Source organism: Diabrotica virgifera, chromosome 10 (genome assembly GCF_917563875.1).
Source record: "Diabrotica virgifera virgifera chromosome 10, PGI_DIABVI_V3a".
Classification (NCBI taxonomy): Eukaryota; Metazoa; Arthropoda; class Insecta; order Coleoptera; family Chrysomelidae; genus Diabrotica; species Diabrotica virgifera.
In genome coordinates, this window is record NC_065452.1 from 117,644,354 (window position 1) to 118,221,069 (window position 576,716).

General features: G+C 33.7%; 3 protein-coding genes across 5 annotated transcripts in view; 1 reads left to right on the forward strand and 2 right to left on the reverse strand.

The window, feature by feature from the left end:
• The first annotated feature begins 6,990 nt into the window (after positions 1-6,990).
• LOC114333089 (SRSF protein kinase 2-like) lies at positions 6,991-117,660 on the forward strand. 3 transcript variants are annotated; one of them, XM_028282918.2, is made up of 7 exons: positions 6,991-7,594; positions 43,245-43,463; positions 64,136-64,418; positions 90,737-90,899; positions 98,150-98,376; positions 110,077-110,344; positions 117,334-117,660. In XM_028282918.2, the coding sequence occupies exons 1-7, from the start codon at positions 7,422-7,424 to the stop codon at positions 117,528-117,530; spliced, it is 1,530 nt and encodes a 509-aa protein (XP_028138719.1). In that variant the 5' UTR covers positions 6,991-7,421; the 3' UTR covers positions 117,531-117,660. The 3 variants fall into 3 exon arrangements, with proteins under 3 accessions (XP_028138719.1, XP_050519592.1, XP_028138718.1); XM_050663635.1 differs by lacking the exons at positions 6,991-7,594; positions 117,334-117,660 and adding exons at positions 34,136-34,844; positions 116,330-117,289; XM_028282917.2 differs by lacking the exon at positions 6,991-7,594 and adding an exon at positions 34,139-34,844.
• A 16,263-nt stretch (positions 117,661-133,923) lies between these two features.
• LOC114333090 (uncharacterized) lies at positions 133,924-384,609 on the reverse strand. The gene is made up of 31 exons (XM_050663634.1): positions 384,497-384,609; positions 384,320-384,440; positions 375,960-376,168; positions 356,765-356,970; positions 356,572-356,704; positions 344,710-344,869; positions 334,676-334,779; positions 328,860-329,049; positions 327,243-327,379; positions 327,067-327,165; positions 305,797-306,007; positions 305,539-305,741; positions 286,771-286,939; positions 277,098-277,322; positions 263,042-263,307; positions 259,616-259,848; positions 251,123-251,247; positions 250,908-251,069; positions 249,074-249,255; positions 245,189-245,372; positions 233,168-233,481; positions 229,331-229,447; positions 224,498-224,692; positions 207,817-208,042; positions 203,855-204,063; positions 196,118-196,298; positions 184,223-184,535; positions 175,128-175,362; positions 168,103-168,270; positions 156,691-156,895; positions 133,924-134,793 (listed from the first exon to the last, which is right to left on the reverse strand). The coding sequence occupies exons 1-31, from the start codon at positions 384,524-384,526 to the stop codon at positions 134,573-134,575; spliced, it is 5,733 nt and encodes a 1,910-aa protein (XP_050519591.1). The 5' UTR covers positions 384,527-384,609; the 3' UTR covers positions 133,924-134,572.
• Positions 384,610-406,474: 21,865 nt separating this feature from the next.
• Positions 406,475-576,716, reverse strand: part of LOC114333091 (voltage-dependent calcium channel subunit alpha-2/delta-3) — a 174,388-nt gene continuing 4,146 nt past the window's right edge. Inside the window, exons 4-19 of the mRNA XM_028282924.2 lie at positions 571,089-571,329; positions 524,949-525,080; positions 524,757-524,888; positions 514,044-514,291; positions 493,219-493,435; positions 481,653-481,789; positions 480,022-480,201; positions 477,796-477,870; positions 468,004-468,386; positions 443,418-443,777; positions 436,534-436,792; positions 436,053-436,295; positions 434,178-434,343; positions 422,226-422,352; positions 412,765-412,990; positions 406,475-406,611 (exon numbers count right to left, since the gene is read on the reverse strand). Of these exons, the coding sequence (XP_028138725.2) occupies positions 406,522-406,611; positions 412,765-412,990; positions 422,226-422,352; positions 434,178-434,343; positions 436,053-436,295; positions 436,534-436,792; positions 443,418-443,777; positions 468,004-468,386; positions 477,796-477,870; positions 480,022-480,201; positions 481,653-481,789; positions 493,219-493,435; positions 514,044-514,291; positions 524,757-524,888; positions 524,949-525,080; positions 571,089-571,329 (3,216 nt within the window). The 3' untranslated portion in view covers positions 406,475-406,521. The remainder of the gene's footprint in view (positions 406,612-412,764; positions 412,991-422,225; positions 422,353-434,177; positions 434,344-436,052; positions 436,296-436,533; positions 436,793-443,417; positions 443,778-468,003; positions 468,387-477,795; positions 477,871-480,021; positions 480,202-481,652; positions 481,790-493,218; positions 493,436-514,043; positions 514,292-524,756; positions 524,889-524,948; positions 525,081-571,088; positions 571,330-576,716) is intronic.

Here is a 576,716-nt window from a genome sequence, read left to right on the forward strand (position 1 = left end):
TAATAAGCCTTTTGTGGTCTTAAATTCGTGACAACAAACAAAGAAATAAATATTGAAGAAGCAGAGGTAACGGAAGCATTAAGGAAATTAAAAAATAGAAAATTACCAGGAGAGGACAGAATATCGAATGAACTCCTAAAGTACGGAGGACAAGACATGACCAAACAATTCTTAAAACTAATCCAAAAAATAATAGACCAAAACAGAATACCACAAGAATGGAGATCAAGCATCCTAATACCTCTCTTCAACAAGGGAGAAAACTCGAACCCGGAGAATTACAGAGGAATTAATTTATTAAACACAACACTAAAATTAACGACCAAAGTGATAACAAACAAACTGATTAATCGGGAAGATCATGCACCGACGCTATATTTATAATGAGGCAGATTCAAGAAAAATCGTTAGAATTCAACAAACCGGCATACTTATGTTTCATGGACCTTAAGAAGGCATTTGACAGGGTCAAATTAAAGGACGTTATCCATTTATTGTACGCAAGAGAGGTACCTCTAGGAATAATTAAAACGATCGAAAATATCTACCAGAACAACACAATAAAAGTAAAAGTAGATGAAGAACTAACTGACCCAATTGAAGCTTGCAATGGGATAAGACAGGGAGATTCCCTAAGTCCTCTGTTGTTCAACCTGATCATGGACGAAATAATAAAAAAAGTAAGAACAAAAAAAGGATACCAAATGGGAGAAAAACAACTTAAAATAATCTGCTATGCAGACGACGCAATACTAATCTCTCAAAGTGAAGATGATTTACAACGTATGCTGCCCGAATATAATATAACCGCTAGAAAATTTAACATGTTAATTTCCCCAAAAGAGACTAAATGCATGGTTATAACAGCAGATCTAATAAGGTGTAAATTAGAACTGGAGGGTCAATTAATAGAACAAGTCATGGAGTTTAAATATCTAGGCATCACACTATGCAGCTACGGAAAGCTCGAAACAGAAGTGGAAGATCAGGTGAATAAAGCAAACAGAGCCGCAGGTTGCCTGAATGAAACAATATGGAGAAATAAAAACATCGGAAAATAAGTGAAAGGCAGAAGTTACAAAACAGTCATCAGACCAATAATGATATACGCGGCAGAAACACGACCTGATACAGAAAGGACAAAAAGAATGCTAGAAACAACAGAGATGAAAACATTGCGAAAAATCGATGGTAAGACGCTGTGGGATAGAGCTAGAAGTGCAGATATACGAAGGAGATGCAAGGTGGACAACATTAATAACTGGGTGAAAAGCAAAAGAGTAGAATGGAATGACCACATAAGCCGAATGACAACAAATAGAGCAGTAAGGACGGCGAGAGACGGTTCCCCAATAGGAAGACGATCAGTGGGAAGACCACGAAAAAGATGGAATGACAACTTACTGGAGGCACATTGAAAAACAGACAGAGTAATGTCTATATAAAAAGAAGAAGAAGAAATTCCTTGGAGTATTTATTGCCGGTTTGAACTCTTACCCTGTTGTTGTAGTAAAGGTTTTTTACGGCTTCTATAAACTTCTGAGTTATTCCGATTTCCTTCATCGTGTTCCATAGTTGTTTTCTGGGAACCGTGTCATATGCCGTTTTTAAATCGATGAATGTTATGTGTACGGGTCTATTTTTTGCCATTTTTTTTCTCAATTAATTGTTGAAGTATATATAGGGTGAGGCAGATAACTGGCCTATTAGAAATATCTCGAGAACTAAAGGCAACAGAATCATGAAAATTGGAATAAAGGGGTTTTGAAGGATGATCTATTAAATGAAAATATTTTCATCTCTTTGTAACTTCCGGTTATACCGGAAGTTGCTTATAACTTCGTTTTTTTTGGAACACCCTGTATATTTTTACATTTTTGGATTCCCCTCAATATCTTATTTCTTAAAATATGAGGTTTTTTAATGTTATACAGGGTATTTTAAGAGATATTTACGTTTTTTTTTTATTAATTTCGAAGCAACATTCACACCCTGTACCATTGTAACAGTTTGACATTAAAAATTCTGCTTACGTTCAAGTGATATAGTCTACTATTGTTAAGAATCATTAGTATAGCTAATTTTGAAGTTTTAGTATACAGGGTTGGTCGAAACTCGGAATGAATATTTTCTTAAATGAGTTTTCTTAAATGGAACACTCTGTATTTTAGTATTGTAATGAAGAAATGATATTTCATGGTACTTTTTTATTTTATAAGTATTCCCTATACCTAACTGCTTTAATTTGTGAGTAATTGGTGATAAACATTAATTGCAACAAAAAATACGTAAAATTTTATTAGGTTGGCCGTGAAAATATTCAATCACAAATAATTTTTCAGAAATAAATACATATTAATCCAGGCTGATCCTTAAAATTACCAATAATGGTTTAGCTATCAAAATTCCTACGTAGTTAAGATTGTTAGTGCAACTAACAATTAAGCACAAATTAAAGCAGATAGGTATAGGGAATGCTTAAGAAATAAAAAAGTACCATAAAATATCATTTCATTACAATACTAAAATACAGGGTTTTCCATTTAAGAAAACTCAGAAAATACTCATTCCGAGTTTCGACCAACCCTGTATACTAAAATTAAAAATTTAGCTATACTAATGATTCTTAACCCTCTAACCGGCAAGCGTTCTTTAAAGAACTCGTCTTTGGAAATCTGAAAAACCTATACATACCTGAATATTATTATCGTTTAAACCTGTGTCGTTCCGTCCGTCAACAGATGTTTAACATTTGCTGAAAAGATTAATGCCATCCAAAATTTGGTTTGCACGCTGCTTTCAATATTGTTCAAAAAGGCAGTGTAGACGCGTCGATAATTATTTGTCGAAACGACCACGTGTTGTATCAAATATAATTTGTATTCTGAATATCCAATCGACTTGGGAATTTTTTTAGTAAGTAACATAAATGTTTTTTATCAATAAAAATTACTAGTTGGATTACAGAAAAAAACAGTTGTAAATAATGTTTGATAAAGTGAAGCGTTCTGTGAAGAACGCTTGCCGGTTCAAGGAAAAAAAAATAGTGAACTTATTTTTGTTTTTTTATTTTAGAAAGGGATTATTAGTTTGATTACAGAAAAAAACAGTTGAAAAAAATGTTTGACAAAGTGAAGCGTTCTTTGAAGAACGCTTGGCTATATAATAAAAAATATATTATTACTGAAACCAACTTTTTTTTCTTAATCCGGCAAGTGTTCTTTAAAGAACGCTTCACCTTTTTTACCAAGAAAGTGAGCCAATAAACTTTTTTACCTGTTTTATTGCTTTTTTTAGTTTCTTTTACCAATAATTGCCTAGAGAAAAATTCCCAACTTTCTATCTCTATTATTTCAGTTTTGCCTGCTAGAGGTTAACAATAGTAGACTATATTAAAAATAATTTGAACGTAAGTAGAGTTTTAGTTTTAGTCAAACTACTACAATTCTACAGGGTGAGAATATTGCTACGAAATTAATAAAAAAAACGTAATTATCTTTTAAAATACCCTGTATAACATTACAAATCCATATTTTAAGAAAGAAGACATCGAAGAGAATCCAAAAATGTAAAAATATACAGGGTGTCCCATTTAAAAAAACGAAGTTATAAGCAACTTCCGGTATAACCGGAAGTTGCAAAGAGATGAAAATATTTTCATTTAATAGATCATCCTTCAAAACCCCTGTATTCCAATGTTCATGATTCTGTTGCCTTTAGTTCTCGAGATATTTCTAATAGGCCAGTTATCTGCCTCGCCCTGTATATGTGGTATATGCAAGATCTTCCTGCCGCATGTCGTGAACCCCGCCTGACCTTCTCCGATTTTATTTGAGATAGATTTTTCCAGTTTTTCTTTTAGTATTTTTTCCATATAACTCACCCATACATGCTATCACACTGATGCCTCTAGTTCTCGCATTTCTTCTTATGTCGTATCGAGGTTATTTTATCTGCTTTGGATCATTCATCTGGTATTTCGTTCAGGTTTATAGCGTTAGTGAACATTTCTTGTATAATTCTGTGTAGTTTGTCTGTTCCGTACTTAATTAGTTCATTAACAATTCCTCCTGGTCCACCTGATCTTTGATGTTATACTTCTTTAGGCACGAGGGCAAATTTTTATTTTTACTGGGCGCATGCGCACACTGACAGTATGGTATGAAACTTTATACAGGATCTGATTGGGTGTTAAAATCATCTGTCAATAATTGTTCAAATGGAGATTCTGAATAAACAAAATGTTGTGTATATTAGTTTTTATTGTTGTGAGGACAGAGACAAAAGACCAAGTTTATAATTATTATTGTAGTGACTTTTTAAATAGTTTTTAAAAGCAACAGGTCATCATCATAGTCATTAACATCTTAGTAGATGTGTTGTGGTTCATAATTGGGCTTCAGCAGCTCGGACAGTTTGATTGATAATATTTCTCCACTGGTCGCGGTCATCAGTTACATGTATTACCTCAGGTACGTACCTTATTTTAAATCTTTCAGTATTGTAATATAAAATTACAAATTAGATACCTAAATATCTACCTATTTGGAAAATGTACCATGTACCTACCTAGCTAGTAAGTAATGCTTTGATTTACATAATTTGATTACCAACAAAAATCTCCATCTAATATATTGCTTTTTTAGTCTATATTTTGTCGTATTTTAATTCCACAAGAATTAAACTTATTTGATTAAACTGATAGAATAAGCAACAAACTGTCAAAAAAATTTCAAATCAAAAAAAGAATGTGTGTGTACTTTGTACGCACGTAAGAAGTTATACTTTTATTATAATATAATTTCAACGAAATAAATATCTACTTAACAGTTACAATACAAAAAATTAACAATAATTACCAAAAATGAACCAAAACAACAATGCCAAATATTAAAAAAAAATGAAAAAAATATGAATCGTCCGGGATTTGAACCCGCAATCTCGCGATTTTTTGATCTCTGGTCCAATGCTCTACCAACAAGGCCATCAAGCCGCATGCAACGTACCTTTCAGATATACATAATTATACATCACGGTGACAAGTGAAATATAAAAATAGATGTTTTATTATTTTACGCCCAAGGAAGACAAATCCAAAGACACAAAATTATAAAAAAAAACCTTTTAAACCACCTTTTTCAAATTGCGCAAGTTGTATTATTAATATTAATGTTAATAAATGAAGTATAAATATTTTGACGTTTCACAATTTGACAATTCACTTTTAACTGCAGTGCCTTAAAATTTTTAAAGCACTAGTGCCTTAAAGTAGCATTTTTAACGCTCCTGTGGAGTCCTAAAAATTGCACTTTTAACACGTTTGTAGAAAAATATGTTTAAAAACACTAATATATTCTTTCCACACCTTTTCTGGATTGATACATATATAAATTAAAACATTTTGAAGTATAACTTCAAAAATATAATATGAAAACTATTTAAAAAGGCAGTATAACTATTAACTAACCTTTGTTGTTTCTCTTCCCACAAATTTTAAAACGCAACAACCATATATAACCAAACCGTCAACCGTCCAAACCACAGCTGCGCTACAGCTGACATATTGGATAATTTTTGAAATGTCATTTGAACATCCAATCAGAACAAAGTTATAATGCGCATGCGCCGGGATCGAAGGTTTTAACATATAAAAATTCACCCTCATAGCGCGCGTAAAGCAGTATAACTTCAAAAATAGCTATATCTTCCGACGTCATTCATAATGTCTCGGTAGTTAAATTCTGCGTGGGGTGAGTTCAAAATAATCTAAACGTGATAGACGCAGGTTCAATTCCCAATGGAAATTTTTATTTTCTTTATTTTTTTTATTTTTTTATACATTTTATGATTGTAAGTATATGTATCATATTTTTTTTCAGAAAATACGTATTTAGTTAAAATTTTCTCAACAATTGTTCAGAAATAATTTCTTTGGTTTCATTTTTCAATGTGTTTGCGTGTGTTTTATTCTTTTATTTTTTTAATTTTTCGTATTGTTTTAATAAAAATTTTTGGAAAGTAGAAAGTATTAAAATTAGTTTAATAATTAGTTTAATAATAGAAGTGTAACTTCTTACGTGCGTACAAAGTACACACATATTCCTTTTTGTTCTTTAAAGTCCTTATGGATTCTTTACTTAGATTAATGTTACCTCAATCTGTTCTTAATTCTGATTTCGTTGTTGTTCATATTCTGTGTCTGTATCTATGAAATCTGGGCGGTTTTCTGTGAGTAGTTCTTAATAGTAGTCTTCCCACTCTTTTTGTGATACGTATTGTATTTGGACTTTTTCGTTGTTATTTTTCCTTAAAGATTTTTCCGATTTCCTTGTTCCTCCTATGTATTGTTCCTCCTACGTCCAACAACCAATTTTATTCCACAAATTGTTTCCATACTTTATAATTTCAAAATTTTACCCTGTATTTCATCTTTCAAGAATATAAAAATATACAGGCTATTCCATTAAAAATAAAGCTTATGGGCTATGCTAGGCTTGCGTGAATCACCCTGTACATTTAAATTTATGTTTAAAAAGCGCACGTTGATGTGTAAAAATCTACAGGTCTCAGCGTTTTTTATAATTTTTTAAGATAATGACAGAAATAATTGTATTCCATATAAGGGCCCTCTATCCTATATATTCGTAAGTTAAAGTAAATTTAACCTTATTTTCTTATATTTTTAGATTAAACAAAAGACATATTTAGGAGGAAGACTTCTTGTTCTTTTATTTTAATCGTTATATATATAAAAAAAAGTATTTAAAACGCGTCTAATAGTCATTATAATAGATGATTCAACCTACTCGTATATTATCGTAAAAATATTTAGTGCTTTACAAATAAAAGTGGAATGACCTAATTGGCAAATTGTTGATTGCTCGATCTTCCCTTCAGGAAATTTGCCGTTGGGCGTCCCTGCTCCGGCGAACGATATTGACGAATTTTACAGGGACACATGCGCGTAGTTCTTATGCGAAGTAGTCTGATAAAAGTCCAGGCGCAAACAATTCCTGATGTCGCGCAACAATACATATCACAATAAATCTCGCAAATACCATGATTAAAACGTCAACGGCCCCTGCCGAAGAAACTGAACCTAGTGTCGTGTTTTCTGAACGCTTTCCTGAAAATTTGTGGTCCAAATCATCACCATTCTGGCTCCAGACGTGCCGAATTTGCAACAGCCTCCCAAGTCTACCATTAACTTCAATAGATCAAATAGTGGAAAATCAGATTTCGACACCATTCACAACTTCAAGCCTAAAACACCCTTTTTGGACCATCAATCGGTGTCTTTCGACAGTTATTGTCGGAGGTCAACTTTGCAAAAAAGTTATTTCGAACATGAAAAATATAGGTCGCTCGAGACTTTCCACCCAAAAAGAGACTATGAAGAGGAAAGTCAAGAGAGGCCTTGGATGTATACATTTAAGTCTCCGATAGAAAATTTAGCCTCCTGTCACAACGAGTATGATCTAAAAGGACGCTTCAAGTACCGATTGAACTACAAAGATCGTACCGATTTCCTTTCATTGTCTTTATCACCACCTGGATCTCGAAATAATTTTACGTTTCGGGAATTTCCTTCTCTGTAAGTAAATTTTGTTAATATTTGCTTATTTGTGTAAAATTCACCCTAATATTATTTTATCTTTATTTAATGCTAAACAATTGTATTTTTTTGTCTCCAACAAGGAGTTAAATTGAAAGTTGACGATTCCTTTGTCTTTTTGATAAATTTTTAATTTCTTTACAAATTGATATGTCTCACGTATTCCGCTTTATTTATTAAATTGTTGTATTTTAAATTTTTGTTTTGTCTGCTGGCTATGTATATATTATATTCTGTCATATTCTTTTAGTTTTGATAGACACGATTTTATGTATGTGCATTATTATCTTTTATTTTCTTTTTCATTTTCCATCAATTTTCAAACTGAATTATTGTGTGCCCTATAAGACGAGAGAAATTAGCAAAATAAAAGCCTTTTTAGTAACATTCTGTTATACAGGTATTTAACAACTGCTTTTGATAAATTTGGTGGTAACAATATGTAACAAACAAACGACTAAGCGCCATTTTTTACTTATAAATAATATATAAACATTCTAAAATCGCTATTCGACTTTAAATTCTAAAGATGAAAACCGGTAAAGTGTAAAGAAAAGTAGACCAATTTTGCTGAAAAGGTATAGAAAGTCCTTTAAAATTAGAGTTTGTAAAGTTATTTTTGTTAACTTATTACAGTGGAACCTCGATAAATCGGATTAATCGGGACTGCGGCCGATCCGGGTTATCGAAAATTCGGGTTAGCCGGAGAATACGGTAAAAATTAATAAAATACAGTATACTTACAGAAAAACTCAATTATAATAATTGCAAAAAATGGAATACATATGCACAGCACATCTAAATAATTACGTACAGTTGTATAAAGTATTGTTTATTTCTTGGTAAAAAACTCAGTCAAACTGAAAAAATGTTCGTTTTGTCTGATGAAAATCGGTCCGGGTTAGCCGGCCTTCTGGGTTATCGGAGGCCGACTTATCGGGGTTCCACTGTACTACATTATTGCAAAATAGCTTTAACAGTAGATTTTTGAAAATTGTGAAAACTTTTTTTATAAATGCACAAAAATTTTTAATTTCGCGTGAGAATAGGGACCATATTAATAAAGTTCAGCTATAAAACTAACCAGAAATTTCACGTAATAGTACATAATTGCAAAATTGAAATTGGTTATCCCAGATAGATTTTGACTACGAAGTAGAAGTAGTTCTTGTAAATAGTTTATTTGTAAACTATTGGGTCTACATGAATTATGAAACTACCAAGTTGTATACAAAGACTTGTTATATTATTAAATTAAATAATTTAACTACTGAAAAGTATATATGCTAAATATTGTAAAATATGTTTTCCAAGTAGGAAGTGATTTTTTTATTCGAAGTGTTGACATTTTTACACGAATTAAAGAAAAAACCAAATGTCATACGACTTTTAAACCCGAGTTGTTTATTTTTTTTCAAAAATTCACCGGGCCTTTGTTTATAAAAAATATGTATCAAAACATTACAAAAGCACCATTTGAAAGATTAAAAGTTTAAGTTTTGACAACAAAAAAATTCAAAACTATTTTTAAAAGTGATTTCACTATTTCAAAAACTTCATTTATAACTTCAAATTTATAAAAAGACTCAATATCTCCGGTTCTTTTTCTTCTTAAAGTGCCATTTCCTCGACCGAGGTTGGCAATCATCATAGCTATTCGGACTGTAGAGACAGCTGCTCTAAAAAGTTCATTTAATGTATCCGCATCCGTACCATTCTCTCAGGTAGCGCAGCCATGATATTCTTTGTTCCCCTATTCTTGTTTTTCCTTGGGTCTTTCCCTGCATTATGAGTTGGAGCAAGTTGTATCTCTCTCTACGTGTAATATGTCCAAAATCTTCCAATTTTCTGGTTTTGATTGTACTTAAGACTTCCATTTCTTTATTTATCTTTGTCAGAACATCTTTGTTTGTGACCTGTTCTGTCCATGACACTTTCAGAATTTTTCTATACGCCCACAAGTCAAATGATGCTAGTTTTTTCATTGATGTCGCATTCAAGGGCCAAGCTGGCATTCCATAAAACAATACATATCACAATAAAACTCGCAAATACCATGATTAATACGTCAACGGCCCCTGTCGAAGAAACTGAACTTGATGTCTTGTGTTCTGAACGCTCTACTGAACATTCTTCTTCTTCTTCTTCTTCGCGCGACTAGGATTACTCCTGTTTGTCTGCCTCTTATTCTGTTTCAGTTGTTGTTGACTGTACATTGTCTTTCCACCTTTTCGGCGGCCTTACAACGGGTCTTCTGCTATACGGCTTGTTGTTTTTACAGATGTTCGGTAATCTATCTGGTTCCATTCGATTTACATGTTCGTTCCAGTTTTTCTTTCTTGTTTTTATCCACCTGTTAATATTTTTGAATTTTGCAACGTTCTCGTATACTTCTGTTGCTTTGTCTGTCTCTTAATGATATGCCCGCTATTGATCTTAATACTTTCATTTCGATATTGTTGATTTGTTGTTTCGTCTTTCTTGTATCGGTCCTTGTCTCCGCTGCATATGTTAGGATAGGTCTTACTGTTGTCTTGTATACTTTTATTTTGCTTTCCATGGTCAGATATTTGTTTGTCCATATGGTTTCTCGGAGGCAACCACTTACTCTTGCCGCTTTTGTCGCTTGTGTTGTGGTCTCTGTTCTTATATTCCTGTCACTAGTGATCTCTACTCCTAGGTAATTGAATTTCATTACTTGTTCTACAATTTTGCCGTCTATTTCTAACTTGCATGTACGCGGCTCTTTACTTATCACTATACATTTAGTTTTTTCTACCGATATTCTCAAATTAAATTTATTTGCTGTGAGATTGAAAGTGTGGAGCTGCCTTTGTAGGTCATCCTCGTTATCAGCAATTAGTACTGCATCATCGGCATAGCATAGTATCGTGATTTTATGCGCTCCCATGTGGTATCCATGTCGTTTTCTGACTTCGTGAATTATTTGATTCATCATAATATTGAATAACAATGGGCTGAGCGAGTCTCCTTGGCGGATTCCTCCCTTTAGTTCTATGCGTTCTGTTTCTCCTGTTGACATTTTAACTCTGGTCTTGTTGTTCTTGTTAATTTCCTTAATTAGCCTTATTATCTGGTGGTCTATTTGTTCAGCTTGCAATAAATTTAAGATATCATTTCGCCTCACCCTGTCAAAAGCACTTTTTAAATCTACAAAGCACATGTATGCTGGTTTTCCATATTCAATAGACTTTTCTACTATTTTCCTGATAATAAAAATTGCATCTATTGTGCTGCGGTTCTTCCGGAAGCCTTGCTGTTTATCTGCCATATTCGCTATTTCCTCGATTTTATCTTTTATGACTGCCGTCAACAATTTTAATGTGCTGTTCATCAGACTAATGCCTCTATAATTTTCAGGATTTTTCGAGTCTCCCTTTTTGAGTATCGGTAGCAGGAGACTTTCCTTCCATTCCGCTGGTACTACTCCGATATTTATTATATCGACAAATAATTTTAGGAGCCATTTGAGTAGTGTTCTTCCTCCATATTTTAGCAGTTCATTATTTATCTTATCAGGACCAGGTGCTTTTCTATTTTTAATTTTTAATTTTTTTTTTATTTTTTATTTTTTTTTATTTGTGGTTATTTTTTTTTTATTTTTTTTATTTTAAACATTTGTGGTCCAAATCATCACCATTATGGTTCCACACGTGCCAAAGTCTACCATTAACTTCAACAGATCAAATAGTGGAAAATCAGATTTCGACACCATTCACAACTTCAAGCATAAAACACCCTTTTTGGACCATCAGTCGGTGTCTTTGGACAGTTATTGTCGGAGTTCATCTTTGCAAAAAAGTTATTTCGATCATGAAAAATATAGGTCGCTCAAGACTTTCCACCCAAAAAGAGACTATGAAGAGGAAAGTCAAGAGAGGCCTTGGATGTATACATTTAACTCTCCGATAGAAAATTTAGCCTCCTGTCACGAGTCTGATCTAAAAGGACGCTTCAAGTACCGATTGAACTATAAAGATCGTACCGATTTCCTTTCATTGTCTTTATCACCACCTGGATCTCGAAATCATTTTACGTTTCGGGAATTTCCTTCTCTGTAAATAAATTTTGTTATTATTTGTTTTTTTGTGTAAAATTCACCTTAAAATTATTTTATCTTTACTCAATGCTTAATTGTGTAATTATATTTATATGCCGATATTCAATTCGGCATTCTGTCAAGGCTTCCAACATATTTGTTAATTTTTGGTGTCATAGGCCTTTTCATAATCCACAAATATTAAAGCTAGTTGTTTATTATATTCTTATTTTTCTATAAGATTTTTTTTATTATCAAGAGGTGATCGTTTTTTCCGTAGTCTTTTCTAAGATTCGCCTGTTCTATGGGCTGATAGAATTCCAATTTATTTTCTAATCGTTTCGTAATAATTATTTCTGTAAATAGTTTATAAATATGGAAAAGTAGACTTATGGGCTTGTAGGTTCTAACGACGATAATTTCAGTAAATGTATGGACTCATCCAATTAAAACTGCAATAACCGTCAATGTACATAGGTTTATTTTTCTTATAAAATTTTAATAATATAACTCTTTATAATAATTAAAGATTACGTAGATAAGTAAATTTATTTGACAAGTACCTACTGCCTTCAGAAGGTATCTGCTCCAAAATTGTTTTTAAAATAAATTTTTTTAAGCAAATTAATCTAAACTTTTGGGCTATGTCCTAAAATGTTTTTTTATTTTTTGCATGACACTGATCTCATATTTTTGGGCCTCTTGATCCATATTTTTTATCAAACAAAATACAGTTAACCCGGCACCTGCCACGTGGCTTTGCAAGGCGTCAACTGCCACGTGGGGTGCTCACAGCACCCCTTAAAAATTGTCTGTGATCTACTTGTTTAAAAAACAAAATAATGTATTGAGTAACACAAGAATATAAAAAAAACATGTTTTATTAACTTATTAGCCACTAATATATTATAAAAGTTAAAAAATAAAATGAAAAAGGTGTTATCAGTAAATTAGCAAGTACCAAGCCATAATAAATGAAGTCAAGTAAAATATCTAAAAAATTAAGATTTAGTGAGTATAGAGTCTATATTAATAATTTAAATCAGTTATTTCAATAACAAATGTAAATTTGACGTGTTTATCAAAAATACAAAAAAAAATAAAACTTAAAGTGTCAGATGATGACACCCCAATTCGAGTTTAGAGATACAAGTTCAAAATGACACTAAATAACCACTTCAAACGCTAACTCATCTATGCTATATAATATTATAGAAAGCTACTATGACGCACATCACGGTTATCAAACTTGACATATAAAATATTTAATAAAAATGTGTTATGGGGTGCTGGTAGCACCCCACGTGGCAGGTACCGGGTTAACAAGACACGATCTATCCAATCTTGTCTTGTTAACTCACGACTACAAAGTCTTCAACATCAAAAGCTGTAAATACAGTGTGGGCCAAAGAAAACAGTCCACCTCGATATTTGGCAGTATTTATTAGATTTTAAGGATGTGAAGAAACAGGTCGATTTTTGATCTAAGGGGGATACATTTTTACGGTACACACATCTGTCATTTGTCAACCCCCTCCCTCCCACTTCCCTCGCCCCTTATTTTTAAATAGGGAATAGGGGTCGTGTGCTAGTTCATTTGAAAGGTTATTCAATTCTCTACTCGGTAATATTAACATTGACATAATTATTTATACAGGGTGTCCCAGAAAAATTATTTTGGATTAAATTAATCGACACAAACAGAAGGATGTATGTAATTTATTTAATTCAAAATACATTCTACTGCTGTCACAAAACAAAAAAAAATGTTTTTTGATAAATAAACATTGCTTTCCGGTTAATTTCAATGTTCAAGCTGCCACCCATCTGCCTCTTGGTATGTTGGATATACCAAGGAATATTGAATTTAAGCAACAAACAATGTTTCTTTATCAAATAAACATTTTTTTCTGTTTTCTGTCAGCAGTAGAATGTATTTTGAGTGGAATAAATTACATACATTCTTCTTTTTGTGTCAATTAATTTAATTCAAAATATTTTTCTTGGACACCCTGTATAAATAATTATGTCAATGTTAATATTACTGAATAGAAAATTGAATAACTTTCAAATGAGGTAGCACACGACCCCTATTCCCTATTTAAAAATAAGTGGTGGGGAAAGTGGAAGGGAGGGGGTTGACAAATGGCAGATGTATATACCGTAAAAATGTGTCACCCTTAAAACAAAAATCGACCTTATTCTTGATTTCCTTTAAATCGAATAATTACTGCCAAATATCGAGTTGGGCTGTTTTCTTTGGCACACACTGTATAGATAAATACATATTTATAATATTAGAATGTAGGTCTAGAATATACGTAGGTATTAGTTTTGGTCTTACCTTCACTGCTTCCAACATCGTCAGGTTTTTTATAATTATTAATCTTGCCTTTACTTTCTCGAATTCACCAATCAAATTTTTCAAATCTTCTTTCTTGTCTGATGCCACTGACGTCAAAAGTTTTTGGCTCATATTGGTTTTGTTCACAGAATTTTCAAAAAGAATTTATGTCCATGGAAAAATTTTTAATATTATTACATTTACGAAATTAGGAAAATTCACTGAAAACAGTTCACCGAAGATAATTCACCAAAAACATTTCACCTAAACACAGTTTACCGAAAGTACAATTCACCGAAATTATACAGTGTGTTCATAAAGGGTGGAAACGGTCTATTATCTCATGACTTAATTATTTTCAGAGTTAAAGCTCTGACAGGTCGATTTTTATTTTTAAATTATGATTTTTCGACGTATATCCCATAATGCTGACGTCATGAATTTGGGCGCGATGACGTCATCGACGATTTTTTAAATGGGAGTAGGGGTCGTGTGTTAGCTCGTTTCAAAGGTTATTTAATTATCTATTCAGAAATATAAACATTAACATCATTATTTATACAGGGTGGCCAAAAAATAATTTTTGAATAAAATTAATTGCCGCAAAAAGAAGAATGTATGTAATTTATTAGAAAAGAGAAAAAAATGTTTATTTGAAAAATAAACATTGCTTTTCGCTTAAATTAAATGTTCAAACTGCCTAGAGGCAGGTGGGTGGCTGTTTGACATTTAATTTAAGCGAAAAGCAATATTTATTCATGAAATAAACATTTTTTTATATTATCTGGCATCAGTAAAATGTATTTTGAATATAAAATGTATTTTTCTTTTTGCCCTAATTAATTTAATTCAAGAATTATTTTTGGCCACCCTGTATAAATAATGATGTTAATGTTTATATTACTGAATAGAGAATTGAATCAGCTTTCAAATGAGCTTACACACGACCCCTATTCCCTTTTTAAAAAATCATCGATGACGTCATCACGGCCAAATCGATGACGTCACTATACGTCAAAAAATCATAATTTAAAAATAAAAATCGACCTGTCTTAGCTTTAACTCTGAAAATAATTAAGTCATGAGATAATAGATCGTTTCCACACTTTATGAACACAATGTATAAATAAATTGGTTTGAATAAGTAAAATTCTTTTATATAAAATAGAATTTATTTTAAAATGTCACTAAGTATCATAAACAACAGAAACCCAATTACACAATAAATATAGACCGAAAGCTATATTAGTCGAGGAAATGAAACAAAAAATGGCAAATCCTCGCAATTTTTTCGTCCAGCATCGATTTGTACAAAAATTTGGGATTAACCTCATTTCACCCTCTAGTTTATTTTCTATATTGAGCCGTTGTACGCTTTTGGTTTTTTAAAGGTTTAAACTACCCCTAAAAAACTACTTGTAAAAAATTATATAACAACATTTTAAACTTTAATATTGTCAACATTTGGTTCTTATTAGTTACATAATGATTGTTTTATGCCTTAAGATATAGTATCCTAATATTTCAACCCTTAAAACCACCCTTGTTAGAGCTATATGTAAAAAATTACTTATCCTAAAAGAATGATTTCGGCTTGCATCGACTTACATAAAAATTTGGGATTAGGATCATCTTACCCTGTACTTCATGTTCTATAACATGCTCAAGGGCGTCGAATATTTTTAGGGGTGTAAACCACCCCTTATTGTCAAAAATTATATAAAAACATTGTAAACTTTAATATGGGTAAAATTTGGTTTTGATTGGCTAAAAATAATGATTGTTTTATACTTTAGGATATAATATCATAATATTTCAACCCTTAAAAACCACCCTTAAGAACATTACAATTTTTATAAGTAGACAATACAAATAGTTTTTAAGTCATCTTCCAGTATACGAACCAGTTCTGTGGTACCTATTTTACATGCATTGAAAATATGTTCCATAAGCGGACTATTCGAATATTTCGAAAAAAAAAATTCGTTTTATAAACATAGCTTCTTCATTTTTGGCGACAAAAAGTTGTTTCAGAAACAATTTTGTAGGATTTTTGAAGAACTATAAGACTGTGTAAATTAAATTCCGTTAGATCCCTTAGTTTTTAATTGGGGTGGGTTTAAAAAGCTCGAATAAGGGGGTGTTTGCTCGTAAATAGAGGTTTTAAACAGCTATATATCGCTAATAGTCTAAGAGCTAGAGGCGAGAAATCATCGTCATAAGTAATATGGAGTTTGGCATGTGAAATGTGTCTATTGTATGTTGATAATTATGACCCCTTTCAGGCTGACACCTCAGTGGAAACAGGGAGTAGCAATAAGGGATGAAAGGGGAAAGTTAACGCAGTCATTAAAGGTTTTCACCTCCTATTTTGTTAAACCTCCATCGATTTACATGAAAATTGGTGAGTAGTTAGAGCATACCTCAAGAAATAAAACTGATATGGTGCCAACGTGCGCTTTTAGCCTGGGGGTGGATGCCACCCCTTCTCAGAGATGAAAACTATTTTATTAAAAGTAACCCCACTAATCGATAGAGGGACAAACTTTAAGCAAAATTTATTACCTCTAATTATTAAAATAAATCAATACTTTTTGAGTTATTAAAGATCAAAGATTTGAATTTTTCGTGAAATAAATGCATGATGTAAAGCGGTTTTTCGTAAATAATTCAAAAACTGTAAGTTTTATCAAAATAGTTATGATTACCAAAATTGAAGATAATAAAAAGTAAAAGAGATTTCTTATTCGAAAAACCTTTGAGAATTAACAAAAAGTGAGTTATAGGTGATGGAATATATATTTTTTTTCGGCTAGTACCCAAATCTATGTATTCAAGCTCAAATAACGGGAAAACGGTGCATTTTATAAAATATATTCACTGACACTTGTCAAAGTACTTGGAAATATGTATCAAATGAGCTCCCAGAAAAGTTGATACCATTAAACATTATGCTACAAACATTTTTCAAAGTTTAGGCTCCAAAAATTTGGAGCTTAATTATTATATTATTTATATAAGTTTTTAAAATTGTTTTGAGACATTTATATATAATATAGCAAAAATGTATTTGAATATTATGTCAAATGTGCCCATTATTGGACACCCTCAGTTTCTGTACATATTCAGTTTATACAGGGGCGGTTCTAGACCAAAAAAAAGTGGGGGGCAAGGGAACACAACCGGTGAATAAACAAGATGACGTGCCTTTTTAACGAAAATTATAGTACAAAAGTACTGTAAAAACTGAAGGGGGGGCAGCTGCTCCCCTGCTTCTGGCTAGAGCCGCCACTAAGTTTATATCGATAGAAAAAATTCAATTAAATATCGAAATAATATAAAAATAATATTTTAGTAACATACATTTAATTAATAATAATATGTTCTTTTTATCATCCGTAACTTCACGCATGTGCTCTTAAATTGACGGATTGATGATATTTGATTAATATTTCCAACCGTCAATTAAAGACTATGAAAGATCTACAAGAGGTAACAAAGAAGCTGATCGCGTTTTCTGTATATCAGGACCCAATCAAAAGAGACCAGTCGATTTTATTAAAGAGTTAAGAAATAACACATTCAAAGAGGCTTTGGTTCGATTTTTTTTTTACTTATTGGGCTGATAACGAAATAGCACCTTTTCTGCAAGGTAAAATAATATATGTTAATTTTATTGAGTGTCACAAGTTTTTCGTTAGTAAAAATGGAGAAGTGCAGAAAGACGAAGCTCCACATTTTAGTTGTCCAGCTCATGAGGAGGCAGACACTAAAATAATATACCACGTATGTCAACTACAGAAAGATGCCAATGTAATCATAAAGTGCTCAGATACAGATATTCTGGTTATTATGTTAAGTAATATGCATCACTTGAACAGTAATTTACACATTTGGATACAGTCTGGAACCGCAGGAGAAAAACATATTGATATCTGTAAAATTTACGAACATTTTGGAGATTCAATATGCAAAGCTTTAGCTGGTTTCCACGCTCTAACTGGCTGTGACTATAATCCATGTTTTCATAGAAAGGGAAAAAAGAGACATAGAGCAAAAAAGAAATATTATGAAATCATTTGAGCAATATAAGGAAGCATTTTATGCTCTTGGAGATATCGATTTTGACGAAGACATGGTTTTTGAAATTCTAGAAACATATATTTGTCACATATACGGTACAGGGATTACAAAAAGAATTCTCCAAAGAAAAGTCAATGACATACGGCTTACAATATTTAATCGTCGATATAAGCTAAAAGACGTAAATGAACCATTTTTTAAAAAATATCTGAAAAATTTTGATGCATCAACTTTACCACCATCTTAATCTGAGCTATATCAACATCTTTTACGAGCACGATACATTACAAGTATTTGGTTGAACGCCTATAAAAAAAATCTAACAGATCTGGTTATTGAACAAAATGGTTGGGAACTTGCTGAAGATAACACATATAAATTCAAATGGTTTGAAGGGCCTCAAATGCCAGAGATTGTTAGAGATATTATTTTTGAGAATGAAACAGACGATGAGATGGATGATGAGCAAGCTGATGATGACATTCATAATAGCGAAAGTGATGAAAATAATTATGATAGCGATTTTAGTGAATGTGACAGCGAAAGTGAAAAATAAATAGTATTTTCAACGAAAATTTTGATTTCGTTTATAAATTCGCAAAGTCCGTTCGTTCGTTTCTGCGTTGCCACCCCTGCAATATCTGGAGCTTATGTACCGATGTCAATGTAGTTTTGTCTCCTGAATCCAAATCTGAAAACGGCATTTCGATATCTCAAACCATCTTCGACATAACCGACCTCAAAGACAAGTTGCATCTCGGGACAGCAATTTATGATTTTTTAGCAATTTTAGATAGCGAGATAATTCTACAATGGAGACACTGTACGTAAAAATGTTAATGAAAATTTCATATTATTTCAAAAATATATTACTTCATATAAACTGTAAAAGAATTGAAATATCAAATAAATAAATATTACTTATTAATTTTAATGTAAGTAATGTTAAATGGCAGGTTACAAATTTTTGGTGCTGTATACCCAATGATTTATGTATTATGTATATTATATTGTATAATATACAGTGTGTCTACTTTTAGTTGGACACATATATTACGGGACACTTTTTTATTTTTAATTTTACGAAATGTTATAATTCATAAAAAATTCTGCATCGTCTAAAACCTACGATTCAATCATCAGATAGCAAATTTTATCTATATTATAGGAGGCGTTTTAAAAAATATGACTTTCGCTCAAGATTAAAGTACCTTTTTTCACACTGTTGTAAATTATTGTTACTACGAAAAATTGTTTGAAATTAAAAACTGTATTCTAATATATGCAATAGTTGTTATTATTATAATTAAATAATTAATAATTATTATAATAATGTAACTATTATCTACATTCTTCTAATAAAAAGAAAATATTTAATTTTTTTCTCAAATTAGCGATACCTACCTATCATCATTTTCATTTATAACTCTTTTATTATTAATTTTACGAACAAAAATTATTCTTCATAAAAAGATCTGCACGGTCTAAAATCCAAGATGCAATCATAAACATAAGATTATATAAAATTGTATCGATTTTAGTCGATGTGTAAAAAATATGAATTTCGCTTAAGAAATTCGCTCAGTAAAGTGCCTTTATAGCTCACAATATTTAAATAGTATGATATAATTGCACATTAAACATAATTTTTAATTATAAACAACTTTTCATAATAGCAATTTTCCATATTAGGAATTTAAATAAGTACATAAAAAACAAAGTTTTCGTTATAATAATGCTCACATTTTTAACTTGTTATATTTAAATTGTAATAAAACGAACTTGATAATAAATTATAATCCTAACTTCATTCCCGAAATTCCTTTAAAAACTATTCTGTTAACAAATTTCAAAATAAATATATAAATAGCGTATGTTTTAATTTTCACTTTTTCCTAAAAACTCGAAAGGGTTCTCTTATTTTCATCATCACTTGCTTAGCTTTGATGTTATAAACTTCATCTGGAGCTCACTTGATAGGTATTCTTGAGTACTTTGACAAGTGTTCAGTAAATATATTTTATAAAATGCACCGTTTTCCCGTTATTTGAGCTTGAATACTTAGATTTGGGTACTAGCCGAAAAAAATATACATTCCATCACCTATAACTCACTTTTTATTAACTCTCAAAGGTTTTTCGAATAATAAATCTCTTTTATTTTTTATTATCTTCAATTTTGGTAATCATAACTATTTTGATAAAACTTACAGTTTTTGAATTATTTACGAAAAACCGCTTTACATCATGCATTTATTTGACGAAAAATTCAAATCTTTGATCTTTAATAACTCAAAAAGTATTGATTTATTTTAATAATTAGAAGTAACAAATTTTGCTTAAAACTTGTCCCTCTATCGATTAGTGGGGGTATTTTTAATAAAATAGTTTTCACCCCCGAGAAGGGGTGGCATCCACCCCCAGGGTAAAAGCGCACGTTGGCACCATATCAGTTTTGTTTCTTGAGTTATGCTCTAACTACTCACCAATTTTCATGCAAATCGATGGAGGTTTAACAAAATTGAAGGTGAACACATTTAATGACTGCACCAACATTCCCCTTTCATCCCTTATTGCTACTTCCTGTATCCACTGAGGTGTCAGCCTGAAAGGGGTCATAGTTATCAATATACAATAGACACATTTCACATGCCAAACTCCATATTACTTATGACGATGATTTCTCGCCTCTAGCTCTCCGTCTATAACTATTCACTGTAATAAAAATATATGTACAATATAATTTTACTTACTAAAAAGGCTACAATTTAGTAGTCTATTAGTTTTTCGCGCATCTCCAGTATTTTCGGAGATATTTGGAAGTAAAAGGTGAAAAATACGAAATTGCAAAAAATCTATTTTTCTTTAAACTCCAATTTTTCTAAAATTAGGCCTTTTAAATAGGTCAAACTTTTTGGGTGTATTGACAATACAAGCATACAAGGAATTACAGAAAGGTGAAGACCAATTTTTAATTGGGAGGGTAGTCAGGGGGTTATTTTTACTGATTTCTTCGTAGAGAAAGGCAGGTACTGACTTTTTTTATCATAAGTCGTCCTATTTTCATGTTAGAATTTTTTTTATTATTATTCATTGAAAGATTTAATTGTATACTTGAAAAAATATAATTTAAGTTTTCCTCGAAAAATGCAAAGTTTTCCCGTTATTCGGCTTTGAATATTTCAAATTATGCATTTGACGAGAAAAGCTAACCTTTAACATGCCGTATCTCGGTTTGTATTGGTCTTAAAGAAAAAATATTGTGTTACTAAAAGATTCAATTTTGTTATCTGCAATTTTTTTTATTAAATGCATATTTTTCGAGGTATCCTCAAAAAAACTTCTAAAAACGTCGATTGTTTCGACGAAAAACTGTTACTTTCAAGCGCCAATAACTCGAAAAATATTAGTTTTACGAAGAAAATGTAAAAAACATTTTTTTCTTAGAATTACGTTTTACAATGATTTACATGGTTAAAATGTAATAAAAAATTCCCAACCCCGAGATGGGGTGGCAACCACCCTCAAGGTTTTAGCGTACAGCGACATGATATAGAAAATGATCCTTGGACTATTCCCTAGCTTCTGTGAAAATTTCAAGTAAATCCATGCTGGACGAAAAAATTGCGAGCCAAAATGCTTCATTTCCTCGACTATATAGACACCTTTTCTAAAGAAAATAATAAAATGCAATTGGTACCCTTACTTAATCATCCAAACTTTCTAAAGAAAATATTTAAATGCAATAAGCAGGGTGCCCTTACTTAAATAAATAAATAAATTAATTTTATACTTTATTCATATAATTTCGGTGAATTTTATTTCCGTCTACGTTACATTTACATGCAACATTTACAATCATCTATTGACAATTCGGTACTTAGTCTTTTCGGATCGAAATACATTTTGAATAATCAAGTGTATCAGGGTTTAATTGATAAAGTCAACAAATTCTGAATCCATTTCTAATCGTTCCTTCCTTACAAGCTTCATCAAAAGCTTGTTTAAAAAACATACTAAAATTGTGACGAGTAATTGGTGTACTACTCTTTTGTTTTTTCTTCAGATTTTTCATCATCTGTCAGCTACCCCTCATATACCTTTTATAATTTTTAAAATGTCTGTATCAGATTTTTACATGAAATCAATGATTTTTTTCACAGATAGACTTGTGTAATGTGGTTACTATTAATACAAAGTTTAAACCCTCTTTAATCAACACAATATTTTGTATTTTTTTTTGGAAATTGTTTTTTTATTAAATTGTAGTAAATTTTTAACAGACAGTATTCAATGTAAAAATTTACGCCTGAGAATAGAAATTAAATTTAAAAATTATTAATTGACCATGATAAATATTTAAATCAGCTTTTAAACTGACGCGAAGAATGTCAATAAAAAATACCTTTATTTTAAACAAAATAGTTGGGCCTCAATATTAAATCTGTATAGCATTTTTTTGTACTTTCTTGTAAACATTGTATTTTATTAATTTAATTTATACTGAATTTTTAATATTTTGAGAAGTGACTGTAAAAATAGACATCTGCGTTTGCCAAATAGATAATGAAAAAGTATTTCAATCAGCTTTTGAACTGGCAGGAACTATGTCTCTAGAAAATACCTTTATTTTAAACCTTTATATTTATTTATTTCAAAAAACATGCAACGTGTTAGAGTGGGTAATCGTCAAACTCAGAAATTCTCGATACAACGTGAAATACGTCAGGGGACACCATATCACCGAAACTGTTCACTACTACTATACGCTTTTGGAATATACATATATGTAAATGTGCAATACTGATCGACAAGGGCATAAACCTAAACGGAGAAAAGCTTTTAGAGTAGAATAGAATAGAAATATGCTTTATTGTCATGAAAAATTTAACAATTTTATAGACAAAGCTTACAAGAATCATAAATAAGAACAATAACAAATACAATTAACTAAAATGATATAAATCGTCAATATAAATAAAATATAATGAAGTTAAACAAAAAACAGTAACAATCTATTGCAAAATTTGCAAATTGCATAATCTACCTTAAGAAATTTAATAAGTTAAGTTAAGCTGCTGCATATGACACTCAAATATAGATTAGGATTCTACTTATAAATAAGAATACTGTACTTTCTTAGTAATTGGTTAAGAAACTCTGCTATTGAGTAATATGGTCTTTCAGATAAATAGGCTTTAGTCATTTTACGGAACTTGCGGAAAGATGTTGCAGATTTAAGTTGTAGACGGAGATGGTTGTAAAGTTTTTTTGCAGAATTTAATATAGATTTCTTTACTAACTCACTGGGCGGGATCGGTAAATAGATATCAAAGGTAGAATTTCTGGTGGAATAGTCATGTCGAGGTCTTGCTGGAAAGACATGTAGATGTTTACGAATTAAACAAAAAGTTTATAAAATATATAAAGAAGGTAGTGTTAGAATCCTGAGATCTTTGAAGTAGCTTCTGCAATGTGTTGTTCTTCTGAGGCCAAACAGATATCTTATTGCTCTTTTTTGTAAGTAATTTAAAAATAACATCGGATTGGGCAGCCGTACCAGAACCCCAAAAAGGGAAACCATATCGAAGATGGGACTCGAACAAAGAAAAATATGTTATTTTGGAAGAGGCTAAATTCATTTCCTTCGAAACAGATCTTATTGCAAAGCAAGCTGAGGATAGTTTCTTGCTTAACACATCAATATGAAGGGACCATTTAAGGTTGCTATCTAAAAAAGTACCAAGAAACTTTACAGAATTAACGATACTGACCTGGCTGTTATAAAGATATAAGGGTTGAAGAGCTCCTTTATAGGATAATGCTACTGTTTTATCTACGTTAAAAGAAAGTAAATTTGAATCGGACCAGGATTTTATTGTCAGTAGATCAGAAGTTATAGTAGCATGAAAAGTTGCGATATTTGAGTTGCTCCAAGTGATATTGGTATCATCAACAAAAAGAAAAACTTTTCCCTCGATTTTTAAGCTAGTGATGTCATTAATAAAGATAAGGAAAAGTAGAGGACCCAATACTGAACCTTGTGGTGCCCCACATACAACATTTTTGAGACTAGAGTCTGTATCATTTGCTCTAACCAGTTGTTTCCTATTATCCAAGTAAGATTGAAACCAGTTCGAAGAAATACCTCGAATTCCATAGAAATCTAGTTTTTTTATCAAAATGTCGTGATTAACACAATCAAAAGCTTTGGCATAATAAAAAAAAACAGTGGCAGTGTGCAGATTATTGTTTGATACTTGATAAACCTCATGTAGTTCAGAAAACGTGGCACCTGTGGTACATTTATTATTTAAAAAGCCGAACTGATTTTTTGATAAAATATTGTTATCAACGAGAAAGGACATAAATCGGGCTTTTATGAGTCTCTCAATAATTTTGGAGAGTACCGGTAGTAATGCAATAGGTCTATAATTGCAGGTATTTGATTTTTCATCACCCTTATGAAGAGGAATAATGATGGCCGTCTTTAGGCACTCTGGAAATTTACATTTCTCAAAAGAATCATTAACTAGAGAGATGAGACTCCCAACACACTGTCTGGGAGATTTATCTGGGATCTTATCCATCTGAGGTTTGCAGATGATATTGTGCTAATAGCTGATAGGATAAATGAGGCCAAAGAGCTTTTAAATTAGCTCTTTGGCCCTATAATCTTTCCTCCCTATAAGGGGGATTGAAAATAAATATATCCAAAAAGATAATAATAAATTTTGTAGTCAGCGAAGATATATGCGTAAGACCAAAATCCATAGACCAAGTAATGGCCTACAAATACCTAGGTCGCGAGATTCGTATAGGAAAAGATAGTCAAAATGTTGAGCTTCCCCATCGTATAAGGCTAAATTGGGTAGCCTTAGGCAAGTTGAACCACATTTTCAAATCGTCTGACATACCAATATGTCATAACCCATTCAGTGCTCATGTCACCTTTACGTGCCATGCCGATTCTAATTTGACCTGTTTTTTTAGCGCTGTATGGATATTTGTATAGAAAACATTTTGTATGGACTTATTAACGATAAATATTCATTATTTAATATCAAAACAAATTTTATTTGAAAAAATGGCTCCGATCCTGGCGAACGCAAATATAACAATAAATAGTGTAGCAGTGAATATGTTAAAAGAAAAGCCTTCATTCAGTGTGTTTTTCAAGTGGTGACTTAAGGAGCGGAAATTAATATTGACCACGACAAAGAAACAGTGCAAAAGATATGTGTGGCTCAAAGGGCGATGGAAAAAGCAGATGCTGGAATGGAGACCAAGAGATGTCGCCTACTGAAGCAGGGATCGTCCACGTCCACCAACACGTTGGACTGACGATCTAAAACGTTGCCATAGAAATTGGATCGATGCAGATGGAAAATTATGAGGGAGATCTATATCCAGCAGTGGACAAGCGAAGATTGTTTTTACTACTTTACTACTACGGTATGCGGCAAAATAAACAGTACTGAAATTCGTATGCCTCAAATTTGTATGTGTCATGTGCCGAAACATATTGAGTGGTTTCTGAACGTTGTTATAACGTTTGTCAATATCATGTTGATGTTAGATACTTCAGAATGGTTCTCAGTTTTGCAGAAAAATTTTTTATAGTGAAGTACTATTTTCGACCATACGGAAAACGTCACGAAAACGGTCCAAGCTTAAAATCAACAATGGTTTCAGCAGGACGAGATAACCTGTCACACTGTCAGGGAGTCTGTTCGAATACTTTGCGATTATTTTTGGAGCTGCCACTCATTAGAACTAACGCCACCAGATGCGTACATATGGAGAATGCTGAAGGGGTCACTGTCTGCCATTTCGGAATTGAGGACTAGAATTAAAGATTTTTTCGTGCCAGAGGCAGTCGCGGATTTAGAAATTTGCCTTGGGATGGGAAATGTGCCTTAGGGGGAACTTCCAATGAAAAATCAACCAAAGGACATAAAAAAGATAAACTCAGATTACATAATAGACATAAATAATAACTTATAGGCATTAAGTTCCCTTAATTTTCCTAACTAGCATGTTTATTGGGTTTAATTTGTCTTTTTATGGTTTCGGTTTCATGTGAGCTAATATATTTTTATATTTAAACAATTTTTTTCTATAATTTTGGACCTTGTTAGGGTGGACATTTCCTCATTTTCCCTCCCCGTAGATCCAGCACTGACCAGAGGGCATCATTAACATCTGTTTTATCGGGAACGTGTGTCGTCGTCAATAATGTTTGCAAGGCAATATCATTTATTATAGATATATAACTAATCATAAACATTTCAATATTCATTTCAGTACTGTTTATTTTGCCGCATACTGTATTTAGTCTGATACTTCCCCTTAAAATATTCCTTCTATCCCACTATTTCTAAGAGTATGAGACTGTAAAAATAGGCCCTAAATACGTTATTAGAAAAATACTTTTATTTAAAAAAAATTGTATTTATTAAAAAAAAACGCAACAGCTAGTGTTAGAGTGAGTGATCGTCAAACTCATAAATTCCGATACAACGTGGAGTACGCCAGGGGGACACCATATCACCGAAACAACTGTTCATGGAGTATATATTTATGTAAAAGTGCAAAACTGACCGACGAAAAGGGCAAATGTTGTTCTGAAGCTATTTCCTTGTGGCATTTTTATAATAAACTATTTTTAATGGAAAATAAGCCACAATTTTACCAAAAAATGATTTTATTAAAGTTTCGAAGCCCAAATCGGGTTTCGTTGTCAAAATACAAAATACTACTAAAATAATCAAAAATGTTGTTGCTAAGTAAAGAAATTCTTCTAATAATTTATTTAATCTGACTCATTTATATTGGCAATTCAGACGTATATTATACATTTTAAAGTAGAAGACTTTAAAATGATATCGCCAATATTTATGAGTTGCATTCCTGGGACGATTTTTCTAAAAGATAGTTCATTCGATTACATGAAATCAATCCCAACTCAAGAAAAAAATCACAAAAAAATCATAGCATGTGATCTGTCTTTAAAAAGACAACCAAATGCAACGATGACAGTAAAATTCTCGCGTTAGAGATTCCATAGTAAATCACGGAAAAAAAGGCAAAAACATTTTTTTGACATCCATTTTATTGCAATCTATTTTATAAAAAATAATAAACAATACATATGACTGTTAAGAGTTAAGACACAGTCAGTATTCACCCAGTGGTGAATACCTAAAAGAGTACAATAATGATTGAATTAGTACAGTTATTAATAAATTAATTGAATTAATTTTAATAGTACAATAGTAATAAGTGGGAATGATTAGTTAGTGTTGAGGTCAAGAGTGTCTGTTCTTTTTAGTCTTCTGTTCTGTAGGGGTGTCAGGAGATTGGTGACCAATATGTTTGGGTGAACCTGTAGTCTATTGTGGTACTTGGAGCACAGAGAAACAATTTCTTCTTTGACGGTTTGGACGTGGAGATCCCTATGTATATTATCGTTGGATATGTACCAAGGAGCTTGGCACAGTCGCCTTAGAACTTTTGATTGAAAGCGCTGTATCTTGAGTAAATTTGTTTCACTGGCAGTTCCCCAGATTTGGATGCCATACGTCCAGATGAGTTTCAGTACACATTTGTAGATCAGAAGTTTATTGTCTAGACTTAGGCGTGATCTTTGATTCATGAACCAGTACGTCTTTCTATAAACGAGTCCCAGTTGCAGTCGTTTGTTCCAAATATGCTTTTGCCATGTTAGGCGGCTGTCTAGGTAAATCCCCAAGTATTTGACGTCACTTCTTATTGGCAGTGGTGTGTTGTTAAAGGTTACAGCTGGATTGATCCCCTTCCTTGGTGTAAACGTAATGTGTGTTGACTTGGAGCTATTAACTTTGACTCTCCACAGTTTAAACCATATTTCAAGTCTATTTAAGTGACTTTGTAGTATCTGTGAAGCTAAGATCGGATTTTCGTGGCAAGCCATTAGGACAGTGTCATCAGCATATGTTGCAATTGTTGTACGATCTGAAGTTGGTATATCTGCTGTGAACAGGAGGTACAGTGTGGGTCCAAGGACACTTCCTTGGGGTACGCCAGAATGGATGGGATGTAGAGTAGTGAGGGCCTCCCCTAGTTTTATCTGATACGATCTGCGGTGAGGTATGATTGTAGGAGCATGCAGATTGTATGAGGCAATTGTCTTTTAAGTTTTAATATTAGACCTTTATGCCATACCTTGTCGAAGGCTTGGGAGACATCCAGGAAGGCTGCTGTACAATATTTCTTGTTCTCGAGTGCATCTCTTGTGGTTCTGACTATCCTATGGACCTGTTAGATTGTGCCATGTTGTTGTCGAAATCCGAATTGGTAATGAGGTATTAGGTTTTTTCTGTAATAACAGTGTCTATTGTTTTTAGAAGAAGCGTCTCAAACACTTTGGAGGGTAAAGCCAGAAGGCTAATAGGACGATAGAATAAAGGTTGGGTTGTGTTTTTGTTGAGTTTATGAATTAGAATGATTTGTGCTACCTTCCATTGGGAGGGGAAGTAGCAAAATCTTAGGACAGCATTGTATATGTACATTGGTAGCTTTATTGCTTCTTCGGGTAGTTCTTTGAGAATTAGTCCCAGGTCGTATCCAGGTGCTTTTTTGTATTTAGGTTTTTGATTACTTCTTTAATTTCGGTAATTTTAACTTTTCTGGTGGGAAGACACATCTGGTAGGGTTCATCTGCTATATCTGTAATAAATTTCTCTTCGTTCTCTGGAACTTCTCTTTTATGCGATTGGAAAACTGACTGAAGATGTTCAGCGAAGGTGTTAGCCCTCTCTTCGTCACTTCGGGACCAGGTGCCATCATTTTTTCTTATAGGTGCTTTAGTTTGTGATTGTGTTTTGAGTTTTTTAGACAATTTCCATAACGAGTAGTTCTTTTCTTCAGAGCTAGACAGATACTCTAGAAAATAGTTTATTTCTTGTTCTTTGTGTTCCTGTAGGACCTTTTTTAATTGACGGGTTGCTATGTTGTATTTAGTTTTGTCATCTGGAGCACGGGTGGTCTGCCATCTTTTTCTTAATTGTCTTTTCTCGTATATCATGGTTTTTATATAGAGCGGGTATGAGCCTGGTCTCTGAGCATATGATATATCAGGTGAAGCTTCCCATGCGGCTTGTTGAATTTTTACAGTTAGATGCTTGACTGCTTCTTCTACATCTTGCTCAGATTTTAGTGGTAGGTTTAAATTTATACTATTTTTTATTATATCTCTGAAGGTATTCCAGTTTGTCCGGCTGTTGGATAAAAGTAGTGGTTTTGTGATGTGGTGCACCTGTGTACTTACATAGGGTAATAATGAAGGGAGAGTGATCAGATGAGAGATCGAACAAAAGTTGAACTTTCAAGTAGTTTAGAGAGATACCTTTGACAATACAGGAGTCGATGAGATCAGGCACTTTTCGTGTGTCGGTTGGCCAGTACGTCGGTTGACCCGTGGATGCCGTTAATAAATTATTGTTTGGACACTTTTTAATAATTCTCTACCTCGAGAGGTTATGAGTCTTGATACCCAATGAAGGTGTTTAGCATTACAGTCACCAGCAGCTATGAAGCGATTTCCTAGTTTGTTAAAGTATGTCGTGAAGTGTTCTTCTTTAAGAATTTTATTTGGTTGACAGTAAACTGCAGATAGTATAAGCTGGCTATTCCAATCAGTTACTGAGATAGACGTGGCTTGTAGGTTTACTTCACTATGCTTGATTATTTCATGGTGTCTAATGCTGTTTTTTATAATTATAGCAGTACCTCCATGGGCTCTTCTTAGAGGGTGTTGAGTTATATATGTTGAGAATTTGGGTATATTGAAGTAGCTTTTGTCTGTCATATGTGCCTCAGATATTAACATAGCATCCAGATCATGCTCTGAAATAAAGGCTTTGACTTCCAGACTATGATTAGTCAGACCATTGGCGTTCCATGTACCAATTTTTAGTTCAGTGTTGAAGGCTAAACTTTGTGACCAGTGTCATTAGGATGTCGAACATTTTGTCCATTCTCTCCATCAGTTTTAAAACGACATGTTCTAAGTTGTTTGTTGGTTGAAATGACATAGGTGGTAAACTTTGTTGTTGTTGAGGTGGGTTAAATTGTTGAGTATTGGAATTTGTTGCTCCAGCAACTTGTGCATAGTTGAGTGTTTGTTGTGGATTTTGCTGAGTTGTATCATTTGTTGGTCTCTGTGGTGCTTTTGCGCGTAATGGTGGAAATTTACTTTTTTGTAATTCTTTGTAAACTGAGCAACCTCTGTAGTTTGCAGGGTGATTTTCTTCGCAGTTTACGCATTGGACTTCATTATTTCTTATTTTTCTTGGACATTCTTTGGTTGAGTGAGCGCCTGTGCAGCAAAAAAAAACATAAACAGAGGAAAGCTTAGCCATCTTAGGTTTGCAGATGACATTGTGTTAATAGCTGATAGGATAGATGCGGTCAAATAACTTTTAAATCACATTTTCTCTCTAGAAGGGGGATTAAAAATAAATATATTAAAAAAATTATGACAAATCTTCGAGTCAGTGATGATATATACGTAGGAACAAAATCCATATACCAGGTGATAGCCTATCACATAGCCTAAGACAGCTGACAAGATCTTTGGAAGGAGTATGCAGAAGAGGGCAAAAACATGGTATGACGATGAATGTCGGAAACAGCTGGAAAAAAGACAAACAGTAAGGAAGACATGCATACAACTACAAACAGACAAAAGTAAAAAGGAATACGACGACTGCCGAAAAGAAACAAGAAAAATGATACGCACAAAGTAAAGAAACTATGAACAACAAAAATATGAAGCTATGGAGAGAGACCGACCCAAACCAGGCTCCATAAAATTCTATAAATCAATATCCACTGAGAAAAGAGGACATAGAACCAATTCTATCCATACACTGAGAGACAATCAAGGCCATATGATAATCGACGATAAAGAACTTGCAGAAGAATGGAAAGGGTATTTCAGGGACCTTCTAAACATCATACAGGAAGAACCGCACAAAGAAGAGATCTATATAACAGCAGACATGTCCGTCGAAAATCCCTCTTTTGAAGAAACCCGAAAGGCCTTAAATAAGCTGAAAAATCACAAAGCGCCGGGTACGGACGAGATACCAGCAGAATTTCTTAAATATGGTGAAATCCACCAATTAATAACACAGATATGGTTAGAAGAAAGGATACCAGCAAGATGGAAGGAAAACATCATAGTGCCCATCCACAAAAAAGGGGACAAAACAAAATGCGCGAATTAGAGAGGAATTTCACTCTTAAACACGGCATATAAAATCCATCCATTCATCATTCTTAGTAGACTAACGCCTTATGCTGAAAATGTCCTAGGAGAATATCATGCCGGTTTTAGGGCAAACAGATCCACAACAGATCAACTATTCACGCTGAGACAGCTTCTAGAAAAGGGATGGGAGTATAACAGACCCATACACAATCTCTTCATAGACCTTCGACAGGCATATGACAGCGTAGAAAGAAGCCAAGTATGGAATGCCATGGCGGAGTTCTCAATACCAAAGAAACTCATTCGGATGACTTAAGTCTGTATGGAGGGTGGAATATCAAAAGTACGTGTAAATAATAAACTGTCTGACAGCTTCGAAATCAACAGTGGACTCAAACAGGGTGATGCGTTATCTCCACTACTTTTTAAACTTGTATTAGAGAAAGCCATGAGGTCGGCCGAAATAAAAACAGAACTGCTATCGGTTCAAGGTCCCAAGTTATTACTAGCATACGCAGATGACACTGATCTCGTTGGAGACTCCATCTTATCCACAAAAGCCATTTTCAACAAGGTGGAAGGGGCAACAAGCGAAGTAGGGCTGAGGATTAATCGAGAGAAGACAAAATATATGTGTATAAATAGAACGACTCGAAGAGACAGGATAAATTTCGAAAGAGTACAACGTTTTAAGTATATGGGGGCCGTAATCACAGCTGACAACGATGTTACTGAAGAAATAAAAGACAGAATCCAATCAGCAAATCGCTGTCTATTCGCACTGGGTAAGCTTATAAAATCAAAAAATCTTGCAAGAAATTCCAAGATGAAAATCTATAAATCCATCCTTAGACTTGTACTAACATATATGGTTGCGAAACGTGGACCATGACCAAATCATACGAAGAAAAGCTCAGACGTTTTGAACGAAAAATACTTAGAAAAATTTTCGGACCTCACCACGACATTAACACAAACCAGTATAGGATCAGAACCAACTTCGAATTAAAGGAACTCTACAATGACACCGATATTTTCCAAGAAATTAAATCACAGCGACTAAGATGGGCAGACCATGTGCACAGACTTCATAACGAGAGACTTGTAAGACTGGTATGGGAGGATATTCCTACAGGCAAAAGACCACTCGGACGTCTCAGATTGCGATGGAGAGATAACATCCAAGCAGATCTCGGAAAAATGAACATCCCATTTGACCCTAGGTTGATGAAAGACCGAACAAATTGGAAGAAAGTTGTACAGTCAGCCAGGACCCACCCAGGGTTGTAACGCTACGTGATGATGATGAGGTGATAGCCTATAAATACCTAGGTCACGATATTCACATAGGAAAATATAATCAAACTGTTAAGAATCTTCGTCGTATAAGACTGAATTGGGTAGTCTTAGGCAAGCTGAATCATATTTTCAAATCGTCTGACATACCAATACGTCTTAAAAGAAAATCCTTTATTCAGTGTGTTTTGCCAGTGTTGACTTAAGGCGCGGAAACGTTGACCATGACCAAGAAACAGTGTAAAAGATGCATGAGTCTCAAAGGGCGATGGAGCGTGCTATCTTTGGCGTTTCACTATGAGACAATATCCCAAACAACCAGCTACGACGAATATCAGGATCAGGAGTAGTTGATGTTGTAGAGAGAATAACAAATAGAACTGCGCAGATCACATGTCAAATAAGGATATGTAGCTCAGATCAGATTTAAATCCGCTTATAGCATTTATATAACACTCTAAAACACTAAAACGTCGCATTCAGAAAAGAAATCCTATTTCTACGATACTGTGGGCTAAGGAAGGCAGCACAAAAAATTTTGTTTCACATGCATATGCAATATTTCTGCCCGTGAGTATATTTTCAAATAAAAAATATACAAGAGTATTCAAGGTACCCGGATTAAAGTCCGGGTTAAAGTACTTTTCGAGATTTTTTAATTGAAAATTCCTTGATTGTGTCGGACATGTCTAGTTGATTTAAGACATCGTGTTCAAAGCTCATTATAAAGAGATAATTCAAACGCTCTTTATGATTCAATCTTCTGCTTTATGACCGTGATTTGGCAAAAATAAGAGAAACTTTTTAACAAAAGAGAAACTTTTCATGTAACGAAATATCACACTTAATACATTGACAAAAATTATTATATGTGAAAAATGTGTTGATTTTTTTACGTATGGGGCTTTGTGGGGGGCCCGGGCAGCTGCCCAGCCTGCCCCCCTTAAATCCGGACCTGCTGACGATCTAAAACGTTGTCATAGGAATTGGATGCAAGAGGTACAAGACCAAAACAGATGGAAAATTATGACATAATATTACAAAGTTTACCTCTTTAATCAAGACATTGTTCTTACTACTGTAGTCTGATACTTCTGGTTAAAATACTCCTTTTATCCCTCCATTAGTTAGTCGATGGTACATGTATTTTTTACATTTTTTGTATTTTTGGAAGTTATTATTTTTTATTAATTTCGACTAAATTTCTAACAGACAGTATTGATTGTAAAAATAGACATCTGAGGATAGAATTAAAGGTATATAAAAATTTCTAATTGACCATGAAAAAAATTTAAATCGGCTACCTTTATTTTAACCAAAATTTCCGGGTCTCAAAATTTCAATTTTTTGTACTGTGTTGTAAATATTTTCTTTTATTAATTTCTGCTGAATTTCTATAAGTATGAGAAGTGGCTGTAAAAATAGGCTTCTGCGTGTGCCAAATAGATCATGAAAAAGTATTTCAATCAGCTTTTGAACTGACACGAAATATGTCACTAGAAAAATACCTGTATTTTAAACAAAATTTTCGCGCTTCAGTGCTAAATCTGCTTATAGCCTGGTCTATTTTTAACTAGCCTTATATTTTGAGTTGTGCAACGACTAATGATGTTCTAACAGTGTTTCAAGTGCAATAATTACAATTTTTTAAAAAGTGTGTGACGGAATTGCAGTGTCTTGTTTTGGTGAAAGTATTATTAAATTATTTAATAAAAAAACTTTGTTAAATCCTTAAAATATGTGTGAAAACGCGAACAGCAGAGTTTTAATATCTAAAGATAAAACTTTGCCAAGTATATCTCCTAAAAATAAAATGTGGATTTATTACGTTTGTAAAAATTGAATTAATCCATGAAATACCCGTAGTGCGTCTAGAAAATGACACATTCAGACGCAAATCTTGATGTTCAAGTATGCTATCCAAATGAATCTCAAATAAAATATAATGAAATTGATGTCTTTGTGTCAAAATACGACATAAATGTAGAAATGGTAAAATTCTTTTCGTTTCTTAATGTCGCAATTCCCTTAGTGGTACTGTGGTATTTTATCAATTATAAAGGAAAGGCCCAAAAGAAAAAAATCCATAGAGTTGAGATTGAACCTCTTCAAATTAAGGAAGAAAGTTTGCCGAAACAGGTGTTATGGAAACCCTCAGGAAGATGTCAATCGTTGTATACGATGAAACTGTGAGTAAAAGTAAATAATGTTTTTTTATATTTACGAAATGAGTTGTCTTAATCTATATATATTTTTTGAATTAGTTCTAAAATTTTCAAAATTAGACCTGTAGAAAAAAAAGAAATAATTACAAACTATTCGTCAGCTGATGGATATCGACAGTGTCATAATATTTTGATATAAAAGTGTAAATAGTAAAAAGTAAAAGTTCAAAGACGAAATGTTGAAATAGTGCATTTTTTGTTGCTGGATTAACTCATTGTGGATTTCAGCATTTTTACAAATTTCTGTACCTTCTCTTTATACGCTCTTCTGCTATAACTTAAAATCATCCATTTATGCATAACAATAAACATCAGACACTACCTCAAATTTTACTTCTCCTTTCACGAGCTGTTGATTTTTTAGTACGAGACACTTAGGTATGTAGGTACTGCCAATAACCCCTGCTTGGATTAATAACATTCCAAGAATGAACCATTCGCCTAATATTTATCCCAAAAATGAAACCAACAGCCAAATTCTGAGGCAATCTATCTTAGAGCTGGTCAACACAAACTTATATGACGACCTTCGCTACACAGATGCATCTAAAACTTGCCCTGTAGCAGCATTGCAATACACTAACTACATCATCGTCTTTGGAAAAGTAATTCGTAAGAGTTTCTTGCCTTGTGAGAAAATATGAAATTCTCTTATTCTGATCTAATACATTCCACTGTTTTAATCTTAATCCAAGTAATTGACCCTTAGATTTTGATAGCTCTAAATCTCGTACAATGTCATTCAAATCGGATTGCTTTAAAAAATACAGCTGTTTTGATGTACTTCAAGGTCCAGATAAAGTATAAGAAGATGAGAAAGTACATTCAGAAAGGAAATTCGATTGAGTCTGCACACTAGAAATAGTTTTATCATTCATCTTCTGGTATCTTTTGGATGTACTCCCGCAGGGGTCACCAATTGGCGGACCGCGGTCCGCATCCGAACCGTGGGCTAGTTTTGTACGGACCGCCAATAAATTCAGAATAAAGTGTTAAGCAATTTTGAAAATATTTGGGCATGAAATTGCGTACTATGTTTGGCTCAAGTTTCAGTTTATTTTTTCAAAATGTCCCCTTTAAACAAATCAGAAGGGGCCCAAGGAAAGAAAAAAAATTTTAAACAATTTCAAAATTACCGTTTTGGACCGAAAAATGTATTTTTAATTTTTTTAGGTAATTTTAAACAAAAAAGGTCTCTTGTCATTTTTTTCAAAAGTTTTCGAATTATGTATAAGCGATTTAAAATATGAAAAATGCGAAAATACGCATTTTAGAGGCTTGAAAACTTATTATGTAAATTATTAGATTTCAGGTTGCCACGTAGATACTTAAATTAAAGTTTATACATTCAATTTCAAGATTCTTATGCATAATCGGGGCTTATTTCAATATATACCGTTATTTTTTAATTGTTAATTATGCGCCTTTATTCGACTTTAAAGCCGCCGTGCGTCGCACTTTATCGTGCGTCTCTGTCGCACTTATACATATTATACATATTTATGCGAAAAGTTCCCAACAAATACTTGACATTTATTAAAATTTTATAATTTATTATTAACATATTTTTTTAATCATTTATTTATTTATTCAATTAATTATTGTCAATGTGCTAATTAAATAAACCAATAAAAACAACGGACTAAATTGAAATAAGCCCCCGATTACTCATCAGAATCTTGAAATTGAATGTTTAAACTTCAATTTGGGCACTTGGCAACCGCAAAAATAATAATTTACACACGAGTGTTCAAGCTTCGAAAACGCTAATTTTCGCATTTTTCAAATTTTATATCGGTTAAAACTCGAAATCTATCAAGTTTTGGAGAAAAATGAGATCTTTTTTGTTTAGGATGACCCAAACATGCTAAAAACATATTTTCGTAAGCAAAAAAGGTGATGTTTTGGATTTGACAAAATATTGTAACAATTTCTGCCCAAAAATTTTGCAAGATAGGTACCCTTCTGGCTTGTTTGTAGGGAATAATTTTTAACAAGAATCCGCAATATACAAAGAAATCGAATTAAAACAACCACACACAGGTAGCAACAAATCCGGACCCCTGAAGTGTCAGGTTTTCGAAACGGACCCTCAGGGAATCTAATTAGTGACCACTGTAGAAGTGAAGTGCTTTTGTCACGAGAAACTGTTTCTTTCTTAAAATATTATGGAAAAATCTATCAAAATAAAACTATAATTTTATTCTCCATCAAAATAAACATTTTTGCGCCACGTAATATTCATATTAGCTGTTTGGTAGTTGAAATATTGTGTGCTCCACTATTTTTTTTTACATAATTTAGCGTTCTTTTATCCTTGTATTTTACAGCCCAAGTAAAAATATCCATTTTTGCATGCGCATAAAATTGTGTTTATGTGCGTATTATTGATTTTCTAGATAACCATCCAATATCTTTTTCGGTCTACCCACTACTCTCGCGAATAATGTCTATAAAAACTAGAACGTAAGGGTTTACTGATAGAATTTAGTAACTTTGAAATTTGTTATATTCTCATATAACTTGCCACTAGCAAAAATCAAGAGAATATTAAATATTAATATAATAATAATCTGGTACAGGGTAGATTAGGAGCCGCTAGAGGTGAAATTTGCTAATCATTTTAGGCACGAAAGACAATATAATTTAAATAGTAGAGCCTAAAAGAAAACGTATGAACACTGTGCCATCCCTTTTTAGTGGCACATGCGTCGACAGTGGCGCATCAAACCTTCCACTTATGAACGGGATAAAAAAATTAAAAGGGACCCTCCCTCACTCCCGGAATTCATTTTTTTTTTCATTTTTTAAGTTCTATGTGATTAAAAAATAAGACTCAGCGTAATTTTAACACAACACCCCCTCCCCTTCCCCCACCATCAAAAACTTCATTTTTAATTTTTTTAGGTGGGATGCAATCAATTTTAAAATTTCAAAAAATTCATAGGCATAGTTGGGGCTTTTACAAAACATGTCTATTTTTTATAGATCCGTAGGTTGAGTGTAGGGGAGAGTTGGACAAAACGAGATACCATTCTTGTTTATTTTTATTACGGAAAAAATGTTAAAGAAATTATCATATTATTATTTTTTATATGTATAACATTTATTGAAGCACAGAAAAACATATTTTTAGCTATTTTTAATAACTTGAAAATAGTAAAAAAAATATTTATTAAAGTCCTGCACATCCCGTTTTAGCATACCACGGTTGGATAAAACCGAATAGGTTCACAATATTTAATTTTTTGCATAAAATTATCTAAAAAGTATATTTAAGTAGATATAAGGCTGCAAAGCAAAATGTTACCTTTGAAAAAACTCTTTAGTAGTCAGAAACTTAAAAATAGGCATTTTTTATGTTTTATTACAAAATGGGAAATAAGACCTTTTATTTAGGACTAGGTACGTATATCAGAACAAAAGTCACATAAAAATATGTTGTTCTATTCTGCAGTATGAGAACACGCTTTATCGCTATTTAAAAAAAAGAATGTGTGTGTACTTTGTACGGACGTAAGAAGATATTCTTCTATTATATAATAGGTAATTTAAACGAAGTAAATATACTTAAAAGGTTATTTGTACTTATTTTATTTAAAAATAAAACTATCTTTCTTATCTACCACTTTCAAAAAAGAAGAATATCTTAAAAAATTATATAATAATATACTTACAATCATAAAATTTATAAAAAAAATAAAAAAATAATAACTTGCTTGGGGCTTGAACCCACTTCACGTCTACCGCGCCGTACGAAAGTTGACGGCATTTCAAACTGCACCACATTCGCGTATACCTCATGTGGGAATATACACAAACTAAACGTTTACACCATAAATTTATATGAATTTAATAAAATTATTAGTTTGATTTTTGTCCAAATAAAATACAACAAAATATAGAGTAAGAAAACGATATATGAGATGAAGATTTGTAGAAAGTTTGTTCGTAATCAGATTATGTAAATTAAAGCATTGCCTACTAATAGGTAACTACATTATTTTGTTTACATTTTCCAAATAGATAGGTATTGAAACTATTAGGTATTTCCAACTGAAACATGTAGAATTACGTACCTGCGGCTTTTCAAAACTATTTAAAAAGTCACTATAATTATAAATTTGATTTTATTTCTGTCCACACATCAATAAAAACTAATATTATACAATATTTTTGTTTACCGATAACCTCCATATTGAACAATTATTGACAGATCATTTCAAAATTTCAACACCCAATCAGAGCCCGTATAACGACTAATACCATACTGTCGGTGTGCGCATGCGCGAGGATCAATCAAATTTTACCCTCAATCGATTCGCCGCTAAAGAAGAATATCTTCAAAAATTATAGGCCAACAAATAATTAGGTGGATAAAACGGGACATAAAAAACTGTATCCCATTTTATCCAACTTATAAGTGTCCCGTTTTGTCCAACTCACACATTTTTCAAAACAAAAATGGCTCCTGCCTAAACGTGAAAGTAAAATTAGATAGACTACACATGAGAATATTCGTTAATGAGGGCTTAATTAAATATAATAGTTACCGGAATTTTATACGTTTAGATATGTAGGCAATGTAATGTAGAAAACAACGCACTTAAAAGTACAAAGTAACAAAAAAATAGAGTCAAACAATTCTAAACACAACAACTTTTCATAAAATAGTGGCATCGAGGTAAAACGAATTGAGAATGTTTCAATGACGACTGAGAACAAGTTTTCGTCGTTGTCCGATTGATAGCAGCACTAGTTGGGTCTCTAGGCCAGGTATCCCGTTTTATCCGACTATCCCGTTTTATCCAACTCTCCCCTACATAACCTCAAAAAACTTTTTTTTTGGAGGTAGCTAATTTTTTGTCTATTTTGTGTATTTATCAAACACTATATATTTTTAATTTTTTTCAGATTTTTCCGTAAGGTATCTTTATCTTCAAAAATCCAAAAAACTGTTTTTTATGGGACTTTTTAGGGATTGAACGTGTCTCTCCCTTTTTGAAATGTTCTAAAAGACTCAGTTACTTCAATTTACATATAACCTATACAAAACATTGAGTTGATCTATTTTGAAGTCTATTAACTAAGAAAAATCCCCAAGAACGAAAAAAAAACAGTTTTTTGGATTTTGGAAGGTGGCGAACCGTACGGAAAAATCTGAAAAAATTAAAAACATAGTAAAAGACTAAGTTTTTCAACCTAATAAAAATATTTGTAAATTAAATATTTTTAAAAGATTTTTAATTGAAAAATTTTATTGGCCCATTTCCTGGTGACAACCTCCAAGGCTTCTACAATATGCAAGCACATGGATGCTGCAGTGAAGACTAAAGGGAAGGAATTCTACACTATGCAATTCACAACCCCCGTCTGCAGCATGGTAAAGTTCCAACGGAAAATGGACCTAGTTACTCTATAGGAGTAATACTAATATAAAAATAAAAACGTATACCATTTTTATTCATTCAGTTGCGGTGCGAAACCAAAACTGTCTTAATTTTTACTCAGATCAGAGAGTGCAGCCAGCACTCTTATCGACGATTTCACCTCTTGTTAGAGGTTCATCAGAGACTGCATAGGCTGCTTTTCTCTGACCCAGGTAAAAATTTTCGACATATCCATCTCCCACCGCAACTGACGAGATGGTAGTGGGTGCCTAGCGGCATCTGCTAAATAAAAGACTAAGTTTTTCAACCTAATAAAAATATTTGTAAATTAAATATTTTTAAAAGATTTTTAATTGAAAAACTTTATTGGCCCATTTCCTGGTGACAACCTCCAAGGCTTCTACAATATGCAAGCACATGGATGCTGCAGTGAAGACTAAAGGGAAGGAATTCTACACTATGCAATTCACAACCCCCGTCTGCAGCATGGTAAAGTTCCAACGGGAAATGGACTTAGTTACTCTATAGGAGTAATACTAATATAAAAATAAAAATGTATACCATTTTTATTCATTCAGTTGCGGTGCGAAACCAAAACTGTCTTAATTTTTACTCAGATCAGAGAGTGCAGCCAGCACTCTTATCGACGATTTCACCTCTTGTTAGAGGTTCATCAGAGACTGCATAGGCTGCTTTTCTCTGGCCCAGGTAAAAATTTTCGACATATCCATCTCCCACCGCAACTGACGAGATGGTAGTGGGTGCCTAGCGGCATCTGCTAAATAAAAGACTAAGTTTTTCAACCTAATAAAAATATTTGTAAATTAAATATTTTTAAAAGATTTTTAATTGAAAAACTTTATTGGCCCATTTCCTGGTGACAACCTCCAAGGCTTCTACAATATGCAAGCACATGGATGCTGCAGTGAAGACTAAAGGGAAGGAATTCTACACTATGCAATTCACAACCCCCGTCTGCAGCATGGTAAAGTTCCAACGGAAAATGGACCTAGTTACTCTATAGGAGTAATACTAATATAAAAATAAAAATGTATACCATTTTTATTCATTCAGTTGCGGTGCGAAACCAAAACTGTCTTAATTTTTACTCAGATCAGAGAGTGCAGCCAGCACTCTTATCGACGATTTCACCTCTTGTTAGAGGTTCATCAGAGACTGCATAGGCTGCTTTTCTCTGGCCCAGGTAAAAATTTTCGACATATCCATCTCCCACCGCAACTGACGAGATTTAGCAGATGCCGCTAGGCACCCACTACCATCTCGTCAGTTGCGGTGGGAGATAGATATGTCGAAAATTTTTACCTGGGCCAGAGAAAAGCAGCCTATGCAGTCTCTGATGAACCTCTAACAAGAGGTGAAATCGTCGATAAGAGTGCTGGCTGCACTCTCTGATCTGAGTAAAAATTTAGACAGTTTTGGTTTCGCACCGCAACTGAATGAATAAAAATGGTATACATTTTTATTTTTATTTTTAAAAACATAGTGTTTGATAAAATACACAAAGTAGAAAAAAAATACTCTCAGCGATCTACAAACAAAAGTTATACCTTGAATCTCCGTCGTATATCTGCACTTCGAGCTCTATCCCATAGTGATAGTGTCTTAGCATCGATTTTTCGAAGTGTTTTCATCTCTGCTGTTTCTAGCATTCTTTTTGTCCTGTCTGTATCAGGTCGTGTTTCTGCCGCGTATGTCATTATTGGTCTGATGCCGGTTTTGTAAATTCTGCCTTTCACTTCTTTTCCTATATGTTTATTTCTCCATATTGTTTCGTTCAGACAACCTGCGGCTGTTTGCTTTATTCACCTGATCTTCCACTTATGTTTCGAGTATTCCGTAGCATTATAAAATAAATATGCTAACTTTACAGAAATAATGAAATTAGCATTTTAAGTGTTCTTTTATAGTTACACGACTGAGGTGTCATTTTATTGTTGAACAATTAGTACCTACCCAGTGATATAGGTAGTAACTTCATTATTATACAATCGTTGTTATCTTGTTACAAACGTTATTTTTTACTGTTTTAGTTTTTTTACTTTTAAAGTAATATGTTAATATAATTATAAGTAATACTTAATTATGTTGTAATTAACAAATAAAAAAACATTACAGTGGAACCTCGATAAGTCGGATTAATCGTGACCGTGTGTTGGGATACACAGCATCTCAGTAAACATCTTCTTAAGGCAAACTCTTTAATAATTAAATGCCCGTGGTAAAAACAAATATGTTTGTTTTTAATAAATACGATTAACCTAGATTACCACATCGATACATGCTAGTATTTGATACAAGGTCAAGTTGCAATAATAATCAATGTATGTTTGTTAGCAGTCAGCAGTTTTGAATCACTCTCACTTTTGCTTACCAAAACATAAAACAAAACAATCGACCTTTAATTATACTTTCACGGGGAACAGATAAATCAATTAGTAGTTGAGATTCCAGCGAGTAACATCACATTAAGCAAATAATATACCACCAGCTACTTACCGTTAAATACTCCACGTATAAATAAATGTATTAACAGTGAGAGTTATTTACTACATCAACCCTTATGGTCGGGGGGTAACCAACCCCTAATTATCTAATGTGGCTCAGAAGCCAGGAGCCACCATAACCGCGGTCGATCCAGGTTATCGAATATCCGGGTTAGACGATTATTCGATATAATTCGATATGGAAAAATTAATAAAATATGATATACTTGCAGACAAACTCCATTATAATTGCAAAAACTTGAAGTACTTATGCACAGTAGATCTAAATTACGTAAAGTTGTATACAGTATTGTTCATTTCTTGATAAAAAAACTCACGTTAGTTTCGGTTGTGTCAATTTTGTCTGACAAAAATCAGTCCGGGTAAGCCGGACTTCCGGGTTATCGGAGGCCGACTTATCGGGGTTCCACTGTATTATATTAAAACTGATTCATACTTTTTCCTTTCAGCTCGCCTTCGAAAGACACAAGTCTTTTAGATTTAGATGATATACAAAAAATTCGATATATAGAAAATCGGGAAAGTCAAGAGGACGAAAAAGACTATAATACTGGTGGGTATATGCCTATCAATATTGGAGATATTCTTAAAGGACAATACAAAGTTTGTAGAAAACTTGGATGGGGACATTTTTCTACAGTTTGGTTGTGTCAGAATTTATTAAATGAGTAAGTAATATTACTTGATACCTTACTATACTATATCGTATTATACAGGGTGTCCCGGAAAATAGTGCGTTCCTTTAAGGTATGGAGAGAATACACAATTTGGAACAAAAAAGTCCTATACCATTTTTTTCTAAAGTTAACCGTTTCCAAAAAAAAGTTAACATTGTTTTCCATATACCTGTATTTTAATGTTTGGAAATTTTAATAAACTGGCAACATCGTACGCACTACGGCATAATAACATAATAAGAACTCGTTTGTGATTGTGATTAACCGTATTTAAAATAATCCAACCTAATAGTAGGTAATACTTATTATGTATTTACTATTTGTTTACTAAAATTATTTTCTTTTGAAATGTATTGAAATACCTATTGCATAATTTTAAACGAATTACACATATTTTAACATAAAAACACATCTTTTAACTGAACTAGTATTATGTATTTAGTAAGGTTTAAATGGGTTGAATGCTGAGTATTGCTGAGGGCTTTAACTGAATTACATAGTTTTAATAGTTTACAGTGGAACTTAAATACACCAGATAATGTCTCAGTAATTTGTTTACTTGTGAACTGAAATAACTAAGTTGTACTTACTTGAAAATAATTAATATACCGAATAGATGTTTCAAGTAACCTTTCACAAACACCATTCATAGGTAATGTAATAACATAATAGGTAATACACTCACTATTCGAAAACATTTTCGGCATTTACACTAAACAGAATTCTTTTAAACTATCTGTTTACTATCTATCTTCTATCTATTTACGTGGGACTGTCTATGCTTAAATTTGCGTACCGCACATAGTTGTCAGATTTAAATTTGGATACCAAAATACATATTAATTTTTTGGTCAAACGGTTGCATTTAGAAAAAAATGTTATAAGTGTTTTTTGTTCTACATGGTGCCTTCTACCTATACCTTTAAGGAACGCACTATTTTCCGGGACACCCTGTATATACAGGGTGTTTCACGAAGAGCTTATACTAGTATCTATATATCGGAAACTACTTAGACGATATTCATTGATTAAAATTGGTTTGTGGGGATTTAAAGTTAAAGAAAAGAAACAAACTTAAAGAAAATATTTTGACAAAAGTGTTACTTTCGGTTATAAGGAAAATGAACAAAAACTTTGATATTTTAAATGGAACACCCTGTATATTATTGTATATATTATTGCATTTTTACATTCTACGTAAAATTCTAGACAAATTTTTTTTAAAGTACCTACCATCCATCAACGTTTCATATTTTTGGAGTTATTCATCTTTTTTCAAAAACTTTGACAGATAGAGACCAAATTTTTAAAGTTATTAGCTGATTCATTAATAGCACGACAAGCTGATGGAGATATTAACCAAGATTGGAATAAACACCTGTGATTTAAGAATTATTAGCATCTGTACTAGAGTCAAACATCGTCTATCCGGACAGAAGCAGGAAAATTCGACGATATCAAAATCAAACGTGGAGTCCCGCAGGGATGTATACTACCACCACTGCTGTTTAACATTATACTCTGAGGAAATCTTGTAAGAAGCAGTGGATGATGTTGAAGCCGGGATTATTAACAGAGAATGTATCGATAACATAAGATACGCAGACAACACGGTGGTATTCGCTGACAGTTCTGAAGCCCTCCAGAAGTTAATGAATAGAATTATACAGTGTGTCTGCGTAACTTGGAACCATATGGGAAACTTTTTTAATATCAGTTTTACGAAAAAAAACCTAAGAAAAAACCAAAGACGCAATCATCAGATATCAAATTTTATCAACCGTATACGAGGTATGTCAAAAAATATTAATTTCGCTCAAGAGTAAAGTTCCTTTATATTTCACAATATCGAAAATTGTCATTAAGAAAAGTTGTTTGCAATTAAAAATTAGGTTATAATCTGAATTTGCACTCTTCTAATTAAAAAAATTATATTTTTTGAAAATTTTCATCAAATTACGGACACACAACATCATTTTTTTTATGATAGCTAAGTTATTATTAATTTTACGAAAAAAATTTATTCTTTATAAAAAGTTTTGCATAGTGTAGTAACCAAGAAAAAATTATAAGATATAAAATTTTGTCAATTTTATACGAAGTATGTCAAAATGAATATCGCCGAAGAGTAAAGTATCTTAATTTTTCACAATATTGAAATTTGTTATTATAAAAAGTTGTTTAGAATTAAAAAACTACGTTTCAATATGCAATAGTATCCTTCTAGTTGAAATATTGTGAACTATAAAGGTATTTTACTTTTGAGCGAAATTCATACATATTTTTGACATACCTCATATATGTAGAATTGAAAAAAATTTATATCTTATGATTACATCTTAGTTTTTTTGACTATTCAAACATTCTTATAAAGGATACCTTTTTTTCGCAAAATTAATAATATCGGAGTTATCTTAAATAAAAATTATGTTGGGTATCCGTAATTTGAGAAAAATGTTCATTTTTTTTCAATTAGAAGAGTATAAATGATTATTATAACATAATTTTTAATTACAAACAACGTTTCTTTATAACAATTTTCGATATTGTGAAATATAAAGGATTTTACTCTTGAGCGAAATTCATATTTTTAGACATACCTCTTATATTATTGATAAAATTTGATACCTGATGATTGCATCTTAGGTTTTAGACTATGAAGAACACTTTATGAAGAATAACTTTTTTTCGTAAAATTTATATTAAAAAAGTTCCCATATGGTTCCAAGTTACGCAAACACACTGTAGAAGTATTTCAGAGATACAGACTTTCACCAAACATTAAGGAAACAAAATGTATGATGATCTCTACAAAGGAACGGCAATTTGGACGAATCGGAGAACGGTCAATAAATAGAAGTAGTAAAAACATAACCTACCTTGGTACGAACATAAATGAAAATTGGGACCATTCCCTATAAATCAAAAGTAGGATAGAGAAAGCAAGATCTGCATTTCAAAAAATGGCTAAACTACCCAAATGTCATTATTTATTAATACCCATAAAAAACAGGTTCGTACGATGTTATTTCTTTCCTATACTGTTGTACGGAGTTGAGTCGTGGATTCTCACAGACGCCACCAGCAATAAAATTGTGGCTTTCGAAATGTCGCTTTATCGTGGAAGCCTAAAGATATATTATACCGACCACGTTACTGAACAGGGTGTTTTGTTGAGAATTCAAAAATAAAAAAAATCTTAACTACAATAAAAACAGCCAAAATCGAATACCTCGGTCATATCACGAATAACACCGAAAGATATGGACTGCTGCAACTAATCTTGCAAGCAAAAGTAGAAGGAAAGCAAGGACCAGGAAGGTGAAGGATTTCCTGGCTAAAAAATCTACGTCCGTGGTTCAACACAACAACCACAAATATTTTCAGAGCAGCAGTGTGCAAAGTACAGATTGCCATAATGGTTGCCAACATTCGAAACGGATAGACACTACAAGAAGAAGAAGCTCATGCATTTACAATAAGCTTCTATATTTATAATGTCCTGAAAACCTTTGTACATAAAGAGTGGGTACCATTCTTTCACGAATTTACATGGAAATCTAATTTCTAAATACAGGGTGTTCACAAAATGATCACAAATGATATACAATTTCTTTAAAATTTACAAGGTATAATTTTAAATGAAACACCCTGTATTTTATAATTTTAGTGAAAAAAGAGGTGAATAATATTTCAAATATTATTAAGGTTATCTAATTAAGGAATCAGGTATAATCATTATACCTCCATCTTCGATATGTAACGTAGTATATATTATGTTACAGTTCAAGTTGATTATCCAGTTGGAGTTGACTTTTATTAGTTCGAGTCAACTCTAACGGCTGGTTTCAGTAAAAGTTGATTATAAATATAAAATGAAGATTTATATTCAACATTACTAGTAAAAGTAGACTCCAACTAGGAAAAGTATACTCTTCCCAATACCATTTAGTAAAAGTTGATTCTGATTCACACAAACAGCCGATTCTAGAAATTAAATGTTACTGAATATGTTGAAATTAGTCTAGCCTGTATCGTCGCCCCCGTTAAGTAAATTACTCCGATTCGAATTTTTTGCACAAACTTACTCAAAAAGAGGTCCTTATAACAAATCTACTGGGTGCCAGGCAGTACCTTGATCGATAAATTGTTTAAACAATTTTTTTTAGACAAATTCAAAAAATAATTTTTTCACTTCGAATAATTTTTTTTTTAGATCATTTGGGTTATTCTGAGCAAAAAAGGTATTTTATGATTTTTCTCTAAAATTGATTGTTGTCGAGTTATACGCGATTTAAAATTTGAAAAATGCGAAAATAGCCATTTTCAAGGCTTAATAACTCAGTTAAAATCCATTAATATGAAAGTCAGAAAGTGACCAAATCAAAGTTTATAGCCCCCTCTACAAGTTCCAGCAGAAATTTTTGTCACTACTTTATTACTAAGCTGTTATCTTTAATTATTAACAATGAGCGCTAAGTGCGTATTAGGCGGCCGACAATGGTGAGTGCTAAAGAGATGCACCATTCCGGCCGTCCAATGGTGAATCTCACTCGTACTCACATTGACGGCAGCCTCAATACACGCTTAGCGCTCATTGTTGATAATTAAAAATAATATCCTATTAATGAAATAATGACAAAAATTTCTTAAGGATCTTATAGAGGTAGCTTTAATCTTTGATTTTTTTAGTTTCTGACTTTCATAATATATAATATCGTATGACATTTTTGCCTTTCGGACAGTTCCGGCGCCAATTACATCTTTAACCCTGTTTCAAGTAACTAGTGTCGATGTACACTAGCTCAGGGGGACCGACGGCTTTACGTGTTCTCCGAGGCACGGTGAGACGGTTCGTGTCATTATTGGAAATGAAAATGGTTTGTCTTTGGCAGGGCTCGAACTCACGTGCACTGGCGTATGAGGCCAGCGATTATGCCGTTACTCCACGGCCGCTCGCTCGACTTTCACAATAATTATCTTTAACCGAGTTATTAAACCTTGAAAATGGTTATTTTGGCGTTTTTCAAATTTTAAGTCGCTAATAACTCGACAACAGTCAATTTTAGAGAAAAAACGGCCCAAAGGATCTAAAAAAAATTTGTACGAAGTGAAAAAATTATTTTTGCGAATTTGTTTAAAATCATAGTTTATCGCCAAACGTCACTAAAATCATTCATTATTGTACTCATTTGCCCTTATTTTCGGCAGTAAAATAACACTTTGTTGTATTGAAAGAAGAATGTTACTTTACCTGCCGCGATTATTAATCAAATTAACCGAGATTAAATGTAAGTGGGCAATGGCAGCAATCGATTATTTATTTGAGTGAAAATAAAATTTATTTACTTTAATTATTAAAAATATTGTACAAAATTTATCTTATTATTAATAAAATTTATGTCAAAAAGTAAAATTCTGTAGTGTTTCGCAATTATATTCATACAAAATAAATCAAAACTTTACAGATTTAGTAATTAGGTAGGTATACAATATTGATAACTATCGAATAAACATCAAAACCGGCCATCATGCAAAAGTCATCTGTCATTATTGTCATACGAATTTTTTATTTCGTCTAAAATTAAAAAAATTTCCTCAAAGTTGTAAGTAAGTGTTAATGTTTTTTATGATTGACGATACAATTTTGTACGCACCACCTCAATACTCTTTATCGAACGCGTATGTTGCTCGCTTCGCTTCCTCTGCTCGTAATATCAGACTCGTTCGATAAAGAGCCACTTTACTGACTTGGTACATAAATAACTATTATTATGCCTATCATTAATATATCATTAATACATAAATAGCTATTAAACAATTTTTCGACCGCGGTACCGCGTGACACCCTGTGTATTTGTTATAAGGATTGTTATACGGATGTATTTCTTTTGAGTAAGTTTGTGCAAAAAATCAACCTAACGGGGGCGACGTTACAGACTATACTAATAAGTAGTTGAAACGGTCAAAACAAAGAAACGCACACTCATCAAAAATGCACTTGAGATTCTCGTATAATCAACATTTACTGAATCGATCCAGGAAGAGTCAACTCCAACTAGTAAAAGTTTATTTAAATTTTTAAAATCAACTTTTACTGCTCGTTTCAGTTGGAGTTGACTCCAACTAGTTGGAGTCAACTCCAACTGAGAATCAACTTGAACTGTAACATATATATAATCAGTTACTCGTTTTACCCTAAGGTGTACGAGAATTACTCCCAGGGTTACCCCTAAGAGTTTACACTTAAATTTCATGTACAAATTTTCCCCACTTTTTTTTGTCTCTTGCTAATATTTTTGCTTCCGTCCACGTTTTTCCTCTCTTCTTAAGTGTGTCTCCAATCACGTCATCCCATGTTTTCCTTGGTCTGCCTCTTCCACGCTTGTGTTGAATTCTTGCTTCCCACACTTGTCTGACTGGTCGGTTGTCATTCATTCTCTGCAAATGTCCCCACCAACTTAATTGTTTATTTTCTACAAACTCCAACACAGACGGAATTTTTAATTCTGCTCTGACATCTACATTTCTTATTCTATCTCTCCTAGTTATTCCCTTGACCTTACGTAAATATTTCATATCCATCGCTTGTATTCTGCTTTTTTCTCTGTCATTAAGGACCCATGATTCAGACCCATAAGTTAGAATTTGTCTGAATATACCTTTGTATACATTCATCTTTGTAGCTTTTGATACTTCTCTTTTACTTATAAATATTTTATTTAATGCATGGCATGTTCGAGCCGCCTTCTCTATTATGTCATTTATTTCAACATTATGTTTGCCTGTTTCTTGTATAATTACTCCCAAATAGCGATACTGCGACACTTGCTCCAGTTCTTCATCTTGTAATTTAATTTTTAGATTTTGTTGTTCATGTGATACTGCCATTACTTTGGTTTTACTTTTATTTATCTTCATCCCATTTTCTGCTAGTATGTCGTTCCATATTGTAAGGTTTTCTTGCAAAACTCTTTCACTTTCTGCTGTAATGACAATATCGTCTGCAAATGGACATTCCGTGATTTCTATTCTCTGATTTTTAAATCCTACATACAGCTTTCTTTTTATTTTATTGTTACACTGTTTCAGGATATTATCCATAAAAAAAATGAATAGTAAAGAGCTCAGCACACCACCTTGCCTCAGACCTTCAGCGGTTTTGAAACTAGTTGATTTTGAATTTTGGCTTATGACACAATTAACATTATTTTGATATAGGCTTTGTGTAATCCTTATTAATTTTTCATGGACGTTTTTTAGGTACAACGTTTCCCAAATCTTTGCTCGTGGCACTTTATCAAATGCTTTTTCCAGGTCTATGAACGCAAAGCACACCTTTTGTTCTTCTGATACGACTTTGCAATTATTTGTTTAATTGTAAAGATGTGGTCTTGTACGCTTCTGCCTTTTCTAAATCCTCGTTGCGTTTTACAGAGGGTAGGTTCTACCACCTACTATTGTTCTTAGCTTTTTTCAAGAATGTGTTCATATACCTTCAGAGCTGTGCTTAACAGAGTTATTCCACGATAATTTCTACAATCATTCTTGTCACCTTTTTTTAAATATTGGTAATATTAATCCCATTTCCCAGTCTTTTGATATCACTTCTTCTTTAGCTGCTTTATTCATTATCTTTAGCAGCAATTCAGTGCCCCTCGTTCCTAGGCTTTTAATCATTTCTGATGTTAATTTGTCTTGCCCTGGTGCCTTTCCTAGTTTTAGTTTTCCTATGGCTTCTTTTAATTCGTCCATTGTTATGTAGTCTTCATCGTGGCTTTGGTGTTGATGTCTAGTCGCTATTACCACTTTCTCTTTTTCTTCTGTACCTTCCAGTAGATCTTGAAAATATTCTTTCCATCTATTCATTATCTTCATTTCTTCCGTTAATAGTACACCATCTGAACTTTAGATTGCCGTTGAGTTGTGTGCCTTTCCTTTTCTCATTGTTTTTATGGCTTTATAAAATACTTTTTGATTCCCCTTACTATTTTTTTCAATCTTCTCACCGAATTCCTTCCATGACTTCTCTTTCGCTAATCTAACTAGTTCATTGACTTTTATTCGTTGTTGTTTGTATTCTTCATAATTTGCAGGTGTTCTTTTGCTTAAGTATTTTTGCCACTTATTCTTCTTCGTTTTTACTGCCGCTTTGATATTGTCGTTCCACCAAGAGGTCTGTTTCTTATTCTTGATTGTTCTGCACGTTCCACATGTTTTCTTGGCAGGCAGCATTGATTACCAAATCTTTAAATATTCTCCATGTTTCCTCAGTATTTCTAACTTGGTTATAGTCAAAATTTTCTTCTATCTCCTTATTTAGCAATTCTGCAAATTTTTTGGCATATTATTTATCTTTTAGTTTGTACGATTTAATTGTTTCAGTTGTCTGTTTTTTGCTTTTGACGTGTGTCTTGTACCTCTGTTTCTCCTTCTCTCTTTATGTTCGATATAAGTAAGTAGTGGTCACTATATATTTCTGCTCTCCTTGTTACTCTTGTGTCTTTTACAGCATTTCTGTTACTTGCCTCTACTAGTACGTAATCTATTATACATTTCTAGATTCTTGTACCCTGGTATATTTGTGTATATCTCGATGTTCAAAGAATGAATTCGTAATAATCAGATTATTTAATAAACAATAATCTAGAAGTCTGATCCCATTATTATTTCGTATATCTTCACCGTGCACACCTAGCACTGTTGGGTATATATCGTCTTTTTTACCAACTCTGCCATTAAAATCTCCCGCTCCTTTAGCTAACTCTAACTCTGTCACATTACTCAATTCATTCCAGAAATTATCTTTTACTTGAACTCTATCGTCTTCGTTTGGGCCATATACTGCTATAATTGTACTTACTTGGTTTTCTCCAGTTTTTAATTCTATTGTCAGTATTCTCTCTGACCACGCTTCCCAATTTTGGATTTTGTCTGCCAATTTGTGATTAACTATACATCCTACACCTGCTGCAGCTCGTTCTCCTTCAGCAATTCCACTATAAATTAATATATGTCCATCTTCCATTTCTACGATTCCCTTTTCTTTTTTCTTTGTTTCCGTGATTACTAAGATATCAAGTTCAGCATTGTTAAATTCATAAATAAGTTCGTATTCTTTTCCGTTAATAGATCTTATATTCCATGTACCCAGTTTCCAAATCTTTCTACCATTTGCATTTCCTTTGATTCTCGGGATTGTTGTCAGATTTCCTTGTGGCCTTGGTAAAAGGCCTACTTTTGCAGTTTTTTGATCCCCGTGGAGGATTTTCATGATCTCTAATCAGTTTATTTTCTTTATCATTCCATATATATTTCTCATCATTTATAAATAATTTTTGGAAACCTATTTTTACCTTTTTGTTATTTTTCTTTTCGTACTCTGCTTGGTTCTTTATGGTTTTTTGTATTTTTCTCTCTTTCTGTGTAAGGTCATTATTGATGTAAATCTGATTTCCTCGTTTTAGTTTTAATTTTTGTTTTTTTTTCATAATTTTCCTTTTTTGCGCTGCATTCTCAATTTGCGCAATACATTTATGTTCGTTTATTTTGGTAACACTTGTAATATTTGTGTCTATATTTAAATTCTGCTGAAGAAAATCTTGAACTTGTTTCGTACTGTTTTCTATACTATTTGGTTCAATTTTTAAACCCGTTATGATTATATTTTTTGCTCTCTTCTCTTTTTCAATTTGTTCTATTGTAACGTAGTACGGGCATTTAATTTGTGTATTATTTGATAAACGTTTGTCTGCCATTACTTTAAACAAATATCTACGACACTACAGGATATCTTCCTAATATGACGAAATGCCCCTGATGATGCTCTAGGAGTAAAGTATACTTGAGCAAGATTTAATAAATTCAGTGGTCGACATCTGCCTTTTATTTCCATAAAATTCAAATATTGAATTATTGTAAACAAAACTGTCAGTCTAAAACTATCCTGTCAAATTTTTTAATCTTATATAGTATTCGTATAATATAGTAAATAATAATAATACCGTATGGCATTTTTGCCGGGTAGATCCTTTCGGATTGTTCCGGTGCCATTTACATCTTTAACCCTGTTTCAAGTAACTAGTGTCGAAGTACACTAGCCCAGGGGAACCGACGGCTTAACGTGCTCTCCGAGGCACGGTGAATCATTTTTAGAAATGAAAAATTGATTGTCGTTGGCAGGGCTCGAAGCCGCGTGCTTTGGCGTATGAGGCCAGTGATCATGCCGTTGAGCTACGGCCGTTCACAAATAATATCGTATTGCCGGGGAGATCCTTTCGGATTGTTCCGGCGCCATTTACATCTTTAACCCTGTTTCAAGTAACTAGAGTCGATGTACACTAGCCCAGGGGACCGACGGCTTAACGTGCTCTCCGAGGCACGGCATATAAGAGTGGAAGGCACTTATGGAATAAAAAAAATATACCTACATACAATTTTGAAAGCAAATACTTTATCATACTTTAAGGTATTATTTTTTAAATTAGCTCAATAAAGACATACATTTTCTAAACTAAGTATAAATCTATTGGGTTTTGTATTTAGTGTCTTGACACAATTTATAAATAATTTCAAAATGTCATCTTATATTATTCATAATGGACCTTAAATGATACACTTTGTTGAGATGAGGTTGTGAAGTAGCTTCTAAGAACATAAAAATATACAAAGTGATCCATTAAAACTAGAGATCATGGACTGTACTTGCGTTAATCACCCTATAAATTTAAATTTATGTTTGTAAAGCGCCCATTTGAATTTAAAAGTTGACGTGTCCCAGTATTGTTTATAATTTTCTAAAATAATGACACAAACAATTTTATTCCATAAGTTGCTTCCATACTTTATAATTTCAAAATTGCACCCTGTATTATTCATAATACAAGCTACATAATATAGTTCTTTGAAATTAGGTTATTGAGCAGCTTTTAAAACTATAATAATATACAGGGTGTTCCATTAAATCTAAAGCTTATGGACTCTCCTAGACTTTCATTAACCACCCTGTACATTTAAATTTATGTTTGAAAAGTGCACATTTTTATTTAAAAATCGACGGGTCTCAGTGGTTTTTATAATTTTTTGAAACAAGGACACTAATAATGTTATTTCATAAGTGCTTTCCACACTGTATATATCTCCTTTTATTCCATTAATGAGTATTACAATTCAATAAAATTATGTATTATTTACAAAAATATTGAGAGAAAGAAGCTATCTCGCAATATTAATAAGATTTAACTTTTGTTTTCAACAAATTCCACATGGTGTTGCAAAATAAGGAAAACACAACTTTATTTTTACACCCCCTATATGGATAAAATGTCGAGATTTCTCATAAAACATTGGTACGGTAATTGAATCGGTGAGTGAAAGAACAATATAAATGCCAAAAACGACATTTTGAACTGAGATAGCCAAAATACGTTTAATAGGTTCACGCATCACTGGGCAAAAGAACAGTATAAACACAACTCTCTGCGATTCAATATCGACAGGGCAATTTGGTAGATGAGTGAAAGAACCGTATACGTGCAACGTTTATCCTGTTCTTTCGCTGCTTATACTGTTCTTTCACTCAATGGCATTACGTCTTCGCGCGCCACTTGTAATCAGGATTCATTTAGTGATTGACAGTCAAAGGTTAACAATCTTGCATTCCATGCATTGTTAATAAATATTTCTAAACAAAACCAATAACTGTAGTTTCAGAATTGTGTTTTTTTGTAATTGAGTGAAAGAACAATACATGCACACGATACATTTTTGCAAATATCTTTTTTCTGGACTTTGTTTTAATAAACTTTATTTGGCCATTTAACAAATAAGCACAAAAGCTACAACTTTGCAATGTATGAAAATGTCAAAAAACCACTAGATTTTTGTTTAAACGGTTTTTTTTAATTTTCTTAAAATGACAGTTTTGGAGATGTACTATTCTTTCACTCACCTATTCAATTCCTTAGAAATAGACCTACAATGTGAAATAAAAATCATCGAAATCCAAGCAACGGTTTAGAAGAAAGAGAAAAATAGCTTCAAAGTGATGGTACATAAAAGGTGTTATGTTAATTTTGGAGCAGTTCACTTGAAATGTCCACGGGAACTATATGTGTTTTCTGTGGTTTTCCGGGTTTGATTTCGTGTTGAATAATTTTGGTTTTTAATAAAACCATTATTTTGACGACGTTTCGGCAAGATCGCACTTGACATTATCAAGTCAGGTAGTTCCGGTTCTCGCTGTTGCTTGAAGTAAAATCAGTTTACTTACATTTTACATTACAGTACAGTTTACATTAAGGCCGGTTAACATTACTAGTGAATAACGAACGTGGCTCACGCTTACGTATTTTGCCCGTGCTATTGTTAGATATTTTATTATCTTGTTTTGAGTTTGAAAATAGATAATAAAATATCTAAAGCTGGGTACTCACTTGAGCACGAACGCGCATGAGGCAAGCCGAGGCCGTACGAGGCAGTCAGTTAGGACGTCATCCGAGACGCGGCAAATATGCTCAAATCGTTCGCCGCACGCCTCGGAGCGTCGGAGCGATCCATTTCTTGTCGGTCTATCAAAGGGATGCGTGCCTCAGTGCGGACGGTTTTTAAGTATTTTTAAACATGCGGTTGCGTTTCGATTCATATTTATACATTTTTAAACAGACCGTGCAAGCAATGAATGTTATAATTTAATAATACAAAAACAAAAGGGTGATAAAAGATTTGGAATTTGTAGAATTTTATTTTTTATCTTGAAATATTCATTCTTTTGGAAAGTTATACACTTAAAAATTTAAGACAAATTTGTAAATCTACCTATAAAAAATAGAATGGAGCCAAGAGTTGTGTTTAGAACTTATTGATAAATACAAAAATATGGAAGTACTATGGCATCCTCGTAACCCTAGCTATTATTATAATAATAATTGTTTGTTCGACATATTCGCTGCCTCAGGACGAATAAATGGATCACTGCTGCGGCAAGCCTCATGCGGGATGCGTGTCCTCATACATTTTTCCCGACTCGAGGCATTCGGTGCGGCCTCGGCTTGTCTCATGCGTATTCGTGCTCAAGTGAGTACTCAGCTTAACAATAGCACGGGCAAAATACGTAAACGTGAGCCACGTTCGTTATTCACTAGTAATGTCAACCCGCGTTTATTCAAAGTGTAACGACCTGATTTGAATTAAAAATATTTAAGCAGGGCCGGAGGAAATAGAAATAATAATATAGTCGAACGTATTCGAAGATAAAGGCTGATGTATGTCCGTTTGGGTTATCCCACGATGTACGTTATCTCCTGTATAGGTAGTGACCTAAGTGATGTAGTGATTAATAAATAATGTAAGTCAATTTACTTTATAATTATTCCTGGAAACCTGATCATCGAACCAGACCCAGTAAGAAGATTAAATTAATAGAAAATTATACGATACCCGCATCACGATGAATAACGTCGTTATTATGACGTATATGCCAAAAAAGCATAATGTAAAAATAAAAATCGACCTGTTTCGGAATTTATCTCTAAAACCGCCCATTCTCGCAAAAATTAAATGAACTTATTTCATAATTTTGTCCCCTCATATTATATTTCATTTGAGTTAGAAGATCAATTTTAATACTGTACATAATTTGAGTAGAAATACACCAGCACCGGTCAGTTTTGTTTATAGTTCAGAGAAATAAGGTTTTTGTCGGGATACTTGAGCAGCCAGGTTGCAAATGGATTTTTTGGGTACTCTATACCTAATACATTATAAATACAAAAATGCCCGTCACATTTCGGACGAGAAACTTAGTTATTAACAAATAAGGGTCAAAATGGCAGTTTTTTCGTTTAAATCGCTACCGGTAAAAATAGGGTAATTAAATATCTTATTTACAATATTCTTCTTTTTTTAGATGAGCCAAGGTTTAAAATGGTACTTTTTGAATTTTGGTCCGATCCTTTTTTGTTTCGGAAAGTACAAAAGAAGACTAAAATTTCAAAAATAAAAAATGTGCTATAACTTTTGCGAAAATGGCCTTAAGACTTTCATATTGCACGAAAAGTTGAGTCAAATATTCCATATAATGCACAGAAAATTTTAAGACGATTCGTCAATTAGTTTAAATTTTATTCAATTTGTTTATCGCAAAGAGCTTTTTTCGCAATGTTATTGTTCAGAAAATAATAACGACATAGGAATTCTGTGGAAACCACATGCAAGAATAATAGTTATATTTTTAAAGTATTAAAAAAATCATTAAAAAGTCGTTTTTATCCCTCCGAAAAAAGTTTAGTAAAATAGAGTCATTTTTGGCTTCTAAACAATTTGAATAACTTTGTTAATATTGACTATAGAGTAAATCTACTTTAGGATTTTAAAAGCTGGTATTTTTATACGAATTTCCAGAAAAAAAAACTTTTTGCCTAGGTTAATTAGGTTCAAAGTTAATGACTTTTATTATTTAATTCGCAGTTACTTCTATATACATCAAATTCTCCTGTAACAGTGTTAGTTACCATACTACTCCGAAACGGCTTGGCCGATTTTTATAAAATTTTATACGTTTATCCTGTAGGACGTTGAAGAGGTTTTAATCTATTTTTTATACCCATAAGTTATAAGGGGGGTTACCCCCTGACATTTTTTTTATTTTTTTGGACAAAATTATCTAGCTTAATTTTATATGATGTAGAATTAAAAAATACATACAACCCTTAATTTTCACTCTTCTAGCACCAAATTTGTTAATAGCCATCTATATATTTACATCTATAAAATTCTCCTGTCACAGTGTTAGTTTCCATACTCCTCCGAGACCGCTTGACCGATTTTTATGAAATTATATATGTATATTCGGTAGATCTTAGAATCGGTCGTAATCTATTTTTCATATCCCTGAGTGATAAGAGGAGTTCCCCCTAACATTTTGTAATGTTAGGTGGGGTTGTGTGTACATAACGTACTCTATCAGACTACGAGTACATACAAATTTAAAAAAATATGATCAAAATCCATCAACAAGTTCTAGCGATATTAATCGCAGCATATGTTTGCAGAATCAGTTTCATTTTTTGAGTGCACGTATTTTAGTAATTCCCCTCCACCACGAAATAATTCCGTTCGGACGCCATTTTTAAAGATTTATTAACCACTCTGTTGAGGTTCAAAGTTTACTCAAACTTTTACACATAATCTATATATCTTCAACTTCAAAATGGCTCTAGTTAGGTTGCTTAGTTGTTATAAACAAAGTAGCCGTCAATTAAATAAAAAAGTGGCTAACTTTGACCGTAATTAACATAGCCGAAAAGTTTTTCATTGAAAATTCGTATAAAAATACCAGTTTTTCAAATTCCATTGTAGTTTTAGCCTACAGTCAATATTAACAAAGGTATTCAAATTGTTTATAAGCCAAAAATTACTCTATTTTAGTAAAATGTTTTCGGAGTGATAAAAATCACTTTTTATGATTTTTTTTAAATGCGTTGAAAATATGACTATTCTTCTTTTATGCTGTTTTCACAGAATTGCTGTATCATTATTATTTTCTGGACAATAACATTGCGAAAAAAAGCTCTTTGAGGTAAACAAATTGAATATAATTTAAACTAATTGACGCATCGTCTTAAAAATTTTTGTGCGTTGTATGGACTGGTTGACTCAACTTTTTGTGCAACAGGAAAGTCCTAAATTCATTTTCGCAAAATTTATAGCAAATTTTTTATTTTCGAAATTTTTGTTTTATTTTGTAATATCCGAAGCAACAAATAATCGGACCAAAATTCAAAAAACGCAATTTTAAACCTTGGCTCATCTACTAAAAGAAAAATATTATAAATAAGACATTTAATTACCCTATTTTTACCTGTAGCGATTTAAACGAAAAACTCTCATTTTTGAGCCTTATTTGTTAATAACTAAATTTCTCGTCCAAGCTGTGACGGGCATTTGTATTTATAATATATTAGGTGTACAGGGTGTTTTATTAATAATTGTCCATATAGTAACTGGAGAAACCTTAGCACAAAATACGAAGATTTAACCTAAAACACTTAAATAAAATGTGGTTCCTTACTGAGTTACTGAGTTTTATCTAAAAATTTAAAAACTATTTTTGCTCGGAATTTTAAAACTATTCGACGTATCCTTTTCATACTTGGTAGGAAATATAGGTACTGTACAAACTACTAAATTATGTTAAACAGACGTTTCTGTCTGTTACCATAGGCGTACGACGGGGGAAAGTGAATGGTTGATCCTTTCCAAATTCTACACCACTGGCGGAATTGCTATTTTAGTTCAATTTTTGGATTTTCCAATACTTTCTATGAAAATAATATACTCTTCATTCGTAACGATAAAGTCATTAGTTTTCGAGATCTTTGAAGTTAAAAATGAAACGACACGGTTATTTTGAATAATGTATTGTGTCGCTTCATTTTTAATTTCAAATATCTCGAAAACTAATCATTTTATCGTTACGAATGAAGAGTATATTATTTACATAAAAAGTATTGAAAAATAAAAAAATTACACTAAAATAGCAATTTCGTCAGTGGCGTAGAATAAAGGAAGGGTAAACCTGCCACTATCCCCTGCCGTACGCCTCTGGTAGTAGCTAGAAACGTGTATTTATCTTAAATTAGTAGGGTGTACAGTACCTACATTTTCAGCTAAGTAGGATAAGGATACGCCAAATAGTTTTAAAGTACTGGGTACAAATAATTTTTAAATTTTAATCATATGAATCATACCATAAATTAGTTAATCAAAATAACTGTGTCGTTTCCTATTTAACTTCAAATATCTCGAAAACTAATGACTTTATCGTTACCATTGAGGAGTATATTATTTATGTAGAAAGCATTGGAGAATCTAAAAATGGCATTAAAATAGTAATTCCTCCAGTGGCGTAGAATTTGAGAAGGGTCAACCATTTACTATCCCTGCCGTACGCCTCTGGTAGTAGCTAGAAACGTTTGTTTTTCATAATTTAGTAGGATGTATAGTAGTCGCACTTTCTGCCAAGTATGAAAACGATACGTCGAATAGTTTAAAATTGCTGGGCAAAAATTGTTTTTAAATTTTTAGATAAAACACCCTGTAACTCAGTAAGGAACCACATTTTATATACTATATAATTATTAATGAAACACCCTGTATAGTACCCAAAAAACTCATTTGCAACTTGGCTGCTCAAGTGGTATATTTATACCCGAACATGGTATATTTTTGCCTTATTTCCCAGGTGTATTATTTCGATCGATTGTATTAGATAATTTTTCATTCATTTTATTTATTTTATTTTATTTCAATGCATCCAGTATTATTTTGTTTTATTCCATTTCGTTTCAGTTCATTTATTTACCTCCTGTTTATTTTGGTTCTTTTTATATCGTTTCAGTTTTGTTCGCCCAGTTTCATTCCATTTCGTTTAGTTCGATTCCGCTTTATTACATTTCTTCCTCTTTCGTTTCGTTTTATTCTAGTACATGTTATTTTGCTTCATTGCTTTATTCCGTTCTGTTCTACTTCAGTTTTTTTCGTTCTGTCTCGTTTTGTCTCATTTAGTTTTGCTCCATCTTCGCTAGTACATATATCTTAATCCACCGCATTCCTTTTGAATCGATTTTAGGTTAGATTAGGTTAGGACCAACATAAATAATATTAGGTAGACCAGGGCATTTAGGAAATATAAATCGATTTTTAAATACAGCACCTAGAGACTTACAACTTTTTGAATTGTCATCAGGATGCATAGGCGTAACCACGGGGCGGTTTTGGGAGTTATAACCCCCCTCCCCCCTTTGGATGTACTTTGAGGTCTATACGCTTAACACCATTACTATTTCATACCCCCAGAGACCATCACGTAGTTGATTGCATATTCGTGAGTGACCTCAAAAACCCCCGAATAACAAAATCTTGTTCTGAATATACTGATTTTGACATGTTTATTCACTTTTGGATGCATTTTATACACTTTCAAGTGCAATTAGGGGAGAGTTGGACAAAACGGGATACCATTCTTGTTTATTTTTATTACGGAAAAAATGTTAAAGAAATTATCATATTATTATTTATTATAGATATAACATTTATTGAAGCACACAAAAAACATATTTTTAGCTATTTTTAATGACTGGAAAATAGTAAAAAAATATTTATTAAAGTCCTGCACATCCCGTTTTAGCATACGATGGTTGGATAAAACGGGATAGGTTCACAATATTTAATTTTTTGCATAAACTTATCTAAAAAGTTTATTTAAGTAGATATAAGACTGCAAAACAAAATTTACCTTTGAAAAACAATATCTTCAGTAGCCAGAAACTTAAAAATAGGCCTTTTTTTTGTTTTATTGCAAAATGGGAAATAAGACCTTTTATTTAGGACTAGGTACGTATATCAGAATAAAAGTCACATAAAGATGTTGTTCTTTTCTGTATGAGAACACGCTTTATCGCTATTTAAAAAATTAATAGGCCAACAAATAAATAGGTGGATAAAACGGGACATAAAAAACTGTATCCCATTTTATCCAACTTATAAGTGTCCCGTTTTGTCCAACTCAGACATTTTTCAAAACAAAAATGACTCCTGCCTAAACGTGAAAGTAAAATGAGATAGACTACACATGAGAATATTCGTTAATGAGTGCTTAATTAAATGTAATAATCACCGGAATTATATGTTTAGATATGTAGGCAATATAATGTAGAAAACAACGCACTTAAAAGTAAAAAGTACCAAAAAAGTAGAGTTAGAGAATTCTAAACACAACAACTTTTCATCAAATAATGACATCGAGGTAAAACGAACTGAGAATGTTAAAATGACGACTGAGAACAAGTTTTCGTCGTTGTCCGATTGATAGCAGCACTAGTTGGGTCTCTAGGCTAGGTATCCCGTTTTATCCGACTATCCCGTTTTATCCAACTCTCCCCTATACATTTTCACCCATTTTTTTATTGTAGATTTTTTTCCTGGCGTCATCCTGAACACAATGCAAAAAGTTGCAAGGCTCTAGGTGCTGGATTTAAAAATCCATTTATTCCGGTGTTTTTAGTGCTAAATGCCTTTGTCCATTAAGATATTCAATCCTTTTTATCACTATCCTATTTAGTATGGTATAACTAGACCCAAACCCAGACATCCAAAGTGAAACTTATCCTCCAACACCAAATTGTTCTATATGGTCCACATAATGTTCAGAAGAAAGTCACACCATTTTGAGAGTCGGGTTTGGGGGGGGGGGGAGAGGGGGGGATAAATCGGTAAATTCGTAGTTTTTTACGTTTTTCGTCAATCTTTCTAAAACTATCGGTTTAGCATGAACAACCTTCTATAAAAAAAAATGTTCTAAATTAAATTTTAAATAAAAAAGGTTTATACATAATCCTTCTAAAATGAACGGTTCCGAAGTTACGGAGGTAGTATAGTATAATTGGTCCAAAAAAGGGCCTAACCCAAACATCCAAAGTAAAAGTTTTCCTCCAACGCCAAATTGTTCTATATAGTCCACATATTGTTCAGTAAAAAGTTACACCATTTTGAGCTTCCGGTTTTTAAAGGAGATGGGGGAGAAATCGGTAAATTAGTAGTTTTTTTACATTTTTTGTCAATATTTCTAAAACTATGCTTTAGCGTAAACAATGTTCTATACAAAAATGTTCTACATAAAATTTACAACAAAAAAGGTCCGATATATAATTGTTATAAAATCAACGGTTACAGAGTTACGGAGGATGAAAAGTGGAGGTTTTCGCTACATTTTATATTTTTTGGGCAATTTATAATATTACTGATGAAAGAAATGTTCTTTAACAGGATTGTGTTTTGTAAATAAAAATTGCTATTTCAGTGGCAGATGGTATGTTAGTGATAAGCGCTTGAAGAAACATCAACCTCACCACCAAAAATCATCATCAATTGGCCAAAAAAATATAAAAAGTATCGAAAACCTCCAGTTTTCACCCTCCGTAACTCTGGAACCGTTGATTTTATAACAATTATGTATAGAACCTTTCTTGTTTTAAATTTCATGTAGAACATTTTTGTATAGAACATTGTTTACGCTAGCATAATTTTAGAAATATTGACGAAAAACGTTAAAAATTTACTAATTTACCTGCTTCTCCCCCATCTCCCCCCCCCCCCAAACTGGACGCTGAAGATGGTGTAACTTTTTACTGAACAATATGTGGACCATATAGAACAATTTGGTGTTAGAGAGAACCTTTTACTTTGGATGTCTGGGTTAGGCTTTTTTTTGGACCAATTATACTATACTACCTCCGTAACTTTGGAACCCTTCATTTTAGAAGAATTATGTATAAAGCCTTTTTTATGTAAAATCTAATGTAGAACATTTTTGTATATAAGATTGTTCATGCTAAACCACATAGCTTTAGAAATATTGACGAAGAACGTAAAAAACTACGAATTTACCGATTTATCCCCCCTCTCCCCCCAAACCCGACGCTCAAAATGGTGTGACTTTCTTCTGAACATTATGTGGACCATATAGAACAATTTGGTGTTGAAAGATAATTTTCACTTTAGATGTCTGGGTTATGCCATCTTTTGGATCAATTGTATCATACTAATTATTAACATCTTTGTATTCTTTTGGTAAAAATATTCATTTTGATTTTTTTAAATTTTAGTGGGCCTACTTATGTTGCCCTGAAGATTTGTAAGAGCGCGCAAATGTTCACCGTAGTGGCTCAAGATGAAATAAAGTTACTTAGAGACACGAAACTGATAGACCCCAGTCACCTTGGCTATAAGCATATTGTTCAAATGGTAGATACTTTTAAGTTATTGAGCATCAATGGAGTACACACTGCCATTTCCATGGAAATAATGGGGCCCTCACTATTACACTTACTTGTACAGTCTGACTTTAGAGGAATTCATTTATGTGGAGTCAAACGAATTATTACTCAGGTATTGATTTATTTATTGAAATTTTTATGAATTTTATTACTTATTATTTTATAGTTTACCTTTTATCGGAATGGGACGTTTCGATGCCGCCGGTTCATCGCCGGCCGTTTCGATGCCGCCGGTTCATCGCCAGTCCATTTCATCGCCGTCATATCTCGCATTTCCTAGAATTCCTAATTAATACTAAAAATAACTAATAATTGTAACTGTCGAAAATTCGGAAATATATCAGATAGCGATTAATTGACTGGCGATGAATCGGCCGGCATCGGCATCGAACTGGCGGCATCGAAACGGCGGCGATGAAACGTCCTAGACCCCCTTTTATTGCTTAACCCTCTTTTGCCCAAACGAAGAAATCCTCAACCCATGATAATTTCTTTCTAGCATTTTATGGTTTTAGGGCCCAATTAAGCAAAAATCATATTTAAAATTGTTTTCGCACCCCCCTCTATCCCAAAAAAGCCGTTAAGAAAATGTGTATCTTGTGAGACACATTGGGCAGGTAGGTCTTGGAAGCTGTATCCTACGAGATACATTGGGCACGACAAACCGCTATTACATGATATGAAAATGAGTTACAAACAACAAAATTTACTGTATTATATTTGTTTAATTAAAAAAAGTTATTTTAAGAATGCAATATAAATAATAAATATAAATTATGTATATAAATACAATAATTATTGTACAGGTATATGATTTTATCTATGTGATGATATTCATAAAAACAGTTTTTTTTTGTACGAAACATAAGCTAATGTCACACTTTGAATAACGCAGGGTAGTTTGTCCTTTCTCACACTTTCTGTGTCTACCTTTCTCTCCGTAATTGGAAAAGTTTCCCACACCGTCATACCTTAGTTTATCTCCAAAAGATAAAGTGGAGATCTAACTAACAGGGCTCCTGTTTTTTATAGCTTAATTTTGAGCAGCCTCTAGTTTCAAAGCTTTAAGTGTTATTGACAAATTATTTGAAAATGTTTTGATGTTCCCTTGGATACTAACACAATGTCACAATTAGGACCATGGTGCCCAATGTGTACCGCCTGTGTTGATGGCTTGAAAAACGCGCACACTCACAGAATAAGAAAATAAATCGACATAACTTCTTTGAAATCCTTAAAATAAAACAAAGATAGCCAACTGTAAAGAAAAAGAACAGCTGATTGTGACAAATAAGGTTTGAGCTATTGAAAAAACCCGCAATATTTAAAAAATAAATTATAAAGTAATGTATCTTTTGAGAGATGCATTGGGCAAGAGAGTGTTAAACCATTACAAAACAATGGCCTTTTCTACAGCATGAAAATTAAAACAAAGCTGGAAAACAAATTTTCAGATAAGAACTAAAAACCAAGTAGATGTCTACAACAAATACTCAAACGGAGTGCGGTCCTGAACTTAGTTGATTAAGTACACCTAAATTTAGTCTCGAAGTTTTTCATCGCTTTACCATAGTAAATCTTTAAAATAATTATAAGAAACATAACCAATAGTGTAGTTATTAGTTGTGATTTGATTACCGTAAGTACTATTATCAATATATTTACGGTTTCATCAAAATCTTATAGAATTTCAATCCAGTCATACAGTTTTGTACATTCAAAGGTGTTTATACAAAAACTTGTTTTTTTGGCTTATCTTCTATAAGTTAAATACTTTGTAATGGACAGAGTCGTACTGACCCAATTACAATATAATGAAACGAAATAAGAAAATTAAAATAAAAAGTATTTAACAATTTTATCGGATGGCTGGTACTTCTGACTACAGGGGTCCTCCAATGTTACCCGATCAACAAATACCATCTTACTCTACAATAACCCAACAGAAAGCAGCTACATTCCCTTCGAAACTACAAGCCATTATTATCCCAGCAGTAGACACACTAAAATTAGAAGACTACGTTACAGCAATAGGATCACTAGTACAACCCAAAAATATACTTTTTTCATCACGAATTGCTAACGGCAGAATCTGCATCTACCTTTCCAGTAAAGAAGTTGTTGACACTTTTTTAACAGACCACGGAGGTATAAAAATAGGAGATAATGTTATCAGAGCAAGAAAACTAATCACTCCTGCTAATAGGTTACTGCTGTCAAGTGTCTGTCCGTCTATTCCTCATCACATCCTCGAAAAATATCTTGCCGAGAAGGGTTTTCATCTTCTTTCACCGATGTCTTTCTTAAGAGCGGGAATTCAAGATCCTCAATATAGTCACGAATTAAGCTTTCGTAGGCAGGTGTACTATACACCTGTCGACAATCTTGTTATTCCTGAATCAATTCTCATTGACTTCGATAATACACCTTACCAAATCTATCTTTCTAAAGGACTCAATTGCTATCTCTGTCATCAATCTGGTCATATCGCCTCAACATGTACCTATACGGCCATCCAGTCAAACCCGTCCATACCTACATCCCAAACTGACCAACACTCTATTTCTTCCTGTAATGCAACAACTGAAGACAAAAATCACTCTGTCCAGAATTAAAGAGAAAACACTGGTGAAGTAATGGATTCCCAAGAACTCCCTACAGAAATTACTATACCGAAACGTTCTGATTCTCAAATATCGTCCCCAGTTAATACACCACCGGTAGAAAACACAGAAATAGATTTTACAAAACCTAAAGCAAGATCAACAAAAAAGCCAAGGGTCACTAAATCTGATACAAAAACTGGAGAAACAGTTTCTACTGAATCACTTATCCAACCTGCAAAGGAATTTATTGATAAAGCTTCAACCCTGCTTGAATTAAACTATACAGAGGTAGTCAGTTTTCTGGATGATGCACACGGTTCCCCCAATCCGTTAAGTATCGCACAAGAATACACGAAAAACATAGCAGGTATTAACAATGCTAACAGAAATCTACCCTAAATTCGAAGACAGACGCATTAAATCTAGAATTACACGAATAAAGAAGAAAATACGTCGTCAACTAAATCTAGATCGGACTGAAAATGATAACTCCGAAGATACAGATGTTTCCCAAGAAAACCTCAATTAAAAAAATCAATAAATGTGCTACGCCTGTGACACCAATATAACTGTAGGTCACATTGTTATAGACTGTCCATTATATCATCTGCAAAGACAAGCTACTGGACTACCATGTGATATAAAGTGTGCGTTAAACAGTGCGGATTGTGACAAAATCATTAGGTTTTTAAAGGAAACTAAATTATGTAACCAAATATGAGTGCTACATTTCAGAACAATCATAAATTAAAATCAACTTTGTAAAAATTCTGAAAAAAAAAGAACTTTGTAAAACAGTTTATATTTTGTATCAGAGTGGAGCCAAACCTCAGTTGGCGTGCCTAGGCATGCCGGTCGAGGGGCAAATTCATCATCAGCCCCCCTCGTCATCGATCTAGCACTCTTTCACTGGTTGGTCGCACCCGCGCTCCGAATCGCTGATCCGATCAACCAGTGACGTTCGGCTCTTTTTGCTGTGATGTCTTAGCAGAAAATATCGGCGTGTTAGTAAAATCGCTCGCACCCGTTGCGTAGCTACGCCACTTCCAAGAGAAATGCTCTGACAAATTGAAAATTAGCGAGGTAAAAAATATAGTAAATAATGGACCCCTTATGAGACCGGTCAAAATGGCGTGAAGCGCCGACATTCACATAAACATATAAGACATTCACAGAACATTGATTAGTCTTAGTGGGTAAAGTTAAAATATAGACCCTGACGAAACGTATATCCCCTCTTAGGAAAAGCCGGGGGGATTACTCGAAGTAAGTTTCATAAGTACACTCATTAGGATTTCATGAAGTGACTATGAATGAACAGGCTGCCTTGAATGGTCTTAAGAATGAGATTCCTAATGTCTAGCCGTGATAGACTAAGAATTCGCTGAATCTTCGAATTCGATTGACACCAAGTACCTCTTGCCCCTATTATGAGAGGTGCCATGCAGATGATTTTCCCAGGATACCGGGCTTGCATGGTCTGAAGGAATAAAGGCTCCGTATATTTCGCCGTCTTATGTGCGGCGGCGACACTTAACGGATCTGGGCCTTCCCAGTGAACGCCAACGTCTGCAACCAGTACTCTGTCACCCAGCACAGCGACAAAGTCAGGTATTTTTAACTCGCCACTCGGCATTGTAATCCGAGGCTCAACCTCACATAACCACCCTTTCTTTTCGGTTGTCTTTCGTAGATAAGAAACGAGCTGGTCGTGTCTCTTACATCTTTGCCAATGTGCCCGAGAGCACTTTTGCAAGACGTGACTAAGAGACTCGTTTCTGTCACATCCCATTCTACATCGCCGTAGGTGTGGTGGATTTGATGGGATGCCCTTCGTTGGTAGAAGGTTTCCTCGCAGCTGTATTGCTTTAACATAATCACGCCCCGACCAGTAGGGAGGTGGATTATGTATCCAGGCTGAGCTCTCACTGTGGCTAGACCCTTGAGCAAGACCGTTACCGCAATAGCCAGTGCCTAGTCTTTCGCTCAACTCACGTGCGATCAACGCTGAACTGCCTCCGTTGTTCTGTGTCCACTTCAAAACTTTTTCCCAGAGGTGACTAACATAGTTTGTGGACATGATAGCGGCATTCATGCCTTGTGCTGAGATGATCAGTTTAGTCATCCTCCTTCTCATGATGGCTGGGACGTGTAAGGCCATAGCCATCACGCCCAGACCACTTTGAGAGAGTCATAGTTACGACCGCACCAGGGGGGTTTGGGGGGGATGGTAATCCCCCCCAAAACCAAAAGAGGCTTTTGGTCCCGTAAGGACTCCCCGTAAACGTTCGAAAGTCTTTGTGGAGACAGATGCGGCCTCCTCCCGTACTCGCAACTTGCCCGCAATACCGACCACTCCTCCCCGGATGTCCCGTTACACCATTCCTCGTTGCTAAATGCCGTGGCAAGTGCTCCAAGTGGCAGGAATTGGAGTGCGGCGCTACGCCTTGGATGGCCTTTCCAGGAGGAACTATGGACTATGTACAGACGATCTTCCGGTCTGTGAGCGGCACCGTCGCACGCGTCCCTCGTTAGAAGGACGCACCTGCGCGTCAGTGTGGGATTAGAAGTCGATGGAAGCCAAGGAGACCCATCAACCCCCTGCCCTACTAAGGATGTCGTGTCAACACAAATGGATAACGAGACATCCCCCCCCAGGTGGTGAAGTCTGGGGTCTCCCCGATACGGAGTCTTCAGCAAACACCCATTTGGGAGGAAAGGTGCGCGCCGAGAGTGTCTCCGCATCAGGAGAAGAAACTGTCCTATCAAGCAAGACTACTGCCCCTACGAGTCCGTCTCCAGTGAAGGGGCACGCTGGCCGAACACGTGGGGCTCCCCTTCCCCGTAGTACCTGTGTCGCTATTAGATGAAGTCCTATCCGGCAGAACAGGTCGACATCTTGGTGGAATGGTCCACCGGCATAGCACGTTTGACAGGATAACCGTTCCAGGAGCCTACTCCTGTACCACTCTCTCCACGCTTCTGGGTTTGCTGTGTCCACGCTGGCCTTTGGATCCAGCGTTTAAGAACATGTGACCTAACCTATAAGCGTCAGTGGGGTTTGCATGTCGCCTAACCTGAGAGTCGCAGGGTATGCTAAAACGCCTTACCAGCGCCTCCAGGGTTTGCTGTTTGCCTAACCCAAAGTCACAGTAGGGTTTGTCGTTCCCGGACTGCGCCTAACCATTGGCGAGGTTATACAGAACGAAAGTAGAGTGGTCCCCCGTCAGGCTCGTCTCGGATACTAAGTACGTAGACCGTTGGTCAGTGCGACTAATGGCTCGTCTCGGATACTATCAGGCCCCTCCCGCCTGGCGACACCTCAAACGACGGCCACGTTACCCTTACTGCAAGCAGCAAGTGGATCGCGCCCTGCACTCGTTTCTACGAACTCGACACCTCAAACGACGGCCTAAGCACCTTTCGTTCAGGCCCATTTCTCGCCTCTTACGAGAGACAGGGCTGGCCCTGATGGTATTCTTTGGCATGTTCCCCTCAGTGTAGGCTGAGGGTACTACACCATATAGTTGGCCCCATCAGTAGCCATCACGCCCAGACCACCTTTAATATGTATCATTGTACCACCGCTAATAACCTTTTATGGTTGATGCGGGTTATTTCTAATAAAAAAAAATAATACTCAAACTGTTTCCTTATGGAACATCAGCTACTGTTAAATATACTCAGTGACATCAGAAGTGTTACACTCACAAGAAATAATTTCTTGAACTTAATTTTTTGGCACATGGTCGATTTACATCAAGAATGAAACGATAACGTAGGCAAGAATTTTGGTTAACATGTAATCAAAAAAAATTAATAATGTGTTTGGCGACCCCGTAGCTGAATACATTCCTGCACACGTCTAAGCATTGATAAAATGAAATGATTGATGCCTGCTTGTGGTACCTCGTTCCAAGCAAGTTGAACTTGAAGGAATAGGATTTTTTTCCGAAGGCGATGTTTAAAGCGCGTGATACACACGCAAACTTTAAGTACGCGGGTTTAAAAATCGCGGACTTACTCGGCTCGCCGTCGGTTATACACGGCAGACTTAAAGTACGCGGTTTTAAACATCGCGGTCGCCGTCGGTGGTTTGTGCTATTTAGGAATTTTATCGTATTATATACTTCGTATCGTATCCTATCGTGTTATATATTTTTAATACTAATAAAAAAAGACGAAATCGAAAAGTGTGGGTAACAAACAGAATATCATAGATAGGAGGGTAATATTTTCATCAGGAGGATAAAACAGCCTATAAATAATTAGGTTTACTCAAAAACAAATAATAAAAAATAATTTAGTATAGCTTAAAATAGTGTTTTACGGTTTTCTCAAAACTTATAAAATATAACTTGTCTCCTTTCAACAATAAACAATTGAATTATTTCTGGGCAATTTGCTTAATTAGTGAAAATATAAGTGTAACTTTAAACGCAATAACATGATGGCTCGAAGCTCGCGGCTCGTGGCAGTGATACACGTACGGGTTACGAGTAAGATTTCAAACTTGTTGGATCGACGGCGTACTTACTCAGCGGACTTAAAGTACGCGTACTTGCTGTGATACACGCGCGAAAAAGGTCGTCGAGCCATAAGTTCGCGTACTTACTCGCGTGTGTATCACCCCTTTTAAAGCAGGAGTGGGCAAATACTTTTAAGCGCAAGCCAAAATGAAATTTTTAAAATGTCTGCCGGGCCAGAAGACTATTCCAGGTACGCACATGTGAATGTTTTTGGTGAAGTTTTTTCCCTGCCAAAGAAATTTTTTGGACAAAAATAATATAAGTATCATTTTAAGCATTTGGACAAAGAAGCTTGACTGTTAATAATAGATAATGGTAATAATAAATTGTCTTACTTGCGCGTACATGCGAACAATTTGTACCTAGTAAAATATGTCACGTAATTTTTAAAGAAATTACGCTAGAACTGCACTCCATAGAGGGCAAATGGACTAATATCAAAACAGCAGTACTGACAGCAGCAGCGTCCACCCTGGGAAACAAGAAAAAGGAGAGAAGAGCAGCATGGTTTGATGACGAGTGCAGACAAGCAATAGAGGAAAGAAATGAAGCACACAAAATGTACATAACAAGAATAACACGGGAAAGACGAACATTATTTGAAGTCATAAGACGGAAAGCAGACAAGACATGTAGAAATAAAAAGACAGCCTATGAAAATGGACAAATAGAAAAAATGGAAGAAAATTTCAAAAACAACGAAATTAGAGGGGCTTACGAATACCTAAAAAAGATAAAAAGTGGGTATAAACCTCAAACAAGTCTATGTAAAGATGAAAGTGGGCAAATAATCAGTGACCAACAGAAAGTCACAGAAACCTGGAAGCATTATTTTCAGACACTACTTGGAACTCAAGTAGACATGGAAGATGAAATGGGTATGATCTACTTAGAAGAGAATGGAGTAGAAGCTCCAACCATAGAGGAAGTTTTCGAAGCCATTAAGGCCCAGAAAAACAATAAAGCTCCGGGAGTTGACGAAATACCAACAGAACTATATAAGGTAGGTGGTGATCACCTAGCAAGTCACATCTACGCGCTCATCAAAGACATATGGCAAGAAGAGAAAATACTCGACGACTGGAAGAAAAGTATAGTATGCCCTATCTATAAAAAAGGAGACAAACTCCAGTGCAAAAACTACCGTGGAATCTCTCTACTATGTACTGCATATAAAGTCCTCACGTATATTATAAACCAGCGGCTCCAACCACTAGCAGAAAATATTACTGGAGAGTATCAGACGGGCTTCCGACGGGGAAGATCGACATTGGATCAAATATTTACACTCAAACAGATCTTGAACAAAGCATGGGAACACGATGTTGATGTTTACAACGTGTTTGTAGATTTCAAACAGGCATACGACTCAGTCAAAAGGAACAAACTATACTATATATTGGCTGAATTGGCAATACCACATAAGCTAATAAGACTCATTAAAGCCACAATGGATGAAACTCAGGCATGTGTACGAATACAAAACCACCGGACAGACTTTTCAACATTTCGCAGGGACTAAAGCAGGGAGATGGGCTGGCCCCAACATTGTTTAACCTGGCACTGGAGTATGCGGTTAGGCAAATGCAAACTGGACGAGGAAATCTACTGACCAACCGAACGGTTCAACTGGCCGCTTATGCTGATGATATTAATATTATGAGTAGAACATCAACAGGAGCACAGGAAACACATGCAGAGTTATAAACACAAACAAAAATGCTAGGTCTGGAAATTAACACAGAAAAAACAAAAATAATGACTCAGACGAGAAGAAATATAGTCCCAGAAAACATTATACATGAAGATGACATTGAAACGTTTGAAAAGTTTACATACCTGGGAGTAGAAATATATGCCGACGGATCAGAAGATGAAGAAATGCGGAAGAGAATAACGCAGTCAAACAAAGCTTATTTTGCCCTCTCCCATATATTTCGGTCTAAAAGTGTCCACCGAAATACAAAGATGAGAATCTATAAAACCTTAATTCGACCAATAACATGCTATGGCAGTGAAGCCTGGGTCCTGAAAGAAATATCCAAAAACAAACCCGACACATTCGAAAGGAAAGTACTTAGGAGAATACTAGGACCTGTGAGTAAAAACGGAATCTTCAGAAGTCGATACAACAACGAGCTTTATCAACTTTATAAGGAAACGCCCCTATCAGACTTCATTAGAAAACAAAGATTGCAATGGGCCGGACATGTGATAAGAATGGGAGAGGATAGGCTACCAAAACGAGCACTGAATGCTAGAATGCAAGGAAAGAGACCGGTTGGGAAGCCATGAAAGCGCTGAGAAGACACAATAAACAGCGACGCACAAGCTCTTTTAGGAGTCCGTGTATGGAGAAAAGCAACCACAGACAGGCAAGGGTGGAGGCAAAAAATAAAGGAGGCCAATACTCAATTTGGGCTGTAGTGCCGTAGAAGAAGAAGAAGAAGAAGAAGAAGAAGAAGAAGAAGAAGAGGAAGAAGAAGAATTTTTAAAGAAATATAGTCCATTATATTAAGTCATAACAAGTATCTAGATAAAAAATGGAGATATTGAACAAGTGGTCAAAATGAAATAGTTAGGAGTCTGGATTACGGAAGATGTAAATCCGAAATCAGAAATTCGATCAAGAATAGAGCAACTATACAGAGCAAACATAGAGCAAACATAGACTTTTTGAAGATGAGGAAATTTCTGAGAATGAAACGAACGCCCTCTAACAGGGAATAAGTGAAATGAATGTCGACTCGATTCAAGTTCTCTGTTAACCCAGATATGAAGATATCAAAAGGCGCCGCTAGGAAAATATTCCAACATGCGATCTCAGAGAACCTATATGAAAAGGGTCTTGTGTACTCTAATACAGAGTATGGCATTAATAAAAATAGAAAATAGTTTTTTATTTTCTATTTTTATTAATGCCATACTCTGTATTAGAGTATACAAGACTCGTTTCATATAGGTTCTCTGAGATCGCATGTTGGAATATTTTCCTAGCGGAGCCTTTTGATATTTTCATATCTGGGTTAACAGAGAACTTGAATCGAGTCGACATTCATTTCACTTATAAGTATGTTACATGCTTTACAGTAGGAATATGGTTATGGCTGTTCGAAATTATAATACTCTCTTTTATTTATGTATTTCATTACTTATATGAACACTACGCACACTAGGGTGGTTAGAAAAAAACTTTTTTTTTTATTTCAGATCGCTATAGTGCACATAATTTGCCATTGGTGTAGACGTGAAAAAAGCAGTAATTATTATTTTTTTATTAATTTGTCTTCCGGTCGCGCAATGCCATCGAAGTTAGCAAAAAAATTTTTTAAAAGGCCAGGTGGTTTTAATTGCGTTCCTACACCATTAATTAACTACTAAAAGTATGTAAAATTAATATACATGCACTTATTATACATTTGTTTCATATCTTCCGGTCGCGTAACATAATACAAAATGAGTAAAATTTGTAGTTTTTGCAAAATTTCAAAGTTTGACTGTTTAGTACAATTTAATCATACGACTTTTAGAGATGCTATAGTTTAGTAATTATATTATAATAATATATTTAAAATCCAAGCATATAAGATAAACTTTGATATTCAAGTGGAATTCGGTCGCGCAGCTTCGTCAAAAACAACAGAATACCGAGAGGCGAAGCGAAAATAACGAATGCCAGAGAAGCGCGCGCAGACACAAATAGAGATACATGTGGGAAGACCTCTGCAATAGAGTATTTCTTTTCTCCATTACAACGAACTGCCATTCCGCCACCTTTTTCAATACTTAGGTGGAAATACAACTGGCACAATAGAATATTCCGGACCGATCGGAAAGGCCCTACATGATTGTGAAAGACTGCCAGTTTTTGATTTTAATCCTATTGATTGTGCGATTCCAAAAGTTGACAAGCGTATTCTTAGCAAGGACCATTTGTATTTGCTGGAGATATCAGAAGTCATCAATTCAGGACATTGTTCAGAAGACTTTGTAGTACGTGATCCTGGCCCAATGTCACATTCAAGATGGCTTATTACTGCAAACCGAGTTTTGCGTTTCTACATCAGTGTGTCAAACCCTTCTGAAAAAAATGTTATACGCCTATGCGATTTGCCATAAAAATAAACCATTAATTCACAGATGGGCCTAGACATGTTTACAAAATCATTGAATCTACAAGGTACTTACCAGAAGAGCTTCTTTAAGTTGTTGATCCCGTTTTACAACGGAATGCTTACTTTGCCCATCCCGAAAAATTACTTTTGGCTATGGTAACTGGGTGTCAGGCGTATCATGAAGGCAAAGCAAGCAATATATGAAACTGACTCTATCAGAATCTTTAAACCACCAAACCTAAACTTTAAAGCTAAAGAGTATTACGAAATTATCAAATGGAACACCAGTATACTGACTCTTCCTTCACTGTTAAGAACATTGACTAATGAAGAGATAAAACAGTATGTAAGCAATGACTTCAAGCCTGTTATGTATGAGTATAAATCAGGATCAGATAGGATCACGTACTAAAAAGTCTTCTGAACAATGTCCTGCCTTGACCACTTCTGATATCTCAAGCAAGTACAATTGGTCCTTGCTAAGAATACGCTTGTCAACTTTTGGAATCTCACAATCGATACGATTAAAATCAACAACTGTTAATGTTTCACTATCAGGTAGGGCCTTTCCAATCGGTCCGGATATCCTATTGGGACTGTTGTAATTCCATCTTAGTGTTGGAAAAGGTGGCGGAATGACAGTTCGTTCTAATGGAGAAGACAAATAATCCATTGTAGAGGTCTTCAAACATATATCTCTATTTTTTGCTGCGTGCGCATCGCTGGCATTCGTCACTTTCGCCTCGCATCTCGGTAGTCTGCTGTTTTTGACGAAGCTGCGCGACCGAATTCCACTTGAATATCAAAATCTCTTTTATATGCTTGGATTTTAAATATATTATTGCAATAGAATTAAACTATAGCATCTCTAAAAGTCGTATGATTAAAATGTACTAAACAGTCAAACTTTGAAATTTTTCAAAAACTACTAATTTTACTCATTTTGTATTATGTTGCGCGACCGGAAGATATAAAATAAATGTATAATAAGTGCATGTAAGTATATTGATTTTACATACTTTTAGTACTTAATTCATGGTATAGGAACGCAATTAAAACCATCTGGCCTTTTAAAAAAATATATGAAACATTAAGGTTTTTCACAATTTTTTGCTAACTTCGATGGCATTGCGCGACCGGAATACCAATTAATAAAAAAATAATAATTACTGATTTTTTCACGTCTATACCAATGGCAACTTTTGTGCACTATTATAGCGAACTGAAATAAAAAAAAGTTTTTTTCGAACCACCCTAATGCACACTAATACTGTTGATTTCAACAAAATCGAATAAAAGACATTAAAAAAATGCTTACGGAATTTTTCAACGGGCCGAATAAAGGGAACAAAAATGCCGTTTGAGCCTTTTGCCCTCCCCTGTTTTAAAGTGTCATATAAATGCTCGATCAAATTTAAATCTGATATGAGCTTTATGGTGGCCAATATAATTTTTTTTTAAATGAATCTCATCAAGGTAAGTATTTACTATTTTAATAGTGTGTTATCGTGCATTAGCTCAAATCTGTCATATCTAATATGGCCTGCAAATGGCAAGACATAATCTAAAATGTTTGTAATGCACATGTCAGCTATCATTTACCCAATCACCTCCACAAGTTTGATATGTCCTTTCTAAGAAATACCACTCCATAGCACTATGCCGCCACCACCAAAATTAACGCTAACGATATGGATGCATGATTGACAAAACTTCGTCTACAGAAGGTTTGGCGGACGGTATGCCAGTTGTAATCTCATACAGAGCGCGTTAATTTTGGTGGTGGCGGTATAGCGCTATGGAATGGTATTTCTTGGAAAGGACATACCGAACTTGTGGGAGTGATTGGGTGAATGAGAGCTGACATGTACCGAGTGTCCCAATAAGAATGGCTCTCGGCCATATCTCAGGAACCGCTTATAGTGCAGCTTTCAGAAAAAAATATTTATAACAAAAAATACCTCGGGAAAAGCCTGGAAATTATTTTCATAATTGTAGGTTCACCGCTAGAGGGCGTAATTGAATATCAAAAATTAAAAAATCAAAATTTTACAAAATTTGCCTAATGAAAGGACACTGGAGTTTAAGTCTACCTGTGCAAATTAGAGGTGGGGGTGAGTGGGAACCTTGTTATGAAAAAATGGCTGTAAGTCCGGTTCTGCTAAATCGAATTTTGCAAACTTGGTCTTGTTGAAAACAGCTCTTTTTTTGGTCTATGTAAGAGTTATAATTTCGAAACAGCCTATTAAGTAATATGCCAGCTAGGAGGCGTTATTTAATTACTTTCAGAAATCTAGTTTTCTTTGGAAAATATTAAATATAGGTATGCATTTTTATTCCTATGTTACAAAATTAAATTAAATTAGTAACAGAATAGCGAAAACCGCATGTTGATACCTTTTTTCTGTTTCGAGATATCTTAAGAAACGTGTAAATTTTAAACCTAACCGTTATTGGCACCGGTAAACGAAGTTAAGGAAAGGTAGTGTGCTGTGGAAAAAACAAAGGAACATTTTCCTTATCTCAACGTATATAATTAATTAAAACAACAATAAGACAAACAACACTATAAAATATAACAACGAAATAAAAACAACTACTTAGTGACGACTTAAATTTTCAAGTTATTTCCCATCATTTTTGATTCAAGCATTTACTCTTTCAAGAGTAGACTAAACAGCACAGTCTTAATTTCTGCTCTCGAAATGCTTTGAATGGGGTTTCGTATTTTCTGGATCATTTTTTTTTCTCGAGTAAGCCTAGCTGCAAAAACAAGGTCTTTAATCCGTCCGCATACCTAAATAAAAGTGAAATACCAAACCGTCGCCACACCAAACAGTTAAATCTGGTGATAGTCAGATAATTGAACCCTTTCTTTTCGATAATGCTATTATTGGTGAAGACTATCTAATTTTTTTAAGGAATGAATTGCCTCTTCTTCTGGAAGATGTACCGCTAGCAGTTCGTAGGTCCATGTTGTTTCAGCACGATGGTTGTCCCGCGCATTTTTCCAGAGTAGTAAGAGATTTTTTAGATGACTCATTCGCTGATAGATGGATAGGACGTGGAAGCCTATTTTTTGTCTAGCCAGATCACCAGATTTAACTGTATTAGACTTATTTATGGGGGCGGATTAAAGACCTTGTTTTTGCCGCTAGGCACACTACTCGAGAAAACATGATCCAGAGAGTAGGAAACGCCATGCAAAGCATCGCGAGAGCAGAAATTGGGACTGCTGTTCAATATACTCTTAAAGATTAAATACTTGCATCGAAAATTATGGGCGAAAATTATTTGAACATTTAAGTGGTCACTAAGTAGTTGTTTTTATTTCTTGTTTATATTTTAGTGTTGTTTGTCCTATTGTTGTTTTAATTAATACACGTTGATATCAAAAAAATGTTTCTGTGTTTTTTCCACAGCACACTACCTTTCCTTAACTTCGTGTATCGGTGACAGTAACAGTTATGTTTAAAATTTACACGTTTGTTAATATATCTCGAGATAGAAAAAAGGTATCGACATGCGGTTTTCGCTATTTATAATTTTATTTATAATTTTGTAATAGAGGATTAAAAGTGCATACTTGTATTTAATATTTTCCAAAGAATACTAGATTTCTGAAAATAATTAAATACCGCCTCCTAGGTGGCATATTACTTAATAGGCTGTTTCGAAATTATAACTCTTACATTGACGAAAAAGAGCTGTTTTCAACAAAACCAAGTTTGCAAAATTCGATTTAGCAGAACCGGACTTACAGCCAATTTTTCATAACAAGGTTCCCACTCACCCCCACCTCTTATTTGCAAGGGTAGACCTAAACTTGTCAAATCAAATATGCGCAGAATTTTATGAAGAATACGATGATCGGATTTCCAGTGCCCTTTCATTAGATAAATTTTGTAAAATTTTGATTTTTTAATTTTTGATATTCAATTACGCCCTCTAGCGGTGAACCTACAATTATGAAAATAATTCCAGGCTTTTACTGAGGCAACTTTTGTTATAAATATTTTTTTCTGAAAGCTGTACTATAAACGGTTCCTGAGATATGGCCGAGAGCCATTCTTATTGGGATACCCAGTACATTAAAAAAAATTTAGATCATGTTTTGCCATTTGCCAGCCATTTTTGATATGATAGATTCGTGCTAATGCGCGTTAACATACGTCTTTATGTCGCTAGAATAGTGAAGACTTACCTTGATGAGATTCAATTTAAAAAATAAATTGGCTCCTATTGTAGCCTATATCCGATCGAGCATTTATATGACACTTTAAAACATCGTATTCGGAAAATTAATCTTAAATCTGTGACACTGGGAGGGCTAAGGATTGCAGCACAAAAAATTTCACATTAGATGGTAATTTCAAAATATGCAATATCTCTGTCCGTGAGTGTATATTAAATTATAATTTTTTTTTAACATCCAACGTTTATTGCAATCTGTCTGATCACAAACAATAAGCAATACATATAATTATTGAAAAATAACACAGATGGAAGCCGCCCAGTGGCGAGCACCCAGTAAGACATATAACATTATAATTTTAAAATAAGACATAACAATTACTTGGAACATAATACATAGATAAAATTTAGTACAGTGGACAGTTCAGACAATAAAAATATGATTATTAAAAGTCTAAGGAACATGAATAAAAATACGAAAGAAGTTTAAAACTCAATAAAACTAAAACATGATTATTTCACTGCACTATGACACTGCACTCTGTTGTTGCTCTGATGTCCAGATGTACTAGAGGTCCAAAGGGTCAGGTCTTTTTAATCGTCTTTCATGAGAAATGTTGAGCAGGTCCGTGGCGAGTGGATTTGGATGGCAGGATAGTCTGGTCGTGTATCTAGAATTTACAGCAGATATTGCTTCGCTAACTGTTGGTAGCTGTAGGTGGTGGTGCAATCTCTGGTTCGTAACATACCAAGGGGCATTGCAGATCTGGCGCAACACTTTTGATTGGAACCGTTGAAGTTTTTGAATGTTGGTATTACTCGCTGTTCCCCATATTTGTGCTGTATATAGCCACACCGGTTTTAAAATACATTTATAAATCATAATTTTGTTCTCCAGGCTAAGATTTGATTTCCTACTCATGTACCAATACATTTTCCTGTAGATTAGGCCGAGTTGAAGACGTTTCTTCCAGATGTGGGTGCCCCAATTAAGTTTACTATCTAAATGAATTCCCAGGTATTTTACGGCGGTATTGACTGGTAGTGGAGTGTTATTTATAGAAACCGGAGGCGCGACACCTTTTTTTAAAGTAAATGTTATTTGTGAAGATTTTAAACTATTGACTTGTACTCGCCACAATTTAAGCCAGCTCTCTAGTTCAGTCAGATGATTTTGCAATACCTCGGATGCTTCTGTTGCTATAGGATTTGAAGCCATTATAACTGTGTCATCCGCATATGTAGCAATTGTTGTATTAATGGTGGTTGGAAGGTCCGATGTGTATATTAAGTAATGTGTTGGTCCTAATATGCTTCCTTGTGTAACTCCAGAACATATTGGAAACAGGTTAGTAATTTCCCCTCCTCTTTTAACTTGAAAAAATCTATCTGTCAGATAGGATCTTAATAGTGAACTTACGGGATAAGGAAATATGGATTTAATCTTGGAGATAAGACCTACATGCCAAACTTTGTCGAATGCCTGTGAGACATCTAGGAATGCAGCTGTACAGTAATTTTTGTGTTCGAGCGAATTTCTGATAGTTTTTACTACCCTCTGAATTTACTCGATGGTACCATGTTGTTTCCTAAAGCCAAACTGATAATTAGGTAAAACATTGTTGCTGTCTAATGTAGGCTCTAGTCTTCTCAGGAAAAGCCGCTCGAACACTTTGGATATAATAGGCAACAAGCTTATTGGACGATATGAAGATACTTCCGCGTGATCCTTATTAGGTTTTGGGATTAGAACAATTTGAGCTACTTTCCATTGGAGTGGAAAGTAACCTGTTTTTAATATTGAATTAAATATATAAGTAATTAAGCTTACACCTTCGTTGGGTAGATTTTTTAGTACCAAACTAGATATTATATCATACCCAGGTGACTTCTTATTCTCCAGATTATCAATTACTTCTTCTACTTCAGATTTCTTGAAAATTTTAATAGGCGGAGCCATTTGATATGGTGCGTTTATGACTTCATGAATATCTTCTTCTTCTTCAGCTGAGACTTCCCTCTGATGCGGTTGAAATACCTCGCATAAATGATTTGCGAAAGTATAAGCTTTATCTTTGTCAGTTTTAGCCCATGTGCCATTTGGTTTCCTGATTGGCATATTCATTTGTTCGTTGTCTTTAAGTTTTTTTGTTAATTTCCATAGAGAATAATTTGTATCATCTGAAGGTGAGAGGTTCTTTAAATAATTGTTGATTCCATTGTCTTTATGCTGGATCAAGTTTCTTTTGAGTAATCTGCAAGCTCTATTAAAATTTGTTTTATCTTCTGGGTGCCTAGTGAGCTGCCACCTCTTTCTTAGTTTTCTTTTTTCCAGTATAAGTGTATTTATGTGAGCAGGATACGACTCGGAGTTGTGTGTGTAGGTAATTTCTGGAGTGGACGACCAAGAAGCTTGCTGAATAACTGTAGTTAAGTGAGTGACTGCATTTTCTATATCCCTGTCACTTTTAAGAGGCAAGTTTAGGTTAATGGATGATTTTATTTCGTCTCTATACCTATCCCAGTTTGTTTTTTTATTACACAGTGTTAGAAGTTTAGGACAATTGTGAATTTGGCTTAGTAGGTCTATGAGGAAAGGGGAATGATCCGATGATAGGTCAAAAGAAGGAGAAATTTGGATATGGGTGTGTGTTATTCCTTTTAATATAGCGAAATCGATAAGATCAGGAATTTTTTACTCAGGATTAATACTTTTTAATAATTCTCGCCCTCGTAAGGTTATGATTCTGGAGCTCCATTTGTGATGTTTGGCATTGTAATCTCCAGCAGCAATGAAACGGTGTCCGAGTATCTCAAAGTATTCAGTAAAATTATCAGCTTTAATTATTTTATTCGGTGGACAGTAAACAGCAGATAAAATAATCGAGCATTGTGAATCTTCTACCGACACTGATGTGGCTTGAATGTTAACTCTGCTAATTTTGTTTATTTCATGATGCTTAATATTATTTCTTATAATAATTGCCGTACCTCCATGGGCCTTTCCTAATGGATGTTGAGTTACATAGGTTGAATATTTGGGAATATTAAAATAACTCTTAATAGTCATGTGTGCTTCGGAAATAAACATAACATCTAGATTATGAGAATAAATAAAAGCTTTTACTTCATGAAAATGACTAGTTAAGCCATTGGCATTCCAACAGCACATCTTAAGTTTAGTGTTGAAGGTTAAGCTTAGATATCAGAGACATTATTAGATCAAACATCTTATCCATTCTTTCCATTAGTTTATGTACTACAAGTTCTAAATTGTTTTGTATATGTTGGGGAGTTCTGTTTCTATTTCATGAGTAGTCTCATTTGTGTTAGTTGTATTTTTATTATCTTTTCCTGCAGCAATGTTCGCATAACTGATATTTGGTTGAGTGATTGACGAATGTGCAACACGAGGTGGTTGACTTGCGTTTTTTTCTCGAAGCGATGGAAATTTTTTCTTTTGCAGTTCTTTGTATACAGAACATCCCTTGTAGCTTGCATGATGATTTTCTCGACAATTTACACATTGGACATCTTTTATATTCTTTTCTTTTGGACATTTAGACAAATTATAAAATAAAATTTTGTTTTGTTTTGTAATTTATCATCAACAAAATGAAGAAAAAATAAATTTAATAATTATCTACCCCGCGAAGGTCATTCAAGATAGAATATCTTCACAGTTTCTCCTGGTTGTTGTAGGAGGTGTAAAAATGGAGCATCAACCTGCCCTATACCTCTACATTTACTTTTAGTCTCCTCTAAATCTTCGTTATAGGCTCTAACCTTAATGACTTAACAGAACAAGGAGTGATGGAAATAAAAAGAAATCCAAATAGAACCGATTAATACTTGTCAAGTATATCTTAATATTTTTACTTAAAAATTCCTTAATCAGCACAACGCATTAACATAACATTTTTTGACGTGAGTGAATTTTTAAGTAAACATATTAAGAAATACTCCAGAGTCAGCAAAACTCTTGGATGTTTTTTCTATCTTTCGATTTTATTTAATTATTTTTTATCAGAACATCTATGAAAATTATTATAAAATTTACTTATAACATAATTGATGACTCCTGCGAAGCATCTTAAGTAGATCTTATGTAGAGAACATCTTCGCACAATCTCGCCACGAGTAAGTTCTAAAAATCATCAATTATAGGTACAAGTAGTAAATATATATCTACAAGTAGTAAATTTTACTAATATAATAATTTTATTTTCTTAGATGTCCTGATTAAGAATTATATAAATTCGTAAGCTAGACAAAACCTCCAAGAGTTTTACATAAATTCTAGGCCAAAAATCACGTACTGCTATACAGGGTGAGTCATGAGGAACTGTACATACTCCTACCTCGTATGCAGGCCTCTATGGGGAATAACAAATGATCATTAAAAAGTGTCTGCTCCCATTGTTTAATAATATATAGGGCGAATTGTTAATTTTTACAGAAATTTGTATTCGTCATGATTTTTGAACGGTAAGATCGATGTGTCTCTTATTTTGGTCAATAGGGATGTTCACAAAAAATTAAAAAGTCATTTCAAACATGTAAAACGATTAAGAAACACCCTAGGAATAATTGTCCAAAATTTCAACAAAATTGAAAAAGCCTTTCTATAAAAAATCTTTATTAGAAATCTAGCATTATTTTAAATTTCAAGAACGCTTCTCTATTGGCCTGACGTCACTAGTTGCATACCCCAAGCGAGCGCCATTCTCATAGTGTTACTGTTTACCTGTTTGACGTTTCATGTCATTTTATTTTGTTCTCTTCTTGTTTTATCAGGGTTAAAGTGGAGTTTTATAGTGAATTTGTTTAGTTTAAAGTGGATAGACTGTTTGTAAGGACATATTTTGGGTTTTACAAAAATAAACAAATAAAAGGGAAGAAGGTTTTCAGAAAGCCGATTCGTATAAACTACCGACTGTAGTGTAGATGTAACAATGGTGTATGATTTATTGACATCTTGTAAAAAAATAAATCTACCACAGCTTTACTGAGTGTATATTCCATATAATTTTCCATGTCTTCTTTAAGCTAAAAAAATAAATGCTTAATACTCCACAAAAAAAAATAGAGAAAGTTGTATGCATGCATATTGTATACATACATTGGCTGGTTATTACTTTACCTTGGTTAGGTGTATTAAAAATATTTTTATTCTTCTTCATGTGCCTTGTCCGTTGTGGACGTTGGCAATCATCATGGCAATTTTAATTTCATTTGAGGCGTTTCTGAATAACTCGATCGATTTTTGTCCAAATCATTGGCGTAAGCTTTTAAGTCATGAGCGTCTTGTCTTCCGGGTCCGCGTTTGCTCTCTATTTTACCTTGCGTTATCATTTGGAGTATACGATATTTATCATGCCTCATGATATGACCGAAACATTTAAGATTTTGTTTCTTAATTGTAAAAAAAATTTCTTTTTGTTTTCCCATTCGACGCAATACCTGTACGTTGGTGTGGGTCGCCCAGGATATTTTGAGGATACGTGGGTACACCCACATCTCGAATGCCTCTAGCTTTTTCATTAATGTTTCCATTATTGTCCAGGCCTCTGCGCCATATAGCAAGACCGGAAATAATAACATTTTAGCAGCCGCATTTTTAGTGGGAGAGATATTATGTCGCAATGGGTGAAAATATTTCTCATGCATGTTGTTAAATGTTGCTATGTCCTTTTCAACTCTAGATCTTATTTCGGTTGTTTCGTATTTCGAGTTGACAACTGTTCCAAGGTAAAAAATATTTTTGAACTTGGGTATTATACATTTTCATTTCAACCAATCTTTTCACTAAATTATTAATGATTTTAATATAATATAAAGTCATACTAAACCTACATCCACATGTAGTTATTTCAAGGTTTACTTTTACTGTATGTATTATTAGAATCCCGTTTTTAGGAATATCCCAGTTTAAGGAATACAAATTTGAGGTCCCGAAACTTTTTCATTTACTCTTTAAGGGGGTAGGTGCAAAATCTTGGTCCAATGATATTTAAATTCATTCATTTTTTTCGAATCCTGAGAAAACTAATAAGTATTTTTGAAAAATGTAAATTCAGAAAGAACAATTACATTATTACCAAGGGCCGAAAGTCTCTGGAAAACTTCTATAATGTTTATTTTATTAAATTAGTTCTTTAAGTTAGTTATTTTAAGTTCTAGCTGCAACAAACCATTTCTTTTTCTGTTTTAAATTGGCTGGAACGGTAATAAAAATCTTGTCAGAACTGTTTTTTTGATGTATTTACACACCCAGGAACAAAACACCACTTATTTGGCTTTATTTTTAATATTTAAATACGTAAACTGCGCACATTCAAATACACTTCGTAAATAAGTATACAAAACTAGTCGTCGATTAAAGACGTTACGACTGCTGACGTCACAGACCGTAGCCTAGCTGCAGGGTACCGTTTTTCTAGCCTCCAAGAAAATCAACATTATGAACTCATTTATCTTAAAAAATATACATTTTTAAACAGTTTTATGATTGTTACGTTTTTATATACCTTGTAATCTATTGAATTTAACTATATTTAAAAATTAGTGAACATCCCTATTGTTGCACTATGACCACCCAATCAACTGATTTATTCAAACTAGAAAAAAATCAGGTCCGGCTTTAAAAAATTAGTTCGTTTTGGTCTTAGAAAAAATTTCACCCTGTATACGGTGTTTGAAAACTCTAATAATAATTTTACAAATTAGACAAATAGTCAATTAAAATGGCATATTTATTTTTTTCCCCACACGATTACTTAATTTTTTACAAAAAAATCAAATTTGACTATGAATTAAAAGTTTGGTGAGAATAACCATAGATTTAAAAAAATTAAGTTTTATTAAAAAATTAATTTTTTTTTGAACAAATACCTAGTTAATTTATAAGGTATTATAATCAACTGTTTTATTCAAACTAGAAAAAATCAGGTCCGGCTTTAAAAAATTAATTCGTTTTGGTCTTAGAAAAATATTTCACCCTGTATACGGTTTTTGAAAACTCTAATAAGAATTTTACAAATTAGACAAATATGTAATTAAAATGGCATATTTATTTTTTTCCCCAAAAGATTACTTAATTTTTTATAAAAAAATCAATTTTGACTATGAATTAGAAGTTTGGTGAAGTAAACCATAGATTTAAAAAAATTAACTTTTATTACAAAAATAATTTTTTTTTGAACGAATATTTAATTTATACGCAAGAATACTACCACTGCTCGTGCTACACGTTTAAATAATACAATCTTTTTACAAACAAGTCTGGCTAATTGGTTCTGGCAAAATTATTTATCAGAAAAAAAATTTTTAGCCAATTTCCAGAATTTTAAAAGGAACAGGTTGTTTTGAATAACACTAGAACACCATTCTGTATAATATTTGTTTGTCAAAAAAGACTATAAACAAATAAACCTAAATTAAACAAAAACAAAAAGAAATATTTTTCCCGTCGTTTTTTGCATCACTACCTTCTCACCATGTATTAATACTATGTACAGTCGGAAAAATGAAAGAATACCCATCCCATGAACGATCACATCAAGCACTTATTTTGTATTTGCTGTCATTTTCTATAAATAACACCAATGAAAGATCACATCAATCACTTATTTTGTATTTGCTGTCATTTTCTATAAATAACAAACGTTTGTTATAGAAAAAGACAGCAAATACAAAATAAGTGATTGATGTGATCGCTAATGGGTATTCTTTCATTTTTCTGACTGTATTTATGTATATAAAAATGATAATTTGACATTTAATCATAGTCAAAATTGATTTTTTTATAAAAAATTAAGTAATCGTGAGGGGAAAAAATAAATATGCCATTTTAAATACCTATTTGTCTAATTTGTAAAATTCTTATTAGAGATTTCAAAAACCGTATACAGGGTGAAATATTTTTCTAAGACCAAAACGAAATAATTTTTTAAAGCCGGACCTGATTTTTTTCTAGTTTGAATAAAACAGTTGCTTATAATAACTATTTGTTAAAAAAAATTAATTTTTGTAAAAAAAGTTAATTTTTTTAAATCTATGGTTCTTTTCACCAAACTTTTAATTATTCATAGTCAAATTTGATTTTTTGATAAAAAAATTAGGTAATCGTGTGGGGAAAAAATAAATACGCCATTTTAATTGCCTATTTGTCTAATTTGTAAAATTATTATTAGAGTTTTCAAACACCGTATAAAGGGTGAAATTTTTTCTAAGACCAAAACGAACTAATTTTTTAAAGCCGGACCTGATTTTTTTTCTAGTTTGAATAAATCAGTTGATTGGGTGGTAATAGTGTAACAATTGACCAAAATAAGAGACACATCGATCTTACTGTTCAAAAATTATGACGAATACAAATTTCTGTAAAAATTAACAATTCGCCCTGTATATTATTAAACAATGGAAGCAGACACTTTTTAATGGTCATTTGTTATTCCTCATAGGGGCCTCCATACGAGGTAGGAGTATGTAGAGTTCCTCATGACTCACCCTGTATACATAATATGCAATACAGGGTAGCGAAAAAGTATGAAAACAAGGTAATTTCTCTGAAACCGATGAATATATATTTATAAAATTCTAGGATCATGAATGAGATGATTTCAAATTTATGTGACGTCAGCGTTTAGCGTATCACCGCCATCTTGGTTTTTTTAATGGCAACCTAGGTCGAGTGATATATCATAGAAAAGCTTATTTTTTCCTATTTTCAGCAATACCAAGAATGTACCATATTACTTATGAAAAACTCTATTACATTGCAATTTTACTAATTAATTTTTATTTTTCACTATTCTTGATGCGCCACTGATAGATAGATAATCTAAAACTAAATTCAGTAGTCGGCACTGAAAAAATGTCATAGACAATTTTGTATACAATAAAATGTCAAGTTTTAAATTAGTCTTAGGTAGAGAATTAACATATCGGAAAAAAACGGGAAAAATTGGGAAGAAAACAGGTTTTTTTCCGTTTTTCTCCAGACCATTGGAAAAATTGGAAAAAATGGGAAAATTTGAAAATATTTTTTAATTCAGACTTAGTGTACCTAAACTAAGAGACTTTAATTGTAAGTCTCAAAACCGAAACTTCAAAGGTAAAAAGCACATTATTTAACCAAATTGTTCATTTTCATGGTATATTTTTATCTGAGTCTGAATCTTCAAACCAAGCATCTGATTCAGACTCGATCTCCGCTTCACCATCCTGAACGGATACCACAACATGATTTTTGTCAGTCTCTTTTAAAAGTGGATCTGGTCTAGTATCGTAAATAAATATCTGTTTTTCGTTTATAACCAAATTTAAATGAATAGCAACATCTTATAAATTTTATCCTGTGATAACATATTTTTTTTTGCTTGAATATGAGGCCGTGTAAAGACCAGTTTCTTTCTGAAGAGGCGGAAGATGGAGGTCCATTTAAAATTCGGGAGGCAATTGGCATAAGTTGCTGCGATGTACATAAAATTTGCTACCATATAACGGGATTAGTACTACATAGGTACATATTTGCACTATCTCATAAAGAATTTTGACTAAAAAATCCAGTTTTTGTTCTAAATTGGGCTAGATTTGCCACAACCTTCCCGACATCTAGGTTTAGGCCGAGTCTTTTCACCTCTGAATAAATAGTTATCGGGAAGTTTATCCGGCAGATTACATGTAAAACTGTCAAATAAACTTCCCGATAACTAGTTATTCGGAGGTGAAAAGACCGGGCCTTAGTAAACAAGCCATATCAGAAATGAAGTCTATGGCTTCCATTAGTTGGTCTTCATTCAATTATTCTTCTTTAAAGCGAGCATCAAGAGGCTGCAAAGTGAATTAGCTTAGAACAAAATTCGCAGCGTTTTTCAACATACATATTTTAGCAAGCTTTCGATAAGAGAACTAGTCTGGTTAACTTGTTGGGGAATATTTTTTAATATTGTGTCTTTTATATACCTACTTAAAGACAAAAGGCACTTCTGATAATATAGATCTATCGAATTCTACTAAATAAATCGATTTTGATACGGGATGCAGGATTTTGATACCAGAAAACAGGTTTTTTTCCTGCACCCAATTTTTCCGGAAATTTTAAATCTCTAGTCTTAGGTACTGGTATAATATGATATCTGCAGTCTGCAGTGTTTAAAAGTAATTTAAGAATACATAATGCCAAAATTATGATATGGTGTATTGTATTACGTTAGTAATACCTATGGTACTTTTTTGGTATTGCTGAAAAGAGAAAAAAATAACCTTTTTTTTTTAAATGGCAACCTAGGTTGAGTGATATATCATAAAAAGCTTATTTTTTTGTCTTTTCAGCAATAGGTACGAAAAAAGTACCATATTACTATTTATTTAGCGTATGGACTTTCACAGTACGATAAATACACAAATATAATATATTATTTAAACACTAAAATATAATAAATGAACCTAAATATTAATGTCCAATTTACATAGCCATTCAATTGCTTCTGGGGAGCATTCCACAAAGTCCTAAACTAAATGTAGTACATCATAATATCATGATTTTGGCATTACATATTCTTAAATTACTTTTTAAACACTGCAGACTGCATATATCAAAAAATACAAGTAAGACTAATTTAAAACTTGACATTTTATTATATACAAAATGGTTTTTGACATTTCTTCAGTGCCTACTACTGGTTTTTGTTTTAGATTATCTATCTATCAGTGGCGTACCAAGAATAGTGAAAAATAAAAATGAATTAATAAAATTGCAATGTAATGGAGTTTTTCATAAGTGTTATTACGGTGCTTTTTTGGTATTGCTGAAAAGAAGAAAAAATAAGCTTTACTATGATGGCGGCGATACGCTAAACGGTGACGTCACATAAATTTGAAATGTTTTCTAAAAAATGCAGATCAACTCATTTATGATCCTAGAATGCATATATACAATCCTTGTTACTACTATACTTTTTGACAGTACTTACTTTTTAGGTTTTAAAAGGATTAACTTACCTTCATGAAGCATGTCGCATAATTCATACTGATATTAAACCAGAAAATATATTGATAAAAGTTGATGAAAACTACATCAAAAGCATAATAGGAAAAACAGAAAAGTTCACTGAACTAGGAATTGATATGCCACGGTCTTATGGTAAGTTAACTGATATTTTATCTCGAATTTCTCTGTACTATCTATAAAGCTGTGTTTCTTTCCTGTTTGTTTTTCAGTTACCCCAGACTTATTTCTTATCTTTTATAGGTCGCATTGAGGAGACGAAAAAGTGACAGAGCGGTTCCGCAACTGTTTGGGAATTCCTTGTCTGAATGTGGCGCTACTTGCGGAACGTGTTACGGAACGGTCGCCATGACAGTGAGCTCATTTTAATTCCACTACCTTCCTCCAACGTATGCTACTTTTGTGAATTTGTCAATAGACTTGTTGAAAGGCGACGTTAAATACTAATTATGAATTGGAAAATAGGGCAAACGGTGAACAGTCCATAGACAAGTATATAACCTTACATATAACAGAAAGAGATATGCTGTTAAAAATTTAGCGAGCGGACGTTCACAAGACGAAACACAACTGTTACCGCTCCATCGGGAACTGCTCCCTCACTTTTTCGTCTCCTGACTGAATGCGACCATTTTCATCTGTCACTTTTATCTGTCTAGCTATTTATGTGATGTTTAGATATTGCTTGAGAGTATGACTGATTCAGTCAATGATTATACAGGATGTTCCATTGGGGAACGGAAATACTTAAATGGTGAATAGGGGTCCCTGAGGTGCTTCTAGATATACCACATTCATTGGCTCTAACAGTTTTTATAACCGACTTACAGTGTTTTATCGATTTTGCTCATTTCTTTCAGAATCCATAACGTTAGAACCATCCTGTATATTTTTGATGTTTGGTACAGATATGTTTTATTCAGAACCATAAACGACCCACCTACTAATCACAACACAAATCCAGGTACGGATTAAGAAAACAAAAAATAGTAAATGTGACCATGAAACAACACACTGCATATTGAAACTTTTAAAATATATTTGAAAAGAGCGGAAAAAACTAAGTTGAATGGTTCGCTTCAATTTTTTGCGCACATAATTATTTAATGACTTTAATTTTGCAATTATATTGAAATATTTTAAGAACTCTTGAGATTAAAACGCGGGTATTAACTCTTAATAATAAATTAAAGTTATTGAGTCAATACTCATTTATTTTAAAAATATTTTACTTATTTACTACATCGGTTGCTATTTTTGTAGCTGTATGCACATCATTAAAAATTAGGATTGTGATAATGTAATTTTTTAATGTTTTAGTAAAGAATTGGAAAAAACAGGTCGTTTTCATTCTAATTAAAAATATCGTTGATTGTGCAACAATTTAACTAACATAACATAGATTAAAACTATACAAACTATAACAATTGTTCAAAATGTTTTCCATTTTGGTATATACATTTCCTTGTCCATTTTAAGATGAGATAAGATATTCTAACCGATTTTCGAATTACATTTTGATTGTTCTTTATTTCCCTGGCAGCTTCTTGTATTCGTCACGAGTATTTATTTCGGAAGAATACGCTTATGATTTTAAATGACCTCAGATATAATAATCTACTTAATTAAAATCAGGGAATCTAAAAGGCCAATTATGAGAGCTGCCACGTCAGATCCATGTAAGTATTCCGAAAATTATCATTAAGAAAGTCTAACGACGAACATGTAATGAGGCGGTGTTTAATATTTCTCAAAAATCTATCGAATGATACCAAACATGACCCCCACGGAGAGGGGTGGGGGGTAAATTTAAAATTTTAAATACAAATCCCAAGATATTTCACAAAATAAACATCAGATCGAAAAACTGCAAAATACACTTATCCAATATTTTTGAAAAATCTATCGAATTGTACCAAACACGAGCCCCCAAGGAGGTGAGGTGGTGGGTTACTTTAAAATCTTAAATACGAGTCTCAAATTTTTATTGCAGAGTTGGATTCTTTACGTAAAAATAAGCAACTTTTATTCGAAATATTTTTTCGAATTATGGACAGATGGCGCTATAATCGGAAAAAACGATTGTTGGAAATGGAAAATTAAATTAAAAAATGGCAAGTCCCCACTAAAATGGAACATTTTTCTTAACTTTTTTTGGTTTTATTACCTGATAATCACAGCCCAATAGATCCCCACAGCGCTTGAGTGACTGCACATTTACTATACTTTGCTCCCCTACCACTAGGTCTACATCATCTGCATATGTCAAAATTTGGGATGATTTATTAAAAATATTTCCTCTGTCTATTCGAGCATCCCTAACCGCCTTTTCCAGAGCTATGTTGAAAAGGAGACACGCCAGCACATCTCCCTGTCGCAGTCCATCATGCGTTTCAAACGCATGTGATTGTTCTTCGTGTATTTCGATTTTGCATAATACTTTACATATTGTAGCCTTAACCAATCTTATCAGCTTATCGGGGATGTGGAATTCATCTATGGTTTCATACAATTTATTTCTTAGGGCACTATCTTACGCCGATTTAAAATCTACGAAAAGATGGTATGTGTCGATATTAAATTCATTGGTTTTTTTCCAGTATTTGCCTTAGCACAAAGATCTGGTCTGTTGTTGATCAACCAGACCTAAAACCACTTTGAATTACTCAAGTATTAAAAGGTATTTTAAAAACTATTAAAAATTTACGAACCGGAATTTATAAAATGCACACTGGATTGGATTACAACCATAAAAGGGAAAACCAATGTAGTTCACCATAATTTAGTATTTTCAAAATGAGTATTGATTTACTAACTTTAATGGTTTGTTATTCTTTATTTCTCATAATCCTTAGTGCCTTTCAGGGCGTCGGATGTCGGGTTCTCCGCCTCTTATCCATTTCTTCCATGCGCTTCTATTGATGGCCAGGTTCTTCATAATATCTCTTATACTCATGTGTATCCTTTCACCTATATCCTGGATCTCGATCATCCATGTCTTCCTCGGCCTTCCCTTTTTTCTTTTGTTGACCATTTTGGCTTCATGTACCTTCTTTGTTAGTCTCTTTTGCTTCATTCGTTGTATGTGGCCAAATCAGCTAAATTGTTTGTTTTCGATCTTCCTCATTAACGGTTCTTGTTCCAGCTGTCTACTTATCTTAATTTCTTAATCCAAATTTTGTTACTGCAGGTATTCTTCTAATGTATTTCATCTCGGTCGCGTTTATCATTGATTCAGGTTTCTTTTGCACAATCCATGTTTCCGCCCCATATGTCATTATCGGATCTACTATGCTGTTATATACTCTCAGTTTAGTTATGTTGCCTATTTCTGATTTTCCAGAAATTGTATTATTTAAAGAGTAATACAAGTTAGTAGCCTTCTTCAGTTTATTACTTATTGCCATGTCCGTTTTCCCATCATCTGGTATTATATTTCCCAAATATTCAAAAATAAATACCTACGTGTTCTATTACTTGTTCCCTTACTACTATATTAGTATTTCTTTCTTTTTTCTCATCTTCATTTATTATCAAGTTTTGTTTTAGTGAGATTCATTTCCATTTTTAAATTCTGTATCTCTTTTTGCCAAATATCTATTAGCTTCTGCATTTTCCTACTGTGTCTGTGATTAAAACTATATCATCAGCGTATAGAAGGGAGTTGATCTTTATTGCATTTAAGTTTTTATTGCTCAGAGTACTTAAAAATTCAATATAGTTTCAAAATGAAGTCAATAAATAGTTTGCACAAAAAATTGAAGCGAATCATTAAACTTAGCGAACCATTAAAATTTCAATATACAGGATGTTGTTTTATGGTCACAATCTCTTTATATTTTTTTCTTAATCCGGACCTGTATTTTGTGATTAGTAAGTGGGCAGTCTGGGTTCTGAATAAAACATATATATGTGTATGGTACGTTTAGCAGTAACTGGTTGACTTCAATGGTTGACTTCAATACTTGTACTGGTACTTCAATAGTATAAAAGATCCGGTTTCAGGTAAAATTTATATATGTTTGAATGTTTTTTTTTCTATAATCTTAGCAATTAAAATAGATTTAATTTATTTTAAAACTCATTTGAAAACATTAATTTCGGGTATATAAGGCAAAGCAAAACATTTTACATCCGTTTTTTTGTTTTTGTCGTCGTATTTATTTAAACTTTTGTGGATTATTTGCTTTATTATAGGAGTATCGTCTAGTCAGTGTTATTGTCAAAAGACTAACTCTGTCTACCTCGGTTGCCTATCGCTCCGGGTGGGTCTTAACAATGGGCCAGCAGGTCAGATAAATTTACTAATATTTACGACCGCACTAATTGAAGTCAACCATTTACTGGTTGCCAAGATAAGCCACAAAAATGCCATTACCAAGATATAATAAACACCTCAGATAATCCTTCTAAAAGTGCTTGGAAAATTATATCTGATTTTTCAAAAAGTAAAAAAATGAGAGTAACATAACACTTTCAAACGGGGATAACTTAATTACAGATTCATTAGAAATAGCCAATAAATTTAACCTATTTTTTAAAAATGCTCCATTGGATGCAATTGCGACCATTCCAAACAAACCTGATAGTACATATATTTGGAACAACACTGTTTTGGATGACCACTTTCTTCTACATCCGTACACTATAATAGAATTAAACAAATTATTAAACCAAAAACTAAAAAACAAAAAATCTCAGGGCTTTGATGAAATCCCTGGGTTTTTAATAAAAAAGGTTGTTTCTTTTATAATATCGCCATTAACAGATTTAGTTAATTTATCATTTTCAAATGGCAATTTTCCAGATTGTATAAAAACGGGAAAGGTGTTACCAATTCATAAAAAGGTGACCCAAAACTAGTAAATAATTACCGTCCAATAACAATTTCTTCGGTATTTTCAAAAATTTTTGAATACAGTTATTTACAAAGACTGAACTCATTTTTACAGACGAATAAAGTGATTGTTAGTAACCAACATGGTGTCCAGTGCAAAAAATCTACCCATACAGCAATGCATTCCTTTTATGATACTCTCACATCTCTAATAGACACTGGAGAGAGTCCTGTTGGGATATTTTGTGATCTTAGCAGGGCTTTCGACTGTGTCAATCACGAAATTTTATTTTATAAATTAAAAAATATCGGCATTCAAGGACGTGCGGTCAATTGGTTAACATTATATTTAACTGCACGTCGTCAATACGTCAGCTTAACAGAAAAAGAAAAATTATCAAATGCGACGCATAAATCCAACTCGATATTGACATAGGTTCAAGGCAAGGCTCAATTTTAGGACCTGTTCTCTTTCTTATTTATGTAAACGATGTTGTCTCGGTTAACTCGGATGGACATTTCACGATATTTGCAGACGACATAAATGTAATAGTCAATGGACCTGATACTTCTTTGAAGTCCAAATGTAACAGTTTACTGCTGTCAGATCTTTACAACTGGTTCTGTAAGAACTATTTATTGTTGAACACCCAAAAAACTCATTTCATGCAGTTCCATAATAGGCAACGATGTATTAACCCAATTAACTTAAATATAAATAATAATGATATTGAACTTGTTTCATCATTAAAGTTCTTAGGACTTCATTTAGATGAATGTCTTAATTGGAGGAAACATTGTGATACACTGGCCGTAAAGTTAAACTCAGTAACGTTTTTGTTTCGAAATTTAAAACAAGTATTAACGGAGAAACAATTAATAATGCTTTATTGTGCCCAAGCCGAATCTCGTTTGAGATACAGGATTTGTTTTTGGGGATCAAGTTCCCATATAAATGAAGTCTTTTTTGCACAAAAAAGAATAATACGGACTATTGCTGGTATCCGTCATAAAACAAGTTGTAGGCAATACTTTCAAAATTTCAAAATATTGCCATTGGCCTGTATTTATATTCTGGAGACTTGTAATATATATATTTAATAACCTCGAAAATTTTAAAACCAATGGGCAAATACATAACATGAACACTAGATATAAAGATACCTTGGTGCCCCAATGTGTAGGGGAAATATATATTGCAGGTCCCCGAGTATAATGGGACCAAGACACTATAATAGTTTATATATATATATATATATATATATATATATATATCCCGTTCACAGCGTAATACGCCTTTGGGTTCCCGTTCGCCAAGCCTGTCTATTCTGCCAGTCTTCTTCAGATAGATTTCTTGCTGACATTGCTTTTGAGATTCCTTGGATCCATGTTGTTGGTGGTCGTCCTCGTTTTCTTTTCTCTGGTGGTACCCATTCTAATATCTTTTTGGGTAGTCTTTCTTCCCCCATACGTCTAACATGTCCGTACCATATTAGTTGTTGTTTTTCGATGTCTTCTATAATTGATCTTTGTACTTTCATTTGTCTCCTGATGTCCTCATTTTTCACATGTTCTAATCTAGACTTTCCCGCTGCTCTCCTCCAAAAATCCATTTCAACTGCCAATAGGTTACCTTTAAGTTTTTGTGATAACTGCCACACTTCTGAGCCATAGACGATTACTGGTTTTAATATGGTATTATATATTCGTTTTTTCGTTTCCGGTCTTATATTTTTTTGCCATAATACTGAATTCAGCGCACCTATAACTTGTTTTCCTTTGGTTATTCTGTCTTTTATGGCTTCATCACTTCGTCCTGTCTTTGTCAGTTTTACCCCCAAATATGTACATTGGTCACATTTCTTAATAGTTTCATCTTCTAAGTCGAGGTCATCTGGATTTTTTTCTCCTCCTACGCAAAGATATTGTGTTTTTTGGACATTTACTTCGAGGCCCCATTTTTTGTACTCTTCCATTAGTTTTCTAGCCATATACTCCAGGTCTTCTTTGTCTTGGGCAATAACTACCTGGTCTACTATAATAGTAGTAAACTATAATAGTTTACCAACCCATATAAAATTGTGTAAGAGCCTGACAAGCTTTAAACTAAATTTAAAGGAATTTCTGATGACACACATTTTTTATTCGGTTGAAGAATTTCTTCAATTTTAAATGTATTTTCATTGTTAGTTTGTGTAGTGAAATTGTTTATTTGTTTGTTATATTTACTTAATGTATTACTTTTGACAAATTCTATACAGACTCTGTCTGTCTAAAAGAAAATAAAGTATTTATTTATTTATTTATTTAGGTATATCTATATTACCATTTAAGTATTTCCGTTTCTCAATGAAACACCCCGTATAACGTTTCCTGGTTCGAAATTTCTACTGTACAAAAGTCATCTCGCAATCTAAAGAAAAAGGAGTCTTCCTCTTTTGTTTTTTGAATTCCATGTATTCCAAGTTTCCCGATTAATATAAATAAAATATATGCTTTTAATTGATTTAAATGATTAAATTTTTTTGTTTAATTCTAAGTTTTTTAGTTGCAGCAGATTGCTGGATAGATAGAGAAAGAAGTTTACGAGACTCCGATGAAAATATCCTGTCTAAATTTGAGGAACAGAGAGGACAATCGTACCCTTATGATAAATTTTTAGGAGAATTACCTGATTTTAGAAGACGGCATGGAGAACCACGCTTAAATGCACCGATGTGGGTTAGTCCTAACATCGAAATTAAAATTGCTGATTTAGGAAATGCTTGTTGGGAGGTAATTAAACTTATTTATTTCGAATTGTATTAAGTATTTGTGGTACAGTTACGGTCATTGAAATGTTTACGGGCTTATGTATATAGGAGTCGATCAAAGTTAATAGATTATTGCATAGGTTGTCTCGTAACTTTAGACCAATCAAATGTTCGCTTTTTAAAGGCGGGAATACGTCACCTGTACGACAAATGGTTCAAATACTTAAGTTTTGCAATATATTTTGGGATTTTCTTGGGTATAAGTATATTAAGTGGTTCTTATATTGGTAATTATATCCATTTTTCCCTTAAAAATCAATAGTCTGCTGACAAAACACTAGAATTGATTTAACGCTTATTATGTGTGTTTTAAATGGACAAAACAGTTTAATTCGCACAAAAACCCAAAAAAAAACGAAAGAAAAAGTTAAAAGCAAAAATACTAATATGTATGTAGGTTACTTACTTATTATGTTTTTCGTGGAATGTGCAGCATTTTTATTATTTTTAGTGGTATGCAACAACAAAAGAACGAATAATATAAATAATTATTTATTATTAAATTAAAATACAAAAAACACAACTGTTGAGGCAATATGTAAAGTATTCTCAACAATGATAACCTGTACTTATTGTACGGTTATAGAGTATATTTCCATAGGTAAGCTGGTTAAGAGTAGATAACGATTTTTCAAATGTAATTTAAAGTATTATCTGCATAAATGGCACAAAGAATATTTGCTATGAGAGGTATATGGTTCAAAATGCATACAGTATCACGACTAATAAGTTATATTCACATATATGTAGAGTACTCACAGTTTTATTCCTTGATGACGTCACATCAGAGCTCTGATTGAATTCCATAATCCATTTGGTTCATTTGTAAGGCACTCACTAATACGCTAAATAAATCATCGTCGATAATACTGAGCAAATTGAGTTATCTAAGCAGTATAAAACGAATAGCAAGAAAGACCGGTATGCGGCCTTTTTCAACGAATAGCGGGAGAACGATTATGTATGAGAGATGATTTTAGTTTGGAAGCTATTTACGATCTGCTCCGGCGAGGGGTTGAAATGCGAGTCTCAACAATAACCTGGAGTTTCCAGAAAGGTCTACATAAATACTACTTGAATTTTAAGTAATCAGTAGTACAGGGGCGTAACTAATTATTTTAGTGAGCCGTGTATAATATATTTATTGTAAATATTGCCGGGGGCGACAGGCGAGAGAGATGGCCTATATCACCTCGAAGAGAGGGGATTGGCAAAGATGTGCACAACGATAAGAAATGTTTGAAGAAATTAGAGTTTATATACACAAGGGGTAACAACGATAAAATGGAGGAAAACGGTAAGTTTTTCCCCTAGGGATACATTTTAATCTTCCAGGGGAATCACAGCGATTTTCGTAATACCACGAAGAAAATCACCGTGAGTAGTGTGAATCTTGACAGTACGAACTAGACCATCCTTACCAGGCAATACATCTATTACCCTGGCAGTTGGCCATAAGAGTGGAGGAGTACCATCCTCCTTCAACAGAACCAAATCCCCGATCTTGACAGGGTCAGTAGGGTCGGTCCATTTATTTCTTTGCTGCAGGAGACAAAGATAGTCTTTTTTCCACAATTTCCAAAATTGCTGTTGAATTTTACTAATACGCTGAAAAAGATTCAACCTATTTTCAGGTATATCTGAAAAACTTGGTTCAGGGGGCGCGGTTAAACTTCTTTGAACTAAGAAGTGAGCTGGAGATAGGAAAGCGAAGTCATTGGCGTCAGACGACATCCTAGTGATGGGTCTCGAATTTAGAATAGCCTCGATTTGGCATAATATTGTGTTAAACAATTCAAAGGTGAAGTGGGAATTTCCTATAATTCGATAGATGTGATACTTCACACTCTTTATTCCTACCTCATGGAGGCCGAATTGATGGGGGTTGCGGGGAACACCCATCTTGAAAGTTATGGAGTTTTGAGTACAGAATTCCTTAATCTGTTCCGAATTATTTTGATTTAAGAAAAAATCATATAATTCACGCATTTCATTTTTTGCCCCATGGAAATTTGTGGCATTGTCACTCCAAATAACACTGGGCGTGGATCTTCTGGCAATAAACCTTTTCAGAGTTAGAATATAGGCTTCTGCGCTTAATCCTGTGACGAGTTCGATATGAACACATTTAGTGCTCATGCAAATGAAATAGGCAACGTATGCTTTGTAAAGCGGTGCCTTCCTCAAATGTGAGGACTTAAGTAAGAAGAACCCCCCATAGTCCACTGAGACGACTTGGAAGGGTCTAGTGGGGAGTACACGATCGGGATGCATATCTGCCATCTGTTGAACAGAATTGGGTGTCATGAATCGGAAACAGTTTACACACTTACGAATTAAGCGTTTAATCTGTCTTAATCCGTCAATTGGCCAGTACTTCATTTTGACATACGAAAGTACTGTTTGCGCGCCTGAATGTAATAACTTATGATGAGCTTGAGTCAACATTAGTTCTACAATTCGACATTTAGAAGGAAGTAGAATGGGGTGTTTTTGATTATACGATATGGGGGCGTGTCGGAGACGTCCTCCCACACGAATCAGCCCATCATTATGTTGTAGGAAGGGGTTGAGTTTACGAATGGCTTTATTGGTCACGAGTTTAGCATTTTTCAATTCAAGAATCTCTTTTTTAAAGTAGATACTTTGGATATACCTGATGATCGCGTGATCAGCGATCTCCATTTCGGGTGGCGTCAATATATCCGTATCTCGTGGGGAGTTATTCATTTTCTTTTTAATATTACTGATGAATCTAAAAAGATAAGCGACAATTCTTTGAATTTTACGAAAAGAAGAAGATTTAGCGAATAGATTTTCAAAGGTGTCGTTGAGTTCGTGATTTGTTGCTATGTTTGAGACAACTGACTTCCTTAATTCAGGAAGATCATCCTCAAGACGAGGAATTTGATGAAGAGAAAAATCGATGGGATTGTCTCTAATAAAGCTAGGTCCGCATAACCAGTCTTCGGTGGTCTGGGGATTATCAAAGACATTTATCCCTCTGGAAGCGGGGTCAGCGATGTTTTCGTGACTTCTGACGAAATAGAAATCACAAGGAAAAGTTTCCAACAAGGAATTGACCTTTTGAATTCTGTTTTGTACAAAAATGTTCCAAATGTGTCTTTTAGAAAGTATCCAAGACAAGGCAATTGTAGAGTCAGCAAAGAGATGAGATGAAGATATACTCAAATTTTTCTTGAAGATGTGAAAAAGTCTATGAGCCAGAGTGACTCCCAACACTATTCCACAAAGTTCCAATTTGGGGATAGTGAGTTTATTTTTTAGCGGAGAAATTTTGTTTTTAGAAGCGATAAGCCGCGACGATACAGAAAAGTCTGAGTATGTCGCTTTGAGATACACACAAGTGCTGTATATTTTTTCCGATGCGTCGGTGAAAATAATTAATTGAACATCAACAACTTTCTTTTGTAAAAGTAAGCATCGAGGTACCTTGACCTCTTCTATAGTTTTGAATGTCGATAAGAGGTTTTGCCAATTTTTCATAATGATGGGTGAGTCAATGGGTTGATCCCAGTCCAATTTCTGGGACCATATTTCCTGTATCAAGAGCTTAGCGTTCACAAGGACAGGGGATAACCATCCTAGCGGGTCATACAAAGTAGCAATGTAGGAGAGAAAAGAGAGTTTTAAACGAAAAGTGGTCGTGTTCTGAATCCCAGAATATGCCTAAGACTTTATCAGATCCCGTGAAGTTAAGACTGACTTCAGAGACGGGATTTAAATTGTGTTGAGACAGAAATTCTGAAGAACTGCAGTTCCACTTGTGGAGGAGGAAACCATGGGTTTCTAGCAAAGAAGTTAATTGTTCGAAAAGACAATTTAATTCATGAAGACTGTCAGCACCGCTGATCAGGTCATCCATATAGATAGATTCTTGCAGAACACTAGTAGCAAGTTCGTGGGTATGTTTGTTGTTGTCAGCGATGTGCTTGATAACTCTTTGAGCGATAAATGGGCTACTTGGGAGCCCGAAGGGTAATCTTTGAAATTGATAGCACCGTAAAGGCTGCTGAACATTGTCCCTAAAGAGAAAATTTAACAGAAATGTTTCAGTGGGACAAATGGCGATTTGTAGGAACATAGCCTTGATGTCGCCTACTAGTGCGAATTTAAACTGACGAAACTTAGCGAGAATGTCAAAAAGTTCATGTTGGACGACATAACCTTTGTCTATGACGTCACTGAGGGAGATTCCCGTAGACGATTTATTGTTTGGATCGAAAACTATACGAGTGGAAGTAGTAGAGTTGGATTTGAAAACGGGAAAGTGAGGGAGAAAGTAATTAGGTTTACCTGAGTCATTTAGCATTTTTAACGGCACTTGAATTATTTGTCCGTTATTGAGATATTCCGATATAATGTCCTGATACTTTTCCAATAAATCAGGGTTGAGTTGAAAACGTTTCTCGAGACTTAGAAAACGTCTTTTTGCCGAGAGAAACGAATTTCCCATGTCTATATCTTCGATAGGGAGTTTGAGATTGAGTGTGGACTCATATCGTCCATTGGGGAGAACATTAACATGTTTTACAAAATTAATTTCAGCGGGGTGATCATTAACGAGATCGGTGTTCTGAGGAGCGGCTTCTTCCAGCTCCCAGAATTTTTGTAAATGATCGAATAGTTCCTCGTTGGACACTACCGGCTCATTTACGGCGGAAGGAATGTTATGAGAACAACAAGTAACGAGAGAGTTTGAATAAAATTCCAAAGCCTTTTTAGTATTTTTCGACTTGAGAGCAAAGTCTGGAACTGACCCTGATATCGTGTACCCGAGTAGAGTGCGTTGAAGAACGGGAAGACCTTTTCCCAAACGAATTATTTCAGGTTGAATGATATCGTTATACAGGTCAGCACCGAGCAGGATACCAATTGGGGATGTTACATGGAACATCGGATCACCTAATGGTATCTCTGAGGGTATGTTTAGTTTGCTCGCTGAAATAGAAATTTGAGGGAGCGGATTTGTTATCTTTGGGAGTACAGCGCACGAGATGTCAAAAGGAACGTCGTTAGCGACAGCGAAAATTGTTGTATCTACAATAGATTGAGACGAGGATGAGGTGGAGTTAATTCCGTTGATCCGTAATTTTCCATCTCTAGTGGTGAGTGACAGTTCCTTTACGAGGTCAGCACTAATAAATGAAACCTGTGAGGCCGAGTCTAAAAGTGCCTTTGCGAAGACCCTCTTGCCGCTAGGAGCGACAAGATAGACCTGGAGTGTGCTTAATAACACCAAATAATTATCAAGCGAGGCTGCAGATAGAGCCATTGAATGTGGAGTCGAATTTTGAAGATTAACTTCCGTTTCAGGAGCTCTAACATGTGAGGGCCCCTGTTGTGAATTACCCTGTATATGGGAGTTATTTGAGATAGCGGTTTTATTATGATTATTTGAGTTGTGTTGGCCAACAGCCGCGGAAGGGTTACTATGACCCGTTTTGTCGAAATGGAGCAACGTGTGATGACGAGATTTACAAACTATGCAAGTGAATTTGGATTTACACTGATCGAGCATGTGAGACCCAAGACAATTAATACAAAATTTATTTTGTTTGACAAAACTAAAACGTTCTTTAGAATTCAACTGCTTGAACTGAGGACAAGAGTAGATCGAGTGAGAGTCGTTGCAATAGGAACATTTCTTAGGACCTAAGCGAGGCGAAAGGTTACTGGTAGAAGTGTCTGAGGCTAGGTGTAAAGAGTGTCTGGAAGTAGTAGTCGATTTTGGTTTTGATTGAGAGTGAATATTCTCAAGATGAACAACGCGTGTCTCGATTTCCCCTAGAAAATGGACAAAATCAGGGGTAGCTTGGCTACCACCGGATTGGAACTCAAGAGCCCTAATGGTAGGTGCGTCGAGCTTCTGAGTAGCGATATGTATGAGAAGTAAATGCAAGAGATCTGAAGGGGGCCTATTCAAGTTCAATAGGGCCTTGAAATTATTTGACATGACCGTATGAAAATTTCTTAATTGTGAGTGATTTGCGTTACCAGAAATAGGAGGCGCATCAAGAATTTGAGAGATGAGAGTTTTGATAAGCGATTTAGAGTTGGCGTACCTTTGTGTCAGGTTATCCCGGGCTATTTTGTAATTGTCACCTGTGAGTGGGATATGCTCGAGAAGCGTCAAAGGCTCGGAAGTTAGAAAACTTTTGAGGTAAATGAGTTTTTCCAGATCACTTAATGTAGTATCAGATCCTATTATTGTATCAAAGGTCTCAATGAATGAATTGTATTCAGTAACTAAGCCACTAAATGGTTTTAACTGAATACAAGGGAGGTTTACTGTTCGTTGCCTAGCCATAGACTGTGAGGTTAGAGAAGAATTAGGGTCAAATTGGAGGGAGGGGGTAGCAGTCACATTAGAACTTTCAATGACCTCTAATCTTTCTTCCAATAGAGAAATTGTATCCAAATATTTATCAAAAACCACAGAGGAATCAGTAGAGGGGGTAGGTTCCTCGGGGATCGTCTCCAGCACATTTTGAGCATCGCGGAAAAGTCCGTAAGAATGTTTGAGTTGTGAAATTATTTCACGAATTTTATATTTGTTTAGAGAATTAAGAGTTGTGGGAACCGAATCAGCCAACTTGGTTATATCAAGTTTTGCGGTGAGCCTCTGTCGGTTATATTTTGATCGATCAGCCATGTTGCGAGAATGGGAGATTAGATAGATTATTTGCAAATGTCTAAACCTATAAATCGATGCGAAAATGAGAGAATATGTACAATATATTATATATTACACGTTTAATAGTGTGAGATTGGCTTAATAGTATCACCCTGTATGAGTGCAGATTAGTATATGAAATGCAAAACTAAAAAATTTCAAAATATATGCAATTTTCCAAAATGGGTATTTTTCAACAAGTGTGAGACACCCTTAACAAGTATTTAAATTAATTAAATTGAAGGAAAAAACAATTATTTATTTTCTATAGTTTTCTAGAAGTGTAAAATGAGCTTAAGCGAAGCTAAATGTAGCAAAAACTTACAATTTATGCAAGAAAACAAAATTATTTTTAATAATTTTTGTAACCTGTGAACCAGGCTTAATCGGATTCAAAATTATAAATTTAATTTAAATCAAAAGGTTGAACAAACAATGTTAAAATTTTAACACCCGTACTATCAGCCAAGAAATGAGTACACTTTTTGTATACTATAGACAGAAAAATATATTTACGAAAATAAAATAATGTGCCCTGCAAATATTTTTTCATACAAACAAAACGACTCCTTTATTTGAACAAAGCAAGTAGTTTCTGAAATTGCACGTGTAGACCGGGCTTAACAACCTACCAGCTATTGTAGAGACGTGCTGGGTTAAATACTGAGAATTTGAGTGCAGAAAGAGAGGAATATTTTATTTTTGTGCCGGGGCGGCGTAGCTTGGAAATTTCCAAATGCAACAGAAAGACACTATAAATGAAAAACCGTTATTCTCAGAATAGAGATTATCAAAATATGCAAATACGAAGGACCTTGAGGATTTAATTAATAAATAATTAATATGATACGGCTCGATGGATCAGAAATGTTGAGGCAATACGTAAAGTATTCTCAACAATGATAACCTGTACTTATTGTACGGTTATAGAGTATATTTCCATAGGTAAGCTGGTTAAGAGTAGATAACGATTTTTCAAATGTAATTTAAAGTATTATCTGCATAAATGGCACAAAGAATATTTGCTATGAGAGGTATATGGTTCAAAATGCATACAGTATCACGACTAATAAGTTATGTTCACATATATGTAGAGTACTCACAGTTTTATTCCTTGATGACGTCACATCAGAGCTCTGATTGAATTCCATAATCCATTTGGTTCATTTGTAAGGCACTCACTAATACGCTAAATAAATCATCGTCGATAATACTGAGCAAATTGAGTTATCTAAGCAGTATAAAACGAATAGCAAGAAAGACCGGTTTGCGGCCTTTTTCAACGAATAGCGGGAGAACGATTATGTATGAGAGATGATTTTAGTTTGGAAGCTATTTACGATCTGCTCCGGCGAGGGGTTGAAATGCGAGTCTCAACAATAACCTGGAGTTTCCAGAAAGGTCTACATAAATACTACTTGAATTTTAAGTAATCAGTAGTACAGGGGCGTAACTAATTATTTTAGTGAGCCGTGTATAATATATTTATTGTACAACAACATAATATTAAGATATTCAGACACGAGGAAGTGTTTGCTACATATTTTCTTATGTTTAGAAACCCATTCATCTTTATGGCAACATTTTATTATCCATTGTTTGATAATGTTAAGGTATTTGGAAAATGTAAAAAACCATTATTTTGTTTCCATCTGGTTCAGGAATTTTGGAGTTGCTTTTACATATAGCTATGCTACAAATGTTACCGCCACTCATCTGAAAAACATTTCATTATTATACAAAACTACATATTATAATTATTGTTAAAATAACCTCTAACCTTTATATCACGGCTACGAAAACACACTTCACATGTCATTACTGTCTTTGTATAGGACCTAAATTAGTATTTATAGTAATATTGTCCTTATATACTTAAAAATTCAACAAATATTATAAAAATAAACAATATTATAAGAAAATTCCCCAAAAATATACGGAAATACAACCAAAAACAACTGTCAAATTAGACTTTGTCGTACGAGTGACGTAGATATTCCCCTCCCCCTCGCTTCCGTCATTCCGCCCACATAGTTACGAGACAACATACCCCCTATCTACGAACCTTGGGAATCGATTTTTAAAATTTTAACCTCGTTTAAACGCACCTTTTACGTCAAAGTGACGTTACCAGTGGTGTACCTAGAATAGTTTGATTAAAATTAAAAATCAAAATAATATAAATATATTTTACAAAATTTAACAAAATGGAAACTATAGAAAGAAGTTTTCGTAACCTGTGTATTTATAATATGTTTTTATAAGCTTCTTAAAACCTCATCTCAAAAAAGTTATATTATGTAGGGTCATTATGAATAGGTGAAATAAGGTGAAATTTTAAAACTATGTATAATTTTCGTTAAGACATTAAATTAATATAAAATTTTGAAATTAATAATTTATCACACATTAAAATGGTTTTTTATACATTATCTAAATACAGACATCAATTTTCTAATCTAAGTGTCAATATATTAGGTTTTGTGTTTAATTTTGTGACCAAAATTATACATAATTTCAAATTTTCACTTTGTATTATTCATAATAGGTTTTAAAAACATAAAAATATACCACTCTCTCCTATGGCGCTACAGCCCAAGTCGGGCCCCGGCCTCCCCCCAACATCCGCCTTCAAGTATCTCTGTCCCTGGCTACTCTCCTCCAGTTGTCCAGCCTCGATATCTCTTTAGCATCGGTCCTCACTTCGTATATCCATCTCTTTCTTAGTCTTTCTACTGGCCGACGTCCCACCATAGTTCCACCAAGCGTTCTACTAGGTGTTCTGTATTCTTAGAAGGTGACCTCGACCTGCCCAGCGTAATCTTTGTATTTTTGCATAATTTGCTATAGAGGGTTCTTTGTAATAATAGTTGAACTCGTAGTTGAACCTTATTCTTCATACGCCATTGTCGCAAATGGGTCCTGATATCCTCCTTAATATCTTTCTTTCAAAAGTTTTAATAAGGTTTACTGTCTTTTCTGTTATGATCCATGTTTCTAAGAAACATATATGCTGCTATTGGTTGTATGATGGTTTTATATGTTTTAAACTTTATTTCTCTATGGATGGCTTTAGATCCAAACACCTGCGACAGAGGTATGGTTTGTTAGCAAGCAATATTTAGTATTTCCTTCTCCTCGCTGCCGTCCTCAGTTATCTGTACAGCCAGGTATGTGAAGTGTTTTACTGTCGTATAATGGTTTTATATATTTTATATATTACACAGGACGCTCCATTAAACATAAAAGGATGGACTATGCTAGACTTGCGTGAAACACCCTGTAAATTTAAATTTACGTTTAAAACACGCACATTTGAATTTAAAAGTTGACGCGTCCCAGCGTTTTTCAAAATCTTTGTTTTTTGTTTTTAATAAGGACAAACAATTTTATTGCATAAGTAGTTTCCACTCTTATTTCAAAATTTCACCCTGTAATATTAATAATAGACCCTACATCATATAGTTCGGTTGCTTGTTTTTCGTAGCTTGTTAATGAGCTTATAAAAATATAAAAATATAAAGGGTGCTCCATTAAAAATAAAGCTTTTTTTGGACTATACTAGGCTTGCGTGAGTCAACTTGTACATTTAAATTTATGTTTAAAAACCCCAAATTTTTATACATAGGGTGTCCCAAAAGTAGCACAACGGTTGAATATTTGGCAAAATGAACATTGGATCGAAAAACTGAAAAATACGTGTTCAATAATTTTCAAAAATCTATCGAATGAGAATAAACAATGACCTCCCACTCCACCCGCTGGATGTGGGGTGGGGGGTAGCTTTAAAATCTTAAATAGAAACCCCTAGTTGTAATTGCAGAACTGGATTCCTTACGTAAAAGTTAGCAACTTTTATTCAAGACATTTTTTAGAATTGCGGATAGATGGAGCTATAATCGGAAAACCGATTTATCGTGATAGCATAGGTAAATTCACAATAGAAACGGTCTAATATATCGACAAATACACTGCGAAATGAAAAAAGAAAAAACATCTGTTAAATATTTTTCAAAAACCTATCAGATGATATCAAATTCGACCCCATCCCCCCCCCCCACTTCACACACCCTGGAGGTGGTGTGGTGGGTAACTTTAAAATCTTAAATAGGAACCCCCGTTTTTTATTGTAATTTTGGATTCCAATGAAAGAATAATAAGTAACATTTATTCGAAATATTTTTTAGAATTGTTTATAGATGACGCGAATAAATCGTATTATTCTGATTATAACGCCATCTATCAACAATTTTAAAAAATGGTTCGAACAAATTTTGCTTACTTTTTATAAGGAATATCTGGACCAAATCTGCAATAAAAAATGTGGGTTCCCATTTAAGATTTTAAAGTAACATCCACCCCATTTTCAGGGGGTAGGGTGGAGGGTCATGTTTGGTGTTACTTGATAGGTTTTTAAAAAATATTAATCACTTATTTTTTGCTTTTTCACTGGGTAGTGTATTTCTTGAGATATCAGACCGTTTCTATAATTTACCTGTGGTATCACGGTAAATCGTTTTTTTCCGATTATAGCGCCATCTATTTACAATTCAAAAAATGTCTCGAATCAAAGTTTCTTACTTTTCCGTAAGGAATCCAAATCTGCAATACAAGATGGGGGTTTCTATTTAACATTTTAAAGTTATCTCCACTCCACCTGCAGGGGCTGGGGTGGGGGGAGGGTATTTAGGGGCGTTTGATAGATTTTTGAAAATTATTGAACACGTATTTTTTAGTTTTTCAATCGGATGTTCAGTTTACGAAATAGTCGACCGTTCCGCTACTTTTGGGACACCCTGTATATAAAAGTCGACGGGTCCCAGCGTTTTTTTATAATTTTTTAAAACAGAAATAATAATTATATTCCGTAAGTGACTTCCACTCCACATATTTACTATATGTTTAAGTATGTACATTGTACAAGTTGTTTCCTTTTTCCATGGAATAATGCAGCTTTCATTTTAGGAGCATCATTTTTCATCTGAGATACAGACTCGACAGTATAGAGCCTTAGAAGTGATATTAGGAGCTGGTTACAGTTTTCCGGCTGACATTTGGTCAGTAGGTTGCATGGGATTTGAGATGGCTACAGGAGAAATGTTATTTAGTCCGAAAGGCGACCGAGAACCTTCTGCAAATCTGGACCATTTGTGTCTAATTTGGGAGACGTTAGGTAGTATACCGCAATATATAACTGAAAATGGTACACACGCACGTCAGTACTTTACAAATGGTAAGAGATAGACGCCGTAGTAATAAACTATTATTTTCATTTTTAATCAAGAGACCAAAATATATGATCTTCATAAGTTTTTTACGAATTCTACTAAAAATTTAGCTACATAAGTATACTTATCAGGAGTGTGATAAGAAACTCAAACTGTTATGTTAAGTAAGATAACCAAAAAATTCAGAAACAGAAACAAATACTCGTTAGACCAAGAAATCTTGGTACCACCAGAAAAATTTCCCCTCCTTTTTCTTCTTCTAAACTTAGGCTTTTGAAACAGTTTATCAAATTTCTCCCAAGAGACAAAAAATATTTCAAATATTAAGTATGTTCGCGGAGACAGTCAGGGACTAGTCCACGACAAGTGGAGCATGCGCACTTTAAAATAATATAAATAATACCGTTGGTAGATAAAAAAAAGAGACAAACTGTTGTGTCAGAATTATAGAGGCATCTCTTTACATTGTTCGGGATACAAAATATTCACAAACATCCTTAATCGAAGACTTCAACCTCTCACGGAAAAAATCATCGGGGAATATCAAGCAGGGTTTCGGCAAAATATTGACCAACTATTTACAGTTAAACAAATACTAGCCAAAGCATGGGAATATGACATGGACGTTTACAATCTCTTTGTAGATTTTAAACAAGCCTATGATTCAATAGATAGAACAATTCTACCTAATATATTGGAAGAATTTGGCATACCATCAAAATTAATACGACTAGTGCAAATGACAGAAACAGAAGCACAGGTATGTATTCAAGGACAGATCACTGATGCGTTTATGATAACGCAAGGACTAAAACAAGGCAACGAACTGGCTCCAACGCTTTCTAATATTGTTCTTGAATATGTAATTAGACGGTTGACGGTGAGCGGAAATAACATACTTACAAACAAATCTACCCAATTAGCAGCATCCGCAGATGATATAAACATAATGAGCAGAACAAAGAATGCAGCGGAAGAAACCTACGTCGAGTTGAAACAGAGTACAGAAGCAGTAGGGCTAGCAATAAATGCAAATAAAACAAAACTACTCATACAAACCAGATCAAATAGACCGGCGTAACAACACTTTATTGACGATATAGAACATAATGTGAATAGATTCACGTACCTAGGAATGGATCTGGTCGCAAGCAATGAAGAAGAACCGGAAATAAATAGAAGGCTTGTGCTGGCAAATAAAACCTATTTCGCGATGGACCACATATTCAAATCGCGAGACGTACACCGGGAAACAAAACTCCGGGTCTATAAAACAATAATCAGGCCCATAATAAGTTATGGCTGTGAAATATGGGTGGTGATACAGAAATCTGCCAATACATTAGATGTGTTTGAAAGAAAAATATTATGTAGGATACTGGGCCCAATAAGTGAAAATAACAACTGGCGAATTAGGTATAATAGAGAAATATACGACCAATATAGCGAACCAACTCTAGCACAATACACTAAACTGCAGATATTACGATGGGCAGGGCACGTGGTCCGCATGCATGAGAATAGAATCCCCAGAAAATTGCTAAATGCAAGAATGCAGGGAAAAGACCTGTTGGAAGACCTAAAAAGAGATGGGAACACAAAATCGATGAGGATGCCAGGAACTTCCTGGGAACGCGTTCATGGAAAAGAACAGCGGTAAATCGAAATGATTGGAGAAGCTTTTTGAAGGAGGCCAAGGCTCAATTTGGGCTGTAGTGCCATTAGATGGATGGAGATAAAAATACAAGGTATATTTACTATTAATTAATATTAATAATTAATTATTAACTATTAATATACTGGTAGATTTATCAATCAACGATAATACATTAAATAAATATAATATGGAATTAAAGTTAGAAGATATATTGGACTAGGAAATGCCAAACAATGAGGATACCAGTAGGACATTCTTATTTGTATACGTTGCTATTTGCTGACGACCAAGTTGTGATTGCTGCTGATAAAGAAGACGCCAGATACATGATTATTAAATTGAAAGAGTACTGAAAATGGGGTTTGGAAATGAGCATGAAGAAAGCTGAATACCTGGTAGTCGGAGGTGATACTAAAGACTTAGAATTAGAAGGGGACTACATAAAAGGATGTGATGAATTTAAATATTTAGGTTCTATTTTTGACAAAAAATCCACAATCCACATGCGATCAAGATATACAATATCGAATAAGTCAAGGAAGAAAAGCTATAAAACAGCTGAGTGGCATTTGGTGGAGTAAAGGACTGCAAAATCAGACAAAGAAAAGAATCTACCAAACTATCGTGGAAGGAATTGTCCTGTACAACTCGGATGTGTGAGAAGTAAAAATAAGCTTTAGAAATGGACAAGCTTAGAAGAAGCTGCAGAATCAGAATATCTAAATTACAGCATATCCCAAACGATAAAATAAAAGAAAGAATGCAAGTAGAAAAGGATATTATAGACAGAATAGAAAAAAAAGATTAATATGGTACGGACATGTCCAGAGAATGTGACCAACAAGATGGCCCAAGAAAATGATCCAGTATGCACCACCCGAAAGAACAAAAAAGAGACAGACCGAAGAAAATATGGATACAAGATGTAGAGAAAGCAATGAACAGTAGACAACTCAACGAGGAAGATATTCGTGATCGAAAAGCATGGCGAATAGGATGCGGTAAACGGCGGATGCTGTAGAACAGTCGATATAATAATATATACAGTATGGTGAAAACGAATGTAATAAATTAGTTATTTCGTAAACCAGCGACTTTAAGGAAAAATCCCGAAACAGGTCGATTTTTATTTTTAAATTATGATATTCTGGCATATATGTCATACTAGTGACGTCATCCATCTGGACGTAATGAAGTAATCTATGATTTTTTAAACGAGAATAGGGGTCGTGTGCTTGCTCATTTGAAAGGCTATTCAATTGTCTATTCAGTAATATAAACATTTACATAATTATTTATATAGGGTATTAAAAAAAATTTAGTTAAATTATTTGACAAAAAAAAAGAACGTATGTAATTTATTTAATTCAAAATACATTTTACTGTTACCCGAAAACAGAAAAAAATGTTTATTTCACAAATAAACATTGCTTTTCGATTAAATTCCATGTTCAAGCCAGCTCCCACCAATCACCTGCGTCTTGGAAGTTTGAACATTTAATTTAAGCGAAAAGCAATGTTTATTTGTGAAATAAACATTTTTTTCTGATTTATGACAGCAATAAAATGTATTTTGAAATAAATAGTATACATACATTCTGCTTTTTTTGTCAAATTATTTAGTTTAATAATTTTTTGGGCACCTTCTACAAATAATTATGTAAATGTTTAAATTACTGAATAGAGAATTGAATAACCTTTAAAATAAACTAGCACACGACCCCTATTCTCATTTAAAAAAAAATCATCGATTACGTCATCATGCCCAGATGGACGTCGCGACGTCGCTAGTATGCCATATATGCCAAAATATTGTAATTTAAAAATAAAAATCGACCTGTTTCGGGATTTTTGCTAAAAGTCGCCGGTTTACGAAATAACGAATTTATTCCTTTCATTTGCGTATTCCATATCATACTGTATATGGAATTAAAGTGCGCATGCGAATTTTGTCGTGGACTAGTCCCTGTCCACTCCGCGAACATACATACTAATTTAAAAAATTTAAAAATACTCTCGGAGGACTAAGTTGACGGAAGATATATTTATTGGGCCAGATATCAGAAGATCGGGAGAGAATGTAATAAAAAAACAAAAGCTGAGCGAAGACAGAAATAGAGAGAAGGATGGTTCACATTTAACGATGCTGTGGAGAAACTTTGGGCAACAATAAAGTATTATCAAGACAGGTTGTCTCATGAGACTAAAGGTACATTCTATCCACTAACACCTGGACTATCTTTCTGAGACTTTCGGGGTAGTGAGTGAAGTACAAGGAGAATGTTTCCATCAAGATATCAAGGAAAATGGAGCACATTTGGCTCAATGGAGCCAAAGTGGGCACACCACCACAATGGATCTCTAAAGGCACATTGATGAAAAGGCTGGTGATATCGAAACTAACTAGCATATTGCAGTGGAGGATCTAGACATTTGCTTTGGGAGGGGAACTTTGCTTTAGAACTGGCGGTTTTATTGGGTTGAATTTGTCTGTCTGTGGTTTAAGTTTCGTCTTAGCTAATATATTTTTATGTTTCAACAATTTTTTTCTTTAATTTTGTATTTTGTTAGGGAGAGAAATATCCCATATTTCCTTCCCTGTAGATCCGCCACTGGCATATTTTTGTATTAGTAATCTATTTCTGCTAGTTTTGCAAGAATTGTGAGATTGTAATAAATATTTGTGCAGTTGCTATTTGTGCTATTGCTATTGCAGTATAATCACATATGGCAGTGAAGTTTGGCCACTGAAACAAAGAGCTCAGAAAATGTTACTATATAGTAACAGAAATGGACTTCTGGAGAAGAGCAGCAGGCAAATCAAGAAGAGATACCGAACGAGAGAATACGAGAAATGATGGGAGTAACACATACAATAATTGATGACATAAAAACAAAACAACTGGTATGGTACGGCCATGTACAGAGAATGCCAGATGACAGGATCCCTAAACAGATTTTGGCATGGACACCACAAGGGAGAAGAAAAAGAGGAAGGCCGAGAAGAAGCTGGAGGGAGGGAATTGAAAAAGAACTAGAGGAAAGAGAAATCCCTCCAGGTCTAGGGTTAAACAGAGAAGAATGGCGGTTAGGAGTCGGAAGGCGTCGGAGAAAGCTGTAAACCGATAGTAGTAGTAGTAATAAATATTGCTGTGTTGTGTATTAAAGGCTGTATTACGTCTAGGAGGAAGTTTTACAGTCCACTGCAAGAAAAATATATACTGCTACAAATAGGTCTGAAGGGTAAATTTTCTTTGTGAATTTTTGGGGTTCCGACTAGATGTGGTGTCCTGCTGTAGTGTGCTGTTAGTACTCTTCTTTGGTAGTCTATAAGTATTCCTTTAATTTGTGTAGTGTACTGTGTTTGCCAGTGATTTGGTTGGGTCCTTTTTTAGTTTTGTCTGTAAGATCCATCTGTGACCAATTCTTGAATTTTCTCCTGATATTGATTTTGTCCATAATTACAGTTGGATTGCCCGTGTCAGCAGGTAATATTTTGTTCGCCTCATTTTCATTCCGTGATCCATTGTGACTACCATTTCAGCATGTTCGTATATATTATGTATTAATGTCTTAGATCTAGAATCTATTCTGCTGTTGACCGGTGCTTCCTAAATAGCCCATAATTATATGCTGTCAAAAGCTTTTTCGTAGTCTATAAATTCTGAGCAAATTGGTAAATTGTATTCGTTAACTTTTTCTATTAGGACCTTTAGTGTGTAAAGATGGTCACATGTAATGAAGCCTTTTCTAAAACCGGCTTGCTCTACTGGTTGGTATAAATCGAACTTTGTTGTCAATCTATTTGTAATTATTTTTGTGAATGTTTTATGAAGTTGATATTGGACGATATTGGACGATAATTTTTCAGATCTGTATTGTCCCCTTTTTGACCTCAAAAAAGAAACAAAAAAGTAATATTTTAGATAAATATCGTTTAGAACTTTTGAGGAGTTATGCGTGTTGCTGGCCTCCACACCAACACACTTTAGAGCCTAGACACACCAACGGGTGACCATGGCGCTCCATGGGCTGTCAGCGGTCACCGATGATGATGATGATGATGATGATGATTGTCCCCTTTTTGTGTTTTAATATTGTGTTAGCAGTATTCCATTCCTTTGATATGTTTCCTTCAAATAAGCATTTATTAAAAAGTATTTTTAGGTATCTGATGACTTCTTCTCCGCCTTCTTTCAGAATTTCTGCCAGAATTCCTGCCATCGTTACCCAGTGCTTTGTTTCTTTTCATTTCTTTAATTGCATTTTCTATTTCTGTTTCGCTTATTTCGGGCATTACTTCAGAGTTTACATTTGTTATTTGTCTTTTCAGATTTTGCTTTGAAGAGTCGGGGGAATCGTTTTTTGAATGGTAGGTATAACTATATAATGGTATAAGTATAGAAGCTATACCATCATACCTCAGTATAGGAATGCATAGCAGATATTAATCACATTAATTAAGTACATGTAGATTTAGACAATCCTTTGACTGTATTGGAAGAAATAAATTATTTATTGAAATGAAAAATCGAGATACCTATATCAGCAAAGTTAATTAGATTAACAAAAATGACGATGGATAGTGACTACTAATCAGCGAATACTATTGAAGGAGCAGTGCGAAGTGAAGGAGGGAATAGTAGCAGACAACAAAACAAACTGGAGATATCGTAGGGTAATGAACGATAAGAACTTATCCAGAAATACAAAACTGAAAATATACAGAGGTGCTATCAGACCAGTAGTTATTTACGCATCTGAGACAATGTGAATCGCGGAAAAAGATGAAGAAAAATTGAGGTTATTCGAAAGGAAACTCCTCAGACGAATTATGGGCCCGATAAGAATGGACAACGGAGAAATGAGAAGAAGAATGAACCATGAACTAAGAGACATAATGAAGGGAGAAGATATAGTTTGATTTATTAAAGCGCAGAGACTGAGATGGCTGGGACACACAGAGAGAAGGAAAAACGATCTACTGATTAAGAAGGTCACCAGATGGACACCAGAAACTGAAAGACCAAGGGGAAGACCCAGATAGAGATGGGAAGACCAGGTCATGAGAGATATCAAAATTCTGGAAGTGAGAAACTGGAGGGAACTATGACATATTGAAATGAGTGGAAGAAAATTATAACGAAAGCCAAGTCATACAACAAACTTTGACACCACTCAAGTGAAATGTGGAGTGATTCACCGCAATAAGCGAATCAGAGAGCTCTAAAGTAAGAGCGGCAAACATTCCATCCGGAATGAAAAGCCCTGATGATGATGATGATCATGAATTACATGTAATTTTAGTATATTTGCAATATTTGTTTTTTTTTATAGGTCAATTGCTGGGTATCGATAAGAAATTATTAAGAATATGGAAGATAGAAGATGTTTTAGTAGAAAAATATAAATGGAAGAGAGTAGATGCTATTCCCTTTGCTGGATTTTTAGAAAGTCTCATTGAACCAGATCCAGCACTTCGGTATACTGCATCTATGGCTCTTCACAGTGAATGGATTACAATGAATGATTAATCGTTTTCCAGATCAGTACTAATATAAATCTGTTTAAAGACTGAAGTTTTTATGTTCATTAAATTATCATTTCTTAATATGTTCAATATCTTCAATAGGGATTTTATAATAAAGTTTTAAAAACTTGTAAGTTGATGCATTTTATTGACGAATTTGGTTTTCCTTTACTTAAGATTAGGTACTTTTAATTCTGACCAGTATTTGCTTTGTACCTATCGCTTTGAACAACGATTTCCGGACTGGAAATCGTAAAATCAAAAACAAATAAAAAATATAATTTATTACAATCAATTGTGGCTTATTCTCATATCAATATAATATTGGTTAATTTTATCTCCAGACTGACAACTTTTAAGTTTCATTAAATCTTATGTTTCATTATAAGAACAAAAAATTGTATTCTTTTAAATGAAGAATTTACCTATCTTCCTTTCTTAGATGATCATTCTGGAAATACTTTATTCTGGGGTGTTTGGTTCATTATAACAAGGACCAAAGCGAGAACTGCGGAAATCCTAACCGAGCTAGTAGCAGCAGCAGAACGAATGGGGTTACATATAAATCGAAATAAAACCAAATTCATGGCGACTAACACAAACACAAGAGCTGGAAATGTTGACGCAGATCTAATCATCAATGACCAAAACTTCGAAGTGGTCAAAGAGTTCATATATCTGGGGACATCGGTTAACCCCAATAATACACATCAGGGGAAATAAAAAGACGAATAATAATTGCAAACAGGTGTTATCATAGTCTATCAAAGTACTTAGCTAACAAACGTCTGTCTCAAAAAACTCGTAAAGGCTGTATAGAACATTGATAGTCCCCGTTCTCACATATGGATCAGAGTCATAGACGCTAACTAAAACAGATGAATCCGCTCTATCGATTTTTTAAAGAAAGGTGCTACGCAAGATATTCGGAGCTGTCTGTGGGAACGGAATATGGAGGCGTAGATATAACTTTGAACTGCAGAATATCTACAAGCATACGTTTGGTGGAAAAGATATTATCACTATAATTAAGCGAAACCGCCTGCAGTGGGCAGGACATGTAGCCCGGACCCATGAATCGAACATGACAAAAAAGATTCTAACAGCGCAACCCGTGGGAATGAGAAGACGGGATAGACCAAAGCCGAGGTGGATGGACGGGGTAACACAAGATGCCGAGAAGATCGGAGTCGGCAACTGGAAAATGCAAGCAAGGAACAGAACAGAATGGCGTAGAAAGCTTGAGAAGGTCGAGGCTCTCTAAGGGCTGTAGCACCAAGATGATGATGATGATAATGATGATGATGATGGGGTGTTTGGTTTCAAGTCAACTTTGTAATTTTATCTACTGGATAGTAAGAAGCCAAGATATTTATATGAATATAAGAGGTGGTAAAAACCTGTATATAGAAAGTAATGACAATGGGATAAAACTAATAATATTTTCAATGAAAAATAATCTTAAGATAGCAAGTACAACATTTGATCATAAAAATGTACATAAACTAGCCTGGATCTCTCCTGATGGGAAAACGAGAAACCAAATAGACCATGTTATCATTGAAAGAAAACACAATAGATTAGTAAAATGCCCTTTGAAATGTGGGTCTACAGAGGAATTCTACATATGTCCAGGACAGAGCACAGAACCAGTCAATCAAAGAAGAGACAGTATATACTGAGAGACTCATATAAAAGACAGTCTATTAAAACAAAAGAAGGGATATAAATCAAATAATTTAGAGACAAAGGAAGGATTAAGACAAGGAGACCCACTATCGACGCCTCTTTTTAATGTAATACTGGAAGGAATAATTAGAAAAATAAAATAAACACACAGGAAACAATTTTTAAAAATGGGCATCAATCTATAGCATTCGCAGACGTTCTACCACTATTAACAAGTAAGAAAGAGCTAAAAAAATTAATGAGTAATATAATAAAAGAAGCAAAAATGGTTGGTCTTCTCATAAATAAGGTAAAGACAAAATACATGATAATGGGAGAAACAGATAAAGAAAAAGAAGGTAATTTCACATTGGAGATAGAAGAAGAAAATTCATACGCGTTTAAAAGAGTTTCAGAATTTACTTACCTGGGTGTAAAAGTAGATAAAAAGGTACATGGGGAAGGGGAGATAAAAGCAAGAATAGCAAAAGGAAACAAAAAGTATGGAGCATTGCGGTCATTAATGAAATCCAAATATGTCTCAATAAAAACAAAAATAAGAATCTACAAAACAGTTATCAAACCTACAGCTACATATGCATGTGAAACATGGGTGCTTAAAAATCAGAAATAGACCTTTTAGTTAAGTCAAGTCAAGTCAAATTTATTGATCACATGCGACATTATACAAAGTACATGTATGAGACAAGTCAAAGTTACAGACATACATCTTAAAAGTATATACCTAAATTAATAAATACGATAAAACATACTTAAAAGTTATTTTTAGAATATGGCTCTAGCTCACAAATGTTGATGTACACACCTTCGAAAGTTTGGCTGATATAAATTCATTCGTATATCTATTGGGAATTTGTTAAAGAAACTTATGGCTGCATAATGTCTGCCTTCCAACAAAACAGAACGATGTTGTGGAAGCATAAAGTGATTGTCTCTGAATCTTGTTTAATAAACATGGTTAAATTGAAATTTATTGAATTCATAAATTTTGCAATGTAAATACATTATACACGAAAATATATACAGACCAGGAATTGTAAGAATATTGTTTTGTCTAAAGATGCCTCTACTAAATTTCATTTTATACATTATCCTAATAGCTCTTTTCTGAAGTACGAATATCTGCTCTAATTCATAGGTATAACCCCAGACTTCAATGCCATATTTGGCTATTGAGTAAAAATGGGCAAAGTATACTATTTTTAATATTGATGTATTAAAGAGACGTGAAAGAATTCTTAATCTGGATTTCAAATTAGAAATGTGGATTGACCATTTACAATTACTGTCTAACAGGACCCCCAGCAACTTCGTGCAGTCTGTTTTATCTATTGCTGCTTGTATAGTGGCTTGATGGTTTAATAAATTATTTGACCTGAAAATGATATACTTTGATTTCTCTTCATTCAAAACTAGTTTGTTGGATAAGAAATAACTGTTGATGGTGGATAGTATCTGTGTAGTTTTATTTTGCAAATTTTGATAGGATGTTGCTGTGACTAGAATGTTGGTATCATCCGCATAACTGATGATGTTAACTCCACTCAGTGAATTAGTTACCACAGCTATATCATTAATATATACTATAAAAAGTAGAGGACGCAATACACTACCCTGAGGGACACCATAATGGATATCCAATGTGTTTGATTCGTTTACAAGTCCATTAGATATTATCTTTACATTTTGTCTTCTATTTTCTAGGTAGGAAGTAAACCATTTTAGAACTACACCACGAATACCAATTCCCTCAAGTTTTATTAGCAACAAATTATGATCCAAAGTATCAAAAGCCTTGGACAAATCGAGAAATAAACCACATGCCTTCTCTCGTCTGTCCAAAGCATCCAACACTAAGCTGACGAAATTTGCAAGAGCTGTAGTTGTAGACTTAGAAGATGTAAAACCATGTTGAAAATTTTGCAAGACACTATGCTTTTTTAGAAATGCGTTCATTCTAGTTTAAACCAGAGTTTCAACTATCTTTGAGAACACAGATAATAGACTTATGGGACGGTAGTTGTTAAGGTCATCTTTATCACCACTTTTGAATAAAGGGATTACAATAGATAGTTTAAACATACTAGGAAATATTTCTTGTTGAAAAGAGGCATTACAAATATCCGTCAGTGGATCTGCGAGAGCGTGAATGCATTGTTTTAATAACTTAATCTGATTAAAATAATCAAAATCACAACTGTGTTTGGATTTAAAACTTCCGACTATACTAGTTATTTCCTGTGGGTTAGTTGGATATAAAAACATAGAACAACTATTACCGTTTCTTGATGCTGATGTAAACCCACCTATTTTAGTAGGATCCAAAGCGGAAAGTAACTTTGGAGCCATTTCAACAAAATGGTGGTTAAATTTGTCTGCTAAATTATTATTATCATCACTAGGTACTTTTGAGTTGTTTTGTTTCCCGACTGTTAAGTTTACTAAATGCCAAATACACAGGACACAATCACATTTTAGAAAGATGGGAGAGGTAAATACACAGAGAGCAATATATGGAGGCGTGAAAATTGATGGTCAGTGGAGAAGAAGAAATAATAAGGAACTTGAAGAACTATATAACGAACCAAAAATAATGACGGCAATCAAAGCCCAGAGAATCCTATATTTAGGACACATTGGAAGAATGGGAAAGGAAATAATGCCAAAAATGGTACTATCTATTCTATTTCTAAGGAGATAGAAGGACAGCGGATATGAAGACTTACAAAAAATTAAGATTGAACTGGAAAGAAAAGCGGTGGACACAAAACAATGGAAGGAAGTGGTCATGAAATGTATGGAAAGATTATAAGGAATATTAAGTGCAGTATTAAGTGTTTTATGCAAATAAATGTAATATTATACAGGGTGTCCAAAAACTCTACCGACAAATGAATATAGGAGATTCCTCTGGTAATTTTAAGACAATTTAACCCAATTCATCTAGTCCCGTCCGAAAATGCTTCCTAAATGAGCTAGAGCTATTTGATGATGGCGTCTGGTAATTGATTTTTCTTAAATATCTCCAGAACGCTTATATTTTGAAAAACGAAAATTGGTACACATACTCATCTTCAAGAGATAAATCGATTCCATCCATTGCAAATTATTTCTAGTACCGGTCACAGGCGTCCGTTTTGGGTAGGGGAACAGTTATATTATCGCATAACTTTTTTGTTTTTAATTTTTAAGCATTTTTGAGTCTCGATTATTAAAATGTAAGGTATTATAGTATTAAAAGGTACTCTTAGTTTAAGTCGATAGGATGCACCGTTTTCTAGAAAAATTAATTTTAAAATTTTTCGTTCTTTTAATTTCAATAAAAAAATTTCAAAAAAAAACTATTTAGAAAAAAGAAAACTGGTAATTTTATTTAAATTCTACAGATGAATCGATTTCATTAATTGCGAATTGCTAGTACCGGTCGTATGCCTTTTATAATAGATTAGTAAATTATGAGGTATTCTAGTACTAAAAGTTACTCTCGCTTTAAGTTGGTAAAAAACACCTTTTTTTTTGAAATTTTTTCAATGTTTTTTTAAATTCAGGAAACGAAAAATTTTCAAATCGATTTTTCTAGAAAACGGTGTGTCCTATCTACTTAAAGTAAGAATATCTTTTAGCACTAGAATACCTCACAGTTTAATAATCTAGTATCAAAAATGCTTCAAAGTTAAAGACAAAAAAGTTATGCGATAAAATATTCGTTGCCTCACCCAAAACGGACGCCTATGACTGGTACCAGAAATTCACAATGGATCAAATCGATTTATCTCTAGAAGATAAATATGTTTACTAATTTTTGTTTTTCTAACTGGAAGCGTTCCGGAGGTATTTAAGAAAAACTAATTAGATGACGCCATCTTCAAAGAGCTCTAGTTCCCTTAGGAAGCATTTTCGGACTAGGTGAATTTAGTTAAATTGTCTTAAAATTATCTGAGGAATCTCCTGTCTTCTTTTGTCGGTAGAGTTTCTGGACACCCTGTATTATTATAGTAGTATTATAGGATATAGTAAGAGTAATATAGTATATAGTAAATACACCAAGAGAAATGGGAATATCACTGGAAGGCACGGAATTAGAAACGGTAGAGAAATTTAACTACTTGGGCAGTATTTTGAACAACAAAGGAGGGACGGAGGAGGACGTAAAACGGAGAATAGGAATAGCTCAAAACGCATTCAATATGCTAAGGAAAATGTGGTCTTCACGTCAGATGACAAATAAAACCAAGATAAGATTACAGCAACGTGAATACTGTGTTATTATACGGAGCAGAAACTTGTAGTGTCAAAAATATTTATCGGACAGATGCAAGTGTTTATAAATATAAATAAATGCCTAAGGAAGATTCTTAACATTTACTGGCCAAACCGCATATCAAATCAAGAGTTATGGACAAGAACTAACCATTAACCAATATCTAAGACAATATGCAAAAGGAAATGGAGTTGGATGGGGCACACACTAAGGAGACCTGATACAGACATAGCGAGCAAGCCCTAGAATATACACCACATGGCAAGAGAAGACCAGGTAGACCCGTAGAAAAGTGGAAAAGAAGTGTGGAGGAAGAAATTAATGGGAAAACCTGGGCAGAAATAAAGATTAGTGCAAAGGATACGACAGAATGGAGGCAGACAGTTGATGCCCTATGCTCCGCATGGAGTGAAGAGGAATAAGTAAGTAAGTATAGGATATACTTTGGAGTATATATAGTAGTATATATACTATTAAATATAAGTATATAAATACTAGGATATAGAAACTAGGACCTGTACCAATATTCAACACGAACGGTATAAATGAAATAACACAAAAATTAACGAATGACAACATCAACTATAAAAAAGATCTGTGGTAAAATTAAAAATCCGAGAAAAACGAAACTTAAACAAACAACACTGGATTTAATGGAAGAAAAAAGAAGAACATCTAAAGAATTACCAGAGTATAAGGCTATCAACAATAAAATTAAAAAGAGCATAAGGTCAGACTTGCGGGCTTATAAAACAAAACAAATATTGCAAACCATCGAAAACAATAGAAACATGAGAGTATTGAAATCAAATTTAACTAAAGGAAAATCGAGAAGATAACTAAAATCAAAAACCAACAGGGGAATACAGTGACTGAAAAAACTCAAATAATCAAGGAAATGCAAACGTTCTACAACAGGGGTGGGCAAATACTTTTAAGCGGGGGCCAAAATGAAATTTTCAAAATGTCTCCCGGGCCGGAGACCTATACCATACCAGTATGTACGTTGCGCACACGCTAATGTTTTTGGGGGATGTTTTTCTCTACCCAAAAAACTTTTTGACAACAATACTCTAAGTATCATTTTAAAGAATTTGGACAAAGTTAATTTTGACTGTTAGTAATAGATAATACTAATAATAAATTGTCATAGTTGGGTGTGGGTGTACATGCGAACCATTTGTTCCCAGTAAAATTACGAATGTTTTAATGTGGTACATTATATTAAGCCATAACAAGGATCCAGATAAAAAATGAAATTCAGAAATTCAAGAGCAGCCTTTATGAAGATAAGAAAATTTCTGAGTAACCAAAGATTCAATCAGCAAATCTGATATCGCACAGTAAAACGTTATGTCAAGTCAATTATCATCGACGAAATTCAAAGGAGACAACTGATCTGGTATGGTCATGTAGAACGAATGGACGACAACAGGCTGCCAAAACAAATTTTAAAATTTACGCCAAGGAAAAGAAGAGAGGAGGGCCGAAACAATCCTAGCTCTGTGGCATTCAGAAAATAATGTCAAAAAGGAACCTTCACCTTGGCGAAGGCAACGACGGACGAAAGAAGCTGGAAACTGGGAACCGGAATATCGGAAGGCAGAGAACCCTATAAAAAACCGAGATAATAATAAAAATGGTATGTCCACTCTATTCTCGTCTATTGGATTGTTAATGATGATTTAATGAGAAAGCTGGAAGCTTTTGAGATGTGGCTTTTTGAAGAATTTTGAAAATACCATGGACCGATCATATTAGGAATGAAATGGTGAGAAATCATTAAAAGGAGAAAGACAGCAAGGAGAAAGGGCACATACTTAGAAATGATAAGTACGTTGTTGTAAGTTGTTGCAGCAGCTGATTATGAAGGGTAAAATCGAAGGAAAAGGGTCCTGGTAGACGACAAATACCCTAGCTGAAAAATATTCGCGCCTCAATTGGATTAAACACAGATGCTTTTGAAAAGCAGAAGATAGAGATTAATTTCATTGAACACTACGAACACTAATACTGTTGATTTCAACAAAATCGCATAAAAGAGATGAAGAACTTAGGCGCAAAATTTCGGACCGATGCTTTTTAAATGCATTCATTTTTTTCGAATCCTGAAAAAATTAAAAAATATTTTTGAAAAATTTAAACGCAGAATGAAAGATTACATTATTACCGAGGGCCGAAAATCCCTTAGAATAAACAGTTTCTTTTGGATGAGATATTTGAAATTAAAAAACACATTAAATTTTCTCTTTTTTTTTTCACCCCTGTGACTTATTAAAATAAACATAGAAGTTTTCAGGGACTTTCGGCCCTCGGTAATAATGTAATATTTCATTCAGCGTTTAAATTTTTCAAAATACTTAGTTTTCCCAGGATTAAATAAATGAATGCATTTAAAAAGCATTGCGCCTATGCTCTTAAACAAATTGCTTGCGGGATTTCTCAACGAGCCGGATAAAGTAAGCAAAAGGGCCGCATCCGGCCCGTGGGCCGGCTTTTGCCCACCCCTGTTCTACAAGAATCTTTATACATCTACTATACAGAACCCCGGAACAGACCATAGAATAATTCTAAACGTCGGCTCGGAAACTCTCCCTTAAATATCTTCTTCGGAAATTAGAAATGCCTTACAGCAAATGAAAAATAAAAAAACTCCTGGTAAGGATCGTATAACGTCTGAAATGTTAAAAATGGGCGGCAACACCGTTGTAGAGGTTGTGGAAGTCTTGCTGAATGTGTCTAATAGAGAAAAGAATACCCCTTCTGTTGGAAAACGCCGGAATAATACTTTTACACAAGAAAGGAGACACTAGTTATATTGAAAACTACAGACCTATAAAGTTTGTTGTCACACTTATACAAATTGCTAACAAGAATAATTACCGACCGCATCACACAAAAACTTGATTTATATCAACCGGTTGAACAGGCGGGGTTTCGAAAAGGGTTTGGTACTAACGATCACTTACAAACCATCAGAACACTGGTAGAAAAAACCACAGAATATAATGTACCTTTACATATGGCATTTATTGACTTTCACAAGGCTTTCGATAGTATTGAAACCTGGTCCTTTTTGTCAGCCCTAAGGGATGCTCGAATAGACTCACGGTACACTACACTCATAAAAAACATTTATGAACAGGCCACATTCCACATCAAAATCAATGAAGACGAAGAAACCGAAAAAATACGCCTTGGTAAAGGTATTATACAAGATGATACTATTTCACCAAAACTTTTTACTTTAGCATTGGAAAATGTATTCAACCAGCTCGACTGGGACGAAAAAGTTCTAAACATTGATGGTGTCCGTTTGAGCCATTTGAGGTTTGCGGACGACATAGTATTACTCAGTACAGATATCAAGGAACTGGAAGCAAGTGATAAAGGAATTAAACCAACAGTCAAATAAAATAGGTCTCAAAATAGGTCTCAAACAAAAATAATGAATAATGTACAAACTAATCTTGTTATGGACAACGTCAGTCTTGAAAATGTAGACCACTATATATATATATATATATATATATATATATATATATATATATATATATATATATATATATATATATATATATATATATATATCTTGGACATCCTCATCATCATCATGGCATCTACACTCCTAGCGGAGTGATTGCCGCCCTCTTTGGGCTCTTCCTATTCGTTTGTCGCGGTGAATCAATCCGAATTAACATTTTGGTTTTACAATTGGTTGTGTCACTTGGCATCTTCTACAATTTTTCTCCATTCGTTCCTGTTTTTGCTTATGGTTGCCCATTCTCTGACTCCCATCTTCTTAAGGTCCTTGACTATCTGGTTCTCCCATCTAGCTTTGGGTCTTCCTCGTGGTCTGCCTGATACAGGTCTCCATTTGGAAATTTTCTTGATGACGGCTTCTGGATTTCTCCTTTCTATATGTCCCATCCATCTGAGTCTCTGTGCCTTGATAAATCTGATGATGATCTCTCCTTTCAGAAGTCCTCTTACTTCGTGGTTCATGAGTTTTCTAAATTCATTATTACCTAAATCTAGTGGGCCTGCTATCCTTCGAATTATTTTCCTCTCTAGGATCCTCAATCTTTCTTCCTCTATCTGGGTCAGACACATTACCTCAGCACCATATGTGATTACTGGTCTAATTGCTGCTTTGTAAATCTTCAGTTTAGTATTCTGAGTAAGCTTCTTATCTTTTAGGAGGTTATTGTATTTCCAGTAGACTCTGTTTCCTGCCTGGATTCTTTCACTGATTACGATGCTTCTATCGTTAGTTCCATTAACTGAGACTCCAAGATATTCAAGTGTTCTACCTTTTCAAACTTATATTCACCAATATTTAAACTGGTCACATTGTCTGGATTTTTTCTTGAGCATATTAGGTGTTTTGTTTTGTTTTGATTTATTTCTAAACCCCTTTTGGATGCTTCCTTGCATAACTTCGTAAATTATTCCTTTAAACTGTTCAGGTTTCTGCTAATTAATGCTATGTCGTCAGCATACGCCACAAGTTGCGACATCGATGTTATAATTGTACCTTTTATTTCTGTAGCTATTGTTCCTTCTATTGCGACATTAAATAATGACGTTGACAGAGAGTCACCTTGTCGTACTCCACTTGCTATTTCTATATTTTTGGTGATACCGTTATCTGTAATTATTGCTGCAGTCGATCCTTCCATTTTCATTTTCGTAAGTTTTATAAGTTTCATTGGTATATCTAGGTTTTTCATGTTTTCTATTAGGTCGGGTCTTGTTAAGCTGCCAAAGGCTTGCTTGAAATCTATGAAAAGTATGTGTAAGCCAATATTATGTTCGTAGCATTTCTCAATTGACTGTGTGATTATGTGAACTGCGTCAATTGTTGATCTTCCCTCTCTAAATCCGTGCTGGTAGTCTCCTATTTTAGTTTCAATGTATTTTGAGAGTTTTTGTCTGATTAGTGCTGTCAATATCTTGTAGCAGTTGTTTAACAGTGCTACTCCTCTATAGTTGTTGCATTTTGTAGTGTCCCCTTTCTTTAGAATCGGAAATATCCATCCATTTTTCCATTCTTCGGGCATTCTTTCTTCTTCCCAAATCCTTAGTACTAGCTCGTATATTTTCCGTTGTAGTTCTTCTCCACCTCGTTTTATTAGCTCGTTTGGGATTTCATCTGGGCCTGCTGCTTTTTTTGTTTTAGGTTTCTTATAACACGTAAAAAGTCCTCATATGACGGTTTTTCGATTTCGATTTCATCATCAAGGTCTGTATCCTCTGTATATTCGAGATAACTTTCTCTCGCCTTAAATAACTCTTCGTAGTATTTCTCCCATACTTTGGCATCAATCTTAACTGTTGGTTTCTTCTTATTTTGTGATTTTATATATTTGTAAAGGTTTACATTATTCTTGCTATTTACTTCCATCTCTTCTATAACTTCATCAATTCATATCTTTTTTTTTTGTTGTACAGCATTTGTCTGAGTCTTTGTTTTTTCTCCTACACTCTTCCAAATCCTCTTCTCTATCTGTCTTCAGCCATTTCTTTCGAGCTAGATTTTTTTTCCCTGGTTGCTGTTTCGCACTCTTCGTCATACCATTGTTTTTGCCTTTTTATTTCTTTGTATCCTATTACTTTTTCTGCTGCTATGGAAATGTGACCTTTTATTTCTTTCCACGTTTCTTCTATGTTATTAGGGTTTGTAACTTTTAAATTTGCTTCAAACTCTTTAGAATAATCTTTCTGAACAGTATCCGAATCTAGTTTCCTTACGTTCCAATTTTTTCTTTTCGTGTATTTCTTTGTGTCTTTAATTATTTTAATTATTTGGACATACCTTTAGATCTTGGATATACCATTAAAATCGGCAAAGAAAACCAAATAGCCGAAATAAAAAGACGCATACAATTGTCTTGGGTAGCTTTCGGCAAGTTAAGCTTTATCTCGAAGAATAAAGATATACCAATGTGTCTAAAACGTAGAGTTTATGACAAATGTATCGTGCCTGTAACTACATATGGACTGGAGACCATGGCCTTTACAAAGAAAACCTTAGAGCAGCTCAGTACAACCCAAAGAGCGATGGAGACGGCTATGCTAGGGATTAGTTTGAGAGACAGAATTCGAAATGTAGACATTCGTGAAAGAACAAAGATTACTGATGTCGCAGAACGTATAGCAAGGCTCAAGTGGCAATGGGTCGGACATGTTGCCCGAGATAATCCCGAAAATGGACACAGAGACTAACAAACTGGAGACCAAGAGAGAACAGGCGAGGAGTAGGCAGACCGCAGAAGAGGTGGGCAGGTGATATCAAACAAGTCGCGGGCAAGCAGTGGATGAGAATTGCCAAGAGTAGAAATCGATGGAAGCAAATGGAAGAGGCCTATGTCCAGCAGTGGACGAACACAGACTGAAGAAGAAGAAGAAGAAGAATATAAATACTATTAAAAAACTAAAACGAGAATACCTAAATTACTTTGGCCACATAGCCAGAAGAACGGGGACTATGGAACTATTGGTAATAGAAGGAAACGTAGAAGGCCGAAGACTAATAAGAAGATCTCCAACACGATGGGCAGACCAAATGAAGACTCTGGTGGAAAAATCCCTACATTAAGCTGACCAGATGCCATAGAATCCCAACCAATGGAGACAACAAGCTAACTATGTAGAGTATCGCCACGCCATGATAAGAGCTCAAAGACTGAGGAGGAGGTCGGAGTTGAAGACAAAACATCAGAAACAAATAAATCGAGACGACGGTCTAAAAACCACGACAACAATTTAACATTACAAATATTTTTCCTTTTCTGTCAGATATTTATCACTACGAGCCCACCAATTGAGGTGGCTTTCTTCTTAGAAATATCAAATAAATTCTAATTTAAAAATCGAGCTTACTTGTTCACCGATAAGCTCCAATATCCTATGTTAATATAATATGGTGAAGTAGGTATTAATAGTACCAAAATGAAAGGATATCGAATCTGGTTACAAACACAAAGTCTAGAACACTGGAAAACATATACTTACTGGAAAGTTAAGAAAGCTGTGACCAAAAAAAAAACGAAACGTGGGACGAAAATATGAATAAATAAACTCGATAAAGATATATGGGTGAAACTCGAAGCGTGGATGTTTATAAGAAACCTCAGAAAAAAAATCACAAAAGAACAGGGAGATTAAACCATAAGTATCTCAGAGACTTCAGAATAGATCCAATAGACAAAGATGAAGTACAACCAATCAGTGTGGATGAGATAGGACGAACTTAAAGAGAAGTGAAAAACGGGAAAGCCAAAGGGTCTGGATAGTCTAGGCGCCAGAGGGGTCACCGTGTCCTTTTCAATTCTGATGGACAAACTCAACGGTTTCTTATAGATTTTTGGCTGCTGATTACGAATTTCGAGGGTGGATTTCGATCCGAGTGGTCAAAAAATTGTTATAAACAATTTAATTGTTTATAAATTGTTTATAAAGCTCTGGCTCATAAACTAAAAGAGATAAAAAATATTTCAAATAAAATTTGTTCCTTAATAAAAACGAAGGAAAAAACGTTCACTAAACTTAAATCCAACAATTAGAACTGAAGATATTGTAAAATTAGTGGACAATGCAAATTGCAAATTGCAAAATAAGTATTTTTCGAAGCTTTATCGATCATATCTCGGCTTATACACGTGCAAATGATCTTAAGAAAGTCTCATTTTAAAGCTTAATTAATAGGTTCCAAACAATGTTTGTTAAATTACTTTAACTTCATTTGTTTTAAAGTTATACCCATTTGAAATTACATATAATTTTCTTAGAAAAATGTATATTAATTTGTTTATAAGGGTTTCAAGCAAATATGAACTATAAACATTTATACTTTAATTAACAATAATGATAGAAAAACTCAAAAGGAACAATTTGAGCTTATGAAAAGTTTATTTTTGACGTTTAAGTATTACTTACTTTGACAAGTAAGTATTTTTTGACGTTTTATCGATCGTAGCTCGGCTTCTACGCATGAAAATGAGCCAATATATGATATCCATATAAAAATGGATCCAGTTCTTTTGCAGCATTATCATCGCATATAAAACGAGCATTTGACTCACAATGTGATGTGGCGGCATACACACAATTGACGTGCCTTGATGATGCTGCAAAAGAACTAGATCCACTTTATATGGATATCATAATTAGATAATTAGACTCTGAAGCCCCAAAAAGTTTTAGTTTTACTGCCTACAAGAACAGAGTTAGTACCTCCATGGAACTGTAAAAATTGCTCTAACGTGCAGTAAGCACAAAAACTGCTATGCAGATATAAAAAAGCTGAGATTCCCTGCATATCTCGATACAGATGCATGAATGAAAATTTTTGTAAAAATTGTACTAATAAATAATACAACTTACTTTTTAGTTATATTTCTGAAATATTGGTTTTTAATGTTTTTTTTTTCTCATTTAGTACAAAAAATAGAAGAGAAAGTAAATAGAATAAAAGGTGATACGAGGATACAATATGATGATTTAATTATAAGAATTATATGATAAGATTTTATTAGGATCTTCAAAAATGAAAATTGAAGATATCGTATATATACGTAGAAATTGTAATTTGCATCGAGAAGTTAGCGCCTGAACCTTTACGCGATGAGCCGATCTTATATTTTTTAGCTCTTTTAGCTTATGAGCGAGAGCCTTATAAACAATTTATAAACAATTAAATTGTTGATAACAATTTTTTGACCACTCGGATCGAAATCCACCCTCGAAATTCGTAATCAGCAGCCAAAAATCCATAAGAAACCGTTGAGTTTGTTCATCAGAATTGAAAATGACACGGTGACCTCTATTTGGCGCCTAGACTAGGAAACATCCCCATTGAATTAATAAAACTCGGATCGGCAATACTAATAGAATAATTGTTGGCAAAGATCTTTAAGAAAGGTCTAATCAAACAAGAACATGTTCCATAAAATTGGAGTTTAACATGTATAAGCTCTATCCACTAAAAAAGAAGACAAGAAAAACTGTAAAAATTACAGATATAAGCGTTATTAGCTCATTGGAGAATTTTTACGATCGATTGATAAAAGAACGAATCGAAAACCAATATGAGGAAATAGAAGATCAAAGTGGATTCCGTGCTGACAGAACTTGTGTTGATAACATAGTTGTACGTCAACAAATTATAGAGAAAAATACAGACAGAAATGTATCGACTTATTTAGTGTTCGTTGACATAGAGAAGGCCTATGATACAGTGGGTACCCTTAAAAAAATTACTTGAAATATTGACGAAGGTAGGCTTTAGTAATGCATACATCAACGCCATAGCGAACATGTACATTGTACATACAAGCAAAAAGTGCCGTTAAAATGGAGAATAAAATCTCAGACACATTTCCTGTCACAAAAAGCTTAAAACAAGAATGTTCTTTTTTCCAACTCTATTAAAAATCTATATTCAGGAAGCATTCAACAACTGAAGGAGAACATGTAGGTACAGGAATGGGAATAGAACTTGGAAACAAGTACATAACAAATATTTTCTTTGCAGACGAGCAAGTGTTCTAGCATTATGGCAAACGATGAAGAAGACATGGATTGTATGATTCGAAAGTTAGCCAAAGAATACGAAAATTGGGGACTCACAGTCAACATAAACACAACGAAATATCTAAGAATAAAGGACAAAGAAAGAGACCCACAACTCTCGATTCGAGATATAAAAAATTAGAAGAATTTAAATACCCAGAGTCAGGAAGGAACATCGAAACGGAATATCCAGCAGAAAATACAACAGGACCGAAATGTAATACAAACACTAAATTCGTTACTTTGGTCCTAAAATTAGTTTATGAACAAATTTTGACAATACAATTTTAACATACGAATCTGTATGTTGGCAAATGACGATGAAATAAAAAAACAAAAGTAGTAGAAATGGACTATCTAAGAAGAGCGTGTCGGATATACAGACTTAATCACATCCCAAATTAAGAAATAAGAAGAAGAACAAAAAGGATTTACAATACCGTATACATATACAATAGGATGAAATCAGATTTTATGGCACGGGCATGTAAATCGAATGAAAGATGAACGATCGCCAAAATAGGTCTTGCACATAGAATAGAATGAGAGGAAGGCCAGCATTATAATGCAGAGAAGGAATCAGAGGAATAATGAGAGATAGAACCATAAATGAGGAGAAATGGACTGACCGAAAAAGGTGAACATCGAAATGGATGCGGCAGAAGCTGTAGGAGAAATACAAAATAGTGAGAGGTAGGTACAACAGAGAGTTGTATTAACAATTCTTTTCAAATGTTACTTCATTCGGAATCTGTATTTTAAAAAATAATAAGATAAATGATCTTAATATGTTTATTTTAGTATTTATATTAATATTTTTATATTTTAATATTTTTTAAATATATTTACAATTCACATCTTTCACAATAGCTACTTTAATAAATTAAAATGGTAAAATAGATAATTAATTAATATAATTATATACCTACATACATATATATTAACTAGCTTTTTATAAATTTTAACGATAAAAAATAACAAATAATAACAGTAAACAATAAAAAATCAACAATAATCATTGCCTAACAATTTTTACTAAAACATTTATTTTTATTATTTAAATTTTTCTAAAAAGATTATATTCAAACAAAATTTAAAATAGTAGACAGCAATTACAACAAGATTAAGAACAACGATTTTTATTAAAAATATTCTTAAAAAATGAAGATTTGGGCTATTGTTGTCGTATATAGTTTTTTTACTTGAAGCAAATTTTATTCGTCAAAAAATTTTATGTCAGAACTAGTCAGGGGTTTCCTCAGTTCTTATATTATATGCATCAAAGTATTAGGTAGACAACTTAGGGATATTTTACAAAATTTAGTTTTATTTAAAGCCACTTCACACAATTCACACTGTAATAATTACAATTACCTACAGGTGACTTTAAAAAAAATGTGTTTAATCAATCACATTATTTAATACTTCTGGCAAAACTTATATCTCAGGTGTTATATTTTGTAACTAAAAATTGTTTGACGATTTATGAGCACTGGTATTACTTGAAAAAATCGAAAAGATTAATCTGATCCACTTTTTACAACCGTCAATAGAGAACTGCTTTTGGCTGATCCTGCAAATAGATAAAGCTGCTTGTTATAGTTCAAAGGAATAATATTTGTAAGCCCTTCTATTACACCACTACATTTAAGCTTGAATCCTTCCAAATACCTATACGAATAAATATAGTATCGTTCACTTGAAGTCACTATACAAAGGTAAGCTTCAGTTATGTCGATTCCTGTAGAACAACAAAAAAATATATCCCATCTTATTTAGGTATTTCATTTGAATATACTCAGTGACCTTAGAAGTGTTAGGTACACCCAGAAGAATAATTTCTTGAACTTAGTTTTTTAGCAACAGAATAACGATATTTAACGAATGCTATGATAACAATATTATTATTTTTTTTTTATTTAAAGTAAGCCGCATCAACCATATTGGTTATTAGCGGATGGATTTAGTGTATATGTTACAGTTCAAGTTGATTCTCAGTTAGAGTTGACTCCAACTAGTTGGAGTCAACTCCAACTGAAACGAGCAGTAAAAGTTGATTTTAAAAATTTGAATCAACTTTTACTAGTTGGAGTTGACTCTTACTGGATCGATTCAGTAAATGTTGATTATACGAGAATCTCAAGTGCATTTTTGATGAGTGTGCGTTTCTTTGTTTTGACCGTTTCAACTACTTATTAGTATAGTCTGTAACGTCGCCCCCGTTAGGTAAATTATTTTGATTCGATTTTTTGCACAAACTTACTCAAAGAAATATATCCGTATAACAATCCTCATAAAAAATACACAGGTTGTCACGCGGTACCGCGGTCGAAAAATTGTTTAACCAATTTTTGTTAACCAAATTCACCAAAACAATTTTTATCTACTCTATCTCATATTATGTATGTAAAGGTTTTATTGTGTGAAAATTGTAAATATAGAAAGCAGTACATGAAGGGTTTAAAGTGTGTCTGGAGTAACAATGTATTTTAAATCGGTTTTACTTTTTCGCACTGTTTTTAGCACACTTTCATATAATTAAACATCCTTAACTTTCGCCTTCGGGAGGAAATCAGACACGTCCTTGCAACGGCAACTGAAATGCTCACAAAACAGCGACCACGGAAGCAAAGATGGATGACAGAGGAAATATTGGATTTAATGGACGTCAACTAAAAAACAACAAATCTGTAGAAAAAGATGAAATACCAGCTGAGCTATTGAAGTTAATCAACGAGGAAAACTTAGACCTTCTTCTTGGACTATTTAACCCGGCATTGGTCGCTAGGTAGGTTGTTACGCGAGTGGTCGCGCGTGAGATTTTCTCTCACATATCCAACTTTTGCCTTTCTTTACAAAATTTTACAAAAAAGATGAGGTTTCATCAACGATAGAGCCATTAGCTTTAAAAAGACACGACGTTTTTCTGTTTTATTATTATTATCTTTATAGAAAATGTGACTATTGATGCCGCTAATATTTAACATTGAAATATATATGGTAAGTGACCATTTACAACAAACCCGTGAAACAGAATATAGGATTTTCATATCATCGACCACATCCACGGCGCCTTTTATTACATCATAAAACGATATTATTTTAGGTTTTAAGGGAAAAAATAAAATTAATTTTTACACATATTTGGTGACGCCGGTGGTCGCTTGATGAGAGAATCTCTCACATGAAGCGCACTGACTCAACATACTCAACAATATGGTGATTCTAAGAAAACTGAGTCACTATCTGAGCGGAAGGGTCTATTATATTGTAGAGGGAGGATAGTTAGAAGACTAGAAGGAACTGCAGCGCGTATAATTTCCCAGAAAAAAAGTTGTGCGAAATTTTCTGAAACCGTGAGAAAAAATCTCATATAGCGACCACTGGCGGGTTAATAATGTTTACAATACAGGGACTATCCCTAAAATATGGCTTGAATCAGTCTTCATACCACTGCCTAAAAAGAAGAACGCCAAATTATGCCAGGACTTCCGCCTTATAAGTCTATTAAATAACATTCTGAAGCTTTTCTTGCGTATCATACAGAACAGAATATATTATAAAAAATGTGATGAGGTCACCGGTCAAGAACAATTTGGCTTCAGGAAAGGTATGGCGACACGAGAAGCAATATTCTGTCTTCAAACTCTGGCACAAAGATACAAAGATCAGCAAGCAGACCTTTTTATCTGTTTCATAGATTTTGAGAAAGCGTTCGATAGGGTGAAGCACAAGACCTTGATAGAAAGATTGAACGACATCGGAGTCGACAAAAGAGATTCTAAAATTATAGAGGCTATTTATTGGAATCAGACAGCAATCATACAGACCAATGGTAATACGTTAAGGCCAATTGAAATACAACGAGGTGTTAGAGAAGGGCTGTGTGCTATCACCCATACTTTTGACGTCTCCTCTCAGGTAATATTTGCAAACTCTTTACCGCACTCTTCAAAAGGAATCAGGATAAACGGGCAGAGAGTAAATAATATCCGGTATGCAGATGACACAGTATTAATGACTGATTCGGACCATAGTCTGCAGATACTGTTGGATAGGGTTACTGAGAGTTGTGAAAAAATGGGGATGAAGATCAATACTGCGAAAACCAAAGTTATAAGAATATCAAGGAACAAAAATTTACCTCTTCCAATAAATATGTGAAACACCAACAGGTTGAATACGTAAGCCAGTACAAATATCTTGGTTGCTGGTTCAACAATCAACTTGATTATAAACAAGAAGTCAATAGCGAGAATAGAGGTAGCCCGACAGGGGTTTATCAAAATGAAAAGCTTATTTTGTAACAGTAGCATTAATATCAGCCTTAGATGTCGTTTTCTGCATTGCTATGTGTGGTCAATACTTTTGTATGCAACGAAGGCCTGGAGACAACACAACACTGATGAACAAGTTGGACGCCTTTGAACTCTGGCTTGATAGAAGAGACTTGAAAATACCTTGGATAACCCACACCACCAACGAATATGTTCTGAGGAGAATAGGTACAGATAGGGAACTGCTAAAAATTATTAAAGTCAGAAAAGTTAGCTACCTGGGACACATAATGAGAAAAAAAAAGTACCGCCTCACGCAACTGATCATCCAGGGTAAGATTGAAGGAAAACGGGGTCCCGGTAGGCGCCAGATTTCATGGCTTAGAAATATCAGAGACTGGACCGGCCTTGATTCAACATTTTTGTTTAGAGCCGCATTGGACAGAGACAGATTTGCCAGTGTAGTCGCTAACCTCCACTAAAGGAGAAAGCACCACAAGAAGAAGAACTTTCGCCTTGTCATGGTGATGACATGTGAGCAATAAATTACAAAAAAAGTTTTGACAGTTTTGTGGTTTGACAGAAGTTTGAATTTTTAAATGTCAAAATGGTGCAATGGTGCATCTCACTCGCACTCACATTGATAGCTGCGTCAATACGCTCCTAGCGCTCATTGTTAATAATTAAAAATAACCGCTTAGTAATAAAATAATAACAAAAATTTCTGCAGTATCTTGTAGGGGGGTCGTTAAAATTCGTATGACAGTAATGACAGATGACTTTTGCATATTGTATACCTACCTAATAACTACTAAATCTGTAAAGTTTTGATTTATTTTGTATGAATATAATTGCGAAACACTACAGAATTTTACTTTTTGACATAAATTTTATTAATAATAAGATACATTTTGTACAATATTTTTAATAATTAAAGTAAATAAATTTTAATTTCACTCAAATAAATAATCAATTGCTGCCATTGACCACTTACATTCAATCTCGGTTAATTTGATTAATAGTTGCGGCAGGTAAAGTAACATTCTTCTTTCAATACAACAAAGTGTTACTTTACTGCCGAAAATGAGGGCAAATGAGTACAATAATGGATGATTTTAGTGACGTTTGGCGATAAACAATGATTTTAAACAAATTCGCAAAAATAATTTTTTCACTTCGTACAAATTTTTTTTAGATCCTTTGGGCCTTTTTTTCTCTAAAATTGACTGTTTTCGAGTTATTAGCGACTTAAATTTTGAAAAACGCCAAAATAACCATTTTTAAGGTTTAATAACTCGGTTAAAGATAATTATAGTGAAAGTCGAGCGAGTAACGCTAACGGCGTAAAGAGATAGTGGAGTAACGGCATAATCGCTGGCCTCATACGCCAGTGCACGTTGGTTCGAGCCCTGTCAAAGACACACCATTTTCATTTTCAATAATGACACGAGCCGTCTCACCGTGCCTCGGAGAGCACGTTAAGCCGTCGGTCCCCCTGGGCTAGTGTACATCGACACTAGTTACTTGAAACAGGATTAAAGATGTAATTAGCGCCGAAACTGTCCGAAAGACTAAATGCCATACGATATTATATATTATCAAAGTCAGAAACTAAAAAAAAATCAAAGACTAAAGCTACCTCTATAAGATCCTGAAGAAATTTTTGTCATTATTTCATTAATAAGATATTATTTTTAATTATCAACAATGAGCGCTAAGCGTGTATTGAGACGGCCGTCAATGTGAGTGCGAGTGAGATTCACCATTGGACGGCCAGAATGGTGCATCTCTTTAGCACTCACCATTGACGGCCGCCTAATACGCACTTAGCGCTCATTGATAATAATTAAAGATAAAGCTTAGTAATAAAAGAGTGACAAAAATTTCTGCTGGATCTTGTAGAGGGGGGTATAAACTTTGATTTGGTCACTTTCTGACTTTCATAATAATGGATTTTAACTGAGTTATTAAGCCTTGAAAATGGCTATTTTCGCATTTTTCAAATTTTAAATCGCGTATAACTCGACAACAATCAATTTTAGAGAAAAATCACAAAATACCTTTTTTTGCTCAGAATAACCCAAATCATCTAAAAAAAAATTGTTCGAAGTGAAAAAATTATTTTTGTGAATTTGTCTAAAAAAATTGTTTAAACAATTTATCGATCAAGGTACTGCCCGGCACCCAGTAGATTTGTTATAAGGACCTCTTTTTGAGTAAGTTTGTGCAAAAAATTCGAATCGGAGTAATTTACCTAACGGGGGCGACGATACAGCCTAGACTAATTTGAACATATTCAGTAACATTTAATTTCTAGAATCGGCTGTTTGTGTGAATCAAATGGCATTGGGAAGAGTATACTTTTCCTAGTTGGAGTCTACTTTTACTAGTAAATGTTGAATATAAATCTTCATTTTATATTTATAATCAACTTTTACTGAAACCAGCCGTTAGAGTTGACTCCAACTAGTCGGAGTCAACTCCAACTGGATAATCAACTTGAACTGTAACATATACAATAATGACTAAAAATAACATAATTATATGTGGTACAATATGTTACAGTCTCTTAAAAATTTCACAATATTTTCACTGGTACAGACACTAAAAATCTCCGTTATAACTGATGGGATGTTATAAGTTAGTCTTTCAGCACTATATTTGGGACACTCTGTTAACACATGTTTCACTGTTAACGGCACATCACAACTCGTACATTTTGGTTGAGGTTCCTTCTTAATTAGATATTCATGTGTAAGTTTACTGTGTCCTAATCGAAGCCTGGTTAATACTACCTGAAAGAAACGGCTAGGGGAGTTTTTATTCCATCGGCATCGTCCAAAATTTGGTTTTATTTCTTTCAACATTGAAGATTTTTCTTCCCAACATTTAGTCCAATTACTTATAAGCTTTTGTTTAAAATACGGTTTGAGATCTTCTGCTAGTGGTTTCATTATCGGTCTGATATTTGGAGAATTTGGTATTTCTCGAGCATTTTTATCAGCTATATCGTTTCCTTTAATTCCTATATGTGGCGGTACCCACACGAAGACTAATGTTTTGTTCTTCAACTGTTGCATCTTGTTTTTAAATAATTTAGCAATCGGGTTGCAGGTGTACATTTTTGATAGTATATGGAGGGAATTGATTGAGTCAGTAATAATAAGGAATTTTTCTGATTCGACTGTTTGTATATGATTTAGAGCTCTGTATATTGCATACATTTCTCCAGTTATCACAGTGGATTCTGTGGGCAATTTGAAGCTTTTTATTATGTCTCAGGGAAAGAAGAAAGTATTCTATTTATAATTGCTTATAAATATTTGTGGATTGGTTTCAGATTTATGGTATGATAATAGTTGTAAATTTAAAGAAGGCAAAGGTATTAACCAGGGAGGTGCCGTGTTTACGTTTGCTAAATATGTTGAGGGAAAGTTAAAAATTTCAATAGAGTTTAAAATGTTTTTGATCCTTAATTGAAATGGTAATGTGTCCTTATGTTGATATTAGATAACGATGACTGAATAAGAAAAGGGTTGTCAGGTCGTAATGATGATTGTTTTGAAACGTAAGATAGACTAAGTAATTTTCGTCGTTCATGTAATGATGGCTCTCCAAGTTCCCACTCGAGGCTTGCAAGAGGAGTTGTTCTGTAAGCTCCAGATATTATGCGTAATGCATTGTTGTGTATAATGTCTAAGATTTCTAAATTTGACTTTGACGCTGAAGAATATGCAATACATCCGTAGTCCAATTTTGATCGGATTAGGCTTCTATACAACAGTAGTAATATATCTCCGTCAGCTAATTGTTTGTTGGCTAAACATTTAAGAAGATTTATACCATTTTGACATGATATCGCCAATTGCTTAATATGTGATTTCCAACTTAAAGTCTCGTCAAATGTTAAACCTAAATATTTTATCTCTGAACATCGTTTCAAAAACTTTGTGCCGAATTTTAAGGCAGGTATGTTAGTGTGAATAGGCTTTTTGGAAAAAATAATATATTGTGTCTTGTCAGCTGAAAAATTTAATCCACTCGTATTAGACCAACTTTCGATTTTGTTTAGTTCTTCTTGTAAAAATTTGACCATGGAAGTAATATTTTTTCCTTTGACGAACATTATCATATCATCAGCATATAATCTAGTCTGTGCAGGTCTCTTGAGATTTTTTAGAACATCATTCATTGCAATTAAAAAAAGTGTAGGGCTAATTACAGATCCTTGTGGTGTTCCATTGTCCTGAGACTTAATAGTAGAATGTTCTCCATTACTTCGTACTGAAAATTTGCGTTGATTTAGAAAGTTATTTAAAAATGCCAACATGTTTCCTTGAATTCCCCAAGTATGTAGCTTTGTTAATATTCTGTATCGCCATGCCAAATCAAATGCTTTGTGGATATCAAAGTAAACAGCTATGCATTTCTGTTTGTTATAGAAGGCTTCATTAATTTGACTTTCTAAATGTAAAACATTATCTGTATTGGATCTTAAGGGACGAAATCCAGCTTGTTCCGGTATGAGTAAATTGTGATGTTCCAAGTCCACATAAGTCTATTATTTATTATTTTCTCTAGCAGTTTGCAAGTAGAACATGTAAATGATATTGGCCTATATGATTCTGCTGTTGTTGCCGGCTTGTTAGGTTTTAGAATAGGGATGACAATAGCTTGTCTCCATAAGTCGGGAAATTTTTGTTTACACCAGATTATGTTAAAAAGATTCAATAGGAAGTCTAAAGCTTCGTTAGGTAACTATTGTAGGAATATTGCGGGTATGTCATCTGGGCCTGGTGATGTGTTTTTTAACATTTGGACAGCTTCTAACAGTTCTGTTTTATTAATTGGAGTATTTATATCATCGTTACTGGCTACAATTTCTATTGGATTTGCTTTCATTCTATTGGATTTAGTAGTTTTTTCGGAACCCCATAGAAGATTATGGCTGTTAACCTTCGGATGACCAAGCGGGGGAAATTGTGACCCCAGCGTAGGTTTTTCTTTAATAAATCCAAAAGTATCTTCAATTTTTAACTCATTATTTTTTTATTTGACTTTAATATGATTCTAGATATCCTTATATTTTGAAATAAAAAAAATTCTCTGTATTTTACGAATAAAAAATATATTCTGAAGTTGATGTTTAGTAAAATACCGTCTATTATGTGTAATTCCAAGTAGTTTTATGCTAATGACGTCGACTTTGCAAAGTAACAAGACACTTACTCAACATACACACTACACATGACACTAATACTCATGTTGTGACTGGCTGAAGGACATAAAGTCCATGCCATAAAAAAATAAAAAAAAAATAAAAAAAAACTTAATTAATTTTTTTGTTAATTGTCAGTTTTGACATTTTTTACCTGGGGTCATTCCCCCCCCCCCTTGGTCATCCGTGTAACAAAAAAAGGTTGGTCATCGGAAGGTTAAAATCACCAAGAATTAATTTTGGTGATGGAATTTGCATAATTAAGTCGGAAAGTTCATTTCCTTGGATATTATGGTTCGGGGGAATATAAAACCATAACAATATCATTGTTTTATCTTTTTATACTTTTTATGAAAATAAAGTTTTATCTTTAATTTTTTTGTGAAGAGACCGATTTATGAAGACCGTCTCTTACAGAAATTTTTTGATATTATTCCTCAGTCTAAACTAAAATCACAATAAAGATGCAGTAGAAATAAACAAACCAAGATACGTTGAATGTTACAAGGAGCACTCCCAAATCATGATTTGCAATGTAGGGGAGAAGAGGGCTCCTTCAGACAGGGGACAGCTTCAGACATTGATATTGTGGGTAAATGTAAGGACTCGGGTTGACAACACTGACATCAAAACATTCCATTACTACTCAAACTATTGTAGTTCAGTCTGTAGAACAGTGCAGTAAAGGGTTCATGTCATTAAGTGAAAAATTAGTTTTTGGTGGTTGAAAGTCAAATTTTTGGATTGAAGGTAAGATGAATTTTTTATTAGAAGATAAGACTTAGGATAATTAACACTGCTACCAGTTTTAAGTCCATTTATTGCTGTATAACCTGTACTATTCACATTTGTTAATGATGGCACTCTTAGGGTATATTTTTACATTTAGTCTGGACCAGTGATGTGGGAGAGAGGGGATATGACATAAGAGATGCTCTCGTGTTTACTAAATGGGACCACTTGATTTGACACTTTTGGGAAAGGCAATATGGCGGCGGGCAGGTTTTTTATGTTATACGTGGAATATATGTTGTTAATTAATTATTAAAATTATTAATTACATATATATTTATATAATATAATACAATTTTATAATTATATACTTTATATAGAACAGAATATACTGCTAAAGAGTTGTTCCGCCATATTGCCTTCCTTATTTATCCCGTGAAAGCGAGCCCATCTACTTCACCTCATGTCACATCCCCTCCCTCCCACATCACTGGTCTGGACACATCGAGTGGAGCACCTTCAGACAAAACGGTATGGGGCACCAGGCACTATCAGACACACGCAATGGAAAATAGAGACACCTTTTTTGAAATAACATGTTTAAAAGTTATATATTTTATATTTAGTTATTTAGTTATACATATATATTTATTAATAGTTATTTAAAAAAGTTTCGCTTTGTTGCAGATTGTCTGAAGATGGTAAGAAATAGGAAGAAAGGAAAAACAAAAGGAAATTTCGAAGACGAATCTAAAAAATAATGTATAGCGGCCATCCTAGATGGTGAATCGATAAGAAATGCTGCTAAAAGATTTGGATTAAAATATCAAACTGTTGGTATGTACGTTAAGAAGTTTAGGGATAACCCAGATGGCGAACAAGATATGAAATTAAGAAACGATACTAGAAAGGTTTTTACTGACAAACAGGAAGACGACCTTGAGGCATATTTAATTAAGTGTTCAAAAATGTTTTATAGTCTTAACAATCTAGAGGCTCGAAAACTAGCACATGAGATGGCCAACATGAACAATATTGACTGTCCTAAAAACTGGGAAGCTCCAAGAATGGCAGGAATGGACTGGCTATACGGTTTTATGAAACGCCACCCAAGATTATCTCTCCGTGCTGCTGAAGGATGCAGTATTACACGTGCAATTTACTTTAACAAACATAATGTAAATGCTTTTTTTTAATAATTATGAAAAAATAATCAAAAGACACCCAGAACTCTGTGACTTATCCAGGATTTGGAATATGGATGAAACAAAAACTGAAACTGACCAAGACCCTTCTCGTGTGATTTCACAAAAAGGCTAAAAACAAGTAGCAGCTGCTGTAAGTGGTGAGAGAGGAACTCTAGTTACTACAGTTTTGTTTATAAATGCAGCTGGAAATACAATACCTCTGCTCTAGTATTTCTGAGAGTTCACTTCAAGAGCCACATGATAAATGGAGCACCAAACGGGACCTTTGGTTTGGCTCATCAGTCACTTCCAATTTCGTTCATGTGATGCAGCACTTTATAAAATATTCAGGTTCCTCTGAAAAGAGAAGAATTCTTCTAATTTGCGACAATCATGAGAGCCACTTGTCAATTGAGGCAATAGAACTAGCAAGAGCTAATGGCGCGCACATTCTAACAGTTCCACCCCATTGTGCCCACATGATGCAACTACTGGATGTGGGATTGATGAAACCTTTTAAAACACAATATAATGCTGCAATTGATTTATGGTTCAAGTCTAACGCAGGGCAACGTTTTGGAATCTATCGCGTGGCCGCATGTGTTGGAATAGCACATGGCCGTGCCATATTACCACAGAGCATTATAAATTCTTTCAAAAAAACAGGAATATTTCCAGTTGAAAGGCACATTTTCACTGACGATATGTTTGCTGCCAGTTTGGTCAGTGAGAGACCTAATCTTCCAGAAGAAACTCTTCCTGATGAACCTCTAACATGCCAACTAGCCAACATATCTACCAACTTTAGAATCTGAAAAACCACCCTCATCTCTCCAAATTTCAAGAGAAAACTTTCAGCAACCAATAGACACTCCATCAACGTCAAGCTGTCAAAACCCTACGCCTATGCCGCTCTCTCAACAGCCTGGCTGTTATTTAAGTTCTGAGGAGATACGAGGATATCCAAAATCGAAACTCAATACTAGCTCCCAGAAACCAAGAGAAAAGAGGAAAAGCAGAATAATAACTGACACCCCAGAAAAGCTTCTTCTGGCAGAGAAACAGATCAATAAGAAACAAAGAAAACCACCAACTCCAATGCTGAACATACTAAATCTACGAAAACTTTTTGAAAATGAGAGAAGACAATTGATGATGAAAATGACAAAAACTCTGATGATAAAGTATTAGAAGAACCACAGCAAAATTTTGACAGGAGTGAATTGAAAATTAAGGATTATGTGCAGGTTAAATTTGGGACTGTAAAACAAAAAGATGTGTACTATGTTGGGAGAATCATTGGTAAATGTGATGATGGAGATGTTGAAATTTCATTTTTGAGAGTGTCATCTAAAGTAAATTATAAATTTTTCTACCCCATCGTACCAGATATCTCTAGTGCTCCTTTATTAGAAATTGTAGCCTTTTGCCAACTCCTTCTGAGCAGGGTACAAAGCGACAGAAATCATTATTGTCTTTTTCAGTTTCATTGGAAAACTTCAATATGCATTAGGGGTTTGATTAAGTATCATAATATAGTTTTAAGTATTTTAATAAATAATTTCTAAAACATTTATATTATTATGAGGTTGTCATTTTTCCAATTGTGTCTGAAGCTGCCCAATCCCCCCCCCCCCCCCAAGTGGGGCAACTTCAGAAGTTTTTGAAAAAGTGGTTTTGATTTTCTTTACAACAAGTACAGGGTTTAATATTAAAAGCATATATACAGTGAACGTTGGGTGAACAATGTATTTTATGAATATTTTCTTTCTTTATTTGGTGAGGTATTTAGAGTGATATGACAGATCAAATTTTTATGTCCGAAGGAGCCTCAATCTCCCCTAGGTATATAAATTGTAAATTCCAAATAATGTTTTAAAAAGTTTACCTATACATTGCAAATCATGATTCGGGAGTGCTCCTGGTAACATTCAATGTGTCTTGGTTTGTTTATTTTCAGTGCATCTTTATTGTGATTTTAATATTACTTGTATTCAGTGTAAGAAAATGCCTCAAATTTGAACAGTGGCGCACCGAGAATTTTCCTCTGGGAGGGGTTGGCTTGGACACCGAATTTTTTTTTTTTTGTATTGTTTGTGAAAAACAAGTTACATTTTCCTGTAGGCGAGGATATAAAGCATTACGTTATGAAACCTTTTGCGTTCGATTCGAGAGAGCATTAGGAAAATTCTTGAATGCTCGGCTTGAGGTACAAATAAAAATTACATTGTTTTAAACATAATAGTTATTTATGAAACAGTTCGTGAAGTATGCTTTTTGCGAACGCACGCGATGTTTAGAGCACGAGCGACATCGGAGCGAGTGCTATACATCGTGTAAGTTCGCAAAAAGTACTTCACGCACAGTTTCATACAATATTTTATCTACGATAAACAAATAAAAAAACTGTAACTCTTTGTCACTGGAATTCATTTCTATTCTACAATTTTTAGAACTTTGACATTTAAAAATTCTAACTTCTTTCAAACCACAAAACTGTCAAAACTTTTGTTGTAATTTATTGCTCATTATGTCATCACTATGACAACGCGAAAGTTAAGGATATTTGATTAAAACAGTGCGAAAAAGTAAATCCCATTTAAAATAAAATACATTGTTACTTCACGCACACTTCACGTACTGCTATATATAATGACAGTTTTCACAAACTAAAAACTCATACATAATATGACATAGAGTAGATAAAATGTATTTATTTACACTATATCATATTATGTATAAGTTTTTAGTTTGTGAAAACTGTCATTATAGATAGCAGTCGTGAATGATTTAAAGTGTGCGTGAAGTAACAATGTATTTTAAATGGGATTTACTTTTTCGCACTGTTTTTTGCACACTTTCATATAATCAAATATCCTTAACTTTCGCGTTGTCATGGTGATGATATGTGAGCAATAAATTACAACAAAAGGGTTGACAGTTGTGTGGTTGCAAAGTAGTTACGATTTTTAAATGTCAAAGATCTAAAAATTGTAGAACAGAAATAAATTCCAGTGACGAAGAGTTAGTTCTTTATTTGTTTATCGTAGATAAAAAATTGTATGAAATTGTGAGTAAAGTACTTTTTGCGAACTTACGCTATGTGCACTCGCTCCCCTGTTGCTCGTGCTCTAAACATCGCGTGCGTTCGCAAAAAGCATACTTCACGAACTGTTTCATAAATAAATATTTCCAAAGTGCTTTTTAAAGTGTCAAAAAATACAATTTTACAACTCAGAAAATAATCATGGAAATGAGTTATATTTTTATACTGGGGGGTTTTGAGGTCGCTAAACAGGAATATGGGTTCGGCGAAGCTGTAAGAGGTACCTGGTGCCCGGTATCCCAGTAGGCACGTCGCCGTCGTCTCCTGGAGTTTTATGGAAATTCATTATGAAAATCATTGAAACTTATTCCGAGGTTTTTGACGTCGCTGAATCCGAATCCGAATATTGCTTCGACGATGCTGTAGAGATACCTGGTGCCCGGTATCTGTTTTATCTCCTGGAGTTTTGCAATAAATATTGCATAGGAGATGCTGTATGAGTATGAATTACCTGGTGCCCGGACTCTACTTCGTCTTTTGGAGTTTTATAGAAATTCGTTATAAATTTCAACGGTAAGTAACATTAACAGTAAGCTATTTTAGATCAAAGCGAAAATTATGAAAAAAAAATAATTCGAAATTATTTTTTCACTATTAATAAAATTTTTTTTAAATATAGAGATGTCAGGACCTCGAGTATATGATTAAAACCCTTAGTTACCTCAAAAACCCCGGAATAACAAGTTGCAACAAATTTTATTACGAATTTTCATACAATTCCCAGAGACGACGTAGATACAGGGCACCAGGTATCTCGTACAGCATCTTCGTTGCAATATACTCTTGTTCAGAGCGATCTTAAAACCCGAGATAATAAATTATTTTCAATAACGAATTTCTATAAAACTCGTAGAGATGACGTAGATTCCTGGCACCAGGTACCTCTTACAGCTTCGCCGACCCTATATTCCTGTTTAGCGACCTCAAAATCCTCCGAATATGAAAATTAAACTCATTCTCATGATTATTTTGCAAGTTGTGAATTTTTATTGTAAACACTTTGAGATGCACTTTGGAAAATGGATTTTCCGCCTACAAGAATTCAATTCTCATTTGTAATTATTCATGCCAAATATTCAAGAATTTCCCTGAAGCTCTCCCGAATCGAATGCAAAAGGTTTCATAATTCGTCTTACTTTAAAAAAGCTAGAGGTTTAAGCGATTTTAGTGCTTACTACTATTCTTTATATATCTTTGTTATATGCCCTGGGAGGGGTTTTAACCCCCAAAATCCCCCTGGGTGCGCTACTGAATTCGAAGACACCAAAATTACCCACATGTTAGCGATTTTGACGGGTAGAATTGTTGCCTATGGAGATATGGGTTTGTCGTATCGCGAAATTGGCCATTGATTGTATTAATTGTACGGCAATGACGGTTATGCTTGTGTGTCGTGTTAAGGCGCATTTAAATCAAAGCGAACACGAACGAACGAACGAAGGAACGAATTCGTAGGTGTTCGCTTGGTCATTCGTTCGCTACAAAGTAGGGCCATTTACATTGAAGCGAACATTCGCATTCGTTGATGATCCGAAGTGCATATTGCCCGCAGATGTATAGATGGGCCAGTCACATTGTGTTGTAAGTTTATTGTCCTGTTCTTACTGGGTAAATTTTAATCTTGTTGGGTAATAGCTTATAAAATGCAATGTGTGTTCTGTAAGGAAAAAAATATGTCATATTCATAATAAGTAAAAATTTTGATACGACTTCAATAATTTCATCTTGTTCTGTTTCTATTCTATAATTATCTATGTATTTAATTTAAACAATTTGATTTTAATAATTAAAATAAAATAAAAATTATTTCCAGACTCAAAAATAATTTATTCAGGTATTTTTTATTATTTTGTTGAACATTTTGATGATAAGTTTTATTTATTAATATTTTATTTAAATCTGGCATTATCAACTAAAGTTGGAAATAAATAAAACGTCCAAAAATGTCTAGCAATTATAAATTCATATTTCTTCTTCTTCTTAAGATGCCGTGCATTTCTGCGTAGGCTTCCACTGTACATTGTCTTGTTTATAAAATATTACTGTAATTTATTAAAATATTATATTTTTAGCATTGCAAAGCATTTCATAGCCGTGGATTCTTGTCCACTGGGGATTACGCAGCCATGACATCTTTTTCCCAGACCCCCCTTACCCTCTATCTTTGTATATCAGTTGCTGAAAAGTGTATCGTTCCCCTCGTAATATATGCCCCAAGTATGCAGTCTTCTTAAAAAGTTCCCTATCCTGTAATCCCGCTCTTCTTAGTACTTAATCGTTTCTGACTCTGTCCGTCCATGATATTCTAAGCATTCGACGTAGGCACCACATTTTAAACACTTCAAATTTGTTAATGGAACTGGCCTTTAACGTCCATGCTTCCATTCCGCACAAGAGCACAGGTCAAATGTAACACTTTTTAGCATATAAATTACTGACAAAAGATTTGTAATCATATTTCTAATAATGACAAAAGTAATGACAAAAAAAATTATCTTCTTAAAATAATTTTGAATTCAACATATCTATGTAGGTAGGTAGTACCTGTATAATGTGCTTCGAACTAATGCACGCAATCTGTATCAGCAGACAGGTAGTTGGTATTATACGCTGTTTGAGGGAGCATAGAGAATAATATATTAAAGAACCAGCTTTCCTAAAAATCCTTCCTCGAAAAAGTTGCTTGCTCTTGGTATTATGACTATATTATGTTCAAATAATAAATTGTAAAATTGGTGTATCAAAATAAATTTGTTTTTAATTAATTTTAGCAATTAATTTCATTTGCTTACCTCATTAGTCTTTCTGGGTTGAAATTTATCCAATAAAGACATTAGGCTTTTAAAAGCAAACTACTTCGAACCCTCTTTTTGTCTTTCTCGTCTAAATGATGCCAGAAGCTAATTCATTTTTTTAGTTCAGAGACATCACAACCCATTCTTATAGAAATATATCAAGCATCAGTGTTTCTGTTTATTATTTTATATAGCTTCGATTTCGGGTTTCATATGTATTCTTCATTTCTATATAACTCAATTAATTGAAGTATCTTTTCATTGGTCCATTCCATATTGCAAAATGATGTTTTCACGTCTACACAATAAACAACCCTCTCAAACTAATGTTTGTAAATAAATTAAATCAGTACTTTAAACGAATTCGTTCGCTACCGTCTATCCACTGTCCACATTGAACAACGATATCCTTTGATGATTCGCTAACTTACCGACATCGGTTGGAACATGTGCGAATGCGAACGAATTCGTTCGGTCGTGCTCGATTCGCTGTACAAATACAATAAAGTTAACGAACGAATTCGTTCGTTCGTTCGTGTTCGCTTTGATTTAAATGCGCCTTTAGGATAAAGGTAGAGGGACACGAAGAAGACCAACTTATCAACATTAGCGTATCTCAGAGCGTCACGAGAGGCGTTTTAGACTACTGGTTCTTCGAGACCCTTTTGCTACTACACGTCAAATCGCTGTCCAATGATTTATAGTAGAAGGTAGACCTGTTACTTTGCGTATACTATACCATCGTGTTAGAGCCTTTGGACTCGTATCGTTACGCCCACGACTAGTGCTTCCTTTGACTACGGACCACTGTCATCATCGTTTGAATTGGTACAGAGAATGGCAGCATTGGGTGGCAGAATGGCATAATGTAGCATTCAGCGATGAATCGAGATTTTGTTTAGGAATGCATGATGGTCGGAGGATGGTAAGACGCCGCCGTGGAGAGCGACGAGATGTACCGGGTGTCTCAATAAGAATGGCGCTCGGCCATATCTCAGGAACATAGTACAGCTTTGGGAAAAATTTTTTATAACAAATGTTGCCTCGAGAAAAGCCTGGAAATTATTTTCATAATTGTAAGTCCACCGCTAGAGGGCGTAATTGAATATCAAAAATTAAAAAATCAAAATTTTACAAAATGTGCCTAATGAAAGGGCACTGGAAATCCGATTATCGTATTCTTTGTAAAATTCTGCGCATATTTAATTTTAGAAGTTTAAGTCTACCTGTGCAAATAAGAGGTGGGGGTGAGTGGGAACCTTGTTATGGAAAAATCGCTGTAAGTCCGGTTCTGCTTAATCGATTTTTGTAAACTTGGTCTTGTTGAAAACAGCTCTTTTTCGTCAATGTAATAGTTATAATTTGGAAACAGCCTATTACGTAATATGCCGGCTAGGAGGCGCTATTTATTTTCTTTTTAGAAATCTAGTTTTATTTGGAAAATATTAAATACAAGTATGTATCTGTTTTCCTGTATTACAAAATTAGACCAAACTAGCAACAGAATACCGAAAACCGCATGTCTATACCTTTTTTCTATCTCGAGATATCTTAAGAAACGTGTAAATTTTAAATATAACTGTTGCTGTCATATAAGCGGAAATATATAGAAGCAAGTAGTGTGCTATGGAAAAAACAAAGAAACATTTTCCAGATGTCACCGTATATAATAAATCAAAACAGAATATGAAAAACTCTACTACTGGGATGACGTCTTTGGGGATATTTCATTGAATATATTCTAGCCGCAACATTTGCATTTCTTATGCAATCAAAGAATGTGGCTATAATGTCAAATGCTTCTTAGTTTGTAAGAATTATCTTTAATTTCACTCTGTATAAATTTTATATAAAATTTAATAGAAACAAACCGCAACAAACCATCAATGAACAAATTTTTATGTTTTGACACATAATTTAACACATGATGACTTTTTGAAGTTAATACTTCTAATAGTCCTATTTTTTTTCCATAGCACACTACTTGTTTCCACTTTGACTTCCTAACTTAGTTTACCGGTGACAATAACAGTTACGTATTTATCTTAGTTGGGATTAGGATAATTGATATTAAAATATAATGAAATAAAAATTAAAAATTTGTGTAGAAAATCTGACGTTTTTACATTTTCTACGATTCATAGAGAGAAAAGCAAATGCGCGGAGGCAACAATTCATAAAAATTTACATATTAACGCTATTTTTTTGGTATTATTTTAAGTATTAAAATTAGTGTAATATTCAAATAAAAATAAAATTAAACTGTTTAAAATATATTTATTTCGTTAAAATGATAATAATAGAAGTATAACTTCTTACTCGCGTACAAAGTACACACACTCTTTTTTTGTTATATTTTATAGTGTTATTCGTCTTATTGTTGTTTTGATTCATTATATACGGTGACATCTGGACAATGCTCCTTTGTTTTTTTCCATAGCACACTACGTGCTTCTATATATTTCCACTTATATGACAGCACCAGTTATGTTTAAAATTTACACGTTTCTTAAGATATCTCGAGATAGAAAAAAGGTATCGACATGCGGTTTTCGGTATTCTGTTGCTAATTTGGTCTAATTTTGTAATACAGGAAAAAAATACATACTTGGATTTAATATTTTCCAAAGAAAACTAGATTTCTAAAAAAAAAATAGCGCCTTCTAGCCGGCATATTACGTAATAGGCTGTTTCCAAATTATAACTATTACATTAACGAAAAAGAGCTGTTTTTAACAAGACCAAGTTTGCAAAAATCGATTAAGCAGAACCGGACTTACAGCGATTTTTCATAACAAGGTTCCCACTCACCCCCACCTCTTATTTGCACAGGTAGACTTAAACTTGTGAAATAAAATATTCACAGAATTGTATGAAGAATACGATGATTGGATTTCCAGTGCCCTTTCATTAGGCAAATTTTGTAAAATTTCGATTTTTTAATTTTTCATATTCAATTACGCCCTCTAGCGGTGGACTTACAATTATGAAAATAATTTCCAGGCTTTTGTCGGGACAACTTTTGTTATAAAAATTTTTTTCCCAAAGCTGTAGTATAAACGGTTCCTGAGATATGGCCGAGAGCCATTCTTATTGGGACACCCGGTACACACGACAGTTGGAATAATGGTGTGCGGGGCTATTGCCTATCGTAGCCGATCACAACTTCTGTTTATTCAAGGCAGTATACCAGCTGCACGTTATGCTGATGACATCGTACAAACCACTTGACTGCCTTATCTAGGTAGTCGTCGTCGATACGTCCTTTTTCAGCAAGTCAACGCGCGTCCCCATATTGCTTGTCGAACTATGGACTTTCTTCAAGAAGCTGGTGTTAATATTTTGCAGTGGGCACCCCTTTCACCGCATTTAAATCCTATCGAGCATGTGTGGGATATGATGGGAAGGAGACTGTCCAATTTGTACCATACTCCACAGACTCTGGCACAGTTAACCCATGAAGTTTAAGTTGCTTGAAACGAGGTATAGACCAGGGCGCATCTGTAAAAATATTAGTACATTTGGACGTTGAGAGGTGACTCAAATTTTTTTGCAGAAATTGCTTGGAAATAAATCAAATAATAATATTTGAGTTATCCTCCCTCTCAAAAAGGTCTGGAACATTGTTTAAATAATCAAAATGTCAAAAAATTAAGGAAAAATTCGATTTTTTTCTTCGCTTTTTGATTATAACTTTAAAAGTATTCATTTCCGAGAAAAGTTGTACTGATATAAAAGTTGCGCAATTAAATTTCCTACAATATCGAATTGGTTAAAAATTTAAAAAATAGTCACCCTTGTTGCAAAATAGCAATAATTTCGAAAAAAAAAAACAAAAACAAGTATTCGCATTTTACGTTTTTCAACCATTTATACTACACTTAGGACCTTCATATTTCACCCAAAAAAACTTTATGATACAGTCAAACAATACTATAAATTCCATTAAGATCGGTTCAATAGATTTTGCAAAATAAATTTTGCAATCCAGGTTTCGCAAAAAAAATTCATTTTTTCAAAATGTTACAGGACTGAAAATAAAGCAGATAGCAAGTTTAAATTTTTTTTGCTTATAGAAGTGTACTGTACCTTTCATTTGCAATTTTGTAAAATTAAAATAAATTAACACCAAGGCGTCAGGAATTTTTTTAAATAAACATTAATTATTGGTGCTACGCGCGGGACAGCGGATAGTTTGCTCTGATTGGGCATTCCAATGACCTTTGATAATGATTGATACATTTTATTTTTTATTACATTTCGATATAAATAAATAAATTTGTTTATTGCAAAATAAAAACACATACTTTGTCATTTGAAACACCACTTTTATTAGCAAAAACTTTCTTTGTTCATATATTTTAACTTAGAGAATAAAAGTTTATTATTTCTAAACATATGCAATTGTTTAAACAATATTTCACAAACAATAATAAAATTAGTTTGATTTTTGTTGAATTAAAGTATTAAAATACAACAAAATATAGAGTAAGAAAATAATATATTAAATAAAGATTGGAAGAAATTTTGGTGGAAATCAACTTGTGTGAATCGAACACCGCTGTCCTGCGCGTAGCACCAAAAATTAATGTTTATTTAAAAAATTTCCTGACGGCGCCGCGTAATAATTAATCGATTTTAATTTTGCAAAATTGCAATTGAAAGGGACAGTCCACTTCTATATGCATAAAAAATTTCAACTTGCTATCTGCTTTATTTTCAGTCCTGTAACATTTTGAAAAAATGAATTTTTTTGCGAAAGCTGGATTTCAAAATTTATTTTGCAAAATCTATTAAACCGATCTTAATGAAATTTACAGTTTTGTTTGACTGTATCACAAAGTTTTTCTGGGTGAAATATGAAGGTCCTAAGTGTAGCATAAATGGTTGAAAAACGTAAAATGCGAATACTTGTTTTTGTATGGATTTTTCGCAATTATTGCTATTTTTCAACTAGGATGACTATTTTTTAAAGTTTTGACCAATTCTATATTGTAGGAAATTTAATTACGAAACTTTTATGTCAGTACAACTTTTCTCGGAAATGAATACTTTTAAAGTTATAATAAAAAAACCAAGAAAAACATCCTTTTTTTTACAGAATTTTTCCTTAATTTTTTTTACATTTTGATTATTTAAACAATGTTCCGGACCTTTTTGAGAGGGAGGATAACTGAAATATTATTGGATGTGTGAGTTATTCGTAAGGGGATTTTTCCACAATCTCTATTTCATTTGTTGATTTTGTTACGATTGGTCGGTGAACCAACTTTGTATCTTTTGATCACTGAGTGTGTTCAAAGATTGACTTCTTTCTTGTTTGTTTTTTAAACATATATTTTACTTTAAGTAATTAGGGAATTAAAACTTAAGACTGTCATTGTCAGATGATGTGTAGATATACGCTCCTGTTATGTTCTATGTCTCGGATGTTGTTTTTTGATGGAATGTGTCTAAAGATATTCAACCTCTCATCTTTACCGACGAGCCCAGGGAGGTTGAAGAGGGCGAAACACATTTCTGAGAACTGGTGTTTGGATCTTTGATTCTATTCAGAAAATTTTTCCCAGACCGAAATAGTGGATGTGTGAGTTATTCGTAAGGGGATTTTTCCACATTCTCTATTTCATTTGTTGATTTTGTTACGATTGGTCGGTGAACCAACTTTGTATCTTTTGATCACTGAGTGTGTTCAAAGATTGACTTCTTTCTTGTTTGTTTTTTAAACATATATTTTACTTTAAGTAATTAGGGAATTAAAACTTGAGACTGTCATTGTCAGATGATGCGTAGATATACGCTCCTGTTATGTTCTATGTCTCGGATGTTGTTTTTTGATGGAATGTGTCTAAAGATATTCAACCTCTCATCTTTACCGACGAGCCCAGGGAGGTTGAAGAGGGCGAAACACATTTCTGAGAACTGGTGTTTGGATCTTTGATTCTATTCAGAACATTTTTCCCAGCCCGAAATAGTGGATGTGTGAGTTATTCGTAAGGGGATTTTTCCACATTCTCTATTTCATTTGTTGATCAAATATTTATATTTGATTTATTTTCAAGCAATTTCTGCAAAAGAATTTGAGTCACCTCCCAACGTCAAAACAGATGCGCCCTGGACTAGTACCACAAGTAGACATCGATCGCCTCATCTTGTCAATATTTAGACGTGTACAGGAGTCTATTTGGCTACGGGGTCGTCAAACACATATTCATTTTTTTATTAGGTACATATTAATAAAAATGTTGCCAAAAAAATAAGTTCAAGAAATTATTCCTTCTGTGTGTAACACTTCCAATGTCACTGAGTATCTATACATTTACCTTTTGTGTAAAATGATGATATTCCTATAGCATGATCCTCTAAGGGAAAACTTTGATAGAAATAATAATTATCAAATTCAGGATAATATTTTAATACTTGCACTGGGGCTTCGCTATGAGCTAGGGCTAGCAAACTATCCGTACCCAATACTATACCAGTGGCAGTGGAACATCCAAAAGATGGTATCGTTCGCATAAATATAAACTAAAAATAATACGAAAGTCAATTTCAACAGAGACTGTCACAAAAATGTTGGTCATCAATAATAATTATACCACGATTTTTAGAGATGAAAATAATTCACTTGTCCTAACTTATCTATATATGCAAAATACTATCCAGAAAGAGTTATAAGGTGTTAAAGTTAGAAAATAAAACCAAATTTTTAATACTGCTCCAAACGGTTTAATTTTGTTTATGAAAATTTATATTATGGGTTTTAGTATGCCATGGCTAATACAACCGAGTAGCGAAAATATTTTTTTCTAGATTTTTCCAGATGGTCTACAAACCTTCCCTTCTCCCATCCCCACTTCCTTGTAGTATATTACAGGTGAATCGAAATAAGCGTGAACATACTGTGCGCACTAGGGTAGGCCGATTTGTATACGAAATTCAAAAATATTTTAATTTCAGATTTTGCAATCCAAATAAACATGTGGAGTAGGAAAACAATTTTTTTTGTAAAACTAAAATTTTTTCATATTTTGCTGTTTTGAACTGCCACAAGGTCACTAAAATTTTGAATTCAAAAATATTTTAATTTCAGATTTTGCAATCCAAAAAAACATGTGGAGTAAGAAAACAATTTATTTTGTAAAAATAATTTTTTTCATATTTTGCTGTTTTGAACTGCCACAAGGTCACTAAAATTTTGAATTTAAAATTTTACTAGTTTTACAACTTGCATATCCGAAAATGTTATAATACATAGAATGAAACAAATGTTAATTATTCATGTTTTTATTGTTAATATTTTAACTGCCACAACGTAATTTACATTAATATTTAAAAAAAAATCATTAAATCATTAAAAATAAATTTTATGCTTAAATTAAACAAACAAACAACTGTTCTTACAACTTATAATCTTTTTTTGGCCTAAAATAAGGCATAATTCGGTGTGATTCCAGTTTGGTTCTGATCAAACCATCTCTGCTATCAGCACCACAAACTTTTGCTGAAGCTTCTGTCACAAGTTTAATCATGCGTTCAATGGCTTGCGTGTGAGACGGATATAACTTAAGCTCCGATAACAGTGCTGATGTCTCCGGATTAACCACAATTTCCTGTAAAGTTTCATTCGAACTTCCAATTGTTAATGGTGGTTCAGTTAAGGGTATTGTACTCCAATTTATAATATCGATATAATCCATAGCGTTCATATTAAGCACAGGTGGTACCTCAAATGTTCGTAGTCGCTGGTTTATGTTACTTGTTCGTGCTTTAAAAATACGGCGCACAGCAAGATCTCTAATATGTTTGCTTGGATCTCCTAACATTCCAAGTAGCATATTTTCTGGATGTGCAAAAAAACTATTTCGCAATAGAACTTAATCCATTACATCCTTTAGGGGTTGTGGTAAATACCTAGATAACTGAATCATTTTCCAAAAATTAAAGGCTCCATGTAGGCAGGACGGTCTGGTTTTTATAAGGAACCATACTGGAGCATACACTTTTAAAATAAAGGTTGCTAAGGTAATCAAATTATCTGATGGAACCACAGTGGAAACATATAAACGTAGTATACGGTTAGTCAATGTTAACCAGCGGGAATGCACTATTTTACATGGGCACCGTTTAGAAAGTTTGCTGTCAATACTTCCCTCTGAGATTGCAACACACATGTCAAGAAGATATTGTTGATCTGTACTTAAATCAGACCTATCCACATTCTCCTGTACATATGATTCAATTACACTGAACTTAACAACAGGTAGATTTTCACATCCAATGAGTGCTTGTCCTATAGGTCCGTTGAAGTGACGAGGTCCAGTTGTACTACCATCAAGGAAATTCATAATGTGTCGCAAAGGTAATTCATTACAGTGTAGCTGGCAAATAAGCCACTGCAACGGGCGATTTAAATGTTTTTCTAATTGCACAATAACACGATTAAACTTTACAACATTAACATTCGTCCCATCACACCCTATTACTCTTAAGACATCTGTGGATACGTCAGAGTCATCAAAATATTTTAAAATGCTTTTTAAAATGTTCACAGCAGTACCAGAATCAGGAGTAACATGCGCCAGATAAGTCAACTCAGGCATTTTTAAGATTGTAATACAGTACAACCTGCCATATCCGGACCTGTCATATCCGGACCTCCCCATATCCGGACGGTTCTGCCGTCCGCATCTACCGAAATATACCGAGAAAGTCAGTCCTGCTGTTGTACAACACACCCTCTCATCTCGACCCAAAAGAACTAAAAGATGGCAAAATAATATAATATAGGATCTATAAAACGTGTCTATCGACGAAAGTTATTGACGGCGTTGATTACTGGAATGTATGAAGGAGAAAACGTTTCAGAGACTATAAAAGAAGTGGACTTGATTGATATCCGGATTTTTTCATATCCGGATCGGTCTGTCGCCACATTGATCCAGATATGGCAAGTTTTACTGTATGTTCTTCTCGAATTAACTTTCGACGATTATCTTCCATTTTTAACGTATTATCCTTGCGACCATCGAAAAAAAAGCCACGTAACTGTTAAGAATCGTCCATTTCAAGAAGGTCACGTTTTTTTGTTCTAGCACGACGAATTTTGTTCTTATCTATAATGTTGCTATTATCTTCCATATTTATAATACCGACGTCTTGTAGTACTGCTGAAGCGACTGCAGCACCAGCTCGATCAGAAATACCAAAACGATCGAGTGTTCTTGCAAGCACAGGTAATTGTAACACATTATAGGAAGCTAATGATTTTTGCTGCACAGTAGAAGTTTCTGCAGAACTGATCGATTCATGTGTAAGTGTTTCCGTCGCTATTCTTTTCTGCCGAGATCGATTTTTCGGTAAGTGAACAACATTCTCATTTAATTGTTTTTTAATTTGCAATAAATTTCTCTCCTCTCGGTTCTGTAACTTTTTGGACATTGTTATATCTATGGCACCAATTACCATTCGTCTTTGAGTTCTTTGGTCTTCTAAAAATGGTCGTTCGGCTGCTGGCACTTTAAATACTTTATCGCAAGAACAATTATTTAAATCTAGACATTTACAAGCAGCCACATCAAATAGTACTTTGGATTGTGTTCTGAAATCATTTAACTGTTTTTTATAACTTGCAACAACACTGCGTTGTTTATAAGGTTTTAGTAAATTTCTAATTTTAAGACGATAACTTGTTATTCGCTTTATAATACTGCACTGCTGAACGGTTGGAATTGAAGCACGACTCCAAATTTCCTGAATTTTCTTTGCTACAATTTGACTTGTCTCAGTTGCGGTTTGTTGTGGATTTGTTGCAATCGGTTTTAATTCATGTTCAACATAGTTGAAGTAAGTGTTCATATCTTCATATGTTGGTAAAACTGTTTCGTTTATATTACTGGACGCTCCAAATATAGGACACTTTAACTCACTTCTGGTGTTACGCGCCATTTTATCGGTAAACATAAACATATAAACAAACTTATATTACGACGTAAAAGATCAAGAGATACGACGACTAATACGACTGTATTCCGTGGTTGTTGAAAACTGATTCATTCCCAAATGAAAGAATACCTCTTTGTCTCAAATCGATAAAACATTACGATCGGTCCGAAAACATCGGACAGCCAAGTCAGTGGCGTCGCTTCACGTAATGATCGCCTAATTTAGTTTTAACATAATGTCCTTGTGGCAGGAAATATTAAAAATATACAAAAACTTTATTGTAAAAAAACTTTTAGTTTTAATTATTTAACAATGTGGTAAAATGCAAAATTTAATATTTTTAATATAAAAATTTAGATTTTTGACATGTATGTGACAGTTCAAAATAATTTTTTTTATTAATATTTAATATCAAAAATTTTGTTTTTATACACTTCAACTTTTTTTTAATTGCATTTTACCATTTTAGTAATTTCGAAAAATCGGCCCACCCTAGTGCGCACAGAGCCTATTTTACTTCAAATCAGGCCCGAGGCACTACATAATTTTCGGGCCCCTACATATAATTTAATAATAATAACTTTTTTAAATGTATTAATTTAATAGAAATATAATTGCACAAGAAAATAAAAATTTTATTAACAATAAATAAAATTTATATTTAACCAATTAAACATTGTTTAAGGGGATAGGCGGAATCTTTCGGCTTCACAAGGCTATTATTTAAATGCTTTCATTTTTTTTTCGAAGCCTGAGAAAACTAATAGATAAGTATTTTTGAAAAATTTAAACGCAGAATGAAAGATTACGTTACTACCGAGGGCCGAAAGTCCCTGAAATCTTCGATAATGTTTATTTTAATAAGCTACAGGGGTGAAAAGAAAAAGAGAAAATTTAGTGTGATTTTTAATTTTAAATACATATCTTATTCAAAAGAAACTTTTTATTTATTCTAAGGGACATTCGGCCCTCGTTAATAATGTAATTTTCATTCTGCGTATAAATTTTTTGAAAATAGGTATTTATTAGTTTTTTGAGGATTCGAAAAAATGAATGCATTTAAAGAGCATTGAAGCCGAAAGTTTGCGCCTATCCACTTAATTATAACTCTTATGTTTCTCATTTATCATTGCGTGTTCGTAAAATGAAAGAATTTTGAAAATTGGTTTGGTTATTGTAATAAACATGTTTTGTTTGGTGATCTTTCCGGACCCCATTCAAATATGGGGCCGAGGCAGGTGCCTCACGGGCCTAGTGGTAAAATAAGCCTTGTGTGCGCACTAACAAATTTCAAATTACGTCAGAGACCGCTCAGTTGATCGACAGCCGCTTAGCTGTTTATATGGATAGTTTTACCATATGGCCGATTCGCGACGTTGACAAGTTTTGTGTAAAATCTCAATTTTTAATAATTTTTACCAATAGTTATTTTTAATTTTCTAATTGTTCATTTAATCTAAAAATGTATGAACAGTATAAAGTGAAACAAAAATTTTGAATGCTTAAGCTCGCGAAATATTACACTGTGTGTTAAAATTCACTCAACGAGAAGCAGCTACTGATAAACCTATTATTGACTTTAAAAAATTGTGCAGTGTTTTGCAAGGCTTGCGGAAGCGGCAAGTGAATTACGACTTATGGTAAACGAGGAAAAACCAAATATATGTTTAACGATCATGCCTTTGAGCAAGTCAAAGAATTCACATATCTTGGATCGCTAGTAAACGCAACAAACACGACAAGCTACGAAATAAAAAGACGCATAGCAATAGAAAACAGAACAATTCACAGTTCCCACAAACATTTAAAAAATAAAAATATAAAACGTGAAGTAAAGCTGAATATATAGGGTGTCAATTTGAAAAGTTGCCACCCCCTATAATCTGGTCCCTAAAGAAAATCTAAAAATGTACAAAAACACGTCAAATTTATTTGTGAGGGGGACATTTTATAGACCACTTTTTAACTAAACTACATAAACCCTCTAACGGGGGCGGACACAACCCCCAAAATATTTTATGGAAAGGGAGGTTAAGTGATACCTCATTTTAACGATCGTTCAATTAACTTTTCAAAAATACCACACACGTTATATTTATTTTCAGTACTTTTGGAAAAATCAAGTGAAACCATACAGATTAGTATTACCCAAAATCGGTCTTGGTCTTGCAGTCTTGGTCTTGTTCTTGCGTTTTCTCAAGACCAAGACCAAGACCAAGACCGCCTAATTATAGCAAGACCAAGACCAGGACTTACCGTGCAAGACTTAAGCAAGAACAAGACTAAGCCTGCGAGACTCTTGCGTCTTGCAGTTAGAATTGAGGGTCGTTTTAGGGAGTATATAGGAAAATAAAATATTTTGCACATACTTTTAGCAGCAGACGATTTCTTCGCTCTGAACTTAATAGGCCAGGTTTTTGGTACGATTGTACCAAACAACTGTGTTTGTTTCTCAAAGTTTGCATCACCCTATGGACATGGAATATTCTAGCATTTATAAAATACTGAAATTAAAACCCAACTATAGACTATAGCCTGATATTTTCTTAACATTCTGTTTTTTTATTCATTCGCTTATGTTGGATAGGTACTTTTTTAACTAGCCATGTTTTCATCAATACAGGGTGTTTTTAAATAAGTGTGGTAACCTTACAAGGTAATTCGGCACGAAAAATAATGACAGTTTGATTTATAAACATAGGTATGTCCTATTAGAGGTAAAATTCAATAGCTATACTTTGTACTTGATGAGTTTTTCCATGAACACAATTATTGGATATTGAGAAGTTAATGAATTTCTCTCCATAAAGTATCATGACGTTGGGATTCAAAATGAAATAGGTAATGAATAATATGAATACAATGTTAATAAACAATTAAGTAAATAAGTTTATACAAAACAGTTGCCTCAATACAAAATCACATGTGATAGAAACAGAAGTAATGTTAAATTGTTAAAATATCAACATCCATTTTATACATACAAAGGTATACAAAGTTTTGCTGACTGACAACTACTAAGGATCTATCAAAAATAACAGTCTTTAAAGAATGAACAATAAGTTTCGTTCTTTGAAAATAAATACCATTATTTCGCGGCGTTTATGACAGCCACAAAAGTCGCCTGCTTAATCGAAAAATAGATAATGTTACCCATTATGCAAGCGTAGGCTATCTGTTACAGTTACAAAGAAATTTAAACTCATATTTTTTTAGTCAATCGCCGTCGCCGAACAGGTAATGCACACAAATAATATACAGTTTCAACAATAAAATACAACAAACAAGTCGCCTAATCGCAAAATAGATTATGTAAGATATTTGCTACAAAGAAATAATTTAAACTCATTTCTTTAATCAATCACCGAATAGATAATGAACACAAAAATAATAAACAGTTATGTTTAATAATGTATTGTTTGAAAAATCACTAAGTATGTACACGCACACACACCCAAACTTATAGGGAATCATCTGATATTTCTTACTATTCTTTGCGAATTTAAAAAAAACGAACACACGAAGTCAAACAATATTTATTTTAAAGCAATTTTATAACAAATACATACCAATTAAATAAAACAATAAAGTATTTAACAAACAAATTGAAAGTAGTTGTTTTAAAGTCAATAGCATACAAAATTTCAATTTAAAACGAATAATGTTAAACTTGTTTTTATTTACTTTTTTTGTATTTTGTGGTAGTCAGTGTTATCACCTCTAGTCCTTATGCAAGCTTCAGTTTGCGTGGGCACGCTCCTAATCAAATTATCAACATTTTGTTGGGGTAGGTTGCTCCATCCTTTAAAAGCAGCTTGTACTAGCCGTGCGGTGTTTTGTAGTTTATCCCGGCGAGCTCTAATTTTTCTTTTAAGCATATCCCACAAATACTCTATAGGATTAAGCTCGGGTGAGCAAGCAGGCCACTCCAAACAAGGGATACCTTCTGCTTCAATGATGTCTGTAGTCACTCTAATGGTATGTAGAGGTCCATTATCATGCAATAAAATTAAATTTTCTCCTGTTGCACCTCTCCAGAGCCTGACTACAGGTTATGAATATACATGTGACCAGTTAAAGTTGATTGGATGAAAATTAAAGGAGCTTTTTTACGGATCACAATTCCTCTCCAGAACATTACACTTCCCCTTGTATGTTTGTGAACCGATCTGACAGTTTACGTTCTTGCTTATCTTCCTCGACCTCTAAGTATACGATTTCGTGGGTCATCTGATTTTCCATCTGATTACATTAAATCCTGACTGTTTTTGAAAATAGCACATTTTGTCAATTCCCAATGTTCCAGTTTTGGTGGTGAAGACACCAATTTAGGCGATCAATCTTGTACTGCCTGGATAACTCGGGAACACATAACACATAGCTGTCTCCTGCTAAATACATACTTCTTGGTGCGAACTCTTCTTCTTGTCGTTTTAACTGAAAAAGTTACATCTGTAGCTTTAAAAAGCTGAATTTTGAGCTGCATGTGAGAAATGTTTGGGTGTCTTTCAGCTGATTGGACAATTAAACGATCGTGGAGAGCCGTTATTACTTTTGGCGGCTTTCCCTTAATTTATTTTTGAGCTTTCCTAGTTCCTGTTACCTAGCATATGTTTTGGACAGAAAGCCCTATATTACGCCTAGCTCTGCAGCTATGTCCATCTGAGAACATTACTTTCTCCACAACACCAATAATCTTTCCTCGTTGTAAGTTCTATAACCCCACATGAGGCATATTTTCGTTTTTGGACGCAAAAGTTAGTTTATTTATTTTCGTTCAATTTGCAACTCAAGCAAATAATCTATACCGTACCGGGCTGTACTATCCGATTGTCTTATATATTTGTTTATTTTCAATAAAAACCTTTAATCTTCGCAACAATAACAAGTTTTTTCAAAAGAAATAAATATTACTTTGAAATACATGGTGATTCCATATAAGTTTGGGTGTGTGTATTACCGATTCGGAACTCCAGATTGTAAGGAAAAATTCACTAAGTGCAATAATAAGTTTTAATGAGTTTTACCCTCAAACCGAAATTAACAATCATGCACTAAGTGAAGTACCTATACCATAAATTACCTCAGCAATTAGAATAGAGCCCCAGGTGATTTCTCCAGGGCTGGACACTACCGTATTGAGTTTAAATTGATGAAAATGTCAAAATCTCAAAAAAGTGCACTTAGTGAGTTTTACCTTTAATAGGAAGGTATGTCCTCAAATGCTTCGTTTCCGAAATAGGGGTATTAAAATTTTTCTTACATACTGATGATTTATTTATTACTCTAAAAGTTGGTAAGATATGCAAATGAAATTTGGTGAGTTTTATGAGGTAGTTATTGCGCATTTTTGACACGCAATTAAGAATTTAATATTCACTATTGGCGTGCATACGTAACATGACTCGTTTGTTTAGAATCCCCCTTGAAGTTTGCCAGACTTATTTAAAAACTCCCTGTATTAATGAAAAACATGGCTAGTTGTTAAAATACCTAACTTTTTTGTTATACAACATAAGCGAATTAATCAAAAACAGAATGTTAAGAAAATATCAGACTATAGTTGGGTTTTAATTTCAGTATTTTATATGCTAGAATATTCCACAAAATGATGCGAACTTTGAGAAAATAACACAGTTTGATTGGTATACCCGGTCTCCAGTATACAATGACACTTTACCTGTCTAGCAACAATATTGTTCCAGCGATATTGTTAAAGAATCTCTATAGCCTTATATATAAGGCTAACAAGTGAGATATGGAAGAGTAAGTTTCACTCTGCTTGTGAAGCAGCTGACGTGCCATCAAATCTGAATCCCATACTGGACTGTCCGACCCAACGTAGTGGGTAAAAATGAGAACTGGCATTATCATATTGTGCAGATCTGTCACCAAATTGAATGCTTTTCAAATAACAGATAGTGAATAGAAAATACAGTAAAAAATGCACAGGTTTCTAATAAATTTTAGTTAGTTAGAATATGGGCACGGATCGCTTATATCGAGAGTTCAAACCCCACCCGGTGTCAGATATTTATTAATTTGGTTGGTTTTTACTATGGCTATGATATTCAATCATAAAATATACCTACTCTGTTACGTTGTTCTAAGATATGCAATATGCTAATGGGTAACTGCGAGACTTGCAAGACTCTTGCTGCAAGACCAAGACCAAGACCAAGACCAGGAGCGCAATACCAAGACCAAGATCAAGACCAGGTGTACTGGCGCAAGACCAAGACCAAGACTATCTAAGTCTCATCTTGGTCTTGCATTTGGACAACACTAATACAGATATTAAGTATCGAGTTCAGAACTCCAAAACTTTTTTTGGAGTATTGAACTCCAAATTGATTTTTTTTCGGTATTGGAGTATTTAGAGTATTTCTTTGGAGTATTTTTGGAAAAATCAAGTAAAACCGTAAAGATATTAAGTATCGAGTTTAGAACTCCAAAATTTTTTAGAGTATTGAGTACAAGATTTTTCCAAAAGTACTGAAAAGAAATATAAGGTATGTGGTATTTTTGAAAAGGTAATTGAATGACCTCTAAAATGAGGTATCACTTAATCCCCCTTTCCATTAAAGATGTTGGGGGTAGTGTCCGCCTCCGCTAAAGGGTTGACGTAATTTAGTTGAAAACTGGTCTACAAAATGTCCCCCTCCCAAATAAATTTGAGTGTTTTTGCATATTTTTAGATTTTATATAGGGACCAAATTATAGGGGGTGGCAACTTTTCAAATTGACACACTGTATACAAGACCTTAATAAGACTGGTTTTGATATATGGGGCTGAAACGTGGACCTAATATCGAAATGATGAAAGACTTCTTGGTATTTTTGAGAGAAAAATTCCTAGAAAGATTTTTGGAGCCGTAAATGAAAATGAAGAGTACAGGGGAAAACAAGGAATGTCACATTTTATACATATTGAGATAAACACCAATAAAGGTTTAATTCCTATGATATCTAAAAACCACTTAGGAGATCCTTAGCAGAATTATTGCAATTATTATGATATAATCTTCATATAATATTAATCTATATTAATTTATTAATTTAATAATGCACCAAAAAACTGCTGACATCCATATATTTGTTCAGTGGCGTGCGGAAAATTCTGGTCCTTCGCCTGGATACAAATTCTTAGAAAATTTATATTGACTGATCTTTTTGGTTATTGTTCTGAATCGATAGTCTAGTCGATAGTACTCAGTTTTTGCTACCACATGGCGAGAAAAGCCAAAATTCATGAAAAAGTGACATTCCTTGATTTTCCCCTGTACCCTTCAAATGAGCTACGGCGTCGAAGATACAACTTTGAACTATATCAGTTATACACCGATCCAGATATTGTGAAATTAATTAAAGTGCAGAGGCTTAGATGGGCTGGACACATTGTTAGGATATCAGATCACGAATACACGAGTATATTAACATTTTCAAAACTAGAGGGCACAACAAGTAGAGGACGACCATGAAGAAGATGGATTGATGATGTGGAATAAGACCTAAAGATTCTAAGGGTCAGAAGATGGAGGGAAATTGCCAGGAATCGACAGGAGTGGCGACTTCTTTGCGAGCAGGCCAAGATCCACAGCGGATTGTCGATCCACTTACGATGATGATGAATATTTGTGAGAACCATGGCAACTCTGTAATTTAAGCCCCGAATAAATTCTGAATCCTTTTTCCGGTTTGCGCGCAGCTCACGTCTATTCATATATCGGTCGGAGTGTAACTATATCTAACTACTAAATTATCTGTACGTGCAGGGTAAAAGGAATTACCTGTTCTGTATTTGGATTGAACCTATAAATATTTGTAAATTCATTTTCATGATGTACGTCATTTGGTATCTGATTTCCTAGAACTAGTACCACGCCTTGTGCAGTTTGCATCAGGTATACTTCTATAACTCCTTTGGTGCGTATTCTTTGGATCTCTAAAGCGTGGGTCTAAAAAAAATAAATAGTTATGTTATTATAAAGTGACTATTCAGGACGAATAAGGACTTACAAAGTTAGTAACAACCGAAAATGTGACAATGCACTTTTTGAGAATTCTGAGAAGGCATTCTACCGAAAACTCAATTCCACCGTAGAAAGTGTCGACAAGTCTTACCCAAGCCAAGAAGAAATTCATGTGTTTTGGGGAAATCAACTTTCCACAACAGCTGCTCTTAACAACAATGCTGGATAGATTGAAGACACAACGAACAGCTTTTAACACTACTCAAATCTCCTGGACCAGACGGAGTTCAGAACTTCTAGCTTAAGAAGTTTTGGAGTATTCATGAGTTCTTATCAACATTAATTAATCATGTTATTTCTACTTCGCAGGAAATACCATCATTTCTAACTCAGGGAACTACTTATTTATTACCGAAGGATCAAAATAGCTCCCAAGATCCAGCCAAGTACCGCCAATTACTTGTCTTCCAACTTTGTATAAATTGGTTACATCCTGTGTAACCCGGCGTATCTACCAACACGGTGCTCTAAACAATATCATAGAGCCTCAACAGAAAGGATGCGCTAAGGGTTCCATGGGTTGGAAAGAACAACTTATCATAGACTAAGTCATTGCTAACCAAGCATTCACCAAAAAAAGGAAATTCTTTACTGCCTTTATTGACTACAAAAAGACCTTTGATTCAGTGCCGCATAAATGGCTTATAGGTATAGTGAGGATATACAAAGTCGATGAAAACATAGTGACCTTTTTAAGGCATATAATGACAAGTTGGAAGAATAAAATTCACCTCCAAATACCTGGTAAAAACAATATCGAAACGGAAAATATCGCAATCAACCGGGGCCTGTTTCAAGGAGACTCGCTGAAACCATTGTGGTTCTGTTTAGCTATGAACCCCTATCCCAGCTGCTAAACTCCGCTGACTCAGGTTTTAGCATTAAAAACAACAATACTGTAGTAGCGAAGCTTAGTCATCTGTTGTATATGGATAATTTGAAATTAATGGCTTCCACTAGAGACAACCTAGAACAGATGCTAAGGACTGTAGAAACATTCTCTAAAGATATTAGTATGCACTTCGGACTAGACAAGTACCATGTTTTAAATATAGTCAAAGGAAAGGTACAGCCCGATGGATTCGATATGAAAGATTCGATTTGAAACTGAGATAACTACTGAGTTTATACGAAGGGTAAAACAGTTGCTTCGTTCACAGTTTAACAGTAAAAATTTGTTTAAAACACTAAACACCTACGCTTGTTCCGCGCTTAGCTATTCATTTTGTATTGTTAAGTGGACAAAAACGGATATAGAAAATCTTCAGCGAAAAGTACGAACACACCTCACAAAGGCACAAAAACACCATCCTCGAAGTGCAGCAGAAAGACCGACACTACCCCGGTATTTAGGAGGACGAGGACTTATCTATATAGGTGAGCAATTAGATAAACCGATTGCTAATTTACGAAATTATTTTCAAATGCAGGCTGAGACATCTACTCTACATCGAGCTATTTGCGCAGTAGATGACACAACACCGATCAAACTGAGGGAACCCGAAATGCGCGTAAACCACCTTACAAAGGACGAAAAAATGCGCGCCTGGATGGGTAAACCTCTGCACGGGCGATCAGCCCAGACCACGTCGACAATACAGCGTCGAGCTATTGGTTGACATCAGGAAAGATGTTCCCTGAAACAGAAGGTTCATTACTAGCCATTCAGGATCAGGTATACCAACCAAAAATTACCTGAAATATATGGTCAAAGATCCTCAGGTTCAAAATGACAAATGCCGATATGGATGTCAAGCCCAAGAAACCATCCAACATCTTACAGGGTGCTGCCAGGCATTTGCTGCAACTGAATACAAGGAACGGCATGACGCAGTAGGAAAGATCCTTCATCAAGAGACAGCTATCGAGCTGAGACTTCTCCCATATTACCAATACATCGCTGAGAGTATGCTTGAGAATGACAACTACAAGCTATACTGGGACCGCACTGTGCTCACAGACCAAACAGTGGCTCATAACAGACCAGATCTCGTACTAGTTAATAAATTAACAAACTAAACAACACTGATTGATATGGCGATACCTAACAACAATAATCTGCGTACTAAATTTACCGAAAAGATCGCCAAGTACATAGACCTGGAAATTCAAATACGAAGACAATGGAAAATGCAAGGTACCCAGGCGATACCCATTATTATATCTACTACTGGAGTCATTCCGAAGAACCTCCTCGAAAGCATAAAAAAGCTTGGATAAATGAACATCTTTATAAGACCATGCAGAAAGCTGTATTACTCTCGACGGCCAGATGTACACGAAAATTTTTGGGAGATACTCCAGCATACCAGGTCACCTAGGGCTCGATACCACGGAAAGAGTCCCACCAGAGCTCAATCCTTTTGATACCGTAGGTATCTGGGATGAGTCAATTTTCCCCTTAGAGGGAGTGTGAGCCATAAGGCTAAATCTGGATACCTATAATATTAAATAACTAAATTAAACAAAAGTATAATAATTATACTTTTTTAATTATTTTAATAATTAATTATTAATTCTGACATTTTGCACAAATAACGTACCTTTTAATTTGGTATTTCGTTAGTATATTTGCCTCAAAATATTACAGGATTCACAGATCCTCTTTAGGAAGAAATAAAGAAGGAATTTCTTTTCTTGAACGGCGTATCATACCAACGATACTTTGGTCTTTCAACTTTTTTAACAATGGCAAAGATATAAAAAAAGTTTTCGGTAGTGATATGAAATATGAAATGGATGAAGCAGTTTTAGAATAAAATTAATATCGACGACGTCGACGATTCAAGAAAGCTTTTAGCACAGATATATAAATATCAAACGAACGACGCTTAGGAAAAAATATTCCATTGATGCATCTCAGCTTGCTTATCCGAATCGTCATCATTTTTGTACTCGTATACTGAGTAAAGTGTAAAGACAAAATAAACGGTTTCGTTTTGATTCAAATCGAGTCTTTTGTCATCCTCTGACACCTGACACCGTCAGTGACGGTTTAAGGCATCATGGGGCCCTAGGCGGCCATAAGAAGTAAGCCCCTTTATAGCGACCATTTACTTTTTTTTACATTTCGCAACAACTTCTCATTAATAGTCCATAGCTAACATGCCAAAGAAAAAAAGGGATATTTTGTCGATATGTGATTTTGCCCTGGGTATGAGTTTTTCACCCCCTTCGGGGGTGAAACTTACATTCAAAATAAGTGCGGAAATAGATAAACTGATTAATTCTAAGTAACTTTTGTTCTATCGAGTTTTTTCACTAAATCAATACTTTTTAAGATATTTGCGAGTGAATATGTTCATTTTTCAACACAAATACACGTTTTTAGACGGTTTTTCGCAAATAACTACAAAATTAAGTATTTTATCGAAAGAATATTCATATAAAAAATATAGCGTATACAAAATTAAAAAAAAAGGTGTATGTATGAAGTATGTAGACCCAGTATAAGCAGAACTGGAGCTAATGGAAAGTAGAATTTTATTCGACAAATTCCACATCAAATATTTCAACGTAAATAACAAAAAAATTAAGCACTTTTCGGTGAAAAATCATCACAACTTTTTTAAAGTGTTAAAAAAGTTTTATTTTTGTTTTTTTTTAACAAGTTTCAAGTATCAAAATTAAGCAAGTAAAGCTTAAAATAATGTTGATTTCATTTTTTGGCAAATTTGGAAAATTTATGAAAATCTTGAAAAAATTTATAAGTATATTATCTATATGATCTGTAAGTTTCACCGGTTCACAGTGCTTATATTTCAAAATATTAGGATTTAAAGTAAAACAATATTTTTAAAATTTTGAAAAAAAATTTTTTTTTTTTTCAAAATAACTTAAAAATTATAAGTGGTACCCAAAAACTTAAAACAGTAAAAAAAATGTAGGTTTTGCTTTTCTGAAAATTTCAGATTTTTGCCTTTTTGGAAGATAAAAATTGGTTAAGATATGACTGTTCAAAATTTGCATACCCTGGGTAGAGAATTTTTAATTTATTAAAAATTAATAAATGAAAATAGTTTCTATCCTTGTGAGATCGGTACTCACAGGAGAGATAGCAGACGTTCGGATACAATTAGCGTCTCTTTGCAGAACAATGACGTCTTTGCTAAGTAGCAAGACATTTACTCAACACACACACACACTACCCATTACACTAGGTACCTGATTGGAAAAATCCACTGTACCATGCCAATGGCCATTAGTTGTTGTCAAGGCATTAAGCCAAATAAAAAAAATGGCATACACTCGTGATTAGTGACTTGTTCAAGCTCTTTCTACTACAGCCCTTTTATAAATAAGCACTTTATACCGATAAAACTCACAGAGCATATAAACAATACATAAGTAAAGTAGCTTGTGAAGCGGTAAGGATTAATTTCGTTTGGGATGCTATTTAGGGGGTTATTTTCTCCAGTTTTTTTTACCCAAAAAAAGGGATCAACTTTATTCTGAGCGTATCTTTCTTACTTTTTATGCTAGAAATTTTTTTAAAAACCAAGAATAATGCTCTTTTTAAACATTTAAACAAGTCTAACAATAAAACACTGAAAACGTTTGTTTTCTTTACTTCCACAAAATTTATTATAACTAAGTGACTACAGCTGTTTCGGCAGAGTGCCTTTCTCAAGTGATATAGTTTACAATGTGTTTGCCTTTTTAAGTCTTCAGCTGAAGAGGTTGAGGAGTGGGGAGCTGTTTGTCTCGTGTTGGTCATTCAGAATTATATCTGTATTTTTCAGTTTATTAATTTCCATAGATTCTAAAAAATATAGCTTAAGGCCTTTATTTTGAATATGCAGAATTTGAAACTCTTCATTGAAAGAATGATTATGATCTAGAAGGTGAAGTGCGTATGTAGAAGTGTCTGTTTTTCTATTGTTGAATGCCCTTTTGTGTTCTGCTAGCCGTTTGTCAAAAGTTCTGCCAGTTTGACCGATGTACGTTTTCGGACAGTCACCACAAGTTAGTTTGTACACACCACTCTGTAGTTGCTTTCTCTTTCGGCTTTTATTGTTCTTAATATATTTGCTTAAGTTGTTGTTAGTTCTGAAAGCTGGTGTTATTCCTTTCTTTTTTATGTATCTGGCTATTTTTGTTGTTATCTTGCCAGTATATGTGAGAGAGCAGAAGGTACTGGGTTCTTTCTGTGGTGGTGGATACACTAATTTCAGGGCTTTCTTATGGAATTTTTGGTTTAAAATTTTGTTAACTGTTTGTTCGTTGTATCCGTTGTTTACTGCTATTTGTTTAATGATGTTTAGTTTTATCTCGAAGTTATTTTTTGTCATGGGAATTTCTGTCAGTCTATGTATCATGCTATGGTATTCATCGATGGTCGAATCCATCAATTATTTAAACAAGTTATTATGAGTTTTCCATGAAAAGTGCTTCATTTTTTTATTATTTCACGTTGAAATATTCGATTTGGAATTTGACGAATAAGAACCTACTTTTCATTAGCTACAACTCTGCTTCTACTGGATCTACAGACTGCACACATACACCATGTGTTCGATTTTTTTAAAAGCTATATTTTTGCTAAGAATATTTTTCTATAAAATACTTACTTTTTGAGTTATTTGCGAAAAACCGTCTAAAAACGTGTTATTTTTTTGTTGAAAAATGACGACATTCACTTGCAAATAACTCGAAATGTATTGACTTGATGAAAAAACTCTATTGAACAAAAGTTGCTTAGAATTATTCAGTTCCGGACGTATTTTGACGGTATATTTTTTCACCCCCGAGAAGGGGTGGACTCAACCGTAGAGCAAAAACACACATTGGCACAATATCACTTTTTTCTTTGACATGTTAGCTATGCTAATAGCAAATTTCATGTCAATCTAAGCTCTTGTTTTAAAACCAAAGGTTCTTCGGAGGTTTTGCAATATTTTACCGTGAGTGAGTGGACTATAAGGCCCATCGGTGGGTAGAAATTGAAAAAAAAACGTAACATACCAAAATAATTACCAGCTTCTAAGCAAAATTTGCTTGCAAAATTGATTACCAAATCGAGGGAATGATTAGAACATGGAATATAAAAATGCCTTTGAAGATAACTGCTTAATTTGTCTTGAAGTCGGATGTATTTTCCTGATATTTGACAGAAGACAAAGCAAAAAACTGAGTTTGATTGGAAGTCATAAATTAACCATTCTCTTTTTTTTTCTCAGTTAGCCCTATTTGATTTTTTTAACATTTTAAATTTTTTTTAAATTACTGCTCAAATAATTCAATATTAATTAATGCATTTGTGTGGGATGTGGGCCCCGTCAAGCGCCCGGGCCCTAGGCGGCCGCCTAGTCCGCCTAATGGTTAATCCAGCACTGGACACCGTGTCTCGGGGTCTACCCCTTATCAAAGAGGCTTCGCAAGAAGACTGATTTGAATCAAAACTAACCGAGAAGCTGGTGTAAATATTCAAATATTTATACCGGAGATTGGTTAGACTTACTTCTAATGGGGAACCATGAAATGAATGAAAATGAATCTCGACGAAGATTCAAGAAAGCTGTTAGCACAGATAATATAAATATCGTCGTCCGTTTGATATTATTATACCGTCATTATATAATAAAATGTAAAAGCGGAATTGGTAAAATTTTTCAGTGGTGTATAAAGAACCAAAAATTATTAAAATTCAATAAATATCACGAACTATAACAGCATGGAAAAAAGGATACTTCTATTTTACTAAGCACAACCGTCAAATTGACGGCGCTGGCCTTTCTAATGTTAAGTACTTAAGGAAAATAAAATTATTTTTCTCTACATACCTTGTCTTCACTAATCTGAATAATCGTACAGTCCAAATCGTAGCTATCAAGAATTGGATCATAGTATCTTCCAATAACCGCATAAGTTTTGTCATTTAGTGTAAAAAAGTCCACTTTACTTATATAACCAGTAAAAAATGTATTATATTGATAGAAAGAGCCTTTCTTGTTTCCTCTAGTCTTTGTTGTCCAGGTCATAATTGATATTTCATTTATTAAGTTGTCTTTATTAGTTCTAAAATATTAACAAAAAACAGATGAAATTATGCTATATTATAATGATGGGCAAAAATATGGAATAAATTCATTACTTCAAGAACAGACGACTTGGAGGCAAATTCCGAAACAGGTCGATTTTTAAATTATGATTTCCTGGGCTAGGGGTCATGTGCTGACTCATTTAAAAGGTTATTCAATTTTTTATTTAGTGATAGAAACAATAATGCATCTAAAATACATTTTACAGTAATTGAACCCACGCCGACGGAGAAAATGTTATGGACAACACTATGCATCCTTTCTGGAGTTATGTTACGAATTTTCAAACGAATTTTATTGTTTAAATCTTGTAAATTTTGTGGTCTATCAATGTACACTTTTTTTTAAGTAATTCTATAGGATAAAATCCGATTGGTATTAGATCTGGAGATCTTGGAGTAATTCTACTGTTTCTCATCCACAAATACATCAGGAAAACATTTGAAAACTAACAAAATCCCGAACAGCAACTATACAAAGTTTGGAAGTGCACCATCTCTCTGAAACCATATTTGTGGTAAATTACTATCATTTTCATTTCGAAATATGTCTGTCAGAGTTGGTATAAGTTCGTTTTATAAAAAATCAAAACTTCGTTGCTACTTAAGAGGCTGGAAGAAAATATCACATATAATTATACCTTTGACTATCCCTGCGGGTTATGAGTCTGCTCAGTCATCCAATGAGGATTCTTTTTATCTAATATTTGCAGTTTTGTCGATTTATTGTTCTATATAAACAGAAAGTTGCTTAATCAGAAAAAATGATTTAAAGTATGAAGCGTGGATTTTAATTGCATAAATCTTGCATTTTGTTGGAGGCAATATTGAGAGAGAGTGGAATACGAAAGAAAGGTATGATCTATAATAAAAGAAGCCAGGTTCTGACCTTTGCGGACGATATAGTGGTACATAATGACAAAAACTGAAAGGGAACTGCTGAGGATTTTTAAACTCTTTGAAGTGAAGAGTAAGTATAGTATGGACTGTGTATTAATGAACAAATAACAAAGTATATGGAAATGGGACAGAACGCATATAAAGACACACAACTGAAGACTACCAAAAACAACGAGAGTAAAGGGTATTGCTTCAAAAAGGTGACGGAATTTGAGTATCTAGGAGTAATTCTAACAAGCAAATGGGAAGAAAGCCAAGAAATTGAGAAGAGAATTTCGAGAGGAAGAAAGACTGTCGGATCCCTACAAACTAATAAGAGCAAAAACATCCCTAGAGAGGCAAAATTGAGACTATACCGAACAGTGATCCAGCCAACAGTCCTTTACGGAAACGACCCATGTGTTATGAATACAAATCAAGAAAATATGCTCAACATCTGGGAGCGGAATATCCTAAGGAAGATATTCGGGGGAGTAAAAGACGATCAATACGTTTGGAGGAGACGAACAAATTCAGATATCAGAGAGCTGTACCGAAAACCAGAAATTAGCTAGATCGTCAGAACAGTGAGACCTCGTCGGTTCGGTCATCTTGCGAAAATGGCTGACTGAAGGTGGGCAAAGGATTCACTGCTGAAAAGGGAAGGTAGGAAGGGAAGAGAACGACCACGGAAAAAGTGGTTAGAGACGTGTAAGGAAGACCTGGAAACAAATTGAAGAACTACGGTCATGGACAGAAAAAAATGGAGAATAAGAGTGGAGAAACGCCAAATCATGGGTCTTTAAGACCTGTTGAGCTGTATGTGTATATACACACACCCAAACTTACATGGAATTACCATGTATTTCAAAACAATAGAGAGATATCGAAACCCCATTTAACAACGTCCTTTAATAAAAGATCCTTTATTTTGACATATACGCAAGCGCAGTATCACGTCCTTTATTTTTGTCCTGTAATAAAATACAGGCAAATATTTAAGGAAAAATAGAGGACAAAATTCTTTTAATAAAGGATTCTTTATTTCGACGTATATAGTTGAAATTATTATACAATGGACAAATGAAAATAATATGACAATGTCCACAGAAAAATCCAATATTATGTTTTTCACCAGGCATAGGTTGCGCGCACCGGGAAACGTAACCTCGAGTGGGCGTACTATACCAGTGGTGAATCAATATAAGTATCTAGGGATAGTACTAGATAATAAACTTCTGTGGACTAAACATATTCAATATATCAAAGGTAAGTGTGAAAAAAAAATTAATACACTAAGGTGTATTACCAACAGAAAATGGGGTGCAGACCCCAAAACAGCTTTATTGTTCTACAATGCTTGTATTCGGTCAGTCGTGGACTATGGGTGTTGGATATATGGATCAGCAAGCAATACGAATTTAAAAATATTAGATCGGATACAATACAGATGCTTGAGAATATGTTTAAGTGCAATGGTATCCACTCTAACAAACGTTATGCTAGCAGAGTGTAATGAAATCCCATTAAATTTACGTAGACAATTTTTAGCTCAAAAATACTGCATAAAGCTAAGAAAAACTGAGTCAGACCTTTTAACAAATCTGGCTTTATTAAACATGGAAAACTAGCAAATATTGGAGAATAAAAAATTCACCACCACTAACAGATGCATTCATTGAAACCAGGAATTATACAGATTTACACAACAGTAAATTATTACCAATTTATAAATTTCCGTATAAAACTTTGATAAAAAAACCAAGAATCATAATTCCTAAATATACAGAATCAAATCATTTAAATAATATTTTAGTAAAATCTATACTGAGCGACTTTGTGGATTATAGAGTAATTTACACAGATGGTTTTAAAAATCAAACAGGAGTAGGGTGTGCTATGTATGTGCAAAATACCCATCAACATAATAATTATAAATTATCTAGTATTAGTAGTATTTTCACAGCTGAGATTATAGCCATCGAAAAAGAAAAAGCTCTAGAATGGATCAAAGAGAATAATATTGAAAAAGCTGTGATAATAACAGACTCCAGATCTGCAATATATGCAATTCAAAACACTGATTTGAATTCATACAAATCAAAAATTTTATGTAATATAAAAAATAATTTGTCTAAAGTGGAAGTAGTATTTATATGGGCAAAAGGGCATGCCGGTATACTGGGTAATGAGAAAGTGGATGAGTTGGCCAAAGATGCAATAAAAAATGGTGAGATCCTAACTCAGATCTTATCGACAGATGCAATAAATGACGTCAAAGATAGAATAAATAAAATATGGAAAAAACAATGGAAAAATATTTCAAGCATATCAAAAAATTTATATTTTTCTTTAAGCGTCGTTTAAACACAACGATAAGTCACAGCAACTAGTTGTGATGACAAGTTGAAACGCTGTTTAGACGCTGCGATTCAATGCGATACCACCTTCAACCCAACTCCAACTTTGATAAGTTGTGCGATGCACCGTTTAAGGATCGTTTAAACACAGCGATAAATCAAACAACTTATCAAGGTCAATCGAGTTGTTGCAACTTATCATTGTGTGTAAACGGTGCATCGCACAACTTATCAAAGTTGGAGTTGGGTTGAAGGTGGTATCGCATTGAATCGCAGCGTCTAAACAGCGTTTCAACTTGTCATCACAACTAGTTGCTGTGACTTATCGTTGTGTTTAAACGACGCTTTACACACAGTGATAAGTTGCAACAACTCGATTGACCTTGATAAGTTGTTTGATTTATCGCTGTGTTTAAACGACCCTTTACATCAAGAACTTCCTCCGCCACCTGAATACATATTTAAGTATAACCTGCCAAAGCAAGATATTTCTACTATCGTCAGATTAAAAACTCGACACGGTGATAAGTTGTTTGATTTATCGCTGTGTTTAAACGACCCTTTACATCAAGAACTTCCTCCGCCACCTGAATACATATTTAAGTATAACCTGCCAAAGCAAGATATTTCTACTATCGTCAGATTAAAAACTCGACACGGAAAATATGAGGCACATCTGCACAAATTAGGAATAGTTAATTCATCAGTCTGTTTTTGTGATAATGTTTCGATTAGAGATTTGAACCATATTTTCTTTGAATGCAAAATTAACGAGAGATATATAAATCAATTGTATTACAATTTACGACAAACACAAGTTCATTTTCCAATTAGTATAGAATATCTACTAAGTTGTCATAAAATGGAAATATTTAAATTACTCATAAACTACTTGAAAGAAACAAATATAGTCATTTGAGTCAGATAGGTGGGAATATGACAAGACTAATAAATTGAGGTAAAAATAAAATAAAAATCTGTGGCTAACGGACCCGCATCCAAATAATTTTTTCACACACACACACACACACACACACACACACACACACACACACACACACACACACACACACACACACACACACACACACACACACACACACACACACACACACACACACACACACACACACACACACACACACACACACACACACACACACACACACACACACACACACACACACACACACACACACACACACACACACACACACACACACACACACACACACACACACACACACACACACACACACACACACACACACACACACACACACACACACACACACACACACACACACACACACACACACACACACACACACACACACACACACACACACACACACACACACACACACACACACACACACACACACACACACACACACACACACACACACACACACACACACACACACACACACACACACACACACACACACACACACACACACACACACACACACACACACACACACACACACACACACACACACACACACACACACACACACACACACACACACACACACACACACACACACACACACACACACACACACACACACACACACACACACACACACACACACACACACACACACACACACACACACACACACACACACACACACACACACACACACACACACACACACACACACACACACACACACACACACACACACACACACACACACACACACACACACACACACACACACACACACACACACACACACACACACACACACACACACACACACACACACACACACACACACACACACACACACACACACACACACACACACACACACACACACACACACACACACACACACACACACACACACACACACACACACACACACACACACACACACACACACACACACACACACACACACACACACACACACACACACACACACACACACACACACACACACACACACACACACACACACACACACACACACACACACACACACACACACACACACACACACACACACACACACACACACACACACACACACACACACACACACACACACACACACACACACACACACACACACACACACACACACACACACACACACACACACACACACACACACACACACACACACACACACACACACACACACACACACACACACACACACACACACACACACACACACACACACACACACACACACACACACACACACACACACACACACACACACACACACACACACACACACACACACACACACACACACACACACACACACACACACACACACACACACACACACACACACACACACACACACACACACACACACACACACACACACACACACACACACACACACACACACACACACACACACACACACACACACACACACACACACACACACACACACACACACACACACACACACACACACACACACACACACACACACACACACACACACACACACACACACACACACACACACACACACACACACACACACACACACACACACACATTTATTTTGACCTAACGTGTCAAAAATGTGACAAATTTGTCAAATTATGTGAAGAAACAAGAAAAGAAAGGCGTCTAACTTCACTTATATTTATGTTTTTATCAACAAATAGAATTTTATAAGTTAATTTTATATTTACAAAAATATTTAATGTGCCATTTGTCAAAATAAGAGATTCCTTAAAACTGCGTTTCCGATAACTCTCATTAGACATATCCTGTATTTGTCCTTTATTAAAAGATCCTGTAATAAAGGAACTTTTAACTTAAGGTTTCGATATCTCTCTATTATTTATTTCTTTTGAAAAAACTTGTTATTATTACGAAGAATAAAGGTTTTTATTAAAAATAAACAAATCGATAAGACAATCAGATAGTACAGCTCGGTACGGTATAGGTTATTTGCTTCAGTTGCGATCTCAACGAAAATAAAAAACTAACTTTTGCGTCGAGAAATGAAAATATGCCTCATGTGGGGTTATATAACTTACAACGGGAAAAAACTATTGGTCTTGTGGAGCAAGTGATGATCTCAGAGGGACATAGCTGCAGAGCTAGGCGTAACACAGGACGTTCTGTCTAAAACTTATGCTAGGTAACAGGAACTAGGAAAGGTCAAAAATAAAGAAAGGAAAGTCGCCAAAACGTAACAAAGGCTCGCCACGATCGTTTAATTGCCCAATCAGCTGGAAGACACTCAACCATTTCTCACCAGCAGCTCCAAATTTAGCTTTTGGAAGCTACATGTGTAACTCTTTCAGTTGAAACGATAAGAACAAGAGTTTGTCCCAAGAAGTATACACCAAAACTGGAACATTGAGAATTGACAAAATGTACTATTTTCAGAAAAAGTCAGGATTTGTGTAAAATCAGATAATCAGCTGGAAAATCAGATGACCCACGAAATCGTGTACTTAGAGGTCGAGAAAGACAAGCAAGAACGAAAACTGTCAGATCTGTTCACAAATATAAAATGGGAAGTAATGTTCTGGAGACGAATTGTAATTTGTAAAAAAAACTCTTTAATTTTCATCCAATCAACGTTACCTGCTCACAGGTATGTTCATAACCTGTAGTTAGGCTCTAGAGAGGTGCAACAGGAGACAATTTAATTTTAATGCATGATAATGGACCTCCGCATACCATTAGAGTGACTAGAGACATCATTAAAGCAGAAGGTATCCCTTGTTTGGAGTGGCCTGCTTGCTCACCCGAACTTAACACTATAGAGTATTTGTGGCATATGCTTAAAAGAAAAATTGGGGCTCGCCGGGAAACTTCACAAAACACCGCACGGCAAGCTGCTCTTGCAGAATGGAGCAACCTACCTCAACAGAATGTTGATAATTTGATTAGGAGCGTGCACACGCAAACTGAAGCTTGCATAAGGACTAGAGGTGATAACACTAACTACCAAAAAAAAAACAAAAAAAATTAATAAAAGCAATCTAAACATTATTCGTTTTGCATTGAAATTTTTAATGGTATTGACTTTAAAACAACTAGTTTCAATTTGTTTTTTAAATACTTTATTGTTTTATTTAATTGTTATGTATTTGTTATTAAATTGCTTTAAAATAAATACTGTTTGACTTCGTGTGTTCGTTTTTTTAAATCCGCACGAAATAATAAGAAATATCAGATGATTTCATATGTTTGGTTGTGTGTATACAGGGTGTAACAAAAATACAGGTCATAAATTTAATCACATATTCTGGGACCAAAAATAATTCAATTGAACCTAACTTACCTTAGTACAAATATGCACATAAAAAAAGTTACAGCCCTATTAAGTTACAAAATGAAAATCGACTTTTTCGAATGTATCGAAAACTATTGGAGATTTTTTTATTGAAAATGGACATGTGGCATTCTTATGGCAGTAGCATCTTAAGAAAAAATTATAGTGAAATTTGGAGACCCCATAAAAATTTTATGGGGGTTTTGTTCCTTTAAACCCCCCCAAACTTTTGTGTACGTCCAATTAAATTATTATTGTAGTACCATCAGTTAAACACAATGTTTTTAAAACTTTTCTGCCTCTTAGTACTTTTTCGAAAAGTCAGTTTTTATCGAGATATTTCGAATATTTGTCAAATCCACCACATATTTTTATATGGTTAAGTACGATTATGGAGGCTTGGTAATAATATGAACATTTATTTATGATTTACATTTTTAGGGATATTTTGAACCATATTAAAAAAGAAGTCACATCTCGATAAAAGGTGCCTTTTCGACAAAATACAAAGAGGCAAAAAAGTTTTAAAAACACTGTGTTTAACTAATGGTACCGCAGTAATATTTTAATTGGAACGTACACAAACATTTGGGGGGTTTAAAAGAACAAAACCTCCATAAAATTTTTATGTAAACATATTGAAAAATAAGCCTCAACTCAATAAAAACTGCCTTATCGAAAAAATAATAAGAGGCAAAAAAGTTTTAATAATATTAAGTTTAACTAATAATACCACAATATTAATTTAATTGAGACGTACACAAAAGTTTGGGGGGGGGGGTTTAAGGGTACAAAATCCCCATAAAATTTTTATGGGGTGCACAAATTTCACTATAATTTTTCTTTAAGATGTTCCTGCCATAAGAATGCCACATATCTATTTTCAATAAAAAATCTCCAATAGTTTTCGATATCTTCTTCTTGTAGTGCCTATCCGTTTCGGATGTTGGCGACCATCATGGCAATCTGCACTTTTCGATATATTCAAAAAAATCCATTTTCATTTTGTAACTTCAAAGGGCTGTAACTTTTTTATGTGCATATTTGTACTAAGGTAAGTTAGGTTCATTCGAACTATTTTTGGTCCCAGAATATGTGATTTAATTTTATAACCTGTATTTTTGTTACACCCTGTATAAATTTTGAATTACTTCGAAAAACTGAATATTGAAGATTTCTTGGATACATATTACCTTCCAAAGAGATATTGATTAGCACACAAGCCCTTTAATGAACAAAAGTAAAATATAAGTTAGTAAACACTTGCTTCACTTCTTTATTTTATGTTTACTGTTTTGTTTAGTAGTTCTTACCTACAGTGAGAACTAGTACTGACACTATTGGTAATGAAGTTGATTGTGGTGTTTCCGTCATCATAGCTGAAAAATCTTTGGACGCCTGAATTGGGAAACACGTTGACCGAAGAATGAGGAGATATTACTATGGAAGACTGTACGGCACATGAGCAATTGTTTGGCAGTCCACAATATGAACCCGATTTAAATCCATTAATGAGAATTACAATCTCGTCTTCGGCAGATACAATAGAAGAAGCTCTAAGAGAATTGGGCATTTCTACTTGCAATGCATCTGACTTTTCTAAATACATGAATTCTTCCGAAAGTCCTGAAACAAGAAAATTGGTTTTTAGTAATATGCGAAGGTAGTACTCAAGGGTATATAAAAAAAATAAAATGGAATGTGAATCTTCCTGCTATTAAAAACTATCGTTCAACATCTAATGAAATAAAAATAGTATCGGCAAAATGCTCTCATTCTGCACCTGCCGTTAATCCCTCACCATCTGAAGTTCCAGGATTATCGGCTGATGATTAAGAAGTAAAAGACTAAGTTTTCAATCTAATGGCATATAAAATAACATAAAGCTACTCTACATCCCGCCAGACTGAAAACAATGGGAACCTTCTCTGGTTACACCTCCGAGGCTTCTACAATTTGCAAGCTATAACGGATGCTGAGACTAAGAAAGATGAGGGAATTCTACAACTTAAAATTCACGTCCACCATTCTCGTTGGAACTTTACCGCGCTGAGCAGATGGGACGTGAATGGTAAATTGTAGAATTTCCTCATCTTCCTTAGTCTCAGCATCCGTTATGACTTGCAAATTGTAGAAGCCTCGGAGATGTAACCAGAGAAGGTTCCCATTGTTTTCAGTCTGGTGGGATGTAGAGTAGCATTATGTTATTTTATATGCCATTAGATTGTAAACTTAGTCTTTTGCTAGCAGTTGCCGCTAGGGCATCTATGCTATTTCGTTCGTTGCAATCCGTGACTGCACGCCGGAGTTTGTTTTGGTTTGTAACGTTTGAAAAAACTCCAACATTAATTTAAAATCCCAATTCCCAAAAAAATGTCTATTTTCCAATTTATTTTGTGAGTTTGTATATCATTAGAGTATTTTAAAGCCGACCCTGTATACAGCCATGAAGTATTGCAGCAACATTTCAATGTGTTACAAGATTCCTGTTTATTTGAGACGCAAAAACAGAATTTGTAAGAAGTGTTGACAAAAGTACAGTTTCTAATGCGTAGATGAACTTTCTAGAACAAATCTTGAACTGAAAGTTGAGTTCTTGTCAACTAAGCATCCCTAAGGATCAAAATCGCTCGGTACTTCCGTCGTATTTTCCCCGATCTGTGGCTTCAGACCGAAGCGCAGATCAGTCCGGTTTGATTTCTTCAAGCGTGAAGATCGCTTGCCGACTCACCCCAAAAGGGCGTGGTGCCTTTTGTTACCCGCCGGTAAAGGGTATAGTATGTCGTTCTGGAAGATCTAGTGTGAGGGCACGATGTTTTTTTTTACCCCGTAGTGAAGTTGGGTGCTCTTACACTGTGTTTGAGTTGTGACGCAGTACTATACGCCGGCGTGGTATGAAGTCCCTGTATCTTGTCCAAGTTCCTGTTTAAATGAAGTCTTCCGAGTCCCGATTGATGTCCTGATGTAGACATTTTGAGTTCCAGTCCCGTGATGTTTATCCAGTTGATTGCCCCGAAATAAAAAGGAAGCCATGAAGCCCACCTCAGGTCGATGACCCTGTTTGTTTGTAGATGAACCCCCTTTCCGTGTAGTTTGTGACGTGTGATAAAGGATTTTGTTTAAATATGGTATGATATATTTTTTTAAATTTTGCAAGGATCCCAAATGGATAAATATTTTTGTTGGTAAAGAGTTTTGAAAAATAATAGTTGTTTGTGCTTTCATGATGCAACTTGTAAATTAAAATGACAGTGACTTTGACCTTTGACAGCTGCGTCAAAATTTTGTTTTGACATACACTGTCCAACAAGTTCTTTTGTCATTCTTTTGTTATGTTAAATTGAAGATTTTTTTTGTAATGTAAAAGATTTGTAGATATTTTGTCCTGTAAAATCATTTCCTGTTAAAAGTTTTTTTGTTTGTTTAAAAAAAAAACCACCGTAAAGTTTTAAATAAATGTTTGTGAAAGTGTATCTATCATCTCATTTCTGTAGCCTTTGGAAAAATTTTAACAGAAAACTAATGCAACTGTATGAAAGTTTTAGTTCAGAAGAAAAGAAAGAATATGGCATAGAAGCCAATAATAAGGAAAGATGTTGTCCCAATGTAACCCCAAAGAGGAATCAATGATGATTGTCCCCCCGATTGGTACCCGTAAGTAAGAAAGTATCCAGTAAGTACCCATAGGTGAAATAGAGGATTTATTTCAAACGGCGTCCCTTTTTGTTAAATAGTAGAAAGATCCTCTAGTCAGAGTAAGTACCCTTATGTATTTAGTTATGGTAGTGTAGTCATCTTAACACCCCTTCACCCTCCCTAACGAATCTACGACCTAGCTCCCGCACAACAAATGAGCTGCCGTCCCGCAACGAGGCTTTATGTGTCTGCTTCTTCTTCTTTAGCCCCATTCTTACCCCCCAGTATCTCTATAGATAGTCTTTCCTTGTTCCCATATGAGCAGACATGTAAAACGCTTCAGGTTGGATCAGAGAGAGCAGCATATGTGCCTCCTGATGAGAGACTAATAAGTTTCGAAACCGGTAGAGGTGCCTGTTGCACTCTCTGATTGGACTAGACTATGGCACGGCTGTATTTTTGTTTTGCAACGAAATTGAAAATGGTTATTCATTTTTGATTTACATATTTACTCTGATTGGAGTACGAAGGGAACCATTCTCGTTGAAACTTTACTGCGCTGAGCAGATGGGACCTGAAATGTAAATTGTAAAATTCCCTCATCTTCCTTAGTCTCAGCATCCGTTATGGCTTGCAAATTGTAGAAGCCTCGGAGGTGTAACCTAAGAAGGTTCCCATTGTTTTCAGTCTGGTGGGATGTAGAGTAGCATTATGTTATTTTATATGCCATTAGATTCAAAACTTAGTCATTTGCTAGCAGTTGCCGCTAGGCATCTATGCTATTTCGTTCCTTGCCATCCGTGACTACACGCCGGGGTTTGTTTTGGTTGGATCAGAGAGAGCAGCATATGTGCCTCCTGATGAGAGACTAATAAGTTTCGAAACCGGTAGAGGTGCTTGCTGCACTCTCTGATTGGACTAGAATATGGCGCGGCTGTATTTTCGTTTTGCAATGAAATTGAAAATGGTTATTCATTTTTGATCTAAGAAGTGTTCACAACCTACTGAAAAATTTCCCAATCAGTTCCCACTTAAGACTGTTGATATACCACGAGCAATTATAAATCACCACGTTGTGAAAATGTGTCACTTATCTGGTTTTCGCCGTTTACCGACAATATATTGGAGCAGGTATTTTACAAAAAATGAAAGATTGTATGATAGAATATGATAGAATTATACTCATGTTTTTAGTGCCGATGACTTAATAATAAACTGCTCGTCAAAAGTTAGGGATATAGAAAATTCTGCTGATTTTCATAGTTGATTTTTTCGCGAACAGACGGATTCCGCTATTTTTTTTTATTTTAGCCTTTTCTTTAGTATTTACACAGTTGTGCAAAGGTTTACTCAAACTTAGTTTTTGTACTTATACCAGGTGTAAGAAAAAATGTTTTTCTTGTGTTAAGTTTGAGACACCCTGTAGGGAGAACGAGGTACAAATGTGAGTATACATCAGAATAATATTGTAGTCTTATATTTTGTGAACATGCTGTTGTTTGAATGTCCCTGATATCTTTAGAAACAAAAAAAAATAGACGGTTTTGTAATTTAGCATGTGTTTTAACCGAAACAAAAGTTTGATAGACCTTGTAGGAAGAAAAAGGCACAAGGTGAGTATACCTCGATATTATGTTGTAGTCTCATATTTTTTGAATATTTTATTTTTTTAATTTCTCTGATATCTTTAATAACAAAGAAACTAGACGGTATTACTCTTTAATATGTTTTTCTTTTTCTATGTTTCACATGTGTGATGTGACGCATGTCGTCAATTAAAACACATATTAAAGAGTAATACCGTCTAGTTTCTTTGTTATTAAAGATATCAGAGACATTAGAAAAAAAAATATTCACAAAATATGAGACTACAACAAAATATCGAGGTATACTCACCTTTGTGCCTTTTTCTCCCTACAAGGTGTCTCAAACTTTTGTTTCGGTTAAAACACATGTTAAATTACAAAACCGTCTATTTTTTTTATTTCTAACGATATCACGGACACTCAAAAAACAAAATGTTCACAAAACATAAGACTACAATACGGTTTCGATATATACTCCCGTATATTTTCTGTGTTTCTAACGATATCAGGGACATTCAAAAAACAAAATGTTCAAAACACATTAGACTACAATACGATTCTAATGTATACTCACATTTTTGTACCTCGTCCTCCCTACAGGGCGTCTAAAACTTAACATAAGAAAAACATTTCTTTTCTTCCACCCGGTATAAGTACAAAAAAAAGTTTGAGTAAACCTTTGCCTAACTGTGTAAATACTAAGGAAAAGTCTAAAATAATAAAAATAAAATTAGCGGAATCAGTTAATCTGTTCACGAAAAAATCTACTATAAAAATTCAGCAGAATTTTCTATATCCCTAACATTTGACGAGCAGTTTATTTTAATCAGTTCATATCGAAGAATGTCACGAATACATGAATACTGATGTTTTTGGGGAAAACTTCGAGCAAATAAGAAAGAAAATGTGAAAAGATTCCGTAGCTATAATTAGAAAAATACGATTTATTAACGCCATCTATCAACAATTCTAAAAAACGTTTTAAATAAATGTTATTCATTCTTTCATGAGGAATCCAAAACTGCAATAAAAACTGGAAGTTTCTATGTAAAAGTTTCTATGTAAACTTTTAAAGTTACCCCCACTCCACCTTCAGGGGGTTGAGTGGAGGGTCGTGTTTGGTGTCATTTGATAGATTTTTGAAAATTTTTGAACACGTATTTTTCAGTTCTTCGATCCTATGCTCATTTCTCGAAATATTCGACCGTTGCGCTACTTTTGGGACAACCTAATATAATGTAGTAATAATAATAATATTAACATGAAGAGAAGTATCCATATTACTCAAATGTGGTCTCGAGGTAACCAGTTACAAAGAAACTCGAAGAGGTACCACAAGGTTATTTATTATTCTTAAAAAACATAAAAGGACGCGTTTGGGCTTTTACAAGCCATCATCAGCTTAAATACAGGACATAGAAAACAATGGACTGACCAGAAAACAGGAAGGAGGAAGAATCAGCTAGTTTACATTATATAGTATGGAGATGCACACACTTCATCATTAGTATGTAGCTATTTATAGCATTTTATTCTTATTGTATAGTAAAATCTTGAAGAACTTCAGCATGTAGAGGAACCATCATGTGAGCCGGTCAGCAGGAAGGTCTTTACAGCTGACCGGCTCACATGATGGTTCCTCTACATGCTGAAGTTCTTCAAGATTTTACTATACAATAAGAATAAAATGCTATAAATAGCTACATACTAATGATGAAGTGTGTGCATCTCTATACTATATAATGTAAACTAGCTGATTCTTCCTCCTTCCTGTTTTCTGGTCAGTCCGTTGTTTTCTATGTCCTGTATTTAAGCTGATGATGGCTTGTAAAAGCCGAAACGCGTCCTTTTATGTTTTTTAAGAATAATAAATAACCTTGTGGTACCTCTTCGAGTTTTTTTGTAACTGGTTATAATAATATTAATATAATTTGGTATTGTTAGGTGGACAAAAACGGATATAGAGAATCTTCAGCGAAAAGTACGAACACACCTCACAAAGGCACGAAAACACCATCTTCGAAGTGCAGTAGAAAGAACGACATTACCGCGGTATTTAAGAGGACAAGGAGTTATGGATATAGGTGAGCAATTAGATAAACAAATTGCTAATTTAAGAACTTATTTTCAGATGCAAGCTGAGACATCTACTCTACATCGCGCTATCTGCGCAGTAGATGACACAACACCGATCAAACTGAGGGAACCAGAAATGCGCATAAACCACCTCACTAAGGACGAAAAAATGCGCACCTGGATGGGTAAACTTCTGCATGGGCGACATTCCAATGAAATCAGCCAAGACAATACTATGTCGACAATACAAGTATCCAGCTGGGACTTCTCCAAACAGACCATCTTCCATATATTATCAACACGTCTCTCAGAGTATGCTTGAGAATGACAACTACAAGCTATACTGGGACCGCACTGTACTCACAGATCAAACAGTGGCACATAATAGACCAGATCTCGTACTAGTTAATAAATTAACAAGACAAACAACACTAATTGATGTGGCGATACCTAACAACAAAAATCTACGTACTAAATTTACTGAAAAGATCGCCAAGTAAAGAGATCTGGAAATTCAAATACGAAGACAATGGAAACTGCAAAGTACCCAATGACTCGAGTCATTCCGAAGAACCTCCTCGAAAGCATAAAAAAGCTGGCTCTAAATGAACATCTTTACAAGACCATGCAGAAAGCTGTACTACTCTCGACGGCCAGATGTGTACGAAAATTTTTGGGAGATAGTCCAGCATACCAATTCATCTAGGGCTCGATAACACGGAAAGAGTCCTACCAGAGCTTAATCCTTTTAATATCGTAGGTATCTGGGATGAGTCAATTTTTCCCTTAGAGGGAGTGTGAGCCGTATGGCTAAATCTGGACAATACAGTAAGCGGCAAAATAAACAGGACTGAAATGAATATTGAAATGTTTATGATTATTTATATATCTAGTATACATGATATAGCCTTACAAACATTATTCACGACGACGCACGTTCCCGATCAAACAGATTTTTATCAAAACAATAAACGCGCTAGGTAGGAAAGTTAAGGGAACTTAATGCCTCAAAGTTATTATTTATGTCTTTTATGTAATCTGAGTCTATCTTTTTTATGTCTATTGGTTGGATTTTCATTGAAAGTTCCCCCTAATGCAAATTTCTTCTCTCAAGGCAAATTTCTAGATCCGCAACTTCCTCTGGCACGAAAAAATCTTTAATTCTATGCCGCAATTCCGAATGACAAACGGTGGATTGGTGAAACCGTGGTCTGACTCCTTCAGCATTCCCCATATGTACGCATCTGGTGGCGTTAGTTCTGGTGAGTGATAACTGCCAAAATGATCGCGCAGTATTCGAAGAGACTCTCTGGAAGTGTGACAGGTTGTCCCATCCTGCTGAAACCGTTGTTGATTTTAAGCTTGGGCCGTTTTCGTGACGTTTTCCGTATGACTGAAAATAGTACCAGACGCGGATCCAAGGGGGGTTCAATGGGGTCAATTGCCCCCTCCCTGAGACTTCGCCTGGTGTTGCATTTTTTTTTAAGAAAGAGATAATTACGATTGAAAATAAACAGTGGGTTTTGTGTCCTGTTGATAACCAGAGGTGTAACCAGGATGATCCTAAGGGGGGGTTACATCTACTTGAAGGTCTCTGGGGGTATGGAACAATAATGGTGTTAAGCGTATAGAGCTCAAAGTACGTCCAAAAGGGGGGTTATAACCCCCAAAACCACCCCCTGGTTACGCCTATGTTGAAAACTGAATAACTGAAACATAAAACAGAATTCCTTCTCCGAAGTACGTGTTCTCAGTCTTACTGTATGGTGTCGAGTCTTGGACTGTGAATAAAAACGATCTAGGAAGGAGCAAAAGGCAGTTTTTGTTTTTATTTGATTCAGAGTTGGACCACCATCTCCAGATAGCTATTTCTGCATCTCATGCGTCATCGGTGGAGCTATGCAGTCACAACTCTAAACCAAATATCAGCAGCCTGCCTATTTAAGGGAAATCACCGCGATGCAATGATTCCACCTTTGAGACGCAAAACAGCGACAACTCTCGTAAAACGAGGAAGACGAAAAGCCCTAGATACAAAGTTTACTAGAATTAAACAATTAAAATAACTGAAATAAAAATAATAAACAATATTTTAAATCCAATACTTTTCGTTAAAATCGATCTACTTAAATCGCCTTGAGGTTATGAATGAAGGTCGAAATGTGGTGCTATAGAAGAATTTTAAAAGTATCTTGGGTAAAGAAGATTCGACACTCCACCATACTAGAACGTCTCAGCAAGACTACTGAGATTATAGAAGGCATTAAGAAGAGAAAAGTGGAGTATTTTGGACATGTAATGAGAAGTTTCAAACGTAGGCTGCTACAAAATATTATGCAAGTGAAAATAGAAGCCAAACGCAGTCCAGGACGAAGAAGCACTTCGTGGTTGATTTAGGGTGGCAGTGAATAAAATAATTAAGGTAGCTACGATATAAAACAACGTTCTGAAAAGACATGGTACATGAAGAAAAAGAATCCTGCGTACGCGAGTGACGAAAAAATTTTTATTTCATTGCCCCCTCCTTGCAAGGTTGCTGGATCAGCCGTTGAATAGTACTTCACCATAAAATTTTCTTCTGAAAAACTGAGAACCATTCTGAAGCGCCTAACATTATCACTACATACTATACGTTATACCAGGGGTCACCAATTAGCGGACCGCGGTCCGCATCCGGACCGTGGGCGAGTTTTGTGCAGACCGTCAATAAATTCAGAATATACCTAGAGTTTGTCAATTTTGAAAATGTTTGGCAATGCAATTGTGTACTATGTTTGGCTCAACTTATGTGTGCGAAACCGCTTTATCAAGAATGAACTTTATTAAAAATCGGTAGAGATCTCACTTAACAGATGAATATCTCAACTCCCTAATGAGACTCAGTTGCACTAAACGGACTCCAAACTTAAGACAGGCTGTACATAAAAAATGTCATTTTTCTCTCTGATAATTTAACCTTGTAAAGAGTTGCCCCCCTTATTGTTGAAATTAAGTAAACTGTAATATAAAATTTGTCATGTGCATTTTTTTTACATTCATTTCCTCTCTACTATAGGTATGTTAAGTAGGAGTACATACTTTTCAGATGTGCATTTAATTAGTATAATTTTCAGATTTAATAAGTTTGCAACAAACACCTTGCATTGAAACTAATGTAGAAAAGATAACATCTTAATTATTAGCATTTTGTACTATGATATTATTTATTTAAATTCCTCAGTTTCCTTTCTACAAAAGTGAAGATGTCTAAAAACTTCATTAGCATTCAAAATGTAAATTCCTAACTTTTAAAATATTCTCAGTAACAATTTACAATACTGCTGTCTTCAAAATATACTGATAACAACATCAAAACAATACAAAATGAATTTATATTTTATTTATTGTGACAGGAAAACTTACAGAAAAGTATACAGTAACCAAAAAACAATCAGATATTAGATATTAGTTTTCCTTTCCATATTAGTCCATGTGTGAAGCCACTTTCGTACGAAAAATATTTCTGACTCGATTTCTTTGCGGATTTCTGTTCAAAAATGTCCCCTTTAAACAAATCAGATAGTCGAGGTATTGAAGGATATAAGTGTCGATTTTTTTGCAGTAAGACGGATTTTAATGCGGATTGGTGCGTTGGATTCCTGAGAATGTCAGGAAATTTTGTGAACTAATGTAATGAATAAGAAATCTCAAATTGCATCTGTGCATAAGAAAAATGCATTTCAAAAATGCATTTCGGTAAATAGTGGGAAAAATTGACTCAATTTTTTTACTCGGGAGTTTTTGGGGTCGCTGAAAATGAATATGAGGTCGGCGAGAGTGTGCAAAGTACCTGGGGCCTTCAGCGGGTGTAATAAACGTCTTCCTCTGGAGTATTATGGTAATTTATCATATAATTAGTTTAAACTTGTTACTCGGAGGTTTTTTAGGTAATCTATTTTCTTCGATGTAACTATAGTGATCGAAAAGGGTGGTATTTTTATTATAAATAAACATAAATTTTTATTATTATAATATATTTATGGTTAAAAAAGTTCATTATACAAAATTTATCGTAATTTATCTTTAAAATTCATTTTCTTCATCATTATCATCTTCTTCTTTATTATTGCTTTCCTCTCTCGAGTCCAATGAAATATTTGTGCAATCAGAGCCTACACAATTTTTGCATACTAAATTACAAACTAACCCATGCTTCCTGCACCCGCATGAGTTGCCGCAGTCTGACTTACAACTACAGAATATTAAATTTAAAATGTTTGAAGGACCAGGTGGCTGAGTCATTCTAACTGGAATTAATACATTATTTTGTAATTCCCATCCCCAATCGGTTGGGTTCATGTTACTGTCCTCATGGACAGCTCCATGGGAGCGTTTAAGTATTACGTAACGCGGTTTTTGAAGATTTTTAACCCCCTCTCCTTCCCTACGTAACGCATCTTAATGGGGCTTTCTATTACGTAACGCAATTTTTGAAGATTTTTAACCCCCCCCCTAACCTGCGTTACGTAATACTTGAACGGTCCCCATGGAGCCAAATTTGTGTTTGTAAATATACCCTTTTTAAATGCTGGGTAAATGCATCAACAGATGAAAGAATTTTTCCAGTGACAATCTTTTTATTTCTGGCAATAGCCATTAAGTGCATAAGACCCCAAAGAGCCCCGAGTAACAAGTTTGGGCCAATTATTTAACAAATTACCATGATAGTCCAGAGGAAGACGTTCATTACACCTGCTGCAGGCACCAGGTAGTTTGCACACTCTCGCCGACCTCATATTTATTTTCAGCGACCCCAAATCCCCCTAGTAATGAGCTTAATCCAATTATATGATAAATTATCACAATAATCCATAGGAAGACGTTTATTACACCCGCTGCAGGCACCAGGTAATTTTCACACTCTCGCCGACCTCATATTCATTTTCAGCGACCCCAAAAACCCCCTAGTAATGAGTTTAAGCCAATTCTATGATAAATTACCACAATACTCCAGAGGAAGACGTTTATTACACCCGCTGCAGGCACCAGATAGTTTGCACACTCTCGCCAACCTCATATTCGTTTTCAGCGACCCAAAAAACCCCCGAGTAAGAAAATTGAGTCAATTTTTCTCACTATTTACCGAAATGCATTTTTGGAATGCATTTTTCTTATGCACAAATGCAATTTGAGATTTCTTATTCATTACATTAGTTCACAAAATTTCCTGACATTCTCACGAATCCAACGCACCAAACTGCAATAAAATCCGTCTTACTGCGCCAAAAATCGACAGTAAGGCCTTTTTTTGTGCTTCAATGCCTCGACTAAGAGGGGTGCCGGGTAAAACAATTTTTTAAGCAATTTCAAAATTACTTTTTTGTGCCTCGAAAAATGTATGTTTAGGTTTCTTGGGTAATTATAAACAAAAAAAGTCTCTTGTTATATTTCTGAAAAGTTGATAGTTTTCGAGTTATAAGCGATTTAAAATCTGAAAAATGCGAAAATATGCATTTGCGATGCTTGAAATCTCTTTAGTTTTTATAAAATGACAGATCTTTTTTGTTTAAGATGGCCCAAAAATGCTAAAAACATATTTTCGGGGCCAAACAAGTGATGTTTTAAATAAAAAAAAATGTTAAACAATTTCTGCCCAAAAATTTTGCCCGGCACCCTTCTGATTTGTTTATAGGGGATATTTTTTAACAAGAATCCGCAAAGAAACCCAATCAGAACAGCCAGACACAGACAGCATAAATCCGGACCCCGGAAGTGTCAGAGGATTTCGAAACGGACCTTCAGGGAAACTAATTGGTGACCCCTGCGTTATCGTTCGGAAACCACTCAGTACCTTTCGGTGCCTGACACGTACAAATTTGAGGCATACGAATTTCAGTACTGTTTATTTTGCCGCATAGCGTAAATACTTACTTTTAACTAACGGGACCATCTTTTTGACCATTGTTTCCAACTCAGTCTTCATGCTGAATATTTCTTCCATTTCAAGTCTCCTATCACTCGAAGATAGTATGTTGTTAATTCGTGCAACAGGTTGTCCATTTATAAATTCTGCTTGAATTGAACCATTATTGCTAGTTGGTAAAAGAATTGTCTAAAAATATACATACATTTAGATATACTTATTGATATCAACAACATAAATGATTGCTGGGAAGAAATGAAAACGACAATAATTACCGCAGCTCTAGAAAATCTTCTAAAACAACGAAGAGTTAAAAATTACTGGATGACACAGGATATCTTAGATCAAATGGACGTTCAGAGGCAGTACAAATTCATAAACAGAGAAAAATACAATGAAACACATAAAAAAATCCGAAAAAGAATTAAAACTGCAAAAGACCGATGGTTACAAGAATCTTGTTTAGAAATTGAGAAACTGGAGCAATAACACGACAGCTTCCATTTGCACAAAAAAAATAAAAGAATTATCAGGCAAGAGCAGAATTTACAGGCAAAGTATATTGCAAGACTCTGATGGTAGAATTATATGTGATATTAAGAAGCGCTGTACTGAATGGGACAATTACATAACAGAATTATTTAAAGATGATCAAAGAATCTACGAAGAAATACCACCTAGCAGGGATACAGTTCCACCGATCATAATCTCAGAAGTTCAGAAGGCCATCGACCAAGCGAAACGACGGAAGGCTTCTGGTCCTGACGAAGTACCCACAGAATTGTTACAACTATTAGATAATGAGAGTGTTGCGAGTATTAACTTTTTCCTTAACAAGATATACAGCAGTGGCAAATTACCAGACAACTGGTTAGTCTACGGCCACACAAGCGACAATTTACAGCGCTGTAACGCTTTGGCCACAAGGGCGATTTTTTACGGCGCGATAATTTACGGCGCCCATTGGTTGACTAACTCCTCCACCAATTTTAGATGAAATAGGAGTTAGTCGAACAATGGCTCGTCAGGTTTACTGCTCTTACGGCGCTATTGTACGCTACTTGTAACCAATTTTTCCCGGTAGTCTGTTTCAGATCATCTGTCCATCTCATAGGAGGTCTGCCTCTGGGTCTTTTGTGTTGGTATGGTCTCCAGGTTAGAATTGTTCTGTGCCATTTGTTTTGATCGCTCCTAGCTACATGTCTAGCGTATTCCCATTTCAGGTTTAATGATTTTTGTACCACATCGGTGACTTGGGTTTTCTGTCTTATTCATGTGTTTGTTTTCCTGTCCTTAAGTGATATTCCTAGCATTGCTCTTTCCATCGCGTGTTGAATGACTCTGAGTATATTCATATTTTTTTTTGTGATTGTCCATGTTTGTGCCCCATATGTTAATATCGGAATAATGCATGCATCAAAAACTTTAGATCTAAGATGTAGCTGAATTTGTTCATTTCTGAGTATATAGTACAGTTTGCCGAATGCTACCCATGCTAACTTTCTTCTGCTTTTTATTTCTTCCGTTTGAATTTCCCTATTTAGTATTATTTTTTACCTGTTCGCTCCATGTTCGCTCAAATTCACAATTGTCACGACAATATAAAATAACGGAAGGTGTTCTTCAAGGAGAATGCTTAAGCCCGACTTTGTTCTCAATTTTTCTTTCAGATGTGGAGGCCTTTTTTAGGGAGGCAGGGGCAAAGGGAATTAATATTGATGGTAATACTGATATTCTTCTATTACTCTATGCCGACGATTTGATAATATTAGGAGAATCAGAAGTTGACATGACCCGCAAATTACGAATATTGGAAACCTACACCTCACAGAATAAACTGACTATAAACACTTCCAAAAGCAAAATCTTAGTCTTCTCGAGGGGTGGCCATTTCTCCAAGGAGCGAGGATTCCTACTAAATGGTCAAAAACTTGAAAGCGTTAATAAATTTAATTATCTGGGTGTAACGTTTAGTGGTTCCTCGTTATTTCGAGAGATGGCCGTTACTACGATTGCTAGAGCCAAGCAGTCTATAGGAGCAGTAATGAACCTCTTGTCTAATGCAATAGTAAATTCATGGGAGACGAGAATTACATTATATAATTCCATTATTTTAAACTGTCTTTCTCAGTGTATATCTGTCTGGGGTCTGCGCTACTCAAATACTCTAGAACAAATTCAAACTAATTTCTTTAAGAGACTGCTGCATCTACCAAAAAATACCCCCAATACTTATGTTAGGCTAGAAGTTGGCCAAGTTCACTTAAAGTACTTAGTTTTTAAAATATCACTTAATTGGCTTGAGAGAATTTTACTTATGGACTCCTCTAGGTATCCAAGAATTTGTTATAACCGTCTTCGTCAGCTATGTAACAATAATGACAATAATGAGAATTATAACTGGGTAGTTCAGCTAAAAAATTATTTTTCTGAAATTGATGCAATAGAATCTTGGGAAAATTTATCATGGGGGTTACTGAGGCATCAAAGAAACGGTTTGTTATTAAAAATGAAAGAAAAACTCTTCCAAGATGACTTATCAGCATTAACAAGTTCTCGCTATTCTTTGCACTATAAACATTTCTCACACAATAGGCAACCACAAAGCTATTTACAAATAAAAACTCCCATATATATTACAAGACTTTATTCACAAATCAGACTTTGCTCTAAACTTTACATAAAATTTTATTATAAAGGGATTTCGTATCACATCGACCAAACTGAAAATTGTTCAATATGTAATTTACACAAATTAGAGACTCTTTCCCACATTTTGTTGGAATGTCCATTATACTCGTGTTTTAGATCACCCCTTATTCGATCATTTGTAGAGAATACCGAGAGCTTTTTTCTGTTTTTAAATACAACCCATTCTCCCACTGAGATTAAGGAACTGTGTACATTTTTTATTAATGCACTCAGATTGCGTTCATTTATATTAAATGAATAATTGTAACTAAATCTCCATTAAGCGTCGACTATTTATGTGTAATAATTTGTACTCAACCTCTTGTTATATGATTTTTCATTAGAAACAATAAACATATCTATCTATCTATCTATCTATCTATTATTTTTTACCTAAGTATATATATTCTTCAACTTTTTCTATAACTTTGTCGTTTATTATTGCCATTGATTCTTCGGAGTGTATAACTTTTTTTTTGTTTAAATTCATTTTCAGTCCTATTTTAGAAGATTCGGTATGTAGTTCTAAAAGCATGGTTTGCAGTTCTTGTAGGTCAGTAGGTAGCTCTCAGGATGATGTCATCCGCAAATTGTATTACTGAGGTAGCGGCCATTGATGTTTATTCCCTTATATTTCCAATTTAGGTTTTTAAAAACGTCCTCCAAAACTAAGGTGAACAGTTTGGGTGATAGAGTGTCTCCCTGTTTGACTCCCCTGTTTAATGGTACAGGTTCGTGTATTCATTTTCATTTAGGTAGTATGTAGCTGTAGGTTGGTTCATAGTTTCTTTTATTAAGTTAATATATCTGCTGTCTATTTTACAATTTTGCATTGCGTTTATTACGGCCCTCTGTTCTATGGTATCGAAAGCTTTTTCGTAGTCTACAAATGCTATAAAAACTGGAAACTTGTATTCGTTATATTTTTCTATTACTATTTTTGTGGTTAACAGGTGATCGGAAGTTGAATAGCCTTTTCTAAAACCTGCCTATTAGTATGGTTGATATTCATCTAATTTCCTTGTTAGTCGGGTAGTTATGACTTTGGTGAGTATTTTAAACAGGTGTGACAGTAGACTGATGGGCCTGTAATTTTCCAACTTTCGATTATCATCTTTCTTGTGTAATAAGATTACTTTAGAGTTGTTCCAGCTCTTAGGGACTTTGCACTGGTGTAAACCACTGTCTATAAGCTTATTAGTTACAATTGCAATTAGCTCCTTACCTCCTTCTAATAACATATCTGAGGTAATCCTGTCTTCTCCTGCAGCTTTATTTCTCTTCATATTACCTCTGAAATTGTTACTTTTGGCATTATTTCCGATCCCACATTTTTTATTAATTTACGTGCTGGTCTCATTTCATCGTCTTGTTGATGTGTTCTGTAAAGTTCCGTGTAAAATTCTTCTATTCGTTTCAGTATGTTTTCTCTAGTTGTGATTTCATTTTCGTCTTTTCCCATTAATGATATTATCTGACGTCGTCCTAGTGTCGGTCTGAGGCATTTCACACTATTTTTTTTTTCAATAGTTGTTGTTATTAATTTTTCTTCTTCTTTTCTTTTTTGTTTTCTGATTCCTTTTCTAATCTGCCTATTAAGTTCTCTATGTTCTTCGGTTCCCATTTCATTGGATTTATTTAACATCTTCCTTTTTTCTATTTGTTGTAATATTTCTTTGTCTAATTCATTTTGTGTTGTTTTTGGTTTTTTCAGTTGCAGAATGCTTTTATTCAGTGTTTCGGTTATAAGGTTATTCAAATGATCAATATCATTGAAGCTTATCTGCTGCATGTTAACTTGATTTAATGCATGCATTATATTTTTATTAAATTCACTATTTTTTATTTCTTCAGATGTCCATTTGTATCTTTTTTCATGCATTCGTTTTCTTTCTAGTTTTTATTATTATTAGTTTTGTTCTTATTAGTCTATGGTCACTTACTAGGTCAAACTGATTTAATACCGATACGTCTTTGACTAGGTTTCTATTTTTCGTTAAGATCTATTTCATTCTTTGTCTTTTTATCGAAGCTCATCCATGTCCTTTTCTGCTCGGTTTTTTATTGAAAAAGGAGTTCATTGAGCAAATGTTATGTTCATTCATAAAATTGAGAAGCATTTCTCCTCTACTGTTTCTTTTCCCTTAGCCATAATTACCAATTAAATGTTCATAATATTTCTTCTTTTTTGCCCAATTTAGCATTAAAATCTCCTAATAGTATTTCGTAATCCTACGTATTATTGAGTACTAATGTTGTTCTGAAGCTATTTCCTTGTGGCATTTTTATAATCAAGTATTTTCTATGGGAAATAAGCCACAATTATACTAAAAAATTAATTTATTAACGTTTCGAAGCCCAAATCGGGTTTCGTTGTCAAAATACAAAATACTATTAAAATAAACAAAAATGTTGTTGCTAAGTAAAAAAATTCTTCTAATAATTTATTTAATCTGACTCATTTATATTGGCCATTCAGACGTATATTATATATTTTAAAGTAGAAGACTTTAAAATGATATCGCCAATATTTATGAGTTGCGTTCCTGGGACGACTTTACTAAAAGATAGTTTATTCGATTACATGAAATCAATCCCAACTCAAGAATATCCGTCGTAAAAAAAATCATAGCATGTGATCTGTCTTTAAAAAGACAACCAAATGCAACGTTGACAGTAAAATTCTTGCGTTAGAGATTCCATAGTAAATCACGAGGGAAAACCAGAAAAAAACCTCGTGATACTATCCCGACATCGTAAGTATTTGGTCTTACATATAATTTACCTTCAAAAAACTAATACCAAATTATGACTTTAATATGTTTGAATTATAAATAATATTAATAATACATAGATATACAATAAGTATACTAAAATATAAAATTTGTACTAACTCGATATGTTATTGACTTACTAATCATAGTATTTTCTTTCTATTGACTTCCTCTTTCAGTATGGGTAACCACATCCTACTGCATTCTACCGAGGAATTTGCGACACAATTGGTTTCATTTAGCATAATTAGAGCCGCTTCTTTTATTTTTGCTCTTTTTACTATCTGTTTCTTTCAGGAATATACTTGAATCTCTCCACTGAACTCTATGTTCATTATCCCATGCGTGTTGACATATTTGAGATCTATCAAATTCTCTATTTTTAATATAAGACTGATGTTCACTTATTCTAACGTTTAATGGTCTTGATGTTTCACCTAAATAAAATTGTTCACATTCACAAGGTATTTTATAAATGCAATTCTTTGTTCTTTCTTGTTCATTGTCAGGTTTAGTTTTAGATAGAATAGATCTCAATGTGTTTGTTGTTTTGAATATTGTTGAAATGTTGAATTTATTTCCTATTGTTTTAAGTTTCTCGGATAGTCCTTTTATATATGGTATTGTTATTTTCCTCGTATTATTTCTTGTGAATGTTGTAGGATCCCGTTCTAAGTTGTTCTGTTCCATTCGATCCAATCTTGTCAATTCCTTATTTATAAACGATAAAGGATAATCATTTTTTAATAAAACAGATGTTAACAATTGTTTTTCTTCTAAAAATGAATTTTCGTTAGAACAAGTAATTTTGGCTCTACCATATAAGGATTTAATGATTCCCTTTTTAACGTTGATGTTGTGATTTGATTTGTAATTGAGATATCTGTTGGTGTGTGTTGGTTTTCTATACACTTGAGTCTCATATCCAGTATCCTTCTTTGAGACTAAAACATCGATGAAAGGCAAAGTGTTATTGTATTCCTTTTCCATTGTAAATTTTATTGTCTCTTCTTGATCGTTTATAATATTCAGGAATGTATATAATATTCAGAATCAACGTTAAAAAGGGAATCATCAAATCCTTATATGATAGAGCCAAAATTACTTGTTCTAACAAAAATTCATTTTTAGAAGAGAAACAATTGTTAACATCTGTTTTATTAAAAAATGATTATCCTTTATCGTTTATAAATAAGGAATTGACAAGATTGGATCTAATGGAACAGAACAACTTAGAACGGGATCCTACAACATTCACAAGAAATAATACGAGGAAAATAACAATACCATATATAAAAGGACTATCCGAGAAACTTAACATATCGAGTTAGTACAAATTTTATATTTTAGTATACGTATTGTATATCTATGTATTATTAATATTATTTATAATTCAAACATATTAAAGTCATAATTTGGTATTAGTTTTTTGAAGGTAAATTAAATGTAAGACCAAATACTTACGATGTCGGGATAGTGTCACGAGGTTTTTTCCTGGTTTTCCCTCGTGATTTACTATGGAATCTCTAACGCGAGAATTTTACTGTCATCGTTGCATTTGGTTGTCTTTTTAAAGACAGATCACATGCTATGATTTTTTTACGACGGATATTCTTGAGTTGGGATTGATTTCATGTAATCGAATGAACTATCTTTTCGTAAAGTCGTCCCAGGAACGCAACTCATAAATATTGACGATATCATTTTCAAGTCTTCTACTTTAAAATATATAATATACGTCTGAATTGCCAACATAAATGAGTCAGATTAAATAAATTATTAGAAGAATTTTTTTACTTAGCAACAACATTTTTGTTTATTTTAATAGTATTTTGCATTTTGACAACGAAACCCGATTTGGGCTTCGAAACGTTAATAAATTTATTTTTTAGTAAAATTGTGGCTTATTTCCCAAAGAAAATACTTAATTGAGTACTAAATTATGCTTTTGCTCTATTTAATTGATTCCCAATTGATTAAGATGGCTTAAAAATCTCACTGGGCCGGTCTTGATTCAACTTCTTTATTTAGAGCCGCATTGGACAGAGATATATTTGCCAGTGTAGTCGCTAACCTTCACCAAAGGAGACAGTACCCCATGAAGAGAAAAAATTGATTTCCATCGTTTACACAGACTCTTTCTTTGAAAAGAAGCTCTACCTTGCTTTATTAAAAAAAGAGTATAAGGAGTATCTAAACAGAAATCTATTACAAAAGTAATAGCTATGATCCAGATATTATTTACAGTATTATTTACAGTATTATTTATGAATTACTTACAACATTTCCATTACTAATTACGGGTCCTTCAAGTGGTATTGCATTCTCAAAGCGCTCAGTTACATTTGCACCATTTATAAAATCAATGGAGACATTGCCAGATATTCGAATGGGTCGAATAAAATGTTTGTTTCCTGATATATTTTGGACTCTTAGGTCAAAAATTATGTCATTGATTGGAATACCATTAATAAACGGCGTAATGAAGTCTGAAACAAACAAATACGTTAAAGGTAAATTGTATCTATAGATATGTAAAAATAGTAATTATAATACACAGGTGAAGGTTACAAATTTTGGTATGCAGGGAGTAGTAACACTAGAAATGGAGTTGGTATAATTTCTGATAGTGAAATGAAAGATAACGTAGTGGAAGTTGTAAGAACGAGTGATAGAATGATGTCAGTGAAATTTGTAATTGATAAAGAGGTATTGAATGTTGTGTGTGTGTGAATGCTTCTCAAACAGGTCTGGGTGAGAATGAAAGAAGAGCTTTCTATGACCAATTAGGAGACGTCCTGAGTGATATTCCGTCAGAGGAGAAAGTTATAATAGGAAATGATTTCAATACACATGTGGGCCAAGCCAAGGCAGGATACGAAGCAGTACATGGGGGATTAGGCTTTGGAACTACAAATGAAGCTGGAGATGACATGTTTGAATTAGCAACAGCAATGGATATGGCGATTGTTAACACATTCTTTAAAAAGAGAGAAACTCAACTTATTACCTACAAAAGTGGACAACATCAATCCCAAATAGACTACTTCATGATAAGGAAAGAAGACATATGTGAATGCAAGGACTACAATGTAACAGCTAGTGAGACAGTAAGCCAACAACATAAGCTGCTTGTTCTAGACATCGAAGTAAAAAACGAAACTAAACAAAAATATCGGAGAGGACCACAAAAAATCAAGTGGTGGATGCTAAAAGATGAGAAAGAAGGTCTATTCAGGAGAAGAATAGTAGAAAAAATATGTTGGAACATGAAAGGAAGCCCAAATACAATTTGGAGAAAAATGGCCAGTAGTATTAGACTGCTATTTAAATTCTTGGGAAAACGTCAGGAAAAAAGTTTGAGGATAAAGAGACTTGGTGGTGGTCAACCGAAGCACAAGGAAAAATAAAAGAGAAGAGAAAATTATATAAAAAGTGGCAAAAAACCAGATCCGACACAGATCTTCAAAACTATATGGTGGCGAAAACTGAAGCGAAAGTAGCAGTAGCAAAAGCCAAAGTAGAGTCAACGGAGACAGTAGCAGCAATGGTCACCAAAATAACAAACGAGGAAGTGGCTCAAGTGCTTCAAAAAATAAGGAAAAGAAAAGCGGTAGGACCAGATAATATTCCTGGGGAAGTATGGAGAGCATTGGGAGAGACAGGAACAAGGTGGCTAGCAGGAATATTTAATAGAATAATAAAAGTTTGACAAATGCCAGACGAATGGAGAAGCAGTACACTGGTACCTGTTTACAAAAACAAGGGAGATATACAACAATGTACAAACTACGGGGCTATAAAACTGCTTAGCCACACCATGAAAATATGGGAAAGAGTAATTGATAGACGGATACGTGAAGAGACCGAAATATCCGAGAATCAATTTGGATTTATGCAGGGCAGATCAACAACAGATGCAATTTTCATTATAAGGCAGTTGATGAAAAAATACAGGAGTAAAGAAACAAACGCTAATATTGTATTCATTGATCTTGAGAAAGCATATGATAGAGTTCCTCGAGAGATTCTGTGGTGGGAACTCAATAAGAAAGGAGTCTCTGGTGAATATGTAAAGATTGTGAGGGACATGTATGAGAGAGTAACGACTAGTGTTAGGACAGGTGTGGGAGAGACTGATAAATTTCATGTGAAAGCAGGATTGCACCAAGGCTCTGTGCTTAGTCCGTATTTATTCTCATTAGTTTTGGACCAGATAACAGCGAAACTATAGGGTAACATTCCATGGTGCTTAATGTATGCTGATCATGACGTGTTAGTAGGAAATAGTGAAAGAGACTTAGAACAAAAACTGGAACAGTGGAGACAAGCTCTGGAGGAAAAAGGTTTAAAACTTAGTAGAACAAAGACAGAGTATTTGCAATGTTCATTTAAAGATGGAGTTACTACAAATAACATGGTGTCCTTGGATGGTGAACTGATTGTAAAAAGCTATAGTTTTAAGTACCTGGGATCGGTATTACAGAGTAATGGAGAAATAGATAGAGATGCATGCAGTAGAATTAGGGCTGGATGGATGAAGTGGAAAGAAGCGAGTGGTGTGTTGTATGGCAGAAAAATTCCAATGAAGCTGAAGGAAAAATTCTATAAAAGAGCCGTAAGACCGGCTATGATCTACGGAACTGAATGTTGGGCAGTGAAGAAGAAAGAGGAACAACGAATACATGTGGCGGAAATGAGAATGCTTAGATGGATGAGTGGAGTGACAAAGAAGGATAAAATTAGAAATGAGTATATTAGGGGAAGTCTAATTGTGGCACCAATTGATGCCAAAATGAGAGAGCATAGGTTAAGATGGTTTGGTCATGTTCAAAGTCGAGAATCACCCAATCACCCAATCACCCAATACGAAGAATAGCTGAAGTGCAGATTCCTGGAAGGAGTAGGAGAGGAAGACCAAAGAAGACCTGGGGAGACGATAAGGCAGGACATGTTGGTAGAGATTAACATTGATATGACCCAAGATAGAATTGTGTGGAGAAATGCAATTAGGGAAGCCGACCCCGCATAGGGATAAGGCAAAGAGAATGATGAGTAATTATAATACACAGACTACAGTGTATATACTTTATAAATCATGATTTAGGAGTGCTCCTTGTAATATTCAACGTGTCTTGATTTGTTTATTTCTAGTGTATCTTTTTGGAAAATACAACTAGACGAAAATACAAATCCCATCCTCATTGAGAGATGCGTGAGACAAGGAGACGTAATATCGCCAAAGGTTTTCAGCCTAGCCCTAGAAGACGTCTTCAAAACTACAAATTGGTCAACAAGCTAAACCACTACCTACCACTACCACTAAACCACTATGGCATTAACGTTAATGGCAACAAGATAGACCATCTCAGATTTGCTGACGACATTGTGATTATAGCGAGCTCATTCGATTAACTGCAAACTATGTTGGAAGGACTCGCAGGTAGCTCCCAATGTGTCGGCCTAAAAATGAATACGAGAAAAACAAAAATAATGACAAACACAGATGACCCCAGACGTATAACTATAAAAGGCAGTGAGATAGAAAAAGTCCAGGAGTATATCTACCTAGACCAAATCCTGAAACGTGACAAAGAGAACCAAAGTGCGGAAATCACTAGGAGAGTGAAACTAGCATGGGCAGGATTTGAAAAACTTAGTTGGATACTTAAGAACCGCAAAATACCCCAATACCTGAGGAGTAAAGTGTTCAACCAGTGCATCCTTCCTATTATCACATATGAATATCAAACCTGGACCCTAACCAAGGCAAATATGAATAAACTAGCCACAACAGAAAGAGCAATGGACAGAGCAATATTGGGTATACGACTGTCAGATAAAAAGAGAAACAACTGGGTAAGATCAAAAATAAAAGTAGAGGACATAACAACAAAAGTTGCCAAACTTAAATGGAGCTTCGCAGGCCATACTGCTAGACAAAAAACCAACGTTGAAATGCAACAATACAATACTGGAGACCTTACGAAAATAAACGACTGTGAGGAAGACCACAGATGAGGTGGTTTGATGATAGTAAAAGAGTAGCCGGAACAAATTGGAAAGGTTGCTGAATATTGAAATGTAGCTCAGAATAGAGACCGATGGAAGGAGTTGGGAGAGGCCTATGTCCAAACGTAGACGATAGAAGGCTAAGAAGAAGAAGAAGTGCATCTTTATTGTAATTTTAGTATATCTATGTATCTATCCATGCAAAGAATAAACCTTGAATAAATACTTACTGTCACTATCCAGATTATCGAAGTAATACGTTCCTTGTGCTACTTGAGAAGTGTTTCCATCTATAACTAATCTATTGAGCATTGCATCTGTAAAGTTGTGTTTATCGTAAAAGTTAATATTCAAATTGTTTTCCACTGCTACTCTATCAAATATTGCTTCCTTGATAATTCTAGGTTTATCCAAATGTACTATATTTTCAGGATCTGTATTTAAAATACGTTCGGTCTAAAAAATAATTTCAAATTTAAGTAATAGTCTAGACGCCAAATAGAGGTCCTGAAACCTTTTCAATTCTGATGGGCAAATCCAAGTATTTCTTATGTATTTTTGGCTGCTGATTACGAATTTTGAGGGTGAATTTTGATCTGTGTGGTCACAAAATTATTATAAACAATTTAATTGTTTATAAATTGTTTATAAAATTCAAGCTTGTAAACTAAAAAAGATAAAAGAAAAGTTTTTAAATAAAATTTGTTCCCTAGTAAAAACCAAAGAAAATATCATTTACCCAACTTAAATCCAATAATTAGAACTAGATATTGTTGACGAAGATAATAAGAAAGGGCAATAAGAAAGAACTCCCTGGTGAATATGTAAAGATTGTGAGGGATATGTATGAGGGAGTAACGACTAGTGTTAGGACAGGTGTGGGAGAGACTGATAAATTCCATGTGAACGTAGGATTTCACCAGAGCTCGGTGCTTAGTCCGTATTTATTCTCATTAGTTTTGGACCAGATAACAGCGAAACTATAGGGTAACATTCCATGGTGCTTAATGTATGCTGATCATGACGTGTTAGTAGGAAATAGTGAAAGAGACTTAGAACAAAAACTGGAACAGTGGAGACAAGCTCTGGAGGAAAAAGGTTTAAAACTTAGTAGAACAAAGACAGAGTATTTGCAATGTTCATTTAAAGATGGAGTTACTACAAATAACATGGTGTCCTTGGATGGTGAACTGATTGTAAAAAGCAATAGTTTTAAGTACCTGGGATAGGTATTACAGAGTAATGGAGAAATAGATGGAGATGCATGCAGTAGAATTAGGGCTGGATGGATGAAGTGGAAGCAAGTGAGTGGTGTGCTGTGTGACGGGAAAATTCCAATGAAGTTGAAGGGAAAATTCTATAAAACAGCCATAAGACCGGCTATGATGTACGGAACTGAATGTTGTGTAGTGAAAAAGAAAGAGGAACAACGAATGCATGTGGCGGAAATGAGAATGCTTAGATGGATGAGTGGAGTGGCAGAAAAGATAAAATTAAAAATGAGTATATTAGGGGAAGTCTAGGTGTGGCACCAATTGATGCCAAAATGAGAGAGCATAGGTTGAGATGGTTTGGTCATGTTCAACGTCGAGACGCTAATCACCCAATACGAAGAATTGCGGAAGTGCAGATTCCCGGAAGGAGTAGGAGAGGAAGGCCAAAAAAGGCGTGGGGGCAGACGATTAGGCAGGACATGTTGGTAAAGGGGATTAATATTGATATGACTCAAGATAGAATTGTATGGAGAAATGCAATTAGGGAAGCCGACCCTGCATAGGGATAAGCCAAAGAGAATGATGATGATTGTTGAAGAAGATATTGTAAAGTGCATAATGCAAATTGCAAAATAAGTATTTTTTCAAGATTTTTCGTTCGTATTTTACGCATGCAAATGAGCTTTACAAAGTCCCATTTTAAAGCTTAATTTATACCTACATTTTCAAACAAAGTTTGTTAAATTACTATATATTTATTTGTGTTAAAATATGTCCGTTTTAAGTTATAATTTTCTAAAAAGATTTGTACATTAATTTGTTTATAAGGGTTTTAAGCAAATTTGAGCAATAAACATTTATACTTTAATTAACAGTAATGATATAAAAACTCAAAATGAATATTTTGTGCTTAGTAAAATGTTCGTAAGTTTATGTTTGGCCAAGATAGAAATATATTAATAGCGCGCTTTGAGGCGCAAGATCGGCTCACAACGAAAACCTTCGCGCCCGAACCTCTGAATACAAATTATAATTTATATGTTATTCTGAAGCTATTTCCTTGTGGCATTTTTATAATTATGTATTTTTTATGGGAAATAAGCCACAATTTTACTAAAAAATGAATTTATTAAATATTCATTTTAAAGTCTTCTACTTTAAAATGTATAATATACGTCTGAATTGCCAATATAAATGAGTCAGATTAAATAAATTATTAGAAGAATTTTTTTACTTAGCAACAACATGTTTGTTTTATTTTAATAGTATTTTGTATTTTGACAACGAAACCCGATTTGGGCTTCGAAACGTTAATAAATTCATTTTTTAGTAAAATTGTGGCTTATTTCCCATAAAAAATACGTAATTATAAAAATGCCACAAGGAAATAGCTTCAGAATAACATTAAGAAACCGGTATGGGCCTAGCGTTTGTCAAAATTTTAGGAGATTGGAAACCTTATACGAGAAACTGGCACACTGTCAGAATTCAATTAAATTTTTAAGAAGACGTAGAAACAACAATTTAATACCAAAGGGCTTGAGGTTACGGCCAGCATATTCAAGCAGAAGACTTCAAAATATTCTACATAGTGCCAGTTTATCGATGATTCGGGAAAGGTTACAATTTCATAGGTCAAATTTATTTTTTATCGAACAAGACATCGTAAGTATTGAAGATTTGCTTTTTGGAATGATATCAAATTCTGATTTTGATCGAATTACTTTTAGTTTACAAATAATTTATCAAAATTCATACCAAAAACAAAGAAATATACATTTAAATAAATTTAATATTCTTTTAGAACAAAATAGTTTACATGCTTTTGATAACCTAAATAGAAATAATGACATATTAGCGACAGTTGTCAATCTATCAAATAGAAATTTAAATGCAACTGAAAATTTAGTATTGTCAAAAGGTTTAAACTATGCTGTTACTCATCCATCTATTCCAAAATTAGACATAATTAGCTCAGTGGAAAAAATATCCCAGTGTTTACCAAATCATGAAAAAGAACAATATAGGGTACTATGTAAACTTGAATTGGAAAAATCTAATAAAATTGAACAGAACATCAGCAAAGAGGAAATGAAAGCTTTAAAAACTTTAAAAAATGATGACTCCATAACAATCCTACCAGCAGATAAAGGAAATGCAACTGTAATAATGGATAAAATACAATATGAGGACAAAATTACAGATCTAATTACAAATGGACCTTATACCAAATTAACGAAGGATCCAACGAAGACACTGGAAAACAAAATTTATAAAACTTTATTCAAATTTAAAAATGATCTAACGTACTATCAAAGAAAATTAATGACACCTCATTACAGTAAGACACCACATTTTTATGGAGTACCTAAAATTCATAAAGCGAATATTCCACTTAGACCCATTTGTAGTACCATCAATTCTCCTTGTAGTGAGCTCTCAAAATTTTTATTAAATATTATAAAACCATTTGCAAATAATAATGACACATTTATAAAAAATACACAACTTTTTTTAAACAAATTAACAAATACTGAATTTAATCCAAATAATATTTTAGTAAGTTTTGACATAAACAGTTTATTTACAAATGTGCCATTAGATAAAACTTTAAACATAATTAAAACGAAGTTAGAAAATGATAATACATTGACAACTAGGACAAAACTAAATGTATCAGGTATAATGGAGTTATTGACATTATGTACTAATAATACCTATTTTCAACTAAATAATGAATTCTATAAACAAAATTTTGGTCTAGCAATGGGCTGTCCTTTATCTCCATTATTGGCTAATATATTTATGGAGGATTTCGAAACTAATATCATTTCTAAACAAAATTTAAAACCCACAGTATGGTGGAGATATGTAGATGATGTGTTTTCAATATTATGGCCTCATAGATCAGAATTGTTGGATACATTCCTGAATATTATAAACGATCAAGAAGAGACAATAAAATTTACAATGGAAAAGGAATACAATAACACTTTGCCTTTCCTCGATGTTTTAGTCTCAAAGAAGGATACTGGATATGAGACTCAAGTGTATAGAAAACCAACACACACCAACAGATATCTCAATTACAAATCAAATCACAACATCAACGTTAAAAAGGGAATCATTAAATCCTTATATGATAGAGCCAAAATTACTTGTTCTAACGAAAATTCATTTTTAGAAGAAAAACAATTGTTAACATCTGTTTTATTAAAAAATGATTATCCTTTATCGTTTATAAATAAGGAATTGACAAGATTAGATCGAATGGAACAGAACAACTTAGAACGGGATCCTACAACATTCACAAGAAATAATACGAGGAAAATAACAATACCATATATAAAAGGACTATCCGAGAAACTTAAAACGATAAGAAATAAATTCAACATTTCAACAACATTCAAAACAACAAACACATTGAGATCTATTCTATCTAAAACTAAACCTAACAATGAACAAGAAAGAACAAAGAATTGCATTTATAGAATACCTTGTGAATGCGAACAATTTTATTTAGGTGAAACATCAAGACCATTAAACGTTAGAATATGTGAACATCAGTCTTATATTAAAAACAGAGAATTTGATAGATCTCAGATATGTCAACACGCATGCGATAATGAACATAGAGTTCAGTGGAGAGATTCAAGTATAGTCCTGAAAGAATCAGATAGTAAAAAGAGAAAAATCAAAGAAGCTGCTCTAATTATGCTAAATGAAACCAATTGTGTCGCAAATTCCTCGGTAGAATGCAGTAGGATGTGGTTACCCATATTGAAAGAGGAAGTCAATAGAAAGAAAATACCACGATTAGTAAGTCAATAACATATCGAGTTAGTACAAATTTTATATTTTAGTATTACTTATTGTATATCTATGTAATATTAATATTATTTATAATTTAAACATATTAAAGTCAGAATTTGGTATTAGTTTTTTGAAGGTAGATTAAATGTAAGACCAAATACTTACGATGTCGGGATAGTATCACGAGGTTTTTTTCCTGGTTTTCCCTCGTGATTTACTATGGAATCTCTAACGCGAGAATTTTACTGTCATCGTTGCATTTGGTTGTCTTTTTTAAGACAGATCACATGCTATGATTTTTTTGCGACGGATATTCTTGAGTTGGGATTGATTTCATGTAATCGAATGAACTATCTTTTAAAAAGACTAAGTTTTCACTCTAATGGCATATAACATATCCCACCAGAATGAAAACAATGGGAACCTTCTCTGGTTACACCTCCGAGGCTTCTACAATTTGCAAGCCATACGGATGCTGAGACTAAGGAAGATGAGGGAATTCTACAATTTACAATCCACGTAACATCTGCTCAGCGCGGTAAAGTTCCAACGAGACTGGTTCCCTTCATACTCCACACAGAGTAAATGTAAATCAAAAATGAATAACCATTTTCAATTTCGTTGCAAAACGAAAATACAGCCGAACCATATTCCAGTCCAATCAGAGAGTGCTGCAAGCACCTCTACCGGTTTCGAAACTTATTAGTCTCTCATCAGGAGGCACATATGCTGCTCTCCCTGATCCAACCAAAACAAACCCCAGCGTGCAGTCCCGAATTGCAACGAACGAAATGGCATAGATGCCCTAGCGGCAACTGCTAGCAAAAGACTAAGTTTTCACTCTAATGGCATATAACATATCCCACCAGAATGAAAACAATGGGAACCTTCTCTGGTTACACCTCCGAGGCTTCTACAATTTGCAAGCCATACGGATGCTGAGACTAAGGAAGATGAGGGAATTCTACAATTTACAATTCACGTCACATCTGCTCAGCGCGGTAAAGTTCCAACGAGACTGGTTCCCTTCATACTCCACACAGAGTAAATGTAAATCAAAAATGAATAACCATTTTCAATTTCGTTGCAAAACGAAAATACAGCCGAACCATATTCCAGTCCAATCAGAGAGTGCTGCAAGCACCTCTACCGGTTTCGAAACTTATTAGTCTCTCATCAGGGTGCACATATGCTGCTCTCCCTGATCCAACCAAAACAAACCCCAGCGTGCAGTCCCGAATTGCAACGAACGAAATGGCTACAAATTGTAGAAGCCTCGGAGGTGTAACCAGAGAAGGTTCCCATTGTTTTCATTCTGGTGGGATATGTTATATGCCATTAGAGTTAAAACTTAGTCTTTTGCTAGCAGTTGCCGCTAGGGCATCTATGCCATTTCGTTCGTTGCAATTCGGGACTGCACGCTGGGGTTTGTTTTGGTTGGATCAGGGAGAGCAGCATATGTGCCTCCTGATGAGCGACTAATAAGTTTCGAAACCGGTAGAGGTGCTTGCAGCACTCTCTGATTGGACTGGAATATGGTTCGGCTGTATTTTCGTTTTGCAACGAGATTGAAAATGGTTATTCATTTTTAACTATCTTTTAGTAAAGTCGTCCCAGGAACGCAACTCATAAATATTGGCGATATCATTTTAAAGTCTTCTACTTTAAAATGTATAATATACGTCTGAATTGCCAATATAAATGAGTCAGATTAAATAAATTATTAGAAGAATTTTTTTACTTAGCAACAACATGTTTGTTTTATTTTAATAGTATTTTGTATTTTGACAACGAAACCCGATTTGGGCTTCGAAACGTTAATAAATTCATTTTTTAGTAAAATTGTGGCTTATTTCCCATAAAAAATACGTAATTATAATTTATATATTACGTTATCTTCATTTTTCATTTTTGAAGATCGTAATAGAATTTTATCATATAATTCCTATAATTAAATCATTATAAACTACCTCGTATCACTTTTAAATCTATTTATTTTTTCCGATTTTTGTACTACATACAAAAAAACATAAAAAAACTAAGATTTCAATAATATAACTTAAAAAAGGAACATTTTCTTGCATGCATCTGCATCCAGATATAGAGGAAATCTCAGCTTTTTACATCTACATAAGTTTCTAGAGCAATTTTTACAATAGGTAACATGGTGGTACCAAGTCTGATCTTGTGGGCATTAAAATTAAAAGTTTTTGGGGCTTCGGAGTCTCATTATCTATATATGATATCCATATAAAAGTGGATCGAGTTCTTTTGCAGCATCATCAAGGTATGTACGTCAATTGTGTGTTCCCCGCCACGTAAAATGCTCGCTTTATATGCAATGATTGTGCTGCGAAAGAACTCAATTCACTTTTATATGGATAACATAGAAATAATGAGACTCTGGTGCACCAAAAAGTTTTATTTTTAATGGCTCCAAAAACAGACTTGTACCACCATGTAACTATAAAATGTGTTCTGAAAACTTATGTAGATGTAAAAAGTTGAAATTTCCTATATATCTTAATGGCTTGATGGAGATGCAAGAAAGAAAATGTTTGTAAAAATAATATTAATAAATAAGAACGACTTCCCTTTTTGAGTTATATTTCTGAAAGCTCAGTTTTCATGTTTAGTTTCCCTCATTTAGTATAAAAAATCAAAGAAAAGGTAAATAGAATGAAAGGTGATACGAGGTACTTTATGATGATTTAAGTATAGGAATTATATGATAAAATTTTACATATCACAATATTCAAAAATGAAAAATAAAAATAACGTATACATAATATAAATTATAATTTATATTTTGTATATGTTCGCTCGAAGCTTTTCGCTGTGAGCAGATCATGCGCCTCAGAGCGAGCTATTAATTTTTATTGCTAAGTTTGCTTAAAACACTTATAAACAAATTAATGTACAAATGTTTTAAGAAAATTATAACTTCAAATGGGTATAACCTTATAAAGTAATTTAGTAAAAGAAAAAAAATAATTTGCATGTGTAGACCGAGTTACGATCGGTCGAGTTAAATCGAATAAGCTTCGAAAAATACTTATTTTGCAATTTTAAATTTGAAGTATGCAGTAATTTTACAATAACTTGAGTTCTAACTATTGGATTTAAGTTAAGTAAACCCAATTTCGTTGTTTTTATTAACGACCAAATTTTATTTGCAAGATTTTCTTTTATTTTTTTTTTATTTTACGAGCTAGGGCCTTATAAACAATTTATAAACAATTAAATTGTTTATAACAATTTTTTGACCAATCGGATCAAAATCCACCCTCGAAATTCGTAATCAGCATCGAAAATACATAAGAAATACGGTATGCGCCAATACAAAGGACACTGAAATCAGGAAGCCTGTGAAATATATTCGCGTCATATGAAACAAGTGACAATAGTTGTCATGGTATTTTTAAACATTGTTTATTCTAACAAACTGTCAAAAAGTTTCGAAATGGTGCTTACAACGCAAGAAAAAATATTTTTTATTATTGAGTATTATTTCCGCTCATACGGGAATGGACGATCAAATGGACCTAGTTTGTTAATGGTTGCCAATCAATTTCGGGAATAGTTTCAGAAGCCTGCACCGACTAATAAGGACTTGTTAAGAGTCGTTGCAAAATTTCGACGAACAGGAACCGTTCTAACTCAACGCAAAAGCTGTACTGGTCGTCCAGTTACCGTGACAACAAATGCGAATCAAGGAAGGCTATTTCAACAGGTGTTAGAATCACCAAAAATAAGTATCCGCAGAACATGTCTAAAAATGAATTTTAGTGAAAGGTCTACCCGAAGAATGTTTAAGAAGATTGGTGGTTTTCCCTATAAAATACAGATTGGGCAACACTTGACAAGATAAGACAAGAAATCAAGAGTTGTTTATTGTGCTTCAGTCTTGGCAATGGTTTATGAACAACCCCTATTTTTTTCTAATGTGTGGTTACAGACGAATGTCACATCCATCTGAATGAATTTATCAATCGACAGACAAATCGTTTTCTTGGTTTTGAACGACCAGACATCATCGTAGAGTGATAGTGACCGTGACTCTTCATAGTGACCGTGTAACGATTTGGTGAGTAGTGTCAGGTAATAGATTATTGGGCCCTTACTTCGTGGAAGACGAGCGTAGAAGACCCGTTATACGTTATACTAAATCAAGTGCGATATAGAGAACAAATTTTGACACAATTTTTTATTGATCTCAGACAATTCGGTCGTGCCAGAAACATACAGTTGAATACCCAATGGTTCCAACAGGATGGGGCTACTTGTCATACCACGAGAGCATCCTTAAATCTGGTTTGAGAAAATTTTGAAGACCGCGTAATTTCCCGTAACACGAATTTTTCCTTACCCTTCTCATGCACCTGATCTAACAACTCTTGATGCTTACGTATGAGGTATGCTGAAACAAGCCATTTTTACAGAAAACCCACCGGCAACTATTGATGAACTCCATGAAAAAATTTGGACCTTTTTCAGAAGAATGCAGCAGCCTATTTTTAATAACATGATAAGCAATCTTGTTAAGCGCTATGAGTACTGCTTGGAACGCAATGGCGAAAACTTTGAACACATTTTGTATAGAAGCAAAACTTAAAATTCGCATTATAGACCAAGGCGCGTCTGTAAAAATATTAGTACATTTGGATGTTGAGAGGTGAGTCATATTTTTTTGCAGATATTGCTTGAAAATAACTCATATAATAATATTTGAGTTAACCTCACACACAAAAAGGTCCAGAACATTGTTTAAATAATCAAAATGTCAAAAAAAAAAAAAAAAGGAAAAATTCGATTTTTTTCTTGGTTATTTGATTATAACTTTAAATGTATTCATTTTCGAGAAAAGTTTCACCGACATAAAAGTTACGTAATTAAATTTCATACAATATAGGATTAACTGAAAATTTTAAAAATTGTCACCCTTGTTGCAAAATAGAAATAATTTCGAAAAAACCATAAAAATACAAGTATTCTCATTTTACGTTTTTCAACCATTTATACTCACTTAGGACCTTCATATTTCACCCAGAAAAACTTAATGATTGATAAAACAATACCGTAAATTTCATTAAGATCGGTTTAATAGATTTTGCAAAATAAATTTTGCAATCAAGCTTTCGCAAAAAAATTCATTTTTTCAAAATGTTGCAGCATTGAAAATAAAGCCGACAGCAAGTTGATTTTTTTTTAAATATAAAAGAACACTGTACCTTTCATTTGCAATTTGCAAAATTAAAATCCTTTAACTACCACGGCGTTAGGAATTTTTTTAAATAAACATTAATTTTTGGTGCTACGCGCAGGACAGCGGATACGTTCGCTCTGGTTGGGCATTCAAATGACCTTTGATAATGATTGATAAATTTTAATTTTTAGTACATTTCGAAATACATAAATAAATTTGTTTATTACAAAATAAAAATACATACCCTGTCCTTTGAAATAACACTTTTTTTAGCAAAAACTTTCTTTTTTCATATATTTTGACTTAGAAAATCAAAGTGTATTATTTTTAAACATATGCAATTGTTTAAACAATTTTTCACAGACAATAATCAAGTTAGTTTGATTTTTGTGGAATTAAAATATGAACATACAACAAAATATAGAGTAAGAAAATAATATATTAGATAAAGATTGGAAGAAATTTTGATGGAAATCAACTTGTGTGAATCGAACATAGCTGTCCTGCGCGTAGCACTAAAAATTAATGTTTATTTTTAAAAAAATTCCTGACGCCGTGGTAGTTAACCGATTTTAATTTTGCAAATTGCAAATGAAAGGTACAGTATTCTTCTATTTGTAAAAAAAAATTAACTTGCTATCTGCTTTATTCTCAGTCCTGCCACATTTTGAAAAAATGATTTTTTTGCGAAAGCTGGATTGCAAAATTTATTTTGCAAAATCTATTAAACCGATCTTAACTAAATTTACAGTATTGTTTTATCATATCATAAAGTTTTCTGAGTGAAATATGAAGGTCCTAAGTGTAGCATAAATGGTTGAAAAACGTAAAATGCGAATACTTGTTTTTTGTGTTTTTTCGCAGTTATTGCTATTTTGCAACAAGGGTAACAATTTTAAAAACTTTTAACCAATCTTATATTGTAGGAAATTTAATTACGCAACTTTTATTTTAGTGCAAATTATCTTGGAAGGAAATGAATACTTAAGTTATAATCAAAAAACGAAGAAAAAAATCGAATTTTTATCATATAGATCGTAATAGAATTTTATCATATAATTCCTATAATTAAATCATTATAAACTACCTCGTATCACTTTTAAATCTATTTATTTTTTCCGATTTTTGTACTACATACAAAAAAACATAAAAAAACTAAGATTTCAATAATATAACTTAAAAAAGGAACATTTTCTTGCATGCATCTGCATCCAGATATAGAGGAAATCTCAGCTTTTTACATCTACATAAGTTTCTAGAGCAATTTTTACAATAGGTAACATGGTGGTACCAAGTCTGATCTTGTGGGCATTAAAATTAAAAGTTTTTGGGGCTTCGGAGTCTCATTATCTATATATGATATCCATATAAAAGTGGATCGAGTTCTTTTGCAGCATCATCAAGGTATGTACGTCAATTGTGTGTTCCCCGCCACGTAAAATGCTCGCTTTATATGCAATGATTGTGCTGCGAAAGAACTCAATTCACTTTTATATGGATAACATAGAAATAATGAGACTCTGGTGCACCAAAAAGTTTTATTTTTAATGGCTCCAAAAACAGACTTGTACCACCATGTAACTATAAAATGTGTTCTGAAAACTTATGTAGATGTAAAAAGTTGAAATTTCCTATATATCTTAATGGCTTGATGGAGATGCAAGAAAGAAAATGTTTGTAAAAATAATATTAATAAATAAGAACGACTTCCCTTTTTGAGTTATATTTCTGAAAGCTCAGTTTTCATGTTTAGTTTCCCTCATTTAGTATAAAAAATCAAAGAAAAGGTAAATAGAATGAAAGGTGATACGAGGTACTTTATGATGATTTAAGTATAGGAATTATATGATAAAATTTTACATATCACAATATTCAAAAATGAAAAATAAAAATAACGTATACATAATATAAATTATAATTTATATTTTGTATATGTTCGCTCGAAGCTTTTCGCTGTGAGCAGATCATGCGCCTCAGAGCGAGCTATTAATTTTTATTGCTAAGTTTGCTTAAAACACTTATAAACAAATTAATGTACAAATGTTTTAAGAAAATTATAACTTCAAATGGGTATAACCTTATAAAGTAATTTAGTAAAAGAAAAAAAATAATTTGCATGTGTAGACCGAGTTACGATCGGTCGAGTTAAATCGAATAAGCTTCGAAAAATACTTATTTTGCAATTTTAAATTTGAAGTATGCAGTAATTTTACAATAACTTGAGTTCTAACTATTGGATTTAAGTTAAGTAAACCCAATTTCGTTGTTTTTATTAACGACCAAATTTTATTTGCAAGATTTTCTTTTATTTTTTTTTTATTTTACGAGCTAGGGCCTTATAAACAATTTATAAACAATTAAATTGTTTATAACAATTTTTTGACCAATCGGATCAAAATCCACCCTCGAAATTCGTAATCAGCATCGAAAATACATAAGAAATACGGTATGCGCCAATACAAAGGACACTGAAATCAGGAAGCCTGTGAAATATATTCGCGTCATATGAAACAAGTGACAATAGTTGTCATGGTATTTTTAAACATTGTTTATTCTAACAAACTGTCAAAAAGTTTCGAAATGGTGCTTACAACGCAAGAAAAAATATTTTTTATTATTGAGTATTATTTCCGCTCATACGGGAATGGACGATCAAATGGACCTAGTTTGTTAATGGTTGCCAATCAATTTCGGGAATAGTTTCAGAAGCCTGCACCGACTAATAAGGACTTGTTAAGAGTCGTTGCAAAATTTCGACGAACAGGAACCGTTCTAACTCAACGCAAAAGCTGTACTGGTCGTCCAGTTACCGTGACAACAAATGCGAATCAAGGAAGGCTATTTCAACAGGTGTTAGAATCACCAAAAATAAGTATCCGCAGAACATGTCTAAAAATGAATTTTAGTGAAAGGTCTACCCGAAGAATGTTTAAGAAGATTGGTGGTTTTCCCTATAAAATACAGATTGGGCAACACTTGACAAGATAAGACAAGAAATCAAGAGTTGTTTATTGTGCTTCAGTCTTGGCAATGGTTTATGAACAACCCCTATTTTTTTCTAATGTGTGGTTACAGACGAATGTCACATCCATCTGAATGAATTTATCAATCGACAGACAAATCGTTTTCTTGGTTTTGAACGACCAGACATCATCGTAGAGTGATAGTGACCGTGACTCTTCATAGTGACCGTGTAACGATTTGGTGAGTAGTGTCAGGTAATAGATTATTGGGCCCTTACTTCGTGGAAGACGAGCGTAGAAGACCCGTTATACGTTATACTAAATCAAGTGCGATATAGAGAACAAATTTTGACACAATTTTTTATTGATCTCAGACAATTCGGTCGTGCCAGAAACATACAGTTGAATACCCAATGGTTCCAACAGGATGGGGCTACTTGTCATACCACGAGAGCATCCTTAAATCTGGTTTGAGAAAATTTTGAAGACCGCGTAATTTCCCGTAACACGAATTTTTCCTTACCCTTCTCATGCACCTGATCTAACAACTCTTGATGCTTACGTATGAGGTATGCTGAAACAAGCCATTTTTACAGAAAACCCACCGGCAACTATTGATGAACTCCATGAAAAAATTTGGACCTTTTTCAGAAGAATGCAGCAGCCTATTTTTAATAACATGATAAGCAATCTTGTTAAGCGCTATGAGTACTGCTTGGAACGCAATGGCGAAAACTTTGAACACATTTTGTATAGAAGCAAAACTTAAAATTCGCATTATAGACCAAGGCGCGTCTGTAAAAATATTAGTACATTTGGATGTTGAGAGGTGAGTCATATTTTTTTGCAGATATTGCTTGAAAATAACTCATATAATAATATTTGAGTTAACCTCACACACAAAAAGGTCCAGAACATTGTTTAAATAATCAAAATGTCAAAAAAAAAAAAAAAAGGAAAAATTCGATTTTTTTCTTGGTTATTTGATTATAACTTTAAATGTATTCATTTTCGAGAAAAGTTTCACCGACATAAAAGTTACGTAATTAAATTTCATACAATATAGGATTAACTGAAAATTTTAAAAATTGTCACCCTTGTTGCAAAATAGAAATAATTTCGAAAAAACCATAAAAATACAAGTATTCTCATTTTACGTTTTTCAACCATTTATACTCACTTAGGACCTTCATATTTCACCCAGAAAAACTTAATGATTGATAAAACAATACCGTAAATTTCATTAAGATCGGTTTAATAGATTTTGCAAAATAAATTTTGCAATCAAGCTTTCGCAAAAAAATTCATTTTTTCAAAATGTTGCAGCATTGAAAATAAAGCCGACAGCAAGTTGATTTTTTTTTAAATATAAAAGAACACTGTACCTTTCATTTGCAATTTGCAAAATTAAAATCCTTTAACTACCACGGCGTTAGGAATTTTTTTAAATAAACATTAATTTTTGGTGCTACGCGCAGGACAGCGGATACGTTCGCTCTGGTTGGGCATTCAAATGACCTTTGATAATGATTGATAAATTTTAATTTTTAGTACATTTCGAAATACATAAATAAATTTGTTTATTACAAAATAAAAATACATACCCTGTCCTTTGAAATAACACTTTTTTTAGCAAAAACTTTCTTTTTTCATATATTTTGACTTAGAAAATCAAAGTGTATTATTTTTAAACATATGCAATTGTTTAAACAATTTTTCACAGACAATAATCAAGTTAGTTTGATTTTTGTGGAATTAAAATATGAACATACAACAAAATATAGAGTAAGAAAATAATATATTAGATAAAGATTGGAAGAAATTTTGATGGAAATCAACTTGTGTGAATCGAACATAGCTGTCCTGCGCGTAGCACTAAAAATTAATGTTTATTTTTAAAAAAATTCCTGACGCCGTGGTAGTTAACCGATTTTAATTTTGCAAATTGCAAATGAAAGGTACAGTATTCTTCTATTTGTAAAAAAAAATTAACTTGCTATCTGCTTTATTCTCAGTCCTGCCACATTTTGAAAAAATGATTTTTTTGCGAAAGCTGGATTGCAAAATTTATTTTGCAAAATCTATTAAACCGATCTTAACTAAATTTACAGTATTGTTTTATCATATCATAAAGTTTTCTGAGTGAAATATGAAGGTCCTAAGTGTAGCATAAATGGTTGAAAAACGTAAAATGCGAATACTTGTTTTTTGTGTTTTTTCGCAGTTATTGCTATTTTGCAACAAGGGTAACAATTTTAAAAACTTTTAACCAATCTTATATTGTAGGAAATTTAATTACGCAACTTTTATTTTAGTGCAAATTATCTTGGAAGGAAATGAATACTTAAGTTATAATCAAAAAACGAAGAAAAAAATCGAATTTTTCCTTCATTTTTTGACATTTTGATTATTTGAACAATGTTCAGGACCTTTTTTGGAGGATAACCGAATTATTATTAAATGGTTTAATTCCAAGTAATTTCTGCAACAAAATTAGAGTCGCCTCCCAACGTCTATCTTAAAACAGATCCGCCTTGAACTATTATTTGAAATATTGTTATTTAATTTTTCATGTTTAATAAAGCTTTAGTTTTTTAGACAAGGCAAAAACGGCGGGTTCGTTGGGAAAAATATTCCCATGAGATTTTTTTGCATAATTACATTCGTGAGACATCCCAGAATAAGGTTTAAGAAGTCGCCCACGGGAAAAGTGGGCCAAATTTTTTTTAACAATTTTTTTAATCAAATTGCAAAAATCAATATTTTTGGCCCGAACAATCGATAAAAAAGGTCTCTTATAATTTTTCTCTAAAGTTGATCGTTTTCGAGTTACAAGCAATTTAAAATTGAAAAAAACGAAAAATGACGATTTTCAAGGCTTAATAACTCGGTTAAAAGTTATTATTATGAAAGTCAGAAAGTGACTAAATCAAAGTTTAATGTCCCCCCTACAAGTTCCCGAAGAAATTTTTGTCATTATTTTATTACTAAGCTGTTATTTTTAAGTAAAAAGTATTGAGCGCCATGCACGAGGTAGGCGGCCGTAAATGTGAGTGCAAGTAAGATGCACAATTGGACTGCCGGAGTGGCATCTCTCTCGCACTCAGCATTTACGGCCGGCTACCACGTGCATGGAGCTCAATATTATTACTTAAAACTAACAGCTTAGTAATAAAATAGTGACAAAAATTTCTTCGGGATCTTGTAGGGGGCATTAAACTTTGATTTAGTCACTTTCTGACTTTCATAATAATAACTTTGAACCGAGTTATTAAGCCTTGAAAATCGCCATTTTTCGTTTTTTTTTTTCAATTTTAAATTGCTTATAACTCGAAAACGATCAACTTTAGAGAAAAATTATAAGAGATCTTTTTTATCCAGAATAGTCCAAAAAACCTACAAAAAAATTGTCCGGGCCAAGAATATTGATTATTGCAAATTGAATAAAAAAAAATTATTAAAAAAAATTTGGCCCACTTTTCAAGTGGGCGACTTCTTGAACCTTATTCTGGGATGTCTCACGAATGTAATTATGCAAAAAAATCTCATGGGAATATTTTTCCCAACGAACCCGCCGTTTTCGCATTGTCTATTTCAGTGTCGTTTGTTTTGGTGCATACTGTACTTGGATTTGCCCATCAGAATTGAAAAGGCCACGGTGGCCTAGCTGGCGCCTAGACTATAAAACCTGGAATGAATTATTGTTGATACCTACATGAAATGTGTTAGTTTGTAGACCTGAAAAGAATGTCTTCATTCCTCTAACCAATACATTCTTTTCATTCTTATCTACAATGGCATCGTTAAGTAAAGAAATATCCTCGTCATTGATAAAGACCGCATCTATATTATCTAATACGATAGCATTCTTAGCTCGCAAATTAAGGAAATGTTTCTGGCCGGTAATTGTCTAAAACCAGAAGATTATATTTATTTACGTACCAAGTCAGTAAAATGGCTTTTTATCGAACGAGTCTGATATTACGAGCAGAGGGAGCGAGGCGAGTAACAGACGAGTTCGATAAAGAGTCTTTACTGTCGTAGTGCATACAAAATTTTATCGCCATCATTAAAAAGATTAACACTTACTTACAATTTAATAATTTTTTTAATTTTAGACGAAACAAACATTTTGTATAGTAATGACAGATGACTTTTGCATGATGGCCGGTTTCGATGTTTAATCGATAGTTATCAATACTGAATACCTAATTACTAAATCGGTAAAGTTTTGATTTATTTGGTATGAATATAATTATTGCAAACTACTACAGTATTCCACTTTTTGACATAAAAATTACCGTAAATTTTGTACAAAAATTTTAATAATTAAAGTGAATAAATTTTAAGTTGACTCAAATAATCGTTTAGTGCCATCGGCCACTTACATTCAATCTCGGTTAATTTGAGTAACAATGGCGGCAGGTAAAGTAAAATTCTTCTTTCAGTACAAAAAAGTGTTACTTTACTGCCGCAAATTAATAATAGTCTAGCTAGTGAATCCTCCAACTAACGGTCTTCCTGTAAGGCTATAAATTTGTGTAGTGATAATTCATAGCACACCAAGGCTAAAAACCATGACCTGACAGGCATCAGCCCTGCACGTGTATCTACCAGGTAAATCGAAAAGTGCATAGTTTAGGGGTAAGATAAACTTTCTCCTGTAAGGTTTAAATTTAAGTATGTGTTTGAGTAAGTCATTTAGAAGAAATGTGTACAATGACAGGCGATTCTGAATAGCATAAGACCTTGCCTGGCGAGGGGAAAGATTAGGGTTTTTTCCTAAAATTATTTTTTTTTGCATCGAACAAAGTTTTTTTAGGTTTTCTGAATCATTCCAAACAGAAAAGGTCTTGAGTGACTATTCTCTTAGGTTATTAATTTTTGACATATAAGCGATTAAGAATTTAAAAATTGCGAAATCAGCCATTTTTAACCCTGAATTGGACATTTAATTGAAAATTTCAATGTTGCCAAGGTAGTTAGCTATTATTTAAACATCGATTAATGAAATCCCGAAGAGTTTTTTGCAATACAATATTGAAAACCCCTTTGTTTTTTAATTGCTCATCAAGCGGGCGCGACACTGTAGTATAAGTGAGGACGTTTAAGTTTGCATAAATTCATTATCTCGAGAATGGGCAAATTTGAAGAAAAATCCTCAGACAGGTCGATTTTTGTTTTAAAATTAGGAATTTTTAGCATATATATAATACTAGTGACGTCATCCATCTGGGCGTGATGACGTAATCGATGATTTTTTTAAATGAGAGTAGGGATCGTGTCATAGCTCATTTGAAAGGCTATTTAATTCTCCATTCAGTAATATAAACACTAACATAATTAATTGAAGAGTCTCAGATGCAGAATCCACCAATTTAATAAAAATTAAAATAGTTAATAGTGATTTAAACCTTAGACTTTTCGCGTTGAAAGTTCTTACTGGTACATCCTTAATCTGCGACTTTTTCAATTAATAAGACAGCAGACGACGAATATAGAAAACGAAAGGGAAACGATCACATTCCGCCTTCATTTGTCTAGGAAAAGGAGAGCAGAGGAACTTTCAGTACTCAAACCGAGTAAAGGAAATAAAATAATAAATGATGGTTTTGCTTGTTTTCGATTCAGAGGGTTGCACATCCGCTAGACAGGCTGTTTCTACCATTTCAGGCGTCCATCAGCAAAACCATCATTTATTATTAACTAACATAATTATTTATACAGGGTGTACAAAAACACATATTTTATTAAATTAATTTACACAAAAAGAAGAAAATTTTTTTGCACACCCTGTATAAATAAATATGTTAAAATTTATATTGCTGAATAGAGAATTAAATAACCTTTCAAATGAGCTATCACACGATCCCTACTCTCATTTAAAAAAAAACCATCGATTACGTCATCACGCCCAGATGGATGACGTATACTAGTATTATACAGGGTGTAACAAAAATACAGGTCATAAATTTAATCACATATTCTGGGACCAAAAATAGTTCGATTGAACCTAACTTACCTTAGTACAAATGTGCACATAAAAAAAGTAACAGCCCTTTGAATTTACAAAATGAAAATCGATTTTTTCCAATATATCGAAAACTATTAGAGATCTTTTATTGAAAATAGACATGTGGCATTCTTATGGTAGTAGCATCTTAAGAAAAAATTATAGTGAAATTTGGACACCCCATAAAAATTTTATGGGGGTTTTGTTCTTTTATACCCCCCAATTTTTTGTACGTTCCAATTTATTTATTATTGTAGTACCACTAGTTAAACACAATATTTTAAAAACTTTTTTGCCTCTTAATACTTTTTCGAAAAGTCAGTTTTTATCGAGATATTTTGAATATTTGACAAATCCACCACATATTTGTATACAGGGTGGTGAATCGGAAAACGGGCCATAGGATACTCAATGTAAAATTCTAAACTGTTGAATTTCTGCTTCCCTAATTATGTTACATCAAAAATCATCAGAAGTTATTTGTAGAGGATTGAAATCTGTATTAGAAACAGAAGTTACAATTGTTCTACGATTTAAACACATTCCAAAATTTTGAAAAATATAATGTATTTACCGCAGTAGGTATGTGTGGGCATGTTAGGCCACACGTTACTATTTAACTGACAGTGAGCACATTATTGACTGAAGAAGATATCTTTATTATTAATACTTCTCCTTAACTAAAGGTATCTTATCAACTTTATTGTGTTTTAAACAGTAAGTGATAAAATAAATAAAAAAATTGACAGTTCAAATTGTTAATATAATAAATTTATTGTCAACAAATGCAACCTTATACACATTATGGTATTGCGTGTGGCCTAACTTTGGCGTATTACTCTGAAAAATGTATTATATTTTTACAAAATTTTGAATAATTATTGTTCGTAGAACAATATTAACAGTTGTTTTCAATACAGATTTCAATTCTCTACAAATAGTTTCTTATGACTTTTGATGTAAAATAATTAGGGAAGCAGGAATTCAACAGTTTAGAATTTTACATTGAGTTTCCTATGGCCCGCTTTCCAATTCACCACCCGGTATATGGCTAAGTACGATTATGGAGACTTGGTAATACATAATATGAAAATTTATTTACATTTTTAGGTATATTTTGAACCATATTAAAAAAGAAGTAATATCTCGATAAAAAGTGCCTTGTCGAAAAAATACAAAGAGGCAAAAAAGTTTTAAAAACACTGTGTTTAACTAATGGTACCGCAGTAAAAGTTTAATTGGAACATACACAAACATTTGGGGGGTTTAAAGGAACAAAACCCCAATAAAATTTTTATGTAAACATATTGAAAAAGAAGCCGCAACTCGATAAAAACTGCCTTATCGAAAAAATACTAAGAGGCAAAAAAGTTTTAGAAATATTGAATTTAACTAACGGTACCACAATAATAATTTAATTGGAAGGTACACAAAAGTTTGGGGGGTTTTAAGGGAACAAAACCCCCATAAAATTTTTATGGGGTGCACAAATTTCACTATAATTCTTTTTTAAGATTTTCCTGCCATAAGAATGCCGCATGTCCATTTTCAATAAAAAATCTCTAATAGTTTTCGATATATTCGAAAAAATCGATTTTCATTTTGTAACTTCAAAGGGCTGTAACTTTTTTTATGTGCATATTTGTACTAAGGTAAATTAGGTTCATTCGAACTATTTTTAGTCTCAGAATATGTGATTTAATTTATGACCTGTATTTTCGTTACACCCTGTATATATGCCAAAAGTCCTAATTTAAAAATAAAAATCAACCTGTCTGAGGATTTCTCTTCAAATTTGCCCATTTTCGAGATAATGAATTTATGCAAACTCAAACGTCCTCACTTATACTGCAGTGTCGCGCCCGCTTGATTACATTTCAAAAGCAAAGGGGTTATAGATAGTGTATTGCAAAAAACTCTTGGGGATTTCATCAATCGATGTTTAAAGAATATCTACCTACCTTGGAAACATTGAAATTTTCAGTTAAATGTCCGATTCAGGGTTAAGAATGGCCGATTTCGCAATTTTTAAATTTTTAATCGCTTATATCTCAAAATCTATTAACCTAAGAGAAAAGTCACTAAAGACTTTTTCTGTTTGAAATGATTCAAAAAACCTAAAAAAGCTTTGTTCGAAGCAAAAAAAATAATTTTAGGAAAAAACCCTAATCTTTCCCCTTGCCTGGCAAGGTCTTATGCTATTCACAATCGCCTGTCATTGTACACGTTTATTCTAAATGACTTACTCAAACACATACTTAAATTTAAACCTTACAGGAGAAAGTTTATTTTACCCCTAAACTATGCACTTTTCGATTCACCTGGTATACACGTGCAGGGCTGATGCCTGCCAGGTCATGGTTTTTAGCCTTGGTGTGCTATGAATTATCACTATACAAATTTCTAGCCTTACAGGAAGACCGTTAGTCGGAGGGTTCACTAGCTCTTAGACTACATATGAGTACAATATTGAAAGATTTTAGTGCCGGTTGGCGATAAAAAATGTACCTACTTACTCTTGTTTTACTGTATTACCTGTGGTTCATTTGATTCTGATAGCACTGCATCTTCCAATAAATCCAGGATTTCGGTTCCATTAATGGGTTTTACTGTGTTAAGATTGGTTAATAACACACTTTCAGAAATATTAACCTATTGAAAAATTAATGTTAATACTGGAATTATCAAACATAAAAACAGGCAAAGCTGGAGGGGATGATGATATAGACCCGGAAATGGTAAAATACATGGGAGGAGAAGGGATAAACTGGCTATAGAAAATATACAAAGATGCAAGGAAAAAGCAACAAATCCTAAAAGACTGGCAAAATAACCTTGTAGTGCCAATATACAAAAAGAGAACACGTCAACTGCGAAAATGATAGAGCAATATGTTTGTCCTCGGTATGTTTTAGAATATACACGAAAATACATAGTAGAGAAGAGGTTAAAACAAGAGGTAGAAAAAGAAACTGGGAGAAGAAGAAGCAACATTTAGACCAGAAAGACAAATAAACAATAATATTTAAATCATTAAAAATATAATAGAAAGAAGTATTGACTCGGGGGGAAAGCTCATTTTGGCATTCATAGATATAAGAGCAGCGTTCTACTCCATAGAAAGAAAAATTATATTGCAATGCTTGCAAAAAATGAAAGTACCGATTTCACTGATAAAAATATTAGAAAGTATTTTCAGAGTAGTAAAAGGACGTATACAGATAGGAGGAGAAAGATCTGAAGAATTCAATTGGGAAAGAGGTATCAAATAAGGAAACAGTCTTAGCCTGCTACTATTCATAATATTCATGAACGAATTGATTAGAACTACTGGAGAAAGATTAAAGAACCAACCAAATACGGACAATAATAGGACACAATAGATTACTGCCAGTAAAAATAAAAGCCGTATTGTATGCGGATGATATATGTAGGGTCCTTACAGCAGATTCCGTGACCAAAATGCAAAAACTTATAAACATAATATGAACAGAGGACATAGAGAAACTAAAATTGGAAATTACCATCGACATAACTAAAATAATGGTCATCGGCAGAAAGGAAGAAAATGAAATAAATATAAAATTCACAAATACTAAACTGGAAATAGTTACCGCATATGATTATCTTAAAGTTTAATTACCAATGATGGAAAAATAGACCTCGAAGTAACAAACGGAACAAAAAAATAGAACAAACTACTACGCAGTAGCGCTAGTTCTGAGAAAATAAGAATTATCTCAAGAAGCAAAAACGAAAATATATAATGCGATTGTGATACCGACGATACTATATCTTCTTCATGGCTATATCTTCATCATGGCTATTCTGATCTTAGATGCTGCTACTCTAAGTAGTTCGGTTGATGTGCATCCGTAGTACCATTTCCTCAAGTTAAGCAACCATGAGATTCTTCTCCTTCCTACACTTCTCTTGCCCTGGATTTTCCCTTGTATAATTAATTGAAGTATGTTGTATCTCTCATTACGCATAACATGCCCCAGGTATTGCAGCTTTCGTGTCTTGATAGTTTCCAATATTTCCAGTCTTTTGTTAACTCTTTTCATGACTTCGTTATTTGTTACATGCTCGGTCCATGATATCGTCAGGATTCTTCGGTAACCGGTCAATTGCTCGAATGCAATTGCTTGAAAATCAATTGCTCGACATGAAAATTGCTCGAAATACAAATTGCTCGAATAAAAAAAAATATATATCTAAAATATTTATTCAAAATAATACAAAATATAGACATAAGAAAGATTCTTGAATTAGGACAAATTATGTGATATGTCACATATACAGTGCTAGTCAAAAGTCCGTACCCCCCCTCGTATCTTTTGAACGGTTATACCTATAATAGTGAAATTTGGAGGGAGGAAATAAACGGACGTAAGCTTCTTAACTAGTCATGACAGGTGACGTAATAGTGACAGATGACTTTACAGCGCCACTGTGACAGATAATTTTAAATGAGACCTTATGGCAAGTGATACCTCGTTAGAAAGGTATTGAAAATGCCTATTCAGTCATACTAATTTTGTTTGAATTTAAGCTAATTTTGATGAATAAATAAATAAATATAAAATTGTAGTTTCGCATTTAATTAATAAAATTTAAAAATTCCGCCAATGATTACTTGTCAAAAAGGTTGACGTTGACATAAAAGCTACTAGAGAATTGAAAAACGTCAACTTTTTTGACAAAAAAAACCATAGGCGGACATTTGAATTTTTATTAATTAAATGCGAAACTACAATATTATATTTATTTAATATATTCACCAAAATCAAAATCAACTTAAACCCAAAAAAATTAGTATGACTGAATAGGTATTTTGAATACCTTTCAAACGAGGTATCACTTGCCATAAGGTCCCATTTAAAATTATCGGTCACAGTGGCTCTGTAACGTCATCTGTCACTATTACGTCACCTCCCATGACTATTTAAGAAGCTTACGTCCGTCTATTTCCTCCCTCCAAATTTCACTACTATAGGTATAGCCGTTCAAAAGATAAGAGGGGGGGTACGGACTTTTGACTAGCACTGTAAAATAGCGTATATTAATTTATGCTGAAAAAGTATTTATTACAAAAATCTAAACTATATTTGAACTTTTAAAATAATAAGAAAAATAACGGTTTTGATTTTCTCTGATTATGATAATTAGGTGTTATAATAATTTCCAGGTATTAGGGAAAGATTAAAATCATTAAATACCCATTAATATGCTTACCCATTACCAATGTTTCTTTATTGGGTATGTATTGGATTTTTGTGGATATTTTGTGGATTATTGTGAATAAATATTTTAGATATATACTTCTCTTTTTATTTTATTCTATTTTATTTTCTTCGAGCAATTTGTATTTCGAGCAATTTTCATGTCGAGCAATTGATTTTCGAGCAATTGCATTCGAGCAACTGCATTCGAGCAATTGACCTAGAACCGGATTCTTCTATGCACCCACAAGTTCAAATGCTTCCAACTTTTTAGACGATACTATACAGTGATGAGCGTGCTAATAACCAACAAAATAGCACAAAAGATGGAAAACGTAGTAAGTTGTGAGATAAAATGAAATGAAACTAGTCGAGCTGGGAAATTTAGCGATTGTAACCTTTTTATTTACATTATATTGATTGTTTCCCAGCTTTTCACGTATCAGAGGAGTATGTCAACGAAAACTGTCACCGTGACAGTGGTATTTGCCAAACTGGTCAGATACGTCTAAAGTTGGGAAAGCATCAATATAATGTAAATTAATAGGTTAGTATTGCTAAATTTCCCAGCTCGACTAGTTTTATTTCTTTTTATCTCAAAACTTAATACGTTTTCCATCTTTTATGCTATTTTGCCGGTTACTAGCGCGCTCATCAATGTATACGAGTGAAAATTGGACTGCAGAAAAAGCATAATAGTAGGAGATGAGACATCTACGAGCTATAGTCGGAAATACTAAATGGGATAGAATAAGAAATGATACAATAAGAGGGATAACCAACCAGGAACCAATAATGGACAATATAACAAATAAACAATTAAACTGGTATGGACATCTGATGAGAATGAAACCAAGTAGACTAACGAGAAAAATTCACGAAACAAGAAATATCACAAAAAAGAAAAAAGGCAGACCGAGAAAAAATGAATACATCAAATAGATGCGGGAAAGATTAAACAAAAACCGCTTGAATAAATTAAAATAATAGCACAAGACAGAAAAGTATGGAAGAGATGCGTGAATATGTAGTATAACTAAACACTTATCCTACACCTGAAAAGGTATAACGAAGAGGAGAAAGAAAAAAAAAGAGAAATTAATTTAAGTATTTACTAAAATAAGACAAATTTAATGGTTATACTTACTGGTGCATGAATAACATTGCGAAAATCCAGGTTTACAGCCTTCTCAAAGACTCGGTACAAAATCGATTTTTCGTCGAGCAGAGTAACGTTTCCTTTTATTTCAACTTTGGTCCATTTCTGAGTCGGAGGATCAGCTAATTCTTGTCTTATAGATTCAATACTACAAGGACTAAATGTGGAAGCGTTGATAGATTGAAGTACCACTTCAGAGAATATTGTTCCGTTTGGTACAGACAGGGTTTGAAGTACTAGACTGCGTGTATTTAATATGTTCTTGACCATGATGTCGTTGATTTGTGGGGTTAGCAGGTTTTCTAAAATAAAAATATTGTGTCATTTGGTTTTGTAGTCCGTTAATATACAGTATGCGCAAAATAAACAGTACTGAAATGAATATTGAAATGTTTATGTTTATTTATATATCTAGTATACATGATACTATAATCTTGCAAACATTATTCACGACGACGCACGTTCCCGATAAAACAGATGTTAAAGATGCTCTCTGGCGGATCTACAAAGAAAATGAGGAAATCCCCCCCCCCTAACAAGGTCCAAAATTAAAGAAACAAAATTGTTCAAACATAAACATATATTAGCTGACATGAAACCGAAACCACAGAAAGACAAATTCAACCCAATTACCACGCTAGTTACGGGAAATTAGGGGAACTTAATGCGTATAAGTTATTATAGACTTAGGCAAATATGCAAATAAAAAAGTATGAAATATGCGCATAAATATGCAGTATTTTATGCAAAAATATGCAGTATTTTATGCAAAATATGCATATTTATCTAGAAAATATTCATGTAATAAAAAATATTTTTTTATTTACAAAAATACTTACAATAGTATAAATACATAACATATACAATTATTATTTTAACATATAAATATTATTTTGAATTGTGGTAACAATAGATTATCAAAAATGATGTTCAAAATTTTCTTATAAAAACTTATGGCTTCTATCTGAATACATATATTTGTAAATAGAAAAACTTCTTTCGACATCAACTGATGTAACTGGGGCATTTTTCAAATTTACTATAATAGATGGTTCTAAATTAAGTGGTTCGGAAAATGTTTCAGCTAGTACTTGAATCACTTCAGAAAGAACCTGTTAACCACTATTTTCTTCCATGGTTACTTTAAATTTTTGAAAAATTTCCTTTCCAATAGTAACTTTAACGTTTTGACACAATGACTCAAATTCTTTTATGAAAACTGTACTCTCTAACAATGATAATTTGGAGGATTCTAATTGAGTTATAGTTTTCTGGACAAAACTATAATTTGATTTTATGAATGACAGTTGCTGTTGGAGGATGTTATTTTGGAAGGCTTGCTTAGCTTCCAATAAAGATTGGCAACTATCATCCGTTAAAAGGTTAATTATTTTTTTTAAATCAACAAAATGGTCAGCATAGAAATTAGCAGCTTCCAACCATGTTCCCCAACGTGTTAAAATGGGTTGCGGTGGCAGTGGAACAGCATAGGAAGCATATCTCTGTAACATTGTATTCTTACAGGTGATTTCAGGAATACCTTTTTGACGTTCGCTATTAAACTGTTAAGTAGTGGAAATTTTTTTCTTACTTCCTCCGCAACTCTGTTTATTCTATGCGCTAAACAAGTGACATGTATTAAGCTTGGATAAAATATTTTTAAATTTTGTCCTGCTTTCACCATATATGGTGCGGCATCAGATAAAATAAGCAATAATTTATCATGAGGCACAGCAGCAGGAAGAAAAAAGTGTACTAATGCTTCTTGTTGAATCCATGATATTGTTGTAGTGTTGGTTTTTCCACTTGCTTACAGGAAATTAAATACGATTTTGGAAAGGTTTTATCGCTAAGTACACCAATTAATAAGTGCACAATATATCTTCCTGATGAGTCAGTGGTCTCGTCCACATTTATGTAAAAGTAATTACCTATCTCGGCTTTTATGTTGTGGATAACTGAGGATAACAAATTGACATTATTTCTCTTTAGAGTTCGTTCACTGGGAATGTTTTGTTTGCAATAGTTTTTTAAAAAAGGACTAAAGTTTTCATTAGATAATTTTGAAAGCGGTATATTAGAAGATACTAATGCACGACAAAAGTCTTCGTTAAAAGTTTCTTGTTCGGTTTGTTTTTTGGAACTTGACTGAAAGCACTTGGACACTGAAGATAGGACTTTTCACCGGATGTGGTTTTTATTTTTAGCTAAATGTTTCGCGGTTCTGACATGCTGATCTATTTGAAATTGTTTTTCAGATGAAATCTAAAAAAGAATATAAATATTCTATAGTTTACCCATTTTTAAAATCCAAGATTGTAGAAATAAACTAAAAATGAACCGTTTTTGCATAACAATTAAAATATTTAAATTAAATCAAATAAAAATCAGTGTAGTAATGTCAAGAAATGACTGTGCAAGAACGAATAACTCCAAAATATTTTTAACAGGCTCTTGGTCTTTTCTCTTTACATTTAAGTGGTTTCTTGTGAAAATTAGTAGATTTATTATTTAAAGTTTTAATTAAGTCCGTACAGTGCCGCGCCAGCACATGTTAGCGCCTGTGTGCAAAACATTTAATGGCGCCCAAAAATGTGCATTTTTTTAAATCGTCTCATTAAATTAAACAATGTTAATACAAATGAACAATTATTGATTGTAACCAAACAAATAACTTTGCAATAATCATCTCAGTTTAGAACTAAGGCAAAGAATGGTTAAGTGCTATGTTTGGTCCGTACTTGTGTATAGTGCACAAGTGTGGACGCTAAAAGTATCGATCATGAACAGAATTGAAGCATTAGAAATGTGGATTTATAGACGGATGCTGAAGATACCTTGTACAGCAAGAGAAACTAATGAAGAAGTGCTAAGGAGGGTCAACAAAGATAGAGAACTGCTAAAGACTGTTAAACATCGAAAAATGTCTTATCTGGGACATATAGTGAGGGGAAGTCGATATGAAATATTACAACTGATCCTTAAAGGCAAAATAGAAGGCCCTACTGGTGTAGAAAGAAAACAAGTTTCTGGTTAAAAAACATTTGTGAATGGACTCAGATATCAAATGCCAGGACAATTATTCTATATTGCAGAAGATCGAGAAGCCTTCGCAATGGTGATCGCCAACGTCGGATAATTCTGATATGGCACGTGAAGAAGAAGAACCAAACAAAAATAACTAAAAATTCTCATACGTGCAACAGGAAAATAAACTAAGTTAAAATAATTAAGTAAAAATAAATCTTTGGCGTATCAACATAAAAACCTAAAGAAATAGGTAAACATGAAAATAAATATCTATTTCAGAAAAAATCACTTTTCGCCCCTTCAGTTCGGAAAATCTTTGTATAATATGGTGAATATCATCTAATATTAACGACTCTATAGAGATGGTCAACCGTTCTTGACTGATGGTGGATCTTAAATAATGTTTTATAAGTTCCAGTTTAGAAAGAGATCGTTCAGCAGTGCATATCTGTTGCATATGGGCAGAATGCGAATAGCTGTTGTTAAATTTGGGTAGGTAAACTTAAGTTAATTCAAGTATTATAGGAAGTGGTTGAATTCTCGAATATATGAATTTTACGAAATAAAAGACAGATTTCGAGCACTGAATTTTATTTAATCTTGCCCAAGTATACTTTCGCTCCTAGAGCATCTTCAGGGCATTTCGTCAAGAAAAGGAAGGTATCCTCGAATGTCATTTATTATATGATTGGTGGGAACTTAAATTAACATATCTAACAAATAGGTAGGTACACTACACGAAGGACAAACAAATAAATTTGAGTGCCGGTATACTTCTAAATTTAGAAGATGCAGGTGCAATCAATAATTATTTTAAGTTGCTACCAATCATATAATAAATGACATTCGAGAATACCTTACTTTTTTGACGAAATGCCCCTGAAGATGCTCTAGGAGAGAAAGTATAATTGGGCAAGATTAAATAAAATTCTGTGCTCGATATCTGCCTTTATTGTTTCGTAAAATTCAAGTATTATTCCAGTTCTCAATACAAGTAGGTATCATTCCAGAGATGCAGAGACGTTAATTTTTTGTTCTGTTTGATCGGGTACAGCACGCCAAAATAATGTAAATACTAAAGGAAGTAGGAATTAACAACCAAGATCTGAAAATAATTATAAACATTTACTGGAATCTGCACACCTCAGAGTTAAAGGTGAACACACCGAATACGTGAAAATCATGTGTGTCATAATTATTTAATTCTTTTAACAAAGACTGAAGCTTTATAATTCATATAAGTATTTCTTCAATCAAATCGTCTCGCTCTATATCTAGATGATCATTAAATCTCAGTTTTTTTCAAAATTTCGACACAAAAGTTTTATTGTGAGGTTTCCGTACTGTCGTTCAAATTATGAAAAAATTTGAAACAATTAACATGATTTTCCAATATAAAAATCTTTCATTTACTAACATTAATGCTTGCTCGAAAACACAATAAAAGAAATTAACTTTCTATGCCATTATAGGATCCAAAATCGATTCGTCTTTACGTTCGTAATCGAACTGTCAGCTTTTTTTCCGAAGCCGTAACTGTGTGGATGGTTGATAACTGGGCTCCACATCCAGTTTCTCTGCAGTTTCATTTGCTGTAGTAATAACATCATTAAATTTGCTATCTGTCCGAAACCCAAGCAACCAGTGCCGGTTTATGCACTGGGCGCTTAGGGCGGGCGCCCAGGGGCCCGGGCCCCGGAGGGGCCCGTAGGCACTCGTTCTTTTTATTAATAAAAAAGTAAAGTTCGCTAAATAATCTACATATTTTCCAAAATAGAAAAAACGACGACGAAATACCTGCGATTTCGGAATGGTCTGATTTTTAGACTGATGACTTTATAAAAACTATGAACTTTTAAACCAAGGAGTTATTCCTTAGAAAATTGTAAAAAAATGTATCAAGATGGAGACAAAGCTTATTGTAGAAGATTAAATGGAAGCAACTTTTATAGAGGAAAACTCAATGGAGGCAAAAAAAAGAGAGATTGGCTAATATACGACGCAAGTGTTAAAGCTGTTTATTGTTACCCGTGCAAATTATTTTCAATTAAAAAAATAGTTTAACTGATTTTGGATGGACCCACTGGAAACATTTAAATTTTTAAATAGTTTTCTCAAATCTCACGAAGAAATTAAATTTCATCTGAACTCTATGGTTACATTAATAACAAGATCATCAATAATTGGATTTATAGACGCTGTCTTGAAAGAGCAAGTAGAACGCGAAGCTGACTATTGGATAAACGTCCTAAGAAGAGTTGTTGTCACTGCTAAATTACTTGCTTCTCAAGGACTAGCTTTACGTTGATCCAATGACGATTTAACGAGTCGTCATAAAGGAAATTGTATATTAATCTAAATTTGACTACTTCTTAGATGAACATTTACAACGAAATGCGAATAAATGAAAGGGTTCAGTTAGCTATGTGTCTCACCAAATTTGCAATGAGTTCTTGAAAGAAATAAAATCAAAACTTGTAGAAACTTTGACGCTGTAAATGCTTTAGTTAAAAACTAGGGATCCATCAAACCTATGTTTTCCAATTAAGCAATAACAGAGACGAAAAATTAGCAAATAAAAATGAAGCCAAGGCATTGCAGAATAAAATGGATACCTTGGAGAATAGCTCCACTGACAGTGATTTGTCAGTGATATCTCAAACATATTCTATACAACTGACCTTCAAAGAACAAAGAAGCGAAAAACATTATTTGATGAAGCAGGTGAAAGTGAAACAATTATTAAAGGCCAGTTATAGGCCACAATATTACTCAAGATTCAAGATCTTTTAAGGAGAATTCTTCTTCTTCTTCTTCTTTTGGTATAGACATTACTGCCTGTTTTTTCAATGTGCCTCTAGTAAGTTGTCGTTCCATCGTTTTCGTGGTCTTCCCACTGATCGTCTTCCTATTGTGGAACCGTTTCTCGCTGTCCTTACTACTCTATTTCTTGTCATTCGGCTTAGGTGGCCATTCCATTCTATTCTTCTGTCTCTTACCCAGTTATTAATGTTGTCCACCTTGCATCTCCGTCGTATATTTGTACTTCTAGCTCTGTCCCATAGTCTTACCATCGATTTTTCGGAGGATTTTCATCTCGGCTGTTTCGAGCAATCTTTTTGTCCTCTCTGTGTCGGGTCGTGTTTCTGCCGCGTATGTCATTATTAGTCTGATGACTGTTGTAATTTCTGCTTTTCATTTCTTTTCTGATATGTTTATTTCTCCATATTGTGTCATTCAGGCAACCTGCGGCTCTGTTTGCTCTATTCACTTGATCTTCCACTTCTGTTTCGAGCCTTCCGTAGCTAGATAGTGTGATGCCTAGACACTTAAACTCCATCACTTGTTCTATTATCTGAGCCTCTAGCTCCAATTTACATCTTATCGGATTTGCTGTTATAACCATGCATATTGTCTTTTTGGGGGGAAATTAACATTTAAAGAGAATTAAATGCTACAAAGATGTTACATCAGCTGTTAGATTTTTTTCTACGCTAGATAAAGAAGCAGTCAAGACGTCAATGAATACTTTATGCCTGAAATATAAAAAAGATGTTGATGAAACCAAAGAGAACTTGCATAATGAAATTACTCATTCTATCACATTATCCCAAAAGTTAAATTAACATTTATAAAATTTGGTGTCATCCAGGATGTAAAGATTGTGAAGGCAACAATTCCCAATATTTTACCTTTACTGCAAGTTTATTTCACGATACCTGCTTCTAATGCGTCAGGCAAGCGGTCTTTTTCGGCTTTAAAAAGAATAAAAATATATATAACGCCAAAAAGAAAATCTAAATGCGAATTACTATTGTATTATAGAAAATGAAGACCTGGAGCAACTGAATTGTGATAGTATTATATGACAGATTGCTAATGCCTAGTCAAGAAAAAAGTGATCTAATTTTTGTCATAAGTATGTATTTTTTAGAATATTATATTTTTTTGTTCGTCATGTGTTGTTTTGTGTAAATTTCTGTTTTTTATATTTTTAAATGTATTTTTTGGAATATTTTTTACGTTTGCTATTCTTCTTGTTGGGTTAAAAAAAGGACGGATTAAACAATAAACACATGTGTTTTCTTGTTAAAAAACTACAACGAATAGCAATTAAGGGGGCCCCTAAATAGTCAGCGCCCAGAGCCCGAAGTTAGGTTAAACCGGCACTGCAAGCAACAATTGTTTTATCTTTTGTAAAGCATTTTGAAGCCAGCTATACCTATATTCATTGCTTTTGATTGAAAAATTTTGCCAACGAATTTAACTTTCATCATAACTTTATATCTAGCTATGTAGACTGAGCAACTGAGCATATGAATGTAAATGTTAATATTTTATCTCCTAAACATCTAGATTGATATTTTAAATGACGATATTTATCCGAATGGGTTATACATATCACATAAAACATAATAAATTTCTGACAAAATTTGGTATAATGGCTTTAAAGCGTCAATTCTGTTGGACCAGCGTGTATTAGATAAATGCTTTAAAGTCAGACTTGCAAAGTTTTTTTTATGATATCCCAACGTTTGGTAGAAGTTGAAAAAAATGAGTAAGTGTTATTTTGATCCGCATAAAATTTTCGGGAAAACTTTAGTGGCGCCCCTTAATTGCTGGCGCCTGTGTGCGCCGCACACATTGCACACGTGGACAGCGCGGCCTTGAGTCCGTAATTGTTATTGTTGTTCGCTTGGTGAAAATGGAACGCGCTACAAGAAATTTGGGACATCTTGGCTTTTAAAGCACCCTATGTAACGCACAGCCGGCATAGCTGAATGTGGCTGAATTTTTATGTTTGTGCATCACAGTGTTGCCATGCTGTTTTCTATATATTTCTTTCATAATTTCAATCAATGTTAAATGTACCTACAAGAATAATAGAATAATAATATTTACTTCTCCGTCATTATACTAGGTATAATGACAAATGAGGTGTCAAATTAAAGCTTATAATCCAAGGATAGTACTAAAGGTAAGAAATTAGACCTAGGTTGTCTGTCCGTCTGTCTGTCTGACCGCGAATATAACTCCTCCGTTACTATACCAGGTAGAATGACAAATGAGGTGTCAAATGAAAGCTTATAATACAAGGCTGGTACTAAAGGTGAGAAATTTGACATAGGCTGTCTGTCCGCCTGTCCGTCCAACCACGAATATAACTCATGCGTCACTATAGCAGGTAGAATGACAAATGAGGTGTCAAATGAAAGCTTATAATACAAGGATGGTACTAAAGGTGAGAAATTTGACATAGGCTCTCTGTCCGTCTGTCCGTCCGACCGCGAGTATAACTCATCCGTCACTATACCAGGTAGAATGACAAATGAGGTGTCAACTGAAAGTTTATAATCCAAGGATAGTAGTAAAGGTGAGAAATTAGACCTAGGTTGTCTGTCCGTCTGTCTGTCTGTCCGCGAATATAACTCCTCCGTCACGGTACCTGGTCGAACGGACAGGCGGACAGACAGCCTATGTCAAACTTCTCATCTTTAGTACCATCCTTGGATTATAAGCTTTCATTTGACACCTCATTTGTCATTCTATCTGGTACAGTGACGAAGGAATCATATACGCGGTCGGACAGACAGACGGACAGACAGCCTAGGTTAAATTTCTCACCTTTAGTACCATCCTTGGATAAGCTTTCATTTGACACCTCATTTGTCATTCTACCTGGTATAATGACGGAGGAGTTGAGTTTGCAAACAGACAGACAAGACGGACGGACGGACAGACGGACGTGGACAATTCAATGTTTTGACATTTTTTCAAAATTGGTGAAAACAACAACATAATAAACTTTACTTAATTGGTGTTTCAAAACTACTTACTTTTAACACATTAGGTACACAATATTACAAGATTTCTAGCAAGTTAAACGTCACAATGATTTAAAATAATCAAGTAAAAACCTACATATAAAAACATATTAGAACATACCTACCTAAAATACACAAAAATGATACATTTCACACACAAATATAATATCACAAAAAATTGTAACGTGATAGTATGAAAAAATAGAGGATTCGGCAACGGTGTTACATGTGACGGTCGGACCGGGTCGGATTCAATGCCGATATCTACACAGACATATTAGGGTGCTTTAATATCCAAGATGTCCGAAATTTGACCTGCGATGAGTGTGTTCAAGTAGTGACCTTACATATCAAATGACTGAGCTACCATGCTACCGGCTCCTTATATTGGTAACAATTTTTTGCTTATGCACGATAATGCAAGAGCTCACGTTGCACGAACTGTAACTGAATATTTACAACAGGTAAAGGGACGATTCCGAACAAGTCCGCAAACCGCAAACTGCAAACGGCAAACCGCAGACCGCAGCGACAGACCTACTAGTTCATATTATGGTTTCTTAAGAGACAACATCGCAGAGCGACAACACGTACTTTTGCTGTTTCCAAATTGACTGAAAAGTGAAAAGAATTGAATTTCTTTTGAAAATGAGTATTTCAAATGAAGGAGAAGAGCAATTAATTAATTTTGTAACAAAATATTCAGTTATTTACGACGCAATCTTCCTTCAAATTGTCTATGTTTAAATAGAGACCTAGTTGATTTTCTTTTTCTTTTGTAATGCAAAAGTAAAAGATCGTCGTCATCTTCTTCTTCCATCAAAAGATATAACATTAATTCACCGTTGTTCATTGCGTCTGGCATCCTACTTATACGACTTTTAATATTATACTATTATAAATTCCCATCGTGCAATGCTGTTATCCCTATTATGTAGATGCAGTGCAGTTCTGCTCGAAATTGGTCTGACCGCAAACGACATTGTCGCTGCAGTCTGCAGTTGGCGGTCTGCAGTCTGCAGCCACTTTCAGAATCGTACCTTTAATCTTCGGACTTTTGAACTGGCCACCGCATAGTCCAGATCTTAACGCAATCGAACATTTGTGGGACATAATTATCAACAGAAGACTACCTACTAGAACCTTACAAAGAGGTAGAAACAGAAGCTCTCGAGTCTTGGACTGATATTGTTCAAGACCAAATAGCAAACTTCATTTGTAATCTAAAAATACATGATAGCTCTTTTGTTATCGAACATAAGCGAATGAATCAAAAAATAAAATGTTAAGAAAGCCTAAGCCTACAATTGAGTTTTAATTTCAACATTTTATAAATGCTAGAATATTCCACAAGGTGTTCAGTACATTTAGAAAAAACACAGTATGATTTGTACACCCGGTATATAATGACAACTTACCTGTCTAACAACAATATTGTTACAGGTATATTCTCAAAGAATAAGGCTATAACAGATTAAGAGAATCACTCAACTTGGACAAGAGGTTTAGGAAATTCGAGATATCAAAAATGTCCCATTTTTAAGGTGGTGCATTAATTTTGCTGCTTAGTGTATATTGAATGGAAATATTTGGGTCAAATAACCACAGCTAATAAAGAGAACCAGACAACTGAAGTACAAAGAAAAATCAGATTGGTGTGGGCAGCGTTTGGAAAGTTAAAATGGACACTAAAAAGCAGAAAGATACAACAGTACCTAAAAACCCGTGTATTTGATCAGTGCATCCTTCCTGTTCTGACTTATGGCTCAGAAACATGGACATTTACAAAGACCCATATAAATAAAATAGAAATAACTCAGAGAAAAATAGAAAGATCCATGTTGGGAATAAAACTGCAAGACAGAAAATCAAACAAATTGATAAGAGAGAAAACAAAAGTAAGAAATGTAACTAAACATATAACAGGGTTAACGTGGAGATTCGCGGGCCACAATGCAAGACAGGAAGATAAAAGATGGAATGCTGAAATACAAAATTGGAGACCGTGGACAGGAAGAAGGGGAAGAGGAAGACCTCAGATGCGATGGAAGGACGATATTGTAAAATCTGCAGGAACTCACTGGCAAAGCGCAGCAAAGGACAGACAGATATGGAAAGATTTGGTGAAGGCCTATGTCCAAAGTTGGATAGAAATGGGATAAAGAAGAAGAAGAATGGAAATATTGATAGTGTAAGACTAGGAATAGAAAGAGTTCATGGAGGTTTTGGAATGGGAATAAGAAATTATGAAGGAAATAGTGTGATTTACTTTGCAGTGGCATGGGATTTGTCTATGGTTAATACGTTCTATATGAAAACTGAAGTCCAGTATGTTACCTATAGTAGCGGGGAAAGGAAAGTTTGCTTTATAAGAGTCATTGAAAAAAGGTTTCCAACTGTCAAGTGATAAAAGGTGAATGTGTAGCTACTCTAGCTGAACTGGCCGGTGGTAGTAAATATGTAATAAAAGGAAAGTAAGTATGCTACCAGAAACTAAAGTGGTGGAAGTTAAAGGTTAAGGATTTGGTAAGAATAAAGTGCTGGAAGAGCTTGTTGAAAAATATACAGTCAATGATTGGTGAGAACCAAGTGTGAAGCAAAGTTGTGGTACGAATGAGAGTGAGAGGAACTATAAAACTACGAGAGTGCTATAAAAAACATCTGGTAAAGGGCCTCCTAGGGACAAAAAACTATGTGGTGGAATGATGAGTGCAGCAGAGTGTTAGAGAGAAGAGCGAGGCTAGAAAAAGGCATGACAAGTCTAAAACAGAGGAAGATAAGGGGATTATACAAGGTATCAAAGAGGAAAGCGAAGAGCGCTGTAGCTTCTTCTAAGGAAAGATGGTCTGCACAGCTGTATGAAGAGTTGGAAACACACGGGGGCATGAAAAGGTTATACAGGATTGCCAAAACAAGGGACATGCCATCAAAGGACTTAACGTATGTCATTTCTGGAATATGAGATGCGAAAAAGCAGAAAGAAAAGAAAGTAGAGATCTGGAAAAGAAAAGTGCTCAGAAATTCTTCGGAGATTATTCTTTTTCGGAGAAAACTGAGAAACCGGAAAAAGTGTAGGGAAATAAGTAAGTTTTTGGAAGCCTACAAGGCTTTTGTAGGTCCCTGACTAAGCTATTATAAATAAATATAAAGTTACCTGTTTTGATATTTTCAAAAGTAAATGGTGCTGTTATTTTCTGTTTTCTGTGTCTAGTCAATACTCTTTGAGTTATATTTCTAAGATCTAAATCATTAATTGAGGAAGCGATTAAATTATCCACCTTAATTTCTTTAGAAAATTTAATTTTGTCCAAAAATCCATGTTGTCCAATATGCGGTGCCTAAAATAGTAGAAGATCAATTTTTTTGTATTTCAATGGCCTTGGCATAGCCAATTGACCAGACTAAAATCAAATTATTGGTATTAGACATAACAAAATTTGAGTTTCTGGGTTGTTATAGATCGTTAAAATAAAAAATTCAAGAATTAATTTAATCGTACATAAATCTGTCAAATCCAAATAGAATACCACAGACGCACGGTAGGATAACTATAATAAAAGACAAAAAATTTGCAAACATTGTGTTAGTCCTTCTACTACTCTTATTATAATGAGTATAGTAGTATCCTTCTACTACTCTTATTATAATGAGTATAAATAGTATTATGCAGTATGAAACAGCCGTATAAAATAAATTCGTTAATTCAAGGATGGGGCAAATTGGAATAATCCCTTAATACGTCAATGTTATGAATGTATGAATGATACTTCAACAGCGAATTGACGATTACCGAAAAGAAAACACACGGCTGCGTTTTTACAGCAAAAGAAAAAAATGTTCTTCAGAAAATCAGACTCTATGGTACAGATTTTGCAGTAAATAATTCAGTCATATAGATATTTTGTTTATTATAAGTATTAGACAAAAGTTATTTATCATCAAGGTGCTACAGCCCTTAGACCAGTGATACTCAACCTGCGGCCCTCTTGCGTTTTTTATGTGGCCTGAAGGCTAAATTAAGGGCTCTCAAAACGATTAAATTAGTTTAAACTTGAGTAAGATAGTTGGTGGTGGCTTTTAGCATTATTTGCGACATAATAACAGGAAAACTTGGCAAACTTAATCGTCGTTTACAAAGTAAAAGGTAAACATAAAATTATTTCGCAGTTGAAGGATAAAATATTTGCTTTCAGGGACAAGCTAAAGATGTAGGTACCTACATCGAGGAAATTAATATAAAAAATCTGTATAACTTTTCGACATTGGTAAAAGGTCAATAAGATGAAATTGATGTATCTCCAAAAAACTTTGCTACTACATATTTCTAATCATTACTTAGTTTTATTAAGCGATGAATTTCAGGAAAGATTTACTGTTTGCAAAAAATTAACAAATGTCTTCTATTAGTGGAAAATCCCTGGCACTTAGAAGTAGCCACTACTACACGACTCGCGGCATAGGGATTTAAAAGCGCAAAGTTGCCAGATGAACTAATTGATATTAAAGATGATAAAAATTTGAAGGTAATTTTTAAAGAAAAAAGAGACGGAAATCAACATTGAGAATTCTGGAAATTATCACCGAATAACTATAAAATTCTCAAAAGTTGCGCTTATTTGTTCTTCACGTTGTTTGCTTGATCATATCTATCCGAATCTTCATATTCAAAAATGAAATATGCAAAAAATGTTTAAATTGCTGAATAGAGCATTGAATAACTTTTCAAATGAGCTAGCACACGAATCCCATTCTTATTAAAAAAAAATCATCGATTACGTCCTAACAGTCAGATGGATGACGTCACTAGTATAACATATATGTCAAAAAATCATAATTTAAAAATAAAATATCGAGCTGTTTCAGGATTTTTCCTTAAAGGCGAAGATAGTTTTTGTTCTTCAAACTTTATTAAAAGTAAAGAAAATGAACAATTTTCCTAGGGCGTGAGGCTGTACGCAGCCTACAGCGTCTATTGGAGACCACATCCTTAGTGACATGCTGAGAAAAAGAGTAGTAAACTGCGAGGTATAAGTTAGGTATATATATTATAGTCAAAGCCCGAATTTCAGGCACTCCTAGGTTTGACTAGGCAATCCTCAGGTCTGACTGACGGTCTTAGTCAAAGCCCGAAATAAATTATAATTTCGGCCTTTGACTAGTCAAACCTAGGAGAGACTCAGATGGTCAGGCAAAGGTCGAAATTTAATTTTATGAAATCGGGGTTTGACTAGTCAAACCCCGATCAGCTAATAAAATGTCGTAATTTGTTAGATCAGGTTTAATAAAACGTCATTTTTTAATTTAAATGTTTATTATTTTTATAGTGTCTTAATTAAAATAAAACAGTTAGTGTTTATTCTCACATGATGAGGCATTATGGCATTTAGAGTTGCCCAATACGTTTGACCTTTTACACTTTCATAATTTTAAAAACGTTTCTTATAGAAGTAGCATTTTATAAAGCCTTGTCCTCCAAATTTAGAATATTATGTACTAATTTCTCTTAGAGACAGTTTAACGTCTGGAACATCTTCGAAGTTAAGAAAATTCTCTTTGAATTCTCTTATTTAATTTCTTGAAAAAGTGTGTTTATTGTTCCGTATTTCTTACGAACTCTATATAAACCGTCAACGAGCATCTCCTTTGACTCTATCAAATCTGGGGATAGGTATTGTTACAGTTTTTCCGATCGAAATTGGAGGTTTGTGGTTTGTTGTACTTGCCACAAAGAGAGCTCATACGTGCATAATTTGTAATCAGTTGGTATATGTTGTGTGTTTTGACAGCACACTTGGTGCATACTATGAACATTTTGAAAAAAAAGTTACATGCATGCGTTGTGCACAGACAGAAACGATTAAAAGAAATAAAGGAAAGGTGATTGAAGATCTTTATGCTCAGGCTAATGCTATAAAACAATTAAGTAAGTAAAACAAAATTTCCTCCAATTTCGAACGGAAAAACTTTAACAAAACTTATCCCAAGCTATGATACAGCCAAAGGAGATGCTCGAAATATTTTGTGTATCATACAAGATAAAACAATTGACGGTTTATATAGAGTTGGTACGAAATATGGAACAATAAACACAATTTTTTCAAAAAATCAAATTAAGAGAATCCAACGCGAATTTTTTTCTTAATTTCAAAGATGTTCCAGGCGTTAAGCTGTCTCTTAAGAGAAATTAGTACGAAAGATTCTAAATTTGGTGGACAAGGCTTTATAAAATGCTACTGCAATAAGAAATGTTTTTCAAAATTATGTAAGTGTAAATGGTCTAACGTATTTTGCAACTCTAACTGCCATAGTGCCTCAACATGTGAGAATAAACACTAATTGTTTTATTTTAATTACGACAATATAAAAATAATAAACATTTAAATTAAAAACTGACGTTTTATTAAACCTAATCTAACAAATTACGACATTTTAATAGTTGATCGGGGTTTGACTAGTCAAACGATTTTGACCTTTGCCTGACCAACGTAGTCTCTCCTAGGTTTGACTAGTCAAAGGCCGAAACTGTAATTTATTTCGGGCTTTGACTAAGACCCTCAGTCAGACCTGAGGATTGCCTAGTCAAACCTAGGAGTGCCTGAAATTCGGGCTTTGACTATAAAATATACAAAATTATGCTCATTTTCATAATTGATTTTTTCATGAACACTGCTAATTTTTTTTTTGTTTTAGATGTTTCTTAAGTATTTACACAGTTGTGCAAAGGTCTACACACACTTCTTTTTTGTACTTATACCGGGTGGAAGACAAGAAATGTTTTTCTTATGTTAAGTTTGAGACACCCTGCAGGGAGGACTGTTAATCAACTATGAAAATGAGCATAACTTGAGCAATAGAGCCTATATTCCTAACGTATGCCTCGCAGTATATATTAGAAAAATCTTTTTTTAATAAAATAATTATTTTGTTAAAGCGCAATTCTAGGATAAGTTTGAAGTAAAATTTTTTTCACATTGTCAAAATAATGTGACCAATTAATTCTAACGAATTTAGTTTTAATAGAACAACTTAGAGTACTTACATGTTCTAATAAATCTTGATAGGAAATGTCATTCAGCGAGGACATATTCTTGATGTGGTCAATACTAACGTTTCCATTGATTGTTAAATTATGTAACATCTTAGTACTATTTAACAACTCAGCAAGCGAGTAGTACACGGTTAAATCGTGGCCATTGATATTTTTTAATGTTAAATTAGTTACTGAAATAAAAAATAATTTTAACGTTATTAAACAAAATTTTACTTTTTCACAAAAGTCGTGAAAAAAATATTTTGAAATCAATCTCCGAAGTGGAAATCGAGACGTCATATATTAGTTTAAAATGTAATTTTCATTATAGTCAATTGTGGCTTTATCCCATATAAACACAATATTTATCTTAAAAATTCCACAAAAAAACCTTATTATGTTTATATTTAGCTTTAGGTAGCATAGTGTCAGTAGCACTCAAACTAATGGACAACAAATCAGTAGCAATAAGCAAGAAGATATTCAATAACATATGCCTACAATTCTGGAGAAATACCAACAGAATAGCTGAAGTCTGAGTTTATTGTACTTCCAAAAAACCAGGAGCCAAAAAGTGCGAAGAATACCGTACGATAAGCGTGATGAGTCATCTCCTAAGATTGTTCCTAAAAATGTAAAAATAATCCATAAGAGAATTTATAAGCTATGTGAAAATCAAATTTTGCCCAACCAGTTCGGATTCATAAATGCTGTTGGTACGAGAGAGGCTTTGTTTTCAATACAAGTCTTATTCCAGAGATGCAGAGACGTCAACTGCAACGTATACGCATGTTTGGTTAATTACGAGAAAGCACGCCACGCCAAGATGATGCAGCTACTAAAAGAAGTAGGAATTAACAACTAAGATCTGAAAATAATTAGAAACCTTTACTGGAATCAGACTGGAAACCTCAGACTTGAAGATAAACACACCAAATATGTGAAAATCATGCGTGGAGTGAGGCAAGGCTGCATTTTGTCCCCTTTAATTTTCAATCTCTACTCTAGGGGAATATTTATCGAAGCTTTGCACGAAACTGAAAAAGGTATTCTATTAAACGGGTACCGGCTAAATAACAGCAGGTATGCAGATGACACCATAGTAGGAGACCTTACAAGTCCTCATGAACAATATCAAGTATTACAGTCAACAATATGGAATCTACATTAACCAAACCCCTGTAGAAATAGTGACTCATTACCTCGGCACCATAATAGATGAAGTATGGACGATGGACCAACAACCAAGAGATAAGAGTGCACATCGGAAAAGCTAGATCCACCTTCAACCGTATGGGGGCCTGTTTCAAGAACTTTTCTCTTGGTATAAAAGTAAGAATGCTGCGATGCTAGGTCTTCTCTGTCCATTTTTATGGTGTTGAATCGTGGATCTTGAACGAAGATATGTGCCGAAAATTGGAAACATTTGTGATGTGGCTATATCGGTGAATTCTTAAAATCCCGTGGACTGATCGGGTCACAAATAAGGAGGTCTTTAGAAGAATGAGGAAGAACCGATAGCCACCATCAAATATCGAAAGTTGGAATACTTTGGACACATTATGCGAAATGAATCCATATATATTCCCTCCTACAAGCTATACTGCAGGGAAAATATTTAAAAAGCGAGGTCCAGGAAGCAGAAGAACATCCTGGTTAAAGAATCTCAGAACATGGTTCAACACAACATATTTGCAGCTTTTCCGCCTTGCTGCAAATAAAGTAAAGATTTTCATAATGATCGCCAACATCCAGGATTATAATGACAAAAGACGATATTACTACCACACAGCTAGTTTAATGATTACAATCATTAAACTAGCACAGAGTGATTTTTACGTACCATTAAGGATGTGGAAATCCAAATTGCTAAATTTATGTGGCTGATCAATAAAAACGTACTTTTCTCTTATACTGCCCAATGCAACATCATTTATAGATTTAATATTTTTCAGATTGCAATCTATATCACCTTCTACTATCAAGTTCTTGATCGTTTTTCTCCCTTAAACACAACAGTAATTCAACAAAATGACATTGCTATCTATATTTGTTTACCTGTAACATTTGTTAATGCTTTGCTATTTATGGCATCAGAAACGTTAATATCTCCCAATATTTTAGTTTCCAGAACATCGATACTAAGAGTGTCCAAGTAATTCTTTTTCCCATGTATGGTTTGACTAAAATGAATTTATATTATTTTTTATTGGTCAAGGCATTTATTCTTATTAGAGCGAGATAATTGAAAAATATAATAGATTTGTAGGTTTTGGTAGTTCTGCTTTAAGCTCTAGTGTGGCGGCTGGTTTTTCTGGTCACTAAATATGTAATTAAAACTATTAATTTTTTCCTTAGGTATACACCGTTGGAGCAGAACATATCGTATGTGCTAAAATTAACATTTACATAAATAAATAAAAAAAATAATTTACATTTAAATGTTCAGAGACCCTCCCTTTTGCCGCATGCTTGCATTGATAACGGTTCTAGAATAGCTTTCGTAATTTAGTCATGCTATTCTTAGAATTATTGCTGTTAGAGAACGTAAAAAAAATAGTTATATCTAAAATTAAGTATACAGTTAAATATTTTTAAAATTCAGCAAGAAATGTAAGCATATTTCTGCTCTTTTTTATTATTAGACTTGTAATTGGTCGGCATATTAATTGCGCAATACCACAACTAAAATACCGATAATTACACTCTAGTAAGGAACTGCTCCCCAACTCAATGGGCGCGTTCACCAGATGCAAACGTTGGCAATCAGTTTGCGCTTTATGGTTCTGAACGACTTGCTAACGTCAAACATGTTTGGAAAGCGGTCGCCATTTTTGCAAACATAAGATATTTAAGTTGAACTTTGCAAACGTGTTGAATATTGAAAAAATATGGCGGGAATTTAAATTGTATATATTGTAGAATATTTTGATAAGGGTTTTATATATAAAATAAAGGCTACTGAAGACATTCTGCTACGTTATTATCTATTAAATAAATTTTCTTTTTTCCTTTAATAAAAAAAATAAATTAAAAAACGTATTTATTGAGAAAATTTATTTTAGGTTACGTTCAAACCAAGCAAGCAAAATGTCAAATTTTAACCTAAACAACCACCCGTTCAGCTCGCTGTCAACAAGTTTAGATTCAAAGCGCAAACATTTGTGAAGGTGTTTGCATCTGGTGAACGCAGTCAATGCTTCGCACTTCGCATAGACCGAATTCAAACCGCTCGGTAAAGGCGAATTTAGACTATTCACTTTAGATGTACACTGTGGATGATTCATCTGCAATGAAAGGTATAATCATACTCTTCATCTACATTTCATACAAGATGCACATCCAAAGTAAACAGTGAACAAAGTAGAAGGTGTTCCTACTTTTGATGATATGGTTGGATGATTCTTCCACAATGAACCACTAGTGTATAAAGTGTAAACTTGTTTTTTCGGTATTTTTGTCATAAATTTATATTTTGATACCTACGTAAAATGACTTTTCAGTGGAAAGATGAACATAATATGCGTATTTCTAGAAATATATCGTAATCATGAGTGCCTGTGGAATAATAAATCTGAGGAGGAAACATCCATAAACTACGTCGTAAAAGTTTTGGGAGTTTTTAATACGCTCCCCCCTTCCGTCGTAAAGCTTCGTTTACAGTTGACCCCCCCCCTTATACCGACGTTGCAATTGCAACTCATGACCCCCCTTTTTAGAGATTTTTTTAAAATTCAATGTTATTTCTGGATTTTTTAAAGTTAGCTCTCCAAGTTTATTTACGAATGTATTCAAATCAGTATTACCATGTAGCTCATTAATAACCGCATACTTTTTTCTCTCAATTCACTGTAAAACTAATAATTAGCTTTATTGGGACAAATGACAACACTTTTATCGGAGTTACCTATGCTTTCTTAAATACATCATATAAATCTTAATATTTATTTTGTTTTGATTCCAATGCCATTTCTTTTATTAAGTATAAATAGATACAATGTACTAACTAAATCGAATATAATATTTTATTTCTATTCATTCTTGTAGAATTGTTTCACACAGAGTATTCAGTAAATAAGTATCTAAACAATTTAATATTTATTGCTTCCAGATGTTGTTCTGAAAAGAAGCGTTTGTGTAAAGACATAGAACAATGTTTTATTGTTTGTTAGTCTGTATAAAACTGCTAGCAATATTATTAAGGCTGTGAGTGATAAAAACAAAATGAAAAGTATGCGATAAAAATAATATACAATTTTTTTTTAATTCTAAATAGGATATATTTTTTATATTCGTGAACTTCAAACGACGTCGGATGTGCACTCATGGCCCCCTCCCCCCTGTCGTATACCGTCGTAATAAGCAAAATTCCCCCTCCCCCTTATCAACGACGTAGTTTATGGATGTTCCCGTACTACCATCAAATAAATATTTTTTGTGAAAATGCAAACAGGTCCCTACTAAAACAGCTACATTTATCTGGATTAAATATAGGCGACATAAAATCAAAAATAAAAACTATCCACACTCGCTATTATTGTTGAGTTAGCTAAAATTAGGAAGTCAGAAAAGAGTGAAGCAGGAAGCGCTGATGTTTATACTCCTCGTTTATTGTGGTTGAAAGAGGCAAACTCCCTGATTTTTTTCTAATTTTCGACATTCTTCTAGTAATGCTTTACTTATTAACTCCACGTCAGGACTATTCGCCATTTTGAAAAGACTGTGAAACGAATTCCGTCAGTGAAAATGTAATTTGCTGACCTTTTCAATCTACACTTTCACTTTTCATCTATCATCCGCAGTGTACATGTAAAGTGAATAAGTCTAAATTCGCCTTAACCAGTGAAGGGTTCTAACGTACCGCTCTTAAAGTGTTTCTATTATATTTCTGACTTACACTATAACTACTAGATGGTCTGATAAGTAACCTCCTTTGAAATGAAAACATGTTTTTCCTGAACATGCTTTTATTTTATTTAATATAGTCTCCTGTTAGCTCAATACAACGATTCCCACGATGATTTAAACTTTTATGCCGTGCGAATAATACGATTCTGGAAGCTCTGCAAATTAGCTGTTTGTGTCTTCAATTATCTCTTCATTCGAGCTCAACTTTTTATTTACGACCATTCTCTTCAGATTTGGGAACACATAACAATCGGAGGAGCCAAATCAGGGGATTAAGCCGGATGAGAAAGCAATTCGAACCGCAACTCGTGAATTTTTGCTATTGTCAACACTCTTGGGAATCGTTGCATTGTCTTGGAGAAACAATATTTTTTTCTTCTGCATATGGGGCCGTTTCTCACTGAGCTACTACTTCAGTTTGTCCAATAACGCACAATAATATTGGATATTGATAGTATTACCTTTTTCAAGATAGTTAATTAAAATTATGCCATTGCGATCCCAAAATACAGTGGTCATGACCTTTCCGACCCGTTGATCGACTTTTGGCCCTTTTGGAGCACTTTTAAAGACTTCATCTGTTCATCTTCATTCTGTTCTCTGGTGTGTAGCCGTGGATCCAAGTTCCATCAACAGTTACCAGTCAACACTAAAAGTCCGACGGATTGCGCTTCATAAGTCCAAACACTGCTGAGAAGTGGTCACATGATCACGTTTTTGACAGATGGTCAGCAAACGCGTCACCCATCGGCAGGATAATTTTTTCATATTCAAAACTTCGTTCAAAATATGACTTGTGCTCTCTTTACTAATTATTTTGGACTCTGCCAATTCACGGACCTTCACTTTACGATCAACTAGAACCATTTCGTGGACGTTCTTCACATTTTCCGATGTAACTGCATCTGTGGGCCGTCCAGTACATGGTTCATCCAAAGTAGATTCGTCAGGTTACAAGCAAAATACACTAAGTCAGTTTTTGTCATCTTTGACTTAATTACATATTGATATTGCAATTTGTTTAGTTTATATACTAGTAAAATCCACTAAGTATATTTTTATCCTTGACAACACAAAACAATAAAATTCTGTATTCACTAAGTCTTTATCAACAAATTTTTGTTCAGGCAAAATCCATTAGTGACTTAGTGGATTTTACTAAAGGCAATTATTTGACATAGTGGATTTTACTGGTTGAATTTGGTTTTTAAACTCCCGTTAAAAACGATTTAGTACAAGTTTCCATGAAAGATAGAGACTGGATACCGCCCATTTAGTCAGACAATAAAAGTGATAGTTCGGAAAGGGAGGTGAGTCTAAAAAAGGGACAAAGTTTGATAGTAGATGAAAACATTGCAGGTCAAAAAAGAGAAAACCAATAACAGAAGAGAAACGAGTAAGGTGGAAACAAGCGAAACCAGCGCTTTGGAAAAGAAACATAGAAAGAAAAAATAATATTCAAGGTTTACCTTATAAAAGCAGAACAGGAAGGACTCAGGCACCAAAGCTACCTAAACCTGTTGATTGCTCTCGTTGCAGGTAGATATAAATGCAGTAACAATTTTTCCCCAGAGGATCCCTTTCCCTCAGACAAAGAAATTTTATATTAATAAACGTTTTGTCTAAAGAAGTAAAAACATATAGACTAGAAAGGTCAATGACAGCAAGCAAAGAAATAATGCAGAAAACTACTTTTTAAGTAACAATAATAAGATTTAAGTATGCCAAAAGTTTTTCTGTGCAACACTCTGTATTTCAAATTTACCAATCATCAATGTATTTCAACATAAAAGCCAGAGTGGCGAATATGGAGGTGAAGACAATCGAGGTAAACATATTCCGTGCAACAAAACATCTGAAGAAATTAGATTAAGAGTGAAATTATATTGAGAGTTTTCCAGTGATGGAAAGTCACTATACAAGGAAGTCAACAAAAACTCTCTCCCTGAATAAAAATCTGAATTAAAAAAGATGCATTGTCTCTTTTTAGAAGATTGCCAAAGAAATAATATGCCAAAAGTAAGTCTCATTACTTACAGACAAATCTTCTGTAAGGAATATAATTTTCATTTTCCAAACCAAAGAAAGATCAATGTATGACTTGCAGCGAATATGAAAAGGCCGCTCCAGAGGACAGGACAAAGCTGGAACAAAAGTATCAGATGCATTTAGAAAGAAAAGATGCAGCAATGAAACAAAAAGAAGCCGACAAACAGAGAGCAACTGATGACAATGGTTTTATATCCATTTCCTCTGACATGCAAAGTGTGTTACAAATTCCAACATCTGAAATTAGTTTGCTTTATTATTTACGGAAACTAAACTTATACAATTTTACAATAATTTATGAAGCTGCCCCACCCAATGACGCATTTTGTTATTCATGAACAGACGTAAATGGAAAAAGGGGTAGCTGTGAAATTGGCACCTGTTTGTCACTTTATATATAATCATTAACAGAGAATAGAAAAAATATGATGCATTTAACTATCTTCTCTGATACGTGTGGTGGCCAAAATAGAAACATACAAATAGTCGCTGTGTTGCTTCATACTATTCAATGCCATTCAACCCTTGATGTCATTGAACAGAAGTTTATGGAGAGTGTGCATTCCTACATGGAAGTAGATTCCATGCATAGTGCCATCGAAACCGCCAAGCACAAAATATATATTTTTAGTGTACATAAATACGAGAATATCTCTAGATATTCTTTATACATCTTTGGAGATATATAGTATGTCCCTGTAAGTTGTATCCATATGGAAAACTTTTTTATTGTTAATTTTACGAAAAAGTTATTCTTCATAAAAAGCTCTGCATGGTCCAAAACCCAAGATTCAGCCATCAGATATCAAATTTTATGAATGTTATACGAGGTATGTGAAAAAGTTTGAATTTCACTCAAGAGTAAAGTAGCTTTATTTTTCACAATACTGAAAATTGCTATTATGAAAAGTTGTTTCATAAACATGGAAAAAAGAACTTTTTTTTGAAAAATTAGGGATAACTAACATTATTTTCAGTTATTTCAATTCTGATAACTCTATTATTAATTTTACGAAAAAAAGTGATTCTTAATAAAAAGTTCTGGATGGTCTAAAACCTAAAATACAACCATCTTATAGCAAATTTTATACGAGGTATGTCAAAAAAGATAAAATTTAGATCAAAAGTGAAGTACCTTTGTAGTTCAGAATATTTTAATTAGAAGGATGGAATTACATACTGAAACATAGTTTTTAATTCTAAATAACTTTTCATAATAACAATTTTCGAGATTGTAAAAAATAAACGTATTTTACTCTTGAGCGAAATTTATATTTTTTGACATACTTCGTATAAAATTGATAAAATTTGACATAAGATGGTTGTATTTTAGGTTTTAGACCATGCAGAACTTTTTATTAAGAATAACTTTTTTTCGTGAAATTAATAATAAAAGAGTTATCTGAATTGAAATAACTGAAAATAATGTTAGTAATCCATAACTTTTCAAAACAAAAAAATTTTCAATTAGAAGGATGTAATTGGATACTAGAATATAGTTTTAAATTCCAAACAACTTTTCATAATAGCAATTTTCAATATTGTGAAAAATAAAGCTACTTTACTCTTTACTCTTGAGTGAAATTCAAACTTTTTGACATACCTCGTATAATATTCAAAAAATTTGATATTTGATGGCTACATCTAAGGTTTTACACCATGCAGAGCTTTTTATGAAGAATAACTTTTTTTCGTAAAATTAATAATAAAAAAGTTTTCCATATGGATACAACTTACAGGGACATATTGTATAATATCTTTGAAGAAACTGGCTTAGATTAGCGTTTCCCAACCGGTGGGTCGCGACCCACTAGTGGGTCGCGGAAGGATATCAGGTGGGTCGTGGCATGGCTTGTACAGTAGCTGAATAACGTACATTATGTATTATCATGGGTGAGGGATGGGTCGCGAATATGAAAAAACATCAGAAGGTGGGTCGCCAGACATAAAAGGTTGGGAACCACTGGCTTAGATGATGAATATGATGATAATAAATAAAAACAAAGACTTTGAAGGAAATACTGTTAATTGGTTAAACGTGAAATGTTTTAGGTATTAAAAAATTTGCCAAAGTTATTCAATATAAATATAATTTTGCAGATATAACTTTGCAGATGAGTATAAAAGTATAACATGTTAATTTTAAACGAACCCTTAGCAAGAGAAACGTTAAAGAGGACGTTTCAAAAATTTTAACCATTCCTAAATTCTGTACCTCGGAGGTAAACTACACTATGTAATTTCAAACTATTTTGTTTAGCGTATGTTTGCAACAAAGTTTAGAGCACTTAGGATGTTAATAAAAATCTGATGTATCCCATAACTGGTTGACAGACAATATGACAATATTTTAGAGATAATAAATAACCAATTTGTATAATCCAACTAATAAAATAAGTGGATTAAAAATACTTTTTCAAAAAAACGCCATGTCGACATAGTGTAGTTTACCTCCGAGGCCCAGAATTGTACACTAAGCAGTTGTCAATTTCTGAAGCGAAAAAAGGGATATGGTGAAACTTTGTAAATAAAAAATATTGTACCACCTGCTCTTCACTGTTGGTAGGAGAGTCTACCAACTTCAACGTTAGTAAGGGACAATACAGCCGGACCATCATCTGTTAGTGACTCAGAGGATGAAGAGATAGTCTAAATTAAAATATCAACATTTCAAATAATTTTTCTGTCATATTTTACTCAATAAAAAATCGTTTTTAAAATTATTTTCACTAATTGTCTATGAGGTTATTTACAGTCGGAAAAATGAAAGAATACCCATGAACGATCACATCAATCACATATTATTCAGATTATTACTAATCTATCTCTCTCTTTTGTTATTTATGGAAAAAAAAACAGCAAATGCAAAATATATTTGATTGATGTGATCGTTCATGGGTATTCTTTCATTTTTCCGACTGTAAGTACTTTCTACAAGACCAAAATTTAAAGTATGAATAAGTCAACAATGCGATTATAAAAGCACAAGCAAAATACATTAATTTTTCAGTTTGAGGTAAAACACAAGTCATTGCGAGGGTAACAAAAACTAGTTTGTTATAGTTTTTCTTTTATTAAGTTTAATATTTTTTTAATAAAAGATTGTTTTTAAAACTTGTGTGAAGATATACAGAGCGGAGATTTTCTTAAAAAAACTAACGCGGATCTTTAAATGATGAATAAGATAATGAGTCAAATTTAAAACTGCAATAACTCAAAAGCCACTTTTTTGACAGTGCGTTTTGCTTGTAACCCGACGATATACGGCCATTACGAAATTCACGGAACCAAAATTTGACAGTGTAGTCTGAAGGAGCATTAGTTCTAAAATATTTATCCAGCTTTTCTTTTGTTTCCTTTTATTTCTCAAATAATACCGTTCTCAAAAAATAAGGAAAGATCGAAAATCGTTTTTCTCCACATGCGTCATTTTTTCAAACACGTCAACTTTATGCAGCTATTAAAAATAAATACTAATGGCCGAATCGCGCTAAAATTTGACATGTATGCCTAAAAATTTCTAGAAGTATTGTTTTTGTGAGATCGCAGTTCCCCAGTCGGCAAAGGTTACTTATCCACCAGATATATAATTACCTTCCACTTCTTTTGACAGCTTCTCTGGATATTTTCTCTAAATCAGGAATATGTGAGCCAGCTTCACCAAGTACAACATTGCCAAGAACAGTAACATTAGAAAAGGAAAAATCACTTTCTATCTTTTCGGTATTATCGTTTAGTAAAAACTGTGTAGTTTTGACACCGTTAAATAAGTCCGTAATTAAATGTGGTGTATTTAACGATTTAAAATGTGGTTTTACTGGGATTTCCTAAAATAGTAGACGATGATTAACGAAAAGCATTGTTATACAAATTGAAAATCAATATTTATAATAAAACATTTTCTGCTTATTCAATGTTTCAGGATTTATTTATTTAGAGTATAGACTTTTAAAATACGATAAAATAAATATACATAGCTACCCACATAACAATGATGTTCGCACCATGTTCAAAGTATATAGCACCAAAATTCGTCGAATTGCATTATTTTTAGTATATGCGTAGTGCAAACATGTCATGTATATACCATAAAAAACATTCTAAATCTCATGTTCTTTGCATATACTTCAAAGAATATTCTCGTACCGAATATACTTATACTGAGCACATTCGTGTACGTAGTTTCTCGAAATATTCATAAACGTTTATTCTTAGAATATACCTTTACAGAATATTCCTTAAAAGTATATGCGTAACACATACTTATAAGTACTTTTAAGTATCTGGCTAAATATCTAAGTGCTAAAGCCACAAAATAAAAAAGGACTTAAAAATATCTTAAAAAGAATATATGTATGTATAGGAGGACTAATGTTAGCTTATAGATTTTATCAACTTCGTTAAGAATAATTAATAAAATTTATGTAGGTATGTAGCTTAGCTACTATTGGACTACCGAATTCATTATTTAAAATTGTTTTAATTGTATGGCAAAAAACTTTAAAACTAATTGTATTAACGAAAAAGGAGAAGTTCTTGTTTTGTTTTCATAATTGAAATGAATTTACTATTTTTATTTAAGTTTACCAAGAGTATTTTTACGTAGAATTTTATTTTTACATGGAATTTACATTCAGATAGGTAAGCTTACGGGAAACGGCCATTCTCATTCTGATCTGGCCAATGCATACCTGCATATGGGTAGGGGATAGGTAGGGAACAAAGGCAAAATATGAAAACACAGTAGACTCCCTCTATAATGAGAACTGAAATGGTGGACTAATTACCTCGTTTTTAGCGGATTTCGTTATATCAGACAACAATAATATTGTGAATACATATGAATATATATTATAGTTTTCTAAAACATTAACTTCCTATAGTGAAGCCATTCGGAGCAATATAAGATGCTAAATATTGTTTCCTAAACAATATTTACTATCCTAAACAGGCTTCGCCATCATAAATTGTAAATTTTCTTACAATATGCAATATCGGTGGATAGATAAACACAACAGGAATAAGTTTATTATAAGTGATGGATTTGACTACAGCACTATCCTTGATAACCACACAAATGTTGCGGACTTCGGTATACAGGCGGTTGGAATATTTATTTATGGCCATTACAGCGCTAAAAACAGGTAAAGATACATATTCTACGATTTCATTTTTTTTTTTTCAAAATCATTTTCATCATTTCAAAATTTATATATTTTATACTTACTTTTTAAGTAATATTGTAGAATGTACTAACTACATTCCCATATGCAATATGTAAATATAATACTTAGTAGAAAGTAGAACCAAGGATCGATGAGATTGGGTAATGCTGACAACATACTTCTGAGCAATATAGCACTTCCTTGGAATATTCTTTAAAAGTATATTCTTCCCATGTACTAAAAATATGTGCAGTAGTATATTCTAAGTATATGAATAGAAGGTTTATAGCGCCTCCTTAGAATATTCTAAAAAGTATATCCTTGGTGTATACTGAAAAGAAGTGCGGCAGTACATTCTAGGTATATAAATAGAACGTTTAAGTACTGTAATGTAGTGCAGCACTGTACTTTAATGTGTAGCATGTTCTCTGCACATTCCCAATGGTAATTACGCAAATTCTCAGCATACGCTTTTTCTGAAAAGTATGTTCTATGAATATACTAAGAACGTGAAATTGTTATGTGGGTATATATTATGCAAATACTAAAATAAAATGAATTTACTTAAAGAGTAAAATCTGGAATGGCATGGGAATCCCTGTTAATGACGGGACAACACTATACACTTTATGTTTCGCTGATGACCAAATTCTGATTGCTCAAGATCATGACGACTTGAGTTACATGACGCGAAATCTGATAGAAGAATATAACAAATCGGGTCTCGAAGTCAACATTAAGAAAACTGAAGCCATGTGTATTGGAGGCACAAAGCAGTAAATTACATTAGACGATGGGGTAGAAATTAAACAGTCTGATGGATATAAGTACCTGGGCATGAAGATATCTCAAGATGGAACACTCGATGCTGCTACAACAGACAGAAACATACAGGGTAGAAAAGCCATATCCATGATGAATGGCATTCTGTGGGATCAAACAATATCTAAAGCGAACAAACAGCTCATATACAATACCATACTTAAAAATGTAATCACATATGACAGTGAAGTTTGGCAATTGAAACAAAGAACAGAGAATATGTTACTAGTAACATAAATGGACTTCTGGAGAAGAGCAGCAGACAAATCAAGAAGAGATTGGATACCAAATGAGAAAATATGAGAAATGATGGAAGTCACACATACAATAATAATTGATGACATAAAAACGAGACAACTAATATGGTACGACCATGTACAGAGAATTTTAAATGACAGGATCCCTAAACAGACTTTGGCGTGGACACTACAAGGGAGAAGAAAAAGAGGAAGTCCGAGAAGAAGATGGAGGGGGGGAATTGAAGAAGAACTAGAGGAAAGAGAAATACCTCGAGGTCTATGGTTAAACAGAGAAAAATAGCGGTTAGGAGTTGGAAGGCGTCAGAGAACGCTGTAAACCGATAGTAGTAGTAGTAAGATCTTAGAGTTGTCATCCGTCGTTCGTAATGTAAGGACAGATCCATCTGTTCAGCAACCCACGTCGTGTGGTGGTATGTTGGGAGTCATGTGATGACTAAGGGCTATATCTATGACAATTTCATCCATGATCGTTTGGAAAATTAATAATGTAAATTTAACATATTTTCATAACATTTAAAGGGTTTATACCCAAGTCCAAGTATTTTTGGTGGCTCAGCATGTGATTAACCTGTACTAGCATTGATGAAGATAATATTTTTATATCGAAAACGTTCTCTGATTTGATGTAGCCCTTGAAGGGATTTTAATAAAATTATATACCTTTTATGAACGATTTTCAATAATTTTTCTTTAAATGTATTTTGGATGAAAACTTACTAATAATATGCTATACATGCATTCAAGTCTTACTATATTCACGTATTTAAACATACCTGTATTGTGTTTTTGGTCCAGTATGTTCTGCTAAGATGTGGATCTATTACCTCATCCGATACTACCAACTCAGTGTTCGGGAATATTTGTAGAACATTTAAAAATAAATCACCATTGATAGTAACTTTATCATTGTATATTTGCATGAAATCAGATTCATTTGTACCCAATAACCGCTCACTATCGTTTGCTACCAACGAAGCAAATGAATTTTCTGAAAGGTTTAAGTTATTTCGAACTATGACATTAGCGAAACTTACTGGATCTAAAAAAAAAACAAATCAATATACTTAATAATAATAAAAAAATATGAAAAAAAAATTTTAAGAAACGCTTTTCTTTAGTTATGAGTGACTTAAATTAAAAATATAAAAAAAACAACTAAAACGCAACAAATAAAGAAATATCAAACTCGAAGGATTATTAAAAAAAACGTTCGTTAAAAAAATGAAAAAATCTAACACATTCGTTAAAGAAAAGCGTGGGGGGCGTCTTCATCGAATAAACGGTTTGAGGATAGCACCCCACGCTTTTCTTTAACGAATGTGTTAGATTTTTTCATTCTTTATAACGACCGTTTTTTTTAATAATCCTTCGAGTTTGATATTTTTTAATTTTTTGCTTTTTATTAGATTTTTTTATAATATTTTTAATTTTAGTCACTCATAACTAAAGAAAAGCGTTTCTTAAAAAAATTTTTTCATATTTTTTACTTCTTAGTCTTACACTTTTCAAGCGTTAAAATATATCGCCATGTTAAAAAAGGATGTAAGTATATGATAGAGCATTTTTTGCATTTATATCAACTTTTGATACATACATTGTACATTTTCTGTAATTTCATCATACATTTCTTAAATAAAAATCATTATTTACACCTATTACAGTTATCGCAGTCTTTTCATCTCTTCTAATGCATTCTCGCAATGCAGTTCTTAGATGCGCAAGCCGTCTAAACGTACACATCCATACAAGGGTAAATCTCGCTCGGTATAGCAGCTCCACATAGTGGATACGTCGGTGGTCGCCGCTCGGCGCTCACCCTCTTCGATTCAACCGGTTTGCGATTTATAGTCCAGGGTAATAAGGTTTTTTCCATGACACTCAAGCAGCCAGGGTACTGAAGCGTTTTTTCGACAGGTAATACCTGTGAGAACAAATTGTAACTATTTACTGCGTAGGATCTGGCGGCCATTTTTATTTATAAACAATTTAGAGTCAAAAACGGCCTTTTTTTAAATCAATGGAAAACAGTGGACCTTATGGTTACTTTAGAACAAACATCTTAGAGAGCATGGAAAAACCTTTAAAATGACGTATTACAAAGATTGATATACTTATTTACTATTAATATAATTGAGAAAAAAGGTCTTAATTGCAGAAAAATTAATTCTGCAATAACTATTGTAAAAATTGGTGTACAGCTGTAAACATTTTTGTCAAATGAGGGTTCTTTGGTTAGACCAGGGCGCATCTGTAAAAATATTAGTACATTTGGACGTTGAGAGGTGACTCAAATTTTTTTGCAGAAATTTCTTGAAAATAAATCAAATAATAATAATTGAGTTATTCTCCCTCTCAAAAAGGTCCGGAACATTGTTTAAATAATCAAAATGTCGAAAAATGAAGGAAAAATTCGATTTTTTTCTTCGTTTTTTGATTATACCTTTAAAAGTATTCATTTCTGAGAAAAGTTGTACTAACATAAAAGTTGCGTAATTAAATTTCCTACAATATAGAATTAGTTAAGAATTTAAAAATAGGCACCTTTGTTGCAAAATAGCAATAATTGTAAAAAAAACATACAAAAACAAGTATTCACATTTTACGTTTTTCAACCATTTATGGTAGACTTAGGACCTTCATATTTCACTCAGAAAAACTCTATGATACAGTAAAACAATACTGTAAATTTTATTAAGATCAGTTCAATATATTTTGCAAAATAAATTTTGCAATCCAGCTTTCGCAAAAAATATTCATTTTTTCAAAATGTTACAGGACTAAAAATAAAGCAGATAGCACGTTGAATTTTTTTGCGTATAGAAGTTTACTGTACCTTTCATTTGCAATTTTGCAAAATTAAAATCAATTAACTACCACGGCGTCAGGATTTTTTTTAAATAAATATTAATTATTGGTGCTACGCGCAGGACAGCGGATAGTTTGCTCTTATTGGTCATTCCAATGACCTTTGATAATGATTGATACATTTTAATTTTTATTACATTTCGATATAAATAAATAAATTTGTTTATTGCAAAATAAAAACACATACTCTATCCTTTGAAATAACACTTTTATTAGCAAAAACTTTATTGTTCATATATTTTAACTTAGAGAATAAAAGTTTATATTTTTTAAACATATGCAATTGTTTAAACAATATTTCACAAACAATAATAAAATTAGTTTGATTTTTGTGGAATTAAAATATTAAAATACAACAAAATATAGAGTAAGAAAATAATATATTAAATAAAGATTGGAAGAAATTTTGGTGGAAATCAACTTGTGTGAATCGAACACCGCTGTCCTGCGCGTAGCACCAAAAATTAATGTTTATTTAAAAAATTTCCTGACGCCGTGGTAATTAATCGATCTATATTTTGCAAATTGCAAATGAAAGACACAGTTTATTCCTATAAGTAAAAAAAATTTCAACTGGCTATCTGCTTTATTTTCAGTCCTGTAACATTTTGAAAAAATGAATTTTTTTGCGAAAGCTGGATTGCAAAATTTATTTTGCAAAATCTTTTGAACCGATCTTAATGAAATTTACAGTATTGTTTTACTATATCATAAAGTTTTTCTGGGCGAAATATGAAGGTCCTAAGTATAGCATAAATGGTTGAAAAACGTAAAATGCGAATACTTGTTTTTGTATGGTTTTTTCGCAATTATTGCTATTTTGCCACAAGGATGACTATTTTTTAAATTTTTTACCAATTCTATATTGTAGGAAATTTAATTATCCAACTTTTATATCAGTAAAACTTTTCTCGGAAATGAACACTTTTAAAGTTATAATCAAAAAACGAAGAAAAAAATCTAATTTTTCCTTCATTTTTTGACATTTTGATTATTTAAACAATGTTCCGGACCTTTTTGAGAGGGAGGATAGCTCAAATATTATTATTTGATTTATTTTCAAGCAATATCTGCAAAAAAATTTGAGTCACCTCTCAACGTCCATCTCAAAACAGATGCGCCCTGGACTAGGTGCGGAATATGGGACAAAAATTTCGAAGCGAATCATTCAATTGTTTATATTTTATTCAAATTTTTTATCCCAGAGAGCTTTTTTTGCAATAACGTAAGTCAGAAAAACATAATGTTAGAACCATTATGCAGGTGTCAAATGAAAGAGCATAGCTAAGCTTCCAAACTTGTTTAAAAAAGGTAATAAAAAATGCACTTATTAGTAATAAATAATTATGCAAAAGTCTCGTCTATTTTTCCTTATAAACAATTTGAATAACTTTCTTGTTATGGCCGGTACAAAATTTTTTTACACGTTCTAAAAGATGGCATTTTTACACGAACTTTTAAAAAATAAGTTAGCCTAGGTCAATTAGGGCCAAAGTTAGCAACATTTTTTTTAATGTATAGCTAATTTGTTTATAATAAATAAGGATCGACACGAAGTGTTAAAAAAAATTGGATTTTATTTTCTCTTCAATGGAGTCGTCAACAAAGCTTCAAAAATTAAGTACAAACGCGACCCGCTTGCAACCGACTAAGTAGAAGCATAAAATCCGTGCGACCTAAAATTGAAATATTAACTTCAAAATCCTACAGCTTTTTGTATCTTGGGAACCAACCAATGGATTTTAATGTTTTTTTTAATTTGTATGTACTTTTAGCGTACTTTACAAATATGGAGTCAGTTGATTCATAAATTATGTAATAAACAATTTAATTTGTTTAAAAAAAATGATTTTTTATCGTGTGTTAGGTGCACAACTATAATGTTACGTATGTAATAATGGATGAAAAATTGTAATAAATATATATACAGAGTGAGTCTGTAATTGGGAATAAATTCAATAGTTCAAATACTGATTGTTTTTCTGAAAAATACTCAGACCTGTCAATTATTATTTTAAATCTAAATTTTTTACATATAATAATAATGTATACAGGGTGTCCCAATTTAGAGATATGACGTCATCGTTGATTTTCTTAAATAGCAACACTTTTATTTTGATAGCTACTTAGATAGGGCGTGTAAAGTTATACATAACCGCAAAATATCAAATTTTATTTACTACCATTTACAAGATAATAAAAAATAAAGTTATGTCTGTAATTTGGAATTAAATAAATAGTTAAAATACTAATTGTTTTTTTTTGAAAAATGCTCAGACCTTGCGATTAGTATTTCAAATCGAATTTTTTTACATACAATAATAATGTATACAGGGTGTCCTAATTTAGAGATTTAAAATGATGTTCTATTATCTTGTAAATGCTAGGGAATAAAAAATTGATATATTGCAGTTATGTATAACTTTACACACTCTATCAAAATAACTATCAAAATAACAGTGTTGCCAGTGAAGAAAATCAACGATGACGTCATATCTCTTAATTGGGACACCCTGTATACATTATTATTGTATGTAAAAAATTTCGATTTGAAATACTAATGGACAGTTCTGAGCATTTTTCAAAAAAACAATTAGTATTTGAACTATTGAATGTATTCCAAATTACAGACATAATTTTGTTATCTTTTCTTATCTTGTAAATGGTAGGGAATAAAAATTTGATATTTTGCAGTTATGTATAACTTTACACACCCTATCAAAGTAGCTATCAAAATGACAGTGTTGCCATTTAAGAAAATCAACGATGACGTCATATCTCTAAATTGAGACACCTTCTATACATTATTATTGTATGTAAAAAATTTCGATTTGAAATACTAATCGACAGATCTGAGAATTTTTCAAAAAAAAACAATTAGTATTAGAGCTATTGAATTTATGCCAAATTACAAACTTACTCTGTATAAATTACTATATAAAAAAGAAAAAGTGCGACTTTTACTCTATAAAGTTTAGAGTTGCAGTTATTTCAATATTTTAATTGACTATTTAACAAATCATTAACATGCCTTAAAACCTCCTCTGTGGCTCAGCGGTAAGAGCGCCTACCTTTGAATCCAAAGGTACGAATGGTCGTGAGCTCGAATCTCACCAGGGTCAGAAATTTTTTTTGTTTATTATATATTAATAAATGAACTACTTAGTCGGTTGCAAGCGGGTCGCGTTTGTACTTTATTTTTAAAGCTTTAGTGACGACTCCCTTGAAGAGCAAACAAAACCAAAAATTTTTTATGAATACTTCGTGTCTTTGAATGCGAAAGAGCGCTATTTTCGATCCTTATTTATTATAAACAAATTAGCTGTGAATTTTTAAAAAAATATTGCTAACTTTGGCCCTAATTGACCTAGGCTAACTTATTTTTTTTAAGTTCGTGTAAAAAGGCCATCTTTTAGAATGTGTAAAAAAAATTTTGTACCGGCCATAACAAGAAAGATATTCAAATTATTTATAAGGAAAAATTGACGAAACATTTGCATAATTATTTATTACTAATAAATGCACTTTTATTAACTTTTTTTTAAACATGTTTGAAAGTTTAGCTTATGATCTTTCATTTGACACCTGCAGAATGGTTCTATCCTTCTGTTTTTCTGACTTATGTTATTGCAAAAATAAGCTCTCTTGGGTAAACAATTTCAATAAAATTTAAACAATTGAATGAATCGCTTCGAAATTATTGTCACATATTACGCACCAAAGAAACCTCATTTGACAAAACCTTCAAAGCTGTGCACTACTTTTTACAATAGTTATTGCGAAATTATTTTTTTTGCAGTTTAGACCTTCTTTCTGATTTATATTACAGTCCAACCCACTTATTGGAATAGCCTTCGTGTCAATCAAAAGTATTTCTATAACCGGGATATTCTAATAACCGATAATTGGTCGCTAGTAGAAACGTTTCCGGACCTCAAATGTCTATTCCTTAAACCGGGATATTCCTTTAAGAGGTATTCTAATAAGCGGGTTTGACTGTAACAATAAATAAGTATATCAACTTTTGTAACACGTCATTTTAAAACTTTTTCCATGCTCTCGAAGATGTTTGTACTAAAGTAACCACAAGGTCCACTGTTTCCCATTGATTTAAAAAAAAGTAAAAAATGCCGTTTTTTGACATTAAATTGTTTATAAATAAAAATGGTCGCCAGATCCTACGCAGAAAATAGTTACAATTTGTTCTCATAGGTATTACCTGTCGAAAAAACGCTTCAGTACCCTGGCTGTTCGAGTGTCACGAACAGGGTATATTTTTGGCTTATTACCCTGGCCTATTATATGTAAGGGTGAGCGTGCCGTATCCATTTGAGCAGCTACTAGTGATGTTGATTATAGTTACTTTCGGGTATTCGTTACAAATCGTTACTTTTATAAAGTAATTATTTACAGTATTCGTTACTTTGATTACTATGATTACTTTTATTACTTTTATTACTTTTATATTTGAGTACCGGTAAAAATATCGAAAATCGTATTTCTCAATAGGTAGTTATTTTGTATAAAATAATCATTTACAGTATTCGTTACTTTGATTACTGATTAGGTACTTTTGTTACTTTTGTATTTGAGTACCGGTAATCATATCGAGAATCGTATTTCTCAGTAGGTATAGTAGGAAAATTGAAAGATTATCCATGAGCGATCATATTAAACACACCGTTTCTATGTTCCAGAAAGTAATGAAGCAGTGCCAGTAATATAAGAACAGTTTATATAATTATTACATGTATTTGCGCTGGCCATTTTTTTTTGTGACACGGTGACAGGAAAATACAGCGTGTTTTATATGTTCGTTCATGGGTAATCTTTCATTGTTCCTACTATAGGTATTTTGTATAGGTATTCCGATATAACAACGACGTTCACCGATCTGTTTAAGGGATAAAAATGATTTGATTACTATGATTACTTTTGTTACTTTTGTATTTTATAACGAAGTAATCAGAGTAATCAAAGTAGATACAATAGTCGTTACTCACTCTGATACGATTGGTACGAAGTAACGAAACAATCAGAGTAATTAAAGTAGATACAATAGTCGTTACTCGCTCTAATACGCTGGTACAAAGTAACGAAGTAATCAGAGTAATCAAAATAATCAAAGTATATACAATAGTCGTTACTCGCTCTGATAGGATTGGTACGAAATAACGAAGTAATCACAGTAATCAAAGTAATGATTTGCTTATCTGTATAGTAATCGTTACTTTCAGTATTCGTAAGTAACGAGTACTTTGTAACGAATAGTTACTTTTTCAACATCACTAGCAGCTACACAGAGCGGGGTTCACCCTTGTATGGATATGTACCTTAATGATCTTACTCGGCTCAATGCAACGTAAGTCTGTCCTTACGCAAACATGTTCGGGCCCAAGTTCACGACAGCGTAGTCAACAGTCGAACCTTCCGTTTTATGGACAGTCAAAGCCCACGACAATACTAAGGGCAGCATTCGTCTCTGTGCGGTGCCATAACTTTTTTTCTCTGAAAACTGGATAAAAATCGGACAGAAACTGGATAAATTTGAAACTTTATTGTTTATTTATGAAGCATAACGTAAACAATTAACGTAAAATGTGAAATTATGTATGATTCATATAATTAGCTACAATCTATATGAGTTTCAAATTTCTACATTGTAAAAAACAAGAGAATTTAAGCATTTTCCATTAAAATCGTTTTTTTTTATTCAAACAATTAATGAACATAAAAAAATTTATTGACTATTCGTGTATGGTTCCCGAAAATGCATATGTCTGCAAAATTTCGAAGTGCGCAGTGTGCGCGCCGAGTCCATGCGTGTAGCAGCCACCAGTGGCGACCACAAGTGGCTGTGTTTGCGAGCGCACTAAACAACACTCAGCTTCTTCTTTTGGAATCATAACCCTGGATGGTTCTTTGCCTGTCTGGTTATGTCCTTCCATTCAAACCTCTCTTGCGTACTTCTCCTCCATTGTTTTAATTTTATAGTTTTCAGGTCGTCTTCCACGCTATCCAACTATCTCGTTTTAGGTCTTCCAACGGCTTTAAGTGTAATAGTTTCTTTGCTGATTTTATATCTTCTTATCTCTGAACATGTCGTATCCATGACGGTCTCTGTCTTTTAACAATTTTATAATATCGTGCCTTGTGCCTTTTCTTCAATTCATTAATCTCGTCGTTTCTCCTAATTTTCCAGGTGCTGTCTTCCTATTGCACCGATTACCAAATGTCCTGAGTTGGTCTTTTCTCGTATTACCCAGGACTCACAACCATAGGTTATTACAGGTCAAATGAATGGTCTATAAGTAGTCATTTGTGTTCTTTTTTCTAATAATTTCGATGGCATCAATATTTTATTAGCATGGTATGTACGATTCTCACTGGAAATACTTAATTTCGCATTAATAGCATTAATTTCGCTACTTATGGAATTTTTTGATTGACCTTTTTATGCCCAGATATGTGAAGGCATATAGACGGAGAGGCAACGCTGAAAAATCTATTTGAATTTACTAAAGCTAGATTTTTCACAGTTGATTAATGTGAGTGTCTAGAGAAACATACTGCGGTCGGTCAAGCGAAACGTAGAACAGGGGTTACTGAGAGGGTATCAAAGTTGCTTTCCTACGAAGGTAATTATTTCCATTTACTAAGGCTGAAAATCAATACACACATTCTAAATTAAATATAAATGAAAGTTATTATAGTCGGTCAGCTGTATGACGTAACAGAGCCGGTCGGTCGGCCCCAATAGTCGATTGAGGACATGAAGCATTTTGGCTCGCAATTTTTTCGTCCAACATGGATTTACTTGAAATTTTCACAGAAGGTAGGAAATAGTCCAAGGATCATTTTCTATATCATGCCGCTATCATACGCCAAAAACCTTGGGGGTGGTTGCCACCCCATCTCGGGGGTGGGAATTTTTTATTACATTTTAACCATGTAATTCGATGGAATAAGTGATTGTAAGAAAAAAATGTTTTTTACATTTTCTTCGTAAAACTAATATTTTTCGAATTAGTCGCGCTTGAAAATAACAGTTTTTCGACGAAAAAATCGACTTTTTTAGAGGGTTTTTTGAGAATATCTCGAAAAATATGCATTTAATTAAAAAAACTAGTTATCAAAATTAACCCGGTCTATATAGACATTTCAAATAACAAAAATTGCCGGAGAGCCAAATTTTGGTGGAGAGCTAGGGTATACCATACCAAATAAAGTTTAAAAAGTCCCCATCGATCCCATGTGTGCGTCCAAAGTTATTCGGGGTCAAATGTCAAAATTTGAGATTTTTTGGATTTTTTTCGAAAACGGTAAGTTTTATCAAAAAAAAAAACCATAAACCAAAGTTGTAGATCTTAAAATTCTCTACAAAAATAGTCCTTACTATTTTTTTCCTAAGAGTTGCCATTCCTGAGATATCGCGATTCAAAGAGTCACATTATACATGATATGCAAACGTTTCCACACCACCTGTGAGGTAGTGTACTCGGCGCGTTTTTTTACCGTGGTTTCCCCTGTAGGCCTTCTCCACTAACTGTTTTGACAATTTTAGGATAATTTAAGGAAACAATACCGGTCAAGTTCTAGATATTACCTTATTATTGATATTGATTATTGATATTGCTATTGATTATTAGGTTAACTATTGTTTTGATTTCTTTAGATATTTTAATCAGATTCATATTCTTGAAAGTCTACTTCAACAGTCAAGTCTTCTTCGATTTCATCTTCTTCCTATTCCTCTTGCTGGATGTTCAAAAATTGTTCAAATGTGACTGAGTCATTGGTCTCTTCATTAAAATCACATGAGTCTTTCTCTGTTGTACTAAACTGGACATTTGAGCAAGACTGACCTTGGCAGTTGGTACACACTAGAGAACACAGCAACCCGACTTTTTTACATCCACATTTGGCACTACAACCTTTTTTGCAATTGCAAAAAATAGTGTTAAGGAGTTTTTCTGGAGCAGGTGGGAGTAAGGTTTTAATCGGTTCCAGAGTATTATCTATTAATTTCCAACCCCAGTCTTCTGGATTCAGTTCATTGCCTAGCCATGTTTGAACTTGATAATATACTCGATACAAATGTTGAAAAGCAGATGCTGATGTTGGAGGAAGACATGATAGTTGTACTTGTTTCTTGTTTTGCGTATTTTTTACAGTTAAGTATCGGTATTTATCAAGACAAATAATTTTTTTTGAGCTCCATAAACCGCAAGAAGAAAGCGAATTCCTTCCGTAAATATCAACAGCGAACAGAGATATTCTTCGAATAGTTTATCGGCTTATCCCAAATGCCAAAAGTACATTTTATTTTTACATGAGATAACCGGCTGCGACACTACGTCCGCAATGTACAGAAGGGGCAAAACGTCAGTACTTAAATTATTCGAAAAAAAAAAGATTTGACTGACTGCTGTAAAGTTTTTACAGAACTTGATTCTACACCGCAAACAATAATTACGGAAGGAATTCGCTTTCTTCTTGCGGTTTATGGAGCTCCAAAAAAAATTATTTGTCGCTTGATAAATACCGATACTTAACTTTTGTAAAAAATACGCGAAACAAGAAACAAGTACAACTATCATGTCTTCCTCCAACATCAGCATCTGCTTTTCAACATTTGTATCAAGTATATTATCAAGTTCAAACATGGCTAGGCAATGAACTGAATTCAGAAGACGGGTTGGAAATGAATAGATAATACTCTGGAACCGATTAAAATCTTACTCCCACCTGCTCCAGAAAAACTCCTTAACACTATTTTTTGCAATTGCAAAAAAGGTTGTAGTGCCAAATGTGGATGTAAAAAAGTCGGGTTGCTGTGTTCTCTAGTGTGTACCAACTGCCAAGGTCAGTTTTGCTCAAATGTCCAGTTTAGTACAACAGAGGAAGACTCCTGTGATTTTAATGAAGAGACCAATGACTCAGTCACATTTGAACAATTTTTGAATATCCAGCAAGAGGAAGAGGAAGAAGATGAAATCGAAGAAGACTTGACTGTTGAAGTAGACTTTCAAGAATATGAATCTGATTAAAATATCTAAAGAAATCAAAACAATAGTTAACCTATTAATCAATAGCAATATCAATAATCAATATCAATAATAAGGTAATATCTAGAACTTGACCGTTATTGTTTCCTTAAATTATCCTAAAATTGTCAAAACAGTTAGTGGAGTAGGCCTACAGGGGAAACCACGGTAAAAAAACGCGCCGAGTACACTACCTCACAGGTGGTGTGGAAACGTGTGCATAATATCATGTATAATGTGACTCTTTGAATCGCGATATCTCAGGAATGGCAACTCTGAGGAAAAAAATAGTAAGGACTATTTTTGTAGAGAATTTTAAGATCTACAACTTTGGTTTAAGGTTTTTTTTTTGATAAAACTTACCGTTTTCGAAAAAAATCAAAAAAATCTCAAATTTTGACCTTTGACCCCGAATAACTTTTGACGCACACATGGGATCGATGGGGACTTTTTACACTTTATTTGTTATGGTATACCCTAGCTCTCCACCAAAATTTGGCTCTCCGGCAATTTTTGTTATTTGCCAAGCATTTTGATGTCTAAGTTGACCGGATTAAATTGTATCTTTTCGTAACACAAACTAAATTCTTTTCCAATAATATCTTTAAGACCAATACAAGCTTTTAGTTAGACCAAGACCGAGACCAATACAAGTTAGCTTTTTTCGTCAAATGCATAATTTGAAATATTTAAAGCCAAATAATGGGAAAAATTTGCATTTCTCGAGGAAAACTTAAATAATATTTTTTCAAGTATACAATTAGACCTTTCAAAAAAAAATAAAAAGTTTCTAGCATGAAAATTAAGCGACTTATAATAAAAAAAATGTCGGTACCTGCTTTTCTCTACGAAAAAATCAGTGAAAACAACTAGGTACTACCTTCCTAATTCAAAATTGGTCTTCACCTTTCTGTAGTTCCTGTTATATTTATATTATCAATATACTCAAGGAGTTTGACCTGTTTAAAATGCCTAATTTTGGAAAAATATTATATCTCACTGTGTACTGATTTTCAGCCTTGGTAAATGGATTTAATTACCTTCGTAGGAAAGAAACTTTGATACCCTCTCAGTAATGAGACCCCTCAAAAATGACTTTATAGGATTTTTAAAGAGCTATAAGACTGTGTAAATTAAATTCCGTAAGATGCCTTAGTTTTTAATTGGGGCGGGTTTAAAGGGCTCGAATAAGGGGGTGTTGGCTGGTAAATAGAGGTTTTAAACAGCTATATCTGGCTAACTATTCACTGTAATAAAAATCTATGTACAGGGTAATTTTAGTCATTAAAAAAGCTACAATTTAGTAGTGTATAATTTTTTCCATATCTTCAGTATTTTCGGAGATATTTTGAAGTAAATGGTGGAAAATACCAAATTGCAAAAAATCAATTTTTCTTTAAACTCCAATTTTTCCAAAATTAGGCATTTTAAATAGGTCAAACTCCTTGAGTGTATTTATAATATAAATATAAAAGGAATTACAGAAAGGTGAAGACCAATTTTGAATTAGGAATGTAGTTAGGGGGTTGTTTTCACTGATTTTTTCGTAGAGAAAAGCAGGTACCGACATTTTTTTGTAAGTCGCTTAATTTTCATGCTATAAACTTTTTATTATTATTTCTTGAAAGGTCTAATTGTATACTTGAAAAAAGATTATTTAAGTTTTCCTCGAAAAATGCAAATTTTTCCCATTATTTGGCTTTGAATATTTCAAATTGTGCATTTGACGAAAAAAGCTAACCTTTAGCATGCCGTATCTCGGTGTTTATTGGTCTTAAAGATATTATAGGAAAATAATTTGGTTTGTGTTACTAAAAGATACAATTTCGATATCTACAGTTTTTTTGATTAAATGCATATTTTTCGAGGTATTCTCAAAAAACCCTCTAAAAAAGTCGATTTTTTCGTCGAAAAACTATTATTTTCAAGCGCGAATAACTCGAAAAATATTAGTTTTACAAAATAAAACGTTTTTTTTTTTTAGAATCACCTTTTACATCGAATTACATGGTTAAAATGTAATTAAAAATTTCCACCCTCGAGATGGGGTGGAAACCACCCCCAAGGTTTTAGCCTATGATAGCGGCATGATATATAAAATCATCCTTGGACTATTCCCTACCTTCTGTGAAAATTTCAAGTAAATCCATGCTGGACGAAAAAATTGCGAGCGAAAATGCTTCATTTCCTCAATCGACTGTTGGGAGTTGGGGCCGACTGACCGGCTCTGTCCCGTCATACAGCTGACCGACTATAATAACTTTTATTTATATTTAATTTAGAATGTGTGTACCGATTTTCAGCCGTAGTAAATGGAAATAATTACCTTCGTAGGAAAGCAACTTTGATACCCTCTCAGTAACCCCTGTTCTACGTTTCGCTTGACCGACCGCAGTATGTTTCTCTACACACTTACAGTAATCAACTGTGAAAAATCTAGCTTTAGTAAATTCAAATAGATTTTTCAGCGCTGCCTCTTGGTCTAATAGGTGTATGTCGTATTCATAAGTTTTTTCCTGAATCGTTCTTAGTAATTATATATTGTTGCCACTCTGGTGGCTCTATTTGGCCTGAATTCATTTTGATAATTGCCGATTATATTCTTGGAGTATTGTAACAATATCTAGTATAGTATCAATATCAGTGTGACAGCCTAGTAAATCTACGGTTCTTTGCATTGGGTGAAGAAAAGTCATCGGCAAAGAGCTACAAGGAAGGTTCAGTCTCTAAGTTATTAGACCCATTTAAAAAGGTCAGGTTAGAGAATGTAATCAAGGGCTAGAAGACCACGATAGACCTGAGAAGGTCGTACGGGAAAGACAAATTATATTAAGGCTATTCGTAAGATAGTCTGTATGAATCGTTCTTATTAAAATGAGTAAAAAGTAAAGGAAAACCTTACTCCTTTCATAATTACCTGTTACCACCTCATCATTTTTAATAAAGTATAAATTCTCTGGTGTAAACTCTTTTCCATTAACGGTTTCTGCAAGAATATCACCCTCAACAATTACTTCTTCAACTTCAACATCTGCATTAATTACTTGGTCGGTTGTTACTGTTAGAAGGCTGTCCACAGAAATATTGTTAATGTTTGTGGTATGCAGGTCTGTAACTTTGATGTATGTAAAATTTAACGGTCCTAAAATGTTTAAGATTAAATATATAACATCATTATTATATTACTATAAGATTAAATAATAGGAAATGAACATAAATATTCTTTAATAGGCAAAAATTTTGAAAAAGAAAACATTTCAAAAGTAACAGAGACGTGACCACAATATTCCGAAAAGCCAAGAACGGCACCAAACAACTATGTAGAACAATGATGGAGCTCGAAAAGAAGAAATTTAATTTCAACGTTTTTTCTCTACGTAAAGGGTACAAGAAACGGTGTTTTTCAAGGTGTTTTTCATTGTACAGCTGGTTCCTAAATAACTGATACGACTCTTAGTAAGATTTAATCATTTTGAGCAGTGTATTTGATTGGTCTGACATTATATTATATTTATTATGACAGACAAATAATAAAATAAACAAACAAACAACAAACAACTCATTACATATAAATATGTTAATTAATTCATAAATTGTAATAATTATTAAGGTCTAAATGTTGATATTATTTTGAATTCCTGCATTTTATAAAGAGTGTATAAATGATGGTTTTTACATAAAATACGGTTGTTGTTATTATTTTTATTATTATTAAGGAATAAAACAAACGACTCAACTAATGAAACTGTGACATAATTCTTGCAGTTTTCGCATCTTCAAAAGGATTCTCTTCTATATCTCTCCAAAAGCGTACGATCTTCATAAGCGTTAGATATTTTTGGTCTTCCAGAACCTTGCTTTCTTTCGAGAGTTTCTTGTTCTCTCCATCTTGGTTATGTGACAAATTTTAAGATTTGGCAGTGACAGTGGCAGTATGTAAATAATAAGTATTTATCCTTCAAAATACACTGCTCCTTTTTCTACAAAATACGCTTTAAGAGTCGTATCAGTTTTTTTAGGAACCAGCTGACATGTATTGTCGGAATAAAAGATTATTCCTAACATCGTCCAATAGGTTCCAGTAAGCTTGGATTTGCAGTTCACCTAATTCGCGATCAAAGACAAGTCTCCTGACTTCTTGTCGCTTCATATAGAGATTGCTACTAGCATCCTCAGGCACTTTACGTTATTATAACGGCCATACAGATTGCATTTAATTTCAGTTCTAGCTACCATAAGTGTTCCTGATGAAAGGTGCATACCTCGAAATACGTGTAGAACAATGGTGGAGATTGAATTAAAAACAAAATGCAATCGCCTACTTTCATTTCAACGTACTTGCTTTACCTTTTTATACGTCTATATAGGATAATATATCCTATCTTTTATACCTACATAATTTTTAAATCTTCGCTGAATGTATATATTTTAGTTACACTTACGAGATCTACGAGATCCTTGGGTACGAGATCTTTGGGTTAATGCAACACACAGTAATTCGTACACCGGATTCTCTGAAGATCACTTCAAGCATGCTTCTCATAATCTTCCAATCCAGATTTTCTACTGCATGGCCTATTTTTGGTAAAGCCAAATTTTTGATGTCATAATTATTATACACGATTTTCTTCGAATTAGTTAGAGCACGCCATATGTTATCGTAGCTTGGCGTGTCCGATTGAGACTTCCTGGTTACCATATACTTACCATTGCTGAACTTCTGTGGTCACGCCGAATCTAGCAGTCTTTCTCTCTGCGTAATTTGACATAAATTCCTTAAAATTTGGCTGTGCGGCATCTTTCATCTCCTGTTGGAGGACTCAGGCTTCTTCTGTTTCATTTGAGCCAGCATATAGTGCAAGACGATTTATGTGAATAACTTTTGGTTTACCGTTTGGCAACTTTTAGTTCTGTATATTACGTCATTAATTTTCTTCTTAACTTCATACGGACCTTCCCATTGTCTTTGCAGTTTAGGACATAAGCATCGACGACGTTGTGGATTATAAAACCAGACAAGATCACCTACTTCGAAGCTTTCATTCTTGCATATTCAGAATCATATAGATCTTTCATTCTGCCACTGGCTATCTGGATGTGTTGTCGGGCAAGTTCATAAAGGTTGTTCATTCGTAACTTCAGTTGGTCGACGTATTCTTCACCCGCAATATGTTCCTCGGAAGGTCTGCAGCCAAACTCTAGGTCGTAGGACAAACGAACTTCACGACCCAACATCAGGCAGGTTGGTGTCTGACCTGTAGTTTCATTCACGGCCGAGCGGTATGCCATCAGGAATAAATGAATGTTCTGATCCCAATCTCGCTGATGTTCAGATACAACTTTGGACAAGTGTTTACCCATCGTTCGGTTCATCCTCTCGACCATTCCATCTGATTGAGGATGCAGGGGTGTCGTTCTGGTCTTATTGATACCAATCAATTTACAAACGTTTTGGGAAAGGGCTGACTCAAAGTTTCGCCCTTGGTCGGAGTGGATCTCCAAGGGAACACAAAATGGGCTGAAGAATTCTTTAACAAGTACCTCCGCAACGGTAGCAGCTTCTTGCCGCAACGGTATCAGCTTCTTGATTTGATAATGCATAGGCCTCGGTCCATTTCGTAAAATAATCCAATGCTACCAGGATGTATTTATTTCCAGCATCGGTTTCTGGAAATGGACCTGCAATGTCGATTGCTACTCTTTCCATAGGACTGTGAACGTTGTACTGTCTCATGGTTGCTTTCTTTTTACCAACTGGATCATTACTGGATGCACACAGTTCACATTTCCGGCACCATCTTCTTCTGACATGAAGTAACTTTCTGTCACACAAGTATTTATGGAAATATTCGCAAGCCTTCACTACGCCCAGCAGTTCCCTTCTGGCAACGCAATAGTTTCTTTCTGGTTTCAAGAGAACTTTGTTGAAATAAACGATGACTTTTTCCTGTCCATCCTGGATTTGTAAGAGAACAGCTCCTATGGCACTATTGCTAGCATCGGTATCCAAAACAAATTTTCCTGCCTGTCCCGGATAGCTTAATATCAATGAACTGATCAGAGCTATTTGTAGTTATTAGAGAGCTTTTTGGCACTCTTCATTCCATAATGTATATTCTTTGCCCTCCTCCGTCAACTTTGTTAGGGACTTGGAGATATTGGCAAATCCTTTGACAAATCGTCGGTAACATGTACATAGGCCAAGGAAACTTCTAATTTCATGTTTATCTTTTGGTACTGGCCAATTTTTAATTGCTTCAATTTTTATAGGATCAGCTGTTACACCATTAATCGATACAATAATATATGTTCCAAGTACTTAATATCTCGCCGAAACATGTGACATTTCTTCGGATTTAACTTCAAGTTTGCTGCCCTCAATCGTTGAAAGACTTATATTAGATTATTGGCATGTTCATCAAAGGACCTTACAACCACAATTACATTATCCAAGTAAATCAGGCATATCTTCCATGTTAGACCTCTTAAAGCTGCCTCCATTAATCTTTCAAATGTGGCAAGAACATTACATAAACCAAAAGGCGTAGCCGTAAACTGCCAAAGCCCTGGTCCTATCTAAAATGCGGTTTCCTCCCTATCGGCTGGCTCCATATCTACTTGCCAATATCCACTCTTTAAATCTAGTGTGGAGAACTAACGAGAACCGGAGAGAGTATCCAATGTATCGTCTATTCTGGGCAAAGGATAACTATCTTTTTTGTTACCACATTGAGCTGGCGGTAGTCAATACAAAAACGCGTTGAACCATCTGTCTTCTTTACCAGAACTACTGGTGATGTCATCGACTGTTTGTTGGTTTAATTACCCCTTGTCTGTCCATATCCTTGATAATCTCTTCGGCTTCATCTCTTTTCGCAAATGAAAGTCGTTTAGGCCGTTGTCTGATTGGCTGAGCGTATCCGGTATTTATTTTATGCGTTACTATGTTTGTTTTGCCCTTATCCTTCTTATCAATAGCAAAAACATTTTGATACTCTATCAGCATAGACCTCACATTTTACTTTCGTTCATGATCCAGATCTTAGCATCTTTCAGTGACCATCTCAACAAGCTCCTTTGGATACTTCGACTTCCATGATTTCTCATTGGTATTCATACAGCAAATTAAAGACACGGGAACACACTGTCCGATCAGGCGATCAAAGCTCCTCTACTCAACTTGATAGCAGTTTCCTTTACATTCATAACTCTTAGAGGGACGACATCTCGAACTCTCACCAAAGTTTTTGCCGTTAGGAACTCGACATTGTCCACATCTTCTACCATCTTTAAACTTTCCTCTCGGCAGTGTCCATCAAGTCTGGTCATCAGAATTTTCTCACTATTACCGGGTATGATTACGTCGCATGTAGTTAGTAAGCGGATGACATCTTCTTTGTCGTCGTGAAAGGGCAACTCTTCAGCATTGATCTTGAAAATTCCATTTTGAACATTCAATATCGCCCTAACTTTTCTTAGTACGTCCATCCCCAATATGAACTCGTCGGAGATCTCAGCAATAAATACTTGGTGTTTAACTGTGGTCTGGCCAATGGATACTGACATATTAGCTTCGCCATATGTATTAATTAGCTCACCAGTCGCTGTTCTAAGCCTTACTGTTGCAGGTGATAATTTAAGATGACCTCGTACTACTTCTGGACGTGGGATAGTTTTTGTTGCACCTGTATCCACCAAAAACGATCTACATCTACTATTGATACAACCTTCGATGTATATGTTGTGAATTCCACCGGAGGACGTAAGGTTGACAGTTACTTTGGGGGCTCTAGTTTTCCGACTGCTGTACGATCTTCTTACAATTACGACGAATGTAGCCTACGTCGCCGCAATTCCAACATCTAGGCACGCGTCTGTTTGGCATCTCGTTACGAACTACTCTCCGTATCATTTCCTCTAGAGGTGCATCGTTGTGTTCGTCCCTTTCTTTAATGGTTCTTACTCTATGGTTTAGTGAAGTTTGACTAGCCGTTTCGTGTTCCAATGCAATAGCAAGTGCTTCATCTAAAACTTTCGGTCTTGCTAGTCGTAAAGCTTTCTGTAGTTCACTTTCTTTCAACCCATTGACGAAGGTATCTACCGCAATTTCTTCTAATGGCACCTCCAGATAAGCCAACCGGACCACACGAGCAACATCCGCTTCAAACTCTTACAGATTTTTACTTGCTCGTTGACTTCTACTTCGCAGTTGTGCTTTGTATGCTTGCTGTAGATGGGCATCTCCATAGCGTTTTTCTAGACGAGTGAACAAGGTCTGGTAAAATTTTTCTTGACCCTTAGGAATTGACCCTAATATATCTGCAGCATCACCTCGTAAAGCAGCAGTCAAGAAAACAGCCCTTGTTCGGTCCAATGATTGGCGACCGCAATACCTTCAAATTGTCTAAGGTATATGGACCAAGAAGATTTTCCATCAAATGGTGGTAATTTAAATCTCACATGATGTGACGTTTCGTCTCTCGGTGATTCTTATTTCATTACAGGATCTAACGCTACTGCATTAACTAGTGGTTGCATTTTCGTATTGGTTATTATGCTCTCTAGTTCTTTAATTTTTTCTTCTACGGTCTCTAATTGTTTGATCTTCTCTTTTAACATTTCTTTATTGTCGTCTACACTTTTCTGTATCTTATCAGTTGTTCTAAAAACTTCTTCGAATTCCTTGTTTTTCTGTCTGCAACTTCTTTAATTAGATGAAAAACAATTTCAAATTTCTCGTTGTTCTGTCTACAAACTTCTATTCTTCATTCTTCAAGTTTCTCATTGTTCTTTATAGAAGTTTCATCGATCTTTTGAGAAACACTTTCGAATTTCTAGAAATTTCATCAATCGTTTGAAAAACAGTTTTTAATTTTGATACGATTGCTTCTTCCGCTGACTGGAAGTGGAACACCCTCGAGTGGTGTTTGCAGGGTTTTGCACACACGTACTTTTCAACTGTTCTTTTAAAAGTCTTTCCGAATACCGAACAATTAACGCACTTTAATTATTCCCGGCGAACAAGTCTTTTAAAGTCACTTTTAATTTATATTGAATTCCAAACCGTAACACCAGATGTAACCGATGTAACAATAAAATCAGCGGTTCGTATTTATATACGACTTTATTTATACAGGGTGTAACAAAAATACAGGTCATAAATTTAATCACATATTCTGGGACCAAAAATAGTTCGATTGAACTTAACTTACCTTAGTACAAATGTGCACATAAAAAAAGTTAAAGCCCTTTGAAGTTACAAAATGAAAATTGATTTCTTCCAATATATCGAAAACTATTGGAGATTTTTTATTGAAGATGAACATGTGGCATTCTTATGATAGTAGTTAGTATCTTAAGAAAAAATTATAGTGAAATTTAGACACCCCATAAAAATTTTATGGGTGTTTGGTTCCTTTAAACCCCCCAAACTTTTGTGTACGTTCCAATTTAATTATTATTGTAGTACCATTAGTTAAAGACAATGTTTTATTTTTTTGCCTCTTAGTACTTTTTCGAAAAGTCAGTTTTTATCGAGATATTTTGCATATTTGTCAAATCCACCACATATTCGTACTTGTATATGGCTAAGTACGATTATGGAGACTTGATAATAATAGGAAAATTTATTTATGATTTACATTTTTAGGTATACAGGGTGTTTCAAAACAAGAGTGTTTGACCAGTGCATACTCCCAATTCTCACATACGCATGCCAAACATGGACCTTGACAAAGGCAAACATGGATAAAATAATGAAGACACAAAGAGCCATGGAGAGAGCAATGTTAGGAGTAAAATTGACAGACAAAAAGCAAAACAACTGGGTCATAAATAGAACAAAAGTCAAAGACGCAGGCCAACATATAGGCAGGCTAAAATGGAGCTTCGCAGGTCAAAACGCTAGACAAACGGACACTAGGTGGAATAGCACGATACAACAATGGAGACCATGGACAGGAAAGAGAGCAAGAGGACGACCCCAGATGAGATGGGGAGACGACATTAAAAAGATAGGAGGAACGCACTGGAAGCAGAAAGCACTAAACAGAAGCGAATGGAGGAAACTGGGGGAAGCCTATGTTCAAAATTGGACGAATTAAAGGGCAGAAGAAGAAAGAAGAAGGGTGTTTCATTAATAATTGTCTATCCTTAGCATAAAATACGAAGATTTAACCTAAAACACTTAAATAAAATATGGTTCCTTACTGAGTTAGAGGGTGTTTTATCTAAAAATTTAAAAATTATTTTTGCTTAGCATTTTAAAACTGTTTGACGTATCCTTTTCATACTTGGCAGAAAGTGCGACTACTTAGACACTCTACTAAATATTTATAAACAAGCGTTTCTATCTACTACCAGAGGCCTACCACAGGGGATTGTGAATGGTTGACCCTTCTCAAATTCTACGCCACTGGAGGAATAACTGTGTTAGTGCCATTTTTAGATTCTCCAATACTTTTTACGTAAATAACATACTCTTCATTAATAGCGATATAGTCATTAGTTTTCGAGATATTTGAAGTTAAATATGAAACAGCACAGTTATTTTGATTAATTTATATTATGATTCATATGATTAAAGTTTAAAAATTATTTGTACCCAGTACTTTAAAACTATTTAGCGTATCCTTATCATACTTGGCAGAAAGTGTAAGTACTGTAGACCCTAATAAATTAAGATAAATAAACGTTTCCAGCTACTACCAGAGGCGTACGACACGGGGTAGTGTCTGGTTGACCCTTCTCAAATTCTACGCCACTGATGAAATTGCTATTTTATTGCTCTTCATTCGTAACGATAAAATGATTCTTTTTCGAGATATTTGAAATTAAAAATGAAGCTACACAATACATTAATCAAAATATATGTGTCGTTTCATTTTTAACTTCAAAGATCTCGAAAACTAATGACTTTATCGTTACGAATGAAGAGTATATTATTTTCATAGAATGTATTGGAGAATCCAAAAATTGAACTAAAATAGCAATTTCGCCAGTGGCGTAGAATTTGGAAAGGGTCAAAAATTCACCTTCCCTCATCGTACGCCTCTGGTAATAGCCAGAAACGTTTGTTTAACATAATTTAGTAGTTTGTACAGTACCTATATTTCCTGCTAAGTATGAAAAGGATACGTCGAATAGTTTTAAAATGATAAGTAAAAATAATTTTTAAATTTTTAGATAAAACACCCTGTAACTCAGTAACGAATCACATTTTATTTAAGTGTTTTAGGTTAAATCTTCGTATTTTGTGCTAAGGTTTCTCCATTTGCTATATGGACAATTATTAATGAAACACCCTGTATTTTGAACCATATTAAAAAAGAAGCCACATCTCGATAAAAGGTGCCTTATCGAAAAAATACAAAGAACCAAAAAAGTTTTAAAAACACTGTGTTTAGCTAATGGTATCGCAGTAATAGTTTAATTGGAACGTACACAACCATTTGGGGGGTTTAAAGGAACAAAACCCCCATAAAATCTTTATGTAAACATATCAGAAAAGAAGCGGCAACTCGATAAAAACTGCCTTGTCGAAAAAATACTCAGAGCCAAAAAAGTTTTAAAAATATTGAATTTACCTAATGGTATCACAATAATAATTTAATTGGAACGTACACAAAAGTTTGGAAGGGTTTAAGGGAACAAAACCCCCATAAAATTTTTATGGGGTGCACAAATTTCACTATAATTTTTCTTCAAGATATTTCTGCCATAAAAATGCCACATGTCCATTTTAAATAAAAAATCTCTAATAGTTTTCGATATATTCGAAAAAATCGATTTTCATTTTGTAACTTCAAAGGGCTGTAACTTTTTTTATGTGCATATTTGTACTAAGGTAAGTTAGGTTCATTCGAACTATTTTTGGTCCCAGAATAGGTGATTTAATTTATGACCTGTATTTTTGTTACACCCTGTATAACTGTGAAGACGAATTTATCTTATAGACCAACCACTTCTAGAAATTCACGTCCTTATATTGAATACAAAAATACCAGCTATGTTCTTAAACGTCCCAGAAAAACGGAACCTCTCATCCCTAGTAATGCGTAGGCGAATTTTTTCGAGAAATCCTTTCCTCGCTTGTTCGCTGAGTCATTCTTCCAGATGTTACCGTACGTGACTGGCTGTCGAGACGGAAACTGTTATTTGCGGTCGGTAAATTCGTCACAATATTTTTATTCATATCAAAAATGAGTATATTCTCACAACAAACTGTACATAAGAGTACCTGCTCAAGCCGACTATCTACTTCTGATTTTTATTCTTACCACGTGGAGTAGGTATGTACTTCAAAATTGGAGTATAAACTATATTCTCATTTTTATTCATACGAGCCATAGACAAAAGCGAAGACAGCTCAAAAGTAAAAAATAATCGAAATATTTAACTAAATATCAATTATTATCAATAGTGTTGATAAACATACAAAAATGACATTTAAATATTTGTAGGAATAGAATTTTATGTATTTTTTAAAAACAATTATATTGTGTTTATTTATTAATATAAATAGATGATTGCTAGTACTTTTTATAAAAATACGTATTTGTCTTTGTTTTTAAAGGCACAAATCTAAATACCTATGATTTCCTTGTCAACAAATGTTCTAAACACTGAATTTTTAAAATTATCCCAAGGTACGCCATTGATGGATTCTACTTCTAAATTTTCAATTTCCATTTCAAAATCAAAATTGCTTGGAGAATGGGCTTCATTTGCTACAGCGGACAAAGTATCGTCTGGTATTTCCTGTAATTCAAATAATAATATTAATTTACTTTCAAAAATGATACAAGTGGTACACTTAGTCCAGTCGTCAGACACAAGCTTATTTTTTCCGAGAATGTTAATTTTGGGACCCTAAAAGATGTAAAAGAGTTGGACACTCTTTCCCCATAAAGTCCCCATTTAGGAGGAGAAAACAGAAAATATCGATTTCCAAGAATATGTACCGGGTATCCCAATAAGAATGGCTCTCGGCCATATCTCAGGAACCGTTTATAGTACAGCTATGAGAAAAAAATATTTATAACAAAAGTTGCCTCGGGAAAAGCCTGGAAATTATTTTCATAATTGTAGGTTCACCGCTAGAGGACGTAATTGAATATCAAAAATTAAGAAATCAAAATTTTACAAAATGTACCTAATGAAAGGGCACTGGATATCCAATCATCGTATTCTTCATAAAATTCTACGCATATTTGATTTCACAAGTTTAAGTCTACCTTCGCAAATAAGAGATGGGGGTGAGTGGGAACTTTCTTATGAAAAAAATGGATGTAACTCCGGTTCTGCTAAATCGAATTTTGCATACTCAGCTCTTTTTCGTCAATGTAAGAGTCTCATTTTCGAAATAGCCTAATGGGTAATATGCTAGCTAGTAGGAGGTATTTATTTATTTTCGGAAATCTAGTTTTCTTTGGAGAATATTAAATACAATTATGCATTTTTAATCCTGTATTACAAAATTAGAATAAATTAGCAACATAATACCGAAAACCGCATGTCGATACCTTTTTTCTATCTAGAGATATCTTAAGGAACGTGTAAATTTTAAACAACTGTTAATGTCACCGGTAAACGAAGTTAAGTAAAAGTAGTGTGCTATGGAAAAAACAAATAAACATTTTCCAGATGTAAACGTATATAATTAATTAAAACAACAATAACACAAACAACACTATAAAATATAACAAAGAAATAAAAGCTACTTACTTAGTGACGATCTGAATGTTCAAATTGTTGCCCATCATATTCGATGCAAGCATTTACTCTTTCAAGAGCAGATTGAACAGCAGTCTCAATTTCTGCTTTCGCAATGCTTTGAATGGCGTTTCGTATTCTCTAGATTCTAGATTATGTTTTCTCGAGTAGTGGACCTAGCGGCAAAAACAAGGTCTTTAATCCGTCCCCAGTCCTCATAAATAAAAGTCTAAAACAGTTAAATCTGTTGCTATTCAATCTACTCTTGAAAGAGTAAATGCTTGCATGGAAAATGATGGGCAACAATTTAAACATTTAGGCAGTCACTAAGACTAAGGGCCGGTTGTTCGAACGCTAATCAACAATGATCACTATCAAATATTTAATTACTGTCACCAAAACTGTCAATGTCAACTTTTATTGGGTTGCTGAAAACATAATTGATTATAATTATGAGATTAGTTAATCAATTAACATAACAATTATTAACATAATTGATTAAGTAATTTCATAATTGTAATCAATTATGTTTTCAGCAACCCAAACAAAGTTGACATTAACAGTTGGTGACAGTAATTAAATATTTGATAATGATCATTGTTGATTAGCGTTCGAACAACCGGCCCTAAGTAAATAGTTGCTTTTATATCTTTGTTATATTTTATAGTGTTGTTTTACACCAGGGAAATAAGGCAAAAATATACCGTATATGTTCGGGACACTTGAGCAGTCAGGTTGCAAATGGGTTTTTTGGGTACTATATATGTAATACATTATAAATACAAAAATGCCCGTCACAGTTCGGACGAGAATTTTAGTTATTACCAAATAAGTGTCAAAAATGGCAGTTTTTTCGTTTAAATCGCCACAGGTAAAAATAGGGTAATTAAATATCTTATTTATAGTATCCTTCTTTTAATAGGTGAGCAAAGGTTTAAAATGGCAGTTTTTTAATTTTAATGGCAGTTTTTTAATTTTAATCCGATCATTTGATGCTTCGAAAATTTTAAAATAAAACTAAAATTTCGAAAATAAAAAATTTGCTATAACTTTTACAAAAATTACCTTAAGACTTTCATGTTGCACAAAAAATTGAGTCAAATAGTCCATATAATGCACAAAAAAATTTTAAGACGATTCGTCGGTTAGTTTAAATTTTATTTGTTTATCCCAAAGAACTTTTTTCTGCAATATTATTGTTCAGAAAATAATAATGATATAGCAATTCTGTGGAAACCACGTGAAAGAAGAATGGTTATATTTTCAAAGTACATATTTAAAAAAAAATCATTAAAAAGTCATTTTTATCATTCCGAAAACATTTTACTACAGTAGAGTCATTTTTGGATTATAAACAATTTGAATAACTTTGTTAATATTGACTCTAGACTAAAACTTCTTTGGGATTTGAAAAGGTGATATTTTTACATGAATTTAAAAAAAAATCTTTTTGCCTAGGTTAATTACGGTCAAAGTTAGCCATCTTTTTTTTATTTAATTCGCAGCTATCTTGTTTATAAAAATTAAGCACCCTGACAAGTGCCATTTTGAAGTTCAAGGTATTTAGTTTATCTGTAGAAGTTTGAGTAAACTTTAAACTTCAACAAAGTGGTTAATAAAGGTTTAAAAATTACGTCCTAATGAAATCGATTCGTGGTAGGTGGAGGCGAAGTAATCCATGCACTAAAAAAATGAAATTGATTCTTCAAACATATGCTGCAATTAATATCTCCGGAGCTTGTTGATGGATTTTGATCATCATTTTTTTAATTTGTATGTAGTCAATGTATGTTGTATGTTGTCGTAGTCTTGTAGAGTACGTTATGTATACATATCCCCACCTAACATTACAAAATGTATCACTCAGGGATATGAAAAATAGATTATGACCGATTCTAAGACCTACAGAATATACATATATAATTTCATAAAAATCGGTCAAGCGGTCTCGGAGGAGTATGGCAACTAACACTTACAGGAAAATGTTATAGATGTAAATATATAGATGGCTATTAAAAAATAGGGGTTGGTGATAGAATAGTGAAAATTAAGGGTTGTGTGTATTTTTTAATTCTACATCATATAAAATTAAGGTAGACAGTTTTGTCCAAAAAAAAATAAAAAAACTGTCAGGGGGGTAACCCTTTCTTATAAATTATGGGTATGAAAAATGGATTAAAACCTATTCCCGGTCCTACAGGATATACGTGTAAAATTTCATAAAAATCGATCAAGCCGTTTCGGATGAGTATGGTAACTAACACTGTTACAGGAGAATTTTATGTATATCGAAGTAACTGAATTAAATAATAAAAGTGGCTAACTTTGACCACAATTAAACTAGGAGAAAAGTTTTTTTTTGAAAATTCGTGTAAAATTACCTGCTTTTGTTATCCCAAAATAGATTTACTCTACAATCAATATTAACAAAGCTATTCAAATTGTTTTTAAGCCAAAAATGACTCTACTTTAGTAAAATATTTTCGGAATGATAAAAATGACTTTTTATGGATTTTATTAAATGCTGTGAAAATGTAAATGTTCTTCTTCCATGTGGCTTCCACAGAATTGTTGTATCATTATTATTTTCTGAACAATAATATTGCAAAAAAGCTCTTTGGAATAAACAAATTTAATAAAATTTAAACGAATTGACGAATAGTATTGAAATTTTTTGTGCATGATATGTATTATTTGTCTCAACTTTTCATGCAATATCAAAGTCTTAAGTTAATTTTCGCAAAAGTTATAGCAAATTTTTTATTTTCGAAATTTTAGTCTTATTTTGCAATTAGCGACGCAACAAATGATCGGATCAAAATTCAAAAACAGCCATTTTGAACTTTTGCCCGTCTACTAAAAGATGAGTAATCTAAATAAAATATTTATTTACTCTATTTTTACCTGCAGCGATTTAAACGAAAAAACTGCCATCTTTGATGCTTATTTGTTAATAACTAAAGTTCTCGTCCGAACTGTGACGGGCATTTTTGTATTTATAATGTATTAGGTATATAGTACCCAAAAAATCAATTTGCAACCTGGCTGCTCAAGTGTCCCGACAAAAACCTTATTTCTCTGCACTTTTTGTCTTATTGTTGTTTTAATTAATTATATACGTTTACATCTGGAAAATGTTTATTTGTTTTGTCCATAGCACACTACTTTTTCTTAACCTCATTTACCGGTGACAGTAACAGTTATGTTTAAAATTTACACATTTCTTAAGATATCTCGAGATAGAAAAAAGTTATCGACATGCATGCGGTTTTGGTATTATGTTGCTAATTTTGTCTAATTTTGCAATACAGTATTAAAAATGCATACTTGTATTTAATATTTTCCAAAGAAAACTAGATTTCTGAAAATAATTAAATAATGGCTCCTAGCTTGCATATTCCTTATTAAGCTATTTCGAAAATAAGACTCTTACATTGACCAAAAAGAGCTGTTTTCAACAAGACCAAGTATGCAAAATTCGATTTAGTAGAACCGGACTTACAGCCATTTTTTCATAAGAAGGTTCCCACTCACCCCCACCTCTTATTTGCAAAGGTAGACTTAAACTTGTAAAATCAAATATGCGCAGAATTTTATGAGAAATACGATGAGTGGATTTCCAGTGTCCTTTCATTAGGTAAATTTTATAAAATTTTGATTTTTTAATTTATGATATTCAATTACGACCTCTAGCGGTGGACCTACAATTATGAAAATAATTTCCAGGCTTTTATAGAGGCAACTTTTGTTATAAATATTTTTTTCTCAAAGCTGTACTATAAACGGTTCCTGAGATATGGCAGAGAGCCATTCTTATTGGTACATCCTAGAACCTAGAACAAAATATACAAGAGAAGAAATGTAGCTGAGATCATTTTGAACAAAAATATTTGTTAGCACCTTTTGTGTAGAATAAACCGCTCTCTCAGAAACGACGCTTGAAGCGAACGGCGATTTTGAATGTCAGTTACGCGCCTGAAATCAATTTTCTAAATAAAATTAGTATCAATTCTATGGTAAAAATTCAATATCTCTTGATCAGAGCGTCCTATTGACAAAAATCAAAATGCGCTTTAAAGGTGAAGAGTGTATTACTTATTTAATTTTTGCGTGTCCTAGTTCGTTTCTATAAAGCTGTTAAATAAATAAACGTTTCGCGATTTTTGCTATTTTTGCAATTCTTATGAGATCAATAAAATTTATCATTCACATTGATATGTCGCTACTGAATTTCCATTGGTAGATTCTAATCTTCAAAACCTGTAACACTAAATTCCGATATTCAGTTTGGCAACAAATGTGAGGCATTTGAAAGACTCCTAAAAAACGCTGAATTTAAACTTTCATACTTCAAATGATCTCACGTCACGGGAAATGCTTCTACGAAAAAGACGTTAGGTGGAATTTGAGCTGAAGTTGTATAATTTCGGAAAACGTACTTGTGCAATCATCGAAAAGAAACAGTTTTACAAATACACAATGATTTTTTGTGAAGAAATAAAAAAAATATTTTATGATTTCCAGAGACTGTCTAATTACTATTGAATACACAAGAAGGATTAAATCATTCATTTTATTTTCTCTCTGTTAATTGTAGTAATACAAAAGAAAAAATATATAAAAATAATTAAAAAATATTTTCTAAAAAACCAGAGACATATTTCACGATATTTAAACCTTTTGATTATAGAGCTCATATTCACTCTTAGCCAGGTATTTAAATTTCACTCATTTTGGTGACTACATTCATAACATAGTTTAGCTCTATGCTCCATGCAGAATGCTTTATGGCTAGCCCAGTATACATATTTTGTTTTGTTATCTCTTTCTTTGAAGATATAACACCTAGCTGCTTTACTAATCTGGTGGGATGTTGTGTTGGTAGGTCTTTAACTTGAAGGCACACTTGATCGCAAGCCTCACACATGGGTGCTACATACCCTAGCCTGTATTCAATAAATTTTCGTGATTGGAAATATTGCTTAAATGAGACCTCAACTACACACACGTGCTTGGTAGAACAGACTGAATTTGCATGAATCGGCATTACCATTGAAATGCGATTGAGCATGCTACATTCAGTTAAGTATCTCGATGGGTATTTCACACCCAAGTATGAGCTTCCAGGGTTAAACGTTATACGTTGTTTGTAATCTTGAAAATTGAAAGGATGTCAATTTATTGCATTGAATATTATTACACAAACATTTACACAAAAAATATGGCTACACTAAATAATAAAGTACCGTATTTTAACTTTGAGCGCTAATTATGCTATAACAATTAATCGAAATTAAACTTGAATTGAAACTTTTCTGATGTAATTTTATGTCTATATTGGCTTATTTTAGAAAGTCACGTACAGTTGCCATCAAGCTATTGCAGCAAACTTTAATCTTAATCTTATTACAAAGTCATTTGTACACTAAACGCAAAAAGTATCGCATAATTTTTGAAACAGAAAAAAGTTTAAAAATAATTTTTAATTTTTAGCAGAATGTTATGATACTCGTCTATCGTCCCCTTTAGGTATCTACAAACCCATAACATTTCAAAAGGAAGCGTGTTTTTGCCGAAAAAAAACAGTTAACAAAATGTTATTAAAGGAAAATACTTATTTTTGATATTTGTGTTCGACAATTTGATCTGTGTACTATGTCTGCTTGAGTTTTCAATGAGAAGGTGCGTTTTTACAAAAAATGAGTCATATAACGTCAGAACGAGCAGTCCAAATTGTAGTTTTAATTGGAGATGGACGATCGCAGCAAAATCTTGCTGATGTTATGGAAATCCGCCAATCCAGCGTTTCAAGTGCTTTAAGAAGGTGTAGAGGAAGTGGAGGATACACAAGAATATCAGTTTCGGGACTTACCAGGTGCACGAACCCCGCAGATGAACGTTATTTACATCTGCAGACTTTGCGTACACATCATGTTACAGCTAGACAACTGCTAAATGATCTCTTCACAGCTAGTAATGTTCGAATAAGTGTCAATTCGGTCAGAAACAGATTAAGGGAATTTAAAATCAAAAACAGAATGCCTGTTACTGCTCCACGGTTAACGAGGGCACACCGTAGGGCACGTTTAAGTTTTGCACCAGAACAAGTCGATCGGGATATTAACGACTGGACTAATATTTTTCTTACTGATGAGTCAAGATTGGCACCTTGTGGATCCGACTGTGCAAAGTATCTGTCGGAACCACAAAGTGCAAATCTGGGCTCATCAGTAAGAGGAATATTAGTCCAGTCGTTAATATCTCAATCGACATGTTCTGGTGCAAAACTTAAACGTATTATACGGTGTGCACTCGTTAGCAGTGGAGCAGTAAAAGGCATTCTGGCTCTGACTCCAAATCCTCTTAATCTGTTTCTAAACGAACTGGCACTTTACGAACTGAATATTACGGGCCACGGGATGTTGGAAGATCATTTAGCAGTTGTCTAGCTGTAACATGATGTGTAATCAAAGTCTGCAGATGTAAATAACGTTCATCTGCGGGGTTCGTGCACCTGGGAAGTCCTGAAACTGGTCTTCTTGTGTATCCTCCACTTTCTGTATACCTTCTTAAAGCAATTGAAACGTTGCATAGTGGATTCTCATAACAGCAGCAAGATATTGCTGCGATCGTCCATCTCCAATTAAAGCTATAATTTGAGCTGCTTGTTCTGACGTTGTATTACTCATTTTTTGTAACAACGCACCTCCTCATTGAAAACTCAAGCAGATATAGTGCATAGATTCCACAGTCAAGAAATCCGATAGCACACACACATAGTGCACGGATCAAATTTTCGAACAGAAATGTCAAAAATAAGTACCTACCTATCCTCCTTTAACAACGTTTTCTTAACTGTTTTTTTTTCGGCAAAAACACGCTTCAACTTGAAATGTTATGGGTTTGTAGATACCTAAAGGAGACGATAGACAAGTATTAAAACATTCTGCTAAAAATTAAACATTATTTTTAAACTTTTTTTCTATTAGTGTATTTAAGTGGTATCGTTTCAAGAGGTAAACACACGGAATAGCAGATATAATAATTAAATGTACAATAGATTAAAATTTTATTACTTTTTACCTGTGCCGGAAAGTTAACCACACCACTAAAACACAAGTGACTTTGTAATAAGTTTAAGATTAAGATAAAATGGGATATTTCCCGGGAGTTGTTTGTATATCATATATATGTTAAATATCTTTTAACATTAAGTAAAAACTCCTTTACGTAAGTAATTGGTATAATTAAATCAAGAATTAAAATTCTAAAAAATCCAAATAGACTACATTAGTCTTTCAGAAAGTTTTCGAACTTATCAATCCATCTGCAGTGAACTCATTTACATAGCCCCAAAGCCAAAAAGTGGTTGGATTTAATGTGAAAGGGCCTAGCCGGGTAAGATGATGAAAAATGACCCCAACTCGATTCGAATTCTATATAGGTAACCGTTTAGCACATATACAGAAACTCACTTTCTGAAATTTTTAGCCCCCTAGGTGGTCACGTGACCCACCTAGAGCCTAATTAAGCTTTTTATGTTTTTATTTTTTATCTCAGCCGCATCGAGAGCTATCGAAAGTAGAAAAGAGAAAATAAAAATTTGTAGGATTTAAAAAGTTATGTTTGAAAAAAGTGTTTTTTTTTTTAATTTTTGGGGGGAAATTTAAATTTTATGACGATTTTATAATTATAAATAAGTATAAAAAATAACTAATACATTCGTTTTTTACGAAAAAAATTTATAACGTGTATTTTTGCATAATGTTTTACCCTGAATTTTTTCAAATTTTTAAAATTGGTGAAACGCACCTTTAAAAATAAAAAACCGCATTTTTTCGGTTTTTCTTTTCGTTTTTTGATACAATTTTATACATATTTTTCAAAAAAGGCAACACCGTCACTAGAATAGGTAAAAAACTGAAAAATAATTGGGGTTTGGTTAATAAAAATTTTTTGTAACGCCATCCATTTTAAAGATACAGGACGTTAAAGAAAACAAAATTTTACACATTTTTTACGATTTTGTCGAAACTACTGGCAACATTGTAATACAACTTGGTGGGTTTTAAGAGTGTAAATTATAACGTGTATTTTTACATAATGTATCATCATGAATTTTTGCAGATTTTTAAAATTGGTGAAACGTACCTTTAAAAATAAAAAAAAAACCGCATTTTTTGTTTTTTTTTTTTCGCTTTTTGATACAATTTTATACATGGTGTTTAAAAAAGGTAACACCGTCACTAGGATAAATAAAAAACTGAAAAACAATTGGGGTTTGCTTAATAAAAAATTTTTGTAATGCCATCCATTTTCAAGATACAGGGCGTTGAAGAAAACAAAATTTACGATTTTGCCGAAACTACTGGCAACATTGTAATAACATTTGGCAGGATTTAAGAGATAGTTATTGTTTATTTTTTGACATACAAGTAAGAATTTTATATTCATCATTGACGCGCATACGGGTAATGGTCTGAACTTTTTAAAGAAAAAAAGATAGTACGCCACTGACATATTTCAAATTAACAATCATTTTGAAATTCTTCGTTCCATTTACGACAAAAAATCTATCCTCCCTTTTTTTCATACGACGCCCCGTTTTCATGCAAAAAATAAAATATTTTAATACTTCCAAAGTATTGGAATTAAGCTTTTATGGATGTACGAATATGGATGTACGAGTATAATGTAGATTGTATAGAAACTTAACATAGTAGTTCGAATACTTTGTAAGGGTTAAGATGTTTTATTTCTTACATAAAAATGGCGCGTCGTATGAAAAAATTGGAAGATAAATTTTTTGTCACAAATGGAACGAGAAATTCAAAAATGATTGTTAATGTAAAATACGTCAGTGGCGTACTATCTCTTTTTCTTAAAAAAAGTTCAGACCATTACCCGTACGCGCGCCAAAGATGAATATAAAATTCTTAGATGTATGTCAAAAATGCACAATAACTACCTCTTAAAACCTGCCAAATTTTATTACAATGTTGCTAGTAGTTTCGGCAAAATCGTAAAAAATGTGTAAAATTTTGTTTTCTTTAACGCCCTGTATCTTGAAAATGGATGGCATTACAAACATTTTTTTATGAAGCAAACCCCAGTTGTTTTTCAGTTTTTTTATCTATCCTAGTGACGGTGTTACCTTTTTTAAACACCATGTATAAAATTGTATCAAAAAACGAAAAAAAAACAAAAAATGCGGTTTTTAATTTAAAAGAACGTTTTACCAATTTTAAAAATCCGAAAAAATTCAGGGTGAAACATTATGCAAAAATACACGCTATAATTTTTTTTTTCGTGAAAACGAATAAGTAATTTTTTTATACTCATTTAAAATTTTAAAATCGTCCTAAAATTTAAATTTCCCGACAAAAATTAAAAAAAAAATTCGGACAGATTTTTTTGAAACTTACAACTTTTTTATTTAAAGTTTTTCGCTAGCTCTTGATGCGGCTGAGATAAAAAATAAAAACCTAAAAAGCCTAATTAAGCTTTAGGTGGGTTACGTGACCACCTAGGGGGCTAAAAATTTTAGAAATAGTCGAGGCATTGAAGCACAAAAAAAGGCCTTACTGTCGATTTTTTTGTACAGTTTGGTGCGTTGGATTCGTGAGAATGTCAGGAAATTTTGTGAACTAATGTAATGAATAAGAAATCTCAAATTGCATTTGTGCATAAGAAAAATGCATTTCGGTAAATAGTGGGAAAAATTGACTCCATATTCTTACTCGGGGGTTTTTGGGGTCGCTGAAAACGAATATGAGGTCGGCGAGAGTGTGCAAACTACCTGGTGCCTGCAGCAGGTGTAATAAACATCTTCCTCTGGAGTATTGTTGTAATTTATCATATAATTTGCTTAAACATATTGCTCGGGGGTTTTTGGGGTAGCTGAAAATGAATATGAGGTCGGCGAGAGTGTGCAAACTACCTGGTGCCTGCAGCAGGTGTAATAAACGTCTTCCTCTGGACTATTATGGTAATTTGTTAAATAATTGGCCGAAACTTGTTACTCGGGGGTCTTTGGTGTCACTGAAAATAAATATCGCAACGACTAAATTCTAATTTTATATCATTTAAAGCAGTTTTAATTAAGGCACAAGTGGATGATGGGGTTTTTCCTTGAGAGAAAATTACTAGATACAGAATGTACTTAATGGCTATTGCCAAAAATAAAAAGATTGTCATTGGAAAAATTATTTCATCTGTTGATGCATTTACCCAGAATTTAAAAAGGGTATATTTACAAACACAAATTTGGCTGCATGGAGAGGACAGTAACATGAACCCAACCAATTGGGGATGGGAATTACAAAATAATGTATTATTTCCAGTTAGAATGACTCAGCCACCTAGTCCTCCAAACATTTTAAATTTAATATTCAGTAGTTGTAAGTCAGACTGCGGCAACTCATGCGGGTGCAGGAAGCATGGGTTAGTTTGTAATTTAGCCTGCAAAAATTGTGCAGGCTCTGATTGCACAAATATTGCATTGGACTCGAGAGAGGAAGGCAATAATGAAGAAGAAGATTATAATGATGAAGAAAATGAAATTTTAAAGATAAATTACGATAAATTTTATATAATGAACTTTTTTAACCATAAACATATTATAATAATAAAAATTTATGTTTATTTATAATAAAAATACCACCCTTTTCGATCACTATAGTTACATCGAAGAAAATAGATTACCCCAAAAACCCCCGAGTAACGAGTTTAAACTAATTATATGATAAATTACCATAATACTCCAGAGGAAGACGTTTATTACACCCGCTGCAGGCACCAGGTAATTTGAACACTCTCGCCGACCTCATATTCATTTTCAGCGACCCAAAAAACCCCCGAGTTACAAGTTTGGGCCAATTATTTAACAAATTACCATAATACTCCAGAGTAAGACGTTTATTACACCCGCTGCAGGCACCAGGTAGTTTGCACACTCTAGCCGACCTCATATTCGTTTTCAGCGACCTCAAAAACCCCCGAGTAAGAAAATTGAGTCAATTTTTCCCACTATTTACCGAAATGCATTTTTGAAATGCATTTTTCTTATGCACAAATGCAATTTGAGATTTCTTATTCATTACATTAGTTCACAAAATTTCCTGACATTCTCACGAATCCAACGCACCAATCCGCATTAAAATCCGTCTTACTGCAAAAAAATCGACACTGCAATCCTTCAATGCCACGACTAAAAGTGAGTTTCTCTATATGTGCTAAACGGTGACCTATATGGAATTCGAATCGAGTTGGGGGCATTTTTCATCATCTTACCCGGCTAGGCCCTTTACATTATAAATTTGTTAAACTAATACGATTTGAAGCCGATGAACATGCATAACTTTCTGGAAACATGAGATTACTCTACTAAGTATAACATTATTGCCGTACGCATATTTACAGATGCTTGCGTGTGTAGACACCAGGGTGTTGAAATCAGTTAGGGTTTGGAGAAACGGTACATTTACAGATGCTAGCGCGTGATGACACCACGGTGTTGAAACCAGTTAGGGTTTGGAAAAAGAGTACGTTTACAGACGCTAGCGTGTGTTGACACTAGGGTGTTGAAATCAGTTAGGGTTTGTAAAAACAGTACATTTACAAATACTAACAGATTTGGACACCAGAGTGTTGAAACCAGCTAGCTTTTTTAGTGGTTATACATGCATAGATGCTAACGGCTATTGACTTTGATTTTATATACCTACTGTTGTGGAAAAATATTTAAGTGATTTAGGTATTAATAAATAATTAAACGTTGTTGGGATATAAAAAATAATATATTAACACAAAAACAACATAAAAAATAATGTTGTTCTGAAGCTTTGTGCTTGTGGCATTTTTATAATTAACTATTTAGATGGGAAATAAGCCACAATTAAATTAAAAAAAAAATAATTTTATTAACGGTTCGACGCCCAAATCGGGTGTCGTTGTCAAAATACAAAATACTTACTACTAAATTAAACAAACATGTTGTTGTTTAGTAAAAAATACTTTAAAATGTATATATAATACATGTATGAATTGCCAATATAAATGAGTCAGATTAAAAAAATTATTAGTAGAATATTTTACTAAGCAACAACATTTTTGTTTAATATACAGGGTGTTTGGTAAAGAATGGGCCATAGCTTAACCTCAGGTTCCCGAGGTTAAAATAGGCCGATTTAAGCTAACTTACCTTAGTACAAAGTTTATAATAACCGAGATACAGGGTGTCAAAGTTAAACTTTTTTTAAATTTATTATTGAATATTTCCTGACAGATATGAGATAACAACATGAAATTTGGTATGTGGGGTTTTTTTGGGTCGAGAAAACTGAATTCCCTACCAAAAATTATATATTGCCCAGAGGGCGCCACATACGCCTTTCAGAACTTATTTATTACGTTACATTTTTTTTATCCCTCTCTCTGTATAATTTTGACATTAAAATTTTTATTCTCCTATTAGTTTTACTTAAAAAAGCTATACTTCTTTCATCTCCCTAAACTCAACGGTTTTCGAGATAAACGCATTTTAAATCTGCGATACACCATCATTTTTAGCATAATATAGTATTTTTACTACAAAAACGTTATTACGTAGGTAAAAATTTTTGACGTAAGAGAACTGTCAAAACATTAGAATGTGACTTTTCATTATTGCCGTGTTTATAATAAACATAGCAATAATGAAAAGTCACATTCTAATGTTTTGACAGTTCTCTTACGTCAAAAATTTTGACCTACGTAATAACGTTTTTGTAGTAAAAATACTATATCATTGTAGTTACACCCGAAAAATAACTTAAAACCATAATAATTGTGCCAGTTCTCAAATTTATGGCATTGCATCGCAAATTTCATTTGAAGAAATTTGCGATACATTTTTGGATAATTTTATGATTTTAAGTTATTTTTCTGATGTAACTACAACAATGATATGCTAAAAATTATGTTGCACCGCAGATATAAAATGCGTTTATCTCGTAAACGGTTGAGTTTAGGGAGATGAAAGAGGTATATCTTTTTTAAGTAAAACTAATAGGGGAATACAAATTTTAATATCAAAATTATACGGAGTGACGGATAAAAAAAATTTAACGTATTAAATGAGTGCTGAAAGGCGTATGTGGCGCCCTCTGGGCAACACATAACTTTTGGTAGGGAATTTAGTTTTCTCGTCCCGAAAAACCCCCACATATCAAATTTCGTTTTGATGTCTCAGGCCTGTCAGGAAATATTCAATAATAAATAAAAAAAAGTTTAATTTTGACACCCTGTATCTCGGTTATTATAAACTTTGTACTAAGGTAAGTTAGCTTAAATCGGCCTATTTTAAGCTCAGGAACCTGAGGTTAAGCTATGGCCTATTCTTTACCAAACACCCTGTAGTAGTATTTTTTATTTTGACAACGACACCCGATTTGGGCATCGAAACGTTAATAAAATAATTTTTTTCAATTTAATTGTGGCTTATTTCCCATCTAAATAGTTAATTATACAAATTCCACAAGCAAATAGCTTCAGAGCAACATTATTTTTTATGTTGTTCTTTTGTGTTATTAATTACATTATTGTTTATATCCCAACAACGTTTAATTATTTACTAATACCTAAATCACTTAAATATTTTTCCACAGCAGTAGGTATATAAAATTAAAGTCAGTAGCCGTTAGCATTTATGCATGTATATTTTTTACTAAAAAAGCTAGCTGGATTCAACACTCTGGTGTCCAAATCTGCTAGTATTTGTAAATGTACTGTTTTTACAAACCCTAACTGATTTCAACACCCTAGTGTCAACACACGCTAGCGTCTGTAAACGTACTGTTTTTCCAAACCCTAACTGATTTCAACACCGTGGTGTCAACACGCGCTAGCATGTGTAAATGTACTGTTTTTCCAAACCCTAACTGATTTCAACACCCTGGTGTCTACACACGCAAGCATCTGTAAATATGCTTCCCGTACGCTGTGGACTACGTTCGTCGGCAAACTGCCGGAGTTGACAGACGAATGTACCGCAGCATACGGGAAAAGTGTTATAGTAGAGGAATCTCAAGTTTCCGGAAAGTTATCCATGCTCATCGGCTCCAAGTCGTAATATTTTTACAAATTTATAATGTAAATTTCACATTAAATCCAACCACTGTTTGGTTTTGGGGCCATTTAGAAAGTACAATGAGTTCACTGGAGATGGACTGATAAGTCCGAAAACGTTCTGAACGACTAATGTAATCGATTTGGATTTTTTTAAGAACTTTAATTCTTGATTAAATTATACCAATTACATAAAGGCGTTTTTACTTCATGATAAAAGTTACTTAAGATTAAGGTTTGGTGAAATGAATTGATGGTAACTGTACCTTAGGCTTCGTAACAATCTAAATGAAGAAAGCATATTTTACCCCCTCAAAGACTCATAGATAAATAATTAATCAAAAATTTCTTATTGTGCGGACTGCGCAGTTGTTCCTGTGCGGAAATTTTCCCTTTTTACCCACAGCTTGGGCTAATAGCAAACTTTAATTGCTGCTAAAGATCATTATTAAGCAGGTCGAGCACTGAATCGGCACGGACAGGTCGGCCACACATCCAAACAATTTGAAACAATACTTGCCCTAGTCGAATTTTTTTTTAATTTATAAAAAAAAGTCATTTTTTAATTATCAAATAATTATACAGTGGAACTTGGATATTACGGCCTCGGTAGTTACGTCACCTCGGTTATAACGTCGATTTTTAAAAGGTCCGGCCAAATACTATTCCATTAAAAACCCGCTTTTATCGTCTAAAAATAAAGTAACCCTCGGCTATAGCGTCATACAATTTTACAGTAGGTAGTCGTTTTTTTTATTTTATGAAGAATAAAGTGCAATGAATTTCCGGCTTTACGGCATTGTTCCTTCCAAGAATATGAGAAACCGTGATTATCCCTTCTTTGTACAGTTATGTGACCGTGACAGTACAGTCGAACCCGCTTATTGGAATAGCCTTCGTGCCAAACAAAAGTATTCCTATAACCGAGATATTCTAATAACCGATCATTGGTGGCCAGAAAAAACGTTCCGGGACCTCGAGCTTCTATTCCTTAAAGCGGGATATTCCTTTAACAGGTATTCTAATAAGCGGGTTCGACCTATGATTTCTTATTTATCAGTGCCATCCAAACAGTCAAATTTTCTGTTTTAGAACATTAAGAAATTTCCGCTACCGTGAAATTGTGTTCGGCTCCGGCTCTTTTTTTAGATTTTAATTTAGTGATTAACTTTTTATTTTTTAATATGGCAAGTGGTAGTAGTAAAAGGAATGCTTTGCCTATTAAAGATAAAGTGCGTGTTATAAGAGCATTTGAAAGTGGTCGAAAAATTGCTGATTTATGTCGGCAATTTGGACTTGCTAATTCGACTGTCGGCTCAATCCTAAAAAACAAGGACAAAATTTTAAAAGCCTTTAACGAGGACGGTGAAAACGTTAAAAAGATTAGAAAGTGCATTCGTGGTGATGTGGATTCAGCTCTGCTCAAATGGTTCAAGCAGTGTCGCAGTGCTGATATTCCTGTGTCCGGGCCACTTTTAAAGGAGAAAGCTACAGAGTTCGGAAAATTGTTTGGGGAAGATTTCACATGCTCTAACGGCTGGCTAGATCGGTTTAAAGCCCGGCACTCAATTTCTTTCGCTAACATTGTTGGAGAGGCAAAATGTGTGGACGAGAACGTGACAGGTGATTGGCTGCAAAACACATGGCCACAACTAAGGCAACCATACAAGGATGATGATATCTTTAATGGTGACGAAACTGGTGTCTTTTACAAATTAACGTCAGACAAAACTTTAAACTTCAAAAATCAAAAGTGTGTCGGCGGAAAGCTTTCAAAACAAAGAGTCACGGCTTTTGTTTGTGCAAATATGACAGGTACAGAGAAAAGAAAGCTTTTGGTTATTGGGAAAAGTTTACGTCCTATATGTTTCAAAAACATAAAAACACTGCCTGTAAACTACACAGCCAACAAAAAAGCGTGGATGACTTCTGCTATTTTTGAAGAAGAATTGAGAAAGTGGGACAAGGAACTCTCTTCAAAAAAAAGAAAAATTCTTCTCATAGTTGACAACTGTGCAGCCCATCCCAAGCTTAATTTGACGAATATCAACCTAGTTTTCTTACCAGCCAACTGCACGAGTGTCTTACAGCCTATGGACCAAGGAGTCATAAGAAGTTTAAAGTGCCATTATCGGAAACAGCTTTTGAAAAGGATGATTTTTTGTATGGACAATGGGGAACCCGTGAACATTACCATCCTTGATGCAGTTCAGTTTTTAGACAATGCGTGGAGTGCGGTTACGTCAGTGACAATTTGTAAGTGCTTTCGTCAAGCTAAATTGACTGTAGTTTCTCCCAATGTTCAGGATGTTGACGAGGATGACGAACTGCCTTTGTCAGAGTGGATTCAAAAATTTAATATAAACCAGAGAGAGTTTGGAACTGATCTTGACTCCTACATTTCAGTAGACGATCAGGTAGAAACATTTCAAGTTCTAAGTGATAAAGAAATTGTGGAACAAGTGCAAAATGTGGAAATGGATGTTGATGAGGATAACGAAGAAGAAGAAGAAGACGGCGTTGATTGTCCTACAATCCAAGAAGCAATGAGAGCTGCTGAAACCATTTCCAGGTTTTACCAGTTCAGGGAGGCATCCACAACTACCAAAGAAGCAGCTCAGATTATTAAGGACACTACAGAAAAACTTTATTTTTCGGAAAGGGTTGTGCAGAAGAAGATAACTGACTTTTTTCAGCATTAGAGAACTTTTTCATAAAATGTAAGTTTCATATACATAATATGTTTAATTCCTTAATTTTTTTATCCTAAATGCAGCAATAATGTTGTAATAAAATTTTACTTCGTTAAAATATCATTTTTTTTCTACCTCTTTTATAACGTCACTCTGATATAGCGTCATTTTTTTACTGGGCCCTTCAATGACGCTATAGCCAAGTTCCACTGTAGTTACATCAACATTAGATCGGGCACCCCTTATTTTTGTAATTATTGTTAACATGCTAAATTACATATCGAATAATTTTTATCCGATATAATATAGCTAGGTGAAGTTCGACCTTACATCGTTTAAACTAATTTATTTTGGATGTAAATTCGGATAATTTAGAGTGACCACTAGCCTTTCTTCAGGAGATATTGATTTTCGAAAGTTTGTGTCCCGCTTTCTAAGGGGTAATAGCTTAACAAGTTAGTATAATTTAACACTAGACATCCGAAAAAGTTTTCGTCATTTTCGAGTAGGTCGAGAAACAAATGATAAAACTCTCCATAAGTTTCTCGCTTTAAATTAATGTTATGAATCGAATATCTTGGTTTTTTTTATTTCATTGCACGCTAAGGCATAAAATCTTCAGAATCTGATGAACTAGAACTCATTTTTAAAATGACTGAAGTCACAATCACACTGTTGCTGACACGAAACTGCCGATGCCGAGGACCCCGATCTGACCGAGTCAGTGCGCAGGTACACTTTGCCGATCGAAACGTTCCGAGTCGACCGATCCAAGCCGACCGGTCCTAGCCGATTCAGTGCGCGGCCTCCTTTAAACAAACTTTCAGATAAAAATAAAACACTTACATCATTTATTGAGTTTGTTCTTGCTTCAATGACATGTAGGTTTTTAAACGTTTTGATACCTTTAATTTTCTGAGGACGAGCTTGGGAATAAACATTATCGACTTCCACACTGTTAATGGTTTTGGCATTCATAGCATTAGCTGTTAGATTTTCAATAAAAAGAGGTTCAGTAAAATTCGGATTTCCACGTTTCAGTAACATATCTGAAAATAAACATTTATAAATCATATTTAGTAGTACGAATATAAACAGAACTACCTGTAAATATTGGATCGTCCCTTGTAGTTTCCATGTGATTTGCTGTCAAAGATTTAATTATACTAACTCCTTTAATAGTTTGGGGTTCTTTGTATTTCAACCATCGCTCAGGAGTCCACCTTTTTCCATTAATTTTTTTAATAGACACGTCGGAAACGTTTATATTTTCAACGGAAACTTTTCCCTTAACTGTTAGATAGCCATTAATGATCTAAAAAGTAATCAACGAAATACATAAAACATTACTTGTATTCTATTATATTTAACGCAATTCTGCGCCTAAACTACTTCTCTAGCTCATGCAAGCTGGCACAAATCCTAATGATCCTTAAACCCAGTAAAAGACCGGAAAATGCATATTCATAACGGTCTATAAGCGCCTATGCTTAGCACAGTCTTTGAGAAAATGTACGTAAAAAGGTTAAAAATGATAATAGACTAACACAAAATAATTGCAGAGCATCAATTCAGTTTCCGTGATAAACACGGAAGTTTTAAGTTTTAAACGCAGTTAAGTTTTTAACACAGTTTTAAGTTGCTTTTTTAGTTTTTAAACTCATGAATTTGTAGGCTCCAAGTTCCCCCTTCACTTACCACGACTAGTCACCATTCAACTATATTTTTGAAAATTCGTGTAAAATAGCTTTTCGAATATCGTCCCTTAGCTAACAACACCGCATAAGTCATTTTTACCAACTTTACAGGAGACGAAAAAAACTACTATTTGAAACACCGCCTAAGTTAAAAAAAAAATAACGTTAGTAAACACCGCTTAAGTTATTTTATTATCATTTCTTTCTATATTAACCCATTCACGCCGAGAAAAAAATGTTTTGTTTTCAACAAAATTGATTAAAAATCTTTAAATGTAACAGTATTCTGGACAAAACGTAAGAAGAAAATTGTTAGTAAATGAAATAATTATTAAGAAAAAAAAAACTGTTACCATATCACTGTTCCTGGACCACTAGGCGAGAACCCAAAAGATGTTCGTTAAGAGTTACTTGGTATGAAAATTGCGAAAACAGTCAACACAAAGGACCACATCATATTTGCAGCACACTGTTCCCCCTCGGCTTAAAAATCCAATCCGTGCGCATTTCTTCTTTTGTTTTCTGGTACAGGAACCACAAAATGATTTAATCCCTCCTACCGAATATCTCCAATTCGAGACTCATTTCTTGCAGCTGCGGACACTTTTCCTGGTGCTTTCGGTGTGATTTTATATCTTATTAGACACATTTGGATGATAGCCCGTGTAAATTCCAATTGACTAAAGTTACGGCCAGATTTTCTGTACAACTTCCACGCATTTTAATGTTTGCGTCCACTACAGTCCGTCTAATTTACTTACCGTTACACGTCATTATCTACGTTAGAGATCTAAGTTGACATTGTTGCTCAATTACAAAAAATTCTTGAATTCATTTTAAATCAAATACATCACACAATTTTTGCGGAAGTGGATCATACAGCAAAACAAATTAATATTTAGATTCGATGTTTAGACAGCTACCGATGAACAAGTGTTTTTGGTTATCGAGCTAGTTAAATAGTAATTACTGAAACATATTTAAAAGTAATTAAAATCAAAAGTACTATAATATAAAAGTACTAGTGAAAGTGATTTGTATACGGAATATTTTGATTGTAAGTAGATGAAATTTATTATTTGTGTCTATTTGGATTGAATATTTCAATAAATCACGACAATTATCTCTACATTATCCAATTCCATGAACGGGTGTCACAGCGAAAGCTGTGAGACAGCACCGGAGTTGGATTTTAAATAAATTTAAAAGATGTCATCTTCCAGTCAACCACAACAAATTGCATCATATTCAAAAGCAGTTAGCCAACCACGCAATATATTAACTCCAGACAGAAATCAAGCCATTTTATTTAACACTCTAGAGAATTGTACAATCAATGACTATCTTGAAGGATTGAGTCAGCATATAGAACCAAGAAATATAATTTTCGCATCCCGTATATCAAACGGTAGAATATGCATATATCTATCATCTAAAAACTTAGTAGACAAATTCCTAACAGAAACAAAGAAGATAAAAGTAAATGGAAATATACTAGAAGCAAGAAGATTAATAACTCCATCAGTCCGCTTAATTTTGTCCGGTGTATGTCCAAGTATACCTTCGAACTTAATTAAAGACGAATTAATAAAACTAGGTCTAAATCCTCTATCAGACATATCATACCTAAGAATAGGAGCAACCAATCCTGCTTTCAGTCACATTCTAAGCTTCCGACGACAAATTTCCATTTCACCTCTGCCAGACAACTTTGTATTACCTGAATCTTTTTTTGTCGAGTTAGAACAAACATCATACCGCATATTTATAGCCCAAAACGATACATGTTTCAAATGCAAATTAACTGGACACCAGGCAGCTAATTGTCCAAATATTTCATCTCATAGCCATCCTTACAATGATAATGCAGTGCAAACAGAGATGAAACAAACTTTACCAATAAATCATACTCAACAAGATAATCCGCAAAATACTCCCACAATTTCAAATACCATTCCCTCCACACCTACCATGTCTTCTCAAACCACATCGCAAACAGAAGCCATCCCGCATTTATCAATAAACACAACCCAACAACCACCACTACAAAATACATCCATACATTTAACCACGTCTTCAGTCAACACTACAATCGCAACACCTACATCGTCTGAGTCATCCTATAATATCCAAAAACAAAAATCAACCTCACCCGAAGCAAGTCAAAACTTACCTCTAAACAAAAATACACAGATGAATACTCACGAACCCCAGATAACTTCGGATAAAACAACAGGAAAAAGAACCTTAGAAGATGCAACATCGCCACCCGCCGAAGACGAATTCGAAAAACCTAAACTTCAATTAATGAAAAAAACCAAAACTGACGACAAAAACTTAACAGATGAGATAACAAATCTTAAAACGTTTTTAGAACCAGTTCGAGAATATCTAGAAAAAAGCGAAACACAATTGTTAAACTTTGATCAAGTAGTGGATTTATTCGAAAATATACAAGGAGCAAAAGACATAATCAGCATAACAAAATTATACTCAGATGACTCTCAGGCACTTATAAAGTTTCTAACAGAATTACGTCCATATTATACCGACAAAAGAATGAAAAACAAAAGCACCAGATTAAGGAAAAAACTTGGCAAATACATTGGTTTAAAAACTTTATTCTCGGGAGAAGACTCCGACTCTTCTATAAGCTCTTCTAAAGAATAATTAAATTCACTTCTCTACTTCAATGGAACTTAAATGGGTTCTATACCCATTTCGAAAAACTTAACCATATTATCTCTGAAACCCACCCATCTATTATCTGCCTACAGGAAACAAATTTCAAAAATTCAAGCCACGTATATAACTTTCGTAATTATTCATGTTTCTACAAAAACAGATTAAACCAAAATATTGCCAGTGGAGGAGTAGCAATTTACGTAGATGAAAAATTCATGAGCACACAGTTAACAGTGACTTCAAATAATATTGAATTAATAGCTATCTCAATAAATATACCTGAAAAGATTTATATATGTAATATGTATATCCCACCAAATCAATCCATATCCCAAGAAGATTTAATAGCTATTATGGAACAAATTCCTTCACCTAGAATTATCGTCGGAGATCTTAACGGCCACAATCCGATGTGGGGCTCCATAAAACTCAACTCGAAAGGTCGTATTATAGAAGACATAATAACATCCCAAAATCTGAATCTACTTAACGACGGAAGACCAACCAGATTCAACATCCAAAATGGCACAACATCGGCAATTGATATTTCTCTGTGTGACCCAATTTTGTCCACCACATTAACATGGGACGTACTACCCTATTTATACGGTAGTGACCACTACCCCATTATAATTTCTTTAACACATCAGAGCACAATAAATATTGAGTCATCTATCATAAAGTGGAATATTAAAAACGCTGATTGGACTAACTTTACCAAACAAATTGAACAGGACATTAACCAAACCAACTTCACATCATCAAACGACATAGACAAATTTTTAAGTACATTTTTACAAATGATCACTAATGCCGCCATGACATATGTAGGAAAAACAAAAATATTAAAGAAACATAAGCCTCTTCCATGGTGGACACCTGAATGCAGCCAAGCTACGAGAGAGTATAAGAAAGCTTTCAATAAACTAAAGCGTCACAAAACAGACGAAAACACAACGGAATACAAAAAACGACGAGCTGAGGCAAGATACATTCTAAAAAAGAATAGAAAAGAATCCTGGAAAAAATTCATCTCATCTCTAAATACCTCTTCAACAATAAGTACAGTTTGGAGAAACTTAAGAAAAATCTCTGGTAAAAGCCAACCATATAAAATTCCTTTTCTAGCAAAAAATAACAAAATAATTAGAGATAGAAAAGAAATCGTAGATATGTTAGCAGAGCAATACGAGTTAAATTCCAGTGATGAAAATTATACTGACGATTTCAAAACGCATAAAAACAACGTAGAAAAAAACATACTGGGATTTGACGAACATGAGATTCACAACCTTAACGTTCCTTTTTCCTTAATAGAACTTGCCGAAGCCTTAAACTCTTCGAAAGATGCAAGCCCGGGACCAGACGGTATTCCCCTAGCATTTCTACTACATCTTCCAGACAATGGGAACAATTTATTATTAGACCTTTATAATTCAATCTGGAGTAACCAGGTTTTCCCTTCAACCTGGTCCGAAGCAATAATACTACCTCTTCTCAAACCTGATAAATCCCGGACATCACCAGAATCATATCGACCAATATCTTTAACCAATATTATATGTAAAGTGCTAGAGAAAATGATAAATAAAAGACTGAGATGGTATTTAGAACAACAAAAACTTCTTATCCCACAGCAAAGCGGATTTAGGCAAAATCGATCCACTGTAGACAACTTAATAGACTTAGAGTCAGGCATACATGAAGCATTTGCAAATAAGCAAGATTGTATCGCAGTCTTCTTTGATATTAATAAAGCTTACGATACTGTGTGGCGATTCAATATCATAACGAAATTGCATAATTGGAATATCAGAGGAAATATGTTAAAATTTATATCAAATTTTCTTCAATCTCGCAGCTTCATAGTTCGATCAGACAACGTTAACTCAGATAAAAAAGTTCAAAAGAACGGAGTACCACAAGGATCAGTTATAAGCTCAACCCTTTTCCTAATAGCCATAAACGATATACTTCAACAATGCTCACCAATTGTCAAAGGAAGACTATACGCTGATGACTTAGTTTTATTTGCCAAAGGAAAAAACTCTACATCTATACAAAAACATTTACAACAAACAATCAATCAGTTAGAAACATGGTCTAGGTCTATCGGATTACAATTCTCACCGACAAAAACTAAATGTATTCTATTCACAAGAAAACATAACACTCGAACTCCGCATCTGAAGCTATATAACCAAACCCTTAGTTTCACAAATAATGTCCGATTTTTAGGTATGGTTTTCGATCAAAAGTTATCATGGAAAAAACATACAGAAGAACTTAAAAAATCATGCCAAGCAGGATTAAATGTTATGAAAACTATTTCCAGCAAAAACTGGGGAGCAGATCAAAATACACTATTACACGTGTATAAATCTTTAGTCAGATCCAAACTCGACTATAGTACGATAGTTTATTCATCAAGCAAAATGTCAGTATTGAAAACCTTAGAAACTGTTCAAAACGCGGCTCTACGAATAGCTACAGGTGCGTTTCGAACGACACCAGTTGAAAGTTTACAATGCTTAACAGGAGAACCACCCCTAAGTTTACGATGCAAATATCTTTCTCTCTCATATGCTTCTAAAATAGCCAGTAATAAAGAACACCCTACTTATACCAATACATTCACAGATCGATTTCAAGGCACTTTCTCTGCAACAAGATTAGATCCACCATTTTACGAAAGAATTAGGAGAAACCTTCATGACCTACATCTTCAATTTCCTGAAATTATCCCAACAAATTTCCCAACTTCTCCACCCTGGTTAATACCAATTCCCAAAATTAATACTAACCTTAGTATATACAAAAAAAGTGAGACCATAACAGACCTAATCAAACAATCATTCTTAAAAGAAATGGAAACCTTTAAAAATCACTACAAGATATACACTGACGCATCCAAATCATCAGACGGTGTTGGTGCAGCCATCCTCACACCCAATACATCATTAAAATTTAAATTCAAGCCTATTACGTCGTCATTCACTGCAGAGTTGTATGCAATATTACAAGCACTGATCCACATAAAAGAGTCGAAACAATCCCCGTCTCTCATAATAACCGATTCACTCAGCTCACTTAACATTATCAAACGTCTTTACACCAATAATCCAATTGCCTTACATATCCAATCAGAAATAGCGATCCTAAATAAAAATAAGATCACTGTCGACTTTATGTTTGTCCCATCACACTCAGGTATACAAGGAAATGAGGAAGTAGATCTACTAGCCCGTTCAGCATCCCTCAGCCAGGACTCCATCCTTATTAACGAGGTTTCTTCCGATGACCTGAAGTCAGAAATAAAATATAAAGTGTTTAGTGCGTGGCAAAATAAATGGAGTGCGTCGCAAAATAAACTCAAGGAAATCAAACAATCAGTGAAACCGTGGCCGCAAATAATAGCGAACAGACCCGACCAAGTGAAAATAACACGTTTACGGCTGGGACACAGCAACCTAACACACAAACATCTCTTTACGCGAACTGTGCCGCCTATGTGTGAAAACTGTGAAACAACACTCTCCGTGAAACATATATTAACTGAGTGCAAAACATATGAAACAATAAGAAAAAAGTATACCATCCCAATGAATATAAAGGAAGCCTTAGGAGTAAACATGAATGTTAAAAACACAATAAATTATCTTAAAGACTCTGGACTGTATCACCTATTGTAATTTTTATTAACTTTACTTTTGTTATATTTTTTAGATCGCTAATAACCCCTGTGGTTACAGCGTAAATAAATAAAAAAAAAAAAAAAAAAATTAATATTTAATGTAAACAAATAAAAACTTTAGAAATAGAAAACAAGAATTAAGTTATAATCTTATGTTCAAGTACATAATAAAAACAGTAAATAAAATGAAACAAATACTTATATGTAGTAAAGAATATAAACAAATATGAAGTGTCATCACCGCAACTGTCAAATAAATGTTACCAATTTATGCCAAAATATCACCTGCGTTCGATTATAGTTACAGTGTATTCCGAACAAATGTGCTTCATAAAAACGCTTTATAGTCCATTTATACAAATTAAATGAAACATATTATTGTGTATTTCTATAAGTTGACATTAATAGAAATCTTTAAATATTATTTCTACGCGTATATAATAAAATATGTCTAGTGCCTGTAATGCCAGTGTACTCGGCAAAGTGATTCTAAAAAAACACACCTACCGCCTAAATATTTCGTGTTGGTATCATTTGACGTCACGGGCTTTGACGCGGATGACGTGCAACGGTAAGTAAATTAGATGGAGTAAAAATAGGCCAATACCATTTTCTTGGAACGGATTCCCATCCAATAGCAGATAATCTAAAAAGTTCAGAAGAACTTAAACCAGCATACTTTGAGTAATCAGACTCTGGAAAATCATACACTGCAGGAACCAAATCCCTTTCTTTGCAAAAATCTGCATTTTGCTGCTGCGTGAACATAATTAGACCTCCATCTGTTGTTGCAGATGGAATTGCTCTGCTATTACGGGGTGGATATAAGTGGTTTCTTCTATGATCGTGTCATCATTGGTGCCTTCGATTCTCGTATTATTTGAAAATACTATTTCCGCTCCTGAAGACAGCTGGCTATAATTTCAATTATCAATAAAGCCCGCGTCATCTTCATCTGCTGAATTTTTGTCTGTCAAAACGTTAGTATATGAAGATTCTATGTAAACGGTTCTAAGAAACATCGTTATTACTTTCGTTTTCATCCAAAGCTATATCGAGATCTTTCAAAGAAATTCCTCTAAAAATAAGAAAAGTAAAAAAGAAAAGTGAAAACAACATATCCAGCAAACCGCCTAGCGGTTCCATTTGGGAACACCCATATTTTTGGCCTAATTACGAAAAAATCAAAAGACGAAATGTTACGAAAACCCGTATAAGTTGTTTATTAAAGTTTTTGAAAACCAAAACGAGGATCTTAGTGCAGAAAGTAATAAATGAAACACTTACACGAGACAAATGACCATATTTTGGTACAAACAAAATCAACCGTAAATTAAAAATTTTTATTACACTGGAAAATAGGTATAAAACTAAATTTGAGTTGTTCATTCAAGAAGAGGTAACCTTGAACTAGAAATAGGCCGAATCTCTGCGAAATTTCACCTAATAATATGGTAAATAGACTCGGATGCGCACACAATTTGTTGGCTCCATATGCTACCCGTAGGCGTTAATGGGTTAATAAGCGTAAATGAATAAACATTACATTATTATACAGGGGGTCCCGAAAAGATTGGTCATAAATTATACCACAGATTCTGGGGTCAAAACTAGGTTGATTTAACCTCACTTACCTATATACAATAGTGCATACAAAAAAAGTTACAGCCCTTTGAAGTTACAAAATGAAAATCGATTTTTTTCATATATCGAAAACTCTTAGAGATTTTTTATTGAAAACGGACACGTGGCACTCTTATGGTAGGAACATCTTAAAAAAAATTAAAGTGGAATCTGTGCACCCCATAAAAATTTTATGGGGGTTTTGTTCCCTTAAACCCCCCCCCCCAAACTTTTGTGTACGTTCCTATTAAATTATTAGTGTGGCACCATTAGTTAAACAAAATATTTTTAAAACTTTTTTGCTCCCTAGTACTTTTTTGATAAGCCAGTGTTTATCGAGATATTTTGAATATTTGTCGAATCTACCACATATTTGTATATGGTTAAGTAAGATTGTAGCGACCTGTTAATAATCTGAAAATTTATTTATAATTTACATTTTTAGGCATATTTTGAAAAAGAAGCCACAACTCGATAAAAAGTGACTTATCAAAAAAAGACTAACAGGCAAAAAGTTTTAAGAATACTGTATTTAACTAATGGTACCACAATAATAGTTTATTTAGAACGTACACAAACATTTGGGGGGTTTAAAGGAACAGAACCCCCTTAAAATTTTTATGTAAACATATTAAAAAAGAAGCCGCATCTCGATAAAAACTGGCTTATTGACAGAATACTAAGAAGCAAAAAGTTTTAAAAACGTTGTGTTTAACTAATGGTACCACAATAATGAATTAATTGGAACGTACACCAAAGTTTGGGGGGATTTAAGGGAACAAAACCCCCATAAATTTTTTATGGTTTGAACAAATTTCACTATAATTTTGTTTTAAGATGTTCCTGCCATAATAATGACACATGTCCATTTTCAACAAAAAATCTCTAATATTTTTCGATATATTGAAAAAAATCGATTTTCATTTTGTAACTTCAAAGGGCTGTAACTTTTTTATGAGCACATTTGTACTAAGGTAAGTTAGGTTCAATCGAACTATTTTTGACCCCAGAATGTGTGGTATAATTTATGACCAATCTTTTGGGGACACCCTGTATAGCTTACCCCTTAATCTTCTATAAAAACTTCTTGGATACTAGACTTTTCAGCAGTAAAACTCACGTACAAACATATAATCACAGAGCGACTTGTGCGGTGTTGACCATGATACAGGTGTTGACGACTTGCGCGGTGTCACTACTTTTTGAATTACGGCATCTGATTGACTGAAATCTAAATCATGTGACAAATGGTTAGATGCGCAATGAGCAGACCTATCCAACAGTATGTATATGTCAAAACCGTTAATTTTCGACTTAAGCGGTGTTGGGACGATATGTAAAAAGATTTTTTCTACGGACAATATTTTTAAAATTATTCTGAATGTTTATAAACTACAAAATTTCAAAAATTTTACATTAGAATTTTTGACTATATTAAATAATTTTTTATCTTTTTTTAATCCATTTTGATAGTATCACTCTCCAACTTTCATTTGGCATACGCAGAATTGCCCTATTTTCATTATTTTCTGTCTTATATTATTGCAAAAGGGGTCTGGGATAAATAGAATAACTTTTAAACTAATTAATGGACACATCTCAATTTTCAAGGGGTTTGTTAATTACCCCAATACCCAACTTTAGGTGAAACACCAAAGTTCTACGTTGGTTTTAATAATGGTTATTAAGAAATAACGATTTTCACTTATTTTGCAGTATGCAAAGCAACAAATTGACTTTTTAACTTTCAAAAACCGACACTTTGAAGCTTTTTTCAATGTTTTAAAAAATTTAATTTTGTAGTTTTATGTCAACTATTTAGCTTTTAATGGAGTGCACAAAATCGAAAAAATCGCGTTTTTGCACTAAATTGTTAATAATTAAAAAACGGCTCCAAATTCTAGGCAGGAAACAGGCAGGTTCTCATTCTATAGGTCTACAATAACTTAAAAAGTTGTCAGCTACCTGAATATTTCAGTGTCCCGAACATGGTCTATTTTTTGCTTATTTCCCTGGATGTTACCTGCTATATTAGACATAACCAAGGATCAGTCAGTCACTCGATTAGTCTTAAAATTATTTATCTTGCCCTTGTATAAGAACACGATAATTGAGATGCAAAGGACGAAATAAGGTCATTCTTGGGAATGAAAAACATGCGGCTGTTGCGCTCATCGCTGAACGATTGTAGCTGAGCGGTGATCGGCGGTGTACTGCTTATTATGTGGTTGTTTAAAGAATTGTTTTGATTAAATCCTCTACAGGTGTTGTGAAGCGTCTACCTCTGGAGCCGCTAGCGTCAATTTTTGGCGACTGGTCTGAGAAAACGCACTCGCAAATGCTGAGCAGTTATAGTGACGCGCGTATGTGATTTTGGAAGTTTTTTATTGGTGAGATTTTTAGCAGTTTGTTAAGTGAAGCTTATTTTTATAAGAATGTCTCATTTACATCATCTCCTAATAAATGGTTGTTTATCAAAAAATTTTGAAGTGTCCTTCTTATTATCTTCTTATATTGCATGTTTTTTCTAATCTTGGAACACTTAACATTTCTAACATGTGCTATTTCTAACATGCCTTCTGCTAGCAGGTATTTTAACAGTAAATGTTTTCTTTTAATAATAACATTATTAATAATTAAAAAATGATTTTTTTATCTTCTTCTTTAGGTGCCGTGTCTGTATTCAGACGTTGGCCGTCATCATGTTTACAATTTCCTGAAACCTCTCTCTATCGGCTGCTGCGTGAAATAATTCTTCTACTGTGCAGCCACACCATTGTCTAATACATATTACGCAACCATTAAAGTTTCTTTCGACCAATCCATCTCTTACCCTCCACTTTTCCTTGTATCATAAGGCAAAGCAGATGATATTTAGGTCCTCGAATTATATGGAGGAAGTATTCTGTTTTTCTCTTCTTTATGATGCTTATGAGCAGACGTTCTGAATTCATCATTTGAAGAACATCTTCATTGGAAGTGTGCACTTTTTTTATACAATACTATTAAATTTTTTTCGATCCCGGCAGATATTATTTTAGATATTTAGATCATTCGAAACAAAAAAACTCTTTTGTAATTTGTCTCTTAATTCAATTGTTTTCGAGTTAAAAATATTTTAAAACATAAAAAATAACGATTTCCAAGGCTCAAAAACACAAGTAAAAAATATTATTTTGTAATCGTCAAATACCTAAATTCAAGATCAAATTCTTCATCAGGTCCCGATAAGAATTTTTGCCACGTTTTATTCTAAAATATATTTTTTTAATTGTTAATTTAATGAGGAGATTCCTTATGGGAAGACAAACGATCGGGTTGCATTAACAACTAAAAACAGCATAGGCGTAACCGGGGGCGGTTTGGGGGTTATAATCCCACCCCATTGGGAATGTACTTTGAGCTCTATACGCTTAACACCATACCCCCCAGAGACCTTTCAGTAGTTGTAACCCCCTTGTCTTTATAACTTAGAAGGGAGTTGATAGTACCAAAAATATTTTAACAAATATATTATATTGTTTCTTTAAATTTGTTAAATGTAATTAATAGATTATGGCAAATTATTAATTGTAAAAATAGATTTAGTAGTTTAGTAAAAAATGTAAAAATATAAAAAAAAATATCTGTAATCCCATCAGGAAAAAAACGACCTGGATTAGTCACTAGAGGCCAGGTCATATGTATGAACAATAAATAAATAAAAAAAAATAAAAAAAAAAAGTTGTAACCCCCTTAGGATCATCCTGGTTACGCCGTTGAAAAACAATGTTTGAAAATGAAATAAGCCCAAAATACTTATTAAGAACTGATAGAATAACGTTTGAACTTGAATTTAGGTACTTCGTAATTTCAAATTATTTTTGACTTGTTTTTGAGCCCTAAAAATCGTCATTTTTCGTTTTTAAAGTTATACTCCTTTAGGCGCGATTGAGAGTAAAATTTCATAATTCTGCGCGCATGCGCACACAGACAGTATGTACTTAGTTGCAATGAATTGTTCAGAATTAAAAAACGGGTCCGAACTCTGGAGAGGAAACAGATAAGAGGTAGAGCATTGGACTAGAGATCGAGAGGTCGCGGGTTCAAATCCCGGACGATTCAGGTTTTTTTTATTTTTGGTAGTTTTAATAAAAAAAAATTGAATGTGGTAGGTAAGAAAGTTAGTTTAATATTTAAATAAAATGCAAATATAAACAGTTAAGTATATTTGTTTCGTTGAAATTATATAATAGAAGTATAACTTCTTAAGTGCGTACAAAGTAAGGGAGAGTTGGATAAAACGGGATAGTCGGAAAAAACGGGATACCTAGCCTAGAGACCCAACTAGTGGTGCTATCAATCGGACAACGACGGAAACTTGTTATTAGTCGTCATTTTAACATTCTCAGTTCGTTTTACCTTGATGCCACTATTTGATGAAAAGTTGTTGTGTTTAGAATTGTTTGACTCTATTTTTTTGATACTTTGTACTTTTAAGTGCGCTGTTTTCTACATTATACTGCCTACATAAATAAAAATATAATTCCGGTGATTATTACATTTAATTAAGCAATCATTAACGAATATTCTCATGTGTGTGTAGTCTACCTAATTTTACTTTCACATTTAGGCAGCAACCACTTTTGTTTTGAAAAATGTCTGAGTTGGACAAAACGGGACACTTATAAGTTGGATAAAATGGGATACCGTTTCTTATGTCCCGTTTTATCTACCTATTTATTTGTTGGCCTAATAATTTTTTAAATAGAGATATGAAGCATTTTATCATACCGCAGAGAAGAACAACATATTTTTATGTGACCTTTGTTCTGATATACGTACCTAGTCCTAAATAAAAGGTCTTATTTCCCATTTTGCCATAAAATATAAAAAACGCCTATTTTTAAGTTTCTGATTACTGTAGATATTATTCTTTCAAGAGTAAATTTTACTAGACAATTTAATGTCTACTTAATTTAGACATAAATTAAGTTTTAGATAATTTTATACAAAAAATTAAATACTATAAACCTATCCCGTTTTATTCAACCGTGGTTGGGTAAAACGGGATGTGTAGGACTTTAATAAATATTTTTTTTTACTATTTTCCAGTTATTAAAAATAGCTAAAGATATGTTTTTTGTGTACTGCAATAAATGTTATACCTATAAAAAATAATATTATGATACAGTAGAACCCCGCAAATCCGAACTAATTGGGGGGACAGCCTGTTCGGATTCCGAAAAGTTCGGATTATCCGAAAGTTAGCCTAAGAAGCTAACGAAGATGATTTTTAAAAGATTTGGACTGCCACCGATCCCTTTATGAAACCCTATCCGCACGTTTATGCCTCCAATATTCTAAAGCTGAAAAATATTTAGATCACTGAAATATTAAATCGCTAACGCCAGTAGTTTTGTTTCGTCAGGGGACATGGAAATTCGGCCATGTAAATGATTCATTTAATTTGTAATATGGATATTGATTACACTATGTTTCTCATGTTTCTTATCTTTTTCAATGTTTTCGTTCATAGTATACCATGGAAAATGTGTATTATGCTGCACATTCCTTTATTGATTGTGTTTAGTCTAACTCGACGCTTTTATTCACCCATTAATGTTCCAGTGTTTAATACTGTAGCTAGCATCTTACGCAATTATTTTCTCACATAATAAACATGTTTTTAAATTTTTATTTTGAATTTTTAAAAATTTTTTTCACTTTCCGTTGGTTCGGATTTGCCGAAAGTTCGGATTTGCGGGGTTCGGATTTGCGGGGTTCTACTGTAATTTCTTTAACATATTTTCCGTAGTAAAAGTAAACAAGAATGGTATCCCGTTTTGTCCAACTCTCCCCTACACACACATTCTTTTTTTTTTTTTAGTTTTAAATTGTTTATAACTCGCAAACGATCAACTTGGGGAAAATTACGAAAGAGCTTTTTTGTTTTGAATGATCCAAAGAATCTAAAATAATATCTGCAAGGGCCGAAAAAAGTTTAGTAGAATTTATAAAAAAAAAAGTCAGTTTTTAATTATTAATAAATTATAGTCTGGACAAAATTATAGCGGGCACGCTTTGTTTTTTATAATTTTTAAAATACTAACATTACATATCAAATAATTTATATCCATTAAACAGATAGGAGAAGGTCGTTCTTATATCGGATCTTACTTATAATGGAACTGACTTAAAAGTTTTTCAGCCCTATGTATCTACTTCACTCGCCCAGATACTTTGTCTTCGGAACGTCGCGTCTTTGTCAGCAATAAACTGCTGCTGCTGGCGGATTGTTAGGGGTTGACGCGGACGCGCTACACAGATTGAGGTCTATAATCATCGCTTCAGTAAAAACTAAAAACCATGCCCCGGAATCTTATATGGAAAAATTGGGGATTTTCCCCCACCACTTCCACACCGATCAGCTAAATAAAAAGAATGACAGCCTATCTCGCTCACGAAGAAGAAAACCCATCCCCCCATTACATGGAAGAGACGGCATGGTATACACCATAGAGGATAAAGTAGAGGCGATGAGGGCTACACTCGAAAGAGAATGCGACCTAAACTACCACCAAGACGAAGACGATGACTTCCTGGAAGAAGTCGAAGAACAAGAAGAAGGACCAGAAGACCCAGAGGACATCATTCCCCCAACATCACCGGAAGAAATCAACGAACACATCCGAAACAGTTCACCGAGGAAAGCACCTGGTCCAGACGAAATAACAAACAGAGCCCTAAAGTATTTGCCCAGAAAAGCTATAGTGTACTTCACAAACATAGTGAACGCGATACTAAGATTCAAGATATTCCCGAACAGGTGGAAAATGGCCCACGTCATTATGATCCCAAAACCTGGTAAGAACCACACATTCCCGCAGAACTACAGGCCAATCAGCTTACTTCCAGCGATCAGCAAGATAGTGGAAAGAATCATTCTTAGCAGACTGCAAGCGGAAACAAATAGACTAAACATTATCCCAGAAGCTCAATTCGGATTCAGAGCAGAGCACTCCAGCGAGCTACAAATACTCAGACTAACCGAGTACATAGCAGCTGGATTCAACGACAGGCAGTACACTGGAGCAGCGTTCCTGGACGTAAGCAAAGCATTCGACAGAGTATGGCATAAGGGGCTTCTATACAAAATGAGGGGCTACGGGTACAGCGGGGCTATGACGAGGCTAATCTCATCGTACTTGGGCGACCGGAGTTTCAGGGTTCGGATAGGACAAGTCCTGTCCGAACTCGGGAACCCGGAGGCTGGAGTACCCCAGGGAGCGGTCCTGTCACCCCTGCTGTACACGATATACACCGCTGACGTACCTAGAACACCAGGTACCCTTATGAGCCTATACGCCGACGATACAGCGATAGCGGCCAAACACAGAAATGTAGATATAGCAGTGACCAACCTGCAAACAGCACTACAAGAAGTAGAGGAGTGGAGTATAAAATGGAAGATAGCCATCAACTCGGAAAAGACACAAGCGGTTCTATACAAGAAAGGAAGACAACAACCAGAGGAACAGCTGACGGTACAGAACACCCCCATCGAGTGGAAAAACGAAGCTAAATACCTAGGAGTCATCATGGACAAAGGATTAACCTTCCAAAAACATGTAGAAGCCACAGTCCATAAGGCCAACATAGCAAAAGCAACACTAAGAGGACTTACAGGCAGAAAAAGCAAATTAAGACTAAAAACAAGGTTAAGATTGATAAACAGTATTATACTACCGGTATTAACATACGCATCTCTCGCATGGGGACAAGCATGTAACACCCACAAAAAGAAGATCCAAGCGGTCCACAACAGCAGCTTGAGAGAAGCCGCCAGAGTCCCAAGATACGTCGCAGAAAGATTCCTGTTCAGAGAACTCCAACAGGTGAGAGTCACCGAAATCATGACAGACAAAGCAAGGGTCAAATTCGAGGAACTGGAGCACCACCCAAGTCATATACTGCGAGAGATGCTAAGGTATGATGAGTTCCACCGATGGAAGCATAGAAGACCGAAACAGCAAATAGTGGAATAAAGTGATCAAAAGTGAAAAGTGATAGTAGTCTGTTCGTAGCTCAAAACAAGTGCCGAAGATAGCGTTACATACGGAGATCCAACACCACGATCACCTCCAAGGTAAGACAATTTTAGAAAATTATAGAAGGGCGCAGGCCCCCAAAAAAATATATTCAAAAAAAATAAAAAGGCGTAAGCCCCCAAAAAAATATAAAAAACCATAAAAAACACATAAAAACTCGAGCAACAAGTCATTGGGCGGAGCCCAATAGGGCTCAGCACGATGACTTGGGGCCCAAGCAAGCAATTTTTAGTACCGCGGTTAAGTAAGTAAGACGATAAAGGCATAGAGCGCATCACGCTGAGCCTAAGATTTTTGCATTCGATTAGGGTACCACATGGAATCTTATTACCCAGGATTCCATTGTGAAGAGCATTTGGCTACGATAGTTGTGCCCTCATCGCGCATCAGCGTGCTATGGGGGGGAAAGGGATGGCCTGGGGCATTGGAGCGAGGTGGGGTGATCCCTGTTTACACTCGGGTCAAAACACCTCGCCCCAATGAATTCATTTAATTTGTAATATGGATATTGATTACACTATGTTTCTCATGTTTCTTATCTTTTTCAATGTTTTCGTTCATAGTATACCATGGAAAATGTGTATTATGCTGCACATTCCTTTATTGATTGTGTTTAGTCTAACTCGACGCTTTTATTCACCCATTAATGTTCCAGTGTTTAATACTGTAGCTAGCATCTTACGCAATTATTTTCTCACATAATAAACATGTTTTTAAATTTTTATTTTGAATTTTTAAAAATTTTTTTCACTTTCCGTTGGTTCGGATTTGCCGAAAGTTCGGATTTGCGGGGTTCGGATTTGCGGGGTTCTACTGTAATTTCTTTAACATATTTTCCGTAGTAAAAGTAAACAAGAATGGTATCCCGTTTTGTCCAACTCTCCCCTACACACACATTCTTTTTTTTTTTTTAGTTTTAAATTGTTTATAACTCGCAAACGATCAACTTGGGGAAAATTACGAAAGAGCTTTTTTGTTTTGAATGATCCAAAGAATCTAAAATAATATCTGCAAGGGCCGAAAAAAGTTTAGTAGAATTTATAAAAAAAAAGTCAGTTTTTAATTATTAATAAATTATAGTCTGGACAAAATTATAGCGGGCACGCTTTGTTTTTTATAATTTTTAAAATACTAACATTACATATCAAATAATTTATATCCATTAAACAGATAGGAGAAGGTCGTTCTTATATCGGATCTTACTTATAATGGAACTGACTTAAAAGTTTTTCAGCCCTATGTATCTACTTCACTCGCCCAGATACTTTGTCTTCGGAACGTCGCGTCTTTGTCAGCAATAAACTGCTGCTGCTGGCGGATTGTTAGGGGTTGACGCGGACGCGCTACACAGATTGAGGTCTATAATCATCGCTTCAGTAAAAACTAAAAACCATGCCCCGGAATCTTATATGGAAAAATTGGGGATTTTCCCCCACCACTTCCACACCGATCAGCTAAATAAAAAGAATGACAGCCTATCTCGCTCACGAAGAAGAAAACCCATCCCCCCATTACATGGAAGAGACGGCATGGTATACACCATAGAGGATAAAGTAGAGGCGATGAGGGCTACACTCGAAAGAGAATGCGACCTAAACTACCACCAAGACGAAGACGATGACTTCCTGGAAGAAGTCGAAGAACAAGAAGAAGGACCAGAAGACCCAGAGGACATCATTCCCCCAACATCACCGGAAGAAATCAACGAACACATCCGAAACAGTTCACCGAGGAAAGCACCTGGTCCAGACGAAATAACAAACAGAGCCCTAAAGTATTTGCCCAGAAAAGCTATAGTGTACTTCACAAACATAGTGAACGCGATACTAAGATTCAAGATATTCCCGAACAGGTGGAAAATGGCCCACGTCATTATGATCCCAAAACCTGGTAAGAACCACACATTCCCGCAGAACTACAGGCCAATCAGCTTACTTCCAGCGATCAGCAAGATAGTGGAAAGAATCATTCTTAGCAGACTGCAAGCGGAAACAAATAGACTAAACATTATCCCAGAAGCTCAATTCGGATTCAGAGCAGAGCACTCCAGCGAGCTACAAATACTCAGACTAACCGAGTACATAGCAGCTGGATTCAACGACAGGCAGTACACTGGAGCAGCGTTCCTGGACGTAAGCAAAGCATTCGACAGAGTATGGCATAAGGGGCTTCTATACAAAATGAGGGGCTACGGGTACAGCGGGGCTATGACGAGGCTAATCTCATCGTACTTGGGCGACCGGAGTTTCAGGGTTCGGATAGGACAAGTCCTGTCCGAACTCGGGAACCCGGAGGCTGGAGTACCCCAGGGAGCGGTCCTGTCACCCCTGCTGTACACGATATACACCGCTGACGTACCTAGAACACCAGGTACCCTTATGAGCCTATACGCCGACGATACAGCGATAGCGGCCAAACACAGAAATGTAGATATAGCAGTGACCAACCTGCAAACAGCACTACAAGAAGTAGAGGAGTGGAGTATAAAATGGAAGATAGCCATCAACTCGGAAAAGACACAAGCGGTTCTATACAAGAAAGGAAGACAACAACCAGAGGAACAGCTGACGGTACAGAACACCCCCATCGAGTGGAAAAACGAAGCTAAATACCTAGGAGTCATCATGGACAAAGGATTAACCTTCCAAAAACATGTAGAAGCCACAGTCCATAAGGCCAACATAGCAAAAGCAACACTAAGAGGACTTACAGGCAGAAAAAGCAAATTAAGACTAAAAACAAGGTTAAGATTGATAAACAGTATTATACTACCGGTATTAACATACGCATCTCTCGCATGGGGACAAGCATGTAACACCCACAAAAAGAAGATCCAAGCGGTCCACAACAGCAGCTTGAGAGAAGCCGCCAGAGTCCCAAGATACGTCGCAGAAAGATTCCTGTTCAGAGAACTCCAACAGGTGAGAGTCACCGAAATCATGACAGACAAAGCAAGGGTCAAATTCGAGGAACTGGAGCACCACCCAAGTCATATACTGCGAGAGATGCTAAGGTATGATGAGTTCCACCGATGGAAGCATAGAAGACCGAAACAGCAAATAGTGGAATAAAGTGATCAAAAGTGAAAAGTGATAGTAGTCTGTTCGTAGCTCAAAACAAGTGCCGAAGATAGCGTTACATACGGAGATCCAACACCACGATCACCTCCAAGGTAAGACAATTTTAGAAAATTATAGAAGGGCGCAGGCCCCCAAAAAAATATATTCAAAAAAAATAAAAAGGCGTAAGCCCCCAAAAAAATATAAAAAACCATAAAAAACACATAAAAACTCGAGCAACAAGTCATTGGGCGGAGCCCAATAGGGCTCAGCACGATGACTTGGGGCCCAAGCAAGCAATTTTTAGTACCGCGGTTAAGTAAGTAAGACGATAAAGGCATAGAGCGCATCACGCTGAGCCTAAGATTTTTGCATTCGATTAGGGTACCACATGGAATCTTATTACCCAGGATTCCATTGTGAAGAGCATTTGGCTACGATAGTTGTGCCCTCATCGCGCATCAGCGTGCTATGGGGGGGAAAGGGATGGCCTGGGGCATTGGAGCGAGGTGGGGTGATCCCTGTTTACACTCGGGTCAAAACACCTCGCCCCAATGAATTGTTACACCCGAATGTACTCTTTCGAGAGGGTGGACATTCCCACAGGTCGGGTTAAATCAAATTGCTTGCTTGCTTCGCTCACGAAGACTTTAACCAATCATTTATGTTAACACCATACCTGAATGTCACAAATAAAATAATCAAACGAGGCTTAACTCGGCAATGTCTATTCTGTCAAAAGTAATGACAGTTAGAGTTAGTGCAAATAATTTTCTATTAGTTTACAGTTTTTATTGTATTATCTTTAACGATGTATTCTTAGTAATTTCAATTTAAGTTGGTTCCTTATCCTTCGTTTATAAAATGAAGTTTTGTTTTAGTTACGAAAGAACTTTGGTGTTGTGTTAATAAAAAACTAAACATGGTTTATTATTGTTGTGTACCAATCATAGAAAAGTTAGAGAAATGAATAGTTTATATCTGTTTTATCTGAAACAACAAATAAATACACGTACCTATATTTAGAAAAACATTGTGTAACTTTTTCATATCCCTTTTCATTACTAAATTTGACAGCAAAAATGACATATTTTGTAACTTGAGAATTCCGAATAATTTATAAATACTTTAACAAGCTTAGTAAGTTCTGGTATTTTATTTTAATAATATAGGTGAGATTATTTCTTGTAAAATAAGAAGATATTTTAATTAGTAACGAAATTGCCCACAAGAGGCGCTAAACGGATAAAATTAATGCTTGTCCATTTGAATTTCCCGCCAAATGGTGATTAGTTAACGCATCGGACGCAAATGGCGTAAGGAACCAAATTTTTACAGTGAGTTGCCTATCTATCCGGTAATACTGTATTATTTATCTATGCTAAAAACACTCCGGTTGCGATCGTCGAGTAGGAATCATCAGTCTGCGACGATTGTTCAGCGATGAGCGCAAGTGCCGCTCCCGCTCCAGTAAAAACGCACCTTAAGATGGATGAGGATAAGGTGATTTTACTTTTATTACTTACCAAACTATTGCCGACAGGTACAGTATATTGATCTGCTGATGTTGATACATTGTTGATCTTTTCCTTAATTTCTTTTGTTAGAGTTTCAATTTCAGGTTCCTAAAATTATATTTACGTGTCTTGAAAATTAAATCTATGAAAATTAAAATTATCAAAAAAAGGTAGAAAGTTCTTACTGTATGCAAACTCTCCATTAATATGTCTTTACTAGGCTGATCATCTTTTTGTGTAAATAAGTTTTCTCTTTCGGTCAATTTTCCTTCCAAGTTTATAAAACAGGTCCGTATTTCATCCCTTCTTATTGCAGTCAAGTCTAAAAGAACCACGATGAAAATTACTGTAATAAAAAATACACAAGGAACAGAAAGAATTTTTCCTGTCGCTGGCTGTATACCATCAATCACAAAAATTGTTTAATGAAAAATCCTTTGCAAAAGGTATAAAATTTATTAAAAGCCCTTTAAGGGCTACATCACAGAACCTTTTCGATATTTAAAAATATCATCATCAGTGTTTAGAACTGGTTGATCACAAGCTGAGCCACCAAAGAAATACCAGAGTATGATCCCTTTAAATGGTATACAAATTTGTTAAATTAGCATATTTGCTTTAAATTCCAAAGGGTGGATAACATTTATAAAGAATTGGGCCCGTGGGCATAGCATGACTCTCCCATCACGTTGATGTTAATTTAAAGTTGCTATCTAAGGCAGGCCGCACATCAAAGAAACATGAAACAAAACGTGAAACGCGTTTTATGAAAACAAAACAATGCTAAACAAATAGACGTCCGCATATCTATGAAACGAGTGTGATTCATGACCATGAAACATTTTTATTTTCTTGAAACGTGTTTCATGAAATAGGACGTGTTCTATTTTTCGATATCAGTTTCATTGTTTTGAATAATTTATTACGTGCGTAAAAGCCGACCAAGAATTTAATATTGCATTGGTTTCTGTGGTGGAGCAGAACGAAGAGTTGTACAATTATAACCTGGAGTAGTACTCGAATAGACAATAAAAAGAATATATCGTTTTTTTTTTAACCAGGACCCACAATAAAACAATGTAAATGTTTGAATACTCATTCTATAAAATTATTGAAATTTAGCAAGATGATTATTTAATTCGTTTGCAACCAAATATTATGTACTATGGGTATGATTTTTGGACAGCAATAAAAGAGTTTCCACAAGAGCAACGACCTCGTCATCATCACTTTCAATTCCAAGTCCGGTTTTACTTTTTTTTTCTGGATATCAAGGGGTGCTTATTATGACACTAATATTTTCTTAAAAGATTTGCCCCGGAACACCCATTTTCATTCCTTTAATGGGGGTAGGGAAAAATCCTACTCCATCAGTAGGGTTTTTTATAAATATATATTATGTTTATTGCAACATCCCTGCGGAAACTACCCTTATCCCTGAAAATAAGTTTGGCGAGCATGTTTTTACGATTTTTTCGTTATCTATATATTTTTTTGAAACAACGCTTATACAGAATTAAAGACCACTATTTTCTCTACAAATAAAGTCCTATGCATTTTTTTCGTATAAGCAACCGTTACGGCACAATGGCGCCGCAAACCTCAGAAATGCTTTGACGGGCTCCAGTTTTTGTGTTTTTCGTTCTGATGTTCAAATATCGAAAACGTTCTGTGATGTAGCCCTTAAAGACATTTTAATAAATTGTATACCTTTATAAAAGATTTTTCATTAAAAAAAATTTATTACTATACATAACCATAGCGCTATAAAAACAGTATCCAATAGTGCAATATGCTCCTACCTTTTTGTATTAAAGACATTTTTGTTGCAAACAATTTTATTTTAATCGTTTTATTGTCTTCTCCTATAACGTATATTGTGTCATTTATCCCTATGTTAACATCCAAAATCCTAGAATAATTTGATTTATACGTTACTTGCATTTCCTTTCTAATATTTCGCAAACCTAAATTGTAAATATCGATATGGTCCTGAAAAATATAACACGTTAAACGACCATTGATTTAAAGTATTTCAAACATAACAAAATAGACGGGAAAAGGGAAGAAACTGAAAAATTTTACGAAACACTAAACTTTGAATTACTATAATATTATTATTAAGTAATGATTTATTTGGTTCAGAAACAAATAAATAAAATACCAAAAAATGACAAACTTCCAGTAAGTGGAGATTAAATAAAACAGTCTTCTAAATAAACTAGGAGACCGTAGCAAGGTTATGGTAGCCTGGGTACCAAGACACGAGGTTCATAAGAGCAATGAAAAAGCAGATGCAATTTGTCAAACAAGGCTCATTAATGCCATTTGTTGAACCGTAGACTAATCTCTGGAATGATGTGAGAAATTCACCAGGAAGGCAGGCCAGACAGTTTATTATACAGTGTGGAAGGCACTTATGGAATAAAATTATTTCTGTCCTTGTTTTAAAAAATTATAAAAAACTCTGAGACCTGTCGATTTTTATATGTATATGTGCGCTTTTTAAACGTAAATTTAAATATACAAGGTGATTCACGGGAGCCTAGCGTAGTGCATAAGCTTTATTTTTAATAGAACGCCCTATATATTTTTATATTATTAAAACTGCTTAACAACCTGATTTCAACGAACTGTTTCATGCGAGGTGTATTATGAATAATACAGAGTGAAATTTTGAAATTATAAAGTATGGAAACCACTTATGGAATAAAGTTGTTTTTGTCCTTATTTAAGAAATTTATAAAAACTGTTGGAATATTGATCTAAATATACAGGGTGAGTCACGAAAGTCTAGCATAGTCCATGATCTTTAGTTTTAATGAACCAACCTGTATATTTTTATGTTATTAGAAGCTACTTAACAACCTCATCTCAATAAAGTTTAATATGTGGGGTCTATTATAAATAATACAAGGTGAAAGTTTGAAATTATTTAAAAATTTCGTTGAGACATTAAATACAAAACCCAATATACTGATACTTAGTTTAGCACATTAATGTCTTTATTTAACTAATTTAAAAAATAATAGCCTTATTTAAAATGTGATAAATTATTAATTTCAAAAATTTTGCATATGTAATATCTTGACGAAAATCATGCATAATTTCAAAGTTTCACCTTATATTATTTATAATAGACCCTTCATAATATCCTTTTTTGAGATGATGTTATTAAGTACCTTGTAAAAATATAAAAATATACAGGGTGCTTCATTATAACTAACGATCATGGACTATGCTACACTTGCGTGAATCACCGTGTATATTTAATTTTATTTTTAAACAGTGAATATTTGAATTAAAAAGTTGAAGTATCCTAGCATTTTTTATAATTTTTTAAAATAAGGACACAAAAAATTTTATTCCACAAGTAGTTTTAATTTTAAATTTTCACCCTGTATTATTCAAAATACGCCATACATAATATAGTTTGTTAAAATCAGATTGTTCAGAAGCTTTAAAAATTAAAAAATATACAGGGTGTTCCATTAAAAATAAAGCTGACGAACTATGCCAGGCTTGCGGGAATCACCCTGTATATTTAAATTTATGTTTAAAAAGCGCAAATTTATATATAAAAATCGACGGGTCTCAGCATTTTTTAAAAAATTTTAAATCAAGGATAGAAATAATTTTATTCCATAGGTTACTTCCACCCTATATAACACTCAAAAGATGAGGAGGCCGAAAGCCACCTCATTAAATCTATCTATCTAATTGGAGATTTCAACGCCAAAAATTACCAATAGTTTTTATAGGAGAAAATATATACATCAATATACACTCCTGGCCAAAAAATCGGGACACCTTAAAAATGCGTCATTTTTGATGTCTCGAATTTCCTAAACCTGTTGTCCGATTTAAGTGCTTTTTTTAATATATTATAGCCCTATTCTTTAACAATATTGCTGTATTAATCTTGTTGCTAGACAGGTAACTTGTCATTGTATACCGGGTGTACCAATCAAACTGTATTTTTTTCTCAAAGTTCGCCACACCTTGTGGATGGTTCTAGCATTTATAAAATACTGAAATTAAAACCAACTATAGCCCCATGTCTTAGATACTTTAACAACTAGCCATGTTTTTCATCAATACAGGATACTTTTAAATGAGTATGGCAAACTTTAAAGCGTAATTTTGCATGAAAAAATACCATTACTCGTACGCGCGCCAATGGTGAATATAAAATTCTTAGTTGTATGTTAAAAAATTCACAATAACTACCTGTTAAAACTCACCAAATATCATTTGCATATCTCAACCGGTTTTAGAGCAATACATAAATCGTCAGTTTTTAAGAAAAATTTCAACACTACGTATATCGGAAACGAAGCATTTGCGAACATACATTTATAAAGCAAACTGTCATTTTATTTTATGCAGAATTACCCCTTAAAGTTTGTTGTACTATTTAAAAATACTCTGTATTGATGAAAAACATGGCTAGTTGTTAAAGTCCCTACCGTTTTTATTATTCAACATAAGCGAATGAATCAAAAAACAGAATATTAAGAAAACCTGATGCTATAGTTAGGTTTTAATTTCAGTATTTTATAAATGACAGAATATTCCACAGGGTGTGGCGAACTTTGAGAAAAAAATACTGTTTTATTGATACACCCGGTATACAATAACAATTTACCATTTACCTGTCTAGCAACAATATTATTATAGCGATATTGTTAAAGAATAAGGCTACACTATATTAAAAAAATCACTTAAATCGGACAACAGGTTTGGGAAACTCCAGACATCATAAATGACCCATTTTTAAGGTGTCCTGATATTTTTGACCAGGAGTGTATATGGTGTGCAGGAGGCCTCAGATCAACATATAAACAACACAATAGGAGCAAAAGTAGATAAAGAACTAACTGACCCAATTGAAGCTGACAATGGGATATGACAGGGAGACTCCCTGAGTCCTCTATTGTTTATCATGATCATGGATGAAATAATAAAAAAGTAAAGAACGAAAAAAGGATACCAAATGGGAGAAAAACAACTTAAAATAATCTGCTATACGGACGACGAAATACTAATCTCTTAAAGTGAAGATGATATGCAACGTATGCTGCACCAACTGAATATAACCGCCTGAAAATTTAACTTGTTCATTTCCCAAAAAAAGACCAAATGCATGGTTATAACAGCAAATCTAGTACGGTGTAAATTAGAGTGGAAGGGTCAGATAATAGAACAATTCACGGAGTTTAAATATCTAGGCATCACACTATTTAGTTACGGAAAGCTCGAAACAGAAGTGGAAGATCAAGTGAATAAAGCAAACAGAGCCGCAGGTTGCCTGAATGAAACAATATGGAGAAATAAAAATATCGAAAAAGAAGTGAAAGGCAGAATTTACACAACAGTCATCAGACCAATAATGACATACGCGGCAGAAACATGACCTGATACAGAAAGGACAAAAAGAATGCTAGAAACAGCAGAGATGAGACCACTTCAAAAAATCGATGGTAAGACACTATGGGATAGAGTTAGAAGTGCAGATATAAGACGCAGATGCAAGGTGGATAACATTAATAACTGGGTAAAAAACAGAAGAGTAGAATGGAACGACCACATAAGCCGAATGACAACAAATAAAGTAATATGGACGGCGAGAGACGCTTCTTCAATAGGAAAACGATCTGTAGTAAGACCTCGAAAACGATGGAATGACAACTTACTGGAGGTACATTGAAAAAAAGACAGAGCCATCTCTACACAAAAAAGAAAAAGAAAAGTTGCTGAAAGAAACGTGGAGACAAGAACACCGAAAGAATGGACTGACGTCACACTGTGCCCGATTCACAAAAAGGCGACAAAGCTTAAGCCATAATTATAGGGAAATCACATAAGATATCACAAAAAATAAATAGAATATAAGAGAATATCAATGTGGATTAAAAATAGGACGAAGCACACTAGGAACATCAAATTTTCCTGCTGAGCGAGATACAAGCACAAAGCTACGAATATATGAATCTACAGTGGTCCTATTCATCGATTTTAAACAAGTTTTTGACATAGTAAAACAAAAAGAAATATACAAGGCACTATATGAAATGGATATTAGTGAAAGATTAGTAAGGATTATAAAAGCAGATACTTTGATATCAGTGAGGGAACGCGACAAGGGGACCCTCTGTCACCACTGTTGTTCAGTATCCTTCTTGAAACTTGCCTATCAACAAAAAGACCAATGCCTAGCATAAGCTGATGACATAGTACTGATAGCCAGAAGTAAACAAGAATTAAAAGAAATACTAAAAAGACTAGAAGAGAAAGCGAGAAAAAAGGGAAATACATAAACAAAGGAAATATCAAATATATTGAATAGACAGAACGAGAATACATACAAGGACAATACATGACAGTTATCTCAGAAGGAGAAATATATACATTAGAAGAAATAGAATGATTCCAGTAGGTACCTAGGAGTGACATTCACTACGATACCAAAAATCTAAGCAAGAATTATGGCTGGTAATAGTTTTATATTTACTCTAAACAACTTTTTAAGAAGCAAAAACATATCTAAAAGGAAAACATAAAGGCAGTTTTTGTTTATATTCGATTCAGATTTGGACCACTATCTCCATATAGCTATTTCAGCATCCTCATGCCTCCTCAGTGAAGCTATGCAGTCACAACTCTGAAAGGAATATAAACAATCTGCCTATTTAAGGGAAACCATCGCGATCCAATGATTCCACCTTTTGAGACGCAATCTAGCGACATCTCTCGTATTACGAGGAAAACAACGAAAAGCCCTAGATACAAAGTTTACTACTTTTTAAACAATTAGAATAATTGAAATAAAAATATAATAAACAATATTTTAAATCTAAGACTTTTCGTTAATAAACTGCTTTCTGGCTGCATCCCGATGTCCGGATTTTACAATATATAATCACAGAGACGACGAAAATAGGAGAAAGTAAATAGAGGACACTTAGGCCACGCATTTACCTTCTCTTCTTCTAGGAAAAGGACCGAAAGACAGTTTCTAAATACTCAAAACTGAGTAAAAAAAGATAAAGGCTATATCTAGAAGGGTTAAGATAAGAATACATAAGAGAATGATACATAGGACCTATAGCATTATATGCCAGTGAAACATGGACGATGAACAAAAACGAACAAATAATGCTCCAAGTGTGGCAAGGAAAAGTCCTCAAGAAAATATTTGGAGGAATGCTATGGAATATAATGTGGATAAAGAGACCAAATATAGAACTAGAGAAGATTTATGGAGGACCGAATATCGTAGGGATTATAAAATCACAAAGACTAAGACGGCTGGGAAATATCCAAAGAATGCCAAATACGAGACTACCCAAAAGATTACTAAATACTAAAGGAAGGAATAGAAGAAAAGAAGAAGAATGGAGGGCCGAAAACCAGGTGGAAGAAGGATATTGAGCGGATGTATTATAAATACTATTAACTAAATTAAAATAATATTATGAGAAAAACAATTTTTTAGTTAGGAAATGAAGAAGAATGGAGAGGAATGGAGAAAACTAGGCTGCCACATAAAATACAGATGTATGTTTGTTGCGGTATTTAATTCAATATCTAATATATTGTAATAACCTTTACTTACATTATAAGCTACTGCCAAATGTGATGTATCATTTATATTAAAAATTGTTGTTATTAAAATCACACTGTCTGTTATAAATCTGTTTTGAACCACAATTTCAAATCCTAAAAATATAGATGTTAATATTAAATGATTTGTCTGACTACAAATATTACTATAATAAAATATATTAATAAATAAGAAAGTGCATTAAAAAAATAATTTAATTTTTAACAAATTAACATATTTTCTTGTTGTTCTTGGCAATTTGTATTGCTTCTTTCCAAGGTTTGCCCTTATTCTGTAATATCTCTGCTATTTCTCTGTTCCACTCTTTTATTGGTCTGCCTCTTCTGTTTTTTCCTATTGGTTTAGCTTTCCAAACCCTTTTCACTTGCCTGTTACCGTGCATTCATGATATATGACCGAAACATGCAATTTTTTTCGCCTTTATTGTGTTTAATTTTAAGTTTGTTTATTATTTCTTCATTTATGAGTCTCTCTGTCCTTCTTGCCCCGATCTTTCTTCTGAGATATTTCATCCCTGCTGCTTGTATTTTAGTTAGGTGTCTTCCGTTTAAAATCCAGTTTTCTGCTCTATATGTTACGTTGGCCTATATATTGCTTCACATATTGTCACCCCTAATTTGCTCTATTTTTTGTTGATCTATTCCCAATTCTATTAGGTCATCCGTGTCTTTTTTCCTTGTTATTTTCATTACCTGTGTCTTCTCTCTTTACATTTAGGTTGTATTTTTTTGCTTCTGGTTTCCATTTTTCTAAATTGTGCTTCAGTTTCTTTGCTGCTTTAGCTATGTCATCTGCAAATATGTATATCTCTGAATGTATCATTTACATTATATTCCATTATATACAGTATTTGTTAAAGGTTGTCTTACATTCTTTCACCATCTCATCTATTACATTTATAAAAAGTACTTGGCATAAACTACCTCCTTGTCTAACTCCTTACAATATTTCAAATGGTTGCGATTACATTTTTTTGTTCTTATTGTATTTATAGACCGATCAAAGAACAATCTGATCCAAAAATAAATAAAGGAAGGCTGAAATTTTGGGAATAGGTAGTTCAAATTGCCTTTTATTACATAAGAAAAAGTTTACAATTCTACATCCCCTCCATTTTACAAAAATGGAGAGGAATACTCCTTCTCGGGAGTGAAAAATATACATTCAAAATAAATCCAGAATTGAATAAAATCACTAATTCTAAGCAACTATTGTTCTATAGAGTTTTTCCCCAAGCCAATACTTTTCGAGTAATTTTCAAGTGAATATGTTCATTTTCAACAAAAAAAAAATCATGATTTTGGACGGTTTTTGGCAAATAACTCAAAAAGTAAGCATCTTATCGAAAAAAATATTCTTAACAAAAATATAGCTTATAAAAAAGTGAAAAAAATGGTGTAAGCATAAAGTCTATAGACTAAGTAGAAGCAAAGTTGTTGCTAATGAAATGAAGGTTCTTCTTCGTCACATTCCAAATCGAATATTTCAACGTGAAATAAACAAAAACCTGAGCACTTTTCGGGGAAAACTAGTTACAAGTTTTTTAAAGTGTTTAAAAAAAGGTTTATTTTTATATTTTAAAAAAACTTCTAACATTAAAAGTAAGTGAGTTACGCTCAAAATATTGTTGGTCCCTTTTATTTTTTTGGTAAAAATAATCGCGAAATCTCCCCCTAATTAGAATTTAATCTCACCCAAAATAAATTTAATCGTTACCGCTTCACAAGTTACTTTTCTTATGTATTCTTTTTATATGATCTGTAAGTTTCATAGGTTTAAAGTGGTTATTTTTGAAAAAGCTGTAGTTAAAATGGCTTGAACGAGTAACTAATCCAATTTTGAACAACCATAGCCTAACCAATTTTTGTCTAACAAACAAACAAAAAAATCCAAATTATTCATAAAATCAAAACATCATTATTTTGAATAAACAAAAAACTTTTTTTAAAATTTAAAAAAATGTTTATTTTAAAACCAATTTTTTTCAAAAATGTGTACATTCGACCAATGAAACTTATACATCATATAAAGAATACATAAGTAAAGTAATTTGTGAAGCGGTAACGATTAATTTTATTTTGGATGCTAATTAGGGGTTGATTTTCGCGATTTTTTTACCAAAAAATAAAAGGACCCAACATTATTTTAAGCGTAACTCACTTACTTTTAATGTTACAAGTTTTTTTGAAAAACACAATGAAACCTTTTTTTAAATAATCTAAAAAAGTTATTATGAGTTTTCCCAGAAAAATGCTCCGTTTTTTGGTTATTTTACGTTGAAATATTCGATTTGGAATTTGACGAATAAGAACCTACTTTTCATTAGCTACAACTCTGCTTCTACTGGGTCTACAGATTTCATGCATACGCCATTTTTTCACTTTCTTATAAGCTACATTTTTGCTAGCAATACTTTTTTGATAAAATACTTATTTTTTCAGTTATTTGCAAAAAACCGTCCAAAAACATGTTTTTTTTTTTTTAATGAACATATATTCACTCACAAATAACTCGAAAAGTATTGACTTAGTGAAAAAACTCTATAGAACAAAAGTTGCTTAGAATAAGTCATTTTATCCATATCCGGACTTATTATGAATGCATATTTTTTCACTCCCGAAAAAATATTTTTCAGCCCGTATTTCCCAATTTTTGGAAAATGGAGGGGATGTAGAATTGTAAACTTTTTCTTATACAGGGTGTTTCATTGGGAAACGGAAATACTTTAATTGTGAATAGAGGTCACCAAGGCGGTTCTAGGTATACTACAGTGTTTGCCCTACCAACTTTTATAACTAAGTTACAGGGTGTTTTATCGATTTTGCCAATTTCTTTCCTAAGCCATAACTTTAGAACCATCCTGTATATTTTTTTGTTATTTGGTACACATGTGTCTCATCCAAAACCCAAACGACGGACATACTAATTACAAGAAAAGTCCAGGTCCGGATTAACAAAAAATTATAAAATAATTGTGACCTTAAAACAACACCCTGTATATTCAAATTCTGAAAATCTGTTTCCATATTTGAAAAGAGTACAAAAAACCAAGTCTAATCGTTCGCTTCAATTTTTCGACCAGACAATTTTATGACTTTAATTTTGAAATTATATTGATTTTTTTAAGAACTCTGACATTAAAAAGCATGTATTATTAACTTTTAATTATAAATTATTAAAGCTATTGAATAAATACTCATTTTAAAATTAATCAATACTTATTTACCACATTGGAATGACCCAATTATTAATCACAAGAAAAATCCAGGTCCGGATTAACAAAAAAACATAAAGTAATTGTGATCTTGAAACAACACCCTGTATATTAAAATTTTCAAAATTTGTTTGCACATTTAAAAAGACCACAAAAATCTGAGTGTATCGGTTTGCTTTAATTTTTTGTGAAGGAAATTTAATGACTTTAACTTTTAAGAACACTGAAAGTTAAAAGCAGATTTTTAAAGCACTTTTAACAATAAACTATCAAAGTTATTAAAAAATACCCATTTTAAAAATAATTAATACTTATTTACGACATTCGAACGACCCACTTACAAATCACAACAAAAATCCAGGTCCGGATTAACAAAACAATGTAAAGTAATTGTAACCTTGAAACAACACATTGTATATTGAAATTTTCAAAATCCGTTTGCACATAGGTATGAAAAGAGCACAAAAAACTAAGTTTAATCGTTCGTTTCAATTTTTTGGCCAGACAATTTAATGAATTTAAGTTTGAAACTATGTCGATATTTTTAAGAACTCTGGGAACTCATAATAAAAATTTCGATATAATTTCAAAAGTAATGTCATTAAATTGTCTGCACAAAAAATTAAAGCGTAACGTGACATTAAACTTAGTTTTTCGTGCTCTCTTCAGGTGTGCAAACGTATTTTAAAAATTTCAATATACAGGGTGTTTTTTCAAGGTCACAATTACTTTGTATTTTGTTGTTAATACGGACCTGGATTTTTCTTGTGATTAGTAAGTGAGTCCTTTTAACGCAGTAAATAATAACTGATTATTTTTAAAATTAGTATTTACTCATTAACTTGCATGATTTATTATTAAAAGTGCTTTAAAAACCTGCTTATTAATTTCAGGGTTCTTAAAAATTTTAATATATTTAATTTCAAAATTAAAGTTAATAAATTTTGCACAAAAAATCAAAGTGAACCGATAAACTCGGATGTTTGTGGTCTTTTCCAAATGTGCAAACAAATTTTGAAAATGTCAATATACAGGGTGTTGTTTCAAGGTCACAATTACTTTATGTTTTTTTGTTAATCCGGACCTGGATTTTTCTTGTGATTAATAATTGGGTCTTGCCAATGTCGTAAATAGGTATTGATTCATTTTAAAATAAGTATTTATTCAATAACTTTAATAATTTATAATTATAAGTTAATATTACCTGCTTTTTAATGTCGAGTTCTTAAAAAATTCAATATAATTTTAAAATTGAAGTCAAAAAATTGTCTGGCCAAAAAATCGAAGAGAACCATTAGACTTAGTTTTTTGTGCTCTTTTCAAATATGCAAACAGATTTTCAAAATTTCAATATACAGGGTGTTGTTTTAAGGTCACAATTACTTTATAATTTCTTGTTAATCCGGACCTGGATTTTTCTTGTGATTAGTATGTCGGTCGTTTGGGTTTTGAATGAGACATATGTGTACCGAATATTAAAAAAATATATAGGGTGGTTCTAAAGTTGTGGTTTTGGAAAGAAATGAGCAAAATCGATAAAACACCCTGTAACTCGGATATAAAAGTCGGTAGGGCAAAAAATTTAGTATACCTGGAACGGCTTCGGTGACCTCTATTCACCATTAAAGTATTTCCGTTTCCCAATGAAACACCCTGTATAATAATCGACAATTTCAACTACCTATTCCCAAATTTTCATCCTTCCTTTATTTTTTTGGAGGTTTTCGGAAAATTGTGTGTTCTTTGAGCGGGCTATTAGTGTTTTCATGTACGGTATGCGGCAAGATAAACAGTACTGAAATTCGTATGCCTCAAATTTGTATTTTGTCATGCGCCGAAACGTACTGAGTGGTTTCCGAACGTCGTTATAACGTATGTGAATATCGTGATGATGTTAGGTGCTTCAGAATGGTTCTCAGTGTTGCAGAAATTTTTTTAATGGTGGAGTACTTACTATTTTCGGTCATACGAAAAAGGTCACGAAAACGGTCCAAGCTTAAAATCAAGAATGGTTTCATCAGAACGGGACAACCTGTGACACTGACAGGGAGTCTCTTCGAATACTGCGCGATCATTTGGGTATTAGAAATAGCAGATAATAAAAGGTACAAATAAACGTAAACAAACTATTTATTTTATAGCCGAGCCGTATTATAATAATATACAAACAAAGAAATTAAGATGTGTCTTCTACAACGTATACTTCGAGACTAAATATCGAACGCAGAACTAACACTAACATACAGTTCTGGCATTCACATCCCTTGTAACATGTGCAATCTTAGGTAAGAGTTCATCGCCCTAATGCATTCGGAGAATTGGCTCACCCATGAAGAAAGACCCCACATGTGTATTCTAACACTTAATAAAAATAATAAAGTTGAATTCCAACATTGGGGAGTTGACACTCACCAGAACTAACGCCACCAGATGCGTACATATGAGGAATGCTGAAGGAGTCGGACAGATCCACCGTCTACCATTTCGGAATTGCGGACTAGAATAAAAGATTTTTTCGTGCCAGAGGGCCCAGAGGGCATCTTTATAACATACGCTTCATCGGGAACGTGCGTCGTCGTGAATAATATTTGCAAGGCTATATCAGTATATTTCAGTACTGTTTATTTTGCCGCATACTGTATATACTTTTAGTTGCTTCCATCAGGTCTTTGCCTACTTGTTTCTTTTTCGGACTTATAATATAGTTTTCCTATCGATTAAATCAAATGCTTTTTACAAGTCTATAACACTTAGGGCCGGTTGTTCGAACGCTAATCAACAATGATCATTATCAAATATTTAATTACTGTCACCAACTGTCAATGTCAACTTTGTTTGGGTCGCTGAAAACATAATTGATTACAATTATGAAATTACTTAATCAATTATGTTAATAATTGTTATGTTAATTGATTAACTAATCTCATAATTATAATCAATTATGTTTTCAGCAACCCAATAAAAGTTGACATTGACAGTTTTGGTGACAGTAATTAAATATTTGATAGTGATCATTATTGATTAGCGCTCGAACAACCGGCCCTAAGATATCTATATATCCGCTTTTTCTCAAATTTTTTCTCAGAAATTGTCCCAGTTTTTTTCACATTTTTGATTAATTTTTTAACTTTACTGCCATAGACACCTATAAAATTTCTTCTTCTTTAGGTTCCTTCCCCTATCGGAGGTTGGAAATCATCATCGCTATTTTAATTTTATTGGCCGCACTTCTGAATAATTCTAATGAGCTGCAACCGAACCAGTCTCTCAAATTTCTTAGCCAGAATATTTTGCGTCGTCCTGGCTTTCTCTTCCCTTGTATCTTCCCTTGCATAATTAACCTAAGTAATACGTACTTCTCGCCCCTCATTATATGACCCATATATTGAATCTTTCTAATTTTAACAGTTTTTATAACTTCACATTCTTTCTTCATTCTTTGTAACGCCTCTATATTAGTTACTTTTTCAGTCCACGATATTCTGTGGATTCTCCTGTAGCACCACATCTCAAAGGAGTTTAATTCTTTGATTTCAGACTGTTTTATTGTCCACGCTTCCATGCCGTATAGTAAAGTAGAAAAAACGTAACAACGTAGCATTCTTGTGCGGATTTCTAGATTAAGGTTACGGTTGCAAAGTAAGTTCTTCAATTTTATGAACGTGTTTCTTGCCATTTCTATTCTAGATCTGATTTCTTTTGTTTGATCTCGATCTTCGTTTAGCCACGTTCCTAAATATTTATATGTTGTTACTCTTTCGATCGTTGTATTATTGATGATCAGGTTATCTACATTTTGTGGTTTTTTGAGGACATCATTGATTTCGTTTCCTTGAGATTCATTTGCAGTCCGTACCTTTCACATGCATTGTATACATGCTGTATTATGTACTGTAGATCTTCCATGTCACTTGCAAATATGACCGTATCGTCCGCATATCTAATATTATTAATGCTATTTCCGTTGACCAAAATACCTTCCACAATATCCAATAAAGCTTCTTGAAATATCATTTCACTGTAGACGTTGAATAAGAGTGGTGAAAGTATGCACCCTTGTCGAACTCCTCTAAGTATACTTACTTCCTCTGTCAGTCCTCCTTCGACTCTTACTAGTATACTCTTACTAGTATTACTCTTACTCTCCTATAAAACTTGCATCAGTCTAATTATTGAACAGAAATTAACCATGAATGATCTTTCAACAGCTTCTTCTTCTTTACGTGTCCTATCAAGTCCCCTTGACGTTGGTGATTAACATGGCGAAACTGTCTCTGTCTCGAGCTATTCTAAATAGTTGCTCTGCTTTCTTTATACTTGTCCACTCCCTGATATTCTTCAACGAAGAGGCCTGCTTTCTACCAATTCCTCTGCGTCCTTCGATTTTACCCATCATAATAAGTTGAAGAATATTATATCTACAAATTGAAGAATCTCAGATGCAGAATCCACCAATTTAATAAGAATTAAAAATGGCAAATAGTATTTTAAAACTGAGATTTTTCGTGTTGAAAGTTCTTACTGGTACATCCTTAATCTGCGACTTTTTCAATTAATAAGACAGCAGACGACGAATATAGAAAACGAAAGGGAAACGACCATATTTCGCTTTCATTCGTCTAGGAAAAACGGACAGCAGAGGAACTTTCAGTACTCAAATCCGAGTAAAGGAAATAAAAATAATATTTTATATAAAAATATATAAAAATAATAATAATATATATAATATATGATATATATATAATATATAATAATAATTATATATATAAAAATAATAATTTATTATTATTTTTATTTCCTTTACTCGGATTTGAGTAGTGAAAATTCCTCTGCTGTCCGTTTTTCCTAGACGAATGAAAGCGAAATGTGATCGTTTCCCTTTCGTTTTCTATATTCGTCGTCTGCCGTCTTATTAATTGAAAAAGTCGCAGATTAAGGATGTACCAGTAAGAACTTTCAACACAAAAAATCTCAGTTTTAAAATACTATTTACCATTTTTAATTCTTATTAAATTGGTGGATTCTGCATCTGAGATTCTTCAATTTGTTAGTAGATGTCGCTGTATCGCGTCTGATGGGAAATTTGAATTATTTTTCAGATTCCCTTTAAAATGATGGTAGAGCTGTTTTTCGGTCCAGAGGTAGGTACACTAACGAAAGCTACTGAGGACGCCTGAAATGGTAGAAACAGCCTGTCTAGCTGGTGTGCAACCCTCTGAATCGAAAACAAGCAAAACCATCATTTATTATTAATATTATATCTATCTCCCCTTACTACGTGTCCAAAATAGGCCAGCTTTCTACATTTGATATTATCAAGCAGATCGCGAGTAGCATTTGCTCTTGAAGGACTGCCACATTTGTCAGCATAGCCATCTATGGTATTTTTAATGAACGTGTGTGCAGCCACATTTCAAAGGCCTCCAAACGATTAATGGTGGATACTTTTAATGTCCATGCTTTAACACCGTATAAGAGGACTGACCAAATGTAACATTTAATCATACGCTTTCGAAGTTGAAGTTGCAAGGTATCATTACAGAATAGTGGCCTTATTTTTAAAAATGTCGTGCGGGCTATCTCGATTCTATATTTTATCTCTTTATCTGGATCTAATTGTCCAGTAATATGGCAACCAAGATATTTAAAACTTGCTACTCTGAATTATTTGACCATCAACATATAACCGTGAATCTTGATGTGCTAATCGGCTAAACATCATGTATTTTGTTTTTGAACAGTTTATGCTTAGGCCAAACTCTCTTCCCACTATGTCAATGGCATTTAAAAGGCATTGCAATTCATTCATGTCATCACTTAAAATAACTGTATCATCTGCATATCTGATTGTATTTATCAGGATTCCATTAACTTTCACGTCCCATTCCAAATTATGCAGCGCTTCTTTAAATTTCCCAATAAAATCTCCAAACTCAACAGCACTCAACAAAATCTAATAAATAATAATAAAAAAAAATAAAAATATGTCACAAATGAACTATAAAGTGGTCTCATAAATGCACCTCAAAGATGCTGAAAATACCATTTATAGTATTCTATTTTTAAATGTAAAAATATATTTTTTGTCTGAATTGTCATTATGATCGAGGCAGATAGAAGTTGACTATAGAGATGTTGAAAAAGTAACTATTCGTTACAAAGTACTCGTTACTTACGAATACCGAAAGTAACGATTACTATACAGAGAGGCAAATCGTTACTTTGATTAGTCTTAGTAACGACTATTGTATCTACTTTGATTACTCTGATTACTTCGTTACGTCATACCAATCGTATTAGAGCGAGTAACGACTATTGTATCTACTTTGATTACTCTGATTACTTCGTTACTTAGTACCAATGGTATCAGAGCGAGTAACGAGTATTGTATCTACTTTGATTACTTTGATTACTCTGATTACATTGTACTTTGTGAAGGTGGTTATTATATCGGAATACCTATACAAAATACCTACCTACTGAGAAATACGATTCTCGATATGATTACCGGTAATCAAATACAAACGTAATCATAGTAATCAAATCATTTTTATCCCTTAAACAGATTGGTAAAGGTCGTTGTTATATCGAAATACCTATACAAAATATCTACCTACTGAGAAATACGATTCTCGATATAATTACCGGTACTCAAATACAAAAGTAACAAAAGTAATCATAGTAATCAAAGTAACGAATACTGTAAATGATTACTTTATACAAAAGTAACGATTTGTAACGAATACTAGAAAATAACTATAATCAACATCACTAGTGGACTATTAAAAGAGTTGTTTCATAAAAAACATACCATCCCAATAATAAATTGTATTGTGTTTATTTTCGTTGTAGATAATTAGGTAGTTTCGATTTTTGCTTATATACAATTCCATATTAACTGGATGAAATGTCCGTATGTGCTGTATTTTTCTGATTTCATTATTGCTAAATTCATATACAAGCGATGGTACCTAAAACATATTATTAACAATGTAGAAAAATGGCTGATTTTTACAAGAATAGTTATTTATGTACCAAGTCAGTAAAGTGACTCTTTATCGAACGAGTCTGATATTATGAGCGGAGCGAGCGTTAGCGAGCGAGGCGAATAACAGATGAGTTCGATAAATAGTCTTTACTGACGTGGTGCATACAAAATTTTATCGCCAATCATAAAAAACTTTAACACTTACTTAATTACATCCTAATGAAAAAAAAAGTGTGTGTACTTGTTACTAGTCCAGTTTAGATCGAATTAAAGATTTGTATACTGATAACATTGTGTCTTGGTCGGAACCCCACTTCTTATTTGACAGTGTTTTTAAAAGATTCAGTCGTGTATGGCAAGTTAAATTTAACTGTTTTATAATGTTCTTTCCATGACAGTCTGTTATCCAAATACATTCCTAAGAATTTTAAATGAGAACAGAAAGCTATTGATTTTCCATACAAAGTAATATTTGTGTTTGTTTTTGAGAAAATAATGCCTTTAGTTTTGGAAGTAAAAAATTCGAAGCCAGTGTTCAAAGACCAAGTATCTAATTTATTTATAAAGGATTGTAAATTTCTCGTCATGGTTCTACTATATTTTCCTTTTACAAAAATTATCAAATCATCCGCATATAGTCTTGCTTTTAAAGACTTTTCTAAGTTATTTAGAATGTCGTTGATTGCTACTAGAAAAAGTGTGGGCCTGATGACAGATCCTTGGGGGACTGCGTTATCTGAGTGATGGATTTGTGAACAGGAATTTGAAACTTTAACTTGGAAAGACCTGTTATTTAAAAAATTTCTTATAAACCATAGACAGTTTCCTCGTATATTCCATTCGTGTAATCTACGTAGTATATTGTTTTTCCATGCAGTATTAAAAGCATTTTTTAATTAAAAAAAGATTGCCATACAGTTTCTGTTAGTTGCAAATTATTCTAGTATATCACTTTCTAGTTCCAGAATGTTGTCAATAGCTGAACGATTGTGTCTAAATCCATTTTGCTCACTAAGTACCAAGTTATCCTTTTCTAATATCCACATCAATCTACGAGTATAGTTACCTAATTATTTTCTCCATAAGTTTGCTCATAGAGCAGGTAATGGATATTGGTCTATACGATTCCACTTCAGAGCGGGGTTTCTTGTCTTTTGGGAGAGGGAATATATAGGCTTTAGACCAGATTGTAGGAAAACACCGCTTTTCCCATATGGAGCTGAATATCTTTAGTAAGTGAATTTTCCCTGCCTCGGGAAGGTTTTTTAGAAATATGGGCAAAATATCGTCAGGTACAGAACTTGAGTTTTTAGGACTGGAAAGTGCCATATTTAACTCTGAAAGGATCAGTTTATTATTTATAGTTATAGGTCTGGATTCCGCGTATGAAAAAAAAGTTGATTAATAGCAAGCTGAAAATTTGTTAATAGCTTAAGGGTGTCTAGTCGGATAAACTTTGATATATGGGAACGCTGGAACAGGGGCAGTTTTAATTGTGGAACAGATTAAAAATTTGGAACGGTCAGACCACGAAAACTGCACATTTATTTGTCCGACAGAATAGACTTAAACTTTCCGAACAGAGATTAAACTCTCATGCAAAAATCAGACTGCTATTTATCACCTGTCATAATTCCTGTCATTTGACATATTCTACATGTTCCACTCATTAAAACTCCCATTTGGTGATAAATAGCAGTCTGATTTTTACATGAGAGTTTAATGTCTGTTCGGAGAGTTTAAGTCTGTTCTGTCGGACAAAATACATGTGCCGTTTTCGTGGTCTGACCGTTCCAAATTTTTAACCTGTTCCACAATTAAAACTTCCCCTGTTCCAGTGTTCCCATATATCAAAGTTTATCCGACTAGACACCCTTAAGCTATTAACAAATTTGCAGCTTGCTATTAATCAACTTTTTTTTCATACGCGGGATCCAGACCTATTAGGTCGGAAGCAGAATCACTAAGATTAAGATATGCGTCACAAGTATCTCTTCAGGCAAGAAACTGCGCCTTGTAATTTTGATCACTAGAGAGATTTTGGTAGTACTCTGCCAAAAGGTTTGCAATGTCTTCATCGGTTGATATTATTTTATCTTGATGTTTTAGATATTTAATGGCGTTTCTCTGTGTAGTGCCACAAATTATTATAATTTTTTGCCAAACTTCCTTGGAACTTGTTGTATTATTGATTGTTGACACAAATTGTTGCCATAAGTTTCTTTTGGCTTGAGTGATAGTAAGTTGCGCCTGTGCTTTTAACTTTTTAAAGTTAACTTTATTTTGAAGTGTTTTATGTTTTTTATATACAGGGTGTCCAGAAACTCTACCGACAAACGAAGACAGGAGATTCCTCAGGTAAATTTAAGATAATTTAACCCAATTCACTTAGTCCGAAAATGCTTCTTAAGGGAGCTAGAGCTCTTTGAAGATGGCGTCTTGTAATTAGTTTTTCTTAAATACCTCCAGAACGCTTCTATTTAGAAAAACAAAAATTGGTACGCATATTTATCTTCAAGACATAAATCTATTCCATACATTGCAAATTTCTAGTACCGATTATAGGCGTCCGTTTTGGGTAGAGTAACGGTTATTTTATCGCATAACTTTTTTATCTTTAACTTTTATGCCTTTAACTTTTATGCCTCTTTAACTGACACTGGATTATTAAATTGTGAAGTATTCTAGTACTAAAAGGTACTCTTGTTTTAAATCGGTAGGACACACCGTTTTCTAGAAAAATCGATTTGAAAATTTTTCACTTTCTGAATTACAAAAAAAAAATTTCAAAAAAAAACTGTTTAGAAAGACGAAAACTGGTACATTTATTTATATTCCAGAGATAAATCGATTTCATTAATTGCGAATTTCTAGTACTGGTCATAGGCGTCCGTTTTGGGTAGGTCAACAGTTATTTTATAGCATAATGTTTTTGTCTTGAATTTTCGAGCATTTTTGACACTAGATTATTAAATTATGAGGTATTCGAGTACTAAAAGTTACTCTTACTTTATGTTGGTAAAATACTTCGTTTTTTGTTGAAAAGTTCCTTTCAGTTTTTTTTCAAATTCCAAAAACGAAAAACTTTCAAATCGATTTTTCTAGAAAACGGTGCATCCTACCGACTTAAAGCAAGAGTACCTTTTAGTACTAGAATACCTCACAATTTAATCATCCGGTGTCAAAAATGTATAAAAGTTAAGAACAAAAAAGTTATATGATAAAATACCCGTTGCTCTACCCAAAACGGACGCCTATGACCGGTACTACAAATTTGCAATCGATGGAATCGATTCATCTCTGACAAGTAAATATGCATACCAATTTTCGTTTTTCTAAATAGAAGCCTTCTGGAGGTATTTAAGAAAAACTAATTTCATGACGCCATCTTCAAAGAGCTCTAGCTCCCTTCAGAAGCATTTTCGAACTAGGTGAATTGAGTTAAATTGTCTTAAAATTATCTGAGGAATCTCCTGTCTTCATTTGTCGGTAGATTTTCTGGACACCCTGTATATTTAAGGCAGATTTACTATCTCGTATAGCTTTTTCGCACTCTGTAGACCACCATGATACTGGTATTTTCTTGGTTACTTTTTTTGTTTTGCCGATGAATAGTTCAACACTTTTTAAAACTAATTTGTTGAATATCCTGATGGTTTCATTAATATCATTTGTTATTTGAATATTACTTATATTACTGTCAAAATATTGGGAAAAAGCAGTCAATCTGCCTTATTCGTTCTCCATTTTGGAGTAAATTGCTGCGGTTTCTGTATATTTATGGTTTAAGTTTTTAAAAAGTATTGGAAAATGGTCACTTCCATATGTGTTTGACAAAACTTCCCAGTCTAGGTTAACAGTTAAATGTGGATCACATAAAGTGAGATCAATAGCCGATGATTCTCCTGTCGATAAATTAGATCTTGTGGGACTACCATCATTTAAATAATTTAAACTGAAGTCAGTCAGTTATGATGTTTTGTATCATTGTACCCCTTGAAGTTGCATCCTTAGATCCCTGATTGTGTTGTGCCCATTAAGATCTCCGAGAATAATTCGTGGTGTTGGTATTTGGTCTACAATTTCTTTAAGTTCTTCATAGTTAATATGTTTATTTGAGGGTAAATAAATATTACATATATACATTTTCCTACCAGGTTCTGTAATCTCAAGTGCTATTGCTTCCAGATTATTTGTAAGTGGAAAAAGTTTATGGTCTATGGATTTGTGTACTAAAATTGCAACTTCCCCACTTGCGCGAGCTGTGTTAGTTCGGTCTTTACGAAAGCATGTAAACTGTTTTGGCGAATATGGGTTAGAAAATACAAGATTAGTTTCCTGTAGACATATAATTTCGGGACAGTGTTCTGATTCAATGATATTGAGCATTGGTAAACAATGGAAAAATCCATCAATACTCCACTGTAAAATAGAGTTAAATATTATGTTTCAGTTGAAGAGAGTTCACTCTCAGTAGGGTCTTGACCGAGAAAACGTAGCAGTTGGGTTTTTAGCCTTGTAAAACGATGTTTTGTAGCTCTGTCTGGAATATATTGATAAGAGGTGGTAAGCAAATTTATGAGGCCAAGGAAATGAGATGTGAATTCCTTAACAATTTCGATAGGAGATTGGCTGCCTTGAATATTTTCAATACGCATCATTAATTGGTCATAGCTTAAAATGGACGGTGTTGATTGTTTACTTAGAAATGATTAAAGCGATTCGGGGGATAGGTAATGAGTGTTTAGGTTTTTTATTCTTTTGAGTTTTGGTTTTATGAGGCTGAGCAGAAAGAAGAAATGTTTGATTATCAACAGTATTTTCGACAGGTGGAGATAATGTTTCCTCTACGGTTCGTTTGGTGGAGGGACAGGGGTGATTCTTTCGTGATCGCTAGTAAAGTCTGTGAAATTATCTCTATATTTTTGGCTGTAGCAGAAGATTCCAGTGGAGTATTTTTGTTAGTTTTTAAATCTTGGATTGCTTCAGAAATGGGCTGTATAATTTCCACTGATGTAGAGTTTAAGGTGTTTCGTGTGGATACTTGTAGAGATATTTCGGTATTTTTATTTTAATCGTTATTAGAAGTTTGGTCAACTTGATTACCAGCATTAGTAGAAGAGTCCGAAGTTTGAACAGTAACGAAGGCTAATGGTCCTGAAGGCTGAGAAGAAGAATTTTTGTTACTTGAACAGTTACTAGCAATGTGACCTATTTATTTACAGATATAGCATGTCATACTATCCTGCGAAATGAATATTCTATAACTAGTATTATCATAATTTACAACAATTGAATATGGGATCGTTGTGTTATGCGGACTAATAAACACTTGCCTTCTAAAACTTAATATATGGCTATATTCTGGAAGGGAGGCACTGATCTTTAAGAAAGTGATTGGAGAAACTAAGTTTAGGCCGAGATGTTTTAATACTTGAATGCTTACTTCGTGTGGGATACTTGGACAAACATTTGATAACACTATTCTTTCTGTCGGCGTTATGAGCCTTCTGGCCCTGACTATTTCCCCATGTACATCTATAGAACCATAGTTTGTCACAAAATTCTCAACAGCTTGCTTGCTATTTAAATACATACAAATTCGATTATTAGATAGGCGAGACGTAAATAAGATGTTTTTGGGATTTATTAAATTACCTAAAGGAACGAGGTAATCTTGAATTAGTGTATTATTAATAGCGCTGAAAAGTGTTGCATTTTCCTCTGGGAAGAAATTTTCCTGTGCGGCTGAAGAGGAATAAGATTTATTCGCTGGGACATTCTGTATAGTAACATCTGATGACATGTTGATAATAATTTATTTTATCGCCAATTGTCACTAAAGTCATTCATTATTGTACTCATTTGCCCTCATTTGCGGCAGTAAAGTAACACTTTATTGTACTGAAAGAAGAATTTTACTTTGCCTGCCGCGATTAATCAAATTAACCGAGATTGAATGTAAGTGGTCGATGGCAGTTATCGAATGGCGAGTATTTTAGTAGACTTACAATTTGTTACTTTAATTATTAAAAATATTGTACGCAATTTGCGATATTATCAATTAAATATATGTCAAAAAGTGAAATTCTGTAGTATTTTGAAATTATATTCATATAAAATAAAACTTTACCGATTTAGTAATTATTCAATATTGATAACTATCGATTAAAAATCGAAAGCGGCCATCTTGTAAGTTATCTGTCATCACTGTCATGAAATTATTATGACGTCTAAAATTTAAAAAGTTCTTAAATTGTAAATTTCAAGTAAGTGTTAAAACCAATGTCAAATTATGTTGGCAAATATTATTTTATATCAATAAAACATATCTTAACCGATTGTCAAAAATACCAGCAAACGAGAAGTAAACTCAACCTTCCCATTGATATATCTGAGCTTCTTAGAGACAATACAAATATCAACAATATCATACAGTTTTTAACGGAAATAGGAATAAAAGACATTTAATTGTATCACAAATTTTTCAGGTATACTTTTTGTTAGTACATATGTATTTACTTAATATTACAATCTCTTTATATTTTCAACGAAAACTTTTCGTTTATAAATTTGCAAAAGTCTGTGTGTTATTGCGTCGCCGCTCCTGCAATGCTTAGAGCAGATGTATCGATGGATTCTTATGTAGTTTTGTCTTCTGAATCCAAATCTGAAAACGGCATTTCGATATCTCAAACCGTCTTCGAGATAATCGACCTCAAAATCTAAAATGTGACGTCACAATCCGGTTATCTCCTACCAGGCACTAAACGTCAGCTGAAATCTTTGATTAGGAAGTAGGCTACTTTTTAATCTGAATTTGTTAAGCAAAGCAAATGTTATTATTTATATTTGAGTTTGACACTTCGTTAATGTCAAAGTAAATTTTAAATTATTTAGCTATTAATAAAATATAAATGACATCTTATAGTGAATTTAATTATTATAATAATATGTGTAATAAATGTATAAAAATACAATTTGAGTATATTTTGAAAGCAATAATACATATTATACTGTATTAATAATGAATCAGTAGAAACGATTATATTTAAATTTGGTAAATTATCTATAACTCCACTCGACCAGCGACCAGCGCACACAACTCAAAACACAAGTACGCAAATACGGTTGCGTGAAGCGTGGCGCAAAGTCGTGGAATTTACGAGACTCGCTAGGTCTGTAGATCCAAGTAAAGTTCATCAGTAAAAAGTATCTTTATCATGTATGTATTATTTATTTTACAATATTGGAAAATTGTTATCTAAAATGTGGTTTGGAATAAAAAAATATGTTCTGATATATGAAATTATATCCTTCTAATGGAAAAAAAATATTTGACGAATTTTCTCAAATTATGGATACCAACATCATTTTCATTTATAACTCTTGTATTTTTAATTTGACGAAGAAAAGTTATTCTTCATAAAAATCTCTTCTTGGTCTAAGACTTATGATGCAACCATCATGAATCAAATTTTATTCATTTTATACGAGGTATGTAAAAAAATATGAATTTCGAGTAAAGTATCTTTATAGTTCACAACATTTAAATTAGAATGATGTACTTGCACATTAAAACATAATTTTTAATTCTAAACAGTTTTTCGTAATAGCAATTTTCTATATTATGGATTTAAATAGGTATATAAACAAAGTTTTCGTTATGATAATGCTCGTATTTTCAGCTTGTTAATATATGTATTTTCAATTGTTGTCGTTTATAACCCGAGTGGTTCTGACGACATTAAATTTAAAAAATATATGTTAACGATAAAATTTTATATGCACAACGTCAGTAAAGACTGCTTATCGAACTCGTCTGTTACTCGCCTCGCTCGCTACGCTAGCTCTTCTCGTAATATCAGACTCGTTCGAAAAAGAGTCACTTTATTGACTTGGTATATAAATAACTATTACGGTACTACCGAAACTAATTACTTTTCGTTTCCCGCAAAAAAAACAAACTGGTAAATTGTTTATAATCCATTAACCTGTGTCTATTTACAATAATTGCTGTATTAGACAGAAATATAAAACTAACGAAACTGGTTTAAATACGCAAATATACGAATAAATAATGTGGTATAAAACTTACAGTTTAAAGTTAGTTTAATCACTTTAACTACAGGGTGATTGATTAGTGCGGTAAAGCTCAATAGATCCGCTATAATAGTAATAGATAGCAATAAAACTTAATAACAAAAATTTTAGCCACCTTTGAGCTTCACATTACAAAATTAGTTAGAATGTTACAGGGTGTTCGATAACACAGTGGTAGCAACCTTATGTTTTTTTAAATGGAACTATATTTTTATTTTAAATTCGAAATCCTGTTAACTTCTTCATCACAAAAATATAAAGGATTGTTATGTTGTACAGAGTATTTACAAAGTCATAACCAATTTTATATGAAAATTGTAACAAGTTCAACTCCCTGTATAAATAAAAATAAGCAAAACAGCAATGGTTTATTAATGCCATATTTTTTTACGTATTGTCAAAATTTTCAAAAATGATTGATATTGCTAATTTTCTTTATATCAAATACAGGGTGAGTCAAAACGCAAGTACATTATTTTCTCAGTAATTTTAAATGGAACACCCTGTATTTTATATCACTATTGAAAATTACCATTACCGTACTTTAATTTTTAGATAACATTCCCTATGTCTAAATTTTTTAGTTTTCGAGATATTTTCATTTTTCAATGGACCAGTAGCGTGGCCACCCAAATCACCAGAATTTAATAAACTGGAACTGGACTGATTTTTTTGGTGTTACGTTAATAATGAATTTTATAAAATACCTCCAACAACAAGGGATGAGATGAAAAATAGAATACAAAGTGTATTTCGATCTGTTAATTTACAAATGCTTCGTTTACAAATTCAATGATCGTTTTTAGGCGTGCATAAATGTGTTAGGAGGTAATTTTGAACACCGTATGTAATTAAAATATTAAAAATATTTTATTAAGGGCCGGTTGTTCGAACGCTAATCAACAATGATCATTATCAAATATTTAATTACTGTCACCAAAACTGTCAATGTCAACTTTGTTTGGGTTGCTGAAAACATAATTAATTACAATTATGAGATTTATTATTAATTTTGTTAATAATTATTGTTATATTAATTGATTATAGTCTCAGAATTGTAACTAATTATGTTTTTAACAACCCAAACAAAGTTGACATTGACAGTAATTAATTATTTGATAATGATCATTGTTGATTAGCGTTCGAACAACCGGCCCTAAAAGTAGCTTCTAATTTTTTAAAACATGTTTTTTTGCAAAATGTACTACTGATAAATTATTTTTCGTTCTTTATTTGTTACATTATTACATTTACATACAAAAGTAGTATTTAATTGTCTTCAGAAAATGTTGTGTTTTGTGTTTGTGTATTTTTTAGTAAAACTTATTACTAATTTTCTTTCTTTATTTGTTACATTTACATAAAAAAGTAGTTTTTAATTGTTTCAAAAATGTTGCATGTTGTGGTTGTGTTTTTTTTTTTTGTAAAATGTATTACTAATAAATTATTTTTATTTCTTTATTTGCTACATTTTACATTGATTACCGGATTGATAATCAGTAATCGTCAATTGTCAATTCAGTCATGGTTTACTTAAAATTTAGATAAATTAAACACCTAAAATAATTTACTCTGAAAAATGAAAATATCTCGAAAGCTAATAAATTTGGACATAGGGAATATTATATATAAAAATTAAAGTACGTTAATGTTACTTTTCAATAATGATATAAAATACAGGGTGTTCCATTTAACATGACTGAGAAAATAATGTATTTGCGTTTTGACTCACCCTGTATTTGATGTAACACAAATTAGCAATGTCAATAATTCTTGAAAATTTTGACAATAAATAAAAAATATGGCATTAATAAACCATTGTTGTTGTGCTTATTTTTATTTATACAGGGAGTTGAACTTGTTACGATTTCCATACAGAATTGGTTATAACTGTAAATACCCTGTATAACATAACAAACCTTTATATTTTTGTGATGGAGAAGTTAACAGGATTTCAAATAGAAAATAAAGGTCTGCCACTGTGTTGTCCAACAACCTGTAACATTCTAACTAATTTTGTAATGTGAAGCTCAAAGTTGGCTACAATTTTTGTTATTAACTTTGATTGCTATATATTACTATACCGGATCTATTGAGCTTTACCCCACTAATCAATCACCCTGTATAATTAAAAACTAGTAGTTTCACTGGTAAGAGATTTTACCCACATATCGTCAGTCTAATGAGCAAATTGCTTAAGTAACAAAATTGAAAATTTTACAGGAGGGACAAAAAACTTTTGAACAAAAGTAAAAAAAAAGAGAAAATTGACTAACTCCACGCAATACATAACTGACCAAAATTAGTTAAACAAAATATTTAAACCAACTTTCTACTTATATACTATATCCATATTAATAATAATAGTCAAAATATATTTATTTACTTAGGCACTGACATAGGCAATATTCGTCTGAATGGGAAAGAACGTTTGGACTTCAGCAAAATTCGTTTAGCAAAATTGGCGCGAAATAAAAAAATTATGGCGCTTGTGGGAATTGTCAGGCGGTAGCTTTTATCGTCTACTACTAGATTACACCAAAAAACAAATTTTCGGAAAAAATGGACTTAGGCAATTTGCTCATTAGACCGACGATATAGAGAAATTATTGTTAATGCAAAATACCTAAAGATTTTTAATATAGAAACATTCAGATTATTCATTTTTATTTTTCTGCTTTGTTTTACTTCATCTAGCAAAATTCAAAAATTTACAGAACGTGAAAGGAGTAAGATTTAGCAGTACACCAGTGTATGGTTACCATAATCTACCATGGTTCCATGACATCTCGTAACGCAACAGTTGGAAACCGCACAAATGGTAATGGACAATTCGTAACGTCGTCAATTCGTAACGGCGACACTTCGTAACATCGGCAGTTCGTAACTATAACTATTCGTATCGGTATAATTCGTAACGCAAACATTTAGTTTTCCTTAACAAATTTAATATTACCGAATGTATAAAAAGTGCGTTTGCATACTTTTCTAGACAGAAAGCAGTAGGTAATACTTTCTTTAAGGCCATTTGCCATTTCTTTTTAAATATATTTCACACATATTTTGCATATATTTTTGTATCTAAATATGACAACTGAAGAATTTTTTAAATTTTTTATCCTGAATTATCAATTAAAAGTACATAGGTAGTAAAACTACTGTTACAGGTAGATTTGTATTTATTTTAAAACAGAATTTTCAAACACAAAATATGAAATTTGTTAAAAATATTTATCCTGATGCTGGTTCGTTAAATTGATAAACGTAATTTCAGGCAACTGTAACAAAATTAGGTAGGTATTCACGTTAACAAAAATAAACAGAATAATTCAATTTTGAAATTACAGATTATGCCGTTACGAATACTTATAGTTACGAACTGTGGATGTTACAAAGTGTCGCTGTTACCAATTTGTCTTTACGAATTTTCCGTTACCATTTGTAGGGTTACGAACTGTGGCGTTATGGATGGCTCGTATGTCTTGTCGCGTGTTATATACTTACTATTTTTCTTTTACTTTTAAAATGATGGTTACAAGATAAATAAAGATATCTAAGATATATTATAGTAAGATTACTCACTGTGTTGTTGGGTTTATTCTGTAGAATAACGATAATTTCAGCATTAGGAGTAGTGAAAGAATTGACCTTTATCGCTCCTGTCGTAAAGATCGTTTGAATTTCATCAAAATGAAGACCGAACCATTTGTATACCCTGAAATATTACAAAAAACATTTAGCGTTGTAGTTTAAAATTCAGCAAAAATAGTCTTACCATGTAACTGCTAGGCAATCTTCTTTATTACTAGTGACTATCAAGTACAAATTTTTATTGTTAATGAAAAAATGAGCATCTGTAGCATCCGGGACAAAAAGAGTCTCGACTAAGGTGAACGCATCGTTACTGGATACGTAAATATATGCTTCACCCATCAGTTTAGATGTTAGTATTATAAACGTGGTGTTTTTGAATACTGTTCCCTAAAAAGGTATATTATGACAATAATTATAATATCAAATAGGCAAAACAATAGTTAACAAATAAAAATGAAAACAAGCTAACATTCAAGTACGAATTAATATGAAAAAGACAACATGATTCAGAGTTGATTACAGGACAGGGCCTCTACTATGTGCTTATACGTATTTCGGCTTCACCGTAGCCTCCTCGGAGCTCCTGTGTAGAGGCACTGACCTGAAATCAAATATTTTTATCTCTTCGGTGTAATTATTAAAATATTTACCAAAGATGATACTAGCACCATATATTAATCGTAAGTATGTTGTAAGACGTATAATCGTAAGTTAATAGTTCCTGACTCATTTGACTTACCAATTAATGCTTTACCAAGGAAATATTTCTCCTAAAATCCAATGCAAGCAAGGATAATAGGAAACTCATCCTTGCTCGCCCTTTGTGCAAGTGAAGGTTATGCTGTAAGCTAGTTAGTCATTAAGATACTAGAGTACAAACAAATCTAAAGAGTATACACACGAAAGTCAATTCTTGTTCTTCTTCTTTTTTCTGTTCTTCATTAGCAGCGCTAGCGTGCACACCTCTAAATCGAATAACAGCTCGACCATCTATTTAAGGGGAATTTCAAAGATCATTGAAATCCCCATTGGGGCGCGATTACGCGATCCAGCGACATCTCTTAAACAAATTGAAAAGTCTCAGTTTTAGAATTCACCATTTTAATAAAATTAAAATGGTAAATAGTTATTTAAATCTGAAACTTTTCTTGTTGAAATTTCTTTTTCGTACATCCTTAATCTGCGACTTTTACAATAATTTATAAGACCGCAGACGACGAATATAGAAAAAAAAAGGACTCCACTATATGCAGTCACATTCCGTTTTCATTCGTCTAGAAAAAGGACAGAAATAAACTTCCTAGTACTCAAATCTGAGTAAAGATAGAAAAGTAAAATATGGTTTTGCTTGTTTTCGATTCAGAGGGATGCACAATCGCTGGACAGCTGTTTCTGCCATTGCAGGCTTCCTCAACAGCGCTATCGTGCACACCTCCTGTGTAGAGGCACTGAACTGGAATCAAATATTTTCATCTCTTCGGTGTTATTATTAAAATAATTACCAAAGATGATACTAGCACCATCTATTAATCGTAAATATGTTTGTAAGTGGTATGATCGTAAGTTAATAGCTCCTGACTCATTTGACTTACCAATTAATGCTTTACCAAGGAAGATATTTCTCCTAAAATCCAATGCAAGCAAGGATAATAGGAAACTCATCCTTGCTCGCCCTTTGTGCAAGTGAAGGTCATGCTGGAAGCTAGTTACTCATTAAGATACTAGAGTACAAGCAAATCTAAAGAGTATACACACCAAAGTAAATTCTGGTTCTTCTTCTTTTTCTTCTACTTCTTTATAGATCATTGTTCTTGTTCATTGGCGGATTGTTACTTCTATGGAAGGTTGTCACTCCATCTTTTCCGCAGTCGTCCGATACTTCTTCTACCCATTAGTGAATTATGTCTTGCTCTTTTGACCTATTCTGCTTATTTGTTTATTCCATTCTTTTTTTCCAGTGTCGTGTCGTGTTGTTTAGTGTCCATTCGTTTATTCATTGTACGTTAAATTTTTTCCTAATCTCTTCACTCCGTTTTCGAACTCTCAGCTTATTTTCTGTAATTCTATTCAGTAATATCATCTCTGTTGCTTGCGGCTGTGTTGGGTCTTGTTTCTGATGTACACACACTCAAACTTACCTGGAATCACCATGTATTTCAGAGCAATATTTATGTCTTTTGAAAAAACTTGAAAAAGCTTAAAAATAAAGCAAGGAAAAGTTGCCAAAAAGTAATAACGGCTCACCACGATCCTTTAATTATCCAATCAGCTGGAAAACACCCAGCCATTTCTCACCTTCTGCTCCAAAGGCAGCTTTTGAAAGCTACAGGTGTAACTTTTTCAGTTAAAACGATAAGAAGAAGAGTTCGTGCCAAGAAGTATACAGCAGGAGACAGTGTTAAGGTTTCCCGTGTTATCCAGGCAGCACAAGATTGATCGCCTAAATTGATGCCTTCACCACCAAAACTGGAACATTGCGAATTGAAAAAATGTGCTATTTTCAGAAAAGGTCAGAATTGGTGTAAAATTAGATGACCCACGAAATCGTGAACTTGGAGGTCGAAGAAAACAAGCAAGAACGAAAACTGTCAGATCTGTTCACAAATATAAAAGGAGAAGTATAATGTTCTGGAGAGGAATTGTGATCCGTAAAAAAACTCTTTTCATTTTCATCCAATCAACTTTAACTGCTCACAGGTATGTTGATAACCTGTAGTTAGGCTCTGGAGAAAAGCTTAAAGAGATGTCACAGGAAAAAATTTAATTTTCATGCATGATAATGGACCTCCACATGCCATTAGAGTGACTAGAGACATAATTTAAGCAGAAGGTATACCCTGTTTGGAATGGACTGTTTGCTCACCCGAGCTTAACCCTATAGAGTATTTGTGGGATATCCTTAAAAGAAAAATTAAAGCTCACCAGGATAATCCATAAAACACCGCACGGCTAGTATAATTTGCTCTTGAAGAATGGAGCAACCTACCACAACAAAATGTTGAAATTTGATTAGGAGCGTGCCAACGCAAACTAAAGCTTGCATAAGAGGTGATAACACTGACTACCAAAAAAAAAATTTAAAAAAATAAATAAAATCAATTTAAATTTTATTAGTTTTACATTGAAATTTTTTATTCTATTGACTTTAAAACAACTAGTTTCAATTTGTTTCACTTTATTGTTTTATTTAATTGTTACGTATTTGCTATTTAATCTGCTTTAAAATAAATTGAATCGTTTATTTCAGAAAGGGGTCAAGTGACAAATCTTGACAAAATGAGTGCAAACATTTTTTTTTCTTAAACAAATTAACAAGATACATTTTTAAAAAATACAACACTTTTTGACAAATACTCCAGGTTGTTAGGTAGAATTTTTATTTTATATAAAGTGATTGTTTGTTGAATGTAAACAGTGTGTAAACTTGATTTTCTCAAAAGTAGATAGTTGTGAGTTGACCCCTTTCTGAAATAAACGATTTAATTATGTTTGACTTCGTGTGTTCGTTTTTTAAATTCGCACGAAATAATAAGAAATATCAGATGATTCCATATTATAAGTTTGGGTGTGTGTATATGTCGTTGTTGGTCTTACACTGGCTTTATCAATTCTTGACTTCATCTCAGTGATAATAAATCGGTTTCGCTACACAGTGATGAGTGCGCTAATAATCGGTCAAATAACAGAAAAGACGGAAAGCATAATAAGTTGTGAAATAAAAAGAGATGAAACTAGTAGAGGTGGAAATCATGAATAGAAACCTATAAATTTACAGTTATTTTATTGATATTTTGACTTTTCCACCTTTAGGCTTATCGGAGTCAAACTGTGATAGGGGAATTTTATAAAATTCTCTTGTCACAGTGGCAGTTACCAAACTCCTCCAATATTTCTAAGGTGGTAAACTTTCAATATAATGTAAATTTATAGGTTTCCATTGATAACTTCCCACCTGTACTAGCTTCATCTCTTTTTATTTCACAACGTATTATCTTTTCCGGCTTTTGCGTTGTTTTGCCAATTATTAACGCACTCATCACGTCATAGTGTTATAAAGGCATCCTGTCAGTACATTTGCTTTTTATACATACATATGATCTCTCACTTCTTTGTCCAAGTAAGTCTACATAGCTGGAAAGTGTAATTCCAAGGTATTTTATTTTCATTACTTGTTCAATACTGATACCATCAATTTCTATTTTACATCTGATTGGTCCTTTGCTGATTACTATTGTTACTATTGCTTTAGTTTTCTGACATACGATTGTCACAATAAAATATTTTGCTGTTATGTTAAATTTCTGTACTAGTTTTGACAGACTATCTTCATCTTGGACTATCAAGATTGCATCGACTGTGTAACAGAGTATTTTTATTGGTTTGTTTCCCATTCTACAGGATGTAACAAAAATACAGGTCATAAATTAAATCACATATTCTGGGACCAAAAATAGTTCGATTGAACCTAACTTACCTTAGTACAAATATGCACACAAAAAAAGTTACAGCCCTTTGAAGTTACACGATAAAAATGGATTTTTTCCGATATGTCGAAAACTGTCTGAGGTTTTTTAATGAAAATGAACACGTGGCATTCTTATGGCAGGAAAATTTTAAAAATAAATTATAGTTAAATTTGTGTACCCCATAAATATTTTATGGGGATTTTGTTCCCTTAAAACCCCCCAAACTTTTTTGTACGTTCCAATTAAATTATTATTGTGGTACCATTAGTTAAACACAATGTTTTTAAAACTTTTTTGCCTCTTACCGTTTTTTAGATAAACCAGTTTTAATCGAGAATCTGCTTATTTTTTAATATGATTACATAAAAATTTGTATGGGGTTCTGTGCCTTTAAACCCCCCAAATGTTTGTGTACGTCCCAATTAAACTATTATTGCGGTACCATTAGTTAAACAGGATGTTTTTAAACTTTTATGCCTCTTAGTATTTTTCCGATGAGGCACCTTTTATCGAGATGTGGCTTCTTTTCTAATATGGTTAAAAATAAACCTCAAACTGTAATTTATAAAAAAAAATTCATATTATTACCAGGTCTCTACAATCGTACGTAACATACAAAATATGTGGTGGATTTGACAAATATTCAAAATATCTCGATAAAAACTAGCTTTTCCAAAAAGTACTAAGAGGCAAAAAAGTTTTAAAAACATTGTATTTAACTAATGGTAGCACAATAATAATTTAATAGGAACGTACAAAAAAGTTTGGGGGGCGTTTAAGGGAACAAGACCTCATCAAATTTTTATGGGGTGCACAAATTTAACTATAATTTATTTTTAAAATGTTCCTGCCATAAGAATGCCACGTGTCCATTTTCATTAAAAAATCTGTAATAGTTTTCGATATATCGGAAAAAAAACGATTTTTATCTTGTAACTTCAAAGGGCTGTAACTATTTTTGTGTGCTCATTTGGACTAAGGTAAGTTAGGTTCAATCGAACTATTTTTGATCCCAGAATATGTGATTTAATTTATGACCTGTATTTTTGTTACACCCTGTATTGTATATCCTCTTCTTGGTTGACACTTTTGATGATTTCATTCATGACTAAATTGAAGGGCATAGTACTTACTCAATGAATCCACCTCTTTTATTTCGTTGCCCATGTATATTAGTCCAGAAAAATAAGGATTTTGTCGGGACACTTGACCAGCCAGGTTGCAAATGGGTTTTATGGATACTATATACCATACCTAATACATTATAAATACAAAAATGCCCGTCACAGTTCGGACGAGAATTTTAGTTATTAACAAATAAAAGTAAAAGATGGCAGTGTTTTCGTTTAAATCACTACAGGTAAAAATAGGGTAATTAAATATCGTATTTGAGGTATTCATCTTTTAGTAGGTGAGCAAAGGTTTAAAATGACATTTTTTCAATTTTGGTCCGATCATTTTGTTCATAAAGTGTAAGTTTCGCGAAAATGAACAAAATGAACAAGTTTGAATAATTTGATACTGCATGAAAAGTAGAGTAGAAAAAAGTAGAGTAGTATTCAAAAAATTTCAAGACGATCCCGAACAGCTTTTTTGCAATGTTATTGTTCAGAAAATAATAATGACATAGCAATTTTGTGTGGAAACCACATGAAAGAAGAATACTTACGTTTTCAACGTATTTAAAAAAATCAATAAAAAGTCATTTTTACCATTCCGAAAACATTTTACTAAAGTGTAGTCATTTTTGGCTTATAAACAATCTGGATAACTTTGTTAATATTGACTGTGGACTAAATCTACTTTGAGATTTGAAAAGCTGATATTTTTTCACAAAATTTCAAGAAAAACTTTTTGCCTAGGTTAATTATGGTCAAAGTTAGCTACTTTTTTATTTACTTCACAGCTACTTCTATATACATAAAATTCTCCTGTAACAGTGTTAGTTATCATACTCCTTCGAAACGGCTTGTCGGATTTTTATAAAATTTTACACGTATATCTTGTAGGATTGACAATGGGTTTTAATCTATTTTTCATACCCATAAGTTATAAAGGGGCATTTGTCAGGGCAACCTGACATTTTTTTTATTTTTTTGGACAAAATTATACACCTTAATTTTATATGATGTAGCATTAGAAAAATACATAAAACCCTTAATTTTCACCCTTCTATCACCAACACCTATTTTTTAATGGCCATCTATATATTTACCTACATCTATAACATTCTCCTGTCACAGTGTTAGTTGCCATACTGTTCTGAGACGGCTTTACCGATTTTTATGAAATTATATATGTATATTCGGTAGGTCTGAGAATCGGTCGTAATTTATTTTTCATATCCCTGATTGCTAAGAGGGTTCCGCCCTAACATTTTGTAATGTTAGGTGGGGATATGTGTACATAGCGTACTCTACAAGACTTCGAGTACATACAAATTAAAAAGATAATGATCAAAATCCATCAAAAAGTTCCAGAGATATTAATCGCAGCATATGTTTGAAAAATAAATTTAATTTTTTGAGTGCATGGATTTTAACAAGTTCCCTTCCCCGACCCCGAGCCGATTTCGTTAAAACGTCATTTTTAAAGCTTTATTAACCACCCTGTTGAAGTTCAAAGTTTACTCAAATTTTTAAGTATAAACTAGATACCTTGAATTTCAAAATGGCGCTGGTTAGGTTGCTTAACACGTTGACGGACAGTTCGTCAAATGTATAAGCAAGTGCTGTGACACTATATAATATGTATTTTGCAAAGTCTCTTCTCTTCTTCTTCTTCTTCTTTTTGTATAGACATGACTCTGTCTGTTTTTTCAATGTGCCTCTAGTAAGTTGTCGTTCCATCGTTTTCGTGGTCTTCCCACTGATCGACTTCCTATTGGGGAACCGTCTCTCGCTGTCCTGACTACTCTATTTGTTGTCGTTCGGCTTATGTGTTCATTCCATTCTATTCTTCTGTTTCTTACCCAGTTGTTAATGTTATCCACCTTGCATCTCCGTCGTATATCTGTACCTCTAGCTCTGTCCCATAGAGTCTTACCATCGATTTTTCGAAGAGTTTTCATCTCCGCTGTTTCGAGCAATCTTTTTGTCCTGTCTGTGTCGGGTCGTGTTTCTGCCGCGTATGTCATTATTGGTCTGATGACTGTTTTGTAAATTCTGCCTTTCATTTCTTTTCCGATATTTTTATTTCTCCATATTGTGTCATTCAGGCAACCTGCGGCTCTGTTTGTTCTATTCACTTGATCTTCCACTTCTGTTTCAAGTCTTCCGTAGCTAGATAGTGTGATGCCTAGGTATTTAAACTCCATCACTTGTTCTATTATCTGACCTTCCAGTTCCAATTTACATCTTATTAGAATCTGCTGTTATAACCATGCATTTTGTCTTTTTTGAGGAATTTAACATGTTAAATTTTCTGGCCATTATGTTGAATTGGTGCAGCATACGTTGTAAATCATCTTCACTTTGAGAGATTAGTATTGCATCGTCCGCATAGCAGATTATTTTAAGTTGTTTTTCTCCCATTTGGTATCCTTTTTTAGTTCTTACTTTTTTTATTATTTCGTCCATGATCAGGTTGAACAATAAAGGACTCAAGGAATCCCCCTGTCTTATCCCATTGCCGGCTTCAATTGGGTCTTTCAGCTTGGGCTTTCAATTGGGTCAAATTCATATTATTACCAGGTCTCTACAATCGTACGTAACATACAAAATATGTGGTGGATTTGACAAATATTCAAAATATCTCGATAAAAACTAGCTTTTCCAAAAAGTACTAAGAGGCAAAAAAGTTTTAAAAACATTGTATTTAACTAATGGTAGCACAATAATAATTTAATAGGAACGTACAAAAAAGTTTGGGGGGCGTTTAAGGGAACAAGACCTCATCAAATTTTTATGGGGTGCACAAATTTAACTATAATTTATTTTTAAAATGTTCCTGCCATAAGAATGCCACGTGTCCATTTTCATTAAAAAATCTGTAATAGTTTTCGATATATCGGAAAAAAACGATTTTTATCTTGTAACTTCAAAGGGCTGTAACTATTTTTGTGTGCTCATTTGGACTAAGGTAAGTTAGGTTCAATCGAACTATTTTTGATCCCAGAATATGTGATTTAATTTATGACCTGTATTTTTGTTACACCCTGTATTGTATATCCTCTTCTTGGTTGACACTTTTGATGATTTCATTCATGACTAAATTGAAGGGCATAGTACTTACTCAATGAATCCACCTCTTTTATTTCGTTGCCCATGTATATTAGTCCAGAAAAATAAGGATTTTGTCGGGACACTTGACCAGCCAGGTTGCAAATGGGTTTTATGGATACTATATACCATACCTAATACATTATAAATACAAAAATGCCCGTCACAGTTCGGACGAGAATTTTAGTTATTAACAAATAAAAGTAAAAGATGGCAGTGTTTTCGTTTAAATCACTACAGGTAAAAATAGGGTAATTAAATATCGTATTTGAGGTATTCATCTTTTAGTAGGTGAGCAAAGGTTTAAAATGACATTTTTTCAATTTTGGTCCGATCATTTTGTTCATAAAGTGTAAGTTTCGCGAAAATGAACAAAATGAACAAGTTTGAATAATTTGATACTGCATGAAAAGTAGAGTAGAAAAAAGTAGAGTAGTATTCAAAAAATTTCAAGACGATCCCGAACAGCTTTTTTGCAATGTTATTGTTCAGAAAATAATAATGACATAGCAATTTTGTGTGGAAACCACATGAAAGAAGAATACTTACGTTTTCAACGTATTTAAAAAAATCAATAAAAAGTCATTTTTACCATTCCGAAAACATTTTACTAAAGTGTAGTCATTTTTGGCTTATAAACAATCTGGATAACTTTGTTAATATTGACTGTGGACTAAATCTACTTTGAGATTTGAAAAGCTGATATTTTTTCACAAAATTTCAAGAAAAACTTTTTGCCTAGGTTAATTATGGTCAAAGTTAGCTACTTTTTTATTTACTTCACAGCTACTTCTATATACATAAAATTCTCCTGTAACAGTGTTAGTTATCATACTCCTTCGAAACGGCTTGTCGGATTTTTATAAAATTTTACACGTATATCTTGTAGGATTGACAATGGGTTTTAATCTATTTTTCATACCCATAAGTTATAAAGGGGCATTTGTCAGGGCAACCTGACATTTTTTTTATTTTTTTGGACAAAATTATACACCTTAATTTTATATGATGTAGCATTAGAAAAATACATAAAACCCTTAATTTTCACCCTTCTATCACCAACACCTATTTTTTAATGGCCATCTATATATTTACCTACATCTATAACATTCTCCTGTCACAGTGTTAGTTGCCATACTGTTCTGAGACGGCTTTACCGATTTTTATGAAATTATATATGTATATTCGGTAGGTCTGAGAATCGGTCGTAATTTATTTTTCATATCCCTGATTGCTAAGAGGGTTCCGCCCTAACATTTTGTAATGTTAGGTGGGGATATGTGTACATAGCGTACTCTACAAGACTTCGAGTACATACAAATTAAAAAGATAATGATCAAAATCCATCAAAAAGTTCCAGAGATATTAATCGCAGCATATGTTTGAAAAATAAATTTAATTTTTTGAGTGCATGGATTTTAACAAGTTCCCTTCCCCGACCCCGAGCCGATTTCGTTAAAACGTCATTTTTAAAGCTTTATTAACCACCCTGTTGAAGTTCAAAGTTTACTCAAATTTTTAAGTATAAACTAGATACCTTGAATTTCAAAATGGCGCTGGTTAGGTTGCTTAACACGTTGACGGACAGTTCGTCAAATGTATAAGCAAGTGCTGTGACACTATATAATATGTATTTTGCAAAGTCTCTTCTCTTCTTCTTCTTCTTCTTTTTGTATAGACATGACTCTGTCTGTTTTTTCAATGTGCCTCTAGTAAGTTGTCGTTCCATCGTTTTCGTGGTCTTCCCACTGATCGACTTCCTATTGGGGAACCGTCTCTCGCTGTCCTGACTACTCTATTTGTTGTCGTTCGGCTTATGTGTTCATTCCATTCTATTCTTCTGTTTCTTACCCAGTTGTTAATGTTATCCACCTTGCATCTCCGTCGTATATCTGTACCTCTAGCTCTGTCCCATAGAGTCTTACCATCGATTTTTCGAAGAGTTTTCATCTCCGCTGTTTCGAGCAATCTTTTTGTCCTGTCTGTGTCGGGTCGTGTTTCTGCCGCGTATGTCATTATTGGTCTGATGACTGTTTTGTAAATTCTGCCTTTCATTTCTTTTCCGATATTTTTATTTCTCCATATTGTGTCATTCAGGCAACCTGCGGCTCTGTTTGTTCTATTCACTTGATCTTCCACTTCTGTTTCAAGTCTTCCGTAGCTAGATAGTGTGATGCCTAGGTATTTAAACTCCATCACTTGTTCTATTATCTGACCTTCCAGTTCCAATTTACATCTTATTAGAATCTGCTGTTATAACCATGCATTTTGTCTTTTTTGAGGAATTTAACATGTTAAATTTTCTGGCCATTATGTTGAATTGGTGCAGCATACGTTGTAAATCATCTTCACTTTGAGAGATTAGTATTGCATCGTCCGCATAGCAGATTATTTTAAGTTGTTTTTCTCCCATTTGGTATCCTTTTTTAGTTCTTACTTTTTTTATTATTTCGTCCATGATCAGGTTGAACAATAAAGGACTCAAGGAATCCCCCTGTCTTATCCCATTGCCGGCTTCAATTGGGTCAGTTAGTTCATCTTCCACTTTTACTTTTATTGTGTTGTTCTGGTAGATGTTTTCTATCGTTTTAATTATTCCCAGAGGTACCTCTCTCGAGTATAACAAGTGGATAACGTCCTTTAATGTGATATTTAATAAAATAAAAATGCTTTCTTAAGGTCCACGAAACATAAATATGCAGGTTTATTTTATTCCAACGATTTCTCTTGAACTTGCCTCATTATAAATATAGCGTCAGTGCATGACCTTCCCGACCTAAAACCTTGTTGTTCTTCTGCTAATGTCATAATTTCATTCAATTTGTTTGTTATCACTTTTGTTGTTAATTTTAATGTTGTGTTTAATAAGTTAATCCCTCTGTAATTTTCCGGGTCTGATTTGTCTCCTTTTTTGAAGAATAATTTTGAAGAATAATGTCTCTAATTTTGCAGAGTAGAATAGGGAAATTGCTGTATTTCTTTTAGCGCTTATAGTTTATAAAAACAATGGCTTTTAACACTTTTGTAAACATGTGGACGATTACCATGGACATCGTACCACATTTAATATGCATCTGTAGATGTAATGACACTGATTTTTCAAGCATATCAAACAGTTCAAGCATACCAAAAAAATTATATTTTTCTTTACATCAAGAACTTCCTCCGCCACCTGAATACATAATATTTAAGTATAACCTGCCAAAGCAAGATATTTCTACTATCGTCAGATTAAAAACTCGACACGGAAAATATGAGGCACATCTGCACAAATTAGGAATAGTTAATCCATCAGTCTGTTTTTGTGATAATGTTTCGATTAGAGATTTGAACCATATTTTCTTTGAATGCAAAATTAACGAGAGATATATAAATCAATTATATTACAATTTACGACAAACACAAGTTCATTTTCCAACTAGTATAGAATATCTAATAAGTTGTCATGAAATGGAAATATTTAAATTACTCATAAACTACTTGAAAGAAACAAATATAGTCATTTAAGTGAAATAGGTATAAATGTAACAAAACTAATAAATTGAGGTAAAAATAAAATAAAAATCTGTGACTAACGGACCCGCATCCAAGACATTTTTTCTCTCTCACACACACACGACACCGATTTTTTGTCACAACTCGTTATTCTAAAAATGTCGTCTATAGACGTCATGTCACATTACACCAATTGAAATTAGACGTCTGTAGATGTTATGTCCGCCAACGTGTTAATTGTTATAAACAAAAAAGCTGTGAATTAAATAAAAAAAGTGGCTAACTTTGATCTTATTTGATCTAGGTGATTTTTTTTGTGATAATTATTTGTGTAAAATATCAGCTTTAGAAATAACAAAATTGATTTAGTCTACAATTAATACGTATTAACCAAGTTATTCAAATTATTTATAAACCAAAAATGACATTACTTTATTAAAATATTTTTGCAATGGTAAAAATGCCTTTTTTGGTTTTATGTTAAAAATAATGAAAATGTTAGCCTTTTTCTTTCATGTGGTCCCCGCAAAATCGCTGTATCATTATGATTTTCTGAGCAATAATATTCCAAAAAATCAGCTCCGTGGGATAAACAAATTAAATAAAATTTAAACTAATTGACGAATCATCTTAAAAAATTGTCTGCATTACGTAGGTATATATACTGTTTGACTCAAATTTTCATGCAATATCAAAGTATTGAGTTAATTTTTGGAAAAGTTATAGCAAATTTTTGATTTTCGAAATTTTAGTCTTGCAATTTCCAAAGCATCAAATGATCCGAAAAAAAATCCAAAAGCTGCCATTTTAAACCTTTGCTCATCTACTAAAAGAAGAATACCTACTATAATTGAAGAGAATAGGGGAAAAACAAGGAATGTCACTTTTTCGTTAATTTTGTCTTTTCTCGCCATATGGTAGCAAAGACTGAGTACTATCGGCTAGGCTATCGATTTCAGACAACAAACATATAGATATAACTATATAACAACAAACTATATAAATTTTTTTAAAAATTTTATCGATTCGAAGGACCAAGATTGTCCTCACGCCACTGAACAAAAATAAAGAATGTTAGCAGTTTTTTGGTGCATCATCAAATTAATACGAATTCTGCTAAGAATCTTCTCATCATAAGAATCATCATAAGAATTAAACCTTTATTGGCGTTTATCTCAATATGTATCAAATGTGACATTCCTTGTTTTTCCCCTGTACTCTTCGAATAAAATATTTAATTACCCTATTTTTACCTGTAGCGATTTAAACGAAAAAACTGAAATTTTGACTCTTATTTGTTAATAACTAGAATTCTCGTCCGAACTGTGACGGGCATTTATGTATTTATAATATATTAGGTATATAGTACCCAAAAAAACCCATTTGCAACCTGGCTGGTCCAGTGTCCCGACCATTGTAAGTACATTTTTGCCTTATTTCCCTGGTGTATATAGGTTCTCTATTTGAAAAAGTTGTCCATCTATTCTGACTTTCTTAAAGTCACTCAGACACAGAAATGCTGATCTATTATGCCCTAGTGTAATTTGCTTTATGACGAATATTTTAACTACACGATATTACAGTACGAAAACCCTGTTGTTCATCTGCTAAACTTACCATCTGAGTCATTAGTTTGTGTAGAATTTTAGTTGTAAGTTTTAGGGTGGTATGTAACAAGTTTATTCCGGTGGGTGAGTTGCCGGAATTTAATTAAAAATGAATATAATAAAACGAACGGTAATTTTATTGTTGTAACAAAATGTGTTTCGCTTAAGACACTCGGAAGGAAAGGTCGATGTTAGCGACGGCCAAGGGGTGTGACCCGATACGTATGCCTGTCGAGCTGTGACTGAAGAAAAAAACCACAAACGATAATATGTTTGTGTTTCTTTTACTTTGACCAGCTGTCAATAAATCACTAGGTCTGGCGTACACTTTTGCAGTTTTAAGAAAACAATTTCGATGTATTAAGTGAGTTGTTGACATAATGGTCTGATATGATAACTAATTTATGTGGGTGAGAAAACAGATGTTGACAGAGTAAAGCCATGTCACTCTTAACATTTTCTTATTTAATTTAATGTGAATTTCGAATGACTAAATTGTTTCGCTTTTGAGAAAAAATATTAAAATTAAAATTAGAGAAAATAGTAATTAAAGCGTATCGCTATAAGTTTATAGATAGCTCTGTAGTTTTCTGGCTGTATTTTTCTTATTTTTAAATATGTAGTAGAATTAGTTCGCTTGTTCTCCATTCTTCCAGTATTTTATAGTTTTGCTAATATTAATGTTGTTGGTAGTTCTGTTATTGCTGTTCCACAATATTTCAGTAATTCGTTTGGTATTACGTCTTTAGCTGCAACTTTTCTTTTCTTCAGTTTTTCAAGTTTTTTTCAAACCTCCAGTCCATTTAAATTAACTTATTCATCTGTGGCAATTTCCGGTGTTTCCAGTTCTAGAGCCAATTGTTCTTCCTCTACATAGAGCTCCTTTAGATAGTAAATCCATATATCCTTTTCTATGTGTTTTTGAGTCAATGTTCCTTTACCTTCGTTCTTTGACCTCTTATAAAACGCCATATTTTCTTTTGCAGACCATAAAAACCATGTTCCATCTCTTTCGAAAAACTTTTCCAATGAAAATTTTGTATTCTTCTTACAAGAGCATGTATTTCTTTTCTTATTGTCTTGCAGTTATCGTATTCCTCTGGTGTCTTGGTTGACTTGTATTTCAGGTAAGCTTTTCTTTACATTTTTCATTCACTTCTATACAAAATCAGGGAGTTTTTTAACTGGGGAAGACTTTATGTTTATTTGTAAAAGTCAACATTAGAGGATATAAGAAAACAAAGATCCAAATACTTCTTTATGCAAGCTGACATCAAAATAATCGCTGAGAAAAAACCTGCTTTTAAATGTTAGTGTACCTCAATATGAAAAAGAATTTTTACCTATACAGGGTGTTTCATTGGGAAAGTAACATACGTTAACTGTAGAAAGAGGACACTTAGGCGATCTCAAAAATACCATACTTAATGGATCTTACTCCATTAATAACAAAAATACTGGGTGTTTTATCTATTTTGCCATTTTCTTAATTGGTTCATAACTTTTTAACCACACTGCCTATTTATTTTATATTTGGCACGCAAATATCATTTAAGGTGTACAATAAATTAATTTATTTACAATTGTAAAAAATCCAGATCCGGATTAAAAAATATTGGAAAAATTTTCCGACCCCAAAACAACACCCTGTACATTAATTTTTTTTAAATGGATTTTTCAGTTGAAAAGAGGATGAAAAACTAAATTCAGTGGTATAATTTGAATTTTCGGCAAAATGATTTTTCTAGTGAAATTTTGAATTTGAATTCGGAAATTAAGTGAATTGCGAGAGCTCTAAGTAGAAAAAAATTGAAATACAGCTTACAACTTGTCAACCTCACTGTATATTGATTTTATATTTAACACGCGAATATTCTTTTAGGTGTCCAATCAATTAATTTATTTACAATTATAAAAAATCCAGGTCCGGTTTAAAAAATATTGTGTAAACATTCCGACCCAAAAAAACACCTTGTATATTAATTTTCTTTAAAATGGATTTCGCATTTGAAAAGAGGATGAAAAAGAAATTAGTGGTGTACTTTGAATTTTCGACAAAATAATTTTTCTGGTAAAATTTTGAATTTGAATTCTGAAATTATGTCAATTGCGAGAGCTCTTGTAGAAAAAATTAAAATGCTACTTAATTTTAATTAATACCATTATTTAATCTAAATTGGTAAAATGTTAATATTTTAGTGTTTTTTTATTATGTGTGAAAAATAGTTTTTGGCGAATATTCATCTTTAAATAAAGAATAAATAATAAAGGGTCAATAAAGAATACATCACTTTAATCAACAAAATAGCTAAAAATTATAACAAAACAGCGAAAATTTGGAGCATAATCACTATTCAAAACTAAAGTACTTATTCAAAATTACCACCATCAAAAATTATTTTTTTTATACGTGGGTACGGTAAATTTTTGTAGTTAGGTACCTAGCGTCATGTGTACTGTGTACTGTGTATGTTGAGTAAGTGTCTTGTTACATTGCAAAGTCGACGTCATTGTCTTTGCAAAGAGACGCTAATTGTATCCGAACGTCTGCGGTCCCTCCGGTGAGTACCGATCCCACAAGGAGAGAAACTATTTTCATTTATTAATTTATAATAAACGAGCCACAGAGGGGGTCATCAAAAATTATTGTTATGTGTGCAAATGTTAATATTTTACTAATTTAGATTAAATAATGGTATTAATTAAAATTAAGTCATATTTTAATTTATTTTAAGTTGAGCTTCGCAATTCACATAATTTCAGAATTCAAATTCAAATTTTTACCAGAAAAATCATTTTGCCGAAAATTCAAAGTATACCACTAATTTTGTTTTTCATTCTCTTTTCAAATGCTAAATTCATTTTAAAAAAATTTAATATACAAGGTGTTTTTTTGGGTTGGAACATTTATACAATATTTTTTAACCCGGACCTGGATTTTTTATAACTGTAATTAAATTAATTGACTGGACACCTAAAAGAATATTCGCGTGTTAAATATAAAATCAATATACAGTGTGGTTGACAAGTTGTAAGCTGTATTTCAATTTTTTTCTACTTAGAGCTCTCGCAATTAACTTAATTTCAGAATTCAAATTCCAAATTTCACCAGAAAAATCATTTTGCCGAAAATTCAAAGTATACCACTGAATTTAGTTTTTTATCCTATTTTCAACTGAAAGATCCATTTTAAAAAAATTTAATGTACAGGGTGTTGTTTTGGGGTCGGAATATTTTTCCAATATTTTTTACGCCGGACCTGGATTTTTTACAATTGTGAATAAATTAATTTATTGTACGCCTTAAATGATATTTGCGTGCCAAATATAAAATAAAAATACAGTGTGGTCAAAAAGTTTTAAACCAATTAAGAAAATGGCAAAATCGATAAAACACCCAGTATCTTTGTTATTAATGGAGTAAGACCCATTAAGTATGGTATTTTTGAGACCACCTAAGTATCCTCTTTCTACAGTTAACGTATGTTACTTTACCAATGAAACACCCTGTATAAAACAACAATACCTATATATGAATTACGCTTATGCTATTTTTAATAAAATGCAAAACCGAAGAAAGAAGAATAGTCGAGGAAATGAAGCATTTTGGCTCGCAATTTTTTCGTCCAGCACGGATTTACTTGAAATTTTCACAGAAGGTACAAAATAGTCCAAGGATCATTTTCTATATCATCCTGCTGTACGGTAAAACCTTGGGGGTAGTTGTCACCCCATCTCGGGGATGAGAATTTTTTATTACATTTCAACCACGTAAATCGATGTAAAAAGTAATTTTAAGAAAAAAATGTTTTTTTACATTTTCTTCGTAAAACTAATATTTTTTGAGTTATTCGTGGTTGAAAGTAACAGTTTTTCGACGGAAAGATCGACTTTTTTAGAGGGTTTTTTGAGAATAACTCGAAAAATATACATTTAATCAAAAAACTGTAGATATCAAAATTGTATCTTTTAGTAACACAAACGAAATTGTGTTTATATAATATTTTTACGATCAGTACAAACCGAGATACGGCATGTTAAAGGTTAGCTTTTTTCGCCAAATGCATAATTTGAAATAATCAAAGCCAAATAACGGGAAAACTTTGCATTTTTCCAGGAAAACTTATATGATGTTTTTTCAAGCATACAATAAGATCTTTAAAAAAAAGTAATAAAAAGTTTCTAGCATAAAAGTTGAGCAACTTGTGATCAAAAAAGTCGGTACCTGTTTTTCTCTACGAAAAAAACAGTGAAAACAACCCCCTAACTGCCCTTGTAACTAAAAATTGGTCTTTTCCTTTTTGTATTTCCTTTTATATTTATATTATCAATACACCCAAAAGCTTGACCTATATAGAAGGCCTAATTGTAGAAAAATTGGAGTTTAAAGAAAATTTTATTTTTTGCAATTTTGCATTTTTTATCATTTTCTTCAAAATATCTCCGAAAATACTGGAGATACGCAAAAAATGATAGACTACTAAATTGTAGCTTTTTTAATAGCTAAAATTTTTTTATGCATAGATTTTCATTATAGTGAACAGTTAACGAGATATAGTTGTTTAAAATATCTATTTACGAGCACACATCCCCTTATTCGAGCCCTTTAAACCCACCTCAATTAAAAATTAAGAGACCTTACGGAATTTAATTTACACAGTCTTATTACTCTTCAAAAATCCTCCAAAACATTTATTGAAAAAACTTTTTATCGCCAAATATGAAGGAGCTATGTTTATAAAACTAATTTTTATTTTTTTCGAAAAATTCGAATAGTCCCCTTATAGAGCATTTTCAATGTACCTATACCAATATAATAGTACAGAGCCAGTTCGTACACTGGATGACTAAAAAAACTATTTGTATGTGTATTTTTATATATTTGTAAATTCGTATTTTTGTGTAAATAAATGTTTTTGTAATTCTTTAATTCTACTTTTTTTTTCTGTATAGATCTATTAAATTGTCCACTTATAAAAATTGCAATGTTATTAAGGGTGGTTTTTAAGGGTTGAAATATTAGGATATATCCTAGAGCATAAAACAATCATTATTTAACCAGCCAAAACCAAATTTTACCTATATTAAAGTTTACAATGTTTTTATATAATTTTTGACAATAGGGTAGTTTACACCCCTAAAAATAATCAACGCCCTTGAGCATGATATAGAATATGAAGTACAGGGTAAGATGATCCTAACCACAAATTTTTATGTAAATTGATGCAAGCCGAAATTATTCTTTTAGGATAAGTAAACTTTTCATATATAGCTCCAACAAGGGTGGATTTAAGGGTTGAAATATTGTGATATTATTATCTTAAAGCACAAAACAATCATTATGTAACTAATACGAAGCAAATCTTGATTTTTTACAATTAGGGGTGGTTTTTACCCTTAAAAAACCAAAAGCGTACAACGGATCAATATAGAAAATGAACTAGAGGGTGAAATGAGCCTAATCCCAAATTTTTGTACAAATCGATGCTGGACGAAAAAATTGCGAGGTTTTGCCATTTTTCCAGCTTCATTTCCTCGACTAGAAGCAAAAATAAAAAATTTAATCTAAGGGTAACTTAAATCACTTACCTTTACAAAAGTTATTATCTCACTTTCCGAAGCTCTCTCTAAACTTATGTTTTGCGATAGCAAATGCATATCTGAATCTCGAATATCAAGTTCATAAATGTCTTTTTTGATAAGCAAATAAGTTTTGTTCTGAATCGAGAATTTTACATATTCATGGATTTCTGGAAGATCTTTTTCTTGTATAATCGATGTTAAAGTATTCCTGGGATCTACAAATGAAGCATAAGAGTAAGTAAAATATTAAAATCAATTGTGTGATGAAATTAAATATATTAAAATCAAGCAGTTACTTAAATGATTTAAGTAAATGAAAAATGAGTAATAATTATTGAAGAGCAAGAGGCAGTGATGTGCTTCGTGCAGCCTCCCCTATTCAAATATCAACCTCACACTCACCTGCCCATGAGATGATCTCGATCTTGATCTTCCCGTACATGATTGTCAATTGCTCGAATGCAATTGCTCGAAATTAATTGCTCGAAAACGAATTGCTCGACATGAAAATTGCTCGAATAAAATAGAAAATTATATATATTTATCCAAGCACTTGTTCACAATAATGCAAAATAAACTGCTCGTCAAAAGTTAGAGATATGGAATATTATGCTCATTTTCATAGTTGATTTTTTCGTGAACAGATTAACGGATTCCGCTAATTTTTTTATTAATTTAGATTTTTCTCTAGTATTTACACAGTTGTACAGAGGTTATCTCAAACTTATTTTTTATACTTATACCGGGTGGAAGAAAAAAAATGTTTTTCTTATGTTAAGTTTGTGCCGCCCTGTAGGGAGGACGAGGTACAAATGTTAGTATACATCGAAATCGTCTTATGTATTGTGAACATTTTCTTTTTTAAATGTCCTTGATATCTTTAGAAACACAGAAGATAGGTGGTTTTACTCTTTAACAGGTGTTTTAACTGACAAACAAAATTAAATTAACAATAAAATATAACAGTTAACAAAACTTTAAAAACAGAAAGGCACATAAGGTAAACAATAATTCTTATCGACACCTATAACTTTTTATAACAATTTAAAAATCTTTTAGTAATATTTTAATATTTTTAAATATTATTAATATTGCTATTAGGATTGAAAACTACTTCATCTTTAAATTGCCAGATGACGCTAGTCACCTAGTCTATTCACGTCAGTTGCGGTGTGGGGGATAAACTCTCGGTGTTGGTCAATTGGAGTATGGAGTAGCAGGCCTACGTTCTCTCCGATGAGACTCCAACAAGAGTCGAAAATCGTCGATTCAGAGGGCTGGACTGCGCTCCGTATTCTAATTGAAAAATAAGATTGTTTTTCCTTCGCATTGCAACTGAATAAAAATTGAATTTTTATTTTATTTTTATATTGGTCGTTACTTCTTTGAGTAACTAGGTCCATTTTCTGTTGAAATTTACCAGCTGAACAGACGCGGTCGTGAATTGTAAGTTTTTGAATTACCTCTTGTCTTCTTCGCTTCAGCATCCATGTGGCTTGCAAATTTTAGAAGCCATGGAGGTGTTACCAAGAAAATGGACCAATAGGTTTTCAATTTAAAAATCTTTTAGTAATATTTTAATATTTTTAAATATTATTAATATTGCTATTAGGATTGAAAACTACTTCATCTTTAAATTGTCAGATGACGCTAGTCACCTAGTCTATTCACGTCAGTTGCGTTGTGGGGGATAAACTCTCGGTGTTGGTCAATTGGAGTATGGAGTAGCAGGCCTACGTTCTCTCCGATGAGACTCCAACAAGAGTCGAAAATCGTCGATTCAGAGGGCTGGACTGCGTTCCGTATTCTAGTTGAAAAATAAGATTGTTTTGCCTTCGCATTGCAACTGAATAAAAATGGAATTTTTATTTTATTTCTATATTGGTCGTTACTTCTTTGAGTAACTAGGTCCATTTTCTGTTGAAATTTACCAGCTGAACAGATGGGGTCGTGAATTGTAAGTTTTTGAATTCCCTCTTGTCTTCCTCGCTTCAGCATCCATCTGGCTTGCAAATTTTAGAAGCCATGGAGGTGTTACCAAGAAAATGGACCAATAAGTTTTCAATTTAAAAATCTTTTAGTAGTATTTTAATATTTTTAAATATTATTAATATTCCTATTAGGATTGAAAACTACTTCATCTTTAAATTGCCAGATGACGCTAGTCACCTAGTCTATTCAAGTCAGTTGCGGTGTGGGGGATAAACTCTCGGTGTTGGTCAATTGGAGTATGGAGTAGCAGGACTACGTTATCTCCGATGAGACTCCAACAAGAGTCGAAAATCGTCGATTCAGAGGGCTGGACTGCGTTCCGTATTCTAGTTGAAAAATAAGATTGTTTTGCCTTCGCATTGCAACTGAATAAAAATGGAATTTTTATTTTATTTCTATATTGGTCGTTACTTCTTTGAGTAACTAGGTCCATTTTCTGTTGAAATTTACCAGCTGAACAGATGGGGTCGTGAATTGTAAGTTTTTGAATTCCCTCTTGTCTTCCTCGCTTCAGCATCCATCTGGCTTGCAAATTTTAGAAGCCATGGAGGTGTTACCAAGAAAATGGACCAATAAGTTTTCAATTTAAAAATCTTTTAGTAATATTTTAATATTTTTAAATATTATTAATATTCCTATTAGGATTGAAAACTACTTCATCTTTAAATTGCCAGATGACGCTAGTCACCTAGTCTATTCAAGTCAGTTGCGGTGTGGGGGATAAACTCTCGGTGTTGGTCAATTGGAGTATGGAGCAGCAGGCCTACGTTATCTCCGATGAGACTCCAAGAGTCGAAAATCGTCGATTCAGAGGGTTGGACTGCGCTCCGTATTCTAATTGAAAAATAAGATTGTTTTGCCTTCGCATTGCAACTGAATAAAAATGGAATTTTTATTTTATTTTTAAAATAAATCAATTTGTCTACTTTTTCTTCATTTTCCCATTTAATGCAACATTCTGTTTCATTTGAAGCCATTTTATGAAATACTTAAACTCAGCATACAAGATAAGAAATAACGATTTATTAAAATATAGCAGAAAATTCAAAGCCCATCAAAATTATGTAATCTTTTATGTTAAAAATCTAAATTATTTTGTACAAAAGCAACTACGGAATTTGGTTTGTCAGTTGTAGAGAAAAGTCAAAATTGACATATTTCACCCAATATATCGTTGTTTCGTGGATTTGTGTAGAACATTGCGCCATTGCCAAATTATTATTTCGGAATCAAGTGGGAATACTTATAACTAACTTATACCGAGTTTATTGGTAACAAATTATTTTCGTATTAGTATATATCTACCTTATACATAGGATAACGGAATAACTAACTAGATATAAATACGGAATAAACTTAGAATACGAGTGTTTTATTAGTAAGGCAGTTAGACAGAGGTGTATGATGTCTCCATTACTATTCGATGTATATAGTAAATAAATTTTTGAAACTGTCTGAAAATTAAGGAATAATAAGTAACTGAAGAACTATTAACAACATAAGATACGCAGACGAATCCAGGATTATAGCAAACTCTGCTGAACAGCTTCAATTAGTAAGAAACAAAACAAGCAGTTTCTGTGAAAAATATGAACTAAAATTGAGTATAAATAGGATTAAATATATGGTAATAACAAAGAAAATGAATATACAAGCAAACATACATTTGGGAGATGCGCCGATAGAAAGGGTTCAAAAATACCAATATCTGAGAACCTGGATGTCAGAAAATAATGATCAAACAACAGAAATAGCGGCCAGCATAGAAATAGCAAGAAATTCGTTTGTAACAATGAAAATAATTGTTTGCTAAAGACTTTAGATTAGAACTGAGACTACGAGCTCTGAAATGTTGCGTGTTTTTGTATTACAAATATGGGCTTAAAAGCTGGTCACTGAAGCAAGAACATATAAATAAGCTAGTCATTTGAAATGTGGTGTTACAGAAGGATGTTTAGAATAGCATAGGCATAGAATAAGAACAAACAAAAATAATAAACATAATAAAAATTAGAAAGTTAAAAAGAAAAAATAGAGAGGACAAATAAAAGGAAAGAAGGATTATGGGAAGAAGGAGAGTGTCGTGGTTGAAAATTTTAAGGGATGGTTTAAATTCAGTTAAATAGAGTAGCGGTAGATAGAGTAAAGGCATTGGTGATAATATCAAACCTCAGATTGGGAGACGGCACTTAAATAAGAAGAATATTTAACAATAATTGGCTTAGCATTTATTTATTTTTGAGCTACAGGCGGGTGAGTATTAAAAAATAAAAGCTACGTTTGCTCATAGATCAACAGAGCAAATAAAATGGTATTAGGACATTTTCTACTTTTGAACAGAGTTACAATTTTCAGGCTCACATTACTCACACTCTATAAATATAGATAATATAGATTAACACAATAAATGCATGAGATCAAAATGTTTGGTTGAACAAGTATATTTATAAGTTTATTTTGTTTTTTTTTTTGACAACTGATTTCGATCTGAAAACATTTGATACCAATATACTTTTTCGGAATTTTTGTAGAATATTGTAAAACGTGAGTAATAAACGTTCTTCATTTAATAAATCGATTTAAATGTGTTATGAAACATCAAACCAGGTCAGGAAGAAAACAACGTGTTGAAACAAAAAATTGAAGATGATAATGTAGATAAATACTTATAACGATAAATGAACTGCAAGAAATTATTGTAGAAATGAAAAACGAAAAAACACCAGGATATGACAGAATAACCAGTGAAATGATGAAACAATGGAACACAATGAAACAGAGTTATTACTAAAGATATTTAAATATGAAGAGAAGAACAAATTATAGCAATGGATTGACAGAAGGCTCAGATAGTACCGATTTAAAAAAAAAGGCGATAGAACGGATTGCATCAACTAGAGAGGAATAACAATCTTAAGCACTGCCATGAAAATATACTGAACAAAAGAATAACCAGAAAAATTGACAGGAAACTCGAGGAATCACAAAGCGGATTCAGAAAAGGCAGAAGCACCCACGATCACATATTTACCATCAAACAAATATTAGAAAAATATCAGCAACAGGAAAAAAAGTATATGGCGTACATAGACCTTGTAAAGACTTTTGACACGGTACCAAAGTAAAAATTATGGGAAATATTGGAAAATAGAGGTGTTAGTAACTAAATAATAAGAAAAAAATAAGTAAAATCCTTTATAAAAGGTATATTTATTAAATACCCTAAAAAGGGCTACATCACAAAAGCAGAACTAGTTTTCGATCTGATTACAGATCATCAGTGCTGACCAGATGCTGACATGCTAACAACCAAAATGAAAATATTTGGGTAAAAACTATTTAAACTTTTTTTTAAAAACTTTTAAACCTTTTTCATTTTGGTTAGCATGTTAGCATCTTATCAGCACTGATGATGATCTATAATCAGATCGAATATACCTTTTTTAAAGGATTTTACTTATACAGGGTGAGTTATGAGGAACTGTACATACTCCTACCTCGTATGGAGGCCCCTATAGGGAATAACAAATGACCATTAAAAAGTGTCTGCTCCCATTGATTAATAATATACAGGGCGAGCTGTTAATTTTTACAGAAATTTGTATTCGTCATAATTTTTGAACGGTAAGATCGGTGTGTCTCTTATTTTGGTCAATTGTTACACTATTACCACCCAGTCAACTGATTTATTCAAACTAGAAAAAAAATCAGGTCCGGCTTTAAAAAATTAGTTCGTTTTGGTCTTAGAAAAAATTTCTCCCTGTATAAAGTTTTTCAAAACTCTAATAATAATTTTACAAATTAGACAAATAGGCAATTAAAATGGCATATTTGTTTTTTCCCCACACGATTACTTAATTTTTTTATAAAAAAAATCAAATTTGATTATGAATTAAAAGTTTGGTAAAGTGAACCATAGATTTAAAAAAATTAACTTTTATTACAAAAATTATTTTTTTTAACAAATATTTAATTTATAAGTTACCACCCAATCAACTGATTTATTCAAACTAGAAAAAAATCAGGCCCGGATTTAAAAAATTAGTTCGTTTTGGTCTTAGAAAAAATTTCACACTGTATATGGTTTTTGAAAACTCTAATAAGAATTTTACAAATTACACAAATAGTCAATTAAAATGGCATAATTTATTTTTTCCCTACAAGGTTACTTAATTTTTTACACAAAAAATCAAATTTGACTATGAATTAAAAGTTTGGTAAAGTGAACCATAGACTTAAATAAATAAATTTTTTGGCAAAATCTATTTTTTTTTGAACAAATATTTAATTTATACATATGTATTAATACTTCCACAGCTTGTGCTATTATACGTTGTAAATAATAAAACTCTTTTAGCTAATTTCCCGAATTTCAAAAGGAAGAGGTTGTTTTGAATAATACTAAAACATCGCCCTGTATAGTATTTATTTAGTGATTCATAGGTAGTGTCGTTTTATTGAATTCTCAGAGTTTTATTTCAAAAGGCTTAATACAGCAAATTTATTTTTTAAACTAACGGAAAGAAAATACATATTATGTGAAACATTGAACATAAACGGATTTATTTGCATGTTTAAGTAAATTTAACAATATGTATGTGTGTACAACAATTGTATACATAGATACATACAAGAACTTAAGAAACAAATAAGACAATAAAACAATTTTTTTGAGATTTATAGTAGATTTTCGAAATGAAATCCATCTTTGTCGGACCATCAACTGTCTAATAGACCTCCTGAGAGTTAAGGGATCATTTCTAATAACGTTATGAGAATCAATAATTTTATCAATTACTTAGTTCTTGTCGCGTATTGATATTTTCTCGATAAAATATTTCTTTTAATCGACCCCATAGGGAATAGTCGACAGGGTTACAATCAGGTGATCTAGGTGGTCATGCATGAGGCCCTCCGCGTCCTATCCACCTATTTCCATAAGTTACATGAAGATGTTGACGAACAGCAACTGAGAAATGTGGTGATGCCCCTTCGTGCATAAACTACATACCTCGGGCGGCTACATTGGCAAGTAGATTCGGCAAACTATTTTGTAAAATATGATAATGCAAAAAAGTACAAACAGTGTAAGAAACACAAATAAATAATAACGAATAAATAATAAAAAATTAAGTAATCGTGTGGGGAAAAAATAAATATGCCATTTTAATTACCTATTTGTCTAACTTGTAAAATTCTTATTAGAGTTTTCAAAAACCGTATACAGGGTGAAATTTTTTTCTAAGGCCGAAACAAACTAATTTTTTAAAGCCGGGCCTGATGTTTTTTTTAGTTTGAATAAATTAGTTGATTGGGTGGTAACTTATAAATTAAATATTTGTTCAAAAAAAATTAACTTTTGTAAAAAAGTAAATTTTTTTAAAATTATGGTTCTTTTCATAATTCATAGTCAAATTTGACTTTTTTATAAAAAATTAAGTAATTGTGTGGGGAAAAAAATAAATATGCCATTTTAATTGCCTATTTGTCTAATTTGTAAAATTCTTATTAAAGTTTTCAAAAACCGTATACAGGGTAAAAATTTTTTCTAAGACCAAAACGCACTAATTTTTTAAAGCCGGACCTGATTTCTTTCTAGTTTGAATAAATCAGTTGATTGGATGGTAATAGTGTAATGCTTGACCAAAATAAGAGACACATCGATTTTACTGTTCAAAAATTATGACGAATACAAATTTATGTAAAAATTAACAACTCGCCCTGTATATTATTAAACAATGGGAGCAGACACTTTTTAATGGTCATTTGTTATACCCCATAGAGGCCTGCATACGAGGTAGGAGTATGTATAGTTCCTCATGACTCACCCTGTATATGGTATACAGCCAGCTACAGAAAAACCTTTTTTCTTGTGGATTTGTAAAATAATAAGGGTAATTAAGAACATTTACAACAATAATATGAATTGTCATTAGTCAAAAAGAAACATCAAAACCATTTACTACAAACCAGGGTCTGAAACAATGAGGAGAATCCAACAAAGGAAGTCCAACACTATTTATAAATAAAGTCAACCTTATATTATATAGAAAGAAGGCAAAATAGTTGGTGGGGTCATCTTCAGAGAATGGCTTATACAAAACCGGTGAAAGAAATTTGGCAGACGAAAACGCAAAGAAGAAGAAAGAAAGGTAGACCGCGACAAATATGGGATAAAACCCTAGGAAACATAAGAAGGAATGAGTCAAATTTGTACATGTAAATATATAGCAGAATATTAGTTAAGTTTAAGATTAAGTTGGATATTAATACCGAGTTGTTTTGTATTGTATTATAATGTATCGTCGCCCTACATCACTACGTGGTGACAGAGTTTTTGAAAAATACATATAATATATGAAACATCAAATTACCTGTTTTCTGTACGCTCTCCTGTTGGGACAATTCGTCTTCAAGTACTTTGGATTGATTCTCAAGATATTCATTTACTTTCACAGTAACCACACCATTAATTATACTAAAGCTCCAGATTATCTGAAATATTATCATTGTTATTATCAATTATAAATATTAAAAATGTTATTAATTACAATAAGAAAATATGCAATATCTTTTTTCATTTTAGTGCTCACTGAACTGATACGACCCGTACGAAAGTTGACCACATTTATATTATAAATTATGTCTTTTAGTCAGCAAAAAGTAAATGTGATAAAAAACGAGTAGTACTTAATATCTGTATCTTTTCTTTTTCATTAGTAATTATACCTATTGACTATTAGTCCAGGGCGCATCTGTTTTGAGATGGACGTTGAGAGGTGACTCAAATTTTTTTGCAGAAATTGCTTGAAAATAACTCAAATAATAATATTTGAGTTATCCTCCCAGTCAAAATGGTCCGGAACATTGTTTAAATAATCAAAATGTCAAAATTTGGAGGAAAAATTCGATTTTTTTATTGGTTTTTTGATTAGAACTTTAAAACTATTCACTTCTGAGAAAAGTTGTACTGACATAAAAGGTGCGTAATTAAATTTCCTATAATATAGAAGTGGTTAAACATTTAAAACAGTTCGAATTCATCAGTCTAATAGTGCGGACATAAATTCGTGTGCTGGTATTTTTACTTTTTGCTGAGATAAGTATATTACCTGCTAATTATATTTTAATTGAAATACCTAGTATTTCAACTATTGTTTCCTATTTATATTTAAGAGTTTGGTTTTGATTTTACGATTTATATATTTTATTTACAAATATTATTTAAAAACATTTCTAATATTTTATAAACCATGGGGGAAAATACGGGCGGGAAACCGCCCGATTTAAATTTAAATAATTGTCCGAACAATACTGAAAAAGAAAATATTGATTCTAGTTATAATAATATTATTGATTTAGAAAATCGTTATAGACCAGGCGATAAAGGTCCTTATTTTGTTTTCGTGGAAAGTAAAGAAAAACATATTGGAAGGCTTTTCCCAATTAAAATTGGTCACTATATACTCCCGGAGGAGAAATTAAGTAAACAAGTGGAGGATATAAAATCGGTAGGAATAAACCGCGTAAAAGTCATATTTAAATCTATGGAATCCGCTAATTCGCTAGTAAATCATTATGTTATAAATCAAAATAACTTAGTAGCATATATCCCTAAATTTTACACCCATAAAAAAGGCATCGTCAGAATGGTTGATACGACTTTCTCCGAGGAGTATCTACTAAAAGCCATCATTTCCAATAAACAAATTGTAAGCGTTCAAAGAATGAAAAGAAAAATTATAGACTCAGACGGAAATTCCAGTTTAGTTAACAGACAAATGATTATAGTACAATTTCTGGGCAATGAAATCCCACAAAACATACAAATTAATCTTTGTAACTTTCAAGTAGAACCTTATGTACAACCGGTTGTCCAATGCTTTAAATGTTTGCGTTATGGCCATTCGGCCAGACAGTGCAAATCTAAAGAAAGCAGATGCAAAAAATGCACAGGTTTGGATCATCTGGAAGATGAGTGTCAATCAGAAAATGTTTGTATTTACTGTAAAAACAATGAACACACTTCAATCTCCCGTAAATGCCCTATTTTCACAAAACAAAAACAAATTAAACATATTATGGCTCAGGAAAACATTTCCTTTAAAGAAGCTGAAAATATGTATGTAAATCCTTCCTATGCCAAAACTATTACGAATAACAGGTTCTCGGTGTTAAATAATATTAACAACTTTCCACCATTGCCTGAAGTAAGGCAAACATCTTCTCAGAGTTCTTCAGCCGTATTAAGGAAACCCTTTATCAAAACAAATATTCCTACTTCCAAAAAACGAAAACCTTCCCCACTATCTCCCACTACAGAAATGTCACCAATAAAAAAAACCCCCCAATTAAAATCAAATGCTAATACTGTTCTTCCTAATCCTTATAGGGACGAATATATGAACTATAAAGAAAAGTCAGTACTTATACTATCTACATTCGTTAAACAACTTCAAAAAAGTTTTCCGTCTAGCCCAGTTTCTTTTGCAGAATCAGATATAAGAGAATTTGTTAATAATATGTTTGATACCGACAATCACACAGATGGAATGGACATTAATATTAGTGGATCTGAATCCGAATATTATTAACCTTCCCGATTCCTGACCATAATATTAAAAAAGACAAACTATATATTTTGCAGTGGAACTGCAGATCTTTAAAATCAAATAAAGCAAGTTTAATTAATTTTGTTAACAGTACAACTATTGACATCATTGTTATATCAGAACTATGGCTTAAGCCTGACGAAAACTTTTTTTTGAAAGGGTTCAATTTAGTTAAAAAATGTAGAGTAGATGGTTATGGTGGCGTTGGTATTTTTGTAGCGCAAGGGCTCGGTTTTAAAGAGGTTAATATCATCCAGCCGTTAAACATAGATTTAGAAGTGTGCGCAATTACTTTACCTTCTATAAACTTATCAATAGTGTCTATTTACCGACCACCTGACGTGATTGTCAATTTTACCGACTGGCTACAATTATTTCAGCAGTTCAAGTCCCATACTCTTTTTTGCGGAGACTTTAATGCGCACCATGATAGGTGGGGACCTATACCTGATGATCGACATGGTAAAATTTTAGTAGATGCAATAGATCATCTAGACCTTGTTGTATTAAACGATGGTACTCCCACTAGAATTAACTCTAGTGGAAATCATTCAGCTGTTGACATAACATTAACCTCTCATTTTTTAGTTGATAAATTAACTTGGACGGTTTTAGATGACACTATGGGATCGGACCACTACCCAATAGCTATCGACATCCAAATTAAGCCTTCAAATTTTTCAATAAACCCATCCACTAAGTGGAATGACACATGCGCAGACTGGGAATTATTCCAAACACTCTTGGAAAAAGATGTTACTCAGTTACTTACTGAAAATAACACAAGTAATGCATCAACATTTTTCGAAATGATTTCCAATGCAGCGACTCGGTCTATGCCTGTTAAAAAATCTTTTACTCCCATTTCCCCAAGACCAATTTGGTGGGATCAGGAATGTAGTAAGATGGTAGAAAAACGGAAAACGGCCTTAAAAAATTATAGAATTCTGTCCAATCATAATAATTATTTAGTTTATAAAAACGTAGCTGCCCAAGCTAAACGTTTATTTAAAAACAAACAACGTTGTAGCTGGAATAACTTCCTAAATAAACTTAATAAAAATACACCACTAACTGAAATTTGGAAGTTCGTTAAAGCTGTAAATAATAAAAATTTTCATTGTCCCAAAAAACCTCTTTCAAAAAAATTAATAGAGGAAATACTAAACAAAATAGGTCCTCCTTCTGCTTCTAATTTTGTGGTTAAATCAGTTAACAAATTCCCATTTAATCATGAAGATGAATTGTCTACTTCTTTCACAATGGACGAATTGGATTTAGCGATCAAAAATAGTCGGAACACAGCTCCCGGGTTAGATGGCTTTACTTATAAAATAATTTATAACTTACCATATTCTGCTAAAAATTTTCTTTTGCAATTATTTAATGACTGGTGGAGGAAACAAAAATATTATGACTGCTTTAAAAATATTATAATTTGTCTGTTACTTAAACCTTATAAAGATCCAGAAATTCCATCATCATACCGCCCAATCTCGTTAATATCATGCGTGACCAAAACATTCGAAAGATTAATTAAGTTTAGATTAGAACATTTTGTGGAATATAGATCCCTTTTACCAAGCATTCAATATGGTTTTCGCAGAGGACGGGGAACAATAGATGCGGTGAGTCACTTAGTTTCAGATATACAAATAAGTTTTTCCAGAAACCTATATACATTATGTTTATTCATAGATCTAACAGGGGCCTATGATGTAGTTGACCTAAATATTTTATCAAAAAAGATGGAAAAAATTGGAATTAATAAAACTGTATGTACCAATATCTTAAGTATCTTTCATAATAGAAAAATATTTTTACGTGATCATAATAACGTATTACATGGTCCACACACAGTATGTAACGGTTTACCTCAGGGGTCTGTATTGAGCCCTATTTTATTTAATATATACACTGCAGATCTGCATACGTTAGTAGGTGATAAATTCAACATGATACAATACGCGGATGATTTATGTTTTTACTTCAGCCATGGTTCATATGAGAAATGTTTAGATGACTTAAATGAATGTATGCATTTGATAACAGGTTGGTTTAATGACATGGGATTCAGTGTTTCTCAGGATAAGACTGCCTTGGTATGTTTTACTCGTCACCGAGTTAGAACTGCTAGAGCTGCTTGTCTAAACGAGTTCACGATTCCATTCGTCGACGAATATAAGTACCTAGGTATAGTACTAGATAAAAAACTGCTTTGGACTAACCACATAAAATATATTAAAAAAAGATCCGAACACGGCATAAATCTACTAAAAGTGGTTTCCAAAAAAAAATGGGGAGCAGATGTTACTGTATCGTATACATTCTACAAAGCATATATTCGTTCCATATTGGACTATGGTTGTACATTATACGGGGCGTCATCCAAAACGAATCTAATCACTATTGATCGTATACAATATAAGGCTTTAAAAATTTGTATGGGTCTAATGATGTCATCGCCTAACCAAGCAGTCCTTGCAGAAATACAAGAACCCCCATTAAATATACGTAGACAGTACTTAGCTGAAAAACAAATAATTAAATACAGAACATTTAATACGAGTATGATCCGAAAAATAGCTTTTATTAACACTTGTAATCTTACAACACCTTATTGGAGGATAAAAAATTCCCCTCCCTTGGCAGATGGCTTTGTTAATACCAAACATTATGAAATTTTTATATTAAATAGTCCCAAATATCCAATATTTCAATATAGTTATCAAAGTATCATATTTCGGCCAACAATTATATACCCTGAATATTCAGAAATCCCTAATTTAAATAACCTAATACTCACCACCACATTGAATGCTTTTGGAAAGGATGTAACTAAAATATTTACAGATGGGTCCAAAAGTGAGGTTGGAATAGGTGCAGCATTTTTTGTTTCACACATCAATCATGTCGAAAAATTTAAACTAGCGGATATATTCTCTATTTACAGCGCCGAGTCCTTGGCGATTAAAAAAAGCCTATTATGGTGCACGCTAAATCCAGTTCAAACTGTTTGTATTATGTCAGATTCTAAGTCCGTTTTGCAAGCTATTGAAGGACCTCCAATAAATATATATAATCAAGAATTAATTTGTGAAATAAAAAACTTATTGTACCAATTAAATCAGCAAAATAAAAAAATAATTCTCATATGGGTAAAAGGTCACAGCGGTATTATCGGTAACGAAAGGGTTGATTATGAAGCGAAAGAAGCTTGTAAATCAGATAAATTCGTAAAAATATTTTCACATACCGACTTAAGTACTAAATTAAAAAAATCTATTAAAGACAGATGGACAGAATCTTACAATAATTTTAGCAAGACATCGAAAAATCTTTATTTTCAGCTTTATCCACAACTTCCAAATAAAATACCGCATACGACTTTTGATTATATCAAAAGACATACTTCAGTTATAACTCGCTTAAAATTGAATCACGGCCTTTTTCCGGCGCACCTTCATAAATTAGGGATACTTAACTCCCCGTTATGTGACTGTGACAACATGTCCATAGGTGACATTAACCACATGTTCCTGGAGTGTCAAAAGAATAGCACAGCTATTTTTAAACTATATAATTCCTTAATAGAACACAACACACCTCTCCCTCTCAACATCGGTTCCCTGTTATCTAGCAATAATAAACTCGTCTTCGATGCTATAATAAATTTCGTTAAAGATGCTAATATCGATATTTAATCTTATATACATCTAATATAAATATGCGTATGAATAAAAATAAATTCTGTGGCTAATAGACTGCGTCTAAGGCCATCCCTTTCCTCTACACACACACACACAAACATTTAAAAAATAGTCACCCTTGTTGCAAGATAGCAATAATTGCGAAAAAAAACATACATAAACAAGTATTCGCATTTTACGTTTTTCAACCATTTATGCTACACTTAGGACCTTCATATTTTACCCAGAAAAACTTTATGATATAGTAAAACAACACTGTAAATTTAATTAAGATCGGTTTAATAGATTTTGCAAAATAAATTTTGCAATCCAGCTTTCGCAAAAAAAAATCTTTTTTTTTAAATGTTGCAGGACTGAAAATAAAGCAGATAGCAAGTTGAATTTTTTTTGCTTATAGAAGTGTACAGTACCTTTCATATGCAATTTTCAAAATTAAAATCGATTAATTGCCACGGCGTCAGGAAATTTTTTAAATTAACATTAATTTTTGGTGCTACGCGCAGGACAGCGGTGTTAGATTCACACAAGGTGATTTCCACCAAAATTTTTTCCAATCTTTATCTAATATATCATTTTCTTACTCTATATTTTGTTGTATTTTAATATTTTAATTCCACAAAAATAAAACTAAATTTATTCTTGTTTGTGAAATATTGTTTAAACAATTGCATATGTTTAAAAATAATAAACTTTTATTTTCTAAGTTAAAATATATGAACAAAGAAAATTTTTGCTAAAAAAAGTGTTATTTCAAAGAAGAGAGTATGTGTTTTTATTTTGCAATAAACAAATTTATTTATTTATATCGAAATGTAATAAAAATTATAATGTATGAATCATTATCAAAGGTCATTGGAATGCCCAATCAGAGCAAACTATCCGCTGTCCAGCGCGTAGCAGCAATAATTAATGTTTATTTCAAAAAATTTCTGACGCCGTAGTAGTTAATAGATTTTAATTTTGCAAATTGCAAATGAAAGGTACAGTACACTTCTATACGCAAAAAAAATTTCAACTTGCTACCTGCTTTATTTTCAGTCCTTGGACATTTTGAAAAAATGAATTTTTTTTGCGAAAGTTGGATTGCAAAATTTATTTTGCAAAATCTATTGAACCGATCTTAATGAAATTTACAGTATTATTTTACTGTATCATAAAGTTTTTCTGCGTGAAATATGAAGGTCCTAATTGTAGCATAAATGGTTGAAAAACGTAAAATGCGAGTACTTGTTTTTGTATAGTTTTTTCGCAATTACTGCTATTTTGCAATAAGGGTGACTATTTTTTAAATTTTTAACTAATTCTATATTGCACGAATTTAATTACGCAATTTTTGTGTTAGTACAACTTTCCTCGGAAATGAATACTTTTAAAGTTATAATCAAAAAACGAAGAAAAAAATCGAATTTTTCCTTCATTTTTTGACATTTTGATTATTTAAACAATGTTCCGGACCTTTTTGAGAGGGAGGATAACTCAAATATTATTATTTGAGTTATTCTCAAGCAATTTCTGCAAAAAAATTTGAGTCACCTCTTAACGTCCAAATGTACTAATATTTTTACAGATGCGCCCTGGTCTATATAGTTTATTCCAAAATAGGCCAATAAAGAAAGAAAAACAGCTGAAAAATCTTTTTAAAACAGATTTTTGAAAATTCTAAATGGTATATATATGTACGTCCAGCTAACTTTATATTGTTTTTTAAACAGTCATAAAAAGAAAAATATCATTTTTTGCCAATAAAACGTTTCTTAGAGTCGCTACCTACATTAAAATACATAAACAATAAAATTGACAGAGATTAATGAAAAAGCCCTAATGTTTGCAGTAATTTATAAATGTTAATAACTTTGTTTATTTGCATAATGATATGTAGTACTTGAAATTATGGCAATTAATGATTTATTGAAGTGTGCTGAATCTCAGCTAGATCGACCAAATAGTGTATAAGTTATTCAGTTGTTTATCCCAGTCAGAGAGCAAATATATTTAAACAACAGTTATTGCCCCAACGGTGACTGTTAGGCCAGGTTATTTAGCGCTAAAAACACCGTAATATCGAGGCTTGCAAATTTTTGCATTGTTTTCAGGATGATGTCAGGAAAAAAGTCTACTAATATAGGAAAATGGGGGGAATGCATAGTTGCATTTTAAAGTAAATAAAATGCATCCAGAAGTGCATAAACATGTTATAATTGGTGTATTAAGGGCTATATTTTGTTACTCAGGAGTTTTTAGCGTCGAATACGCTATAAAAACCGACAACCAAAGCGCCTGATGCCCAGGTTCACTGCTAAGGCACGTCATCTGAAGTTTCGAGGGCTTTCGGCACTAAATTGATGCAGATTATTTGGGGTCGCTGAACAAAGATACGCCATCATAACAGACCCCTGCTGCACCAGGTGCTCAAGAACCGTCAAAACTCCAGAAAATAACATGCCCTAGCAGCGACCTTGAGCACTAGGTGACCCGGGTGTCAGTTCTGATGGCGTATTCATATTCAACGACTACAAAAACCACCTAGTAATCTATTCTAATAAGTTCTAATAGTAATCTAGCATGCATTCAAGGCCGAAATCCTTCGAAACTCCTGAAGATGACGTGCCTTTGCATTGACCGTGAGCACTAGGTCCCTGGCAACCAAGTGACGTCATATAACGTCGAGGAAACGTCACTTGTGGTTGAATATATACACGTATCTGAACATTACGTCATGTAGACGTCTTTTGTAGGTGATTTTAAATACATACGTAAAATTAATGACGTTAGAATATGTTTAAAAAACGTTTTCATTTCAGACAGCTTAAGTCTGACGTCACAAAATTGGGAGAAGCTTAAAGCTTGTTTGTATTACCCGAAAACAATTACGTTAAATAAATGTTCATAAGAAATTTATCATTTATTGTTTACGTGGTTTGTGTCTTGTGTGATAAAATAAGACTTTTCATTTAGATATTTAGTTGAGGAAACGTGTTAATTAAGAGATTTTTATTCGTTTTTGCTCAGTGGGTTAGTTTAATGCAGTAATTCTTCTGGACAACTATATGAGGTTATGTTTATTTTCTGTTTAATGAACTCTTAGAATGAACTAAATACAATACTATATGTGCTATCGAGTTCAATTAAATTAATGTTTAGCCTTCTAAGATTGCTTCAGCAGTCTACAAGATTTGGCTATGAGATGGAAAAGAGAAATGACACTGTATACAGGTTTGTCAGGTATTCCTAATGATGAGTTGTTCCTGATTCTTTTTGAACTGCGTTAAATTAAGATATTAAGTATGCTGGATAATTTGTTAATAAATTATTTATTAGTTTATATGTTGTTTCAGTTTTGACACAGTAAGTAGATAGGTAGGTATATATAAATAGTGAAAATTCTATATACGAGGGCTGGTACAATCATGCAAAATCATTGTTAGATTGCTTCTAGTGCACAAGTGATCTTAAACAAGTGGTAGTATATCTTCGACACATGGGACGTAGGCTTATATAGGTTTCATGTTACCTATTTTTTATACTATTTTGAAACATCTGAAAGAGGTCACTTTTTGAAAGTAATAAAGACGTGATTTTACCGATGTATAAAAGTCGTCATCTTTTGACGTTTGAAAATCGTCACAATCTCGACGTGAAAAAAACGTAGGTACGATGACGTTTTAAAATCGTCACAATTATGACGTCACATCGATGAGACAAATAAACGTGATTTTCAACGTTAGAAATACGTCATAGAAACACGTTAATTGGTCATTTTTATGACGTGTTATATACGTTATAAAAATAATAAACAGGGATAAGTTCTGATAACGTATTCATGTTCAGTAACCCCTAAACTCCCTCGTGTAATCTGTTTGCATCAATTTAGTGCCGAAATCGCTCGAAACTCTAGAAAATGACGTGACTCTAGAGACCAAGTGCTCGGGGTTTCGGTTCTGATCGCGTATGCGTTTTTAGCAACTCCAAAAACTACCCGAGTAATCTATTTACCTCAATTTAATGCCTAAAGCCTTCTAAACTTTAGAAAATGACGTGCCTTAGCAGTGATACTGGGCAGTACGTGCTCCGGGGGGTCAATTCTGATGGCTTATTCGTGTTTAACGACTCGAAAAACCTCTAAGTAATCTGTTTATATCAATTTAGTGCCGATAACCGTCGAACCTTCAGATGACGTGCCTTTGCAGTGACCCTGGACACCAGGTGCTCCTGAGGTCGGTTCTGACAGCGAAGTCGTCTTCAACGACCCCAAAAACACCCCAGTAACAAAATATGGGCCCTAATATGCTTATTTTGACATGTTTATGTACTTTAAAATGCAATTATGCATTTCCACTCATTTTTCTACATTAGACTTTCTTCCTGACATCATCCTGAACACAATGCAAAAAGTTGTTAGTCTCTAGGTGCTGTATTTAAAAACTAGATTTATTTCGGTGTTTTTAGTGCTAAATGCCCTGGTCTCTATAGTCACTTTACACCAACAATAAACTCACGAAGAATTTCATGAAGTAGCTTCAAGTCAAATGTGACGTATACAAAGCACAATTTGACATACAATTTTGTCATTATTGAGTTCAGAAATAAATTCATGACTCATGAAGAAATTGATGAAATAGAACATGTCCTATATCAGGGGTCACCACTTGGCGGACCGTGGTCCGGATCCGAACCGTAGGCTAGTTTTATGCGGACCGCCATTAAATTCAGAATATATGTTTGGCCGTGAAATTGTGTATATGTTTGGCTCAACTTATGTGTGCGAAGCCACCTTTTCAAGAATGAACATTATTAAAAACGTTGCAGATCTCAGCTAACAGATGAATATCTCAACTCCCTAATGAGAATCAATTGCACTAACTAAAGTCACTCCAAGCTTCAGACAGGTTGTACATAATAAAAATGTCATTTTTCTTACTCTTACTAATGGGTGCGTTCGGACGACCACAGCTAGCGTTACCAGGTGTCCCGATTTGCGCGGGACGTCCCAATTTTCAGGGGTCAGGGGACGCGTACCGATTTGTACCTGATAGGGACACTAAATGTCCCGATTTTCACCCACAAAAACCAATTTCAGGAGGACTTGCAGTGAATTTTATAACTATGTTATAAAAACAAGGCACTCCTAAAAGCGGCAAAATCGAATGAAAAATATAATTTTAATAAAAAATAAATAATTTACTTATCTACGATTTTTTTTTTGTAATTTCGTCTGATTATTACTATTACGTAGGATTAAAAAATACAGTTTATAGAAACACCTTATAGTCCAGTGAATGAAAGGAAATACGGCGATACCGTGTAATTTTCAGGATCAACTCCGAATTGCATGAAAATTTGAACGGCTTGTGCCGTTGGTTGCTTTTACTCGAGGGATGACAGTCACCCCTAATCAGGAGTGAAAAACCGCGCGTTTAAAATAAGTCCGGAGATGGATAAATTTACTAATTCTAAACAATTTTAGTTCTACAGAATTTTAACTTTATTAATATTTTTCGACTTATTTACGATTGAAAATGTTTATTTTTCGACAAAAAAATCACTTTTTCAGGCGATTTTCACAAATAACTCAAAAAGTAAGTATTTGATCGAAAAAAGTATTCTTAGCAAAAATGAAGCATAATATAAAAAAATGAAAAAAATTGTGAACTCTATAGACCCAGCCAAAGCAAAGTTGTAGCTCATGAAAAATACGTTCTTTTTCGTCAAATTCCCAAGAAATGAAGCACTTTTCGGAAAAAACCAATTAAAACTTTTTTAATATAGCTTTATTTTTATGTTCTAAAAAAGTTTCTAGCATCAAAACTAAGTGAGTTATGCTCAAAGTCAAGTTGACTCATTTTTTTTTGGTAAAAAAATCGTGAAAATCTCCCCCTGTTTAGCACCCCAAATCAAATTAATTGTTACCGCTTTACAAACAATTTATTTTACTTATGTATTTTTTACATGATTGAAAGGGCCTGAACGAGTCACTAATCTCGAGTGTATGCAAATATGAACAGCCATATTTTTACCAATTTTTGTCTTACAGAAAAACAAAACGAATATATCATATTTATGAAAGCAAAACCTACATACTTTTTACTCCTTGAGATTTTTAGTATCCCTAATACTTTTTAAGTTATTTTGAAAAAAGGGCATTTTCGGATTTTTTTTTACTATAAAACCAATTTTTTTCAAAACTAAGCACTCCCAACCGGTAAACCTTACAGATCGTATAAACAATACATATATAAAGTAAATGGTAAAGCGGCAACGATTAATTTTATTTACGGTGCTAAATAGGGGGAGATTTTCACGATTTTTTTTACCAAAAAAGGGGCCAACTTTATTTTAAGCGTAATTCGCTTAGTTTTAATGCTAGAGACTTTTATATAAAACAAAATTAAAGGATTTTTTTAAACACTAAAAAATTTTAATAGGTTTTGCTCAAAAATTGCTTCATTTTTTGGTTATTTCAAGTTGAAAAATTCGATTTGGAATTTGACGAAATAGGAACGTATTTTTGATGATCTACAACTTTGCTTTTACTGGTTTTATAGACTTTATGAACATACAATTGTTTTTGCTATTTTGAAAGCTACATATTTGCTAAGAATATTTTTTTCGATAAAATTACTCGAAAAGTATTGACTTAGTTTAAAAATTATATAGATCAAAAGTTTTTTAGGGTTAGTCAGTTATTCCATTTTTGGGACTTACTTTAAACGCGCGTTTTTTTTTTACCCCCGAGAAGGGGTAACTGTCATCCCCCAAGTAAAAGCAACCAACGGTACAAGTTCAACTTTAAAGTAAACAGTAAGTAGAACCTAAAACCACATTTTCATGCAATTCGGAGTTGACTCTGAAAATTGCACTCCAAAACGGTAATTTACTGGGCTATTGTTGTTTATTTGTCCCGATCTACAACCCTAAATCCCGATTTATTTTTGCTTATGTACCGATTAAAAACAAATCGGACCTGGCAACACGTCCACAGCGGCTGGAGAGCTGAGTAAGCGGTCGCGTTTAGACGACACCGCTGGAAGTCAGCCGCTGAGAGATTTACTAAGCTTTCCCTACCAGCGCTGAATACAACCACTCAAGCCGATTTCTGCTGACAACCAGCCGCTGTGGTCGTCCGAACGCAACCATATCTTAGGCACTTGATAACCTCAAAAATAATAATTTACACATGAATTTTCAAGCTTTGAAAATGCTTATTTTCGCATTTTTTAGATTTTAGATCGTTTAAAACTCGAACTCTATTAACTTTTGAGAAAAATGGCAGAAAAATGAAATGAAAATGATGGAAAAATCTTCTTTGTTTAAGACGACCCAAAAATGCTAAAATATATTTTCGGTGGCAAAAAAGATAATGTTTTGAATTTCTTAAAAAAAATTGTTAAACAATTTCTGCCCAAAAATTTCGCCCGGCATCCTTCTGATTTGTTTATAGGGGATATTTTTTAACAAGAATCCACAAAGACCCCGAATTAGAATAACCAGACACAAGTAGCATTAAATCCGGACCCCGTAAGTGTCATAGGTTTTCGAGACGGACCTGCAGGGAACATAATAGGGCTTTTCATTCACAGTCATTTGTTTCGAGCTTCTGTCATATAATAGAGAGTTATCAAGTAACTCGAGGAGAACACGGTAACGTTATTTTAGCAATGGAGCATGCGCAGTATGAATATTGAATAACGGAAATGATTTTAACGTTAACGTGCTCCGTTACGGTAGGTCGGATAGCGGGCTTAAAATACGGTAACGTTAGCAGCGAATCGCACCAATTCAGCAGGACTCGGAGTGACTCGGCCATTTCAGTTCTGTCATGTTCATGTAATAAATAAATATGTTGTGTTATGAAATTTTATTTTGTATGTTAACAGGTGCTTTATCTTTGTTTTCTTGGCGTGGTTTTGGTTGACTGTTTTGGTTTCGTTGAGTTTAAAGTTTTAGTTCCTCTCAGCATTACTTACCAGTACAGGTATGGCCAGTTTCTGTTAGAATTATATCTGGTATCCCTAACAATTGTACAAGCCTTGGAATATCCTGTTTTTCAAACCGAAAATACTGTTTGGCTTGTTCAGATTCTAAGGTATCGAAATTAAAGACAGGATGTATCATTTAAAACGAGATTTAGTATTAAGTACTCTATATCACCGTCATTGGCTTCAAGTAACATTGCCTGTTAGATATCTTCCATATTTTTTAGAAAAATTTGAAATCCAAATTATACCAAACAAGGCAAAATTACAAAATATGGGTGAAAGAAAACAAAAACAGAAAAAAATTTAAACAAATTTAATTATTTTGCTGTCAAATACGAAATTTGACTGACAGCTGCCAACTATTAACGTGAAGCAGAAATTCGACCACTTGATAACTCTAAAATTACATATACGTTAAAACTTATACCGTAAAAAAATAGCGTTTACGTGTCAAAATAACAGATGGATAGAATTTTACTTGATAACTCTCTAATATGTCGTATAATTCGTGTATATTAATATTATAGGTTATAGTATCATGGGTACACAGATTATACAACATAATATTATGACAGAAGCTCGAAACAAATGACAATCGATGAAAAGCCCTATTGGTGACCCCTGCCCTATATCATGTATTTGACGTGAATGCAGTGTCGCCAACCTGCGTCGATTTGGCGTGAAGTAGAGCGTTTACTTTTTTGTTTACTGATTTTGGCATCATCTGGCTTGGAGTTTGTAGTTCATTTTTAACTTTATATAAGATTTGTTCTAGCATGTAGTTTTGTATGGTTTGACTCTAGATTATTGTACTGCTTTACTGCGCATGTTGAATCCACAAGCTGGTAACAAACTTTCGTTTGCTAGAACGCTTTTTTATCGGAGTAAATACCAATGTCAAATTGTTTTTTATTTATAATTTTAAGGTTATATTAGAAATACATTTTTCTTATAGGTATCCAAATTTTCAAGATTTACGCTAAATATTGAAAAATAATGTTATAAACGTAAATAATGGCAAGTAATACATGCAAAACATTTTACGTTCATTTAAAATGTATAAACCTCAAACAAATAATTCTACTGCGCAAGTCACATACTGAAAATCCAAACAAAATCCGCCAACTCTTTTGACCGTTTGAAGCCAGTTTCCACACCAAACTTTACTTTCGTTAGAACGCTCGTCTATTATAGCCACTTTACACGATGCAAGTAATTGCGAAATTTATTGCACAAGTTCTTGCAGCAAGAACTTCTGCAATAAGTTGCAACTAGCTTTCTGGAATAAAGTGATTACACGGTGCAAGTAATTGCATAAACTGACATGAAATGCACAGAACCTTTGACATACCATAAATTTTAGGTTATGTTGTTTTTATAAATTAAAAATGTAATTTTTTGAGTAGAGTTATCAGATATATTAGATTAAAAATGTTAGATTATAATTTAAGAAAATTATAATATGTATTATGTATAACAAAATCAATTGAAGAGCTTATTGCAACATAATGGTAAGCCACAAAATAATAAAACCGAGATATCAATGTTTAAAGTTTTAAAAAAATCTAAAAAATATTGGTTTAAATGTAAAAACCTGAACGCGTGTTAGTTAGTTATATTAGTTATTAAAATACATCTACATTTATTATTTCACAAAAAAACCACATATTTATATTAAAAAAATAAGTTTATTAAAAAAAATGTGGCCTAACATGTTCTTAAATTTAAAAAATCGCAACACAAAAAAATAAACTAAGTTATGTTTCTACAATTTCCACTTCTTCATTAACTTCATAAGCTGCGTTTAACTGATTATAAAAAGTGTGGTTGACTGGCGGGATATAAGGTAACAAACTTTTTATATCGTCCAGTTTATTTTTCGCAATTTTCAGAGGTTCGTTATATTTCTTGGGAATATTTGACAACTCTATTGTTGCAGGTCTGCCTTTCCGTAAAACGGAATTTTCTTCGCCAATTTCACGTGAACTAATAATCGTCTTGGTTTTGTTAGAAGTATACTGCTGTCCCGAATTACGGCTTCTTTTTTTTTTTCATTTCGATCATAGTGTTCCTCATTTCGTTGTCTCCATCTTGTTGGTTTTTTCTTCTCTGGATTTACCTCCTTATCTTTAAAAAGCCTGGGTATTGGTTCCTGCAATTCATCCTAGAACAACAAAAAGAGACTGTATTACACTCTAGAATTTGCGAATATTTCAAAAATTTTATATTAATAACTCGATAAGCCACTTGGCATACGATATTGTTCCATGTAATATATATGAATATTTTTGTGCAAAAACATGGTAAGCCAAAAAATCAGAAAATACAGCTTACCTCACTAGATTGAGACGAAAAATCATCGCCACTGGGCTAATAGTCTTTGTCTGCTACACTGTCATCACTATCATCAATAAAATTGACATTTAAACTGCTATTTTCGCTTAAAATCGCTCTTAATTCAGCACGTGCACCTGATGTCGACGCCATTTTAATGTGGCTTACCACGTTTTACGCGAAAAAGTAAACAGAAATGGGCGATTGTATAAACACGATACAGCAATAACTCCGCCATCTATTTCAGTAATCACCAAATAATTTTTATATGGCTTAACATAGGTTTCTTTAAATAGATAATGCAATAAAAGAGAATTCTGTAAAATTGTGGCTTACCATTATGTTGCAATAAGCTCTTCAATTAATACCTAATGCAAGTATACCTATAATACATTATTCATTTACAAAAGGAAACAAGTTGTTAAATACAAAAGAAATAGAAATAGAATATAGTTTCTTTAATCACTATGTTGCATAATTAAAGTTATCCACCAGAATAATGTTATCTGTGAAGCGTGAAATTGGTAAAAAGTTCCTCTAGTTTTGTCAAAAATTGTTTAGTTTGAAATTTAGGATGACAGAATGTCAAAACAAACAGTGTAGCCTTAAAAGTTACTAAAAATATAACCAAATTGCAGAAAAAATTGCATGAAAAATAGGACATGTTCTATTTAGCTGCAACTTCTTGCAGCAAGAAATGGCTGCAAGAAGTTGCAGCTTTTCTGTGCAATTCTCGTATGACAGGTGCAATTAGTTGCATCGTGTAAAGTGGCTATTAGTTTCAAACTAGTAATTTGTGTGCTTGAACGCCATCAAACAAATGCGCATGCTTCTGATAGTTTCAAACCGCTTGAAGCTGATGATAGAACAAACCTATTACATATTTGTAATTTCAAAATTAAAAAATGAGTTGTGGAAAGGGGGTAAGTATATTCTCGTATATAATTAATGAGAGATAAAATGACATATGAATTTTTTAGGAAAAGCCTACGATTTCCCATAAGGAAAGCATATTGTTGAGTTCGTTATATATGAGCTGGACTGGGCTGGACAAGCTTTAAGTAAAGGACAAGGGCCATTCAGGAAAATTAGTAAGAGAGTAGTAGAGAACATGGACGAGCCCATACAATCGAAGCCTGTCAATAGGCTAAGCAACGAAGCACTAAAAAGCCCAAAACCTAGAAATTTTGTGCAGTAAGATGAATCGTCATGCAACTTTTTGCACTCGATTCGAGAGAGTGACTGGCAATTTTGTGAACTAAATTGATCTCCTGCAAAAATGTTTGTGCATAAGAAAATGCATTTTCTAAGTGCATCTCGAAGAGATCGAAAATGAAAAATTTAAATAAAAAATGAGTCCAATTTTTATATTTGGAGGTCACTGAACACGAATTTCATGACGGTGATGGTCTCCGAGGTACCTGGTGCCCAGGGTGGAACTTGTCGCCTGGGTCGATCGAATAATTCGCGAAATGAAGATTGGAGCGAAAAACTGAAAAATACTTGTTCAATATTTTTCAAAAATTTATCACTCCACATCCTGGAGGTGGGGTGGAGGTAACGTTAAAGTCTTAAATGGAAACCCCCATTTGTTATTGCATATTTGGATTGCTTACGTAAAAATAAGCAAATTTTATTCGAGATATTTTTTCGAATTGTGGATAGATGGCGGTATAATCGAAAAAAACGATTTATCGTGATACCATAAGTAAATTATAGAAACGGTCTAATATCTCCAGAAATACACTTCCAAATAAAATACCAAACAATACGTGTTTAATATTTTTCAAGAACCTATCGAATAACATCAAACATCGCCCTCCACTTCTACCCTGGAGGTGGGGTGGGGGGTAACTTTAAAATCAAATAGAAATCCCCATGTTGTATTGCAAATTTGTATTCCTCTTGAATCCTCATGCAGAAAACTGGAATATTTGGGTCACATTACCAGAGGAGAAAAATATGAGTTGCTGAGAATTATTATGCAAGGAAGGATCCAAGGAAGAAGAAGCATAGGAAGAAGACGCATCTCCTGGCTGAGGAACCTTAGAGAATGGTTTAACTGTAGTTCATTACAACTGTTCAGAGCAGCAGCCAACAAAGTGACCATAGCCATTATAATATCCAACCTCCTATAGGAGAGGGAACTTTAAAAAGAAGAATTCCTCATGAAAAAATGAGTAACATTTATTCGTAACACTTTTTAGAATTGTTGATAGATGGCGCTAATAAAGAGTGTTTTTCCGATTATAGCGCCATCTATCCATAAGTCGAAAAAATGTCTCGAATAAAAGTTACTTATTTTTACGTAAGGAATCCAAATCTTCGATAAAAATGGAGGCTCTTATTTAAGATTTTAAAGTTACCCCCCACCCCACCTCCAGGGGGTGGAGTGGAGAGTCGTGTTTGATGTTATTCGATAGGTTCTTGAAAAATATTAAAAGCTTATTTTTTGATTTTTTCTTTGGAAGTGTATTTCTCGATATATTAGACCGTTTCTATAATAATTTACCTATGGTATCACGATAAATCGTTTTTTCCGATTATAGCGCCATTTATCCACAATTCGAAAAGATGTCTCGAATAAAAGTTGCTTATTTTTACGTAAGCAATCCAAATCTGCAATAACAAATGAGGGCTTCCATTTAAGATTTTAAAGTTACCCCCACCCCACCACCAGGGGGTGGAGTGGGGGAATCGTGTTTAGTGTCATTCGATAAATTTTCGAAAAATTTTGGACAGGTATTTTTAAGTTTTTCGCTCCAATCTTCATTTCGTGAATTATTCAATCGTCCCGCGAATTATTCGATCGAAGAGTTCCACCCTGGGCACGAGTTACGTCAGAGACCATCCCGTCATGAAATTCGTGTTCAGTGACCTCCAAAACCCCCAAGTATAAAAATTGAACTCATTTCCGTAAATTTTTCCTAGAGTTCTAAATTTTTCATTTTCCTTCTCTTCGAGATGCACTTTGAAAATGCATTTTCTTATGCACAAAAATTTTTACTGGAGATAAATTTTTGCAGGAGACTGCACGCCGGGGTTTTTCCTAGTCGGGTCAGAGAGAGCAATATATGTGCTTCCTGATGAGAGACTAATAAGTTTCGAAACCGGTAGAGATGCTTGCTGCACTCTCTGATTGAACTGGAATAATGATGCGGCTGTAGTTTCGTGTTGCAGCGAAATTGAAAATGGTTATTCATTTTTGATTTTGGACATGTTTACTCTGATTGGAGTACGAAAGGAGCCATTATCGTTGGAACTTTACCGCGCTGAGCAGATGGGACGTGAATTATAAATTGTAATATTCCCTCATCTTCCTTAGTCTCAGCATCCGTTATGGCTTGCAAATTGTAGAAGACTCGGAGGTGTTACTAGAGAAGGTTCCCATTGTTTTCAGTCTGGTAGGATGTGGAACAGCATTTTTTGGTGTTGTTTTATGTGCTATTAGATTGAAAACTTAGTCTTTTGCTAGCAGTTGCCGCTAGGGCACCCCTGCCATTTCGTTCATTGCAATCCGTGACTGCACGCCGGGGTTTGTCCTAGTTGGGTCAGAGAGAGCAACATATGTGCCTCCTGATGAGAGACTAATAAGTTTCGAAACCGGTAGAGGTGCTTGCTGCACTCTGATTGAACTGGAATAATGATGCGGCTGTAGTTTCGTGTTGCAACGAAATTGAAAATGGTTATTCATTTTTGATTTACATGTTTACTCTGATTGGAGTACGAAGGGAACCATTCGCGTTGGAACTTTACCGTGCTGAGCAGATGGGACGTGAATTATAAATTGTAAAATTCCCTCATCTTCCTTAGTCTCAGCATCCGTTATGGCTTGCAAATTGTAGAAGCCTCGGAGGTATTACCAGAGAAGGTTCCCATTGTTTTCAGTCTGGTAGAATGTGGAACAGCATTTTTGGGTGTTGTTTTATGTGCTATTAGATTGAAAACTTAGTCTTTTGCTAGCAGTTGCCGCTAGGGCATCCCTGCCATTTCGTTCATTGCAATCCGTGACTGCACGCCGGGGTTTGTCCTAGTTGGGTCAGAGAGAGCAACATATGTGCCTCCTGATGAGAGACTAATAAGTTTCGAAACCGGTAGAGGTGCTTGCTGCACTCTGATTGAACTGGAATAATGATGCGGCTGTAGTTTCGTGTTGCAACGAAATTGAAAATGGTTATTCATTTTTGATTTACATGTTTACTCTGATAGGAGTACGAAGGGAACCATTCTCGTTGGAACTTTACCGCGCTGAGCAGATGGGACGTGAATTATAAATTGTAAAATTCCGTCATCTTCCTTGGTCTCAGCATCTGTTATAGCTTGCAAATTGTAGAAGCGTCGGAGGTGTTACTAGAGAAGGTTCCCATTGTTTTCAGTTTGGTAGGATGTGGAACAGCATTTTTGGGTGTTGTTTTATGTGCTATTAGATTAAAAACTTAGTCTTTTGCTAGCAGTTGCCGCTAGGGCATCCCTGCCATTTGGTTCGTTGCAATCCGTGACTGCACGCCGGGGTTTGTCCTAGTTGGGTCAGAGAGAGCAACATATATGCCTCCTGATGAGAGACTAATCAAAAATCAAAAACAAAAGTCGAGGACATAACAACGAAAGTTGCCAAACTTAAATGGAGCTTTGCAGGCCACACTGTTAGACAAAAAGACCAACGATGGAATGCCACGATACAACATTGGAGACCTTACCAAAGTAAACGACCGAGAGGAAGACCACAGATGAGATGGGTTGATGATATTAAAAGAGTAGCCGGAACGAATTGGAAATATGTTGCTCAGGATAGAGACCGATGGAAGGAGTTGGGAGAGGCCTATGTCCAAACGTGGACGATAGAAGGCTAAGAAGAAGAAGGAGAGAGACTAATAAGGTTTGAAACCGGTAGAGGTGCTTGCTGCACTCTCTGATTGAACTGGAATAATGATGCGGCTGTAGTTTCGTGTTGCAACGAAATTGAAAATGATTATTCATTTTTGATTTACATGTTTACTCTGATAGGAGTACGAAGGGAACCATTCTCGTTGGAACTTTACCGCGCTGAGCAGATGGGACGTGAATTATAAATTGTAAAATTCAGTCATCTTCCTTAGTCTCAGCATCCGTTATGGCTTGCCAATTGTAGAAGCCTCGGAGGTGTTACCAGAGAAGGTCCCCATTGTTTTCAGTCTGGTAGGATGTGGAACAGCATTTTTGGTGTTGTTTTATGTGCTATTAGATTGAAAACTTAGTCTTTTGCTAGCAGTTGCCGCTAGGGCATCCCTGCCATTTCGTTCGTTGCAATCCGTGACTGCACGCCGGGGTTTGTCCTAGTTGGGTCAGAGAGAGCAACATATGTGCCTCCTGATGAGAGACTAATAAGGTTTGAAACCGGTAGAGGTGCTTGCTGCACTCTCTGATTGAACTGGAATAATGATGCGGCTGTAGTTTCGTGTTGCAGCGAAATTGAAAATGGTTATTCATTTTTGATTTACATGTTTACTCTGATATGAGTACGAAGGCAACCATTCTCGTTGGAACTTTACCGCGCTGAGCAGATGGGACGTGAATTATAAATTGTAAAATTCCGTCATGTTCCTTAGTCTCAGCATCCGTTATGGCTTGCAAATTGTAGAAGCCTCGGAGGTGTTACCAAAGAAGGTTCCCATTGTTTTCAGTCTGGTAAGATGTGGAACAGCATTTTTTGGTGTTGTTTTATGTGCATTAGATGTTATGTTATTAGATTGAAAACTTATTCTTTTGGTTTAGTAATAATTAATAACTGAAGTAATTTAAGATTTAGATCATTTTTTGCCTCAAGTGGAAAATTTCCTTACTAAGCATTTAACCCATTTTCATATATGAGCATAAACTAAATTAGAAATACAAATGAAATAAATAATTAAATAAATAAATAAATAATTAGAAATTTTATTCTTTAATTATTTTTTGTGTAACATTTTTACAATATTATAAATAAAATTAAAAATAATAACATAACCGAAGTTGCTCGGGTAGGGGCTGCTCTTCCGCAGTCTTTTATGTCTTTTTCCTAAAATTTAGAAAATATTAGATTGTGTATAGTGAGTAATCAGATTAATAACAGTAATCAACAAAAAAAATTTTGAGTCTGGTATTTAGCAAATATTTTCTGTTTGTATACATTGAAAATTAAGCCAGAAACTCAATAAATAATAAATAAAGTTTGCTTTTGTACCTTTAGATAGGGAAAAATAAATATACGGTGTTTAGGCAGATTTTTTGAGGATCCGGTGTATTTAGTGTGGCGTTTAAACGCCGCGATAAATTGCTTGTTTTATTGATTTTTTTTAAGGTTGTTTAGACGCTGAGATTATTGTCGCGATTGATTATAAACTGAAACAATTCGATCATTACAATAAAGTATTGCAATCCATGCAACTTCAATTCCGATAAATCGTTGCGATGTACCGTTTACACGCAACGATAAATTGAAACAACTCGATCGATATCGATAAATTGCTCGTATTTATCGCGGCATCTAAACGTCTAAAAGTGTGTAAACGGTACATCTCAGCGATTTATCGCAATTGGAGTTGAATTGGATTGGGATTGCATCAATTTATTGTAACGATTGAGTTGTTTCAGTTTATAATCAATCTCGACAATATATTGCAGCGTCTACACAAGCTTTAAAAAATCAAAAAATCCCAGCAATTTATCGTCACAATAAATTTCTCGCATTTATTGCGGCGTCTAAACGCCACTTTAGATGCCAGAAAGGGGTGAGGGGGGACTATGGGTGTGAAGCAAGAAGTGGCACACGGCACACTGACATAGTAGTGTACGTGTGAGCATTGCAGTGGAATAACATTATTTTATGTGTCGGAAGGCCTAGAAATGTCTTCCAAAAAGTGTAAAAATGGATTTACTGTAAGGACGCCGAAATCATTAGACCGAAAGCAGTAGACCGAACTCAATAGAGCGAAAAGCACTTTACCGAAACCTCACTAGACCGAACAGTAGGAGACCGAAAAGCATTAGGTACATAATGCAGAGTGCTCAAACAGGATTGTAATCTGAGCAAGGGTAACATCAACCTCCCTTAACCCTTTATCCAGGCATAGGACTGGCAGCACAAAGTACTGGCGAGTTTAGAGGTTGTTTTTTTGCTTTGTTTATTTTGTTTATTTTTATTTGTTTTTGGTTTATTTTTTTATTTATTATGTACAATGTTAAAAATTAAATACAATACTAAAAATTAAAGTTATGTACAATCCCCCTTAAGTAATTAATGAACTTCAAAGTTACCCACGAGGCGTTTTAATCTGTCAGCAGAATCTCTGCATTTTTTCTGGCTTGTAAGTGGTTGTTCGTCAGCTAAATATTGTTCTATTCTTAGTTCGTTCAAACTCTGTTCTCTCTGCAGTGCTTCAAAAAATTTCCAAATACTTGGATGATTTGCACAAATTTGGTTCTGAAAACCTCTATGCCATCCTTCCACGGGATTATTTGTTATCTCACTCCTTCAGAACAATTCCACATGCCATGAGGAAAACGGGGCGGGTGTCATTGAGGGCGTCCAATCCACGTATCCTCAAAGTAATCTAGCATACCTTGATTTTCTATAAATGTTATTTCTGGAATAACATTTTCTTCGCATATATTCGCAAGTGTTCAAATATATCTATTACATTTACCTCAGGTACGAATGCTAGAACAAGTAACAGTTGCATTTTTAAGGCAAAATCAGGTTCTGCTTCATATCGACGTTGAAGTCCTTGTGACTGGATTTGGTGGAAAAAAGACTGCGAAAAGTGGAAAAAGCATCCTCGTTGCCAGTTAAAATGGTGTTAACGTCACTCTACCCTTAATTAATTGTTATCTTAACTAATTTGTTTAACAGATGAAAATTATTTCATATCAGACTGTACAGAGTACCAATCTGCACAGTCTATGTATAAAATAATACAAAAAAATACAATAAACAAAAGACAAATATTCAAAATCTTAGCATAATTTACTGCAATCTCTTTTAATTTATGTACCATTTCGGTCTAATGCTGTTCGGTCTAGTGAGGTTTCGGTAAAGTGCTTTCGGTCCAATGAGTTCGGTCTACTGCTTTCGGTCTAATTGTCGTGTACCGTAAAAATGACGTGGACTGTTTTTGCTATATTTGTGGCGAACTCGTTAAAGCGTGGAGCCAAAAAATTTTGTTTGTCAGCTCTACAAGAAGCTTAAAATAGCTCTTCACAATGGAAATAGATCTCCATCTTTTCCTCTGGCTCATTTTGTAATGTTCAAAGAAAATTACGAGAGCGTTAATATAATGGTGCTTCAAGTTTTAAAATATAAAGAGTACGTCTGGCCAGTGATAACGGATTTTAACTTGTTGGTTTTCTGGTGCGAATGCAAAGCGGATACACTAAATATCCATATTACCTTTGCTTATGGGATAGTAAAACCGCCATACTTAATTACCAAGAGCACTCATGGTCTCATCGGAGCGAGTTTCAAATGTTGATCCCCATCATGCTTTAATGCCTCCATTGCATATAAAATTAAGTCTCATGAAGCAGTTCGTAAAGGCTCTTCGTCAATATTCTAAGGGTTTTCAATTTTTAAAACAATTTTTCCGAAACTATCATACAATTACAAGAGTTGGACAGCTTGTATATTAGTGCACCCTATTTAACCTACATCTGACTCTTATGCTTGTGCGTCACAGTGTTGCCATACTTTTTTGTTTATTTCTTTCATAATTTCAATCAATGTTAAATGTACCTACAAGAATAATAGAATAATTTTATAAGAACGTTTAAATTGAACCGAATTTTGAAAAAATGTGAAAACTTTGAATTATCCACGTCCGTCTGTCCATCCGTCCGTCCGACCGTATGTCTGCCTGTCCGTAAACACAACTCCTCCGTCATTATACCAGGTAGAATGACAAATGAGGTGTCGAATGGAGTAAAGTAAAGTTCGTGTAACCTTCTGGCTAAGGTCTAGTGTTAGGGTTTTCAGGTCGCGCAAGCGCCCCTAACATGACTTAACGACTACTTACGTAGCCGGGACCGACGGCTTTACGTGCCCTCCGAAGCAAGGTGGCGCCTCAGTTAAATCAGAAATTGAAAAATTTGTCGGTGCCAGGATTCGACCCCGGCCCTCCGGCTTGTTAAGTCAGTAACATAGCCACTGCGCTGCGGCCGCCACAGGTGTCAAATGAAAGCTTATAATCCAAGAATGGTACTAAAGGTGAGAAATTTGACATAGGCTGTCTGTCTGTCTGTCCGTCCGACCGCGAATATAACTCCTCCGTCACTATACTAGGTAGAATGACAAATGAGGTGTCAAATGAAAGCTTATAATCCAAGGATGGTACTGAAGGTGAGAAATTTGACCTATGCTGTCTGTCCATCTGTCCGTCCGACCGCAAATTTAACTCCTCCGTCATTATATCAGGTAGAATGACAAATGAGGTGTAAAATGAAAGCTTATAATCCAAGGATGTTACTAAAGGTAAGAAATTTGACCTAGGCTGTCTGTTCGTCCATTATTCTGTCAATATTAATAATGGAGGAGTTGTATTCGCGGACGGATGGACAGACAGTCATGAGACCGGAAGTATATATTAGTTCTCGTCTTGGCGTGTCGAATAATAAAATATAATAAAATCGAAATATAATAAAGTCGAATAATATAATAATACCGGAAGTCCTAGGTCAGACGTCCGTTCGACACCTCATTTGTTATTTTACCTGGTATAGTGACGAAGGAATTATATTCGCGGTAGTACCATCCTTAGATTACCATCGCGGTATTTAGTACCATCCTTAGATTATAAGCTTTCATTTGACACCTCATTTGTCATTCTACCTGGTATAGTGACGGAGGAGTTATATTCGCGGTCGGACGGACAGACAGCCTATGTCAAATTTTTCACCTTTAGTACCATCCTTGGATTATAAGCTTTCATTTGACACCTCGTTTGATATTCTTCCTGGTATAAAGACGGAGGAGTTGAGTTTACAGACAGACAGACAGACGGACGGACGGACGGAGAGACGGACGTGGATATTTCAACGTTTTTACGTTTTTTTCAAAATTGGTGAAAACAACAACATAAAAAACCTTACTTAATTGGTGTTTCAAAATATTTTTTAAATGCAAGTTTATGTAATGTGATAGAATGAAAAAATAGAGGATATGGCAACGGTGTTACATGTCAAGCTCGGATCCAATGCCAAAATACGCACATAGATATTAGGGTGCACTAATATACAAGCTATCCCAAAGGGTTTATTTATAATATGCTTGACAGCTTCAAAGTCATGAGTTGCAGGATGTCTCTTAAAGTGCACATGCTACATGCTCATTTGGATGGGTTTAAAGACAACTTGGGTGCATATTCAGAAGAGCAGATGGAATGCATTTACCAAGATGTAATGAACTTTGATCAATGGTATCTAGAAGAATATAATGAGAACATGATGGTAACTACGTTTGGGGGCTCCTACGAGACAACCCTTGTTTACACAATAGAAATACCAAAACTCTTCATATTTTTAAGTTTTGTTTGTATTTTTGTTTGTATTATGGGTTTTATATATGCCGTCTTTATAATTAAAGTTAATAAAAATATATAATTCAAAATTTGTTTACTTTTAAAAATAATTTAAATTAAAGCTTTTTCATAAAATTTGAAATTTCGTTTTGGTAAGTACAAAAGCAAGCTTTATTAGATAAAAATATTTTTTCTTTCTTCAGTTGGGCATAGGCATAAGTAATCAAAATCAGAGGTACAGAACTCAGCCTCAAAATTCATGTTGACCAGTGTAATTAATCAAAAAATTGAGATCTGATGATTATGTTTTAATTTTAAGATCATGTAGAACTCGTTATAAAGAATAATGGTAGGGGAGCCTAAGCCGGCATTTTGCGAGTTACTCAAACGCGTCAGAAAAGCACATGGGGAGAAACCCTGTAATGTCAAAAAATCTATCCCCAGAAAAACTTGAGCGCCTCAGATTAAGGTAAGGTAACATGAATAACAGTGTATGTATATTTCAATAATCTGATGATTTGAGCAAGGCGTAAGGAAATGGGCGAGTGACATAGTTGTAATGAAAAAACGTCATCTTGAAATACTCGAGCTCGATTGATTTTTTTTTATTTTGAAGAAAATCCTTTAAGAAAAAATATAAACTGACGATTTTCATGGGGCGATGTAGCTAAAAATATATATATTATATGCTACAGTCACAATCAAGATGCACTAGAAATAAACAAACCAAGACACATTAACTGTTACAAGGAGCACTCCTAAATCATGATTTACAATGTATTTTGTAAATCATCATTTGGGATTTACAATGTACATATATTGTAAATGATGATTCAGGATGAGTGTTCCTTGTAACAGTTAACGTGTCCTGGTTTGTTTACTTCTAGTGCATCTTGATTGTGAATATAGTATAGGTTATGCCAAAAGTAGCGGGACTGTCTAATATTTCTCCAAATGTACATCTGATCGAAAAACTGAAAATACTTGTTCAATATTTTTCAAAAATCTATCGAATGACACCAAACACTACCCCTACTTCACCCTCTGGAAGTGGTGTGAGGGAGAACTTAAAACTGTTAAATAGGAACCACCTTTTTTCATTGAAGAGTTTGAATTCCTTAAGTAAAAATAAGTAACTATTATTCGAGATACTTTGTCGATTTGTGGATAGATGGCGCTCACCTTCTCACTAAAATAAAAAACTTATAGTTCTGCATGCAAACTAAGAGAGTCATTATTACTCAGCTCATCAGGGTCCTATTGTTCAAAATGTGTACTTAAATAAACAAAGGATAATTCCATAAAACAGGTAGATCGCTTGTTGATAGATTTCCACACCTCGAAGAATAGCACCCCTCTGAGCTGAATATTAAGGACTTAGTTAGATTGCACCGGTATACCTTAACTTCTTGGTTTTAAGACCTAAGCTTCACAACCCAGTAGGTCCCCATGACGCTTTAGTAACTGCAAATTAAGTATCCCAGGCTCCTCTACTATAACTTTTTCATAAAACTACGAATAAAACAGTTTCCCATACGATGCCGACTTAATTGGACACACTGTTAAATAAATACGCCGAATAAATAAAAAATGAATAAAAATCAAATATTTTTTAATAAATAAAAAACTCAAATAGGTTTTAAATATTAGTGATACGTTACCAGAGGGTGTTCATTATAACAGCCAGTTAGTCTTCTTCTTGACAACGTATTCAGGACTAATTTTTGGCATGGCAGCAACGTATAATTAATAAAATCATATTCAAAATTGGCTTGTTCAGTAATTATTATAGGATCTGTAGTATAGGGTTCAATATTCTGTGGTATACTTTTATTTATTGCAACAAATATTAAGTTGCTGTAAGGTATCCTTTTAACATAGTAGTTTCTGAAACAAGAAGTAGGAGTTAGTTTCTTTCTACCCATACTAAAATGACAATAAAGATGCACTAGAAATAAACAAACCAAGACGCGTTGAATGTTACAAGGAGCACTCCCAAATCATGATATATAATGTATATACATTGTAAATCCCAAATCATGATTTACTAAGTTTATACATTGTAAATCTTGATTCCCATCTCCCAAATAGATGTGAAACAAGGAATAAACAAATTAAAAAACAGAAAGTCACCAGGAGAACAATCAAATACCAAATGAACTCTTAAAATATGGTAGTGATTACCTTGTACAACCACTGCAACTTTTTATTAATAAAATAATCACCACGAACAGAATACCAGATGAATGGAGGAGAGCGATCATACTGATGTTCTTCAAGAAAGAAGATAAGAGAGACCCCAATAATTATCGAGCAATAAATCTTTTAAATACAGAACTCAAATTGACAACAAGAACTATAGCGACAAAGATAAACGAACAATTAGCTCTTCAAGAGGAACAGCAAGGATTTCGAACAGGAAGATCATGCACGGATGCAGTTTTTGTAATAAGACAAATAAAAGAAAAGTCGCTGGAATACAACAAACTAGCATATATTTATGTGCCTGATAGATTTGAAGAAAGCGACTGATAGAGTGAGAATTCGGGACGCGATACATTTATTATACGAAAAGGGAATATCACTGGATTTACTAAAAACCATTGAGAATAATATATATAAAGATAACATAGCTATGGCAAGATGTAAAGAAAAACTATCGCAACCTATCAAGTATAAAACTGGAATTAGACAAGGAGATTCGCTGAGCCCATTAATATTTAATATGATAATGGATGAAATTATAAAGAAAGTTAAAAAAAGAAGAGGATATAGAATGGGAGAAAATGAAACAAAGATAATATCCTACTCCGACAACGACATAATAACAGCCGAAAATGAAGATGACTTTCTTCTTAACGTGCCCTATCAAGTCCCCTTGACGTTGGCGCCGGGGCGAAACTGTCTCTGTCTCGAGCTATTCTAAATAGGTGTTCTGCTTTCTTTATTCCTGTCCACTCCCGGATATTCTTCAACCAAGAGGCATGCTTTCTACCCATTCCTCTGCGTCCTTCGATTTTACCCATCATAATAAGTTGAAGAATATTATACCGGTCTCCCCTTACTACGTGTCCAAAATAGGCCATCGTTCTATATTTGATGTTATCAAGCAGCTCGCGGGTAGCATTTGCTCTCTTAAGGACTGCCACATTTGTCAGCATAGCCGTCCATGGTATTTTCAGTATACGTCTGTGCAGCCACATTTCAAAGGCCTCCAAACGGTTAATGGTGGATATTTTTAATGTCCATGCTTCGACAATATACAAGAGGACTGACCAAATGTAACATTTAATCATGCGCTTTCGAAGTTGAAGTTGCAAGTTATCATCACAGAAGAATGACCTCATTTTTAAAAATGTCGTGCGGGCTATCTCGATTCTACATTTTATCTCTTTATCTGGATCTAGTTGTTCAGTAATATGGCAACCAAGATATTTAAAACTGGGCACTCTTTGAATTATATGACCATCAACATATAACCTTGAATCTTGATGGGCCAAACGGCTAAATACGATGTATTTTGTTTTTGAACAGTTTATATTTAGGCCAAACTCTCTTCCCACTGTGTCAATGGCATTTAAAAGGTGTTGTAATCCATTCATGTAATCACTTAAAATAACTGTATCGTCTGCATATCTGATTGTATTTATCAGAATTCCATTGACTTTCACACCCCATTCCTAATTATGCAGCGCTTCCTTAAATATTCTACCTGAATATAAATTGAATAACAGTGGGGACAGTATACAACCCTGTCTGATACCTTTTGTATTTTGCATATTTCTGTTGATTTTCCATTTATGCAAGCTGTCGCTGTTTGACGCCAGTATAATTTTTCTATGATTCGTACATCTTGACTATCAACTCCTTTATCCTTTAATATTTTAATTAATTTTAGATGTTGTACTCGATCAAAGGCCTTCTCATAGTCAATAAATACAGAAAAGACGTCTTTCCTTTGATTTCGGCATTTCTGCAATAACATATTTAGTCCCGGGTTCCCAGTCCATTTCTGAAGCCAAATTGTGTTTCATACTGGTCTTCTTCACATTTATCTCTGATTCTACTGTGGATGATACGTAGAAAGATTTTCAAAGTGCCCCTCATAAGTCTTATCATTCTATAATCGCTACAGTTTTTCGGACGTTGTTTTTTTGGTAGGGTTATGAATTCGGACGTTGTTTTTTTGATAGGGTTATGAATTCGGACTAACCAATCTTCAGGGATATCACCAGTCGAATAAACATCATTGAAAAGTTTGACTAGTATTCCAATGTTTTCCTCATTTATGAGCTTTAACATTTCTGTAGGTATGTTGTCGGGACCAACGGCTTTCTTGTTATTTGCCAATTTTATAGCATGTAGTATTTCTGATTTTAGTATTTCTGGTCCTTCACCTTCATCTAAAGTTTCCAGTTCTTCGGGTCTATCATCATCATACAGTTCATTTATATAATTATACCAGGTAGTTCGAATTTCGTGTTCGTCTATTATCATTTTTCCCGACGAATCGGTTATAGTATATGGAGTTTTCTTATGATAAAAACCAACTACTTTTCTAACTTTTTTAAACATATTAAACGTATCATGTTTTTCATTCAACTTTTCTAATTCCTTGCATTTATCCTCCATCCATTTTTCTTTAGCTACCTTTATTTTTTGTTTAATTAGTTTCTGTTTTTCTTTGTATTCTGTCTTGTTATCTTTCAGTTTTCTTCTCTGCTCCATCAATTCCAGGATTTCATCAGTCATCCATTGTTGTTTTTTGTGCCTCTGTATCGTTGTTATATATTTTCCATTACTTTCCAGGTAAGATCTTTAAACGTGTTCCATATTTCTGTATTGTTTTCATTTGTTGAATTCTTTAGCTGATTATTCAGGTCATTTTCTATTAGCGTTTTGTTGGATGCTGATATATGTAATTTTGGTGTTTTGGGGCTTTCTTCGACTTTTTTGAGCTTCACTTGGATGTCAGCTATTAGAGGGTTATGGTCTGAACCGATATCTGCACCAGAATATGTCGTTGATCTCTTGACACCATTCTAAAATCTCTTGTTTGCTAGAATATAATCTATCTGATTTCTAATTATATGAAGTGAGTTATCTCCTAGTCCCTTCCATGTACATAATCTTCTTTTGTTAAGATGACCTACAAAGATTAATTAAAGAATTCGAAGACAACATGGTGATCTCAACAGAGAAAACTAAATCGATAGTGATATCAGTTGAACCGAGAAGATGTAAAATGGTCGTAAATAACAAAAAAATATAACAAATAATGGAAACGGAATACTTGGGAATAAAACTGTCAAGCTACGGAAAAGTGAAAGAAGAAGTACAATAACAAGTGAACATGGCGGACAGAGTAGCAGGATGTCTCAACAATACAATCTGGAGAAACAAATATCTCACAACGGAAACGAAAACCAGGATATATAAATCAACAATAAGACCGATAATGACGTATACAGCGGAAACAAGAGCAGATACGGCGAAAGCATAAAGACTGGTGGAAACAGCAGAAACGAAAGTCTTGCGAAAAATAACAAACCATACTCTAAAAGACAGAGTAATAAGTGAGGAAATACGAGCGAGATGTTGTATAGACGAAATAAATAGGAGGACCAAAAGAAGAAAAATAAAATGGAATGAACACATAGAAAGAATGACAGAAAATAGAATAGTACGAATAGCAATAGACAAATCGCCAAATGGAAGATTATTGGGACGACCGAGGAAAAGCTGCTCAGACAATGTCAATTGAGACTAAAAACCGAAGTAAAACAGACATTCAGAGAAACGTAACAAAACCAAGAGAAAAAGCCAGGTCGAAACCATCATCATCATCATCACACAGCCAAATTTGTCCACTGTCGGACGTAGGCCTCCTCAAGATGTCTCCACCCTTCTCCGTCCTGGGCAGCTGCAATCCAGTTTGTCGCTATTCTCTTAATATCGTCGGTCCATCTGGTAGGTGGTCTTCCACGACTTCGTTTGTCCGCCCTTGGCCGCGACTCTAAGATCTTCCTTGTCCATCTGTTGTCTCTCTGTCTTGCGACGTGTCCTGACCATTTCCACTTCAACTTCGTAATGCGCTTTATGATGTCTTTAACTCCAGTTCTTCGCCGTAACTCATCATTTCGTATTCTGTCTCTCAAAGTTAGGCAAAGCATGGATCTTTCCATCTTTCGTTGTGCTATTTGTAATTGTCTTATTGATGTTTTAGTCAATGTCAGTGTTTCAACTCCATAAGTAAGCACCGGAAGTATGCACTGGTTAAATTCTTTTCTTTTTAGCTTTATTGGGATGTTTTTCTTGAATACGTCTCTTAGTTTGCCATACGCTGCCCATCTTAAAGCTATTCTTCTAGGTAATTCGCATATTTGGTAGTCTCTACTTATTTGTATTTCGTGGCCCAGCTAGATGTATTTGTGAACTGTTTCGATATGGCAGTTTTTTAGTGTCAGTGTTCCGCTAGGTACTAAATTGGTCATCATTTTAGTTTTCCCAAAGTTGATTTCCAACCCTACTTTTTGAGAAACTCGTTGTAGTTCTTTCAGCATTTCGTGGGCTTCCTTTAAGTCGTCGGTTATTAAAACAATATCATCTGCAAATCGTAGGTGGTTCAGCCTTTCGCCATCGACATTCAAACCTCTGTTTTCCCATTCTAACATCTGGAATGCATGCTGCATTACGGCATTGAATAGTTTTGGTGATGTTTTCTCCTTTTCTAACTCCCCTTTTTAGTTTTATTTTTTGAGTTTGGGTATAGAGGTTTATTGCTGTTGTGGCATTTGCATATATGTGTTGAATAATGTTGGAATATCGGTAGTCGATTCTACAATCTCTCAAAGCTCTTAAGATGGCTACCATTTCGATAGTGTCAAAGGCTTTTTTGTAGTCAACAAATACTAGAACTAGCGGCCGGTTGTACTCCACAGTTTTTTCGATTAGGAGCTTTAGGCAAGTTAGATGGTCATTTGTACCATACCTACGGCGGAAACCTGCCTGTTCTCTCGGTTGGCATGTTTCTAGCTTGTTCTCAATTCTGGCAGTGATTATTCGAGCAAACAATTTATACAGGTGGTTTAGAAGACTAATTGGCCTATAGTTTTCGAGGTCTGTTTCATCTCCTTTCTTATGTATGAGGAGCGTTATAGAATTATTCCATTCAGCTGGTATGGCTTGGTTTTCAAAGCATATATTGAAAAGGTGTTTGATTGCCCTGATGAGAGCAGAGCCTCCGATTTTTAGCGCGTCTGCCACTACTCCATCCTCTCCTGATACTTTGTTATTTTTCATTTTCTTTAAAGCATGATAGGTTTCAGCCGTTGTTATCTCGGGAATATCCTCTGAACCTTGATTCATAATTTTTTGTTCTGTATGTTCTGTCGGGTTTAAGTCAAGTTTATTTGTATATAGTGTTTTATAGAAGTCTTCCACTATCTCTAGCATTTCCTCTCTATTGGATGTTAGTTTGCCATTTTTTCCCTTCAGTCTGATAATTTCTTTTTTGCTGTTCGTCAATTTTCTTCTTAATATCTTCATGCTCTTGTTATGCTCAATTGTCTGCGAGATTTTCTCATTTTTATATGCCCTTATGTCCTTTCTAATAGCTTTAGAGACCTCTTTGTTTATTTTATTTAAGCTTTGTTGTTCTATATTCTTATCTTTTAGCATTTCTTTACTTTCTTCCATTTTAAGTTTGGTGTTAGCAGTGATTCTCTCCTCTCTCTTGTTGACCGTACAACATTTCCTTTGAGCTTCTGCTATGGTATTAATAATTAATTTATTTAGCTGATTTATATCATTTGTAGGGGGTCTGTTTTGAAGATGTATATGATCTGCAAACTCTGTTTCATTTTTTGGTTGTGACCATGCTTTCATTTGTTTCTTTCTTATTAGTTTAGTTCTCTCTTTGTCGATGTTAATTTCTATTCTAGCGCGAACCATTCTGTGATCCCTTCCTGTTGTGAAGCTGTTTAGGACAGTGACATCTTTAACTATAAATTTTTTGTCTGTAGTTATATAGTCAATTTCATTTTTCGTTTTCCCATCCGGGATTCTCCATGTCCACCTTCTATGATGATTTTTGTAAAAGAAGCTATTCATTTCATATAATTTGTTCTGAAGGAGATAGTTTAATAAAGTTTGTCCGCGTTCATTTCTTCCATCGGATCATCATCAAGTTTCCAAGTGCAAATTCTGACGTTTCGGATTTCATGCCTTCTGCATTTATATCACCACATAGGATTGTAAAATGGGTGTGATTTTCTGTCAGGGCTTTCGTTATTTCGTCATAGAAAATGTCTATTTCCTCTTCGCTGTGGTCTGTGGTTGGTGCATAATTTTGGTGTATTATTTTGATGTTGTATCTGTCGTTTAGCTTTAGAATGGTGGATATTACTCTAGTGGATATACCATGTATTGTAACGATTCTACTGTAAAGCCGTTTATTTATGAGGAAACCTACACCTCCCACTGATTTGTTCTCTTCACCAAGGTGATAGAATATATGGCCAGATTTTAGTGTCTGTAGGTGTTCACCATATCTTCTTACCTCGCAGAGCCCAATTACGTCCACTCTGATCTTTTTCATCTCCATGTCCATTTAAGTGATCCTGGCATCGGATAGTAGCGTTCGAGCATTGTACGTTGCGACATTCATCTTAAGTAGTCTCTGAGTCAAGGTTTTGTCCCCCCCCCCCAGAATCCGAATTCGTGGGACAGACTGATAAATCAGTGTGAGATTCTGGATTCATCCTACTCACCTGGGGTAATTTTTTAAATCTTGACATTATTTGACATTATTTGAGGGGATATGGAAAAAATAAAACACCACGCCTGCCATGCGGGTTGGTGAGTTTTAGATTCAGGTCGAAATATCTTGACAAAAACAGAGTCACAGGAAATCCAAGGGATGAAAGGCCATACCCAAAGCTTCGAAGAGGCATAGTACGAGAAAATAAAAGATATGGCAGCAAGGTGCAATCCGTAGGGAAGGAGAATAAACAGTAATCTCTACTGGCGGACGGAGAGGATTGAAGAAATAAAAAAAGGCTACATCGAGCTAAGATGAAAAGTAACGAGAGACATAAGATGATACCGAGTCATGGAAGAGAATGTAGAAATATTTAAAGCCATGAAGAAAGAGCTGGTGCGAGAAATAAAGTCTTTAGAAGATTTACCACCTCCTTTCCACAAGAAAAAAAACTAGATGCAATAAATTCGTCACAACCAAAAGAAAGGAGAAACGAGTGATATGGACTGCTGCAACTAATCTTACAGGGAAAAGTAGGAAGAAAACGAGTACCAGGAAGTCGAAGGATTTCCTGGCTGAAAATTCTACGTACGTGGTTCAACACAACAACCACAAATCTTTTTAGAGCAGCAGTGTGCAAAGTACAGATTGCCATGTTGGTCGCCAACTTCTAAAACGGATAGGTACTACAAGAAGAAAAATAAATGGAAGGAACTCCTAGAAGCAGCCAATTAATTCACGATATTTCGACTGATGTACTTACATAGAATGTATGCACTTTCATCTCTGAGTTGTAGATTCTAGACCTCAAAATATGTATTAAGATTTAACCCAAATCACGTATATAAAATGTGACTTGTTACTGAGTTACAGGGTGTTCTATTTAAAAATTTAATAACTATTTTTACCCAGTACTTTAAAACTATTTGACATATCCTTGTCATACTTTGCAGAAAGTGTAGTTGCCTTACACCCTACTAAATTATGATAAACAAACGTTTCTGGCTACTACCAGAGGCGTACGACAGGGGGCAGTGCATGGTTTACCCTTCCCAAATTCTACGCCACTGGAAAAATTGCTATTTTAGCACAATATTTCGATTTTCCAATACTTTCTATGTAAATAATATACTCTTAATTCGTAAAGTTAAGGTCATTAGTTTTCGAGATATTTGAAGTTGAAAATGAAACTTTACAGTTATTTTGATTAATGTATTGTGCCCCTTCATTTTTAACTTCAAATATCTCGAAAACAATTAATTTATCGATACGAATGAAGAGTATATTATTTGCATAAAAAGTATTGGAGAATCTAAAAATTATGCTGAAATGGCAATTCCATTAGTGGCGTAGAATTTGGGAAGGTTCAACCATTCATTTTCCCCTGTACGCCTCTGGTAATAGCCAGAAACGTTTATTTAACATAAATTAGTAAGGTGTGCAGTACCTACACTTTTTGGCAAGTATGATACAGCAATTTCAAATACTTTTAAAGTACTGGGTACAAATAAGTTTTAAATTTTTAAATCAAACATCCCTATTACATAAATATTAATTATTTGCATCCAGTATTTTAAAACTATTTGACATATCCTTATCATACTTAGCAGCAGATAGTGTAGATACTGTACAACCTACTAAAATATGTTAAATAAAACTTTCTGGCTAGTACCAGAGGCGTACGACAGGGGAAAGTGAATGGTTGACCCTTCCCACATTCTACGCCACTGGCGGAATTATTATTTTATTGCAATTTTTCGATTCTCCAATACTTTCTATGCAAATAATATACTCTTCATCCGTACCGATAAAATCATTAGTTTTCGAGATATTTAAAGTTAAAAATAAAGGAGCACAATACATTAATCAAAATAGCTATGCCGTTTCATTTTCAACTTCAAATATCTCGAAAACTAATGACTTTAACGTTACGAATGAAGAGTATATTACTTACATAGAAAGTATTGGAAAATCGAAATATTGTGCTAAAATAGCAATTTCGCCAGTGGCTTAGAATTTGGGTAGGGTCAACCATTCACTTTCCCCTGTCGTACGCCTCTGGTAGTAGCCAGAAAAGTTTATTTATCATAATTTAGTAGGATGTACAGTACCTATATTTTCTGCCAAGTATGACAAGGATATGTCAAATAGTTTTAAAGCCCTGGGTAAAAACAGTTATTAAATTTTTAAATAAAACACCCTGTAACTCAGTAACTAGCCACATTTTATTTAAATTATTTGGGTTAAATCTTAATATTTTGAGGTCTAGAATCTACATCTCAAAGCTTGGACATTCTTAATGAATCACCCTGTATAAAATAAATATATCAGTTAGTAAAATAAAAATAAAATTTTAATTACCTTCCACCTTCGTTGGTAATTTCTCCATTAAAATTTGTAAGGAATAATTCTTGTTGTAAAATGAATAGATTCAATTCGGTTTCACAAGCATAGTAGTTTTTTTGAGACTCATCAAATTCTGGTTGATCTAGATAATAAAATTAACAATATTGATTAAATTAGAAGTTTAAAATATATATTTTAATGGTTTACCACTAAGCGTTATTAGCGGGAGAACATGGCAGAGATAGTAATATACACCTATTGTTACCTAATAATACTTTACAATCTGGTATATAGTTTGGTCACAGTATAAAGAGGGACAGTAAAATTTCTTCTATGTCGGCACTTTGATCTCAAGAAGTACTACCGGCACAGTACGCAATTGGTAATTCACCAGTGGTGGATGCGGGTTTTCCCTGTTAACCCGTACGTTTCTACGCTAGAGTGGTCCTCTAGCGACTAAGAACCTTGCGCGATTACATGCGCCTTAACGGTTTTACTTCCAATTTTTCGGAGAGAAGTTCCACTGTCCCTCTTTATACTGTGGTTTGGTTTTGTAAGAGTTGAGATGCTACGTGTTTTCGATCCTGCAATATGGACTTGAAATCTGGACATTGAAGCTACAGTCATTTGAAATGTTAGAGAAGGATGCTTCGAATATCATGGACATAGGGCTGCTTTATCCATTAGGCAATATAGGCAGCTGCCTAGGGCGCCAAATTGTGAGAGGGCGGCACAGGGGCTTGAAATTTTGATTGGGGGGGCAAGCATTATATAATATACAATACATTATTTTATATGATGTAATGATGAAAACTGAAAGTATTTTTTGTAAATTTCAGTCATTTTCAGTTTCAGGGGAGGGGGCAACTGCCTCCCCTAACCCTATCAAATGACGCCCGTGGGGCGGCAAAAATACTGTACAAAAAATTAAAATCGAATAAGAAATATGTATATTCATCATTCATCCATCAATGAAATAGAAGTGGGCGTTCGTTTCTAAATAAAAGAAATTGCATTCATATCAAAAATAAAACAAACATAGCATTCTGTTATCTTAAACCTAACACTATTCATCCAAAAAGAACGGAAGTCATAAATTTAGTGATTATTGGGCCGCCAGAAGCTCCGCAAACACGGTGAATTGACTGAAAACATCAATATTTCACATATTGCAGAAACTAAAGATTACCAGTAGGAAATAGAGTTAGAGTTGGGATTTTCAAACTGTATTATTACAAGGAGATGACATTCGTGTCGTCGCACTGATATAATACTACTCCAGCCAGGGAAATAAGCAAGAAATAGACCATGTTCGGGACAATGAAATTAATATCAAGGTAGCTGACTACTTTTTTAGTTATTGTGGACTTGACCTATAGGATGAAAACCTTCATGTTTCCTGCCTAGAGATTGTGTTTTTTAATTATTAACAATTTGGTGCAATCAATGCGATTTTTTCCATTTTTTGCACTCAATTAAAAAGCTAAATAGTTGACATAAAATTACAAAATTTATTTTTTTAGAACATTGAAAAACCTTCACAATGACGATTTTTGAAAGTCAAAAAGTTAATTTGTTGCTTCGTAAACTGCAAAATAACTGAAAATCGTTATTTATTAATAAATTTTCCTAAAACTAACTTAGAACTGTAGTGTTTCGCTTTACTCAAAGTTGGGTATTGGGGTACATAACAAACTCCCAAAATTTGAGACCGATCCATTAATTAGTTTAAAAGTTAGGTATTCTATTTGTTTATCCCAGAGACCTTTGTTTTGCAATAACAACTGACAGAAAATAATTAAGATAGGACAATTCTGCGTATGCCAAATGAAAGTAGAAAAGTGATCCTATCAAAATGTATTAAGAAAAGATAAAAAATTATCTAATATAGTAAAAATACTAGTTTATAAACATTTACAAAACATCTTCTTACATAGGTATTCGGAAAGATGATATTTTACTCGAATTTTTAAAAATGTAGTTCAAATGATGATTAGTCATAGTAAGTGAAGGGGGAGCTTCTGCGTTGATTGCACTAAATTGTTAATAATTAAAAAACGAACGCGAACTCTAGGCAGGAAACATGTAGGTTTTCATCCTATAGGTCAACAATTAAAACAGTTGTCAGCTACCTGTCGGGAGCCGAAAAATGCACGAGTTCAAAAACTAAAAAAGCAACTTAAAACTACTACCATTTTCTATATCTTGGGGATCTACTCAATGAATTTTGATATTTCTTCTTTTAATGTGTATGTACTTTTGTGTAAATTACAAATATGCAATTTGTCTAGACATTTATTAATTAATAAACAGTTTAATTTTTTAAACAATTTTTGAAAAAATAATATTTTTTCTAAAATCCATTTTTTGTAATGATACTATCATTGTTAATCATAGAAAAAGTTAAGGTATATTTTAATGAATAAATTATGTTCAATAAATTATTATTTAATAAAAATAATTTATTTATTAAAATATAGGTACTTTAACTTTTTCTATGATCATTAATAATATGATAAAATTGATTAAAAAAATGACATAACCCAGACATCCAAAGTGAAAGTTATCCTCCAACACCAAATTGTTCTATATCGTCCATATAATGTTCAGAAAAAAGTCACACCTTTTTGAGCGTCGGGTTTGGGGGGAGAGGGGGGAGAAGTCGGTAAATTCGTAGTATTTTACGTTTTTCGTCAATATTTCTAAAACTATGAGGTTTAGCATGAACAACCTTTTATACAAAAATGTTCTACAATAAATTTGAAATAAAAAATGTCCCTATACATAATCCTTCTAAAATGAACGATTCCAAAGTTACGGAGGTAGTATAGTATAATTGGTCCAGAAAAAGGCTTAACCTAGCCATCCAAAGTAAAAGTTTTCCTCCAACACCAAATTGTTCGATATGATCCACATATTGTTCAGTAAAAAGTTACACCATTTTGAGCGTCCGGTTTGGGGGGAGATGGGGGAGAAGTCGGTAAATTAGTTATTTCTTTACGTTTTTCGTCAATATTTCTAAAACTATGTTTAAGCGTAAACAATGTTATATACAAAAACGTTCTACATAAAATTTAAAACAAAAATGGTCCTATCCTTAATTGTTATAAAATCAACGGTTCCAGAGTTACGGAGGGTGAAATGTGGAGGTTTTCGATACTTTTTATATATCTTGGGCAATTGAAGATGATTTTGGGTGGTGAGGTTGACGTTTCTTCAAGGGCTTATCACTAACATAACATCGGCCACTGAAATAGCAAATCCTGTTAAAGAAAATTTCTTTCAATCAGTAAAAATATTATAAATTGCTCAAAAAATATAAAAAGTATCGAAAACCTCCACTTTTCACCCTCCGTAACTGTGGAATCGTTGATTTTATAACAATTATGTATAGGACCTTTTTTGTTTTAAATTTAATGTAGAACATTTTTGTATAGAACATTAAAGCATATTTTTAGAAATATTGACGAAAAACATAAAAAACTACTAATTTACCGATTTCTCCCCTATTTACCCCCCAAACCGGACGCTCAAAATGGAGTAACTTTTTACTGAATAATATCTGGACCATATAGAACAATTTGGTGTTGGAGGAAAACTTTTACTTTTAATGTCTGGATTAGGCCTTTTTTGGACCAATTATACTATACTACCTCCATAACTTTGGAACCGTTCATTTTAGACGGATTATGCAAAGGACCTTTTTTGTTTCAAATTTAGTGTAGAACATTTTTGTATACAAGGTTGTATACAAAAACTACGAATTTACCGATTTCTCCCCCCTCTCCCCCCTAAACCCGACGCTCAAAATGGTGTGACTTTTTTCTGAACATTATTTAGACCATATAGAACAATTTGGTGTTAGAGGATAACTTTCACTTTGGATGTCTGAGTTTGGATCTAGTTATACCATACTATAATGATATGAATAAGAAAATAGGTATTTGGAAAAAAATAATTTTTTCAAGAAATGTTTAAACAAATTAGACCCTTTATTAATTAATACATTTATAATAAAATTGCAGATATGTAATGTATGTAGAAATTACATACAAATTAAATTGTTAATAATTAAAAAAACGGACGTGAACTCTAGACAGGACACGGGTAGATTTTCTTGCTATAGGTCTACAATAATTAAAAAAGTAGTCAGCTACCTGAATATTTCAGTTATTATGAAAATGATGTAACAGTGTGAAATAGCTTCAGTGGAATAACAGTTGAAAAATAACGACTACTGCTATCGCAACACATTCCTATCTTATACTAGTGCAAATTGAAAATTATGTATAATCATAATTTTTCATTTTTATGTAAGACATTCTGTGTTTATTTTCACCGGTCAAAAGTGAATTCATACCATACTGTGATCAGTGTGATTTTTGTTCTTCTCACTTGTGTAAAATATTATTTTTTATAAATTCTATGTTCCTCATTTTAATACATTTCCAAACAATACATTTCTTATTTAAGGGACCGTTCAAGTATTACGTAACGCAGGTTAGGGGGGGTCAAAAATCTTCAAAAATTGCGTTACCTAAGGGGGGGAGAGGGGGTCAAAAATCTTCAAAAATCTTCAAAAATCGCGTTACATAATACTTGAACGCTCCCTAAATAAAAAATTCTGCTAGCATTTTTTTTTCGCAAAAATGGTACATGTTTGAAGCGCGGCTACTAGAGAATTGCCTAGGGCGGCAATTGACCTAAACGCGGCCCTGCATGGACACAGAAGAAAACAGAACACGAGAACACAGAAGAAAACGAACACGGAAGTATTGCGAGAAATGGGCAAAGAATTCGAAATAATAAACTTAATAAAAATGAGAAAGTAGATATGAAATGCGAGGACAAATAATACATGGAAAGATAAGAGGAGTAAGGAGTATAGGAAGAAGGGGAGTGTCATGGTTGAAGAATTCAAGGGACTGGTTTAAATGCAGTTCCATAGAACTCTTCAGAGCAGCGGTAGATAGAGTAAAGATAGTGATGATGATATCCAACCTCTGATTAGGAGACAGCACTTAAAGAAGAATATAGTTTGGTTATTTTGAGATAATTTAATAAATATGTTATAGGTCAAATATAAATAAATGTCTTTTTGATCTATGATAAATATATCATATGATAAATATATCATAGATCAAAAAGTCATTCGTTGCATAGAATTCTTTGCTGGAACAAACAGCAGCCGCCAAGGTGGATAACGAAACAACGCAAGCTCAAAAAATTCTCAGAGGTGTAAGACAGGGATGCATTCTCTCCCCACTACTGTTCAATTTATATTCATAAAGGAAGCTCTTGAGGAATGCGAAAGCGGCATCAAAGTAAATTGTATCTGGGTCAATAATATACGATATGCGGATTATTCTGTCTTAATAGCGGGCAATATAGAAGACCTCCAAAACCTTCTTAATAAAATTGCAGAACATAGCAAAAATATGAGACTTAGCATCAACATAAAAAAGACGAAGTTCCTTATAATCAGCCGTCAATTATGTCAACATCAAAATGCGACACTAGCATATAACAATTAAGATGTAGAGCACGTAAGAAAATTTAAGTATCTGGGAACCTGGCTATGTAAAGACTGGATGTCGGATATGGAAATTAAATGTCGGATAGAAAGGGCCAGAAGCCCACTCATAAAATTCAGAAACGTCTTTACGAGCTCTGACTTTAATCTGAACATATATGTCTAAGTTTCACGAAATGCTATAATTGGTCGGTACTCCTATATGGCATGGAATGATGGACTTTAAAAAGAAACAAGATGAATAAGCTAGCGGCATTAGAGATGTGGATTTATCGACGAATCCTTAAAGTTCCCTGGACCGCACGAATAACAAATGAAGAAATCCTGAGAAGAATTGATACAGAACGACAACTTCCATACACAATTAAACAGAGAAAAACGGCATACCTGGAGCACGTAATTAGAAATGAAAGACACCAATTTCTGCAAACCTTAATTGAAGGAAAGATCGAAGGAAGAAGTGGAGTGGGCAGGAAGAAAATTTCATGGCTCCGTAATGTCAAACAATGGACAGGGCTAAGAATCATAGGAAACCTAATACACACTGCAAGGGATAGAGAAAAATGGTCAAACGTGATCGCGAACATCCATTATTGGATTACATAAGAAGAAGTTAAATTTGAAAGCACATTTTTTTAAATTGTCACTAAGGGTACACGCAATCATTTCTTTCTGATATACTGGGTTCCCTATTATTATATTTTTCACTGATGACTTGGTCTTTTCTATTACTTGGTAAGATAACTGTGGTTCCTACACGATCTATGCATTCTTTGAGTTTGATTGCAGTGTGATCCCAAGTAGTTTTCCACGATCTGTAGATGTGGCCTTTGATGTTTACTTTGTGATCTATTCAAGCTATTTGTTTTATGATAGCAATATTTATAATGGTCATTGCATTGCTGGTCAGGAAATCTATATGGGAGAAGCAAATATCTATTTGTTGAGACTGAGGGAAGAAAATTCTTCTTTAACCCGGGAGTAGTCGCGCTCACTTCTGTAACGTGAATAGTCGCGTGTTAGATTCTATCTCAAAATACGAATTTAAATACGAATTTACAACAAATTTTTATTTTTTAGTATTTTTAATTACTTGTTATGTTAGAAATATTATCTCTAACAATTATTAAAGCTAATTGGTTCTCGCCAAAGCCATAAATTCCACAAAAAGAAGAAGAAAAAAAAATAAAAATAAATAAAAAAATTCCTACGCATTACTACACCCTTCCTCGAGGCACTACGAATTTTTTTCAAAATTGCCAAATTTTTCATCAAGTTATCGCGAAAAAGGATAAAATGTGAGATTCTATCTAACGGCCCGACTACTCGCAGGTTAATCTTGAGAAGTATAGCGTGAGTTGAACACAGCTGTTTTATTCCAAGTAATGCGCTCCTTTTTTTTATTAAAAAAATAAGTCGCATCCACCAAGAGGTTATTAGCGACGGAACAAAATATAAATTACAAAAGTAAATAACTACAGATTATACAAAATGTTTATGGATCTTAGATAGTTAACTATACTTTCATGGGAACAGTTTTGAACTAGTATAGTTTATTTTTTAACCAGCAGGAGTACACTAAAAAGACAGATTCACACCCAAGAAAGTCACTAGAATAATAACCAAATATATCTTCTTTTTTGGTTGATCTAGTCGGCCCTCAACAGTAATCCATAAATATTATATTAAATTAATACGTTGCTAAAAAGTTCAAAAAACAACTGCTTTTTATATAAAAGCAGACTAACAATCTAAAAATTAAAGGAATAACACAGAAAACACAAACATCGCCAATATAACTTAATTAACCTATGAAACGTCACTACTGTCAAAATTTGATAAATGTCATTAGTGTCAAAATTTTAAAACAGTGGAGTAAACTTGCCTGCGATTGGACCAATTACAAACAACCATTACAACGCGGTAAATTTGAATCACTCCTCTTGGTTAAAAAACAAACCATAGTCTAAGAGCTAGAGCCGAAAAATCATCGTCATAAGTAATATGGAGTTTGGCATGTGAAATGTGTCTATTGTATATTGATAATTATGACCTCTTTCAGGCTGACACCTCAGTGGATACAGGAAGTAACAATAAGGGATGAAAGGGGAAAGTTAGTGTAGTCTTTAAAGGTTTTCACCTCCTATTTTGTTAAACCTCCATCGATTTGCATGAAAATTGGTGACTAGTTAGAACATACCTCAGGAAATAAAAATGATTTGGTGCAACTTGCACTTTTACCCTGTGGGTGGATACCACCCCTTCTCGGGGGTGAAAACGATTTTATTAAAAATAACCCCACAAATCGATAGAGGGACAAATTATAAGTAAAATTTGTTATATCATGTTATTAAAACAAATCAATACTTTTTGAGTTATTAAAGATCAAAGATTTGTCTGTTTAAGAGCACATGCGTGAAGTTACGGATGATAAAAAGAAAATATTAATTAATTGTCTTCTTCTTCTTCTTCTTCGCGCGACTAGGATTACTCCTGTTTGTCTGCCTCTTATTCCGTTTCAGTTGTTGTTGACTGTACATTGTCTTCCCACCTTTTCGGCGGCCTTCCAACGGCTCTTCTGCTATACGGCTTGTTGTTTTTACAGATGTTCGCTAATCTATCTGGCTCCATTCGATTTACATGTTCGTTCCAGTTTTTCTTTCTTGTTTTTATCCACCTGTTAATATTTTGAATTTTGCAACGTTCTCGTATACTTCTGTTGCTTTGTCTGTCTCTTAATGATATGCCCGCTATTGATCTTAATACTTTCATTTCGATATTGTTGATTTGTTGTTTCGTCTTTATTGTATCGGTCCTTGTCTCCGCTGCATATGTTAGGATAGGTCTTACTGTTATCTTGTATACTTTTATTTTGCTTTCCGTGGTCAGATATTTGTTTCTCCATATGGTTTCTCGGAGGCAACCACTTACTCTTGCCGCTTTTGTTGCTTGTGTTGTGGTCTCTGTTCTTATACTCCTGTCACTAGTGATCTCTACTCCTAGGTAATTAAATTTCATTACTTGTTCTACAATTTTGCCGTCTATTTCTAACTTGCATCTACGCGGCTCTTTACTTATCACTATACATTTAGTTTTTTGTACCGATATTCTCATATTAAATTTATTTGCTGTGAGATTGAAAGTGTGGAGCTGTCTTTGAAGGTCATCCTCGTTATCAGCAATTAGTACTGCATCATCGGCATAGCATAGTATCGTGATTTTATGCGCTTCCATGTGGTATCCATGTCGTTTTCTGACTTCGTGAATTATTTGATTCATCATCATATTGAATAACAATGGGCTGAGCGAGTCTCCTTGGCGGATTCCTCCTTTTAGTTCTATGCGTTCTGTTTCTCCTGTTGACATTATAACTCTGGTCTTGTTGTTCTTGTTAATTTCCTTAATTGGCCTTATTATCTGGTGGTCTATTTGTTCAGCTTGTAATAAATTTAAGATATCATTTCGCCTCACCCTGTCAAAAGCACTTTTTAAATCTACAAAGCACATGTATGCTGGTTTTCCATATTCAATAGACTTTTCTACTATTTGCCTGATAATAAAAATTGCATCTATTGTGCTGCGGTTCTTCCGGAAGCCTTGCTGTTCATCTGCCATATTCGCTTTTTCCTCGATTTTATCTTTTATGACTGCCGTCAACAATTTTAATGTGCTGTTCATCAGACTAATGCCTCTATAATTTTCAGGATTTTTCGAGTCTCCCTTTTTGAGTATCGGTAGCAGGAGACTTTCCTTCCATTCCGCTGGTACTACTCCGATATTTATTATATCGACAAATAATTTTAGGAGCCATTTGAGTAGTGTTCTTCCTCCATATTTTAGCAGTTCATTATTTATCTTATTAGGACCAGGTGCTTTTCTATTTTTTAATTTTTTTATTCGTTCTTGTAGCTCTTCTTCTGATATTAGCACTCTATCGTGGGTTTCATTAATGTTTATTTCTCTGTTCTCTTCTTCTCCTTCTCCATATAATTTCGCGAAATGCTCAGTCCATTGTGTCTCCGTAATGTTATGTATCCGTATAAATTCATTCATTTCTGTTTTTTGTCTCCTTATCATCTTCCACACCTTTTTCTGGGATCCATAGAGGTCGTATTCCATATCTTTGGTAAATTTTTCCCAGTGTTCCTTTTTGATGTTATCTATTTCTTGGTTTACTCTATTCCTGATTGTCACGTAGTCGTCTCGTGCCTCCGGTGTCTTCACTCTTTTGTATGTTAGGAAAGCTTGTTTCTTTTGATTTGCTAGTGCTTTCACCCTTTCGTCGTACCATGGAGTTTTGTATTCACGTTTATTTTTGTTGACTTTTCTTTTACCTAAAGCTTCTTCTGCTGCTTGTAGGATACTTTTTCTAATAATTTTCCAGGTTTCTTCTATATCCTTTTTAGTCTCTAGGTTATGGCTGTTTAGCTTTTTTGTTAGTCTGTTTCTATACAAGTTTTGTGTCCCTTGGTCTTCTAAGCTTTCTATGTTTAACTTTTCTTCGACTCTTGTATTTCGTTTGCGTTGTGTGTTGATTTCTATATTTATTTTCCCTAGTACCAGGCCATGGTCGGATCCTACATTGGCGGACGATAGAGTGCGCACATCTATTATATCCCTGGGGTGTATTTGTCTGTTTGTTATAATGTAGTCAATCATAGAGTTACGTCCTCTTGTATCTGACCAGGTGATCTTATGCTGAATTGGATGGTCAAAGTATGTGTTGTTAATTCGGAGGTTATTCAATAAACAAAGTTCTAGGAGTCTTTCTCCGTTGTCGTTGAGCGTTTCTTCATTAAATCTTTGTGTAGCTCCAGCCACAGGTTTGCTGCCGACTCTGGTGTTTAAGTCGCCGAGAATTATTGTTTTACTACCGGCTATTGTGGTGTCCAGTAGATCTTGGAGCTGTCCATAAAAAGCATCTTTTTCTTCCTTGTTTTTGTTGTTATCTGGGGCATATACGGGGATAATGTTAAGTGTCGTATGGTGAAGTTTAAGGCAAACCAGCATCATGTGTTCGTTGATGTATCTTATTTCTTGAATGCTGCTGCTATATTTATTGTGCATTAAGAGGCCTACTCCTGCCTGTGCTCGTTTGTTTTTATCTACTCCGCTGTACAGGAGCATAAACTTGTTCTTATTGACATTTCCTTTCCCTTTCTTTTTTGTTTCATTCAGGGCACATATATCAATGTTATGGAGCTCCAATTCCTGCACAACTTCCTGTTCCCTTTTGTTTCACGATGCGATGTTCCAAGTGCCAATTCGTAGTTCATTTGGTCTCTTTGTCCTTTTCTTTGCGTGGGTCGTCATCTGTGTATCCGTCCAATTCCGAGCCTTCTGTTCGGTTCTATGAGCGTTAATTCTTTTTACAGTAGGTAGGCTGCTAACCTTGCTCACCAACCCCCTTTTCGGAGGACCATTTCTCCCTTCGGAGTACCCCAATTAATTGTATGTTACTAAAATATTATTTTTATATTATTTCGATATTATAAATTTAGCAAAATTGTATTCGAATATGTCAAATATACCCATTATTAGACACCCCCAGTTTCTGGATATATTCAGTTTATAATGAAAAAAAAATCAATCAAATATCGAAATAATATAAAAATAATATTTTACTAACATACAATTAATTAACATGTTCTTTTTATCATCCGTAACTTCACGCATATGCTCTTAAATAGACAAATCTTTGATCTTTAATAACTCAAAAAGTATTGATTTATTTTAATAACATGAAATACCAAAATTTACTTATAATTTGTCCCTATATCGATTTGTGGGGTTATTTTTAATAAAATAGTTTTCACCCGCATGGAGGGGTGGTATTCATCACCAGGGTAAAAGTGCAAGAGGCACCAAATCAGTTTTGTTTCTTAAGGTATGCTCTAACTAGTCACCAATTTTCATGCAAATCGATTTAGGTTTAACAAAATAGGAGGTGAAAACATTTAATGACTGCACTAATTTTCCCCTTTCATCCCTTATTGCTACTTCCTGTATCCACTGAGGTGTCAGCCTGAAAGGGGTCTCATAATTGTCAATATCCAATGGACATATTTCACAGGAAAAACTTCATATTACTTATGACAATGATTTTTCGGCTCTAGCTCTTCGTCTATAGAGCTTCTGCGGGAGAGTTTGGGATACTGTAACACTGTCTTTCTTGATCATGTTTATCACAATTTAGGACATTACACTGATCACATGATATGAGCTCATTGAATCGATGATAATAACAAAAAACTTCCATGGATAAAAAAAAACACATTTGTGTCATGGCCTAATAATTAGTAATAATAAAGTCTAATGATTAGTAATACTAAATAATTCTTAAGATTTTTTAATTACCAAAAAAATAATAAATTGTATTACGATGCCACAAGAAAATAGCTTCAATGTATTAAGGAAGGATTTGATTTACATACCTTCTTCGTCAGGCATATCTGCATCTGTGTCATTACCCATTCCATAATCTAAATAATCTTGAGCAAAAGTAGACATTGTAGAAAAAGAACTAAAGGTAATATCCAGTAGAGAATATATAAAATTCCATACGAACCAATTATATAGTGAATGCACATATCCTACAGTCTGAAAGAAGTAAAACAAAATTATACTAAATTTACAATTAAGATGCAGTAGAAATAAACAAACCAAGACAAGTTAAATGCTACTAGGAGCACTCCCAAATCATAATCTGTGTTATTATCGAGGCCAGTGCTGTTATAAACTTCACCGCCTGTAATAAACTTCTTTCTGTTTATCTATCGACCGATATTATATTTATATTTTAGGAAATTTACAATTTACGACGGCGAAGTCTCATTGTTGAGGTCGACCATCGACACCTAACAAACTACGTAAGAGCCATCAAAACATTTATTATTGTTGTCTGATATAACGAGATCCGCTTATAACGAGGTAATTAGTCCGCCATTTTAGTTCTCGTTATAGAGAGAGTCTACTGTAATATTATGAGTAGAACATCAACAGGAGGACAGGAAACACACGCAGAGTTAAAAACGCAAACGAAAAGGTTAGGTCTGGAAATTAACACAAAAAAAAACAAAACTAATGATACAGACGAGAAGAAATATAGTCCCGGAAAGAACATTATACATGAAGATGACATTGAAACGGTTGGAAAGTTTACATACTTGCAAGTAGAAATATATACCGACGGATCAGAAGATGGAGAAATACGGAAGTGAATAACGCAGGCAAACAGAACTTATTTTGCCCTCTCCCATATATTTCGGTCTAAAAGTATCTACCGAAATACAAAGATGAGAATCTATAACACCTTAATTCGACCAATAGCATGCTATGGAAGTGAAGCATGGGTCCTGAAAGAAACATCCAAAAACAAACTCGACACATTCGAAAGGAAAGTACTGAGTAGAATACTAGGACCTGTGAGCAAAAACAGAATCTTCAGAATTCGATGTAGCAACGAGCTTTATATTTTTATAAGGAAACGCTCCTATCAGACTTCATTAGAATACAAGGATTGCAATGGGTCGGACATGTGATAAGAATGGGAGGGGATAAGCCACCAAAAAGGGCACTAAACGCTAGAATGCGGGGAAAGCGAACGGTTGGAAAGCTAAGAAAGCGCTGGGAAAAAACAGTAAGCAGCGATGCGCAAGCAAGCACATTTAGGAGTCTTTGTATGGAGGTAGGCAGTCACAGACAAACAAGGGTGAAGGCAAAAAATAAAGGAGACCAAGGCTCAATTTGGGCTGTAGTGCCGTAGAAGAAAAAGAAGAAGAGGCTGGCTTCCACAAAGGATATTAATATAAGAGACAATAAGACTGACTTCTTGGTATATTTGACAGAAAAATTCTTAGAACCATTTTTGGGGTCGTGAATGAATATGGGCTATGGCGTCGAAGATACAACGTCGAGTCGAAGATCGAACTGTATCAGTTATACACCGATCCAGATATTGTGGAATTCGTTAAAGTGAAGAGACTTAGATCGGCTGGACACATTGCTAGGATGCCAGATCACGAATACACTAAGAAATTAACGTTTTCAAATCCAGAGGGCACAAGAAGTAGAGGAAGACCACGAAGAAGATGGATTGATGTGGAAGAAGACCTGAAGATTCTAAGGGTCAGAAAATGGAGGGAAGTTTCCAGGAATCGACAGGAGTGGAAATTTCTTTGCGAACAGGATAAGATCCACAACGGATTGTCGAGCCACTTATGATGATGAATTAAGATCCTGAACCATATATTCTACGCATTGTGAACTTATAATAATATATACTTAAATAATTCTCAAATGTCACTTACAGTATGAATAGTACTGGCTGCAGATTCTGAACTATTTTCTTTTCTGCAAAAGGCTTGATAATCATACATAGTAGCCTGTTTAAATATTCCAACTCTTAACATGGATCCCATAATATCACCTTCGATTTTTCCAAAAAATTGTCCTGCTCTGTCATCGTATTCAGCCACAATAATGTATCCAGAACTGTCAACTATATAACATTCCAAGTTATCATTGCATCTACTACAATGTGTGCATTGGTTCTAAAAGTAAGACAAAATAAGTAACATAAAAATAGGTTTGAACACAACTTATATTATTAGGTACATTGTGCAATAAAATAAAAGTTTAACTTTGATACCCTGTATTTCGGTTATTATCAACTTTTGTACCAAGGTAAGTTAGCTTAAATCGATCTATTTTAACCTCAGAAATCTAAGGTTAAGCTATGGCCCATTCTTTACCAAACTCCCTGTATATATATTATAAAATGATACTCACCGATAACTTATTTGATACTTCTTGAAACTTGGTTTGTAACTTAGCTTGGGAAAACTGAAAACCAACCACGGATCCAGGAGTTTTATGGCCTTTTTCAGATGGGAATATAGCAAAACTTCCTGTTACTATTCTATTAGTATCCTTTGTACCAGCATCAAATGGTACCGAGTACACAAAAGATTCGTCGTATTGTCGTTGGATCACTGCATTCTTATACCATTGTTCATTTATAGCATATGGATGAACGTCTCCAAACTCTCTTAAAAGTATTTACAGATTGAAATACATTGTCTATGGAATAGTACTATTTGTAAATCACATATTGTACTAATTTGAAAATTTATTACTACATATCTAATATAATCAGAATGAATCATAGACGTAACCAGGGGGTGGTTTTGGGGGTTTTAACCCCCCCCTTTTTGGATGTACTTTGAGCTCTATACGCTTAACACCATTATTATTCCATACCCCCAGAGACCTTCAAGTAGATGTAAACCCTTAGGATCATCCTTGTTACACCTCTGGAATGAATTAAGGAGATAACAAGTGGAAGAGTGAGACATAGACTAAGAGTCGGTATAGGTGAAATTTTCTAATCATTTTAGGCACGATAAGTGCCTATATCTTAAATAGTAGAACCTAAAAGAACACATCGCACCCTCAGTAATATAGAGGCACAATTCAAAAAAGTAGATTTTTGGGAAATCGCGTTTAAAGATTCTGGTTTCCGACATTACAGCTTATTTTTTCAAAATACATGCTTATTATTTAAATTATAAATGTGAAATTTGACAGATTTGTTACTTGATAATTGCACTATAAGTAGCAAGGAGAAAAAATATTACTATCAATAAATTCCATTAATTACATCTATGTAATTGAAAAAAATACTTTCAAGTTAGTCCCATATATGTAGTACAAAAAACATAACAGAAATAAGGAACTGTTTAAAGTTGATCCCTTATATTATTAATGCCCTGTCATTGTTTATGCATAATGGCGATCTATTATTAATTAGACTCAACTTATTTATTATATTTTGCATAATATAACGGCTCAACTAAAAACTGTTCTATTTAATACAAAATGTTAAAACACAAACTCACCAGGATTTTCGTCATAAAAAGACATGTTATTGATTGCTTCCTTGTAGCAGTAAAAACCAGAGGTGACCAAGGAGAGTGAGAGAGAGGCACAAATATATTTACCCAACCATTCATGTTCTTTTTCTCTTTCTGTCAACTCTAACCGGTAGAGAATTTCATTTTGTGCCCATATCATTTAAAATCACAGTTAACACAAATTTTGAGTTGAGCCCTTATATTACTGAGGGTGCGACATATGAACACTGTGACGTCACTTTTTAGTGGCACATGCGTCGACAGTGGCGCATCAAACTTTCACCTTATGGACGGGATAAATAAATTAAAATGTACCCTCCCTCACTACCAGAATTCAATTTTTTCATTTTTTAAGTTGTATGTGATTAACAAATAAGACTCAGCCTAATTTTAATCCACTACCCCCTTCCCCCTTCCCCCACCATAAAAAAATTCATTTTTCGTTTTTATTTTTTTTTTAGGTGAGATGCAACCATTTTAAAATGTCAAAAAATTGACACGCACATTTAAGGCTTTTAAAAAACAAGTCTATTTTGTATGGGCCCGTAAGTTGAGTGTACATAACCTCGAAAAAATTTTTAGTTTTTTTCGGATAAAAGCGTAGGTACCTATAACTTTTTTTGGGATGGCTGCAGCTCTATTTTTTTTTAGTCTTTTGTATTTTATCAAACACTACATTTCTAATTTTTATCAGATTTTTCTGTAAGGCTCGCTACTTTCAAAAATCGGAAAAACTGTTTTTTAGGATTTTTTTTGGGAATTTTCGCTATTTTATAGACTTCAAAATAGATCAAATCAATGTTTTTTTATAGGTTATATAAAAATTGAAGTAACTATGTCCCTTAGAACATTTAAAAATGGGAGAAGCACGTTCAAACTCCCAAAAAATCCCTAAAAACAGTTTTTTGGATTTTTGAAGGTGGCGAACCTTACGGAAAATCTGATACAAATGAGAAATATAGTGTTTGATAAAATGCATAAGATTAAAAAAAAATTAGACCTACAGTGATCCCCAAAAAAAGTTGTAAGTATAAGTTTTTCTCTGAACAAAAAATGTTTTGAAGTTACCCAGATAGCATGTAAACTTGTGGCAAGTTTGATTCTTCTTTGATTTTAAATTGCTGCGTCAATTATGACGAGGCAAGTTTGTGTCAAGTTTGCTGCAATATTGTTATGACAAAGATGATGATTCAAGTTTTTAGCAACTTTGCTGCAAGCTTACAATTGCAAAGCCGTCATCTATTTGGTTGACTTACACGTTACGGTCGGTTCGGTTCGGTTTCGTTCGTTACCCTGACTGATGTCACGCCTACGAAAACGAAAGTGTTACCACTGGAGAGAATTTTCAACATAAAAGAGAAAAAGTTAACTTATAAGGGAATCTTTGCTCCAGTCCAAATTGTAAAATAGTTAAAAAACAATCAAAATATTTGAAACTAATTCAACATATATTTTCACATATTTTTTAAATAGGATCATAGGAGGAAATTTTATCATAAAAGTGGGAATTTTTAAGGTACGTTGAGGGAAAAAGCTTACTCGACAGCTGGCAACACGGGAAAAGTAACCTGCCTCCCTACCTGCCAAGCGGTGATAATTTGTGGTTATGTCCTATCCTATGTTGATATTTTTCTTTGAGTTTTTTATAACATTTACCGTACAATTTTACGAGAGTATTACTTTAATTACTAAGCTGAAGCTTTTTTTCTTCAGTTTTTCATAGACCCACCTGCTTGTGGTGATTAGGTACAGATTGGTATTCTTTTTGCTTTGGTGAAATTGAGGTAAGTTTTTTTATGTTTTCCGTAGCTTCTAGCTGTATGTTGTATTACTATCTAGCTATTTACTATCTAAAATAAATTATATTTATAATAATATTATATGTAAATAAATTTTAGGTTTTATTGTAAAATTGTTACTTTAACATCTTTTTATCTCTTTTAATAGCAAATATTAATTCTGTTCACACAGCAAGAGTTTATAACAATTTCTTTTATTTGATTCAGAGCTGATAGACAAAACTGAGCATCGGAATCTGAAGCTAGCGGGTTTAATGTAAGTTCCAATAAATAATTGTAGACAATAGATTATATTTTAGTTGAGTGATTACTGAATAAATAGTTATATAAAATGGTATTGTATTTTTTATTCACGTTGTTTATTCAAATTGTGGCTAGTATGTCAAAACAAACCTTAAGGAAGTTTGTATCAAGTTTGAAAAAACAAACTTCATGCAACAGAAAAAAAACCTTCACCAAGTTTGTTATATCAAGTTTGTATCAAGTTTGAAAAAACAAACTTCATGCAAGTTTGTCACACTGTAACTAGCAAGTTTGATTTAAACTTGCTGCAAGTTTGCAAAGTTGCCATGGCAAACCTGCAGCAAGCTTTCATGTTTGATGTATCAAACTTGTTGCAAGTTTTAAACAAGTTTATATTGCTATCTGGGTATGTACACTTAACAGGTGACCATAAAAAATAGACATGTTTTGTAAATTTTTTCAATTTTTAAAATTTATTGCATCCCACGTAAAAGAATAAAAACGAAAAATGAAGTTTTCGATGGTAGGGAAGGGGGGACGGGTGGTGGGTTAAAATTACGCTGAGTCTTATTTATTAATCACATAGAACTTAAAAAATGAAAAAAAATTATTTCTGGTAGTGAGAGAGGGTATATTTTAATTTATTTATCCAGTCCATAACTGGAAAGTTTGATGCGCCACTGTCGAAGCGTGTACCACTAAAAAGTGACACAGTGGCACAGTGTTTGTACGTTTCCTTGTAGGTTCTAATATTTAAGTTATAGACTCTTATCGTGCCTAAAATGATTAGCAAATTTCACCTATACCGGCTATTAGTGTAACACTGTGCAAAGGGATATTGTAATAATACACTAATGTAGTACGTATAATGAAACTTATTCTATTACATGAATCTATCTCTCTCTCTCTCTCTCTCTCTCTCTCTCTCATGGTGGGGACACATGATCAGAATGAACGAAACTAGACAGGTGAAGAAGATATGGGAAGCGAGAAAAATAGGGAAAACCCGTAGAGGACGACCAAGAAAAACATGGAACATTAGCATAAACCAGATTCTCGAAGAAAGAGGGAAGACATGGAGTGAGGCAAAGGAACTAGCTAGAGAAAGAAAAGAGTGGCGTAAATTTGTGGAAAAAAATTAAGCGAGCTTGTACACCTCGATACCTACGGGTATAAGAGGTTTACGATTATGTATGTATGTAGTACATAATACTCGATCCAAGATCTCTCTTCAATTAAATCTGTTTTACCCGTTTCTGTTCTATTTTTTCGTAGGTTTTTACCGCTTTCCACCCTTCTCTTGATCTTATTTACCCTATAAATTTGTTGAGCTGATATTTTGTTTTGAAAGAGGACACCCATTGAAAAAATGGATAATGAATAATGATTTCAGAGGTAGATTATTTACAAAATCTCATGAACCTGACTCATCATTTGGTGACTTCAATATAAGAACGAAACTATGTAGTTTAACACTAGAAAGTTGGAGGGGCCAATTTGGCCCCTGTTGCGATTTGAAGTTATTGTAGTTTTTTTATTTGAAGCAATAATAATTTCATATTTTATGACTTTTAATATTTTGATACAAAGACTTATTTAACACAAAAAAATATTGTTTACTAAATTTATTAAATGGTTTTTCTAACAGATCTACCATAGAAGTCTAAAGGGGCCAAATTGGCCCTGTGTAAGTTATTATCGTTTTCTGGGAAATTCGACGAGCCTTTCTTTCAAATTTCTGTCGGATGGGTAAAATTATATTTATGTATGTTTATTGTAAATGGTTACCCTTATACTGGTACTGATCATCTACAATCTACGTAATAAAGATAAAATTGTTGGTGAACACAAATGAACAAAAAGTTACAATTTATTGTGGGTGTAGAGGACCAAATGACGCGTCTTTATACTACAAAAGTAACTTCAAGACGATGGCCTATGTACGTGTTTTATAATACTCTTGACTTGGAAGCAATAAATGCATGGATTACATATTTATAAAGAAATAACTAGAAGTAGACTCAGTCTTTGTAAGTTTATTCTTCGGCTGTGTGAAGAATTATGTGCCCCATACCTTGCCTCCCGAAATCTGGAACTACGCCTAGCAACACCAGGTCTACCAACAACTATCACTGTTACTATTCAAAAAACGACAAAAATATCAGTTGAAAATATTTTGTAAAGGAAATCATACTTCCAATCATTGCCGCGGCTGTAACAAGGCAATGTGTGGCAAATATAAAAAACTGCAAACTGTATGGTGTTCCGAATATTTTTGATAGGCAGCGAATGTGTTAAACAATGAAAGTAAAAAATAAAATCAGATTCTATCGTCTAGAGTAGATTTAATTTAGATGAAGTAGTTTTCAATCCTAATAGCAATATTAATAATATTTAAAAATATTAAAATATTACTAAAAGATTTTTAAATTGAAAACTTATTGGTCTATTTCCTTGGTAACACCTCCATGGATTCTAAAATTTGCAAGCCAGATGGATGCTGAAGCGAAGAAGACAAGCGGGAATTCAAAAACTTACAATTCACGACCCCGTCTGTTCAGCTGGTAAATTCCAACAGAAAATGGACCTAGTTACTCAAAGAAGTAACGACCAATATAAAAATAAAATAAAAATTCCATTTTTATTCAGTAGCAATGCGAAGACAAAACAATCTTATTTTTCACTTAGAATACGGAGCGCAGTCCAGCACTCTGAATCGACGATTTTCGACTCTTGTTGGAGTCTCGTCGGATAGAACGTAGGCCTGCTACTCCATACTCTAAGTGACCAACACCGAGAGTTTACCCACCGGTAGCAAATTTTAGAAGCCATGGAGGTGTTACCAAGAAAATGGACCAATAAGTTTTCAATTTAAAATTTTTTTAGTAATATTTTAAAATTTTTAAATATTATTAATATTGTTATTAGGATTGAAAACTACTTCATCTTTCAATTGCCAGATGACGCTAGTCACCTAGTCCATTCACGTCAGTTGCGGTGTGGGGGATAAACTCTCGGTGTTGGTTACTTACGGCCGGTTTCACAAAGTAAAGTTAATTTGTGGTTAAGAGATAACCAGAGGTTACCCCAAAATATGCGTTTTAGTTTCAGGTTAACGGCGAAGTATGGTTAACTCACATAATTTTTAACCAGAGATTGGAGTGGGTTACCCTTATGGGTATACCGAGAAGGGTAACAATTATGAAACTGAAACGCATATTTTGGGGTAATTTTGAGGATATCTCTTAACCACAAGTTAACTTTACTTTGTGAAACCGGCCGTTAGAGTATGGAATAGCAGGCCTACGTTCTCTCCGATCAGACTCCAACAAGAGTCGAAAATCGTCGATTTAGAGTGCTGGACTGCGCTCCGTATTCTAAATGAAAAATAAGATTGTTTTGCCTTCGCATTGCAACTGAATAAAAATGGAATTTTTATTTTATTTTTAGATTTAATTTCTTTAAACTGAGTTTTAATTGATTAAAGAACGTGGGGCCAAAATGATCCCTTCTGGCTTTCTAGGTAGGTAAGCTAAGCCCGACTTTCTAGTGTTAAATAAAGTGGTAGTTTCAAATTCTACATTAAGTTGCTACTTAGACTAAAATATGCTAGTGTATAAGATTGACGTATGGACAAGCAAATGAACTTTTCTTCTATAGTGAAACTAAAAGTATTAATTATAAAGAGTTGAATGAGTGTAACAAAAGTTGCACCTACTTGGTTTGTCCTTTGGTATTATCATTTTTGTCTTCATCAAAAATATAATCCCATCTCGTGAGCCCACTCATGGTTGCAACAAATCTAAGCGAAGCATTATATCTTTGAAAAAGAGGTTGTTCCCTTGGTTTAAACTGCCATTTTTCTTTAAAAATCTCATGTGTTATTCTGGCATCGAAGATAAGCCTTTGTACCAGATGCATATCGCAATAATAGTCATCTTCTTTTAGTAGTTCTACTTTATCCTCATACTGACTTTCCCAACGAAAGGGACCGTACATTTTGGCTAAAAAGTGAAGTAGTTCTTTCTCTGGTGTTGGAAATTCGTGACCTTCCAAATAATGATATTTACAGTATACCCTAAAATACATTTATGATGCTTTATGCAGAAAACGTTGACTGAAAATTATTATTATAGTGTCACTCTGTAGGAATCTTACCCAGGTAAAGTTACGTCGAACATATATCAGTGGCAGATCTAGGGGGTGGGAAAATGGGGAAATCCCCCCCTAAAAGGTCCAAAATTATAGAAAAAAATTGTTGTGTTGAAACAAAAATATATTAGCTGACATGAAACTTAGAAACCACAGAAAGACAAATAGTCCAGGGCGGATCTGTTTTGAGATGGACGTTGAGAGGTGACTTATATTTTTTTGCAGAAATGCTTGGAATTTACTCATATAATAATAATTGAGTTATCCTCCTACTCAAAAAGGTCCGGACATTGTTTAAATAATCAAAATGTCAAAAAATGAAGAAAAAATTCGATTTTTTTTCTTCGTTTTTTGATTATAACTTTAAAAATATTCACTTCAGAGAAAAGTTACACTAACATAAAAGTTGCACAAGTAAATTTCCTACAACATAGGATTGGAAAATTTTAAAAGTTGTCACCCTTATTGCAAAATAGCAACAATTGCCAAAAAAAAACATAAAAAAACAAGTATTCGCATTTTACGGTTTTCAACCATTTGTGCTAGAGGTAGGACCTTCATATTTTACCCAAAAAAACTTTATGACACAGTAAAACAGTAATGTAAATTTCATTAAGATTGGTTCAATAGATTTTGCAAAATAAATTTTGAAATCCAGGTTTCGCAAAAAAAAATCATATTTTTTAAATGTTGCAGGACTTAAAATAAAGCAGATTGCAAGTTGAATTTTTTTACATATAGAATAAAACTGTACCTTTAATTTGCAATTTGTAAAATTAAAATCGGTTAACTACCACGGCGTCAGGAGTTTCTTTAAATAAACATTAATTTTTGGTGCTACACGCAGGACAGCGGTGTTCGATTCACACAAGTTGATTTCCACCAAAATTTGTTTAAATCTTTAAATAATGTGTATAATATATTATTTTTTTAACTCCATATATTTTGTTTTATTTTAATATTTTAATTCCACAAAAATCAAACTAATTTGATTATTGTTTGTGAAATATTGTTTAAACAATTGCATATGTTTAAAAATAATAAACTTTTATTCTCTAAGTTAAAATATATGAGCAAAGAAAATATTTGCTAAAAAAGTGTAATTTCAAAGGACAAAGTATGCGTTTTTATTTTACAATAAAAATATTCATTTATTTGTATCGAAATGTATTAAAATTTAAAATTTATCAATCATTATCAAAGGTCATTGGAATGCCCAATCAGAGCAAACGTATCCGCTGTCCTGCGCGTAGCACCAAAAATTATTGTTTATTTAAAAAAATTCCTGACGCTGTAGTAGTTAACCGATTTTAATTTTGAAAGGTACATTATATGTAAAAAAAATTCAACTTGCTCTCTGCTTTATTTTCATTCCTGCAACATTTTGAAAAAATGAATTTTTTTGATAAAGCTGGATTGCAAAATTTATTTTGCAAAATCTGTTAAACCCATCTTAATGAAATTTACAGTGTTGTTTTACTATATCATAAAGTAAAATATAAAGGTCCTAAGTGTAGCATAAATGGTTGAAAACCGTAAGATGTGAATACTTGTTGTTTTTATGGTTTTTCGCAATTATTGCTATTTTGCAATAAGGTTGACAACTTTCAAAATTTTTAGCCAATCCTATATTGTAGCAAATTTAATTACGCAACTTTTATGTCAGTGCAAGTTTTCTCTGAAGTGAATATTTTTAAAGTTATAATCAAAAAACGAAGAAAAAAATCGAATTTTTCCTTCATTTTTTGACATTTTGATTATTTAAACAAAGTTCCGTACCTTTTTGAGTGGGAGGATAACTCAATTATTATTATATGAGTTAATTCCAAGCAATTTCTGCAAAAAAATATGAGTCACCTCTCAACATCCAAATGTACTTATCTTTTTACAGATGCGCCCTGGTCTAAAATTCAACCCAATAACCGCTTAACACACTCACCCGAGTTAACTCGGTATTAAACTACGTTTCTATTTTCGCATAACCGAGTTAACTCGGATGAACGCGTGAGGGTATTTGTTATTTTATATTTTTCCGTTGTTTAAGAAAGGATTTGTTACACAACGTCTAGTTACACAATGATTTTTCCAATAAGATATGCGTTTTTTACTTTAGATCATCTACTGACAATAGCCTTGTTCGCAGTTTAATTTACTGTTATAAAATAAGTAGATAATTTTGTGACGCATTTTTGCAAATAAATCGTTAAGCGAATAAACACGCTAGTTAGAAAAATTAAGGTAACTTAATGCATATAAGTCATTATTTATGTCTTGTATATAGTTTGGTTTTATCTTTTTTATGTCTTTTGCGTGGTGTTTCATTGGAAGTTCCCCCCTAAGGCAAACTTCCCCTCCCTAGGCAAATGTTTAGATCCGCCACTGGCATAAATAAACAATACACATTCAAACGGTAACATGGGCAGACTACTTTACATTCAGATTTGCTACAGGTGACAATAATGAACCACCAACACAAAAAGTGGCGACAAATAAAGAAATAAACATTGAGGAGGGATAGGTAAACGAAGCATTAAGGAAATTTAAAAAAAGGAATATCACCAGGAGAGGACAGAATACTGAACAAACTTCTAAAGTAGACCAGATCTTACCAGAACTATTAAAACTAATCCAAAAAAGAATAGAACCAAACAGAATACCACAAGACAGGAGATCTAGCATCCTAATAGCTCTCTTCAAAAAGAGAGACAAGTCGGACCCGGATTAGGAAAGAGGAATTCATTTATTAAACACAATATTATATACCAGGGCATTTAGCACTAAAAACACAATCTACTAAACTAAAATCGATTTTTAAATACAGCAGCTAGAGAATTGCAACTTTTGGCATTGCGTTCAGGATGATGTCAGGAAAAAGTCTACTATAGAAAAATTGGTTTAAATGCATGATTGCATTTATGGGTGCATAAAATGCATCCAAAAGTTCATAAACATGTCAAAATAAGCATATACAGGGACATATTTTGTTACTCGAGGGTTTTTGGTGTCGTTGAACACGAAAAACGACTACGCCCTTAAAACCGACCTCCGCAGTATCTGCTGCCCAGGGTCACTGCTAAGGCACGTTCTCTGGAGTTTCGAGTATCATTGTCACTAAATTGATGCAAACAAGAGATTACTTGAAGATTTTTGGAGTCGCTGAACACGAATACGTCATCAGAACCGACCCCTAGAGCACCTGGTGCCCAGTGTCACTACTAAGGCAAGTCATCTTCAGCAGTTTAGAGGGTTTTCGGCAATCAAATGATGCAAATAGATTACTCGGATATTTTTTGGGGTTGCTAAAAACGAATACGCCATCAGAACCGATACTCGGAGCACCTGGTGTCTAGGATCACGTCATCTTTTGGAGTTTCGAGGGATTTCGGCACTAATTTGATGCAAACAGATTACACGAGGGGTTTTTGGGGTCACGAGGTCCGGGGACCCCCAGGAGCACCTGGTGCCCACGGTTACTGCTAACGCACGTCATCTTCTGGAGTTTCGAAGGTTTTCGGCCTTGAATGCATGCAAAGAGATTACTTGGCGATTTTTGCGGTCGCTGAATACGAATATGCCATTAGTACCGACTTACAGACCACCTGGTGCCCATGATTACTGCTAAGGCATGTTATATTTTGAAGTTCAGAGGGTTTTTGGGTAAAGGTGCACCGGGAGTCAGTTCTGATGGCATATTTTTGTTCCGCGACCCCAAAAACCCATGAGTACGTAATCTGTTTGCATCAATTTAGTGTCGAAAACTCTCGAAATTTCAGAAGACGTACCTTAGCAGTGAATCTGGGCACCAGGTGCTCTGGTGGTTGGTTCTGATGGCGTATTCGACTTCGGCAAACCCAAAAACACCCGAGTACAAAATCTGGCCCGTAATACACTTATTTTGACATGTTTATGAACTGTTGGATGAATTTTATGCACTTTCTGACTTTTCTATAGTATACTTTTTTCTTGACATCATCGTGAACAGAATGCAAAAAGTTGCAAGTCTCTAGGTGCTGTATTTAAAAATCGATTTATTTTGTACCAAATGTCCTGGTCTATTAAAATTAACAACCAAAGGGGTAAGAAATAACAAATAAACTGAATAAAATGATATCACTGGCAGAAGAACAACAAGGTTATAGGCGTGGAAGATCATGCACCTTGCTATATTTATAATGAGGCAAGTACAAGAGAGATCTCTAGAATACAACAAACCGGAATTCGACAGGGTCAAATTAAAAGAAGTTATCCACTTATTATATGCAAGTGAGATACCTCTACAAATAATCAAAGCGATCGAAAATATCTATCAGAACAACATCATAACAGTAAAAGTAGAGCAAGAACTAACTGACCGAAATGAAGCTGGCAATGGGATAAGACGGGGGAATTCCCAGAGCCCTCTATTGTTCAACCTGATCATGGATGGAATAACAAAAAAAAATAAGAACGAAAAAGACATACCAAATAGGAGAAAACAACTTATAATAATCTGCTATGGAGACGACGACGCAATACTAATTTCTCAAAGTGAAAATGGTTTAAAACGTATGCTGTACTGCTGTACTAATTTAATATTACCGCCAGAAAATTTAACGTGATTATTTCCTCAAAAAGACCAAATGCATTGTTATCACAGGAAATGCATTGTTATAACATCGAAAGCTCGAAACAGAAGTGGAAGATCAAGTGAATAGAGCAAACTGACGCAAGATGATAAAAACATGATCCGACACAGATAGAATAAAAATAATGCTAGAAACAGCATTGATGAAAACCCTTAGAAAAATCAATGATGGTAAGATACTATAGGACAGAGCTAGAAGCACAGATATACGACGGAGATGCAAACTGGAGAACATTAAGGACTGAATAAGAAAGAGAAGAGTAGATGGAACGATCATTTAAGCCGAATGACAACAAATAGAGTAGTAAAGACTGCAAGAGTCGGTATCCAAAGAGGTTAGGAAGGTGATTAGTTAAGTAGGAAGACCACGAAACCGATTGAACGACAATGTACTGGAGGCACATTGAAAAACAGGCAGTGATGTTTACACAAAAAGAAGAAGAATAATATATAAACAAGTACATATAAGCTTATAAAATGGTGTGCTTATACATAAAATATAAACTGCTCGTCAAAAGTTAAGGATATTGGTATTATTCAAATAAACCGTTTGTTATCGAAAAAACTTGGTTATTTGCGTATCAAAAGGAAGTAAGCAGTCCCATTAATTCCTTTTTTTTATTGACAAAAAAGAATGACTACATTTCTATCACAATAATATAGAAGGTTTTAATGTTGTCCTGAAACTATTTCCTTGTGACATTTTTATGATTACTATTTATATGGAAAATAAGCCACAATTAAATTGAAAAAAATAATTTTATTAACGTTTCGACGCCCAAATCGGGTGTCGTTGTCAAAATACAAAATACTACTAAATGAAACAAAAATGTTGTTGCTATGTAAAATATTCTTTTAATAATTTATTTAATCTGACTCATTTATTTTGGCAATTCAGACATATATTATACATTTTAAGTAGAAGACTTTAAAACGATATTGCCAATATTTATGAGTTACGTTCCTGGGACGACTTTACTGAAAGATAGTTCATTCGATTACATGAAATCATAAAATTACATGAGAATTTTACTGTCATCGTTTCATTTGGTTGTCTTCTTAAAGACAGATCACATGCTATGATTTTTTTGTGATGGATATTCTTGAGTTGGGGTTGATTTCATGTAATCGAATGAACTATCTTTCAGTAAAGTCGTCCCAGGAACGCAACTCATAAATATTGGCAATATCATTTTAAAGTCTTCTACTTTAAAATGTATAATACAGGGTGATTGATTAGTAGGGTAAAGCTCAATAGCTCCGCTATAGTAATAGATAGCAATAAAAGTTAATAACAAAAATTTTAGCCACCTTTGAGCTTCACATTACAAAATTAATTAGAATGTTACAGGGTGTTCGATAACACAGTGGCAGACCAAACTTATGTTTTTTTTTAATGGAACACCCTATATTTTATTTTAAATTCTAAATTCTGGTAACTTCTCCATCACAAAAATATAAAGGTTTGTTATGTTATACAGGGTATTTACAAAGTTATAACCAATTTTATATGAAAATCGTAACAAGTTCAACTCCCTGTATAAATAAAAATAAGCAAAACAACAATGGTTTATTAATGCCATATTTTTTAACGTATTGTCAAAATTTTCAAGAATGGTCGATATTGCTAATTTTCCTTATATCAAATACAGGGTGAGTCAAAACGCAAGTACATTATTTTCTCAGTAATTTTAAATGGAACACCCTGTATTTTATATCACTATTGAAAAGTACCATTACCATACTTTAATTTTTGATAACATTCCCTATGTCTAAATTTATTAGTTTTCGAGATATTTTCATTTTTCAATTGACCAGTAGCGTGGTTAGCCAAATCACCAGAATTTAATAAAGTGGACTGATTTTTTTGGGGTTACGTTAATAATGAAGTTTATAAAATACCTCCAACAACAAGGGATGAGATGAAAAATAGAATACAAAGTGTATTTCGATGTGTTAATTTACAAATGCTCCATAGAGTAAGTAGCTCATTCAATGATCGTTTTTAGGCGTACATAAATGTGTTAGGAGATAATTTTGAACACCTTATGTAATTAAATATTAAAAATATTTTATTAAAAGCAGCTTCTAATTTTTTCAAACATGTTTTTTTGCAAAATGTATTAATGATAAATTATGTTTCGTTCTATATTTCTTACATTGTTACATTTACATACAAAAGTAGTGTTTAATTGTCTTCACAAAATATTGTATTTTGTGTTTGTGAGTTTTTTTTTGTAAAATTTATTACTAATTTTCTTTGTTTATTTGTTACATACAAATTAACGAAAAACACATGAAAAACGAACACACACGTTTTTTACATGAAAAACGAACACGGAAGTACTGCGAGAAATGGGTAAAGAATGCGAAATAATAAACACAATAAAAATAAGAAAGTTACAATATCTGGGACACGTAATGAGGGGACCGCGATATGAAATGCTAAGACTGATAATACAGGGAAAGATAAGAGGCGGAAGGAGTATAGGAAGAAGGAGAGTGTCATGGTTAAAGAATTTAAGGGACTGGTTTAGATGCAGTTCTATAGAACTCTTTAGAGCAGCGGTGGATAGAGTAAAGATAGTGATGATGATATCCAACCTCCGATTAGGAGACGGCACTTGAAGAAGAAGAAGATTTGTTACATTTACATAAAAAGATAGTTTTTAATGGTTTCAAAAATGTTGCATGTAGTGGTTGTGTTTTTGTTTGTAAAATGTATTGCTAATAAATTATTTTTATATCTTTATTGGCTACAGTGTGACATTGATTACCGGATTGATAATCGGTAATATTCAATTGTCAATTCAGTCATGGCTTACTTAAAATTTAGATAAATTTAAACACCTAAAATAATTTGCTCTGAAAAATGAAAATATCTCGAAAACTAATAAATTTGGGCATAGGGAATGTTATATAAAAATTAAAGTACGTTAATGTTACTTTTCAATAATGATATAAAATACAGGGTGTTCCATTTAACATTACTGAGAAAATAATGTACTTGCGTTTGACTCACCCTGTATTTGATATAAACAAAATTAGCAATATCAATAATTCTAAAAAATTTTGACAATACATAAATAAAAAACATGGCATTAATAAACCATTGCTGTTGTGCTTATTTTTATTTATACAGGGAGTTGAACTTGTTACGATTTTCATACAAAATTGGTTATAACTTTGTAAATACCCTGTATAACATTACAAACCTTTAAATTTTTGTGATGGAGAAGTTAACAGGATTTCGAATATAAAATAAAATATAGGGTGTTTCATTTTAAAAAACATAAGTTAGGTCTGCCACTGTGTTATCGAACACCCTGTAACATTCTAACTAATTTTGTAATGTGAGGCTCAAAGGTGGGTAAAATTTTTGTTATTAACTTTTATTGCTATCTATTACTATAGCGGAGCTATTGAGCTTTACCCTACTAATCAATCACCCTGTATATGTCTGAATTGCCAATATAAATGAGTCAGATTAAATAAATTATTAGAAGAATTTTTTACTTAGCAACAACATTTTTGTTTCATTTAGTAGTATTTTGTATTTTGACGACACCCGATTTGGGCGTCGAAACGTTAATAAAATTATTTTTTTTTAATTTAATTGTGGCTTATTTCCCATATAAATAGTAATCATAATACAGGGTGTAACAAAAATACAGGTCATAAATTAAAACACATATTCTGGGACCAAAAATAGTTAGATTGAACCTAACTTACCTTAGTAAAAATATGCACACAAAAAAAGTTACAGCCCTTTGAAGTTACAAAATGAAAATCGATTTTTTCCGATATATCGAAAACTATTAGAGATTTTTTAATGAAAATGGACATGTGGCATTCTTATCGCATTAACATCCTAAAAACAAATTATAGTGAAATTTGTGCAGCCCATAAAAATTTTATGGAGGTTTTGTTCCCTTAAACCCCCCCCCCCAAACTTTTATGTGCGTTCCAATTAAATTATTTTTGTAGTACCATTAGTTAAACACAATGTTTTTAAAACTTTTTTGCCTCGTAATACTTTTTCGATAAACCAGTTTTAATCGAGATGCGGCCTCTTTTTTAATATGTTTACATAAAAATTTTATGGGGGGTTTGTGACTTTAAACCCTCCAAATGTTTGTGTACGTTCCAATTAAACTATTGTTGCTGTACCATTAGTTAAACACAGTGTTTTTAAAACTTTTTTGCCTCTTAGTATTTTTCAGATAAGGCACCTTTTATCGAGATGTTTCTTCTTTTTTAATATGGTTCAAAGTATACCTCAAACTGTAATTTATAAATAAATTTTCATATTATTACAAAGTCACTAAAATCATACTTAACAGTACACAAATATGTGGTGGATTTGACAAAGTATTCAAAATATCTCAAAAAAAACTAACTTTTCGAAAAGTATTAAGAGGCAAAAAAATTTTAAAAACATTGTGTTTAACTAATTGTGCCACAATGATAATTTAATTGGAACGTACACAAAAGTTTGGGGGGGTTTAAGGTAACAAAACCCCCATAACATTTTTATGGGGTACACAAATTTCACTATAATTTTTTTTTTTCAGATGTTCCTATCATCAGAATGTCACATGTCCGTTTTCAATAAGAAACCTCAAACAGTGTTCGATCTATTGAAAAAAATATATTTTTATTTTGTAACTTCAAAGGGCTATAACTTTTTTTAGGTGCACATTTGTACTAAGGTAAGTTAGGTTCAATCGAACTATTTCTGATCGCAGAATATGTGATTTAATTCATGACCTGTATTTTTGTTACACCCTGTATAGAAGGCGTTAATTACCATGTGTTCAGTCTGTCTCTGAACTTTACAGAATTCTAAACAATCCTAATCATTTCGAAGTTTTTTAGTATACAGGTAACGAAAGAAGAAAATTAAGAGTTGCAGAGGCAAATATGGCTATTGATAGGTATGATCCAGGCTGGGGCTAGGTAAGTGGACGTAGGTAAAAGTTTCAATGTATCACAAAGTGATGGTCAATCGTTTCAACGAAACATGAAATGTTGCGGAACGGCTCAGAACTGGAAGGCCTAGATTTACTACGCCCGCCCAGGTTTAGGCCAGGGTAATAAGATAAAAATATACCCTGTTCGTGACACTTTAACAGCCAGAGTACTGAAGCGTTTTTTCGACAGGTAATACTTATTAGAACAAATTGTAACTATTTCCTGCGTAGAATCTGGCGGCCATTTTTATTTATAAACAATTTAGTGTCAAAAAACGGCCTTTTTCCAGTTTTTTCCAAAGTAATGGAAAACAGGAAGACTTATGGTTTTTTTAGTACATAAATCTTCGATAGAATGGAAAAAGCTTTAAAATGGCGTATTAGAAAGTTTAATACACTTATTTGTTGTTAATATAGTTGCGAAAAAACTCTAAATTTCAAAAAGATTAATTTCGCAAAAACTATTGTAGAAATAAGATAGAGCTTTGAAATTATTGTCAAATGAGGGTTCTTTGGTGCTTAATATGTGACAAAAATTTCAAAGCGATTCATTTAATTGTTTAAATTTTATTCAAATTGTTTATCCCAGAGAGCATTTTTGCAGTAACATATGTAAGTTAGAAAAAAATAATGTTAGAACCATTCAACAGGTGTCAAATGAAAGAGCATGAACTAAACTTTTAAATTGGTTTAAAAAAAGTGAATAAAAAATGCATTTATTAGTAATAAATAATTATGCAAAAGTATAGTCAATTTTTCTTTTTCTGAATCCATTAAACTTTTTTAATAACTTTTTTCAAAAAAATCTATTTTTTACCGTTTTTTATGCGCATAACTACCAAGTAATGTTATTTATATGATAATTTATGAAAAATTGTAATAAATGTATATATTAAAAAAAAAATTAAAGGCACTCGTGGGAGTGCCGACAGAAGTGAAAACTTCTTATAGTATATAAATAACGAGCTCCATGCTTTTACCCCATCCTCAAAGAAGTGCTATACCTATATCATATACGATATACGCGACGCGTATGTCCTATGCTATTTATGTATACAATATACATACACATAATTTATATATGTACAAAATTTATTTCAGCGAAGTGATGACGGTCGCAAATTCAATACTTTTTCCCAATCCAAGAAGTGCACAACGTCCCTAAAGAAATTTTCAATTCAAAAATTTATTTCGTCGACGAGATAACGGTCGCTAATTTACTACTTTTTCTCCATCTAAAAAGTGCACAACGTCCCTTAAGAAGTTTTCACTTCAAATAATTAGTTCGTCGAAGCGATGATGGTCGCTTTAGTTTAATACGTTTTTACATCGAAAAAGTGCACAAGATCCCTAAAAAGTTTCACTTCAAATATTTATTTCTTCGAAGCGATTACGGCCCTAATTCAATACTTTTCCTCCATACAAAAAGTGCACAACGTCCCTATAAAAGCTTTCACTTAAAAAATTTATTTCGTCGAAGCGATAACGGTCGCTAATGTAATAATTTTTCCTCATCCAAAAAGTGCACAACGTCCCTCAAGAAGTTTTTAATTCAAAAATGTATTTCGTCGAAGCGATGAAGGTTCGCTAATAAAATGTTTTCCCCATCAAAAAATTCACAACGTCCCTCAAGAAGTTTCCACTTCAAAAATTGATTTCATCGAAGCGATGACGGTCGCTGATTTAATACTTTTTTACATCGAAAAAGTGCACAACGTCCATAAATAAGTGTCACTTCAAATATTTATTTCGCCGAAGCGATGACGGTCCCTAATTCAATACTTTACCCCCATCCAAAAAGTGCACAACGTTCCTAAAGAAGTTTTCACTTCAAAAATGTATTTCGTCGAAGCGATGACGGTCGCTAATTAAATAATTTTTCCCCGTCCAAAAAGTGCACAACGTCCCTAAAAAAGTATTCACTTCAAAAATTTATTTCGTCGAAGCGATGACGGTCCATAATTCAATACTTTTTCCCCATCCAAAAAGTGCACAACGTCCCTCAAGAAGTTTTCACTTCACGAATTTATTTCATCGAAGCGATGGCGGTCGATAATTTAATACTTTTTTCCATCCAAAAAGAGCGCAACGTTATTTATTACTTTCTCCCCATCCAAATTTAATAATTTTTCCCCATCCAAAAAGTGCACAACGTCCCTAAAGAAGTTTTCACTTCAAAAATTTAATTTCGCCGAAGAGATGACGGTCGCTAATTCAATACTTCTTCCCCATCTAAAAAGTGCACAACGTCCCCAAAAGAAGTTTTCACGTTAAAAATTTATTTTGCCGAAGCGATGACGGTGGCGATGACGTTCGCTAATTCAATATTTTTTCCCTATCTAAAAAGTGCACAACGTCACTAAAGAAATTTTCACTTCAAAAATTTATTTCGTCGAAACGATGACGGTCGCTAATTTAATACTTTTTTCCCATCCAAAAAGTGCACAACGTCCCTAAAGAAGTTTTCACTTCAAAAATTTAATTTCGCCGAAGCGATGACGGTCGCTAATTCAATACTTCTTCCTCATCCAAAAAAGTGCACAACGTCCCTAAAGAAATTTTCACTTCAAAAATTTATTTCGTCGAAACGATGACGGTCGCTAATTTAATACTTTTTCCCCATCCAAAAAGTGCACAACGACCCTCAAGAAGTTTTCACTTCAAAAATTTATTTCTTTGAAGCGATGACGGTCGCAATGACGGTCGCCAATTTAATATACTTTTTCCCATCCAAAAAGTGCACAACGTCCCTAAAGAAGTTTTCACTTCAACACATATACGTACAAAATTTACTTCGCCGAAGAGATGACGGTCGCGAAATAAATCCTTTTTCCCTATCGAGAAATAGGTTTTACATTTATGTTAAATTTAAATACTTCTATACAATTTATCTATAGATACACATAATATAGATACGTACAAAATTTATTTCGTCGAAGAGATGACGGTCGCTATGACGGTCGCGAAATAAATCTGTTTTCCCCATCCTAAAATAGGTTTTACATTTATTTTAAATTTAAATACTTCTATACAATTTATATATACATACAAATAATATATAGCATAAGCGATGACGGTCGCAATGACGGTCGCAATGACGGTCGCTAATTCAATGCTTTTTCCCCTATCCAAAAATCGCACAACGTCCCTAAAGAAGTTTTCACTTCAAAAAAAACTTAGTCTCAGCATCCGTTATGGCTTGCAAATTGTAGAAGCCTCGAAGGTGTTACCAGAGAAGGTTCCCATTGTTTTCAGACTGGTAGGATGTGGAATGACATTTTTGGATGTTGTTTTATGTGCTATTAGATTGAAAACTTAGTTTTTTGATAGCAGTTGCCACTAGGGCATCCCTGCCATTTCGTTCGTTGCAATCCGTGACTGCACGCCGGGGTTTGTCCTAGTTGGGTTAGAGAGAGCAGCATATGTGCCTCCTGATGAGAGACTAATAAGTTTCGAAACCGGTAGAGGTGCTTGCTGCACCCTCTGATTGAACTGGAATAATGATGCGGCTGTAGTTTCGTGTTGCAACGAAACTGAAAATGGTTATTTATTTTTTATTTATGTTTACTCCCATTGGACTACGAAGGGAACCATTCTCGTTGGAACTTTACCGCGCTGAGCAGATCGGACGTGAATTATAAATTGTAAAATTCCCTCATCTTCCTTAGTCTCAGCATCCGTTATGGCTTGCAAATTGTAGAAGCCTCGGAGGTGTTACCAGAGAAGGTTCCCATTGTTTTCAGTCTGGTAGGATGTGGAATGACATTTTTGGATGTTGTTTTATGTGCTATTAGATTGAAAACTTAGTTTTTTGATAGCAGTTGCCGCTAGGGCATCCCTGCCATTTCGTTCGTTGCAATCCGTGACTTCACGCCGGGGTTTGTCCTAGTTGGGTCAGAGAGAGCAACATATGTACCTCCTGACGAGAGACTAATAAGTTTCGAAACCGGTAGAAGTGCTTGCTGCACTCTCTGATTGAACTGGAATAATGATGCGGCTGTAGTTTCGTGTTGCAACGAAATTGAAAATGTTTATTCATTTTTGATTTATGTTTACTCCCATTGGACTACGAAGGGAACCATTCTCGTTGGAATTTTACCGCGCTGAGCAAATCGGACGTGAATTATAAATTGTAAAATTCCCTCATCTTCCTTAGTCTCAGCATCCGTTATGGCTTGCAAATTGTAGAAGCCTCGGAGGTGTTACCAGAGAAGGTTCCCATTGTTTTCAGTCTGGTAGGATGTGAAATGATATTTTTGGATGTTGTTTTATGTGCTGTTAGATTGAAAACTTAGTTTTTTGATAGCAGTTGCCGCTAGGGCATCCCTGCCATCTCGTTCGTTGCAATCCGTGACTGCACGCCGGGGTTTGTCCTAGTTGGGTCAGAGAGAGCAGCATATGTGCCTACTGATGAGAGACTAATGAGTTTCGAAACCGGTAGAGGTGCTTGCAACAATCTCTGATTGAACTGAAATAATGATGCGGCTGTAGTTTCGTGTTGCAACGAAATTGATAATGGTTATTCATTTTTGTATATAATTTATTATATAAAAAAATAAAAAGTTTATAAGGAAAATTGAATTTGCATAATAATTTATTACAAATAAATGCAATTTTTATTCACTTTTTTAAACCAATTTGAAAGTTTAGCTCATGATCTTTCATTTGACACCTGCAGAATGGTTCTAGCATTATGTTTTTCTGACTTATGTTATTGCAAAAAAATGCTCTCTGGGATAAACAATTTGAATAAAATTTAAACAATTGAATGAATCGCTTTGAAATTTTTGTCACTTATTAAGCACCAAAGAACCATCATTTGGCATAAATTTCAAAGCTCTATACTTATTTTTACAATAGTTGTTGCGAAATTAATTTTTTTGAAAACCTTTTTTCGCAATTGTATTAACAATAAATGAGTGTATTAAACTTTGTAATACGCCATTTTAAAACTTTCTTGATTCTCTCCAAGAAGTTTGTATCTAAGAAAACCATAAGTCTTACTGTTTTCCAATAATTTGAAAAAAAAAAGAAAAATGACCGTTTTTTGACACTAAATTGTTTATAAATAAAAATGGCAGCAGCCAATAAATAAAAAACGCTTCAGTACCTTGGCTGTTGAAGTGTCATGGAAAAAACCTTATTACCCTGGACTAAGGACCGTTACAGTAGTCTATCATCTCGAAGAACGCCATTCGACAGCTGTAGAATCCTGAAGAAGAGGTTTTTTAATGCGACGAGAACTGCGATTTCAGGAGCATTTCTACGTAAAAGGGTCTCTAGTCCAATTTAAGACCAAAGCGTCTTTTAAAAAGAGTTCGACTCACCGCAGAGCACAGACGCCAAAGACTAGCTTGGGCTTTGGAACATAGAGATTGGCAGGAAGAATGGAAATCTGTAGTCTTTACCGACGAATCTCGCTATGGAAGGTATTCCGATAGTCGTCGCTTAGATGTTTGAACGAATCCGTTAGTACCGAGAAATCGTCTACCAGTCCAGGAAATTCGTCCTTTTCGAGGAGGTACTGTTACAGTCTGGGATGGAATTTCTTTTGATGGTCGAGCAGACCTATTAGTTTTGAACAGGAATATGACCAGTGTGATTTATAGTGATAAAGTCTCTTCTTCTTCTTCTTCTTTGTATATAGACATTACTGTCTGTTTTTTCAATGTGCCTCTAGTAAGTTGTCGTTCCATCGTTTTCGTGGTCTTCCCACTGATCGTTTTCCTATTGGGGAACCGTCTCTCGCTGTCCTGACTACCCTATTTGTTGTCATTCGGCTTATGTGGTCATTCCATTCTATTCTTCTGTTTCTTAACCAGTTATTAATGTTATCCACCTTGCATCGCCGTCGTATATCTGTACTTCTACCTCTCTCCCATAGAGTCTTACCATCGATTTTTCGAAGGGTTTTCATCTCCGCTGTTTCGAGAAATCTTTTTGTCCTCTCTGTGTCGGGTCGTGTTTCTGCCGCGTATGTCATTATTGGTCATGACTGTTTTGTAAATTCTGCCTTTCATTTCTTTTCCGATATTTTTATTTCTCCATATTGTGTCATTCAGGCAACCTGCGGCTCTGTTTGCTCTATTCACTTGATCTTCCACTTCTGTTTCGAGCCTTCCGTAGCTATATAGTGTGATGCCTAGGTATTTAAACTCCATCACTTGTTCTTTTATCTGACCTTTCAGCTCCAATTTACATCTTACTGGATCTGCTGTTATAACCATGCATTTTGTCTTTTTTGAGGAAATTAACATGTTAAATTTTCTGGCGATTATGTTGAATTGGTGCAGCATACGTTGTAAATCATCTTCACTTTGAGAGATTAGTATTGCATCGTCCGCATAGCAGATTATTTTAAGTTGTTTTTCTCCCATTTGGTATCCTTTTTTAGTTCTTACTTTTTTAATATTTCGTCCATGATCAGGTTGAACAATAAAGGACTCAAGGAATCCCCCTGTCTTATCCCATTGCCGGCTTCAATTGGGTCAGTTAGTTCATCTTCCACTTTTACTTTTATTGTGTTGTTCTGGTAGATGTTTTCTATCGTTTTAATTATTCCCAGAGGTACCTCTCTCGAGTATAACAAGTGGATAACGTCCTTTAATGTGACCCTGTCAAATGCTTTCTTAAGGTCCACGAAACATAGTGATAAAGTCATCAATAATATTATTCCACATTTTCAGGTCGCTATTGGTCAAGACTTCCTTTTTCTTGGTGGTAATTCAACACCGCAGCGGTCTGTCACTGTAGTTGAAGCTCGAAAAAATCAATATTCCTCATTTGCCATTACCCTGAGGTCTCCTAATCTCAATTACAATTACATTGAACAAGCTTGGAATAACTCCAGATAGCCTTAGATGCACACGAACCACGCCCTGAAACTCTTCAGTAATTAAGGAACCCATTGCCACAACTTTGGACGCAAATCATGCAAGATGTTCTTAAAAATTTAGTAGAAAGTCTACCAATACGTTGTCAGGGGTGGCTCATGATAATAGAAGGTGGTGAGTCACACTACACCTGAGGAATTTTATTATGATGGTTAGCTTCTCTTCAATGGCCGGAAGGTCGATTTTGTGACGTCATAACGCTAGGACGAAGCTAGGACAAATAATCCCGGACAAAAAATCCCCACAAATTATCCCTGGATAAACCCAGACAAATAATCCCCGGACAAAAATCCCCGGACAAAAAATCCCCACAAAAAATCCCGGGCAAATAATCTCCACAAATTATTTAGACAAAATATCCCCACAAAAAATTCCGGACAAAAGTCCTTAAGAAATGTTTGCTGCCGATTAGTTCTCTAAAAGTTTTCCCGTGAATGCGATCGACTCAAATGCTTTCAGCCTCAGTGTATAGATTTATTTTGAATTCCAATTCCATATCGAAAACTTCAAATTTTACGTAACAAAAGAGTGGTAAATCTTTTCAAAAATCGTGGAAGATATGGGGAATGAGGTAAGGCTGTGAGAGAGTCATGTTCCAATATTATTTGCTTAAATCTTTTGCTCACTGTGATTTGAATAACTATGTTCAAAACATTGCCATTGTCCAAAACAAATTGTGGGGATTATTTGTCCAAGATTTTTTGTGGGGATTTTTTGTCCGGGGATTATTTGTCCGGGGATTTTTGTGGGGATTTTTTGTCCGGGATCATTTGTCCGGGGATTATTTGCCGAACCCTCGCTAGGGCGTCTACAGAACGGCGCCGTGTTTATTTTAATGCTTATCTATTATAATATTAAATAATAATTTTATTCGCAAAAGAATAGCAACGAAAGCTCTAAGCTTCCAACAGGTTCAAACTCATAGGAGCTGTTTTTTAGCTAAAAGTAATTACTATAATACCACATATCAAACCAATATTAATCAGATGTTTCGTCCTTCCTTGGTCTCATCAACGTCGTTGTACAGCCATATTAAGCAAACTTTACATTACATACCTACTACAACAACCAACGGACAACTGATTCTGTTAATATTAATCAGTTGCCAAAATGAAATTATTGTAAGCAAACAATATACCCATAAACACGCGATAACTTCATTTTAGAACCAATCTTTGTATTGTAAATGTATTGTAATTGTAAATGTATTGAATATAGGGAAATACAAACAAGCAAGTAAGCAAATTACTGTTATATTATAAGATTGATTTTTATGTTAAGTAAACTAAGGGTTAAACTTCGTTTTTTTGGTATTTTATTTTATGTTTGTTTTATAAAAGCGTGCTTATAAGAAAATAAATCATCTTTTACACATAATCTAAACTAATATAAAACTATATCTAAAACTTCTTTACAAAACTACAATACAAGCGTCCATAACAAATAAGGGAAGCAAGGTCAAGTACTTAACTTTACAACTAAAAAAACACATGTTTGAAGCATGCCTCAAGGATGGATGAATTTCGTTCCCAGAATTGGTGGCACATTTTTTAAATTTTGCCGCTTTTACTGTCCCATTTTAAGAAATGGTAGTATGCTAGACAAGGAGAGGTTTGAAGCAAGCCTCATCTGTAATAATTTGAGAAAGTTGGAATGAGATGCATGATGCATATAATACTGGCACGTGGAAGACGGATACAAAGATAAAGAGTCAGGGCCGTACCGATTTTAATTCTTTTCATAAAAAGCTATTTAGGAAATTTTAAAAAACTAAATTGTATTTAAAAAACTGATTATGAAATAACGTAAATAGTCGATTGATATACTGGTGAGGCACTGCCTCACCTGCCTTATAGGACAAGCCGCCAATGTACGTTGCCAAGCAGTTATTGAGGCTCGTGGAGAACCAGGGCTTATTATACCGCCAGGTCCGTGAGGCACCTACATCGGGCCCGCATTTTAATAGGGCCCGGAAAGGTCAGCAAAAACAATTTTGTATCATGACAAATTATAACATTAATAGAAAAAAGTTATTAGGAAGAAAAGGAACATTGGAGTAACGTTCTTCAACGAATAGTAGCAACCATTAAATTTTTGTTCAGGAACGGTCTATCCGGTTTCACAACTAAATTATTTACAAAAGGAAATAAAAATATTTTAAGTTGCTTAGACTATGTAAGCGAATTTGACTTATTTTAAGCTAGTCACTTACAAAAATTAATGACGTTTCTCGCGCAAAATAAATGTAGGTGATGAGCGCGCTAATAACCGGCAAAATAACGCAAAAGGTGGAAAACATAATACATTGTAAAATAGCAAGAGATGAAACTAGTAGAGGTGGAAATTATCGATATAAACGTATAAATTAACATTACATTACATAGTTTCCCACTTTTAGACGTCTGTGACGGGAGTATTTTATAAAATTCTCTTGTCACAGTGACAGCTTTCATACTCTTCCGATACGTCTAAAGGTGGGAAACTATTTAATATAATGTTAATTTATACGTTTATGTCGATAATTTCCACCTGTACTAGTTTCAATTCTTTTTACTTCATAATGTATTATGTTTTCCATCTTTTGCGTTATTTTGCCGGTTATTAGCGCGCTCATCACTGTACAAAACTTAAGAGAAACATTTTCAGAAATTGATAATGAAGCTAAAAAACTATCGCCGATAAACGCTTCATAATATAAAGATGAGCTTTCACGAGGACGAAAAAGAAAACAATTTTTTGATGAAAATTCAAGTGTTTACAAAACGATTTTTTTAAAAAGGCATTAAAATTATAAAATACCTACGTATAATAAATAAATAAATATGTAGTTTTTACTCATGTTTAAAATTTTAAAATTAAACAATTAAACAATTTTCAATATAAATTTTGTTTATTGTTTAATGTATTGTTGTTTCATAGATATAAATTTAAAGGCTATAGCGGGATAAGATGGCCAAAATTGCACCAGACTCGATTCAGTTTTGGGTTTAGCCATTCGAAAAGATATAATTAAAAACTCACTCAGTCAAATTTTCAAGTCCCTAGGTGCTTATGGGGGTCCCGTATGAGAATAAAGGTGTTTTTTGAAAAAAAAATTCAGGCGCTGTATTGCTGCAAAAAATCTGGAAAAAATGTATGAAGGTGTATCTTAAAAATACAAAGCTGCCCGAGTTTTTTCAGATTTTTAGCTTGAACATTGAGCCCAGGAATTTTTTTTAATTTTCAGAAAATTTTTAGGCTATGTTGAAAATTTTTCGCCATCTTTAAAACAATGTTTTTTTTGTGAATTTTTTTCCATTATTTCGAATGGCATAGGCATCATTATCATTTTCAACGTGAAAAATACCTAAAAAACGTAAAGAATGTTTTTTTTTTGCATTTTTCTGAAATATTCGACTCATAACCTCCACGACATAGAGCTAAATTGTCATTTACATTTTTATCATAGATCATTTACATTTTTATATGTATACCTTTACAATCAAAATCAGCTGTTAAAAGTTATTTTTTCCTACAGCATGCACAAAATCCCAAAAACTCCGTTTTTCGGCATTTTTACTAGATAATCTCAAAAATCTGTAAAAAAATAATTTTTTATTTGTTTGCACAATTATTTGAATTTCATATAATAATATCGTCCCACTAAGGGAACCCTACCATAGTCTTATAAAAAATCAATAAATTTATTTTTTTAACGTTTAAAAAATAAAAATTTTGTAGTGCTCGATAAAAAATATTCCCGTTTTATGAAAATGCTCGTTGCGGTTGTGATTTTCAAAGAGTGTTTAGGTTATAAAAAGCACGCCACGACAAGCACGCCAAAGGAATAAATTCGTGATTTCGTAAACTAGCGACTTTAAGGAAAAATCCCGAAACGGGTCGAGTGTGATACGAGTGATGTCATTCATCTGGGTGTCAAGACGTAATCTATGATTTTTTTAAACAAAAATATGGGTCATGTGCCAGCTCATTTGAACGGATATTCAGTTCTCTGTTCGAAGACGAAATTCGGTCTGTGTCGATCGTCTTGACAAGTACCCTTTCAGTTTTTCGAGCAGGGAAGCCATGCTGCTTTTGAGTACTAATAGTAAAATCCATTAACATCGACATTGTGTCGCATTCCAAAAGTATAATGTTAAAAAATAATTATGTAATTTTGAAGACTATATCAACTAGTGGACTAGTTTCAATTACTACATAGAATGTCACTGAAGATGATCTGACTCAATCAAAAACGTTCTGATGTTTGATGTTTCTATAATCCATTTGGATGACTTTTTTAAAAGTTTTTTAATAGAATTTTATACCATTATACAACTTCTATGTAAGTTTTTTAACTATGGTATACAGCCAGTCACTGGGACTTTCCGTGTAATTTGCTTATTTGAAAGGTTATTCAATTCTCTTTTCCGTGGTATAAACATTATTATATATACAGAGTACATTATTATTTATACAGAGTGACTAAAAGAAATTAAAAAAATAATGTCTGTAATTTATTTTAATTCAAAATATATTTTACTTTCAGAAAACGAAAAAAAAATGTTTATTTGAAACATAAACATTGCTTTTCACTTAAATTAAATGTTCAAACTTCCAAGAGGCAGGTGGCTGGCAGGAGCTAGCTTGAACATTGAATTTAAGTGAAGAGCAATGTTCATATCTCAAAGATTTTCTTCTAGTTTCTAACATCAGTAAAATGTATTTTGAAGTAAATAAATTACTTAAATTCTTCTTTTTTTTGTCAATTAATTTTATTTTAAAAATTTTTTTGGTCACCCTGTATAAATAATTATGTTAGTGTTTATATTACTGAATAGAGAAATGAATCTACTTTCAAATGAGCTGGCACACGACCCATATTTTCATCATAGATTACGTCATCACGTCCACATGAATGACGTCACTTGTATCACACTCGACCCGTTTCGGGATTTTTCCTTAAAGTCGCCAGTTTACGAAATAACGAATTTATTCCTTTCAATTGGACCATACTGTATATTAATTTGAATTTTGTAATTTTGCGAGTGAGTAGTAGCTTTTTAATAACTAATTTATTAATTCCTTTAAACACTCTGCACTCTTTAGGTTGCACTATTTAATCAATTAAGTAATTCAAATAATTTAATAATTTATTTAAATAATAATTCCTCATTAACGTTTAATAAAAAGATTTTTATTACGTAAGTAGTTAGTGGCTTTGATGGCAGGTACTTGAGGACTGACTTTTTCCTGAGTTTTTCCCAAAAACGTGGCTAGAAGCGTTTCCTTGCGTACGACACCAAAGTGGCGTGCTTTTTTAACCTAAGCACGCTTTGAAAATCACAACCGCAACGAGCATTTTTATAAAAAGGGAACATTTTCTATCTAACGTACCAAAAAATTTATTTTTAAGGGTTAAAAAAATTAATTTATTGATTTTTTTTAAGCCTATGGTAGGGTACCTCTTAGTGGGACGATATTATTATATATGAAATTCAAATAATAGTGCAAACAAACCATTTTTTAAGTATTAATTTTATTACATTCTATCGATAATAAAATTTTAATTTTTGAAACATTAAAAAAATTATTTTTTGACAGATTTTTGAGGTAATTTAGTAAAAACGCCTAAAGACGGGGTTTTTGGTTTTTTCTGCATGCTGTAGGAAAAAAATAAGTTTTAACAGCTGATTTTGATTGTAAAGGTAAGAATACATATAAAAATGTGAATAATCATTAATTTAGCTGTATGTTGTGGAGGTTATGAACCGAAAACTTCATAAAAATGCAAAAAACAGCTTTTTCGATTTTTATGTATTTTTCACATTGAAAATGATAATGATGCCTATGCCATTCAAAAGAACGGACAAAATTCACAAAAACACATTATTTTAAAGTTTTCTTCCTGCGCTCAATTTTCAAGCTAAAAATCTGAAAAAAATCTGAAAGAAGATACCTTTGTATTGTTAAGATACGCCTTCATAAATTTTTACAACAATACAGCGTCTGAAAAAAATGTTTTCCAAAAAAACACTTTTTTTTATAGCGGACCACTAGAAGCACCTAGGGACTTGAAAATTTGACTGAGTTAGTTTTAATTATATCTTTTCGAATGGCTAAACCCAAAATTGAATCGAGCCTGGTGCAATTTTGACCATCTTATCCCGCTATAGCCTTTCTGGTGCAACTATATTTGTATTAAATAATTAATACATTTAAAAAAGTTATTATTATTAAATTATATTTAGGGGCCCAAAAAGTGTGTAATGCTTCAGCCTGATTTGAAGTAAAACAAGCTCTGAGAACACACCACCTATTAAATAATTTTTTGTTGGATTTTGAAAATGATTCGGGTGTTACAAGAAATTTTGTCAATTTTAGTTTTTTTAATTTTTTTAGGAAACTTTTCTACCTACCCACCTATTGTTTGTAGATTTGGAGAAGGCATACGATACGGTACCTTTGAAAAAACTGTTTCAAACATTGACGAAGGTAGGTCTCAGTAGAGAGTATGTGGATGCTATCGCAAATATATACAAAAATGCAAGAAGTGTCGTTAAAGAAGGAGACTTTATATCTGAATCATTTCCTATATCAAAGGGGCTTAAGCAAGGATGTTGTCTGTCTCCGACTTTATTTAAAATATATATTCAATCATCGCTAGAGCAGTGGAGGAAACAAGTATCCGGAATGGGAATAGACATAGGCAGTGGTAAATGTCTAACAACTTTGTTTTTTGCAGATGATCAGGTAGTCGTAGCGAATGATGAGGAAGACATGGACTACATGTTTAGAAAACTAAAGAAAGAATATGAAAAATGGGGCCTCAATATGAATATGTCAAAGACAGAGTATCTTAAAATAGGGGATGATGAAGAAGATCCAGAGTTAGAAATTAGAACCACGAAAAGATGTAATGAATATAAATATCTCAGATCTATAATATCTAAAGAAGGCACTACCAAAAGAGACATCGAAAAGAGAACGGCAGCAGGGCAAAAAAGCGGTAAACATTCTGAGCTCTCTACTTTGGTCTAAAGATATAAGGCAAGAAACGAAATTGACAATCTATCGTACCTTGGTAGAGCCTATTATGACTTATGGGGCAGAAGTTTGGCAGATGACAAAAAAAGATAGGAAAAGAATAGAAGTAGTAGAAATGGATTATCTAAGGAGAGCGTGTGGTATATCTAAAAAAGATCACATCAGGAATGAAGATATTAGAAGGAGGACACATACTGTATATTCCAGTGTAGATAAAATTGAAACTAGATAACTAGTGTGGTATGGTCACGTGAAACGAATGAATGAAGATAGATGGCCAAAGAAAGCTTTAAATTACATACCACACCAAAGAAGAAGAAGGGGAAGACCTTCAGTTGCCTGGGAAGAAAATGTACGGCACATCATGAAAGATAGAGCCATCAAAGAAGACGAATGGATGGACAGAAAACGATGGCGGTCGAAATGCGAGAAGCGGCAGAGGCTGTAGGAACCTCGCTGATAGATAGAGAGGAAACTTTTGAGTGGGTAGATTTTTGATACAAAAGAGATGCAGTGATATTAATTTATTTTATAATAAAGAATTTTTATCATTTACGTTTGAATATTTTTGTTTTAAAAGCATTTTCTGAAAAGATCCCTAACTTTTGACGAGGAGTTTATTTACAATGAACTTACCATTTGGGGTTAATTTTCCACTTTCCTGTAAAGAATGAGGTCAAATTTTCACCAGTATACTTATTCCTCATAATTTCATCCTCTACCTCTAAAGAATACATCCCATATCCATGTGGAATAGCAATTCCTAAGGTGAACGGAGTCTTGTCAATTGGTGTGTAATAGTAGTCATATTTTGCTTCAAATACTCTTTTCATGTTGTCATAATGGTACCTTACAGTTATGTTAGGTAAAGTTCCAGTCTCGCCATCAACCAAGGATTGCCTTAGTTTCAGAACACTGTCGGTAATTTCTCTAGGCATAGTTAACTCGTCGTCAACGTGGTGTTCCACTTGTGTTAAGTCTACACTATTGTAGTTGAATTTCAATACTGCTCCTGCATGCTATAAGACAATAAATGTCAAACAAAATAAATACATTATGTAGGAATAATTCAGTGGTCGTTTGCCAAAAGCAGATAATATGTCCATTTTTGGTACTCTTCAGGAGAGCAAATTCAAATTTCCACGACGGCCATAAAACTACAGTTTTTTCTTATACAGTGTGGTGGAATAAGTGTTGCCCCCCCCCCCCGTTAACTTGTTTATTTTAAGAATATAAGCAAAACGCTCGGACAGGTCGATTTTTAAGCTAACCATAGTATATTATAGCATCAACGTTTCGAACTTTACGCGATCCCTCTTCAGGTGACAGCCATAACTTTGATTTTTTTAAATGGGAAAGTACATCATGTGACACCTCATTTAAAAACTCTTAAAATACTGAGTTCAAAAATGTATAATACTTTAATCCTGTTTGAGAGCGTATGCGAAAAATTTCGGTCTAATTCTTTCTAAATGCAATCATTTTTTTCGAATCCTGAAAAAACCAATAAATATTTTTGAAAAATTTAAACGCAGAATGAAATATTACAGTATTCTCGATGGTCCAAAGTCCCTGAGAACTCCTATAATGTTTATTTTAATAAGTCACAGTGGTGGAAAAAAGAGAAAATTTAGTGTGATTTTTAATTTCAAATATATCATTCAAAAGAAACTTTTTGTTTATTCTAAGGGACTGTCAGCCCTCGGTAATAATCTAATCTTTCATTCTGCTTTAAATTTCATTCGAAAAAAATAAATGCATTTAAAAAGAGTTCGACCCAAATGTTGGGCCTGCGATCTCAAAAAGGATTAAAGTATTATACATTTTTGAAATCAGTATTTTAAAAGCTGTTAAATGAGGTGTCACATGATGTACTTTACTATGTCACTATAATATACTATGGTTAGTTTAAAAATCGACCTGTCCGAGCGTTTTGCTTATATTCTTAAAATAAGCAAGTTAACAGGGGGGGGGCAACACTTATTCCACCGCACTGTGTGTGAACTCATATAAATAGCTGTATAAATAAACACTAAACTCAAAATCAAATATGATATTTCTAAAACTGTGATTTTATGGACATCGTGGACATTTGAATTTGCTCTTCTGAAAAATATCGAAAGTTGACATATCAGGTTTTGGCAAACGGCCATTCAATTGCAATTGTATCTGAGAATTAAGGATTAAGGTAAAACATTTTACTGTAATATCAATTAAAACATAAAATACTAATAAGACTTTGAACAAGTGAATCAAGTAGGGTAAACTTTTTAAATCTAGAAAGATAAATTATAGGGGACCATAAGTACTAAGCAATAGACATTACCAGTGGCGGATCCAGGGAGAGGCGATTGGCCACCTCTCAAACCAACTGCTTTAAATTTTTTATATTGTATATAAAGATTATAAGAACATTCATTTATTTTTCATAGAAATTTAGCCAATCGTCCCTCACTCTTAACGAAGCTGGATCCGCCACTGGATATTACATAACCAAAATAAAAGAGAGACAAAATATGAAAGTTACATTGGGGAAACGAGTAACTAAACGAATCAATACGAGTAACTAAACTCTATCTGAAGCACAAACGTATGAAATTTATGAAGAAAACAAAAGTGAAAAACTGCTGAAAGCATATTTTAAATTAGCAAAATTCTAGTAAAAAAATATGGTATGGTAGCCATTACTGAAAAGAAATCAAGAACGCAAGAAATATACGTAAAGAAAAACCAGAGAAAAGATAGTATTCCCTCTACGTAGGTGCAAGGCAGAAGCCGATACAATATGCCGAACATAGAAAATAACATACAACAGCAATATACCGAAAATGGAAAAAAAACTTCAAAGGAACGATATAAGAGGAGCGTATAAAAATCTACAGAAGAGAAGAGCAAATCTATGCAAAAATCAAGAATGGCAGATAACCAACGATCCAAAAGAAATAAAATTAGTCTGGAAAACCTATTTATATGTGTACTCTTTAAACTCAAAAAAAAAAGAAAAGCTAGCAACTCACCGCAGGTACAATCCCCTGAAACGAATACCAAAAGTAACAAACTGCAACCGGTTAATATAAAACCTCCACCAATTATAATTAATAAAGTACAAAAATATGACGAATTGTCAGATTATCTACATAAAAACAAGATACAACTCCAGGCAACCATGTTGGCTGGAGGGAATATGAAAATCAATGTCACTGACTCAGATGCATACAAAAAGATAAATAAGCCAGTTCAGCATATACCTCCTTTACGAAAAGAAAACAGAACATGGGCAAGAAATCCCAAAGAGAACGTGCATGCGTTCGCTGATCATTTAGAAAACATATTTCAACCAAACCCTGGGGAAACTCATGTAGACTATGAACGAGTAGCTACTGATTCTCTTAACATACAACTAACTACTACAAAAGAAGTTAAAAAATTAATCAAGAACATCAATACAAAAAAAGGGCCTGGGTTTGACCTGATCAATGGTGAGATATTAAAAAAAGAATTTGTGTGTACTTTGTACGCACGTAAGAAGATATTCTTCTATTATATAGGTAATTTCAACGAAGTAAATATACTTAACAGGTTATTAGTATTTTATTTAAAAATTTAACAAACTTTCTTATCTACCACTTTCAAAAAAATTTTATTAAAACAACCAAAAATAAAAAAAAAATATGAATCGCCCAGGATTCGAACCCGCGCCATTCCAATCTCGGAGCTAACGCCCTAGCAACTACACCAGCGAGGTCCGTCTAATTGACATGTCAGTTTCGGATATAATTACACAACACGGCGACAAATAGTGTAAATATTTTATTATTTTACTACAGAGAAACACAAATCCAAAAACACAAGAATTATAATAAATAATACATTTACTAAAAACACTAATATATTCTTTTAATGACTTATTTGCACGGATACAGATACATAAACACCTATCTTGAAAGATTAGCAAGGAACTACATACTGTCTGTGTGCGCAGGCGCGCAGATTTATGTACAATTTTACCTCAATCGAATCGCGCCTAAACAAGAATATCTTCAAAAATTACCTAGAAAAGCCATAGTAAAGCTTACTACACTAATAACTGCATCCTTTAGGCTTAGATATGTTCTCATCCTTTGGAAAACTGCAGAGATTATAATGATACCCAAAGCAGGACAAGATAACCATGAATTAACATCATACAGGCCAATCTCCTTACTATCCATAATCTCAAAGGTGTTTGAAAAATTACTGCTACGAAGAATGAACCATATAATTGAACAAAAAAATATTGTTCCAACACACCAATTTGGATTTCGTGATAAACACTCCACAATTGACCAGATCCATCGAATAGTAACTGAAATAGAGAAAGCACTGGAAGGGGACAAAATTTGTTCAGCAGTATTCGTGAATATCGCAAAAGAATTTGACAAAGTATGGCACGACGGTCTGTTAATGAAGCTAAAGAAAATATTTCCTATGCAACTCGTTGAAATATTGCAGTCATACCTACACCAGCGAACATTTAGAGTTAAAATGGAAAACGAGTACTCTCAGTTAAAGCAAATAAATGCAGGGGTTCCACAAGGTAACGTTCTTGGACCAATACTATACGTTTTGTATACATCTGACATTCCGGAGAGAGAAAACATCCAACTGGCCACATTTGCTGATGATACAGCAGTCATGACAATAGGAGCAACTATAGAGGAATCTACGATTAACTTACAAAATGCAATTAATGGCATAGAAGGCTGGTCCAAAAATGGCGTATAAAGTTTAATGAACAGAAGTCAGTTCATATTAACTTCACTAACAAGAAAATCAATAATCTTCCAATTATCCTAAACAACACCGTTGTTCCTAATAAAAAAACAGCCAAATACTGGGTTTAAATCTCGACGTCAAACTAAAATGGAAGGAGCACGTTAAAAAGAAAACTGAACAGTTGAAGATAAAGTACAAAAATATGTATTGGCTAAGAGGTAGGTACTCCCAACTTTCCATCCAGAACAAAGTACTAATTTACCAACAGATATTGAAACCGGTGTGGACCTATGGCCTACAATTATGGGGCTGTACCAAAAAAAGTAATTACCGAAATTTAGAAACGCTCCAGAACCGAATATTAAGGAATAATGTATGTGCTCCTTGGTATGTTCGGAATGACGATTTGCGTAGACATCTTAAAATCGAATCTATTCCAAATGAAATTAAGAAAGTCGCCAGGAGACATGAAGAGAGGCTCCATAAGCATCCCAACCATGAAGCACTTCAGCTTCTTGTCAACGAACCCCAGATGCGAAGGCTCAAGAGGACTAAACCATTCGAGCTCGTGTAATGTGTAAAGTTGTACCGGGCTTAGTGTTGTGCATTGTATTGTAGCCACAACAAAGACGTGAGTTATTAGTGAAAAGCAGAGTCAGTGCTGTGGTGTGTAGCCACAACAAAGAAGTGGGCATTTCATGTAAAAAAAGCTACGATGGACCAGGTGACATCTAGTTTGCAAACATTTTTAGGGAAATTAGGTTAAAGAAAAAATACTGATTAATGTTATAGATTAGGTGTATTTATATTGTTTAAATGAAAAAAAACTCTTTAATGGACGCAAGAAAACGAAGAGAAGGTACATAGACATTCATTACATTGAAGAAGAAAATTATTTGTAAATAATTGAGATCTATCTTGTGCAGGCCTGTCGAGGAGGCGGTACAGCCGGTACATTTTCCGAGGCCCGGCGATGTAAGGGGCCCGGCGTCGACCAAAACAAAGACTTAATTTTTCCCATTTTTTTGCTCTTCACTTTATGTGCGTAATTTATCACTCGGCTTTATTTCTGTGGCTTGGTGCTAAAAGGGCCAATGTCAATATTTTACTTTTTTGTCCAGCTTTATTAAAAAATTTAATATTGACAAAACAAAACGCAAAAAATGCTTGGTGTTAAAAATGGACAAAGTGAATTTTTTACGTTTTGTTTTGTCAATATTAAATTTTAAATAAAGTTGTACAAAAAAGTAAAATATTGACATTGGCTCTTTTAGCACCAAGCTACAGATTTAATATGACCTTCACCTCTATTGAATATATTTAATTGTACGAACATCTTCGACAACTATTTCAAGAATATGTAAACACAAGTGAAATCTCTGGAATGGAAAACATCATATCTCAGTACTATACACGAAAAGGGTGATAAAATTAATTGTGAAAATTACCAAGGAATAGCTGTAACCGGATCTATGAGTAGAATATAAATATATGGAAAGGTTTTGAAGAATCGAATCGAGAAAGAATATTTAGATTCTGAAGTAGAAGAACAAGCAGGATTTCGTATTGGTCGATCCACTATTGACCAAATTTACTCCTTAAGCCAGATAATAGAAAAAAATATCATGTTATAAAGAAATTCATATGTTGTTCGTCGACCTACGGAAATTCTACCATAGCATTCCTCTGAAGAAGCTGTGGAAAATAATGGAAAGCAAGAATGTTAATATATATTTAATAAAAGCCGTCAAAGTACTATACAATCAAAATCAAACCCATAACAAAAATAAATGCAGGGACACAAATAACAACAGGATATGTAACATCAAAAGCATTAAAGTAAGGATGGTGCATATTCCCCACTTTATTTGAAATATACCTCGAAAGTGCTTTAAAAAGATGTAAACAAAAATGTAAGTAGAACAATGGGGATACCACTCACCAACACTATGGTGAATCATAAGATCCACAAAAAAGATCTGACATAAATTCAGGTCATACTCCATTAGTAGGCGTAATGAAGATAAAACTGAATCAAATATACCACGATTTGATGTCTCAGATATAAAAGAAGAACCTGTACGTCAGAGGTTAACACAAGAAATAAATGATAACTTAAAGAAAATCAAACAAGAAGTGATAAAAACAACAGATGTTAATGACAAATGGAACATGATACAAGAAACGTTAGTAGAGGCCGGAAAGAAGATATTACCCACAAAAATAATAAAAAAACAGAGATGGATGACTTCAGAAATCCTAGATCTAATGGAGGAAAGAAGGAAACATAAAGGCAGGAGTAAGGCAAAATACAAGGAAATACAGAGATTAACAGGAAAAAAATAAAGGAAGCCAAATCCACCTGACTGGCAAATCGATGTAGTGAAATAGAAGGATATTCTAAAAAGTATGATAGCTTTAACATGCACAAGAAAATAAAGGAAATCACAAATACACAGCGAAAAAAGAAAGATGGCCTTCTTAAAGACATAAATGGAAAAATTATTATAGAAGTCAAAGAGAAATTAAAAAAGTGGAAGACATACATAACAGATCTGTTTGAGGATAATAGACAAGAACCTGAAGAAATCGACAGCGAAACGGGACCAGAGATCATTATGGAGGAAATCGAACAAGCAATACGAAACGCAAAAAACGCAAAAACTGTAGATCCAGACGAAATACCTGCGGAATTACTGAAATGTCTAGAAGATGAAACTGTACCTGTACTACTGGATCTATTTAATGAAATATATAAAACCGAAAAAACCCTCAGGTATGGATGGTATCCACCTTTGTAACAATACCAAAAACAATATATGCCAAATATTGTTCGGACTATAGGACAATATCACTAATAAGCCATATACTCTCAAAATATTTCTAAAGGTGATTCATGGAAGATTATACAGAAAGCTAGAATATGATATGGATGATACTCAATTTGGGTTCCGCAAAGGACTTGGAACAAGAGAGGCATTGTTTACGTTTAATGTCCTCTCTCAAAGATGCTTAGATATGAACCTGGATATTTATTCCTAGTTCATCGACTTCGAAAAGGCGTTTGACAGGGTCCGTCATCAAAAAATAATAGAATTATTGAAAAACAGAGATATAGACAGACGAGATTTACGAATTATCATCAATCTGTGTTGGAACCAAAAGGTCAATATAAAGATAGAAGAACAAGAATCCGAGAATATTTATATAAAGAGAGGAGTAAGACAGGGTTGTGTTCTGTCGCCGCAACTGTTTAACCTGTACAGTGAAGCCATATTTCAAAAAGCGATAGCGCAGCTAAATAACATAAGATTCGCTGATGACACCGTTATAATGGCAGACACCCTGGAATCGCTACAAGAATTGCTAAATAGAATTAACGATTATTGCATTCGATACGGACTAAAAATAAACAAGGACAAAACTAAATTTATGATTGTCTCAAAAACAGAACATGGAAATGAAAGGTTAATGATAGAGCACACCCAAATAGAAAAAGTGAAAACATACAAATATCTGGGAACCTTGGTTGATGACAAAAATGACCAAAGCAAAAAAATTAAAGTCCGAATTGAAACTGCAAGGCAAGCATTTATAAAAATGAAGACACTGCTTACAAACAAAGACATTCATTGAGGGCTCTAAGATGCTACATATTTTCTATATTCCTATACGGAATGGAAGCTTGGACATTGAAGAGACAACACATGAGAAGTATAGAAGCGTTCGAAATGTGGTGTTACAGAAGAATATTGAAAATTCAGTGGGTTCAAAGGATTACCAATGTTGAAGCGCTACGACGTTTAAATAAGGAGTTAGAAATTATGAAGAGTATAAAAACTAGAAAACTGGAATATTTGGGTCACATTACCAGAGGACAAAAATATGAGTTGCTGAGAATTATTATGCCTTAGAGGATGGTTTAACTGTAGTTCATTACAACTGTTCAGAGCAGCAGCCAACAAAGTGGCCACAGCCATTATGATATCCAACCTCCGATAGGAGAGGGAACTTTAACAAGAAGAAACACTATGGTTCATACGCTCAACTTTGAAGAGTTGAGCGCATAACTCTTCAAGTTGAGCGTATTGGGATCGTGCAAGTTCGGAAAAACGACACCTGGTTTCAAAGCTCGGCAACATTTTTAGCACTTTTAATTATATTGGCCAATCATATTAGTCCTGGTTACTGGATAATTGTCAAGGCCATAGCCCAAAAAAAAAGAAGAAAAAGTAAGATTCAGGTTATGTTATTAAAAGGTAAACATTCTACTACAAGCAAAACACCATTAATTAAATTCACATTAATAATAATTGCATATCATATCAATATTGTGGAGCAACATATAATTTTCACAATTTATAACACATCATTTTCGAAATACCATTTTCTTCAATGACAGTAGGTCTGAAATATACGTCCATTTGACAATTTCAATTAACAATATGAATTATTTAAGAAATATATGTTAAGAAAGTTGCAAGATTTGACCGCTATACGCGCACGATCGTTTCTCGTATCCCCTCCAAGTACTTGCATACAGCGAATATACCTACCATAATGTTGGTGTGTGGCCATAAACTTTATGGTCCGAAAATTAATTGAATAATATGATATAAGGGGTCTAGCAATGAATAAAAAGAAAACTAAACCAAATACTGCATTGGATGAGAACAAAAAGATCTCATATTAGACGGCATGACCACGATAAAATGCTGCTACGACTACAAATATCTAGGCATCGACATTTCGTTTGATGGAAAAAGCCATAAGAGAAAGAAATGCGTCAGGAAAGAAAAATCCACCACAATGTTAAACAACATTTTATGGGACTAATCCATCAGCAAAGAAAACAAAAAGAGAATATATGAGACTACAGTGAAAAGTATCACCCTATACAGCAGTGAGGTATGGCTATTGTAAGAAAGAACACTGGCAACGCTGAAAGCAACGGAAGTGGATTTTTGAAGAAGAGCAGCAGAATGATATAGAAGGGAAAGGATTACCAACGAACGCATTAGAGAAATAATGGTAATCAAACGAACAGTCACAGATAACTTATCTGGTTCGGACATATACAAAGAATGCATAAATGAACAAGTAAATAATGATAGTGAATGATAAATGAATATTGAATACCAAAGAAAATACTAAAATGGCAACCAGATGGAAATGGAAAACGACGTAGACCGAGAAAAAGTTGGAGCGAAGGAATAGACAAAGAACTGAGAGAAAGAATCATAGAGGAGGACCTATGGAACAACCGGACGAAGTGGAAATTGGAAGTGACAAAACGACAGAGAACGTTATAAAGCGACAAGTATTAGTAGTAGCTCAATTTGAAATATTCTAATTTATTGTTATATTGCTGTTGCGACATCATACGTTGTTGTTTTGGTTATGGTGCCAGCATACTGCTTTCATATATTACCATAACAACTAATGTTGCTTGGAACGGATTCACCGCCCGTAATATATTCCTGCCCTGTAAGTATTATAAATATTTTCACTATTATAAATAATACAATCAAAATTTAATAATTAAACAATTTTTTCGCAATTTTCTTTTTCCGTTGGCCCGCGCATCCCTCTCAGCGGCCCTCATCTTGTGTTTATATAGCATGTGTAAATCAATAATATTAATGTACACTTATTTATTTAAAATTATCTTACCATAGGACGTAAATCAGGATGCATAAGAAGGTATCCATTATTACTAACAATAAAGGCATAACCATTGACACCAATCTAAAAAGAAGAAGAGGAATCAATTTCCACTTTTTTAAATACATAGTCCTACCATAATTGGTAGTTTATTTGTTATTATGATTTGATATCTACTTATAGAATTCTTAGGAGGGAATTTTGGGGAACATCAATTTTTTTTAATATCAGCGAAGATGCTAGACTACGAGGTCATCACTATAAATTGAAAAAGGAATCTTTTGAAACTTCTTCTTCTACGGCACTACAGCCCAAATTGAGCCTTGACCTCCTTTATTTTTTGCCTCCGCTCTTGCTTGTCTGCGGCTGCTCTTCTCCATACACGAACTCCTAAAAGGGCTTGTGCGTCGCTGTTTACTGTGTATTATCAGCGCTTTCTTGGCTTTCCAACCGGTTTCTTTCCCTGCATTCTAACATTCAGTGCTCTTTTTGGTAGCATATCCTCTCCCATTCTTATCACATGTCCGGCCCATTGCAATATTTGTATCTAATGAAGTCTAATAGGGGTGTTTCCTTATAAAATTGATAAAGCTCGTTGTTGTATCGACTTCTGAAGATTCCGTTTTCCTTCACAGGTCCTAGTATTTTCCTCAGTATTTTCCTTTCGAATGTGTCGAATTTGTTTTTGAATGTTTCTTTCAGGACCCAGGCTTCACCGCCATAGCATGTTATTGGTCGAATTAAGGTTTCATATATTCTCATCTTTGTATTTTGGTGGACACTTTTACACCGAAATATATGGGAGAGGGCAAAATACGTTCTGTTTGCCTGCGTTATTATTTTCCGTATTTCTCCATCGTCTGATCCGTCGGCATATATTTCTACTCCCAGGTATGTAAACTTTCCAACCGTTTCAATGTCATCTTCATGTATTATGTTTTGTGGGACTATATTTCTTCTCGTCTGAGTCATAATTTTTGTTTTTTCTGTGTTAATTTCCAGACCTAACATTTTTGTTTGTGATTTAACTCTGCGTATGTTTCCTGTGCTCCTGTTGATTTTCTACTCATAATATTAATATTACCGGCATAAGCAGCCAGTTGAACCGTTCGGTTGGTCAGTAGGTTTCCTCGTCCAATTTTAAGTTGCCTAACCGCATACTTCAGTGCCAGGATAAACAATGTTGGGGCTAGCCCATCTCCCTGCTTTAGTCCCTGCGAAAATTTGAAAAAGTCTATCTGGTGGTTTTGTATTCGTACACATGCCTGAGTTTCATCCATTGTGGCTTTAATGAGTCTTATTAACTTGTGTGTTAGTTTGTTCCTTTTAACCGAGTCGTATGCCTGTTTGAAGTCTACAAACACGTTGTGAACATCAATATCGTTGTTCCCATGATTTGCTCAAGATCTGTTTGACTGTAAATATTTGATCCAGTGTCGATCTTCCCCGTCGGAAGCCAGTCTGATACTCTCTAATAATATTTTCTGCTAGTGGTTGAAGCCGCGGGTTTATAATATACGTGAAGACTTTATATGCTGTACATAGTAGAGAGATTCCACGGTAGTTTTTGCACTGGAATTTGTCTCCTTTTTTATAGATCGGGCATACTATACTTTTCTTCCAGTCGTCGGGTATTTTCTCTGCTTGCCATATTATGTCTTTAATGAGCAAGTGGATGTGACTTGCTAGGTGGTCGCCACCTACCTTATACAGTTCTGCTGGTTTTTCGTCAACTCCCGGAGCTTTATTTTTTTGTGAACCTTAATAGTTTCGAGAACTTCCTCTATGGTTGGAGCTTCTACTCCATTCTCTTCTACGTAGTTCATACCCATTTCATCTTCCATGTCTACTTGAGTTCCAAGTAGTGTCTGAAAATAATGCTTCCAGGTTTCTGTGACTTTCTGTTGGTCACTGATTATTTGCCCACTTTCATCTTTACTTGAGTTCCAAGTAGGGTCTGAAAATAATGCTTCCAGGTTTCTGTGACTTTCTGTTGGTCACTGATTATTTGCCCAGTTTCATCTTTAGATAGACTTGTTTGAGGTTTATACCCACTTTTTATCTTTTTTTAGGTATTCGTAAGCTCCTCTAATTTCGTCCGTTCCCGTTCCCTAAGATCTTCCTCGTTTATTATTATTCCTGGTTCCGAGAACCAGGTTGTTAACTTCTAATGTTACTAAAAATATTTAACTGAAAGCATTATCGCCATATTTTTATCTACAGAAATAAGAATACCTTATAGGGAACTGTAATCCTTTCAAATTCATCAATTGGTACGTCGGTACCAGCAACTCCTAAAAGGTAAGCCGTTGTAGTATCATTCATCTTATTGGTTTTTGTGTCATAACATGGTATAGCCACTGAAGTTAACAGTCTATAAGGTTCTACAACAGTGTTATCCAATTTGGTGTCATACTAAAAAAATAATAAAACAATATTTTAGTCAGTATTTTATATAGTTTTGGAATAAAATATACGAATAAAAATTGCTTATCTGAACAGTAATAGTAAAACTTCTTAATGCTTCTTTATAACACTGGGGTGATTTCTACGGACTGGCTCAAGCCCATCTTTGTCGCAATAACTAAAAAACACAACTAAAAATGCTCAGAATATCTATTAATTAGCCTAATAAGCCACACTCTTAAGATTTTCCTAAGAATAGTTCAAAACAGAATTAGACCTAAATGCTAAGAAGATCTCGAAGATATCCAACTTGGTTTTAGAAATGCTATAGGAACCAGTGAGGCACTTTTGCGCTAAATATCTTATTACAAAAATGCCGCCTTCAAAGAAAAGATCTATTTGCATGCTTTGTGAACTTCGGAAAGGCATCGGATAAAGTACACCATGTAGAATTAATGCAGATGCTAAAAAATCTAGGAAGAGATGACATGGATATTCGTGTCATTAAAAATTTGTACTGGAATCAAACTGCTGTCATAAAAATTTGAGATAACTACACCGACGAAATCTACATAGCACGAGAAGTCAGACAAGGTTAGATACATTTTGTCCTTAACATTGTTCAATGTTTACTCAGACCAGTTATTTAAAAAGGCACTTAAGAGACAGCCATATGGAGCAAATTTTTAGCCTTTAGTTGTAACCCACATCCAGATGCAGATCTTCAAGTAAATGGTGTCCAAGATGAAAAAGTTCACAAAATGACATATTTGGGAACTGTCATAACGGACCAACTAGATCCAGACATAGACAAACGCAGAATAGCAATGACTAAAACTACTTTTATGAAAATGAAGTCATTTCTTTGCAATAATCATCTCATTTTAGAACTCAGACAAATAATGCAATGGTTAAGTGCTATATGCTTGGTCTATACTTTTGTATGGTGCAGAACTGTGAACACTAAAAATATCGACCATGAACAGAATAATTGAAGGATTGGAAGTGTGGACTCAAAGACGGGTGCTGAAGATACCGTGGACAGCAAGAAAAACTAATGAAGGTCAACAAAGATAAAGATCTGCTAAAGACTGTTAAACACCGGAAAAGGTCTTATCTGCGACATATAGTAGAGGAAATTAATATAGAATACTAAAACTGATGGAAGGAAAACTGTAGGAAGGAAACAGAGAATCAAAATTTTTGATCATACTTGAAACAACTTAGATTTGATATCGTCAGGACATCAGGATATCGAAACATAAAGAAAAAAGTAACAACGGAATAAGTATATAAAGACGCTCAATAGAAAAGAAAATTTTTATTTTCTCTCTCTCTCCTCTCTCTCTTTGTCTCCAATTTCAATTTAAGAATAGGTATATTAAACATGGGCGACTTTTAAATACATTTAAAAAACTTAAAAGTAAATAGATATTATTCACAATATTTGAAGTGCTTACTGTTACATCTGCATAAGCGTGAGTCCAAGATACAGGGTGATCCTCTCCTTGCAACACTAATGGCCGTGCAATCACGCTCACATATTGAATTACAGAAACACTGACTTGTTCTAAACTTGCAACAGGAGTATAATAACCTTAAAAATATAAATAAATAATAAAAAATATATTTATTAAAAATACATAATAGAAACTCATATTTTCTTCTACGATTTATATAGATCTAACATGCACACGGCAAAAGGTAGGTGTATATTAGATGGACATGAGCTAATAGGGATGAAATACTGCAAAAAACAAGCAAGAATCAGCTCAATATAATAACGAGCTTCCTTATTAGACTTGAAAGTTTATTCAATGCTTCTGGCCTCACTTTCCACATATCTCCAACATACTGTGGGTGTACTAAATAAAAAACCTACTAATAAAGGTTTTGACACAAAAAGACCAACTATTGTCATTTAAAGACCAGAAATTTCACATGACTGACTAAAATAAGCAACAAAACACCACAAGCAATCCAGAAACACTCACAAGATGAGATTCAAAGATGGCAAGGATACCGTAGGTAAAAGGCTTATCAGAAAAATTAAAAGAGATAGGAAACAAGTACATCACAACAATATTCAAAACAACCAATACACTGAGATCTATCCTGTTCAAAACAAAACCCAACAACACGCAAGAACGATCAAAGTATAAAATATGGCAATGCAACAATTATTGTTGGAAAGTTGTAGTCAGAGGCGGATTTGAAGATTTGCCACCTCTGGGCTATTCACAATTTGCCCACCTCCCCCCAGCCATTTTTTACTAAAATTTACCGGCCCTGAATTCTGCCGCCCTTGACATTCAGCCCATATATTATAAATCCAGTCCTTGTTGTAGCTAAAGAGGATTTGCAGAAAATTAAAGTGAACTAGTGTCACACTAGAAAATTAGAGAATGGGAACTAGTGCCACAGAACCGACAAGAATGGAAGGCAATAGTAAACGCGGCAAAGAGTTGATGATGATTAGTAAGCAACTATAGGATCACAATTATGGTACATCCCAGTAATATTATAAGTTGTCCACAACACATTGATATTATTTTAATAACAGCACTTTTTTATAGCATTATTTTGTTTCGTTTTATTTTGTTTGTTTTCCTTTTTAGTTTTATTTTGTTATAAATAAATGTATTTATAACAAAATTAAAGTGGAGTGACAAAAAAGGATAAAATTAAAAATGAGTATATTAGGGGAAGTATAGGTGTAGCACAAATTGATGCCAAAATGAGAGAGCATAGGTTGAGATGGTTTGATCATGTTCAACGGCGATACGTTAACCCCCAATACGAAGAATTGCTGAAATGCAGATTCCTGGAAGGAGTAGGAGAGGAAGACCAAAGAAGACGTGGGGGGAGACGATTAGGCAAGACATGTTGGTAAAGGGGATTAATATTGATATGACCCAAGATAGAATTGTGTGGAAAAATGGCAATTAGGAAAGCCGAACCCGCATAGGGATAAGGCAGAGAGAATGATGATGATGATCCTAATGAAAAAAGATTGTGTGTACTTGGTACGCACGTAAGATGTTATACTTCTATTATTATAATTTCAACGAAATAAATATATTTTAAACAGTTTAATCGTATTTTTATTTATATATTAAACCAATTTTAACACTTAAAATAAAATACCAAAAATTAAAAATACCGTTAATTGTTTATGAAGTGTAGCCTTCGCAGCGCAGTTGCTTTTCCCCTGGATGAATAGTAGAAAATCTAAATAAATATATTTGCTAACAAATTATCATTAATATCTGTCACCGTCCTATATAATCGAATTAACAAAAACACCATTTCATAATATATTTGCATTAATACAAAACTTAAAAGATTTAAGAATTTAATTAATTTTAGACGAAATAAAAATTTCGTATGACAGTAATGACGATGACAGAATGCTTTTGCCTGATGGCCGATTTCGATGTTTAATCGATAGTTGTTTAAGTAATCAATATTGAATAAGTACCTAAAGGCTGTATGACACTATGCATTTTCTTGTATCGTTTCTGATATCGTTTCTGATATGTCAAAAAAATGCATAGTGTCATACACAGATACAAGAAACGATATCAGAAACGATACAAGAATTTGTGTCAGGCACAGATTCTTGTACAAGAACTGCGCTAATTTCTGCGCAAAGAGCAAAAACCTAAAACCTGCTGGTAAAACATCTAAATGTCATAATGGCGGCTGAAAATGAGATCATATGATTTATGTCTTGATGAATTTATTTGTGATTTTGTAGGTATTATTTATAAATCATTTATTTATACTTAATATACCGTTTGGTATGGACTACTGTTCTACTAATAACCATATATTTAGCTCCTAGTAAAGTTCAAACTATGTATAACTTTGGGTTTCATGTAGCATAATTTTTTAATAGAGGAAAATACAATAGTTCCTAATTTAGATCAAAATGAAGATAATTCTAATGCAAATATTTTAAAACAAATATCAAAACAAAATAAAAAACACAAATAATCAACAGTCAACGTAAAAATTCTGGTTAACATTAAAATGTTAAATTTATGTTTTTAAAAGTTTATACATTTTATAAAATCCTTCAAAATCAGCTGTAGACGCAGTACTACCATACTAAACTAACCATACCAATGTAACCGTGACACAGGGTGACAAACAAAATTTCGACCAATCACGTGCCGAATTTCATACAGTTTTCGATACAAGAATTTGCATAGTGTCATACAGGGCACAAATGTACGTACAAGAAACGATACAAGAAAATGTATATCAGAAACGATATCAGAAACAATATTAGAAATGATACAAGAAAATGCATAGTGTCATACAGCCTTAATGACCTAATTACTAAATCTGTAAAGTTTCGATTTATGTTTTATGAATATAATTGCAAAATACTACAGAATTTCACTTTCTGACATAAATTTAATTAATCGTAACGTAAATTTTGTACAATATTTTGAACAATTAACGTAAATAAATTTTAAGTTCACTCAAATAAATAATCGATTACTGCCATCGACCGCTTACATTCAGGGCCGGTTGTTCGAACGCTAATCAAGAAGTTGATTATAATCAATCATTTATTGTAATCAATTTTCTTGATGGGAATCAAATCGCGACATGAAAAATACATGTAAAACACTAATCAGTTATTGATTGTTGGTAAAACAGTAATTAAAATATAGCTGCAGCTCTTAAATTATTAAAAATTGCTTATTATTATTATTGATTTGTAAGTAAAAACAAGAAATTAACATCAGAAAGAGTTTAATTATGTTTTATTTTAAATTAAAACCAAAATAATAAAATAAATCAGTCAACATAACCTCAAAATGCGACATATGTCAGAAGTACGCTTAATCAAATATAATTGTAATTAAATATTTGATAATGATCAGTTTTGATTAGCGTTCGAACAACCGGCCCTAAATCTCAGTTAATTTGATTAATCGCGGAAGGTAAAGTAAAATTCTTCTTTCAGTACAATAAAGTGTTACTTTACTGCCGCAAATCAGGACAAATGAGTACAATAATGAATGACTTTAGTGACGGTTGGCGATAAAAAATACACTTGCAGTCATAAAAAGCGGGTCACTCGACGAATTATTCAAGTTAAATGTCTCGAATTTTCTAAACCTGTTATTCGATTTGAGTGATTTTTTTAGTATGTTATAGCCTTATTCTCTAACAAGATCGCTATAATAATATTGTTGCTAGACAGGTAAATTGTCATTGTATACCGGGTGTAACAATCATACTGTGTTTATTTCTCAAAGTTCGGAACACCCTGTGGAATGTTTGAGCATAGATAAAATATTGAAATTAAAACTCGATTGTAGCCTTAGGCTATCTTAACATTTTCTTTTTTGTTTTATTTGTTTATGTAGGATAATAAGAAAGTTAGGCACGTTAACAATTAACCATGTTCTTCATCAATACAGGGTGTTTCTAAATAAGTGCGACAAATTTTAATTGGTAATTATGCATGAAAAAATAATTACCGATTGCTTTATAAACGTATGGCTGCAAATTCTTCGGTTTCGAGATACGGGATGTTGAATTTTTTCTTACAAACTGACGATTTATTTATTGCTCTAAAACCGGTTGAGATATGCAAATGAAGTTTGGTAGGTTTTAAGAGGTAGTTATTGCGCATTTTTTGACATACAACTAAGAATTTTATATCCACCATTGACGTGCATACGGGATGTATCTAAAATGTTTATACCCGTATGCACGCCAATGGTGAATGCAGAATTATTAATTGTATGTCAACACAATAACTGTCTCTTAAAACCTACCAAATTTCATTTGCATATCTCTACGGGCTTTAGAGCAATAAATAAATCGTCAGTTTGTAAGAAAAACAAACATCCCGTATCTAGGAAAAGAAGCATTTGCCGACATATGTTTATAGAGCAAACTGTCATTATTTTTTCATGCAGAATTACCCCTTAAAGTTTGTCGCACTTATTTAGAAACACCCTGTATTGATAAAGAGCATGGTTGTTGACGTGCCTAACTTTTTTATTATCCAACAAAATCAAATAAAATAAAAAAGAAAATGTTAAGAAAGCCTAAGGCTATAATCGAGTTTTAATTTCAATATTTTATCTATACCAAAACATTCCACAGGGTGTTCCGAACTTCGAGGAATAAACACAGTATGATTGTTACACCCGGTATACAATGACAATTTACCTGTCTAGCAACAATATTACTATAGCGATATTGTTAAAGAATAAGGCTATAACATACTAAAAAAATCACTCAAATCGGACAACCGGTTTAGAAAATTCGAGACATCTAACTTGAATAATTCATCGAGTGACCCGCTTTTTATGATCGCAAGTGTATTAACAAAAAATTTTAATTTGTTTAAACAAAGATTATTTATATAATTATACAGCTTTTAAATGGGAATATTGATATTGAGGGCGTCAAAATGTAAACGTTGGTAAGTTTTCCTAAAAAAAAGTTCTAAAACATAGGATAAAATATGTAGTTGTATTTTGTTAAAAATAAATTAATTCATTATAACAAAACTAAAGTATCTTTGTTATTGCAAAAAATAGAAACATAATGAAAGATATGCTAGAAGAAATAAAAGAGGAAGGGGAGACAATGGGACTCAGATTAAATGAAGAAAAGACGAAAATATTAAGACTAGGGAAACCAGCAATAAAAGGAAAAACCAAAATAGGAAATTCAGAGTTTGAAGATGTAGAACATTTCAAATACCTAGGAGTGACAATAAGCAAAACGGGTGAAAGAATACCAGAAATAAAAGAAAAAATTTTGGCAACGAATAAAGCTTATTTTGCAAATAAAACACTACTTAAAAGCAAAATACTGTCTATTAAAACCAAGATGAGAATGTATAACACCATAATTAGACCAATATTATTATACGCAGCAGAAACAATGACGATGACTAAAAAAGATGAAGAAATCTTAAGAATAGTGGAGAGAAAGATCATGAGAACCATACTGGGACCAATCAGAACAGAGCAAAATGAATATCGAAGCCGAACAAATGCAGAGATTAAGAAAGTAATAAAAGAAGATATCGTGACCAAAATAAAGCAATGCAGAGTTAGATGGTTAGGTCACATCTGGCGGGCAGGAGATGAAGCAGTGACATATGCTATGATAGAATGGAATCCAGGAGGAAGAAAGAAAAGAGGAAGACCAAGATCAAAGTGGTTGCAAGAAGTTGAAGAAGACTTAAAAAACGCAGGAGTCAGAGAATGGCGGTGAAAAACTAGAGACAGGAAAAAATGGAGAGAAATCGTTAAGAAGATAACATAAGCAAAAGGGACTGATCCTCCTAAGAAATAGGATCTAGAAAGCTTTCGCGACTTAGCCCCATATCGGGGTGTACAGTCATTATATATATATATATATATATATATATATATATATATATATATATATATATATAAAGTATCTTTGGGATTTGGTAATGCGTTATTTAGGTGTCTCTACTTGAGTAACATCGGATAAAAAAAATGAAGAAAATTGTTTTATTGGAAGCCGAGAAAATACATTTTTACGAATTCCGATTTTGAACTTTGAAAGTCGATTTTCTTCAACCTAATTTTTTTGGTATTTTTCAAGCGCAATACCGTTTCTTTTTACTTCCAACTAAAACTGAAGATCTACGACAAATTCTGATAGAATTTAACAATGCCTATGGAATTGGTGCAGATGAGGTGGAAGCTGATCTTGCTGCTTTTAGGTCCTTTCTCACTTCTGAAAGGATTATACACCTGCAAAAATCAAGGGAATGTCACCGAAATTACTATTCCGCTGTCTCTCCAAAACGAAATTTCTAAACATAACGCCGTGTTCTGAGGGACTAGAATCCTCAAATTGTTTTAGTGATAGCAGCTTTAGCATGGTTCTGATTAATATTCGTTCTATAAGATACAAAACTGATGAATTGTTTTTGTTCCTAGAGGAATTAGGATTTTCCCTGGTAGTTGCGGTTACAGAGCACTGGCTTGAAGTCAACGAGCCTTTTTTTTTGTAGAAAAATGTAGGTATGATCGTCCAAGCTCAGCTCATGGAGGCACACTGATTCTTTCTAAGAGCAATGATTTTTCTTTGGTAACAAAATATAACTTTGTGTTAAGTGAAGCCTTTTTTGAGTTTTCCTTAGTTTACAATAAGAATCTCAATCTTTATATTATTTGCATTGATAGATCACCTGACTCTTCCGTGGAACTATTTTTTCAGAACCTGCTAAATTTGTTAGATGACCTACCCCATAAAAGTAGAAAAATTTTATGCGGGGACTTTAACATTGATTATGCTGCTGCTTGTGCTACACAAATATCCTTGATCAACATATTTGAATCGTATGGTCTAACAATGCACGTTGATTCTCCTACAAGGATTATAAAAACTTCATCTACCATAATTAATTATACTGTCTCAGATTTCTCGCCCCTTGATGTCCACTCTACAATTATTAATGCTGGACTATCCGATCATGAAGCAGTTTATACGAAGTTTAATATCTTCAGCAAACCCTCCTCGAAAACCCGACGTTTAGGCAGGATTTTTTGTACCCGGAACTTTCGTAATTTCCAAAATTTATGCTTAAGCTCTGAGTGACGCTTTCCTTCTATGGACGTGGATAATAATTTCAGTGATTTTTTAGATAAGCTTGTCTGTATCTTCAATAAAGCTTTTCTTTTAATTCCAATTAAGCCAAAACATCGCAAACCCTGGACTACTAAAGGTATCCGAATATCTTCCAAGAATATGCGTTCTCTATTCTACATCAAGAAATTTACTACCAACGTCTCTATAACTGAAATCACCAAGTATGGGCCATTCCACGAACACACGCCTGTTTTGGATTACTTCGACAACGAATATTTTACTGTGCAACATAAGAAGTACGAAAGTAAATGGCGCTAATAATTATTCCAATAAACAACAATGTAATTTGCAATTTACTTTCGTTCTTCTTATTTTGAACAGTAAAATATTCGTTGTCGAAGTAATCCAAAACAGGCGTATGTTCGTGGAATAGGGTATACAGGGCAACATATCTTAAACTTATAAAATCAGCTAAAAAAAGTCTACTACCAAAACCGTCTGGGAAGCTCTAAAAGTGTTGCAAAAGAAACTTGGTCCATAATAAACGATCTTCGAAATAAAACCCACACTGCTCAAACATTTTCCCTTCCAGACCCTGAAAATCTAAATAAATACTTTGTTAAAGTGAGTAAAAATATTTGTATTTATTTTGCTCAACAGGCCATGTAGGCCCTGGGCGTGAAAAACACAATTACATTTTTTTACTATACATATCTACAATATACAATATTAATTTGTCTATTAAAAAATACATCATATAAATATATACATATATATAGCTCTCATTTTACAATTCATGGCACATTGTTCTGTTACAATTTCTCCTGTGCTCTTCTTACCGCTCCTCTCCATTCTCTTCTTGTTTCTCCAGTTATCTATTTTTAATTCTCGTAAATCTGCTTGTCAAACCATCTTTTACGGGGTCTTCCTTTCCTTTTTTTCCCTACTGGTTTCCTGTTTAAAATCATCCTGGTCATTCTATGGTTTTCCAATCTTTGCACATGTCCCACTCATCTTATTCTATGCGTCTTTATTATTGCGGTGATTTTTGGTTCCGTATACAGCTCTTCCCACTCTTTATTTGTCCTTCTTCTCCATCCCATTTGTGTATTTATGCCTCCGTAAATTGATAGGAGAATTTTCCTCTCCCATCTTTCTAATCTTTCTTCATCTGCCTTTCTTAAAACCCATAATTCGGCTCCATATAAAACCGTAGCTCTAATCACTGTCTTATAAATTCTTTCTTTTGTTTTTCTTGAAACAAACTTAGACTTCATTAAGGATCTCAGCATTCCGTATTTCTGGTTGCCTTTTGTAATTCTGGATTCTATTTCTTTATCCTCATGTCCATTTTCCATTACTTTCACACCAAGGTACCTACGTAAACTCTTCCACTCTGTCAAAACTGTATATGTAATCTTTCTCCCCTTGTATTTTTATAAACTCTTCATTGTCTTGCTGCGTATCACCCATTATCATGTATTTAGTTTTCTTTTCATTTATCTTTAGGCCAAACCTATTTGCTTCTTTTTCTATCTTTTTCACAATTTTTCTCAATTCTTTCTTTGATTTTGCTAATACTGTTAGATCATCCGCAAAAGCAATACATTGATGTTCATTTTTAAATATGGTTTCTTCAATTTTTATGCTGCAATTTCTCATTATTACTTCAAGAACAAGATTGAACAACGTGGTTGACATCGGGTCACCCTGCCTGAGTCCTTGTTTGATTTCGAAGTCCTCTGAGATGTCTTTCCACACTACTTCGCTTTTCGTTTTTGCCAACATCATTTAAATCAAGCTAATCAATTTTTTGGGGATTTGTAATTGCTTCAGAGCACGGTACATTTCTTTTCTATTTATACGATCATATGCCTGCTTGAAATCTACGAACAGCGCATACAGGGTCGTTTTGTACTCATAGCAATTTGCTTGTAATTCTTTTAGCGTGAAAATCTGGTCTGTTACCGAATGGTTGGATCGAAAGCCTGCCTAGTACTCTCCCACAGTATCCTCCATGTATTCATTCAGTCTTCCACGTATGCATTGTGCTATTATCTTATACCCTGTCTCTAGGAGTGTCACTCCTAGAGTAAAAATATTACATCAACTATTTTGCCACAAAAAGATCCCATTTCCTATCTCCCTAATTTAAGAAAGGTCTCGAATTCATTATTTATAAAACCAGTCCATAAATCTGAACTGATCTAAACAATCAATAGTATCAAAAGCAAATCTTCTTGTAGAACTGATGGTCTATCGATAAAAATGTTTTCTAATCTCCCAGAAAATGTGTTGGAAGTCCTCATCTCACTGATTAATGATTCTTTTGAGAAAGGCAAATTTCCAGAGAGCCTAAAGACTGCCATCATTATTCCTCTTCATAAGGGTGGTGAAATATCTAATACCTGCAATTATAGACCTATTGCACTACTATCGGTACTCTCCAAAATTATTGAGAGACTGATAAAAGCCCGACTTATGTCCTTTCTCGTTGAAAACAACATTTTATCACAAAATCAGTTTGGCTTTTTAAATAATAAATACACCACTGATGCCATCTTTTCTGTACTACATGAGGTTTATCAAGCATTGAACAATAATCTTCACACTGCCACCGTTTTTTGTGACTACGCCAAAGCTTTTGATTGTGTAAATCACATTTTGATAAAAAAAACTAAATTTCTACGGAATTCGAGGTATTTCTTTGAGTTGGTTCCAATCTTACTTGGATGATAGGAGACAACTGGTTAGAACAAATGATACAGACTATAGTCTCAAAAACATTGTATGTGGGGTACCTCAAGGATCAGTATTGGGTCCTCTACTTTTCCTTATCTTTATTAATGACATCACTAGTTTAAAAATCGATGGAAAAATCTTCCTTTTTGCTGATGATACCAGTATCACTTGGAGCAACTCAAATATTGCAACTCTTCATGCTATTATAACTTCTGATCTACTTACAATAAAAACCTGGTTTGACTCTAATTTACTCTCGTTTTACGTAGATAAAACAGTAGCATTATCGTATAAAGGAGCTCTTCAACCCTTACCTCTTAGTAACAGCCAGATCAGTACCGTTGATTCTGTAAAATTTCTTGGTATTTTTTTAGACAGCAACCTTAAATGGTCCCTCCATATTAATTTATTAAGGAAAAAACTATCTTCAGCTTGCTATGCTATAAGATCTGTTTCGAATGAACTCAATTTAGCATCTTCCAAATTAACATATTTTTCTTTGTTTAAGTCACATCTTCGTTATGGTCTTCCTTTTTGGGGTTCTGGTACAGCTGCCCAATTCGATGTTATTTTCAAATTACAAAAAAGAGCAATAAGATATCTGTTTGGCCTCAGAAGAACAACACATTGTAGAAGTTACTTCAAAGATCACAGAATTTTAACCCTTCCATCTTTATATATTTTAGAAGCTGTTTGCTTAATTCGTAAACATCTACATGTCTTTCCACCAAGACCTAATCATGACTACTTCACGAGAAATTCTACCTTTGACGTCTATTTACCGACCCCGTCATCTGAGTTAGTAAAGAAATCTATATTATATTCCGCAAAAAAACTTTACAACCATCTCTCTCTACAACTTAAATCTGCAGCATCTTTCCCCAAATTCCGTAAACTGACAAAAGCCTACCTGTCCGAAAGACCATATTATGCAGTAGAAGATTTTCTTAATCAATAACTAAGAAATTACAGTATCCTTTGCACAAGTAGTATTTTTATTATTATTTTTCATCTATATTTGGGTGCCATATGCAGCAGCTTAACTTTTAAACTTAATTACTAGGTAGACTATGCAATTTGTAATATATTTAAATTTTGCAATTGATTAACTGTTTAACTTCATTATTATTATTTTTTTAATTTATACTGACGATTTATGTAATTTTAGTAAATTGAATTGTTATTGTTTTGTTTTCTTGACTTTTTGTAAGCTTTGTCGATAAAACTGTACAATTTTTCATGACAATAAAGCATATTTCTATTCTATTCTATTCTATTTAATGGAATGGAATGTAATAATGAGAAGAATAGCTGTAGTAACGAAGTTAAAAATTTAGAAATAAAGATATAAGGAGAGAGCTGGAGCAAGAACCGATAATGAGGAAGATCGAAAACAAACAATTGAACTGATTTGATCACATAGAACCAATGGAGCAAGAGAAACTAACAAAGAAGGTACATATAGCCAAAATGGGGAACCAAAGAAAAAAGGGAAGGCCGATGAAGACATGGATGGACCAGATCCATGATATAAGTGAAAGGAGAGACATGAATAACCTGGCCAACAATAGAAGCGCATGGAAGAAATGGATAAGAGGCGGAACCCTACATCCGACGCCTCACTACGGATAATGAGAAAGAAGAAGATGTTTCCATTAGAAAACTTACCTCTGTTTTCGCAGCACGTGTCTTTCATTTCTTGGGGATTTGTCACTTCTTTTCCGACCAAATATCCAAATATTCTAACAGGTATATTAGTATCATTGTGAAGACGATTGTATTTGGTAACTATGTCGGTAATGTCCTCATTTATTCCATCAGTAATAATCATTATTGCTTGGTTGCAATTACTATTCTCATCGGTACAATTTCTTCTTATTCTGTACTAAAATTGGATTGAATTAGTACACACCAGGTGTAATTCTGAAAATATATATATGATATTTGACTGTTTTTAAAGCAATATTTTTATAGTAAAATATGGAACATGATTTTTATGGTCTGCAAAAGGAAATATGGCGGTTTATAAGAAGTCAAAGAATGGAGATAAAGGAACTAATAGCACCAAAACACGTAGAAAAGGATACATGGGTATCTAAAAAAGCTCTATGCAGTAGAAGAACAAAGGGCGCTAGAACTGGAAACACTAGAAATTACCACAAATAAAGAAGTTAATATTATTAGGCCGACGATATCTGCCTGTTAGGCCAAAGGTTCCAAGATGTAGCTGACCAATTGGAAACACTTCCCATTGAAGCCAATAAAATAACACGCTCTTTACTATCGACAACATGCAGATTGAAAATGTGGAAAACTTTACGTATCTTGGAAGTGTCATAACAGAAAACGGAGGTAAGGGAGACGATATTCGTATGAGGATACGAAAAGCTCAACAAGCATTCAGCATGCTCAACCCTGTTTGAAGATCTGGCGAATATACTACAAGGACAAAGATCCGAATATTCCAGTTAAATGTCATGTATGTTCTACTCTATGGATGTGAAACCTGGAAAGTAACAAAAACCCTTACAGACAAATTGGAGGTCTTTGTTAACAAATGCCTACGAAGAATTGTCCGTATTATTTGGCCAAACATCATCAGAAACGAAGATCTGCTACACCTGACCCAACAAAGGAGAATAGAAAATGAAATAAAGTCCAGAAAGTGGGATTGGATCAGTCACACACTACGAAAAGATAGTTCCAGTATTGCAAAGACTGCGCTAGAGTGGAATCCCCAAGAAAAAAGAAAAAGAGGTCGCCCAGCACAAACTTGGAGAATCATCATAATCAAGATAAAAGGTCAAGGAAAGTCTTGAAATGAGTTGAAGGCCTTAACGGAAATTAGAACCCGATGGCGCGTTTTCACTGAAGCTCTATGCTCCACTTCACTAGGAGTTCAAGAATATTATATATATATATATATATATATATATATATATATATATATATATATATATATATATATATATATATATATATCAACATAATAGCAAAAGAATTCAATACGACAATTTCATCTCAGAGAAGTGAAACAATAGTAATCAGTAAAGAGCCAATCAGATGTAAAATTGAAATTGATGGCATATGTATTGAACACGTAATGGAAATAAAATACTTTGGAATTACAGTGTTCAGCTACGGAGACCTGGAAAAAGAAGTCAAAGTACAAAAAGCAAATAGACTGGCAGGATGCCTTAATAACAATATACATAGTAACACTGAGATGAAGTCAAGAATTTATAAAGCCAGTGTAAGGCCAATAGTGACATGTGCATAAAAAGTGAATCATATATTGGGTCTACCCCAAAATCCCGACAACCAAAATCTCGACAGCCAAAATCCTGACGGCCAAAATCTCGACACGCCAGAAGCCCGACACGCCAAAATCCCGACAAGCCAAAACCCCAACACGACAAAATCCCGACATCCAAAATCCCGACGGTCAAAATCCCGACAAATCAAAAATCCCGCCAGATTTTCAAAACTATAATACAAAGTATCTATCTATTTTTGTTACGTTACAGTATTATTTCAAGCATGAAATTTATTTATTTATATTTAACTAATATTCATCATCTATTTGGAAATAAATTAAAACTGATTACTTCGCGAAGAATTTTTGCATTATTTTTTTAAAATAATTCAGTTTTAAATGGATAACGATACCAGTTTTTCTTATTATATTGGGTCATTAACTTTTAAAAATAGTTAATACCATTATTAAGTAATTAATTTTTCAATTTAAATACTGGATACTAAAATCACAATCAAAATCCACTAGAAATAAACAAACCAACACTGGCGAAGCGTCCATGTAACCACTGTTACCATTGGTAACAGTTAAAAATCTTGCAAATAAATATTTTATGACGATGAATATTTCCATTTTACCAATATTTTTACCAATAGAAATATATTAATTATTATATTATGTTTTAATAATATTACATAATTCAGTAAATAGCCAACTACCCATAGACACACGAAAATATTAGCGAGTTTATGTGACTCAGTTACACTTTATTATACTCTGTTACCAGTCTCATTTGTGGTTACAATGGTTATATACTCGTTGTCTCTCGGGACAGGCTAGTGTCTGAAATTTTTAAAGGAGCGACGCGACGGCCGGTGTAAGCGCGTTACCCGGTGTATCAGTAGCCCTGTTACCAGATTTTAATTTGGTTACAGTACCTATAAAAAGTGTGCGTGCAGTTAACCATGGATGAGTGTCGCTGCGTAATCGATCAACTACTTGAAAAGTAATTCTTCTTGTATAACTTTGAAGAAAAAAATGAGATTAAAAATGAAAGACCTATTTTAAACAATTTAAAAAAGGAATCAACAAAAGTAGTTCAATATTTTAATTTAGTTGGTACAGTGAAAATCCTTGGTTATATTATGGTTGCAAGAAAAATATACTGTATTGTTGGCCATGTCTTCTGATTTCTACAGAAAAATGGGTGGACCAGGTTCACGATTTAAATAGTTTTAGAATTTTAAAAAGGAGACATGAAATTTCTCCGTTACCTACATGTAAGGTGTATACCCAATTTGATTCAGTTTGGCAAAACAAGAATCGAAAGTTCTCTTAACCAAGCTTTTAAAGCAAATATTGTTAAACATAATGAGTTTGTTAAAAAAATTAATAGGTATATCCTTAGCACACTTATAACAGATACCGTATGTTTTTTGGTCAAACAAGAATTAGCGTTTCTTGGTCATTTTGAGGGCGACGACTCTAACAATCGAGGCAATTACAGGAAATTGTTAACATTAATTGCCAAAAAAGATTAAAAATTTTGCCAACATCTAGAAACATCAACTGTTTTTTCGAGAGTTTCAAGTGATATACAAAATGATATTATTGAAGCTATATATACATTTAGCCATATCTTCATTTTTTTAAATAAGATTTTTTTCATCTGGTTTTGGTAACACTTTAGAAAAAGTCACTCGTCGCCACTGCAAACCAAGACACTTGAATGTTATGAGGAGCAGTCCCGAATCATGATTTACAATATATAAACTTTGTAAATCATGAGTTGGAATTTATACAACGTACATACATTGTAAATCATTATTAGGGAGTACTCCTTGTAATAATCAACGTTTGTTGGTTTGTTTATTTCTAGTGCATCTTGATTGTGATTTTAGTATAGGTATATGAATTGGTACTGCATTTGAAAAGGAAACAATAACTATTCAACATTTGTAGTGATCGAGATTTTTACTTATGCGATGATTGTGGCATGTCGGGATTTTGACATGTCAAGATTTTGGTATGTCGGTATTTTAGCGTGTCGGGATTCTGGCGTGTCGGGATTTTTGCCGTCGGGATTTTAGCTGTCGGGATTTTGGCTGTCGGGATCTTGGGTGCCACCGGCATGGGAAATAAGACCCGATAGACCGCGCAAAAGATGGACAACCTTCCATATCAATCCTTAAAAAAGAAGAGTAAGTTGCTTATAAAGAGGAGGTAGAAGAAGAACTTTAAAATTGTCCGAATTTCAAAGTTATACATTGGTTTCGAAGCACAACCGCTCAGTACGTTATAGATTATTTGATTTCGTTGTAAATTAAACGAAAATAAATTAACTAACTTTTGAGTTAAAATATGCCTTATATAGGATTATCGGACGTGTAAAGGGAAATATTATTGGTCTTGTGTAGCACGTAATGCTCTCAGAGGGACATAGCTGCAGAGGTAGGCGTAACACAAGTCGTTGTGTCAAGAACCTATGATAGGTATCAGGAATTAGGAAAGCTTAAAAATAGAGCCAAGGCAAAGTGGCCAAAACGTAATAACGGCTCGCCACGATCAGATGGTTTCATTGTCAAAGCAGCTAGAAGAGATCCAACAATTTGTCACCTGCAGGTCCAAATGCAGCTTTTGGAAGCTACAGCTGTAGGTGTTTCAGTTAAAGCGATAACAAGACGAGCTGAAACGAGTTTGTGTCCAAGGAGTATACAGCTGGAGACAGTTACGTGTTCGAGAATTATCCAGGCAGCACAAGATTGATAGGTTAAATTGGTGTATTCAACACCAAAACTGGAACATTGGGAATTAGAAAAATGTTCTATTTTCAGATGTAACCAATATATAATAATATTTGTGTAAAGTCAGATAACCAACGAATTCGTGTATTTAGATGGCCAGGAAGGCAACCTGAAACGGAAAATGCCAGATCTGTTCACAGATGTAAAGGAGGAAGTGTAATATTCTGGAAAGACATTATGACTGGGAAAAAAATGCTTTATTTTTCATCCAACTGATTTTATTAGCTCGCAAGTATGTTGATTTGGTTCTTGAACCTGTAGTTAGGTTCTATAGACGTGCAATGGGAAAAAATTGAGTTTTCATGCATGATAATGCACCTCCACATACAGGCAGAGCGACTACGGATTTCCTTGAAGCAGACGATATCACTGTTCTGTACTGGCCTACTGGCTCACCCGACCTTAGCCCTATTGAGCAATCAAATTATAATGGCAATAGATTAAGAAACCTAGTAAGATCCCTTAACATGGTGATCGCCAGCACACACTTAGTAAATATTAATATTCAATTAATAGTTATCATTAAATTCAACAAAATGAAATAAACAGTTTTATTTATATTGTGGATAATAATTAACTAAGGTCGATTTGCACACATCGGTGACCGTGCCGTGAACGTGAATTGGACGTGATTCTACCGGAAACGTAAAAATATTCTTCTGGGAAAATAAACGGCCCAACTCACACACGCCCGGCACAGTATTCAGACAGTCATGTCAGTGTTCTCGACGTGACCGTACCGTATAGATAAGATGTTAATTGAATTAGTGCGTATAAGTTCGGCTCTTTTTGATTTGTCAAATTCTAATTACATGGACACAGCATATAAAAATGGGATATTGAACAAAAGTGGAGTAGAAATCCTTTTATGTTATGAAAGTTATTTTTAGATATTGTTTTTGAATTTTTTAAATTGCGTTTTTTATATTTTTCGCATTACACAGGATGTCCCGAAAAGATTGATCATAAATTATACCATAGATTCTGGGGTCAAAAATAGGTTGATTGAACCTCACTTACCTATATACAATAGTGCATACAAAAAAAGTTACAGTCCTTTGAAGTTACAAAATGAAAATCGATTTTTTTTTCATATATCGAAAACTCTTAGAGATTTTTTATTAAAAATGGACATGTGGCATTCATATGGCAGGAGAATCTTAAAACAAGACAACAGTGAAATTTATACATCCCATACAAATTTTATGAGGTTTTGTTCCCTTAAACCCCCTTAAACTTTTGTGTACGTTTCAATTAAATTATTATTGTGGTACAATTAGTTAAACACAATATTTTTAAAACTTTTTTGCCTCTTAGTATTTTTTAGATAAGCCAGTTTTTATCAAGAAGCGGCTTATTTTTTAATATGTTTACATAAAAATTGTATGGGGGTTTTGTTCCTTTAAACCCCCCAAATGTTTGTGTACGTTTCAAATAAACTATTATTGCGGTACCATTAGTTAAACATAGTATTTTTAAAACTCTTTTGCCTCAGTATTTTTTCGATAAGGCACCTGTTATTGTGATGTGGCTTCTTGTTTAATATGGTTCAAAATGTACCTAAAAATGTAAATTATAAATAAATTTTCATATTATTACCAGGTCTCTATATTTGTACTTAAGCATATACAAATATGTGGTGGATTTAAAAAATATTCAAAATATCTCGATAAAAACTGGCTTTTCGAGAAAGTAGGTACTAAGAAGCAAAAAAGTTTTAAAAACACTGTGTTTAACTAATAATACTACAATAATAATTTAATTGTCAGGCATTTGCTGCAACTGAATACAAAGAACGGCATGACTCGGTAGGAAAGATGCTTCATCAAGAGATGGCTATCAGGCTGGAACTTCTCCAAGCGGACCATCTCCCATATTACCAATACGTCCCTGAGAGTATGACAACTTGAGAATGACAACTACAAGCTGTACTGGGACCGCACTCTACTCACCGATCAAACAGTGACACATAATAGACCAGATCTCGTACTAGTTAATAAATTAACGACGATACCTATTATTATGTCTACTACTGGAGTCATTCCGAAGAACCTCCTCGAAAGCATAAAAACGCTGGGTCTAAATGAACATATTTACGAAACTTTACCAACGAACGCAACGGCTCGATGTGTATGAAAATTTTTGTGAGATACACCTGCATACCAAGGCACCTAGGACTCGATAACACTAAAAGAGTCCCACCAGAGCTCAATCCTGTGATGAGTCAATTTTCCCCTTAGAGAGAGTGTGAGCCGTATGGCTAAATCTGGATTTAATAGGAACATACACAAAAGTTTAGGGGGTTTAAGGGAACAAAACCCCCATAAAGTTTTTATGTGGTGCACAAATTTCACTATAGTTTGTTTAGATATTCCTGCCATAAGAATGCCACATGTCCATTTTCAATAAAAAATCTCTAATAGTTTTCGATATATTGGAAAAAATTGACTTTCATTTTGTAACTTTAAAGGGCTGTAACTTTTTAGGGCTATTTATGTGCACATTTGTACCTACTTATGTAAGTTAGGTTCAATCAAATTATCTTTACGAAACTTTACCAACGTTTACCAACGAACGCAACGGCTCGATGTGTATGAAAATTTTTGTGAGATACACCTGCATACCAAGGCACCTAGGACTCGATAACACTAAAAGAGTCCCACCAGAGCTCAATCCTGTGATGAGTCAATTTTCCCCTTAGAGAGAGTGTGAGCCGTATGGCTAAATCTGGATTTAATAGGAACATACACAAAAGTTTAGGGGGTTTAAGGGAACAAAACCCCCATAAAGTTTTTATGTGGTGCACAAATTTCACTATAGTTTGTTTAGATATTCCTGCCATAAGAATGCCACATGTCCATTTTCAATAAAAAATCTCTAATAGTTTTCGATATATTGGAAAAAATTGACTTTCATTTTGTAACTTTAAAGGGCTGTAACTTTTTAGGGCTATTTATGTGCACATTTGTACCTACTTATGTAAGTTAGGTTCAATCAAATTATTTTTGACCCCAGAATCTGTGGTATAAGTTATAACCAATCTTTTCGGGATACCCTGTAATATCATAATGTTAACTATTTGTATAAAAAATTAAAAAATTTCCATGAGTTTACTTAACTCGTTTATCAGAACACTTGAGATAAATAATTGGAAGACGTTCTAGCTTCCAGTGTGAAGCTAGAACGGCTGGAAGCTGGTGTGATAGCTTTTCTCCAGTGTGTTTTTTAGTTAGATATACTTCTAGTTTGCTCAGCAACAACATAAACGAATTCTGAGATATTCTGAAATATTCAAACAACTTGTTTCCATCGTCCATCAACTCTTTATATTATATACTCAACTAAACTTATAGACCAGGACATTTAGCACTAAAAACACAGGAATAAATAAATTTTTAAATACAGCACCTAGAGACTTGCAGTTTTTTGCATTATGTTCAGAATGACGTCAGGAGTCTACTATTCAAAAATGGGTGGAAATGCATAATTGCACTGTAAAGTGCATAAAATGCATCCAAAATTGCATAAAGATAAAAATAAAGTCAAAATCAGTATACTTAGGAACAAAATTTATTATTCGGGGTGTTTTTGGCGTCACTGAATACGATTACGCCATCAGAACGGGCGGAGGTAAATTCCTCACCAACCATTAAAAACATATAATCCGACAGGTATTTTCCTCACCAAATTTAAAGGTTCATATTAATCCGGCAGGTATTTTCCTCACCAACTCACTCAGGTAATAAAATAAAAAGGTAGATGTAATTTAAGAATATTTATTATGAAAGAATTCGAAATCGGAATATAAAGTCGTTAATTTCCTTACATTATAATAATAGATTATAATATAATAGGCAAAACGTATAATGGAGGAGTCAATGGAGTTTTTGCTTATGGAAAAAATCAAATAAGATAGAACTTATAATTTCATTAAGAAATGTTAAATAAACAACATATCAAAAAGTAGTAGGTACTCCAAAAGTGGGTGCTTCACTTTTTATTAAACAAATGAACTGCGAAATGAATTGTTTTTTTAAATGCCGACGAAAATTATAAATTTTAGAAAAAAACTGACTTAAAAATTCTACGTAAAGAACCGAATACAAAGATTTGTCTAATATTAAATCTACAGCTTCTATAATTTTTTTATTTAGAACGCTCAAGTCACCCTTCTCACAAACATTGGCGCACTTTATAGAAGCGTTCAACGCTGCGCGCGTTTGAATTAATTTATTATAAAAATCGACAAGGAAAAAGCTTTCCTGTAGGCTGTATACCATATAATACAAAAAACGAATAAAATCCTTTATAAAAGGTATATATTTAAAAATCCCTAAAAAGGGCTACATCACAGAACTAGTTTTCGATTGGTTGACCAATCATTTTAGATAAGCACTGATGATGTGTGCTTACAAAATACCTTTTATAAAGGATTCTATTGGTTTTTTTTAATTTATTATAATTTCTTAACTAAGTGATCAAACTAAATTTTACAAATTGGAGACGAAAGAAGAATATTAAAGCTTATCTTACAGTTGAAATAAACAGAAAAATATGGGCAAACGTACGGTGTGGGCGGAAAGTGAGACGTACATGAATTATAATCAAAAATGGTTTAAAAATGTGTAACTAATACAATTTTACCTATAGGACTCTAAAATCTTACTAAACAACTTACTTATTAAATATCTTACTAAACGATATTTTACTCAAAAAAAATCAACTTTACGTTTTTAAGTAAATTAGAAGCAATTATTTAAGTTGATGGAACTTTTAAATACTGCACAAAAACACAAGGCCCTGAGCAAGGGATTATAATTTCTGGAAAAACCAACTTAAGTTTAAGAAAGTTTAAATTTCTTTTCACTTTCACTTTGTAGTACCTAACTACTTGCAATCAAAACAATGTGGAATGCTCTAATAGGTCTGGATCCCGCGTATGAAAAAAAAGTTGATTAATAGCAAGCTGAAAATTTGTTAATAGCTTAAGGGTGTCTAGTCGGACAAACTTTGATATATGGGAACACTGGAACAGGGGCAGTTTTAATTGTGGAACAGGTTAAAAATTTGGAACGGTCAAACCACGAAAACGGCACATTTATTTTGTCCGACAGAACAAACTTAAACTCTCCGAACAGAGATTAAACTCTCATGCAAAAATCAGACTGCTATTTATCACCTGTCATAATTCCTGTCATTTGACATATTCTACATGTTCCACTCATTAAAACGCCCATTTGGTGATAAATAGCAGTCTGATTTTTGCATGAGAGTTTAATCTCTGTTCGGAGAGTTTAAGTCTGTTCTGTCGGACAAAATACATTTGCCGTTTTCGTGGTCTGACCGTTCCAAATTTTTAACCTGTTCCACAATTAAAACTTTCCCTGTTTCAGTGTTCCCATATATCAAAGTTTGTCCGACTAGACACCCTTAAGCTATTAACAAATTTTCAGCTTGCTATTAATCAATTTTTTTTTTCATACGCGGGATCCAGACCTATAAAAGTTTTAATGAACGTGGAAAACCTATATTTAGTAGAATCTCAGAAATTTATAAGACTTAAACTTACAGGACCTCGATTTTTGACCCTTCGCTTCGTTATCGAACGTATTCGCTTCGTATCTGTTTAGTGTACAGATAGCGAATGATCGATAACGAAGCGAAGGGTCAAAAATCGAGGTCCTGACTTCTTACACCTTGCCAGTACTTACTTGCCTACTTCACAATCATTCGTATATTCTGATTCTGATGTTAAATCAAGAGACAGAATTTTTATATACCACATACTAGAAGCTTGCAGTAGGTGAAATCTACAACCATGTATTTCAGTGTTCGGACATATTTGAATGATTTCGTTATGTATAGCTTTTTCAAAATCTATAAAAATTTTACTAGGAAAAAACTTAATTTTGAGAGCTTTAAGAATTTATGATTTTAACAAATAAAAAGATTTTTGTAAGTTTATGTTTTTTTTTTGTTTGGCAGTAAGCAGTATAATAAAGAAATACAATGCCCATTAATTAGCCCGTGAATAGTGAAAGATTGCAAATAATATCTGGTACAGTAAGAAAATGTGCCATCTATATAATATATAAAATTCAATGTGGCTAAAAGTCTTACATTTGTTTCACTATTATCTTACCTTTGACACAGTTTATAGAGAGAATATTTTTCCCCTTATTGAACCTTATCAATATTGGAAGGAAGTCCACCAGGCATCATTTTTTGTCGACAATTATATATTTTGTCTTATGTAACTTATAACGCATATTTAACGTATATATTTAACGTATATTTATTATTAACGTATATTTTTTCTTATATCAATCGTAGAATTGTTTCAGGCTGCAAGCTCTTGGCGTATAATTTTTGCTGGTTTTTCAGTAATATTCTCTTCGGCTTAACGTTTACAAGAGTTAGAAACAATTTTCCGATCTATCTACTGACGATCTGGTACATGATTATGTTGTAGGCTGCTTCTAGAAATTGTAATATTTGCACCAATAGTAAACAATTTCGCACTACAAATTGTTTTATTACACCTCCAGTACACTTCTTCACTTTTTAAAACTTTCATTTTATAAAACTTTCACTTAATAAAAAATAAAATTTTCAAATAGCAGTAAAGGTTTATCGCGATTACTTTCTATTAAATATGCCATTGCATATTAAATATGCCAAAATTGCAATTGCGACTAAAAATAAAATACCATAATTATTAACTCATTAATTATTATAGGTACCTACTGTAATCTTAGAGCAGGTAGATAAATAATTCCCTTGAATGCCTTTTTGTAAAATCTACCTGAAATAATCACTTCGATTTTGGTGAGGAAAATACCTGTGGGATTATGGCATACCCTTCCAAACGCAGGTAAAAGATTATTTTGGTGAGGAAATTACACCCACCGATCAGAACTGATCCCCGGATCACCTGGTGCCCAAGGTCACTGCGTCATCTTCTGGAGTCTGGAGAGACGTCATCTTCTGGAGTTTCGATGGTTTTCGGCATTAAATCGATGCAAACGTATAACCCACGAGTTTTAGGGGTCACTAAGTACTAATATACCATCAGAATTGACCTCCGGCGTACCTGGTGCCCAGGGTCGCTATACTAAGGCACGTCATCTTCTGGTGTTTCGAGGGATTTCGGCACTAAATTGATGGAACTGGACTTTTCGGGAAGTTTTGAGGTGGTTAAACACGAAGATGCCATCAGTACAGACCTTAGGATCACCTGGTGCCCAAGGTCACTGAAAGGGACGTCATCTTCTGGAGTTTCGAGGGCTTTCGGTATTAAATTGATGCAAATGGATTACTTACGTGTTTTTGGAGTTGCTAAACACGAATATGATATCATAATTGAACTCCGGAGTATCTGGTGACAAGGATCGCTATTAGGGCACGTCATCTTCTGGAGTTTTGAGGGTTTTCAGCATAAAATTAATGCAAATGGATTACTCGGGGGTTTTTGAGGTCGCTAAACACGAATATGCCATTAGAACAGACCCACGGAGCACCTGGTGCCCAAGGTCACTGCAAGGGACGTCATCTTCTGGAGTTTCGAGAAATTTGGCATTAAATTGATGCAAATGGATTACTGAGGGGTTCTTGAGGTCGCTAAATACGAATATGCCATCAGAACCGAATCCCGGAGAACGTGGTGCCCAAGGTTATTGCTAGGGGCGTAATCTTCTGGAGCTTCGAGAGTTTTCGGTACTAAATTGATGAAAATGGATTACTTATAGGTTTTTGGGGTAGCTGAACGTGAATACGCCATCAGATCTCACCCTCGGAGCACCTGGTACCTAAGGCATGTCATCTTCTGAAATTCCGAGGGTTTTCAGTATTCAATTGATGCAAACGGATTACTTAATAATCGGATTTTGTAGTTGTTGAACACGATTGCGTCATCAGAAGAGACACCAGAGCACCTGGTACCTAAGGCACGCCATCTTCTGGAGTTTCGAGGGTCTTCGGTACTTAATTAATGCAAATGGATTACTCATGGGTTTTTGGGGTTTCTGAAGATAAATACGCCATCAGAACAGACACCGGAGCACCTGGTGCCTAAGGTACGTTATCTTCTGTAGTTTCGATAGTTTTCGGTACTAAATTAGTGCACACGGATTACTCAAATCTGGTACCTAACGCAGGTCATCTTCTGGAGTTTCGAGTGTTTTCGGTACTAAATTGATGAAAACTGAATACTCATGGGTATCTGGGGTTTATTTTCATCAATTTGATGCCAAAATTCCTTAAAACTTTAGAAGATGACGCCCCTTGTAGTGACCTTGGGCACCAGGTGCACAGGAGGTTGGTTGTGATGGCATATTCATGTTTAGCGACCTCAAAAACCCGCCAGTAATGCATTTGCATCAATTAAATGCCGAAAGCGCTCGAAACCCCTGAGGATGACGTGCCCTAGTAGCGACCCTGGGCACCAGGTATTCCTAAGCTCAATTATGATGGCATATTTCTATTAAGCGACCCCTAAAACCCGTAAGTAATCCGTTTGATCAATTTAATACCGAAATCCGTCGAATCTTCGGAAGATGACGTCCCTTGCAGTGACATTGGGCTCCAGGTGCACATAGGGTCGGTTCTGACGGCATATGCGTGTTAAACGACTTCAAAAACCCTCCAGTAATCCATTTGCATCAATTAAATACCGAAAACCCTCGAAACCCCAGAAGATGACGTGCCTTAGAAGCGGCCCTGGGCACCAGGTAATCGGGAGGTCAATTCTGATGGCATATTAGTGTCTAGCGAACCCATAAAGCCTCCGGTAATCCATTTGCATCAATTAAATGCCGAAAACCCTCGAAAACCCCAGAAGATGGCGTGCCCTAGCAGCGATCCTGGGCACCAAGTACTCCGGAGTTCAGTTCTGATATCATATTCGTGTTTATCGACCCCAAAAACCCGTGAGTAATCCGTTTACATCAATTTATTGTCGAAAACACTCTAAACTCCAGAACATTACGTGCCTTAGTAGCGATCCTGGGCACTAGGTACTCCGGAATGAATTCAATATTCTGATGGCATATTCGTGTGTACCCCAGAAATCCGTAAGTAATCCGTTTGCATCAATTTCATACCGAAAGCACTCGAAACTCCCGAAGATGACGTCCCTTGCAGTGACCTTGGGCACCAGGTAATCCGGTCTATTCTGATGGCATATTCGTTTTTGGCAACCTCAAAAACCCCCGAATAATTTAATACCGAAAGCCCTCGAAAGTCCAGAAGATGACGTCCCTTGCAGTGACCTTGGGCACCAGGTGATCCAGAGGTCTGTTCGGACAGCATATTCGTGTTTAACCACCTCAAAAATCCCCGAATAGTCCAGTTGCATCAATTTAGTGCCGAAATCCCTCGAAACTCCAGAAGATGACGTGCCTTAGTATAGCGACCCTGGGCACCAGGTACTCCGGGGGGTCCATTCTGATGGTATATTAGTATTTAGTGACCCCTAAAACTCGTGAGTAATCCGTTTGCATCGATTTAATGCCGAAAACCATCGAAACTCCAGAAGATGACGTCTCTTGCACTGACCTTGGGCACCAGGTGATCCGGGGGTCTGTTCTAATTGCGTAATCGTATCCATTGCCACCAAAAACCCCCCCAACTAATAAATTTTGTTCCTTAGTATACTGATTTTGATTTTATTTTTATATTTATGCAATTTTGGATGCATTTTATGCACTTTACAGTGCAATTATGCATTTCCACCCATTTCTGAATACACTCAAACCCGCTTATTGGGATAGCCTTTGTGCCAAGTAAAAGTATTCCTATAACGGGGATATTCTAATAACCGATCATTTTTTGCTACTATAAATGTTTCGGGACCTCAAATTTCTATTCCTTAAACCGGGATATTCCTTTAAGAGGTATTCTAATAAGCGGGTTCGACTGTAGTAGACTTTTTTCCTGACGTCATCCTGAATATAATGCAAAAAACTGCAAGTCTCTAGATGCTGTATTTAAAAATTTATTTATTTTGTGCTAAATGCCCTCGTCTTTTATATGGAATCACTATGTATTTGAATCCTGTAGATTTTGGAAGCTATAGATAAGTATGTTAGTTGAAACGATAAGAAGAGTTGCCGTGCCCAAGGATTATATTTTATAGCAGGAGAAATTTATGGGATCCCGAGTTAACCAGGCAGCATAAGACTGATCACGTAAATTGGTGTCTTCAACACCAAAACTGGAACATTGTAAGTTGGAAAAGCGTGCTATTTTCAAACGAAAGTAGGTTGTGTAAAATCTGATGATTAACGAATTCGTGTACTTAGAGCGCGAGGAAGACAAGCAAGGAAGGAAACTGACAGATTTGTTCACAAATATAAAAGGTGAAGGGTCATGTTCTGGGGAGGAATTATGATCGGTAAAAAAATCCTTTAATTTTCATCCAACTAACTTTACTGGCTCGCAGGTATGTTGATTTGGTTCTATAACTTTTAGTTATAATCCAGGGCGCATCTGTTTTGAGATGGACGTTGAGAGGTGACTCAAATTTTTTTGCAGAAATTGCTTGAAAATAAATCAAATAATAATATTTGAGTTATCCCCCCTGTCAAAAAGGTCCGGAACATTGTTTAAATAATCAAAATGGCAAAAAATGAAGGAAAAATTCGATTTTATTCTTCGTTTTTTGATTATAACTTTAAAAGTATTCATTTCCGAGAAAAGTTGTACTAATATAAAAGTTGCGTAATTAAATTTCCTACAATATAGAATTGGTTAAAATTTTAAAAATTGTCACCCTAGTTGCAAAATAGCAATAATTGCGAAGAAAACATACAAAATCAAGTATTGGCATTTTACGTTTTTCAACCATTTATGCTACACTTAGGACCTTCATATTTCACCCAGAAAAACTTTATGATACAGTAAAATAATACGGTAAATTTCATTAAGATCGGTTTAATAGATTTTGCAAAATAAATTTCGCAATCCAGCTTTCGCAAAAAAAATTCATTTTTTCAAAATGTTACAGGACCGAAAATAAAGCAGATAGCAAGTTGAATTTTTTTTGCTTATAGAAATGTACTGTACCTTTCATTTGCAATTTTGCAAAATTAAAATCGACTAATTACCACGGCGTCAGGAAATTTTTTAAATAAACATTAATTTTTGGTGCTAAGCGCAGGACAACGGTGTTCGATTCACACAAGTTGATTTCCACCAAAATTTCTTCCAATCTTTATCTAATATATTATTTTCTTACTCTATAGTTTGCTGTATTTTAATATTTTAATTCCACAAAAATCAAACTAATTTTATTATTGTTTGTGAAATATTGTTTAAACAATTGCATATATTTAAAAATAATAAACTGTTATTCTCTAAGTTAAAATATATGAACAAAGAAAGTTTTTGCTAATAAAAGTGTTATTTCAAAGGATAGAGTATGTGTTTTTATTTTGCAATAAACAAATTTATTTATTTACATCGAAATGTAATAAAAATTAAAATGTATCAATCATTATCAAAGGTCATTGGAATGACCAATCAGAGCAAACTATCCACTGTCCTGCGCGTAGCACCAATAATTAATGTTTATTTAGAAAAATTCCTGACGCCGTGGTGTTAATCGATTTTAATTCTTCAAAATTGCAAATGAAAGGTACAGTACATTTCTATAAGCAAAAAAAATTCAACTTGCTATCTGCTTTATTTTCAGTCCTGTAACATTTTGAAAAAATGAATTTTTTTTGCGAAAGCTGGATTGCGAAATTTATTTTGCAAAATCTATTGAACCGATCTTAATGAAATTTACCGTACTATTTTACTGTATCATAAAGTTTTTGTGGGTGAAATATGAAGATCCTAAGTGTAGCATAAATGGTTGAAGAACGTAAAATGCGAATACTTGTTTTTGTATGGTTTTTTCGCAACGATTGCAATTTTGCAACAAGGGTGACTATTTTTTAAATATTTAACTAATTCTATATTGTAGGAAATTTAATTACGCAACTTTTATATTAGTACAACTTTTCTCGAAAATGAATACTTTTAAAGTTATAATCAAAAAACAAAGAATAAAATCGCATTTTTCCTTCATTTTTTGATATTTTGACAATGTTCCGGACCTTTTTGAGAGGGAGGATAACTCAAATATTATTATTTGAGTTATTTTCAAGAAATTTCTGCAAAAAAATTTGAGTCACCTCTCAACGTCCAAATGTACTAATAGTTTTACAAATGCGTCCTGGTCTATAAAAAATATTAGATGATTCCATATAAGTTTGGTTGTGTGTAGAATAAAGAATGTCCCTTCCGTTGCTCTTTTCTTCAAAGCTTTATGGACCCACAAGCGTTTATTTGTAATGTCTGTTTCCTTTTCCTGTTTTCCTTTTTCATCTAAGAACTAACCGCAGGAAAATCGGAAAATACCTCCATTCTGGTAACTTCCACGTCACGGCACTGTGCTGTGTGAAATCTCGGTCCGGCGAAACACTGATACAGTACTGTCCTATTACGGTCACGTCACGGATGTCTGTGAATCGACCTTAAGACCCGTTTTTTGCTAGCGTATCCGTATGGTCACACTAAATGGCTCTTCTTAAATATACAACATTTAACAGATACAGATACAGCGATACATGCAACTAGCAACACAACCACGCAGACTAGAGACATCTACTTAACGAATGATACACTCAGTACCTGATATCTTTGCTAGCAAGGTCGTGTTATAGTTATTATTTGGTGATGTTCCAACGAAAAAGGATCAAAATGACGTTCGCTTTGAGTAAGTAATATTTTTTAATATTATTTTTGAAGATATTAAAAATATTTTTGTAAAAATAATAAGTAGAGGAATTTATTTAAGCCATATTTATACCATTTATTACAAAAGTATTGTATCAAATGTGGCAGAGCTGCTAATATTTGTTCGTGACCGTACGGGAACATAGGGATATGTGATAAATGATAGGTTTTCTGTTTTTTATTTTTAGACCTAGTTTTACATTGGAAGAAGCACTGACTGTGACAGTAGTAAATTCTTAATGTATATATAGGTACGTAAGCTCCCTGTGTGACCATATGGTCACAGCGTTTTTCTTATGTTTATAAAAAAAGTTAATAAAAACATATTTTTACGTTTATTAAGATTCATTCCATTGTCACCTGCAGTTATATTTATGAAAAAATATATTTATCGAAATTCTGGTAGAAAATGGGTCCAAAAATCCAAAAACATTTACTTACCTTTTTTGGTCACAAAAAGTTGTTAGGTATCTGATATCCAAATATAAGGTTTATGTAAAAAAATGGCGTGACCTTCCATGGTCAATCAATAGAATTTCAATATAAAGAAAATTAGTCTAATCGCAACTTAAGGGGTTCCGTGGGGAATTCTAGGTTTTTTGGGTCGCTGAATCCAATGGAAGTGGTCTGAAAGCCCAAATATTGCCCGTTTAATTGTTATCAACAAATTATGGTAAAATTTGGTATGTTTCAGGTATTATTAGAAGCCCTGTAAAGAAATTGATAGTGTTAAGGTTCTTTCTGGTGTATTTTTGGTCGGTGAATCGAATGCGACTAGTCGAGATTACTCAAAATATGTTCTTATTTTGTTAATAACAAAATAATTGTTTATTTGCCGAAAAGCTCGAAATAATAAGCTATCTACAGCAAGTTTGTAGTCTTTTTCATGTTATTTTTATACGCTAAATCGATTGCCACTAGTCGTGATAGTTTAAATCATGTTTCGACTTTGTTATTAATAAATTATTGCAAATATAACTGTTTGTAGCACATTTACTCACGGTTTTTGCTCTAAATTTTAAAAAACCACTTGGATTGCCATGAAATTCGGCATACACGTAGTTAACGTGTCAAAGAAAAAAAGTGATATTGTACCGATGTGTGCTTTTACCCTGGGGGTGACTTTCACCCCTTTTCGGGGGTAAAAAAGATACCTTCAAAATAAGTCCGGAAGTAAATAAACTGATTAGTTCAAAGCAACTTTTGTTCTATAGAGTTTTTTCACTGAGTCAATACTTTTCGAGTTCTTTGCGAGTGAATAATATGTTCATTTTTCAACAAAAAAACTCGTGTTTAGACAGTTTTTCGCCAATAACTCAAAAAGTAAATATTTTTTCAAAAAAAATTTTCTTAGCAAAAATATAGACTATAAAAAAGTGAAAATTGTGTATGTATCAGGAGAAGCAGAGTTGTAGCTAATGAAAAACAGGTTCATATTCGTCAAGTTCCAAATCTAATATTTCAATATACAATAACCAAAATGAAGCACTTTTTGAGGAAAACTCATTACAACTATTTTAAAGTTTAAAAAAACTTTATTCTTGTTTTTCAAAAAGTATCTATTTTATCAAAAATAAGAGAGTTACGCTCAAAATAAATGTGGTTCCTTTTTTTTTTGGTAAAAGAAAATCGAGAAAATCACCTCCTAATTAGCATCTCAAATGAAATTAATCGTTGCCGCTTCACAAATTGATTTATTTATGTTGGATTTATATGATCTGTAAGTTTAATCTTTTCAAAAGTGTTATTTTTGGAAAAATTTGGTTTTAAAGTAAATTTTTTTTAATTCGTAATTTTAAAAGAAAATTTTTTATATATTTTTTTTATAAATTTTTTATAATAAATTTGATAATTAAAGCGATTTGATAAATTTTTTCAAAATTACTTAAAAATTGTTAGTCATACCAAAAATCTCAAAGAGTAAAATAATGTAGGCTTTGCTTTTTTGAATATTATGGATTTTTTCCTGTAAGACAAAAATTGGTAAAGATTTGGTGTTTCTAAATTTGCAACCGACGAAAATTAAAGATCATATAAATACAATATAAGTAAATGAACTTGTGAAGCTGTAACTATTAATTTCAATGGACATGCTAATTAAGGGGTTACTTTCCCGATTTTTTTACCAAAAAAAAAAGAGACCAACTTTATTTTGTGCGTAATTTGCATATTTTTGATTATTTAAAATACACAAATAAAGTTTTTTTCACTTTAAAAAAGTTGTAATGAGTTTTCCTCAAAAAGTGCTTCATATTTTGGTAATTGTACGTTGAAAAATTAGATTTGGAATTTGACGAATATGAATCTATTGTTCATTAGCTACAACTCCGCTACTCCAGGATCTAGGGACCTCATACATGCACAATTTTTTCACTTTTTTGTAGTCTATATTTTTGCTAAGAAAATTTTTTTTGAAAAATTATTTACTTTTTGAGTTATTGGCGAAAAACCGTCTAAAAACGTGTTTTTTATTTGTTGAAAAATGAGCATATTCACTCGCAAATAACTCGAAAAGTATTGACTTAGTGAAAAAACTCTATATAACTAAATTTGCTTAGAACTAATGAGTTTATTTACTTCCGGACTTATTTTAAAGGAATCTTTTTTCACCCCCGAAAAAGGGTGAAACTCACCCCCAGGGTAAAAGCACACATCGGTACAATATTACTTTTTTTCTTTGACATGCGTGTATGCCGAATTTCATGTCAATCCAAGTGGTTTTTTTAAATTTAGAGCAAAACCGTGAGTAAACGTGCTACAAACAGTTATATTTGCAATAATTTATTAATAACAAAGTCGGAACGTGGTTTAAACTATCACGACTAGTGGCCATCGATTTAACGTATAAAAATACTATGAAAAAGACTACAAACTTGCTGTAGATAGCGCATTCTTTAGAGCTTTTTGGCAAATAAAGAATTATTTTGTTATTAACAAAATAAGAACATATTTTGAGTAACCGCGACTAGTCGCATTCGATTCAGCGACCAAAAATACACCAGAGAAGACCTTAACACTACCAATTTCTTTACAGGGCTTCTAATAATACCTGAAAAATACCTAATTTAACCATAATTTTTTAATAACAATTCTTCTTCTTCTTCTTCTTCTTCGCGCGACTAGGATCACTCCTGTTTGTCTGCCTCTTATTCTGTTTCAGTTGTTGTTGACTGTACATTGTGTTTCCACCTTTTCGGCGGCCTTCCAACGAGTCTTCTGCAATACGGCTTGTTATTTTTACAGATGTTCGCTAATCTATCTGGTTCCATTCGGTTTACAGTTCGTTCCAGTTTTTCTTTCTTGTTTTTATCCACCTTTTAATATTTTGAATTTTGCATCGTTCTCGTATACTTCTGTTGCTTTGTCTGTCTCTTAATGATATGCCCGCTATTATTGATCTTAATACTTTCATTTCGATATTGTTGATTTGTTGTTTCGTCTTTCTTGTATCGGTCCTTGTCTCCGCTGCATATGTTAGGTAGGTTAATAACAATTAAACGGGCAAAATTTTGCTTCCAGACCACTTCCATTGGATTCAGCGACCCAAAAAACCTATAATACCACCATCGAATCACGGCGAGCTAGAATTTCCCGCGGGATCCCCTACGTTGCGACTAGACTAAATTAACAACATACTATTAAAAACTTACTGAAGCTAGTAGCTTGAATGCGACCTCCAAGGCTTGGGTGACCTGTGTCTTTCCCTCGGGTTGTAATTTTTCAACAACATCTTTGAAAATTCTTATATTCTCTTCTGTAGCTTGTACAAGCATATTGTCAAAACATGGGATAGTATAGTTCGTATATACTGTATAATTTAATATATTGACGTAATCATTGTTCGATAAGGTATCCAGAATGGCGGAAGCTGTTAGTAAGCCTATATGGTGAGGCATACCTACCTTAAACACAACAGATAGAATAGGTATTTACATTATATTTCAATTTTTCCTTTTTGTATGTACCGGGTGTCCCAATAAGAATGGCTCTCAGCTATATCTCAGGAACCGTTTATAGTAGAGCTTTGAAATAAAAAATTTTATAACAAAAGTTGCCTCAGGAAAAGCCTGGAAATTATTTTCATAATTGTGGGACCACCGCTAGAGGGCGTAATTGAATATCAAAAATTAAAAAATCCAAATTTTACAAAATTTTCCTAATGAAGGGGCACTGGAAATCCGATCGTCGTATTCTTCATAAAATTCTACGCATACTTGATTTAACAAGTTTAGGTCTACCTTTGGAAATAGGAGGTGGGGGTGAGTGGGAACCTTGTTATGAAAAACAGACTGTGAGTCCGGTTCTGCTTAATCAAATTTTGCAAACTTGGTCTTGTTGAAGATAGATCTTTTTCATCAATGTAAAAGTTATGATTTCGAACCAACTTACTGAGTAATATGCCAGCTAGAATGCGTTATTTAATTTTTTTCAGAAATCTAGTGTTCCTTGGAAAATATTAAATACAAACATGCATTTTTAATACCATATTACAAAATTAGACAAAATTAGCAACAGAATAGCGAAAACCGCATGTTAATACCTTTTTTCTATCTCGAGATATCTTACAAAACGTGTAAATTTAAAAACATGACTGTTACTGTCACCGGTAAACGAAATAATTCATTAAAAGTAGTGTGCTATGGAAACAACAAAGAAACATTTTCCAGCTCTCAACGTATATTAGGTCTTTTCAACGCTTCTCATTTGTTTCGAGCCTCGTTCATATCTCGTATATTAATATTATACACGGATTATACGGCATATGACAGAGGCTCGAAACAAATGAGAAGCGTTGAAAAGCCCTATTACAAAGAAATAAAAACAACTATTTAGTGATGACATAAACGTTCAAATTTTTGCCCATCATTTTCGTTGCAAACATTTACTCTTTCAAGAGTAGATTGAACAGCAGTCTCAATTTCTGCTCTGGATATGCTTTGAATGGCGTTTAGTATTCTCTGGATAATGTATTCTAGAGTAGTGTATGATGGGCAACAATTTGAATATTTAGGTCGTCACTAAGTAGTTCTTTTTGTTCTGTGTTATATTTAATTTTAATAGTATTGCTTCTCTTTATATTGTTGTTTTAATTAATTATATTTTTATACGTTGACATCTGGAAAATGTTATTTTGTTTTTTTTTCCACAGCACACTACTTTTCATTAACTTAGTTTACCGGTGATAGTAACAGTTATGTATAAAATTTACACGTTTCTCGAGATATCTTGAGATAGAAAAAAGGTATCGACATGCGGTTTTCGCTATTCTATTGCTAATTTAATCTAATTTTATAAAGTATGATTAAAAATGCATACTTGTATTTAATATTTTCCAAAGAAAACTAGATTTCTGAAAAAAATTAAATAACGCCTCCCAGCTGGCTTATTACTTATTAGGATGGTTCAAAATTATCACGCTTACATTGAAGAAAAAGATCTGTCTTCAACAAGACCCAGTTTTCAAAATTTGATTTAGCAGAACCGGACTTACAGCCATTTTTTCATAACAAGGTTCCCACTCACCCCCACCTCTTATTTGCAAAGGTAGAGTTAAACTTGTTAAATCAAATATGCGCAGAATTTGATGAAGAATACAATAATCGGATTTCCAGTGCCCCTTTATTAGGAAAATTTTGTAAAATTTAGATTTTTTTATTTTTGATATTCAATTACGCCCTCTAGCGGTGGACCCACAATTATGAAAATAATTTCCAGGCTTTTCCTGAGCCAACTTTTGTTATAAAATTTTTTATTTCAAAGCTCTACTATAAACGGTTCCTGAGATATGGCCGAGAGCCATTCTTATTGGGACACCCGGTACAGTTACGATCACTGAATAGTTTACACCTTAATTTTTATATTGTAATACTGTAAACTTGTAGTGTCGTACGGATTTGATAAATGTCAAAGTCAAAAAATTTCAAAAAGTCAATGCTTGTCAAAAATTTCTAGAGTGTGGAAAAATAAAATAAAACGATATCAAACTGCTCAAAAATGGTTCGAATGCATTTGAATGATGCGCAAAAAGCAAGATCAATTATTGCCAAACTCGAAGAAGGTTGGTCACTAAGGCAAGTTGCTGCAGATTTGAACGTGAGCCATATGTGCATATGAAAGATCAAACAAAGATGGGATAATTTTCACTCTATAGCACGGTTAGGCGGTTCAAGAGGGCTGAAGATCTCCACAGGTAACAGGATGAGATGTTAGTAGATTATTTGAGACAATCTCCTTTTGCCACAGCTCAAAAAACAAGAGAAGAGGCAGCGTTTCCGGGCAATATTTGCACTACACGTAGAAGAATTAAAGCAAGTGTACTGTTAAATTGTGCAGCTGCAAGGAAACCTTTTTTGACAGGATCACAAGAGGAGACGAGTTGAATTTTGTAATGAATTTATAAACCGCGATGAGAATTTTTGGTCTAGGGTTGCATTTTCCGATGAAAAAGTATTTCAGTCATATAAAAATGGTCGAGTAAGAGTTGAATGAGTATGATGAACAATATATGCATCATTTAAGAAATAGTGGAGGATTCTCGGTGAAGTAATGGGGATGGATAAGTGCTGAAGGCCCGGGCGTCTGTTATCATATAGAAGAGAAGTTACAGGATTACATTACAAACATATTCTTGAGAACACAATGTTGCGATCGGTGATCCAGAGATTCCCCAACAACGACTTCATCTTACAACATGGCAATTGCCCGGTGCGGTGCATACGAGTAGAATTTTTCTAGAATGACTGAAAGAAACTCATGTTAATGTTCTTCCGTGGCCTTCCCGGAGTGCAGACTTTAACCCCGTCGAAAATGTGTGAGCTGAGTTAACAAAGAAACTAAATAAAAAAACCTGAGACCACGGAATAGAATTGAATTATGGGAAGCAATTGAGCAGGCATGGGAAGAGCTTGATGACTATAACATGAGGGGATTGGTGCTATCTATGAACAGAACACTGCAAAATTGTATTGACACGAATGGGGCTTCCACCAAAGATTAATTATTGTTTATTATTTATCATTGTTTATCATTATTTAATATAAAATAGATTTAAAATAAAATGGATATTTTAAAACCAGACTTCCTTATTTCCGTTACTAAGACCATAATCCATTTTATTCAAAAAAACTTCTTTCTATACTTTCCATTTTGTTAAATTTTGTAAAATATATTATTTTGATTTTTTAACTATCAACCTATTCTAGGTACACCACTGGCAACGTCACTTTGACGTAAAAGGTGCGTTTAAACGACGTAAAGATTTAAAAAATCGGCTCCTAGATACGTAAGCCTGTAAACTATTTAGTGACCGTAACTGTACACTCTCCAAGAAATGAAGGCACCACGACCTTAAAAATGTGTCATTTTTGATGTCTCGAATTTCCTAAACCTGTTGTCCGATTTAAATGATTTTTTTTAATATGTTGTAGCCTTATTCTTTAAAAATATCGCTGTAATATTGTTGTTAGATATGTAAATTGTTATTGTATACAGGATGTACCAACTACCAATAAAACTGTGTTTTCTTCTCAAAATTTGCATCACACTGTGGAATATTCTAGCATTTATAAAATACTGAAATTAAAACCCAACTATAGCCCCATGTTTTCTTAATATTCTGTTTTTTAACATCGCTGACATAAATTATTTAATATCGCTTTTTTGACGATTAACGATTTGATAATTAACGATTTAAAATTCCCCATTGGGGCGCATACGGGTAATATAACCCGTATGTGCGCCAATGGCAAATATAAAATTCTTTATTGTGTGTCAAAATACGCAATAACTACCACTTAAAACCCATTAAATTTCATTTGCATATCACAACCAGTTTTAGAGCAATAAATAAATCGACAGTTTGTAAGAAAAATTTCAGCATCCCCTATTTCGGAAACGAAGCATTTGCGGACATATGTTTATAAAGCAAACTGTCATTATTTTTTATGCAGAATTACCGCTTAACGTTTTCCATACTTATTTAAAAACACCCTGTATTGATGAAAAACTTGTTGTTACTAACTTTTTAAGTACCTAACTTTTTTTACTATCCAACATATTATGTTGGAATTTGCTATCCAACGCTTATTAAGCGAATGAATTGAAAAAGAGAATATTAAGAAAACATGGGGCTATAGTTGGGTTTCAATTTCAGTATTTTATAGATGCTATAAAATTCCACTGTGTGATGCGAACTTTGAAAAAAAAAACACAGTTTTATAGGTAGTTGGTACGCCCGGTACCTTGACAATTTATCTGTCTAGCAGCAATATTATTACAGCGATATTTTTAAGAAATAAGGCTCTAACATATTAAAAAATCACTTAAATCGGAAAACAGATTTAGGAAATCCGAGACATCAAAAATTACCCATTGTTAAGGTGGTGGTGCGTTAATTTCTTGGAGAAGTGCATATATAAATAGATATACAAAAATAAAAAAAGGTAATCGAGGACATTTAAACTCATAAACGTATTATGAATGCATTCATGAAGAAATAAGGAAAATAAAAACGTAGAATGCACTGTCTATGTCAAAAATATATGTAGACAAAAAACTAAATAAAAATACGAGGGAGCTTAAAGGACTGAGTGAGTTGAAATTATTTGGAGAAGTACTGGAAAGAATAAGTGAGGTCAAATATCTAGGGATAATCCTGGATTTCAAACTCAATTTGAGCAGTCATATTAACAATATAACCAATAGGACTAAGCGACTCTTCTGAAACTGCAGACGGTAGGTAAAAGCTGGGGATTGAAACCAAAGGTGTTATACACATCAGTGATACAACCGACAGTTACTTATGGTTCAGTACTTTGGTGGACAAAGACAGCTTTGTAATCTTGAACGACCTCTCTCACCACCCTACAAAGACAAGAGCTTCTAAATATAACAAGAGCCTTGACTAATACAGGAACGGATTACAACAGGTTTCCCTCTGCTGGAATTATATATTTCGGCGATAGCCTTAAACAGTACTTGGAGGCCGAATTATGTATTGAATTGTATTGAACAGTCACACAGACACAACTTGAGGACTCCATCTTTATGATGAACTCAGATATCAGAACTAATCTTCACTGAGAAGATATTTTTAACACAAAACTATACCATCTAGAGAACAAAAAGTCCCAAATATTAATGTGGACGTCATATGGTTCACTGATTAATCTAAAACTACCCATGGTATTGGATCAGGAGTGTTTGGGCAAACAGGCAACTATAATAAATCTTATAGTCTAGGTCAATATACAACTATTTTCCAGGCTGAAGTTATTGTAAATCAACATTTATACAGATAGCCAAGCGGCTATTCCGACAGTAAAGAACCCACTCATTAAATCAAAACTGTAAGTAACTGCAAAGATCTCCTTAAAACCTAACAAAAGTGCCTTTAATATGGATGTCGGATCATGAAGGGATTCATGGAAATGAACGAGTAGACATGTTGGCAAAACAAGCTCGAGAGAAACCTTTGAAGGCCCAGAACCTTTCCGTGGCATCCTTAAAGATGCTACTAAAAACAAGTTCATAAATGGCTGATAAGGAATAATTACAAACTGAAAAACACAAAGGGCGAAATAATGACGGCTAAACAGGAAATTCTACAAACTGTAGGACAATTTACAGAGAACTCTACAACAAAACAGAAGAAAATGTCCCAACTGAGAACATGCCAAAAGTTCTAAACCAGGCCTCTGAAGACATACCAGATGTTACTGTAGAGGAAATTAAAAAAGCTTTCCTACAAATAAAAACAATAAGTCACCTGATGATGGGGTCTTTGCTGAAGTAATAAAATTAGGAGGCTAGAAACTGATACAAATGCTTGCCATAATTTTCACAGAATGCCTTGAACGGGGAACAACATCATCCCAATGGCAAAATGCAGTGATAATTCTAATGTTTAAGAAAGGAGATTTAAAAGATCTCGAAAACTATAAAACAATCAGCTTCATGTCACACATATATAAGCTTTTTTACAAGAGTCATAACCAACAGACTTTCGAACAAAATGGACTTTTACCAATCATGTGAGCAGGCGGGATTCAGGTCAGGCTTCGGCACAAATGACCATCTACAAGTTATTAAAAGCCTCATCGAAAATGTATAGAGTAAAACAAATCACTCGTCTTAATATTTGTAGATTATGAGAAAGCATTTGATACAGTAAACTATCAGAAAATGTAGAAGCTTTAAAAGAATGCCGAATAGATCACCGCTACACCACTGTCATCAAAAATATCTACGATAATGCTACGGCATGCGTCAGACTCCATGAAGATACACACAAGTTCAACATTTATCGTGGAGTTTGCCAGGGTAACACTATTTCGCCAAAACTATTCACAACATTATTGGAATACATGTGTAAGCGTGCAAGCCTAGACGAAAAGGGCATAAACATAAATAGAGAGCAACTTAGTCACCTCAGGTTCGCGTACGACATAGTCCTGATAACAGATTGCATTGATCATGCCATCTAAATGTGTGAAAGGCTCTACCATGCCTCTACACAAGTGGGTTTAAAGATCAACCACTCAACAACACAAGTAATGACAAAACTCGTTCTGAGTGAGAACATCAACATAGCTGGAACAAGTATAGAACAAACATCAGCATACAAATATTTGGTGCATGAAATTCGTTTAAGCAGAGACAACCAGATTAACCAGTTAATACGTAGAATCGGGTTGATTTGGGCGACTTGTGGAAAGCTAAGAGAGGTTTTTAAATCAGATCTTCCCATCTGCTTAAAGAGAAAGGTCTTTGATCAATGTGTGCTGCTTATGGCGCAGAAACGCTAGAGCTCACTAAGACGTCTACAAACAAAATTCGAACAACACAGAGGGCAATGAAACGGTCCGTGTTGGGATTAACCCTAAGAGACCGAATAACGCTTGGTTCACATTATAAGAATTTTGTCGTGCGAGTTTTAGAACGCACGACGACATTCCAATGGTGGCGCATGTAATCATATGGAGCCTTTCTCACAAGACGGTGTTGAAACGTTCGGTGAAGTTGTCGTGTTTATGTCGTCCCTCGCTTACAACAACAGACGACAGCCATGCCGTCTTTACGCACCCAGTAGCATAGGGAACTTAATGCATCCTTTCATATGATACTGTCGTTCAGTCGCATGAAGGTAGTTTCTTTGGTTGTTTGGTACATTATTTTCATTTACACTTTGTGGCTGTTTAAAGCAGGTGCATATATTTTATATTATGCTGTCTCAGATTGATAGTGAAATAGTAATAACATTAATTCAAGTGAGACCTGTTCATTTGTTCATTGGGACAAAACAATAGAAATATATAAAGATAGAAACTTGACGAGAAATACTTGGAATGGTGTATGCCGTGCACTTAATAGTGCACGAATTAATTTGAATTAATTAATTTGACGAATTAGGTGATTAAGAAAAAAACACATTTTATAAGTACAGCAAAATTAATTATATGTTACTGATAACAACAGTAATTAAAACTGCTAAGTATATTATAATAAACTTTATTTTACATAGTTGCAATTAACGTTGAGTATAGAGGGTGTAAATATGTGTGAATATAAAAATATAAGTATAAATCATATCTTTTTGTGTTAATAGGATGGACCCAATGAATTTGGTTCCTCTTATTTCTCTTTCTTCGACGATAAAGTAAACACAATGCTATAATTTGATTTCGCTCCATATAAAATATACCTTTTATTCTACGAAATTATATTTAGGTGAACAACTCGTTTAAAACTGGAGTAGGGCGGTGGTCACGTCTTGTGTGAAATTATCTAAAAACAACATTTAAAACGAGGGGAACAACATTTAAAAATGAATGGATGACAGAGGGTCTATTAAATTCTGTACATGAAAAACATAGATTGTACTGTTGTTCTGAAGCTGTTTCCTTGTGGAATTTTTATAATAAACTAGTAATTTTTATAATAAACTAGTCTAAATGGGAAATAAGCCACAATTTAACTAAAAAAATAATTTTATTAACGTTTCGACGCCCAAATCGGTTGTCGACACGTTAATAAAATCATTTTTTTACTTCAATTATTGTGGCTTATTTCGCATTTAGAATAGTTTATTACATAGATTGTATGAGCTTATTAGATGAGCTAATCCAAGATCCCACAAATAACTTAGTAGAACAACGATTATAAAAACAAATTAAGGCTTTTAATTAAAAACATAAGAAATAATAACTGACGAAATAGAAATTTCAAATGAATTAAATACGCATTACGGTACATTAGGACAAAAGTATGGACAAAAAATACCCATTTGTAATGATACATACCCGACATCGTATCATGTACCTACCTCAGCCACAAAGTGTAAATAAAAATAATATACCAAACAGCACAGCAAAATGTCTTCGTGCGACTCAATTCTTATTGTGTGAAAAGAACAAGTGCGACAAAACTACGACACGACAAATCCCTCGCACGTTCAAAAATCGTATAATGTGAAACAAGCGTAACCAACACAGAATTGCGCCGTAGATCAGGATCAACCAACGCAATCAAAAGAATATAGACCTTAAAATGGAACTGGGTAGGGCATATCGCGCGAACGAAGGACGGCAGATGGAGGAAACGTATTCTGGAGTGGAGATCCAGACAGGACGCCTTTCGAAGCAGAGGACGACCACCAACAAGATGGACAGATAACCTGAAGCAGATATGCCAAAATTGGATGCAAGCGACTCAGGATAGGAATTTGTGGGGTAAACTACGGGAAGCCTACGTCCAGCAGTGGACAAGCTTAATGATGATGATGAGGATTGAACCAGAAAAGATCTAGATAACTACCAATTAGGAAACTGCTGGCGTTCGTTGAGGCCACGGGATTTATTAGGTAAAGTTTAATGGAAAAACAAGGTAAGGTACAAAGAGATTAAGACCATCTGTCAGAGATTAACGAGTTTAGCCTGAACTAAGAAGAAGAAGAATAAACTTTTCCAAAACTGTGGAAAATCTGATTAGTGACAGTTACTTTGACTATTAAATAAACTCTATGTAATTAGCCCGACACCACAATATATTTATTATTTACCAATTAAATATAAATGAAATATTTAAGAAAAATCATTCACCAAAAGCTCGCTCATCAGCCTGATAGTCCAGGGTAATAAGGTTTTTTACATGACACTCGAGCAGCCAGGGTACTGAAGCGTTTTTTTGACAGGTAATACCTATAAGAGCAAATTGTATCTATTTTCTGCGTAGGATCTGGCGGCCATTTTTATTTATAAACAATTAAGTGTCAAAAAATGGCATTTTTCCCTTTTTTTTCAAATCAATGGAAAACAGTGACACTTATGGTTTTTTTAGTACAAATATCTTTGAGATTATGGAAAAAGCTTTAAAATGACGTATTACAAAGTTTGATATGCTCATTTATTGTTAATATAATTGCGAAAAAAGGTCGGAATTACAAAAAAAAATTAATTTCTCAATATCTATTGTAAAAATTAGTGTACAGCTTTGAAATTTTTGTCATATTAGGGTTCTTTGGTGCTTAATATGTGGTAAAAATTTCAAAGCTATTTATTTAATTGTTTAAATTTTATTCAAATTGTTTATCCCAGAGAGCATTTTTTTTTGCAATAACATAAGTCGGAAAAAAATGACGTTAGAACCATCCACAGGTGTCAAATGAAAGAGCATGAGCTATATTTTCAATTTGGTTTAAAAAAGCGAATAAAAAATGTATTTATTAGTAATAAATAATTATGCAAAAGTATCGTAAATCTTTCCTTATAACGTTTTTATTTTGTTATATAAGAAATTATATATATTTATTACGATTTTTTATCAATTATGATATAAATAACATTACTTGGTAGTTGTGCACTTAAAACAGGGTAAAAAAAGTAAATTTTTTTGGTAAAAGTTATTCAAAAACTTTATAAGGAAAGATTTACGATACTTTTGCATAATTATTTATTACTAATACATGCATTTTTTATTTGCTTTCTTTAAACCAAGTTGAAAATATAGCTCGTGCTCTTTCATTTGACACCTGTGGGATGGTTCTAACGTCATTTTTTTCTGACTTACGTTATTGCAAAAAAAATGCTCTCTGGGATAAACAATTTGAATAAAATTTAAACAATTGAATGAATCACTGTACACTAATTTTTACAGCAGTTATTGCAAAAATATTTTTTTTGCAATTCCGACCTTTTTTGCAATTATATTAACAATAAATGAGTATATTAATCTTTGTAATATGTCATTTTAAAGCTTTTTCTAGCTTTCCTTTCAAAAGCTAAAAAGCTAGAAAGCTTCCTTTTCAAAAAAGCTAAAGTATATTTTTGTCTTATTACCCTGGCCTATGATATTATTAAAATACTTGCCTCTCATAGATCCGGAGTTATCTATTAAAATAACAATATCTTTGGTACATGTAGCAGCTTCAATGAACCAAGTGCGAATCCTGCAATCAAATAATTGTAACTCCATAGTTTTCTTCTCTTCCCATCTTTGTGCTGCAATAACAGAGGATAATTATTTGTTTGAATTTAATATATTAATTTATAAACTTTTACCTGGATAATGCCTCATAATCCCAGTTAAGCTTCCAAAATATTGCCAGGACAATGCTGGGTCGATTTTGTAATTAGAAATAAAGATATTGTCTAATTTTTCTGACCACTGGATGTGAAATGAAACATTTGGATCTAAAAGGTGTATTATAAAAAATATTTAAAATGTTCTTAGACTAGGTAGTCTAGGCGCCAGAGGGGTCACCGTGTTCTTTTCAATTCTGATGGACAAACTCAACGGTTTCTTATGGATTTTTGGCTGCTGATTACGAATTTCGAGGGTGGATTTCGATCCGAGTGGTCAAAAAATTGTTATAAACAATTTAATTGTTTATAAATTGTTTATAAGGATCTGGCTCTTAAACTAAAAGAGATAAAATAGAATGTTTCAAATAAAATTTGTTCGTTAATAAAAAACAAAGAAAAAAACGTTTACTAAACTTAAATCTAACAGTTAGAACTCAGGATATTTTAAAATTAGTGCACAATGCAAATTGCAAATTGCAAAATAAGTATTTCACGAAGCTTTATCGATCGTAACTCAGTTTCTACGCATGCAAATGAGGCCTAGTAGGTTTTATTTTAAAGCTTCGTTAATAGGCTTCCAAACAAAGTTTGTTAAATGACTTTATCTTCATTTGTTTTAAAGTTATACCAGTTTGAAATTATAATTTTCTTAAAAAAATTGTACATTAATTTGTTTATAAGGGTTTCAAGTAAATTTGAGCTGTAAACATTTATACTTTAATTAACAATAATGATAGAAAAACTCAAAAGGAATATTTTGAGCTTTTTAAAATGTTCGTAAGTTTATTTTTGGTCAAGATATCAATATTTTAATGGCGCGCTAGAGGCGCAAAATCGGCTCACAGTCAAGTATGTAAGTATTTTTCGACGCTTTATCGATCGTAACTCGGCTTCTACGCATACAAATGAGTTAATATGTAATATCTATATAAAAATGAATCGAGTTCTTTTATAGCATCATCATTGCATATAAGACGAGCATTTATGTTGTGGCGGCATACACACAATTGACGTGCCTTGATGATGTTGCAAAAGAACTAGATCCACTTTATATGGACATTATTATAGATAATTAGACTCTGAGGCCCCAGAAAGTTTCAGTTTTACTGCCTATAAGAACAGACTTAGTACCACCATGTAACTGTAAAAATTGCTCTAAGAACTTATGCAGAAGTAAAAAAGCTGAAATTCTCTGTATATCTCGATGCAGATGCATGAAAGATAATGTTTGTAAAAATAGTATTAATAAATAATATCAACTTAATGTTTAGATATATTTCTGAAATATTAGTTTTTAATGTTTTCTTTCTCATTTAGTAGAAAAAATAGAAGACAAAGTAAATGGAATGAAAGGTGATACTAGGTACAGTATGATGATTTAACTATAAGAATTATATGATACAATTTTATTAGGATCTTCAAAAATTAAAAATGAACATAACGTATATATACATAGATATTATAATTTGCATCGAGCAGTTAGCGCGTGAACCTTTACGCGGTGAGCAAATCTCGCGCCTCAGAGCGCGCTATTAAAATATGGATATCTTGGCCAAAAATAAACATATGAACATTTTTTAAGCTCAAAATGTTCCTTTTGAGTTCTTCTATCATTATTATTAATTAAAGTATAAATGTTTATAGCTCAAATTTGCTTGAAACCCTTATAAACAAATTAATGTACAATTTTTTTAAGAAAATTTTAATTTCAATCGGATATAACTTTAAAACAAATGAAGACAAAGTAATTTAGCAAACATTTCTTGAAAGCATATTTATTAAGCTTAAAAATGAGACCTTCTAACGCTCATTTGCATGCGTAGAAGCCGAGTTACGATCGATAAAGCTTAGAAAAATACTTATTTTGTAATTTGAAATTTGCATTGTGCACTAATTTTACAATATCTTGAGTTCTAATTGTTGGATTTAAGTTTAGTAAACGTTTTTTCTTCGTTTTTTATTACCGACCAAATTTTATTTAAAACATTCTTTTTTATCTCTTTTAGTTTATGAGCCAGATCAAAATTCGTAATCAGCAGCTAAAAATCCATAAGAAACCGTTGAGTTTGTCCATAATAATTGAAAAGGACACGGTGACCTCTATTTGGCGCCTAGACTAAGGGCGCATCTGTAAAAATATTAGTATATTTGGATGTGGAGAGGTGACTCAAATTTTTTTTGCAGAAATTGCTTGAAAATAACTCATATAATAATATTTGAGTTATCCTCCAATTCAAAAAGGTCCGGAACATTGTTTAAATAATCAAAATATCAAAAAATGAAGGAAAAATACGATTTTTTTCTTCGTTTTTTTATTTTAACTTAAAAAGTATTCATTTCCGAGAAAAGTTACACTAACATAAAAGTTGCGTAATTAAATTTCCTACAATATAGGATTAGTTAAAAATTTTAAAAATTGTCACCCTTGTTTTTAAAAATTGTTCAAAAATTGGACCGAAGGTCTAAGCCACTTAGGACCTTCGTATTTCACCCAGAAAAACTATATGATATAGTAAAACAATACTGTAAATTTCAGTAAGATCGGTTTAATAGGTCTTGCAAAATAAATTTTGCAATCCAGCTTTCGCAAAAAAAATTAATTTTTTCAAAATGTTGCACGACTGAAAATAAAGCAGGCAGCAAGTTAAAATTTTTTTTTACATATATGTAGAAGAATGTATATGTATATAAGCTTTACACTCCCGTGGAAGTTATAGCTGTTTTTCACTTTAATGATCCATTAAGACATGGGGGATCAGTCCACTTTTCTTCTAATAGGTCTCCTCAAAGCTTCTGGTGTGTCTTCGTTTCCTTCACTACTTTTCTCCACTTATTTCGGTTCTCAGTCTTTTTTTTTTCCAGTTTAGAACTCCCATAACTCTTAAGTCGTTTTCGACTTGCTGTTTCCATCTTGCTTTTGGTCTGCCTCGTTCTCTTGTCTCAGGGGGTATCCAGTTGGTAATAACTTTAATGGGATCATCTTCACTTTTTCTACTTATATGACCATACCAACTTATTCTTCATGCTTTTGCTTCTTTCAGTATGTTTTCTCCTTCCATCCATTGTTCTATTTCGTGGTTCATCCAGGGCCTTCTTTCGTTTTCATTTATTACTTTTGGTCCCAGAATGTTGCGCATTATTTTCCTTTCAAATACTTTCTGCTGTTCTTCTTCTTTTAACGTTAGGGTGTTGGTTTCCATCTCATACATTACCACTGGCCTTTTGGTAGTCTTATATATTTGCATCTCTGTATTTCTGCTTAATTTTTTATCTTTTATTATCTTTTTATTTTTGTGGTTAGCTCTATTTCCTGCTTGTAGTTTCTGTTTCAGGTCTATTCTTTCATTATCCCTACTAATCATCGTTCCCAAGTATTTGAATGTATCTACTTCCTCAAATCTGTAATTATCTATTATCATTTGTGTTAGTCTTGTTTTCTTGAATCTGCTTGCGTTCATGTACTTTGTTTTTTCCATATTTATGTCTAGTCCTCTTCTTTTTGCCCCTTTTTCTATTTCAGAGAATGCCTTAATTAATGATCTTTTGTCCCGGGCTATTATAACAATATCATCTGCATAACCTACTATTTGTACTGCATTTTTATTAATTATTCCGTTATTTGTTGCTTCTTTTATTGCACAATCTAGAGCTGTAATGAATAACTCAGTTGACAGGGCATCCCCTTGTCTGGCTCCGTTTTGGACCCTGATCTTCTCTGTTGTCTTTTGACCTAAATCTATTACTGCTTGTGCCTCTTTCATTGTCATTTTTATTAACTGTATTAATTTGTCTGGTATTTTTATGCGTGTTAGATCTTCTATTAGTTCTCCTCTTTTTAGTTTATCGAAGGCCTGTTTAAAATCCACAAAAAGCATATGCAGTTCCATGTTGTGTTCATATGCTTTTTCCATGATTTGTCTTATTATGTGAATAGCGTGTATCGTCGATTTTTCTTTTCTGAATCCATATTGGTAATTTCCTATAATTTTTTTCAGTATGCTCTGCTAGTCTGTTCTTTATTATTCCCGTCATGACCTTATATGTCACATTTAGCAAGGTGATTCCTCTATAGTTTTTGCATATTTTTTGGTCTCCATTTTTGGGTATCGTTATAATTATTCCCGTTTTCCAGTCGTCTGGCATTCTTTCCTCTTTCGAAATGGTTACAATTAATTCACGTATTTTTCTAGTTAGAGCAGGGGTGGGCAAACTTTTTCTAGTAAGGGCCACAAAATGTTATTGGTCTATTACCGAGGGCCGCAATATTTTTTACCTCAACATGTTCGACTTTTTACTAATTTTGTTTAGGTGGGGGGATATGGTTTGAAATCAACTTTTCAAGTACATTTTTGTGAATTTTGTTTGAAACTATGGTAGAATTATTTTATTTCTAAATTAATAAACATATTCAGTACAATTCGAAGAATATTAAAAAAATTCAAGACCAAATATTGAAAAATAAGTCAGCGGTGGCATATTTCTACAGACACCTCAAAGAACATGGATTTTGCAGTGTAGTGGACATTAAAACTTGTCATTGGATCATATTAAATATAAAATTCAAGAATATTTTATTAGCTTATGACTTTCTTGAGATAATGCTGTCGAGTTTTTTGTTTTAACTATTTTTGAGTTTTTGGTGTACTTAAAAGTCAAAATAACAAAATTTTTTGTAAACAGGGTGAAAATCCACATATTGTTAAACAAACAAAAAATATCTCGACAGCGTTATCTCACGAACTGTCTAAAGAAAATATATGAAAAATTTCAGGTGGATTTGTCAAGTAGCTTTTGAGTTGAAATGTCCAGCGCCTTTGAAAAAGCAATTTTAAGAAAATCGCGTTTAAACTTTTGACAACTTTTGTTTTCAATTCCTTTTTTGTCTGTCAAATCGTAAAGTGATCAATACCGGAATATGTTTTTGAATAGTCATTTAAATAAAAATAGACAAAGCTCCTCTTAAATTTAGTGCTCCGTCAGTTGTTGTTACACTTACTAGGTGGTTACGGGTTAATTTAAAATTTTCTAAACAGTTCCTGACTACTTCAAACATATTGTTTCCATTTGTTGAAATTTCATGGATTTCATTGAGGGAGCCGACAAAACTCTGTGTCGGGAACCCAAATAATTGCCCGCGGTATGTTGAAAATGTGCGGAAAAATGACCAGCTGCAAAAGTGTTAATTATTAGCTGCATTATCTATATTTAATTATTATTAATATTAGCAAGAATTCAAAAAAAATTTCCACCGGCCGCAAAAATATGTCTGAAGAGCCGCATGCGGCCCGCGGGCCGCACTTTGCCCACCCCTGAGTTAGAGCTTCTCCACCATATTTGATGAGTTCTCCGTTTATGTTGTCATAACCCGCTGCTTTTCTGTTCTTGATCTTCTTGATACTTTCTGCTACTTCTTCGTATGTAGGCTCCTTGTATTCCTCCGCGTCCTGTCTTTTCCTTATTATGTCCCCTTCCTGTGTCATCTCACCTGTTGCTTTATATATATATTCCTCGAAATATCTTATCCAAATGTCTTCTTCTATGGCTACCATCGGTTTTGGCTTTTTTCCTAATTTTAAGTAATTATATAGTGGTTTAGAATTATTTCTCATGTTTTCTCTTTCGATGTCCATCATTATTTCTTCTAATTTTTTTTCTTTTTCATTTTACATGTTTGCTTTGCTATTGTCCTTGCTCTCCTATATGTTTCCATATCTTCTGCTGTTCCTGAGTTTATCCATTTCAATATGGCTTTATTCTTTCTTTCTATTTGTTCTCTACATTCCTGGTCAAACCATTCATTTCTTCTGCTGTTTCTTATTGTGCCAATTTCTGTATCCGCTGCCTTTTCTATGGCTTATTTAATTCGTTTCTATTGTTCTTCTATTTCTTGTTCTTCGTGTTGTATTCCTCTTTTAAGTTCTTCTTTGTATCTATCTTTTAATGTAGAATGAAGTTTTAATATAGAAGAATACTGTACCTTTAATTTTAATTTTCAATTTGCAAAATTAAAATCGGTTAACTACCACGGCGGCGTCAGGATTTTTTTTTTAATTATTATTATTTATTTTGCTCAACAGGCCATGCAGGCTGTAGGCCCTGGGCGTGAAATACCTACACAATTACATTTTGTTTTACTATATACAATATACAATATTAATTTGTCTATTAAAAATACATTATATTTATAAATATATACATATATAGCTCTCATTTTACAGTTCATGGCACATTCTTGTGTTATAATTTCTCTTGCGCTCTTCTTACCACTTCTCTCCATTCTCTTCTGTCTAATACCTTGTTTCTCCAGTTATCTATTTTTAATTCGCGTAAATCTGCTTGGACGCTGTCAAACCACCTTATACGGGGTTTTCCTTTCCTTTTTTTCCGGCTGGTTTCCTGTTCAATATCATCCTGGTCATTCTGTGATTTTCCAAGCTTTGCACATGTCCCAGCCATCTTATTCTATGCGCCTTTATTATTGCGGTGATTTTTGGTTCCGTATGCTCTTCCAACTCTTTATTTGCCCTTCTTCTCCATCCCATTTGTGTATTTATGCCTCCGTAAATTGATCGGAGAATTTTCCTCTCCCATCTTAATCTTTCTTCATCTGCCATTCTTAAAACCCATAATTCAGCTCCATATACAACCGTAGCTCTAATCACTATCTTGTAAATTATTTCTTTTGTTTTTCTTGAAACAAACTTAGACTTCATTAGGGATCTCAGCATTCCATATTTCTGGTTGCCTTTTGTAATTCTGGATTCTATTTCTTTATCTTCGTGACCATTTGCCTTTACTTTCACACCATGGTAGGTAAACTCTTCCACTCTGTCAAAACTGTATAATATGTAATCTTTCTCCCCTTGTATTTTTATAAACTCTTCATTGTCTTGCTGTGTATCTCCCATTATCATGTACTTAGTTTTCTTTTCATTTATCTTTAGGCCAAACCTATTTGCTTCCTTTTCTATCTTTTTCACAATTCTTTTCAATTCTTTCTTTGATTTTGCTAATATTGTTAGATCATCCGCGAAAGCTATACAATGATGTTTATTTTTAAATATGATTTCTTCCATTTTTATGCTGCAATTCCTCATTACTACTTCAAGAACAAGATTGAATAATGTGGTTGACATCGGCTCACCTTGCCTGAGTCCTTGTTTGATTTCGAAGTCCTTGAGACGTCTTTCTACACTACTTCACTTTTCGTTTTTGTCAACGTCGTTTCAATCAAGCTAATCAATTTTTTGGGAATTTTTAATTCTTTCAGAGCACGGTACATTTCTTTTCTGTTTATACGATCATATGCCTGCTTGAACTCTATGAACAGCGCATACAGGGTAGTTTTGTACTCATAGCAATTTGCTTGTAATTCTTTTAGCGTGAAAATCTGGTCTGTTACCGAACGGTTGGTTTGAAAGCCTGCCTGGTACTCCCCCACAGTATTCTCCATGAATTCTTTCAGTCTTCCACGTATGCATTGTGCTAATATCTTGTACCCTGTCTCTAGGAGTGCTATTCCCCTATAATTTTCACATGTTTGTTTATCTCCTTTTTTATGTATGGGGCAGATTCTAGCCAGCATCCAGTCATTTGGCATTTTTTCCTCTTCCCATATCTTTTTCACCAGCACATATAGTTGTTCGTACAGTTGTTCTCCTCCTGCCTGTAACATTTCAACTGTTATTTCTGTCGCTCCTGGACTTTTGTTGTTTTTAAGTTGGCTGATTATATTCATTACCTCTTGTTTTGTTGGCGTCTCCACTATCGTATCGTTTTCATCTATGTTCTGTATTATGTCCATCTCATCCTCTTCAACATTATTTAATAGCTCTTCGAAATAATTTTTCCATCTTTCTAGCACCTGCGCTGTTTTATTTATTAGTAATCCTTGTTCATTCTTAATATAGATGCTTCGACTTTGATATCTTTTGTCCATTCTTATAACCTCTTGGTAAAATGACCTTATTTCTTTAGTTTGAAATTTTTCTTCAATTTCCTTTAGCTTATTTTCTTTGGATATTCTCTTCTTTCTCCTACATTGTCTTTTCATTTCCCTTCTTGCGTCCCTATACACATTTCTGTTATTCTTATTTTCTTTTAATAGCATTATTTGTCTAGCTCGCCTCACTGCTTCAGCTGCTTTTTCACATTCTTCATCATACCAGTCATTTACTTTTCCTTTTATCACTGTACTGTTTAGAACTGCCTCATTTGCTTTCATTATTGATGTTTTTACTTTCTCCCATCTTTCTTCGATTTCCTTGTCTTGTGCGCACGTTGTCAGTTCTATTTCTATTTTCTCTTTATATTTATTTTTTATTTCTTCACTTTTCAATAGAGTCGAATTGTATTTTCTCTAACCTTCCGTTCTTTTTCTTTTTCCCTTCCCGATCGCACCCCAGTTTCCCATGAATGTCACTCTTACTAGGTAGTGGTCTGAATTATATTCTGCTCCTCTCATGCTTTTTATTTTTGATATTAAATTCATGTCCATTTTTTCTATTAGTACATGATCTATTTGGTTAATTGTTTTTCGTCGAGCGACTTCCATGTCCCTTTGTGGATTTCCTTCCGGCGAAGTTGTGTACTTCTTATTACCATATTTCTCTCCATTGCAAAACATACTGCTCGGTGACCGTTATTATTTGTTACATCATGTTTGCTATGTTTCCCTCCTATGTTCTCATATATATCTTCCTTTCCAATCTTTGAGTTGAAATCGCCCATTATTATTTTCATATTGTATTTCGGTGTTTTTTCGTATTCCTCCTCTAGTTGCTTATAGAACATGTCTTTCTCATCTTCGTCCGCATCTTCTATGGGAGCATGCACATTTATAATGCTTATATTTCTTCTTTCCCCTTTCATTCTTAAAGAACACAGTCTGTCAGATATAGGCTTAAAAGCTATTACCCTTGATTTTAAGTTTTCCTGTAGCATGAAACCTGTTCCTCTGGTTCTGTCTTTTCCACCACTTTTAAAAAAGGTTGTGCTCTCTACATCCACTATTTCGGTTCCTAATTGTTTGGTTTCTTGTACTGCAAGCAAGTCTAATTTATATTTCTTGACATATCTTACTAGTTCTTTCAGATTGCCTGCACCATACGTCCCTCTCACATTCCAAGTTCCAAAGTTTATTTTTCGTATATATTTCTCATTTGCCTTAATCGTTGCCTCGGTCGTTTTCCTGTTACATAGCGTTTTTAGGTTTTTGCAATCAATTTTGCGTTTTGCCTCAAAGCAATTATCCTTGGCGTTCCACTTCCAGATTTCGTCGTTTACTGTCAGTTTCTGGAAACCGATTTTTACATTCTTTCCTTCTTCTTTCTCTTTCTTTCTCGTTTTGTTATTCTTCCTTGTATTTCCCTTTCTATTTTATTCATATCCTCATTAATGTATATCTTTTCCTGGCCAACCTTTTGCAATTTGTTTTTATTTACCATTATCTTTTCTTTATCAGTTGCGTTCTTCAGTTCTACCAGACAGGTTTTATTTCCTAACCTTGTTGCCCCCTTAATATTCATTTCCACTTACAGTGTTTTAGAGCAGAAATCCTTTATCATTTCCTTTAATCTGATCGTATGTATTAATGTCCATTCCTTGTATGATTGCATTGTTTCTTCTCTTTTCTTTTTCCATTTTATCCATCCTCTCCTCCATTTTATCCATTTTTTGCTTCAGATCCTTATTTTCCTTTTTTATATTATCGTTTTCTTCCCTTAGTTCCTTAATCTCCTGTCTATACTGCTTCTGTTCCTCTTTCATTTCCTGAATGTCAGTGGTTAGTTTTGATAACATTTCTAATACTCTATCCATTTTATCTTCCCCCAATTTTTCTCCCCCTTCACCCCTCCGCCTTTTGTTTCGACTGGTCTCCGTATCATATTTATTGTCACTACCCATTTTTTTCCTCGTGCTAAAGCTTCAAGACAGAAGGTTGCGGTTCTATAGGTCTTGTAGTACTTGTAGCCCCGCGCAAGTGACTATTGACCGGTCTACCCGTCATCCAGTTACCACCAGGACTACAATTACCACTTTATTTCGGGTCTAGGACGTTTCATCGCCGCCGTTTCGATGCCGCCAGTTCGATGCCGATGCCGGCCGATTCATCGCCAGTCAATTAATCACTATCTGATATATTTCCGAATTTTCGACAGTTACAATTATTAGTTATTTTTAGTATTAATTAGGAATTCTAGGAAATGCGAGATATGACGGCGATGAAATGGACTGGCGATGAACCGGCGGCATCGGAACGGCCGGCGATGAACCGGCAGCATCGAAACGTCCCATTCCGTTTATTTCTACTTCGATTTCCTAATTGTATACACTTTATTTGAAATCCAGCAACGTCGCAATTTATTTTGTCGTGACCCGTCTTCACCTATTCGCTGTTATCAGCTGTCCCTAATTAGTTTAATTATTACTTACAGTCGGAAAAATGAAAGAATACCCATGAACGAACATATAAAACACGCTGTATTTTCCTGTCACCGTGTCACGAAGAAAATTGCCCAGCGCAAGTACATGTAACAATAATTATCACATGTACTTGCGCTGGCCAATTTTTTGTGTGACACGGTGACAGGAAAATACAGCGTGTTTTATATGTTCGTTCATGGGTATTCTTTCATTTTTCCTACTGTAGGTATATTTACATTAGTTTTTCACTGTTGACGTTTATGTATTAATCACTCACTAAATTCATTTAAAAGAGAAATTTTTCCACTACACTTATTGAGTCTGCTAAAGTTTATGTCCTGTTCAAATTTCTTGAAATATTTTCGGTTGTAAGTCGCGTAAATCGAGATTATTACAGACAGAAATTATAACACATTCTTACTCTTCTATACCAACGTCGCCACTGCGTTTTTTTAAATAAACATTAATTTTTGGTGCTACGCGCAGGACAGCGGATACGTTTGCTCTGATTGGGCATTCCAATGACCTTTGATAATGATTGATAAATTTTAATTTTTAATACATTTCGAAATAAATAAATAAATTTGTTTATTGCAAAATAAAAACATATACTCTGTCCTTTGAAATAATACTTTTTTTAGCAAAAACTTTCTTTGTTCATGTATTGTATCTTAGAGAATAAAAGTTTATTATTTTTAAACATAAATATGCAATTGTTTCAACAATATTTCACAAACATAATTAAATTACAGCGCTGAGCAGATGGGACGTGAATTGTAAATTGTAGAATTCCCTCATCTTCCTTAGTCTCAGCATCCGTATGGCTTGCAAATTGTAGAAGCCTCGGAGGTGTAACCAGAGAAGGTTCCCATTGTTTTCATTCTGGTGGGATTTAGAATAGCATTATGTTGTTTTATATGCCATTAGAGTGAAAACTTAATCTTTTTTTATAATCAAATTAGTTTGATTTTTGTGGAATTAAAATATTAAAATACAGCAAAATATAGAGTTAGAAAATAAAATATTAGATAAAGATTGAAAGAAATTTTGATGGAAATCAACTTGTGTGAATCGAACACCGCTGTCCTGCGCGTAGCACCAAAAATTAATGTTTATTTAAAAAACAAATTAAAAATTACCAATTTTTAATGTTGTTCTGGAGCTATTTTCTTGTGGCATTTTTGTAATTAACTATTTTTAATAGGAAATAAGCCACAGTTTTACTAAAAATATGATGTTATTAACGTTTCGACGTCCAAATCGAATGCCGTTGTCAAAATACAAAAAATAGTAATTAATAAAATATTTTTTTAGTAAAATTGTGGTTTATTTCCCATTAAAAATAGTTAATTACAAATTTTTAAGGTGGTACGTTAATTTCTTGGAGTAGATATAATAAAACAGTGCACCAAATTTCATTAAAATCGATTTAATAGATTTTGCATAATAATTTTGAAATCTAATTGAAATTCTTTAATTAAAATTCTTAATTAAAGAATTGAAACAAATTGAAATTTGATTGAAATTCTTTAAAATCTTACACAATAAAAACTAGACCATATATAAGTTTCTAATTTTTGTTTACATATAGGGTGGAAGGCACTTATGGAATAAAATTATTTCTGTCGTTGCAAAAAACTATAAAAAATGCTGAGACCCGTCGATTTTTAAATATAAATGTGCACTTTTTAAATATAAACTTAAATGTACAGGGTGATTCCTGCAAGTCCGACAGAGTCCATAAGTTTTATTTTTAATGGAACACCCTATATATTCTTATATTTTTAAAAGCTGCTTAGCAACCTGATAGCAACCAATTATATCATGTATGGTGTATTATGAATAATACAGGGTGAAATTTTGAAATTAAAAAGTATGGAAACCACTTATGGAATAAAATTGTTTGTGTCCTTATTTTAAAAAATTATAAAAAATACTGGGACATTTCAACTTTTAAATTCAAATGGGCGCTTCACAAACATAATTTTAAATATACAGGGTGATTCACGCAAGTACAGCATAGTCCGTGATCTTTAGTTTTAATAGATCACCCTGTATATTTTTATGTTTTTAGAATCTGCTAGACAATCATATCGTATTCATATCAAATTAAAAATTACCAATTTTTAATGTTGTTCTGGAGCTATTTTCTTGTGGCATTTTTGTAATTAACTATTTTTAATAGGAAATAAGCCACAGTTTTACTAAAAATATGATGTTATTAACGTTTCGACGTCCAAATCGAATGCCGTTGTCAAAATACAAAAAATAGTAATTAATAAAATATTTTTTTAGTAAAATTGTGGTTTATTTCCCATTAAAAATAGTTAATTACAAATTTTTAAGGTGGTACGTTAATTTCTTGGAGTAGATATAATAAAACAGTGCACCAAATTTCATTAAAATCGATTTAATAGATTTTGCATAATAATTTTGAAATCTAATTGAAATTCTTTAATTAAAATTCTTAATTAAAGAATTGAAACAAATTGAAATTTGATTGAAATTCTTTAAAATCTTACACAATAAAAACTAGACCATATATAAGTTTCTAATTTTTGTTTACATATAGGGTGGAAGGCACTTATGGAATAAAATTATTTCTGTCGTTGCAAAAAACTATAAAAGATGCTGAGACCCGTCGATTTTTAAATATAAATGTGCACTTTTTAAATATAAACTTAAATGTACAGGGTGATTCCTGCAAGTCCGACAGAGTCCATAAGTTTTATTTTTAATGGAACACCCTATATATTCTTATATTTTTAAAAGCTGCTTAGCAACCTGATAGCAACCAATTATATCATGTATGGTGTATTATGAATAATACAGGGTGAAATTTTGAAATTAAAAAGTATGGAAACCACTTATGGAATAAAATTGTTTGTGTCCTTATTTTAAAAAATTATAAAAAATACTGGGACATTTCAACTTTTAAATTCAAATGGGCGCTTCACAAACATAATTTTAAATATACAGGGTGATTCACGCAAGTACAGCATAGTCCGTGATCTTTAGTTTTAATAGATCACCCTGTATATTTTTATGTTTTTAGAATCTGCTAGACAATCATATCGTTTTCGTCAAGATATTAAATACCTTCATAAAATTTTGAAATTAATAATTTATCATGCTTTAAATAACGATAATATGTTTTGAATTTGCTAAATAGAGATACATTTTCTAAACTAAGTATTAAATCTATTAGATTTTGTATTTAATGTCTTGACAAAATAATAAATAATTTCAAAATTTCACCTTGTATTATTCATAATGGACCCTGCAAAATACACTTTTTTGAGATGAGGTTGTAAAGTAGCTTCTAAGAACATAAAAATATACGTTGTGATCCATTAAAACTAAAGATCATGGACTATGCTGTACTTGCGTGAATCACCCTGTATATTTAAATTTATGTTTGTAAAGCGCCCATTTGAATTTAAAAGTTGACATCTTCCAGTATTTTTTATAATTTTTTGAAATAAGGACAAAAACAATTTTATTCCACAGGTGGTTTCCATAATTTTAATTTCAAAATTTCAACCTGTATTCATAATACATCCTACATGATATAGTTCGTTGAAATCAGGTTGTTAAGCAGCTTTTAAAAATCGAAGAATATACAGGGTGTTCCATTAAAAATTAATCTTATAAGCTCTGTTAGACTTGCAAGGATCACCCTGTATATTAAAATTTATGTTTAAAAAGTGCGCATTATTATTTAAAAATCGACGGGTCTCAGCGTTTTTTATAATTTTTTGAAACAAGGACAGAAATAATTTTATTCCATAAGTGTCTTCCACACTGTATATGTAAAAGATCACTCCTATCGATCGTACTTTATAGAACTGAAATCAAATTTTTTGGTCGGCCTCAGGGATTTTTTACACTAATAAACAATTTTTTGGCTTAAAAGCACATAATTGCAGAATATCTCGGTAACTATTCGGCTGTCCCATTGCAAAACACAGTAACCGTCATTTTTGTCAAAATCGAGTTTTTTATAAATTTGCCTACCAGACTCAGAAAAATCTTTAGACTTGGTGGGTCATGAACAAATGGATGTCATAGATTCCAATATTTAAATAAAATATATTATTTCGTTTCTATAGTTTAGTTTTCTGCTGTTACCAAATTTTTCTATATAGTTCTTTCCGTTTGTCATTTGAGTAATATTATTTGTTTTTTTTTTAAGTACAGATTGTTTATTTTGTCTGTTTTGTTAGTTCCTCATTTTTATCACAGTTTTTTCATTAGGTATGTTTGTACATATTTAAATTCTACATTTTATTATAATAGATATTTTTATATCATATAGTTTTAATTTATTTTATTACAGTTACTGTGTTTTGTAATGGGAAAATGGATATTAATTTTTTTTAAATTCTATGCAAATTTAGTTTTCACCGGCGATCTCTACTTCTATGGCGGATTATTCCCTTCAATAATATTTTAAAAAATGCGAATAAGGGTTGTCTAACACACCGAAAAATTGAATTTTCTCCATTGTTGTAAAAATTCAATTACTGTGTTTTGTCATGGGACAGCCGTATTATGGACCAGAGCATTTAGCAGTAAAAACTCGATTTTTAAATACAGCACCTAGAGACTTGCAGCTTTTTGCATTGTGTTCATAATAACGTCAGAAATAAGTCTACAATAAAAAAAATGGGAAGAAATAAGTGCCTAAAACGCACCCAAAAGTACAAAAACATGTCAAAATAAGCATAATATTAAGGTCCAAATTCTGTTAGTCGGGCGTTTTTGGGGTCGCTGAACACGACTATGTCATCAAAACCGACCCCCGGAGCAACTAGTTGGCAGGATCACATCCGCTGGAGGTTCGAGGGTTATGGGCACTAAGCAAATATATTACTTGGAGGTTTTTGGAGTCGCTGAACACAAATACGCCATCTGAACCGACCCCCAGACTATCTTGAGACCAAAGTGTCTAGGGGTCGCCAACTTCTTGAAAATTTCAAGATCTTGTCTTGATCTTGTCTTGATTTCAAGACAAGATCAAGACAAGAAGTAATTTGAGATTTCAAGACAAGACAAGATATTTAATGTCATTACCAAGATTTCTTGTCAAGAAATCAAGAAATCTTGAAATATCTTGACTATTACTAAAAAACTAGATGTTGTTCTGAAGCTATTTCCTTGTGGCACTTTTATAATAAACTATTTTTAATGGGAAATAAGCCACAATTTTACCAAAAAAATTATTTTATTAACGTTTCGAAGCCCAAATCGGGTTCCGTTGTCAAAATACAAAATACTACTAAAATAAACAAAAATGTTGTTGCTAAGTAAAAAAATTCTTCTAATAATTTATTTAATCTGACCCATTTATATTGGCAATTCAGACGTATATTATACATTTTAAAGTAGAAGACTTTAAAATGATATCGCCAATATTTATGAGTTGCGTACCTGGGACAACTTTACTAAAAGATAGTTCATTCGATTACATGAAATTAATCCCAATTCAAGAATATCCGTCACAAAAAAATCATAGCATGTGATCTGTCTTTAAAAAGACAACCAAATGCAACGATGACAGTTAAATTCTCGCGTTAAAGATTCCATAGTAAATCACGAGGGAAAACCAGGAAAAAACCTCGTGATAATATCCCGACATCGTAAGTATTTGGTCTTACATTTAATTTACTTTCAAAAAACTAATACCAAACTCTGACTTTAATATGTTTAAATTATAAATACATAATCTTAATAAAATATAGATATACAATAAGTAATACTAAAATATAACATTTGTACTAACTCGATATGTTATTGGCTTACTAATCGTGGTATTTTCTTTCTATTGACTTCCTCTTTCAGTATGGGTAACCACATGCTACTGCATTCTACCGAGGAATTTGCGACACAATTGGTTTCATTTAGCATAATTAGAGCCGCTTCTTTGATTTTTCTCTTTTTACTATCTGATTCTTTCAGGACTATACTTGAATCTCTCCACTGAACCCTATGTATATTATCCCATGCGTGTTGACATATTTGAGATCTATCAAATTCTCTATTTTTAATAGAAGAACTTATAAAAAAAAGAAGAAAAACAATTGTTAACATCTGTTTTATTAAAAAATTATTATCCCTTATCGTTTATAAATAAGGAATTGTCAAGATTGGATCGAATGGAACAGAACAACTTAGAACGGGATCCTACAGCATTCACAAGAAATACTATGAGGAAAATATCAATACCATATTCTGTACCGTGGAGGTAAACAGTCGTAACTCCACTTTTTGCTGAAATGGAGTTAATACCACGCTCTTGTTGTCAGATTTTCATAGCATATTGTGGCAAAAAATCGTACATCCAGCGTTATTAGTTGCCTAGATAAGGCGTTTAGAGACAATAGCAACTCCATTAGTCAACATTTCAACAACATTCAAAACAACAAACACATTGAGATCTATTCTATCTAAAACTAAACCTAACAATGAACAAGAAAGAACAAAGAATTGCATTTATAAAATACCTTGTGAATGCGAACAATTTTATTTAGGTGAAACATCAAGACCATCATTGAACGTTAGAATAAGTGAACATCAGTCTTATATTAAAAATAGAGAATTTGATAGATCTCAAATATGTCAACACGCATGGGATAATGAACATAGAGTTCAGTGGAGAGATTCAAGTATAGTCCTGAAAGAATCAGATAGTAAAAAGAGAAAAATCAAAGAAGCGGCTCTAATTATGCTAAATGAAACCAATTGTGTCGCACATTCCTCGGTAGAATGCAGTAGGACGTGGTTACCCATACTGAAAGAGGAAGTCAATAGAAAGAAAATACCACGATTAGTAAGTCAATAACATATCGAGTTAGTACAAATTTTATATATTTTTTTATATTTTATATATTTTAGTTTACTATTTTAGTATTACTTATTGTATATCTATATATTATTAATATTAGGTATTTATAATTTAAACATATTAAAGTCAGAATTTGGTATAAGTTTTTTGAAAGTAAATTAAATGTAAGACCAAATACTTACGATGTCGGGATAGTATCACGAGGTTTTTTCCTGGTTTTCCCTCGTGATTTACTATGGAATCTCTAACGCGAGAATTTTACTGTCATCGTTGCATTTGGTTGTCTTTTTAAAGACAGATCACATGCTATGATTTTTTTGTGACGGATATTCTTGAGTTGGGATTGATTTCATGTAATCGAATGAACTATCTTTTAGTAAAGTCTTCCCAGGAACGCAACTCATAAATATTGGCGATATCATTTTAAAGTCTTCTACTTTAAAATGTAAAATATACGTCTGAATTGCCAATATAAATGAGTCAGATTAAATAAATTATTAGAAGAATTTTTTTACTTAGCAACATTTTTGTTTATTTTAGTAGTATTTTGTATTTTGACAACGAAACCCGATTTGGGCTTCGAAACGTTAATAAAATAATTTTTTTGCTAAAATTGTGGCTTATTTCCCATTAAAAATAGTTTACTAAAAAACTAGATTATATTTTAAATAACAAATTTAGCACATTTTTAAATCGGAATGGAAAAGCCATGAAATATTGCAGATAACACTTCTTATGGAGTCAACGCCTAGTCGAATTCTTGGCTTTGTTATTGAAGTTGCTCTTGAAAATAGCTTTTCCGAAGGTGCAGATGTTGCTGGCGTTCCGAGAAAATCCTTGGCCGTTTTCGATAATGAAGGGTAGAATTTTTCTCGTATCTTCTCCGCCAATCAAGTATATTCTCAGAATCTTCTGACTTAGGCATAAGTATAGACATTAAGTATTTTTCAATTTCATACTTCCAAGATTGTGAGTTATAATTATCAGCTTTCTTAAATAGGTAAGTGATATCTAAATCAAATTCGTTATCTTCTTTTTTTCAGACTAAGTACTGGCTCTGATATTGGATTCTGTAGATCATTCTGGGATTTATTAAAGTAGTTAGCTTTAAATGTTTGTTCAAATTTTTGTACTACCTCTAATTATAGAAGCTTTCCTCAAGATGAAGAGGAAAATGACTCTGCTTTATGCGGAGAATTTAAAATAAGAACTTTGCAGTGTATCCAATTAGTTTTGTTGTAGTATTTCAGTGTTTCAGTAATATTTTATCTCTCTCAGCTTGAATGCAGTTGATTAATTGCTCATCGGTAGCGTCTCTATCAATTTTATTATTAAGTTCATGAGCCCATATTTGAGGAGCTCAGAGCAACAGTGGCCTAAGCCACAAATTGAGCATTTTTAGATTAATATAAATATTAATAAATGCATCAACATTAAATCTTTAGATAAACAAGGGTCTACACAACCTACCTCTATATTTGGCTAGATGGGCCTACATAATTTGTAGTGCCGTCCCACACACATAATGGAAATACGAATGCAAATATTGCCTTTATCTCCAAACTTCGTTTTTGGGGTTAGGCCACTGTTGTTCTGAGCGCCTCATTTTCAGTTTGTCTAAAAGTAAATTTACTCCAATTACCGTCAATGGGAGTGTGCAATATTTATTTCCTTCGAGAATTGAAGAAAGTGTTTTAAAACTACTCAGATACTGACAGAATTTACTAATCACAACCATTCTTTGCTGCAGGGGAATCACCGGACCGGGTAATCAAGAAATTTCAAGATCTTGAAATTTCTTGAGTCAAGATAAGATATAAGATGTCAAGAAAACGTCAAGACAAGATTTTTTTAAATTTCTTGATTTTTCTCAAGACAAGAAGTTGATGTCAAGACAAGAATTCTTGTCTTGTCGACCCCTAAAAGTGTCACTGCTAGAGCTCATCATCTTCTAAAGCTCTTCTCGTTTTCGGCATTAAATGGATGTAAACAGATTACTCGGGGGGTTTTGGGGTTGCTGAAATCAAAATGACACCCTGAGCACCTGGTGTCTAGGAGCACGTCATCTTCTGCAGTCTCGAAGGTTTTCGGCATTAAATAGATGCAAACAGGTTAGATAGGGATTTTTGCACAGATTACACTGCTAAGGAACGTCATCTGCTGGAGTTTCGAAGGTTTTTGGTACTGAATGCATGCAAATAAACTACTAGGCGGTTTTTGGGGGTCACTGAATACGAATACGCTATCAGAACTGACCCTCGACCATCTGGTGATCAAGGTCACTGCTAAGGCATGTTATCTTCTGGTTTTTAAGTGTTATTGGTCACCACCAGGTACACCAGAGGTCGGTTCTGATGACGTATTCGTATTCAATAATCACAAAAACACCCCGAGAAATCTGTTTGCATAAATTTACTGCCGAAACTCCTCAGAACTCCAGATGGCGTGCCTTAACAGTGAACCTGGGTACCAGATGCTCCGGTGGTCCGTTCTGATGGCGTATTCGTCTTCAGCGACCCCAAAAACCCCGCAGTGACAAATCTGGCCCTTAATTCACTTATTTTGATATGTTTATGTACTTTTGGATTCATTTTGTTCACTTTAAAATGCAACTATGCATTTCCACCCACTTCTTTATTGTAGATTGTTTTCTTGAGATTATCCTAAACATAATGCAAAAAGTTGCGAGTTTCTATGCTAAATTTACAATCAAGATGCAGTAGATATAAATAAAGCAATACACGTTAAATGCTAGTAGGAGCACTCCCGAATCATAATTTACAATGTATAAACTTTGGAAATCATGATTTGGGATTTAGAATGTATATACATTGTAAATTATGATTCGGGAGTGCTCCTAGTAGCATTTAACGTGCCTTGGTTTGTTTATTTCTACTTACTTATTTTACTTTCCGTGTCCGGAATTAAATTTTGTATTTCCAATGGTTGACCACATAGATGGCCCTGTCATTTGCTATAATTAAGTCTTCTTCTGTGCAGGTCTCTCTCATCTCTGTGTATTATAGTAGAATCCGGCTGGTCTGAACCGCGCCACAGTCGCAGGTATCGTCCTCCTGGTATCCCCATTTTTTCAGGTTACTAGCACAACGTGAAACGCCGGTTCTTAGTCTGTTTAGCGCTTTCCAAGTCGGATACGGTAAATTGTGTACAGCAGCCATTTCCTCTGAGGGAGGAAAATGTGTCGCGGTAGCTGACGCTTTCCATAGGTGTATTCGGCGCGTCTCTGGCGCTTCGGGGATGGATCTTGATGTTTTCAGGAAGCTTTTCCGAGATCTTACTCTGCTTGGCTGAATTTGGTGGTCATAAAAGGGGTGTCTTCGGTCCGTCTCCTGCTTTTTTCGTTCTACCTCTGACGTGACCTTCCTCCTGATAGGTTGTGGAGCAATCCCAGCTATAGGGTATACCTCTTCGATAGGTGTCGGTTTCAGGCAACCCGATATTATACGAACCGTTTCATTTAGAGCCACGTCGACGTTCTTTGCGTGAGCAGAGTTTGCCCATACTGGTGCTCCAAACTCCGCGGCCGAAAAACATAATGCTAAGAAGGCAGAAGTGCGGAGAGTGTGTGGTTATGCTCCCCATTTTGTATTAGTTAGCTTGCGGATGATATTATTTCTGGCAATTACTTTCTTCTTGACATCTTGACAGTGGTATCGGTAAGACAGAGTTCTATCCAGACGGACGCCAAGGTATTTTGGGGTCTCGTTATGTTCCAGCATCTGACGACACCATTCCACCTCCAGCGGCCTTCGGGCATGCTTGTTTCTAAGGTGAAAAGAACATAAATGGGTTTTTGTGGGATTGGGTTTCAGATGGTTTTTATCGTAGTATAGAGCTAAGTCTCCCAGTGCATCTGTCAGTTTCACTTCGACTTCATTGAAGGTTCTTCCCTGAGCTGCCACAGCTGTATCATCAGCGTAAATCAATTGCCTTGTTTGTTGGTGTATGGGTTGGTCGTTGGTGAATATGTTGTATAGAATCGGCGTGAGGACACTTCTCTGTGGTAGCCCGTTTTTTGGTCCCTTTACCGACTGTTCTTGGACTGGAGCGTTACGTAGAAGTGTCTATTCTGGAGGAGGCATTTCACTAAACTTGTTAGTCGGAAATCCTTTGTAGTTTCGTAGAGTTTTGAGAGTAGCAGTTGATGGTCATCTGTGTCATAGGCGGCAGTTAGGTCTATGAACGCTACTCCTGTTATTTCTTTCCGTTCAAAACCATCTTCAATATGTTGGGTGATATTAAGAATTTGACTGCAGCAGCACTTTCCGGGTCTAAATCCTGCTTGTTCTGGAGTCTCCACATATTCAGCAATCCAGTTCAGTACCATTCTTTCAAATTCCTTGAAAAGGTGGCACAAAAGAGAGACAGGTCTAAAACTCTTTGTATTTGCCGGATCCTTCCCTGGTTTTAAGAGGGCTACCACTCTAGCTTTCCTCCAGATTTTGGGGATTTGTAATGTACGGATGCAGCAATTCATCATTTTTACGAGCCACTCTACGGTTTTTAGTCCAAAGTTCTTTATTTGTTCTGTTCGTATGTTGTCCAGGCCAGCCGCTTTATTATCTTTCATTTGATGGATCGCACCTCTGATCTCCTCTAGACAAAAAGAGGTACCTAGAACATCTCTTTCTTCGCCGATATTCCGTTGAGCTCTCACCTTGTTCTTTCTTGATGTCTTACCGTTCGTTAGAAGACGATGGGCTATCTGATCGGGTGTGACTTCTGTCATGTTGACTGCCATAGCAGCGGGATCGTTGCCAAGATTCCGAATCAATTTCCAGGCACGTCTGCTGTTTTGTTTTATGTCCAGACTCGTGACCAGCTTGCACCACCTTTCCGTTCTGTTGGCGGATATCGCATGTAACATTTCCTCCCCAGCCTGTATTGTTGCTTCCGAGAAGGGTCTTCTTCATGTAGCTGTTCATATCTTTTAAGTAGGGGGTTTAGATTCTTCATCTAGCCCCGCTATGTGCTCAGTTCGACAACCTCTAGGGATAAATTTCCGTGATACTTGCTTTACGATTTCTACAAATTTAGCGTATGAGTCAGGGCAAGGTTCTAGCTGGGAAACTTCTTGATCCAATGCTTCAGAGAATTTTTCTCATTTTGCTTTAGTAAAGTTGAACCTTCTCTTGAAAGGAACAATTTCGTATCTGATTGCCGCACTGGAAAGACAAATTATTGGTCTGTGCTGTGTCTTTGGGAGGGCGCTTCCAACGATTTTTGTCACCTGGTCTCCAATTCTGTCGCTGACAAATATATTGTCTGGGTTGTAACCTCTGCGCCATCTTCCGCTGTTGAACGACGCAGGCTGCTTTGGATCGTGAATAAGTTTTAGGTTCATGCTTTCAGCCCATTTTTCTAGTTCTTCGCCATTGGAATTTGTTTCGTTATAATTCCACGCGACACTGTGACAGTTGAAGTCACCTAGTACGAATTTGATTTGCTGTGATTGAAAGTTACTCGGTTCCTCAAAAGCAAAGTCAGCGTTTGGTGGTTTGTAGATTGACGTTACTGTAGAGGAATTTATCTCCACTGTGAGGATCTCGATGTCATTTTGATCTGTTAGAGATGTGGAAGCTACGTCGATATCTGGTCTGACGAAGACTGCGCTATCATATTGGTCGTGTGGTCTCTCCAGTATAAACTTCATACCCCGAATCTTTGGTCTTCGGCTTGCAGTACCTCTATGGATTTCTTGAACCAGTAGAACATCGACACCATGTTCTCTGCACATATGAGACAATAGGTATTCTTTATCTGCTGATAATCCTTCAATGTTAATTGAGGTCGTCATCAAAAATGGCCTTGATAAAGACCATTTTGATTCTGATTGCATCTATGTTGTTGGTGCACCGGTGTTGAAAGGATAGCCGACATTACTCGTTTCCAGGGGGCGTCCGATTATATTCACAAGTGATCACAATCTACGTGGAGGCTCCTTTCATGTCCCCCTTTATTTATTTCTACTGCATCTTGATTGTAAATTTAGTAGAGGTGCTGTATTTAAAAATCGATTTATTTTGTTCTAAATGACCTGGTCTTTTACCTTAAATTCAGAAATCGGCGTACGAAGGTCTTAAGGTCCATATAAGTGATTGAAAAACATTGAATAAAAACAGGTTTGTTTTTTTTTTACTAAAAAATTGTTTTATTTTGGTACTACTTTAGTCTCAAATGAATTACTTTAAAGCAAGTAAAATAGAAGAAAAAAAGATGTTTTACCTAATCATTTTTTAATATTTCAATTTTTTATTAATATTTCCGACCTATTTGAGAGGAGGATAAGTCAATTATTATTATTATTGAAGTTATCACACAACTTTTTTTGCAAAAATCAAAATGGCACCTCTCACATCCAAATGTAGACGTTTTGCGCAGATCCGCCCTGGTCTACTTATTTTCCAGAGTAGTCAGTGAGGAGTAGTATAAAAGATGATTTTTACTGAGTATGACGAAAAAATTTAATTTGTTTCTTCAGTCCTCAAGTAGTCAAGTACCACTTCTAATACTCCGCTGTGCCACTGGTGGAACTCGTGTCGAGGGTTGATCACCACATGGTCTAGGATGACACCATACATGATTAACCCTTTCAGCTCCGCTGTAATATTTCCAGCCTCAGCAGTGCAGGTTTATGCACTGGGCGCTTGGGGCGGGCGCCCAGGGTCCCGTAGGGACCCGTTCCTTTAATTATTAAAAAAGTAAAGTCCGCTAAATAATCTACATATTTTCCAAAATAGAAAAAACGACGACGAAATACCTGCGATTTCGAAATGGTCTAATTTTAAGAATGATGACTTTATAAACACTATGAACTTTTAAATCAAAGAGTGATTCCTTAGAAAATTATAAAAAAATGTATCAAGATGGAGACAAAGTTTATTATAGAAGATTAAATAAAAGCAACTTTTATAGAGGAAAACTCAATGGAGGCAAAGAAAAGAGAGATTGGCTAACATACGACGCAAGTGCTAAAGCTGTTTATTGTTACCCGTGCAAATTATTTTCAATTGAAAAAATAGTTTAACTAATTTTGAATGGACTCACTGGAAACATTTGAATAGTTTGCTCAAATCTCACGAAGAAAGTAAATTTCATCTGAACTCTATGGTTACATTAATAACAAGATCATCAATAATTAGAGTTATAGATGCTCCCTTGAAAGAGCAAGTAGAACGCGAAGCTGACTATTGGATAAACGTCTTAAGAAGAGTTGTTTTCACTGCTAAATTACTTGCTTCTCAAGGACTAGCTTTCCGTTGATCCAATGACGATTTAACGAGTCGTCATAACGGAAATTGTATACTAGGCTTTTGACTACTTCTTAGCTTAGGATTTACAACGAAATGCGAATAAATGAAAGGGTTCAGTTATAGCTATTTTTCTCACCAAATTTGCAATGAGTTCTTGGAAGTAATAAAATCAAAACTTGGAGAAACTTTTTGACGCTATAAATTCTTTAGTTAAAAACTAAGGCGCCACCAAACCTATTTTTTCCAGTTAAGCAATATCAGAGACGAAAAATTAGCAATTAAAAATGAAACCAACACATTGCAGAATAAAACCTTTGAGACAGCTCCATTGACAGTAATTTGGACAAAAACTTTGGAACGAGTTAATGCAGCAAGCACAACGTGAATGTGAAGAAACTGTGGACTTGTGTCAATTGGAGTAGAATTAATGACACCTATTTTGAAATTGAAATTTATAGCTCAGTCACATTACCCAAAGAATGATTGACGTCGATCTTTATTTGTCTCCCTAAAAAGAAAAAGGCAAGAGAATGCGGTGACTACCGCACCATTAGTTTGATGTCCCATGTGCTAAAGTTGCTACTGAAAGTCGTCCATAACCGAATATATCATAAACTGGACATAGACATTAATGATACGCAATTTGGGTTTCGCAAAGGCCTGGGAACTCGTGAAGTTCTTTTGTCACTTAACATACTTATACAAAGATGCCTAGACGTCAATCAAGATATATATGCGTGTTTTATTGACTATAATAAAGCATTCGACAAAGTACGACATGAACAATTAATGCATGTCCTGGAATCAAAAAAGCTGGACTACAATGACCTCAGGATTAGGTATATCGAATTTATACTATAAGCAACGAGCAAAAGTACGTGTTAACGACCAGCTGTCAGAGGAAATTGAAATCAGACGTGGAGTGAGACAGGGATGCGTGTTGTCGCCAATTCTATTTAATGCCTACTCGGAAGAGATCTTGAAAAAAGCTCTTGAGGATGAAACAGCTGGAATAAAGGTAAATGGAGTTCCCATTAACAACATTAGATATGCGGATGACACTGTCATCTTAGCTGAAAATATTGGGGATCTTCAGAGGCTGGTGACCAGAATAGCAGAGCTTGGAAAAGAATACGGGCTAACAATGAATGTCAAGAAGACAAAGTTTATGAGAATATCGAAAACTCAAAGAAATAACTAAAATCTCTTCATAAACGGATCCAATATCGAACGAGTCGACCAATATGCATACCTTGGAACAATGATCAACTCCACAGGAGATTATATATATAGTGGCTAAACACCCCTTTAGGGGTTACGCCGCTTACGCTCTCTAGATCTATGTTTTGAGGTAGATCAGTCCTCATGTTCGTTATTTAATTTTCTCTGTTATTTTTCTCCACTCTTTCCTGTCTCTGGTTTTCCCTTTCCAATGTCGTATGCCCGCATTGTTGAGATCACTTACTACTTCTTGTAACCATGTAGATCTTGGTCTTCCACGTCTTCTTTTGCCAGCTGGTGTCCATTCCAATATTGAGTATATCGTCGTAGTTGATCCGGATCTCCATATGTGTCCTAGCCATTTTGCTCTTTGCTGTTTTATTTTACATACTATATCCTCCTCAATTTCTTCCAGTAACTCAAGGTTCGTTCTTTGTCTAAATTCATTGTCATTTATTTTTATTGGTCCTAATATTGCTCTTAGTATTTTTCTTTCTTGTATTCTAAGGTTTTCCTCTTGTTTTTTTGTCATGCTAAGAGTTTCGGCTGCATACATCATCGTCGGTCGAATTATTGTTTTGTATACTTTCATTTTTGATTTCTTACTCAATAACTTATTTTTAAGTAATTTTTTATTTGCATGGAAGCTCTTATTTGCTGTAATAATCCTTTCTTTGATTTCGGTTTCTCTTTCTCCATTGTTTGTTATTAATATTCCTAAATATTTAAATTTTTCGACTTCTTCAAAAGTGTATTCTCCTACTCTAACCTTTCTGTTTTCAAAGTTTTTGTCAAATCTCATTATTTTGGTTTTCTCTTGGTTTATTTTTAATCCCATTACTTTTCCTTCTGTTACCATTTCGTTTAACATTCGTTCCATTGTTTTTCTATTTTTTGTTATTAGCACAATATCATCAGCGTATGCTATTATTTGTCCTTCTCTCGTTCGGAGGGTGCCTTTGTTGATCTTCCTGACGACGTATTCTAGGGCAAGATTAAACAGAGTTGCTGATAATGAATCTCCTTGTCTCACCCCTTTATTGATGACAAATTCTTCTGTGTCGCCTACTTGAGTTTTTATACTAACTACAGTTCTACTCATTGTCATTTGTATTAATCTTCTTAATTTATGTTGTATTCCCATTTCTTTCAGAGCTACCATTAGTTTTGATCTATTTATTGTATCAAATGCTTGTCGAAAATCTATAAAAAGCAGTTCAATTTCTATTTTATATCCATGAGCTTTTTCCATAATTTGTTTAACTGTATGTATGGCATCTGTTGTAGACCACAGGAGATTACTTACAGGAAATAAAAATTTTAACAAAATGAGAAAAGTGCTTTGCACAAGAGATTTGCTGTTGGAGCTAAAAGTTAGGTTGGCTAGGTGCTACGTTTTCTCGACTTTGTTTTATGAAATGGAAGCTTGGACCTTGAATGCCGCATCAATGAAAAAACTAGAATCATTCGAGCTGTGGGTGTACAGAAGAATTCTGAAAATATCGTGGACAGAACACGTCAAAAACAAAGAGGTTCTAAGAAAGATGAATAAAGAAATGGAAATCCTAAATACTATCAAAACAAGAAAATTGGAATATCTCGGACATATTACACTTGGAGAGAGATACAGCTTGCTCCAATTGATTATGCAGGGAAAGATTCAAGGAGAGAGAAGCATAGGGAGACGCAGAATATCGTGGCTGCGCAACCTGAGAGAGTGATACGGATGTACATCAAATGAACTTTTCAGAGCAACCGTTTCTAAAATACGAATAGCTATGGTGATTGCCGATCTCCACCGCGGAGATGGCGCTTAAAGAAGAAGATTTTGAGATTAGATGGAGATGTAAGAAATATGTTAAGCGAAATTGAATAGAAGCCAAAAATATTTTTTACGAAGACGACGATGATATCTCAAACATATTCTATACGACTGACCTTCAAAGAACAAAGCAGGGAAAAACATTTTTTGATGAAGCAGTTGAAAGTGAAACAATTAAAGGGGCGAGAAAGATTCGGAATTGAAGTAATTAATGTTATAGGCCACAATATTACTCAAGATCTTTTAAAGAGAATTAAAAACTACAAAGATGTTACATCAGCTGTTAGATGTTTTTCTACGCTAGATAAAGAAGCAGCCAAGACGTCAATTAATACTTTATGTGTGAAATATAAAAAAGATGTTGATGAAACCAAAGAGAACTTGCATAATGAAATTACTCATTCTATATAACATTATGCCAAAAGGTAAATAAACATTTATAAAATTTGGAGTCATCCAGGGTCCAGGATGTAAAGATTGTAAAGGCAACAATTCCCAATATTTTACCTTTACTGTAAGTTTATTTCACGATACCAACTTCTAATGCGTCAGGCAAGCAGTCTTTTTCGGCTTTAAAAGAATAAAAATATATTTAACGCCAAATTAGGGTCAAGAAAATCTAGACGCATAATATGTATCACTATTGTATTATAGAAAATGAAGACCTGGAGCAACTGAATTGTGATAGTATTATATGACAGATTACTAATGCCTAGTCAAGAATAAAAGTGATCTAATTTTTGTAATAAGTATGTATTTTTTAGAATATATTTTTTTGTTCGTCATGTGTTGTTTTCTGTAAATTTCTGTTTTTTTTTATATTATTAAATGTATTTTTTGGAATAATTTTTAAGTTTGCTATTCTTAATAATAATAATAATAATAAGACGTTTATTGTTCCAAAAAAAAAATATATAAATTTACAAAAAAAAACATAGATTTGAAATGTGGTAGGAACAATGCGTTTTGATATCAGCATCTGTACTTTACCAGAAAATACAGGGCTGTTGAACGCCAACTATCTAAATAAAAAAATTGTTACATTATAATAATAATTAACCTAATAACTTAACCTAAACAAAAAGAAAAGAAAATCTAATTCTAAATTCACATAGAAGGAAGAAGAAGAAAAAAGGAAAGGAAAAGTACAAGAAAAGAAAAGATGAGAAAGAGAAAAATAAACGAGAAGAAGAAAGAAAAGAGCTGTTTACACATTTTTTACTGATAATTTAATAGTAGAGCTTTAATTTGAAACAGGCTAGAAGAATCACAATCTAAATATCGCAAAAGTCCGTCTCTGTCGTTATAGATAGAAGTAAGACGAAATGTACTTCCCAACGCGTTTCTCTTAGGCCACCCACAAGAAAGCGGAAGGATTAATATTTTAAGAAATTCTAGACGCCTAAGCTGATAATTTAGCTATTGCAGGCAGTAAAATCACAAAGACACTTTAGAGCTCGGAGACAGCTTTCCTAAAAGTATTTACTTTGCACAGGATATGCCTCATAAAAAGAAGAATAGGAAAGATTGCTAAATGTTTGAGTGATAGAAATCTAGGAATTCCACAAAATTACAACGCAGTAACTTTCCTGGGAATCCTTAAACGGTTACAAAAAGGACACTCGTGGTGATTGGCCGAAAAAGAAACGTATGATCATAATAAGGCTGGTCTAAACATTATTTTCCAGCTATGTGATTGGTACGAAAATTTCGGAATGATGATTATTGGTAAAATTAGGTGATAGCTGTGAAAAAGGGAGGTGAATATAGAGATCAGAGAGGAATCTTGTCCGAGATTAGGACAAGAAGAAATCAATTAAGTTCTAGCGGTCATGCAGTGAAGACCTGCATTTTTTCTTGTCTGTGCCTAAATAGGCAAAATGGAATCTTAAAGATTCTGTCGTGAAAATCGCAAGTGCGATATGTTGTCTTAAATACCATACCGGTATATTCTCTGTGTTGTGTCCGGTACGATAAAATAATAGTTTTCTTAGTACGGCGTGTAATATGTTTCGTTCAAACAGAACTTAGTTCAACATTTGCGGATAAGACTTCCGTTTAATATGTCTCATATAAACCGCACTTAATTCAATCTTCGTGGAACGCAGTTCCATTTTTTTTAAAGACAATGGTCTAAATAAAATATGTTTAATTATCAAGTCAGTGAGAAGTATCACTAATACTCATGAATGCAGTTATTTTCTTTTCATAAAACAAAAAGAACTATGGAATTTTTATTTTTCGTATAATATAATAACAACTATGTAACAGTACTTTAACTCTAAAAATGAAAGTGAAAAGTGAAAGTGATTTCGTCGTATCCACAACTCTGGCAAGCTAACCCGATTCCAGCAATTCAACAACAATGGATCATCACCAGGTATTTTGCAATAAACTGTTTCGTTCCTTTTTCTTTTTTTTTTGAACTTTTAAGATGAAACGCGAAAGACTTATTTTTTTTATTTTTCTAATCAACTCAGTTTAATGACAATTTTCTATCTAAATAAATGGTAACTATGTTAAAACTTATTTCGTCTGTTTCTGTTCGCACAATCCATCTATGTATCCTTATTGTATTAGGAAACGCAGCCTACCACAGACAACAAGGGTAAGTACCATTAGTAGTCAAAGGGATACCATTTTTTTCGTAACATTTTTGTAATTTTTATATTGATAAATAGCAATAGATTCTGATCTATTAATGGCGCCCAAAAAATTAATAATTTCTTTTCTTTAGCTTAAATATTGTTGTATGAACTCACACCCTAAAATCTCTTGATGATTAGAGCCGCCGGTGCGATTTTAAATTATGTAGCACGAATTTTTTCAAGTTTATGTACATCACATGTTTATTTAATTTGTCGTGCTTCATAAAATGACGCCGCAACATGTGGGGCTATCTCTTGTCTAATTCTTATTAGTTTGTTTTCTTATTTTGTCCACGTTGTTCTGCTCATTAATGATTCATAAAATAACGCTAAGTTTTTCATCTAACTCTTAATTAGTAATATTACAAAAAGGCTTTTTTATTTTTAACGCAACCTAAGTTTTATTCATAAAACGGCAACCGCACCTAGAGGTTTCTGTCATTTTTTTGTTTCTTTTTGCTCCGTGTTAACGAGTACTTAAAAACAACGTCATTGCATTCCTTTTTTTTTTTGTTTTACACGTAAATGGTATTTTTCCCAGCACTTATTTAAAATGTGGCTCCTTGTTGTCTAAAGGTGTCTGAATAGAGATTTTATACTGTTTATAAAATTTCGATGGATGCGCAGATAAGAAATAAGATAGTAATGTAAATATGAAAAGAGAAAATTCCAAAGGTAAATAAAATAATAACTGCTAGTTTTCAATTCCAAGTTTACAGTAAATTTTGAGTTTAAATGTTTTTGTTGAATTTTTTTGCATAATTTTTGAGAGAATATAATTCAAAATGGAATCCTCCGTGGTTCAATATTTAAAAAATGACGAAATTGATTATGAATTGTTTATACGAGGGGTTAAGACTAAGAAAAATCTTAGTGACAAAAAAACAATGCTTCGTAAATTAGTTAGTAAAAAGGCCGTTATTGATTTAGAGGAAAATAGGTTAATATTCAACGATGATAAGAAGCAGATAGACGAAACTGCTGTTGACATCCGTAGTTTAATTGGAGATTTCGAAGGAGACGTTAGAGATTCGGTCTATCGTAGGGCAAAGGCTCATCTTACGCATTTATCTTTTAGAATATCTAGGTTACCCGTAGAATTTGAGGAAGAAGAAGAGTATAAGGCAGAGGCTTCTGCAGATTGTTTACTTTTAGAAGGGCAATTAGATGACAAAGTCGTTCCTGTTGGGCCATCAGTTTCTTCGAATATAATTCCTTCACAGCCGGTCGTTAATATTCCAGCTCCCGTCGTTCAGGTGTCGCATCCAACTAATTTAGCTGATTGGAACATTAAGTTTAGTGGAGATTCTAAAGGAGTTTTCCCTTTCATAGAAAAAGTTAGAGACCTGGCTGAATCCCGTAATGTAGGACAAGAGGTTCTTTTCAGATCAGCTGTCGAGTTATTTACAGGTAGCGCTGCTGTGTGGTTCAGGAGTGTTCGTAGTACCGTTTCTTCATGGAACGAATTGATTGGTCTTTTGAAGGCTACGTTTCTTCCCCAAGACTACGACGAGGATTTATGGAACCAGATCAAATCCAGGAAGCAGAAGAAAAATGAGTCGTTCGCTTTATTTCAGGCACAGGTTATGTCTTTGGCAAAACGGCTGACGGTGCAGCCTTTAGAGAAAACTATCGTGAAACACTTGAGGCAAAATATTATCCCTAAATATATTCCGTTGATTGCATTAGTCGATACCAATACTGTTGAGGAGTTGTCTGCTGTTATTCGTAAACTAGAGAATAATGTGGTCGTGCCTAGTGTCAAGAAGGAAACGTCCGTCGCTTATGTTAATCATGAGTTCCCCGGTCCCTCCAAAAAAGCCAATGTTCCTAACGGAAAAGCAAATATTAAAAATAATGACAATCGCTCGGCTCCGCGAAATTCTGAGGCGAAAAACCCTAGTAAAAGTACTTCGAATAAATCGAAGATGATCGTTTGTTTTAATTGCCGAAGACGCGGGCACAATTTCAACGACTGTAAACAGCGTTTTGATAGATATTTTTGTTTCCGATGTGGCGCAGATAATGTTACGGTAAGGACATGCCCAAACTGTGTCAAACCTTCAAAAAACGAATAACCAACACCCTTAAGTTCGGTAAGAGTGTTCACAATAAAATTTCAAACCCCGAACATTCATGTTTTGCGGCCGATAATAAGTTTCCAGAAAATTTTAATGTCTCTGATTGGTACAAATGGCTAGGTACAGTAAAAAATTTTTATAAACATTCGTCAAAATTATCTCCGGTCATTGCTTCAAAGCCATTCGATAACAGACCTTACTTGGAGGTTCAAATTCTTTCGCAACCCTTTACGCTTTTATTAGATACCGGGTGTTCCACTACTGTAGTCGGATCCAAGGGATTGGATTTTCTTGAGAGAAACAACATTGAGATCGATTTACCGTGTAGTCAGTATGTGTCTTTAGCCGACGGATCGAGTAAAAAGGTTTCTGGTATTGTAGATTTGCCGTTTGTGGCGAATGGAATTTGTCATGTGATTAGTTGTCTTGTAGTGCCATCGCTACCAATAAATTTTATTTTAGGAAGTAACTTTATTTCAAAATTTTCTTTAGCGATAAATTTCGAACAAAATAAATGGAGTGTCAGAAATCCTTGTTGCGAGATAGTAACTTCAAAACCTGAAGGCGATGTTTCGTTCCCACAATCTTTGTGTTCGATTGATTCTCTTGCCGCCGAGTTAAGACCTCTAGCGGATGCTGTCATCCATAGTTTTCAGGAGGTAGACAAAAAGAATGGTATAGGAAGAACAGATAAGATCAAAATGACTATCGATACGGGTGACGCAAAGCCTTTTCGACAACGTCCTTTTCCTATGTCGCCATACATGTCAGATATTTTAAATCGCGAATTAGATGAGATGCTCAAACTTAAAGTTATAGAACCGAGTAACAGTCCTTGGTGTAGTCCAGTCTTGCTTGTAAAGAAAAAGACAGGCGAGTTTAGGTTTTGTTTTGATGGCAGGAATCTTAATGAAGTTACTCGTCATGACACATATCCTCTCCCCAATATTGACCGAATTTTGTCATTATTGCGTAACGCTAAATATATAAGTTCGATAGATTTGAAAAAAGCTTTTTGGCAGATCCCTCTTGATCCATCTTCGCGAGAAAAAACTGCTTTTGCTGTTGTTGGCCGTGGATCTTTTCAATTTACTGTGATGCCTTTTGGTCTTTGTAATAGTGCTCAAACCCAGCAAAGATTAGTAGATCAAATTTTTGGACCAGAATTCGAACCTTTTATTTTTACTTACTTGGATGATATTATTGTTTGTTCTTCCACTTCTGAGGAACACGTTGCCTTGTTAGGACAAGTGCGAGATAAACTAAAGGATGCTAACCTTACGATAAATGTAGACAAAGGTGAATTTTTCAAAACAACTTTGAAGTATTTAGGCTATATCGTTGGTGATAATTCTCTTCGGTCGGACCCCGACAAAATTTCCACTATGGTTAATTATCCCCGTCCAACTAACACAACGGAGATTAAACGTTTTATTGGTCTTTGTTCTTGGTATAGACGTTTCGTCAAAGATTTTTCTACCCTTGTTTCCCCTATCAATGATCTTTTGAAAGGAAAGAAAAAGAAAGAACCTATAGTTTGGACATCAGAAGCTGAGAATGCTTTTATCGCCATAAAGGAAGCTTTAGTATCTTCCCCAGTTCTAGTACAACCCGATTATTCTCGTCCCTTCACTATTCAGTATGACGCAAGTAACACCGGTCTAGGAGCTGTATTGACTCAAGAAATAGACGGTGGAGAACAGGTGATTTCCTATGCTAGTCGGTCTTTGACAAGAGCAGAACGTTCGTATGGAACCACCGAGAAAGAGGCCCTTGTAGCTTTGTTTGCTGTTGAAAAATTTCGTCCTTACGTAGATGGTGTTGAATTTACCCTCATCACTGACCATTATTCGTTGTTATGGCTTAGAAATTTAAAAAATCCCACAGGCCGTTTAGCTCGTTGGGCTATGCGTCTCAAACAGTTTGATTTCCGAATCGTCCATCGTAAAGGAGCATGTCATAAGGTGCCTGATGCACTTAGTAGGATTCATGAGAATGATCAAATTGCTTATCTTGAAGTTGATGCTGATCGCATCGATCCCTGGTACGATGATTTGCGTACAAAGATTTTGTCTAACCCAGAAAGTTTTCCACAATGGAAAGTAGAGAACGACCTCATATACAAATTTATTCCGGCTTGTCTTCCTTTTAATTCAAATTTAATCGAGTGGAAAGTCCTTGTTCCCAAACCTCAACGTGAGGATGTTATTAAGTCGTGTCATGATCCTGCAACTTGTGCCCATCCTGGTGTTTATAAAACTCTTGCTCGAATCCAAGAAAATTATTACTGGCCAAAAATGCGAAGAGATGTTGTTAAATATGTCCGTGCCTGCAAAACGTGTGGAGCACAAAAAGCACCAAATATGGCGCAAATGGGTAAAATGGGTAAAGAGAAAAAAGCCGAATACCCATGGCAAATTATCGCCGTTGATTTAATAGGCCCTTTAACCAGAAGTAGAAACGGTTTTACGTGGTTGCTGGTGGTCTCAGATTGGTTTTCTAAGTACACTTTGTTACATCCTCTTCGCAAGGCTACTGCTTCAAATATCTGTAAATTTTTAGAGGAACAGGTGTTTCTCATATTTGGAGTTCCACAACATCTTATGTGTGATAATGCCTCTAATTTAAATTGTAAAATAATGAAAGATCTTTGTGAGAGATATGCAGTCCAAAAAATCTGGTTCTCTGCAGTTTATTCTCCCCAAGTAAATTCTGTTGAAAGGAGCAATCGTACTATTGGTACGGCAATCAGAAGTTATATTGACGAACACCGCGATTGGGACAAACACATACATGAAATTCGGCAAGCCATAAACACAGCGAAACATGAAGTAACCAAATATTCACCGGCATTTTTAAATTTTGCTAGACACGTACCGTTGTCTGGAAATTATTACGGTCAAATACCCCATGATTTTGTTGATATAGAAATCCTACCGGGTGATCGCGATAATTACGCGTCCGAAGTAACGGGAATAAAAGAAGTTTTCACGGCCGTGCGTAAAAATTTGTCTCGTGCATATCAGAGAAATGCAAAAACATATAATTTGCGTAAACGCGACGTACAGTTTAACGTTGGCGATCAAGTTTGGAGAAAAAATATGGTTTTATCTAGCGCCCCGAAACATTTCATGGCAAAATTGGCTCCCAAATATATTTTATGTACCATAATTAAAAAACTATCCTCGTTAGTTTACGTTCTTAGGAATCCAGATGGTTCCAATGCTGGAAATTGGCATATTAAAGATTTAAAAGCTTATTCATCCGTCAATGTTTCGTCAGATGCTTCAGATTTGTCCGATAGCGAATAGAAATGTATATTCCGTTATTTACAGGGCGATATGAACCAACTTTAAATAAATTTTTTAGATATTTTTGATTTTTTCTATTTTATAGTACAGGTGCTTAAAGTTTTTTTGAGAGAAATAATTTTTTTGTTTTGTGCACCAAATTTTTTTATTAGTCGAAATTCTTCAATTTTGGAAAGTGTGATTTCAAATAAATGATTTTAGACATATGAATTTTTGATCTGAAAGCCTATTATAATCTAAATACTTCGGTAATTTTTTTTAGCGACACCCCATTTCCTCCGTGGTCCGTGTTAAAGGAAAAGTCGCGCCAATTGCGAACTTTTTCCTGGAAGGGATTTGTTTCTCTTCCAACAAATTTTGGCGTGGGATCAGTAATGCACTGATACCCTAGTACGTAGTACGTTGAATACAACTTTGCTTCGGCAAAACCGTCCCCAAGTGCCTCGTTCCCTTCAGGACGAGAGACGCGCATTAATTTTTTTAGAGCTGTCTCGACAACCTTTTTTTTTGATGTGTGGTGTAGACCAATAGTAGGGAATTGTCCCGCTGCGGTCAATGTTTATCTATTTGATATATTTTTTTTTGATGTTGTCGCGAAGGAGACGAGCCTCTGGAAGTAGTGTAGGGGATTCCGCACGTTGATCTCCAGAGCAACTCAGTTTGGCTCACACCCCAGTTCTTTGAACTGTTTTACCTAGTTAATAAAAATAATTTTTTTTGTTTTGTTGAAAGGACATATTAAAAATCCTTCTTCAAATGTTCTTATGTCGTGCGTTAGTCCGATATAGAAGTAAAACTTTTTTTATAATGAAAGGTTGATTTTTTATTTTTTTTATTTTTTTTATTTTTTTGGTATCCTTCTAGGATATACTACCTTCGCTTATATGCAATCCAGCTTAAGCTTAGGGAAAATGTTTTTTATATTTTTTTTGAAAATCGTTTCTTATTTTTTTTGGTATCTAGATTGATATCAGAAGTCCTTAGTACAGTTACTAGTGATAGTTCGTAATAGAACCTATTTGTTTTGCCTAAGTTTATTCTTACTTCAAGGACCTATGAATTTCAGCCCCCTCTATTAAAATATGTTGTCTAACCCCCTTTACGGTATGGATGGCCAGACACTGAGAAAGGCTAGGGATGAAGTGAGCGGATTCCCGCCAGTTGACTCGTCGGAATGAGAAGCCATTCATAATCGCAATTTAGCCACAGACCTTAGGTGATGACTTCCTATGTCATTTCCTAAAACTTCCGTTTGGTTGTGTAACTTTGAATAATAGACTCTACCGACTATGACCCTACCTTAAGTTGACCCCACCGAAAATGTTCCTATGATAGGCGTATGATACGCGTCAGTTATCGCTTGTTCTGGTTACCACAACGAAGTTAAAATATCAATATTTTCCTAATCCCCCCTGTTCTTGAAAGAGTAGTAAGTTTCTGAAAAGCAATGTGTCCATTTTTCCACAATAAACTAATTACAGGCTTATCTTTATAGAATTACAAGGTCCAACTTAGAACTATCAGTAACTCCCTTTTTTTTTTGTTTTTTTTTTGGTCCGTAAGTAATAACTGCTTATGGCGTTATTATATTGTGTTATCTCTGGAATAAGTCATGAATGAGAGACTTTATGCATCCAAGTCAATGATAACATGTTAATTTTTTATGGCGTTAATGATGCTAAGACATCATTATTCTTATGTTATTCGTGGTGTTAGTCTAGGTTGAAAGAAACCTATGCATCCGAAAAAACGTTAACATATCTTGCCCTATTTTTGTGTTTTTATTTTTTTTGTGTCTACGATGACGAATTGCGTCGTTGTATTCTTGTGAATTTTTTGTGTTATGATTAACGCGTCCATGTCTAGATTGTAAGACATGTATTGATCGTTAGAGAAAGCCTAAGGCCTCTGAACGATATTACGATATGGTGACTAACAAATGTGGTTTTCATTTTTTTTGCCGTTTCATTTTTTTATTTCCGATTTCAAACTGGTTAGCACGAAGTTGAAATCGTGGGGGAGGCAGTGAAACAGGCTGGAAGAATCACAATCTAAATATCGCAAAAGTCCGTCTCTGTCGTTATAGATAGAAGTAAGACGAAATGTACTTCCCAACGCGTTTCTCTTAGGCCACCCACAAGAAAGCGGAAGGATTAATATTTTAAGAAATTCTAGACGCCTAAGCTGGTCATTTAGCTATTGCAGGCAGTAAAATGACAAAGAGACTTTAGGGCTCGAAGACAACTTTCCTAAAAGTATTTACTTTGCACAAGATATGCCTCATAAAAAGAAGAATAGGAAAGATTGCTAGTTGTTTGAGTGATAGAAATCTCAGAATTCCACAAGGTTACAACGCAGTAACTTTCGTGGGAATCCTTAAACGGTTACAAAAAGGACACTCGTGGTGATTGGCCGAAAAAGAAACGTATGATCATAATAAGGCTGGTCTAAACATTATTTCCCAGCTATGTGATTGGTACGAAAATTTCGGAATGATGATTATTGGTCAAATTAGGTGATAGCTGTGAAAAAGGGAGGTGAATATAGAGAGCAGAGAGGAATCTTGTCCGAGATTAGGACAAGAGGGAATCAATTAAGTTCTAGCGGTCATGCAGTGAAGACCTGCATTTTTTCTTGTCTGTGCCTAAATAGGCAAAATGGAATCTTAAAAGATTCTGCCGTGAAAATCGCAAGTGCGATATGTTGTCTTAAATACCATACCGGTATATTCTCTGTGTTGTGTCCGGTACGATAAAATAATAGTTTTCTTAGTACGGCGTGTAATATGTTTCGTTCAAACAGAACTTAGTTCAACATTTGCGGATAAGACTTCCGTTTAATATGTCTCATATAAACCGCACTTAATTCAATCTTCGTGGAACGCAGTTCCATTTTTTTTAAAGACAATGGTCTAAATAAAATATGTTTAATTATCAAGTCAGTGAGAAGTATCACTAATACTCATGAATGCAGTTATTTTCTTTTCATAAAACAAAAAGAACTATGGAATTTTTATTTTTCGTATAATATAATAACAACTATGTAACAGTACTTTAACTCTAAAAATGAAAGTGAAAAGTGAAAGTGATTTCGTCGTATCCACAACTCTGGCGAGCTAACCCGATTCCAGCAATTCAACAACAATGGATCATCACCAGGTATTTTGCAATAAACTGTTTCGTTCCTTTTTCTTTTTTTTTGAACTTTTAAGATGAAACGCGAAAGACTTATTTTTTTTTATTTTTCTAATCAACTCAGTTTAATGACAATTTTCTATCTAAATAAATGGTAACTATGTTAAAACTTATTTCGTCTTTTTCTGTTCGCACAATCCATCTATGTATCCTTATTGTATTAGGAAACGCAGCCTACCACAGACAACAAGGGTAAGTACCATTAGTAGTCAAAGGGATACCATTTTTTTCGTAACATTTTTGTAATTTTTATATTGATAAATAGCAATAGATTCTGATCTATTAATGGCGCCCAAAAAATTAATAATTTCTTTTCTTTAGCTTAAATATTGTTGTATGAACTCACACCCTAAAATCTCTTGATGATTAGAGCCGCCGGTGCGATTTTAAATTATGTAGCACGAATTTTTTCAAGTTTATGTACATCACATGTTTATTTAATTTGTCGTGCTTCAAATTTTCTTTTTGAAAGTAATAGGAGATAAATTACAATTAAAAATTTTATATTTATTAATAAGTGATGGAGCGATATAAGAAAATATTTTCTTAAAGATATGCTTATTATGCTGGGGAGTTCTAAGTAAGGTTGTAGGTCTCAAGTTTCTTCGGTGCATTTCATTACTGAAGTTTAATTTATTGTACAGATACTTGGGTGTTTTTGTTTTAGTGATCTTGTATGTAAAGTTTAGCGAGTGCAAAGTTCGCCTGTTGAACATGTTTAACCAGCCAAGATCAAGAAGTTTGTGAGAAACCCTCTGACGTCTGCGTATTCCAAAAATATATCTAAGACAAGAATTTTGTACTTTTTGTACCCTTTTTTTATTAACAACACTTAAAAATGGTCCATATATATGATCATAGTGATTAAAATGAGAAAGAACCAACGATTCACAAAGCATTGCCTTTGTTTTAATATTAAGAAAATGCCTGTGGGGGTATAAAGCCTTTAACATGGAGTAAGCCTTTTTTAAACACAAATTAATGTGATTGTTAAAATTTAATTTAGTGTCCATAGTAAGTCCTAAATTTTTGGCAGATGCTTGAAAAATAATAGTGTTGTTATCTATACAAGGTACAATATCCGTTGACAGATGCTCACGTTGATTTTCAGAACAGAACAACATGGCTACCGATTTAGAGGGATTTATTTTAAGTAGATGTTTGTTAGAGCTAGTTAAAATTTCCTGAAGGTCAGAATTAATTCTTGCATTGGCTAACTGCGCCTCATGAGGAGCGAAGGAATATTTTAGTTGTGTATCATCGCAGTATTGATGATAGTCACAATGTTTTAAGGACTTTATAATATTAAAAGTATAAATTTTAAATAGCAAAGGTCCTAAGATACTTCCCTGAGGAACCCCTGACAGAATATTACATATATTTGATCGCTTTTCGTCAATTACCACAGTTTGAGTACGAAGAGTTAAATACGATGTTACTAAATTCAATGAAGCTTCATCGAAGCCTATATGTTTTAAAATTGATATTAAAATTTCATGATTGATCATATCGAAGGCTTTCGAATAGTCCAAGAGAATTAAAACTGTTGCATACTTTCTATCATCTGCGGATACTATATTGTCAATTATATCGGAAATCGCTGTCTCACAACTATAACCTGTCCTAAATCCTGATTGCTTAGCAGGAATAATATTATTTTTTTCCAAAAAATTGCTCATTTGCTTTTCCATAATTTTTTCGATTATTTTCGAGAACGTGGGTAGGATAGATATACATCGCAGGTGATTAAATTCAGTTGGATTCTTTATTTTAGATAAAGGAATAATTTTTGCTCTTTTCCAAGATGCGGGAAAGTAAAACTCAATGATACAGCTATTAACAATATGCGTAATAAAAGGCACGATAAAGGGGCAACAAAGTTGAATTAGAGTTATATTAAGATCATCCTGTCCAAAGGCTTTTGATTTTACACTCAAGATAATATCGGCAACTTCTTGTTTGGTTTAAAAAAAAGTATGGATTTTACAATAAAAACATGTGTTTTCTTGTTAAAAAACTGACAACGAATAGCAATTCAGGGAGTCCCTAAATATTCAGCACCCAGGGCCCGAAGTTAGGTTAAACCGGAACTGAGCCTCAGCTCCTCTGCCGGAAGTAATAATTTCTTTTGAATACTTACGTGCCGTGAATACGCTTACGCATCTACAGCACTGATCTATTAGCTCCGGCGCAAACTGATCTTAAGCGAGACACAACCTGCACCGGCGAACTGCGTGGACAGTTTTGTGAAGCACGCTTATAAGCGAGAGACCGCAAATTAAACCCATCCTACGATCAGTGCATGCGTTCGCAGGTCTCGCTTGGGAACGTTTGTCATCGGCGTACAGTTTTCCTGGGTCGTGGGACGCGTGACTCACTGCCAGTTGTTTATTTTTACGTGTTTGTGTTTGCGAGATGGACGTATCTAAAATGAATACGGATGGTACCTAAGCACAACAATTTATTGTGATAAATAAAAATATTAGCATAGTCAAAACCCCGAGTGAAACTGCTTTGTCTTTGTCATTAAATTCTGATAACTTTTGGTAGACTAAATAAGCGGCGATACGAAATTAATAATCAAAGTTATGCCTTTACAATAACACATTATTAGAAAAATAAGTATAAATATAATTATAATAGTAATTGAAATTAAGATGACTGACAGCGGCAGCGACACTTATTTATCAGAGGATGGTAAAAGGAAAGGAAATGAATTTGACGGAATCTTTAGTAAGAGCAGAAAAGTATATCGATCTCCCGATACAAAGAATGCTGGAGGTAGAGAGAATGAAATTACGGAACTGATGAAAACGTTAATAACTGATAATAAAAAGAAAGATAAGGAACTAGAGGATATAAAAAACATGGTAGGTGAGTTGGTAGCAGAAATGAAAGAACTCAGAAAAGAGAATAGCGAGTACAAAGAAAAGATTAAACAAATAATTCAAGAAAATGAAAATTTAAAAAAGGAAATGATGAGTATGAAACAAAAAATGGATAAATTAGAGCTAACTTTAGAAATCTGCCAAAAAGAAAGAAAGAAAAATAATTTAATAATGAAGGGTTTGCCAATAAGTACGTCTGATATGGAACAGCTTAAGAATGAAATAGGAAACTTTTTAAATAAAGAGCTACGAATAATGGCAGAGTTAAATAAGGTACAAAAGATCAACGACAATATGTGCATTATTGAGTTTAGTAAGTTTGAAGACAAACTAAGAGTACTAAAAGCAAAAAGTAATCTTAGAAGTTATAGACAACACCGCGTATACATTGAATGCGATTTAACACTTAAAGAGATTGATATGCAGAAAAATCTTAGACATATAGCAGCAAAAGAAAAGGCAAATGGCAAAAGAATAAAAATGGGTTATGGTTTTATCGTTATTGAAGACACCAAATGGAGATGGAACCATAGTACGAATAATATAGAAATAGTCAGAGATAATGTAGCAGCAACTGGTTTAAAAAACTATTAGTTAATGCAAATTCGAGGATGGATATGGATACGAACATGGCACAGATTATGGACATGAGAGAATATAACAAAATCGATGCGAGTCTTGACAAAAATATGCAAAAACTAAACCGTAAAAATACAGACAATGAAAGAACTATGAATGCAAAAAATGAAAAACAAAATAAGTATTGGAAAATTGGGTTGTGGAATATACAAAGTCTAAATGGTAAAGAAGAGGAACTTATTGATGAGTTTGAAAACACAAAAATGGATTTTTTAGCATTAACTGAAACAAAGAGAAAAGGTAGTGGATGTATTAAAATGAGAAATGAGCACTACATGATTTTTGGAGGTGTTAATGAGTCAGAACGTGCGAGGGCAGGAGTTGCCCTAATGGTTCACAGAAATGAGCACAAAAATATCACTAGATGGAAAAATATTTCGGAAAGACTCCTTAGAATAGATATGAGTAAAAACGAGAAGACAACAATTATTGTTGGGTATGGACCATCGGAAAATGAAGCCAAGGAACTCAAAGATAGCTTCTGGGAACAATTGCAGGACGAAATGGACCAAATAAATCATAAGGTCATAATAGTAGGCGATTTTAATGGGCGAGTGGGGTCAAGCAATGAATATGACTACCCTATAGGACCATATGGAGAAATGGTCAGGAATAATAATGGACAAAGAGTCATCGAGTTTTGCATCATGAATGATATGCAAGTTAGTAACACATTTTTTCAACACAAGGGGATTCATAAAGACACACGAGTGATGGATTCGCGGAACGAAAAATCCGTTATTGACCTAGTATTAGTACAGAACAGATACAAAAATGAAATAGCGGACGTGCGTGTTAAAAGAGGCTATGAGATCAGCTCGGATCATTTTCTCGTTGAAACTAAAGTAAAGACAAGGAGAGAACAGGCATTTAATATTAAAAATGAAGAAAATCGCTACGAACAACCAAGTATTAAAGTATACAAACTTCAGTCTGAAAATATTAGGAAAGAATACTGTCGTAAATTAAATGAAGAAATACGAAAAACAAATTGGAAAAATGAGGAGGATATAGAAATATTATGGAACATTTTTAAGGAGCTGGTGTACGCAACTGGGAGTAAAGTATGTGGGGTAACGAAAGGAAGATATCTGAAAGGTACAGCTTGGTGGAATAATGACATAAAATTGGAAGTTTCGAAGAAGAAAAAATTGTGGAAAAAGTATATAAGCAATAAAAGTGAAAGTAATTATCAAGAATATAAGGAACAGAGAATACTGGTTAAAAATAAAATTAAAGAAGCTAAGAATCGACAATGGGAAGAATTTGGAAATAAAATGGAAAGTGATAGTAAGGGGAATGCGAAGTTGCTTTATAGGACTTTAAAAAATCTAAGACAAAAAAAATCAAACGGATTAACAGGTTTAGAGGACAAAGATGGTAACATATTATTAAAAAATGAAGAGATTACCGAAATATGGCGAGAACATTTTATGGAGTTATTAATGGGAGACAACAACGAAATAGAGAATGACAGGGAGGAGTACAATTTAAAGGAACAACAAGATGATGATGACATAACATACGAAGAATACAGGGAAGCAATTTTAAAATTAAAAAATGGCAAGGCTGCAGGACACGATAATATTAAGGCTGAGCTAATTAAATATATGGAAGGAGAAGGATTACAATTACTATGGAAGATCATAAGGAGCTGTTGGCGTACCGGATGCATACCTAGAGATTGGACGCTTGCAACTATTCTACCATTACACAAAAAAGGCGATAAACATAAGTGTTCTAACTATAGGGGAATATCATTGTTGGTAGTTGCTAGTAAAATCTACGAAATAATACTAGAGAAAAAGCTGCGAGAAAAGATCGAGGCCACACTGAATGACAGCCAATGCGAGGCCACAGCGAGGTACAACCGATCTCATATTCACGGTGAGACAGTTATCAGAAAAATCCCTAGAGCATAACAGTAAGTTGTATCTCTGTTTTGTGGACTTGGAAAAAGCATTTGATCGGGCGCCACGTAACAAGATCTGGGAAATATTAAACCGTAGAAATGTGAAACCGAAGTTAATCCAAGCAATAAAGAGTATATATAAATGTACACGTAATAATGTAAGAACGAACAATTGCTCATCTCTTGAATTCTACACAAGGACAGGTGTAAGACAAGGTGGTGTTCTGAGTCCTTTGTTATTTATCACTCTAATGGACGAAATTGCAAAAGAATGCAGGGGTAAGGTAAAAAGAACTAGGGTTGGGGTGTATAAACTTCAACAAGTTTGCGTGTCAGAGTTGATATATGCCGATGACCTGGTTATTGTGGCAAAATCAGAAAAAGACTTGCAAGTAAATGTGAATGTTTGGAATAAAGCCTTTAAGAAATTTGGGATGAGAATAAATATTGAAAAAACAGAAGCTTTAGTAATATCGAAAACACAAGAAAATATAATTGTTAAGTTGAATAATGAGACCATTACACAAGTTGAGGACTTCAAGTATCTAGGATCAACAATGAATGGGCAAGGAAATATAGAACCAGAAATAAACAGCAGGGTAATGAGTGCAACAAAATTATACTATGCACTAAATAAAAGTTTTATTAGGAAGAAAGAAGTAAGCCTGAAAACAAAAATGAAAGTATTTCAAACCGTATACGAGCCGGTGCTACTCTACGGTAGTGAAACGTGGACAGTGAACGACAACATCCGTAGTAAAATCCAAGCATGCGAAATGCGATATTTACGTGCGGTATCCGGGGTGACCAGACGTGATCGTATAAGAAATGAAGACATACGTGAAAGGTGCGGTGTTGGAAGGACCTTAGACAGACTTGAAACGAAACAGTTATCGTGGTTCGGACATATGGCGAGAATGAGTGAAGGTAGAACTGTAAAGAGGGTATGGAAAGCGGCATCTGACAACAAACGAAGAAGAGGCAGGCCAGCAAGAACGTGGAATGCAAATATTGGAAAGGCTTGCGGAAAAAGAAATATTGGGTGGAGAGAAGCAGAAAGACTAGCTACCGACCGAAAGGCATGGAGACGTCTCATTTCTCCACTTACCTCGACACCGTAAGGTACAAGAGGACGGCTTAAGTAAGTAAGTAAGTAGAAAAATAAGGTGAAAAATGATTCATGTTACTTAAAACCGTGATCGATAAAAATATCGTATTACCCTCAAATTCAACTTGTCGGCATATTACATTTTTGTTTATGCTTAAAAAATTAAAAAGGAAATAGGCAGGTAGTGTTATTTTTTATGATCGATCAGTAGCGGAGGGATTATTAAATAATTCTGAGATTATTATAAATATGTAGGTATTATGTTCAGAAATAAAATACTCAGTGTCACTCAGTACAAGATATCTTTTTATGTACCCGCTTATGATCAAATTCGATGTTTTCGAAAGTCATACCGCTACGACTACTACTAGGGACATGTAAGATGTTTTTAAAACGTTACGAGTTACGAGTTAAAGTACGGAAATACCGATTTGCCTACTCAATTCAGTACAAGGATCAGATACATCAGTATTTTGTAATCAGTATTTGTACTCAGTACCACAGAAAACCGGTATCAAAAGTAACCGTTACACGTCCGCACTGATTTTGCCCGTCTCCAACGGTTGGGTCGGGTTGCTCGTCCCGCCGGCGCAGTTTGTGTCTAGCTTAGGTTCAATTTGCGCCGGGCTTAAGGCGCCCGGCGCAAAATGTCCAAATATAGTCATATTTGGACGCGCGTACGCATTACCGGAGCTGAAAGGGTAAAACATCGGCTAAAGACTGATTACCCAATAATAAGTTCTTACCTTTATCATATATATACATTGGAACGTGAACAGCACTATAATTTGTATTTACAGCAATATTATAAAAATGAGTATCATTATTGAATGTCATCGGTCTGTACAGATCTTTATTTTTTTTCAATATTTTGTATGACGATTTAAAAGTTTCATTTCCAATGGGAGAATATTTTGAGCTGTAGTAGGTAAACGTATCATTAGGCACAAATGATTCAGCTACTTTTTCTGCAGTTTCTTGAATGAACTAAAACAAAAACAAACTGTTACAATATCATCTATACTAAATTTACATTCAAGATGCAGTAGAAATAAACAAACCAAGACACGTTAAATGCTATTAAGAGCACTCCCGAATCATAATTTACAATGTAGAAATTTTGGAAATCATGATTTGGGATTTACAATGTACATACATTGTAAATTATGATTCGGGAGTGCTCTTAATAGCATTTAACGTGTCTTGGTATGTTTATTTCTTCTGCATCTTGAATGTAAATTAAGTATACAAGTGTAAATTTGTCAAGAGGCAGAAGTAAAGTTAAATAACCAATAGAGAAGAAAAAATGGAGAGCAAGGCTAATCGAAATCTTCATACCCCAAAAGAGTAGAATGAAGATTGGATTATGTATGAGAGTACGTTTGTAACACTTTTGACACTTCAAAAAATGCATCGGTCTCAGAACACAAGACACATGCAATCGTTGAACCAATCATTGTACGAGCAGAAGTAGAGAAGACTCATAACCAACTAAGAAACAAAAAAACAGGGATCACTAAACCATGTACAGCATTCGGCATTTACAGATCCATCTCCCTTATTCCTCATGCAAGCAAAATCCTGCATAATCAATGAACGGCAAAAGAACTTTTTATTTCCAAAGATACCCGAAGAACAATGCGGATTCGCACCAGGAAAAGGAACGCGTAAGCAGATATTGAACACCAAGCAGATAATAGAAAAAGCTAGGGAACACAATGTACCAATTCTGCTCTGTTTCGTAGATTACACAAAGGCTTTCAATTCAGTAAAATGGGAACTCCTCTGAAGTCTAATGGGAAATATGGCAGTACCTAACCACTTAGTTAACCTAATAGGCAATATATATGATAGAAACTCAACCAAAGTTAAAGTACACGGAATATATTCAAATGAGTTCATAACAAAGAAGGGAATTAGACAGACAGTGGCGGCTGGTCAGAGGAGGCAAGGGAGGCTTAGCCTCCCCATAAATTTTTTACACATGCTACACTGTTTTGTTTACTTTGCTATTTTGCTTCGCGTTAGAGATATCAGAAAAACTTATTTGAACAAGTTGTTCCAAATAATGTTCTAACTCCACATACCAAATTTCATCACAAAATTCGCACTTTTAGTTTTTTTATTATTTGTAGTCAGGATTATAAAATTGGACCGGAGGCTGCTGGCCAGAAAGTCTCACTTGCTAATGCTCCGCGCAGCTCAGCAGCGGTTAAGGAGACCCGGTCTCCTTAGCGCTGCATTATCGCTTAACGGACACGCTGCCCGGAGATTTAGCAAGGGAGGCTAATCGGCCAGCAGCCTCCGCTCCAATTTTAGGATCCTGACTACATCATCATCATCACTCTCTTTGAATAATCCCTATGCGGGGCTGGCTTTCCTAATTGCATTTCTCCACACAATTATATCTTGGGTCATATCAATATTAATCCCCTTTACCAACACGTCCTGCCTAATCGTCTCCACCCACGTCTTCTTTGGTCTTCCTCTCCTACTCCTTCCAGGAATCTGCACGTCAGATATTCTTCGTATTGGGTGATTAACGTCTCGACGTTGAACATGACCAAACCATCTTAACCCATGTATGCTCTCTCATTTTGGCATCAATTGGTGCCACACCTAGACTTCCCCTAATATACTCATTTCTAAGTTTATCCTTCTTTGTCACTCCACTCATCCATCTAAGCATTCTCATTTCCGCCACATGCATTCGTTGTTCCTCTTTCTTTTTCACTGCCCACCATTCAGTTCCGTACATCATAGCCGGCCTTATGGCTGTTTTATAGAATTTTCCCTTCAACTTCATTGGAATTTTCCTGTCACACAGCACACCACTCGCTTCCTTCCACTTCATCCATCCAGCCCTAATTCTACTGCATGCATCTCCATCTATTTCTCCATTACTCTATAATACTGACCCCAGATACTTAAAACTATTGCTTTTTACAATCAATTCACCATCCAAAGATCCATTTTATTTGTAGTAACTCCATCTTTAAATGAACATTGCAAATACTCTGTCTTTGTCCTACTAAGTTTTAAACCTTTTTCCTCCAGAGCTTGTCTCCACTGTTCCAGTTTTTGTTCTAAGTCTCTTTCACTATTTCCTACTAACACGACATCATCAGCATACATTAAGCACCATGGAATGTTACCCTGTAGTTTCGCTGTTATCTGGTCCAAAACTAATGAGAATAAATACGGACTAAGCACCGAGCCTTGGTGCAATCCTACTTTCACATGAAATTTATCAGTCTCTCTCACACCTGTCCTAACACTAGTCGTTACTCCCTCATACATATCCCTTACAATCTTTACATATTCACCAGGGACTCCTTTCTTATTGAGTGCCCACCACAGAATCTCTCGAGGAACTCTATCATATGCTTTCTCAAGGTCAATGAATACCATATGAGCGTTTGTTTCTTTACTCCTGTATTTTTCCATCAACTGCAGGAGTAAAAAATTTTTAGGATCCTGACTACAAATAATGAAAAAAACTAAAAGTGCGAATTTTGTGATGAAATTTGTTTTCCGATATCTGTAATGCAAAGCAAAATATCGGTCATTTACCGTGTTTTTGGATTCGCAGTAGGCCGCTTTTAGAATTAAAAAACTTCAGTTGAGTATCTTAAAAAATGTGAACCTTCAAAATGTGGACTGCAAAACTTCAAATCTGTATTTATTTTGATATGCATATCTACTTACAGAGACAGAATTGTTAACAAATAAACGACACAAACTTTGGTAATATACTTTTACAATTAGACTAACTATTTTTAAAATGATATGATATTATGAAATTATGAATAATGATGATATTATAAAATGTAAATAAAAAATGGTCAAAAAAATGAAGCCTTAAATTAAGTTTTCTTGGCGGATTTTGTTTTAGTGCAAATTTGTGCAAAGATATTTTACAGTTAGGTATAGCCTCCCCTATTGTAAAAATCACGAGCCACCACTGTAGACAGGGGTGCATACTATCTTTATAATCAGAAAAGTACTAGACGCATGGGATGGAGGAATCACTATAGGAGGTAGAAAAAATCAGATGACGCAGATGACACACTTATACTAGCAGCCTTCAGATCAACACGGGAAAAACAAAAATAATGATCGTAGACAGGGCACATAATAATCTATCGCACATACACAAAGTGACGAATTTTGAAGTAGTTGATAGATTTGTATACTTGTCCTCCCTGATAGTGAACAATAGCGATAGCTCCTCAAAAACCAAACGTAGAATAGCAATATCTCGAACCGCGACAGCTAAAATAATTAAAATATGGAAAAACAATAACTAGGAATACTAAGCTTGGGTTGATCAATGCCCTTATTTTTCCAATTATTACATACGCAGCTGAATCATGGACTCTCAAAAAAACGATAGAAGTAAGATCGAAGCCTTCGAAATGTGGGTCTACAGAAGAATTCTTCTACGCGTTGTGTGGACAGAACACAGAACCAATCTGTCCAGAGCTTCATATAAAAGATATGCTATTAAAAGGCCATATAGCCTTAAGAACGGAGGCCATGGAAGTATTGGTAGTCGAAAGAAATGCAGTGCGTCCATAAAGTAACGCATAAATTTATTATTTCGTAAACCGGCGACTTTAGGGAAAAATCCCGAAACAGGTCGATTTTTATTATTACTTTCCGATTTTCTGGCATATATATCATACTAGTGACGTCATCCATCTGGGCGTGATGACGTAATCGATGGTTTTTTAAATGAGAATAGGGGTCATATGATAGCTCATTTGAAATGGTATTCAATTATCTATTCCTTAATATAAACATTAACATAATTATTTATACAAGGTGTTCAAAAAAACATTTTTTTAATTAACATAATTGAGACAAAAAGAAGAATGTATGTAATTTATCTAATTCAAAATACGTTTAAATGTTGTCAGAAAACGGGAAAAAAATGTTTATTTGACAAATAAATATTTTTTTTTCGCTTAAATTCAACGTTAAAGCTGCCACCCACCTGCCTCTTGCCAGTTTGAACATTTCGTTTAAGCAAAAATCAATGTTTATTTGTCAAATAAATTTTTTCTGTTTTTGACAGTAGTAAAACGCATTTTTAATTAAATAAATTACATAGATTCTTCTTTTTGTCTCAATTATTTTAATTAAAAAAATGTTTTTTTGAACACCCTGTATAAATAATTATGTTAATGTTTATATTAGGGAATATAGAATTGAATACCCTTTCAAATGAGCTATCACATGACTCCTATTCTCATTTAATAAAATCATCGATTACGTCATCACATCCAGATGGATGACGTCACTGGTATGATATATATACCAAAAAACCGGAAATTAAAAATAAAAATCGACCTGTTTCGGGATTTTTCCTTAAAGTCGCCGGTATACGAAATAATGAATTTATGCGTTACTTTATGGACGCACTGTATACAAGACCAAAGACGAAGAGAAAGATCTACAGATTAAATGAAGACTCTGGTTGGAAAATCCCTAGATGAAGCCGTCCATCTGGCACAGGAACGCAGCCAATGGAGACAGCAGATTAACAATATTTAGAGTGTTACTACGCACTGACAAGAGCTCAAAGAATGAAGAGAAGGAGGTACGTTCCTAAAATTACTTTTTGTTCAAATTTTGTGAAATAAACTACTTTCAAGAAAACAGAAAACAAGACAAGAAGAATTGTTTAAAAAATTACTATCTGCCAGTCAGGTAAATGTGCTTGATTGGCCTCCTTATTCACCAGACCTTAATATAATCAAAAATATGAGATCAAAGCAGCTGTCGTGGAATACAAAATTCAGGATTTACAAGACTATAATAAGATCAACAGCGATATACGGATGTGAGACATGGATACTCAACCAAACAACAAAAGAAACAGTAAGAAGATGGGAAAGAAAAATACTCAGAAAAATATTAGTAGTGAAGAGAACAGAGGAAGGGTATACAGTGTGTCTGCGTAACTTGAAACCATATGGGAAACGTTTTTATTATCAATTTTACGAAAAAAAGTTATTCTTCATAAAGTACTCTGCATGGTCTAAAACCTAAGTTTCAATCATCAGATATAAAATTTTATCAACAGTATACGAGGTATGTAGAGGACTTCCAACAGGCCTTCGACAGCATATACAGACAACAATTATTAAAGGAAATGAAAAAAAATGGAGATACCGGTAAAACTAATAAGACTAACTAGAATGACAATGAAAGACTTAACAGCAAAAGGTAAAACAAATGAGGGAGATACAAACGATATCAAAATAGAACTTGGGGTAAGACAAGGAGACAGTCTGTCAACGACACTGTTTAATATCGCTCTAGAAGGAGTAATTAGGGACACAGGGCTGAAAAAGACAATTATTGAA

Excerpts from the sequence above, each read along its gene's own strand:
- LOC114333089 (XM_028282917.2), top strand. The coding sequence starts at position 34,534 with ATGACACATTCAGACGCAAATCTTGATGTTCAAGTATGCTATCCAAAT. Across the intron at positions 64,419-90,736 it reads TCAAACGAATTATTACTCAG|GTTTTAAAAGGATTAACTTA; the intron begins GTATTGATTTAT and ends CTTACTTTTTAG. Across the intron at positions 98,377-110,076 it reads TAGGAAATGCTTGTTGGGAG|GAGCATCATTTTTCATCTGA; the intron begins GTAATTAAACTT and ends CTTTCATTTTAG.
- LOC114333090 (XM_050663634.1), bottom strand. The coding sequence starts at position 384,526 with ATGAAAAAAGATATTGCATATTTTCTTATT. Across the intron at positions 329,050-334,675 it reads ATTTGGCAGTAGCTTATAAT|GACCATATCGATATTTACAA; the intron begins GTAAGTAAAGGT and ends TATATTTTTCAG. Across the intron at positions 168,271-175,127 it reads TTCAGATTAGTGAAGACAAG|ACCCACGCTTTAGAGATCCA; the intron begins GTATGTAGAGAA and ends TATTTTTTTTAG.